Source organism: Lycorma delicatula, chromosome 8 (assembly GCF_047948215.1).
Source record: "Lycorma delicatula isolate Av1 chromosome 8, ASM4794821v1, whole genome shotgun sequence".
NCBI classification, from domain to species: Eukaryota; Metazoa; Arthropoda; class Insecta; order Hemiptera; family Fulgoridae; genus Lycorma; species Lycorma delicatula.
The window spans coordinates 24,223,158-24,708,088 of NC_134462.1; the positions used below are offsets into that span (position 1 = coordinate 24,223,158).

Here is a 484,931-nt window from a genome sequence, read left to right on the forward strand (position 1 = left end):
GGCCTGAAGACCTATTCTTACTGATTTAAGAGGGGATTGTATACAGGATTCTCAAAAATACCAGATATATTCAATCAAATGAAAGGACATACAGGTTGTTTCAAATTGAAGACTGACCTGATGGAAAAGACTTTTCCCCCAGTTTTTGAGTGTTCCTACTGATGGAGCTTCCTTACTAAAATTTGGAACAAATCTGTCACATTTTCATCTGCGTTTGTATAATCATGTATCCAAACACTAGGAACAAGTCTTTCTTTAATTGAACACTCACTTGTGTGTGCTATTTTAACTTAATACTATAAAAATTAAAATTTCCACTCAATACATTAAAAAAACATCAACTTCTAACAAATCTGCACTTGTTGAACAAGGAACAAATACTATACAAATCAAAATAATGGAACAATGAAAGGTTGGGTAAATGAAAACAACTGATTAATCTTTACAGAATACAATCTGATATAGTGTTACTAATTTTTCTGTTATATCATAGAAAGAAACTTTCATGGAAAGGCTCTGCAGAAAAGCTATTTTGTTCATTAATCATGTAAGGTAGATCATTAACAGCCTCTGAATTGTGATATTTTTTATGCTTAGTACTTTCAAGAATTTATCTTAATTTCATGTGCTCATATTTTAAATAATTAATATGGATTTTAGGTCTATTTTTTATTTTATAACTCATTTCATATTTTGCAATGTGAAATCATTCGCACAACTCTTCCAGTTGTAAATCGACCAATTTGACGTGAGATATATATTATTTACAGATTAGAATAAACTATTTATTTTAAAAAGCATTTCCTCAATTATAATGTTCTAATCTGTATTCACAAAATAGCTTTAACCGTACCATTATCCTATTTAATTAAAAATTTAGTGGCCAATAAAAAAATACAGTACTAAAAAAACTGTACAAATCAACACAAAGAACTATATATATATAATTATTAATACACCTACTGATAGAAATCAAGTACGGTGACATGTTCATGATTAAACTAATAAATTTAAGAAAAGTAAAACATCAACCAGTAAAGAACAATGTTCTATCTACGTACAATTCACGTAGTGGAATTTTTTAAATACGGTACAAACTTTTGTTTCATATCACAAATACCATTCAAACGAGTCACAGTAGCGAATAATGTAAGTACGAAAAAAATGCGACAGAACTAAATGATAATTTCTCATATACTTGCATTGATATCAAAAATATTATTTGCAACAAAGCAAATTCATAATTCCATAAAAACAAGTATTTTTTATTTACGTCCGAGAAAAATAAGGTAACAGCATTATAAATCATTCGATTTAAATCGATACTTAAAATACGGTATTGTTGGCACAAGAATAAAAATAATGAAAATTAATAAAAATAAAAATAAAAAACAATCAAATCTAAAAGAAAAACTAGAATGAAGACAGTGAGAAAAAAATAATGATAATAATAAAATAATGATAATTTCCGGACAGAGAAAAATCCTGAAATCTCGTTGTAGTAGAAATAAATTTCAACATTTTAGTTTTTGACTGCTTACTGTTCTAGAACAAGGTCAGTATGTAATGTGTATTTTTTTTCTAGTAATTAATTATAGAGGGCAAACATTTTTTTCAAAAGTGTTTAAGAAATTTTTTTTACTTCACCATTAAAGAATAAAATATATTTTATTCTTGAACAAGAAAACGAAACAGCAATTTTAGTTACATCTCCATTATGAAAACAAACAATATCTTAATTCGTTTATTAATTTTAATAACTATTACGTCCGTTAATAAAAATAATACAATTAAAAAATTGGATACCTTTTTTAGAATCGGACAGCCAATTTTAAAAAAATGTAATATTTGTAAAATAGTTTGTTTTTGAATTCTTAATTAGAAATATGTTGGAGAAATGGGAGGTAAAATGATTATCCAGAAAATAGTTTTATTGAAAAAACAAAATATATTTAGACAATACAAAATACAACTTTTTGAGCAGTCATTGAACAATGTTTTTGTCTCGTTAGATGTAACAATACAAAACATTAGTACTCGTACAGCAGGTAACAAATTTATTAAATTAGTGATACTTTCAGTTTGCACGTTCAATTTTTTGAGACAAAATTTAGCTTTTGCATATTAGTTAGCCCAGCAATAAATATATAAAGTAACTTTTTCAAGTGTTAAATTGCTGCCTTCTAACCATGTATCTTTTCGTATCTTTCGAACATGTACATTTTGGCGTCATGATCGTTTATTGCACAGCCAACGAATACTGTTTACACTATAATTTCATTTCATTTTTCTTTTTACAGTATCTTAGTGTGTAATATTATTCTTTCCTGCAAAAATTTCATCGCTTTTTCAGGACTATTTACATCTCAAACAATTGAAATGCAAATAACCATTCTATTCAGCGATTTAATAAAGTACAAATCACAAGTAGTCAGAAGAAATAAATACGAACACCGTGACTCATTTAAACATGACTTCCAAATGTACCTAAGAGAGGTCCAGTATAAACATTATTGCTTATAATTATAAATAATTTTAACCAACTTAACCTATGCTCGCTTCGCTAACCTTGATTAGCGAGCGTGGGCTAAGTTTGGTTAGATTATATTTAAAATTTCTCTGTAAATACCTCCAAATACCCACTGATTTGGAAGAAAAAAAGCGGTAAAATCTTAAAAAATTAAAATTAGGTAAACGTACTTTTAAAAAATTGAAAAATCGTGTCTGTTGGATTCCTAAAAAGTAATAAAAATTGAATCTACTATGAAAATAATAACACATGAGGTTTTATTTGTGTCCTTTTCATTATATTGGCAGTGGCTAAACATTTTTATCTCAAAAGCAGGAATGTTCACGTAGGAGTTCACGCTCGTTCGGCAAACATGTTTATTAAGAATAAATTATATATTCGTCTTTAGCCCAAAATTATATCACAACCTCGCAAACAACAACAGGAACTTCATCAGTTCCAGGGGAAACTGTTCATACAACTTGAGGTCTTGATGTCGCAGGACCTGAAAAATGTAAATATAGTAGTAGCCCGAAAGTTGAAAGGCGTGTATTAGGAATAGAGTAATATAAAAAACAACTCGTGTTTAAAAATCAATTATCCGCCTTTGAATTTTTTTCACCACACTGGCCGTAAATATACAAAAAAAAAGTGTCTGTCTACCGTAGTTTTGAAATTAGACGAGGTTAGGAGTGAAGCGAGCGGTAGGTTATGTTTGCTGATATCGTAATTACATTTTAAAATTACATATTCCCGTAGCAGCAAGTGTAATGTTTTGAATTTAAATCAATGTTCGTGTAATCCTTTCATTTAATCCACACCTAATGTTTATTATTCGTTCTTAAATATATTTCTTTCGCGTTGAATGATTTCAGTTACATCGATAGTTATTTCAGTTATCAATAGATTGTAATGAAAAGTTAACGTTAAATTACAAAATTGAAGTTAAACGAGTTTCTCACAATTTGCAATAATTCGTAATTGAATTATTTAAGAGAGAAAAAAGTGATCTTGATTTTTAAAACGATTCACGATGCAGCAAAGATATTATTAGGTTTTTACGGGAATAGTAATGGTTTCGATGTCACCGCACTTATGTACGCGAGATTGCTAATCGCAAACTTATAAAAGCGTAGCGTGAAATTGAGTCTATTTAAGGGTACATGGCCTAGCAATATGCATATATCTTTAGAGCGAGCGAGTAAATTCATCGCTTATCATTTGATCAATTGTCCTCCCCGGCACAGTAAGAATTTGATACGTCCCCCGAACATTGCTAGCGATTGGGAAAGCTTTTGTGGGGAGGTATGCATATTATGATAAGAATTCAAAGCCATTAGGAGGTGAAAGTAAATTCGTAGAGATTGATGAAGAAAAAATCGGAAAAAGGAAGATTAATAAATGAGGCAATGGGTTTTTAGAGGAATAAAGCGGTCCACAAAATGTGTTTTTATTGAACCTGTTACTGACAGATCCGCTGATACTTTATTAAATGTGATCAGCAAACGTATCAAGCCTGACACGAATATTATTTTCGACTGTTGGCGATCGTGTAATTGCTCACAAGATGAAGGCTGTCAATATTTGACTGTCATCACCGATATAATTTTGTGGATTCTGATACTGATGCACATACCCAAGCATTCGAGAGAATACGTAGTAATGCTCGTGCGAGTACATATCCTTATGGCACAACAAAAGAATGTTATCTTGGATATTTGTGTGAATTTTTATTTTACCAAAATTATGATTTTGATATTGACGCATTTTTTGTTGTTATATGCGACTCATTTCCATTAGAATAGACTAAATAAAAATTTATAGTACGGTGAGTAGAGGCGTATGAGCTGCACGAACTGTTTTCTCGATCTTGTAACAGAGGAAGATTCGGTCTGCATACAGAAATACAGAGAGCAAATCTTCATTGACAATCGAAGTTAAGAATACTCGGTTCCGTAATTCCGTCTTCGCCAAAATTCCTGATTTACCTACTTATCTACTTCACTTCAGTAGATAATCATAAATCTAAGACAAAGTTTGTCTTTGATCTTTTCTTAAATATGCGTTTTAGTTATATATTTAGCTATATGATTGTGTACGATGATGACATTAATGTATGATTATTTTTATTTCTAAGAATCATTATCACATGTCAAACGTACACATTAACAACACTATACCCAAAACATACGCCATAAATTATCTCATAAATCTTAACTGATTTGATGTCAATAGAATTTAATCTGTCAGCAAAATAATTTTTAAAAAAATCATTACAAAATATTATGACCATAATGCTAATAATAATGTAAAAAATTAACTTATTAAAAAACCAGCGACTTACCCAATTCCAAAATTAATCAATTATAATATTACACCATTTCCAAATTGGTTTCATAAATAATTTTTACTAGATTCACTAAATTAACATATTACCTAACACAGAGAATATTTCATTTCTTTCCAAGATACACTATTTTTTCAACTCCACTCACTAAGCCTTCCTCTTCATCACTGTCGCCCAAGGAACTGTCGTAACTGAAATCAGTTTCATGTAATTTTACAATATAACGCCCGGAAATTTCGTCAAACGTCGGCTCAAATTATAAATAATCTGACTTACAATTTTTCACAATTTTGCAAACTGCCTTCCAGAAGTTTACATTTATTTCTCTAAATTCTTCTTTCGCCAGTTCTATTGTGTCTTTTAAATTGAGTGTCAACATTACTTTGGGCGATGTAATTTTTAACACATGCCCAGACGTTCTCAACAACATTTAAATCGGGATGATATGGTGACAATCTGACAACAGAGTATGCACTCTTTGCAAACAAAGAATCTATTTTGTACGTTTTAAATCGCGGTTTTTGTAGTTTTTTCAGCGTATACGATTCAGGTTTGAACATTTCATGTGAAAATGGTATCTTGTTTTTAGTGAACCAGTCGATCATGTCTTGTGTTTTTTTTTTTAATTCGAATTAGGAACTGGATTTATTTTAACATTGTGGTAGGGTGCGTTTTTCGTGACTATTACAGAATCTGTAGCAATTGAGACACAACCCATTTTTTTTAATTATTAAAAATCATATCGTCATAGTAATCACCCGTTTTTTGACCAGACTTAAATATTAGCAAAGGATTTTCGATAAAAGCGTCTTATCCTCCCGCATTAACTATTACTGCTCGACTTCCTTTAGAAACGGAAACTTCCAGCCCTTCTGAAGAAGCATCGGTCCATGCTTGACCCTTAGTGTGGGAAGAATGTCTGTAGATTCATCTACGCATATAATTGGACGATTTTCTTATCTGTATCACATTATGGAGCGCAGATAATGCAGCCTTTTATCTCGTATAATCATCATTTTCTATTTTCAGCTTTTTTCCACCGGAAGCCTAAAATTTTCATAACTACACGAAGAGCCCAAATGCCTCCTTCAAACGTTATTTGCTCTTTTACTATTAGCAAAGGATTCCTGGGGGGGGGGGGGTGTTCCATACCGTAAATGAAACGCATTCACCGTCCTCCTTTGTTGAAATCGTACAGGTCAATTTTTAATTTCTTCCTAGGCCGTTTTTTTACGAGGAGTACTGAATTCACTTCCACTAGTTTCGTGTTGTTCTTCTTACTTTAAAATGTGCTGAGGCATCCAACGGAAAAACCGGTTGCTTTAGTAGAATTTGAGTCTGAATTCGTTTTGTTTTTTGCTTGTCCTTCTTCGGCTTCTTTCTTCATAAAATTACAAACATTGAGAATAACTGCTCGAGTCTAACAAATCATTTTCTTTAACGACCCTAACACTATTAATAAACTTATTAAAACAAATAACAGCTGGAAACAAAGGTCGATGTAAGTATTAGATTAAGTTATTGGTTATAAAAAATATATATACAATGTTTCCAGAAAAGTACGTAAACACGATGTTTTACGGTCGGAGTTCTGATCTCATATGAAAAGTTGTTTACCCCCACAAATTACTGCTGCGATTCTTCGGTACAGTCAATTAAACAAAAAGATGGTAAAATTTAAAAACTACGGTAGAGCGACACATTTTTCTTGTTTATTAATGATTAACTCGATGACCATAACATATATCAAGATTAAACAGATTTAGCGAGCATTATGTGTTATGTTTGCTGATATTGTAAATAAAAAATTACATACTTAATTACGTACTTAGTAATGTTAGGTAACTAACGATTCCATATGCTCGTACGAATTTAATGTAACATAACCAACATAACGCTTGCCAATCTCCTTAAATTGTTATATTGACGATTATTAAATATATACACAAAAGACACCGATAACAAATTAGAAAAATTGCCCTCGTCGCTAAAGGGATATGTATTTTTTTATTTAACATTTTTATACTTCAAAATCTGTGATAGACCGACTTTTTTTTTAATATTCAATGATCGTGGTAAACACGAATAGTCACGTTAATAAACACGTTATCGTGGTAAATACATAACAATCATCGTGTTAAAAACAACAATAAATGCCAAGATTATTGACTCTTGAATGCTCGTCATCTTTTTATATACGACATAATTACCAGGGATTAAAATAACAACGAATCGGAGCCGCGTTTTATAAACCGGTTCTCACACAAACCCCGAAGTTATACGTTTATGCTGTCTAATTTTGGTTTTATAATCTTTATACAAAATAATGTACGACAAAAGATTTTTTAATGGAAATATAACATACCTACGATATGGTCAGCGGGCAATGAGCTTTACAGTAACATCGGTAAAGTATAATACGAGTTTTAATGTATTCTTATATTGTTTTAGTATAGTTCTAACATTCTGTTTAATTTGGAAAACGACTATGATATCTTGCGACGCAACAAGCAGCTTTAATATTCTAATTACGTTTATGTAAAAAAAAAAATTATATATATACATTATGCATATACTAGGCAGTTAGAAAACCATTTGCTCGCTAGCCGTCGACAGTAGAGAAAATGGCTGCTACGGGAAGCGAGAAGTCGTTTTGTGTGTTAGAATTTCACTTGTCAAAGTCTGTAATTTCTGTGCAACGTGCGTTTCGGTTGAAATTTCATAAGGAGCCACCAAGTGACAATTCAATTCGTGCATGGTATAAACAATTCAGTGAAACTGGTTGCTTGTGCAAGCGAAAATCAACTGGTCGTCCATCAACCTCAGAAGTCAATGTCGAACGTGTGCGTGCAAGTTTCATTCGCAGCTCGTCAAAATCGAGTGCAACTGCAGGCAAGTAGGAATTCCGAAAACAACAGTGTGAATAGTTCTCAGTAAACGTTTATTATGCAAACCGTACCATCTTTAATTAATCCAGCGTCTTTCTGATGGAGATAAAATACGTAGGCTCGATTTTTGTTTACAATTACAGATGTTGTTAAAAGATGTTGTTAGATGAAGGTTTTCTAAACAAGATAAATTTCAGCGAAGAAGCTACTTTCCATATTAGCGGCAAAATAAACCGTCATAACTTGCTAGTTTGGGGAACTGAAAATCCACACGCTTATGTGGAACACATTCAGGACTCTCTGAAAGTAAACGTTTTTTGTGCGAGCTCTCGTGTGGCAGTGTATGGGCCGTTCGTTTTTATGGATATGTTACAATTATAGCTTATGCCTCAGCTACTCAACAACTTCATTTTCCAGCAAGATAGTTGTCCTGTCCATTTTCATAACGAGTTCGACAGTACCTTAACACAACATTACCTCGGCGCTGGTTAGGACGCGCGTCTGAAGAAGACCAACACATTATGCTGTGGCCACCAAGATCACCAGACCTCACGCCATGTGATTTCTTTCTCTGGGGTTACGTGAAAGATAAGGTCATGCGAGATTGGTATCCCACCAATGCCGCACGATATCGCTGAGCTAAAGGATCGCATAATCAGTGCAACCAACTCTATCGAAAATGACATGTTAGAATGAGTTTGGCAAGAGCTTTATTGTTGATGTGTGCCGTGTCACCAGAGGAGCACATATTGAACATTTATAGATTTTAACAAAAACTGTTGAGTCCCTGCATAACCTCATATAACTTTCATTTAGGTAAGTGAAATACTTTTTTTGGTACATAATTTTTGTAACGCCTAAGAACATTATGAAACGCCCTATATTATATATATATATAATATATATAATATAATATATATATATATATATATATATATAATATAATTTAGCCTTTCCAAAATAGCTCTATCACCGAAGTTGAAAACTTATACCATCTGGACCCAAAGAGAGATCACCTCACTTTCTCATGCATTGGCACTCCTTTATTCAGTATATTTTTAAATAAAACTATAAAGAAAAACTTGCACAAGTTGTTTAAAAAATTGAGCATATTTCACTAGACTCTCGCTTCAATTGTTAAAAAATCATTATCAATAAGACATTAATGAAAAATAATTATAAATAATCAAAAAAGTCAAAGTATAAACAAAAATAACACTTATGAAGAGTTAAAAAAAATCTGCTTGCATTCATAAAATATAGGTTCTACTATGAATTAAGAACGTTTTGTTGAAAATAGAAGATAAAATCCATCCTCTTGAATAATCGTTTGAATAAGACATGATGCAAGCAAGAGGGACCTGCTTCAGGACAGATGCAGATGACCATATAATTATTTATAAAAACAAGCAAAAAAATGATATCAAAAAAATCAGTGCATCAAATAACAGAATTTATAATAAATAATATCATTGAGACACTGAGAAAATCTTCTTCTGGTGAACCTTCACAATGGACATGTGTAATCTTGGCATTTCTTATTTTTGATGCAGCTACTCAGAACAGATTACTTTATATTCAATATACATACATCCAAGGATGTAACCAGTGTAATCCTGAACCATTTTTCAGCTATATTATTATATTATTTCTTCTATATTATTGTTTCTTCTTCCTACACATTTCCTTCCTCAGATCTTCTGTATTATTAGACATAATATTGCATACTTTGTTCTTAGGATTACATAACTAAATTACGAGCTACCTGAACTTAATTCTTCAATAATTTCTACATTTAGCCCAATTAAAAAAAAATCCTATTATTGACATAAAGGGAACGTAAACTATAATTTTATAGTTACATAGGTTTTCTTTACAGCTGATGTACTTTTGATTGTCGATTGCTGTTATTGTCATGTGAAGTACTGATAAATGTATTTTTAACCCATAGATAAATATTGAAAATAGATGAGTTATAAAATTTTATATTAAAAATAAATCATAAGATTTATGAAACTTATTGACATTTACCTCATTCTGTTATCTGTTTTCTCTTTAAACTATTTAAATTCTAGAAAGAAATCATTTGTACCCAACCTGATCTGTTGAAATACATTCCGTGAAAATTAACCGAAAAAAGAGTAAATAAAAACCATTCTACAAAATATGATGTAGTTATAAAAAGAAGAAACATAAATGCTGAAAAATATTTTTGACAACATATGTAAAGTACTGAGCTGGTAAACAGGATTACCAAGTTCTTTTTTACAATTTGTCAAATAGTATTCAGGTTATGTAAAAACCTTTGTACTCTAAAAAAAGTTTTATAATCATTGTTATATAAGCAATGATTTAGTATAACTAACATAAATCATAGTTCATCTAATACAAATGAAACTAATGCAGCTTTCATGAGTCCAAAAGAAACTAGAGATCGGTAGAGACTTTTTATAGAGTTTTTACTGATTTATTTAATTAGGTTTCAAATGGTTCTTGCTAGCTTTCATGACTTAACTATCAAATCACATGATTGCTCTCTGTAGATGGCACGAGAATTGCATATACATGGCAAATTTACATATTGCATGCATATTATATGACAAATTGCCAACAAGTTTTCTGACAAAGTTTAGTGGATAAAGTGAATTGTAAATAGATATTCTTTAAGCAAGTACTTTCTGAGAGATGGCTAACCATTTACATGACTTAATTCTGATATGCTAATCCGCAGTTTTTTTTAAAAATAAAGCTTGTTGAAAGTGTAGAAAAATATTAGTTTTACAAAAATACTCACTACATTCTACATTTCTCTTTTTCATGAGGTTATGTGGCCTGATCTAAACGTTGCTTTATCTACTCCTGAAGAAGTTGTATCATGGTTTTCCAGTAAAATACTAAAATTATGTCGATTCAATTTTTTTCTTATTTATGTCTGCTGAGGCATTTGCATCGGTGGTATCTCGACTGAGGCCTGTGAGATATAAATAATTAGAGGGTCTAAAAACGACCTCCAGTAAAGCCCCTCAGAGCTCGGAATGGAGGGGATGATGTGGCAACTGGAATTGCCACAAGGTGGGTGTCTTACCCCAGGGTTGGGATGGTTCTCTTCAAGATTCAAGATTGTAAAATTTTGCTAACCTATTAAAAAGCTGAATTGAGACTAAATAACAAAGATTTCTTAGTGTTTAGGTCACCTCTGAGGTAATTCATGTTTCCCTTGAGTAAAAACTGTAAACATAAAATTAAATGCAATTATAGCTAAGATTTTTGCTGGTAAATGAAAATTAATTCTCATATAATATTTGTTCTTTGTTTACAGTTACACCCAGGAAGAAAATGTCAATGGATATACCACACTGTTTTGCTAATGCAAATGTGCTTATTACTGGTGCAACAGGATTTCTTGGTTTATGTTTAATAGAAAAATTATTAAGATCTCTGCCAGATATCGGTACAATTTACATATTAATTAGATCAAAGAAAAATAAAAGCGTTCACATGAGATTAACTGATTTGCTTCTAAATAAAATATTTAACACTTTAAAAGAACGTAAAGGTATTACCCCATTCCATAAAATAGTCCCAGTTTCTGGTGACATAAGTCAGAAGGGCCTAGGTTTAAATGCTGAAGATGCGGATACACTTGTGAAAAATGTTAACTTTTTATTTCATTGTGCAGCAAATTTAAATTTTAATGAGGATTTAAGAAGTGCAATTCATATTAATGTATTGGGTACCAGACGAATAGTTGAGTTATGTAAAAAGATAGAAAACTTAAAAGCATTAATTCATGTGTCAAGTGCGTATGTCAATTCTGATAGAAAAGATGTTAAAGAGATTATTTACCCGATATCCAATAATGCAGATAAAATAATAGGTCTAATAGATGACTTGGATGATGCATCTATAGATCAAATAACTCCTGTTATTTTAGATAGGCATCCAAATACATATACCTTTACTAAAGCCCTTGCAGAACGTGAAATAATTTCAGCAAAGAATTCATTTCCAACAGCTATCATTCGTCCAAGTATGATAACAGGTGCTTGGAAAGAACCTGTTCCTGGATGGACAGTCAGTAAAAATGGACCTCAAGGTTTTTTGATGGCGGCAGCTAAAGGTATAGTTCGAAGGCTTCCCGTCAATAAACATATAATATATGATTATATTCCAGTCGATATTGTTGTAAATGAAATGATTTCATCTGCTTGGTACATCAGCAAAAACTCACCAAAAGAGACTATGATTTATCATTGTACAACAAGCACATATAAACCGTTCAAATGGTTAACAATTGAGAAAGAAATACCTAATTTATTGCATAACTATCCTTTACAGAGTGCAATATGGTATCCGACATTAAAATTAATATCATCTATGAAACTTTTTCAAATATCTGCATTTATATTCCACATGATTCCAGCATATTTTCTAGATATTCTATCTCGAATAAATGGACAAAAACCAGTTTTTGTTAAATTACATAAAAATATAAATAGATCTTTAAAACAGCTTTCACCATTTATTTTTAATGAATGGAAATTTGATAACACAAACAGTTTAATTCTGCACCGATCATTAACATCCACTGATAAAGAAATTTTTGGAATCGACTTAAAAGATTTGGTTTGGAGTGCATATTTTAATAATCTTGCTTTAGGTGTTCGCCAGTATTTAAATAATGAAAGTATAGATACGTTACCGGCAGCAAAAAAGAAAGATGCCAATTTATGGATATTAAATATGGTTGTTCAAGTATTTGTAATACATGCAGTTTGTTTCCTTCTCTGCGCTTTCTCTGGTACCACATTAATTAATAGTTTATGGATTATCCCATTAATTGTATTCCTCTTTAATATAATTTAAATTATTTTACCTACATGTTTTTCTTTTTTATTTAATATTCATATACTTAAAAAATATAAAAAACTTTTCCTATTTCTTACGTTTTTTAAGTCCACTGTATTCATATAAATAATTCTGGTTATTGTATTTTTATTTGCAATTAAAGTACAATATACACTATGAATACTGTTAATACTCTATTTACTTATGATTTACTAATATAACTAGCTGACTGAATAATCCCATGGTAAATTAAATTAAACTTTTAAATCAATGAGATGTTCAAAATATTTAATACTTTAGTGTGGAAGTTGTGAGCACAATATGTCAAATCCAGACAAACATCTACCTAAAATATCTACAACATAACAAACCTGAATTGAAGATTGTACATAAAAATAGCATTGCATAAGAAAATAATTAACGATGAGATGTTTAGTTTTGTTCCTAATTCTGTACAATCCTAGCAGTTAGTTTGGTCTATAGAATATTTTGAAGGGATAAAATGTTTAATTGTTTTACAAATATCTTACAAATTATTGATTTAAAAAAAGGAATAGAAAGTAGTTATCAAACATTCTTTAAGTTTAGTTTAGTTTATAAAATTATTTGAAAATTTGGTTTTACTCTATCAAAACTGCATACATAATCAATAATTTTGCTCAATAATCTATCTGCAGTTTTAGTTTTTATAACATTATATGATTTTGGGGGCAGAAATCTGGATAACATATTTTTTCTTGATATCGCCAGGTAAACTTGAATCTTGGGCATATGATATGGAAATGGAATTTTGTAGCATATGAAAAATGCCATACCTAACTGGGATTTAAACTTGGGACTGCTAGATGAAAAGCCGAGATGCTACTACAAATTCTTTCACAAGTTGTAACATGAAAACAAATTGTTTCTAGACATAAGTTATTTTTTTTTTTTTTTATTGAGAGGAATAAACTATAATAAACGTAAAAAAACACCTGAGAATGAACTTTGAAAATGTATGCGCACACACATTCTCAAAGTGTCCTAGAAGATGTTGATCAAAACATTTATAATGAATGAATGTTTATTATCTCAATTCATTTTCACTCAGTTCATCATTTAATATAATTTTTTTTTCAATAAACACTGAATTGAACAAAATTAACAAAATTTTGGTGAACATGCACCCAATTTTTTGACAAAATACACAGGTTTAAAAATTTACCTTTTAAAATTGAAAATGGAAACCATTAGAACATTTTAATTATTAATAGCCATATAGCCATGTAAATATTAGTTTTACCAAGTTATGTTCCATTAGATAAAATTTTAATTTATTGTGAAAAAAAAATTGTCCTAGGCAATTGATTTATTGTCCCAGACAATTTTCTTTATTTGTCCAGATTGGAAAATGAAGTGAGATAAGGTATTTGTTCACATGAACTTTTATTATTCTGAAGTCCTAAATCATCCCTTAAGTTTGACCAATATCACTTGGAACACTCTGTAGAGTGAACATATATATATATATATATATATATATATATATATATATACACGTAATTAATGCCAATCAACATTTACTTTTATTTGTCAAACTTCTAATCAACAAAGATGTATTAATGTTAACTGATATTTGTATTATTTGGACATTTTTTATATTTGTTTTATCTAATTTAATTACTTGTACTAAAATTATATCTCTAAATTTGATCTGCATTAGAATATGTTAACTGTAATTAATCTATAAACTTGAAATTTAATGACATCATAATGAAGGAAAATTAGTTTCCCTATATAACAGCAACTGTCATGTAGCTAGTTAATGAACAGTTTGCCATCAGTCTAAGCTATTAAAAGGAAAATAAATTGTATACACAACAGTAATTATAAAAAAGTAGTACCAATTGAAAAATATATATTTATAAAGTTTGACAAGGTACAAAAATTTAAGCATTAACTTCTCACATACCAAAAAAAAGGTCAGGTTGACAGAAAAGTTTTTAAGCATTATTAATTTTTTTGAGCAACTCAAAATTTTGGGTTCTGTAATTTTTTTATTCTTGATGTTTTCAAGTCACAATTTTATAACATGAACGTGTGTTGACATTTATTATTCTTCTACCTATAGAACAGGTGCAATCATGACATTAAACTGATTAGTATAATGGCACTGAAATTGATGTTACTACTGATCATTGTTATTAAAAAAATTTCCAAAAAGATGCTTTGCAAAATTGCACCCCAGCACAAAAAATGATCTAAATAACTAGTGGCTAAATGGGTATAGTGTGTCATTAGTAGCCCCTTTCACCACAAGGAGCACTAGTATAGCTGCTATAGTCATCTGCTATGTAATAACGTCACAGGTGAGTGGTAGAATTAAATAAATGAATAATATTAAAAGTATAAAAAAGTATTTAAAGTGGTTGCTAGTACTGCCACATCTACACGAATGAAATACAGTACACTCTCACACTTTAGTTAGAATCTTTGAATTAAATAAACAAAAAGTACATTTAAATAAAATAATAAATATTTTAAATAGAATTGTGTTTGTAAGCAATGCATCAGAAAAAAGCTGCGTGACAGGAAAGTTCTACAACTGTGTTGCCAGCTTTTTTAAATTTAATGTTGCTGGGGAACTGTTAAGAGTGATTTCTTAAAATTGGTCTAAAAATAATTTTCTTGAGATATCAGGATTGTTCATAATTTTCCATTAGAAAATTTGTGTGCCTATTTGAACATTTACCCGAAATTCATATTATATGAAAGAAGAAAGCGCAAATGAGCATAGGAATAATGCCACAATTATTAAGAACATTTTTTAAAGGAGTATATGTTGTAATAATAAAAAACTGACCTGAGTTAGAGTTGTTAGAGTTAGTTGTTTCATTAGATGATACAATGCAATAATATTGACCCAACAAAAATTTTGTTATCATATTGCGAGACACAATAGAGTCACAGTTTTAGATCGAAACATCATCATGCCTGCTACTAATAAATTATATTTACATCTTTTGTATATAAAAAACCAAAGAATTACTAAAAGGTTCTGGTTACACCTAATAATTAAAATCAGATGTCTGGAAGGTACATTCTAAACTTAATTTGAAAAGTTGGAAAAGATTTATCCACTTTTTCAAAAATGGAAAAATATCAAAGTATCACTGAATCTAACCCCCAAAAAAGTTACCTAAAGGAATAATAAAAAGTGTAAGGAAAATATACAAATAGGACATTCATCCTTTAGGACATCCCTTTATACCATGGTATTATTTAAAAATAAAATTCTTTTTTTTAAATCTATTTAATCCAACAAAAAATACAGAAGAATTACAGTTCATTGTAAAATGTAGTATTTTCTATCAAATACTCTAATGTAAGCAATAACATTTTCAAATGATGTGAACAATAAAAAAAAGATCATTTCTTAATAAATTTATTTTACTTAATACTACATGAAACAAAAAACAAATCCTACTTTATAAAGCAATAACCATGGCTATCAATCTATCATAATGATAAATATTAAGAAATATTGAAACACTCTGAATACAATGAATATATGTATATAAATATTATTTGTATAAACTCATAATTGTTACAAGTTTTTGATTTTCTCTAATACATTATGCATTTCATAAAGGTATTGTAAACATAAAAGCTGTTCATTATTTGCTTTTACACACAGAAAACTATTTACTAATATTTCAAATAGCTGGAAACAATCTTAAGTGCTAATAAAAACTAAAACAACTATTGATAAAATATATAAAAATAAGAGCGTTTATTGATATGAAATGTACACTTAACCAAAAATAATCATCCTGCCACAATTAGGTAAGAAACAAGTTTAGTTAATCAACTAAATACTGGTTTTTAATGTAGCTTATCTTTTTTTTTAATAAAACATTAGTAACAACATAAACTACATTAAAAACTATTTTATTACATAAAATTTCAAGGTGTATATATATATATATATATATATATATATATATATATATTATAAAATAAAAAAATTTAAAAGATTGCTTAATTATTAGACAAATGCCAAAATAATTATTTTCAAATATGAAGTAAAAACAATTGTTTCAACTGTTATAAATTATAATTTTTCATTATTATAGATTATTATACACTATCAGAGACTTAGGAGATAGAAAACTACAACATATGCTGATAACACTTTATTTTCCAAACTTCTGCATATCAAAGCTGAGTTATGAATTACAACCGAGTATAAATACATTTTGTAAAAAAAAGAAGCAGAAAAACAAAGTTTCACTTTAGTCTAGAGTACATGTATACATACTACACTTTGTGAATATAGATTGCCTATTTGCTGAATAATGTTGGAACTTACAGAAAACCTTAAGAAGGGGAGGCATTTAAAATTTTCCTTAGAATTCAAGATGGAGACTCTAAAATGTAACATCTGAAATTTCTTATATTGTCTAATCATGAGATGTTTGGTGTCATTTCCACATGAGTTTAGCTCATACTAACTAAATATGTGGGTAATCCGACAGCATTATATGCTTTTCATAAAGTTTTATAAAGTTAATATGAATTTAACAAAAATCTTAGGGAGTGAACAGAATAATTTTGCATCTTTTTATAATTCATTCTAATTTGTTTTGTTTTTCTCTTTCAGATTTTGTTAGTACAACTTAGATAATGTCAGGAAAATATACAAAAAACTGAAAATAGTGGCTACTGAGTCTCTAAAGATACCAGCACCATCAAGAGTGACTGACTGGTCAAAGTGCCAATTGACTGATCAAAGTTGTTTGTGCCAACAAAACAAAAATGTTATGCATCCATCTCGCAACAACAATGTTGCATTGCACAATAAGGGGTCTGTATTGGCCAAGAGTATTGAAAGTTTCATCATTTGGGTGAGCTTCAATCATTCATAAATTTTGAGGGTGTAGATGAAGGAGAAGGAATCAATGGCACATTTATAACTTGTCAGGCAAAGTGGCACAAAGCATATTCCCTGAAATATAATTCTAATCAGCTAAAAAAAACCAATTTAAAAATGAAATCTTTTGCTGAACCATCTTGTTCAGGTACAGGTGATATTACTAGATCAGCTGTTCCTCCAGTTAACATATTCACAGATATATGTTCCTTGTTTAGGCATGGAAAACTATGGAATCAACCATTGTAACAGGTAATGAACTTTGAAGTTGAGTCTCAACTTAGAGGTGCAGCAACATCAAAAACACTATCAATACTTGCTCCAAGAGATTTTTAGCAATAAGTAAAATATTCACAAGCAGTGTATTAATAAATATATGAATTCATCACAGCCAAGAGCTATACAGACAAAAGCAATCTGATAAGTAAAGGTATTGCATTTGCAGAACTAGCATCATATATTCAGGAAAAACTTGACAGAAAAAAAGAGGATTTCATTTTCAACATGCCTGATCTTGGTCAAATGTACAATGAGAGGCTCAACCAACTCTTTAAGTTTAGATGACGTGATTGTGTTAAATCCCACACATCTCCCTTGCGAGAAAGAATTGAAGTGCACTTCCTCCACTTATTTGTATAGAAGCTGGAAAAGAATACCAACTTACTTGCGTAAAGACTAATTTCTTAAATTTTGTGCATATACATAGAAAATTATGATGCATATGCTGCCACTTGCATGAAATTCTTCAGTAGTCAGAGAAAATAAATTTCAACAATTTTTTTTTATCTTCGGGAGTTTCAGAACAATTCTCAAGAAAAATTTATATCACCTGTATTGCTCACCATTTTTCAAGAAAAGTATAGCATAACACAACCGTTGCTGACAATTACTCAGCTTACACTCTTCAATCATAATGAAGGAATAACTAAAGGTGATATTGTATGCAATAAAAAGCATCACAACCCTCCATTGTCAAGAATACCAACTTACTTGCGTTAAGACTAATTTCTTAAATTTTGTGCATATACATAGAAAATTATGATGCATATGCTGCCACTTGCATGAAATTCTTCAGTAGTCAGAGAAAATAAATTTCAACAATTTTTTTTTATCTTCGGGAGTTTCAGAACAATTCTCAAGAAAAATTTATATCACCTGTATTGCTCACCATTTTTCAAGAAAAGTATAGCATAACACAACCGTTGCTGACAATTACTCAGCTTACACTCTTCAATCATAATGAAGGAATAACTAAAGGTGATATTGTATGCAATAAAAAGCATCACAACCTTCCATTGTCACTGTATATTGGTCTATGGTCAGACAAGAGACAATCAGCTATTGATGAATTATAATACCACCTTGGAACATCTGTGTCATTAAACCAGATATATGAACTAACGTCAAGCAAATCAGTTGTCAATTGAGCAATTGAAGAAGGCATCATATGGCTTTCAAATCTACGATGTGGTATCTTCGTAGTTGAAACATATGATAACATCAACCATAATCCAAGCAATACTATCTGTAAGGGATCTTTCCATGGAACAAGTAAGTATCTCTGTTTTTCAGATGACAAGCTTTGAAAATCCTGAAGAGATAGGGACTAAAAGAACTTCATTCATGGATGTAAATAAACAATCATAGACTTTGCCTGAACTTCCAGACAATTTAACCATAGTTAAGCCAGTTAACCTTCTCACAAAGAACCTAGATTTCCACAATATGATACTGCTATTACAAAAATGATGCCTCCTCATTCATCAGACTTTCGTAACAAAGAAAACTGGTTTGAAAACAGAAAATATCATGGACAATTACCATGACGGTTACAATGATTAGAAACATTTCATGGGCTGCTTTTTATGCAAGTCATACTGAAGATGTTTATCCAGCAATCAACCCTACTGCCTCTTTCTCAAGAAAATTTCTCATCGGTTTCCATGATATATTATGCTCTTGATGTTTTGAGAATTGTGACCATGCTTTTAAATATCGAGGCCCTTTTAAATATGGATGGACCAACTATTGTACATCACAGCAAAATTGATTCAGTCGAACTAACCTATAAACCTTGTGAAACCATCATGTTAGCACTATTTCAAGTGGATCAGGCATTTCTATGTATCATTGGACAATTGCTGAATTCTAGAGGGTGGGTTAGGACTACTAAAAATTCTGGAATTGCAACAGCTGCATGTGCAGAGGGTGAAAGTTATGTCTGTTACCAAAGATAGAGCTATGCTAAAAAAATTAAAAAACAGCAACTGCCTTGTAAATATTGCTCCAGGAGACATATGAAGAAGATAAACAAGGTGAAATAATTATGCAAAATTGGATTAACCAGCAGGAAACTGACTTCGCTGACTTTCAAATTTTGGTTTCTTGTACTCAAGCTTATTACTACGTTGTTTTCATTGTCCATTCAATAAGAGACGCAAATTATGATCAATTTATAAATTGTCTCTAACACATGCTGCTGTGGTTTTTTGTGTTTAATCGTGCACATTATTTACGCTGGATGCATATTTTTGTAAAGGATCTAGAGGAACCTACTGTCATAGGAATTCATGAAGAGTTTCAGAAAGGAAATTTTGTCATGCGCAAAACCTCTCGGCTATTCTCCTCTTTTGGTGTTGATCAGGTTCATGAACAAAACAATTGTGTTGTTAAAGGTGACAGTGGGTCTTATTGAAGATCCAGTCACACTTCATCAGTGGTTGGCTTCTGGGCTTGAAGTGTGCAAGTTACTGAATGAATTCATTTCTGTAGAATATGAAACTTCAAACAGACATCATGAACAATATGAAGAGGATACCAGAATATGTTTAGGGATGTCATCAAAGCAATTAAAAAGTTTTTGTAATTAGGAAATTCATTTTTAGAAAATATTGATGATCTTATTACAATCAACAGCAGAGTGATAGTAATAAGGAAGGTGTCAATAACTTAAACACACTGGAAGTTGAAAGATGTGTGTGAGATATTTGTAAAACAAAAGGTTCATTGATAAATGTAAACAGTCTTTCAACCACTGGAAAAAGGAGTGTAAAATCTTTATAACAGAACCTTCAAAATTTGCACAAGAAGTAAAATGAAGCACACAGATGAACAGCTTTTCTCTAAATTATTTATTACTTGTAATATGATGAAGATGGATATGAATGTGTTTTTGCCTACGAAAATCTTCATTGTCTATATGTAGAAACTTGCTTACATAAAAGAGCGACATAACAAATATTCTAGCAAACTGATAGAACCCATTGAATTCTGTGGACATTCCGATGGCACTGTATTTGATTTTTCAGCACTGATACATTGTGTGAATCCATTATTTTTTAAAACATTTGGAAAATATTATAAATAAGGATTCCAGGACTCTTTGTTATGAAATTTGCTACTTTTCTTCTAGATCCATTGATTTAATTTGGGACAGATATGCTGTTAACAGCCTGGAGTATGGGATACAGCAGCAATGAAGATCTGGTACATGCCTGATTGAAAAAACAAAATTATGCCATTCATAACTTCAGTCAAGTTCACGTCACAAATGTTGACAAAAAAATATATTCATAAAAGAACAAAAATACTTTCTTAGCAGGTGTTGTGTGATAAAATGGAAGAAGCAGAGGTCACCTAATCTTACACGCTTGAGACAGTATTACAAGTGTCATTATTTTTATGACAGATTTTTATAAATGATTCCTCTTAGCAATATTTTCTTCCATAACTTAGAATCCATGGGACTGACAGAGCTCTGGATTTTATATGAGCCTGGCAAAAACCAAAGATGCTTCCCTATTCATGAAAATAGTTGAAATAATGGGAGAAGAAAAATTCATTGCTCTATGAGGTTTTAACACGTTTACTGGTGTGACAAAATCTCACCATTCAGTAGCAAAAAAAAATGGAAAGCTTATGATGAGGTAACCATAGCCTTTAATGCCACCACTAACCCATTACCTGGACTGCAGCCCAATATTAGAAACTTCTAGAACATTTTTTGTCATTTTTTACAGTGGTGCAACACTTGAAGCTGAATATGTTAACATGGTACAGAGAGATCTATTTAAAACCAGACCTAAACCATGAAAAATCTTCCCCTACATCGCATTCACACAACACACTCTTCGAGCAACACATCAACCTGGTCATATATGGGGTAAGGAATACAGAATCATCATTGACGTTCTATCTAAAGTTTATTGGGGTTGGAAAAAGCAAGGTGAAGAATGTACTCCACAACAGACAACATAACTAGCAATTTGGCAATCTTGCAGAGGGCTGTAAAAATGCAAATGCAAATAGGTATTTTTGTCAGGTAAATGCTGCTGTAAATCTTCTGGTACCTCATGCACAATAATGTAATCTAACTGCAGGGGAAAATGTTAAAATTCAGATGAAAAACTAACATGAATTTAGCTTTGTTTTGTTTATCTTCATATTTTTTAATACTTTGATGATTTTTCATAAATTATTATTTTACTAAAGTATGTGGTCCGACATTGTATTTGACCTCAGACTGGCACTCCACTACACAAAAAAATATAAAAATGACTAACAAAAGTAAAAGATGACAGTTTTTAAGAAATTCTGTCCCATAAACACAATTTTGGAAAATGGCCGCCATCATTAATTCTAAGGGAAATTTAAAGTACCTCACCTTCCTAAACTGTTCTAATAGGTCCCAAAAATAACTGCGCCAAGCTGCATCATATGTTCAAAAAGTGCAGTATACTAACCAAATTTAACTTATACCAGAAAAGTGCTGTAACTTCTATAAAAAAAGGAAATTTAGAAAAGATCATAACATCTTTCTTTTTTAAACAACAATAATGTGTTTTAACAGACAAGTAAACCATTGGAGGCTACAGTTACATAAATTAGTTTAGTAATACCTTCAGAATTGAACCACTTCCTATTGGTTATAAAAAATAACTGCGCCAAGTTGCATCCTATGTTCAAAAAGTGCAGTATACTAACCAAATTTAACTTATACCAGAAAAGTGCTGTAACTTCTATAAAAAAAGGAAATTTAGAAAAGATCATAACACCTTTCTTTTTTAAACAAAAATAATGTGTTTTAACAGACAAGTAAACCATTGGAGGCTACAGTTACATAAATTAGTTTAGTAATACCGTCAGAATTGAACCACTTCCTATTGGTTATAAAATTATATATATGCAAGTTTGAAAACAAATTCTATTCTTGGGAGAATGACTATCAGACATTCATTTATATTACTATATACCTAAATTTACTTATTTCCATTGGACAGATTTAAAATTAATTTAATTTAGATTAATTAAATTAATTTAAATTTAATTTTTAGAAAATTTGTTACTTTTAAGTCTTTTTTTTTTGAGATTAGGAAAATATATTACTTTTAAATCTCAAAAATTAATTCATAACTTCAGCAACTTAAAATCATTAAAGTTGTTCAATTCCAATAAAATGTTAATAAAATATAAAAACATAATCATACTTTTCTAAATGTTCATGTAAAATTTAAAATTATCTCTACTTTAAAATTGTCTAAACCCTATCGCATAATGAAATATTGGAGTAACCAGAATCAAGATTTCAGACCATCTAGGGAAATGTTTAATGACGGGTTTAAGATCTTAAAGGAAGTGACACCCCATACCGGAGAGAAACATTGGGTCACAAAGTATATTCCAGAGGTTAGAAATTCGTTTCGTTAGTGGAATAGGGTTTACATCAACTGGACTTGTTGTAAGATCAAGGACAACAGTGGCATATAAGTCTCAAGGCTATGGGCATGTCCATAAGTTTTGTACAGAGAAAGAAGTTTGTGGGCACTGCAGTAAAGAACAGGATCAATGGTCATGCCCCAATAAAGAGTCCAAGTTTCCATGCCCTGCCTGCACCAAGTTTGGTCACCAATTGTAACATGTGATCACAAGTACCAAACAGGACCAACTATAGTAATTAATTTGTATTTTTGCAGATGGGGTGTTATTGTAGTCCAACAGCGTAATTGTGATGAGATGGAGGATTGGGGTACCCAGTATACCTATGCCGTGACAGAAAGGTAGGTACCACAAGGATAGGGAAGCCCTGTTTCAGTTTCTCCACTGGCACGCCCTATCACATGGGGTTGGACTCATGGGGCAGTGGTTGTTCTGACGGCAGACAGCTCTGGTAGTCGAACATGGATGTTGCTTTTTAGGGTAACATCTGTGTGATGAGGCTTTGGGGATTCTTCTGTCAGACGCTAGAATATTGGGTTGGATTGAATGGTGACTGGTGTCAATGGATGATTGGTGTACAGCCATCATATCTACGCTAGTAGAGGGTAGAATGGTATAAGAAGGGAATTGTTAACAAAGCAGACTCACCCACTTCAGGACATTGGTAGCTAGCACCACCAGCAAACTAACCATACTTCCTACAATTGTTTCCCAGATACAATAAAATTAATGTCTGTAACCTATCGATCCATTTTTAATTACTTATTTGTGCAAATATCAAAAAAAAGTTTTTTTAATCTCCAACTTGTTTTCTAGTTTCTTGCTCATACTGGAGTCACATCATTTTGGTAATCAATTATGGTCATAAAAATCTGATGTAGACAACACATGACTATGCATATTAAATTACATATACACATTTTTTTAAATTAAAGTACATAAGATTTAATTTCATTAATAACTTATAATTTTTTCATTTTTTTAAATTTTTATTGTTATTATTGAATTATTATGTATTGTAAATTTTTTTTTTACAATCAGAGGTAAAAAATTATTAATAAATCAATATATTTAAATTTAAAAAAAAAAAGTTAAAAAAAGGAAATGCACGTCGTATTTGAACCAATTTGCCTTCCCCTTGTATAAGCCAAATATTTCATTAATTAAAATTTATTTCTAACTCTGGAACCAGTGAAAAGAAGTACCACTTATGATTATATATATGTATCGTTGAAAAGCTCTCAATGAGGTCTTATTACTGCAGAAAAGAAAGTCCAAATTCAAATTTTTTGGATTTTGGTCTGTTTTGGACATCTTTGGTCTAGTTGACTGCAATCAAAATGGGAGGTGCAAAACTAGATGTTACAACAGTCCTAAATCCAAAATTTCAACATCCTATGGCTAATCGTTTTTGAGTTATGCGAGATACATACGTACAGACGTCATGCTGAAACTAGTCAAAATGGATTCAGGGATGGTCAAAATTGATATTTTCATTGAAATCTGAAAACCAAAATTTTTCGCAATTACAATACTTTACTTCGTACAAGTAAATAAAAATCTTAAATAATGTTACAAAAAACTGTCAAAAAATATATATATATATATCTGTTACTGGTTTAATGATATGCATTCACAGAAACTGAAATCAACAATACATTTGTGGCATAACTTTCTGCCTATTCACATTTTAGTTTTTGAAAAGAGTAACTATTAAAAGTTTTTTTTTTTTAACAGCTAACAATACCTCCTTCATACAAATTATAATAATAAAAAATAACAGTCAAAAATTTTGAGTAAACCGAATTTTAAGTGTAATTTTCAATGCATTAACTAAGTGTTAAAAAATTGCAGCTTAAAGAATTACAAATATAACAAGTTTCATGAGAGCATGTCGCTTATCTTAAATAAGTACCATACAATAAAACTTAGATACTCATCAATTTCTTGCAACATTAATAAGTATGTCAAATTTTCAATATTGTAAATAGACTACAAATTTCACTAGATCAAGCATTATTTACAATAAAAATAAATATATTTGTATTTTTTTTATTAAGTCATTATAATTATAAATAAGATACAACTGTGTATATACATATATAATACACAATAATTTTTGATTATGTATAGAGAAAATGTATGCATTATATTAACAAAACTCTGTTTATTAAAAAGAAATTTAAATTAAAAATATTAATATGATAAAAAGTTGAAATAGATGTGTTTTATTGTTTAAAGATATTCTTTGGTTCTATAAAGAAATACTCATATTTGAAAAAATACATATATAACGTGATCCGTATCTGCTATTTATCATTAATATAAAGTATATTCTTTATCAGTCTTTAATCTCTAAAATTTTTAAAATAAAAATAATATTAATAAACAATTGAATATTAAGAACACTTGAATAGCACACAGATGTACTTACATATACTACTACAGTTGTATATACAATATTAACTACTGTGTATCCACTAAGTTCTACCAAATATAATCTACTTAACGATCTAAACTATAACAGTAACATTTATATTTTTGTATCATAAATATAAAAAAATGAATTTCAAAAAAGATACAATTATAATTTAAATATTAATCCACAATTAACTCCTGTTAAATCAACATAATAATTAGAGGCATTCACCAAGTGTCTAGAAAAGTATACTCAATGTAATCTATTCTTAAAATGTTTATCATGTTGTTTTTTAGATACACTTGATTTTTTTTTTAATTTTATGATAAAATTTGTTTAAGACCAGACTTATAAAATTATCCAAATATTCTGACTGGCTTTATTGAATCAGGACTCACAGACAAGTACATCCAACATCATGTGCCTAAAATTTATTACATACCTGGATCGCTAGGCCAGGATGCTATTTAGAACCCAACAACAAAGTAATGAGTGGAAGAGTAAACAGTATCAAGGAGCTGATAGTATTAAAAATAACCAATCTAACTGGTGTTTATTTACCATGTGGGAATGCAAGCACTAATTCTCCACATAACAATCATGATACACTTTTAAGTTCAGTATATTTCAGTACAATGAAATATATAACAATATTAATAATTAAACAGAAAAATATTATACCTCATCTTATAAAACTATAAAGCAAACCTGACGATTTATTTATCATGTGGATTTGGAATGAACATGATTAGAAGTTATAAAAAATTATACAGTAATTCCTTGATTTCTAACCTAGCCACAAATAAAAGAGTTTTTAAAAAAATAAAATAAAGAAATTAGACACTAAAAACATATAATAGTTAAAAATGTTATTAAATATGTTTTAAAATTAATAAATTTGTGTTAATTTCTTTTGATACTTATTTACACTAGTAAAATTTGAGGTACACATTTTTAAAATACTTATATTTTTATATTGCAATACATTAATCTTTTTTTTTAACTGTTGGGCTAAGGGACATGAGAATTTTGGCTAACAAAAAGGTGTGCACTTCTTCCTCAACCATTTGATTCTTTTTACCTTTTTTAAAGGTAGAACACATTTTGAAAAAACAAAAATTCAAATACTTCAATTTTTGTTCATTGAGTGCTAGTGAGATAGGGCCAGTGGGAATGGGAAATAGAAAGCGTATTCTGTGTAACATAATTAATTGATGTTTATTCTTTTGAAGAACAGAAAATAAGGAAAATGTACTTTTCAAGAAGAAACTGCTTCTTGAATCTCACCTTTATTGATGGGATCTGATTGACTATTCAACTCATTAAATGGCATTGATGAGTGCAGCTTGTAAATCCCCATTATTGGATAGGATTACTGGCACAGCTCTGCAGAAAGACGCCTACTATCAATTCATCAAGGTAGAATTTATTGAATAACTTTATCTGGTTAAACTTCTAATAATTTACCAAAAGAAACTGCTCACTATCTGTTGAGAAATGGTTCTTGAACTGCTCAAGTGTATGAAAGTGATTTTTTACAGCATCAAAAAAAGTACTTGTAATAACTGTAGAATTTGCTGCAGCTCATATTACAGAGAGATTTCCTATAACCAAATATCGTATATTACATTTAATATTCAGTATTTACAAAATAAACTTAACCAAATAAAATGTAAAACAAATGAATTCTTTCTAATATTTGCTGCAGTAGGCCCACATCTTTATGAATAGGAAATTATCTACAAGTGTCACTCCTTAGAAAAATGGGAGTTTTTCAAAATTAAGAGTAAATAAATTAATAATAAGAGTAAAATTATTATTAAATTAATATTAATATATTAAAAGATTAAAAGTTTTATCATGTTAAGGCGACTGCCTTGACATGATAAAACTAACTGATTAAGTAGTATTAATTAATATAAAAATAATTGTGGAAATGACTGTCTTGGATCAGGAAGTAGCCAGCTTATATGACTTCAGTGATGATGCAATTGTAAATCAAGTAAGATTTTATTGAAAGTCTGACGCAAAGTCACAGAAGGAGGGTTGAATTATGGAGAATCTGAATGCACATGTAGGCCGAAAGGATGAAAAATGTTGCATTTTCAGGATAACACAGTAGTAAATAATACTTAATCACAAAGTATTTTATAATATATATTTATAACTGTGGTACGTATTTTGTAATTATGAGATGAGTTTTCTCTTACTAAATACTTTCTATCGACATGAAGAAAAAACATAAGTATAATGGCCTCAGCCTGATAAGAGGTTTGAAATCTCTTATTGATTACACAGTTATTAAACAGATTTCCAGGTTAGGTAAAAGCATGAGAGGAACTACTTATGGAGCTGATCACTTCTCATTAAAAGCTTTGTTTAAAATGAATTACAGTAAGGAATGTTGCAAGGAAAATCTGAATATCAGGCCAATTTTAGAATGCTCAGGCTGTGTGGTATACATTTATAATTTAGAGAACCAAAAAAGTATTATACAGATTTTCTTTTTAAAGCAAGATTGGCTGAAAATATAATAGGATTAAGATGCCTCTCAGTGAAGTGGCAACAGAAGCACTTGGAAAGAAGAGTTTTTTTTTATATAAGAATAGAAAACTCTATTGGTGGACAGAAGAGGAAAATAATTGCATAAAGTGATTAAGATTTAGATGCCCTAAATTCAAGACAGACAGGAGGATAAAATAAAAAATTCTGAATATAGCTATCCAGTGAAGAGACTGATTAAAAAGTAAACAGCTATTTAGATCATTAGAAGTAAATTGGTGTTTTCAGAAGATTTTTTTTTTAACAATAAAATAACTGAGGAGAGATATTTCTTATCTCCTATTCTTCTGAAAGCTACATCAGAACTGTTGAAAAATTGACAAGTCTGTGAGCAAAAACATATGTGAAATGTTGTTTCCTGACAATCATATATATGATGATCCCCAAATAAAGGAAGGATGTGACACTATAACAAAAACAATTTTATATAATGGAAATAACTATGGAAAGTATGCCTTGAAAAAATTAAATGTATGATAGTCAGAAAAGAGAAAAATCTCTGAACAGAACTGGATGTGCAATGAATACACAAACCTTACAGTGATTCTTGTCCAGATATTACCCAAATTCACTAAATTCTGTTATGGAACAGAAAAATATTGCAAATTAAGAACATAAAAATATTATTGAAACGCCTGATAGAAAATGGAGCTCTGTACAATTATGGAATGGTTTACATGTCAAAGAGCAATTAAGAAAAATTAATTAGTATGGCAATGAATGTATGGAGAAAAAATGCTAAGGGATAACTTTGAGGGATAAGATAGAAAATGAGGAAGTCATACAGAGGATGAAAATGATAGAACACCTTAAATGTATGGTAAGAAAGAAACACTTGCAGCAGTATGATAAGTATGATACTTGAGGATGGTGAGAGGCTTCCTTCAAAAGAACATACTTTTGTCTGCGATAGAAAGGAGATCAACTTCATTTCATGGTTAGTGAGGCTGTGTAAAAATTGCCCTAAACTACAGTAAAACTACAAATTAAGTGTAATAAAGTTTAGAGATATCATATATACTTCCACTCACTTAGAAAATTCATTACGCTGCATGTGTAGATGAAATCTCTTCCCACACAATATTTCACAGTACAGAAATTTCATTTATCAAATCACATATTATAATAATAATTTCAGCAAAATTCTGCAGAAAATTAAATTCAGAAAATAACACATAGGGGCTTTACTATGAAACTTGTATTGAGCAGGATTCAGTATGGGAAATATTTATAGCATATTTGTGGAGATCTGGAAGTAATGGCACTTTTACTTGGACTGCAACTTGGATACACTAAGTTCTGTTGCTTTTTGTATGAGTGGGAGAGCAGGGATAAGAAAAACCATTACATAAAAGAGCAGTGGCCAAAGAGAAAGGTACTAACTATAGGAGAGAAGAATGTTGTTAGTCAGGCATTAGTGTAAAACCAGAAAAAGTATATCTTCCACCAGTTCACATTAAGATAAGTTTATTCAGAAATTTTGTTAAAGCAATGAATCATAATGGTGCAAGGTTTTCATTTACTAAGAAACAAATTCCCTAATATAAGCGGTGCTAAAATAATGGAAGGTATATTTGTTAGACCACAAATAAGAAAACTAATGAGTGATCCAGTGTCTGAATGGCTTGGAGATTTGCTGCATGGAAATCATTTCAAATTGTGGTAAAACAACTTCCTTGGAAATCATAAGGCCATCAACTAAAGAGAACTTGTGAGTGAAATCCTTCAAAATTACAAAGAACTTGGGTGTAACATGTCACTCAAAATCCATTCACATTTAGATTTTTTTCTTAATAATTTTAGTGCTATCAGTGATGAACATAGAGAACGCTTTCACCAGGAGATATCTACAATGAAATCGTGATACCAGGGAAAATGGAACCCAAAAATGTTACCTGAATGCTATTGGAATCTAAAGAGGGATCTACGTTCAGCAAATTACAGTACAAAATCCAAAAAGATTTTAGGAGAGTACAAAATCCATGTAATGTATTGTCATATTACATTCACCATACATTTTTTTGTTTCAAAAGAAATTCTAATTACAAAAAACTGAGCCCAATAAAAAATCTATTAATATATATGAAATCAGCATAGCAAATTCTATAAGCACCAGCCATTCATTCTCATTTAACAAACAAAAAATTAAATTTTGTTGACCATTGCAATCAAAAGAAAGTCAATTTGGCTCCAAATACAAAAAAAATTGAATGTAAGATATGAAAAGGGCTTTAATGCCGATTTTATAAATTGTGATGCTAACACAGTCAAAAGATTTTATATAATACCACTGATGACTTTTCATCACTGATATAGTTTTAGCACAAAACACCAAATAAAAAATCTGATATAAAACAATAATAAAATTATTAGTAACATGTGTAAGGTATGTCATAATATATTAACTTTATTTTCAAATATTTTGATAAACTAATGTTTCATAACAGCCAATTTCCCAAAACTTTAAACAGGCAAAAGTTGCCTAGTTCATAAAAAGGGCAGCTGGGCAGCTCTAAATAGGTGTCAGATTCTGTGCTATTGAATTTAGTCAAGAAATTCTACAACAGTTTTCTATTAATAATTTACTATTCGATTCACAGTATTGCTTTTATCTAAGCAAATCTTCAACAAAAGCGATAAAATATACTGTGAAATTTTCAATTAATACTTGTGAAAAAAACAATAAATTATCTTACTAAAGCTTGTGGGAGTTTTCATGAGCTTATCTTAAAAAGGTCTCCTCATATAGTACAAGCGACCATGTAATATGGCAGTTCCATTCCATGTATGATGATGATATATCACTCTTGTAAAATAGATATAAAATTCCAAATTTTTTGTGGCACAAAAAAATAATTTTAATTTTGAAAGTACATTTGAACATGGCATTCTTAATGACCATAAATAGAAAGATATAATTTTGTTTTATCAATGAATTAGCAAAATCAAGTAATTAAACTGCCCCATTGGGCAGATAGCCATTAGCTTAGCCCCACTAAACTGATTTGAGATCTGTTGAACAACAGGCCATTAAAAATCTCTGAAGCACTATAACTAGAATAAACAAAGAATATTGAGCCAAAATTATAATTTGATTACTTTTTAAAATAATACTTTTTTTAAACATATATAGTTTCAGTGTTGTCAGATATTAGTGAGAGATAAAATTAAATTGTACCGATACAGCCATTATACTAACTAGTGGAAAAAAAATTATTCTGAATATAGTAGTCGATAAGTTACAGGAAGGGGCAAAATGTTTATGATTCTGGATAATACTGCATAAATTAAGCTAACCTACACACAAATTCATCAATCAGGACTTGATATTATAATGAATGTACTGATACTGGATAACTATATAAAAAGGTGTAATTCATTCATACAAAATTAAACAAATACATATTTTATTCAGGTTAGTTCATAATCAGTCTAAAATTAGTACATAATTAGAACAAAGATCTTATACAAGTAGCTTTTAACTGTAATAAACTGAAAAAAATTGTTGTAACAAAAGTCTGACAACCAAATTCATATGCCATAAGAATCCCAATTTATTTAACACTAACAAAGTTGATTAAAGATATTAATTATCTAACTATTATTATATTTATAATTAATTGTAATTTTATCTGTTCATTTCTTTACATAACTAACCACCAACATTGCTAAAGATATCTAACATTTCTTTTCAATAACTGTACTTATTTTTGCATTTGATAGGATAACATAAAATAAATAAAAATAATTATACATATCACGGGTTCAGATGTGTAGGCGAGTTACTCTACAGATAACAAAAAAAAACTGTCCTAGTTACTTGCTTCCATATAATGGAAACTATTAGATTGCACACTACATATATAAGTTAAATTAAGATGCAACAAAATTCAAGATTCTTTTTCATTAGTGTTATTTAAAAATAAATTGAGTAATTGTTTTACTGTAAAAGAAAAACATTTAATTTTAAATAAATTGGTAGGAAGATCTTTTAAATTGGTCAGTAATTTATTAAAAATGGCAACATAAAAACAATAAGACAAGATGCTCTTTAGAATACAGTATCTTGGAAATTTTCTTTTCAGGAATAATTTTTTTAGCAAGGTACTTGTAATGTAAATTCACACAAAACTTAGAATTTTAAATTTATATAATATTGATTTTAGTGCAAACAATGACATGACAATATTTTCTATCTTGAGTATGCGTTAAAGTTCAGCAATCTGAGTTATCGGAAATTCATAAGACCAAAGCAATTTTCTGGTATGAAAAGTAGTCAACTGAATAGTCAACCTATAAACTATTCCAAAAATATTAACAAATGTATTTGCCAAAATAAATTCCATTAATTAATCTAACAGCAGAACAGAACATGGCATGAAGATTCCACACAATGAAAAAGGTTAACCCATAAATATGCTGTATTGTATACCATACTTCCCATATTTCTAATTAATTCCATATTTTAATTAACATAAAATAACAACAATCAATAATTTTATTATACATAAATATCTCTAGATTCTACAGTGATTTATAAGAATAAACATTCCATATTCTAAATAAGAAAGTAAAAAATTATAAAAGGAAGTATTAAGAGAATTTTGAATAAAATATTAATACTGAAAAAAAGATTTAATTTGCAAATAAAAATTTTCCAACCTGCCTATATTACTACTTTATGCAAATCATTCTTCTTTTTTTTTTACTTTTAAGGCTGCAAAGGACCACTTTAGTCAGAATAATTCAAGTCTTTTTTGCCGATCTTTTGGACTTTAAGTTCTTAGCTTTTACTTTCTCCAAATATTTAGTCATTCTTAATGATCTTGCTTTACGATCCTCTTCTGAATAAACCCTTTTTGTATAATCATTCTTTATTTAATAAATAAAAAAATACTAAAGAATTTTCTCCAGCGATTCTTTTTTTTTTTCAAATTTTTGCTTCATAAATTAACATTAAATAACTAAATTATTGTCTGTTCAAGAAGGTTTAACATATTTTACACTGTACTGGATTTGGATTTTAGACTCTTCATTTCCATGATGGCAAAAGTCATGAATCTTGTAATTATAATCACTTTCATATTTGCTGTTTTTACAACTCAACAGCGATCAATCATAAGTGGAAATGAATATTAAGAATGGTTTAGTGGAGTTTACTAATCACAAATGAAATCTTAAGTATAGTATCAGCATTTTTTTTGCAGCCTGTAATTATTAATAATGAATTCTACACAATCAAGCATGAATTATATTAGTTAAATGCATAAAGAAATGAGTACTGAAAAGCAAACAAAAGAAATTGTACTTCTACTTACATTTGTGTCAATTTAACAGATTTAACAGCTTGTGGTTATTGTTTACTTGGTACATTGTATTTAAAAAAATAAGAATATTTATTCAAAAGGCCAAAAAATATTTAATTGGATAAAACTGTGGCAAAGAAATACAATAGGCTGATTGTTATTAGTACTTTCTTTGATTACTGTTCATTCATTTTAGTAGTACTATTTGTTTTAAAGAACTGTACATGTACTGACATGAACAGTAAAAAAAGTGCAAACTATTGCATGACTTTCTCGGCTATTAATAATAAAAATTTCAAATGTTAAAGTCAAAAAAACAAGAAAAATATTTTTTTAGAGGTAGAGAATAAATTTAAAAAAAAAAATTAAATAGTCATATGTAAACTAGGCTTACCAAATTTGGTTAAGTAAATAAAGTTTTCTCTAAATCTTAAATCCTCTTCAATAAAAGTTAAAATAAGAAAAATAGAATTTTCAAAAAGACTTTTCTGCTACGTCCAGGATCTGTATTTTTAAAAAAACTGAAGACATTTCTTGATAGCTCTAATATGAAATATAAACTTTCACGTATTTTTAAAATATTTAAATTGTAGATAGACAGAGAAAAAAAACATATATTTCAATTTTAAGAGGTAGGTGTTGATTTTTTATTATTATTTATATATGTATTGCAGGTAACAAATTTGCTTTAATAAAGTTTAGAGAAAAAGGAAACTGTAAAATGTCTCTGAAAAAAATCAAAATTGGTTTTTTCACAATATTCCCCACCCCCTTCACAAATTTTTGAACAAATTACTATGATCAATGCTCAACATATAGAAATATTTGACCCAAATTTGAAAAAAAAATTGATTATGTCAATCCTGAAATATAAGGTCTTAGATGAACTAGTTCGACCCTTCAATGTAAAGATTTGCAAAAAAAAAGCCGATACCCATTCTTGACATGATCACCATACTTTCCTCTTTAATATAGCTATTCTGGCTACATTCCCTGAGAAAGCAAAAGGTTGAATTACTATCGCTGTACTTTGAATGACTGTTTTGGTGACTGTAGAATTTTTTTGACACAGTGGGCTTATCCATGATATGAAGTTGTCATGCGGCAATAAAATTTTATTCTCGCAATAAGTGTAAAATGGATTGTAGTGTTTGATTAGACACTAGATTCTTTAAGAGTCCATTTTATTTTTCAAAGGTGAAGTTTATTTACTGGTGGGGCTGCAATTATTTATTTGTATAGTTTTGAAACTTGAAATTGATGCCGATATCATTGATGATACTGATCAGAGTTATCTTCAGTAAGTTTGTGCTAGCTCTTTGTTAGATAATCTGGTGGTGATTTACATTTCTAATTTTATTTCAGTTGAAATAAAATTACTGATATTTTCTCCTTTAAAGAAAACCATTCAAATTCAGATATTTATTCGTAACATATTATATAATGTTTGTAACAAATTAAAATTAAAATCAGACATAATCAAATTCATCTGGATACATCCAGTCCAGTCATTTTTATTACAAGAAAATATAAAAACAAAACTAAAAATATTAAGGATTAAAGGAGCTACAGTATTATAAAAAAATTTTTAACTTTCTGCTTTCACAAACTATAAAAACTTAAAAAACAGAATACCTGAGTTACTTAAATGCAATTTTTAAACACAACTTGGATATTTTTAAATCAATAACTGAGAAGCCTGTTTTTCAAAACCTCCTAAATGACATTTTTCAATATCGAGTCTAATGTATCGTTCTCTTAATTTTGGCAAGCTGAATTCATTTCTGTTATATCTTATTCCAAAACATGCTCTTTATTTCTTAATTTATTTACAAAAACTATTAAGATCATTTTATTAACAAAACTTTTAATAGTGTTATTTTAAAGAACTAATCTTTTTAATTCTAAAATGTATTACAATCTTTATGTAGTATGAAACCAGTTTCAGACAATATTTATTACTATTTTTTTATATTTTATTTACTTTTTAAGTATTTTTGACCGAAAACATAATTTCTGACATCAGTTAAACACTAGAAAAATTTTGTGTGTTTGTAATCTTTTAACAGCTGATGTCTGTGGGAGGGAATAATAAATTGTAAGTAAGATAGTCTGTGATTGCTGGTGAAGTTGTACTTCATTCTTATTTTTTGTAAAGTTCTTCTGTGTGTTATTTAATCTTTAAAATGTACAATAGGTATAGTTTCACTGAGTGATTACAATCTTAAAATAATTAAACAATGTCTAAAACAAAAGTGATTTAGAACTCTTTAGCGCAGTTTAAGTCTCTGATAAACCCAGAAAAAGAAAATTAAAATTTCTTAAAATGAAAAACAAATAAAAACAAACCTGTAATTTAAAATAATCCACACTTTTTTGTACCTTTAAGTATATCACGGTTAGAAAAATGGAAAAGGTTAGTTAAGATAAAAAAACATAGTTTAAAGGTCAAAGATTGTAGATTTTTTTTAAGGATGTAAACGCAGCTTTTTAAAACAGCTTCAGCTTTTGTAAAATTGATTAGATTCCCAGAAACCTGTATTCAGAATTTCCATGACAAATTTTATAGATTAATGTAACACAGACCTTTCTTTTTCCTGTTTAACCTCTGGGAATTACCGTTTAGGTAATACTTTAGAGGATGAATGAGGATGATATGTTTGAGTGTAAATGAAGTGTAGTCTTGTACAGTCTCAGTTCGACCATTCCTGAGATTTGTGGTTAATTGAAACCCAACTACCAAAGAACACCAGCATCCACAATCTAGTATTCAAATCTGTATAAAAATAACTGACTTTACTAGGACTTGAATGCTGGAACTCTAGATTTCCAAAATCAGCTGATTTGGGAAGATGCGTTCACCAGTAGACCAACCTGGTGAGCTGAATGATGTAATACAAGAATAATTGTTTTAAGACATTTATTTGTAAAATCTACCACATAGAAATAAAGTACGAGAAAAAAATAAACATATGAGAAACAGGGGTCAGTCAATTTACCTATAGCATAACAACTGACAACAGTCCTGTAATAATATGTAATAAAACATTTCTTAATATTCTTAGTATTGGAAGAACCACAGTAGAAAATGCATCTTCTTTACATCCTTTGTTACATTCTGATGGGTAAATTAAAGAAACTAGAGAAGAAGCAAGAATCAGTGATGAAAAAGAAGCTGTAAAAAAGAAAATAAATGCTCATACTAAAACAAAGAAAAACATTATGTATGGAAAACAGACCGGTCACTATTACCTGCATATCATTTATCTGCACAAAAGTATAGGAATTATTTTATGAAATTGGTAATTATGGATGTAAGTACAGAACACCCTAAGTAATATTTGTGATCAAATTAAATTTTGACTTTACTATCAAGAAAACTAATAAATGTAGCAAGTGAATAAATACAAAATTTCTTAAAAGCAACTAGTAACAATGAAGAAAGTCAAAGAATTAAATTGATTATAAGCTGCATACAGCCAATTTGAATCAATTTTTGTAAGACGTTAACTTAGGACAGTTGAAACCATAATATTAAATTTGACTTAATAAAAAATCAGCCCATCTAAGACACCATTTCAGAAAGGGTATTATATTAGAAATATGTATTACACTTTTCTATTGTCATTCACAACTCCTCAGGTTCTTTTAATCCTAAATCAGATTCTTATAGGACTCAAAATGAATTTTGACATGCCTGACAAAATAATATCTAAATTACATGTTTACAATTACATAAATGAAAGGAAGTAACTTACCCAGGAGTTTATAAAACATTCCACAAAATAGCCATAAAATTCTTAAATAGCCATAAAAAAATATTAAGTTTAAAAATGTTTAACACAAACTGTCAAGACCTTCTTATACGCCAGTAACACTGAAACTATTGTAAAACAACTTTTAACATCTATGGGGTCAGTTTGGCAACAAACTGATTTTTATGGATTGTTTTAAAAGATACTATCAGACAGAAAATAAATAATGTAAAATAAAATAATGATAACAAAAACAGTGAAGTATTACAGTGAAGATCGTTTTTAGAACAAAATGAAATGTATCTTTTTTATATCAACTATATTTCCTACTAAAAGTTAAAATAGAACATATTTCACAATATTTAATTTTTTCAGTACCTTCTTTATTTAATGGTAAATATTTCTTTGAAATCCTGATTGATGAATGCATTATAATTATTTCCAATAGCTCTAAAACACAATTTTATTTCCAAAACCTGCTTTATTAATTTTTATATAATTACTTTTATATATCATAATTATCATATTATATAATTTTTTTATCACATTAAACAACTTCAAAGAGTGATAAATATTTAGGATTTAAAAACAATATTTTACAATGTTTACAATATTTACAAAGTTTACCAGTAGATTTTTGCTTCTCCTGAAAAATATTGGTGAATGAAATAATAGATTCTGGAGACAAGCTTCTTAATTATCCATTTTTTCCTGCAAGAGGTTTTTACATCATTCAATGGAATTATTTAAAATAAATAAAAGCAGAGTAAGAATTTCAAGCTAATTTTTTTTTTTTACTGATAAAACTTTAACTTATATAATTAAATAAGTTTTGTAATAAACTAACATAATGAAAAATTCAGGAGTTAATTGTATTTTACAAAAATTTATTTAAAAAAGTAATTAATAATAAATGTACAGTTTATATAAAAACAAAGATTGTCATCATTCGTTTGAAAACAATCCCTCTCTAAAAAAATTATTACATAAACATACTTATACAAAAAAATAATTAAAAATAAAGTATTAATATGTGAATGATAAATGCTTGTACTGATTTAAAGGCGTGCAGCTTTTTTAACCAACTGCTCCATCATGAGAAAGGTAATTGTGTCATTCTAGAAAGAAAGAATTAATTTTCATAAAATAAATATAATTTCAACTGCAACACAGTTATAAATGTATGAAATTTTACAAAAGAAAATTGTGGAAAATAGACAACTTTCAAGTTAAAAAAAATAAAACTGTTTGAAATCACACATATCAACTATTAAAACAAATTTCAAACAATTACAAAATTCAGGGTTCTCCAACAATAGTATGCATGAAAAGGAGTAACAAAATTAAAATAAACCATTTATTAGAAATATTCAAAAAATATTTTTAAAATATATATATTTCTTTCTCAACTATATATACTGAACTGCATGACAATCTTTCAGGAAATGATTCTATAGCTAAAAATAAGAAAAAAGGTTTGAATAAACATAGGTCCAAAAACACTTCGTTAGTGAGTCACGGTTAGTAAAAGATTTTGCCCAGATTTCTGCTCCACCAGTAATATTCAGTCATATTGGATTTCAGAGGGCATAAATTACAACAAAAATTTGGTGGTCCTATACATTTTGTAACCTGAAAAAATTGAAATAATAAGCTCCAGAACCATATCTCTTGTAGCTGTTGAAAAATTATTGTAAAGTCCAAAAAATTGAGTTGAAAAACACAATTCTTTAGGTTCGACATAAAATAACTTTGTTAAATGGGCAATTAAGTGTTTAATATTTTTTACTTTATTTATAAAAATTTAATTCTGAGTTAACTGATGTGAAAAACCCAATAAAATACAATTAATAATTGACACAAAAAAATCTGGCTAATTATTACAATTTGTAAAATGAAATTTTGTTTCCATTTATTACTTTTAATAACTTTTAAAATTTCCATAATACTTTTCATTTTATAATGAGTAGCAAATATCATTTGTCAATCTTGAATATAGTTATCTAATTTATTAAAATTAAAAAGTAACTGCAATAAACTGTGAAACAAATGTTCTAATATTTAGTTTTTTCAATTTCATAAGTTGGCAGTAGCAACAATGAGCTTTAGAGTAATAGCTAATTATAATAAATCAATCAGTAACATTATTTGATTGTCGATTGTACAGTATTTGAATAGTTTTGAAAATATTTTTGCGTTGGTCTACAAGTTTATGAGTTATCAACTTGTTAACAACAGAAAATTTATTTGGTTATAAATATAGTAAGTAGGCTCTTCAAATTTATTTACATTCTCAGAATTTACCAATATGTAATTACTTTAAGGAAAAGTAAATTGTAACAGTACAGCTGCAGTTCGAGAATATCGGGAGAAATATTCTAATAGAAGAATCCTAGACCATAAGACATTTGAGGCACTCAAAAGATGTCTCAGAGAAACAGGTACGCTAATGACAAGATGTACAGAAACAGGTCGACAATGATTTGTAAGAAATGTGAATTTAGAAAAAGAATTGATGCAGTTCATAAGTCTCCAACAACCAGCACTAGAAGACTGTCTTGTCACTTTAATAATTTCTTAGACATCCATATGAGTAACTTTGCAAAAGCAAAAACTGTACCCATTTCACATACACCATTGCAAGATTTACTACAGCAAGATTACAATAACTGAAAAGAATTCTGTCAATGGTTAATTAGATAAAAATCACTGTTCACAATTTCCTTAAATGAATTCTAGTTACAGATGAATAATTTGGAAGATGTTCCTCTTCAATGTAAAGCAGGAATGGGTCGTCATGATGGGTTTAGGCATGATGGGTCGTCAATTCACTGCACTCGTTCAGTATCAGATTACTTAAATAATAGATGTGGTAACCAGTGGATCGGTCAAGCAGGACCCTTAAAATGGCTTGCACAATCTTCGCGGATCTTATGCCATTAGACTATTATCTTTGGGGATCGATGAACAGTTTGGTATATTCTGCACACATTAACACTCAAGAAGAACTAAGGGATCCTATCACTGAAGCTGTAGCAAACCTCAGAAATAGTCCTGACATCTTAAGCAAAGTTAGAAAAGCTTGGATCTGTCATGCTACATGCCACATTGAACAACTACTTTGTAAGATTACCTTAATCATAATTTTAATTATTTTTGTGTCGTTTTTCATTAAATAAAATTAAGATTTCTTTAAGTATTAATTGTATTTTATTGTGTTTAATCACAACAATTAACTCATAATTAAATTTTTTATAAATAAAGTAAAAAATATTAAAACACTGAACTGCCCATTTAAAAACATTATTGTAAGTCAAACCTAAATAGTTGTGTTTTTTAGTTGACTCAATTTTTTGGGTTATACAGTGATTTTCTCAACAACTAGAGATACGGATCTGGGACCTATTTTTTTTTTCAATTTTTCAGATCACAGATTTTAGCCACCAAATTTGCATCATAACTTATGCCCGTGAAATTGAATATGACCACATATTACTGGTGGATCAGAAATCTGGATGAAATCTTTCGCTAGCCATGACTCACTAACAAAGTGTTTTTGGACTTATGTTTATTCAAACTTTTGTTCTTATTTTTAGCTATAGAATCATTTATTGAGAAATTGTTGTGCAGTTCTGAATCAGCTATGTATATATATATATATATATATATATATATATATATATATATATACACATGTAGTTACAGAGATTTAAAAACTTTAATATATCAATAAAAATAAAAATAAATTTGAACATATAATTTAAAATCATTAGAAGATTAATTAATGAAATTCTTCAGAGAAACATTTTGAAATCAGTTCTGAAAAATAAAGCAACTTATTACAGATTATGCAAAAAAATATCATGACCATTAATGAAAATTATTATAAATCGTGTAATTTGAAGTAAAATAAAAATTTAATAATTAAAACTTCTGACAAAAATTCATAATTCATGGTGAAAAAGATATCCACGTTATAAATAATAATAAAAAAGAAAATTCAATACTTTTAAAAGAAAATACATGCCAATTTGAAAAACAAATTTTAAATTAAAAATATTTAGCATTTTTAGCATTTTAAAATATTTTTTTAGTTTTAACAGCCACTGGTCAGGCGGAAAATTGCTTATCATAATAAAATTAATTATTTAGCTAGATGTAGTTTAGCAAATATTAACAACAATCCAGTTTTTGGTAACTTAAATTTCTTAACTGCTTTCTGAAATAATATTATAAAGTCATAAATGCAGAAAGAAAAATTGTCTACTAACAATTTTATTTTTTTGAAAAACTTTGTCAAGATGTATGTATTTATAGCATATAATATAATTTAAAAAATATTTTAAAAATAACTTTTTTATTAATACGTGAACATTCTAATTTGTAAATAAAATTACATTAACAGATTAAATTAATAATAAGAAATAATTTTTTAAACACAATTAATGATAACTGAAATTAAAAACGACCACAAAAAAGCACAGCTTACTTTACTTTCAACTGAATACTTCAAATTATTCTACTACATTTTGTGTTTGTCTGATTTATTTATTATATATTTTTTTTTTAAATCAATAGTCAATATAATCACATGCATGTATACACAAAAATCATTACAGTATTATATTCAATATTAAAAATAAATACAATTTCAGAATATTCAACAACAAAATAAACAAATACATTAAAAAATAATAAAAACAACTTAAAATTTTCTGAAATCCTTTATAAAGTGAATTTAAGTTGCCTTCAAATTATACTTCTTAAATTTTTAAAATGGCTTATAATAAAGATAACTCAGAAAAAATATGTTTTATAATCTCTAGATATAGTCCTGGAGTTGGTAGACATTAATAACTGCTGTCATTCTGCTCCATGACTTGCCATTTAACTACCACTGACATGAAAGTGCTGAACAATATGCAAAACTAAAGCTCTTTAAAAAAAAATTCAAATTAGGTTGTTTACAGTAGTGTTCCTTTTAATTCATGTAATTAACACATTAGTCCAAAATTTTGAACAAACAGGTTCAGCTCTGAAAAAACCGAAAGTAATTTGAAAACCACTTCTATAGCAGATATTTGTGCTACCAGAATTGTTTTCATAAGAAAAACATTCGATTTATCATCATGCAGTCTAAGTTTCCAAAAAAATCCTAACCAAAAACTTACAACTTCATTTTTACGAGTTCATACATTGCAAGAATTCAAATTAAAGGATCATATAATTCAGTGAATGAATGATTTTAGGTTTTTTGTGGTTATTTGCTATTATAAAGTTTGTTTACTTTATTCTGATTACTGAACAAATATGATTATTGTAAAAAATTAAAAAAATAAATGAAAAGATTTTTGAATAGATTTATTTCTTAGATAAGTTTTTATATCAGGCCAAATGAAATCCTGTTTAGCTTCACCGGTATACACTGTACAGAAATGAGGCAACAAAGTGGTGCAGTGTATCATTAAATGAAGTTATAGACTATTTTGGGAATGATGAAGCCTTTGTAATAACTCTCAAAAGTACTTGTTACACTGCTATTTTGTAAACATTTCTTTGTTGTTGAAATTTATAGAAAAGAATGAAGGCAACTGTTTTCAACAAGAAAGGTTGATAGACAGCATGATTATCAGTGGCCAAAATACAGCTGGTACAAGCTCATTACTTAATAATTTCCAAGAATCATGACATTCTTTGATCTCCAAAGCTCTGTGGCAAGATATGTGTGATTTATTTTTAAAGATTTATCTAAAATCTAAAGTACAGTCTAATTCATTCGTTCTCAAAGTGGGTGATAACGCCCCCTTGAGGGCGCTGGAGGCTTTCAGGGGAGCGGTAGAAAGCCCACAGAAAATTGGGGGCTTTCAGGTGGTCTAGGAAGGCGATGGCTGATTAAAAAAAAGACAAAAATTATGTTTTCCTGATATTTCAAACCAAAATTTAATACCTAGTACACTAGTACAAAAAATTAAAGGGACATCTTTAATTTATGATAAAAAATGATTGTAATTTTGCAACCAAGAGGCTTAGAGAGACGAATAAAAAAAAATTAGCTGCAAAAGCCAATTTCGCACCTGTACCTAGCATCCTCATCGTCGTATTTGTCTGAACGTGGATTTAGTGCTGTAGCAACGTTGCCAACTAAAAAGAGAAATCGGCTGCGTGTTACCGAACGCGGCGACTTACGGCTGTTTTAAGTAAATTCGAGCCTGATATTAACAAACTCGTTGAATCATAACAGATTATCCTTCTCATTAATGTAAGTGTATTCTTTCAAGTGAAAGCTTTGTTTTAATTATTGTATTATTATACTGAACATGCTATCACTATTATTGTTAAATAACTATATAGATACAATTGTAATTTTTTTGAAAGCAATTTTAATAAAAATACTTCCAAATGTGATTAAATATGCGTTTTAATTGCTCTCATTTAATATGTAAGTTTCAACTCAGAAATAGGATATGCCACGTTTAAAAACAATAATTGCTAAGAGTGCATCTTAAAAACAGCAACTGCAGTTATTACTTTTTACAGATGGTAAATTTAAAAATTTTGGGAGCGCTAGAAAATTTTTGATTCTCAGAGTGGGCGGTGGGAGAAAAGGTTTGAGAATCAATGGTCTAATTGAACAACTACTGCCAAGGAACTGTAAACCAAGAATTCAGAGGAAAACTACAATTTCTATTAATATATAATACTAATCATAAAATATTTTCTTAAGAGAATATAAGAATGTATGCACAGAGATAAAGATTACCTGCAAAGTCTTAACATAAAAAAAAATAAATTTGAAGAAACCAATTTAAACATTTTTTTTTTTTTTTTTGTTAAATATCATGAACTTATTTCAAAAGTTTTCAGTTCTGGAAACTTCCTGTTTCTCTTGGATATTCTAAAGAGAAAAATTATCAACAAGCCAGTTAAATAAAATTATTAAAAAATTACTTTTAATATTAATCACTTAAGGTAACTACCTACATACTGCCTGGTTGATCTCTAAATAAAGTTTAATGCTGAGATCCAAGAAAAGTAATTAACTAAGTCAAACGGTTAAAAGCTGTAGATATATGTGTAAATATTCATAATTATATTCATCTATTACATTATGCACCACTAAAAAATTATCGACTATCGATTAGTGATTTATTTCACTGATTTATATATGATTAGTAAATAATTGACATATGATTTAATCAGATGCTTGGTCTAGTATTATGTTAATATTAGATGTTTTTATTATAACATCAATCTAACATGGTTATTAAAAACATATATACCTCTACTACAATGAATGATGACAGGCTATAAATAGAAACGCTCATTGGTGAAGGAAACTGAGTAACATGAAAGAAGCAAATTCCAAAAGTGAAGAAACGTTTTATTTTATCTCTCAATACTGACCCATTATTTCTTTAGCTGGATATGATACTGCTAAAGATGTCTGGGATAAGTTGAATCAAGTTTATGATCCACTAAAAACGTAGATTTATTGTGGCATCAGTTTCATAATATACAATGGGAGTCAGCAGGTGGTGTGCAGAATTATTTAGCAAAATTTGATGATATACTGACAAAAATGTGTTACTTGATAATCCAGTAGACAAAAATGATTTATGTGCTTGATTGTTGTTACTTTACCAAAAGATTTTGATTATATTTATGTCACTTGGCACAATTTACCTCAAGCAGAGAAACAAGGGCGAAATTACAAAATAAATGTCTGGATTATGAAATTCAATTGACAAATAAAGATGAAACAGAAGTGGCTGCAGTAAAGATATCAAAATCAAAATCTACTGTAAAGATTTAAAAAAAGGATAACTGAAGGTTGGTAATAAACAGGAAGTTTTGAAATAAAATGATCAAAAACGATGTTTCTCATGAGCAAATGTTCAATATTTATCACATGATTGTAAGATTGGTATAGTTTGTTTCAAATGTAAAAAAAATAGTCATTAATCAAATCTTTCTTCTAATCAAGATAAAAATAAAAATTATGTCATATCTCCTGAAAATCAAATAGAACAAAATATTAAAAAACATATTATGAGAGATCTGTATAAGTTTATTGATTATGATTTTATGCATCATTCAATTCCAGTTGACACTGAAAAATTGAATTAAGGCAAGTGATATATTGATAGTGGTTCCACACACTATGTAACAAATTGTTGTGACTAGTATGATAACTTTAAACCATTATAAGTATCAAACAAATGAATAGTGTTTGTAAAAAAATTAAAATAGAAGCTCTTGGTACTGGTCGCATAAATGTTAAAACTTTTAATGGTCAAGATTGGTTTGATCAATATTTTGAAGATGTGTGGTACTACCCAAATGAAATTTCCAATAGTCCTCAGTTAAAAAGGCTGGAAAAATAGGAATTGAACAATCGATTCAGAATAACAGAATATTATGAATTTTCCAGAGAAATGAAGTACCCATTGCTATACATATTTCTAATTATGATAATGAACTTTATTGGTTGGCATTGAGAATTGCTCATGAAGAAAAATCTTATGCTATTTCTGAAGTTACAGATAAACTGCAAAATTGGCATGAAAGATTTGGCAACCAAAATTAATGACAGGCAAAATTTTTTGAAGAATCATGAAATACCAGTACAAATGGGTAATGAATTTTGTGAAGGATATATATGCTTGGTAAATATAAACTCAGTTTTGGTGAGAGTTGAAAACTTAACCAGGAAAATTGATTTTTGCCGATATCTGTGGCCTGGTGGAAGACAATGATTAGAGTGGTTATCATTATTTTCTTGTTTTTAAAAATAATTACTCTAGTTTCAGAGTCACATATCTATTATGTAAAAAGGATGAAGTGAAAGAAAGATTAAAAAATTTCAAGAATAATGCATGACACCAATAACAATTATACAAGGATAATAATTTATACAAAGATATTTTTTATCAACCAACCAATGATGGTATGAGCTTAAAGGTGCAGAGATGTAGAGATTTTGATCAAAGATTTGTTTTTGTGACCGTGCCGAATTGTTTTAAAAAAATTATATATTTAAATTTAATATAGTCTTAGCTGCATAATATGTCTCGGATAATGTCAACAACTTATAATAATTAATTTGATGCTGAATGATGAATTTGAGCCTTTTATGTACAACTATGAATAGACAGAGTCAAGTAAAAAAATATTTAATTAGGTTTTCAATGGCGGGATGCAGAAGTAAGACTTCCAATAAGCCTCAAGGTAAAAGTTACGTCGTATAAAAGTATGGCTCAGTAGTGTGTAAAAATGTTTTTCATAAGTGATTTACAAACTAGAAAAAGGTAATTATGTAGGTGATGTCTTGATAATTTGTCCTGAACATGAATGAAGACAAACATAACCTCAAAAGTCAGTAATGAAAAATTAAGATTCAAATACAAAATTCATCAGGGCACAGATTAAGAAATACAAGTGTTCAAAAATTCAGCAAAATTTATCTAATAGTATACTCAACAGTTTGAATAAAATTCAAAATGATGTGACATTACTAGAGAATAATGAGTATCTGGACTCGCTTAAGACTGAAAATCTATTTTTACCACAACTGAATGAAGAGTTCAAGACAAAAACAATTTGTTGAGAGAAAAAATAAGTATAAATAACAAAGTAAAGCCATTATCATACACTTTGGTCATGAAAGAAGAGGCAATACAAAAAGGATTTATACAGAGCATTATTGTACAGCCTAAAAATCAAAAGAATAAAGAAAAAGCTTTGCAAAATATTATTGAAAATGAACAAAAAGAGGTTCCTTATTCAATGAAAAATGTCTTTGCAGAGAAAAATGCCAGCATTAATATAAACTGTATACATAAAAGACAGGATTTGCTCTTCTACTGAGCAAATCCTGTCTTACAAAATGGGTAAAAGTTACAAAGTAATGATTTACAATCTAAATTAAAAGTTATCAACATTCGAAATAATGTGGATCAACAGGAACTGGAGGAAGATATTAATAAGAGAAATTTTAATCAGTTCAGTGGAAATTGTACAGTATTACATATATATCAAAACAAAAATGGTTTGCAGTGTGCTATCATAGTATCTTCTAAGTTATACACACAAGTAAATAAAAAATAACAATTCTATTTAGATTGGTCATCAGAGATATCATGCTTATGATGATTTAAATTTTATGCCATGTCCTACCTGTGGTAGAACAGATCACAGTAAGAAAAAGTGCAAAAATCCTACTATGTGCATTTGCTGTGGTGGCAAAAAAAATACTCTTACTTGTACAGGTGAACAATTTTGCTGCTTTAACTGTATATATGTTAATAATGAGGTCCATAAAAATAGAGATACCAATCATCTTTCTACAGATATGGTAAACTGTGAAAGATTAAAACTAAAAATTAAGTATTGCATTTCTAACAGTGACTACTCTATCTATCCGGATATTTCAAGATCATCACCAGCATAGGCAGATATATCAATTCATCTTCTTTTACGATAGATATTACAGAAACTTAAAATATGTGATAAATAACTATATTATATCTATTTTTAATATTTATGTTAAGTGAAGATTTGAATTTTGATTCCGTAGTAAAATATGAATTGATTCACAACAATATTGATAATTTTAATTGTAGTAATATCACTCACAATGGTACTGTTGTAATGCATGTAAATAATTGCAGAATAAAAAAAAACTTTAGTTCACTGGAAGTATTAATAGCAAGTTTTTTAAGGAAACCTGACATATTAATTTGTACTAAAACATAACAACTCTCAAATGCCTCTTATTTTTAACAAAAAAGGTATAATATTTATTGCAATAATAGTCAGGTGAATAAAGTTAATGGTGCTTTACTGTAAGTAAATGAGAAAATCAAATTCAAGTAAAAAAATATGGTAATTTGTTGATTATAAGTCCATTAATTAATACTTATGTCCAAGAAGATACTAAAATAAGTGTATTTATTAATCTCATGACATTACTAAAAAGGAATTTATCAAAAATATTTCATTTTTTATACTTACAAAAAAGAAAGTATCACAATCACTTTTTAGCTGGCAACTTTAATATGGATTTATTGAAATTGAATAATGAAAGTAAAATTTTTCTTAATAATTTTCTCGGGCACAAATGTCTTCCGATGTTTTACAGCCCAACAAGATATAATTCTGAAGGTGGTGGTACTTGCATAGATAATTCTGAAAATCTAAAAGCTAAGATTCTTTATGAAAAATCTAAAAGCTTGAGGGTTCAATAACATAAAAATTAAAACCTTATTGACCATGAACCAATTTTTATCAATATTGAGGCTAACAAAAAAAAAAATTATGCAAGAAACTAACATCAAACTCAAAAAACTAAATCTCAAACTACTTTTAAGATCGTGTGAACAGTAAAACTGGGCCTTATCATAAATTCCTAACATTAACAAGCCTTAAATGCTTTTTTAAGCAAATTACATATGCTATTCCCAAAAAAACCAGTTTAGAGAAGAAAAAAACCGAAACAAAAAGGATAAACCTAGAAAAACAGGAACACATATATAGTATTGTTAAATCTATTAAAACAAATGACATATTTTACAAATATTTGAAAAAGAGCCCTCAAATGTTGAACTAAAATGAAAGTATGTTAAGCATACAAAAATTGTATAAAATTATTGATTTAGCTATGCTGAAATATGATAGTTAATTTGTAAATAAGATAGGAAAGGATAACAAAAAATCTTGGAATTTTGTTAAGAATGAAATAAGTGCTATGACTAAAAGTCAGCAGAAAATTGATTTTTTGAAGTCTGACTCTGAAGTTAGTTATTCTAAAGATGACAGTAATACAGCTCTCATTTTAATGAATATTTTTAAAAAGTAGATGAGAATCTAGCTGGTAATTTCAGAAATAATGTCACCATTGAAGAGTGTGCCAAAAATTGTTCTTATAATACTAACTTTAATTTTTGGACCCTACTAGTCCATATGAAGTCATGAAAATAATACATTTTCTTAAATATAAATCAGGTGGATTGTGGATGGTATACATACAAGCGTTAATATAAAAAATAAGAAACATTATTTGTTATCCACAGGTCAATATTTTCAACAAGTGTATTCAAAATGGTTATTGTCCGTCTCAGTTCAAAACCACAGAAGTTATTCCAATTCATAAAGCTGGGACTAAAGATAATGTATCTAATTACAGACCATACACTTATATCAAATTTTACAAAAATTTTTGAAAAGATATAGTTTATCTTTATTTTATATTTAGTTTATATCTTTAAAGATATAGTTTTAGATTGAATATTTTTTTTACTAAACGTAAGATAATATCTGTATGGTAGTAATGGCTTTCGTAAAGAGGTAGGCTGTAATTAACCAATTCCTTACATAACGTGACTATATTTACAGTAAACTAGATGAGGTTAAAACAGTAATCATGACCTTCCTTGACTTAGCCAAAGCTTTCAATACCATACACTGTAGGATTTTATTGGCAAAGTTATATAGATATGGAGTGAGAGGTTCAGCTTGTAATTTACTAGGAAGTTATTTAACTGACAGATCTCAGGTTGTTAAAATTAATAAATTTAAAAGTGATTCGAATCACTTTTGAAAAATTAATAGAGTGCCTTAAAGATACTTGGACCATTGTTATTTTTAATATTTATTAATGATCTATTGGATTTGTCAAGTGAAGATGTCGTTTCTTATGCAGACAAACAATTGCTTTATGTTCAAAAAAACAATGAGCGATACAGATTTTTCAGTGAAGAGAATTGTTTATTATGACCAAGTGGTTAACTAATAACCAGTTAATGCTGAACATTGACAAAACAGTGTATATTTCTTTTGCAAATCATTTAGATACATGTATAATTTTAAAGGACATCAGAAGTTATAATAAACCTATAAAACAGGTTACTAGCACCAAATATTTAGGGTTAACTATGTCCTTAAAATGTACAGAACAAGTAAGCAATATAGCGAAAAAAATATGGTGCCTTTTGTTTATCTTTGCAATACTTTATAAATTGTTAAATACTAAAGCTTTATTAACTATATATTTTGGACTTTTTAATAGTGTTGCAAGTTATGATATAATAGCATGGGGACCTGCTTACTACAATGCATTAGCACTCATATCAATATTTAAGGAAAATGATAATGACATCAAAATGGTACTACATCATGATCAAACTTACAATTTACGAGTTTTATTGTATAACTACAATAATTTGAAACAAATGCATAACTTGTCTAGTAGCACAATAAGAAACAAATCTATTGCTTTACAATTTATTAGATTCGTAGTGGGCAAAAAAAGACTTGTACAATGCTACAAAAATGTTTAATAGCTTTTCAAACAACTTGAAATTATTAAATACAAATAAAAATATACTTAAATCTAAACTGCAAAGGTGACTATTAATAAATAAATAGAATGATACAAGAAAAGATTTCTTTTATATTTGTAACAAATGATAATTTTTATAAGGTTAATTTTTGGTTAAATTTGAGTTATATGAACTTCGGATATACAATATGGCTGGGAAGTCACCGTACCCCTAAAGTTAACGAAAAATACGAGTTAGGATATGTGTTTAGAACAAACAGTATTTTTGTTGGAACGGTTGGCTATATAATATTTTTTTTTGGTTAAGACCATTATGTTTTCTATTTTTATTTTTAATTCTACATCCAGGCTTGTGCACAGGTTTTATAAACCTCATATGAGTTCCAGTGCACCTATGTATGTATAATAGAAGAATTTATACGTGTGTATTGGAATACTGTAATTATGTATGTGTATTAAACATTTTTTCTGCTTGATGAAATTTACTGCAGAAACTCAAAAGTTTGTGCGTAAGAATATAAAATGTAATTTTTGTAGCATTTGAAAAATGCCATGTCTGACCAGGATTCAAAACCAGGACCTCCAGATGAAATGAATAAGTAAAACAGTGAAAACACAAGCTGGACTGATTATAAAAGAATTACATACTGATGGAGGAAGAGAATTTGATAAAAATGATGTAAGAATGTATGCTGAGACTATTAGACTAAAATATTCAATTAATTATAGTTCCTTACAATCCACAACAAAATGGAACTCCTGAACATGAAAATAGGATTATGTGGGAGATGGCATGTTCATGGCCTCATCAGCTAATCATCTACTGAAGTTTTATGGAGTAAATCTGTGCTTGCTGCAATATATACATTAAATAGTACTGCACCAACAAAAATTAAAGGAAAATCACCCATAGAACTATTTTTAAATAAGAATTATATTCACCATTTGAATATTTTTGGCACAGAATCTTTTGTATGGTTACCCCAACATAAATGAAAGAAATCTGATGTAAAATCTACTAAAGGATATATTGTTGGTTATGCCGATTGTGATTATCAAATTTACTTTCCTTAAGAAAAATCTATTTGTATTTCTAGAGATGTAAAATTGAGAGATAAATTTTCATAGAAACTAAAGAAAATTAATATCAATAAACGAATACAAGTTTCAAGTGAAAGTACAAATGAAAGTGGTTTGCCAAATTCAAATGATATACAGTATGGCTGGGAAGTCACCGTACCCCTAAAGTTAACAAAAAATATGAGTTAGGATATGTGTTTAGAACAAACAGTATTTTTGTTGGGAACAGTTGGCAACAGTTTTTTACATCACACACTCTGAGTAAACTACACTTGTGCTAAAATGGCTGACATGAGCAGTTACAGCATTGAGGAACAGTTAGTGACAAGTGTATGGGTTCATGAACGACAACATACAAGTCAAACAATGTTGGCTTGGGAAAAATATGCATTTGAATTAGGCAATGTTAAAGATAGACCGCAGAGTGGACAAAAGTTAACACGATTAGAAACATATACTGCTGTTGCAGTTTCCATTAAAATCTACCCAGATCCCCAATGAAATCTACTTGTAAACAGTCAGCTAAACTTAGTATACCACAGACGACAATGCAACACCATATGAAAAAGGACTTGAAAGTTACGCTATTTTGTCTGATGTTCATCAGTGAACTGTCAGATGCAGACATGAAACATTGCACTCCATTTCTGTCGGGCTTTATTAGAAAAATTCTCTGTTGCAGTGCACCATGGAAAGGTGCTTTTTACTGATGAATGTACAATCTATTGCAGTTTGTGTGCCAAAATTCTGTTATTATGGGCAAAAGAAAATCCTTATTATGCGACAAGAATTGGAAAGAAATCCACCGCATGTCATATGGGCTGGAATGACAGCTCATCATTTGTTTGGTCCTTATTTTTCTGACAGGCCAGTGAATTCACAAAGTTATTTAGAGATGTTGGAGGCATGTTTAATACCACAGCTTCAAGAGAAGGATCTCATGGAACGAGTATGATTGCAGCAGGAAGGACCACCTATACATTTCGCTCTATCAGTCTGCATGTTTCTGAATGAAAAATTTCCAGGACGTTGGATTGGCTGCAGCAGTCCAGTATCACCAGCTCAGTTATCATGGCCACCATGAAGTCCTGATGTCACCACACCAATTTCATAATTTATATTTGTTTAAAATTTATTATTTTATACCTAATATTTCACAATTTTAGGTATTTGAGAATGAGAGTAATTAAAAAAATTCAGCTACTGTGAGTGAATTAAAAATAAAAGAGGCTAATGAGATGTTATAATTAAAAATGATTAATTAGGTGCTAAAATTATACCAAAGCTAATTAGATGTTTTATTATAACATGGATCTAACAAAAAGCAATTAATTATTCAATCATTAACTGTACTTTAAGATACACACAAGGTCAATTAATAGTTAAAGACATAAACAAACTGACAAAAAATATAAAGAAAATTTTTACTTTTTAAGTTAACATTATTTATTTATTGTTGTCATTGCAGTGGTAGTTGTGGTAGCCAAGTCTTTTCGACACATACTGCGGTTGAAGAGACTTGCATTTGTTTATTTCTTTATATCACTTCTTATCTTGATACTAAAGCTATGAATAAAGCATGTTTTAATTCCATAAAAGACAACTTTTCAGGTGTGCAAGACACAAAAATTCAATAAAAATATTTTACCAGTTAGACTATGAATCAATCTGTTCATGCATTCAGCATAAATGTCAATGAAATTTCCTCATTTAGTCCTTTTGCTTCTTCCACAGTCAGCCAAGTGACAATTAAGAGTAACAAATGTTTTAAAATCTAAAAATGACATTCTTTTCAAATATGTATGTTTCAATAAGAAAAGACTTTTTTTTATAAGTTACAACAACCTGAAAGTAGATATGTTAAATAACGCCTTGCAATAAACGAACTAGATCAATTTATAAAAATTTAATTTAATAGAAATCCTATTAATTTTACAAGTGATTGTAAAACCAAATTCTATTGATAAACTCTTTTTTTTTAATAAACAGGGAAATATATTTATCAGCTCGATAATGGCTCATATTAAATACAATTAATTTGCTTTATTAAAATAGTTGATGTGATTAAGTGTATGATAAAATAATAATAATTAAAAAAAAACAGAACAAAAACAAAATATCTTACTCATTTTGTTTAATAGCAACAATAAATGCATGAGTGTGAAGCAATAAATTTATACTTGTTCAACGTTTTATGTACAGCAACTCTTGTTATGCCATTTTACATCAACAAACCTAATGAAAATTTTCCTTACTGACATACCTGCTGCAGCATTTATTTTTATTACACAACAATTGTTACTTCACAGACTTATTACTTATTAAATCATTATTTAAATTTTATTCTTCCAATTAATATAACACAGAAATTGACTTTACATGAGTCATAAATACTTGATGCATTTTACTCTGATTTTGACAGCATAATCACATGTGATTTACTGCGACAATGCTAATGAACAAGTAAGGAATTTACTATTGATATTAGGAATGATAATTTTGTTTCTCACAAGAACAATATTAGAATATAAGGTATTAAAAAAAATCATTTTATATTACTTTATTATAATTTTTTTATATTTTTTTAATTGTTCTTTTTGTAAAACTCTGGCATTTTTATACTTTTAAAAACTTAGAAATTTTTTCAAAATAAATATAAATCAAAATACATTCTTATGTTATAAAATAAAAATAAATTTTATTCCAATTATTTGGTCAATGGTGTGTAAAAAACTAAAGCTAAATAACATACACCATTGTAAAGTTGTAATTTCTATTGAAAACAAACAATAATTATAAAAAATTTTAATACCTTTTACAAATTTCAGAATCAATTAATAAAAATTCCCAGCTATTGTCTGGCAGCAAGTTATTAAAGTTTCAAATGAAGTAATAATCGTTAATGTCCAACATAGCTGTAATTTTATACGGAAAACAGTACTAGTAAAATTTTATAAACTTCAATTTTAATGTAATTAGCAATAATACAAATTAAAGTATTGCTAGGAAATTCTGGATATAATTTCTAAGAGAATTTACTTATTTACACTTGAGTTTGCTTTTAATATTACTTGAATGGCTTCTGGTTAAATATGATAGTAGGAAAAGATTTATGTTTTTAGTAGAGTATTAGCAAATAAATTGACCACATTGCAATTACTCATATGAAAAGTGTTAAACATATATTGTCAGCTGGGTACACAGGAATTAACCAACATTAGGTTTTTTTTTTAAGAAAATGTCTGCACTCTATATAAAATTGCTCAGCTACAAGTTCACAACAGGATATTTATGGAATGATATACACAATAAGCAGCAAGTAATTGTTGAAAAAATTTAATGCACAATTCATAAGTTAAAAATTCTATTGTCAAAAACAAGATCACTCTATTATTAAAAATTACAATTATAGAGTGATAAGATGGGTCCCTAAGCTGTTGATACTGCATCACAAAAATCAGTGATGCTTCCCCAATCACCAACCAACTGACACCAAAAATACTAAAAAAAGACTGGCTGATAAGCATTTCCACACCTGGCTTAAGGAGCTGGTTTTTCACCATGAATCTGACCGGTTTGATTCATTCAAAGAAGCTCTACCAGGGTAAATGTTTCCAAAGAAAATAGCGAGTGAAAAATTTACATTCAGTATTGTCTTTAATGTCAAAACAGTGCAATGTTTGCTACTGTAGGTTTAGTAAAAAGGTAGGCCAAGTACATAATTTTAAACAGAGATTTAAAACTACTGATTATTTTTAGTTTCATTATGAAATTACTATACAACACATTAAATAATAATAACAATGGTCGTATCTTTAATTACTGAATGGCCCAAGCATTATATAATACTTTTATTGATATTGATTTTGGATGTATGTAACAAATTTTTTTTTAAACATGAGTTGAGAACAATTAATCATCTTCAATTTCAAACTTTCATTAATTTAATTTACACACATGTATAAACAAATGCGCTCATACATGCACATATGTGTATGTGCACGTCTGTGCATACACACACACACACACACACAAATACAATTTACTATGTTTAATATTAATAAATATAATTATGCTAATATTTACGGAGAACTGTACTTCACCTGTAGCTAGATTTTAAAAACATTATTTAATATTCTACTGTACATTTATTCTATAAACTATTCTCCTTCACATCCTTATTATTAAAATTAAAAGATTTTTCAATCCAAAAAAACATGTTTAGCATTAAATTTCTCTCATGAGATACATAAACGTATCAATTATTATTATTATTATTATAATATCAACTTTATTCAAGTATTTTTTATACACCACATTTTACCAGCTAGCTGTCAGTTAACATCTATCATTTGTACTGTTATCATAGATTTACTATTACATAACAATAAAGAAAAAATAAGACCCAAAAAAAAAAAATATATTAATTTACAATAAAGAATAATAGTAAAATAAATAATTAACTTGTAAACTAACAGTGAAAAAACCTTTTAACATAATTTTCCGTAAATATTATATATAAAATAAAAATGGCATCCAGTTTTGCTAAATTAAAAGAAGAGGGTTATACATTCATTAGAGCTGCCTTGAATAAAAGAACTGTTTATATTTATTGTCAACATCACTAAAAAGATATATGTTAATTGTATACTTAGGTAATTTTTTTAATAATAAAATCTAAAAACAATAAAACAATTTTAAGTATATGTTTTGATGGTATAGTGACCATAATATTACTGTAACAAACAAAATAAGTAAGTCTGTTTTAAACAAAGAGCACCTATAACAAAAAATGGAATTACTTAAGGTAATACTATAAAAAAAGCTCTTAAAATCTAACTATAAATTGATGAAATGAGAATATTAACATTAAAAGTAAAATTCATTGCATTTTCAAATAATACTATTAAGAAGTCACACTTGAGTGAGACTCCATGAACACACGTGAATATGTTGAGTGAGAAATAGTATGAAACAAAAACCAATGGTAATGAATAATGATAATGTTTAATTATGCTACTGTTTCAAGTATTTTTTTTTTTTTAAGAAGATAAATATTTAGAAAATTATATAAATTTAAAAAACTGAGATGTTTGTAAATTAAAAATAATATTAAAAAAAATAAATAACACAAATTTTCTCATCATTAACCCGTACTATCACAGGTAGGTAAAAATTACACATAGGGAAATTTGTGTTGGTGAACCTGATGGTTGGGCAGACAAAAAGACCCCGTGTAAATTCGTGTCAGTTATTCCTGGCCATAGTGCCGAAGTGTTTACTTACCGTCAAGTTTCTTTGAAAGCCAGGTAACCCTTCTTTGTAAACACACCTGGTAAAAATTACCCACATGTTACAAAGCCCAGGGGATGGAAGGTAATTTTAACCTACATGTGCCCCAGAGTCGTATAAGTAGTGGGTAGCTTTTACCATTCTTTGACTAACCCTTTTTTGTTGACTCTGTTACAATAATATTTATATCGAGAGATTGTTTATATACCTATCACTTCATTATTAACATGTATATTAGTCGTTTCTCTAAATCTTTTATGTTTTCTTTTCTAATATTAGATGGATACTTCTAAAGATATAAGGAAGAATATTTACCATATGGATGATCCTGGATTTGCAGAGACAGTGAGAAAGCTTTTAGTGGCATATATAGAAGATGAAGTGTATGAGACTGAAGTTGATGATTGTGTAAGTATAATTTTTTAGTTACAATTATTTTCAAATACCATTTTTTTATTTTCCCTCACTTTTTCTTGCACAAAAATAAATAAAACATTGTTTTGTTTTTTTTTTTTTATTTTACCTGGCCAAGAGTCAACCAGAAACACCTATTCCTGGTCCACTAATTTCTGATGACAGCAAAGAAGATCCAAATTATTCATCTCCTCTGTCCAAATTAGAAAATGAAGATTCAAGTGAGGACTACAAGGATAATAAAGAGGAGGCTGCAGCTCAGGAACATAATGCAGTAAGAACCTTCCCAAGATGAATCCATGCTCTGATGCACCTTGTTTTTATGTTGGAGTAAACGGAAAGGAGTGGTGTGCTGAAGAACCATCCAGGAGGGGTAGGCCACCCACTTAGAACATCATAAATCTTCGCATGCTGCCAGGACTTATTCATTATGCTAAAGAAGCTCTGGGAGATTCGCCTACAGAACTAAAAGTTTGGGACCAATTTTTTTCTCCAAATATTATGGGAAGAAATTTTTAAGTATATAAACCTCCATTTCACATTCGTTAGAGCACGTTTGGGAGAAAAAGCTTTGAGCTACCGCAAGGACTTATCCCAATCAAAACTGAACGCTTTTATGGGCATACTGGTGCTTTTGTCCATCACCAAGTTCAAACGTTAAAAAAGCAGATCACTTTTCAGTAAAGATGTAACTGGGCATCCTATTTTTAGAGCAGCTATTGTGTTAACAGTTTCACAGCTATAAAAGAGGCCTTATGGTTTGATAATCCTTAAACACGAACAACTTGAAAGTCTACAAATTTAGCTCCCCCATATCTAATACTATTTTCCATTCTGATAGGCAACTGTCAAAAAATGTACATTCCTAGCAAACATTGTACAGTCAACAAAATTCTTTAGCAATTTAGAGGAAAAAGTCCGTTTACTGTCTATATGCCAAATAAACCGGCAAAGTACGGTATCAAACTAGTAAATCTAATGGAGGCAAAAACGTCTGACTTATACAACTCCTACATTTATAAGGGGAGAGGCTCAGACAGCAAAACTGTCTCCTGAAGAGAACGTTCCCTACTCAGGCCTTACTTCAAGCTTCAAAGCCAATCCACGGTACAAATAGAAACATAACTGCCGACAATTATTTCAGCTCCACTCAAGCTGTTGAAAAGCTGAGAAAGCAAGGACTCACCTAAGTTAGCATCCTCAAAAAAAAAAAAAACCACAAACAAAAGGGATATATCCCCCAAATTTCAAATTTCTGGTTACTTGTCGGCAGCAGCCTTTGAATGACAAGCTTTATGGTTTTTCATATGGTTGTCCTTCTTGTATCAAGTACGCACAGTAGCAGTGGAATTGATGAAGAAACAGGCAAACCAGAGATTATAGCCTTCTACAACAGAACAAAAGGGGGATGGATGGATACTTTGGATTTCCATTGCAGTGTGTACTCCCCACAAATAAAAGACATTTCCTGGCCATTGTGGGTACTGAGTGCATGATAGCCATAACTACGGTTAACTCTTTCATTAGTACATCAGTGTTTTGTAGACAATGATGTGCAAACAAGAAATATTTTCATAAAAAAACTAGCCATACAAATGACGTTTTTGTTCCTCTTTGAGCGGCTCCAAAACCTAAAAATCTCTAATGAACTTAGGAGCCTGATTAAAATATCAATCACTCTTGAGTGTACAGCAAGAGGAACAGAAGAGATAGAAATTGCTGGTACTTCATCTACAATTGCCAGTGATAAACTGGAGAAAAGAAAGAACTGTTCTATATGTTCATATACAAAACACAGGAAAACTAACAGCCCGTGTGTATGGAATGTTCCAGAAAATGATGCATCAATTGTGATAAAGATTTAGTTTTAAAACTTCATAATCTGTATTACAAAAATAATCAGAAAATGCTTTATAAAGTGGTTTTATTTTATTGAAGACTGTTGTGTTATTTAGTTGTGAATACTGTTCTACATGTAATTAGAAAGCTCTTTTTTTATTCATTGAAATCTATTTTGAAATCTGATATGTAGTTATAAGTAGTCCTAATTTTATTAAATGTAATTTGAATATGTAATATATTTTATTTTGAGCTCTTTTGAAGGGTGTTAGAGTATAAAATATCTGTACCAGATATTGTGCAAAATATATATTTCATATTACTCTATTTTTATTTATTTATGTGCAATACACAATGATAAAGACCTTTTCTAACAGTTTTAAATGAATATCTAAACTTTACTAGAAAAGAAATTTAAAAATGAACATGTAGGTTATTTTTACCTACATGTGACCTAGGTTCAAAAGTTTCACCTGTGACAGAACGGGTTAAATAAAAATACAAAAATCATAAACTACATTAAATTAACAAAAATTTATAAATGTAATAATTCAATTAATACAAGATTACTGCTTAAAAAACACAATTTATAGTTCTACCACTAAAAACAACTTTATCACTCCTTATTATTATTCTTTAGACTAATAAATTAAACTAAGAACTTCTGCGTAATAGTTAAGAAATAATCTCAACCCTTCATCAATAAAATTTTTTAAAATATTCATTATACATATTATCCGACTAATATTATGTATAACTTCAAATGCATATAAATTGTTTCAAATGTAATATTTTATAACATGCAAAAATATTTTCATAAAATAAGTTTTTTTGAAAACATATCAAGTGTAAAAATATCAACAGAGGAAATAAAAAGCATCATTTCTTAAGAAAAAATAAAAAGACTGCAGGAAACAAGATACGTTTTTTTTTTAAATGTGTAATTAATTTAGATGGAGTTTAATGAAACAAAGAATATAAACTTGTGTATTGTTCGATTGTATCACAACACTTTATTTAGAAAAAATCATAAAAATTTTTGCTTTAATTTTACATTTTTGCATAAAAGAATTAAAAAGTAATTTTATTTACTTTTATCATTCACACCTAACAAGGTGAAGATTAATAAAAATATATATTTATTTTTTAAAACCTTTTTTTTTTTTTAAATTTAAGTGTTTCATGAAGTTTAACTACTTAAATATATCTAAGGATTCTCTGAATGGATAGCAATTATGTATTAAGTTATTTATTCAACATTATTGAGCTCAGAGACCACAAAAAATTATTAGTAATAAAAACAAACCAATCTCTGCAGAAAATTCATATTTCCCACATGACAAATAAATAAGTACAAATAAAAATTTAATTAAATTTTTAAATAAACTAATAATTAACTGAAAATCTATAAAAGTAGTTAGTTGAAAAGTGCTCCAAAAATCATGCAAGATCTGATATTCATAACACATGGGTAAGGCTATTTGGATCATATATACAACTTTTCAATCATTTATACTTTGATTTCAACAAATAATAACGTCACAATTAAAACACACAATCTTATCATTGTGTAACTTCATAAAAATTATTTTCACTTTTGAAACAACAAGTAAATCTAAATGCAACAGTAATAAAGCAAACGTTCCTGCCCTAATCTCACTATTTTTACTTTAATTAAAATAACAATCTTTTTAAGTACAAGTTACATATATCCTCCTCAAAATAAATAAATCAGATACATCAAATACATATTGTATCTAACATGAATATAGTAAAGAGTACTTAAAATCACACAAACAAAAAATTTATTTTTCTTCTATGTATGCATATAAACATATATATATATATATATATATATATATATTACTTACTGAAATTAAAATAATATTCTGTTCTAGGTGGTTTATTTAATAAAATTTAAATATATGTATAAAGATAAATAAGAAAAATAATTTTTTTAAAATATATGTACATCTAAATTCATCTACCTTTTAAAAGCTGATATGATAAAGAAAAATTTGTGCTATTTTCTTTTTAAATTATTTTGAATAACATATTTAATAAAATAAACTAAGAAATTAATAAATATTAAACAATTAATTAAGTAATCATTATATATAGGTATATGTATACATTTACCACAAATGCAAATCAATGCCTTTTTTTCACAGCCGACATTATAAGAAGAATGACTCGCTGAAAATCAACCGAAACATTAAAGTATTTATCACCGAATTAAAATGGCACACCATTCATCAAATAGTACATTCACTGTAAATCATCATTATTATATCACGACATACTATCACAATCATCGGTTTGTCAAGTAGTCTCTTCTTGCTCCATTTTTAAGATCGCTGCCCGACAAATTGGACATTCAGTTAATAATAATGAACATCTTTCACAGAACCCTCTGAAAAAAAAAACAATTCAATTAGTTCACTTTCAAAATAAATACAACAGAATAAATTTTATGAGGCGTGCTTTTAAGTAAGAGGCATGCTTTCCATGTATTATTGTGGAGAAACAAAATTCCAGTAAGTTAGCTTCCTGCGCCTTTTGTTTTGAATTGAACATCTAAGTTTTGTAAGCACTTCACAGTATGTATTGGCATTAACAGTTCTTTCATGTTCAAGAAATTCAATCAGCAATATCCCTTCAGCATCTCAGAAAACCATAGTCATAAGCTTTTCCATTGAACTTTCTTGCTTAAGCCTTTTGGGCTTCAATGAATGCTGTCATTGCATTGACTGCTGCTTTGTCTCAACATTTGAATGATATCCACATTTCATCACCAGTAACAACTCAAAAATGTTTGAGCTGCAGCAAGATGTTTTTTGCTTTGTGTGTTTCTATCAACATTTTTGGTATTCATCTGGAACACAACTGTAACCCAGTTTTTCAGAAAATAATAGATAATAGTCATACTGATCGGAAAACAAAAGTAAATTCAACCGATAATTGAGAAACAAAAAGCCTTCTGTTTTCAACATTTTCAGTCAATTCATCTGTGATAAGTTAGGCAACCACTACATTCTTCGTCGTGAAAATTCGTTCTTCCTCTACAAAACAAACACCAATGGCGAACTTTACCTTCGCACAAAATACTGCGTTCATAAACATAGACAATTTCTCTATGAATATCAGCAGCAGTTTTGTTTTTCGCCAATATATAACGAATTACTGATCACACTTCACAATTTGCAGCATTATTTACTGTAGCACTCATTTTGGCCTGGCTATAAATAGTAACTAATACAAATAACATTAAACTATTGTTGCAAACAGATGATTGTTGATATAAATAAGCATGCTACATTAGTGCCATCAAATTCCACTGCATCTAATGGCAGCAAATTGAAAACGGCCCTTACTTAAAAAAACACACCTCGTATATGTATAAAGTAAGCTGTTTCTAAACACTGCTGCAGTGATCCATTTTTATTCAGTTGACTAGTCTCTACATACTTCATTTGTTTATAATGTTCAAGAAAACTGAGAAACCTGCTATACGTGAAATTTAATCTGTGATCCACCTTTCTTGAATGCAAGGAACATTATACCAGTTAAAATTTACAATTAGATTTGCAAAGTTTAAGGAGAAAATTAAATCAGTGATTCTATGGTACAGAGAAAAGTGTGACTTTAATGAAGGACACGATAACGTGCGCAATGATGAATGAAGAGGTAACCATCTCTGAGGAGGTGAACGAAAAGAGTTTTGTTACAGATAATTTTGGATTATCCTTATGTATTTTTTGACATTAAATCCAAAATATGTGCACAGGGCTTCACTTTTTTGGTAATTGTCAATCTTAACAAATGAACATATTTAAAACAATTAATTTTCTCTATTAATACTAAACACAATAGTTTGGAAGAGTGATATGACTAATATGGTATTACATTCTATGAAATGATATCAGTACTAACTGTTTAGTAACTCACTCCTTATAGGAAAATGGATTTATCGTTTAATTAATAATACCGTTTATTAATAACATCATTACTGATATAGTCATTTCAGTCACTATTTTTACTGTGGAATAATACAGATCAGAAAATCAGTTCTGTTCTAGCTTCATGCAAATACCATGGCAAGTTTGGTCTTTTGTTTTATTCCTACTTTTTCTGATACAGACATGTATTGGTTATGTTGTGCTTCATACAGATTGTTTTTTTTTTTTTTTGTATTATTAGTAATTTATATAAAAATTCCTTACAGTTATCCTAACAATTTTGTGGTAAATTAACTTTTATACCTCAAAGAAGAAATATTATTCCTTCTGGAAACCAAAATAAAGGTTTTTCAGGAAAAGTGAGGGAAAATCAAACAAGGAATACTTCTTGAACAACAGATAAATAAGTTAATGAAGAATTTAGTCTTTGAGAGGAATTTGAATGAATCTAAGAAAGAAGCACTAGTATCATTTCAACATACTTCTAAAAAGAAGGCTGAGAGCCAAATAGAATCAGAGAGTGAACTTCTGACAAACTGTAAAAAAAAAAAAAAAAACTGAAAGCAATCTGTTAATTGGTGGTCAGAAAAACAGTGGGTGTAAAAAAGCAAGTTCACAGACAAACCAAATTTAAAAAAATCAATTGATCAAATGCAATGGTCTAGTGCCATATGCATTACGATGGGTGTGTAGCAGAGATCTTTAGCTCCTCTTAACTGAAGGAAGTAATTGATCTTGATTTATATTTTATGGTGGTTTGGGTAAGATTATGTTAAATATTTGTTCAATATTTGCAGTAATCTAATGACAAATGTGAAAGACATTTTAAAAAACACGTTTTCTTACAATGCAAAGTATTCTTACAAAATTTTATCAAAAATATTATGTTTGGAAGAAGTTGGTAAAATTTATTGTGCAAAGATGATGAATTATAACAACATAAAATGGTGATTCATTATAGTGACATTTTCTGACAACTATACTTGATGGGTAAGGGATGCAGTACTACAACATAAGTGAAGTAGTACTATGTTTACATATGTGCACATGCGCTAATTTGGAGGAGGTGAAGCTCTCAATACATGTGGAAGCAATTGTCCAGTATCATAAATTAATAAAAAAACATTTAAATAATTAACACACAAATAAATAACTTACTTGTGTCCACAAGGCCTAAGTATTATTTTTGATGTATTATCAAAACAAATAGTGCAAGAGTCTTCTTTAACACTCATCTGACGTAACTCTTGAAGTAAAAGATGCCTATAAAATAGCAAAATATAACTTGCATTACACAACACATTTTACAAGATATTAATCAAATTTTATCATAAATTGAAAACATAAACTTTACTTCATTCTCGTCTATTATAATATGCCTGTTTTTCTGTATCATAACAGAATTCCAAAAGTAATTATAATAAAATAGAAAAATTGTGTAAATTTTTACTGTTTTTCAAAATTATTTTTATTGGATTCAATAATTTACAAATATTAATATTTAAATATTAAAATAAAGGAACTTTGAATAAGTCAATTACAATCATTTACTAGAAATTAGTACTTACTAACTAGCACTTCATTTATTTTATTAAGATTGTTATCAGAAATCAGACCAAAGTAAATAAAATTAATGATAAAAACAAACAGTATGTGCTTAACTATATAACATAAAATGTTGAAAATTCCTTTTTCAAAGCTTAAATTAATCTACTTATGCTTAATCTACACTGCTTTATAAACTTAAAAACTATATATATCCCTTAACACATTGAGCGCTAATGACAAAACACGTAATATTGAATGAGCTCTATCAAGGAACTGATTAAGTCAAATGACACATTGATGAGTGAGTTAAATGTATACAATATTTTATACTGCTGTTTTTTGAGCTCAGGTAAAAATGGCTTGAGTGTTGTGCTACCACTCAGAAAAATTTTTCAATGCTATTGTTAAACTGTGATTATCTCCCCTGGCAATTAAAAAATTTTTTTCAATGTACTCATTTTTTCCTTACAGTTTCTGTATTTCTTGTGATTATTTAAAGTTTATTAATGTTTTTTTTTTACAAAAAAAATATTAAAATAATATAAAGTATTAGATATTGAAATAAAATAAAAATAACAATATTACTTTGACCGTGGCTAACTACCCAGTCGAAAGAAAAATCTTAAATGGTGTAAGAAGTTTGTAATCCCCACCTTCCATAAGACTCAACAATAGCTTCTTCCTATATAAAAAAAAGGTTTCCCACCTCCAATAGTCTTTACATGAATACCATATATCTGTAATAACATCCCTGGTTCTTACCTACTCTGAACTTCAATCACTAGAAATCCCTGTTCACCTATAAAACTAACCACCTGACAGCAGTCTACCACTCAAAAGTAGGCTCCATAACATGCACCTGTGCTATATCCATTTCATGACATAACATCCAGAAAACAAATTAGCATTATGAAACACACAGTGTGTTATGATAAAAAAAAAATGAAAAGACATTACTTATTATTATATAGAGTATCAAGTGTTTCGTATTGCAACATCTTACATTCTTTAATCATAAAAAATAAATTTGTGAAGAGCATTACCTCGGTAAAACTAGTCTTTCTTTATCGGTTAAAGAACCATGATCATTAAAACATTCAAATTTTACATCCTGTGGTGGGTATTTGAACGGCTGACTTCCAAAATTAAAACGACATTGCTGAAAAGACATAAAACTTGCTGCAGCAAAAAATCCTGAGCTGTGAACAAGAAATATAAGTGATTACAATTACAACTTACTACATTACAAAAATTTAAAAAGTAAACAAAAATTCTGGATAATTTTTTAATAAAAGTAAGATATGGAAAAAGATAACTCAGTTTATCTATAAAACTGAGTAAACTATTAATAAACTTGATTTATCAAAATAATAATCATCAGTAAAAAAGATTATTTGCAAGAATCTTCTTTTTTTTTGTAAAACATATTTCTCAAGAAACAAAACTTTATTGGCAACCGATTTTTTACTATTCCATCAATGAAAAATTTCTCAGAAAGGTGACCTAAGGTTTACTTTTTCTATTAATTTTCTAAAAACTCAAGGAAATGTGAGTTAAAATGATGATCTACAGTGATATTATGGAGTGTTTCATGCCTAATAAAATGTGTGGTAAAACGTATAATAGATGAAATCTTTTCCATTTCAGTAGAACACAAATACAAAAAGAGAAGCCATCTGATCTTCAGATTAATTTTAGGAGATTTCAGAAAAATAAACATCCCTATATTGCATTTTTATATCTGAAAAAGACATTTGATGTAGAAGAGAATAAAATTAACAAACATTTTAAAGGAAAGTATACAAATTAAACAATTTTCATTCTTGTAGTCTATTCTCATTGGTTTTTCAACTTAACACAACAAATTTGAGAGCAGAGTAGCTATCGAGGAGAAAAGTAAAATGTTAATAAATTAAAATGTTATAACATTTTTAGAAAAAATTCTCAATGATATGAATGTATGTCTAGGGCAGAAATTCAGTTTGAAAATAGATAAGAGTAGAACAAAGCTTTGGAATGAGACCAAAAAGAAAATATTAAGGAATTAAGCATAAGGCAAACGTAACATAAAAGAAATTGCAGAAATCTGTTATTTAGGAAATAAAATTATTTATAAAGAATACATAAAATAAGATAAAAAAGGTAGATTAATACAAGCAAGGTGAGCATTCACAAAAAAAAAGAAGTTTGCTAGATCGAATACAGAACTAAACAATACATGTTGTTAAAAGTATTTGTGTGGAGTTTAGTGCTTTTTATGGCAGAGTCATGAACAACAACAAAAACAGAAAAAAAGAATGGAGGCCTTTGAAATGTAGTTACAGCAGGACTTTGAACATTAGGTGGTTAATTCTGAAATGAAGGCTAAATATAAGTAAGAGATGAGAGAAATTTCTGGTACATTGAAAGAGACAAATTAAGTTAGTGGACCATGTATTACGACATCCAGGTTTAGTTAATTAGGTAATAGGTAATGTTTAGGATGTACAGCTGTAAAAAACAAAGATTGGAATTTGTAAAATGGGTAACAGAAAACATGTAATACATTATGTTGAACTTAAAAGATTAACAATAGAACATAAAAGAAGGAGTAGGATTAAACTCGTCAAATAATTGGTAACTCAAAAACAAATTATTATTTTGATTTATGATGAATAAATAATAATGTTAATATACCTGGCTTCATTAAAAACAAGGTCACTAGTTGCAACTGATGTACCGTTTAAATAAAAATGAATTATGAGTTCATTTAGGTCAAGTAAACAGCCAAGCGTATCACCAGAATGCCATTTTCCTTGACTTTGTGAATGGCTGCTAGCATTATACCAAACAAGTTGACGACAGCCATCATAAGCTAATGAATATTCATCATCACCAATCCCATAACCTTCCTGAAATAAAAGAGAAAAAACAAATCATTGGTAAATTAATTAAAATATAACAAAAACGAAGATCGCACTTTATAAAGCTGCTAAAATACATAACAGTACCTTCTTAATCTGCTTTCAATGGATCTATCATCATCAGAGGCGTACTTTTAAAATATGCAGTAAAGATTAAAATTACAAGTGAGAACACTCTTAGCCAGATAAATTAATACTAAGTGTTATTATTCATGAAATGAATGCCTTTGTCCCAGCAGTTGGCAGCAGCCATTTTTAGTTAAAAAATTTATTAAAGTGAATCTACTTATTAATATTATATCTGTTTAAATTTAAATAAGGATATTCAGAGTGATCCATCAGGAAAGAGCACTCTCTGGCCAGCCAATGAATGAAAAAGTAGATGAAATCATGGAAATAATTTAATAAGACCGGCAAAGTAGCCAGTGCATATCAGTGCATTTTAATGTAACAAACTAAAATTGGCCACAAAACTGTTTTAAGCCATTTAAAGAAGACTGGATAAAAAAAAATTCTACTTTACATGATTTAACAATGAAAGGTTTGATAGAGCAAATTGCTAAAACAGAACAAAATCAAATAATTTTTGAAACAGGTCAATACCCATGAAAAATGGATCATATACAACAATAATGTAAAAAAAATTATAGTTAAAAGGAAGTGAAGCTCCACAAGGGGTGAAAAACAGGATTGATCCCAAGAAAAGGATGCTGTGTAAGGTGGGATTGGAAAGGAATTCTTCACTTAGAGCTGCTGCCATCCATTAACATAATGTATAATGTTAAACTAGATTATACAGGTGACAGTTCACAATAATATTCCTTCATTCTGCTACAAACTTTTAATGGTAACTGAAATAAATTAATTAATCTGGACAGACTGATTTGATCAACTAAACTTAACAAATAGAAATGATTACAAATTAATAAAGATACTAATTAGCTAACTTACATGATTAAGGAACCTGCTGTTTTTAGTCGCCCAACCAATTTGCATTACACCTGAACTTAGTATAGTGGTTTCATAATACCATACACCACTATCTACTTGGAATGTACAACGAACACTTTCAAAAGAGTAAGCATCACACCTGGCCTGAAATAACATAAAAAGCAATCAGTAAGATATAAAAAAACATTCCATGTATGGCAATAATTCTACATTTAGTTTATGTTTAGCATATAAATGGTACATATGTTAATGAAATCATTACCACAAATGCTTCTGCTCAATTATCATCAGATTTAAAAAAATACAGTACATGTTGAATGGTGCACATAATAACTGTAATTATAATGTTAATTTACATATATAAATAAGATTAACAAAAAAGCATACCTAGTTTTTCATTTTTGAATTTTGCATATCAAAATGAATAAATGATAATAAAGATGTTCTACAAAAAAATATGGTAATTTCTCTTTTACTTTCCTAATTTATGTGCATTAAAGAAATATTAATCGAGTTAACATTGTATATCGTACTTTTTTTGTAAAATTTGTAAAGTTGTTTTGTAAACATGTGCACCAAATATTATAATAATTTCTTAACCATACTTTGAGATATAAATTTTTCTATAAAAAACAAAAAATTGGGGTCAATAATAAAACTGAGGAGAAATAAAAGTTTTTTCTTGGAACATTTTTTACTCATTTTGATACACAAAATCTAAAATTAATATCCAGGTATGCTTTTTGATACACTCTGCACACATAAATTTGTACTCAGAATTTTGTTGGTCTAGTACTACAACCAATAATTACCAAAAACCAAATTTAAGCACACAAAAACAACTTAAACTCAAGTTACAAATTAATATAAAAGCTTTTTAATCCAAATTTTAGTTAACAATTACAAAATACCGTATCAAGTAACATATTGCTATTGTAACATAACAAATTTAATAGTTGTCAAGAATAGAAATTAACTGTAACCATTAAAATAGCTAGCTATTAAAATATACGTGCCGATTTAAATCATTCATTAAGTTCAAAATTGACCAATTCATTCATAAATCTGTATTTACATTTGTAAATACATTTTTTCCCTAAATGTTCAATGTTTATTCAAAAATGATCAGGCTGAATTTGATTTGTTACACACAGAAATGAATCGCAAAATCCTGGAAAGAATGTATGGGTAAGTCAGTAAATAAAATAGATGCTATCATCTGAGTAAAAGAGTATACATAAATAATTCAATAAAAAATTACCTCAAGGCCATCCGGTGAAATTTTCAGGTACTCACTGACATCATCAACATTGAGCATGGCGTTGATTGCACTCATATCAGTATGTAAATAAGAAAACTCTCTTCCTTCAATAAGAACTGAACATTAAAAAAGGAAAAAATAACAATAAAGGTGGCAAACATAGATCAAATCCATATATACATTAATAAACAAACTAAATTTTAATGAATATTCTACTAATGATTAAAGAATAGCATTTTCATTTCTATCGTACATTATATTTGATTTCTTTTTCACTCTTGTGAGACATAATTAAGCCTAAAACTGGAAGTAATTGATTTTTCAATCGATACGATTATACCTTGCATAACAAAATTGTAAAAATTGTATCATTTACTAAATATTAACTTTTTTCTTAATTAAATCAATAAAATATCATCTTAACAATGTCAAGAAATAAGTTATGAGTGAGAATGTTCATAATGTATTATGTACATGCTCAAGTAATATAGTATTATATATAAATATAAACAGTACAGCATATTATTATACAGGATGATATTAAAGTATGGAAACTGCTTCATATTTTAAAACTGAAGGATACTAAGAAATAGAAAAGTAGTAAATAATTATAATGTATAATTCATCACTGTTCCTGAGGATGGATTAATAATGTGAAAGCGGTCGAACATTACTATTAATGATTGTTGCTAAGTGGAAACTATCGCATAAATAATTTATATATTAATGCCAGCAGACCATGCTTAATAAAATTCAACAATACTTCTTTATGGTATGCTAGAAGGTTTTGTCCATAATATTGAATTCGACTTTTTTTATATATAGGAAGATGGACATTTGAAAAATTATTTTAATATAAGATTTTATGATAAAAATGATGGTGAAAACTGTTTCTTGATAAATGCTTTCATTTCTGCGTTATAAGTAAAGTTTAAAAAAAAAAGGAAAATCACGGTTGTAATAAATCGAGTTAAAACAATCCAAGGTAACTTTTTTATTTCATATTTACCTTCGGAATTACATCCAAAAACAAACTTAAAACATTAATGTTGGAATTAATGTTCCAAACAATACAAGAGCCTTCACAATAATAAATAGCACTAATAATAATAATAATAATACACAATAACTAATAATTTGTAATACTACAAATTAAATGATTATTATTTAGTTGTATGTTTTTTCTTTACCTTTTGTTATATGTGATTATTGCATTGGAGGCAATCACAACATTTACATGTTCTTCACAAAAAAAAGAATAAGTTAAAAGATTTAGTAAATTTAATAGCTTATTTTGATATATTTTTTTTAATTCTAAATAAAAAAAAAATATTTACTAATTTAACGAAAAATAAATATTTAAAAAAGTAAAAAAATAGTTAACGGATATATATGTACAGTTTAAGATAAATTTCGTTCAATTTTTGTTTATTTGATATAATATACCTTTATTCATTACGTTATATTTCCCCTTCAAAGTAATCCCTATCACATAAAGCAACAAATCATGCAAATTTTTTTTCAAGTCATCAAAACATTTTTAGACACTTCTTCCTTTAGTTTGGTCAGTAATTTTTGTCTTTAATCAAGTCAAAAAAGTTGTCCTTTTGTAGTTCATTTTGATCTCAAAAAAAAAAGGTCACACCTGTGTGACTTTTTTATAAGGAGGATTATGTCTAGTGAATACAATGGTGAAAATATTATTAAGATATTATTTTTGATAAAAAAAAATCCTCAATAAGTAACAAGTGCAATTGCTACATTATCATAGTACAATTTCCAAAAATTGTCCTTTTATTAATCAGGCTACTTTTAATGAATAACCTCACATAAACAATAAAAAAACTCCTAAATAATATCCTTTATTGAGAAAACCATAGAACAAAAACTCAGAGGACAAAAACTATGAAAAAAGAAACACTAAAAAAAGATTTAAAATTTGACCAAACAAATTTTTTTTGCTCACTTAGAACCCATGAGACATGAGAAGATCAGACCTTCTTTTGATGCCACTGCCTTACAAGTTTGATCAGTTTGATTTAACATTTCTTCAACAATATCTTGTCAAGGAATTTTTTGTCAAAAGTGAATAGTACTGAAAAACTTTGCTGCTTTACAAGACAAAACTTGTCTGTTTTATAAGAACCATATAACCCCAATCCCTTCAGCAACTTCCATAACAATGATTTAATGATTAGATAAGGATTTTTTCTATAACATCTACTTTTTCATGTCACTGATTTTTCTTGGTCTTCAAACTCAACCATTATCTTCAACTGACTAACAACCACTTTAAGGGTGTTAGTATCATTCATAAATTGCTTATTCCAGCATACTAAACTTTATAAAAGTCTAGCAACTTTTCTTCTGGCAAAAACAATTAAATTTCATTTTAAAAAATGAAAAGTTTCAATTAAATTATAAAATTTTATGCAAACTCAGCTCTCCTCCATTATTAACGATAATAAAATTACCAAGCACAACAAAACCGTAATAAGTGGGCATGCCAAACTTATCTAAAATATACATCCAACAAAGTTACACATGTAAACATTTATCAAGGATAGGTGCAGAGATCACAGAAAAGAAGCAGTTTTAAAAATAATTAATAAAATAAGTAATTATTTTTACATTTCATTTTAGTAGGTTAAAACAACTGAAATTTAATATGAATGAGACCAAGGGGGAAGAAGATGGGGTATTCTATCTAACACGTGTACTCTACATACAAGTTCCACTCAGTACTCAAATATCCAAGATTCACCACCAGTAATAACAATTTTTAGAAAATCAGGATCAGTTTCAATTCGCCCTAGATTGCAGCACACTTCCACCCTGTTTTTTTTCTGTTCAATAGTGAGGAGGTTTTTTGGAACCAATTTTGCACAAACTTTTTTCATGTCCAATTCGTTTGTCAAAATTTGAGGGACTGTGGTATGGTTGAAATTCAACTGTTCTGCGATCATTCTGACAGTTAATCGCCAGTCATACTGTACCAAGTCTCCGATTCGCTCAACATTGTCGTCACTTTTTGATGTTAACAGTCTTCCAGAGCATGAATCATCTGCAACTAATTCCCAGCCATCTGAAAATGCTTTAAACCACCTAAAAACTTGGGCTTGTGACAGAGCGTGATCTCCATATACCCTATTCAATTTTCAAAAAGTTTCAGTAGCATTCTCACAAAGTTTAACACAAAACTTGATTGCACAACATTGCTCATAATTAGTATCAGTCATTTTTATAATGCACAACAGAAACTCGTTTCACAAAAGTTTGTTTATATCTCACATGGCAAAAATAGACTAAAAATATTAATACCTAATATAAATCAGCTGTTCAGTTCATATAACGACATGTTTACTAGTAACTTTACAGTGTTGCCACTTTGACTGCCAAAAAAAACTAGTCTCATTACTTTATTTACAGACCTTGTATGATACCTCAAAAGATAAGTTAAAGATTTTTTTTAAGGAAACGTAATAGCCAAGCTCAACAATTTATTATTTAAATGTTATGCTTTTAATTTTATTCTGGCTTCTATAATTCACTTTTACATTCACTTTTTCCAATTAGGTTTAATTAAAGTAAAGATGTATTAAAATAAATATATGACTGATTCATGAAGTTAAAAAAAAGAAGAAGAAAAAAGGGGGGTTGCGTAACTTTCCTGACAGATATTTGTTTCAAATATGCCACAGTTTTAAAATAATAATGACTTAATTAAGCAATATTTAGAGAACTGGGAAAAAGATCAAAATGTTCAGCAAAAGCATTGGAGTTAGATTTGACCCCTTGATCAAATGAAATTTTTCCTTGAAAATTATGCAGAATTAAAAGTATAATTGAGTAAAAAAATAAAAACTCTTAATAAAAAATTTTGGGTCCCAGCTGAACCCATTGACTCTTTCATGATAAAAATTCTACTGTATTTTGAGTATAATTGCTAAAAAATTAAAATTTTTAGTAAAACGATTCGTGCCCCTTCCAAACTCCGTTGCTCAACAGCTATCATAAATAACATTTTAATAATTTTTTTAAGTATTTTTTTTAAAATTCTTTTATCAAGTCCCATGGGACTCCCTTATTATAATGTTCTTTCCTGTCATCTATGTTAATACTAGATAAAGTTTCATTTTCAATCTTAAAAATTAAAGCAAATTGATATTTTAAGTGTGGCCCATACAGCTTGGCTTGCCCTTGTTTAAGGCTTAACATTTTTTTTATTAAATAGTTACCAAAATAAGTTGGCCCAAATTTGATTCAAAATTCAACAAATCCAACAAAAATTATGATTTAATAAAAAAAAAAAATATATATATATATATATATTAGGTACACCATATGATGCTAAAAATTTAAAATGGTGAAAACTATCCCTTTCCCTTTTTTAATTTTGCCCATTAATGCCATCATTGTTCCATATAAAGAAATTTTTTGAGCCATTTTCAAAGAATTTATGTTGAGCCAGTCCAGAGATATTAATAAAAATACAGGCCAACATACATATGTACATAAACACATCTTCTATTAATTTGCATAACTTTTTTTGTGTTTCTTTTTTTTAAAACTAATGGGGTCTTGATAGGTCAATATCTAAAAAAAAAAAACCTGATACCCAATCACTATACCTTCCATTTACAACTACACTCTGCACCAGCAATAAAACTATAGAAAGGAAAGTAAAAATATTAGTAAATGATGAAGATCCATATTACCTGAAATTCAAATCAGTCATAACTAAAATCCAAACATATAAATAAAAGTTTATTTGAACAACTATCTCGTGATTGCCAAATAATTACCTAGATAATTACACCTATCTTTCATAAATACATTTTTTTTTGTAATTAATAATTTATGAGCTGAATGTACAGGAAATAAGTAAATAATATGAATCAGTTACAGTGGGAAATGACAAGATAATATTGGAGGCCATAATGAATCACCACTGCAATATTTTTCTTTTATGTTATATTAATATAAATAATAATAATATAATCTGAATATAATAATAATAATATAATCTTATTCATCTATTTCAAGGATGACAAGAGAAAAGATATTACAGAACAGAATCAATTATAATATATCTTTTGTAATTATCACTGACCTACATTGTTATGTTCAACATTTTTTAAACAACTCAGAAAAATAATATCCAGGTATAAATAAAAATTAGCTAGTTCAATAAATTCCGCATATTTAAAAATATTCATTCAGATTTTTTATAATTCTGTTATTTGTTGTTTGGATTACTGACATGCTTACAGTATAAGTATCATAGAGATGAAAAAAACATAAATTAGTGTACACAGAAATATAATAGTTATATACAGATAAAACATACACAGTAAAGGAATTTATTATTTTCAGTCACACTATATTTATTTGATAATGTATTTTAAAAAACAGCAAACTAAGTCAAGGCAGTTCAAAGTATTAAATTTTATCATAAACAGCAAGAGGAAAAATTTAAAGATAAAGAATTATTATGAATCACTTACAAAGGTTATCAAGGCACCATTGAGCACAAAAGCCGACCTGTTTTTCAATAAGATCTGTTGAGTCTAACAATCTTTCTAAACGAATTAGAGGGTTACCGCCTTCAACCATTTCCAAAGTGTGCATTATTGTCGCTTTATTTTCACCTGAAAAATTAAATTAAAGATTATTACCTTATACATTTAATAGCTTTTTTGTGGCAATACATTTACGTGTGTGCATGCACACACACACACACACACACATACACGCATGCTGCATGCTCATGACTATTTATGTTTATTTGCACACACAATTAAAACAAAAATTCTTTTAAATATATCTTATATATACAATATATAACAAATTACCAGCAATGGTGTTTGAAAAATTCCCTGTTTTACACTTTTCATAATTTTTCTTCTTTTTATTTGGCTTCTGGTTATAATAGTTGAATAAAATGTTACTTCAGTGCTTAAACAATTATACTAGTACTACATGACTTTTCAAAAAAATATTTTGAAACCCAGTTTTTCCAACTAATAATTAATCATGAAGAAAACATTAAAGATATAGATTGATCAATTTAATTGATCTAAAAATACAATTAAATAAACAAATACAACTAATGAAAATAAAAAACCTAGAAACAATAATAATCTGGATCATTAGATACAGTAACAATACTATCAGAACAGATTTTAGCAGTAGGAAGCCTGAAATGTCCAGCAGAAACTAGTTTAGTTTACGTTTAGTGAGACCCACAGCTAGAAAAGTGAGCCCTTGGATAATTACACAAGCACAAAAAAATGTCACAAACTTACCTCTATCCCCCACCCATTTGACTGAATCCCCAATAAAAAATTGGCTGCCATAGTTTCTACTAAAAAATGCCAAATCTTGAAGAAGGGCAGCGGCCGACCCAATGTTCATGAATTCATTCGAGGAAGAAGTAATAAAGGGTAAAGAAAGGGAAGGGAAGAGAGAAGGGATGAAAAATTAACAGGATCCTCTGATCAGGATGCAGACAGTATACAATTTTGACCAGGACCCAAAAAATTCTATCTTTTTAACAAAGATTCACCCCATCTAAAAAACAGCTATTAGCATATATGATCAATATTATACAAATTTACACCAGAAGAGGGAGCTCAAAATTGGAATTAAAACAAACAGCTAAAAATAACAATCTCATAGAAAATAAAAACAAAATATTCAATCAAAAACAATAATTATATCTTAAAAATAAATAAAACAAAGTGCAAACAACCTAGGATATATTCATTAAATAGTTATTAACAAGATTGGGTGCAGTTCACTTCATGATATCATTAATAACAGCTAATAACCAAAGTAGGCAATGACATAAATAATAATAAAATAGAAACAGAATAAATGAAAAATACTACATTTATAGACATAAAATTAAGTAATTGTGATGATTGAATACAACACTTGAAATATATTAGCAGAGGAGAAATAATTCTAATTTAATTTCTAATAATATAATCTTATCTCTGCATAAACACCTGTAAATACAGGTGTTGTTAAAAAACTATGGCAACACTTAAATAACTTTTCAATCGTCAAAAAAAAAAAATGAAATTAGTAAATTTTCCTACCACAAAACAATCTATTTTTCTCAGTATAAGACTACCACATCCCAAAGCATCCGGGAGCACCCTATGAGGGCCAACATAACAATTTTAAATGGAAAGGGTACAAGTGTGACATTTAAAATAGCATTGAAAACCAAAAATGTTGATGTTAAAAAACGTTATAATTCTAACCAAGATGACAACCATTTAATGTTTTTCACAGCTAGTTTCAAAAGTGATCTACAATATCTTTTAAATAACCACTAAACAGTGAAATGTTAAAAAAATAAGTAAAATTTAGCATATAATCCTACTTTAAAATGATTATTTTTCAGTATAAGATCACAATAACCCAAGCCCAAATATTTGATTAATTAAAAAATTTTAAATGGAAAGAATACGATCATGATATAGCAGGGTTGTTTTTTTTCTTTAACCTACGAGGGCTACAAAAAAAGGATAGATTGATATAACAAAATGGTTTATTACCAAAAGTTGAGTAGTATCGAACTTATTTCTCTACATAATTGCCAAGACGGCTGAGGCATTAGTCATACATAACACCAGCTTTCCGATGCCCTCTTCAAAGAAGTTTGCCCCCAGCAAGGTAAGGTACATCTTGACAGCCTCCTGAAGTTCTTCATTGGTGAAGTGTTGTCCACCCAACCATGCCTTCAATTCTCGAAAGAGGTGAAAATCGCTAAATGCTAGGCCTGGACTGTACAGTGGATGGAAGATTCACAATAAACTTCCTTTGTTATTGTTGTTCTCTGCTCCATAAAGTCCACCAACAAGACCCCTTTATGGTCCCAAAAAACTGTAGCCATTATTTTCCTGTTGCTCAGTGCCTGTTTGAAGTTTTTCGGCTTGTTTGGAGAAGTGTGCATCCACTGCTTAGAATATTCTTTGGTTTCTGGATTGTCATACTGGATTCAAGTCTCATCGCCAGTAAACAATAGACTTTAAAAACTCTTCCCCCTCATTATTGTAATGCATGAGAGACGTTAAGGCTGACGCCATTTGCTGTGTTTTGTGATCATCACTCAACATTTTTGGGACCCAATATGCACACAGTTTCTGGTATCCTAGGCCTTTAGTCACATTATGTCCAGAGAAGACTTTGAAACTTCTGGGATTTCTGCAGAAAGTTCATTTATCATAAACCTCCGTTTGTCAAGGACAAAATCTTCAACACATCACACAACATGTAGACCTGGCTTCCGCCTATCTCTTGTTTACTTAATGCACAATCAGAGGTTGAAAAAAAAAACAGCCCCCGAATTATTTTAAAGGGCATTGAAAAACAAAAATTTTTATATAAAATACAACATACTATGAGAACTGCATCCAAAATGGCAGCTGTTTAATATTTTCTCAACTACTATAAAAAATTATTTGTAGTACACCCCTATGTATTGGTCTCATAAGAAAAAGTAAAACATTTTGAGGTAGAAGCATTTGCTAAATCTTTGCTGTGTTTAACAGTAGAAAAAATATATAAATATCACCCCATACTTTATGAATACATGGTTTTTAGTTTTATCATGTTTGATAAAATGAAATATTTACATTTTCAAATCATTTCTTTATTTCATTGTCTTATTTAATTTGGATGTTGTAAATACTTTCATGTAAATGTTGTAAATGTTTTAATCACTACTCTATTAGACAACAATACTTAACACATTTAAGTTTTTTAATCCAGTATTGAAATCCTACTACTGATTTTCTTAAGAAATATTTTTCATGCATCCATAGTTTGCTTTGAATACAATTCCTACTTATATGTTTAAGAAATGTAGGGAATACATGTAATCAAGATTAGATGTGTTTGAAAACAGAAAAAAATTTAATTCTACAAATTTTAGATTCTGAAAATGCTCTTACAGATCTCATATTGAAAGGTTTTGGCTTTATAAAATTTATTTTTTTAATAATATCTCTTGACCGAGAATTATACTATTATTTCTGATTTCATACACACAAAAACTGTGTTTAATGTATAGGAGCACAGAAGAACATATAAATAAGTAGGAAAAGTTTATTATAATCATGTCACCCAAAATAAATCTTACTAAGATGAAAGTCTGAAAGGAATCTAAGAGATATTAAATATGGGTTGGCATTCATCAAATAGGAGATTTCAGTTCACAAACACCCTGTTGTAAAGCAGAATAATCTAGACAGTTATTTAAGAAACCAAAACTGGAGTAAGTTTCTTTATTCTTTAATATTTTACTTAAAATAAAAATGATAAAGCAATCTTTTAAAAGAGAAGTTAATAAATAACATTTTGATAATACAATAATGTATCCTCTTCATACAGTTGTTTATAACTATGTTCAACAAATTATAACTGCCTAGTTATAATTGAAGATCATGTATATATAAGGAGATATAATATTAGCTAATTATTCTTTTACTGTTTCTTGCTACTTACAAAATGAAAAGCAACAGGAATCAGAGGGTATTTTTTTTGTTCCACTTTTACCATAGCATTATTCTAGTACAGATTATATATAAGTTTTGAGACCTAATTTTTAGATCATTTTTTTTTTTTTAAATGATAAAGCATTTTGTTCAATTCAACATTAACAAATGTGTTTTCTAAATCTACAAATGCCATAAAGATAGCTTTGTTCATTTTAACCCTACCTTCTAATATTAACTTCCAGACCAGATTTGGTTTCTTCTTCTGAAACCGTCCTTATCTAACCTTTCTACCACATGTACTATAAATTATCTCAATAAATATTTTCTATGCATGAAACATAAACGTGTAGTCAAATCTGAAATGTTTAGAACCTGACATTTTTAAGCATATGGTACTGTGCAGTCACCATGAACTAGAATAAATAAAAGATCTATATTTAAAGTTAGTTTTGAAGTATTGGATCCCAACCTAAATTATGGTGAAAAATCATTAGGAATAATGTGTAGGATAGATTTATTTAATTCTCTACATTTTCTAATCAATATTTGATGATGGGAAAGCACTTAACCATTACTATTTTTCCACTTTTTAAACAGACTTTTATTAATTTATACATCTTGACCACCATAGGGGAAGACACCCTCTGCCATTAACTCTGTTCCTAATCCTATGGGCTTTACTGGAGGTCATCTCAAAACCTCGACTTTTGACATATTCCAGTCCGCCTTGGCCAGGATGCCACCAATGCGAATGCAATGAGTTGTACCCATTGGTGTACTACTATTTAAAGAACTCAAAACAAAACACGTCTTACTGAATTTTAAGTATGACTGAAAGGACTTAATTAAACAAAGGAACTGAACTACCTACCTGTAGAAGGTAAAAGTGAGTTTAACACACAACATGAAATATAAGTATTACATGGAACAATAACAAGATAATAACATTAAAGCATTAAAAGGAAACACAATACATTAAAATAACAAAAACAAAGACAAAAGCATAATTTATAAAATAAAACATTAACAGAATACAAGAGAAATCCAAGCAGGGCTCTAAATCCCCTCAGCAAACCTTTCTATCCAAGTACACTATAAAACTCTCCACTATTGCCTATTCGGCCTGGCTCTTCCAGTTTATATGAAGATCCAACACCGAACCAAAAAGATCAAGCCAACAGATAGTCTCCCGTGTGCGTTAACTCGTACTTTCAGCACTCATAAAGAACATGGTAGACATCATCTAATTGTCTGCACTGAGGACACATCCCAGAATCTACCAGGCCAAATTTCTGCAGTCTGTCCCTAAAAGCACCATGCCCAGAAAGAAATTGCATCACATATTTATTAGGGTGAACCAAAGAGACAACAATGAGGGATGAGACAATGCAAACCAACAACATTTGGAAAGAGTTCATGTGTATAACGCCCACCCTCTGTCTCATCCCATCTGGCCTGCCACAAGGCATTGCCATGTTGTTCAATTTCTTGAACTTTATCCAAAGTCGATTCACTGGACTTCTTAGCAACATACCACTGCTGCTTCTCAGATGCAACTAAGTCGTATTGGTTTCACACCTGCAATGACCAAGACTGCCTCCTGTGAATAAGTGTGGTAACCACCTGTTATTGTTAATAATATAGGCATTGAGCCCTTAATAAGATGTCCCATAAATTTTATATTTTAGTCTATCTGCCCAAACAGGCACCACATATAGCGTAACAGCCTCACACACGCCTTCATGCAGGATGCTCATGGTCTTAAAATTAAGATCCCAATCAGGATTGACCATACATCGAATACCGAAGAAGGTATTGCAAGCCTTCTATGTGACATATTGAAGGTGCTTCTTAAAGTTTCTCATGAAGAAATAAAATTTACACAAGGTACTTCTGAACCTGAATATACTTTACACACTGCCCTACCATCGAAACACAGACTCGCCGACTCACTGTCAAACGGCCTTTGAAGAGCATCAACATGGTCTTTTCCAGACTAAATGTCATCTTGTGTTGATGACCCCACAGCTCAAGCATCCTACAAGCTTGAGTAGCTCCGAGTTCAACCTTCCTCCATGAGCATCCTTTGACCAGCTAGAGCCCATCGTCAGCATAGGCCAAGATGCAACACCCACTGGGCAACCTCAGCCGCAGGAGAGAATCAAACTACACCACCCACAAACTACAACCCAACATGCTGCCCTGAGGACATCTCTTGGACAGCGTCTTGCCAACCTCATGGCTACCCTAGCGGAGTAGCACATCTCGATGACTGAAGTAACTTTGCATAACTTGTAATTCACTTTTTATATTCTCTTTTTTGGAGTTTGTAAATAGCAGAAGACTATAAATAAAAGGACATAAATTATTAAATGCTCCAGAAATGTCAGGAAAATTTCCAGGACATATTCTGTCTCACTGGTTGTTACCACACTCATCAAACGAAGTATGACATCCTTAGTACCTTTTCTGGGACGAAACCCATACTGATTCTCCATCAACAACTTTTGCAAAGTTAACCTCTCATTTATACGCAGATACAGAACCTTTTCAAAGCCTTAACTGGAAGCAACATCAAGGGCCTATATGAAGAACTAATAGCAGGATTCTTGTCACCAGCTTTCAGCAATTTTACAATCCCCTTCTACCAACACACAGGGAAGTATCCTCCAAATAACAATTTATTAAAAATTTGTGCGACAACTCTCACACTCACTTCAACCAAGCGTAAGAAAAGAAGCTCTACTGTTGTTCCATCAAGTTTGCCCCACCTAAACCATAGCTTGACGCACCTCAGCTTCGATATAATCTCTAAGGACACTGCACCCCCGCAGAACTGATGACCTCTCACCACAACCACAGATGGTATGCGGTTTCTTCAGCTTTACTATCATCAGGCTGTAAACCGTCTAGTAATTTGCGTAAAATTTCAGATATATCCAAAATTACATCAAACCTGGTAGAGAGAGCAAACAGAAGAATGTCCTTTAATCGTTTGTGTCCCAAAACCCTATATACTACGCCCCAGCGATCCGTGTTCCCATGCTCATGAACAAAGGAACACCAGGAGTCCCTTTTCACAGTCCAGACTTTATGAAAGTAATGAGATCTCAAATTTCTGTATTCAACAATAAGGACTGTCCGTCGTTCCAGATCACACTCATCTTGAGAAACTCTCTGCAAACGACAAATAATCCTCTTTATGCCTGACAGTTCCCTATTCTACCATGATGCAAGCCTCTCTCGACCAGAATTTCAGGGAATTGAACATTCAGCGGCATCAATAAAAGTCGCCGACAAACCAACTTCCAGATCTTCCAAATCCAAGACATCCAGACTCCGATCCAAAACTTGGAGCCTGGTTAAAAGAAAAACAACAAATTTCTTCCGGTCCGCATGCCTGTGCAGGAATGTTAATATGCACGCTGCTGAACCAGAATGTTAAATCGGTAGTGCTCACTCAAGCCATCAGCAATCTCGCAGACAATCAATCGAAGATCACTTGAACAATCCCCAACTATCTTCCAATTACAAACATTGGCAGGGATAAACCAATCATTGGTAACATCGATGTTCATTCCACCAAACAATCAATTCCCATCTACCATACCTATGTAGGTGGGCACTCACCAGGTACATTATATACCTGTACATCATGCTGGGCTAAAATGCCCTCTATTAATTCACCGCCATCATCGGTGAAACCCCTATGCCACAAGAGTGACTTAGTGAATGAAGAAATTATAGGTGCAGATTCACATCTGCACCTGTAAGTATACGGCCAGTGCCAGAGAATCATAGGATTTTATCCCAGACCTCAAGCAGCAGGATCTCTATACTGGAAATTTGAACTAGCAACATACAGATGCAAGTTATGAACATCCACACAGACAACGACATGATGATTAATCATGAGCTGTTGAATAAAAACACAATCAAGTTCCCTTCTGCTCAAAACAGCAAACATGCATTCAGAACCACAACAGAACCTCTTCCAACGAGAAAAACCTGGCAGATCACCAGACACAATAAATGGATGCTGCAACAAAACAACATCCAATCATCTACAAAATGCAATCTCTCCAAACTCAATCTATTAAAATCATCACCATGAGTTTTTTAAAGAGCTGGTGTGAGACATGCATACTAATATGCATGTCTCTCTCCTAACATAGTTTGATCTGGTCAACAATGGTGTGTACAGTTTTCTCCATCTGATGTTCACATCATGTAATTGATGTGTATACATTGTAATTTAGTTATCTACTATAAATTATCATAACAAGTACATCTGTAATTAACCCCGAATACAGATGTTAAATTAATATAGAAATCACAATACAATAACAGCTCAATCAGTAGCTATTTGTAAATGTTATGAATTGAAATAAAGCAGAAACTACAAAATGTTTGTAACAAAACAGAATTCCTTTTGTCAACACATAAGTACAAACGCCAAACAGGTTAATTCAATTTTAAATGTAAACAAATCTTCAATTATTATTCAATACTTTCAAACTGAGAGTATAATTTTTGCTTCTTATCTACTACAAACTATTTTTGTGAAATGCAATATTATATATACATTTTGTTTTTTTGTTTTTTTTTAAGTACTAATACATAAACTCAGATTTATTGTGCATGCCTATCCAATGACAGGAAATAAATATTCCATTATACAGTTTACGCAGTATACGTAGACTAGATCGGCACACACTGACAATTACGAGAATTCTCTGAACACATTTCTTGTTCTATCTCTCTTATATTTTGCTTGCATAGAGTATTTAGAGTACCATAATTATCACGGTGCATGTATACTGAAAGTGTTACATTTTTAGAAAAATAATATTATTACATCAAATCTAAAATGTTTCAACTGACAACTTCTATTCATACACTCTTTGAGTACAACACTGTTCCAAAAATCATGAATCAATAACAAGAGTACAAAAGTAAATTATTTTGAATATTTATTTTAGCATAATAATATAAACATTCAAATGCAAATAATAAATTATTCATAAGTAAAAAATATTTATTTACTTGTTTGAGCAAATTTTTCCAATGCAATTAAAGAGAAAAGTGTTACGGTCGGATCAGTTCCTTGCTCCTGAAACAGATAAAAATAATATTTTATTTAACTGAAACAAAATGTCAGTAATTATTTTAATTCTGAAAATGAAGATAAAATTTTTTGGTCTTATCTGTATCAGTAGTAACTAATTGAGACAAGAAAAATTAAAATAATAATTGCAATTTGATGGAATTGGCATTAAATAAAATTATAAAAATTTAATTTTTCTGGTTCTCAATTTGTTTTTTTTAACAAAAAGAAAGATATTAAAATATTTATTTTAAAAAAAATTGTTTAACTTCAAGACCCAGTTTCTCCCCATCAGGTTAAGGAAAAATTTATATACAGGTTGGTTTAAAAAAATTTAAACTTTGTGAAAGATAAACTGATGATGGGGCTGGTATAAGCCTTGTGTTACCCTTAACCCTTCTAAATTCATCTGGTGCAAGAACTTAATGAAGATCACTATGATCGAAGACTTGATTTCTATGAAATTATGATGAACAATATTTGTGTAGATCCTAATTTAATAAACAATATAGTTTTTAGTGAAAAGCCACATTTTTTTTTAAATGGCAATGTAAATTGCTATAACTGTCGATACTGGAATGATATTAATCTACACTAGTATTGTGAGGGACATACACAGTATCCAGTCAAAGTAAATGTATGGCCAGGTATGTTGGTGGACGATTGATGGGACCTATAATTTAAATGCAGTGAAATATGAGGCTTTGCTTCTTGACCAAATCATTCCAAACATTCAAAACTTTATTGGCCACAACTTCCTCCCGTTAAAGCCCAACAGCACATGAATGGAGGGGGGGTGGCGACAAGAACATCACTAGGCGGGTGTCTTCCCCTATGGGGTTGGGATGGCCACAACTTCCAAAACATTTGGTTTCAACAAACCCTGCCTCATTTTGGTCTTTAGGTATGTGATATTTAAAATGGATTTTTTTCCTAGAAGATGGATTGCCTAAAGGGATCAAATATAATGGCCTGCGAGATCACCCAACTTGGCACCACTGGATTACTTTCTATGAGGTCCACTTAAAAAAGAATTGTTTATCATAACAAGCCCAAGATATTGATGATTACAAAATAAAATTTGAGAATCAGCACAAAATATCAAGAGGGAAACATTGAATAATGCAATATCATCCTTTGACAACCAACAGGCACAACGTCAAACAGCAGAAGGAGGACATTTCAGAGATTTATTAAAATGAGATGATAGTAAACAACCAAGCATTATGCTTAATAAATAATTTTTTAAGATAAATTTATTTGATAATATCCAATTAATCAAATTTTTATAAATTTTTCTATTTGCAATAATAGTTCCTTAAATTATCAATGAATTTTTTTTCTCAAGATACTAACTTTATCCCGCCACCATTTTGGGTACAGACATTTACCAACTTTTTATTTATACATTTTTCTTGAATTAAAGAGAACTTAAAATGATTATCACACAAAGGTGTTACCATTTAAAATATGTGAGTTATAACCCCAAGGCCATCCCTCAAGAAGGGGTTGAATTCTTATTTCTTGTCAAAAGGTAAAATAGTTGACCGATACCATATCCTAAAAGTTACAGTATTCTATCTGGAACAACAGTTTTAAAGTTGTTGAGGGGTTTCCATACTTTTGACTCACTCTGTATATAATATATTTATTAAGCAAAAGAAAAACAAAATCAATATTTAAAATTCTAATGATTTTAAAGAAAATCCTACAACAAAGTTTTTGTTATCAAAAACTGTTTGCATTAGCAAAGAGTTTACATCTAAAAAAAATTAAAATGCAGAATAAAAAACAATATAATTTTACGTACTATGAACACAAGCTACGAAAGACCACAGTTTATCCAGAGGATAAAAATCTATTTATCAAGTATTTTTTCAAAGATATTGCAATGTTTTCCTTACAATGCTTTTATATTGTTTGTTAGTTCATTCAATAACATAGTTTCATTAATAAAAGGGCTTTTATTAATAAATATTAGTTTAAAACCAGTTATTTTATACTGTGGCAATTCCTTGTGTTGTTATGACAGTCTGTTGCACAATCACTAAAACCAGTTAATTCCTCAGTCATTATTATCACTTTTAATGCACATAATGAATAAACAGTCTCTAAGTTATCATTTTTAAAATATAACTTTGATTATTCTCTTTTATAATTCATCAATTATAAGGGAAAGCTAATTGGCTAATCAGCTGTTAGGAGAACTAAGCTGTTATATGGATTTGATGTCACCAATAAAATACATTCTCAAGACAGACTACAACATTTATTGTACATAAAATATTTTATACTTAATTAAAACAATACAGAGACAATTGTGTACAATTGTACACAATCTAATCCTCAGAGAAGAAGCTTATTTCTAAATACCTTATTCTGCGATAAGATAATTGGAGAAAAGTATACATACCAAATTAGCTATTAAATATGTTAAAGTTCCAGGTGTCAATATAGCAACACTGCTTGGGCCAGATAATTTTTCTGCTAGTACACCAAGAACAATACAAATGTTACGCTGATGACGAACTGATCTACGAGTCTTCACGACTGAAATTTGTTGTGATAAATTGAACATTTTCACTAATTTCAAAACAGCTTCCTGAAACATGAAAAATCACATTATTGTGATTATTCTATTTGAATCTACGAGGGTTATTTTTTTTTCAAGGTCCAATCGGTCACGAAATTAAAACCACAGTGAAAATAAAAAATTTTTTATTTGTAACAAGTACATACATAGTTACGCTATTTCTCTACATAGTCGCCACTCCAATTTAGAAATTTGTCGTAGCATGGTACCAACTTTCCAATACCCTCGTCATAGAACGAAGCCGCCTGTGTTTTCAGCCATGTTTCTACGCTGGTCAGCAGCTCAATGTCTGTGCCAAAATGTTATTCTCCTAGCTAGCATTTCATTTGAGCAAAGAGGTGAAAATCGGATGGAGCCAAGTCCGGGCTGTATGGTGGGTGATCAAACACTTCCCAATGAAAATCCTGCAGGAGCTTCTTTGTTACAGCTGCAGTGTGCAGCCGAGCATTGTCATGGAGAAAGACAATCTACACAATGGTGTAGAGAGCTGACCTTGAAATTACAGGAAACGAATCACTCAATACAGAAATTGAACCGACGATTTTCTCGAACTGCCTCATCCACTCGCTCAACGATATCATCGGTTGACACTCACTTCCTTCCCTGACTGCCTGCATCATGAACATCTGTACGTCCTGCTTTAAAGTTCCTGCACCATTGTCGCACTGTGCTGTCACTCACTGAAGTTTCACCGTACACATTACTTATTTGTCGGTGAATTTTAGCTGCATTACACCCCTCAGCCTGAAGAAATTGAATTACTGCATGCACTTCACACTTGGCAGGAGATGCTATTGTTGTAGACATGTTTACGTGCTAGCTGCGTGTTCAGAACTAAACGAAGTAACGCGGCATGATTGAAGGCCATACTAGAGATGCTGCACAACACATGTGTGCAAAGGTTCATCCGATTTTTGCGCGAGTTTTTATTTCACGACCAATCGAACCTTGTAAAAACAAATAACCCTCGTACTTACTAATTCGACGTGTAGTTCAAAAGTAAAGGCCATTTGCTAACAAAATAAGAAGAATTGAAAAAATGGAACATTTGTTAATACTTTCAAATACTTACATATTTACTTAATTTTTCTACATTAATCACAATTTTGTTCCAAACACCTTTGATATCATGAAACAAGGTTCTTCAAACCCACTGCATAAAACTGTGCTGCCTGGGACTGTAGCCACTTTTGCAACAAGATTTTCAACTCTTTACTTTGCTCAAATCATTGAGATGCAAGCCAATTTTTGAGGTATAGGAAGTGATGCCAGTGACTAGATGTGAGATCAGGATTGTAAGGGGATGATAAAAAATCTCCCATCCAGATCTTTGAATTGCTTCTGTTATGCATGGAGCCATATGTGGACATGCATTATCAAGAAGAAGAACAATTCCTGACCTCAGCATTCCCCAACATCAGTTTTGAATGGCACAATGCAGTACAGAAAGTGTTTCATAATAGACTTGTGATGTGATGGATGTTCCAAGTTCCATGAAATCAATCAAAAGTACCTTTTTCCTCCCAGAATACAGTTGCCATGATTTTCCTTCAAGACGGCTTGTTTGAATTTTTTGGTTTAGGAGACCAGAATGACATCACACATGGATTGTTGTTTTATCTCAGCACTGACATACAAAATCCATGTTTCATCACCATTGGCAATGTGGGAAAAAATCTGCCTACCTCGTGATTAAAGCAGTTGAGAAAAGCATTCTATGATTTTTGTAAAATTTTTACCACCATCGTGCACACATTTTACAGTAACTTAGAGTAATTTTAAAAACATCTGAAAATTCAAGAGAAAGATTGCTAATCATAAAACAAGAATTTTCTCTCACTTTTGTATTCATATGTTTAATGTTATTGAGGCCTACTACTCTCTGTTTGTCATGAACATTTGAACGGCCTTCCTTAAATTCATGACACAATTGCCTCACTTTTCCTTCACTCATTGTGGTAACAACTTCACTCATACATTTCACACAATTGATATTGAATTTTAGCAGCATTAAGTTCTCTTGCATTTACAAATCTAATCACTGATTGAATTTCACAACTGGTCGGATTTGTTACTATTGCACTCTCTTTAACACACTAGAGACACTAAAGGCAAACAACAATGAACTGATGGCAGTTAGCAGTTACATGCCCAAAAAACCACTTAAAACTACTGCACATTCGCGAACCAATTAGTGTTGCCAATCATTATTTATAACTCACTGGCCCTTACTTTTGAATCGTGCCTCTTATTATTAAACAATTTGTAGAACAATAAGATATTTCCAGAAGCTACACAATTCTGGAAATGGTTTTTATCCTTAAGCAATACTAAGACAGTGTTTAATTTTCTCTAATATTTAGAAATAAAAAAAATTTGATGTATCATATACTTGAACGTGATCAATGTAAAATATTTGATCAGTAATGTGTTTCTCTCCTCCTGACACTCTTAATCTCCTGAGGAATGGGATGAATGTCAAATGCCCAGAAGCACTCCCACACATCCAGTTGTTTCATTTTATAAAAAGTTCTGTGAATTCATAGAGATCTGCAGATAAATTGTCCATTTCTCATAATCCATTGCTATCTTTAATCCTTATTCTTTCCTCCCTGATGATGTTCTACGGCTCTGCCTGCACATCCACTGTATTCGGGTATACATCAAGACAGCTCTGTCTATGTAATGACTGTATGAAAAATCAACTTGTAAGGTAAATCAAGCCTCTAAATCTCATACATTTATCACAGTACATATTTTATGCATTATTTATAGCTACACTTTATATTAATATCAACTATCAGTTAATTATAACTATCAGAACATAGTGTTATATAACAGAACAGCATGTGATTTTTGAAAATTACTCTTAATTACACAACTGCTAAAAAAAGAATCTTTGCAGTGTATCAAAACAAAAAAAGTTATTTTATTTTATATTTTTTAATTTTTATTTAAAAGTAGCCAGACTCACAGTTGCCCACATTCTATTCAAATAATGAAATGAAAACTGGATTGAAGTTCTGAAATGTGCATTAAGAGTCAAGATTCTTTATAAGTCAATAATAATAAATTCTCCAAAACTTTCATAAGAACATCAGATAATTCAATATGCTTTATATTTTTTTATTTCTTTTCAGTAAATATAAAGCCACCACCTGCCTTGGCTCTAAAATATTTTTATAATTTAGGAAATATCCATCATTTTATCAGTTCCTTACTTCTACACAATATGGATTCCAAGCAATTTACGTACAACCAGTTTATTTTTAACTCAAGAATAGATTTACAAGCGTTAACATCTAATTCATATTTTTCCAACATTCTGTCACACGCTATTACTATAAGAAAAGGTTGCCAAAAAAGCAAATTAATACAACAAAAACAATGTTTAATTACAAAATGAACAATTCATTACACACATGTTTTTCTACCATGCAATCTTTCCCATCAAAACAAGATCCTGCTTTAACTCAATCTTTTGGTATCTCATCTGTTGGTGACGCAGTTATGACCACATTTGTTTTGATGAAATTTTACATTAAGATTTTTTTCTATCAGATATATTGAAATCTACTCAACAATTTCTCATAAAACTTTCTATTTTATAATAACCGCTGCTATTTTTCTTAGACAGAGTAATAGAGAGAAGAACAAGAAGGAAATTTTCCATCACTAATGGAAATTTCTGAATTTTTTCGTTTTAAATCATAAATGTCTATCAATTATTTAATCTTTAAGTACTGGCAAAAACAGCCTATCACCTAATTACCAATTTCCTACTTATGAGAGACAACTTTTGTATAAGAAAAATTTTAAGCCTTACCAGGATTTGAACCCAGAAGCTATTGGATGAAAGAAAAAGATGCTACCATGGAATCATGGAAATCAGCCATTATTGGATGGCATTATTTTCAATGTATTTTCTTCTCATTTTTACTAGAACTAGGGGTTAAAATGATAACTTTTCAGAAAAAAAAATGGAATGAGTTGGAAGAAGATATTAACTAATAAAAAATTCAGATCAATAGATATTAACTGGACTAAGTTTTCAACCTCATGGTTAAATCATGTCAAAAAAGTGAAGAAATAAAATGATGCATTTATTTTAGATGAGATGATCAAAAAGATTCTATAAAATATAAATATTTATTGGCTTTTGATAACTAGTAACTCAGCTACGCAGGGAAGTAAACTCTGAACTAAATGAAATGAAAAGAAAGTCAATCAACGGGTGATGTATAAGCATTGAGAAAGAAGAGGATTACCAATCAAGACTGAATCTAAAAATAAAATCACTTTGGCCAACAGTATTTAAAGTTACATTTTACTAAATAAAGATATAATTCAGTATTTGAATACATTTAATTTAGCAAACTGGACCCTAACTGCAGAATATAATTAATTTATCAATTTTTGTTATCTCTATTTTATAGTTATCTTAAACTATAAAATGGTTTATAGTTTTAACCATTAATAGGTTAACTATAAACCATTATAGTTAACCTATATATGGTTATTAGTTAATGAAACTTTCTTCTCCTTGGATAACTTCACTCTCATTTTTTCTTCAATTCCTGTATGATTTCTTCTATGTACTAGATAAAAAGTAACATAGGCAGACTAGATCCTTCTCTCATTCCTTCCTGAATTAAGAGCTCAAAAGCATTTGTTTTCCATTCTATATTATCAGGTGATTACTCCAAATCTATAAATACCAACTATATGGTTTTTTGTTTCTTATTATGGCTTTTGTTAGGTGGTCAGAATATCCTAGTTTGAACCAGCGCTCTGTGCTCTTTCAGAACTCAAACTGATTTTCATCTAATACACATTTCATTACATGTAATATTTGCCTGTCAATTATCTAGGGTTTTTTTATGTATGAAACATTAAACTTATGGAACAGTAGCTCTCACATTTATCTCTTATGTTTTCTTTTGATAAAAATGACTCATTTTAAAATCTGAGTGTGAATTAGTTATAACTCAAATTATAAAATCCAGTACAAGGTAAATATAGAAAACGTTAACAAAAGTTTTAATAATTTTTACCTTGTTAGGTAATGGGCAGTCATCCAATAATAAGGTAATAACAGCAGGTCCTAATGGTTCATCAACTGGAATAACATGAACCATTGACTGTACAACTTGTAACCAACCTTCTTCCTGGTCGGCAATATTATGTAATTTCATTAACACTTCTGGTGGCTCTTGCTCACTGAAAGAAAGAAAAGAAAAGAAATTATTAATCTTAATTTTAATTAAATTTCAATTTATTTAATTTTCATGAATTCAACAAAAAAAAATGTTCATGAAATATTTTTTTTGGGAATGTTTGTTTTCCAGTAACGTCACCAAACGTTACTTTAGTAAACGTTTTGTTTACTAAATATTTATTTGACAGAATCAAGATTTTTTTTACAAATTCAATCTACTGATATCTGTTACTCTGTAATCATGAAAATCATTATTTATTTTTTATTCTTCAGAAAAAGTTATAAATATTAAAATAGTAAATAAAAAAAATTTACTTAAATAAATTTAATGAATATTTCTGATCAGCATTTTCTACCTTTTAACTCATTTATAAAGCAAGATATTCAATTTTTTTTTGGATTTGGTTTTAATAAAAATGGATTTTTAAGAATTTTATTTGGTTTATGTGGACTTAAAATTAATCGATTTTCTTGAAATGAAATTATCTACAAATGTTGTCTTGAAGTTTTATTTAATAATTGACAATTTGACGAAGTAAATTTATGCCAAACCTTAAAAAGCACACTTCTCAAGTCCAATCTTTTTTTACAAAGATGTTTTTGGAAACTGGGAAACAGAAAGGAATCCATTTTTTCAGTTTTTCATATAATACTGTATAAAAAACAGTTAATTTTGGTCAACAATTTGTGATTGTAGAATTTTAGTATAATATTAACCTATAACAGAAACCTGTGCAAAATCTTTCACTAGCTTAATTTTAATCTTTCACTAGCTTAATCTTTCACTAGCTAAGGATTTCGAAATCTTAGACTATATTTACATTAATTTTTCCATTATTTTGATGAGAGGAAAACATCAATAAAGTATGAGAGAAATTTCCTGAAATACTCCATATAAATACATTAAATTATAAATTTTATATGCATAAAGTATATCTATATAAAAATTTGAATTTTTCTTTTTCAATTTTTGTTATTCAGTGCTTTAGGGCTTGATACATGGCCTGAGTTCATTATGATAAAGAATTCTCATAAAAATTTGGAGGCATAAAATAATAAATAATCCTGCATTCCAAAACACCCTTAGATCACATTCAATTTCTATGTTATTTCTTTACATTCAATCTCTTATTTTTATCAATTGGTAGGTTTCTTCCCTTTGCATTTCTTATGAGGATTCTCTGAAAAATAATGCAGTTCATCAGAATTCAAAGAAAATTTATTTTTGAACACCAAATCAAGTTTATAGCCCTTTAATATAATCCTCCCTGTATGCAAATTATGCTTGCCGACTTTTTAATTCCTGTCAAGAGGCGATCTTTGTTAAGAACCAAATTTCCTGGACGATAGCAGCTAATAACTCTTCCCAACTGCTAAAACAAATTCCTTGGGGTGGTTCTTTCTACTTTTGAAAGAGACCAAAGTTCAGCACACTCAAATCAGGGCTGCATGGTGGATGGCAAAACATTTCCAAAACTAATCAACAAAAATATCAATGATAGAACTTGCAATACGTAGGTGCGCACTATGCAAAATTGACACACCACTCCAAATTTTGGGTTGCAAAATCTTCTGAATGAAATTTCTGTATTAAGTAGCAAACTAACATCATTTGGCACTTTTTCCATAGTAATAACACCCTCCTTATCATAAGCAAAAGTCATAATTTGCTTCACTTTTGATTGTATGTGACATTTTGATTTCAGTTCCACTTTAAAATTACATATCCATGTTTTATCAATAGCAATTATTCGATTCAATAACTGCTTACCTTCCCTTTCATAATGTGTAAGTGGTTTTCATGCAACTTCAAGATGTGTCACTTTTTGCTGCTCATTCAGTCAGTGTGGTACCCATTGTGCTAAGACCATTTCTTTAGTGCAAATGTTGTGTTAAGATGCAGTGTGTACCGAAATTTATTATATTACAGTTTCATTTTCGATGTGACAGTCTTCATTGATCACCATAGGAGCAACAGCGATGCTTATGTTGTCTATAGCAGTAGATGGTTGGCCAGAGCGTGGCTCATCCGCTGTACACCTGCCCTCTCTAAACTCTTTAAGCCAATGCTGTATATTGCTACGATCTAATATCATGCAAACTTCCCATAAAATTATTATATACAGACTTAGCTGTATATACAGATGAGCTGTATTCTAAATCGAGGCCAATATGGCTTCATGAAAGGGGTTGGCACCGAGGATTGCATCTTAAATGCTCTTACCGAGGTGGAAAGCGCCGACTGCAAATATGTTTTGGCTATTTTTATTGATATAGAGGCAGCATTTCCTTCCTTGTGTTGGAGTTCTGTCCTCTATGCTTTGGAACGCCGCAATGTTCCCAGAGCCCTGCAGGCCGTGGTAAGAGACTATTTGTCTAACCGTCCGGCACTGTTTAAAGATGCGCACCTAGTTGTGGAAAAATCCATCACCAGGGGAAGCCCGCAGGGTTCCGTTCTCGGTCCCCTGCTGTGGAACCTGGTGTTTGACGGATTTCTGGGCTTGACATTCCCAGAAGGGGTCACAGCCCAGGCTTTCGCCGATGACTGTCACCCTTTAGTTCGTGGTAATTCACGACCGCAGCTAGAAAGTAGAGCACAGGCGGCTTTGTCAACCGCCGAGGGCTGGATGGACATGCAAAATTTAAACATTTCTGTGCCCAAGACGAAGTTTATGCTTCTGAAGGGTGCAGACAAATTATCAACTAGTCAAAACCACCACATTAAATATAAAGGCTGTGTAGTCAGCCGAGTAAAGGTTCATAAGTACCTAGGTGTTTTGTTTGATGATAAGTTGCTTTTTAGCAACCACATTAAGCAAGTTGCGGCGGATGCTGTCTCTGTGATGCACAAACTTAGAAGGATTGCTCGGAAAGACTACAGGCTGTCGGGTCGCCAAATGTACTTGGTGTACCGAGGTGTCTTCGAGAGTATGATCGCATACGCGGCACCAGTCTGGGCGCATAGGTTGGATAGAAATAGAGCACTGCTTCAAAATTTAAGGAGTGCCCAGCGCAGAGCCTTAATAGTATGCACTGGTGTTTTTAAAACAACCTCCTACGAGGCTACCACCATATTGGGAAAGGCTCTCCCAATCGATTTAGTGGTGAAAGTTTGAGCAGCCATGTGGAAGTTGCGAAGAGGTCGGGAAACCGAGGTATTTGGGATGCGGTTTCGAGCCGGGCTAGAACCGGAGCGAAACGACTATCACAATGCACCGGGTCCAAATTTTGTTCAGTTGCCCATTTTCCGCCTGCGGAAGAGGCTATGGAGCCTCGCGATGGATGCATGGCAGCATGAATGGCACACCACGAATAAGGGAAGATCCCTGTATAGATTTATACAGGATCTGGGGGGATGGTATGCCTCGAATTCATTTTTAAGGGCCTCGGGTGCCCAAGTGCTCACCAACCATGTGAATTTGATGCAATATCTGTTTAGGTTTTGCCTAGCGGCTGATGAGTTGTGTGTCTGCAAGGAGGTCCAGTCGAACGAACATCTTATGTTCGACTGCCCTGCTCTTGGGGGGGCCAGAGACCGGGCCAACCTGGAACTTAGAGGTCAGGGGGAAAACTGGCCGCTCATAAAAGGCGAGTCGATGTGGCGAGAGCCGCATTGTCGGACCGTGTGGGGGTTCCTCGATGAGGTTGCAATGTTCAACCGTCATCGTTAGATTTTAAATTTAAATGGGATTTATTGATTCCTTTAGCGGAGCTGTTGGAAGTCCTTATCCGAAATAATGGCTGGCCACCAGCCAGTAAAAGCTCCAAGCGCTTTAAATGGTGGACAAGCACTAGCTGGCTGACAGCGACCGTGGCGTGGCGGCTTAAATTGCCGTCTTTTTAACTTGTAACTTTTTTAGTTTTAATTTGTAACAAGGGGTGCGCCTCCCTGATCTAGTTTTAATTTGACAAGTGAGCGGTAGGGACACACAAGCGGGTGCTATACGGCACCCAGCTTAACCGCTCACGCAAGATAGGAGCTCACTAGGAGCATTAGGAATAACGAGGTCGCAAATCTGTTTTGAGGCACAGTAGCTGTTTTTTGGCACGGAACATTTGGTCTATGCTCTAGGGCGACCGAATGGGGTGGTGGCGGGAGAGATGCCAGCTAACCAAATATACAAACTTAAAATCATTATTATTACACAAATAGTTTTGATTTTGACATGGGCAAATTTTAATTTGACCACAGTTCATTTCTGTCTCATCTTCAGATTGCACTGAAACTGTTATCCACTTAATAAACATCCGAACACCTAATATGGCGTGCTTCATGAAATTTCAGGCTATTCACTGCCGCTTGCCATAAGTTGTTCCATGTCTTCATTTTTTGTGTGCATGCACATAGTGTGTTACTTTTGAAACAACTTTGGTAAAACAAGACTTTTTACGTGTAGACAAAACTTTTTGTAAGCTATCTAAATTTTTAAAAAAATGTAGAACTAAAACAATTAAAATAAAATAAACTTATTGCTATTACTGGTTAATTTTAACAGATTGGTTGTACAATTTCAAAATCACATACTATTCTGTTATGCAGTTTCATTAGTTATTAGTTTATTGAAAAAGATTATTAATAAACTTTCATTATATTAAAATAAAAAGCCAAAATTTTACAGAACTTAAGAGAAATAAAATAATCTGAATTCAAGCTAGTCAAATATTTTTTAACGACGGGCAAACATCATGAGTTTTGTAATAACAATAAATGCAGAACAAATAATTAAAATTAATAAAACAAAACAGCCAGCCTCCGTGGCACGAATGATAGCATCTCGGCCTTTCATCCCGAGGTCCTAGGTTCCAATCCTGATCAGGCATACCATTTTCACAGGCTACTTGTCATTCATCTCATCCTCTTAAGCAGTACCTAACGATGGTTTCAGAAGTAAAAAAAAATTAATAACATGAAAAACCATAACTCCTGGAGATGTCAACTGGTTACAGAAACTACATGAAGGGATAAATGTTGCATTACTTTGATATACACTACAAACAGGGAGGTAGAATAACAAATATTCTATACTTAAAGTACAAAAACTTTGTATGGTATACCAATGATTAAGTTCTCAGAATTAACAAAGCTAAAATTCTAATATAGTAAATGTAAAAAAACTATAAAATTACAATCATGAACTATGTTTTAAAGATGTTGGTCTAATCAATATTTTACTTCATATGATTGAATATAACAACTTAAACAGTATATGAATAACAGATACATAGCTTGTTCTTAATGTAACCTAAATCAATTGAAAACAATATGCTACATTAGTGACAGGTTGTCACTGAGTCTCATAGTATAAAATTTTGATATTTATAATTATGTAATACTCATCAAAGTTTAGAAAGTTCAGCTGACGCATAGGGAGGGGATGGATTGCTGAACCAGCAACTGCTTTTTTCTACCTGCAACATTCTGTCATGACACACTGTCTTCTCCACTGTACTATTAGCAGATTCAATACTACTTCAAAAACTCTAGGTAAAACTACTATGCATCTATTTATAGTTTACGCTTTCTGTAATGTTGATTGTAATAGCTTATTTGTAAAACCAAGACTATTCTGAATTCTCAGGACATGTATTTATATTATTACATGGAGTATATTTCTGATTGGCCACTACCTGAGGGAATTCAACGTTTCATCTATGCTGATGACTGTGCACTCACTGCTCAAGCTGACAGTTTTGAGGAGATACCCAGCTGGCACACTTTGGAACTCCAAGGTACCTTGGTATTATCCTAGACCGCAACCTCACATAGAAGAAACATTGTTTGAAAACAAAGAACAAAGTGGCAGCAAGGAACAACATGGTGCAAGCTAAATGGAACAACCTAGGGGTGCACAGCCAGATACAGTGAGAACCTCAGCCCTTACATTATTCCACTCAGCAGTAAAGTATCCTACCCGGTATGTTACAGACCTTGGCATACCAAAGAAGTAGATGTAACATTGAACAAAACAGGCCACATCATCATGGGCTACTTACAACTTCACAATACACCTCTGGAGAAGCTGTATTGTTTGTTTGGCTTGCATCAGTATCCAACGTGAAGTAGCAGCTGGTATGGAGAAGTTCAAAGCTTTAACATCCAAGATCATCTTCATCCTTTGTATGGCTATGAACCAGCACAGCCACAGCTTAGCTCAGAAAAGTTTCTTAATGACCACCCAGGAACTTGCAGCACCCAAGGAAGCAAGATTTATCTTGTGATATACAAGAGGTACACATCTTAAAGGGTGGAAATATCCAGTGAAGAACTTCTCCTTTAACACAAAGAGGACTAGACAACTTGGTAATCTCGGAGTAGGCTGGACTTAAGCATCACAAGATGTAGGCCAAACTTACATAGGTGAGGTTTCATTGTAGACTCTGTTGCATGTGACTGTGGTGATATGCAGACTATAGCTCATTTTTTTCTATCATCTACACCAGTAAAGTGCACACAGAAACAACTGCTTGAGGTAACAGAGAATGTACTTTGCTAATTTTTGGTGCACTATTCTTTGAGTGGCCTATGAGCTGTTATGTGTATATATCTGTATTATATTTTTGTTTGATTTAAACCTTCCATGAAACTTTTGATGTAATTTTTTTTTAAATTATTTTCGATCTAGTTTAAAATAATTTATTTATAGTATTTATTAATATTTATAATATTAGTATTACCTATTTTAATAGTAATTTTTTATGCTTCTGATACAATAATAAATCAAAAAATCTGAAGAAAACCTACAAAAAAAGAATACTTAATACTCGTACAAAAATGTGCCCTAGGTAAAACGTTTTTTTTTTTATTAATAAGAAGTCACAAATCACATTTTATATTAAACAATGTTTGAAGTTTCTCCGCAGTGATAAAGAGCATAATCTATATAACATTAAACTTACATCAGTTAGCTAAGTATAAGAAATCATTTCTAAAGTGTTTAAAACAATGTAAAAACTCGCACCTCTTGTGTACTGTAAGTGATAAACATTTGGGTCTCCAAAAAAACGAATACTCAAAGAAAAACAGTAAAATATCACAATGTTTAAAAATACTGTCATATTAAAATCTTAACCAAATAACAAAAATTATATTCAAATAAATATAACAAAAAATTTTCAAGCGTTTTTATAAAATCACAACAAGCGTAATAAATAATTAAAACGTAATAGTCTAAGCCACTTACTTTTCTACTAGAGTACCAATCACATTTAACGTATCTAACACCAAAATATCTACAGCTTTGGGAGACATTGATTTCCACCAAAGTGATCCACCACCAGCAGGCATGTAATAATCTTGGTTCCTTTCATCCGAAGAAAAATTCGTTGCTATATTGCTATTCCTAGATCTACGACTGGGACGGGTTGCATGTTGATTGGAATTTCGATCGTGTTTACACCTGCAGAAACATGTACCCATTTGAGAATAATAAAAATTTACTGTTTAATTATCCACTTAAGAAAATAATTATACTACATAAAACAATTGTATTGAGTACTGAGAATTATACATTCCTAACCTATTACAAAATACCACGAAGTGCCATTGACCACTGACATTGATAAATAGTTCATGATTGAATCAATTGATAAAGATTTAAATGAGACATAACATTGAAAAGAAATATTAGAATAATTACATAACTCATATTTTTCAATGAGTGATATTTCCAATAAATTAATCATTTTTATTATACGCCAGTGGTGTTAAAATTGTTACGGAGATCTGATATGCGAATTTCATAATTTAAGTTAAGTTAGTTCATCAATTTATTTTAGTTAAATTTTAACTAAATTTAAATTTTTAAACTAAATGTTTGGTCCCCGGAGTGATACCAATTGGTCCCATTTGAAATTTTTGAGTTGTCCCTTTTCTAACAAAAAAATCAGAAAGAGTAAATAAACGTTTATTATTGAAGTAACCCCCCCCGCCCCCCAACCAGTAAAAGGAAGAATGTCGCAAACCGCATCCAGTTATCTCAATTATAAAAAAGTTAGAAGGGGTGAAAGTTACTTTTTAGCAACCCGGTATATATAATAGCCGATCAAAGCTCTCCATTCCCGTTTAGCCAGGGGCTCTGCCTCGCATTTATTAAACCCATGCATGTGAGAATAATAATGATAAATAAAAATTAAAGATTTTTAAATTTATAAAAACCAGTGTATAGCAATTTCTTCAGAGCAATACGAGACACTGGATGATAAGAAGAATGCAGGTTTCAAAATAGTTGGCTTCTATCTTAAAAATAGTAGTTATAGCTGGTTACCCTTTTATTTTACCGTTTAGCCTCCGGAACCACCGTAAAGTATATTCAGAGTCGAACTGGTTACCCAAACGAAGGACGGGTAAAGATTTATTTTGCCCGGTTCATTTAACGTTCTCGACAATCACCACTAGGTGACCAGACTTCGTTTCTCTTTTGTTTTTTTAGTAGCGGGTGCAGGGTACAGCCATACAGTAACGGCAATAGCTGTGTTGTATGAGCCGCTGCGCCGTACACAAAAAAGGTGAAGTTCAAAAAACCCCCGAAAATGGTTACTAGATATTTATCTGAAGAGTATTTAAAAAGAAAAAAAAGCAAATCAAATGAATATCTCATTTAGTATTGTAGGAAATGGGAAAATTTGCAGTCATTGTTCAAATTTATTTAGTACTTAACGGTTATTTACCCGCATGTACAATCGTTGGACTAACGTTAGTTAGTTCTTAGATGGCGACGCTGAAACGCCATACTGAAATAATAAAATTAATAAATATAAATATAGTTGTTTTTCCTGTTTATCTTACGGGAATCATCATCAGGTACTCCATTTGGTTAATAAGGATGATATATGAGTGTAAGTGAAATGTAGTCTTGTATAGTCTCAGGTCGACCATTAACGAAATGTATGGTTTAGTGAAACCCAACCACCAAAGAACACCGGTATCCACGATCTATTATTCAAATCCGTATAAAAAAAATATATAAATATATTTTAATCTAACCAAACTTAACCTACGCTCGCTAACCTTAACTAGCGAAATTACCAAAGTACTTGGTTATCTGCCCGCCACTTACAATCGCTGTTTAAATCAATGTTATAATCAAACCATTGAAACGTTATATTGAAATAATTAAATTATAAATATAATCTATTATTCATATATTATATTAATTTTCTTATTTCAATATAGCGGTTCGGTGGCGTCATCTAAGAACTAACGTTAGGAGGAGTTTTAGACAACTATTTTAATTTTAGAACATTATGTATTTAAGATGCATTCTTGGTATAATATTTATGGCCTCCAAGGTCCCCAGATCTCACATCTCCTGACTACTTTTTGTGGGGCTATATTCCGAGGCCTTCAAAAACAATCCTCACACTATTGATGAACTTAAAGTCAATATTACAAACTTAATCACGAATATTTCCAGTGCAACTCTTAAAAATGGTTTCTGCTAATATGCTGAAAAGAGTCCATGCATGTTTAACCACAAGGGGTGGGCATTTTGAGCATATTCTTTAACAATTATGTAAGTAATAGCTTTTTATTAAATCTCTTTTATAAATAACAAATGCATTTCTTTATTCCACCTAAATTTCCCTTTCTTAAATTACATTTAAAATTGGGTAACAGGACTAAAAAATTACTCTGTATTTTAAGTCTGTTAATACTGTAGATCAGTGTTTCTCAACACAACTGATACTGGGAACCAATAAAAATTTTAAGTTTGTATTGCACATCACACGAAAAGTTGCATAGCAAATTGAAGAAAGTGCAGTTTTTTTTTAGTACTCTGCAGACTAATTATCTAAAAGGCACACAGTACTATAAAATGATAGTATATTTTTCAGTAAAGATCATGCACAAGATGTAGGAAAAAGTCATAATTAATATAATAACATAATAGTATTGCTTTATTGGTAACACCAGTAGATTCGTCAAGTTGTGTAACAAATAATGATTTGCTAACTTTTTGGATTAATTGGTATTCAACATCAATTGCTAATTCAGTGATTCTGCGCTGAATAGTATCATTAGAAAGCAGTAAGGTTTTCATTTTATCTGCAGCAGCCAAACATAGGATTTCACAACACATGTCTATTAAGCACGGCTTTATTAAGTCTTCGGCAATAGAATAAACCTTTTTTCACTTAGCAATTCGTAAAGCAATTCTAAATATGATGCTTTTACAAAAGATTTGTCGACAAGAAGAAACTACATCAAAGATAACTTTTGATTTTTAATTTCAGCACTTTTACTTTCAAAAACTTCAAGTGCCTTATTTTGTAGATTCAAATGCTTTGTTTGTAAATGACGTTCTGATTTTGTGGGCTTCATACATTCATTTGATAAAATTTCTCTGCATTGAGATCTTGAAAAATCTTCTTCCAATTCTGACAGTGAAATAAAACCATATTTTAAATAATCCGGGTTGTAATGACAAACAAGATAGTATCGCTTTGGTGGGGGTGAATCTTTTCCAGAATAACCAAAACAAACAAATTAAAAATGTTCATAATGCTAGCTACCACAGAAAAAATTTAACTGTTTAAAACTCAGTAAACACTATAACAAAACACCAGTTTCATTTGACTGATAGACAGTGTTCCGTACAGTTGTACGGTAAGCAAGTGCTTAGTTTTCTCAGTTGTATGTATTATTATTACCATAAAAAAATCATAATAATGAATTTAAAGATTGTAAAACAGTGTAATAAATATAAAGAAATTCACGGGTCACTAAAAGTTTTATGCGGACCACCGGTTGAAAAACAGTGCTGTAGATCATTGAATATGTTTATCACCAAAGTAAAATGCATTTTTTTATTAAAAACAAGTAAGTCAGTATACATGTATTTAATGCCTGTAGTAAATCTAAAACATTCACATAACTGCATTTGCATGGTCATACACATATACCGTTTTGAGATATTAAAATATTCAATAAAACACATACATTCATTAATACGTTTAGATAAATAAACAAATAAATAAAACAGGAGAAAAATTACACATATTATTTATCATAGCAGATTGGAAAAACTGAGAACCTTCATTATCTACAATTTCAAATAAACCAATATTATCATTGATCTATTACAGCACGGTAATTCACTACTACACTCACAACTACAAAGAATCTGTCTATGAGGTTCAAAGTTTCAATAATTTACAGAAAAAATATGAAATTTCTATAATTCTTATCAATTAGAGGTATTTCATTTCTCTGAGGATTCTGTAAAACGCACTTAAATTAATGAAAGTATTTCCTCTTTCCAGTGCATGACACTGTTGATATTACAATCATTGGGAACTAAATCTAACCTTACACATTCATCAAGACTTGTGTCAATCATTTATATTACTTATACAAAAGAATAATATCCATTGTAACATGAGCTTGAAAAGATAAAAAAAAGAAAAGAATTTTACTATGCTCTTGTACCTTTAATTTATAAATCAAATTTAAATGATTTTTTAAATTAAATTATACAGTAATTATACAGCAAAATTCTTTCATTACATACTTTATTATGTTTGTATAGCAACTCTCTATAATGGCCATTAATGCTTTCTTGCGAAGTTTACATTCGCCAAGGCTTTTGTCATAACTAACTTTGCACTTTTGCATTAATGGCTATCATTATAGACACATTGCATAATGTAATATTATAAAAAACAACAAAATTAACAAAATAAGTTTTGAGCAATTTTGTACAAAGTTTAATTTTTCTATATAATTGTGGTATAAAAGGTGTAATGAAGTTTTTCTATAGTTGTATTATAATGTTTGTATTATGTGGCTGGAACCTGTATCATAATGAGTTATTATGAAACAGATTTTCATTGTGGTACAGATGTTCAACCAATCAAATGCCTATTCTTTTTAACCATTGACCAATTACAAGCGGGTATTGTTTAATGTATCAGCTGCTTTTTTTACTTTGATTTTAATCTGATTTAGTAGCTAGCCAGCAGAGGATAATTTAAAAATATACCAAATAGGTAACTAATAAGTATCTATATCACCGTTTATCCTTTTGTTAATTATGTCACATTCTGAGAAAGAAATCTGTTAAACACAGATCAATATTAAAGAAAAGGCAGAACTTATGACAAATAATCTAATGGCACAAAAATGTATTGTTTAATATATTTTTTGAAAAATTTAAAAAAAAGACATAATCAATGTATTCTATCATCGTTGATTTAAATCAATTATCTCAATATTTTCTCAGCCATAGAAAAATTTCACTATGCAACTCTATAATGGCCATTAATGCTTTCTTACATAGTTTACAGCACTCGCCAAAGCTAATGTCATAACTAAATTTGCAGTTGTGCATTAATGGCTACCATTATAGCCACATTGCACGATGTAATATTATAAAATAACTTCATAAAATTAATTTTAATAAATGTGGAAGTCTGACAAAATTTTCTATTTTGACTGGTTATATAATTACAATTACGGATGATGTAGGTAAAATAAAAAATGTAGTATGACAAATAGGTATCTATTTTTAGCAACAAAAATACACAAAGAAATCTATCAAAATAGAATTTTCTTGGTAAACATAACTACATATATATATATATATATATACACACACACACACACACATAAAGGCTTAGAGAGTGATTACTGAGAAAAATACTTAAAATTAGATACTTTTCCAACATACTCAAAGTTCTTTTGTGATTCATTCAAGGCAAAATGGATTCTAAACATCAGTAGTGTTTCCTACACTAAACTATAGAAATATTTGGCTTACCTAAATCTGGTGTGTTTAATTAACAGCAAAATAGCATAACCAGTTGTACATCTAAAGGTTAAGAAAATAAAAGAAACGTTCATTAAGAATAATAATAATAATATTTATTAGTGAATATCATATAATACTGTAAGTTACAATATAAAAAATTAAATTAATATATAAGTATTCTTTATTTATATTATAAATGTAACATTTAATAAACAATAAAAACCAACAACAAATTACCCTGACAATATATTCATACAATACAAATGATCTATCATCAGTCTCACAACAATATATACTTTATTATAGATGTACGTAAAAAATAAATAATCACTAAAATATCACAGTACTCTAGATTTAAAAATTATACTACACTTCACTAACATAAATATGCTAAAAATTAATACTTTAAACTGTTTAACAACTATGATAAATAAGTTTCATGAAATGATTCTATGCCAGCTAAAGTACAGAAAAAGTTCATTGTTTGTTGTGAGGTGCAATTAATGCTCTCAAACCCCCCAGTGGAATTCTGGCTGAAATGTTAAATTTACACATCAATGGAGGGGCATTAGTTTTCCATATTAAACACAAGGCTGTTTTTTTGAGGCTCTTTCACATCAAAAGAAGTAATTTCTTCCTAGTATGTTTGAGCTAATCAAAATAAAATTGTTGATAAGTAATAAGCAGCTCCAATTCTGGGCAAAGATATCCATTCTACATCCATTCTGGATTTTGGAGGGGTTGGATGCCCACTTACTAGAAGGGCTGGAGATACTTCTTCAGGTAGGGTTTATGTCCATTTTATGAAAACCACCAGGTTGATTTTACCACTTTTAATATTACCTCCTTACTCTGTAGTGTTCTATGTGCTTTGGATAAATATATACTGAAACTATATTAACACCTTCCACTCAACTATTACAGTAGACACAACAGCCTAAATATTGAGTTGCGGTCACTTGTCAGGTGAGACCCACACAAACTTTTCCATTCATGTAACTTTTGTGTCGGGGTACCACCAATATTTCTTAAATTTTAAGCCTCTGTAATCTATTGGGAATTCAAGAAACTAACCACTGTTGGTTTTCATTCACACAGTTTCTCGCCTTTATTTCCTTATCAGAATTTTCTACATCATGACAACAACAAAGATTGAGAATGTCAGACAATCCAAATGCTATACTAGATATTTTATTCTAAGAGCGAGTCTGACAATGAAAGTATTTTTAGTGGTGATAGTAATAATTATGAACCTCAAGAAAACGTGATGAAAAAAAGTGATGAAAACAATGGAACTGATGGTGAACGATCAGTTAAGTGATGAAGAACAGATGATGAGCTCCTTTCTACTGATGGAAGGAGTAAATACAGTTGTCAACCTGACTTTGTAAAGCACAACTTTACTGCTACAAATGGATTCAATGAGGCATTTTTTTTTTATTTTCATTCCTGAATTCACAAAAAAATACAAATGAATATGCCAAGGAACAAGTAAAAATACTTCACTGAAAGGGAGATCTATTTGGAGGCAATGGATAGATGTGACAAATGAAGTAATTATGGCATTTTTTGATATCATACTAAATATGGGAATGAATCCAAAACCTAGAATTCAGGACTATTTCAATGAAGAATGAACACAAAAAAGTCCCTTTTACAAAGATGTATTCAGCAGAGGATTTTCCAGATTTTTTGGATGTTCCATGCTGAACTATTATTCAGAAGATATACTCCAGAAATAAACACTAGAAATGCAAGAATGAAAAGTACGGTGAACTATTTGACAGTAAATTTAGAAAATATTTCATTCCTATGAGGAACATTTGTATTGATGAGAGTACAATTAGTTTCAAAAGGAGTGATATTCAAAAGGTTCAATCCTAAGAAACAACTAAATGGAGCTTGAAAGTGTATGTTTTAACAGACAGTGTAACTCTATATCAACAAAGAGAAAATTGGGTATAGTAAAATATGTCAGCAGCATTGTGGAATATTAAATTAAAGAAATTAAATTAAATTAAAGAATTGTTATTAAGGCCTGTAACATGAAATCGGCAATGAAATGAGCCAAGAAAAGAGAGAACGTGTCCTTTCTAGCCCATCATAGAAATAGTTAAGTTGAGGATAAAATAAGAAAAAGAATACTTGTTAGTGACAAATCCAAAAGTGATTACAATTCATAGTTAGAAAGGATTAATAAAACATGATTAAAAATGGGCAGGCTTCTTATGGTGCGTAGATATGCAAAAGGTGTAACAAAATGTTCTTTTATATTGTCACTGAAACTGGCGATTATAACAAATTCTAAGCATAAATAGCTGTACTCACAAACTTATCACTAAGTTACATTGGTTCATATAAACAAAATTAATGGTTCAATAATGATGTCCGTTCAGCTACCAAATGTAATTAGTTAACTTCCTGGTTAATTTAAATTAACTACAACTAAAAAAGTAATACATAATTTAAAATTTTACACTTTGCATGCCAAATTTTTTTGTTCTTTCATAATACACAGTACTTTGTCAGCAACAAGAGTGATTAATTTTAAAACTTTAATAGTCAATGCATTTATAAAGTAGAAAGAACACTCTCATCTAAGTCTAATTAAACACTATTTTTTAAATTTTAATATATTTTTTAAAAAAAAGCATATTACTCTATTTTAATTTATAAACTGTTAATCGTTTAAAATAAACCATAAATTGTTGTTTCTGATGGAAATAGTGCACACCAAAACCATTAATAAATAATGTAAAAATCTAACTAGGGGTAAAAAGTAAAATTTATTTATAACCTATTTTGCTGCTATGATGCATTATAAAGAAACATTCCAATTACTAGCAAGTACTTTTATCTTAAATTTGATATAAATTGATGAAAAAATAAAAGCATAATAGGAAATACTATGTAAACTGATAAAACAATATATTGCCTAAACACAATTTTCAGGCACTTTTCAAAAGTCACTGTGTTAATAGTTAAGCAACAGATGTGAAGATGAACTACAATATAAATTATTTAAATCCAGACTACTGTGACATAAATAACATAAAATATAACATTACAAAAAAATAACGGTAGAAAAATCATAAAATATAAAAATGTTTTAATACAATGAATATTAATTCAATACAACTGGTGACTTAATAATACAAAATAATTGTAACCCCTTACTGGTTTTTGGAAAATATAAGAGATAAAGTGATGTGAAAAGTTACAAATAATCTTTGATGCATGACTTTTAGAAAGTTATGTAGTAAAGATCATACATAAATTTAACTCTTTGGCTCCAACAGGATGATTCTAACGGCCTGAAGATTTAACCTTCACATAAGCCATATCTCAGTTTTATATGAATGAAAGCATTTTATATAGCATAGAAATACAAATATTAATGAAGTTTTAAAACTGATGTAAGAGATAATTATGAAGGCAGTCCATAGCCTGACATTACTCTGTTTTGTGTTTTATTTATTTATATAGTATGTGATACACAATAAAACACCAAAAATACAGATAAAATGTCAACATCCATAGTAAAGTAATAATGTTTTACTCTTTCAAAATCTCCAAATTGCATTACAAAGTATACATTTAAAGGTTTTGTGTGGTTAACCCATCATGTAAAAATGATTTTTTAATTTTTATCAAGCAAAATCTTATGTAAAAATTTCTACAAAACTCTATGAAGTAAATTTTGATAACTTTTTTAATTATGAATACAGTTTTATAATTTCCAAAATAATAACAAAATATTAATAAAAATTTGGAGCATAAAGAGCAGTACGATTACTAAAATGCTGTAGGCCCACACCAATAAGAACCGAGAATTGTGGGTATTACTCACAGGCATTTTCATGTGTTAAAAAACTTTCAAAACTCATTTATACAATGCTTACTTATTCATTAGTATTTATTTTTATTCATAATTAATCTGGAATAAAGAAAAGAAAAACATAACATCACATGACATATTATTATGTCATTTTACAAACTTTTTATTTTTTTGACGTCTAATTTGATTTCTTTCATAAAATATGTTATTTATAATTTCATTAATGAAAATTATTATTCAAGAAAACTAATAAATTTTTACATTTAAATATTAAAAGTATTTAGAAATAGCAAAAGTAAGTACTCAGAAATAGTATTTTTAGTATTTAGAATTAAATAGAATTCAGAAAGAGTATTTAAAAGTAACAAATTAAATAAAGGTACACAAACTTTATACATATTTATACCTGAGGGTTTCACAATGCCACAAGGAATACTGTTCTAGGAAGAAAAGGGCGTTAAATTACAGAAAAAAAAAATGATTAAAGCCACATTAAATAAAAAAATTAAATGGGTCTTTCACAGATCAATGTTAAACAATCCAAATTACGTTTTTATTTAGATTGGAAATATGTTATTTGTGATTAAAAACCACGAGAGTTTATGCTTCTTCAATTAACAGGTACAGAGTAACAGTAAACTGCCTTCTCACAAACTGATGATTCTCCAGTACATTATACATCTTAGGTAATAGCATTCTAAAAATAAAGGGTAAAATGAAGGAAAAAGTAAACAAGTTTCACCACATGTTGTTAGCATTCATTAACAATAAACAATAACTGCAGTTGATATCACTTTTAAACGTAAGGAAAATATTTTGGTGTTTAGATTATATTTAGAACACAAGCAGAATAAGAGTTACAGCTTTACCAAATAGCAAACTCTCTTCTTAGAAAATGTTTAATATAAAATAGAATTTTAGAAATTGAACATTAAATGTAAAGTTAGAGTATTAGTATTATTACAGTATTTTACAATTACCTCAGTTAATTAGAAAGATACACTTAAATCCACTAACAGTGTACATCAAGTACACTTAATTTTGTACTATAAATTAAGCAAGTATTTTTGCACATATGCAAAATTAAAAATTTTCTCTGTGTATTTATAAGATGTGATAAAAAAAACAACAAATTCTTTTAATATTGTCCTCTACATCTTTTAGACTGAATTTTTTTCCCAATATAATGGCACCAGTGTCTATAATGTATACCAAAATTTTCAATCATAATATATGTGTAGTTGAAATTTGGCAGCTGAGTAATTAAGACTATTAGACAATTTTTTTTTTTGAAAATTAAAGAACAAAGGATTTACATTAAATTTTATTTTAAAAATGAAATTAAGCCCAGTTAAGTGATGAAGATGTTAGAGATGTCTTTCAGCGAGGATATTATATCAATACCAAGGGTTTATGAACGGTACAAGCGATCTCAAAAAGGTTATAAAGACAACAAATTATTGGTTGGTTAGATATCCTAATACACCAACAACCAATGACAATACCAACAAAATAAAGGTCTCTGTGATCAATGTCATCAAATCACTATGAGAGAAGTTGCTGAAGATGTGAGAATATCTTATGGCTTGTATGACATTTTGGATATGAAACAAGCAACACAAAATTTGTTCCAAGATTGTTGAATTCTCAATACAAGCATTGCCAATCTCCATGACAGAGTGGTAGCATCTCAGCCTTTCATCCGGAGCCCCGGGTTCAAATCCGGTCAGGTGTGGCATTTTTCATATGCTACAAAATTCCATTTCCATATCCCATGTGGTGTATATTCATGAAGCATATTCCATAAGCTTCAAGCTTATGTGGTGATTTTATCAAGCAAAAAAAAGGCAATATTGCACAACAATTGGCAGCTGATATCACTGATGTCTCAGATTTACTTAAATCTATCACAACAGGTAATAAAACTTGATTCATGACTATGATAAAATAAAGGATTTATAAATGAAGGAATCATCCTAAATGAAAGTTTTCTAAACAAAGACCAAAAAAGGTATGCAGAGTTCACTCAAATGTTGAGGTTTTTCTAACTGAATTACAATAGCGTCATCTATAATGAATTATTACCATAAGGTTGTACGGTCATTATAATGCTCCAGCTCATATTTTACTATTAATCTGTGTTTTAGCAAAAAAAAAAAAAAAAATCATACTGATGCTGCTGTCTCTTCATATGAACTTTTTTTTATGACTTTTTCTTGTTTCCACTGATGAAGGTCAAACCATTTAATTGAAATTAAGTAAAAAAAAAAGGTTTTTAAGTAAACAATGTACTTTCATCAAATGTTTTGGAAGTAATAATGGCATAAGTTTGTCAAAATTCTGGGGAACTACTTTGTAGGGAACACATTCAATACGGCAGATTAAATAATTCTTTTTGATAAAAATTTTAATTCTAGTTTTTTATTTATCACACCTCATACACATTTATATACAAATTGTATACAAGTAAACTATATTTCAATATTATTTTATAATGTTATAATAAAATTCAATATAATGTAGTAGTAAAAGCTCCAATATCCAGCCACTATTAATTTAATATGCTGCAGCCTGACCTAGTTTATTTGGCTTATTCCTGGCATCAAAAAAATAAATTTAATTACTTTTGCCAAGGTATAAGATTTGAAGCCATTAATTTACTCTTTCAGATACAATGTAACTAGATTTTATTAAGTTTATTTTATAACTGTGAAGCAATCTTTTTCTAGCTGAAGTTTTAATTACAAATACTATCATTAAACACAGCTTACTTTAAAATTATGAACACTATTATAGATTTATCAATATTGAATTATAAATAACCACAAATGTGACAAAAATGATACCTACACATCAGCAACAAGCAGCTTTCAAATGTTAGCAATATAATATATACAATGTAAATAACTGAAAACAAATAGAAACATTCCAAATTCTGAGTGAAAATATGAGATTTTTGGCTCTTCAAGGCAATTAAGAAATATTAATACAGAAGTGAAAGTCAATAAACAGAATTTAACACAATGAGTACAGAACTATATAACTAGAATTCATTAAATATGGTGGGAAAAAGATGGAGGAATGGATGTAAAAGTATGTAAGAAGCCTGCCTGGTAAACAAAAGCATTCCACAGGATTCAGAAATAAATTTTACTGTCATAATGCTCGAGAAGGATTTTGATTTTAAAGCTTTAATGATAATTTGTCATTCATTTTTTGGTACAGAAAGTCCAGTACTTTCCCATTAACTGAGAGTCAATAGTAATTTTGTCATTTTTAAATGATCTATTGTAACACTACCCAATGACAATGATTTACTAATGCAAATTAGGAGCCATACTTACTAAAGTTTTTTCTATTCCATTATCTCTTTTGTGTAGGTAACAAAATCTAAGTCTATTATTTCAATTTCGATCAGATATAATTCCTATTTCTTGTATTACCTATAATTCAGTAATAATTACATCGTTACTATTGTTCAGTTATTTTTGCTGTGTTCATAAGCAATCTTTTATTTTGAACATTGAAAATAAGATACTGGAAATTATTAAATAAAGTGGAAGATGCTTTGACATTTCTAACAGAAATGGGATATACTATACAATACTTAGAAATACCCAAATAAACATAAAATACAATTATATTTTGGTAATGAATTCACATTCAAGTACAACATCCGTTTGTGTAATTAAATAGTACATTACAAGCCAATAACCAAGTTCCAGTTTGGTTATTATGATTCTGTTGGCATTTACTGCTGGTATGACGATCTCAGGTCAATAGATGTTTGTGATCGTCAACTGAACTGGGCAAAAGCACAGTGACTTGAACATATATAGACAGGAAAATATGCTCTTGTTTCTCTATTATCTCTCATTATATTAAGTTAAAAAAAAAAATAGGCAGTGAGTTTACACAAATAAACCAAAGTTTACTTATGAGATGCAAAAGTAACACAAAAGGTAGATTACTTCCATAGCAGTGGATTTTCAGTAAGCTATGTGAAGGATTGAAATAGATATTGTTGGCTGAAGTTCATAACTTCTTGTCAAAAAAGCAAGAAAAAAAATAAAACTGGAGTCTATAATAGTGTTCTTTAATAGACAATTTTATTATTGTGTTTTTTATGACCTCTACATGAGGATCCTTTCATAAGTATCATCAGCCTACAGTGGAGGTCACTGTTGACTGAAGTTCAGCCATTTTTAAACCAGTTATACTATTTTTAATCTACATTACCCCACAGCTATCATTGCCAAAAGCCTATTGAATCTTACAAATTGTTTCAAATCAATATCACCAAGTTTTTGGAAAAACAGATTCTGTCAAGTATACAGACTAAAAATATGTATGTAGTGGCTGTCTTACTTTACAAAAACTATGAAAAATCACATTCCTGCATAAGAATCTGCGATGCCATCACGTTGAGAAAAAAATAACTTCACAATTAACAGGATGCGAGAGCATAAATACAATTCAAAACATATATTTACAGATTATAAATGATGATAATTTTATGTTAAATGAGATTCATTGTTCTAGTTTGTTGCCAGATATATAAAATTACATTTACTATACTTCTAATAAAGCAGTTAAACAGAATTTAAAACAATATGTATGCTGTAGGTCTTAATTTCTAATAATCATACATAAGTCAATTAATTACAATACGCACAAATTGTACTAAAATCCACAATTAGATACCAGACTGAAAAGTACTGTTTTTATTCATATACTACAGCAACCAGAAATGAAACTGTCAATTTTTTGCTAAACATCAGAGCTTATACAAAAATTTATTTTTTTAAGAAGTTATAAATAAAGGTAACCAGATCTAACCATACACATTACAGAGCTAAAAATAATGATTTAACAAATTACCTGAACCATCATAAAATTTTCTAAAAATATTATTCGGTCTAAAAATATAATTCGGTTAGAAACACGAATAAATTAAAGAACTAAACTGTAAAACAAATTGAGCAAACTGTAATCAATAGAACAGAATAAACAAACAGTAAAAGGGGTTAAAAACAACAATAATGTGATGAATAAATACTAACGTATAACATTAAGTGGTACTGTCATCCACCTCGGTAATCTAGCCAATATTCTGTTTCCTAATTCTTGATTAACTTGTAACCAAGTATATTTATCAATAGGAAATACTTCTTCAAGAGGAACACGGAATGCAACAATTACAGTTAGTAAAAATCCATCATTCGTCGCTTCTGGCTTGCCATGATGTTCAACGCTTAATACACCATGTGGTTTATGGGCTGGTACATCTGCACCAAAAATTTCCTGAAATAAATAATCGTTCATAATATTATCAAGATATTTAGAAAATGTGTATGCTGATAAATATAATCAACAGTTTACTTATTAAAGACTGAAGCCACCAAATAAATATGTATATAAATACTTTGAAAAAAAAAACCTTTTCTAGATTATTAATGTTGACTTTTAGTAGTGAAATATATTTTAATCATTATTCCAATCCCTTTAATACACTTATTAATACTTTAGCTGAAAAATCTTTATTCCAAAACACATAAAATTCAAAAAATAAAAATCAAACTTAAGGCTGGTTTACATTTGCAATGATTTGCTACTGCCAGTATTGACACTAATTGCAAATACCATGGTCACAACTGAGAGATTTTTAAGAAAACTTTCAACAGAGACGCACACAGTTTTAAAAAGCAGTTAACCTATTAAACATATTTTTGCTTTTACTTCTAAAACTACCAATGTTTATTATTTTCTCCTTATTTTAAGTAGACTTCCTGTCTTGCTTCCCTAATCTTATACAAATCAGAATGCACACTCCACATACAATAAAACTGTTCATATGCTTATAAAAAATTAACAACTTGTGTACTATTTCACTTATCTTCATTTTGAATTGTAAATTTTTAAAAAATCTGAAGAATACAACAAAATTAAAAATGTGATCGGCAGAAAACTGGTGCCTAAAAAAGGTTTTGTTAACCACTGGTCTCATTGCTAGCAAATGAAATTTCAATAAGCAAAAGAGTAACCTTTATCTGTACACACATGCCAGTAGGTAAGAGTTTTACATTTTAACATATGCATTTTAATTTTTATTGGTGTGCCAGTAAATCATTGCAAATGTAAACTTTTCATACACATGAATATTAATACCACCAACATTTTTTTTTTTACAGTTACTTAGAGCTCTGCTGCAAACTCATTTACTTAACCTTTTTAAAAATAGAAATGCTTTTTCCTGATACTCAATAAGGCTTTCATTTCCAATTAAAGAACTGCTGATGAAATTTTACATTATGTAAACTTTTCAATGCAGGTTGTCAATGACTAGTAAAATACAGATTTGAGCAAACCCTTTGATATTGTTAGATTTGATTTACTTTCAAATAAGCTAGTCCATTAGTCCATTGCAATCTTTGTTAATTTACGCTTAGTATTTAGTTTTGTTTAAATGGGAGAAAGAACCAGATGTTAAATTATTTTACTTAATAACTCAATCTCTAAATATAAAAGCTATGCATTGTATGTCCTGATCTTATTGTTTTTGCTGACCATTTATTTGCAAATTACTTACAAATCTCACTCTAATTCGGAAACAAATGTAATTTTAAAACCCAATTTATATGTCAAAAATATAATCAAACCAAGCTATAATAGAGTTTTTTTCACAGTAAAGTATGATTAATAATATTAATAACGATATTGCATACAACTTATATTGGAAGCATACCCACTTAAAAGTATATAAACAGCTTTTTGCCTGGGATTGAATCACATCTTGACAGGCAATATTTTTATAGACAGAAGAGTTAGTATGTATCCTGGCATTAATTAAATTTTATGAGGAACATGATTAAAGTTTTATTGAGATTAAAAACCTGATACGCCATTGTATTTCATATTTTACAGGTGGTGGTGCATAATTATACAGTTGTTTTCTCCAACCAGTTTTCCATTTACTGCTGGGTCTAGGTGTTGGTACAGGAAAATGCAATTACTGCTACCGGCTTGCCAGGCTTGATGTAGGTGCAGTTGTAGTGCAATGTAAGTGTAAATGAACAGACTCAGGTCAACTACTCCTGAGACATACGGTTAATTTTATTTAATAATGTCCAAATTATGATAGTAAGATTAACATAAAAGTAGAAATGAAGAATAATCATTTAAAAAAACAAGAGAATGCCACAGATTATCTGGTAATAAAATTACACACTCTTATTCTATTTATTACTTAAGATTTACAAATCTTACAAAGTTATTTTCATCCGAACCTTTTACTCTCAGATTTCTTTTAATTCAAATTTTAAGTCTCTTTAATTGTTGTTTTGATGTTTTAGTACAGCATACTTCACTATGAATATGGGACATTCTTTTACAAACCGTACAGATTTGGTCGAAAATTGACCGACACATTTTTGATTTAGCTAAAACTTTTTTTACGTGTTCCATACGACAAAAAAATATATACCTATTCGAGGATTTTTTTTTCTTTTCATTTTTTTGGAAAATAGAAAGAACTGAAAATTTAAGAATTTGGTGATTTTTGGCTTGTAGTATATTTTTAAAAAATTCATAACTCTGGTTCTATTTGAGGTACAGATTACATTTTAAAGGTAAAAGAACGAGCTTTAATAAAAAAGTACTTGAAAAAAAAAATTATTTACAAATTGAAATTGTTATAAACAATTAAAATGTTTAAATCGATTTTTAACAATTGCCCCCCCTCCCCGCCATGTATCAAGTTTTTAATATTTCTATCGTGTTCTCTGTCAAATTTCCTTTCGAAAACGCTTTTTTTATCGATGGGGAAATAATTATTACTATATGAAAAAAATTAATTAATCTAGCGCGGTTCGTCACATCGGCGCGCGGGTCACAGCGCATGGCCCATTTTGGTTTTTCTTAAATATTAATAATTATTCAATTTTTCAAATAAATAATCTTATTTGTTAGCCAAGAAGACTTTATAACAATTTGAGGAAATAAATAAATAAATAACATCATTATTAAAAAATGTTAATTACTTTATTAATATTTCGATGCGTCATAATCAGTGAGCAAGAACCTCGTCCAGTATTATATAACATAATGGTCTTAAATATGTACATTTCTTACTTAAAAATTTTTACAATGTTACTTTTTTCGTACAATGAAAATTGCTTCGCTTCCAATTCTTGAAGGGATAGTGGAATCATACAGTGATATTTTAAAGTTCCCTTTATTGTTAAAGCTTTTTGAAAATGAGCTGACAACTGTTTTTCTTCTTTTTTATAATCTTCATTTGTCGAATAACGACATGTAATGTTTGGTAGAGCTTCTGTCGCCCAGGTAAATAATTCTTCAGGTGTACGAATAGGATTATTTACTCTTTGTAGGCTAGCTCTAGCAGCAAGTCTTTTCAAAGTGCCACCAATTCCATCACATGGACCTTTTCCATGTGAAATTGGAAAAAAGTGCCACTCAGCTGCTAATTTAAAATCTTGCTCGTGACGAGCAAGATTTATAAATTTTTTTTTATTTTTGTATTGCCCACTGGCACCATCTGAAAATATATTATTTTTTCAATCCCCTGAACTCTGATTTTATAAACTTTATTAACTGCCTTTGGAAGAGATGAACTGCCTCAGTATCGTGGCATAAACATTCAGACACGGATACAAAACTTTTGATTTTTAATTCATTTTTATCATCTCTATAATATATTGAAAAAGGATGTATCATCACTTGATCGTTATTCCAGTGAATGCCTTGAACGGAATTTTGAATTACAAAAGCATAATTCTCAGAGAAATCACAAATGACAATGCATTCATTTTTCATTAATTTAATTTTTTTTTCATTTAAAAATTCTCTTTGTTTATTTACTAAAAATGAATGCAGTAATAATTTTATCAGATTGCTACCTAAGGATTGTAAAAATTCGTCGACAGTAGATTGATCAATAATATTTGTTATACCAGACATTTATTACATAATCCTAAAAAACAGTTTGTTGATTTTTCATCACATACCATACGATCCAAACAATCATGATAATTTACTATATGTCTTGGTGAATTAGCTGTGATTGATTTTAAATTAGCCCCATCAATTAATAATTTTACATTTTCATGTATCGGGCAGACACAAACTGAATGTGTACCAGCAGATCCTGCTAACACACAGTGTTTTGGTCGTAAGGTAGCGAATTTCAAAAAACAACATTTTGCTGTTGAATTATTCATTTTGAATATTTTATACAATTCTTTTAAATTATTTAAGAGTAGACGTTTTTGCATTTGAATTCTTTTGCCATTCACATTAATGGAGACGAAATCTTTCTTGCCTGGCATTAACTGAGTGTAATCATCAGACTGATAAAATGTAATTATTAAATTAAATAAGTAATAAGTAATTATTAATTAGGCTCTTAGGAGTTGGATCACTTAATATCCCCTTTTCTTGAGCAATTTTTTTTGCAACAGTTATGTGTCGAGTAGCGGTAGGAAAATTAAGCGATATTTTTTTTGTAAGACCAATTTCTAAAAATAGTCAAAATTAGAATTTTATGAGTTCGGTCTTCTGTAGTGTTAAAACTTTCTTGTAAAGTTCTCAAAATTGCAATATCATCATCATCATCTGGACCATCGTCAGTTATATGAAAAAGTTTTTTCTTGATTACTCGGTAATTTTTTTTACCTTTTCTTCAGAATATCTTTTTTGAATCAATTTTTTTTTTGATCGGTGAAGATCCTAAAACACTTAATCCCTTATTTAAATATTCAATGCGATCATTAATTAACGTTGCACTTTCACTCGACAGTCAATTAGTTTCTCCACTACCAGTGTTATTGTCTGATTCTTCGTTACACGGCTCCTCTGTATTTTTCGGCTGAAAAAAAATAAAATACTTTACGATTGATACTCATAAACACAATCGAAACAAAAAATAATTGCAAAGTAAATAGACTTCTTTACGACTTTTTTTTCAAAATTCCCGCGCATAAAACGGTGCGCAGGTAGTCGTACGTAAAAGTGTAGCATCGCGGAACATAAAATGGAAAGTCAATTAAAGAAAACTATGAAACATTATTTTCTCAGATGCTTTATATTCAATACAATATACACAATATTAATAAACAAGAAGATAGTTAATAACACTTACAACTCGGTTATTTAAAAATTGAGAAACCAATGTTTCATAATTTTAAGGTTATGTATACAATTATGCATGCGCAGGCTTTTGTTAACTTATTTGTAAATAAATTCATGCATACCATTTCAACTTCAGCACTTGTGATCTCGTCATTATTTTCTTCGTTGTTTTTTATACAACGGTGACAGGAATCGCAAATTCTCTGTTGTAATGACTCCGTTGTTATAGGTAAATTAAATGCTCGTAACTGATGTTCATTCACTTTTCTTAAATTTGACAGTTGTTTCTTCAGATGACTAATTTTTTTAAAAGGATTAAAACATCTATCAGAACGAATGCCTGTCCCTTGTAATGTTTTTAACACTTTATTGGCATTGTTTTATTTACATACAAAAGGCCACAGTCACGAATAAAAGAAACACAAGATGACGAAAACTGTTGCTACAAGCAGGAAAAATCTATGTAAGCTACTGAATCGCACGAGGAGTACTGACAGAGCGGAAACGGCGCTGTGACAAGCCGCGCTAGATTAATTAATTTTTTTCATATAGTAATAATTATTTCCCCATCAATAAAAAAAGCTTTTCGAAAGGAAATTTGACAGAGAACACGATAGAAATATTAAAAACTTCATACGTGGGGGGGGGGCAATTGTTAAAAATCGATTTAAACATTTTAATTGTTTATAATAATTTCAATTTGTAAATAATTTTTTTTTCAAGCACGTTTTTATTAAAGTTCGTTCTTTTACCTTTAAAATGGAAAAAAATGAAATCTGTAGCTCAAATAGAACCAGAGTTATGAATTTTTAAAAAATATACTACAAGCCAAAAATCACCAAATTCTTAAATTTTCAATCCTTTCTATTTTCCAAAAAAATGAAAAGAAAAAAATCCTCGAATAGGTATATCTTATTTTGTCGTATAGAACACGTAAAAAAGAGTTTTAGCTAAATCAAAAATGTGTCGGTCAGAAAGGTGTTTGTAAAAGAATGTCCCATATACTGCGTGTTACAATCTAGTTTGATGATTTTTACATTGTCTTAAAATCATAGTAAGCATTTACGAGAGGTTATGTCTAAAGTAAAGACTGTTTCATTGTAAAAAAATTTATTTTGAAAACTTTATAAATATTTTTTATTTCCCTTAAACTACATATCTTATACTACTTCTTATAGTGTATAAGATAACTTAAACCATATCTATATAATCGTCACATAAATTAAGATATTTATCATAGTAATACACCAGATTCAATATACCCTCGTCGTATTCTTCTGCCACCAGTCTATTTAGCCACTGATTAACAGCATTTTTAAGTTCATCGTCACCTGGGAATTGCTTACCTGGGAAATTGAAAGAAAAATTTTTTCAATTTCTCAAACAAATGGTAATCAGAAGGAGCTAAGATCGGACTATATGGTGGGTGATTGTAAATTTCCCATCCAAATGTTTTCAGTAAATCATGTGTCGTCAGACCCACAACATGTGAACGTGCAATTATCATGCTGCAGGACATCGCCAATTTTGAATGGCGTGCCATTACTTACATAGAGTTTCACAGTAAGCTTTTGCATTTATAGTCGTTCTACATGGTATGAAATCAATCAGCAGTATGCCAAACCAATCCCAAAAGACTGTGGCCATCAGTCTGCATCCACATGGCTATGGCTTGACCTTTGTCAGTCTGGTTGGTGATCGAGGATGATGCCATTCACTTGACTGCTGTTTTATCTCTAGCGTGTAATACGAAATCCACGTTTCATCACCGGTAATAACTGAATTAAGGATCTCATCTCCTTTTTCTAAATAGCTCATCAAAAATTCCAAAGCAGATCCCATTCGGATTTTTTTGTGATGTTCCATTAAACATGCGGCATTCAAAGTGCACAAATCTTTGACGTCTAAATGGTAATGAATAATGCAACTAATAACAGTAATTGAAACATCAGGAAAAAGGACTGGGTTGGAAATCACTGAGCAACAATATTTTGTGATTTCATCATTCACATGTTTCAACAAGTCCTCGGTGATTATTGAGGACCTCTCCAAAGTTCTTCATCAAGCACATTAATTCTGTTACTTTTAAACCTTTCACACCATTTTCAGACATTTCTTTCATTTAATACATTATCATCGTACACAGCAACCAACTGCCTATAAATTTCAGCTGGCTTAATATTTTGATTTAAAAAACATATGACTCCATGTATAGACAGCAAAGTTGATTTTCCTATTCATTTTATAACGTAATAACTCACATGTAATCAAAGATACTACAATGTGGCAATTTACAAACAACAATGCAGTGTGTACATTACTAGCATGGCCATGAACGACAGAGATTCGCCAACCTTAAGGAGAAAAATTTCCCACCGATCTTTATATTATTATAAAACGGTCATATATTATTTCATTGTTTATTTTAACAATTATTTGAATGTATTTACAACTTATGGTTGATTGGGAAATAAATAAAGTAACCTAATGTTTTTTTATAAAAAGCTCATATACACAAAAGGAGAATATTTTAATGAAAAAGAAAAGACTGAAAAAAATCATAATTTCACCTAAAGTAAATCTTCTGTCTTAATGAACAAGACATATGATCAAATTATTAATGGATACCTCAAGAATCTAGATACCAACATAAAACAGAAATTTTCTCAAAGTAATAAAACACAAGAAAAATTATTTTTTCCGTACATTTATTTTTTACTGTCTAGACTAATTTGAAAATTTACTGTTCTATTTTTATAGTTATTAAAATTCTCTGAAAATCTACTATTAAAAATAATCTGATGGCCTTATCTACAAATATTTGCTAGCAATCATTAAATTTTATTTAGAAAATTCCAAACAAATCAAATTTGCTGCTTATTTGAGCATTTAAAAAATTGTTTATTGCGTTTTAAAATGTATTAGATCTCTACGCACTACTGTATATTTATTTATATTAAAAACATTAGCAATATTATTAATGAATTAATAATGTAACATACATTGTATATTATTAATGTTCTATTATGAAATGTAAGAAAATATTTGTCTCTTTCCAGATCTAAATTAAATTTGAAACCCTACTCGAATGCCAGAATACCTCAGCAATATCTGTCATATATTCTTTATTTATAATTCAATTCTAATTACGTAATAGTCTATTAATTATTAAATTCTAAGCTTAATTTGAAATTCTTGATTAACTTACCACCATAAATTTTCTTAATGTTGAATGTAGATTGCGATTATGATTTATTTCGCATAAAGGAAGGTGAACTTCTGTCTTTTCTGATAGAAGTATATGTACTCTATTACTGTTAAAAAAATAAAAATATACTGATTAAATTATAATTTAAATAAAGCCACACAGGTAAGCATATAAAAATAACAAAATTTCACGTTTTTATAATTTTTATAAAAATCATTTAATTTATGAAGTATAAATTGTAATAACAAGCAAAATTGCTCCATGGCAATTATTTTTGTATTCATTTTCTTTTTACTTATAAACTCAATATATATATACTACATCCTATACCTTCAGTTTTCTTTATTTAAAAATATTTTATCAAAATTCATCCAAGAAAAAGAATTTAATAAATATTTTCTACAATTAAGTACTTATTTAATTCATCAGAATATCTTTTTGTAAAATTAAATTAAAAACATAATTTAATAGTCAAATTATTAACTTACTCTATACTCTAATTGAGATCATTAAATATATATCTTTGCAATTTTAATGATTTAAATTATGTTTTTAATTCCAAAATAAATCATCCTGATGAAGCAGAGATCTATGTGAACGAACTAAACATGGAAGTAAAAACAAAGCAGGAAAACCAAAATGAAAAAAATTAATTTTATAAAATATCTTTTTAAGATTTTTAAAAGTTAAAATCTCTTTTAAAAGTATTCACAGCTAACATACTCACTCTGTGTGTTTCAATAAGTTATTAAAAACTAATAGTCTGTTCTTAGTCAAACTTCACAGAGTGTAATACTTAAAAAACAATTCTTTAAAATACACTTGATATCGGGTGGGTCATTTATGTTTAAAAAATAAAAAAAAAAACACTTTAAAACTGATTTCCTCTTCAAAAACCTCCCATACTTTTTAATTTTTAAAAGTTCTTTCATCATAAAATAATCAACTCAAGATTTATATTTCACAGGAAACCTACCTTTACTCATAAGGTAGGTATTCACAATTAATGTAAAATTAGTACATAGCATACATTTATGACAACATTTTACTTCCAATATTACAATAAATATTTACTTCCAACATATTAGTTGTAGGATTAAGATTATAAAATTTAAAAAATATATATATATATATAATTACCTGCTTTTTGATCGTATGCATATGACAAGCCTTAACAGAAGTTTTTTATGAGGTCTAACAGCAGGTAATATGCATGGATGTTGATCTTCAGATCCAATATGGTATTGTAATCCTCTCTCGATAATAGTTATAATATCATTTGCTCTTAATGATAATTCGGCTACATTTCCTATCCACTTAGCCTAAAACAATGAATAAAAAATATACTATTGTGATGAAATATCAATATGCTCAACATATTTTTACATTAATTTATCAATTCATGTGTTTAATAAATTACATCAAAATTTTCTTAAAACACATTATTTAGAGATAAATCATATTGTTGCACATAATTTTATAAAGAGAAATCACTTACAAAAGTAAATTTCATCCAAAACAATAAAAAATAATAAGTCTTTTCATTAAAAATCTGTTACCGATCACACAAGTGAATTTCACAAAATTTTTTTACAGAATTAATTATTGAATATTATAAAATTAAATTTTTATTGTTGAATATCATTAAATTAGCTGCTATATCAGATCCACAGCTAAAGGGGGTCCTTCTTATGCCCAAACATTACAATCCTCAGTTTTCTTGTTCCATGAACATCTGACAAGGAGTGAGGTCTCATGAACGCATTCAAATAAGTTCACTTTTGCAATTTAAAAGTACAATTTTTAAATTTTATTGAAGTGAACACTCATTTATATGAGTTTTCCATTATTAAATATTTTTTAGGAGTTAAATTTAATTTGATGTTTATATATTTATATTGGAGACAGTTTTAAAAATTTTACATTATAAAAATGTTATAATGAAATAAGTCACAAAGTGACTGAAACATTTCTACAGCTTAGATTTAAAGCTACTTATTAAAATGTTATTTTTTTTTTTTGTCTTCAGTCATTTGACTGGTTTGATGCAGCTCTCCAAGATTCCCTATCTAGTGCTAGTCGTTTCATTACAGTATACCCCTTACATCCTACATCCCTAACAATTTGTTTTACATATTCCAAACGTGGCCTGCCTACACAATTTTTTCCTTCTACCTGTCCTTCCAATATTAAAGCGACTATTCCAGGATGCCTTAGTATGTAGCCTATAAGTCTGTCGCTTCTTTTAACTATATTTTTCCAAATGCTTCTTTCTTCATCTATTTGCCGCAATACCTCTTCATTTGTCACTTTATCCACCCATCTGATTTTTAACATTCTCCTATAGCACCGCATTTCAAAAGCTTCTAATCTTTTCTTCTCAGATACTCCGATTGTCCAAGTTTCACTTCCATATAAAGCGACACTCCAAACATATACTTTCAAAAATTTTTTCCTGACATTTAAATTAATTTTTAATGTTAACAAATTATATTTCTGACTGAAGGCTCTTTTCGCCTGTGCTATTCGGCATTTTATATCGCTCCTGCTTCGTCCATCTTTAGTAATTCTACTTCCCAAATAACAAAATTCTTCTACCTCCATAATCTTTTCTCCTCCTATTTTCACATTCATTGGTCCATCTTTGTTATTTCTAATACATTTCATTACTTTTGTTTTGTATTTGTTTATTTTCATGCGATAGTTCTTGCGTAGGACTTCATCTATGCTATTCATTGTTTCTTCTAAATCCTTTTTACTCTCGGTTAGTAAAACAAATTGTTAGGGATGTAGGATATAGAGGGTATACTGAAATGAAACAACTAGCACTAGATAGGGAATCTTTGAGAGCTGCATCAAACCAGTCAAATGACTGAAGACAAAAAAAAAATAAAAATTAACTCTTACTAAAATACAAATGAAACTATGTAGAAGGAAAATTATGGAATGGAAGTTTAAGTCTGAATATTTATTTAATAGTTAAATCTGAAGTGAAAGTCTGAATATTTTAGAGTTATTACTGTGGTACTTTGATGTGCTCCAATAAAAAAATAAGAATGCTAATCAAAAAACTGTTTTGTGCATAAGATTAATTTTTATTCATTTTATTAACACAATCATACATACATACTTCATTCTTATTTATTTAATAAATAGAATTTGAAGATATGGAAGGTGTCGAAAAACCCTATCTTAAAGATTATGCAAGTAGTGTAGTCGCCTCACTGTCAAGTTGTCATACTTGCCATAGGAGACACTAGTGATGCCTCTTGATAAATATATTTTTTCATGAATGATGCTGACTATAATCCAAGCCATATATTAATGACTTTTCTTGACCTCATCATCATGGAACAGCCCGCCAGCAAGAAAGAAATTAATATAAAGGAAGAAGTGACAGTCACTTGGTGCAAGGGCAAGCTGTACAGGGGATAATCAAACTGAGACATTGCATTGTAGTATTGTCATGAACCAATCTAACACCATGGGTAAGCAAGCCACATCAGTTCTGCATCGCATAACATAAGTTTTTTAATGTTTCACAATAGATATTAGGTCTTGATTGGTAGGTCTATCGTGCCATGAAAATCCTGATTCTTGCAGGAAATAAAACAAATAAACAATTCATGGTGCTACTGACTGAAACAAAGAGTACATAACTAAAAAAAACCAGCAAAAGAATGTTTGGGTAAGAGAAACAATTATCACACAATACATAAGAAAAAATGATGCTTCTTATATTTTACATACAACCAGGCATGGGCATGGATTGTCTCCATCAAAAAATTCTTTTTCATAAAAAAGGATATATTCATTTAGTAAAGAATTACCTGAAAAATGCAAAAATAAGTTATAGCTAGGCAATTTATATATACAAATACATAAGCAGCATCAACAAAGTTGATGCTTATATATGCTTATATATTTGTATTCCATCATTCAAGAATATTTATCACCATTCATGCTTAATGTCTTTAACAGTGCAAAATATGGAATAAACTGCAAACTGAAAATTATCCTCTATTTACAGCCCATCATCGTGTTTAAATACTCATATAAGTTCAACATTAACTATAGTAAAAATCAACAAACCTGGAGAGATTCAGAATCGGCATCAGCAGGTGTTTTTAATTTACCACCAGTAATTTTACCAGTCATAATAAAACGAAACCATGCTTTGCTAGCGCATTCAACCATAACCAATGATGTTGGTTCCATATCAAGTCCAGTTTCTTCTAACACTTCTCGTTTTACCGCTTCCTATAAACATAAATAATGTTCTACATTTTGAAATTTTTCAGATTTCTTCTATCGGCCAAATTAAATTTTTACATGATGTTGGGGTTAGGTTCATTTTTATTCTAAGTATCTTATCTATTACTTTGGCTACAAAATATGCAGGTGTTGTTTAAAAATTTATTAAAGGTCTTAAAGGATTATTTATTTTATGTAATTTTGGTAGTCCAGTGAGTTTTAACAAAGCAATAAAAATAATAAAAAACAGATTAAATGAAACCGGAAAATTCACCAGTGCATTAATCACTATTATAAGATATAACTGTCTTCAATATTACTTTGAATATGAGAATAATTGTTATTTACAAACAGAAGGCTTAACCAATGGGATCACCTATATCTGCAATTATGTCTGAAATATTTATAAAAGATTTTGAAAATAAAAAAAGCTCATGGAATATTAATACACATCAAATATTATTGTGAATAAGATATGTAGATGATATTTTAGTCGTATATAACCAAACTACAAATAATGAGCATTTGATAACTTTAAATAAACTTAACAATTATAATAATTTAAAATTTATGTACAAAATATAAAATAACAGAAAAATACTTTTTTTTGAAATTGAAATCAAAATAAACAATATAATAAAAACATCAGTTTATAAAACCTACTAGCAATATTACAATACATTTAAATTAACCACCCATGATCACAAAAAATTAATACATATTAAAACATGAAATTTAGAGTAACTCATTATACAAAAAACAATAAAAATAAACTCAGGAAAGAAATGTATGAAATAGAACAAATACCAACATTTAATGGTTTTGATGGTGCAATTATAGAAAAAATGTATAAAATTCAGAATAAAAAATACGAAGATAAGGTTAGGTTAGGATACTAAATACAACAGCAAAAAAAGAAAAAAATAACACAAATATGTTAATAACAGTTTATATCTAAAATAACATAAAAAAAAAAAAGTTATTAATTTATATGAGGAAAATAAATATAAAAAGTATATAAACCAAGTAATTGTATTATAAAATATTTAAAAATTAATAAAGAGGAATTAAGAGAAATATACAAAATTAAATGCAATGAATGTAATAATATTTATAAAACAAACAAATCACTTAAAGATTTACTGAACATTACACACAATAAAAAAAGAAAAAAAAAGAAGATATATCTAATGTAGCTAATGATCTTTTAGAATTCAAACATAGTATTACAGGTTGCAAAAATAATTTAGAGATTTTGGAAATTTGTAAAAATTATAAAAAATGAATACATTCCGAGAAATATTATATTTATAAATATTAAAAAAAAATAAGTAAAATTATGAACCATGAGATCACATTAAAAAATTATGATTTAATTAAAAACATAATAAAAATACAATCTAACAGTTGGCAATAATGACACTAGAACAAAGCAAAATACTACGTTTTAAAGATTAAATTGTTCCAGTAGTGGAGAGCAAAATTACAGAAACACACAAAATATTATTCAAAACATAAAACATAATTTTGAATAAAATGCCAAACAATTAAAAGAATATGCTTTAATGTAATAGATATAGAATTAAATACCTACTGAAGATGCAAGAGACCTCAAAAAACTGTTATCAAATGTTTATATTTCATATAATATTAAATTCTATTAACAAAGTGATCAATATGTTAATGAATTATTTGAATATTAAAAAAAAAGAAATATATATACAGAGTGAAGGACACACTTTTCTGGGGACTTTAATAACCTATTCTACCCATGAAAATAATGGCAAAAGTTCATATAAACATATGTTCTAAAAATGCTTCGTTTGCAAGTTATAGCTAGTGAAATATTTCATTCAGATATCAGCTACACCAGTGAAATGAGGTTGTACTGAAACATTTAGGTTGTTACTTAAGGGCAGGATTAGTGGTTTCTTATGGTTTTAGGTGTGAAAAATTGAATAAAATAGGTCCCAGAACCCTATCTGCAGTAGGTTTTGAAAAATTTGGATTGAAAACCAATTAACTGGGGGGAAAACCCTTTTTTTATGTTTGATGTACAATAACTTTGTTAAATGGGTAATAAAAATATAAATCTGTAGAGAATTTAATCTTGAACAAATAGTGTAAGATAAGATGAATGAAACAAAGAAAAGGTAGAAAAGTATGAATTTCATTTAGGAACAGTACACTAAACCTAAGTGCGTTATAAGTACCATATATAATGTTCAAAAATGAGCATGTCATTTTCAATACATTTCTTGGCATGCTTCTGTACTCCTTTTTAGCTCTTCAGGGCCATCCCTAAGTTGCTCAGCCGCATCCATAATGCGGACAATTAATTCCTCTCAAGAATTATTCAAGGTATTAATTGTTTTGTAAATAATATTTTTCATCCACACCCAGACACAAAAATCTTAAGGTATTAGATCAGACAATCTTGGTGGCCAAGAATGTGGATATTCATGACTGATCCATTTCTTAGGCAAATGATGATATAAGCGAGTGGATACGACACAAGAGAAGTGGATAGACATGTCATTGTGCTGGAAGTATACTTTGCATCTCAGCGCTAGACGAACATCTTCAAGCAATTTTGGCAATTCTTCTTGAAGAAAGAGCAAGTAAACCTCGGCAATTAAGCAGCCAGGTAATATGAACAATCCAAACTAATTGCTTAGATCGTACCATATATTGATGCTAAATCAGTGTTGAAAATTGCCTTCCACAATTTCATGAGATTTTACTTCTGCCCATGTATGCTCATTGCATAAATTTTGACACAATCTAGAGTAAAATTTGCCTCATTGGTAAACAAATCATACTTGTAGCATGTTGATTCATATTTCACCAGGTGCAGAACTCTAAGCGAAGCAGACTGTCTCTGGGTGTGATGCTGAACTGGGGTTTATCATACGGATAAAACTTGTTTTGTTTAAGTGTCCTCCAAATCATTGATGCGAAACTCCAAAGGCTGTTGTGTACTGACGCCCGGACTGCATCGATAATAATCTCATCCATAATAGCATCATGTTTGATAGATTGTTAATAACTAGTATGAATAATAGGTAATGAACTTGTATCTCGAAGATTGTAAAAATTTGCGCTAATTGTTTTGGGATATGGAATCCTGCAATTCAAAAAAACTTATTTCACATTCTACTGCAGCAGCCGTAGCATTACCACTACATACACCCAAAATGATGTCATATCAGTGTATTCCTCTGTTGTAAATAAGTTTGGCATTACTTCAATGACAAACCGATCATATTCAGACTAAAATTCACAGAAAACCTTTACTAATGACAGCACAATTCACAGTATCTGATAGAGTTAATGTACTTTACAGAATGATTTATACAATAATCTAGTACTGTGTATCATTGATCAACTGTTATTACTTTATTGCTAACTTTGAAATAATTTTTCAAATAATTTATTGCATTTTTGTCATTAATAAAAAAATTTATTATCTGAGTAATTTTATTTATTTTACAACTGTTGTGTAATTTCCAGCTTTTTAAAAATATTTTAGCAGCAATTTTTAACAGTAAATCTTGTTTTTATTAAAATAAGTACTTTTCTGATAAATGTAGTACTGCACTGTTTCTAAATAAAATTCAGATTTTTGTTTAGCCATTTAACAACATTATTGTATGTCAAACATAAAAAAACAGTTTTCACCCCAAATTTTTCAAAACCTACTGCAGATACAGTTCTGGGACTATTTTATTTGATTTTTCACATCAAAAAACATAAGAAATCATTAATTCTGCTCATTAATTAACATCCTAAAAAATTTCAGTACCATCTCATTTCACCAGGGTAGCTGAAATCAGAGTGAAATCTTTCACTAGCCATAACTCGCAAACAAAACATTTTAGGACATATGTTTATGTGAACTTTTTCCATTATTTTCATCAGTAGGATAGGTTATAAAAGTCCAGGAGAACTTTGTACAACACCCTATGTGTGTGTAAAAGTAATTTGTGACATGAAATAGTATTTAAATAACTGAGATGAACTATGGCTTCAGAAAATACTTAATATGTAAATTAGTAAGTTTGCATTGAACCTGCCACTAATTTCATGAGTTTATGGTGGTGGTTTGTATTTCTATATTATTGGTATATTAATTGCACTAAATTACAATATCTTTATTAAGAATACATTTTAAAAACTTAATATCTGAGTACTTGTGGTTCTCACAAATTAGGGATCAAATGTTATCTTTAACACAGTGAACTGCTGGTAAATTATTATTATTATAATTGTTGGTAGATGGACAAGAATAATATTGTTTGTGTAAAAAAAAAAACTTTCAATTGCATTTTAAATAAATTTGTAAGAAAACTTTTTAAATGATATGGTATTTATTAAATATGGGTAATGGAAGCAGGCTAAGATCCTTTCTCATAAGCTATTGTACTGAAATAAACTAAAATTGTTCTGTTGTCTGGTTTAGTAGCAATGGATATCGTTATTTTTTAAGAATAAGTAACTATTTTTTAAACAAAGATTATATATTTATCAATACAAACAAAAGGATAAATTAGCATTTTTAATTTTTTTTAATGCCAGTCTACATGATGCATATGGAGATGTGTCAAACAATTATCTGATAGCTCATTTTCTATCTAGAAACCTCATTATTATGACTTCTATAAATAAGTATAATAAATATAATGCTTATATTTAATAACAATGACAAGCTTAGTTTTATTAAGATGCTTCAAAGTACAATATGATTGATTTGATTCTGTTACAAATGAAATAAATTTGATTACTTCAGGAGAATTTGTAATTTAATAAAACACCCAGAAATTTTACTTTATAAGTAACAGAAATAGTTTATTATTATTGACGGGAAATCTATCTATACAATTGGTAATGTTATGTTTATCTAAGAAGCACAAATTGATGACTGACCGGGGGACCCCCTGAATTCATGGGTAATAAAAAAAAGACTGAGACCCGGCTGGAGGGAGTATGGTTAGATGCAGGCATATAAAAGACCCAATCCTGGCCTACTGGGTGCACGACCCCCATGGGGAATGGCAAAACCGGGTCCCATGGGGTCTTGGTAGGTCGAGGCAAAGGCAACCTCTGAGGCTGTGCAGTGAATTAGCTGGTCCACCCTCCTAGGTCTCCAGCTCATAAACTGCACACATGTTACACATAAATTGCCTGTTCATGGATTTCTCTTGGATAGTTTAGTGCTCCAAATAAGAAATTTTTCCATGTAAATATGCTCATTAGGATGAAAATGGGTCTTTTTTTGCTAAATATTATTTTCTTGCAAATATTGTTGGCAACTCTTTTCAATTTCAAGCATCTGATCAAAATCTGCTAGATCTGCATCTGATCTATGTTCTGCTAGTTTCAATTCCTCAGTCTACTAAATCTTATATGTGTGTAAATTCACATCTTTCTTTAAAATTTTACATAGATGGTCTCAGAAATCCCTAATCCTACAAACAGCATTAAACTGATTTAATTAAATTTTAATCAACAATTTCATGAACTATGGCAACATTTCCAACTGAAAGAATAAACAAGCATGCTCATGCATCTGTATCATTTTCCTTGACTTTACAAACTATACTGGAGATTTTTTCTCTGTTGGGAATTATGTAGACCCCATAAAAAATCATGAAAGTTTACAAAATGTTTTTCACAAATTTAAATTACATATTTTTAACAATATGGACATTTTAATGGATTTTTTTTTATGATTACAATTAATGACAGATGTAAAACACAAATACTATCATCTACCAAGCATAATCCAACATCATCCAGTTAAGTAGCTCTTACTGGAAAATTTTATATACAAAAATACAAATTTTATCAAACAGGTATTGTTCCTGTTTTAGAATTAAAACAATGACCTCCAGTCTTAGAAAGCATTAGTAGACTATTTATTATTATGCCATTCTATCGGGCAGAATGGAATCTTCTCAGTCTCTCATCTGGAGGTCCTGAGTTAGAATCCCAATTAGGCATTTTTCACACACTACAGATGTTCATTATCATCCAATAGTAACTGTAAATGGGTGTATGCCCATTGTTGCTATGTATAAATATACAATGAAAATTTGATAAGTTTAAGATGCCAAAAGGTAACTGTGATTCTTTATAGGTTTATTAAATGAACTGCACAACAAAATTAACATTGCATCTGGGCTTGATTGACAACAATCTGCAGCATCATTAAGTTAACTTCATTCTTGGGAAAAATGTGAACCAACAGCTTGCGATTATAGTAGATGAAGTAATCACCTGTTTTTTTTCTGTTTTCATCAAAGTATTTAATAACATTGCTAATAATATTTCTACCTTCGCTCCCTATGATTGCAGACTTCTTATTCTTAATTACATCTGAATCATTTTAAAATAGGGATATTCCAATTTAATTCAACAAATGATCAGTGCATCACTATTTTTGATTTTGATGATGATATTTGGTATATATTTGATAACTACCCATATTGTAGCGGCCAAAAAATATTTTTTTATATTTAAAAAAAATTTTTCTTGAGTAATAAGACTATTTTCTATTTTTCCAACAGGTAAAAACAGCCATTTTAATCACTTTTCCCATGAACTGTAGCATTCTTATTTTACATTGTACAGAGGGTCAAAATGAGCTTTTTGGAAAGAGTAAAGATGGAACTTCATCTTAGTGTACTCAAAATTTATTTTGTTACACAACCACATCTTGTAATGTTTACTGAAGTTACATTTACAAATTGTTTTTTTTTCAAATTTTGGGCCCAAAATAAATAATGAAGGGCTTAGAGCAACAGGCTTGTTTTTTACCTTTTAACTCAGAGATACTAAAATGACAAATAGTCAATTACAGAATGATAAATAATAATTACAAAATGATAACCAATTCAAATAAATTAACAAGTTGTTCAATTCACTTTTACTTTACTTTACTCTCTTACTTTACGTTAATGAAAGTTATGAATAAATCTTACACTCTTTTACAAAAACCTTAACTACATAACTTAGTGCTTCTGCCATTTCTTTATTGAGTAGAACTGATAAGTCTTCATTCATCTTTGGTATAATGCTGTGTCCTCTTCCAGTAAATGAGAAAAAGTTCTGAAGGTGTCAGAATCTTTAAAATATTTTACAGTTGAACCCCTGTTTGATTATCCCTCAATGATTTCTTGAATAATAATACTAGGGCCTTGTGGATGGAAAAAGTGTATTTTATATTCCTCTTCATTTTCATGTATTTTGACTTCAATGACTTCACCTAACCACCAGTTGCCATCGTATACGCAGCAGACATAATTTTTACATTTTGGCTTTGGTAAACCTATAAAGCAATCACAAACACTAATGCCCTTGTGTACCAATACTGATAAATGTTTCTGATTCAGAGGTCGCTTGGACTTTCAGAATACATTTCTGACTTGTTGGAACATAACTGTGAAAGGTTCTTGTTTCTAGAACTGTTGTGATTACCTGATAACGAGAACTGAGGTATTCATCAGTCTTTTGAACATCTTTATTAGAGCGGAAAATAAATGTTATTTTTAATATTGACTTTGCAATAATTGTGCATTTCAGAACGCGTAACAATCTGATTGTTGACTGTCCTTTGAAGGCTTGCTTTAGTCAGTCCTTTTTACAGTTCCACCAATACCATCATATGATCCTTTTCCATGGTATGAGGCAAAAAAATGCCATTCAGCAGCGATTTCAAAATCTTCTTGATGGCATCACAAATTTATGATTATTTTATATATACTGGCCCATGGCCAGTATATATAAAAAAATTTGGATTGCTTGTTGAAAGTGTCAAAGATATTTCTCGAAGAGATTTCTTAACTGGTTTAGTGCAACAACTAAATGGGTCACAGCAACTTTTCCCATTAATATGAAAATATTTATCTAAATATTCGGTTTTATGAAAAGTATAGATATTTTTTGTTTCAGTACATCCAGTTCTTAAAGATATAAATGTTATTTGCTGTTCAGTAAACTTTAAATTATTGTTCAATACTGAAGACATATTGTAAGACCTATTTGTAAGCCAATTATAAAACCACCAATCGCACCTCACTTTGTCTTATCCCAGTTTCTCTACAGCTAAAATAAAAATTTCTCTAATTAATAAAATTAAAAATAAAAGATATCCCATAAAAGAAAAATTCACTGCTAATAAAATTACTTTAAAAACAAGTGTTCACTACCTAACCATAGTATTAAGACTAGCAACAATACAACATGTCATATTGAAATCAAAACAGTAACTGAGACTTCTATAACGTTTAAATTCAGGATTATGCAAACATTCATGTCCACGCATGTCTATTCACTTTCGTGTTTAAACATGAGTTTGTGTGTACGAGTCATATTTTACGTAACAAACTATCTAGAATATAAGCTATCTCATAATAGACATCAAAATATTTTGTTTAGTAGACCTACATTATTATCTGAAAAAATAGATGCCGTTAATCTTTTGGATACATTGTTCACGGTTAGAAGGAATGAGTTTTTAGTGGTTTTGATGGCTTCATTACTCATCAACCCCTATGAGTAACAAAATAAATACATTTAATATGGTTTTAAAGTACATAAAAAGTACTTATTGCTGTAAAACTTTCAGATTTTGCCACCTATCCCACATGTGGTTTTTGGGCCCCAAAAATAACACATTTTCAAAATCTTATGATTTTGAAAATCCTTAAAAAAAAGGCCATTTTTATTTAATGAAGGACACTCGGTAACAATCCAATTTTTTTAATAAATAATACTAGTACCTAAGAGTTAAAAGGTAAAACACAGGCTTCTTACCCTCTGCCCTTCATTATTTATTTTGGGCCCAAAAGTTGGTTATACAAAAATGAATTTGGTTATTTTGAGTACACTAAGATGAAGTTCCATCTCTTTTCAAAAAGCCCTTTTTGACCTCTGTATAATGTAAAATAAGAATGTTTCAGCTCATGGAAAGTGACAAAAATGGCAGTTTTTACCAGTTGGCAAGGAAGTAAGTGCATTAAAATTCTCCAATCAAGAAAAGTTATATCTTACATAATATAATTTTATAACATACCTCAATATCCTCTCCTGGTTCAATACGTCCAGCAGGAAGATACCACTGACCAGCACAAGATTTTTTTGCTTCTTGCATCATAAGAACCTCATTATTAGAATTAAATAAAACTGCCATTACAATATATGTAACAGTGTTTTTGGTAATGGGAACATAATCTGCGGTTGATGATGGAGTGACTCCTCTAGCAACTGAAAGAAGTAAACAAGATATTTACAGAATGGAAAAGTTGGTTAATGTAACATTTTTCAATAGCCTGCAAATAACTAATAGAATATTTATATACATTTTAAACAAGTAATCTTGTGAAAATTCTCCAAACAAAATGAATAAATTAATTTTTGAATTTTGTTTCAAAAATAAATGGATTGTAAATGGATTATCTACAACCTGAAAACTACCTTTTGGTAGTTTTCTGGTTGTAAATAATTCAATTTCACTTCTGTCACTGGCACATATAATATTGGTTTCTATTGCATCTACTTTACCACATTCATTTCAAACTGAGTAACAAGTCAATATTTCCACTTTCAAGTAAACTTACGTAGCAGATAATAATCAGACTATGAGGTAGATACAACAAAAAAATATGAAGAAAAATGGAAACGTTAATTGAAAATGTAATTGTGAATAACCTCACTGGTATGCAAAGAATTTTTGTAGGGTTACCCTTACAGACTTAAATATAATAATACTAAATCACACAACACAATAATAATTTAATATTACGGGACTCTATGGCACAAGAAACAAAAACGAATCCTATTATCAGAAAGAAACTAACTTAATTTTATTATTTTTTTTTTGACTTTCCGTTCTATAATTAGAAACATGCAATAATCTGACTAATTAAATAATAGTCTTTTTCAGTTCACAACTTCTACAGCTAGAGTTCAATACTTTAAAGGTTGAGCTGATACAATATGTTCATCATTAAATAATTCTGACATAAGCTTCTGGAATGATAAGATAGTAATTAAAATTTATTAACAAAAATATCATTCCTGCAAATAACAATCCCTCAATGTTACAACAGACACAATCGACACAAACATTCTGGTGGAAAAATTTGTAGTTAATTTTGATTCAATATGATGAGTAAATGTACACACCACTGCACTTTGAAATGCTCAGTTCTAACATTTTAAAGCTAACCAAAAGTATAATTTACTAGTTCAAAACTGCAGTTTTGCCAAATAAAGTCAATTAGCAGTCAGCAGAAAAATCTGTTATATAGTTCAATAGGTGAAAGGGAATACTTAATTATAGTTCTATAAAAACAATAACAAACAAAAAAAAAATATTATTTGCAATATTCTGTAGTACATTTATACGATTTATTTTGACATTAAACATACTATTTTACTTATCCCATAAAAAAATGGTTATGTTAACAGCAATAACCCAAACACAAGTTTATTGTTGTATAATTTGATACCTAAAGATTTCAGCATATGTCTACATTTAAAAAAAGTAGCAGCTTAACTCAACTGAACTGCCAAATTGAATTAATAACAGTTTGATTTTTTTTTTTACTAACTAGTTGAATAAATTTTTTTTATTAATCATACTTAAGTGTATTAACATAGTTTCTACAGGGAAAATACTTTATGATCCCATAAAAATAAATTATTAATCGTAAAATTAAACAACACATTTGGCGAAAATGTATCTGTAAGCAAGAAAAAAAGCAGGTTTAAAAATCATTAGAGTAAATCAATTGAATCATCTTAAACTACGAGTAATTAGTAACTTTCTAGAATGATGAACTACTTAGATATACTCGATCCTGGTTTATATAACAGCAGGTTTGCTGACAATACCTCACAGAAATTTATACATAATGGTCATAAAAATGATTCAGTATATAAACACACTAACCTGTAGCTTCGTTCTGATCTGCGAGCGTAAAATCGCATAAATCAGGATTCTCTTCTAGAGCTAACCCTTCTAACAATCTACTGATATTATTTTCCACGACATCCATAACTGTACAATTTACTTAAATATAATACTCAGGAATAAAGCTGATAAATTATAACGATAATTCATACATATTTATAATACGCAAAATAATGCGAATAACAAAAACACACCCAAGGAATCCGAAGCATTCATACCACGCTGCTGACATCACACGACTTGACACACAGCCTGAGGCTATAAACAAGCAAACAGCTTAGCCACCCTAAAATATTTAAAAACAAAAATCCGTATCTAAATAATTTTTATGAAAATAAATTTCGCTCAATTAATAAGAATTTTATATACAAATCCAATTTTGAAGTACATTTTAAGAAATTTTCTACAATCTACACCTGTGCAATGTCTGTAAGAATAAAAATATCGGTCAAGAGACTTGTTCGAGAATGATGGTAAAGCTTTATTTTATCACAACAGAGGAATTCAGAAAAAATATAAAATTTACATTAAAAACAAATTATTTTCTTCCTATAAAGTATTAGTCTGTTCTGTTTACACCTTTATTAAAACATAGTATTGTATTAATGTTCTAATTCAATCACACACCAGTTTAGAACAGGAAAGTATTTAAATTTTTTACAAGTGATGGAAATGAATAGTAAAATTTACTTCATTTTTATTAAAACAAAATAAATTATGTAAAAACATATTTTTTTTTACATTAACTACAAAGAGTTTTAATTATAATACATATAAAACTTGCTATACAGATTAGAAAAAAAAGTGTGTGTGTGTGTGCGTGTGGTGGGGGTGTGTGTGTGTGTGTGTGTATATATATATATATATATGTATGTGTAGGTATTTTTCAACTATTAACTAGACACTTAATTAAAAATAAGCATTCTAAACGTTTTCTTACATCTAAACCCCCTCGACAGACATTCTTGAGGGTGTTATTACAGCCGCTAGGAAGTGCTGACCGTAGATGGAGTTTGCTATCTTGATTCAACCCTTTCAATTGGATGAGATTTGTATTGTACAACTGCAGTTAGTTTTTTAATCAAAAGATGTCGTATGTGACGTTGATTGTTATATTTCGTCTACTTTTTTTATAGGTTCTAAGATATAAATAAATAAGATGTTCATTCTTCATTATAATAAAAGAAAATTTAAGAAAAGGTTACACAAATTGATTTATAAGATCTTTCAATGTAATTGAATAATTTTTTCAAAGAATTACAGTAATTAAAATATAAGTTGCAAGATACAAAAGTAGTTGGTAAATAGGAGCAATTCAATTAAACAATTTATATTCATTAAATAAAAAATTTTATTAGTATTATTGAAACTTAGCAAAGCAGCTCAGGGCTAATATTTATTTGTCAGAGGTTTTTTAAATAAAAATACGAATCAAAATAGCTGGTAGATTGTAGATTTGTTATTAATAAAGAAAATATATTAAACATCTTCGTTAGTACAATTGTATTTTTAAACATTTTATTGCTAACTTCTTAATAAATCGAAATTCTCGTAATTATTTTTATAATACGTCACCAGGTTTCTTTCAAATAAAAAAAAAGTTTAAAAAGCCATTGTATAAAACTTTTTTAAAATTTTGTTTACTATCAGTCATTATAATTAATTCAAAATACAAACTATAAAAAAAAAAATAAATGCGCATTTACAGAGTCACGTGGTCTGGTCTATAATGTATCCATGTTTGTTTCAACATGGCGGGTGAGTGTACTGATTTGTGTAGATTTTGTAATTAATTTATTACATTTTTCGCACTTGTATATTATAATCTAATCTTCTGTTTTCAGATACGAATAATTTTGAAAGAATCGGAAATACTTCTCATAATGGTATGTAATTGTTTTGTTGTTCATTTTAAAGTGTAATTTAAGTTCATTAACCATGCATGCAATGGGTTGACAAATTTTGTTAAGTTAGGTATTTAACAATTGCATAAGAACACCTTTATGTTTTATAAATAGATTTATGCTGCAACCGATTCGTTTTAACTACTCATAAAGATTTATTTAGACTGATGGATTTTATTATTTTTGACTATGTTGAAATTTTATCGCTGCCTAACCTAGTTCTCAAAAGATATTCATAATCATTTAATAATTACGTCTACAGAAAGTACTAAAATTATTATTTTCAATTTATTTTGATCATAATGGAATGGAATGACTTGAAGAATTTTACAATTTTTTATTCAGTTTTTCTTTTCTTTTGTATACTATACATATATTTATCACTTAACATCATAATTTTTTTTTTAATCAGTTAATGTTGAGTATGTCATATAAACATTGCATTATACGTGTTTCCTAATACATGAAGTACACAATACAGAGTAAAGTAATTACTTTATGTTAATAGATAGAAAATGGCAGTGGGACAAAAACCGCTTCAGTAATTTACTTAGGGAAAATTCTTTTATTGAATATTAACAAGTTAATATAAAAGTAAAAAGAACTTTGATTACCCTTTGTTCAGAGGATGCCCCCTTTGATATCTTACTGTTTATTCCTCTTTTAAATCCATGAGGTTGACAAAAAAAAAAAATGTATAAGCTTTTATTGTTGTAATTTTATACTATTTTATTTTCTTTACTTTTCATAAATCAACCTAGTTTTTATACACAAAGACTGTTAAATTATTTTAATATCCAAAGGAACTGGATAAAACATTTTTCCCAAAATTCATCATGTAATCTGTAGTTATAACAGCCATGTTTTGAAGTACCAACACATTATGTATCACAACCAAGCTTAGACCTTAGAGAGCAGTGAATATAATAAGCAAGTGAAAATAAAGGGAAAAACCAGTAATGTTAAAATATATAAAATTAAAAATTCTCTTAGTTCATCAATTTATAAAATAACAGTTTCAAAAGACTATTTAATGTATTTATCCACATTCAGATTTAACATTCAACACCAAAAATTTGTTTGTCTGTCTTTCAATACAAGAAAAGACTGCAATCACAATATTTAATACTTTTTAGTAAGTTGTATTATTATAATTTTAAGGTTAGTGTTATGTAATAATGTGCCAGATTATTTAAATACATCAGATTCCAATGTATCTATAGATTATCAACAGGATGTTGTTTATATAAATAAAGAAAATTATTTGTTAATACATGACTATATAAATTAGAAAAAATGGAGCTTCCAAAATTGTATGCATCTGAATCGCCATAATTCAGAAGATACATCACTGTCATCATCATTATCCTCCTATTCTTCCTTTATCTGATTGTGGTTAGGTTTCTTAGTTTTAAAGTTGGAAGGTTTGTTCATATTTTCAAACATACATGAGGACAATTACATGTTTATAAAAAAATTATTAAAGAAAGGAGTATTGTTGATTGCTTTGTCAGTACTGTTCTTAATCATATCAATATTAATTAATCCTATCAGTATTATATGTTACCATATTATTTTAATAGAGTAGCATATTTTGTATATTTATACATATAAATTTTGGCTAACTTCATTTCTCACATGTTACTTCCTACAACCTGAAAAAATTGATAATCATCTCATTAATTAGACCTCAGCTTCTTTATTCTTTTTCCACAATACTCTTTAAAGAAAGATAATTGTTATCTTTTGATTTATTGTACATGATTTTATGATATAATTAACTTCAGCTCATGATTTTATCCTTTTAACTATGGTAGAAGAGCAATCATTCATCATCTACTATGGTAGAGAACCATCATTGATCATATGTAGTGTAATCAACCCAACACAACAGTATTATCAACAGTAATATTGCTGATCAACAGTATTATTGCTGATTTAGAACCTAATAGATTTCTTCATTGTAATCCTTAATAACCATTAAGGTCATGCAGAAGTACTGTCTAAGTTACCTGTAAATTTGTATAGACTTTTTCCAGTGTATTATCAAGTGTAATAAAAACGTTTTCCGGTGTAATAAAAAAGTTAAAAAAAAAATTATACCAATTATTTTAAACCTAATAGGAATTCCAATAATAATAATTTTTAAATTAAATTATAACCTAAGAAGGATTTAAGTTTAAAAAACTATTAACCAATTTCAGATGCATAATGAATAGTGATTAATTTAGGTGTTTTAAAATTACTAATTAGGTCATAAGGGTTACCCACCGTGTTGGTCTAGTGCTTAAACTTCTCATCACAAATTACCTGATTTCAAAGTTGAGAGTTCTAAGGTTCAAATCCTAGTAAAGGCAGTTACTTTTATACGTATTTGAATACTAGATCTTGGATACTGTTGTATGTATATGTTGATTTGTGGGGGTATGTTGTATATATGTGGATATCAATGGATATGTTGTTTGATGGTTGGGTTTCAATTAACCACAAATCTCGGGAATGGTCGACCTGAGACTACAAGAATGTACACTTCATTTTACATTCATATATATCATCGTCATTCATCCTCTGAAGAAATATCTTATAGTGGTTTGCGGAAGCTAAACAGAAAAAGAGAGATCGTAGGGGAAAAATTTTGAAAAGTTTTAAGTTTATATGTATCCAAATCAATTTTAAAACTACCCTTAGTATTATTGCCATCCATAAACATAACAAATTTCTTACTAAAAAATTTTTAATTTCCAGCAGACATTACTTAGTGTCTGTTAAATTTTGTGAATTTCTTGCAGCATTTCTGTGATAAGGAGTTGGAAATAAAAAGCTTAATGATTTATTGGCATACTTTTTGAATATTGCAGTCATTTACAACTATGGAACTAATAATTATAATATGCCTTGAAAATATTTTAACATTACTAATTCTTCAATTATAAAGGAACTTGTTTAATCCAAATACCTTATTTGATTCAATTTTGATATTATATGTTTGAGCTTATTTCCATTCTGTTAGAAGTGGGCACATTTCCAAATGATTTAAAACACATTTTTTATATGTAAGAGCTCATATAAAATTTTGTAGAATGCTTTATGATCAAATACTTTAAATTGCACTTTATTTTTATTTGGTTATAGTTATGTTATAGTACTTGTTAGCTGTTAAAATAATTTGTAATGACTAAAAACCAGGTAAGATTTACAATGTTGAGGATCAAAGAAGTAATCTACATACTTCAACAACAGTTAAACTCAGAATCAAAATTTTGAAATTGCAGAACTTTTAAGTAAATTTTACTTACTTAAAAGTATATTGTTATAAAAGAGGAGGGGGTAATTTAATTAAAGAAGAGAGCGGCTTTAAATTGTACCAAATCTCAAAAAAGTCATTTCATTCTAAATACATGGTCTTGAAGGCCTAAAAACTTCCAGGCCTCCTCAGTAGTGTATAGAAATAAGCTGCAGACTGTGAAGGGGAATGCATTTCTTGACACCCATGCCAATATGGGATTACTTAAATAGGTGTAGGCTTCAAAGTGTTGAACGCAGAATTTACATCAACATATAGGTTAGTTGCAAAACATTACTACTGTTAGCTTATGTTGATTTAGGTGTCAGTTAATGAATTTAAAGTTAAGTTGTACATATTAGTAAAAATATCCCAGAGATAATTGCATTACTATTCTTTCTCAGTTGCTGAAATGATCAATGGTTCATTGAACAGTATGATGAAGTTGATCAAAATGATTAAAAATTTTGAATGACTGATGTTCAGATTAATTTTTTAAAAGTACTTCTGGAGCTGTAGTGTGAGCAAGGGGAAAGAACTTATACCTTACTTTGCTCTGTTAGCGTGTAAGTAGAATTCCTTCCACTTGCCTTCTTGTTGGCCATACTTCGCAAATGAAATGATGCACAGTGATCAAAACTTTCTTTATTGTGTCGCATTCAGTGACGTATCAACATTTCATGTTGGTAGAAAAATAAACACTCATAATGCACATATCTGGGATTAGAAAATTCTGACAAAACATTGCAGTTTGAATGAGACTCCCCAAAACAATGTTTATTGTGCCGTATTTTGACAAGTTTACAGGCCTTTCTTGAAGAGTACACATTGATGTACTTCTTGTTATCAGTACTTCTCTTAGTGGACATTCTGGTAGTACTTTGTCAATGGTGTTTGTTATTTTCAGTGATTATGAAATCTCTTAAGTATAATACAAGTGATTGGTTTTTATAGATTTAATTTAATTTTCATTTTGCTCTAGTATGTTAGAACAGTTATTATTTGATGTGCAACTTGTTTATGTGAGGTAATTTCCAAATTTTGATTCTGTTATGTGTAGTAATTGAACATGTTCCTTGTTTCATGGATACAGGTTTTTTTTTTTATCCGGACACACTTTCAAAGCATTCAAACTCTGAAATACATCTACTCTCAAAATATATAACATTAACATATATCAACATTATAAGGTTTTCAGAAAAGAAAGCTACTTCTTCACTTCTAAAACTGACAAAACTACAGATGCAGGAGTGTGCAATTAAACAATGATTGCATTAAATACAACTTCAGACTGACTTGGTCATATTTGCCCACACATAAAAGAAAGAATGTAGGCACTATAATTCAGTTCTCTTATGTTTGAAACTGATATAAACAAACAGTTAAAACTTCAGAGTGAGTTAGTAAAAATCATTCATTCTCATTGTGTGACTAACAAATTGTTGGTTACAGTCATGAAAAAGAAGGCAGTATGAAGACATTAATCAATAGCATCTAAAATTTTCATGTTATATAAAAACAAACATGTTAACATTTGAATGATATGAAAAATACAAATGTACTAAATTTTGAACGTATTAAAAGAACAAATACTTTTTAGGTCAAATATATCATTTAATTAAATATTTAAAAGGGTTTCTAACCTACTTTAGAAAAGCATCATTAACAACAGGTCTACCAAAAATTCTATTAAAAATAATATATTAATGAAATTGAAAGAAAGGTTCTTAGATGAAATAAATTATACAAATTTTATAGTTATCAAACTTCACTAGTTATCATTAGTTAAGGTTCAGGTTAAAAACTATTTTGTGTGAGCACAGTTAAATAACAGTAAATATAATTATGAATATACCACCTTTACATTAATAATAATAATTATCTATGGATATATTAAACTTTATACAACATTTAATATTATAACATATCAGTACAAAAGACTGCAATAGGTTAAGGGTTGGGTAGATTAGGGTTTTTTTTTAAAATAATCTATTCATAATAAATAAGGTTTTTTTTTTAAAATAATCCTTTCATATTAGATTTGGTGCAGAATACATCTCACAACTTGAAATGACTAGCTTAAAGTTATAATAATTATTAATAATCCAAAATAATATGTATTTTTAATCCATGTAATTATTATAACTGTGGTGTAATATAAATGTGTTAGAGTACACAAACAAGCATGTACTAGCATAACTACTTAATTTTTAATTTATTCTGGATTTATTTAAAATGTTCTTTAGTTTAATGTAATAATTTAATTTTGTTTTCTGCCATTAAAATTTAATTTTTTGTTATAATTTTCAAATTTTATTCTTTGCATATGACATTCTTTTTGTATTAATTAAATTAATTTTTTTTATTTAAACTTGTTTTATTAAGGGTTGTGGGTGTGTGTGTGTGTGTGTGTGTGTGTGTGTGTGTGTGTGTGTGTGTGTGTGTGTGTGTGTGAAACTTAGTGAAATCAATTCTTTTTTTGTTATTGCATATGTTCATATTCCCTTCTGTACTAATTATGTCAAAGACAAAAGTATAAAAAGTTTACAACCAAGAGTACAGAACTCAATAATGCCTCTTACCCTTATGCTTATTACATAAAAGTGCCTTTTGAGGGTTTCCCTTATCATCAGTTAGTAAAACATATTCTTTTTAAAAATTACACATTAAAATTGTAAACATATAAAAATACGTGGTCATATAAGATAAAAAAATTTTGTTATGTGGCTAGCCACACATACACTACTGTTCTAAAATATATTGAATTTTTATTTAAATTATATTAATGTGCTGTTATCTAAGGCGGTTTTGATAAGAAATTCATTATAAAATTCTGTCAGTACATTATTCAAATGAAACTTTTGTCTGTACTTGTAAATATAATATACAATATTAATATAATGTAATATATAATATTTTAGAAAAAATATTATATTTACAAATATAGATAAAATTTAAATCTGATTAATGTACAAACAGAATTTGATCATTATCAAATTCCTGTCATTACATGGGGTTCTAGAAACGACGAAGAGAAATTACCGGTGAAGGCTTCTCCAGATGTTGATCGCAAGATTAGATGAAGAAATGACTGTTAGGGAGGCTCTAAAAGAAAGTCGCATTAAAAGATTTAGCATCCTGGATTGTTTTAGTGTGGGATGAGGTGAAAACCACTACTATTGAAAAATCTTGGAAGAATTTATGTAGCTTAGAAAGATCACCCCCCAAAAAAGTGCCAGAACAGGACAATGTAAGTAAACTATTGAAACTAGTAACTAGTCAATGAGCTACCTGTTGATCAAATTAACAGTGAAGATATTTGTGATTAGTGCAAGTGGAGATCACCAATGAAGCAGTTATTGATATGGTCAACAATTCTAAAGATAATGAAGAGGACGACGATACGGAAGAGATAACCCCAAAAATATTGCACTCTAATGGGCTGAAAGTGATCTAAGCCATTCTTACTTACATAGAGCAACAGGAAGAGTGCATGCCACATGACATACTGTCTCTACAGCATTGTCTTAAGAGAGCACAGAGTATGACTCAAAAATCAAAGACTTTTTAAAAAAAATAATCTCGGTTTCTGCATGCTTACAGATCTGTAATTATGTTTATTTTACGTTTTTTTTTTAGAATAAACTAATTCTGTACATTTTTAATAGTTTTTGTTATTTTTAGCCCAATAGCACTTAACCTCCATATTGTCTGAGTTTCTGCACATCCAAGGTGGTCTTGGCCCCAATTATCTTGGATAATCGCAAGTCTGCCGTATACACTTTGTGTTTCAAAATTAATACTGTGGTTGTAAAGTTACGTAATATTTATTATGAAAGATCAACTTGAACAGTTTTTCCTATAAGTATTCAATGTGAGCACCATTCGTCAGCGGCACTCATCCGCCCGATAGGAGAGTTAATCTGCAAGTATGGAATAATTGATGTGAAGGCTGCTTCAGTCCTATGTCAAGTTGGCTAGGTCAGGTGGTAACGGTGGCACATACACAAAGATTCTTTATAAACCATTGAAGAAAAAAATTGCATGGGGCCAGATCGGGCAAACGTAGAGGCTACAGCAAACAACTCCTGTCATCTGGTCCCCGACGACTGATCCAGTGGTTGGGGAGAATTTAATTTAACCAGTCACGTATGCCATTGAGGAGGTGCACCATCTTTTTGCCAAATAAATTTCTATGGTTCGTATTGCAGTTGAGGAAAGAGCCATAGTTGTAGTGTATCAAGAGAGTTCATTCCAGACATGCTTGCTTCCATGAGAAAGAAATGTCCGTGAACTTGCTTTCAGGATACACCACAAAAAAACATTGTTTTGGGAAGTCTCATTTGCACAGCAATATTTTCTGAGGATTTTCTGATCTCCAGATACATACATTGAGTGTTTACTCTGCTATTAACATGAATTGTTGATTTGTCACTGAATATATGATAAGAAAGTTTTCATTGTCACTCTTCATTGTTTAATTTGTGAAGGTAGCACGCAAACCATAATTTGTAGGCTTTAGAGCTTGTACAGCTGTGAACTATATGAACTATAATATACTGTAATAAATAAGTAAAAATTTTCAGCTCTACTAAAAAACAAAACCAAGTTGCAAAAAATTAATTTTATTAACATCAAAATATCCTAAATATTCTCGGATGTTAAAAGTATTATTCTTTCTGTTTAAAAATTAATGCATTTTTTTAGCCACATTCGGATATTTTGATGTTAATAAAATTAATTTTTTGTAACTTGGTTTTGTTTTTTAGTAGTCTATTTAATCATTATTTTGTTCAGAATTAAATTCTCTACAAGTTTTGTTTAAAATTTTTACATATACATATTACCCATGTAACAAAGTTATTGCACATAAAACATAACAAAACAGGGTTTTCACCACAATGTTTTGCATTCTAGCTCAGTTTTCTCACAAACCACTGCAGATAAGAGTTCTGAAACCTGTTTTTATTCAATTTGTCAGATCAAAAATCATAGGAAACCATCAAGCTTATCCCTTAATTTGGGTTCCTAGAATTTCAGTATGGTTTTATTTTACTCTTTGCCCAGGAATCATGGTGAAATCTTTCGCCAACCGTAACTTGCTGATGAAGTGTTTACGGACTCATGTTTATATAAACTTTATTCATTATTTTCACTGGTAGAGCTTCTCCTGAAATTCTTTCTGTTTTTGGTGAAACACTCTGTATATTTATACATTTTATTTTATTTTATTAGATCAGCCGAAGTACAGCATCAATAAAGTAGGATGACTTATCTTATTTCACTGTATATGCAGGAGCGCTTTTGTAATTTACTCACATTTAGCTGCATTACATATTCATATTCACCTCAAATTACATTACAAACTTCATAAAATATAACAACATATTGTGCATTTATTTATTTTATTTAAAATTTAAAACCTTTAATCTTTTTATTTTAAGAATCTAAACCTTTATTCAGTTAAATTAAAAAAAAAATTAATTGAAAAATTAATTAAAATTAACATTAAAAATGAAATTGTAAAAATGCATTAAGGCATAAAATCAGTTAAAATTAAAATCAAATAATAAAATTAAAATCAAATTAATAAAATAATTTTAAATTAAAATTATTTTATTAATTTTTACTTAAATAATAATAATTTAACTTAAAATTATTTTAATTTGAATTTTTAATTTTAATTGATTTTATGCCTTTACATCATATTTTTACATATGTAAAATTTTTTACAATTTAATTTTAATTAATTTTTCATATTTAATTTTTTTTTTTTTTTTTTTTTTTTTAGTTTTTAATTTAACTTAATAAAAGTTTAAATTCTTAAAATAAAAAAAATTAATGGTTTAAAATTTAAAATAAAATAAATACGTGCATGTATGTTATTATATTTTATGAAGTTTGTAATGTAATTTGAAATGAATATGAGTATGTAATGCACCTGATGATGCGAGTAAATCGTGGAAATGCTACTGCATATATAGTGGAATAAATTAAGTCATCGTACTTTATTTAATCTGTACTTTGGTTGATCTAATAAAAAAAAGTAAAATAAATATATTTGTTTATAATACAGAGGAGTATAATTCTTAAAAGAATTGATTTAAAAAAATATATATATACACATTTTGATTTTATTATATAATCTGTACTTTATTTCTTAATTAGTTGAAGTTTTGATGTTTCATTTTCTGTGTAAAGTTTATGCAGACAATCTTGATAAAGATACACAGTTTGAACAGTGTGTTGTGGTAACAGCTTTTACAAAAAGCATTTTTGATTAATTTGTGATTGTGTTCCTATTTTTTTGGCCCCTGATCCCATGGATGTTGTCAGCAAAATTCCCTGTGCCTTTTAAAACATTGTAACAATCATTTATTTGTTTTAATTTTGTTGGCTCAAATTGTTTGCTCTGTAGATGCAGCTTCCTCCAAATTTTTGACATTCATTTTTTTCACAGCACTGTCATTCATAACATTAATAATAAATGTGATACAATAAACAAGCATCTTAACAGATTTATGACCTGCTTGTGGAAACAAATCGTACCTCACAATCTATAGAAAATCATAGTTTACTGCTTTACCAGGAATACAAAGAAGTGTCAGTAGATGAGCATGTTAACAAGAATTATGCATTCTTGATGGTTTCAGTGTGTGTTGCTGTGACATTGGTTTATTTTCAGCAGCCAATCTGAATTTGATAAATAAGTAAATCAATATCATTTTATTCAGATTGTTATATAATAATAAATTATATATCAGTCACATTAAGAATTGCTGGAAATGTTCCACAAATAAAAAAAAGGAACTGCTACAGAATTTGGCAGGCTGGATCAAAGGATATGCTAAAACGTTTATTGTAGAGCATTGCAAAATACACAACTAATTATAAAAAAAAAATAAATTTAATTGAAGTCCATATTAATTATTTCAAATATAATTTCTTGAAATAATGTTAAAAGTAAATATGTGTAGGTATTAAATATAAAAAATAATTCTTATTCCAGAAGCCATTATGAAAATTATTTATCATATATTTATATATTTTGAACGGGGTGTAAAAACTGAGGTCTTTTTATAGTTATTATGTAAAAGGTTCATCAACAAAAAAAATCTTTTGATTGGATTTTAGGTAAATTGGTGGGAAGATTTTTAAAACGGTTTGGTGATTAATTAAAAATTGCATAAGTATAATAAGGCTTCTTGTAAGCCAAATTATAATAAGATCTTGTAAGCTGAAGCATTCTGTTGCTGAACATTTTTAATTTTTGGCCTACATGATTCATACTTGGGTGCTAAACAGTAATCGGACAGCCCATTTTTCCTTTTGTTTTCAACTGGTGGTAACTTTTTCATGGAGCTCCAAGAGATAATATTATACTTTAAATGGAAATTTATCAAATATAATAAATATTTACTAATGATAAGATTATGTTTTATTAAGCACTGCTCTGTAGTTGGATTTTTTGTAAATTCAGGCGATTGAAGGTCATTCCAAGAGAACTTGTCGTCTAATAAAATGACAAAAAATTTCACTTTATGGGCAACAGAAAGACTATCATTATCATTAATGAGAATTCTTTTCACATGATTAGCCATGTGTTATGTTTACCTTAGAAGAACAGTGCAGTCTTGGAACGGTTTTCATATGTTCATATATCTTGTTGAAGCCTTACAATAGAGGAAGAGGAAGCAGCTACTCCATCGGCAATATAATCATAAGACCTTTTCATTTGTTAGTTTTAATTACCTTAATTGTTTTTCATATAATATGGAGATTCTTAATAAAGGAATGATCACTAGCTACAAGAAGAGATAGCATGCAACCGTAGTGACCAAGATAATTCCTGTGGTATCTGAGAAATTAGAATTAAGGATTGAGTTGAGGATTTAGAAATGCAGTTTGGATTTCAATACTATCCCAAATAGTTTTTACCATCAATCCATTATGGACCTCCAATTAATCTTTTTAATAGTTTTAGTATCTGTATTAGCGGGATTATTATTTTCAAATAGTTTAATTTAATTAGAAAATCTTTATCTCTGTGGTTAATATTTTAAACATTGGTTTTTCTTTTATCTGGTGCATTAAAGAAAATTTCAGTATAATATTTATTTTTTTTGAATCTAAAAAAAAAATTCTGATTTGTTAAACTGTGACCCTTACTTATCGACTATAAGAATTGTTAGGTGCTATTAAATAATTACTGGCAGTTATGCATATAAAGGTACAAGGTATTATAACATCGACGATACTCAGGGACAGTTAAGGAAGTGACATTAATGATTTGTGTATTTGCCCTTCTTACCTTTTTATTTTGCACAAAGTTATTCTTTGAAATGTTTCAGCTATTGTGTGTTTAAATTTTTACATGTTTGAATGGTTTACTTAAGATTGTTCAATTGAATTTTATTATTAATCTATATAAATAAAAATGTAAATGTTTGTTTGTTCAAAATCTTAAATCTCTGAAAGTTCTTCACCAATTGCTTTGAAATGTTGTCAGAATGTTGCATTCGAATATGCACTTGTTTTTATATACCTGATGAGAGATCTCACACCTGTGGCAGATAAAAACATGCCTTTTTTTTTAAAAAGCAGCACTATCTGTTGAATGTAAAAGCAACACACGCTATACTAAATATTTTATGATTCGGTTTCAATGTTTCTGATATGTGTGTCCGCTATAGACTAAAAAACTACTGAACCTATTTATGGGCGGAGAAACCGGGAGAAAGGATAAAATCAAAAAGGTAAAAGGGAAGAAGGGAAGAAGGGGGAAATGGGGAAAGGTATATTAGTAAAAGAGAATGTTGGAAGGGGAAAAGGGAATATGTTAAAAAATGAAAATGGGGGAAAAAGAAAAAGGCTAAATTTTGTGAAGTTCCAGAATGTTCATTTTGTCAATGTTTTAACTTTCAATTGTGATCATTTAATCTATATATATACTCAAATCTAGCAATAGTGAAGCATTGTCGGGTCTGCTAGTTATTAATTAAATTGTAATGAATTTAAATTATTGCTCATTCTTTGTTTTTAAAACTTTAATTTTATTTTATTTTTTATGAAATATTAACTAAATAAAATGCCAAAGGGAAATCCTCAAGAATGTTTAAAAAAGTAGAAATAAGCAAAAAAGTAGTAATTCATAAAATAAATAAACAAAAAATTAACACTGATGAAATACTCCATAATGATGTATGTTTGTTTATAAAACAAAACAACAAACTGAAAAATAATGCAATTTTGCTATGAATTCTAAATTGAACGAAAAAACCTTTATCCAACACATTCCACTATACTCCCTGTTTTTATTTTTCATCAATTTCTATATCTAATATCTGCTGATTTGACAATTAGAATGCACATCTAATTTAGGAATTTATCTTTTATAAACAATTTTAGATGACTTCCCCAACTATTTTATTTCTATAACCATTTAGCAGGTTTATAAAATTTAAGCTATCATTTAAAAACTGCAGATTAGAGCCACTCTTTTCTGTTGTTGAAATTATTGACGATATTCAGATTCTTTTATTGGTTTTTAATATTAGCCATTCTGAGCGTGCCATTACTTTCTGTGTGGTTTAATTTATACATTTTATACACTTATAGTAGTAATATTTATTACGTACAAATTGTTTTATTTTCAAACATGTAACGTTAATATAATTAGCCCTTAATTTCAAAAGGTTATGCATGAATTATACAGGAGATTAAAACACTGCAGTGTAGTTTGATGTCTAGTATTTTATTTTTTGATCAATCATATCACTTTCAGTACAGAAAATTTTGGCTGAATAACTCTGAGAGATCTGCTCTTATTATACATTGTTTATTTAGTTGAGGAGAAACTAAGGTGTGAATTTTTTTTTTTTGTCTTCAGTCATTTGACTGGTTTGATGCAGCTCTCCAAGATTCCCTATCTAGTGCTAGTCGTTTCATTTCAGTATAATACCCTCTACATCCTACATCCCCAACAATTTGTTTTACATACTCCAAACGTGGCCTGCCTACACAATTTTTCCCTTCTACCTGTCCTTCCAATATTAAAGCGACTATTCCAGGATGCCTTAGTATGTAGCCTATAAGTCTGTCTCTTCTTTTAACTATATTTTTCCAAATGCTACTTTCTTCATCTATTTGCCGCAATACCTCTTCATTTGTCACTTTATCCACCCATCTGATTTTTAACATTCTCCTATAGCACCACATTTCAAAAGCTTCTAATCTTTTCTTCTCAGATACTCCGATTGTCCAAGTTTCACTTCCATATAAAGCGACACTCCAAACATACACTTTCAAAAATCTTTTCCTGACATTTAAATTCATTTTTGATGTAAACAAATTATATTTCTTACTGAAGGCTCGTTTAGCTTGTGCTATTCGGCATTTTATATCGCTCCTGCTTCGTCCATCTTTAGTAATTTTACTTCCCAAATAACAAAATTCTTCTACCTCCATAATCTTTTCTCCTCCTATTTTCACATTCAGTGGTCCATCTTTGTTATTTCTACTACATTTCATTACTTTTGTTTTGTTCTTGTTTATTTTCATGCGATAGTTTTTGCGTAGGACTTCATCTATGCCGTTCATTGTTTCTTCTAAATCCTTCTTACTCTCGGCTAGAATCACTATATCATCAGCAAATCGTAGCATCTTTATCTTTTCACCTTGTACTGTTACTCCGAATCTAAATTGTTCTTTAACATCATTAACTGCTAGTTCCATGTAAAGATTAAAAAGTAACGGCGATAGGGAACATCCTTGTCGGACTCCCTTTCTTATTAGGGCTTCTTTCTTATGTTCTTCAATTGCTATTGTTGCTGTTTGGTTCCTGTACATGTTAGCAATTGTTCTTCTATCTCTGTATTTGAACCCTAATTTTTTTAAAATGCTGAACATTTTATTCCAGTCTACGTTATGAAAGCCTTTTCTAGGTCTATAAACGCCAAGTATGTTGGTTTGTTTTTCTTTAATCTTCCTTCTACTATTAATCTGAGGCCTAAAATTGCTTCCCTTGTCCCTATACTTTTCCTGAAACCAAATTGGATTTTCTCCTAACACTTCTTCCACTCTCCTCTCAATTCTTCTGTATAAAATTCTAGTTAAGATTTTTGATGCATGACTAGTTAAACTAATTGTTCTGTATTCTTCACATTTATCTGCCCCTGCTTTCTTTGGTATCATAACTATAACACTTTTTTTGAAGTCTGATGGAAATTCCCCATTTTCATAAATATTACACACCAGTTTGTATAATCTATCAATCGCTTCCTCACCTGCACTGCGCAGTAATTCTACAGGTATTCCGTCTATTCCAGGAGCCTTTCTGCCATTTAAATCTTTTAATGCTCTCTTAAATTCAGATCTCAGTATTGTTTCTCCCATTTCATCCTCCTCAACTTCCTCTTCTTCCTCTATAACACCATTTTCTAATTAATTTCCTCCGTATAACTCTTCAATATATTCCACCCATCTATCGACTTTACCTTTCGTATTATTTATTGGTGTATCATCTTTGTTTAACACATTATTAGATTTTAATTTATGTACCCCAAAATTTTCCTTAACTCTCCTGTATGCCCCGTCTATTTTACCAATGTTCATTTCTCTTTCCACTTCTGAACACTTTTCTTTAATCCACTCTTCTTTCGCCAGTTTGCACTTCCTGTTTATAGCATTTCTTAATTGCCGATAGTTCCTTTTACTTTCTTCATCACTAGCATTCTTATATTTTCTACGTTCATCCATCAGCTGCAATATATCGTCTGAAACCCAAGGTTTTCTACCAGTTCTCTTTATTCCGCCTAAGTTTGCTTCTGCTGATTTAAGAATTTCCTTTTTAACATTCTCCCATTCTTCTTCTACATTTTCTACCTTATCTTTTTTACTCAGACCTCTTGGTGTGAATATGACAATTATATTCTTGATTTTTTTCTATGCTTCTGTGGACTTTGTAAAACATTTAAAAATTTTGAATCTTTCTTTATTTAAAACCAATTCAGATTCTAATTTATATAGTTGTGACATATTTTGAAGGTATTTTATTTTCCATTAATTTGGGTTTTAAAGTGATTAAAAAAAAAAACTACTAAAATGTTATGAGTTAACCTTTGTGCTAACACTAACAGCATAATTACGTTTTTTACAACTAAAAGTAAAGTTTTAAACTTAACATTATGCTCATTTAGATTTATATATGATTTGTTTGAACAGTACAGTTCTTGACTTTCCAATTACACCTTTGATATTGCTGTTATATTCTCAGTTCAGCCCTTTTCTGCATATTAGGTATAAAATGAATCATTTCTTGAACTGTGTGGAGTAATTAAATTTTTTTTTAAATCTCAGATATTCGTTAGTTTTATCATCGTGAGTTCATTATAGTCATAGCTTCTTTTATACATCTAAGCACAAAATTTTTCCCCTAATATTGAAGCTTCTACTTTCTTTTATCTTTACTAGATCTCTATTCATTTGTTTTCTTAGTTGACAGGCCAGACATATAAGTATTTTAACTTAAAAATTTTGATACTAATAGTTTTGAGGTGCTGTCAAAGGTCCTTAACATAAGTTTTTGTTACATCAGCATAAAGTCATTTGTGCCGGTTTACTTGGGAACGTTATAAAATTTAATGCCTGTAAAAGTGTTTTCTGCTTACTCATGTCAATCTGTAATTGTGCATTGCACATATGTATATCTGTTTAAAAACTGGTTTAACTTTTCATCGTTAACTTGACTTATAAATGAAAACTTTGGTATTGCTTGCTAGTCATTTTCAGATCACATTTGGTTGTGATATTTAATTATTATAATGCGTATAATTCAATTTTTTCATATAATGCGTCTATGTATAATAATAACAACAAGAAAATTAATTTAATGTGTTCAATGAGAATAATATAAAATTAAACAACATTTGCATATTTGTTATAAAATGCTTTTATTTTTAATAGACTCCTCCAGCATGCTGAGGAGGAGTTATGTTTGTTTAACTTTGTATATGTTTATTATTTTGGTGTTGCAAGCAAACCCTTGTAAATGCAGAACTATTGTACCAATTTTTTCGCAGAAATAGAATTTAAATAATTTATCTCTGTGTGCGTAAGTAATTGTAGATGTGTAACAGTTTTTGAGAAAACAAGGTGGTAGTTTGTAAACAATATATAAAATGTTACAGGATGCTGTAATATTCGTGAAAAGTATTAATAGAAATTTACTTTGTTTGTATAGCTTAACTTGTTTTGTATATAAAATTATTAACATAAAAAATTAATTAATGTATAGTATATTCAGTATTGTAACTGAAGACTTACTTGGGGAAGTGAGAAATGAAGTGATTTCTTCACATTGCCAAACATGTGTTGCAAATGCGTGTTCAGGAATTTAATTTTTAGCATTTTGTTTTAACCTTTGCCTTCTGAGTAATTTTATTTTCTGAGTTTTCCAAATGTGATTCTTTACATTTGATTCTCAGATATTTTTCTTTTAATGTATGTAAAAGGTAAAGTAAAGTTCCAAAAATGATTCTTTGTTGTTTATGATTGTTTTTTTATATCTCTGTCTCAAGAAAAATTGATAAAAAGTTTGAATTAATTTCTAATTGATTAATATTTTACTATAATTGGTTCATAATTATGCCTTAAATAGGAGTTATTGACATGCTACTCCAGGAATAAAGAAAAGAATTTTCTTAACATTTTCTTAGCTACATCATGCAATACTGTTGTTGTTAACATTTGATTATAAAAGTATCAAAGAATCAGGTTTACACATAATTTATATTTAAAAAAAATGAATCGGTTGAAATTCATATTAATACATAAAAATAAAAATGGGTAATACTAAAGGAAATATATGAATTTTAATGTGTATAATAACTACAAACAAAATTTAGAATGCGATAATGTAAATTACTTAGTGCATTCTATTTGTTTATGTTTATGTTCTATTTGTTTTATATTAGAAAGTTGAGGGTTTTTATTTTTAATTATCATCATCTAATAATGCTAGAATAAATAAATAACTATTTTGCTGGTTCTGTGTAAGGAAATCTTATGCTTTCAGTTAATTAGTATGAAGTCTTAAATCAATATAATTTCTTAAAAATTACAACATAAGGGTAATAGGCCCTTTTTTGTGTTAATGTGAAAAATCTGAAGTTCTGCTGCCTCATTTGGTTGGGATTGGATATTGCTAGTTTTCCTTTTTACGAATGTATTGCAATCTATTTTTAATAAAAATTTGTTTTTGTTTGTGATAATTGTCTCGTTTGCTCAACAAACAAAAATATTATTTTCTTATTTTGTGAATTTGTTTGTGTTTTGTTATATAAAAATAGTATTAGTAGCTTAATAAATTTATTAAATTATTTGTTAATTACTTTACTGATTGATGATGTTATTAATGAATGTGTACATTTATTTGAGTCCAGTTTTTATTCTCTATATTTTGATTTCCCAAAATGTTATATAAAGGTTTGTTTTGGGATAGTATTTCCACATTAGACTGCAGTAGCATGCAAATTAATCCGAACACAGGAAACGTTTCTGTTGTGGCTATAAACGTTTTGTTCTATGTTGTGGCTATACTGTTTGACCACACCCATACTTTAAGTTGTCTGTGTAATGTGAGGTTATTGTTCGTTGATTATTCAGCAAATTTCATGTTAGAAATAGTGTTTTACAAGATTTATTTCATTTTTTGTTAACAAAATCATATTTTCATATTTTTTTGTTCTGTGTGTCTTAAACATATAATAATGGACATAACTCCAAGAAAGCATTTGAAAATTATTTTTCTTTCTGAGCATACTGATATGAAACTGACAAATAGCTTCTGAAAGTGGTGTTGGACTATGGAGAGTGAATGCTATTTTAAAACAATTGAAAAAAAACTGATTCCTTTCATTACAATTTCATCCAAAATTGTTTACAGTTGACTTAAATTGAGAATTAGCAGTCAATAGAATAGACAACTGTTAGATGCTGACAACTTACAGTTGGATGGAAAGCTTGTCGGCCAGCTAAAATGCAGCTTTTGCGCTAGCAATGTGCAGAAAAATAATTTGTGGGCCTAGACGCATGCTAACTGGACCAAAAAACACTGCAAAAATGTTGCATTTTCTGTTGTCACATTTTTATGTTCAGGAGCCCAGAGTTTCCATACATTAGAAAAGAATCAGGTGAAATTACATCATTGGCTCATATCCAACATCCCCAGAAAAAAACGTTTTGGGGTTGCTTCACATTTGAAGGTCATATAGTTCATTACTTCCAGTAGGTGTTATGTTGAATAGTGATAGGAAAGGGTTGACAAAAACAAATTCCCTCTAGGCAATGGAGTATTCCAGCAACATTTGGTGCCACACCATACTAATTGTTTTTGTAGATAGTAGGTGTAAAATATAGGATTTTTTTCAGAAGATAAGAAGATAAGTTTTAGGTAATGATAAAAGTAGCTCTCTAATGTAATTGTGAATCATATGCTAACATGTTTGTACAACTGTGTAAAATTGGATGATATAACTATATCACTATATGATATAACTATAATTGGATGATATAAATATTTATAAATATTTCTTTATAAATTTACAGCTTGTGATTGTAAAATTATTTTTTTTTTGTCTGATCCAAGACTGAAATTCTTCTAATAAAACAGTTATGCAGAAATTGAAGAGCTACTCTTTCATTTTCCTGTTTAGCCTCCGGTAATTACCTTTCAGATAATACTTCAGAGGATATGTTTGAGTGTAAATGAAATGTAGTCTTATACAGTCTCAGTTCGACCATTCCTGAGATGTGTGGCTAATTGTAACCCAACCACTAAAGAACACCAGCATCCACAATCTAGTATTCAAATCTTTATAAAAATAACTGACTTTACTAGAACTTGAACACTGGAACTCTCGACTTCCAAATCAGCTGATTTGGGAAGACATGTTCTGCACTAGACCAACCTGGTGGGCTAGAAATTAAAGAGCTAAAAACGTGAAACCTAACCGGGATGTTCTTTTGAAAAAAGATGCAAATTATTTTTCTAGTACAATGATGAAATTGCAGTATTATGTACATAACTTTTAGATATATCATATCATATCAATTTTGTGATATCTACATAATTGTTATTTCTCTTTATCATCTGGAAACTGCACAGAATGTCATTTTGAAGTCTGGCACCATGACCGATAGTGAATATCATATGTCGATTGCTTACTTACTGTAATTGCAGGCACAGCATCAGGTGAACAGAGTCATTTTTAAATGGATAATTGTAACAAATTTTGATGTTCTCTTTCAATTCAGATTCAAACTGGCACACAGAATTTATGGTATTTTTTATGTGACGATGTGGAGTAATTGACAAGTTTGCAGATTTTTGTAGTTTTAGCATTTGAATATTAATCTATTCACTGTCCATTTTATTTTCCATTTTTACTCCTTTAAAAATGTCCTCCACAGCTAACAGAATTAATCATAATAATAGCCTGTTAAGATTTGTTCTCATACCTTAATGTATGTTCAGGTCAAAATAAGAATGGTCAATTCTGTGTTAAAAATATCTGTTTAGATTGAATTAAGAAAAAAGTCTATTTATTGTTATTGAATTTACAACTCATTTTAGTATAAAGTATGATTTCTTTTTTTTTTATTGAACAGCACATTCACCAAAAAATGTTCCACACCCGTTGTGTTTTTAATTAGGAGTAAAGTTTCATTTATGAACTACTGTTGTAATGTAATTTCAGTTATCTTAAATTAAAGCTAATAAAATACTGTAAATGTACAAATTATATTGACGAAGCTGTGTATGGTGACCAAACAAAATGTTATAGTTCATTCTTTCTGTGCAGCGAGGTTTACATAACAAATTAAATTGTGCATTGACATTTATAGCCGTGAAGTTGTTTTTTGGTCATAGCATCTGTTACTCTGTATTGTATTCCAGTAGATTTATTTATTGATTGATTTCAATACAGTTTCTTATAATGTAAATGTTTGTTATTTGAATTAGGCACATTCATTCGATCAAAGATGTTTTGAGCGTTTTATTGTTTATATGTTTTTTTTCTTTTTCTTCATTTTTTTTTGTAAACTGAAGTCAAAAGTAATCCTCAATTTAGTGTTACAGTACATTTAAATGTGTTGCAATTTGTTTTTCCATTATCACCCAACAGTTTATGCTTTATGTCGTTTATTATTTTTTAAGTTAAAAAACATTGTGGAAGAGATGGCATATGTTTTTAACATTTTGTAATTTCTGAGCCAACTCTGAAAAAAGTGTTAATATAGCATAGTCTTTTTACACTGAATTTAAATGTTAATCGGACTTTTTATTTCTAAAGTTTATAATATTTAAAAGAAATAACTATAATGGTAAGATTTGAAGTAATGAAATACTCAGCTTCAGCCGCTATGAAATACATTGAATCAATACCAAAGAATTAAATGTATAGTTGCTTGAGAGATGTTAAAGTGTTTTCTCCTTTTGAAATATTATTTTAAGAAGTCCAAAATTTGTATTAAAATTTGAAAACGATTTATTGAAATTGTGTCATTTGTAATGACTGAATTTTTTATCTTTTTTCTCCAATTTACGTGTTCAAAAGTATATAAAAAAGTTGTATGTACCATATTTTATGAGTTTTATTTATTTTTTGCAAACTCAGTACTTGAGTGTACTATAGAATAGTTTCTGAATTTCTATCAGACAATTTATTGTGATTATACTTAACCAATTTTTTTAATTTCATTTGATAATTGATCATAACATTGTATATACCTTGAGGGATTCAAAATTCATAGCTGAACTTTGGGAGCTGATTTGGAGAATTAATATAAGAAAAAAAGATTGCTGCATGCTGCAAACATCTACCTGTAAATACTTTTCTTTCCGAAATTAACAAAAAAATTTCTCAATCTGAAAAATTTAATAAAACAGTCCTGCAGCTAAGTAGTTTCTGAGAAATTGTTGCAAATTCCAATAAATTTAATTTTAAAAAAACGCTTGTTTAGGTTTACCATAAATTAACTTTGTAACATTTGATATAAACAAATAAAATGTTCTGACAGACTTCAGAAAATTTAATTTTGAGGAAACTGAAGCCTATAGAAAATTTATAAGTTTTAGAAATTTTACTTTAATTTGAAACAAAACATCAAAATGGAACAAAAAAATTTAAAAAAAAAAACACCATTAAAAATCTTCTGTAGATCTTAAAATAGATAAAACAGAATAAAAAAAATAATTTAAAAAATAATATAAATACATTCAAAACAGTTCTTTTTTGCAGCAGCTGAACATTTTGTTAAATGCATGCTTTTCAAGTATGTCTTGTAAATTCAGGACTATTATCAATAGTCTCGTAGATTCTTTATACAATTTCTTAGTTGTTCTTACATTGCGATACAGTAGAATAAATGTATGACTTAAATAAATATATTGACTATTATCAAATAGTGTGATTATTTGATACTGGGAGATGGTGATAGCCATTTCACTAGTCTGTGTTAATCAGTTGTCAGTATGTATTGTATATAAATAATACTAAAATTACAAGAGAAATTAGATTGTGCACCATAATGTATAAACCACAGCCTCATTGTATCTGCAATTTTAATTTCCAAAAGTTGATCTTTGTAATTTGTTTATAAAGAAATGCAAGAACTATACTTTTCAAAACCTTGGTGGTGAGTAAAAAGAACTGATTAGATGTCAAAAAAACACCAGACCACATATTAAATAAAAAATTTGTTGGAAATGCTTTGGGGCAGTCTGTTGTGAGTTTTCTTATCTCCCCACGTGTACGGGTGTTTCAAAAATTGATAATTCCATATTTTGTGCTGAAGGATTGTGTATACATTTTCTAATTAACCGTAGAAAGAATTTTGCGAGTATTAACAGACACCAACATGATTTTATGTGCATTTTTTAGAATGAACACAATTGTTGCTTTTGTAACATTTACTACATGCCTGATGTGTGAAATATTAAAATGATGAGACAACTTAGATGCTTACGATATGATATAATTGCATGGAAATGGATAATGTTTCTTCACTATTCACGTTTCTTACAGACCAGCATCTACTAATTTTTGGTTTCAGCGCCTGTTTCTCTGACATCTTTCCCTAGGTTTCCGACGTTTTACAATTTGATATTCTTCAATCTGGATATTTGCCTTGGTAACCTAGAACCACAGCCGCTATACCATTATTATTTATTTTACTGAAAAATAACAAATTTATCAACTCTCACAATATATATTTCATGTTTTTGCCATTATACAACAATTTTTTCCGGAACTAGTGATATATTTATGGGATCTGTTTTATTAAATGAAAAATTTCCGATCAAAAACTTACGGACCTCCAAATTTGCACTTTATTTGGATCTCAAGAATTTCAATATTGTTTCATTTTACCTTTGGAGCAGGAATCAGGGTGTTTGAAATATTATTCCCTTTACAATTTGAAGTACTATATTTAATATATGTAGTATGTTAATTGCCAAATACAAGAAACAGAAATCCTCAGTTGAGACATTTTGAATCTTAAATTGATATCAGTTTGGATATTTTAAATATAATTTACATACATTATAAATACAGTAATAATCTTAGAAAAAAATTTTAACTTTTAAAATGATTTTTCATGTGGTCACCTAAATTCCTATTGTGGACACAGATTAAAGAATTTGGTTGTGACCTATGTAATGCTTCAAATTTTACTTTCCTATATAGCGCTATAGCTTTAGAAGGAAAAGTATTGTAATCAGTACAAATTGGAAATTGTAGTTTTCACCGGATCCTTAAGTTTTGACACCTAAGGAACCCCAAAACTAGTTGGAAATTTTCCAGATGGTCATAAGTATGTGTATGTTTGGTGTCGTCCTGTAAATCACTTTATATCTCCAGAACTACTGGACCAATTTTGATCAAACTTTGTCAGATTAATTGTATATATGGGGCATTGATGCCATTAAATTTTCAACTTAAAAGCTCAAGTGAGGCTGTAGAGCAAGGTCACTCTCAGTATTTTGAGATTTTGCTTAATTAAGGTTTTATTTTTCTTAGGCGCATTTAAAAAACAATTAACAATTAAAAAAGAATATTTCCAAAAAAACTTTTCAAAATCGCACCCCACCCTATAAAATGCTCTAAGTAAACTAGTGATTATATTGCATCATTAGTAACCGCTCTCACCACAAGGAGTGCTAGTGTAGTACTGACATACAGCTGCTGTAGTCATCTGCTACGTTCTGCCATCGCAGATGAGCGGTAGAATTAAATAAGTGTAAAAAAGTATTTAAAGTGCCCGCTACATCCGCCTGAATGAAATACGGTGTGCGTTCAAGCTTTATTTAGAATCATTGAATTAAATAAACAAAAAATATTACATTTAAATAAAATGATAAATATTTTTAATTAAATTGTGTGTGTGAGCTGAGCATCAGAAAAAAGGTGCTTGACAGGCCTACAACTGTTTTGTCAGCTTTTTTCTTAATACTTCATCAATTTAAATAATTTTGTTGATAAATTTTCTGTGAATGTATTAGTAGTATGTCAAAGTAACTGTAAGTTATAAAATAAGATTTAACACATCCAGATTTACATCTTTCATATGACATCATAGACATAAGTCATTTTTGCAGTCTCTTAAGAATTTTTATCGTGACTTTGAACGTTTCAACAGAAAGGTTGATTATTTTACCTGCCATCTTAGTCTTTCAGTTCCTTGATTACAGCTGAACTACTAATGTATGCTTCATACCCACCACCATCAAAAGAACATTAGATGGTGTCTAGCCTAAAGAATTTTGGGTAGACATCAACTTTGGATAACCGAGGAATTTCTTTGTTATTGAAAACTATGCAGTGACTATCTTATCATGACTCAATCCATCTCGTTAAGCCTGTATTTCTTACACTTACGGAAATTTTGCAATTCCTCTGCAAAAAGTTTGTTAGTATTACTCACACAAGGTCTTCTTTATTTTCACAAAATAAGGTCCCATACATGATAGACTGCTTCGCACCATTTGTTTCTGTACAACACACTAATGATGCAGACTGAAATCTTGAAAATTATGCTTATTAATAAAAATTCATTTGGAAGTTAGGCTTCATGTGAGTGATATCCTTGAATTGTGAAAGAAATCTTTGACCTTGTTTAATTTTATATAATTTTTTCACATAACGTTTTCTAAATTACGTGATTGTTCATTTGGAATTCTTGCACAACCTGTAAGTTGTAAGATTGAAACTTTTCCAAACAGTATTAATTTAAAACTGCTTGATGAACTGAGTGTCGTAGGCTTAGTGTAAAAATGCCTGTAACAGCAGCAATATTTTTTTACATATGAACAATTCTCATACTATTTGTGTTGATGGAACAGTAGCAATATTTTTTTACATATGAACAATTCTCATACTATTTGTGTTGATGGAACAGTATCATAATATTCTAATCTGAAATTTTGGCAAATTTCTTATAAGTACAACTTTAGTATAGTTATTTTTTATTTTTATTAAATGATTTGTTGGCAAGAGGACATTGTCTGCGCTCCATTATACCGTGACAGCTAAATGTGAAAGTTGGGTGGAAGGGCAAATCAGCTGATTTGGAAGTTGAGAATTCCAATGTTCAAGTCGTAGTAAAGTTAGTTATTTGTATGTGAATTTGAATACTAGATCGTGGATAACCGTGTTGGGTTGTTGGTGGTTGGGTTTCAATTAACCACACATCTCAGGAATGGTCGACTTGAGACTGTACAAGACTACACTTCATTTACACTGTACATATCCTCATTCATCCTCCGTAGTAATATGAATGGTAATTCCTGGAGGTTAAACAGGAAGAAGAAGAACTACCAACCAAATTTTAAAATACCCCATTTCTTTGTGATAACCTTCTATTTGTTCTAATCTGATTAACAACTGTTTTAACTTATATTAATTTGTACTTGTTACATATTAGGTGTTCTCCCTCATTAGGTAATTCTGTATGCCCTAACACGCTTAGAAAAATATTTGTACAATGCTGATGTAGAAATTAATTTTATTTTGTGTTTCATAATTGGTTTTTCTGCATTTCTTTATGCAGATTGTAGATTGGTAATGAGTTCTTTTTACCATCCTTAATTTAAAATAAATGAATATTGAATATTTATTTTTTAAAATCACTTTAATGTTTTCATGTACTTAGTTTGAAACTTCCTTGTTTAATTTCTTTGTTTTTTAGTTAGCCTAGGATAGATCACAAATTAATGTCATGCCGTAATCTGTTAGCATATTAGCACCCATTTACCTATGTAAAATTGAAATATATTTGGGGAAACATTCACCATATTTATAACTTAACGGCTCCAGATTTTAACAGAGAGAAATCCAGGTACGGATGCTTAGTTTTTTTACAAACATTACAAATACTATTTCTCTGTTCGATTTAGTGTATCCACCAACAACCTGATAATTTTATTGATGCCCATAAAATGTTTGCACGTGTCTTGAAAATGTGTAAATGCTTTCCAATTATCAAACCCTTATCAGAATGAATTTTGGAGATGTCATCTTTTGACATCCTGACCCCTATAGAGTAAGTCATGTGTATTGTGATGATCCTGATCGCCACACCACCCTCTCTGTTCTTAACCCTGATGAGCTTTACCGTAGGTCGTCTTTTAAACCCTCTAAACCCGATAACACATCACAGTGTAAAGCATTGTGATTTTTTTTCCCATCAGTGTAATTGCACAACTTACTATTGTCTTCGTTTGGCTTCTTCCAACCATGACCACTTAACAACCCTCAACTGTCAACTTAACTGATTTGCAGAAGTGCAACCCCGCACCTTTAACACCACATAAAAACTCTTTCCATATGTAACTTTAACTTTAATTATTAGACTTTACCATCATATCATTACTAAACACCAAAAATACATTTTTTGACAGTCTCGTATTTTGGACCACAAAATAGTTTTCACTCGCTTTTGTAGAAATTTTTACTTATATACAGGAAACCATGACTGCTGCCATTCTTAATTGATTTTTGCATTTTTTAAAAATAATGCCAGTTAGATATGAATAATTGGCAAAAACGTTTCTCTGATTTAATGCCGAGTGGAAGAATTCATGAATTATTTCATTCTTTTCACCGTTAAAACACAGTGTTGATAGCAAGGTCAATTATATCGCGCAAAGATGAAAAACAATAATTACTATATCTAATTATTAAAAGAGCATTATTTTTTAATATCCATGCACATTCCACACATACTTTCTGTTTATTTATTTTTTTTATAACGGCTTTCATTGCATTTTATCTTTAATATTAATACCTTAACTGATCGAGAGAGTAGAGAGAACTGATATTCGGATGAATCTTTAAAAGGATCACACCTTTAGTTTGAGGTTACGCAGTTTATAATTTAAGGTGCCTAAAAAAAATTATTTTCTGCAAAGTTCTTATATCTTTCTATCTCATGTTTACAAATTCAGATTTTTTTTTTTTTTTGACTATTCAGCTTTATTTTTTGGTGGTCTTAAATTCCTAACCAAATCAGTTAGGTCATATAGTGATATAAGATGCAGCTTATTCGATTGTATTTCAAAATCTGGACCATTACAGTTTTCTATAATACCCAGCCTTATCAATCTCTACCTCTCAGAAACTGAGGGGTACCAGTCTGATTACCTATGGCAATGATATGGGATACAGTTCCACATGCTTAGGTTTCACAAGTATCTCAGATCTATTAGATAGGCAAAAATAATTATCCATCGAGATTATTTGATGCAATTAAAAAAAATATATTTTTGAAGTTTGTTGGAATGTCAAACAGCAAGACATTATTTTTGTTTTAAGCATCTTGCTAGACTGCATAGTGCTTATTATATGAGAATCCTATATCTTATCCCGGTCACTTCAGCCAAAGTACAGTTGTGAAGCTTTGTTTTAATTAAAGGTGTTTAATAAATATATTTTCGGCACACAAAATATTTACGTACAAATCAGTACATAAAATAATACATTATATATAGAATGAGTTAAAATTATGGAAACCCCTCATTAACTTTAAAATCTTTCCAGATATAATACTGTAACTTTCAGAATAGTTTATCGGTCAACTACTTTCTTTACCTTTACCTTTACTTACTTCTTTACCTTTTGACAAGAAATAGAATTTGGGGGGCCCCCTCCAAGAAAGTCAAAATTTTAAATGGTGACAATTTGTGTGATAAATAATTTAAAAGGATTCTTAAGACAAGAAAAAGGGTGTAAATATAAAGTTGGTATAATGTCTGTACCCAAAATGGCGGCGGGTAAAGTTTGGATTTTGAAAATTATTAAATTATTAGCAAATTCAAATAATAAAATTAAATAGAAAGAAACTGAATTAAGTTTAAGTTTTAAAAATTGAAAAATTGTATTTTTTTAATATAAAAAATTGTTCATATTTCAAAAAAATGAGTAAATAAATAAAAATATTGTCACCTGATCATGCTTATCAAGCGATCATTGATTTTCTATTATTGCAAAAATGAAGCTTACTTATTGTTGTGTAATACTGTATTCCGTTTAGATTGTTTCATTTCGATACCGTTAGTTTCTTATGAGAATCTATGGTGATCAATTGGCTAATTAATTTTGCCTATAATACATTTGTATGCCACTTCTGTTATTTACATGTTTTTTTACCTTTTTTGTAAATGTTATTTTTACTGAATTAATGTTTTCTGTGCTGCCTGCTAACATTGCTAACAACATCTCACTAGTGAACAGTAGACGGTTACAATTATTATGATGAGGAACTTTGGTGATTGAGTTAGGTTGTATAATGAAGTTTTTGAATTGTTCGATGCAATATATAATACTCGTAACCATATTTCAAAAGGTACAGTGTCAAAAATCTTCAAACGATTTGATGGAGCATTAATAACAGGAGAAAACCATGGAGGCCTAAATCTGCAACAAATAGTAACAATGTTGCTGTGCAAGAATTTATTGAGAATCCTCATTCCTCGACTCTGAACAGTAGCACAACATAACATAGCCGAAGTTCACCGAATTGAACATTAAAAAGTGAAAATTTCAAACCCTTTAAAATTTTGTGTAAGCACTTAATGAAGATGACTACGATGAAAGACTAAGTTGTGGGAAATTATGATGAACAATATTTGTGCAGATTCTAATTTATTAAAAAAAACATAATTTTTAGTGATTAGGCCCAATTTTTTTTTTTAATGGCAGTGTAAATCACCATAATTGTCGATAATGGACTGATAATAATCCACACTGGTGTCGTGAGGCACAATACACAGTCAGAGTAAATGTAAAGGCAGGTATTGGTGGACGATTGATAGCGGGGCGTATTTTATTGATGGAAATTTAAACGCAGTGAATATAAGGCTTGATTCTCGACCATATCGTTCTAAAAATTCAAAATCTTGTCCCCCAACTTCCAAAACACTTGATTTCAACGAGATGGTGCCCCGCCTAATTTCGGTCTTCGGGTACATGAAATTTTAAATGGATTTTTTCCTGGAGATGGTTTGGCCGAAGGGGTCAGTTAGAATGGCCTGCGAGGTCACCCGGCCTGGTACCATCGGAATATTTTCTATGGTGTCCAGTTAAAAAAAATCGTTTACCATAATAAGCCCCGAGATATATCGATGCTTAACAAAATAGAATTCGAGAATCAGCACAAAATACTATTTTGGAATCATTGAATAATACAGGGGCAACCTTTTATAACCGACTGGCATACTGTCAAAGAACAGGAGGATAATCGAACATTTATTAAAACTAATTGTGAGTAAATAAGCAAATTTTATGCTTAATTTTTTTTTATCGAATAAATTTATTCGATAATATCCATAAACAGGGAGTTATTGTTATTTGCGATAACAATATGGAATTATTATCACAAATAAATTTATTTATTAATTCCTTAAATTATCAGTGTAATTTTTCAAGATCCAAACTTTATCCTACCGCCATTTTTGGAACAGACATCGTGCAAACATTTTATTTACACCTTTTTACTTGCTTGTACGATCGCGAAAAATTTCGGTTTCTACATTTCAACGGAAATCTCCATTTTGACTAGTTTCGGCGTGACGTCTGTACGTACGTACGTATCTCGCGTAACTCAAAAACGATTAGCCGTAGGATGTTGAAATTTTGGATTTAGGACTGTTGTAACATCTAGTTGTGCCCCCTCCCCTTGTGATTGCAATCGACTGAACCAAAAAAAGTCCAAGTACTTTTAACTGCAATAGTAAGCCCTCATTGAGAGCTTTTCAACGATATATCGAAAGTGGTACTTATTTCCATTCGTTCCAGAGTTAAAGCCAAGTGAAATTTTAATTAATAAATTTATTTGGACCTTAGGGGAAGGCACATTGGTTCGAATCAGACTTCTACTCATTTTTTATTTTTTATTTAAATATATTGATTTATTCGTAATTACTAACCAACCTCTCATAAAAAAAAAAAACAAAAAAAAAAAAACATTTGTAACTAATAATAATTCAATAACAAAAAAAAGTATGAAAATATTATATACTTTCCATTTTTTTTTTTAAAAAAAAGGTATAAATCTAATTTAATAGGCGTACAAGGAAGTCATGTGTTGCCCACATCAGATTTTTTTTGTCATATAAAAATTAGAATCACAACCCCTGGGCCACCTCCTTATAAGGGGTTGAAATTCTATTTCTCGTCAAAACATAAAGTAGTTGACCGGATACCTTATTCTGAAACTTAACAGTATTCTTATCTGGAACGGTTTTAAATGTGTTGAAGGATTTCCATACTTTTGACTTTGTATAGATCATTTCAGGAATAGACAGTAGATTTATGGATAAAAAAAGGAATTGTCCCAGTATTTTGCAGGGCGGATCAAGGAAAAATGTAAAATCTTTATCAGAGAGGCGTAACGCAATACACAATTAATTTAATAAGGGCGTAATTATTTATATTATCATATGAAGTAATTAAGTCGAATTCGCAAAGATACAATTACTATTGTATCAAGTAAATAAAAAATAATTATACTTTAAAAGGCGTTATTAAGTAATTTGACCACGTCTTTTTATTTAAGTTGAATGAAAGGTTTTTAAAAATATATCGACAGAGTAATATTTTTGTGGAAAAGAAAATTTTTTAATTGTACTTTAGTAAATTGGTGGGAAGGTTTTTTTTAAAAACGATTCTGTACGTTATTAAAAATGGCAACGTAAGCGTAATAAGGTACTTACAGATTTTATTCTTCGTTCGTATTTATTAATCATTAATTTCATTTCACTGCTGCTATCGGTTAAGACTAAATAAAGAAATAGTCGTACTTTAAGAAATAGAGACAAAGCAAACCATTTCGTGTTGGCTTTTAACGTTCAACTTCTTAGTGGATGCTCGATTGCAAAAGGGTATGATATATGCGATGCTTTATGTTATTACAAACAATTAACTAAATTTACCCGATCATTTATAATCCTTAAAAATAAGTTCAATAAGTTAACCGATTGTGTAATTTACAAAACATACTTAAAACACATGTTTTAAATATTTTCAAAATAAGTTTGAAATTTAAAAAAAGTGAGTAGTGGTAGTAAAATTGTGTCTTGTGATTTGTTGCCGGCTTTAAAATGGCAAAATTCATAAGTTAACATTCAAAAGTCATGTTTACCAGTGAACTTGACTTACGATTAGCTTACGAAAATGTTATATTTTAAGTTAAGGAATTATTTAAGTTAAGAATTTTATGTTAAGAAAATATTTCATATTTTCTTATTTAAATACGGTTTTATTTTTTAAATAACTTCAACATACGTACTGTGGACATTTATATTATTGTGTAAATTTACTATTAATTTTTTTATTTAGAAATTTTTTGTGTGTATATTATCCATTCTTTATTGTGACCGGTTTAATTTGTTAAATTTTTTTCTCTGTGTTTTGCCTTCCGCGTATGATATTCCACGAGGGAGAAAAATAGTTGTAAATCAAGGTAACGGAACAAATTGAGGTAGTAGGTCCTTTTTTTCCTGTTTAGCCTCCGGGAATTACCGTTCAGGTATTAATTCAGAGGATGGTATGAGTGTAAAATGAAGTATAGTCTTGTACAGTCTTAGTTCGGTTCTTGTGTCAAATAAAATTTTAGTCCGGATTAGATTAATAATTTTTGAACCCATTTTAGACATTTTTACAGCCGCTGAACACCGGTTAGAAACTCACCTCCGTTCCATACAACGGTTCGTTAGTCATTGTTGGCCCTGCTAAACCACACGAATATAAAGGATGAGTAAAGCTACAGATTCCTTTGAAGTGGATGCCCGATTGTAACCCAAAAAGCAAACCGATTAAGAAAGGGATGATCTACGCACAGAGGGACCGCTAAATGGGGCCGACAAACTCTTACCTATTCTTCAGATCGGATTGCTTGCAATTTGAACAGTTGCAGCGTATTTCTGATCAACAATTTAGTGATGACCGGTTCAAATGCATGCTTCTACAAATCTACCGCTGTCCCATTCATCGGATGGTTATTTCTTGGTATTGTTAAATCTTTTAAATTTCATTTCCATTTGGGGAAATACTTTCTGATTTTCAATGTAAAATTTTACCATTTGTTTTACCAATCTGTTTTAATGTCATCAGTAGTCTCAAAACGGCGTCCTTTCATTGCTGATTTTACTTTCGGAAATAAGAAAAAAATTGCAAGGAGCCAGGTCTGGCGAGTAGGGAAGACAGTCATATTATTTTTGGCACAAAACTGACGAATTGACAAAGCCTAGTATGAATGTGCATTGTCGTGGTGAAGTAACCGTGAGTTGTCTCGCCACAACGCCTGTCTCTTTTTTTAGGATTTTTTCAAGGTTCACTGTTTCACGTCGAGACAAGAGTTCAAAATGCACAATTCAATTAAAATCGAAAAAAGAGAGCATCACTTTGAAATTTGATTGAGATTGACTTGCTTTCTTGGGGCGTGGAGATTCTTTACCGATCCATTGTGATGATTGTACTTTTGTTTCGATGTCGTAGCCGTAATCCCGGCTTTCGTCTCCGTTATGATCCCTTTGCATGAATGTTTCATCGTCATCGGCTTGCTCAAAAAGTTGCCGACAAACATTCACACGATGTTCTTTCTGCCGTTGGGTCATCGAACGACAAACTGCAACTCGTTGCGCGTTTAATTTTTCAGTCAAAATATCATGGCGTTATCCATTCGAGATGTTCTGCAAATTTCTGACTATCAGTCGGCAATTTTCACGCATCAGACGGTTAATTTTCTGAACGCGGGTGTCATCAGTTTGAAGTCGGAAGGCTTTCCTGGTCGAGGGTCATCTTCAATCTACTGACTACCACATAAATCGTGAAAACCATTCCTAATATTGCTTACGAACCAGAGAATCATCTTCCGTAACGTTGTTCAAAAGTCGAATCGTTTCTGTGAATGTTTTCCCCAGTGTCACGTAAAATTTTACGTTGTACCGTTACTCCCGAAAATCGCACATTACAAAATTCGCTACTAACACTTAAACACGTACATTCAAATAACAGTAACACGAAACTAAACGACATATCAATAATGTGGTTACAGTGGAGGTTCTGCGATTCAATGCTGCCAACCGCACGTCATTAAATATCTCCGTTGGCTCTTAATTAAAAATGTTCGTTATTTTTTGAACAGATTTCGTATGTTTACTTCAAACTTGGGTTATAAATGAAAATAAAAATCGATTTTACTAATTATTTTTTCCCTGTAATTTTTCTCACGCTCTTCATAAAGTTTTAGCTATTTTCCACTTTATTAGAGAGTTTTTATCCGATACGATCACAATATGTAACGTATTCGCCTGACTGTAAGTTTTCGATTGTCTTTTGACATAGTAGGTGAAAAAAGTGCCTTACAGCTAGTAAAAGGCTGACTTTACATTGTATTTTGCTCATCTTTACATATTCTGCTATAAAATGGAAGTCGTTCATCCATGTTTTTATGGAACGTTAACCTTCCAAAAACAGTTTGTTTTCTGTTTCACCAAATAATATTAACAATTACTAATGTTGCTGTTAACTGATATTATAATTTGTGAACAGCAGAAATAAAATTATCGCCTAGTGCACATAATGTCTAATAAGAATATAAGTTTAAAGAACTTCTTTATACGATAAGTTTTGCTTTTTGATTAAAAAGCTTATTTTTTTTTATTTGTATAGCTGTAACGTATATTTATGTAGGATGAATAATATTTTCATTTTTGGTTACTATAATTTTTACAGTAGATCTTTTTACGTTTTATTCATTCTTTGCGTTTTATTTTTGTACCGTAGCAATTTGTAATAATTTTTATTAGAACTAGAAATAATAAAATGTGTAATTGTGAGATGAAAAGATTTGTATTTTATGATTTTTTTTGCTTTAAGCTAAGGGAAATTAAAAACCTTTATCTATTTTATTGTTTTTAGTATAGGTGGCGGCGGCGACCTGCTAATTTATATATAAAAAAATCTATTGCGCAGTTCTGTCTAAGCAGACCGACTTTTCGTTATTTTATTTTTATTTTATTTTGTCCCACTCAGATCTTTTCGACCTTAAATTGAGTGTGACTGAAGAACGACTCAACCAATCTTCATCAAATTTTTACACGCACAACTTCAGATGCACTGCTAAAGCATATCTAAATTTCAATGAAATTAATTTAGTAGTTTCGGATATTTTCGAGCCACAATGTTTTATCCTTAGGCATATATATAAAGAAATCTTAATTTAAACGAATTGTATTTTCGTATTCTTCATACCTCAAAACGTAAAGAAAATTCATTTTAATCCCCCCTCCCCCGTGAAACTGTACTGATTTCAGAGAAGCACAGTAACATGATGTCAACAGTACTTTACAGAGATGCTAAGGGATCTGCACGCACTCTGCCGTGTAAGTGTAAATGTACCGGTAAATATGTAGTTTTGAAGAGACTCAGGCCTATCATTCCTGATACTTGTGGTTAATTGAACCCCAACTACTAAAGAACACCGGTTATTATCCAAATCCATATAAAAGCACCTTTTATCACGATTTGAACCTTAGAACTCTCAGTTCGAAATCAGCTGATTTCGTTGACGAGTTCACCACTAGACCAACCCCTTGGGTTAGTGTATGATTTATTATTATGGTTTCAATTTTTACGTTTTAAACAATGAAGTAAATATTAATTCTTGTTACCAACCGTGACATCGAAACAGTAATTCTTAAGGTGTAGTTTTCTAATCATTTGTGCAGTTTAATACGTAATTATAAAAAGAAACCTTTCTTAAACCGTTAATAATGAAGCACGATAGCATTCTGCCGACTCCACAACGAAATGGTAGCCTCTCTGGCTTCCATAAGTTCTGGTTAAAATAAGTTACTCGGCTTCAGCCTGTAGATTTAATGTGAGAAAAAAAACAGACAATTAAATTATGACTTAATTTAAATTCATTTACTGCTAGAGCTGCTGTTTGGTAGAGGTTTATGTTCAGGGAAGTGTGTTAATATTTCGTTTTAGTCAGAAAAAATTGTTTATTAGTATACTATATATGCGTGTTCCCTTGTTAAAACCCAATTATACTACTGTTCGCAATGTGTAACAGAGCGCATAAGAATCAAAAGCGATATTTCATTGTTGGTAATCAAGATAATATTCATAGCTCGGTTCATACTTTACTTTAATTTATTTCTCAACTTTTATTTCTTAAACTTATTGGCTTCTGAATTTTCGTATCATATTTTTTAGCTTTTTGGTAGAAAGGCTTTAAACATTTACCAGACTGCTTGTGCTCGGGTGCATTAATATAGATTTATTTTTGAATTTTGTTTGATGTTCGCTGAGTTTCAGATTTTTCAGTATATGTTTGACGGTGTCGTTTTGTTTTTTGGGTCCCTGTAGACGCTATATATTTTCATTTGTTTACAAAGTAATTTTCAAAACTTGAAACGATTAATAACTTGCATGTAACAATTAAATAGTAGTAGTATAGGTAGAATTTGGTTACATTTTCTGAGATAAGGTGAAACATACCTACATCTCTTACAGAATTAAGTCTCGTGATATTCTGAAATATTTTTCTGCGGACCGTTTTCCAGTACCGTAGTGTTTAGTTGTTCAGGTATTTAGCACGGCTCATGGCTTGCTTTAGTAAATAAGTCGATGGTGTTTATAAATTAAAAAGATATCTTTTTGTTTAAGATTGTGTTTCCACAGCTACAGTCTGTACCAGCGAACGAAGCTGAAGGTTGCAACTAAAGCAAGTATATTTGTTTTTTGAAGAGGGCTAAACAAATAGTGTACAGAAGTTTTAATATACAGTTTAGTTCAGCATTATTTTTAGCTGCTTCCTAGTTTAATTACACGACAGCTGTTTTTATAGTAAAAAATTGGTGTGTGGTTAATTGAAACCCAACCACCAAAGAACACCGGTTTCTACGATTTAGTATTCAAATCCGTATAAAAGTAACTGCCTTTACTAGGACTTGAACGCTGGAATTCTCGACTTCCAAATCAACTGATTTGGGAAGTCAAGTTCACCACTAGACCAACCCGATGGGTTGTTTAGTATGTTAAGTAAGGGTGATTGTATAGAACATCGGTGTCCATCCAGCTATTTAAGAGTCGTAAAATCTAATGTGTTCTTCATGAAATTTTGCTCGTAACATCAGCAAAATATACGAGTACTCTTCAGTATTTGTAGATGCCCCTGAATTTCTCTAGAATTTACTGATTTAGTATAAAATATTGTATATTGTGTGCTAAGATATTTTAGCATGCTTGCCTGTAGTACCTCTGGCAATAGTACGGGATCATTGCATCGTATTATTTATTTATTAATATATTTTTTTATTACAAAATATTTTATCTTTTATTTTAATTTTCTTCTTTCGTCCCGTTTCCATTTTTACTTTCCCGCCTACTGCTATTACATTTAACATTACATAGTAACGTAATAATATTACACATTTAACATTCGGTCATAGTTTTTGCAATTTTATTATATGAAATTTTAACTGCTTAGAAACTAACTATATTGGAAAATCAATCGAATGAATTGTGTATGCATTTTTTTGCTTTTGAAATTTTAAATCATTACTTAGTTAAAATTTAGCAGTATAGCCTTAAATTTACTATTTAGTAGATATTTTCCAGTTACGTTACTACAAAATGTTATTACTATGTTTTCCAGTGTGACGTTACTATAAATAAAATGATTAATGATAAATCGCTGTATTTGTCTTCTTATTGGGGTTACTTGTAGCCTTAGATGTGTTATATTCTCGTTTTAGAAATTTAATCTTTCGCTTTATTAAAATATTTCTTTTGTGATAGGTTTGCGCGACGTTTTCAAATTTTAGTTTGAAACTTATTGATAGGGCCTGCTTCTTGCGTTAACAATAATCGTATTAAATAAACGGTTTTATCGATGGGATAATTTCCGTGTTTTTAAAGCGCTACACTTTAGGTTTCTGTAATTTCCGAATAGGAGTTAACAGTAATTTGGTTTAAGTTTTTTCCGCCTTATAAAAATTCTTCTCGTAAGTTATATATTACGAACGTTTCGCTATAGGGCGGTTTAAACCGGAGCGAGGAAATGCTTAAATACATTATCTTAGGGTTTGACGGTTACAAGTAATTAATCGACCCGTTCCCCGGAAACCGTGCACCGCCCTAAATTATTATCATATGTTAAGCCTTCACGTTGTCGATCGGCTTTTGTCATTATTAATACGAGCGATGCGATATCGTGCGCCTTTGTGTATGTGGTGATTCAGATTATGAAAAGAGAAAGAAGTTCACGCAGTCTCTCCTGACCGTTTATCTTCGTTTCTCGCCCGCACCTCCGTTCTTTCGTATTCGCTGTCCTTCTCGCTACTCGTTCTCCCGACTGCCTCCACCCTTACTTTCTCTTTCTTATTCTTCCCTTTCGTACGGCGGCACATCGATCATTCCGATGGACGTCTTCGTGCATCGGATCGAGTTAGAACGTCACCGTAGACGCCATTGCCGTCGACGTCCCGTCTGTAATGTACGTCCCTCTCTTATTACTGTTTTCTCGTTCTCTTCATTACTTCGTATCCCTTTATGTCCTTCGTATCGTATCGATTCTAGTAATCTTAAACATTAATTTTAGTTAAAATTAAATTACAAAAATGAATCCGGTTCGAGCCGCGTTTAAGAACTTTTGTCTGCAAAGTAACATTTAAAAGACAGATTTATTTCGGGATACATATAGGCATTTCATTTGAACACTCCGGCGGTATGAATTTTTAAGTCCGGTTCATTGTCGGTCTTGAGAGTACGGCAGCGCATATAAATTAGCTTTCTGCTCGTTTTTCCTTAATCGTTATATATTAAGCAAACATAGCACCTGTAGGTAACAGAAAAAATCGGTTCCTGCCCTAATTTTTCTATTTAAAATATATGAAACCTTTCTTAAGTCTTGTCTTCGTAACGTGGAAACAATCTCGTTAATCATTCTGTTTCCCTATTTAAGCTCTATTGTATAGTATTTCGTTTGCTATTTATGAAGTATAACTCTCATTTGGAAGGTATTGGAGAATACTTAGAATATAAAAAAAAAATGTATTTCCAGCTGCAAAATTAAGTAAACGTGAAACTAGTGCAAGTTTCGGGACCGGTGTGTCTGTAATAATGTTTTTCATCATCGTTGCAAGGATAGCAATTAATTAATTATCCCTTTTTTGAGTAAACTCACCGATCACGCCTTTTTTTTTTTATAAATTAACGGAGTCGTTTAAGCGAGGGTCTTAAATCATGGATCTTCCCTGTCGAAAGATTATGTAAAAATGAAACATCATTACGTCAAACTACTGTAACTCGCAAGAAAGTGATCGACCAATGCCTACCGTTTTTTGACCCAAAGGGTTTATACATGAAAAATAGCCTACAACGTGAATTCTGTGTGTTGGAGTCGAAAGAATATAAAGAGAAAAAAGATAAGTTACTAAACGATGTTAGTAAAAGATATTTTTAGAGTTTTTTAGCTTATGATACAGACATATATTCGACTAAGGTAAAAAAAACTAATTTAATTTTTAAAAGGCGAATTTCGTTAACGATATGAAATACGGACCGTCCTTGACTACCCGTTATCATGAAGCAATTTATTAAACTTATCGGAAAAGATATATAAAATGACCGGTGAAGTAATGCGGTTAATTTCACAAGTTTGTTTCTGTTTCAGTAAGGTTACGCGAGGTCTCCAAAATTAATAGTCCATTTTATGATTATTTGGAGTAAAATAAAACAAAACTCTTTTGTTAGGTAATTATTTTGACAATTTTTTTAATCTTTGGTCGTTAATAGCTTAACTTTCACCGAATACGGTGTCTTTGTGAATATATTTTTTATTTTACTTATTATTTATTTTTCGATTGCTTGTTTGTTCGTACTGTTTTGTATAAATTCGCGGTCGTGTTTTGCCTTTAGTTGAAAGAGGGATTCAGATTCGGTCGTCCGGGTGTAGTCGTCTGTTTTGTCCAGGTAAAACCCGATCTAACATCTGCCGTTTGTCAATATCGTTTCTTCCGTAAATTACTACCAGAGTAATAGTTTATTCTTATCGATGAATCGATGGCTTGTGATCGCGTAGGTAACCTTTACCTGCACCGTATCCATAAGGTCTGGATTAAAATTCGTTAAGGAAATTCAAGCTGGTCGGTTAAAGTTTGCCTTTTATGTTTATAGACAGGTAATATAATGATTTATCCTAACGCTTTCACCGGTATTTATCGTACTTGCATATCTTGGTGTCATCGATGTCGTCTGGTTTTTAATGAAATTAGAATTTTAGCCCTTTTGTCTAATTAATACCTTAGGTCGAGTAACTCACACGTTGCAATATTTTATTAATTATTCTTGTGAAAATTTGTTTCCTCTGAACTGCATTCGAAACGATTGTTTCGCATATGTAGACCGTATAGAAAAAGCCTAAATTTAATTTTTTTTTGTTTTTGTAATTTTATTACCTCATTTAATTTAGTAAAATGGGGGTTAAAAAAGCGTTTATTTTATTTAATTTGGAGTATTAATGTTAAATTATATTGTTTCTGATTATTTTACCTTATTTCGTAAAATCTGTTTAATATATTTAATTGATGCAATCTTCTGTAGGGTGTTGTGCGATAAGTTGAAATCGAACAGCCATTGTTGTCTATAATAATGTAATGTCATCATAATTCGTTGCGTTAACTGTTCTAAAGAAGCGGCGTTAATGGATATTTCATATATTCGTTCCGAATTAGTCGGATGAACAGTTTGAAGTTTCGCGTGTTTATTAGATGTGTTGTGCCGATACGATTCCAAATTTTTCGGCGGTGTTTTATTCTGTTTGTCCATTTCACCTTTTTTGAAATCTCTGTGATTGCATATCTTAAAACGGAAGTCACACGTCAGTAGATATTATATTTCAGTTGTAGAATTCTGTATACGTATTTTGAAAAGTATAATTTAGTTAAGGTAATCACGGTCACAAAAAGGTCGTACGAATACAGCGCGTGTGGGCTGAAAGTATCCAAAAGTAATGGCCTATATTTGGAAAACGTCGTCGTAATCTCATAATGTAAGCTCAATCGACAGGGAATATCTCGGTGATTTGTTCTGTATACTCTAGGTAAGTGAAATACGCATGCGTAACCACAAAAGGTTCAGTGCGTGCTTTGGTCAGCGGAGTTTGTCAGTTATGCGTGTACAGTAAACGGCGTATTGCTGTGCACATAGGCTGACGGCTGGCTTACCTCGCTATTAACTATCCTGAAAAACTCTGACAATGTACTGCGTACTACGCAAGTGTACGGAGCTATACGAAATGTTTTCATAAAGTAATGACTATCTTAACTGTCCCGCCCGTCTATCGGTATCTCTCTCGCACGCAATAAGAACTGAATGTCGATCCTCCTACATCCGAGTTATTCGTCGGCGAATACGACTTTTAGGGGAGATTGGAAGCTTGGTTCACCGAATGGAAATCATCCAAAAGTTTTGTGGCTGGATCGTATACGCGTTGCATTCACTGCAGTCCTGGAAAGTCAATTAGGCGGGCTAGTTACGAACTGTAAATTTCTCGTTCCACTGTTCACGGCATTGTTAATAAGCGGCTCCGTTTGAGAGCGTACAGGTCAGAATTTCTTCATCACATGAAACCAAAATGATCGCCGCCTAGGTTATCAATTAGCTGCAGAGGTAATGCACTGTGTAGAAAACAATCTTAATTATCTTGACACGTTATTTAGTGATTCGTCGGCGAATACGACTTTTAGGAGAGATTGGAAGCTTGGTTCACCGACTGGAAATTATCCAAAAGTTTTGTGGCTGGATCGTATACGCGTTGCATTCACTGCAGTCCTGGAAAGTCAATTAGGCGGGCTAGTTACGAACTGTAAATTTCTCGTTCCACTGTTCACGGCATTGTTAATAAGCGGCTCCGTTTGAGAGCGTACAAGTCAGAATTTCTTCATCACATGAAACCAAAATGATCGCCGCCTAGGTTATCAATTTGCTGCAGAGGTAATGCACTGTGTAGAAAACAATCTTAATTATTTTGACACGTTATTTAGTGATGAGGAAACCTTTCATACGTGATGGAAAGTTAACAGACACAATTGTCGTTTTTAGGGTACTGAAAAAACCCCCATATGGTAATCGAAAATGAGAGGGATACACCGGAAGTCAATGTCTAGTTAGTACAAAAACAGACATCGTCGAACTAGACATAGTTTTATTTCATGGCGTCCTCTGTGACAGGACCCAAGTACCTGTACGTGCTTGAGAACTTGCAATTCCTCAGATTTCTTCAGGCTTCAATTTCCAACAAGATGGTGGTGCTCCTTCGCACTTTCAATGTAACAATGTTCTTGAACAATCCTTTTCTCGGATGTTGGATCAGACGAGGAGGTCCAACCGCATGGGGACGTAGATCTCCAGATATCACTCCTTTGGACTTTTTTGCTTGAGGATTTATTAAAATTTGTGTGTAGCAAAGAAAGATTCGAGATTTGAACAATTAAAACAGAATTGTTGAAGACGTTTGTGTATTAACGCCACAGATGCTCCTAAACACCTGGCAAGAGTTAAATGATCGTCTAGATGTCTGCCGAGCTACAAAAGGTGCACACATTCAACTTGACTAACCGGCATTAAAACTAGATGAGTTGATGTGTTTATTAAAAAAAATTATTAAATTATGTTAACTGGTTATACCGAAAGGACTTAAGCGGATGGTCTGAAGGGAAATCACGCCGGGATTATAGGCTCAAAAGCTTAGTCTCTCACGGTCAGAACCAGTAAATAAATTTCACGATGGTCTGTACGGATAGGAACGCAAATTACCAAATCCGTCCATAAATAAAACCTTCCTTTTTTCCCTGTTTAGCCTCCGGTAATTACTATTTAGATAATACTTCAGAGGATGAATGAGAATGATATGTATGAGTGTAAGTGAAGTGCAGTCTTGCACAATCTCAATTCGACCATTCCTGAGATGTGTGGTTAATTGAAACCCAACCACCAAAGAACACCGGTATCCACGATCTAGTATTCAAGTCCGTGTAAAAATAGCTGGCTTTACTAGGACTTGAACGCTGGAACTCTCGACTTCCAAATCAGCTGATTTGGGAAGACGCGTTCACCACTAGACCAACCCGGTGGGTATAAATAAAACCTAAAATTTATAACCGCCACTAAATAACCGATGAAATTCGCCCGATAATAGAAAGATACTCGTACACCAGCAAGGGACATTGTCCAAGCTCTGCGAGTTGTAGGGAGAAATATTGAAATTCCCGCCATTCTTGCGTTCCGTTCCGTTAACTGGTTATCTTCATATAAATTGTTACTTTTGGATACCTTTAGCCCGGACACACTGTATTATTATAAAGACGATTACGTAAAATGGTCGTTACCAATCTTCGGTATGGCAGCTCTTTTAATTCAGTAGATTCTGAGTTCAAATCCCGATAAGAGATTTTATTTCTCTTTGTTAAAAATAATAATATCTTCTTTTATCAATATAATTTTGTTATTAGGATCGTTTGGAACGGGTTGTTTATCTTATTCGGCGTTGTTTTTTTACACAACTTTTTTTTTAAACGTAGCTGTTTAGTGATTAGTATTAGCGAATCATTTTTATATAGTTAAAAAAAATCTGTAAAATAGTTTAAAATTGAATTTATTTCATCATATTATTCCAGTACTGTCTCATATATATAAAAAACTTACATAACGCGGTTTGAGTTTCATCACTCGTTCTCGGCTTGCCTACATAGTTGCAAGGATAGCGGTAACGTCATCAGGAGTATAGTTGTATCGGGCATTCTAGTAATGCGTGCTAACAGTGGGAAAATTTGCTGCGTAGTTTCTAGTTTATAATGTATTCTTTATACGTAATATCAGCAGCATTATGTAAAGCGGCCTTACATATTTGTCGTATTTGTTATTTATTTAAAAGGACGGTTGTTTTTTGTTTTTTTTTTTTAAGATTTACGTGGAACACCAAACCGGACTGTTTAACATAATCTGTATTTACATTTACTCTTTAGTGTATTTAAGAAATGTTCTCCAAAATCGTTCGGGATCCTAGTACGTATTTTTAATGTTTCCTGTTTGAGGGTGGATCGTTCTGTTGTTCTCCCTACGGCGGCGAATACGTGCTAGAGGAAGTTAAACGAACAAAACGGGTTAGAAAGCGAAACCGTTAAAAGTTTTTCGACGAATTAGTTATTCGAAAAACAGTAAAAGACAAATTCGTGATACGAATTTACCGATATGGCCAAAGTACATTTTTTTTTTGAAACGTTTAATTCTTCAAAAAACATGGCAACCGATTAGAATGGAATAAAAAAAATCTTATGTGGGCACCACGTGACTTTCTTGTACGCCTATTAAATTACTTCTTATACACTTTTGTTTTGTTTCAATGAAAAGTACATAAAAGTTTATTTCATTAATAACTTCCGATACTTTTTCATGTTTTTTTTTTTTTGTTGTTATTGAATTATTATTTATTGTAAATTTTTTTTTACAATCAAAAGTAAATAATTATTAATAAATCAATATATTTAATTTAAATTAAAAAAAAAAAAAAAAAAAAAAAAAAAAATGGAGTCTGATTTGAACCGATGTGCCTTCCCATTGTAAGATCCAAATATTTTATTAATTAAAATTTTATTTGGCTGTAACACTGGGACCAATGAAAGTAAGTACCACTTTTGATATATCGTTGAAAAGCTCTGAATGAGAATTACTGCAGTTAACAAAAAATCCAAAATCCAAATCTTTTGGATTGTGGGCTGTTTTTTGGACATTTTTGGCCCAGTCGATAGCAGTCAAAGGGGGAGTTGTAAAACAGTCCTAAATCCAAAATTTCAACATCCTACGGCTAATCGTTTTTGAGCTATGCGACATACGCACGTACCAGTCGTCACGCCGAAACTAGTCAAAATGGATATTTCCGTTGAAATCTGAAACCGAAATTTTTCGCGGTCACAAGACTACAATCTTTATCAGGATTCAAATTATCAAAAACTTTTTACGCAATTGTGAATTTTTTTACATATTTATTGTAATCTAGCATACCACGTTTCATACATATTTGGTGTAGCACCTCCGACCGACTATTTTTTTCCGAATTATCGTCTGTGTGCCGAAGTTAAATTACGACTAGAAGTAAAAATAACTCTTTATAAATTTATGAAGTAATTTCTACTACGTAAAAATGTAAATTATAATTAGCGTCACATCGCTTTTTGATAAAAGGTTCTTATTTTACAATTAACAGATCGGCGAAAACCATATTCGCCGATGGAATATCCGGTTACGAAGAGCTATTCGTTTTTGAGTGTTGCACGTTATTATTTCTTTATATTTGTTAAAAAGTCTAAAATTCTATAATGTTTTCGAAAAGTTCCCGCATCTATCTGGTATTTTGTGTATCGCTCTATTTTTGCCGTTTTACCGATCGCGACTACATATTACTACGAGCAGAAAATTATTTTTGGAAATACTTATCGGTAGAATTTTTTTACAATCAAAAATGTGTTGTTTACTTTTTAAAACAGTCTGTTAAAAATCTGCGTAGCCGTTTATTTTTACATGGTTTTTCAGGAATCAACGTGTCCACGACCAAATTTGAGGGCGCTGTTACAATTTTTGTCAGGTCAGTTTTTATCGTATAGTAAGTATTACCGGGCAAGGAACTGACTTAAAGCTAATGTTATTGATGGTACATTCCAAGAAATATTTTTGTAAAAGACTTCATAACCGATCCGCTGAATTTAGTGTGAAAATTTCGGATTTTTTTTTTTATTTCAAAATAAGTGCAACAATTTTCAAATTTCAATCAATTTTTGTTGTACAGGAATTTTACCAAGACTAAATGAGGAAATGTTTAGAATTTAGCATGTTAGTAAGGTTAGTTGTAAGAGATATTTGCAATAAAAAACCTCTCGTTTTCTTCCTTCTCTATCCCATAAACCTATCGGCGTCCTCAATCCCGCCTTGGATTCATTTTATTCCTGGAAAGAGTGATTAAAAATGAATATTTCTATTTTTATCGTTATACTATTTTTTCTTCTAATTTATTTCATTATTACATATTTATTTTTGCCGCACGGTCGTAATTAGAAAATAAATGATGAAACAGTTACGGGAGAAACATTTTATCGCTTTCTTTATTATTAGCTTAGTAGAGCGCGATGAAATCGACTGGGCTTTAGAAAGATATTGTAAAAAAACATATTTATATATTTATGAATGATGCATTAGAAGTTACGTTTTTGCTTAGGATTGTTTTTTTCTTTGTATTCTTTATTTCCGATTTTTAGCGGTACAAAGTAATTTGTAGACTGTAGTGTTTGTGTATTGCGGTACGGACTGAACTTTGATAGGTTGTATGAAGATTAGATTAGATCTTATCGGACTCCCTACAGTTCGCTTTTATTTTGATCTTTACTCGTTCAAATGTTCTTAACAAGTTTGAAAGAGTAATTTGATTAATTCGCTTTAAAAAGAAATTGAATAACGAAATTAATTGAACGCCATTGACATGTTTTAAGATCGTAGAAGTCTTAGTGAATTATATATTAAAAAAAATTTACCTGCTTTAAAACTTTAAAAATCCATTATTTTTTCTTCTACCACATAAAAATAGCTTTTTGAAGTTTTACATTTACCTCCCTCTCGGTAAAAGTGTTTTTCTTATAATGTCTTTCGCGATTTACTTTTTATGACGATCAAACAAAAGGAAAGCAAGACAAAATGGATTTAAAAGAAAGTTTTTAAGGAAATTATTTCCTTAAAAACTTTAGTTTATTTATTTGTTTGTTTACTACATCTTCCAAATTACTTCATTTACGGACAGATATGCAAGATTCTTAATAATAAAACTATTATTAAAAATATAAACATATTTTTCGGGAATAACTATTAATGAATTGATTTTATTTTCTTAAATAAGGCAAGAAGTGCCTTATTATTATCTAAATGAATAAGAAGTGGTTCTCGATGAAGTTCATTAGGATTGTTTGTTACCTGTTGTCGGAAGTTTTGTTTATTCACATGTTTAGTTCTGTTTGTTGTCCGGAAATGCTACTCGTTCATTCAATAGTATATTTTGAATAATGTGTTAATAAAAGCGTAACATTTAAAAGTTGGCGTTAGAAAATCAATTCGATTAACTCGATCGGTACCGTTTAATGCCTGCCCTACGTGAATTTTGTTAGGAGTAAATCTTACTGACGACGTATAGACCGTTTGGAAGTCGAAACATCACAGCTCTTTCGGTGTCAATGTTTTTTGTTTTTTTTTGGTTTTATGCATGTAGGTGTGGTGTATATTCATTACCTCGCGCGGAATTGGTTTTTTCTTCAAAGTTTTGCACTCAGACTAACTGTACGAGGTGCAGAGATCATCATTCTGATGAATATGTCATTCATATGCCTAAAACTATCGCCATTTTTATTGAACACTTAATATTGCCGGAATATAATCTTTATAATCGCCCGTTTCAATGGCTTCTCGCGTTGAGATTAAAATTTTAAATGATTAACGTAATCGTTCTTTTAAATTGTTTATTTAGTAGTAGTATAATGTGTAATCAGGAAGGTTTGTTGAGCAGTAGAAAATGCGGCTTATATTACAGAGATATTTTTCTTGAGGGTATGTAATGTTGAAACTATAAAACGCGGGCTGATTGAAAATGTTCTAATTTTTCCAACGGTGAACTTTGTTTACAAAACAAAAGCGTTCGGAAAATATTTTTATTAGCGTTCAATTCCATTATTTTAATCGCTAAAATAATATATTTTCCTGAAAATTAGTATTTCGTACACTTCATCGTACAGAAATAATGAAGTCGAACCAGTCGAATTAAAGTTACTTCGTCTAAAATTCAAACTTTCTAAGATATTCTTAGAGGAACAGGTATGTTCCTCTAAGAATATGTTATTGAAAATAAAAAATGTAAAATATTCGTATTATGATTTAAAGCTTAAACTAAAAAATTACTTCCGTGTTTTATTGATTAACACTAATACTTAATTAAAATATGATTTTTTTTTCCTTGTCGTACTGTAAAATTTGTTGTAGATCAATTATCATAAAATTCCTTTTACAAAAATTTCTTATCTAAATATAAATTCGCACCGGCGGTGTTGTAATTTTCTGAATTAAGAATGTCAAATATGTTTTGTAATAATTTATCACATGTTGTAGATTCTTTTTAACTGAATACTTTTTTATAAGTACTCATTTTTGTTTATTTATTTGTTGTATGGTACATAAATGTGCTGTGTCCAAAATATTAAAACTAAATATTTAAACAGTTGTAATAGCACGGTATAAATATAATATTTATTACTTACGATTACAAATTTCAGTATAGCTACAAATTGACATCCTCCTTTTTCAACCATTCGACTTCAGTAGGGGTAGCATGATATACACCTTTTGGATCTTCCTTGTATGCCTGCTGTGGACAATACTTAATTAGATGTTCAACAGTTTGGAGTGGCTTCCACCCTCAAAATCAGCCGTAGGTGACTGTATATATATATATATATATATATATATATACACATCTCATTTGTACAAAATACATCTACCATGTTCAGCTCTTATGCGATTAAGTCTGTACCATAATTGTCTTTTTAGACTAAAGCCCAGTACTTGCACATGAACCGCTTGTATCCATTGGGAGCCTTAGTTTTCATCTTGTGAGATCTGCCATTGTTGTTTGATATTAAAAAAACTCCTCTATAAGCTTTTGGACCAGTTCCCGTGCAGGTTTTCGAGATTTCAGACGTCGATTAGTTAATCCATTGACGGGCATTTTTACATACGTAATATTTGAAATAAATGAAAAAGTTGCTCCTTAGAGATGTTTTTTTACCGTATGAAGTTATGAGAAAAATTGTTTTAAATATTGCATTTTATTGCCTTCATGACTGGTTTGATGTGTTGCCATCGTTTCATTTCGGTATACTTGCTACATCCTACATCCCTAACAATTTGTTTTACATATTCCAAACGTTGCCTGATAGCACAATTTTTCCCATCCACCTGTCCCTCCAATATCAAAGCGACTATTCCAGGATGCCTTAATATGTGGCTTATAAATCTGTCTCTTCTTTTAACTATATTTTTCCAAATGCTTCTTTCTTCCATCAGTTTGGCGCAACACCTCTTCATTTGTAACTTTATCCGCCCGTCTGATTTTTAACATTCTCGTATAGCACCGCATTTCAAAAGCGTCTAATCTTTTCTTCTCAGGTACTCCGATCGTCCATCATTCACACCGATCGTCAAATTCATTTTTGATGTAAGTAAATCATATTTCTTACTGAAAGCTCGTGTCGATTGTGCTATACGGCATTGCTTCGTCCATCTTTAGTAATTCTACTTCCCAAATAACAGAATTCCTCTACCTCCATACTTCTCTCGACTTCGAAATCAGCTGATTTGCGATGACGAGTTCACTAGACCAACTCGGTGGGTTTTACTTCACTTCTAATTGTTGCATAATTTTAAAGGTAAAACCATTATTGATCAAGGGGTACAAATTGGACCTTGATATAATGTGGACTACGATGTTTTTCGCAGTTGTGCTCTAAATATTGCATAATTAAGTATAACAACATACTGCATAATTAATATTTAAACAACTTCATAGCATATTTGAAACAAATTTTTCAAGGGCAAAACCGGGAAGTTACGCAACCAACGTTTTGCTGATTTTTTTTTATCCACTAGAAATATTTATATATTCAACAAACGTATAAACTACATTTCTCTTATCGGCAGTAAAGTTTACTCGCCGATAATTTTAATATCGGGCGTTATGATAAACCATAAAAATCAGCCGAGAATATTCGTAATTTCTCAAAAACGAAGTTTTTTGTGCTTTTAGCGAATTTTAGGTACAATCGAGCCTGTTGTTTCTTGTTCATCGAGAAGTTTATTGACGCTATTTTTTACCCGAATAGGTTTAAAAAAAAGCGATTTCGGCTACTCCAACTGAAAAGTTTTGCTACAAAATCGCATTTCAATCCGTTTTTCCTGCATACTTATACATGCAGTTCCTCCATACCAGAATTCTTTTGGATTTATAGACCGACGTCTGTAGGAAAAAATCAATTAATTAAATACTACTAACAAATGACAGTTGATGATCAACTGTTGGTGCTTTTTAAATTAAGAACGGCCGTTCTTAATTACTACGTGTGTACTATGTTGATGGTCGCTTAAATATTTGCATAAGTGTGGAGTGAGATCGTTTGGTTAATAGATTACAAATTTTAGTTCGTCAAAAACTATAGATGTAAATTTTTGATTGTTTTGAATAGTTATGTCATATGTGTCTTTTTTTATTAAATTAAAATTAATTTTTTTTAAACTAGTGGTTGTTTTTGATCGACTATTTAAATCTATACAAATTTTGTTTCGAATTCGTTAATTATTGATATATAGCAGTTGTTTTACACCAGACATAAAAATCTTTTTAGTCGTATTTTATTGTGTACTTTACAATAACGTTCTGGGTAACCATGGAATATACGATGGAGATTGTTTAATTTTACGGGTCAATCTTACAAAATATAATTGTGCTCGAATCCAGAATCCTAGGGGTTTTGTGTAGACCCACCGGGTTGGTCTAGTGGTTAACGCGTCTTCCCAAATCAGCTGATTTGGAAGTCGAGAGTTCCAGCATTCTAGTCCTAGTAAAGCCAGTTATTTTTACACGGATTCGAATGCTAGATCGTGGATACCGGTGTTCTTTGGTGGTTGGGTTTCAATTAACCACACATCTCAGGTATGGTCGAACTGAGAATGTACAAGACTACACTTCGTTTACACTCATACATATCATCCTCATTCATCCTCTGAAGAATTATCTAAACGGTAGTTACCGGAGGCTAAACAGGAAAACGAAAGGGGTTTTGTGTAGTGACCTTTGGAACAGAATTCAGGTTAATATATTCCGCTGTTTTGTAAGCGAGAAGCGTTTTCGTGTCTATGATTGCATGAAATTCCTCAGTTAGAATTCTAAAATGTATCCTTAAATCCTCACAGAATATCTAATTAAAACTGTGGTATTTCTTCTCTTTGCCAGTGCAATTTCACGGTGTTCTCTTTCGATGACCGATTAGAGTTTGCTCGAAACAAAATCAAACCGTACTGTTTTTCTTGAACCCTTATAATAAAACGATAGGTTTGTCATTAATATTAAAATTAAATATTTATTATCCTTTTCTATATTCCGGTCTGAGGTATAACGTAATGTATTGGAGTTCTCTCAACAAAAAAAAAAAATCAGTACAAGATTTCAAGTCTATCAAAATTATCTGATTAGAGCGTTGTTCGGCGATTTTAAATATGGATTATGTAGACCGTTGCGATTTTAAATGAGTCACGTAGACCGATATTTTAGAAATTAAAACTATTAACTTATCCTTGTGTTTTATTTTATTTTATTCCTTAACATATTATTTTTAACCGTCTTACCAAACTGATAAAAATATTATTTTCATATTACTCGAACACAGTTATTCGGATTACGAGAATTACAATCTCTTGAAAAATTTTCCCATCCAATTTACTTAAAATTCAATTAAAAGATTTTCTTTAAAAAAAAGTCCTGATATCAGGTACTTATTCGGCGTCGATAACGATTTATAACTTAGCTTATTTTTAAGCGGATGTTTGCATATATAGTGTTTTTGTTTAGTGTGGTATGTTTCGTTTAACGGGAGTTAGATGTTTCAAATTTTACCATATCAGTTTCATAAATCGCTGTCGTACAACGAATACGTTCAAATGAGTAATCTTTTACACTTTTAAAATTATTAGATTCTGCCTTTTGAATTTAAAACATAATTAGTTTATTTTTTAGGAAAAATGTTTTATATATACCGCTCGACCCGATGCCGTCTAAGAGCTCAAGATTTTCAAGCTCCCAACGTTTTATCTCGATCGCGAAAACGACACCGATCGGTTAGGCAGGGCAGACACACACACAGATATATATATTTTTTTTGTGTTGGTGAGTCAAGAAGGGATAGTTCTGTTCACATCCTTACTTATTCCCCGCGGATGATTAAATGAACAGAACGAGCCAAAAATTTTTACCGCTACACAAATAGCAGCCGATTGTCGGTATATGCAGCATGTGACTGTTACGTTACGTATCGTCCGATTGATTTAAGAGCATATCAGTAAATGTAAGTCGGTTTATTTTTAGCCGGGTTTGAATACAGTACAGTTTTGTAACGGCTTTTGCACGAAGAATACTTTTTTCTTGCATAAACCTCCAGGACCACTTTTTAGGTATTGCTTCAGTGGATGATATTAATGATGTGAAAAATGCCATGCCTGACCGGAATTCGAACCCGGGACCTCCGGATGAAACTCCGAGACGCTACTACTCGCGCCACGGGAGGCCGGCACGAAGAATACTTAGAAAACTGTAAACGGCGGGGGTATTTCCATATACAGTTATTTTTCTAATTTTATATATTGGTTTTGTTTGAAATACGTTTTAGATGATGTAGCCATTATTGTTGAAAAAATTTTTCCGCATTTCGATATAAAAAGGAATGTTTGTTTCACTTTTTTATTATGTATATAAAAATATTCCTCGATCTCGAGGAGGTACATAAAGTTCGGTGGACTCTGTATCTTTATTTCCCCCAAATAATTTAATTTGGGGGACATTTATTTCTGTGTTAAAAAAAATAAAATCGTTTTGTTTTACGACCGACTAGATTGAAATTGTTAATGAATCCAATGAGAATTACGCCTCAAAATTCGGTATACTTGTATTTTTATTATTATGTCTAATAAATATTTTTCTATCGTTAAAATGAATCCGTAAAACATAATATTATTTGACCGTAATATCTGAAAACTACAGGTGTTTCATAAGTTTCCGTACGTAGGAGAAATAAACATTTTGTTTTATGAAAGGTTCGGTTTATCAGGAAAAAATACATAACATAAATCACATGAAGAAACGTTCAGAACGCAATTACAAGCATACTCCAGCTGTGCTTAGCGTAGCTGGATTGTGCTTTTAATGGCGTTGGTGATACGTTCCTCGAGATGATTTATGTTTTTTATCTACTCCTGATACACCGTGGCCAATCGTAATGTTTATTTTTCCTGTGTATGGAAACTTAAATGGGGTTACGTGCTCTTCAGCATTGGAAGACACGCATCGGAATTTGTTTTCAAACCAAGGTTAGTTATGTAGAGCATATTACATAAATAAAATGGTTTTCATAAAAAATGTTTGTTTTTCCATGTTTGGAATTTTTATGGGACATCTGTACATAAGTTGAGGGGTCGTGTATATGTGTAATTTGAAAACTTTTTTACTTTTTTGGACGAAGTAAAGGAAGTATTGTGATCGCGAAAATTTTCGGTTTTCAGATTTCAACCGAAATATCCATTTTGGCTAGTTTCGGCGTAACGTTGTACGTACGTACGTACGTATGTATCGCGCATAACTCGGAAACGTTTAGCCCGTAGAATGTTGAAATTTTGGAGTTAGGACTGTTGTAATATCTAGTTGTGCACACCTCCCTCTTTGATTGTAATTGATTTAACTAAAAAAGTCCAAAATCTTAGATTTTGGTTTTTTCTTAACTCCAGTAATAAGTCCTCATAAGAGCTTATCAACGATATTCGTAAGTGGTACTCATTCTCATTGGTTCCAGAGTCATAGCCGAATAACGTTTTTATTAATGAAATATTTGGATCTTACAAGGTGAAAGCACATCGGCGAGAATCCAATTTCCTTAATCTCAGATTGCAAAAAAGGTTTTACGATAAATAATGTAATAATAATTTTAAAAAAACGAAAAAAATATCAGAAGTTATTAATGAAATAAAATTTTATCTACTTTTCTTTTTAAAAATGTGTAATTTAATAGGCGTACAAGGAAGTCATGTGGTCTTTTTGACCGCATCAGATCTTTTTGTTATATTGGTTTTTTACAAATATTTTTGTATCGTGTGTCAGTTTCTACTTTTCACAGGACCTTTACTTTTGACAAATTTAAGCAATATACAATTTACGATGAATTCGGTTGATATTTTGAATTTCGTCTTTCACTTCACGCACTTACTACGAAGTATCAAATTTAACTGACGTCGGATATGTTAGTGATTTACCGGTTTCCTTCTTTTTTCAAATTTTTCCCACTAATTCGTTTTACGTCAGTTAATTTTAAAACCTCTCTTTGAAATTTATCGTCATACCCAGTTGTTAGTGCTTTCCTAACGTTAGATTCAGTTTACTGTACTCTTAATAGTTAAGTTCTACTCTTTTAAATAAAGCTCTATAATATTGGTATTTAGGGGATAGCACTACTGCATTTGCTTCATTCTTAATCGAGTTCTTGTACTCGATATATTAAGATAAATGAAGTAGGTGGTAATTATGTAATATTAAAGTAAAATCTTGAGTGCCATAGTGCGGTTTTGATCCCTATTTTTACAGATTATCTTAATGACATTTTAATAGCAAAGTAGATTGTTATGATCCGCCGATGTCACCGCCATTTAGTTTAGAGAGTTTGTTAGAAAAACAAATTACAGATGTAGGATGATTAAATAAATGAGTTCATATTAATTGTTTACCCGTATATAGACCATACACTAGTTATTCAGTTTTTTTTTTTACCGGAGGAAATATATTTTTGCACGGTTCTATATGTTGCTTGACCTCATTAAATGTTCGTATATATGAATTTTTAAATTCTGTAAAATATCTAGGTATGACTACGGGTAAAGATTTGATATATACAGTCGTTAAAATTTGGAAACCTTATATAAATTAAAAATGTTTAATCAATTTTAAGTAATGTTAATAACCGATCAAAGTAAGAAATAAAAGCAGGCTGGGCAAGGGGTAGGGGTGGCTATAAGTTCAGGGAGTTAAGTAATTTATAGTAGCTGCATTAACTTAATCTTTTTTGTATTGAAAGAATAATTTTACACGAGGTAATTCTTTTGATTTTGTGCAAAATCCTCTTACTGTCTATGAACTTAATGCTGAAATTAATTAAACGAACCTTTGTATCAAACAGTTGTATTCGTATTTTATTATTAATCGATGTTAAAAATACTATTATTTTTATTTAAATTAAATATACACGCTTTTTTAAAATTAAAAGTATATCAAATTTTATTTCATTAATAACTTCTCATATTTTTTGTACGATCGGAGGTTAATAATTATTAATAAATCAATATATTTTAATTAAAAAAAAAAAAATTTAAATGAAGTCTGATTCGAACCGATGTGCTTTTCCCTTATAAGATCCCCTATATCGTTAACTAAAATTTCATTTGGCTATAATTCTGGAACCAGTGAAAATAAGTACCACTTATATATCGATGAAAAGCTCTCAATAACGGCTTTAATAAACCCTCGGTTAAGAAAAAATAAAAAATCCAAAAAAATTGGATTTTGGGCTTTTTTTGTCTACTCGATTGCAATCAAAGGGAGTGGTGTACAACTAGATATTATAACAGTCCTAAATTCATAATTTCAACATACTACGGCCAATCGTTTTTGAGTTATGCGGGATACAAGCGTTACGCCAAAACTAGTCAAAATGGATTCAGTGATGGTCAAAGTGGATATTTCGGTTGAAATCTGAAAACCGACATTTTTCGCGATCACATTACTTCGTACAAGGAAGTAAAAAGTGTATGCTTTCATGCTATCGGTATGTTTTGTGTAAAAGGTTTCTTATACTTCTGCTAGTCGGCGTTTATTTGAGGTTGGATGTATATATTATACATTTTACTAATATAATTATTTTTGAAAATAATGTAAATTTAGCAGATGAGTTAAACATATATAATATTTATTGTATATTTGTTTTCTTGTCGACTTACATATAGCTTCTGTATTTAAATGGTGAAAATTGTTCTTACCTTCAGAAATTTCCGTTATTGTAATTTTGTTTTCTGTACTCTTTCTTCCCGTATCAATTTTTGTTTTGTTGGTGAGAGCGGTTTTTGGTATTATTTATGTTATATAGGTTTTTTATTGTATTTTGAGTATTATTAATTACTATCTAAATATTATTTTTATATTTTCAAAAAAGTATATCCTATTTCCTTTTCCGCCCCCCCCCCCCCGAAAAGAAGTCACCAACCCAGAGTATAACTTATCAATTCTGCTAAAGTAAGTCAACTAATTTCTACCAGGTTTAATTTTGTTTTTTATTTCGCCGAGTATTTTTTGGTATAATTGTTCTTCGAGACATTTCTGAAGTTATACAATAATCAGTTTATAGATTTTTTAGAATGTTAACCTTACGGTCATCATTAACGAGTGTGTAGTTAACTAGCTCTGATAAACAAGCATTTCACGTTTTCGTATAGTTTTTAATACGGTAATTTTAACATCAATTAATATACAAACTTTTCAACCCCGACTATGCGTTTGTACCGTATTCATTTAATTATTATTCTCCCTTTTCATAGATTCCGTCTAGCTTAAATCGAGATTTAGAATGACAGCGGAGTAGATTCTTTGCAAGAAGAAGAAACGAATAGAATTCTGCAGAGTTCTATCCCCGCATTCGCATATCGGCGGAACGGATTTTACATTTCTGTTCGGATTATTACTTCCAGGGGCGTAAGCCTTGTCGTATGCGAATTACAGCAAATCGACAAAGTGCCCGAAGATTATTGGGTGACGTTTACGCGGATGTTGTGTTTGCGAAGCCCTGATTCCATTTAATCTCTTCGCATCGTCTTTTTGATTATTCGATAAAATATGAAGTACGATTACGCGGTCCGACTTGTTTTTCGTATTCCGATTTAATCGGTCAAATATGTAATTTTAATTAACTTTTCCATATCGGTTTTGATTATCTGTAAAGTATTTTTCTTCCTGCCGTGTTATATTATTGTATAGTGTTTTATAGAAAATATTTTATCTCGGCTGAAAATTTGAAGCCGAGGTTTCTTTTATTGGAATCGATGGTGGGCCAGAACGTATTTTTTATCGATACAGTTTTTCTGGTTTTATTAACATTATGAAAAAGATTGATTACTACATCGTTTATTTGAAATCAAGAGTTATTTTACAAAAAAATCTCCTTGTAATTAATTTTATTTTTATCTAATTCAAAAAAACTGTGGAAACGATCCGATGAATTCTCTTAGTAACGTCTAGCTAGAAATTACGGATATCTAGGCGGTTTCTCGACGATTAAAACTATTGATTTATTTTTCAAATTTTTATCGACGTCTTTTGTTACCTTGTTACTTTTGGTCGCCGAAATACCGCGTACATCCGCATAGTTTTATGCGCTTACAGCCGCATCGAGTCGCATATAACGACGTAGCGAAGTGTAGGTTACAGTTTTCGGTGTCCGGTAGTGCATTAGGATTCCAGCATGGCCGCCGTCTCCCCGCCGTCGGACACCGCTCCGTCTCTCTTTGTTTACTGCCATTCATACCGGTCTCTCCCCACCCTATAGGTCTAACTACACCGCACTGCTAGCGCGCATCGCCATCCCTTTTACTGATAATGCTTTTGAAGGGAAACATTTTTCACTTTTACCGTTTGCGTCTAACTTGTAGAATGCACTTTTACGCGATTTTCACGTCTTGTTCCTTAGCTTTAAATTAAATTTTCTTTTTAATTTAATTTTGTTTTTAATTTGTCGCGTCTTTTTTACGTAAAATATCATTAAATCGTCGTTAAACAAAATAATATTCGATTAGGTTTTTTTTAATTTCGGATACTTTTTTTTTATTTGAAGTATTTTAATAAAGATTTGGCCAGTCATAATATTATCGCGGTTTGAGTTCACTTTTTTTATTTTAATTGAATTTCGTAAATCTAACGCTTTAACATAGAATTGATTATGATTATTATGAATTAAAAGTATATTTTCAGTAATAAAAATATTTTTCGTTCTCATTCATTTTTTTCTTGTAAACCATTAATTTAGAAACCATTTTACAATTGGAAGTTTATCACAAACTGTGTTTAAAGGAGCAGTTTCTACAATAGAATCCATATCTTTTTATTGCGGTCTGAGCTAGATAATCGTTTAGAGAGTCGTTTCATTTTGTTGCTACGATTTACATCCGGTTCATACAATCTTTTAATACTTTTAAAAATTTTTGAATTCGACTAATTTTTTATTTTTCAGGCGACCGTTTCCCTGTTATAGGATTAAAACTTGTACATATTGAAATAATTACTTACGGTCATAGGAAACAAGTATTTTTCAATTTAAAAAAATATATATACAGAGAGATTCAGGAGGAAAGAGAAAAAATTTGAAAACTCATTCTTGAGCTTGAAATAAGGGAAAATATGGACATATGTATGAAATCGTTTTGTTATTGAGTTACGGCTAGCGAATATTGCGATTTTTAAGATGTTTTAACTCGCTATACAGTTTTAAAACTGTATTTCCAGTAGTTAGTTTTCATGACATCCAAAGTAAAACAAACAAATTTCGTGACGAAAAACACGTTTTTTTTTTTAGGTTTAAGTAATTTAAAATTTAATTCCGAGAAAATTGATGAATAATGATAATAAAACTATAGTTTATACTTACCTACAATAAATGTTAGAAAATTCCACCATGGTGGATATTTCAACTCGTTTCCTTACATTTTCTGAGGCCAACCTAATCATATTTTCGCGTTGCTTTATGAGGGTAGCAGCATTAAGAATGCGAGCGATCAGTTCATCACGTGTGTCTTCGTTTTGCTTGTATACCTTCCACTTCATCATCCCTATGAACAGTAAACTAAAGGAAGTAAGGTCCGGTAATCTAAGTGGCCAATTCATCGGCCCTCTACGTCCAATCCATTTACCAGTAAATGTTTCATCTAAGAATTGACTTATTTCATTCGTGAAACGTGTTTGTGCTCCATCAAATTGACAGTAAATTTCAATTCGTTTCCTCAGTGAGATATTTTCAAGCGCGGTAAGAAATTATTGTTCAAAAATTCCTGATAATTTCTCCCCGTAATAGTTGTTCTAGTATGAAAGGGCCTATTAATTGGTTGTCGATCATGCCGCACCAAACGTTCACCGAAAATCGTTACAAGAAATGATTCGACAGCGGTATGTATGCGAGTTTTCTTTAGACCACCGATGTGAATTCCGTGTGTTATGCCATTACGGGTAAAACTAGCTTGGCCCGAAAATAATATTAACGGAATTAAATAGTGATAATCGTCAACCCGTTGACAAAACTTTAGCCGTCCGGCACGGTCACAAAGCTGGAGGTGTTGAACTTTCTGAAAATGATAAGGACGCAGTCCGTTAACATGTAATGTCTTCTACGATGTATTTCGTGGAATTCAGAGTCTTTTAGAAATTCTTCGCGTGCTCGTTGACTAAGCTATACCACTTGAAGAATGTTTACCCTTTCACCTCTCCATGTTCCATTTGACATTCAGATGAAACACGAGCGCTGGGAAGTATACCGTTGTCACGAAGGTTATTAAAAGTTCTACAAAATACTTTGTGGTTTGGAACTACTCGTCCAAAGATACCTACGTCGTTAATTTTCCACCGCAGCTGAGCACTAACATCGCAAAAGCCGTACATTAAAAATCGTATCACCATATTCTACATCGGTGAAAAGACATTTTTCAAAACAAAGAATACAAAACTGAATTTCACTATTTTTAATTCGCATTCAATTGGAAAAGTGTAGGTACGGTTTTAGAGTACAACAAATACAAAACCACTACGTAACTTAATAAAAATAATTAAAATCAAAATAATCAAACTGCCAAACGTTCATTATTAACTTGTAACCACAATTTTATGACATTACATAGTATTCAAATTAATTTCGAAGCATATTATTGTTGCCAACTTAATCTATCAAAAGTTCTAAATTTATTGTATTAAAGACAGTTGTTCCGATTTTTACAAATTTATTAAGTTTTGATCTGTTTATTTTTAATAATAAAAGTTGTTGATTTTTTAAAAATTTTGTTTTAAGTAGATTTTATTACATCAATTTTCTCAATTCTCTATAAGTTTTGACAATAAAATTTATATATTTATTAGTGATTTAATAAAGTTATAGTACTTCATACCCGAAACAAAAACGTGGTTTTCGTCGCAGAATTTTTGTTTGGCGTTTGTTATCATGAAAATTACGGGAGAATATTCTCGGATCTGTTTTCTTCGATTTTTTAGGCCAAAGACATACGAAACCGTCAAGTTATTACTCCCTTACATAACGCCTTGAAAATTTCATTTCGCGGGGGAACTGAAATCTAGGTGAATTTTTCGCTGGTTATAACTCGATAACAATGGGTTTTCAGACATCAGTTTGTATGAACGTTTTTCTTTATTTCAAGCTCTAGAATCTGCTCAAGGATTACTTCTGTTTATTCAAAGGTTGCTTATGTGTGTATATATAATATATATTTGTGCACGCGTGTGAATCCGTATGTATAAGAATACATACATTCTGTTATATAACCATCCATCAAGTGTTAAACTGTGTTAATCTTTTGCTTTGATAGTTAAAGGGCGTGTGTGGTGTGCATTCAGTTAATCAAAATAAATAAGAATTAACTGTGCTTACGTTTTTCTACAGAAGTTGAATTTTTCGGTTAGATTTTTTTTATAAAATAAAAAATTTCATTAAAAGGTTAATGCAATTACGCGTAGTTAAATACGCACGGCTCAATTTAGCAGCGTTATTGTATTTATTAAAACGGTGTCTTTTATGTATTAGGTTCGACTTTCAATTTAACCTAAAAAGTGATTTAGTGTAACGTCATATCGGTACTACATCATCCCCATTATGTTACTTTCGTACGAGCACGTATACTACGTCTCGGGGAAGAAAAAAAAAGGACGGTCGTCTAGTGACACAGAAACGATAGCGTTCATTTTTATCTTGAGGTCTTGTCACACGCTCCTTTTGATCTCGTACGAATCGAGCGGTCTGTTAATGTTGGGTTATCATTATAAATAGTCTCCGTATCCGGGTGTTTGTTGGAAGATCTATTTATTTTTGATTTATTATTGTCCTTAATTATTAATAAATCTAAGTAAGCTGTTCCCCTTTGTAATTAAACATTCAACTCAGAAAAACCTTAAAAAATAACACTTGTTGAGTATTCTGAAACCTTGTCGTAAAATATTAATCCGGTAGTTAGTTTGAAGTTTTCTTTACTAAAGTTATAGAAATTTTTAAGCCGATTTTAATTGTAAAAATTTTGTTAATTCGCAAACTAATTAGTCGTGCAAAACGTGTTTCGTGTACGAGTCGTCATTAAAAATATGGTTATCCCCGTCACTTAATGATAGTAACTAATTGTAGATGTCCCAAGAAATCAACCCGTTTAGCTTTCTGATTTATAAAGGATTTGAAATAAAAATGTTTTTTTTTCTATGGTTAGATTTCAAGTTTTTACTGGAGCTAATTTTTTTAATGTATTTCTTTAAACATGAAAATTTAAAATAAATATTTTAAAAGTAAAATTTAAATTAAAAAAAATGAAAAATTTTTAATATAATATAAATTTAAATAAATATTGTCAGCATGATCATTGTTGCAAAAATGATGCTTATTTCATTGTTGTATAATATTCCATTTAGAATGTTTCATTATTTCAGTGCATTAGTTTCTTATGAGGATTTATTTTCGCTAATTGATTTTGTCTACTAGTACAATCAATTTGTATTTTTATTTGAAATTCCTTACATACCGATTGAAGTTTTTTCCATATGTTAGGGGTGATGAGGGAAGCTTAACTCCAGATTTTTAACATCCCCCTCCCATAGATTTTTGAAAAACTCAAAACGTTTTTCAAACAAAAAATGTAGAGGACATTCTCCTCTACAATTAATGTCTTTGAAGTTATGCCGTATAATTTGAAATTAAAATACTAGGTGGCGCTGAAGTTGTAAAAAACGTGTTTTTTCGATGTTTTCACCGGAAAAAATCGTTTTTCGTCAGTATTGAATTTGGAAAAGTTGTTAATCTCAAAAAAACAGACAACTTTTATTTATACAATTTTCTTGTACGACTTACCGTTTTGGAGCTGTAGCTTGTGAAAGTGTGAAAATGTTGTGAATTGGGCACGTGTTCAAAACCGGTCTACTCGTTTACAACTTTGTTTATAACGTTTTTTACAACTTCAGCGCCACCTAGTATTTCAATTTCAAATTATACAGCATAACCTAAAAGACATTAATTGTAGAGAAGAATGTCCCCTACATTTTTTGTTTGAAAAACGTTTCTCTAAAATGCATAGATTCAGAAAAAAACGCATTCAAAAGCTTTTTGAGTTTTTCGAGTTTTTCAAAAGTCTATGGGAGGGGGATGTTAAAAATTTGGAGTTAAGCTTCCCTCATCACCCCTAACGCATGGACAAAAGATCAATCGGTAAATAATGATCGAAACAGAGATCATTAATAATAGGAGAGAAAACCAAGGAGGCCTAAATCTGCAACAAATAGAAAGAAATCTTTAGAGATAATGCAAGAATTTATTGAGAATCTTTATCCCTCGATTCGAACAGCATCACTAGAACATAACATTGGCTAAAGTTCATAGTTTCGAACATAAAATAGTGAAATTTTCCAAACCCTTTAAAATTCGTTTGGTGCAAGAACCGAAAGAAAATGACTACGATCGAAGACTCGAGCTATGCGAAAAAATATTTGTGCAGATCCTAATTTATTAAACAACATAATTTTGATCGATGAACCCACGTTTTATTTTAAAGGCAATGTAAATTGTCGATACTGGACTGATGTTAATCCAAACTGGTATTGTGAGACACATACACAGCATACAGTCGAAGTAAATGTACGGCGAGGTTTTGTTAGTAGACGATTGATAGGGTCTTTGTATTTTATTGATGGAAATTTAAACGCAGTAAAATATGAGGCTTTGTTTTCGACCATATTATTCTAACTTCCAGAACGCTTTGTTTCAACAAGATGGTCCCCGCCTCATTTCGGTCTTCGGATACGTGAAATGTTAAATGGATTTTTGTCTTGGAAGATGGATTGGCCGAAGGGGTCAATCAGAATGGTCAGCGAGATCACCCGACTTTGTACAATCGGAATACTTTCTGTGGTGTCCAGTTAAAAAGTATCGTTTACCATAATAAGTCCCAAGATATCGATAATTTACAAAATAGAATTCAAGAATCTGACAAAGTATCACAAAGGAATCGTTGAATAACAGTCGTCCTTTTACAACCGACCGGCACACTCAAACAGCAGAAATAGGACATTTCGAATGTTATTAAAATGAAATGCAAGTAAATAAGCAAACGTTATGCGTAATAAATAATTTTTATTTTTAAATAAATTTATTCGATAATATCCATTTTATCAAATTTGTATAAATTTATGTATTTGCGATAACAATTCCTTAAATTATTAGCAATGTAATTTTTTCAAAATTCAAACTATCCTGCCCCCAATTTGGGTACAGACATCGTACAAACATTTTATTTATACCATTTTTCCTGTCTTAAAGAGATCTTTTAAATGGTTTTATCACAGAGGTTATTACCATTGAAAATACATGCGTTACAACTCCTGGGCCATTCCCAAAAAGGGGCTGAAACTCTTTTTTTTATCAAAAGGTAAATTAGTTGATAGATTCCTTATCCTGAAAGTTACACTATTTTATTTGGAACGGTTTTAAAGTTGAGGGGTTTCTATACTTTTGACTCGCCCGAGTGTGTGTGTGTGCTCGCGAGGGCTATCCAGAAACTAAGTTAACATTTTGAGCATTAAGTTTAAGCATTAAATATAGCATTGAGGTTAAGTTAAGATTTTGTTTATTAAGTTAACGTTTTTGTTAACTAAATAAAAAAAAGAATTTTATTATATACATTTGAAAGGGTCAATCTTAAACTATTTTTCTACATAGTCGCCATTGTAATTCAGGCATTTATCATAACGATGCACAAGCTTTTCAATTCCTTCTCTGCCGCCTTAAATTTTGGCACAAAACTTGTGATAACCAAGCTTCTCCGATACAGTTTCACGGAGTAAACTTCCTGAAATGAAGCGAGAGTTCCGTAATAGTAATGCGGCGATTTTCACGACTTTTATCGTTGATTTACATCGTAGGTTCATCAGTGACAAGGCATCATTTCAATAATTCAAAACGAAAAAAGTAGAAAAATCACAGTCCACACGCTACGATAGCTGCTTGATGCTTACTGAGTGTAGAAACGTTTTGACGTCAAGATGGCGGCTCTATTCCTACCCATCTCCACGCTAGGTTCAAAAGTAAGTTATTTTCTGGACCGCCTTCGTATATTACTGTAACAATATGTTCAAGAGACGGTCGTGGAATTTAAATAGATATTAATAAGATTATTAAATATTATGAACATGGGCGTGTAGTTTGTGCCACGAACGGACTGTTGCTTACCTGACACAAGACCCCGATTGTTCCCGAAGATGCGTTCTGGAAAACAATAAAATCCTACGCCGGGCAGGCGTATTAGACGAAGCCATTTCGCCTTGCTTTTCTTTACCGACTCATCGGCATTCGAAAGCCCGGTGAAGTACAAGCGACATTCGGCTCTACTTGTAATAACGCGTCTTCTAATCGCATCTAGTGAACATCATTACTCTCTGAGAAAGCGACTTACTTGTGCCTTTCGTATATATGCGTCAGGTCCTTCTAGCTACTGTAACGGACGGCTAGTGTAAAAAAAAATTGATGTATTCCTTCCTACGGGAAACACCGTATTTTACAAATTCTAATCTCATTATGGGAAATTGAATAGTAATTTAAAGTACGTTAATATTAATCGCTTATTTTTTAACAGGTTGACTGCTATGAGACTCGTTTTGAAGTCTCAGCATAATATTGATTCTAATTTCGAAGGATGTTTATTAAGTCTCATTTTTCCTGCCAAAAACGTTGTAGTGTGATAGAACACCTTAACGACGTTTCAAACGGTATAAGCTTTTACCATTACCACTATTTCAACGAAAGTTTCCAAACCTTCACAAAAATTATAAACTTTGCATTATTGTTTTAAAACAACTGCTGAATTTTACAAAAAAAAAAAAAAATAACCTCTTGAATAATTCTGTCATGTATCTGCAAACAAGTAAAGACCTACTGTTGAGGATGCGCTGTGCATATGTCCCAGGATTAATATTGCAATTTGAGTTTAAATGACTTGATTTTTACAAATTATTTATAATAGATGTCTTTCATTTTCTTTTCAATTTATTATGATCGTTATACATTCAATCCTATGAATGTCACTGGGTAGATGCCGATATTTAAATAGAAAAGAGAAAGAAAACATTCCAAAGAATTTAACAAGTATTTGTTACTATTTATGTTGTTGAAACGCAAGCCCGTATAACCATTTCCGGTGTGAGTAGATCCCACCATCAGAAATAATAATGCGGTTTACTTGTTCCTTTTCTTTGGTAATCAATACATTATTTAGTTTTAATTGAATTTGTGAAGGTTTTTTTTATTTAATTTTATCAGCACGGACAGATTTTTATATTTTCGGATCTGATGTTTGTTTTAAGAAAGTAGTTTTTATATTTATATATATATATATATGTTGTGTCAACTCATTCTTTCGAAAAAATAAAGTTGTTTCTACTGTGTCTTGCTTGTTTTAATATATGAGATTGATTAATTACTTATTTTTGAAAAGTAAGTGTTGAAGTCATATTAAAACGATTATTTGTACAAATTTATTTGCAAATAATTTAGTAAAATAAGAAGGTGACGGTCAACAGAATTAAGTTATTAACGCGATTCATTCAATAAATTTAACAAGTTAATTACTGTTTTTGTCCGTTAGCCGGTATTATACACATGTTTAGACTTCGTCGCCGTGAAACTTGACTCCACGTGCGACTCTTCGAGGGGTCCAAAACAAAAAGAAGTCTGACGGGACGAGTTCTAAGCTGTAAGATGGATGAATAGAACGTATCTGTATAATTTTTTTACAGTTTCGAATGTCGATCGTGCAGTGTAAAAGATAACATAATCCTGAAGAAGCTTTTTTTTCTTTATTTAACCGTGATTGCTTTTTTATATTTTGTTTAGGCCCGCTTTATTTTGAAACGTGCGTGTGCCGTAACTGACCGTCGATACATCGTTCATCTAGAATCGTAGAAAAACACGCGTAGCGTTTTAAAAGCTTTATGGGGTTTATCCTGTGTTGTTTTTGTAATTGATAAAATACGGTTAGCATCGGTTTATTAGCTTCTACGGCCTTTCCTTGAACGCTGTCGTATGCAGAACACGGGTATTTTCCCATTCCGCTCTACAGATTTAATTCGGAAGCGGTGCTCAATCCTTGTTCAGTAGAGTCGCTATTTCATCTCTTTAAAAGTCAAAATTTCATCTCTTTAAATTGGTCTTCGACTCGCGTGAAGATCGGTATCTATTGTCGTCGATAAGCCGTTTTTTGAACTCGTCTTGCACGTTTTGTAAATACGGTTCAAAGTTAGTTTAATCAATCATAATGAAGTATTCATTTCAATTTTAGCATTTCTGGCAAAGTCAGCTCGACGCAGTCAGTCGATGAGAGAATCCAGTGCTGGAGTAGAAAACTCAATCGGTAAGTCCATCGTCTGTTATCGATATTACTTCTACCAATTTAAAAATTTTAAAACTTTATTCAGTGTCGGAGAGTATTTTTTTAACGCTTTTTCATCCTTCGAAACGTAAAAATGTTACCGCTAATAGGTAAGCTCTTTTCAGTTTTAAATTCCGTTTTTGTTTTTTTTTTTTAATTATTACTGATATTTGAATATATTAAAAAGTTTTCGCTCGGATATTTATTAACTTTATAACAAGGTTGCAGACTAAAATTGAAAGTATCGATACGGTTTTTTAACTGCACGTTTTTACTTACCGAAGTTCTTTTGAGATTTTATTTTGACAGATTTAATTCTTTGTTTTGATTTTTATACAATTAGTTAATTATAGGAAGTAGAAAAACCTTAATATTTGGTAATATTTTTAACAAATTAATGTAATAGCGCGATAACGTGGTCGAAATTATCTTTTACTTTCGGTCGATTCTATTTCATTGTCCCTTAAGTCTACATTTAGCCTCATGTTAAGATAATGTACTTTATATCCCCAGATACGGGTATGTGCTAACTTATTTAATAAAGTCGTTTATGAAATATCGATTAAAAGTAATTGATGTTTAAATTGGAGGTTATTTGTAATGGAGTAGTATACAAACTAGATTTCGTAGAGGATATGCCGATGCATAATATTAAATTTTAATTCTCTGCTAGGCATTCGCAATCTGTTCTTGAACAGGCCGATCGATCGATGATTTTAGTTTATCTTGCGCGGTCGGTAATAAAGAAACATAACTAGGACGAATTCTGTCTTTATATTCACCCTGGCGACGTTGACGACCCCCGATTCTGCAGCGCTACCCTTAAAAACTTTTAAATGATAATCGATTTTTATATCCTCGTGTTTTGAATCTTTTTTTGTTTACTAAAGTCTTATTGACGCGAAATTTTAACGCGGTTAAGTGCTGTTAAAATTGATGAGAATCGGCTTTCTTTTGTTTTTTTCTTTCTTGACAGTTTTATTTTGTCTATTCCTTCTACTGTTTCTTTTCATCTTATTCTTTCATTAATTGTTTCCCTGTACATTCTATTTTATTATTATCCTCTATGTTTTAAATAAAAAATTTAGCCAGAAAAAACAAATAATTACTGCCTTAAAGCCTAACAATAATAATGAATTGTAAATGTAATTATCAGAATTAATTGACCGGTTAAAAGGAGATATATTTTTACATTTTTATATGGCAGAACTATGTCTTCATTTACTCATAGACTTTTACAATATTTGTATCGCTTAATTTTATTGTTTACCTGTAATTTTGAACCGCCGTTAATGGGGAAAAATGTGAAAGGATAATCTTTCGCCTTTTTCCGTTTCTAAAATGTAAAAATAGATAGGTTTATATGTACATTATTAGTATAAGGTTTATATGTACATCTTTAGCCGTTCGTTAAATTCCGTGGAAATTAACTTATCATTTTTAGTTTACATTTCTGCTACATTTAAACATATATTTGTAAAGACCGTAAAAAAAGCGTTTTAAATGTCCGGAAGCTTTTCTCTCCCGTGCATCGTTAACGGCTACGGTATAAATACAGAATAGATTATTTTTCGAGATCGTTAATAAATCGTTAAAATTACAAAGAATAGTAAAATTATTTACGGTCGGATTTTTTTTAGACTATAGGTTAATGTCTGATTACAGCCGTTTATGAGAGACGAATTAATTCAGCGAGGAAAAACGCCGTGCCCGACCGGGATTCGAACCTAGAATTTTCGGGAAGAAGGATCGCAGAGGATCGGCTCATAAGTCAGTTTTATTCTGCAGAGATGTAATCCGTCAAGAGTCGCTTTCTCTGATATCGTATTGTACACTACTATAGTGTCTTTTTCTCGCGCGTTAAAAAATTTTATGTTAAAATTTTAATCGTTATAATATGTTTTGCGTTTACGGCGGTTCAACCGATCTAGGTGGTAACAAATCACGAAAGAATATATATCACATTCGTTTGCAAATTGTATGTGCATAAAATGCCCTTTTGTTAGAGTAGTACCTTACATTTTTTTTTTTTTTATGAATAGAACGAGTTTTAAACTTTAAGAAAATCGCATCCAGATTTATCTGCAGCTTATATTTTTTTTATACACTTTTCTTTAAAAGAAAGTGAAATCGTTAATTATAGTGTGAGAACCGTTTACAATCATATGCATAGCATAAATTTACATATTATCCGGGTGTATACATTACATATTGTTTTAAATTCGGAATTAGGCCGCCATGTAACTTTTCATGGAACGTGGGAAAAGTAGCAGCGAACGATGTCGTTATTGTTATTTTCTACCGGTTAGAAACACCCCTTTGAGCTGTAAATTAATAGTATTATTATTTTTTTAACTTCAATGTATGTATTTAAAAAGAAGTACCACCCGTCTCACATTTTTTATACGAGTAATTCAATTTTTTGGATCGTCTTTTTATAGTTGAAAATTTTATTGGACAAAATTGAATCCGTTTAATATAATATTATTTTCCAATGTAAGCATCATCTTTGTAAATAATGGTAAGCGGATAACGTAATTCATTACATGATCAGTTTCATTATGATTTGGAAAGTTAACGTAATCATCTTTATATACCGGTACGGTAACTGGAAAATATTTATATTGTACATTCTGCATGTAGAAATATAATTTTTGAAGCAATTTTTATGAAAAGTGTACAGGCCAAATCCCATATTTAAAAAAAATATGTTTTGTGATCAGAAATGAAATTTTTTGTTGATACTATTAAAAATGTGGAAATTTATAATCTCGATTCGATATTGTAGACCTTTAAAATTAAACATTCGACAAGAAAATATAATTGCCAGCCGTGTGTAAGATGCTTTTTTATTACTTGCACGAAGTAATGAAAGTATTGTAACCGCTAAAAATTCCATATTTCAACGGAAATATCCATTTTGACCATCCCTGAATCCATTTTGACTAGTTTTCGGCGTGTCGTTATGTATCTCGCATAACTTAAAAACGATTAGCCGTACAATGTTGACATTTTGGATTTAGGACTGTTGTAACATCAGGAGTTGGGCACTTCCTCTTTTGATTGCCATCGACTGGACAAAAAGCGCCCAAAAAAGCCCAAAATCTCGAAATAATTAGGATTTTTACCTTTTTCTTAACTGCAATGTTAAGCTAGAAGAGCTTTACGGTATATCATATGCAGTACTTATTTTCATTGGTTCCAGAGGTATAGCCAAATAACATTTTAATTAATCAAATATCTGATCTTACAAGGGGAAGGCTCATCGGTTCGAATCAGACTTCATCTCCTTTTTTCTTTAACTTTAAATATATTGATTTATTAATCATTATTAAACTCAGATTGAAAAAAATCAGGAATTTATTAGTGAAATAAAATTTTATGTACTCTTCATTTTAATTCAAAGGTTTTTACAGAGGTTAATAATTATTAATAAATCAATATATTTAATTTAATTAACAGTTAAAAACAAATATATGTATATGAAGTCGGATTCGAACCGATGTGTGCATGGTTACGGTTCGGACACGTTTTCACTTAAACTACCTGAGCTACGTCAAAGAAAATCGATATATAAACTATTTAATATAAGATACCTTCACAAAAAAGTGATGCTATTTGGTTTGGTGTCCATCACAATGCAATTGATGAGTAACTTTCCACTTAATTAAAGAATTTGAGGATCGTATCTCACTTTCAAATGAAATAAGTTTAATTAAAGTGCAACAAAAAAAGGTGTACATGTAATTTAATAAGCGTACAAGAAATTCGGGTGGTGTCCGCATCAGCTTTTTTACGTTTATAAATTCTTGATAAATTTTAAGTCTTCGTGCGCTAATATTTTGTATTAGTAAAATGAATCCGTAGGAATCGAATTTGTTTACTCAAAATCGAGTATCCAATACGACTTTTCCCGGAAATAACAAACCTACGGCTGCAACTCGTAAAATAAATCAATCGTTATATATCGTTCGGAATGTTTTTAAAGATGTTAGCTCTTAAAATCGAGGAACGGCTGGGCCGATCTGAATGACTTTACTGCTGTTTTTATTGAACTTTGGATACTGTTCGGGGTTATTTTATCGCAATGTGTAGAAAGGCTTAAAGGTTGTGTGTCATAACTGTTATTTTTCGTCAAGTAATATTCTAATTTCTGACGAATAAAATGTAAAGAGGTAGTTCTACAAGGTTTCCGCGAATTACATTCAGAAAATAGATTTAATTTTAGAATCTGCAGTTTGTAAACGTTTTATATAAAACAACTGTAAATTCATAGTTACAATTTTGATTGTCAGCAAGTTAATCCGTTACCTGAATCTGTATCTTTTTATTTTTGCGTAGGTATGCAGGCGCGATCATTTCCAATAAAATTTTACTTATTTTTACTTCGTTGAAATCTGTTAGCGTGAACCGGGATGCACATTCTAATGAGATTTACAGAATAAACCATTTAAACCGGATTTACCCATTAACATCGTTGAGATTTTTTAAATCTTTACTTGAAATCGTTATATTTAATCTAAAAATTCAAACCCGTTTTTTTTTTAACAAAAACAAACTAGGTGCCTTTATAAGAGAACCTATAAATAGAAAAAAATCTGATGTGGAACTGCAGGACTTCTTTGTACGCCTATTATTAAAAATACACATTTAACAAAAATGAAACCTACAAAAAAATTTTATTTCATTAACAACTTCTGATATTTTTTCATATTTTTTTTTTATTGAATTTGATATTTATCGTAATTTTTTTTAAATCAATATAATTAAATTTTAAAAAAAAGTTATAAAAAAAGAGATGGAGTCGGATTTGAACCGATGTACCTTCCCGTTGCAAGATCCAAATATTTCATGAATTAAAATTTTATTTGGCTGTAACTCTGGAACCAATGAAAATAAGTATCACTTAATATCGTTAAAAAGCTCTCAATGAGAGCTAATTACTTCAGTTAAGAAAAATTTGGATTTTGGGCTTTTTTTTTACACTTACGGTTCAGTTGATTGCAATCAAAAGGGGAGGTGCACAACTAGACGTTTAACAGTCCTAAATCCAAAAATTTCAACATCCTACGGTTAATCGTTTTTGGTTTATGCGAGATACATTCGTACATAACCTGACGCCAAAACTAGTCAAAATGGATATTTCCGTTGAAATCTGAAAACCGAAATTTTTCGCGATCGCAGTACCTCCTTTACTTTGTACAAGGAAGTAAAAATGGATGTTAGACTCTCCATTGCCAACTTTTTATTATATATATTATTGTTAACTAAAAAGTAAATAAGAGTTTTTTGTTCCTTTTATCTTGCACCTTCCTCTTATATCGATTTGTAATTATTTTTTTTTTATTCGTTCAATCCTTTTACGTCTATATACGCGGTTTATTTTTCTGAAGGATATATTTAAATGTCTGACTCCCCCTTTTACAATTACCTACGTTCTTTAATGCATGCATTACACCATAAAAAGTTATGCGAATGTATTTATTTAATTTCGGATTTTGTATTTAAAGACTTATTTTTGTATACTACGTTTTAAATTTGTTTTATTATTTATATTCTTTATAACTTACTCAAATATTTATTAAGGGTTTCGTAATTTGAAGCGATACGGGACGACGTTCCATCGCGCTTTCGTTTTATCAGGGAGAATAATCTTTTCGGTTTTTAACCTGAAAAAATTAATAATTAAAAAACGAATTTTGGGGATACAAATTTTTTTTAGTGATGATGATGGGATATATTTTAATAAGGATTAAATTGGAGTGAGAATTAAAGGAATTAAAAATTTAAATAATTTTTTTACGTTACATCTTGCTGTGATTTTGATCGAGGGTTTCCATCCCGAGGGATTCTATGTACATTTCAGCTCGTTAATAATAAATAAATTACGTGCGACATATAATTCGATCGTATATACAGGCTTTAACAGAACACCTGTATTTTGGTCGTTGTTATTTTTTACCGCAGCCATTTTATGCCGATTGTAATCTGTAAAATGTGTTGCGAGGACGTCTGGCTGCACAGCCGGTTTTTCTATGTTATTTAGGGGTTGAGGAGCCGCGATACAAAAGAAAGAGGGTTGCGTTACGGTACAGGGGGTACGGCGAGGCAAGGATGTCTTCTCGTGGAGTCTCGTCATTTTCGCCTCTGCAGACACCTACCTCCACCGTTAAAGCCTAGAATGTATCGCTAACCCGGCTGGAAGGTGTACCTGCTCGCTTTTTAGTGGGAGGCGATTTTGAGGAGGGTTGTTTTGCCGGTTTAGTCTGCCTTACAGGTTATACTATGAGTTCTATACATTTTTTTTTCTATAGCCCTGCATTCTGAAGTAGATATTGCTGCTGTGTAAAGTTTAACGAACGAATAATATTCGTTGAATTTAAAAGTAGTATTAACCAGATTCTTATGGGTATTTCTCATCCTCCTATTTTATTATGCATTTTGCAGCCGTGTCCGGTTGATTTTAGACGCTGCATTATTTTTCTAGGAGAATATACACACTACAATCTATTATTATTGTCTGGTTTAACGACTATCATAAAAATCAAAAGAAACAATCTGGCGTATGTAGCCGTGTAGCTGTGTTTTTTAGCTGGGGAATTGCAATAACCGACTGCTCTTGTCCTCGAAACCCGAATGCGGTGTACAGTATTTATACGATTTGTAATATCGTATTGAAAAATTTTATTCATTTTAGCTTCAACCGAATCGTTAAATGTAAAGTAACGTCATTATTAAATCAAGTTAGTATCAACAATTAATAGCATGCATCTTCCTTTAATTTAATTTAGATTTAGCATCTAATATAAACCTTCGTTTAGTATTTTAGATACATTGATGTTTTTCTAAACAATTTCTTTTTGAACATGTTTCATTGATTTCCAGTTTACTTAAATCGATTTTGATGTCGGCGTCTCGATTCCGGTTTCACGTATAGTAGCCTGCGATAAGAGTAGTATTATAATTTTCTACAGCAATGAACAGATTAAATTTTTTTCGCATGTCTAGTCTGCGTTTTATTGGAATTCGTGTTGGGCGTATTTACTTTATCCTTCGATTACAGCTCAAACCTATATATCGGATAATCTTGTTTTACTCATACTTATAAAACAAATAATAAACATAACTGACGCGTTTACGGCGCGGTAGTAATATTAACAAAAATAATACGATACTACTATCGTGGTTTAAATATTTTCTATACCGATTAAAATTATTTGAAAAAGATAAATTACTCTATAAAATTGCCGTATTGCAATTTCGAGGGAAGGAATTTTAGCTTATTACAGGAATAGTTATCGACTACGTATAGAAACGATTTTCCTAGCTCTGCGAAGCTGAAACCATAGCTTTCCAAAAACCGACTATATTGTCGTCGACATTATAACATCAAACTGCAGGCAAATTGTTAATAAAAGCTATTCGTTATAGGTATCGTATTATTTTTGTTAATATTACTACCGCGCCAGTTATGTTTATTATTTGTTTTATAAGTATGAGTAAAAAATCCTTCTTATCGATGTTTTATTATAGCTTTAAAAAAGTAAACTTTTATTTATCTGTCGTTTTTGTACAACTTTATTAGAATTATTTCTGTATTTATCTCATATATTTAATCATTGTTATTTATTAATAAGAAATTTACGTGATCTGTGTTATATTACAGATGTTATAATAGTTAATTATTTGAAAAATTATTAAATTAATTAAAAAGGTCTTCTCGAGATTAATTTCTGGTGACAGCGATCGATGCTGAAATCTTTTCAAGCCAGACATTACAAAAAAAAAAAAACAAGATGTAGCTTACTCTTTTGTTTATTTTTGTAATCGACAGAATTAGGTTTCTACTCGGCAGAAAGCGGTACATTTAAGTCCACTTAGATGAAACGTCCACATTATTTTCGGTAGTTCACGATTCGTCGTATGTTTACTGCGTTTCCTGTCCGCGGTATACGCGATTAGGAAGCGAACCGCTTCTTTTTTATTATCGATGCGGAAAGTTTAGTTTTCATTCCTGTTATTTACCGTTTCATTTATTTCGAAATCTCGTAGTTTTGCAGGGTTTGAAAACTAAGTCGTGTCCTATCGTCACGACAAAAATAGAGCGATTGTTTTTATTGTGGCAGTCTTAACTTGCAGTCACTCTCTCCTGCAATTGTAACTTGGGAGTAATCGGCCGGTTCCATTCCCGGAAAGGAGCATACTTATCGATTGATATTAATCGATGTATTAACCGGATAAAAAGATTACCACCGTACAGAATAATTATTATGGATTCGAGTCTCATACCCACCGGGTTGGTCTAGCGGTGAACGCGTCTTCCCAAATCAGCTGATTTGGAAGTCGAGAGTTCTAGCGTTCAAGTCTTAGTAAAGCCAGCTATTTTTACACGGACTTGAATACTAGATCGTGGCTACCGGTGTTCTTTGGCGGTCGGGTTTCAATTAACCACACATCTCAGGTACGGTCGAACTGAGAATGTACAAGACTACACTTCATTCACACTCATACATATCATCAACTGTGATTAATGATTTACCTTTATTATTGCTGATGATCAGATTTGTTACGCAGCATGCAAAGAATTTGCTTTTTTTTTAAATATATTCTAAGTGTTTGTGACTAAAACGATTGAATACATATATTTGACGAAATGGTGGTTAACGCCGTGTACTTTTTTTTGTATTCGAATGGTATTTTCGGTTGTTCATCTAGCTATCCCATTTATAAATAATGTATCGATTCTTAATCTATTCTCGTCTTGGATAGTGTTATATGTTAACGGATTTTTCTTGTTAATTAATAGTTGAAGTAAACCGTTTTAAAACAGTTAGAATTTTTCTTTAAAAGTGTTTTAATGTGATTTTTTTAGTATTTGTATACGTTTTTACATATTTAAAACTACGTGAAAGTATTACTAACAATTTCACATTAAAGGTTTCATAAAGGCTTGGAAAGAATTCCACTGTGTACGTCGCGTAAGAATATTAGGAAAAAACGGTACGGTATGGGGATTAACGGATTTTTATGAAGCTCTCTGTTATAAAACACCGTCACTTTACGGTCTAAAAAAGAACCGATGCGAGAAATTTAACTTGATCGGGTCTGTAATAGGTTGTTACCGTTCTGTTGCAGATCTTTTTGTTTTGATTTAGTGTTAATGAACCGGTTAACCGGTGTTAATTGACATCTCGTTTGCTGATACAAGTGTCTGGATGTAGTGAGAGAAATACGTGGGATCGATTATTTATCCGCTGAAATTTATGTATTCGATATTAAGTGTTGTACGGCTTTAATGAAAATTAAAACCGTTAATCCTTATGTTAAATCATTGTATTCACTTGATAAAGCGGTACGGCGAAAATATTAAGCCGTTCATTTAACGGTGGTTGTATTAACCGACTGAATGACTCTTTATAACCGACTATCGTAATAGATTTATATATTAAATAGGTATCGTTACGTTAATTATACAGTTACCTAAACAAAATATATAATAGTAAAATTTTATAAAATATTACACTAGCGTTTATCCACCTTTTTTAATTCGGCACCGTTGTTTTAATACGGGTTGGATACCGTCGACACTCATTCGAGAAAATGTTTTTCGTTTAGAAATTCATATCGAAACCGGCAAAGGAAATCCGACAACGGATCCGGTTGTACGGCTTTTTAATAAAATTTTAATTTAGTGATGACCGATGGTTCCACGGTTTAAGTATCAATTAATTATTAACTAAATAAACTTTGAGTAATAAAAACATCTTTCGACTTTGGCCGGTAGGTTTATACTTGAAAAACCAAAACTCCTCGTGTTCAGGAACGGGTAATAATAACTACAATTTCGAACAGTAGTTCGAAACATAATTTTTTGTACGTGTTCCGAACAGAAGATGGCCCTTAGATGGAATTATTTTTACGATTTTGAAATACGATGTCGAAAAAAGAAATAAAACCGTAACCTAAAATTTCTATATAGATAAAATCTTTCGCTTAACTTATGGAGTGATAATACACAACAGACCAGAAGAAATTCGTCAAAATAAAACAGGACCGGCGAAATCGGGCCGTGTAGTGAAGCGCGTAAGCCTTGAACCTATGAAAAATAAAAAGTCCTACCAGGGACCTGTGTTTTAATCTGTCTCGTTATATAAATGTTTCCTTATGTCTTTTACTGCCTTTTTTCACGCATTTTTATAAATAGATGTACTATGAATTCTTTTATAGTTTTATTTAACGAGCCGTTTATTAAATTTATGTAATAAACAAGTAATCGCCGTCCCAGTACTACAATTCGCTTCTTTTCGCTTTAATAGTGTGAGTAAGTAACACGAATTGTCGGTCGGGAATGTAAATTACGTAGGTTAGATTTGTTTAGGATGTTAAAGAGAAGGGAGGTTTTCTGTTATACGGCAATGTCCATTCTTTCTCTTTCACGGAATCGCTCATCTCCGTTTACTATTTTCTACTGTTTGTTCTTTTCGTGCCCGAATTCATCAGTTCCTTTAAAGGAAATTAGAATAGTATGTCGTATTATAACGGAAACGAAAAAAATTATCTTCAAAACTGTTGCTACTAGTCGTAACTCACCCTCGTAAAGGTTTTAGCTTCCGGCCTGTATTCCCCTCATCATTTCTTCGGTCATCGGCTAATTTTTACCCTCGAGCGTAATGTTTTGCTCGTTCCTTCCGATACGGGTTGTTAATTTTTTTTTTAAGGGAACGAGTCGTTTAAAATCGGCCGGCCAGCGATCGATTATCTTGGCTTTGATGCAACGGAAAGAACAACAAACTGAGCTTATGGAAATGCTTAATGTTTTAATTTTATTTTATTTAAAAAAATTAAATATCTACGAGCATCAATCGTATTAAAAATTGTACGCCCTTAAGAAGCCGGAATACAGCGGCTTTTAAATATCCCTAGAAAAATATATGGGTAGACGAGAATCGGATGTACGCGGTGGTAAAAATCCTTAATTATGTAAAAACTGGACCAGTTAGCACCGGCGAAGCGCAACATGTTTTATTCATTCAGCGGTGCCTCGTTCTGTTTGCCGTCGACCGATTTTACCAATAATGGAGTTTCCCGAAAATTTATACAAATACGGATAAAAATACGCTTCAAGATGGATAAAATAGAACCGGAAAGGTATAATTCACAGTTAATAATTATAGCATGCTTGTTGACGTTGAAAAGATTTTTCAATGTCAAAAGATTTCAATGAAATCAGCTGATTTGCGAAGCGCGTTCGCCACTAGACCAACCCGGTGGGTGTTTTGTAAAAATGTCGGTTGAATTTATTCTACCTCGAATATCTCCGACTGTCCTCGAGATAGTTCATCGATAGCCTTCGTTTTTTACACATCCTGTTTACACCGTTCAGCTATCCGGTGCTGAGTGGTACTGTTTACCGGAAGCTAGTTACAAATATTTTTGGAAAAATTAAGTTTTCCTTAATATTGTACTCCTAAATACATAATTGTAGAGCTATCTTTTAACGTAAGGATTAGTAACGTTTCAAGATTGGAAGACAAATTCAGCGGAATTCACGTTGAATAATATGCTGCTACGCTTTCGGGGAGTGTAACCAAAATGGGGCAATATATTTTTAATGATATAATCTGGTATTGTTATCTTTATTTGTTAATTTAGCGTAATTAATGTTTTGTGTAAGGAGATACAATCGAAAATATGTCTTCTTATTCCATTTTTTTTTATAACAGTTTATTTTTTCTTTATATAAATCTGGTTTTTCCATCCGCAAATTAAGTTTGTAATTTTTTAGATATTGACGATTATACAATTTGAAAAAATTTATGTTAATGTTATCGATGTCTTAGGAGACCTAATGACCAATCGGATTCCTCATGCGATGTTTAACGTTTTTAAATCATTTGTGACATTTTATTATTAAAATCATAATTTTTATTTTTCTTCCTTCGCATTACGACCCTCTAGTTAATTCGTTTTTCTCACAGATTATTATTCCTATAAACAATAAGAAGATGCTGTAATTTATGTGTCCAAATGTTCGAATTACGTGTGTTATCGGTTAAATGGGTTTTCGATCAATTTTTTATACTTTTTGATGACATGATATTCTTGATAGTTTTTTTTTTATCTTGTGGGATTCCTTTTCAACCCCCATTAGTGTTGTTTCTTTTGGGCTTTTTTTGACGATTTCCTTTTGGCGAGCCATTAAATTCGTGTTGTAAGCGCTTATTTTTTTTGGATTTTTCACAGTATTAAGAAATTGTTTTTCTGTTTTAATTAAGCATCGGCATTGTGATTATCTGAGTAAATCCTGTTTTTGTTAACACCGAGGTAACTGAAAAATTCTGCAAAAAAAACTCTTCTACCTGTGTTGAAAAAGATTGCGTAGCATTGTTTCCGATAGTCCCACTCGAAATTAATTATTATTTTATTTTTAAGCGCTTGAATTTTAAAAATTTATTTATACAATTTCTATTAAAATTTTGTAAATGATTTTTGAAGGTCATTTTGTATTTTTTGGTTATTTCTTTTTTTTATTTATTATTTTTCTCTGATTTTCATTATATAAACATACAAACCGATCTTTTCCCCTCAATTTATAATCCCGGAGAACTACTAATACTTTTTCAATTTTTTAAATTTCATAATCCTCAGTAAAGAAAATACAATCGAAAAAATTAATACTTATATTATCATCGAAAGCGTTAATATCCGAGTCCTTAATAGTTTACTCTTGTAGTTAATCGACCTTTCTTTCTTCCATTACTTTTCATCCTTCAAATTGTACTCCAAAATTCAGTGTTTCTTTTCTAATAAAATTGATGATTTAGCCTAAATTTATATTAAAAAATAAAAATACTTTTTTAATATAACACAAATATTAAGTGGATTGACATTTACAAATTAAGTGAACTATTTTGCTTTAGCTTTTTCCCTTTTAAATCGTACCTAGTAATTTGTCAAAAGGCTGGAAAGGAATGTTTGCTATTTGGTGGTTTTTATCGCCCGTTAATAAATTAACCACTGCGCGAAATATCCCTTTTTTGATAATTTTTCTCTGCGACGATTGTAGTTTCCTATCAAACGACGGTTCGGAGCTTCTCGTTATCGTTGAGATTATTTAACCGAACCGGCCATCGGCGGACTTAACAAACCCCTCGCTTACGACTCGCGGTCTAGAAGTCAAAGATTATCGCGGTCCGACTACGCTCTGCCGGCCGCTTATACGATTACATTTCCTGTTTACGTGCCGCCGCAGCCGCCTCGGAAAGTGGTAGGGTAGGCCGTGACGCTATTCGATTGGGCCGTCGTCGGGCTCCTCCCTACCTATTGGCCGATACTGCTCTTTCTTTCCCGACCCTTCGCTCTCCCTTCCCACACCCGTATCGTATCTACGTCTCACCATTTAACCCGACTCGAGGAGAATATTTTGTTCTTGTTGTCGCCTTCTTAGCGACAGTCTGCTGGTTATTCGATTATTAAATCGAACGTTTTCACATATTTTTTCTACGTTCGATGAACTCATCTTTATTACCGAATATTTTTTTTACGAGCAATTATATTATCGCATCTGTCCCGGCCTATTAAAATGAATGTTTTAAAATAAAATATACTGTATAATTTTATTTTTACTCGTGTAAATATTTCGTTAAAATCTGATGTTTATATTTTGTTTGATCGTGCCGATTATTTGATAAGTCTTTTACGTAAAGCGCGGTGAAAGATCGCGCAGACTTATTAAATAATCGATCGACGGGAGCGGTTGTAATGTTCGAACTACTTTGGAAATCCATCTTTTACAAGGATGAGTATAATTACAAATTTGAGTGATTTAAGTCGTTAATAATTTTCGATGGTTATAGGATAATAAAAACAAAATTAACCTAACGAACGTATTAATAATTTTAGTATAAAATTATCGGTTGTTTTTCACAACAGTCACCTCGTTTGTAAACATTTGATTTTTTTTTTACTTGAATGCTGATATTTTTTAACGGCCTGTAGTCCAATTTTTAGTCGCTGTTTTGTCCATTACTAAAACAATCTAGACTCAAAATGTGTTTCTGTCTGCAATTATGAAAACGTTTATCTTGTAATATCGCAAGCCTCTTTATTCAAATCGAGAGGTTTGCGATAGAAAGAAACTCGACCGTCAGAATATACAAATTGACCGAAAGCATACTACTGAGTTACCCGACATTTTAGTTACGTTAAAAAAATTATTTTAATCCGTATTTCATTAGATGCTATTAAAAGTTATATAGTTTTATAATATGTTAAAATCTGGTAAATAATGTGTTACATGAAAAAATCGTAATTTTAGTGTACGAGGATAATATTTTGGTTTTTAAAGGCTGAATCAAATAATGAACTGAGTGCATAGTCTAATTGAAATTAGATTAAGAGTTTTTATGTGAAACCTTCTATGTTATAGGAAGGCGCGGGGATCGCGCTTCCGCGAATCTGTTAACTTGATAGTAGAAGAGGTTTGTATGCTAGGTGGTCTTGGTTAGCAGAGGCCATACGAAAGTGATAGTAGGTTGTATAAATACACTGATGGATATGTATGCCGAGGCATTTGCGGCATCCCGGTAGAGGCCAAAGCAATGACTATGTTATGATTTATAGAGTTTAAAAGACGACCTCCCGTAAAGCACATCAGGGCTAGGATGTGTGGTGACCGGGATCGTCACAAGGCGAGTGTCTTCTTGTATTGGGGTCAGGCTGGAAAGAAAATTACGGAACGGAAATAGCAGTAGGTCGATTTTATATATAGCAAAGATAATTTTATTAAATAGTAGTTTCCCGTCGCAGCTTCGTCCGCGCTGTACGGTTACTTACGTTTTCCGTAGCGGTCAATCTTTTTATTTTGTTTTTTAGCCGTGTAACCGGAGGCAGGTGCAGCCAGTCACACATACTGTAACGATGGGATTGGCTGTGGTGGTTGAGCCACAGCCCCGTACACCTTCGCATCGGTTTGTAATTCAAAAACTCGGAATTAAAAATAAAAAAAAAAAAAACGAAAATGGTTTTTAAATATTTATCCGAAGAGTATTTGTAGTTTACTATAGTCTGGATTGGGAAAATTTACAATCGTTGTTCCAAAGGTTTTTTACCTTTCTTCATCACCTTTCAAGGTCGAATTAAAAAAAAATATAGAAATTGGTTTACCGACATTTTTGGCGAGTGTAATTTCTACACTCGCCAAAAATCAGGTTGATTTCTTCATTTGTTACCGAGAAATTAAAAAATATCATAGGGTTTCAAAAAAAAAATTCAAAAATCAATTTTAACCATTGAAACTCCGAATAAAACTAAAAAATGTAGAAGTTCATAATCGATCAGTTCAAACCCAGCTCACACAGTAATAGATACTTTCAGTTCACAATTCACTAAAGTTTGTGCTGAAACCGGCAAGTGTTCTCTACTACATTATATATATATATATATATATATATATATTTATTGGAGGTCTTACGAGATATAAAATCCTTCTCAGTTATGCCAAGAAACAAGGGTAAAAATTTAGTAGCGATAGATCGGGTAGATTTTTTTTGTTCATCTCGAACAAAAAAATTTTCCTCTTTGTATAATAGTATAGATTTTCTCAACGCCGTACTCAATGTCGATCTCAGAATCCAACCGAATATCTGATCCCTCATTTGGTAAAACCGTAATTTATGTAAAATCGTTATTCATTTGAACCGCCTTTACAGTTTTTCAACATGCGGATATATTTTCTTTAGTACCGTTTTGACTATTGTTTTTCATAATTTTCAGGTATAAATTTTATGTTAAGTTTTTTAAAATTTGTTGAAAATAATTTTAATTGTTTTTTATTAATATTTTCAAAATTGACGAAACTACGAAACTCGTCTGTTTGTTTATTTCACGAATAATAATGAACGGGGGAAGTTTAACATTTACGTTAAATTCTCTTCAATCCGATATTCCTGTGCGATTAGTTAAACGAGTTTTCCTATGTTAAGAAAAATAACTTTGTCGTATTACGATATTCGGATTATGTCTCTCGTACTACTGCCGTGTGATTAGACTGAGATTCATTCACAATAATTCAAGATCGCGTCTTGAGTTTAAAGTAGCTCGCAGAATCTGTGGTGATCGGTCAGAATTTGAATCGGTGTGACCTCTCTTCGATTTCAAATAGCGATTTCCCTTAATTTTTTCGAGAAGTTCTTTACGCGCTATTTATATTAACGATTCGTTTACGGAATTTATTTTTTTAACTTGTATACCTATGCCGTTATTTTTTCTAAAAGGCTGATTTTCGTATCAGCTTAGCTTTTACAATTTTCTCGTTAAGAACACCGTTTATAAACTGCTGCGTAAGCACAGTGTTAACATTACACTTTCCAAAGGTTCTCGAACGTTACTCGATTTATTATTATTTTTATATTTTAAAACTATTATCTCTGCCTTCTAAATTTTGAAATATGGTTTGTTATTTTTTACCTTTATAGCATTACCTCAAAATTTCATTAAGAATCCCATAGTTTAAAGCTTTATTGGTTGTTTTTTTTTCAGACACGTAACAACAGCCTTTCTGGTTGTTTGCAGTGAAAAAAAATTTAATTAACTGTAAAAGAGTTTTTGTTGATGTTGGGTAAAGATTATTAGGTCTATGCGAGAAATAATTAAAAATGATTTTTTAATTGTTTTTAAAACACAATTTTTGTATTATTTATCAAAATACCCATCCGTAGTTTTGATAAAACACAAATAATGTTCTCTGTCTTACGAATAGAAAACTTATGTTTAGAAAAATAACTTCTTTCCAGGTTAAGTGCTGCTTTCAGGTCAAGAGGTTTCACAAAGCGACACTTTTAATTGTTTTTTTCTACAGTCTGTTAACTAAATAAAATAACCGGATGGTTCGAGTGGAACTGCTGTACAGTGGTGACGAATTCTCCCGAATGTATTCCCGAAAAAGAATTCAGGAAGGTTTCGGGTGACATGAATATACTTTAGAGGAGTCTGTGATTCCAAATTGTAAGCAACGATTTAGCCATTTATATTATTGATGATGGAAAAGTAGAAGGTTTCGTATAGTTTTTTTCTATACGTTATGAAATTGTTGACTGTATCCGTCCGAATCGATTCTCTTTTGTTAATATAAAGGTGACGACAAGATGATAGCAAAATATTTGTGAAATCTGTTTATTCCGTTTTGAAAATATAGTATTAATCACAGCACCGTGCTTTTCCATCTCCAGAAACTATTATAAAACTTTTCGCCTTGAAATATTAAGAAAAAATTTAATTTAAAAAGGAAACACCAAATGTCTGTGGCCGTAGGATGTATTTTTAAATATATTTACTTACACATACATGCAGGTGTATCAATAAAAGAGAAATAATTTCATGGCATTTTGTACTAGCGAAAATAAAGCTTCATATAAAGATGTGCTCAGAAATGCTTTTTGACTTCCTTGTATGAACTAAAGGAAGTATTGTGATCGCGAAAAATTTCGGTTTCAGATTTCAACGGAAATATCTATTTTGACCATCTGTACGTACGTTATCTCTCATAACTCAAAAATGATTACCCGTAGGATGTTGAAATTTTGGATTTAGAATTTTGTAACATCTAGAGTTGTGCACCTCTGCTTTTGATTGCAATCCACTGGAGCAAAACTGTCCAAAAGCCCAATATTAAAAAAAAAGTTGGACTTTTTCTTAATTGCAGTAAGAAGCTCTCACTGAAAGCTTTTCAACGATATATCATAAGTGGTACATATTTTCATTGGTTCCAGAGTTGTAGCTAAATAAAATTTTAATTAATGAAATATCTTCTTAAAAGAGTGGATGGCATATCGGTTCAAATCCGACATCATCTCTTTTTAATTTAAATAATTGATTTATTAATAACCTCCAATTAATCTTTATTGATTAACCTCTGATTGTAAAAAGGTTTTACAATAAATAATAATTTAATAACAATAAAATAAAATACAAAAATATAAATCAAATATCAAAAGTTATTAATGAAATAAACTTTGATGTATTTTTCATTTAAAAAAAAATTGTGTATGTGTAAGTTAATAGGCTTACAAAGAAGTTATGCGGTGTCCATAACAGATTTTTTTGAGTTACAGCTCTCGAAAACCTCTGTTGTACATTACCGTTGTACTTTTGTACCTTAGGCTTGTCAAAAACCTTTGCTCTCCTCCAAAGGTAAAATAAAGCCATATTGAAATAAAACTTAAATTAAGGAGGTAAATTTTGTAGTGTTTGACCTGAAAAAAATAAATTTATCATAATTTGTTAATATTTTATATTTTAGTTTTTTTTTCAAAATTGAAATTATTTTTTATTCGCTTTAAAATTATGATATATTATTTTTCAGTCACGTTTAGAATATTTTGCTGTTAATAAAATCCAAGTTTATTAAATCCTTCCTGATCAGCGACATTAATTACGTAGGTTTCTCAATTAAATTAAATACAAATTTAAAAAAAAAATTTGCTTACGGGAGATTTAATGAAGATGTTACAATATATCAAGCTTTAAAAAATTGTGTTTTGCTACACTCAATTTTTTGAGTTGTACAATAATTGTTTCAAACATTGCCGGCCTCCGTGGCGCGAGTGGGTAGCTCTCGGTCTATCATCCTGAGGTCCAGGGTTCGAATCCCGGTCAGGCATGGCATTTTCACACGCGCTACAAATCATACATCTCATCCTCTGAAGCAATACCTAACGGTGTTCTTTGAGGTTAAACAAACAAAAAAAAGATACAATTGTGAGTTCTGGTTTATTCTACTTTCAGGTAAAAAATATATGAAACCATTAAATTTATCTCTTAAATAGTTCCAAGAAGTTTTCAATACGGCTTTATTTTTAACGTTGTAGCAGAAATCAGCTCGAAATTTTTCGCTGGCTGTAATTCGAAGCGACTTCGCTTCGTTATAAGAACTTATTTTTTACGTTCACTTGTAGAACAATGTCCTAAAATTTAAGTACCCGTTATTTTCCTAACGGGCTGTTATAACAACTTTTATGAGAAGAAAAGCGACGTTATCGATGGTTAACTATTCATAATTGCTCTTCATCTCGGTTTTTGTATAATAAATTTTAACGTCCCACGGGACCAAAATATGAAACAACTTTTTGCAAAAATTTCTTTGTACAGATACACGTAAGTTTCGCCCATATTTTACATATACATCAGAATGAAAGCCAAATACAAATTTATATCTGGTATGGTATTTTGCATATTAGTGTGATAAGTTTTATATGTAATAGTGTTTTAATGGAAATTTTACTTATCGTATTATTATTGTATTTATTAGAGATAAATTCATTAGAAATTTAAAAATTAAAAATCTAAAAACTTCGTTGCATTACATTTTTTCCAGTTTTAAATATTTTTCTCACGTTTTATTTATTTATGAATGAGATGTCATCAAGGCCAGCACGCTTTCAAAACTCGTCTGAGTTTTCGCTCCCATTGTATAGTATAAAACGTTTAGCTCGGCTAAGACAAATGCTAACTAACATCGGTTATTTTTCCATTTTTTTTTAAAGATAATTTTCATATTTTGATGTAATCAAAAGTCGACATTTTTATATGCACACGATTTACTTCAAAGTAGTGTTTTGTATTACTAAGAAATTCTATGTCATTTATTATGTTGTTCGCCGTAAAAACTGTTAACTTTGAAATTGCTTGCCTCTTTTTTTTAGATTTTTTTTAGACCGTAAAATCATGTTTACAACGTAAAATTAAAAACTCTTTTGAATGTTTCCGACTAAAGGAGGAGCATATATTGGAATTTTTACTTTGTATTTTTTATAGAAATCGTCGAGTATGGCCGCAACGATTTGTAAAAAGCCTTCAAATTAGATCCAAAAATACGTTTGTATGATTTGTCGGTTTGAATTTTTATTCCGTACATTAAATTTAAAAATTAGAATAATTTTTTAAATTAATTTAACATTTAATCTTAATAGAGAGAAATTATTTGATATGAATTTGATCACGAGGCCATTGTTAAAATATAATTCATTGGAAACGTGATAATTAGATAGAAATTACATGTTGTCTCTTAATACTTAACCGATTTTAAATAAATTAATAATAATACAGTCCACCTTACCAGCACGTTTATACGTTCTCTAGATCTTTCGGCTTACTTGGAAGACATCATCAGGAACTAAAAGTAATGCATTATAGTCGAAGTTTATATTAGTTAAAATATATAAACAGTCATAAATTTCCCGGTTCTACTAGTGTACTGAAGGAATATACATATCTCACAGTATACTAGTAGGACGTGGACTCTCATGACTGTTTTTAAATTTTAACTATTATTTTTAAACTTTGACTTTAATGCATTAATTCCAAGTAAGCCGAAAGATCTAGAGAACGTATCAACCGTGCTATTAAGGTGGATTATATTAATTTATTTAACATATCAGCGGGTACCATGTATGTTAAATGCTGTATTTTTTCTTTGCAAATATGATGAATGTAATTTTAAATCTTACAATATAATACTGTCTTGTGCACGGCCGTGTTATGTACTTTCCTTTCCTTTCTCGATTTTTAGTGGCGGGAAACAGAGTATTCCTTCGCCACCCTGCGTTCTTTCCCTTCTTTTTTTTTTACCTGACCTTCATTTTTATTCACTCCTCACCCTTAGTCGCCCGGTTCTTCTAAACGTGGTCGGGTGGAATGTTTTTACCAAGGGGTAGATTTATAACCGGTAGGAAAAAACTATTATAGATGAACCGAGGAGTCTTGGCGTAGAATTCGGTCGAGTTCTGATCGGTCCGACCCGACAACGTCGCCTCTTTGCTTAGTACTGGATTGATATATGCGTTTCTGTGATTTATCGCAAAAGAAAAGAAAAAAATTCTCGTAGTTTCATTCTTTCTTTTTACATTTCATCGTAAATGCATTCGTGCGATCGAAAAATTTTAGAGCGACGGGGTAAAAGCATTTTTGAATCGATTTAAGTAACTCAGAAGTTATTCCCTTAATTCGGAACGCCCGGTCACCGCCTTCAATTCTTTATTACATTTTAGATTTAACCGGTTTCGTGTTTCTAAGAAATAAAACTATTATATATATCTTGTTAAAACTAAGTTCGAACACCTAATTTCTTCGGTGTCTCGATTGAATTAAAATAATTACAGATTTATTTCTGTGTTTCAGCCATCCTAATTCCTGATCTTCATTGGAGCGTATGAAAAAGTTTGACTAAAACCTTTTGTCGACCGAAAGCTTTTTCACGCCCACAAAGCAACTTCAATTATATATAGCGACCGTTCGGTAATAGATTCTACGGATTATAAATTATGGTAAATCCTTTTAGTAGTGAGCCGTGTTTTAAAATATTTCAAGACCTTTAGTTTTATCAAAATTTCGAAAAATCGTCATAAGGGTGTATACATTTTTTAACGAGCTTTTATTGCTATTGAACCTGTGCGGCCACTGTTTTATTCCCATAATCGGCTGGACAAGAGGAAAGTAAATAAAAAAAGAAAAGAAACCATTACGACCCTGGATTACGGTCTACGTTTAATAAATTATTTCGATACACGTAATTAATAAATTTTCGTTATAAAGAAAGAAACCGTGATATTGTTTTGTACCGTATTTATGCGTTTGGTCGGATAGGGGATTTACTAATTGCAGAATATTCTTTTTCAAATCGGCATTATGCCTTTGTGTAATGAAAGTTCCGAATTTTGTTTACAGTATTTAAAAAACTTTTAAAATATCCCCGCAAAATGTTTATTTTTAATTCCGTTTTTGTAACGCTTTGAAACTTCTAATGAATTTTATTGTTTTTTGTCTTGGAGAAATTTTTTTCGTCCGCACCTTTCTTATTTCAAACAGTCAACAGATGTTTTTAACATTTTTTTGCACCTTTCTTCAACAGAAGGAAATTAAAAAGTATTCTGATCTCGACATAAATTCTAACATACGATCTTCAGCGATCGTAGACACTTTTCATAAAGATGTTAACACTTTTCCCGATTGAATATATTCTCATTAATTTATGTAACGCCGTTTTTTATTTTGAACGCAGTGATAAATGGGGTTGTCTGTAAATAAAATTTGGATATTATAAAATGATTTTAAATTATCAATTAACAAAGAAGAATCGAATTTTTCTTAGTTTTATATCGTATAGTTTTAATATTTCGATATTTGCTCAACCGGTTTTAAATTTTCCATATTGAATATCCGCTGTTGTCGCCCGAAATTTATCGTTCCTCGTCAATAATCAGAAATCATATTAACTGCGATGTTTGTATGTATGTCATCGTGTAAAGACGGTTTAACAAACATATTTGACGGAGACTCTTGTGTTTTACTTTATTTTCGGTTTAAATATGATATTTAATTAGAGCTGTCCATGTTTATTTTTATTTCGTATTAAATCTATAGATCTGTAGCTTATTTTAATTATATGATATAATTTACGTGATCGAAATACAAACGACCGAGAAGGGCCAGGTAAGGAATGTTTTGAGAGCGAAGCCGGCCGTCTGCGGTCGTAGTAATATTGTAGTGAACGCCACCCGCCCCCGTCAGTAGCGCTTCCAATAAGATGGGCTCCGACACTGTAAAGAGCGACACGGCATTATTCATTATAGAGGCATGTGCTTTGTATCCTCTCTCTCTTTCGCTTCCTTTCTTCCCCTCACCGTACCGCTCCCTCGTTTTTTCTCTCTCAATCTCACTCATTCCCCCCTGTCATACTCTCTCGTCTTTCTTTTCTCCCTTATTTCTATTTCTCCTTCACGTTCTTCTCTCTTAAATTTCTCACCCGCCCTACCGGCCACGCTAAGCTCGCTACCGAGCAGCTATATCTTGAACACTCTGTTGTCTCGAGTAGCGCGCATATTGAGAGTGAAAATATTGTCGTTTTTAAAAAAGAGAGTAAAAAATGAAACTTCTTTTAGATATTAAAATATCAAGTGGTACGGTAAATAACTTATTATTAAAGAAATATTTCCTTTTTAGTTTTAAACCCTTGCAATCTTGGGATCGATTATTTATGTTAATAAAAGATAATTTATTTCTATCGTTAATCTGATTGAATCGCACGTTAAAAATTACCGTTTAATTTAAATCGTAAAATAAATAGGTGAATTTTTTTTAACAGGCCTGGTTTTATCTTCGCCTTAGCTGATATTACTTTGCGGTTTACGTAAATTCTTTTTCTAAGTTAAAATGTTGTTAAATTTCATTATTTCTAATGCAGTGCTGTTAGTTAATAAGTTTTCTTGACATGTCGTTCATTAACGAATCGGCTTACTCGTATTCCATCAGTGACCAACATCCATTTATAATTATAGTTAACTGGCTGCTGAAGGCCACTTTCAAAGGAAAAAATAAAAATTCAAAAACCAAACGTATTATTTTCAACAAATTAGCGTCATTTTTTTAAGCATTATCGATAAAGTTAATAACAACATAGTAAATATATTTAGTTTAGTTTTTAAGTATGGCTTCGTTTCGGAGGAAGAAACTACTATTACGGCACCTTGTGGTTGCTATAGTTTGGTCGGTGAGAATTAGGTTCGACCTTTTTAACAGGTACGCGATTAGGGATAAATACAGTGAAGAAATAATTTTTAATCTTGAGAAAGGACGAGATGTCGTGTTTACGGATGATCTCAAATAATCAGTTTTAAACGAGTATATGATAATATCAAGTAACGATTTTTAATACATACGTAGTTGATTTGTTAGGACCAAAAAATTAGGTTTGTTAGGTCGAAAGGATATTAAGAAAAAGTACATAAAAGAATAACAACAAAAATGTAAAATCTAACACAGCCGAAAAATATTGCAAACAAACAAAGGCGATATGTATTAACAATGTTACTGACATTATTTTCTGCGAATAACATTAACGTTAAGCCGGCTTAAATTCATAGGCAGTTGGTTGCTGTGTACTGTTATAATGTAATGGATGAAAGAAACGTCCGAAAATTTTGTGAAAGGTTTAGAAATAACAGAATTAATGTACACGATGAAGAACGATCGGGGAGACCCTCGATAATCACCGAGGACTTGTTGAAACGCGTCGATGATGAAATCAGAAAAGATTATCGATCAATGATTTCCGATCTGGCCCTTCTTTTCTCTGATGTTTCAAGAGCTTGTTATCGATCGAACTGTTAATGACCATTTTGTATTCAGAAAGGTTTGTGCACGTCTTAACGGAACGTCACAAAAAATCCGAATGGGATCTACTTTGGAATTTTTGATGCCTACACAGAAAAAAGTCATGAGCTCCTTAATTCAATTGTTACCGGCGTTGAAACATGGATTATGTATTACACGCCACAGAGAAAATATGGCAGTCAAGTGAATGGCGTCATCCTCAATCACCAACCAGGCCGACAAAGGTTAAGCCACAGCTATTTGGACGCAAATTGATGGGCACAGTCTTTTGGGATCGGTTTGGGATACTGTCGATTGCTTTCTCGCCACATGGAACGACTGTAAATGCGAAACTACGTAAGTAGTTTCGCCTTTCAAAATCGGCGATTTGAGCGGCTGACCAATGTACTTTCACATGTTGCGGGTCCGACACGTGATTTCCTGAGACCACCCACCATATAGTCCGGACTTAGCTCCTTCTGATTACCAGTTGTTTGGGAAATGAAAGAATTTTTGAGTGGTAACCAGTTCGCGGGTGACGATGAATTTAAAAATGGTGTTAATCAATGGCTAAGTGGATGAGGGTTTATTAAAGCCGGTTTATCGCTACGATAAATGTCTTAATTCATGTGGCGATTATATAGAGAAGTAGTATAAAGTATGTAGAGACAAAAAAAATATAAAGTTTTCAAACTAATTTTTTTTTACAATGAAACTGTGTTTACTTTAGGGGGATAACTTCTCGTATTGAGAGACTACTGTTTAAAACGAATGGAATTTTCCACCATAGTTTGCTATCAGAGGTAACATCTGCCCTTCGTAACAGGTTGTAATTCCTCTTTGAAATGCATATAAATGTTAAAAACCAGTCGGCGGCCCATTCCTTTACTTTTCAGCAGATTGCAGTTTGTACTTTTTTTTATTACCTTTTTCTGCTTTCTGGATTTTATAGAATAATTATGGCATTTTTTTTAAACGCCATTGTAAGTTAACGTTATGTAAATTTTCGTAAAAAATATTTTAAAGCGTCGGGCTCTATTTTATACGATACTTTTTTGAAAAATATTCTGGTATTAAAAAGTACGTGTATTATACACAAAACAATAATTAAATTATAAATTTAGTAAACGTTAAAATACTTTTCATTCCTTGCTTTATGAATATATCTACACGATAATAGTAATCTAATTGGAAACTTATTATTACAATCGTTTTTGAAAAATTTACATTGATTAAAAATAATTCCCGAAGACTTGTACTGTATGAAAATAATATTTTTTCCGTTCGGTTTTCATAATCAGCGCGGAAAAGATACTCGTTTCAGGTAAATTGAAGAATGATCTGCAGTAATGTGATCTTGAAAAAAATATTTATTCTCCTCTTTTGCGACTTATTTTAATATTTTTATTACCTCATTTCATTAACTTTTTTTTTTATAAAAGTAGGATAAGGTAAATAATAAATGGATATATGTATATTTTATGAAATTTACGGACATTATTTTACTAGAATAAAATAAAAGTATTTTTCTGTATTACACCTCTGCATGTGCGTTCGTGATTTAGATTCAGTTGTTTACGATCTCATTGATTTTGACAGACTAATCGGCATAAATCATTCTGTTCGACGGATTATCGCCATGCATCCTTTAAAGCGGTAAAGTTTCCCTAAAATCAGAAAGAAGTTCGGTTATTTTTAAAACATTCGCTCCGACGGCTTGCCTAAATTCCAAAGACAGTCGTACCGCCACTTCGATCTGAAATTTAATTTGTTTAGGTTTACTGCTTCTGTATGAAGAAAACATAACTGTTATCATTTATTTTCTTTTTGCGGACAGAAGTAGCGCTCGTAAATTTTAAATAGTTTGCGCGGTAACAAAATTAAAGGTAGATCGACTTCCACGAGTTTATTTTACGAACAGTATTTATGAAATTTGTGTCGACCGACCTTTTAAACGCCTTATGTTTATTTATTGTCTGAGAATTATTTTCATTCGCTGTTTTTACTGCGGTCTGATAGATAGCCCTTGTGTTTCAGGTGATTTCGAAAGTCAAAATGCTGTAGATGTTAAGGAGTTATGTAAAATTCTTTTTTTTTTCGGTTGCTCACGATTAATTCAGTCGCTGGGTATCAGAATTTCCTACGATGAACTTGTTTTAAACAAACCATCGTTAGTTCGGATGCGATACCATTTTTTAGGAAATAAATTTTAATAAATCTTCATCATCAAGTGTAATTTTCAGATAACTGATTATAATGAAAAGTTCTTACCTCTTAATATTTTTATTTAATAAAACTTATGCGCATACGCACGAAATTATTCAACAGAACCAGTACTCGGATGCTGTTATGAACAGATTACTTTTCTAAGATTGTATTCAGATTATTTTTTATCAATTAATAGTTTGTCATCTATTATTTCTTGGCTTATAAATTATTCGATTGAGATTTTATTAGGACAGTAATTTTGTATTATTTTTTTTTGTGATACAGAATATCCCCTAAGTTTCCATATATGGGAAAATAAAGTTATGCTTGATGATTTATATTATGTATATTTTCCTGATACTCATGGCCTTCTTAAAAAAATGTTTATTTTTCCTGTGTTTGAAAACTTATCTGGTTACGTATTCTTCAGCAGTGGAGGACATGCATTGAAGTGTGTATTCTAAACAAAGGTAGTTGTGTAGATCAATTACATGAATAAAAATGGTTTTCGTAACAAGAAAAAGTTTACTTTTATTTCCTTGTACGAAGTAAAGAAAGTATTTTCAGATTTCAGCGGAAATCTTGACTAGTTTCGGCGTGACTTCTGTACGTTAAGTATCTTGCATAATTTAAAAACGATTAGACGTACGCTGTTTAAATTTTGGATTTATGACTGTTGTAACATCTAGTTGTGCACGTCCCGTTTTGATTGCGATCTACTGGATCAAAAGTGTCCAACAGAGTCCAAAATTCCAAAAATATGGATTTTGGAATTTTTCTTAACTGCAGTGTAACAGCCCTCATTGAGAGAGCTTTTCAACGATATAAGTGGTATACTTATTTTCATTGGTTCCAGAGTTACAGCCAAATAAAATTTTACAATCTTACAAGGGGAGGCACATCGATTTGAATCCGATTTCATCTCTTTTTTTTTTAACTCTTTTTTTTTTTTTTTAATTTAAATATATTGATTTATTAATAATTATTAACCTCTGATTGTAAAAATATTTACCATAAATAATAATAAGAAATAAAAAAAAATATCAGAAGTTATTAATGAAATTTTATGTATTTTCATTTTTAAAAAAAATGTGTATGTCATTTATAGGCGTACAAGGAAGTCATGTGGTGTCCACATCAAATTTTTCTATGTATGGAAACTTATGCACATGTGTAGTTTGAATTAATTTTTTTTCTCCCTTTTTGTTGCAGGTAAGCGATTCCAATCGTGTTGTGAAACGAATCCTTACAGTTACCTTATTGTCAGCTGAGTAAGTTTTTAATGTTTTTCTTTTTACAGGAATAAAGCTAATTGAAATGCTCAATAATTGGGTGCAAAAATGATGAAAAATCTATGTCCAAAACACTAATTTCAGTATTAATTAAAATAAATATGAAAACAAAACACAAAGCTTAAGTAAAAACAGTTTTATATTATAAACTAAAATATTTCTATCTCGCTGTGAGCAGACAAAACGGAAAGGAAAAAGTGTTAGTTTGCAGTATAAGTTATACCGTCTAAAGACGGGCCACCACTTCTATCTACTTCATATAAGAAGTTTGTAAAAAAATAATGCTATTTTCGAGAAAGACCGATAGGAAAACCTTTCGATCGTCAACTGGAATATTTTCAGGACATGTTCTGCTGGTGAAAATAATGAAAAATATTCATATAAATGTAGGTCTGGAAACGGAGTATAATTTGTAGTTTCTTATGTAATTTGAGCTGGGAATTATGGTAAAATGGTCCTACAACTGTAACTTCAATAGTAAATTTTAAGATATCCGACGTAAACCACAAAATTTGGTATCGAAAACAAGTGTTTTTCTAGGTTTGTAGTACAATAGCGTTGTTAAATAACTAATATTTGCGGAAGATTTAGTAAAAATACTTGTAGAGAATTTAATTTTGGAAAAATTAATGTAAATACAGCCGATAAAAAGTTTTTTTTTTGGGCTACGCCGAATTTGTTGAATTATACGATGTTCATAATTAAAACTATAATTTACTTGCCGTTCAACAGAAAACAAACGATTGGGAATGATTCTTTCGTTCGTAAATACTGATACACCGATGAAAAGGTTTTCGTATTCTGAATCCGCCTTCCAGGAAATCTCTCCTGATGATCACGTCGAGCAGCTTCAGAATTTCAAAATGAACAAAATTTATATTCTTGGTTAGAAAATTGAAACGGCGTTTGTACGCCACAGTACGATAACGCTACACTTCCTTTATCTGTATGATAATTTATGACAACACATTCAAACGAAGTACACATTTTCGTTGTTGATCAGCTATGTTAGTGTTACCAACCTGTACAGTAAAATCTTTTTAAATATTTTAAGTAACATACATTTTAATTTAGTTTTTTTACGTAATTATTTCGGTTTACCTGTGTAAATTATTGAAAATATACATCTAAAATATCGTTTTATAAATTTTGTATATTTCTTTTAAAATTATTTTCAGTAATTAGCATTTTTGTTTTTAAAAAGGAAGATTATTAGGTACAAAGAGAATACGATTTTCTGTTTATATTTAGTTTGTTTTGCTTCAATAAAAACCCGATATTTAAAAGCTTTTTATTTACTTTTTTATTGTATTTACGTTAATTTTCTCAGAATTAAATTCTCTAAGGTTTTTTTACTAAATACTACGCATTTATTAGTCGTTTAACAAAGCTATTGTACTACAAACCTAAAAAAAACTTGTTTTTTGACACCGAATTTTGTGTTTTACGTCGGATATCATAAAAACTACTAGAGTAACATGTGTGACGAGTTTTTATCGTATTTCCCAACTCAAATTACATAAGAAACCACCAACTTTATTTCTTAATTTGGATCCAAAAAATTACGGTAGGGTTTCTTTTTATTGGAAGATCTTAAATTCGGGCGAAATGTTTCGCTAGCTGTAACTCGAAAACAAGCGTTTCCAGACCTATATTTATATGAATATTTTTCATTATTTTCACCAGCAGAACATGTCCTGAAAATTTCCCAGTTTCTCCGTGGGACAACTGTATATATTATTCTGGCTTTAAAAAAATTAAGCGAGATTTAACAGTCGAATTACGCAAATAGTTGTACGATATTAATATTTTATTAAGGTCTCGAGCGTTTATTTTTTTGTAGTGAGATTTATCATCGCATACGTTGTCTGTATTCAATTTTTTCGCAGAATTTACATACTTTTTTTTTAGTGTAACTTTTTTGTTTTCGTTAAAAGCTCTTTATTTCTTACTTCCTATTTTAATTGTATTATAATCGGTTGTATAATAAAAATTCGAGAAATATAAAAAAATCATTGTAACTAAAAGTTCGTCGGTAAAGTAAAAATCAAAAAATCAAAATGAATTTAACTTGGATGTTTTTCTATTACAAGTTACGTAATTAAGTAAAAAAACAACCAGTTTGTACGTAAAAAGTGTGGAAAGACAACTTTTTATTTTCGGGCAATTCAAATAACTAAAATATGTGGTTTATAAAATAATATGACGACTAAATATTTGGTTCCAGAAAGATTTTTTTTTAATAAAATATATAGTGTCTTTATAGTTGTAAATTCGTGACATTTAACATTTAGTTTATTAGAATTTGTTTCAGATATTAACTGACAGATCCATTTGACTATTTTTTAATGTTCTCGTTAAATGATAACATAATTTACCTATTTCTGGCGTTCATCCTTCTTAAGGGTAATTACTTTATCGATTATTAAAGTAAGTATACTGTAATAAAAGAAAGATAGGTTTGTATGTTATGGTTTTATATGCATGTTGACTTCCGTATCTGGAACCGAGCGAGGAACGTACGTTCGTCAAATTCGATTTTGTGACACATGTATACCCCGGGTATTGGTGTTGCACATTTTTTATTAAAATTCGGTCAGAAAGTGATCATGTATTTCCCTTTTAATCCGTAATAATTATTCGGAAATCTTTGGAGATAGTAGTGTGAAAATGTTATTAATTTCCCCCGCCCCTAAAGCCGCGTGCGCGCGCGTGTGTGGAAATGAGAAAGAAAGGAGTGATTCCTTCACAATTCGTGACGATTGTGTCGAATCAGTTACAGTACGGTGAAAAGTTCACTAAAACACTTTTAAAATAATGGTTTAAAAAAAAAATTGAAAAATTCACCGTCGCTTTACGATAAAAAAAAAAAATTGTATTGTAATATTGCGATATTGTAAAGTAGAAATTCAATTAAAGAGCGATGTTGATAAAGGAAATGGCTTAACCCTTTTTTTTGGGTTTGGCGAACTTATGGTGTGGGAGGAGTTAACCTTTCTAATATTTCAAATTGTTCTCAAATAATTTTCAATTTTACCGATAGAATAAAGTTTTTGCATACCCGGAATAGGTTAGCGACATAATCTCCGATCATGTTCTTAATACACAATTCAGAAATTGCTTCTCGAATATAAAAGGCGATATCCTGTCACAGGTCGTCGGCCTGTTCTGAAAAAATAGTTGTATTTTAAAGAATATCGTTACAGGTATTGTATTTACTTATTATACTATCTTATCAAATACTTTTTTTATTTTATCTAATCGGACAAAAACATATAGATTTCTGAGAAATTTTTCTCATCCAGAAACTGTTTTATCGTATAATATTTATTTAAGTTTCTTATTTGTTTTCCTACTCGATGAAATGATCCTACCATAAATATGTTTCTTTAAATAACATCTGCTTTTTTCTCTCTGTCTTGTCTATTCGTTTTGGTTTTTTTACTTAGTGTAAATATAACGGTTTTTTTTATATTTAGAAGATCTCGCTTTTGTTTAGAGCTTATGAAAGAACTAGTATTATTAACATTTTTAGAATTTTTTAATGCAGTTTTTGTAGTATTTTTTAATCCATTTTAGCTGATTTCGTTAACAATTTTGTTGGGAATTGAATGTTATTTTTAATTTGCAATCGATGCCCGTGTGTGTCAGTTCAGTCGATATTTGGAGTATTTATCAGTTTACTTATCAGTTTATTTATTCGTTTACTTATTTGTTATCAGTTTATTTGTTTACTTATCAGTTTATTTTATCAGTTTATTTATTAGTTTACGATCTAAAATTTGAAAATTGGAAAGAAATTTCCCTATCAGAGTGTTTTTTTTTTATACTTTCCAGAACTGGATAGTGATGATGAATTGATGTAAAAAAATTTAAATCTGAAATCGGAAGTTTAAACTAGTTTAGTTGTGTCATAAATAGTCTGATCTGATAATACGCCGATCGTTCCCTAATATTGTCTATAAAAATTAAATGTCTCTCTTCGTTGGTTCATCATCGAATAACATATTTCAAAGGAATCGAAACTTGCAAATTAATGTTTTTATTTTTTGTCATTTGACTGGTTTGATGCAGCTCCAAGATTCCCTATCTAGTGCTAGTCGTTTCATTTCGGTATACCCCCTACATCCTACATCCCTAACAATTTATTTTACATATTCCAAACGTGGCCTGCCTACAAAATTTTTTCCTTCTACCTGTCCCTCCAATATTAAAGCGACTATTCCAGGATGCCTTAGTATGTGGCTCATAAGTCTGTCTCTTCTTTTAGCTATATTTTTCCAAATGCTTCTTTCTTCATCTATTTGCCGCAACACCTCTTCATTTGTCACTTTATCCAACCATCTGATTTTTAACATTCTCCACATTTCAAAAGCTTCTAATCTTTTCTTCTCAGATACTCCGATTGTCCAAGTTTCACTTCCATATAAAGCGACACTCCAAATATATACTTTCAAAAATCTTTTCCTGAACTTTAAATTAATGATACGCACCTAAATTATCGATATTTCTTAAAAGGTATTTTTCAAAAATTGTTCGAGGTGCGAAAATGTTTAAGTTAATTTTAAACTGATTTGATTGTGTGTGTGTGTGCGCGCGCGCACCCCGCCACTAATCTTTCGACCTCACCATTATTACGGGATCTTTTCATCATCGATTATCCGATTTAAATATTTTTTTCTTGCCTATATAAGTTTCATCTTCAACCCTCTCCTCGTATCTGAATAAACTGAACATAAATGCCATAAAGGTGGGTCTTCATGGAGCTCTATATAGTCTGTGGTTCTTCTTTTTGTAAAAGTTGAATTGTATCATAATGCAAAAGAAGAAAACAAATCTGTCTGAAGGTTTAATACATATATGTGATACGAAAAAATTCCAATAATAATAATAATATGAAATGAACGCTTAGAAAAGTAGTTTTAAAATAAATATGTAAACGATATTCAATTATTCAAATGAGGAAAAAAGATTGAAAAACTTATGGTGGTTCTTCATCGCTATCTGCCGTTGAGAAGTGGCTGCATCCAAAATATAGTCACTGTAATAGATCTCGCGAGATTTTGCTGCTTCGATGTGCCTTTGATATCCCAAATACCGCAAACAGTAATGTACATACAATAATATATACTACTCCTGCGCCGGCTTTACGCTGACATTACCGTGAAAAGATCGGTGGCGAATAACAGGCGTTGCACCGAATTCCAGCTTCTATTTTTGAGGAAGTATGTTTAGATACTTGGATACGGATAATCTCGTTGCAGTTCGTAAAGCCTTGCGAGTGGTCAACTCGTCGAAAATCAGCTGATTTCGAAGTCGAGAGTTCTAAGGTTCAAATCGTAGTAGAGGTAGTAGTTACGGATTTGAATACCAGATCGTGGTTACCGGTGTTCTTTGGTGGTTGGGTTTCAATTAATACATCTAAGGAACGATCAACCTGAGATTGTACAAGACTACATTTCATTTCCATTCATACATATTATCCTCTGAAGTAGTAATACCTTACGGTGGTTTCGGAGGCTAAGCAGAAAAGAAAGAGATTCGTAAAGCCCCGACTCATTGAATTGTTCTTCAGTGTAGGACTTAGCTTGTTTTTTTTTAAACTCAGTCTCAGGTCGACGATTTCTGAGATGTGTGTGGTTAATTGAAACCCAACCATCGAAGAACACCGGTTCCACGATCTAGTATTCAAATCCGTAACTACTAACTCTACTAGGATTTGAACCTTAGAACTCTCGATTTCGAAATCAGCCGATTTGCGAAGACGCGTTCACCACTAGACCAAACCGGTGGGTTTCAATAGTTAACTTAGGAAAATGTTTGTACGTTTTGATCCGTTTCGTCCAATTTTAAGATTGTACGAATAATTTTAATGAATCTGGTTGTTTGACAAAATTAAGCATTTTATTTGAAATTATTTCATAATCTTCCTTATTATTTTATTCATCTGTTAATATGACCCGAAAACTTTTAAAATATGCATCCAATTGTGTTAACAAAAATAATAGGCTGAAACGATTAATTATTATTACGATTATTAATTACATCGCTTCCGTTAGCGAAAAGTGTTTTCGCCGTATTCTTATTTGTTTATTTATGACGTATTGTAATTTTTAGTACAAAGTTTTAAGTTTAGTAGGCGTGGAAGTATTGAACTCTTTACCTTTCCTATACGAGTAATTTTCCAAAATTTCAAAATCATTCTTTGTAATACCCGTTAATTGGCAGTAATCATTATCTGATAAGGATTCGGGATCGAATTAGTAATACAATAAAAGTACTATTATTAAAACTTTTATAATATATATATCGCCTAGAATAAAAAATGTGTTAAACAAAGATGGTACACCAATATATAATACGAAAGGTAAAGTCGATAGATGGGTGGAATATATTGAAGAGTTATACGGAGGAAATGAATTAGAAAATGGTGTTATAGAGGAAGAAGAGGAAGTTGAGGAGGATGAAATGGGAGAAACAATACTGAGATCTGAATTTAAGAGAGCATTAAAAGATTTAAATGGCAGAAAGGCTCCTGGAATAGACGGAATACCTGTAGAATTACTGCGCAGTGCAGGTGAGGAAGCGATTGATAGATTATACAAACTGTTGTGTAATATTTATGAAAATGGGGAATTTCCATCAGACTTCAAAAAAAGTGTTATAGTTATGATACCAAAGAAAGCAGGGGCAGATAAATGTGAAGAATACAGAACAATTAGTTTAACTAGTCATGCATCAAAAATCTTAACTAGAATTTTATACAGAAGAATTGAGAGGAGAGTGGAAGAAGTGTTAGGAGAAGACCAATTTGGTTTCAGGAAAAGTATAGGGACAAGGGAAGCAATTTTAGGCCTCAGATTAATAGTAGAAGGAAGATTAAAGAAAAACAAACCAACATACTTGGCGTTTATAGACCTAGAAAAGGCTTTCGATAACGTAGACTGGAATAAAATGTTCAGCATTTTAAAAAAATTAGGGTTCAAATACAGAGATAGAAGAACAATTGCTAACATGTACAGGAACCAAACAGCAACAATAACAATTGAAGAACATAAGAAAGAAGCCCTAATAAGAAAGGGAGTCCGACAAGGATGTTCCCTATCTCCGTTACTTTTTAATCTTTACATGGAACTAGCAGTTAATGATGTTAAAGAACAATTTAGATTCGGAGTAACAGTACAAGGTGAAAAGATAAAGATGCTACGATTTGCTGATGATATAGTAATTCTAGCCGAGAGTAAAAAGGATTTAGAAGAAACAATGAACGGCATAGATGAAGTCCTACGCAAGAACTATCGCATGAAAATAAACAAGAACAAAACAAAAGTAATGAAATATAGTAGAAATAACAAAGATGGACCGCTGAATGTGAAAATAGGAGGAGAAAAGATTATGGAGGTAGAAGAATTTTGTTATTTGGGAAGTAAAATTACTAAAGATGGACGAAGCAGGAGCGATATAAAATGCCGAATAGCACAAGCTAAACGAGCCTTCAGTAAGAAATATAATTTGTTTACATCAAAAATTAATTTAAATGTCAGGAAAAGATTTTTGAAAGTGTATGTTTGGAGTGTCGCTTTATATGGAAGTGAAACTTGGACGATCGGAGTATCTGAGAAGAAAAGATAGAAGCTTTTGAAATGTGGTGCTATAGGAGAATGTTAAAAATCAGATGGGTGGATAAAGTGACAAATGAAGAGGTATTGCGGCAAATAGATGAAGAAAGAAGCATTTGGAAAAATATAGTTAAAAGAAGAGACAGACTTATAGGCCACATACTAAGGCATCCTGGAATAGTCGCTTTAATATTGGAAGGACAGGTAGAAGGGAAAAATTGTGTAGGCAGGCCACGTTTGGAGTATGTAAAACAAATTGTTGGGGATGTAGGATGTAGAGGGTATACTGAAATGAAACGACTAGCACTAGATAGGGAATCTTGGAGAACTGCATCAAACCAGTCAAATGACTGAAGACAAAAAAAAAAAAGAATAAAAAAAAATCTGAAATTTTTGTAATACTATCGAATGTTTAAATAATATTTTTTTCAGGTCGACAGCGTTGTGCTTACTGTTTTTAAATATAAATTATGTTTTGTGTGTATACCAGCAACATTGACTTTATTTAAATTCAAGATTTTAATAGTTATAAAACACTAAAATTATTGTCAAAACCTTGGGGGGGATAGAATTAGCAGTTCATTATGGTTATAAGACTATTTTTTTATTTTTCTAACACTTTTAAGGACATAAACAGCCCTTCTGAGAACACCTACCCTTTACGGTCGACCGATCTATTTCTTCTCTTTTCAAGTCTTTGTCATAAATTTCTCTTCTTTTTCTAGCTATTCAACTCGCATTCTATCATTCCCTTTTCTTTCAATAAATTCTTATCGTTTTAGTTTCAGTTCCACAGATCCTTATTTCTGTTTGAAGCGCTATACTTCTGAACATCTTTCTGATTTTTAGATGTTTATTTGATATTTTTTTTAGTCGATTATTTCTATATGAAAGCTTTCGTTGGTTTTTCGGTCTGCTGTCGGGCGTTATTATTCGTAGTTTCTTCCTTTGCATAATTTATGCGGTCAATAATTATATTTTACTACTCTGGATTGTATTACGGTCCTGATAGCGATGTATATGTACCTGATAATGGTGTGTCATCGGCGAATCTTAACTCTTGAATCTTTTCCCTTCTAATTAAAATAATTTAAAAAGCAACGAGGAATTACATCCTTCGTCTCGCACCTTTCTGAATCTGAATACGAACTGCCTCTGTTTGCAGTTTACACTCTTCGTAGTCCTACTTGTTTTGAAATGTCTTCTCCCAGATTCACCCACATAATACATTTAGTCTCTTTAAGCACACCTTCTAAAATTTAGCTTAAAACCAAAATCCTAAGTATTTATGTATATTACCATCATCCTTTTTTTTCCAAACGCTTTCATCTATTATACCTTCCACTGTAATATGGTAGATGTCACATTTTTTCCTCATGTTTTATTATAAGATATTCATTATGTAAAATCTTGTAAAACGAACCTATCTTCTATTGAAATTTTCAGCGAGCATACAGATAACTCCCGATTCGAACTAGTAAACAGTAGGTGCCAGGGCGCGTTGTAACCTATGGTGTGCGCGTTTTTTTTTGTTCCTTGTTCTTTTTGGCTCCCGCAACGCCCATCTGATAGAGACCGGATTATATGCGTTTGCATAGTAAGCCCATTTTCACCTGCTATTCCATATTTTCCTTAAAATGTAGTATTGACGCATTTTCGCTATATTTACAATATTTTTCGGCAGGGTACCTTGTTAATAAATGAAATCTTACGTTGTAGCCGGCCAAACCTATTAGCTGTGCGGCTCTTAGAGCGCACTTGCAGCCCCGGAAAAGTACCTCTGATTGTTTATGTTTTAAAAAAGTAACAAATTGTTAAATAATTGTTAATTATCGAATTTATCGATATGTTCTTTAACTACTTACTAATTGTATGCTGATTTTGAAATAAAAAGAACTAAAAATTACTATTTATTTATTATTTAAAGTTGCATATTTTTACACTATTCATGCATATTTCAAGCTTTTTATGTTGCATATATAATCCAGTCTCGATAATTTTTTCCTTATTTGTTGAAATGCTGCTTCTGGTAGGGTATCCTTGGTGGATATCGACAATTAAAATGAGAGATCAACAAAGATTTACAATCGCTTCTGCGGTCGAGGTATTCTGCATGCATCGTCCTTTTCCTACCTAGGGCCAATAAACCGGTAGATAACTAAATTACTCACGAAAAATATAATCTACGCCACTTCTTGTTATGAAGATAATACAGAGCAAGTCTTTCTCTCCTAATCTCTTTCGGATAACCTCTTGGTCTTTATTCTAATGCTATAACACTGTCATATCGGACACCGAAAGCACCACTAAAATTCTGATCGTCCATTGATTGCACAACATTTAAACTCTTCAAATCCTTTTTTTTAAACCTGTTTCGATCGCTACACCATCGTGCACGACTAACGACAGAAAGAACATTGCGTTTGAAAGTAGTCCTCTTGTTGAAGTTGTAAATGTGGATTTTAATCTTTGTTTAAGCTTCTTGTTTGTAACCTTTATAATTAATTACATTCTTTTATTTTGATCTTAATTAATTTTTTTTTTTTAATATGTGAAATTAGCGTTAAATTTTTTATAAGGGGTTTTCTTAACGATTGCTATCAATAACTAATTGTTTTGAGTTTTGTTTTGTTTGTCGGGCTGTTAAATTAATATATTACTTCGTTTTCTTTTAATGAAGGTTTTCTTTCAATTTCGATTAAAATACCTTTAATATATTTGGTATTTTTGAACGAATAAGGTTATTCGATAATTTTTTTTGTGTCTGAAGATTCGAAGAGATCTTTTTTAAAAAGTTCAACTTCAATCCCTAGCGATGTTACATTTTGCTTCAATAATTTTGTATTTTTTATTGGTTTTTTTCCCCTAAATTCTCTGGGTTTTATTGCGCGCGCGTGCAGAGTCCTTTCTCAGTCGGTGTATATATCTGTAGAAGATAGTAAATTTGGTTTTTATTTTTTTTAAATTAAATAACGAGTGAATGCTTTTTGATGGTCTTTAAAAAACACAAACTGTAGAGTTTTAGAAATTAGTGAAAGTTCAACCCTACGTTTCTCTCTTCTCCGCTGTAAGGTAACATAATATATTTCGACAAACCCCCTCGAACGGCATTTGGCCGTTCAGAATATCTAATCATCTTTCTCTTAATTTTATTTATTTATTTTTTTTTTATTATAGAATTTTTCCAGAAACGATTTTTTTACAGTTGTGGGCAATTCTGAAATTTTTTTGTTACAGCCGACGTGTTATTTTTTCATCGGTGAATCGCTATGTTTTTCTTGTACTGCGGTAGCTTATTCGTCTTCTCTCATTTGAAATTATTACGCAACATTAATCGATAAAAATTTCAATACGATTATTTTTTGTCGGCGGTATAAAGTTATTTAAGTTAAGATGTTGAAAATCATCGTTAGTGCTCGGTTTGAAATCGATTTTAAAGATGTGACGATCATGTTTTGTCTTTACCTGTTCGAAAATAGTATTCGGTGCTGCGTGCCGTACGGTCATACTGCAACGGTTTCGGTCGTGTATAGCCTATATGTAGTGAACATGTTTTTCTTTTTTTTTTCCTCGAGGCCGTCGAGGGGTTTCGAGAGGGAATTTCAGATGATGGAGGAGATGCCGGGAGAACGAGCGAGCGAGAGGATTGATAGGGTCGGGGTCGCGGAAGCGGGGAGTGATATAAGCGTGATCGCGGGGTGTGCCGGTGGGCATGGCCGATCTACATGGTAGGAGGATGCTGTACGGTATCGATCTCGTATCGGTTTGTCGGTAGTTGCTGCTATCTACCGTCGGTTCGACGGAGTTAAACGCGTAGTATGCCGTCGTGCCTCTTATCATCTTAAGGCTAATATTTAACAATTTATTATTATAACTTTTTGTTTGTCGTAATAAAATGTTTTTCTGGTTTCCATTGTGTCGATTTTCAATTGTTATGTGTTAAGTGTTACTTGAAATCGTAATTAATTTCGTTTTATTTACGAAAAGTGTAGGAACTGTTTTTATTACGTCGGAGTCGAAGTGGGATAATTTTCGTGTTTATTATGTACTACGTTACGCTTACCGACGTCACATCGGCTAACCCTCCTTTCGATGTTGTATGTAATTTTTTTTTAATAATATGTTGATTGTTTTATCATTAATATGTTTATTATATATTATTAATTTATTATGTATTATCGATTAAATATCGGTTAAAATGGAAGTAGATTTTGTCGGACGCATTCTTTGTAGAAGTAGCCATGCTGTTCTCACATGGGTCCCGCCTTAATTTTATTCGTTTACTATCGACCTCTTTCTTATCGGGGTATATTTTTACAATTCTATTATTCGGTTATTATATTGATAAGTAATTACGTTTATAATTTTTATTCAGTAAATAATGTTTTGCTTCTTTTTTTTTTTACATTTTTTATGTAATAATTACTTTTTTGTATTATGACAATTTTGTTCTTACCGTTTCAAGATTAAATTTTTTGATTTCTACTTAATTTTAATTATAAAAAAAACGCTGCTGGTGGTATAAGTTAAAAATTAAAATTTCTTAATTGGTGTTTTAAAGTATATATTATGAAAAATAATGCATACCCGTTACTAGAACACTTGTTACATTGTTAATTAAAAGAATTCAAAATAATTTTTAATAGTTTAATTCTTACATTAATAAAGTTATTCTGCTATTAACATTTTCTATGTATTGCTCTCTTACACATGAAAACTTAATTTTTTTCTTGTGTTCTCCCGTTGTATGTTTACGGACATTGATGGGGTTAATAAATAAACTAATACTAGTTGCCTTATATAAAAATAAATCTAGTTTAAGAAATTTTTCCCGCGGATTTTTTTTTTCGAGGTCGATCGATTTCAGCGTTATCATTGCATTATTTTTAACTAATATCCTCGTTTTTGTTTTTAATTATCGACGTATTATTTATTTTTTAAACAAAAATATGTATTAGATAAATAACAGAAAATATGTATTGAAAAATTTGGGCGTAAACCTATATTAGAGGGCGAAGTTGGTACATCATTTCCGTCTCTTGGGTTGAAATGAAAAATTTTTATAATCGCCTTTATAATGTTTAACGATTCGGTTTCAGTTGTTTAGTTTTAAAAGAAAAACTTTATGAATATACCTTAAATAAAGGAGAGGTCAAATGAAAAATCGCCTATTAATGTGGGTTGAAATCTGTTAAAATTACAGTTGAGTTTTACAATTTTTAACCTTTTTATCTATTGAAAATCTGGATAGTATAGAAGCCCGTATTGAGTATCTCTTGTAGGCTAATTTTACGTTCACTGTGTTTTTGAAGAGTGTGTAAAAAATAAAAAAGTTTGTTATAGAAAGATTAGACTTTCGTTTATAGTGTTAAAAGATTGACGGTTAGTGATGTCGAAAATTAGTATTTGTAGAGTTTATTTGTAAATATAAAACACATGACGTGGAAAAATGAAGATACAGTTTCGTTAATAGTGTGTTTAAAAATGACCTAAATCATATGCTTTGAAAACGTTTTGTGTGTAATGCGACGTAATTTATTTTACTGTTTTCGGTCGATTATCGACAATTTTTATTATATTTAAACCGTTTAAATTAGGTATCTGTTTAAAAGTAAGAAATTATGTTTGAATTTTGTGTAATAAAAGGAAGTGCGAGAGGAATTCAAAGAATAGTTTTTTTCATATTTTCGTAAGTTGTTAGCTGCTTTATAAACTGTAAATTTGATAAACGATGTATCGATTCTTGTAGTTCTGTTTAGAATTTTTTTACTATAAATCGATAGCGGATGGTTACTGTCAACTATGACACGGTATTTCATCACACTTGATCGATTTTGTTTATAATCAACACGTTTTTCTGCCTTCTTTTAACTTAACATAATTATTACATTCTACATTCCTAATAGGTTGTTTATTTTATATATTCCGATCTTTATTTTCATTTATATTTATTACTGAACTTGGATATCTTACGGGCAACCGATTCATTTTTACAGAATTCTGCTATAGATTTTTTCCTCTTAATTGTCGTGAGATCACTAAAGGCCTGCATTCTTTTGTTTTGTCCAATTCACGTATCACTACAATAAAACGCTACTATATTTTTCTAAGTTTAATTGTACGTTTCATACCGGCATATGTTTTTATGCGTGAAATTTATACTTGTGTGTATCCATTCGCGTTTGATATCATACTTGATTTGTAAACCTGTTACGCGCCCTTTAAATTCATCCTATTTTATTTTGGGTGGTTTATGCCTCTTTTTTTTTTTTTACCGACCGATTTTCTATATTAGCTTTAAATTTCATTTTTATCAGATGCCATTGACGATTCCTGATTCTCATAATGCTTATTCTTCGTCAAAAGTTGAAAAGCCACGGATTCTGATTTCATCCTTTTCATTCCGCTTTGAATCGAAGAGATGGCCGCCTTTATTTTTTCCATTTATTAGCGCAGCACCCTATTCTTATATAGATCGTGAATAAATAACTTTCTCCTCTGTTTTACAGTTTGATTTGACTTAAAATGTTATTTATTTAATTCCTTTTTATTTTAACAAAAGTCTTCTAGATCTACAAAAGTCATTGAGGCTTTTATTTTCCTTAAAAACTGAAATGACTTCCGAGATACGAAGTCAACTAATCTTCATCCGTTACAACTTCTACTGTATATTCTCTTGTGTCCTAATGTGCATTTTTAATGCATGGAACGTTACGTGGATAGTTTTTTCGCTTTAACACGACGACTCCGGTATCATTCACTGTGGTGTAAAGGGTTCTTGATTTTCACCTTCTCGTTTGTTTAAATTTTTTATTATTTATGAATAGATTAAGTAACATTTTATCTCGTTTTTGTCCTTACGCCTAAAATGCGAGGTCTGTTTTGTGTTACGTTAATTTATTTTTCTTGTTGTAATGCGTAAATTTGTTTCGGTTATAATAACGTTAAAAAATTAGAGGTGATTTTATTTTATATATTTTTAATCCTACCGGATTTCTTGTCATTTCTAATGCGATTTCATGTAATTACTCGAATTTATCTTCTATAAATTTATCTTCTTTATAAATTACTTTTAACAAACTCTTTTCAAAAATTTTAATTCGCCCTTTTAACTGCCTAAATAATTAATCTTTCTCAACATCCTTGTCCGATTCAGGTATTTCTTCGATGAAGATTTTCCAATAATAATCGAACATTTACTTACTACTAATACCTGTTGCATTCATAGATGGTTAGTTTTAAAAATTTGTGTTTAGTTAAGCCGAGTAACAGGACGTATTTATTGATTGAAAACTGCCACCATTACGTCACGTGTGAAAGAAGATTAAAGACATAAATTTTTTTCGATGTGGTAGATGGGCGTTTTACAGTAATTTTCTCGAGGAAATAATTAATCGGCATATCGTTTTACGAGTAGCATTTCATGATTTCAAACTGAGTTTTTTGTAAATCTTTTTAACTTAATTCGTAAGGTTTCAAAAAGTTCTGCTTGTTAACTTTTCAATTTCCTTCGATTAATTTCAAAATTCAATCTTTTTATGTATTATTTTTCTTTCTTATTCCTTTCTTTTAAACTTTATTTCGTGCCTTTTTGTTGCTTAATACTTAAAATTAATTTATTATGAACGTTTCTATATTTATATTATTAAAATTATCCGCATAAACACTAACCTTATCCCTTTAATAGTATTATATTGTTTTAAATCTGTATAACTATTACCGGATATTGTTTGTATACGACTTTGTTACTTTTCCTGTTTAGCCTCCGGAAATTACCGTTCAGGTATTACTTTCAGAGGATGACATGTAAGAGTGTAAGTGAAGTAGTCTTGTACAGTCTCAGTTCCACCATTCCTGAGATATGGCTAATTGAAACCCAATCACCAAAGAACAGTTATCCATCATCTAGTATTCAAACCCGTATAAAAGTAATTGCGTTTACTAGGATTTTAACGCTGGAACTCTCGACTTCTAAATCAGCCGATTTGGGAAGACGCGTTCACCATTAGACCAACCGGATGGGTTTGTTTGTATACGACTAAAACTATTGAATTGAACACACTAAAGGGTTATACACTAGAAATGTAGGTTGGCGTGCTGAATAGAACATTATTAACGGTATTGATACACATTGTCATTTCTTATCGATTCTGTGCCAAATGATTACCCAAAAAATTGCCATCGTAAATTAAAATCCCTATCATTAAATATACGAATCGTACAAGGTTACAGTTTAAAAAAAAAAAAAATAAAATAAAATTTAATTAAATGTTAAGAAATAAAACCATTATTTTTAATCGTCGATCGACGTTCGATTATTCGATTCGATTTTATTCCGGGTATTAAACGCTTGGATCCTCGATCTTAAAATTTGTTTACAGCGTGTGCTTTTACGTACGTAATTCATCAGTCTTTCGTTACGATTTTTAACCTCTATACGTACGTTCATCAATTCTTTTTTACAAATTCTATCGCGGAAATATATTTCTATATTCTTCGTAAGTTTTCTTTTTGAATTTTATCAGACTCTTCTAAATTTTAAAAAAATTAAACGAAAAACTAAAATAAAGTAGAGTGTAATGAGAAGCGCATCGAACCGGTCGAAATATGTATAAAGAAATTTAAATACTGTCGTTCGATCAGAGTTAAGAGCTTTGCTTTCATCACAGATTTTTGGAGTAGTATATAGTCGACGTTCTTATAACTCCAAAAATTTGTGATGAACGCCCAAGACCAATACGATCGACTCGTGTAGTTCGTTTTTACACCGCCGGAGCGTATCACCTACCCGTCCGTAAGAGTTCTGTACCGCAAAGGGAGAAAAAAAGAAGAAATATGCGTTCGTTGATGAAATCTTTTCCGCTTCGTTATGTTAACCCGTAGGGGTGATAAGATGTATTTGATTACATGAGGAAATCGTAGATTTTTTTCTTTCGATCTTCTATACCTTAACTTTCTCCACAGGTCTACTCGTTAAATTACCGATGAAAAATAATAGGCTACTACATTTTAAGGACATCTTTTAACTTTTTATAGTACCTATCGGAAGTGTTTTGCGTTAAGAAGTCTGTTCCTTTCAGCCAGGGTTTAGATTTTTACAACATAAAGGATAGGTTTTTGAGGTTTCCTACGTGTATAAAAAAATTGTCGCAGAAATAATAAATTAAATAATTTCCCAATTTTTTTTTTTAATTTTGTTTTCTCTACGTCAACCGTTCTGAATGTTCTACAGAGGTATGTTTGTAATTCTAAGAGTGTTGTGAAATGTTACATCTTGGTTCGCTCATAATTTTTATCGCATCAGTAAGTAATTTTTCGGCTGTTTATCTGCTGCCTGTTAATTTGTTTCCGTTCAATTATTTATTCGATTATTCAGTTAACAATAATAATAAAAAATGTTTTGGTACAATAGATTGTAAAAAAAATCAGAAGATAAAGCTTCATATCTTAGAACCGATTTCTACAGGTCAAAGAAAAAATTTCGTAAAAAATAAAGGTCTGAAAACGTTTCTCTTTGGAATTAGTCAACAAAAGATTTCGACCGAAAATATTAGTAGCAAATTCGTTTAATGAATCGATCGCAAACAAATAAAATTTTAAGAAATTAAACCCTTTCATTTAAAAACGAGCACGATAGAAGAATCTAAACCGAACTGAAACTCGATTACGCTAAAATTTAACCGAATTATTCGTTAATCTTTCAGACTCAATCTTCAGTTCAAATTTATTTTATTAACCGTATTTACCCGAACTCTTAATATATTTCTTATTTGTTGTGCTGCACAGTAATTTTCATGGAAACTACAAACATTCAGTTTTTGGGTCAGTTTTAAAAATATTTTCTTGATCAAACATGACGTTAATTTGTTCATAATTTACGTCCCAAGAGTTTTAGTACGGTATCATTTTACTTCACAAACACATCGGGGTGAAATATTTCTCTATAAATATAACGCGAAAACGAAGCGTTTTCGAAGGATGTACTTTTCCGGTGAATCACTAAATCAATATTATTTGTATAAAAAAAAAATTTCTGTCGAAACAAATTAATTTTGCAGATCGATACCGCGTCATGCGTTTCGTTTCGTCGCTTGTCCAAGAAAATGTTGCTTTTTCATTTTCAGTATTGTTTCAGTGACTGTGTTTTAATAAAAAGTTGAGTAATTCGTTCTGTAAACCAAAAATTACCCCTCGATTATTTCGAAGCCGTTCTTTATGTTTTTGTCTGTTTTTGACAAATTTTTCCTGTCTGCTTCAGTTACAATTCAGAAATATTTGACATTCAATTTAGTCTGTTTATCGGAAAAGGTAATTTCCTTTTCCCACAAATCGGCAGTGGGATCTCGTAATTTATCTTACGGTGTATGTCTCTCATCAAGGCTACTCGTTACGTCATTGTATGCTCGTGATGTACTTTACTTTCAAAATTTATTTCGCGCGGGCGGGCTTTATTGTAGTAGTTGTAATTAATTTTTTTTTTCTTAGCGATGGATTTCTTACGTTTGGTTTATTTAAATAAAGTAATCTTCTTTCAACAATATAGTTAGGTTTTTAAGATAGCCTGTTCAAATTTGTACAATCGCCCGCTGTCGTTCGCTGGATCTTTTTCACCCTCACTGGTGTTTTTGCTCGGTTGTATCCGCCATCGCCTTAAAAACATCTTATGTCTCGGATGTAGACGTTTCCTTCTTTTATCGATGTTACTGCTACGTAACGTTTTACTGCGCTTTTAAGAATCTCATTTCTACTGTTAAAATACGCGATTCTATTTTCTTTTGTTATTATCCCAGGTGAAGTAGGTAATGTAATGTAAGAGGAGCCAGGTTGTGGTTTCATTAAATTTTTCGTTTTATTTTTTGTAGCCGTTAAGGAAAGTCGTTACAATATCGTAATTGCGAAAATGCTAATTTATGAATTTAATTTCCCATTAGCGTCCTACTCCTTTTCTAAGCGCTATTTTTCTGTCGTTATTTTCCACTTGTTTGTTTGTAATACATTACTTATGTAATATTTAATACTTATTTGGAATAGATTACTTTGCGATAGATTATTTATTAACCAGATTGAATATTTTATTTCTGTTTAATTATTGTTTTCTTTTTTCTTGTTGTGCGAAGTAAAGGAAGTATTGTGATGGCGAAAAATTTCGGTTTTCAGATTTCAACGGAAATGTCCATTTTGACCATCCCTGAATTCATTTAGTCTAGTTTCGACGTGACGTCTGTTCGTACATATGTATTTATGTATGTACGTACGTATGTATGTATGTATCTCGCATAACTAAAAAACGATTAGCCGTAGTATGTTGAAATTTTGGATTTAGGTATGTTGTAACACATCTAGTTTTGGACATCCCCTTTTGATTGTAATCGACTAAACAAAGTGTCCAAAAAAGCCCAAAATAAAAAAAAATAAAAATAGATTTTGGACTTTTTCTTAACTGCAGTAATAAGCAAGCTCTCATTGAGAACTTTTCAACGATGTATTTTTATAAATGGTACTTATTTTCATTGGTTTCAGAGTTATAGCCAAATAAAATATTAATTAATGAAATATTTGGATCTTACAAGCGTAAGGCACATCCTTTCGAATCCAACTTACTTTCATTTTTTTAAATTTAAATATATTGATTTATTAATAACTATTAACATCAGATATTAAAAAGATTTTTTACAATAAATAATAATAAAATCAGAAGTTAATGAAATTAAATTTTATGTACTTTTTATTTTAAATAAATGTGTATATGTAATTAAATAGGGATACAAGAAAGTCATATGGTGTCCACATCAGATCTTTTTGATATGGTACAACCTCAGTAATGAAATCACTTTTTATTGGAATTATGCTTAAACATTTTTTTTTGTAATCTGAAAACGCGCGCGATTCAGGAAAATACTTAGGAATTTGAAGTGGACATTAATCTAAGCAAAAATGTTCTTATAATTATGTCCTCCGAAACGCTTTGTTTTCAAGTTACGGCCAGCGAAATATTTTCCCTGTTTTTTGCTCCGAGGGTAAAATTTGAAGTTTTTGTTGCCCAAATTAAAAGTCAAATTTTTCGTTTTATTTGCTTTTTTGAGTGAAAATTGAATTATAATGAGGTTTCACAACTTTATGTGTAGCACGTCTCGAGAAAAATGTGAGTGTAAAATGAGATTTTTTTAGCTTTAACGTAGATTAATTTTATTAAATAGAATATTTTAATAAATAGAAAAAGTTCTCACAAAATTTGTAGAGAATTTGTTCAGAAAAAGATTGATGTAAATGTCTAAAGATAGATAAAACAAGTTTAAAAATTTTTAAATTCCACAAAGCAGACCAAAATGTGGCAGAGTAATGTCAAAATTTTAAATAGAACAAAAATCTTCATATCGTTAAAAAATTGGAGTAAGAAAATTTAACTACGATCTCCAGTAATAAGACTTATTAAATTTGTTACCTAAATACTTATTTGTAATTGAAGGTATGTACATCTATCTATATAGCCATCGGCTTTTTGTTGAATGCAGCTTTCAGCAGAACGCGTACCCTTTCTTCTTGAGGTGAAAACAAGATCCAGTAAGGTTGATTGGCATCTTGTAGTGTCAAGACCTCTTAATAGTTCGCTGCATCTTCTAAACTTTTATTTGTAATTTCATTTTTTATCGGGAAGTTAATAAATTTAATTTACGGCAATCCTAAAAAAGCATTTCAAAAAAAGCAATTTTTTGTACTTCGCAACACGTTTTTTTAAATTTCGCTAAGATAAAAAATTCTTGGATCTGCTTTATTAAATCTTTCAAGCCAAAACAAAAAGATTATATCAAACTATGAGATTTGGGTGTCAAGACTTTCAGTACGACTTCATTTTACCTTCGAAGCAGAAAACTGGTAGAAATATCTCTGTAGCCGTAACTCGAAATCAAAACGTTTCTGGATATATGTTTTTATAAAGCTTTTCTTATGGCATTAATGTCCCTGTTCAACTTCGTAAGTATTCCATATCAACATGTGGTTTTTAATAATTCCAGCCCGACAAAATAAAAACAAATATATTCCACCGATAATGAAACTGTAATTAGCGGCTAAACCCACTGATTATTGTTTTGTTGTTTATTATTTTTCGTTTTCAATATAATTGAATTTTTTGATCAGTTATTAGACTCCGATCGAGGCTTGTTAATGCTTTAAAAGACATATATACCTTAAAAAAATGTTACTAATTTCAAAAACCTTTCACACGTATCTTTCAGTACATTATTGTATGTTTTAAGTCTTATTTTTGTCTAATGGGCCGATTTCGATGATTCTTTTTTTATTTGTTAGATGAAGTTTCTCTGCTGCTTCCATTGTCAAGTTTATTTTTTCCCAGGTAATTACTTAAGTGAAAACTTTTTATAACGAAAAATTAAATTGTCTACATTGACTGTTTGAAGGTATTTTTTTATTCGATTTTTTTAATTATCGGTGCTTATCGTATTATTATCGTTTGCATTAAATTGTTATAGTATAAAGAAAGAGTGAGTGAAGAGAAAAGGTTTGTGTATGTGCGCGCGCGTCAATTTGGTATTCGAAGAATTTGGCGAGAAAATTGAAGAAAATTTGTTAGAAACTTGAGACAAAATAATGGTGCTTCTTCCTGCATTCCAGTGTCATATTTCACGTTCGGTAGCAATTTCTTTCCTTAGTTTCTCAAGATTCCTTTCTGATTTTGACACAGATTTCTCGGCTTTATGTTTGTTACCAACGGCTTTGTTTTCCCATTGAGAGCGTGCATCCATAATTGTAATTTTAAAGATTAATGTCTTTTTAATCCCTTAATGTCGAAATTTTAAAGTCGGCGCCATTATTAAATAGTAAATCGTGTCGGTTACTTATTTATAATTCGACATCAGGTTATAACAGTCTAAATTTTATTCTAATTTAACTATTAATAATACCGGGTGTTTCAACAAGGACGCAACCCCTTTGTTTGAGGACGTGAATTTATTACAAAAATATTAACGTTAATAAAATACTTATATAACAATATTCAAATTACATTTAATAACTTTACAGTAAATGTTCAAAATGATTTACTGCGGTCCGGATGCAGGTTCGTTCATGTTTCATAACATTTGCAGCCACTTTTCGTAATGTTAGATTGGTAATGTTTGAAATCTCACTTTCAATGTTAGCTTTCAATTCAAGTGTAAGAGGATCGTTTTCAAAATCTACACTTTTTAAATATCCCCAGAAGAAAACGTCTGTAAGATCTGGGGATCTTTGAGGTCACAACCCTTTTGATATTAAACGATGGCCAAAAAAATTCCTTTAACATATTCATCGTTTCATTTGCAGTATGACATGTTGCGTCATCCTGCTGGAACCAACATATTCGTGTAAATCTAACACTGCAAAAACCGTTCGACTGTGTTACGATAAACCACACCGTCTACAGAATTGTCTAAGAATAAAGTCTTTATTATACAATGCCGGGAGATCGCACACCAAACACCGATTTTTACGTGCTTGTAATGGTCGTTCATGAAACGCGTGAGGATTTTGAGCACTCCATATTCGACAGTTTCGACTGTTAATTAGCCATCCGAGTGAAACCGTGCCACGTCGCTGAAATAAACACGATCCAAAATTTCAATACCGTTGTCATCAACAAGATAACGAAACCGACTAAGATACTGCAAACGTTTTCCGCGATCTACTTTTTTCAGTTCTTTAACGACACCGATGCAATTGTAATTTTTTAGTAACCCTGAAAGCTGTAGATAGTGAAAAGCCCAGTCTATGAAGATAACTTTCTGAGCGATTTTCTGGATGAGCGAGTCAAACGTTCTTTATATCCTCCAGAACTTCTACCGTTGACAGTGACGGGTCGACCTGTGCTTTTCCGATCATGTACGCTCCCGGTCTCGTGAAATTTATTAATCAAACGCGATATTGCCGACTTGACAATAAAGTGAAGAATCGGAAAATTTTATCCGAAACTAATCTTTCACTCGTTCGTAAGATTTATAGCGCAATAAGTCTCAACAATAAACACACGTTGTTCATTGGAAAACGACATAGTTAACCCGATAGCGAAAAATTTATACCTGTATAACGCTAGTGCATAAGGACACCATTACAACTGTTACAAGCTGCTAACTTTGAGTACACTGTTGCCAATTAACATCTACGGAGAAGTAAAATTTACCTATGCGTGACTTTTAACACCGTTATTATTTTACTATTTTCATGCGTTTTTTCAAATCCATTTTTAAGATTTTTAAAATTGTTTCTGTTAATTTTTGTTTGGCGACGTTATTTTCATTCGTATGTAAAGAAGTCAGTTTCAGGAAAATGGAAAAGATAACTAGAACTAAACACGTACGAACTGCAAAGATAGGAATTTTTACGCGACCACTGGATCCGTACGAATCATCGGTACGACTTGGAAATTATTTACTAAAAGAAAAACCTTTTACGGAATTATTTATTTCCATTTAAAAAATCTAAGCGATGAAATAATGAACCCGATAATCGCTGTAATGTATTCCAGGTTATAAATCGCTGGTGACAAGTATAACGCCGATTAATATGTAAGTTTCTGATGACAATGGGGGGGGGGGGGGTAAATCGGGTACCTTCCCAAAATCGACTTGTTTACGTAAACTAATTTAATGGTATTTGGTCATGTTGGAATTCAGATTAGTTATTTTAGTGTTATTTTTTTTCCTTTTGATGTAAGTATACACACACACACAAATAGCACTCCATCTGTTGACTGTGTTCCCCTTACCCAACTATTGAGCAACCCTTAACAGAAGTTTCTTTTTGTTTGATGATGTCATGAAAAACCTTCTTTATTATTAAATATATGATAATTTTGTTTTAGCGGTTGTGTAGATTTCGGTACCGGATAATGAAATTTCCATTTTAAATGAAGAAGAAATTGATAACAAAAAGTATGGTAACGAAATTAATTTTTCTTTAACCGTAAAGATTTTGTTTATTTTATTATGAAGTTTGGCGAGTGGTTAAAAACAAAAGTAATTGTACGACTTTGTTTCGTAGAAAGCAGGGTAACATTTAAATAGTTTAAGTTAAACTTTAAGAGAACTCTTTATTTAATAATACTTTTTCTTTCATTTATTTATTTATTTTTTTTTAATTTATAGTTTTGTTTGTCTGGAGTCTGCTTTATGAATTTCCTTAAATGAAAATTAGATTTTTATGTATGAATTGTTTTTATTAGGTTTACCATCTAATTATTTACTTTCATAGACTCTACACTGAAGTAAATAGAGTCGCGATCTTAGTAGGTCGCCAAGATTTTCAGTTTGAAATTAGTTTAGGATTATGATTTTCTGTAAATATCAAATCCTGATAAGTTTTTAAGATGTTCGATTTTGTATTTGAAATCGGTATTTTTTGTGTTTGTTTCTTTACGTGGATTTCATAAGAAAGCTACTATTGTAATGGATACAATGATTCGACTTCCGGAAAATTTTGACATATCTTCGCGTTTCACATCCCCACACCCCAAAACCACCCTCAGTTGAAAAGTTTATACGTTTATATGTATTTTTTTTTTCGAAAAAAACCAAAATATCGCTTTAACTTTCTTATTATGTAAAATTCGAATTTTTTAAACTTCCGACTATTCATTGGATAAGGGCCTGAAACCTATCTAAGTAAAGTTTTTTGATATCACCAACCATTGGCCGAGGAGGTGGAAAAAATGGGGTTTCAGAGAAAAAAAATCGTACCTTCCTTCGTAGGCACAGTATCGAATCGATTTAAAGTGGTCGTTAGTCCTCTAAACATTACCTAAAAATTTTTGTCTGAAATAATTTTTGATATGATCAAAAGATGACCAAAATATTGCTGGAATTCTTTGTTCTTCAGTTTGTTTTATAAATGAATCTAGAACCTTTCGTTGTTGGCCAAACGTTTGACGGTTTAAAGATTATCCAAAAAAAAAAAAACGTGAAATATGCTTCGCTTTTATGTTTTCATTCTTCTTTTCACGCAATCTAGACATCTTAAAATTTACAATGAAATAGACAGGGCCAGGATTTGCCATCAAATATGAGGATATAAGAAATGAAATTGTGAAATCGTTACTTTTTTATTGGTAGGTGGTTAAGATTATCTTTTTCAGTAGGTAAAAAAATGAATATTAAACCGTAAATGCCGAAAAAATTGTCCTATTTATAATTTTTTTTTGCAACTTTAATGCGTGCAATTTGTATTGCTACGTGATCAAATTCCTGAAGTTCATCACTTTGATGATTAGTTTGTTCCTTCGTTCGTGAAATTAATGATCTTTCTGAAGTTTTCGATTAAAAGTTGTTAAGAACGTGGAATATATTTTGTTCGCCTGTCTCATTTTAAGGAAATTTTTCCGTAAATTCATATTTTCGGTTAAAATAAGGCTTTAACTTCGAAAAGTAGTTAATCCCTTTTATTTTTTACATTCAAAACTTTAAAAAAGCTTCTAAACGCTCTCGGATCTGCTATCGACCCTTGCGTAGATAAATCCATGTTCTTTTTTGAAGATGACTATGCACAAACTCTATAGTATGTCCAGCGAAAACTTTGCGGGTTTCAGGATGTGGTATCATATTTTTGCAAATTTTCGTCCGTTGGAGAGCTAGTATTTGAAATTTGTTTTCGTTCAAAAATGAAACCCGACTGTCATATAAATACCATTCTGTATAGAATTTCACTCGATTTGCATTCAATTATTAAATGTGCATCTGTCAGAACCTTACTTCTATATATCATTTCTTTTAATCATAAAAAAATTTCTATCATTAATCAACAATTACATGCTTACTTCCTTGTACGAAGTAAAGGAAGTATTGTAATCGCAAAAGATTTCGGTTTTCAAATTTCAACGGAAATATACATTTTGACCATCCCTCAGTCCATTTTGCCTAGTTTCTGCGGGACGTAGAAACATACATACGAGATACATACACATATGTACAGCATATGTGTATGTATCTCGTATAACTCAAAAACGATTGTTGAAATTTTTGGATTTAGGACTGTTGTAACATCTAGTTGTGCACCTCCCCTTTTGATTTCAATCGACTGGACCAAAAGTGTCTAAAGAAACCCCAAATAAAAAACAAAATTGGTTTTTGGATTGGAGTAATAAGTCCTAATTGAGAGCTTTTCCATGATATATCATAAGTGGTACTTATTTTCATTGGCTCCAGTTATAGCCAATTAAAATGTTAATATTTAAAATATTCATAAATATCTAATATTTAATATATATTAAAATATCCAAATATTTGGATCTTACAACGGGACGGCACATCGGTTGAAAGTCCTCATTGAGAGATTTTCAACGATATATCTATCATAAGTGGTACTTATTTTCATTGGTTTTAGAGTTATAGCCAAATAAAATTTTGATTGAGGAAATATTTAGATCTTATAAGGGGAAGGTTCATCGGTTCGAATTTGACTTCATTTCCTTTTTTTCTTTTTTTAATTTAAATATATTTATGATTTATTAATAAATTAAATTCCGATTGAAAAAAGAGAGAAGTTATGAAGAAATAAAATTTTATTTACTTTTCATTTTAATTGAAACCTTTTACAGAGGTAAACATTTATTAATAAATAGATATTTAAATTAATTAAAAAAGTCTGATTCGAACCGATGTGTGCATGGTTACGGATCCGACATTTTCCATTTACCTACATAACTACTTGAGCGACGTGAAACAAAATTAATATATAAACTAATATAAAATACCGATACTGACACCACAAAAAAAAGGCGATTTATTATGGTGTCCACCACATGCAAGTAAGTATGACTGTTCGGTCATGTGGATCGTATCTCGCTTTCAAATGAAATATGTTAAAAGTAAATGCAGAAAAATATGTGTTTATGTAATTTAATAGGCATACAAGGAAACCATGTATTTGGTGTCCACATCAGATTTTTTTGTCTTACTGAAAAAAGAAGTTGAGCCATTCTTATTTTTGAAGATAACAGCCCTGAGTATGAGGTTTATTATTATATATTTATGTGTAGTGTAGTTGCTGACTCGTATACCAACATAATTATGGAGTGTTAATTATATAATTTTATTTTTGAGAAGTGCGTGTATCGCTTCTTTTCGACTTTATAGCTGCTTGCAGCGTTCTTGTTTGTTTATCTTAATCGTTAACCGAATCCAGGAAAGTTCGGGGTGGGGTTTTTTTTAAGTTTGTAGTATCGATTGTCTAATGGAATTATGTGTAATGTTTTTGTGAGATCGATAGAGAGACATTGGCAATGAGAGCGGAGTTTTTTTCTGAAAGAGAGAGGAGAAGCCACGTGAGTAGTGTGTGTATGCACGGATCAATGAACTCTCTCACTCCACACGCAACTCTACTCTACTAGGCGTGGCACACGGCAAGATGAATGTCCCTTTTCCTAGTGTTCCTCTCCATATTGATCGCATGCCTCTTCCCTTAACCGCCGACCATCCCCCGTATTCCCTCTCCCTTATTCTCTTTCTCTCGTTTTCCTTCACCTTATCGCACTGTACTTCCTGCATCACCTTCCCTCATTTTCATCTTTTACACTAACACACGCATCACATCCATGTTATCTGCGTGTTTTCAGATCATCTTTTTCCTCTTTTTCATACCCCTTTTATTAACAATTTTTAACTCATACTTTCTATTTCTTCTTTTATATTTAAAAAAAAGAGAAGAATGTTTTAGCTGCTTCAAAGATTTTGAAAATTTTTGTAGTTGTTTATTTATTGTGTGTATACTACCTATTTTAAAACACTTTATAACAAGTACCTTTATTTAATCTGATTGTACGTATTTGTTTTTTTTTCCTCTCGAGATGAGTGAGTAAATTTAATATTACTTTTATCTTTTTAAAGGAGTTTGCTTCTTTTTTTTTTACTATTTAAAGTAAAGTTTTTCACGAATACGCTCAAAACACATGTTACATGTAGATTGATAAGAACTTGTGATTAAATTACTGTTGTTTAAAGAGCCAAAGATTACAAGCAAAGAGGTCATCATTATTATCATCATCATCATCAACAAATATTTGGTATGGTTTCCGGTGTGGACGTTGATCCGCGGTTGAGATATGAAAAATATTTTTTTCCTGAAATTTTGATTTTATTACAGAGCCGTTTATAAACCGTTTGTCAATTTGCTAAACGTTTCTATATTTATTGAAATCGCAATTTACATCATTATTTTGTAATTTCAATTATCTTCACGACCTCCTTTCATTTACAGTCCTCTAAGTAGTTAGTGCTGCTCTTTAGAAATTCCTATTTTTTGAGAACTTCCTGTAATCGATTGTTGAAATATCGCCGAAAAAAATTTTTTTTACGCGAATTAGGTGGATTTTTCCGAGGCGAACCCGAAACAAATTTGTATGTATACATTTTAAATACAGTTTTAATTTTTTCTTCCGATGTCTATACACACTGTTGTCCTTATAGTTAAATAGTAGGACTGTAATCACATTTTACATAACTACGCCCGGTTCGAGGGAGGAGGGGCTTTAGAAAGATAATTGAAGCTATCGAGTTAAATTAAAAATATATAAAAGTCCATACACAAAGCGTCTGGATTCCGATTTGATATAAGGAAACTTTAGAACTTATGTGGTATTTTTGAATCCACATATATACTCCCGAGATTCACTCAAACCAAAATCTCCGACCTTGGTGCTCTATCTCGGGAGTCGCGCGATATGAGTTAAAACTGTTGTTGTTAATTTTATGCAGATGACTCTGTAATACACAAAATATTTACTTTTTTTTTTTTACAAATATTTGTCCAGAAATGCTTTCCGCTGGATGGAATACGGAAAAATGCCAAGGTATGAAATACGGTCTCTGTTTTTTCCCCCATAGAAATTCATGTCTCAAGAACGGATTGAGATATTTAAAAAAACTCTAAAAAAAAATATTTTTCTCTTTTAACAAAGAAAGAGAAATCTCAAAATATCGACCATGTTAAATTTTAATTTATTAAACTATACCCTTTACTTTCTTTTACTGTACTTGGCATCATAGTAGCTGTTGAGTAAGAATGCTCTGCTGCTAGAAGGAAAGTAGGTAATCGGTCAAAAAATTGATTATGGCGTTTTTTTTTTTACATTTCTCGACACAGGGAACCCAAAAAACAAAAACAAAAAAATAACGTAGGGGTAATGTTAGTACCTAGGTACGTATGTACGTGTATTGGAGTGTTTGAAGCTTAATGACTTCATTGGATAAATCGATTTTGATGAAATATTTCGTTCAGCAACTCGTGATTATGAAATAAAGTTTTGTAAACTATTTGGTCAGCATCTCCAGCGAACATAACCCCACTTTATATTAAGCCCAATACATACAAGCTTGTATTGCAATAAAAAAATATTTTCTTCAAAATTTCCCCTTTCCAAAAGTCGAACTAGCTATCTATTTATTGAGTATTTTTAATCGATTTTTTTGTCTTTCTATTCATAGTAGTAGTACAAGCGACGCAATACTATTGAGGGTAAGGAATCCGAACAGAGTTTAAAAATCGATTTTTTTTTTAAATTAAAAAAAAATATTTTTGTTTGGTTTATTTAAAGTTTTAATAATATTTAAAGTACTTTAATAATACTAAAAATACTTCTGTTACTTTGAACTTTTAATAATGTTAAAAGTTTAAATATAATAAATGTTTAATAATAAAATTACAGTAAAATTTCGTTATTTATCCCCAACCCAAAAAATAAATTTGAGGTAACTTTTTATCGATTCTAAATGTTTAAAATAAACTACATTTTGTTTAAATTAATACTTCCTTTTGTTTAGAAACTAAAATAAATTCCTGATTATTTTTAGTTCCTTTTATTTAATATAGGAAACGTAGAAAAAAAAAATTTGACCGTGATTTGAAGTGGTGGGGGGGGGGGGGTAGAGAAGGAAAAAAACGATTTTTCTAATTTTTAAACTTTTTTTGTTTATTTAAACAAAAAAAAGTTAATTGTAGAATTATTTCTACAATAAAAGTTAATCGTAAATTATTCCTATCCCAAAAAAATAAATTATAGGTAAAGTTTTTCATACAATTTTTTCATTGTATAATAATAAATAACCGATGCTAGGAAAGTATAACAACTTTGTTGTCCGCCAATCGAACCTCTATATACCGAAATCGGGAATCCCCGGAAAAAATAGGTTTTCGTTAAATAGTGGTTCTTTTGAAAAATTATTACTGAACTATAAGTTCTTAACAATAGAGTGTATGCACTGAACAGTAAGAGGGTGTATGTGTTAAAATGTTTTCTAAGAATTCTTTTTGTTAATTCTACGTACTGTAGATAAATAATACGTACGTTTAGATAAATGAATAACAGTTTGTACAGTAATTTTAGTGCTCTGCGTTAGTTAATGGATTTCGGGAAATTCCGCCACTTTAATGTACATGCAGATAGTATCTATCACGTGTGTAAATCTTTTGTTAGACTTTTATTGTTAATAGGTTATAAGAGAATCTTTAATTAATCCAGTATTTTTTGCAAACTCCGTGGCGGAATGATACTCTGCCCTTCAACCGGAAAGTTCTGGGGTTAGAATACCGAAGAGGTTTATCATTTTTTCATTCGCTACAAAGATTCATTCATGCCGGTCCGTTACATTTTCTCATATTGCTTAACGTTTACGAATGACAATTAAGTAAATGTTTTTAATCGGGTTAGTACCTGTTAATTTTTTAAAAAATATTAAAGAATTTATTTGTTTTAAGTAGGTATTCTTAAAAAATGTTTATTTTAATAACCTGTAATCGTTGATGACTTCTAACTGTTAACTAGTCGACTAATATTACCACATTTATCCTATCAGTTTTTTGCTCCAGCGAAGCGAGTTTTAGTTTGTTTAAGTAGTATTCTTTTTTTTTAGACGGAAGATGGTTCTTCATTTCTTTACAGAGTCGCCGTTACGCAGTACTATTTGTGATGTGTCTTAGTAACAACCTATTAGATACTTCATTCTTTATTTTATTCATTTTAAGTCGAACTTTTTTCTCCTATTACGGATCTTTCTCCTATGACGGTACCGCATTTTGCTTTTCGCAGTAAAACATTAAATAAACTCATTTTCTTCTGGGTCAGAGTATTTATATATTTATACGTATAGTGGTGATACGACTGAAAAATCAGCGATTTAAAAATCCATTGTTTTTCTCTTTATGTATAAATGAAATAAGGTTTATCTCCACGTAATCCCCTCCTGCTTTTTACGAATTAGTCTGAATTTTTACAAGCTGTTGGAAAATATTTTAAGTACGGTTCCAAGCCAATTTTAAACGTCTTCCATGACCTTTTATCAGAAGAAAAATTATTCCCTCATAGCTCTGCTTTCAGCGGATCGACAAGATAAAAATTGCTCGTTCAGAGCCGAGATCTTGATGGCAAAGGATCGTTTTCTTGATTGTAAGATGTCGAGCGTCCTGAATCTAAATATATCTTCTGATAGTTACGGTTGAATTTTTCACAGTCTGTGATCGCAGTAGCCAGTCGCTCAGTGTTCACAGTTCCTCCTCACCTTATCTGTGAAGCGAATGAAAACTGGACCTTCACGCCCCAAAATATTTTCAGGCCCTAGGTTTCCGTTGTTCATAAAGGAAAGAAATCCTAATTTATTTATTTTTTTATCAATCCATCCATTCCTAGATTTTTCTTTCACTCTCCGTATGTGTGCTTTTACTACATTCTACGAATAATCTTTGCTGGTTTCACTCTTTTTGAATCGGGTATACGTATTGCCGGTCTCATTTCTTTCTTTGTGAAATAGGACAATTTTTAATTATTTTTAAACAAAATCGGCAACTGGTAACAAAAAACAATGCTTCCAACATATACACGTTATAAGGTTATGATTTATAGCAAATTCACTTTGGTTTTCCTTGTACGGTCATGAGTCGGTGATTCCGTTTTGTGCTTTATTTTAATTATTACTTTACGAATTCAGTAAAGTCCGATCTGTTAAATTAACAAAAATTGGTTACAGGGTTCGCTTTCCGGTTTTTTTATTTATTTATTATTAATTGAAATCAAATACGTGTAATAAAAAAAAACGATCGGCTTTCCATGAGACCGAAGGAATTCATGATGTTCACAAAAATGTTGTAACATGTTCCCCTCGTATTTATATAGCAGTAAAGAAAATCCAGCGAATATTTGAATATGTTGAGGGAGATTTTTGTAAATGAACGTGGAATAGCTGTAAAACGATAGGGATTCGTTTTAAAAATTTTAAAGACGGGTGTTGTACTTAAAAGACCGTTTATTGATATTGGTGCCGTAATTGAAACAATTTTTTTTCATTTTTTGTTTTGGATAAAATTAATTATTAATAATAAAACCAATCATAATTAACGAATTGCGAAACCGTAGGATTATTCAGATGTAAGTTTTATGGAAAAATATTAAGTATATTATTAATTTTATTAAGCACGGTCCATTATTAATATATAAATATTCATATAATTATGATTTCCACTTACCAACATTCATAAATACAAAATATGTTGAAGCGCTTCCGGAGATTATTACATCATCCTCAGGAGCAATGATAATATACTTTATAAATATTTACTTCACATATCGATGACTTTAATGAAATAAATTTTTAAATAAATATAAAAATTGATCGTTGAGGAGAGTTAAAATAGTCAAATTATACGTCATGTTAGTAAGAAGGTCACAATTGTTACGTAAAGTATATTACTTAGTGCTCCGGCTCCGTCATTTACGCAGTTTATTTTTAAAACATTCTTCGGTTTACGGTTTTCGTTTATTTCACGGCTTTTAAGGAGATTAAAAAAGTAGTAGTTTTGTTATACTTGCGTCGATTTATATTTACGAAACATTTTTTCACCCGTCTGGGATTATTTCCGTATGTTTTTAGGTCCCAGAGTCAAAAATAGTGAAATTTCGGATTCCAAGTTTCGATGGTGAACGCATCGCTTAGGTTTCAGGAACGGACTGACTACATAGGAGACAGATAAGCTTGTCAAACGTTAAAAAAAAAAAAAAAAAAATCTGTCGAGCGGAGCACGATAACTCGACCTTATCGGTTAAAATTTTTTCCCTTTACGCTAGGGGTTAACGGATCGGCAACTTTCCACCCCTTACCTCAAGGTTAACGAGTAATACAGCATTCTCAAAAACAGAATTCCGCAATCTTTTTACAGACCTGAAGAAAGTAATGAGAATTTTGATTCGACCGATGTGTATGTTTTTACTCTTCGCCGAACATACTGATTTTCCTGATACAGTTTTACTTCGTTAAGGGAGTTTTTCCGGTAGTTTCAGTCGTAAATCTATTCGGATAGGTTAATAGGAAGGTTTTTTAAAAACCATATTTCACCGATATAGAGTTAAAGGAAAGTTTTAATAGATTTTCTCCATTATCCCTTAGTTGTTAGTACCTTAGGGTTAAAGCCTATCCAAAAAAAGTACGATGAAATTGTAAATCGTACGGTAAGAGTCTTGCATATATCATTTCTTCCCTAAAAAAACAAAAAATATCTGTAATATACCGTACTTATGCGAAAAGGATTACTTTTTGTGATGGGGGGGGGGGATAAATTGTTTTACGTTTTGTGGTATGAGGAGTGCGAATGTAACATAATATTGACTTAGATTGTGGTTTCCTTTTATATTTACTTATTTTTAGGATTGTGTATTTTATTTTGTGGCTCGAAAATCTCCAAACCTACTACTAGATAAATTTCGTTGAAATTTAGAGTTACGATATAGCAGTGCACTGAAGTTGTGCGTGTGAAATTTTAATGAAGTTTGGTGTAGTCGTTGTTGACTTAACGCTCAATTTAAGGTCGAAAAAATTTGAGCGGGGCAAATTAGAAGCGTGGTTCGTTATGATTCTTCAAGTTGGAAAGCGGAAACAAAATAACGAAAATATAAATTAATTTTTTTTCTTCAGTCATTTGACTGGTTGATGCTGCTCTCCAAGATTCCCTATCTAGTGCTAGTCGTTTATTACGGCTTCTTTCTTATGTTCTTCAATTATTATTGTTGCCGTTTGGTTCCTGTAAATGTTAGCAATTGTTCTTCTATCTCTGTAAAATTAAAATAATGAAAATACAAAAAATAAAATTTCATTATTTTATTTATGCTTCCTAAGATTTATAGTTTTGGCTTAGGTCAAATATCTGTAGTTGTAGTTGCTTGGAAGTGATTTCAGTTACGTTTTTTAAATAAACGGCATATGTGTATTTCGATTCAGTATAGTTTATTTTTGTATAACGTTTGTTAGTTTTGTTGTTATACAAACACCAAGTACATATATTACGCTAATATATATATATATATTTATTTATTTATTAGCGTGTTGTTAACCCCCCCCCCCAACCCCCGAGGATGTTAAGAGATGGTCGGCAGGTGAATGAATTGTTACGAGTAGGTTAATTGCATTACCGATCGCTATTGTGTTAATTGCAATAAACACTTCTCTATCTTTCTCACACTATCTGTCTCTCTCGTTCTCCGACCTATAGTTACTACCCTATCTAGTTCATCGTACTGTGCTGCGATACACCACTATATTCCATACAACACATACACTCGCACACATATACTTCGTCACGGTTCGTCATGCTTCGATATACACGAGGTAGGTAAACAGTTAGGGTACCGAAACCCTGTTCTGTTCTTAGTAACCGTAACTATGAAACGTTTATAATAACTGCTAACGAATATAACTGTATGTACTATTAAAACTATAATCTACTGTAAATTTACGTACCGGTAGTATCGGGCTTAATAAATTACATTTATTACCGCGGAGACTTGACCGTTGTGTCCTTACGAAACCTAAAACTTTACGTCGTAAACCTAAAAGTGTATACGTATCGCTGCATACGCGTAAAATCACGATTTAACCGAGATATATTTGAGCTCGAGTCGTTAACACTTGCGGTGCGCTACGGCGCATGTATGTGCCGTAATAGGGAGCTGTGTGCTTGACTTTTGCGTAATTCCTGTACAGTGGTGAACGGTAAGTTTAACTAAACTGTTATGCTGTACGGGCTTCATTGTTGACGTATTGTACTTGACGAATGTGCGTTACTGCACATAATGTGCCGTATGTAAATGAATAACTGTACGTAATACTGTGCAAAAAATGATTTTATAGTCTACGATATCTCTCAGAAAACATGTGAACTAACTCTAGTTCTTGTATACATATTCTTATTTAGTGTCTATTCGTAGTAATTATTAGTAGTAATTTTGCCGGATTGTTCCGTGCCCGCATCATTGCTTTTATTGAAATATGACAAATTGTATTGTAATTTATAATTGTATATAATTAATTTATAATATTATTTTAATAAAGATGAAACTTGCAATTGAGAATTTCAGACTATATAAATGGTAAAATAGCATTCTCTATTTATGAATTTAAAAAAGCTTTTTTCACAATGACATCATTATGAAATAGTATTATATTGCAAAAAAGTAATTAAGTCATATAAATCAATTTATTAATTATTTAATAATTTGGATGTTGTTTACAAAGCAAGATGTGAAGCGATTCAGACTCAATTATCGGGAAATAAATTTTAAGTTTCATTCAGTGTTTATATTATTAAAATATATTAATTTGAATGGATGTTTTTTTTTAAAGAAAAATAAATCAATAATAATTTCGTTTAGTAATGTGACAAATAAAAACCATACCAGCATTTATAAGATTTAGTCATAGTCATAGTCATAGTATGAATGTTTTATTGTACAACTTACGATAAAATTGTATGAAAAGGAAATAAAATTGTGAGAAAGAAATTAAAAAAACAGTATGATATGCCGTACGGCACAAATGTATACCGAACGAAAATCCAAGGTCAAACAGTTTACCATATATAGTAAATAAATCTGTTATAAAAACTTCACGAAAACGTCTCGAAATTTAAACTGTATTCTCGTAAGCGTTAAATTTAAGTATTCATATGATCGACAGATCATATGAATATTTAAAGCCTGACAAGGTTTTTAAGTATTTGTAGAAAAAAAGAAAATGAAATTTAGCGTTATTCACGGTAGTGCTGAATCAATTCATTTAGTATATCCTGTATTTTTTTAGGATGGATTTTTATGTCCGCATTATTGCGTTCATTACGCACTACGAAGGACTCGAATGTATTTGTTTCCATCACTACGTACGTTTAGGTTGTAGTCTTTTGTGAACTATATTTTGGTAATCTGTTTTCTTATTTGCAGCTCTAATATCTTTTCGTCAAATAGTTTTCGGCGCAACAAATAGAACACTTTTTTATATTTACGTATAAGCCTATCTTAAAAAATAACGTAACTACGATTATTTTGAAAACGCATTTCGATGCGTGTCCTCCACTGCCGAAGAACACGTAGGGTAGGGCCTATTTATGGGGATGGTGAATCAGGAAAGATGGTGATTAAGCTTTTAATGGCGTTGGTGATAAGTTCCGTGAGATAATTTAATGTTTGTTATCTGTTTCCTGATCCACGTTCATGAAAAATTTTACTTTTACTATAAAAACTTATGGGACACACACACACACACACACACACACACAAAGAGGGGGTTCAAAAAATGTACTAGCTATTTGTAATTAATCTAAACAAAAAGATTTACACTCGCTAATCTAATTTGTTGTGTAGTGTAAGGTATTAAATCTTTCGTGGGAGACGGAGCTGGCAATTTATGCCGCGCATGCGCCGGTGGTTGGTTGTTGAACGAGCCAGTCATAATAGCCAGTTCAGCAGAAGACATTGGAGTAGTATCAACGGCTAAGGTTCGCTTATCGTTTATTGAACGCAAGGCTGTGCTGAAGTGGTACTGGAAGTACGAGAACATTCACGAGGTACAGTAGCAGTGACAGAGAGAGTTTAAAGATGTGCGCATTCCAAGACTTAACACGCGATGGATGAGGACGACCCAGATCGAAGGATGGAGTACCGTGAATGGTTTCAGCTCACGGTTGGCGAGGATGAGGAATTTGCAGGAAACATTTGTGTGGACTGACAAGGCGCAATTCAAACATAATGTTACCATTATGTTTATTATTTGCCTGCCATTCAAGACCTGGTATGGCGATGAACGTTTTACGTGCAACAATGCGCAGACACCCGCCTCACTATAATCTAGATATCAGGTTGTACCTCGAAAAAATTCTACCCGGACGGTGGGTGGATCGAACAGCTGCTGTTGAATACCCATCTCGGTCTCCTGGACTTCTACTCTTTTGGGGGACCGTCAGAAAAGACGTGTATCCACAAAAACCAGCAACAATCGGCTGTTAGTTTATCTGCCATTACGCCAGATACACAAACAGCCGTAATTCGGTGTGCAGTTTGGCGCCATGGGCGTTGTATAGAAGTTGTTGGTGATCATTTCGAACACATGCTATAATCCTCTCTCAGTGCCAAAAAATTGTCGCGTCAAGTGAGATCTTCATGTGATATGGACCAGCAAACTGTGAGAATATTATTTTGGACTCCTGTAAATGGGTATAAGATTTTAGGAAATTCTTAAATAATGAATGATATGCAGTAGAAATAATCGTAACTTCAGGTTTAGAAATCGTATGTATTTTTATATGTTCTCGTAAATTTGAAATTGCAAAAACTTATGTGTAAGCCTTTGATATTTTGACGCCATGCAAGTTAGATTTGCGGATTCAGCATCATAACTGTACTTTGTCGGCTATTACTAGTTTTTTAGTAATTTTAATTAATGCAGGTATAAATTTCATAATTGCCGTCTAGAAAGGGATAGCGGTAGCAGACCTAATTTACGAACCACTAAGTGGAAAAAGTAAACGATAATCTGTCATAATGATATACTCGTATACGTTAGCTCCCTGGATTTCGAATTTCGGTCGATGACTTTGTTATTACCATTGCTCCGTACTATAACTTTTTTTGAATGATAATTTCTTAAAAAACAATTATCAGAAGCTCACAATTTATCGACTAGGTTGAGTATTATGAGAGCCAATAATTTAATAAAATTTTGGGAATGAATTTTTATTTTTTTTGATCGGATCGTAGATGGAACGGTTTATGTACGGGTACTAAGTCATGAAATTGGAATTTTGTACATTATGACGATATTTTATTTTTCACGTAAATTACTGAAAAGTAATATTAGACGCGCATTTTATTATCTGTTGCATTCTGTATGTTTTTGTCATATAGTAGTAAAATTTTCTGGCAGATTCACGTCGCAGTAAAAAATAACGAAAGAAATTTATATAGAAACGTCTCGTCTCTCGATTCCGAACTTCGATCGATAAGAGATATGATATTACATTTAAACTGTAAACGATAACTTCACAATTAAATTTTAAAAACTTTTCGTGTAAACCTTTTTAGTTGTAAAAATTGATTTTTTGAAACTGGTTTCTTTTAAAACAATTATTTTTACTTAGATTATAAGCAGATGACCATTTTTATTATTTAATTTTTAACACTAATTTTTTCCCCTTTGTTATACGTCATAAATATAAACTATATTTCGTTTTAGTTAGACGTATCATAAGCATCTTCCCATACAAATATACTTTAAGTGATGTTAAAATCATTACTTAATTATGATTGTAAAAAAATATTTATCGGAAAGTTTATCTGCAATTTATTTTTCGTTTTTTGCTTTTAAATTATCGACTAATTCTGTCGCTGAAACGGGCTATGTGAGTAACGTTGGTTTTGACAGGTTATTACTTTGTTTTTAGTTTTTTTTTTTAATACATTTTTTTAAACCCGTTGAAAAACAGATTTCCAATTTCGCATTTTTTTTTAATATTTGAAGCGGTTTATTTTACTGTCGGATTTCTAAACAATCATTATGCATGTTGACAGTTGATAAATACTTGTGTTTTATATCGATTTAAATACTTATAACGTTTAAATTAATTTTTCTTGTAAATGTTTGCCGTTTTTACGTATATTTCGACTTATAAATTACCAGTAAATGCTTAATCGTGTTTTAATTATTTTTGTTGTGGTTTTTATTGCTTCGAATAGATTTAAGCTTATTGCACATGAATACATAAATAAATGTTTACGTGTCACCACAATGTTTTGCCGTACAACACACACACACACACACTTACGTGATCTCGTGTGGTTGTTTCTGTCGTTTCATTGGTATACAAGCGGATTTCTTCTGTCAGATTTTGTCAGTCGGTTACAGACGGCAGTTCACCTATTCTTGTAAAAAAATGAATATCTTTATTTTTTATGTTTAATTTGTAGTTGCCTATGAACTTCTTTTGAAACCGTTTGAAAAATAACTATATTTTTAATATGACTGAAAAGAAATGCATTTCGAAGTAAATTAAATCTAACACATTGTCGGCTTAATTAATGCAATGCATAATTGTATCGCGCAGTACGTTTTACTTTCTTACGCAGTATAAGGAAGTATATCGTGATCGCGAAAAATTTCGGTTTTCAGATTTCAACGGAAACATCTATTATGACCATCCCTGAATCAACTCTGACTAGTTTTGGCGTGACGCCTGTACGTACATATGTATGTATGTGCGTTTGTATCTCGCAGAACTATAAAACGATTAGCCGTATAATGTTGAAATTTTGGATTTAGAACTGTTGCAACATCTAGTGTTGCACCTCCCCTTTTGATTGCAATCGACTGGACCAAAAGTTTCCAAGAAAGCCCAAAATTTTCTTAACTGCAGTAATTGAGAGTTTTTTAACGATATATCATAATCGGTACTTATTTTCTTTGTTTCCTGAGTTATAGCCAAATAAAATTTTAATTAATGAAATATTTAGGTCTTACAAGGAAGGCACATCGGGTTCAAATTCGACTTTTATCTCCTTTTTCAACTTTTTTTGATTTACATATATTGATTTATTAAACTCCGATTGTAAAAAAAAAATATATAATAAAAAATAATTCGGTAACAATAAACAAATTATTAATGAATAAATCCATTCTGCAGCATAAAACAAACATTACAGAGTAATTTTTCGCTTTTTTCGTACGTAAGAGCAAATTGTGTTTTCACTCGGTTCGAGTATAGCATCATTTTTTCTAATAATAATCTTGCTCTGTGTAAAATTATGAAAGCTCGTAGTAATAGGCCGGGCGTTTAAGGGTTCCTGGTGGGTGTTTTTGTATTGAACCAAAGAGGTGGTGTTCGTCTGCTGCAGTCGTCGGGTAGGGTGGTTTCGATAGTAAGCCGTGAGTTTTCTTGCCGTGGGAACGGTGGCCTTCCTCCGTCCTTCTGTCAATTGTTAGGGCAGGCCTCTTTATCTACCACCACATTATAGTGAATCGAAGCTACTGTATCGTAGACACAATAAGCGCAGCAGCTAAACTACTGCGGCCGTGTATCGTCGCTACTGTCATGAACGGGAACCGATTTTAGCTCGAAAACTTTCAGTGGACCACATTTCATTCCTTCATTCATTTTATCCTTTTATTTTTGGTTTTAAATTATATATCCCTGTTTCGTTTTCTTTTATTTTTCAGTTTATAGTCTTCAACGCATAAAAAAAAAGAATTTGTATATTAATTTATGGCAGCATTGCTTGCATTTCTCGTTTTTTTTCACAGTTTATTATTAATATTTAACTAATAACATTCATTAAATTTTTTGGTTTAGTTTTCTTTAACGTGCGATTTTTAACAATTTTTTTTCGTTTTCTTGCGAGACGTTTTGTGTTCGCCTTTTCTATGAGCTGTAGAAATTAAAATTCAAAAAATATGTCTAAACAATCAACCCGGAGTGATTTCTGTTTAGACATACAGAAAACTATTTTTAAAACAAATTGACTATATAGAAAAGCTTTACGACAGTTACGCTTTTCGCTATTGTAAACGACCTAGAACGTGAAAAGAACTAATTATTTTATAATTCTGTTCACGATATCGATTCGGCATAACTGTTTTAAGCGATGTCGTTACTGGGTCCTGTTCTAGCCCAAGATGGTCAAAAAAAGCTGAATCAAAGTTTTTATTCTTTTCTGACATCGTTTATGGTAACTACCGTTTAGATAATACTTCAGAGGATGATATGTATGAGTGTAAATGAAGTATAGTTTTGCACAGTCTCAGTTGGACCATACCTGAGATGTGTGGTTAATTGAAACCCAACCACCAAAGAACACCGGTATCCACGATCTAGTATTCAAGTCCGTGTAAAAATAGCTGGCTTTACTAGGACTTGAACGCTGGAACTCTCGACTTCCAAATCAGCTGATTTGGGAAGACGCGTTCACCACTAGACCAACCCGGTGGGTGCAAAGTTTTACCTACAAATTAATTACCTCACGTACACGATTTTCATTGCCAATTTTATCAAAATCAGTTCATCCAGTCATAAGTTATTAATTTTCAAACACATATACGTACGTACATACAAATATTATCCCCCACCCTTTTTTGTGTTATCTGGGTCATGAAATGTCGAGGTATGCAATAAAGCCAAACCCCATTTTTTACAGATTGCCATTCTTTGCTTCTTGGAGTAGAGCTGTGGAGCTATGATGCCAGGAAAGTTAAATTTGACTGTTTTAAAAAAATTTAACGCAGCTACCTTATTTTTTAATCGATTTAGTAAGTTTAATAAGGAGGAGAGTATGGTGGGTTAGTATTTCGTAGTATTAACACCGAGGAGCTGTTGAATTTTGAGCTGTCGTTTAAGTCATCCCGTATTATATTTAAATTCGCATTCATGCGACCGATTCGTGCGCTACAAATACAAACATATTATTATTATAATTATCGGTAAGTAAGTCTGTGTGGTCCATAGTCGATTCGGGTAAGTCCAAATGAATCGTGATTCTACATTTCGTAGAAATTTTCCACGTTCGTGATCGGCGTTTAAAAATGTCGGTCGACTTTTAAAGACAAAACCGAATAAGAAAAAAGCTTAAAAAACCTCTGTTAAACCCTACGTTTAAAGTCGTGCGAGATCGATACGTTTTCCAATTTTTTGTGCTAGTGTGCGCGGTTTTTTTTCTTCTAATATTTATATCTGCTGTGAAGATGGTATATTTTATCGTCGAGATAATGAATGATCCGCATAAAGTGAAATATCTGATAATACGATAATTGTACGTACGTTCCGAAACACACCCGTTTCAATACACGGGTCCTGGAATCGCAGGACGGTAACGGAAAGGTATGCTATTAATTTTTTATTTTTTTAGGCGACTTGGGGTTCCGTAAAACCCCGAATCTATTAATTAGATCGCTTTATCAAGTTGAATTTTTTCTCAAGTGACTCGGTCACCGCTAGCTCGCAAAAAAAAGTGTACGTCGTCGTGTTCGTCTGTGTATGGGTTGGCAGTTTCAAGTGTTTTTTCCAAATTAATTATCTGTAATAATCTATCAGAGTTTATTAGGAAAAAAGCTTTTGTAATCTTCGACCCGCCTTTAACTCGTATTATATGTAGCGGCGATCTCGATCTCGAGGAGAATAATGTAGAGCAGACGAGTTTAACGCTTCTGGTCGTCGTGTTGTGTCTATTATAATGTACGGACTCGGTCAGAGGCGCTCGACTCGATGGTCCGTCGCTATTTGCAGATGTCGGTGACGCAGCGCGAGATAGAAAAGAGGAGCGCGACGACTTTGAACTTCGTTCTCGTGAAACCTCATTCCGTCCCGTTCGATACAGAAATAGTCCCCGCTGTTAACGGTCGAGCCGCCCGGTCGGTTTCCTTCTCGTAGTTTTAGGTTTCGAATTTTCTCGGTCGGTTAGAACGATATACGTTGAGGCCGAGCCCGGCATATAACGACCTGCGACCGGTCCCCCCTTACCGTCTGGTACTCTCCCTTGTCTCGGCTTCATCAGATCTTTCCTATCGTTAGGCATAATGGCCCGCAGCCAACGCCACCCCTTCACCGTCCTCCCCGTATACGGTCGTTCCTACGAGCGCTAGATCTTAATTCAACTTTTCTGTAGACATTAACGTCATTACTCGCACTAATTTTTATCCTGTCGATCGATCGTAAGAACTTGCAATTGAAACAAATTACCAGTTAAATTCTTATCGAATATTCTGCTCTTCGGTACGACCGATTACAGATGGGATTTGTGAAGAGTAATTGATTTTGGATATCGTATTTTAATGTATAAAATCATTTAGTTTTGATGCTGAAACTTATTCCCGTAGCATATTTTTTATTTTTTATTTTTATGTTAAACGGTTATCGAAAATAAAACAAACAAAACATTTTAATGTCTTTTACAAAAAAGCCTTTTTTTCGTATGGATTTGGATGAAAGTACATTTACAGCCTGAAATGTAGGTAAGAAGAAGGTTATATTTGATTATCTTATTTTTACGTAATAGCGTGTAAATTTTTCTTGTTGAAATCTGGTTTCGTTCTGGATGTATTATATGGTTAGAAATCTAGGTTTATTAATAAATTAGAGATTATAATTTGTTTTTAAAATTATGATTAAGTAGACTTTTTTTGTTCATTTATCTTCATTTATGTATCGGTGTGGGTGTGTGAATTATACACACACACATACATATATATATATATATATATATATTTATATATATATTTATATTCTCGGTATATTTACTTCACTACTATTCTTACTTCCTGTCCGCTCCCTTCTTAGACTCTTTGCGCCATTAAGTTGTTAAACGGCGTGTAAAATTTGAACTTAACCTTTTTCATGTTATTAAAGCGAACGGAAAATTACGTAAAGAATTTACGAAATAAGAATTTTAATCATACTCGTTAGATTGTTTCTTGACTTATGAACTCTTGGTTTTCGGTTACTCGTGCTTTTTTTCTGGAAAACGGAAAATTTTGTCATTATTCATAATTATTTTTTTCTTGTAATTAACTTCTGACGTCGATATTAACTAGAATTTTACTACACGATTATAAGATATCTTTACAAGTTTCAACCGTTTACCGCGAACTATTCTCATTCCAAATAAAGAATTCCAGCGATCTTTTCTCGTTCCACGACCTCACTGTATCGTTCAGTTCGCCTTCTGTGGTAAAATAAATGCCGGAAGTTCTCTCATTAAATTCGGGAAGAAGTGTAAATCGCAGGGCGTAAAATCCAATAAATACGGAAGGCGTGTAGCTCCAATTTCGACTACACATGAGCCCTAAGGTAGCGCACGAAGCGTGCGATTAATTTTCGCACGCTGTACGGACGTCTTTCTCGAGTAAACATAATAAATTATGTTAATACTACACATTATATCTTGCAAATTTCCTACCATTTCCACCGCCAGATTTGTTATAAAATATAACATGAACGCATAAAAGGATGTAAAACGCGTATGTTTTTCGTTTTCTTTGTAATTGTTTATTACTACCCGCCGAAATTTCAGTGGCCCAACGGTATCTTATTGCATGTTACACCTCTCGGTCATGATAAGAGATCGTTTTATCGGCTAGGCTATTATTATATTTTGATAAAAAAATAATTCTTATTTTCATTTTTGTTGTAGTTTAATAATTGTGGTAAATTGGACCTTTTCGCATCTTTTTTTCCAGAAATCCTTTCTTTCAACTGTTCTTAAACAGGAAACTAAATTTGGTTTCAAGGTGAGTAGAATTCTGATTCGAATGTAATATATTCTAAAGCTAAAATCGTTCCTCGTGTCTGCCGCTTATGTCGTTGTCGAGTCTTATGAGGACGCTTCCTGATGGATAAACCTGAATTGAAATGTTATCCTTTACAGTATGTAGTTCATTTTTAATCGTTAGGTGGGTAACTCTGCTCTCGAACAATTTTGCTATACGCCTAAGAAATGATTTATTTTTAAATTGTGCAACTTGTGCAACCTTGTTCATAATCATAATCATAATCAGTGATCATAATCGCGCGGTCTGCAAAAATTTAATATAATCTGTTACTTTTTGGTTATTCATTATAAATACCTGGAAAAAGACTCGTTTTTGTTTCGGGCATTGCGAATTGATTAATTAAGAAAAGAAAAATAATAATAATAAAATCGCAAATGAGATTTTTTAGCTTTTTCAAGTAGCTTAACGCTTAGAACTTTAAAAATATAAGAGAGACATAGGTATAACAGATATTTAATGATCTCCAGTTATACGATCGACTCAGACTATTCAAAGCGAAACTATACTTAATGAATGATTTTGAGGCAAAACGAAAATCGATCGTCTTGCAAAAAAAAGTAATTTTCATCCGAAACGTTTACGGGAGAGGAAAACAGAAACATTTTCATTATCGTCGCGTGCCTATTAACTAAGAGAACTTTTTAATCCCGTTAAGGAAGTATCTTCCGACGGGGTTACAGTTACTAAGTCGGACCGTTTGCGTAAATGGTGAAAGGTGTTATTTTGAGAAAAGATCACCCATAAACTTTATAGAGAGAACATTCATGGAAGTAAGTCGAAGCTTTCGGATTTTCTGCCTGCGCAAAAAGTTGAAAATATAATTTTTTTCTATATTATTTAAAATATTTTCATAAATTGTAAGTTCGTCGATAGTAGTTCGACTACACGTTTTGAAGATTTGCTGTAAAAACGGTTGTTTTTTCAAATTTTCAAAAATAATTAAATTTACTCCGCATAACCGTTTTAAAAAAAAAGAGAAGTAAAAAGTTCGTGTAGTATCGGTTTAGTTTTTTGTAAAATTAATTTCTGTACCGATGTCTTTCTGTCTGTTCGGTTCCCGGTAAAATTAATTAACTTTTTACCTCGACTTATATGTGGCATTTTATTTTTGTCGAAATCCTGATAATTTGCGGTCACTTGTTTGAAATCGTACGGATTGCTATTCTGAATGCTGCCCGTCTGTTTCGGCCGGTGGTCCCGTCACGTATCGACAAGTTAGTTTCTTTTTTCTGATAGTTCTCGTTCAATGATCATTATTTATTGATCCGGATTTAATTTCCGTGCTAAAATATGTTTGATATTACTTTTTTTTGGTCGAGGCGTACTCCGCGGTCGTTTAAGGTTACAGTATTTTAGGTTCGGAAAAAAATTATTTTTGCTTAATCACTCCTTTTCGTACAGGGTTCAGAAATTTGTAAGTTAAAATTTCTTAATCGATTCGAATTTGCTAATGCGGATTTTTTACTTGTAAAAAAAGGTTTAAAATGAGCGTACGATGAGACTGTTCGTTGTTTATTCTGTTGAAAATACTTTTTTTTTATACTTTAACGTTAAAATTTTAACGCTTTAACCTTTAGGGATGAAGATTAAGCGAGATATCTTTCTTGTGATTGTACGTTTTTTATACATCGAAATGAGTTGTTGACGTACAATAATTAAGTTAAAATTTCTGATTTAAATGACTTCGTTTGTTAAAACTTTATTGATATACGAAATCGTCTTGTTCGTTATATTGTTGTGTTTGAGGAATTATTTTGGATTAAACAGATGATAAACACTTGCCGTTTTAATAACGGATTAAAAATAAACGTTAATTGAACTCTCTGAAGAAAGCGGTTAATTAAATGCGGTGTAATAATTTTTAAATGTGTGCAGAAATAGGTATTAGGTTTTTGTTCGTATTTTTACGACTCGAAGTCGATTACTTCGTTTTGTTTGTGTATGTTTTCAAGCTTGTTTCGTATCGTTATCTCATCTTCGCGACCGGTTTTGTGTGTGAGCGATCTTTTATGGCGTGGGACCGAACGAAATTCTTGTTAGTCTGTTGTACTCTTTACAGTAAGGAATCTGTGTTTTTCTCTGTATTTTTTTTTTAATAGGTTTGTAAGCGATAATTTTGTACCGCTTTCTAAATAAAGTTATATTAAGCTTTCTCACAATGTGTATTTCCGTGCGCATGTGTAAAAGCCAATTTTTTTTCGTAACCCTTAGCTGTTTCAGACGTTTACATAATTTGATTTTCAGCTATTTAATACCGGTTACTTTTTTTTAATTTAATGGTTTTTGAAATCTGAAGTACATTGTCAAAAAGTAAGAGTAATCAAGGTTTTATTTTTTTCTATTCGTCGCTCTAAGCCTCTTGGCTGCAAGTTAAAGTAGTTTGATTAAAATCATTTTTTATCGTAAAATATCGGTGTCCCTTTAAATTTTTGAACTAGTGTAGTCTGTATTTAATTTGTTTGAAAATGTCAGGAAAACATAATTTTTGCCTTTTTTTAAATCAGCTATCGCCTTTCTAGACCGCCTGAACGCTCCTAATTTTCTGTGGGCCTTCTACCGTCCCCTCCACTAAAAGCCTCCTGCACCCACAAGAGGTTATCACCCGCTTTCATAAGGAATGGTTTAGGTAAACATCAATTTTTCTCCCCTAGAATTTATACAAAAATTAAATAAATATATGATAAATCATAAAACAATTAATTGTTAATTTTTTATCGCGTTAATTCTGTGTAATCGAAAAATGACAATTTTATTGGATTTTTTAAAAAATCGATCAAATAGATAGGAGATCGATTTTATCGAATGCAGATGGGAGAAGTTGTTTTTCATTGTCAGATATTTCTGTAAAAAACAATGATAAAAATTTATCGTATTCTCGTTGTTGGTAGACCGCATTTTATCTTTGTATGTATTTTTTACGGACTCTTAATAGGGATTTCTACGAATAAAATGACTATGTCGACTGTTTTACTGCTGTTAGCAGTTACACTGTCGACGTCGTGAATTACGTTTAAATGAAATATTACCACATCCTTAAAGGATTTTAACGGTTTAACTAGTTGTTGTTTCCGCTTAAAATTTCGTTTGCCACAAATAAAAAGTTTTCTTACTCTGGTCAATGCCTTTTGTCTGTATGTAATTATGCTATGTATTGTCAGACCGATACGTCCGTATTAGTTTCTGTTATGGATAGGCACTGCCCTCATACGTCATAACTAATCGCTTAGTGCCTTTTAATATGCTTTCGCTTTTTAAGCGCTGCTGGTAGTTGCAGCAGCCTTTGAAAGGGTGAAACCGGTCTTCGTTGGCTTTACGACCGTAGTTCGTATTTACGTGTAGTAATTCATATTGTTTACCTATTCTTCATGCGCGCTCGATTCATCTCCATCCGTAGACTATATTATAATGACCGTGATAAAATCTTCATTTTAAACGTATTCGCGACAAAATATTAAAAACATTTCTTAACCGGGGTAATTAAAGGGAACAAACAGCCAAATAAATGTTAGCGAGATACACATTGTTTCTTTCTACGGTTAACTGTACAAGAACGAAACGGAAGTATTTACTCGTAGTAGCATTACGATGAAACCGTTTTTCCGGCCAAGAAATTGTCATTAGGGGAACTCTGTCATCTTCCCGTTTTAGTCGCTGAGCTGACTAATAAGTAGCGTTCGTTAGTACTTGTGTATAGACGAAGGATTCAGAATTATTTTATAAGTTTATTCGATACGTGTAATTTGTGTAATACGTGTAAAAGATGATTGTCCATTGATTTACTGTTAAAACAATCGCGTCAGTTTAAAGCTGATATAAATCGAGCCTGAGAACTAAGTCTGAATCGATGAAACTTTTCTGATCGGTTACTTTATAAATTGTTTTTTGGATGTGTAAAAAAAACCTTGTAAATTTTTTTGTGTGATGTCACCGGTTAGATTTTTTCATTTTTGTAGGGTATTGACTTTTTATTACAGCGAGCTTTCGATCGGTCTGTCGCGACTTTTTCTGTAGCTTATCCGTGTACTACTGAAGAACTCGTCGAGGATAAATAGTTAGAATGGAATCGGTCAAAAATATGATGGAAAATTGTTTTTAAAAAACGTTACGGTTAAGCTGATGGACCGAAAATATTTCTGGCTCTATGAAACATTTCACCCGATAATGACCCCTCGAATATCGTTTCTGATATGTACGGTTTGCATCGCTCTTTCCTCTGTAAATCGTTTCTTTTTGTTGACCGGATTCTGTTAATCTAATTCCTGGTAATCGGCAAGCGAATCGAAAATAGTAAATAATAGGGACGTTTCCAAAATTCGCGCGGTTAAATGTTTTAAATCTCGTATAATGTTTCCATTAACAATTTAGAGATACAATTTCTTGAAATAAATCGTCTGTACCCGTATTACTTTTCGTCGTCTGATATTTGATATTATCGGACTAGAATTTCATCGAATACGCAGTTGAAGCCCTCTTTCTGTGTACCGTTAATGTTTTAAAGTCATTTCTGTTTTTTCTGTTGTGAAAAGACGAATTCGGTTTTAAAAATTTGGACTATCGATGAAGAAGCGAGGTCGGTATCGATTTATATCTCGAATAACGCAAAAAGCACATGCCCCTCCCTGGAAATTTCATTTTAGCGTAACATACGTATCGATATAATCGCTCTTATTTCTTAGATATTCTTAATTAATTTTTTTTTTTACGATAAAATTACATTGTCGGTATCAAATGATGATAAAAGTGTGACCAAAGCAATAAAAACGGAGTCTTTTAATATATTTTTAGATACCTTATCAAAGTCGCCGCCTCGCCCGATGACACTTTCCTTTTTTTCATAGTGGCCATGTAAACTCAAAATTTAAATATTTAACGAATAAAATTACGGCCGAATAGAATGCAGCAACTTTTTATGTACGATCGACATAGGTTTTCAACATTACTACTAATTATTTGAATCGGTGGTAATAACGATGAAAAAAGGTAAACATGATCAAATAATTAGTAGTACTGTTGTCGAAAATTTATGTCGATCGTACATAGAAAGTAGCCGTATTCTGTTCGGCCGTAATTTTTTTCGTTAAATATTTAAATTTTGTCTTAACGGCGCGAGTGTAGAGGTCGACGACGGTATCGTAAATAAAAGAAATATTATCGCTCGTATGTATTTATTTCATCGACGTTTTTAATTTTCTTTTCTGTTCTATTTTTGTTATTAATATTTCTGTTTAGCGGAAGCAATATTTAAGGGATTAAAAGATCTTTTCCGATTCTGAAACTCTACTCCTACCGAACGGAATCGAGAGAGGCAAAGTTAAAAGGAGAACTTTATTCCGGTTTTGATGAAGGAAAGCAAGTACATGGCGGGACGAACAGTAGGGGTTGTTCGTAGAGGTGGTTATTTAGGTTAGGTAGAAACAAGGTCGGATTGTTGGTAAGGGGATGATTTTGATCCCTCTGCTTCACCAGTCCCAAAAAAAAACTGTGCGAGCGCGCGCGATCCGAATGGCCTTCGTGCCGTCTTAGAATTGTATCTTAGCTGCTTCTTTCGTTAGAAAGTGTGTCCTTACGTTTCAATCTTTAATCCAGTCTTGTGTAAATAACGATTAATGTTTCTAATAACTTTATATTTCTTATATAAATATACAAGAATTATATAGTTATTTATTAGAAATTGTAAATGTATTTATAAATTCTTTATTGTACTGATGAATCTATTAATTAATATTATTGATATTTCACTTTTCTCTCTTCTTATAATTATATTTAAAAATTAAATAAGAAAGAAATTCTTGTGCAGCAGATAATGTGATTTTCTTTTTAGTTGTATGATGGTCGTGAAAACCAGTTTTTAAATAGTTTAACATTTCAGAAATTCTGTAGAGATTTAATATTTTTTTTGATTTATTAAATTTACATATTTATATTTTTTAGTTTTATTTATTATATTAATATATAATTTTATATATATATATATATATATATATATATATATGTCTGTGAGTGTGTGTGTTAGCATCCCCATCACGGCTTCGACCGCGCAGTTTCGTTACTTGCGTTTCCTGTCGCAGTAAATTATTTTTATTTTATGTTTTTTAGTGAAGGAACCGAAGGTAGGTGCAGCTAGTCGCGTCGCACGTACAACAACAGTGCCAGTAGGCTCTGTTGGTTGAGCTGCTACGCACCGTCGCACCCCTTTCGATATATAAATATATCCATCCGGAGAATGGTTTTTAGATATTTATTTCAAGTGTATTTGCAAGTCCAAATCTGCCGAATATTTCGTTATTTTAATCGGAAATGGTGAAAATTTGCAAACATTGTTCAAAATATTTTTAACTTTCTTTTCGTCCCTTTTAAGGTCGAATTTCGAAACTTTGTTTTTACACATTCATAAAAGATGATGACGCGCACTAAAAATCAAGCTGATATCTTCATTTGTTACAGAGAAATTAAAAAGAAAAAAGAAATATAGTAAAATTTAATATTTCCCTATTTTAACCCATTGAACTGAGAATTTCAAAAAAAATTGTTTTAGTGCCTGCTCTTAGACCTTAAGAAGAAAATTGTACACAAATTATCGTCAATCTATCTGTAATGATTTTTGCTGGGCGTTGATTATGAATCGCTCACAACTTATTTTATATATATAAATATATTGTAGTAATATAAATTTTTATATGTTAATTATTATTAAATTCACATATTTTGATAAATATGATGGGATTCGAAGTAAAATCTTTAATTATAAAAATAAATTGTATTGCCAATGATTTAGAATATTAAATACTAGAACTTTATTGCAACAAAAAAACTAAATAATTAATAAAAGATGTTTTAATTTCAAAAAGAAAAAGCATTAAATTATGATCGTTGATATTGAAAGAAAAATAAATAAAGAATAAGATGGATAGCCTCTGGTGGTTGAACGGATATCCTGCTTTCCAGGGTTGTGGTAATATTAGTGTTGAAATAATATTTGTGAAATGAACATTTCGATATCGATAAAAAATTTCTGTATCAGCCGACGTTTTATCAGACTGAAGTAGTCCTTATAGGCCCCGCTCGAATCAGTCAGGAACGATAGATAATAAAGTTATGCTGGTGGACGATCCTCAGATATTCTTGTTGCTTCCTGTCCCTGATCTCGACTGTCTTGAATCGAGAGTGAAGTCAGAGAGAGAGAGTGAGAGAGTGATCGAGAGAGATTGAATGATTGTGTGTGTGAGACTTGTTTCTGGAAACCGCTCGGGTTTATACATACTCGGAATTCTGTCGTCATATAGAATGTTCTTCAAACAAATAATAATTTATGACGTCGAACCTTGTGGAACAAATTAAACGTGAATACGAAACATGTTTTTATTAGAAAATATATTTCCTAATAACTATTTCACCATATTTTTGCATTACATTTCTTTATTAATTAATTATATTAATAAAAATAATTAATATTAATTAAAAAAATAAATAATAGCGATATTTTATATTATTTAATTTAAAACTAATTAGTTGCGACGTACTATCGTATTATTACACATTAGCAAAGATTTTATTTCTTATTGTCATAATGGTTAAAAAAAAAAAAACAAATAGTACTAACGGTAATCGAGCTTTATAATTAAAGTATACTTGAGATATGTTGTTAGTAGAATATTAAATGTGAGGAATGATTAAAATACAATTTAACGAAGCAAGTTAAAAAAGTAATGTTAAAAACTAAAAAAAGTAAAAGGAAATATAACAAGTTCCTATGCTAAGCGCAAATTAAGTTTAACCACGGGGATATCCCATGAAGAAGTATTTAAGGACTTAACCCTGGGCTTAAATATTTAGTACCATGATGACTTAATATAATTAAAGCTATAACAAAATAAAATTTAAACATGGAGCTTTTTGCTTAGCTTAAGCACGTTTTGTAGTATCTCTAGTTATAAAAAGTAAGTACTTGCTGCTGCTTATTAGTTAGTATTTAATTAAGTTTCTAATTCGTAAATTTATTAATCAAGTCTACATGGATGCGTAACTTAATTTGCTGATAAATTCATTTACGTTCATCGTTGTATGCTGAAATTATTTTTAAAATTTGTAAGATGTTCAAAAAATAATTTTTTTTTTTTTAAAGATGCATTTTTTGTTTAATAGAATAATTCTCTTACATGAAGGGTGACAGAACTTATGTATTGTCTGCTTTTTTTTTAGTTAAGTAACCTCTTCAGTGTGCCAATTATAAAAAAAAAAAATGGTTATTTCAAAATATTTAATGTAAAATTGTATATTGATATCATGTTGGACAAGAATAAACATGTAGTCCAGTTACCTAATTTAAAGGTAGAAAACAATTAAGGTAGGGTATGTATTTATTTACCTATTGAATTAAGTAATAAAATTATATCAAAAGGTTCACTGGTGTGCTGGTATTAGTAATTAAAAAAATAAAATTAATTATCTTATGAAAGACAATAATAATAATATTGCAATAAAATAAGAGAATAAATTAACAAAAGCAGTAATTAAAAAAAAATCTTTTTGAGGTTCTCAACGGGAGTAAAAATCCCGTAACATTATTCACGCAATCCATACTAATCTGTACGTTGATGGTCAGGAAGGTTGACTAAATGGAATTTACGACATACGCTGTGGTTTTTTTTTTTTCAGAGGTATCTTTATATGTAATCGAATAATTAAGTAAACTTCGTGTTATGTAGGGCTTAATTTCTGTCGATTTATCATTTGTTCGTGGTTACTTGACGAAGAAGCGGGGATTACGTGTTATCATGCGATGCACTTAAATCATCATCGATTAATTATTGCGGTGTACCTTATCCTATTTCTATTAATTTTGATCTTTATTCATGTCTGAAAACGCTTTGCACGTTTCATTCAATTGCGTACTGCAAAATGAACTGCACGATCGTAATCGATTTGAATATGTATTATTATTATTATTTTTTATTCTCTCCGACCCTCTGTGATGTTAGTTGAATCCCCAACAGTAAAAATAAAATCCATCCTTTTAAATTATGTCGGCCTGACCCGGTTTTCGATATCATTTGAAGTACTGTTAGATAGATGTTCATTCACGTACAATTTTAGCTTTAAATACAATCAAAATGTATCGTTTTCCGGTGGAGAAAACGATTTCTTGTGGTACTTTTGAGATTTATTCGGTCGTCGAAAAATGCTTTCATCTCTTGTGTTCCTCCGGAGATGCGGCTTTTGGAATTGTTGACGGGAATTTCTTGAAATTTATGTGTCGTTTATGTAGTCGTCATATTTAACACTATCGACGAAAACATTTTGCCGGGGAATTCACCGTTTAGCAGCAGGATATCTAACCCACCGGGTTGGTCTAGTGGTGAAGGCGTCTTCCCAAATCAGCTGATTTGGAAGTCGAGAGTTCCAGCGTTCAAGTCCTAGTAAAGCCAGCTATTTTTACACGGATTTGAATACTAGATCGTGGATACTGGTGTTCTTTGGTGGTTGGGTTTCAATTAACCACACATCTCAGGAACGGTCGAACTGAGAATGTACAAGACTACACTTCATTTACACTCATACATATCATCCTCATTCATCCTCTGAAGAATTATCTAAACCGTAGTTACCGGAGGCTAAACAGGAAAATGAAAGAAAAAAAAGAAGCAGGATATCTAACTACCAGTAATAATTTCCCGGATTAGTTATTTGTTGCAGTTCAGTTCTCCATTATTGATCTGTAGACATCACCGGTATTAGCGGTAATAAGTAACATTAGATAATTACGACAGTCTGTGTATTTTCAATATTGTGTATCTACAATCTATAAAGTGTCGGTTAGGTTGTCTTCAAGTAATTATTTAATGGTACCACGTGAGTAGGTTTAATGCGATAAGGGAGGACCGGTTGATAGATAGTATAGAATTCGATCGTTCTATTACGCCTTATCGCCGATGGTTAATCTTATATTCAAGAATCCTCGTAAACCCTTCTTTCGGCAGTAGGCGACGATCCGATTTTGAATCCAGTCATCGTAGATCTTGCACGATTCGAAGTTACCCGTCCATGTGGTGTGCAGGGTGAACATAAATTATTCAGCACATCTTGGGGGTTAATAAATAACGAACAAAGCAGTGTAATGCGCGTTGAATTTTTTTAAGCATTAGTGTAACTCTTAGAGTTATTGATGACCATGAATGAACACGCCGACGCGATGTAGCGAAAGGAGGGATCGATATTTATGCAACGGCTACCGTACAGGGAAAAGCACTGTGTTGGTTTCATAAAATCTGAAAACCTGATCTGTTGTTATAGTTTGTAGATGTTTTGGTGTGCGGTCGTCAACCTCCTAACAAAGGCTATTAAAGGTTGGTATCAGTATAAGGAAGGGTAGGACAAAAAAAGCTGTTGGGCAGTCCTCCCGTCTCCGAGGAAGTTGTAGATCAAGTAGCAGAAACGTTTCAGAAAAGCCCAGAAAAATCCACTCGTCGTACGAATTAAGAACTGTGAATACCGCATTAGTTAATTGTGGAGGTTCTACATAAGCGTCTAAAACTTCACGCTTACAAAATTCAATCGACGTATGCGATTGAAGACTGTGATAAACCACGTCGTTAGAATTTTCCCGTGGTCGTTGTTGTGAACGAAGATATTTTTTATAGAAAAAGTAATCTTCTCTGATGAACATATCTTCCATATTTCTGATCATATTAACCGTCATAATGTCAGATTTGGAGTAGCGAGAACCCTCGTGCCGTTCGACAAACGCAACAAGATAGTTCGAAAATTAACGTTTTGTGTGAATTAACTGCTTATGAAGTGACGGGACCATTCTTCTTCGTCGAGCCAAATGTTACTAACGCTAGTTATCTAGATAAGTTTATAGGAGAATGCAGTTCCACAAATTGATCATCGGCAACCTACCGTTTACTTCCAAAAAGATGACTCACCAAAACACTGGGGTTAGGAACTTCTTAATGAACGATTTCCTCAATGTTGGATCGGTCCTAATGGACCGATTCCCTGGCGACCTCATCCTCTAATGTTTCGCCACTCGAGTTTTTTCTTTACGGGTTTGTCAAAGACTGTGTACGCAGCGAAGGTTGTGAACACCAGTGAACTAAACAGAAAAATCGAAGGTATAATTAATGGAATAATTCCAGTCATTCTTCGTAATGTGTTGCGTGAAATTGAATATAAATTGTGTCACGTGAAGGAGTTATTTAAGTGATGTTTGAAAAACTCTGTATGACAATAAAACATGCATGTAAAAGTACATTGCTTTGTTATTTTTTATTTTTTTATTAACGGTTAAAGGCGCGGAATAATTTATTATCACTGTATTTCGCAGAGCTGTCCGCTTATTCGGGGTTTAGCGAAGAGACCGGTTATTTCAAACCGTCCTTAGTATTACGATCGTAAGAAAAAATGGCACATCGTTTAACTTGAATTCAGGATTCTGAAATCTTAACCGGATGCAAATGCAGTAAGACTTATTGTTCAGATTTTCCGATTAATAAATTTTAGTCAGGTTCCCACGCTTTTGGTGTATTTTTTTTCAAAAGAAAAATCAAATTTCTCTTTCTTGAATACGAGAAATGTTCGCTGTTTGGTAGCCGAGTCATCGCAGAACTTCCATTCGCAACGTTGACGGCGCTTAGCTGAAAAAGAAGGCGTTAAAACACGGTATATGTTGCGTTATGGTGAGGATACATATTTACATTTATTCTGTAAGAAATAAAAGATATATATGTGTAAGATATAAAAAAAAATAAACGGTTAATTATATCTTGTAGTTGAGTCGGATACATTTTTTAATCGTTGATTAAAAAATAATAGTTTTAAATTTATAGTTGTGGCTTGCGGTTATCTGATATTTTTAGTAGAAATGTTAAGTTGAGGAAAATTTTTATATTATGTTGTTTTCCTGTAATTAAGTGGGTATATGTGGGTGGGTGTGTATATACTTGTATGTGGGTTTTTTTATCTATCGAGTTTTATTTGGTATATTTTACGCCTTATAATTTTGACAGTTATGTACATATGTAACTTATGAATTTTCACATTTTTTATATAATAGTTTGTTGTTAAAAAGTTGTTAAAAACTGCGTTCAATAATCGACGCCGAGCGCACGTACACGCGCACAAGTATTTAGGATGAATCAAATGATAGTAACAAAAAAATTGGTTTTTAATATTGAGGCGATTTTTTTTATCCTTTTTATCTTCCTTTTTTTAAGTTGTTAAGTGTGTTGATTTTTTAAAAATATTTATTAGTAGTTTTTATTGTTTGCAAATGGAAAGCTCCATCCTAATTGCATTGTAATTTGTTAATTAAACGGTGGATCATCACTTTTTTCGCTTATTCTGATCTTCAAAGAAAAAATAACAGGGTTCTAACCTTGTTTCTGTTTTAACGTTTTATTCTTGTTAAATCGGCCGCATTAGCTTAATTGATTATTTAAATTGTAGTTTTCGGTTACATACACTCTTTGTATTATTATATAAAATGTTTGGCGTTTTATTGTTAAACTTAACAACCGATTTAAACGACCGAGTTATGGCATTAAACGTTACCGCAGATTTAAATTCTGCGGAAATATTTTCGTGTCAGTGTTACTTTACCGGATATGATGATCGAGTAAGCCGATAATCCAAAAGTACCTCTGAGAATTTACGCTACCGTTGCATCCGTGTAAAAATCATTCGCGTCGTAATGCTGGTGATAATTATTTTTCCATTATTTTTGTGGACATTTGTTTTCTTCCGAGAAAGATACAGATTCCTCGGACGGTACCGGCCTCCGTACTGAGTACGGAGAATCTGTTGTTAAAACATGAAGGGCATTTTTTTTTTCCAATTTAAGCGGTCGAGTAACTACGAACCGATTTGAAAATTGTATTTATTTCCCGTGCGTATTATCGATTTCAGAACGGTAACGTGTTCTCAGAGGATGAATTGCGGTAGAACGATGTTAAAATTATGTCCTTCAAAGGTGTATAAAAAAAAATCTGGTGTGGACACTACATGAATTCCATATACTTCTACAGGGTGTCCCATATAAAACGCAACCCCCACCTTATATTGGTAGGTATTGAAATAATAAAAAGGCATGTGTAAATGTAAATGTAATTTTTATTATTACCATCCATTACCTTACATTTAGAGTAAATGTTGGAAGTGGCTGCCATCTTCTTGAATACAAGCTTCAATTCTTTTTACAGCGTTTCTTGCAACTTTTTTCAAAGTTTGTGTTTAGATATTTAATACAGCTTGTTCAATATTGACTTTCTATCGTTCAAGTGTTCGTGGTTTGTTGCTGTAGGCTTTTTCTTTGAGGTAACCCCGTAGAAAAAAATCCGCCGCAGTCAAATCTGGAGGTCATGGTGGCCACAAGCCTCGACCGATAACACGATTAACAAAGAATTCCTCAACGAAATCAGAAGTTGAACCTGCGTAGTGCGATGTCGCACCGTCATGTTGTAGCCGGCAGTGTCTCTCTTCCTCTTCCAAGAGTGCTTTGAACTGAAATAAAATATCCTGATATCGTTCTGCATTAATGGTGTATTCGAAAAAAATAGGACCGACTATTTTCTTCCGCGATATCGCGTACCGCACGCCCGACTTCTGCGGGTGTAATTGTTTTTCGTGATAAACGTGGGGATTTTCAGCACTCCAAATTCTACTGTTTTGGCTGTTTACGTACCCATCCAAATGAAACCACGCTTCATCTGTGAAAAATAACGAATCCATAACATTAATTCCCTCACGCAGAAATCGACGGAACCGTTGACAATATTGTGTAGCCGTTTTTCTCTGTCGGGCTCAAGAAGTCGATGAACCGTTTGAATGCGATAAGGTCGTAATTGTAATCGTTTGGTCGCCCGATGAACGGTTGATTTAGACAAATTAATTTCAGCAGACAAACGTCTGATCGATTTATTTGGCCAGTCGAGTAATCGGTCTTTGATTTCAGTGACTGTATCTGTATTCAACACTGACGCAGATCTTTTGTGTTCCTTTTATTAACAGAACCGGTCTCTCTAAATTTTGCAAATAACTTTAATACTGATGTTTTGTTAGGAGCTGGTTTATCTGGGTATTTATGGCGAAACAAATCTTGCACTGCAACCACTGATTTCGTACTGAAGTACGACTCGACAATGAAAACACGTTGATCTAGCGAAAACACCATCTTGTCTCTAGCAATATACTGAACGTTATGATTGCATTGTTGTTACTATCGGTAGTGTTCTACTGCGTCGCCGCGATATTCAGATGTTGGACGAGTCCATTTCAGCAACGAGTAAAGGAGTAAGCTTGACTTTTGTAGTTTCATGGATGACTGATTGATGGGTTGCGTGTTATATGGGACACCCTGTATTAAATTACATACACACATTTTTTTTTAAAGAAAAGTACATAAAATTTTATTTCATTAATAACTTCTGATATTTTTTTATTTTTATTAAATTATTATTTATAGTAATTTTTTTTTACAATAAGAGATTAGTAATTATTAATAAATCAATATTTTCAAATTAAACATAATGAGATGAAGTCTGATTCGAACCGATGTGCCTTCTTGTAAGAACCAAATATTTCGGTACGAACCACATATGATCGTTGAAAAGTTCTCAATGTGGGCTTACTACTGCAGTTAAGAAAAAGTCTTAAATCCAATTTTTTGGATTTTGGGCACTTTTGGTCCAGTCGATTGCAATCAAAAGGGGAGGTGCACAACTAGTTATTATAACAGTGCTTAATCTAAAATTTCAACAAAATTTTAGTTATGAGAGATACATACGTATGTACGTACAGACGTCATGCCGAAACTAATCAGAATGGATTCAGGGATGGTCAAAATGGATATTTCCGCTGTGAAAACCGAAAATACTTACTTTACTTTGTACAAGAAAGTAAAAATTGGAGATACCTTTTTAAATGTCTGTCTCTGTGTTTAGAATAAAATGCCTATTTTCCCATGTCAGAATATCGGATACTTTAATTGACAATTATACGTTAAGTTACTAAAAATTGTATTAGAATTGGACTTTTTTTTCAAGTGGTATAATTTTCTAAAAAAGGTTTTTTATCCGCTGAAACGGGGTAGATCTCCGATAAATTTAATTCACGTCTCAATTCGGTGTTTCCCGTTATTAGTATTTTATTTGAGTTATTACTTTTATTTATCGAATATTTTTTCTAAGATTCTATTTATAATTCGTCTTGAGAGTCGGAACGATATCACATCCGGTATTTGACTGCACGGTATATACGTTTACTTATCGGTTAAATAATGAATAAAAAAAAACTTTTCTGGACGTTTTTTAGAGCTAATTTTTTTAATAGTAAGTGCAATCGAGTAAATCATCGATAAAAGAGGAATCCTATCGATAATGAATAAATGGATGTTTTCTCTTTAAAAATATTAAATATAAGCATTTCCTTTTTACTTTTTCAATTTAATAAATTTGTATGAAATTGTTCTTTTGCAGAGGAAGAGGAAGCCGGTGAGGAAGGCGAAGAAGAGGAAACAGATAACCAGATAAGTAATCGTGTTTATTTGGAGGCCTACGGTAGTATTCCCGATTACAGTGAGGAGCGGAAAATTCACGATGAAGAAGAAGACGAGCTGGTTTGTCCGAATTGGTTACAATTCGATAATCATCCTCAGTGCCTCAAAGAAGTGTTGTGCTTCGCGATGTCTGAAAATATTTGCGAAAGGTATGTTGAACGATCGTTTAAATTTTATTCGCGCTATTATTACGCTAGTTTGTAAGTTATTTTTTCATCGCTGTATGTCGAGTGATGAAACCGGATCGGTCGGTCGCCTTCCTGGAAACTCATCCGTTTTGTATTATTTAACTTAGTACCTTGCCGTTACTTCTAAACGTGAACTAAACTACAAAAAATCGGCTGTTGGGTCTAATATCTATAAATAATTATTAAGAGGGGATGCTTAATCGTGTTTTAATTTAAATTCCTTTACTTGAATTCGTTATCGGTAGTATCGATCGCGCTTTCCTCCGTTTTTAATGGCTGTTAAACCGTGACCTCGACTTCATTTTTAATTAAATCGGTCACTACTCTTCGATAAAACCCAAACGCTCGTACAGGAACCTTAATCGTAAGATATTCTGGGATTTCTGTACTAATATTAAGACAGGATCGTCTAGAAGATAAAAGTAAAGTTGTATTCGATCGAAGTAGATCTCTGTTTTATCGGCGGTTAAGGAGCGCTACTCGTTTTTATGTTATGAATTCGCTAAACGAATTTAATTATAGCGTACTTAATGCTTTACGGAATCTTAAAGTTATTATTAGGCGACGCACGCCGTATACTACAAGTCTTAATAATAATAAAAAAATGTTCTTATTAAAAACATCGGTTTTCTGTCGCGCACCTGCATGGCTTGCGGTGCGAGGCAGCGTCGGCGCCAGAGTGCAAGAGGCGGCTGCAGACGACTATAAATAGCGGTCCCTAGAGTTTAAATTTGGAAAGTGTGATCAGTCGGGGGCCTCTCAGACACTGCGGCATTCTCTCACTTACGTCCTAAATCCGGACCCCCAGCGAACAACGACACCGTTGTATTTTCCTCTTGTTCTGTATTTTTTCCTTTACTTATCCTTTATTATTTACTCTTTCGCGACCGATTAATTATAGTTTTAAGATCAACTCTTTAAATCCGATTATATATTATTTATATTCCGATTATTTGTAATAGTCTTTAACCTATTACAAATACAAACTTAACCACGGACCTGTAAGATCTCAAAATATTTGCGTTTGGAATTTTGTTAAAGCTGACAATTTCAGATCGTTCGTCGAGTTTTAATTACTGACTAGATTAACGTTAACAAAAGGAAAAATATAGTAGGACGGTTTAGGCGTTATTTCAACAGACTTCCATCCCATTGACGTTGGTTTTTTTTCTTGAAGCGACTCGCGGTCTGTTGTTATGGAGGAGATAATGAAATATTTACGATAGAACCATCGCCTTCCCTCGTTAAGAAGCAGGAAGTTTTATAGATTCCACCCGTACGTTTTTTGCTTTTTTTGTTCGAGCCTTACTCGAGATCGAACTGACAGATTTCGATGATCGTTTTGTGTTCTACAGGAAATTGCGGTTCTGTTGTACAATTTTTTTTTCCACGAGTGTGGAATTGCTTTTAAAGAAACATTAGTACATTTTCGCGTACGAGTTGATTTTCATTTTTTGACGTTGTAGTTCGAAAATTAGTCTGAACACTTAGGTAAATACACACATTCCGCATTCCAGAGATCCTCGGTTCGCTACTTGCTAGCATGTCTTCCCATCATTTCTCTGTTTCGTCAAACGTAGGCTTTGGGCCTTTGCGTTTTTTGTTGAACGGTTTTACAAATTCTTTCGTAGTCTTTTTGATATCTTAAATTTAAAAAATTCCAGGGGGTTTTTTTTTAGATGTTATTGTTATTATTTAATTCTCATTTACAGGATTTTTGTATATTTCTTGCTTAATTTATTATATTTTATTTAATTCTTTGAATGCGTTTAAAAAAAAAAAATAAACTGTTAAACAAAATGTATAAAATTTTGCATATTATTGTAGTTAGATTTTATTTACTATTTAATGGAGAAAAAAAACTGCTTCGGTAAATTAAATTTTATTTTTATTAGTATTTCCAATAAATAATTTATTCTCCGCGTATTAAAAAATGTTATTCGAAATTGTACTGTGAATGCATTTAATAATTAATTTTTTTTTGGGGAGGAATAGTATTTACCGCTTCCACCAGAAGGGGACCAAGATGGCCATGACCGTCCGGTTGAAGCCGTTAGATTTAATAAAAAAGCGCGTACAAAGGCCTTCTTTTTTTTGTCACTGTCTTAAAAACGATAAAATTACAAAAAAAAATCAAATTTTTACCCCGGTTGAAATAGCCGGTTTATTCTTCTTTAAGATTTCAGTAGTTATCGATAGAAAACATAATTAAGATTCCCCTCCCCCAAATGCAATCGTGTGGGTGTTACACACGATCTGCAGTTAGATCTATGTACGAATTTCTTGTTAAAAGTTTTAAAATTATTAGTTGCGGTGGAATAAATTAAATGCCGAGCGCCATATTGGTTTTTCCCCTTTGAGAATCTCTAGCTCCCGAACGGTTGGGTTGAGGGAAAAATTGGACAATCGAAAAGGCTTAAAAATTATGTTTTCTGTCGAAAACTAGTAAAAGAAAAGGTATGGATTGCTGTTAAAAAAATAACTGTTGCCGTATCGGATAAAAGGAAGAGAGATGAAAATTTTCGATACTGTAGTTTTAATATTTTGTTGGTTTACATATATATATATATATATATATATATATATATATTTTTTTTGTAGTTCTTAGAGTTTCGGAAATCCTCCTACCGGTTGCACGGTTTTAAAACTATCAACGCGTACTTAGTATTTATTGATGTATGACGATTACAACTACGACATCATTAAGTGAAGTGACATCGGCATATTTTTACTGTTTTTCCTTTCACAATTTCCTAGATAATTCCGCATTATCCTCTTTGATGTCACCTTTAATAATCGCGGCCACCTTTAATAACCCAGGGCTTTATAAAAACTAAAATTTCGCGATCCGAATTATCTTGGTCGTTCGAAAGCTTAATCGTTTCTTGTCAGTCTGAAGAAGATTGTTATGAACCGGTTTAGCTTTAAATATTTAAAAAAAAAAACCCTTTACAGTCTGAAGTATTTTTATTATAAAAGGGGCCATATGAACCTACGGTTTCATGTCCATGTACGTGTGTGTGTGCGCATATATCGTATTTATTAAGATACAAGAAATGAATCTTTAGATCATCTATGTTCTCCATTCAAAAAGACCTCGTTATACCGGGGTAAGGCTCTACACTGCAAACCAGTCAATTTTAAAATTTTTAAATGCTAATATATTTAAGAAAGCCGTATTTATTTAGCGAGACGTAATTTCGCTCTCGATAAATATTATTCGTTACTTAAAAATTAAAGCACATCTTAAATCGTAAAAATAAAAATAACATTTTGAAAATTAAAACTTCACTTTTTGATTTTTTTAGTGTTCCGTTTTTCTTTAAAATAAAACCGGTTAGCGTCGGTGTTTACGTGCTGCGACCTCTGACATCTGTAAATACAATCGTTTTGTAGTTCCTCCCGTCATAAAGAATTAGAAATCGATTCGGTGGTTTTGAAGGCCGGAAGAAATATTACGACGGCTTGTACGTGTAAGGAATCTATGTGCGTTTCGGTTCATGAGAAAGACTTCGGTGAAACGCTCATATTTGTTCGATGTTTAACGTTTCACCGAAGCCTTTTTCATCGGAGATAATGTTTCATGTTTGTTTTTGACGTTGCCGGCTTGTAGAATGACTTGATGAATAGTAACGAAAATATATCGCAATTTTATCTATACGGAGCGGTTCCCCATTTAAATAAAACGACCAACTCCAAACGGCAGCCTATTCTTGAAGGGAGATGTCGTTTATTTTCGTGTACGAAAATTGTTTATGGTTATGTTTTCATAGCCGATTTTAAATTAAACAATTTTTACCCGATTTAAATTTGTGTAATCTATTGTTTCTGAATCCCCTTAGAAAACCAGACTACAGACTTCACTGTCGCATAATACTTATTTAAGTCATTATATTGGAGTCTGGTTTTGTCAAGAAACGAAGGCGAAAAAATATAATGGATTGTTTTATAGCCGATTTCTAACATTTTATATCGGACGCTGTAAGCTTATTTTACCGATCGATGATTTATCGTAAATTTTGCATAATTACTACGTAATTATGCAAATAATTACGTAATAATAATTAATAATAATAACGTAACGTAATTAATAATAATTAATTATTATATAATTATAAGCAGTAAAATTATAACAATTTCATCACGAGGACCGGAAAGTAGTGTTTGTATTTCGATTGTAATGATCGGTTACACACCGTGGCAGACTTCAGCAAAATTCGCGATTGTTGTAGAAATATGTAGACGGTGGTTTGATTTTAATTGTCTGTGTTTTCAGTATTTAATAAGTTGTCGAAAATCAGGTGTGTTATTGAAATTATTATTATTATAACAAAAAGAAAATTAATAAAATATGTAATTTGATTTTCACAAAATTATCTTTTATATTAAAAAAAATTGGCCGAAAAATTATTATCAGCCCGTCTGGGCGTTCTACTGGATGGATCGGGCTGTTTTTTTTTAAATTTTTTATTCTGCTCGGATTGACCTACAGATTTGTCATCCAGGTTCATCGGGGACCCCAAACTTGAGTCTCCTCTGAGAATTCCTAAAAAAAAATTTTCATATATTACTTAATTGAGGAACTTTACGAGGTTATTAATTACAGGAAAATTACTTCGAAGTTCTGCGGATTATTGTTGATATACCTACGGGCCCTTCCCAGTAAAATAAAAAATAAATAGCTCCGATCCGTTCAGTAGAATGTCTGGACGGACTGAAAATAGGTTTTGAGAGATAAACAATGTCGTTGGGGGTATTGTTAATGAAATAGGTTTTCACCCGATACTTTTAAATGTATTACATTAGTAATATTAACGCTGCGAAGCAGCAAGAGTCCGATAATTATTATTTACTTACCGTTATACAGTATGAACGGTACTTAAATGTAATTATGTAAGCGTACATTTTTATATTTTAATAACAGAGTTTCTGTATTTTCCCAGATTTATTTTTTAAAGAGTAAGGTTGCATCCGATAAAGTGCTCTTTCATATTTATTCGATCGCGTGCGGGGGTGTAACGTTCGAGTCGGTGGTTCTATTCAAAAAGATAATAGCGCGAAATCGTCTGAACGTTCCAAATTTATCCGACTTCTGAGCCGTGTCGGCCTGCCAAGACGTCGACTTCTCGGGCGGCATTTTAAGCTCCGCTCGGTCTAGCGTCCCGTCCCGACGTTTCTTTTCTGTATTCGAGTGTCAGTGACCGGCATATTATCGTCCGATGATCTCTTCTTCGCCTGTCGCGTTTCCTTTATCTGATCCGTATTCGTGCGGGTCGATAATTGCGATCGCCTTTTTAATATCTACACGCGTGTAAAATTAGCTGCTGTTAAGGAAGATAGATATTAATACTGGTTTTTTTTTTGACAGCAGGATTTTTGTTTTCTTCGCCTATAAGATCATGTATTTGTATATATGCTAAGTATTATTACAGTTTTTTATACGTTAAATTATTTCAATTTTACGCGTACCCCAGGGAGTAGCAAAGTGGTACACGGGGGTACGCCAGAGAAGTATTATAAATAATTGATTTTTTGACCCCGCGCGCGCGCTAGTCAAAAACACACACATACATATGTATTATATGGGGTAGATTAACGACTAATCTTTTTTCGTTAGCTGTTAATTAGTGCTTCTAAATATTAAAAACTGACACTTAATGTACAAATATTTCTGTTTTCGCTGTAACCAATCTACAGATACGAATTCATTTTTATTTTAATCTTAGTTAAATTATTTTAAGGCGTTATCAGGTCGATGTTTATATCGGAACTCGGATAGAATTATTTTTAAGAAGATAGTTTTGTTTAAGTAACTGTAACTCTTGAGATGAGAAAAACAATGATCGTTATAAAGCAATAGTAATTGTTTTCCAAGGAAGATTTTCGATCCGGTTTGAATTACTTTTCAAGAAATAAGGACTATTAGTCGGAAGTAAAATTACTGAAAACAATTGCCATACTATTAAAATAACATCGGTTTATTTTAAAATTTGTTTGTTTTTTTTAAAGTTCGAAGCACGAACATCGGTAGAAGAGATTCTCCGAAATATTTCGATCGAAAGGAAGTTCGTTTTACGTTTGTCTTATCCGACCTACATCGCAACGATAGCACCTGATGCTGTCGACTGTGGATCGGTAGTGGGGGGGGGGGGATAGTCCGTAACCTTGGTACGAGTGTTATCGGTGGGTGCTGTAAAGGCGGAGAAAACGAGAGGGGAATATGTCAGATATATAGTCAAAATGTTAATCGTATAATAAAATTACCCTCTGTTAAATATATGAAAGTCGAGATTAATTTGTATTAAGTGAAGTAATTACTTTTTTTTGACCGGAGAATAATTAGCCAAAGAAGCTTTTAGTTGGGAATAAGGGAATGGCAATTTGTAGCGTATGAAAAATACCATGCGTGATCAGGATTTCAACTCGGGACCTCCGGATTAAAGGCCAAGACGCTACCGCTCCGCTACGGATTTCGATATTAATTTAAAATTAAAACGTATTTTTGCATAACAGTCAGGTCGTTTATTTTTGTTACACATTACCGTGAAAACAATCTTACCCTTCACCACCGTCCAAAAACTCATCCTTTCTTCTGCTTTCCCGGTTTTCTATTCAGGAAGAAATGTTAAAATGTTGAAAAAACTCCCCTGTACGAAGTTAAAACGAAGACTTCGGTAGCCATTTACGGTCTTGACATTCCAGTCATAAAAAATCGCGTAAAGCTTCTTTCATTCTTCCTCTTTTAATTTCATTTAACCAATAAACATATTATTTATTGTTTTATACGAGTTGATAGATGGTTTGTATATGTATAGTAATAATTTGATTTTATCGCGTAAAATAATAGTGTGGTGTGGAATTTTTTCGCGTTCTACAGAAGTGTGATACTCGGTATGTTCAGTAAATTAACAAAATAAAATAAACCAATATGTTATTTGATTTTCTTAAAATTATTTAAATAAAATATTATAACAGCTGTTTCGGTTCACTGTATGTTTCTCAAATGTTAAAAAGAAAATAAAGCTAAAACAATATACATTGAAAAAAGGGGAAAAAATTACATATTGCTTTATTTTCTTTTGTCATGATGAATTTTCAGGTAACCGGTTAATCCATCGATTATTCAGTAAATTATCTGACGTTTAAAACGTGCATCGTTTTCGACCTTAGCCAAAATATTTTCTAGGAATCGATTATAATCGCTTTCATTACCCAACGGACGGATCCGCGATGGTCCGACACGCCGAAGGAAGTGCGATTAAAGTCTTTTCCTGTCTTCCGTACGGTTTTGTTTTCGGTTTTATTTTCATAATTTACAAATTACTATTTTGTCCTACGAATTTCTTGCACTTTGAACTTATCGTTTTATATTAATTATGGTGTTAATTAACCGAAATAAATTATTTATCGACATCAAAGTTCTACTGGTTCGATGCGCTTCTATATTCTTATGTTCTTTAACGATATTAAAACTTATTAGATTTTCTTCAAATCGTCTTAAAAGAACCGTATTAAAATAATGGTTCTGTTTTCAAACGATCGAATAATTTTGCCAGAACAGAAACAGAATTACTCGATTAAAAATTATAACAAAGGAGACTATCATTAATTTTACGGATGAAATCTTCTGAAAAAAAGATTTATCTATCGTAACTCGACTCGAGTTACACGAATAGATGTGAGATTTGATCGGAAGAAGAGGCCAGAAATATACAGGCTGTCCCACATAAAACGCAACCCAACCTTATATTGGTAGGTATTGAAATAATAAAAAGGCATGTGTAAATGTAAATGTAATTTTTATTATTACCATCCATTACCTTACATTTAGAGTAAATGTTGGAAGTGGCCGCCATCTTCTTGAATACAAGCTTCAATTCTTTTTACAGCGTTTCTTGCAACTTTTTTCAAAGTTTGTGTTTGGATATTTAATACATATTGACTTTCAATTGTTCAAGTGTTCGTGGTTTGTTGCTGTGGGTTTTTTATTTGAGGTAACCCCGTAGAAAAAAAACCGCCTAAGTCAAATCTGGAGATATTGGTGGCCACAAGCCTCGACCGGTAACACGATTAACAAAGAATTCCTCAACGAAATCAGAAGTTGAACCTGCGTAGTGCGATGTCGCACCGTCATGTTGTAGCCGGCAGTGTCTGTCTTCCTCTTCCAAGAGTGCGATGAACTGAAATAAAATATCCCGATATCGTTCTGCATTAATGGTGTACTCGAAAAAAATAGGACCGATTATTTTCTTCCGCGATATCGCGTACCGCACGCCCGACTTCTGCGGGTGTAATTGTTTTTCGTGATAAACGTGGGGATTTTCGGCACTCCAAATTCTACTGTTTTAGCTGTTTACGTAGCCATCCAAATGAAACCGTGCTTCATCTGTGAAAAATAACGAATCCATAACATTAATTCCCTCACGCAGAAATCTACGGAACCGTTGACAATATTGTAGCCGTTTTTCTCTGTCGGGCTCAAGAAGTCGATGAACCGTTTGAATGCGATAAGGTCGTAATTGTAATCGTTTGGTCGCCCGATGAACGGATGATTTAGACAAATTAATTTCAGCAGACAAACGTCTGATCGATTTATTTGGCGAGGCGAGTAATCGGTCTTTGATTTCAGTGACTGTATCTGTATCTGTATTCAACACTGACGCAGATCGTTTGTGTTCCTTGTTATTAACAGAACCGGTCTCTCTAAATTTTACAACTAACCTTAGTACTGATGTTTTTTTTAGGAGTTGGTTTATCTGGGTACTTAAGGCGAAACAAATCTTGCACTGCAACCACTGATTTCGTACTGAAGTACGACTCGACAATGAAAACACGTTCATCTAGCGAAAACACCATCTTGTCTCTAGCAATACACTGAACGTTATGATTGCATTGTTGTTACTATCGGTAGTGTTCTACTGCGTCGCCGCGATGTTCAGATGTTGGACTAGTCCAATTTCAGTAACGAGTAGGGGAGTAAGCTTCACTTTTGAAATTTCATGGATGAGTGGTTGATGGGTTGCGTTTTATACGGGACACCCTGTAGTTTGAGTTATTTGTAGTAATATCAAATACTAATTCTATTACAAAAGGAACTCGAAAAATGTAGGTTACTAACTGACCCTAGTTTATTGGTTTTATCGTTACAGCTTGATGCCATTAATCGCCGCGATTACTTAGATTTTATAATTTATTAAAAAAGTAGTGAAAATCCACCACCAACAAATTAAATGTGACTCTAGATCTTTCATAATTTGCTGGTAAGGTTGATTTTCACTTTTTTATTAATTTATTAAATATATCAGCGGTAACATGTTTAAGCAATTTATTTTATAATTTAACTGGTAAACGTTTATTTGTAGTATGTATTTATTCTATATTAGAGTTTAAAACATTTCGCCTTTTACGTATGTCGCAAATTAAGTTTTTGTTAAACTGTCGTTAATTCTAGCGTATCGTTTACTTTTTGTAACTTTTTTTTTAACCTCCGTGTCCACAGTTAAGTATTGACTTTTTGTAGCAGTAAGTCTATAAAATAGGTTTATCTCGTAATACAAAATATTAAAATAACATTCTGGACTACCTAGCAGTACGAAATATTTTTTTTCAATTCTCCAGGGTTTTTATTGTATTATAATTCTTAATACTTTTTAATATCCCGTTTGAAAATACTTTACGTTCACTTTTGACCACCCTTAATGATTATCCTGGAAGTTCGTTTACAACTTAAAAAATACATTAGTTTTTGATGACGGATCAGAAAATTTATCGCTTTTTTTACGGATAAGTATGAAAAGCTATTAATTAATATCGTGTTTTAATTCGGATTTCGTTTTATCGGTCGTAATTTTATAAACTTGTATTCGTGGTTCATATTATCGACGGACGACTGTCGTTCACCGGTATGGTTTTTGTAGTTTGTTAAATAGCTTAGATTTCATTAAAAATCTTTTTTACATAAACGCTTAATTTTTTTTTGTCATGTAACCGATTTGTACAACTGATATACTACATTTTATAGTAAAGGTCTGTGTGTAATAGAGGGAAAGAATTAAAAAACAAAAGGACAATAAAATAGGAAAAGTAAACATCCTTTATAAACTTCACTAGGTGTAACAAGCCCTTGTCGGTAAACTATTGTCTGCTTGTCAACAAATAGAAATTTATCGTTAAGTTGATAATGGTAAACATATTTTTAGGTATCTTTTAATGTATATTTTTAACAGTTAAATTCGGTAATACGAATTTCTTAACGAAATTTATTTAATACCGACCGAAATTTCGTAATAGCTTTTTTTTCCTGTTTAGCCACCGGTAATTACCTTATGTATGACTGTAAGTGAAGTTTAGTCTTGTATAGTCTCATTTCGACTGTTCCTGAGATGTGTGGTTAATTGACACCCAACCACTAAAGAACACCGGTGTCCACGATCTAGTATTCATCGATAGCTTTTTGATTAGGTCGTTAAAAACTAACGTGCAGCCGGCGTTTTTGTTCGAATTCCGCTTAACAAGTAGCCGTTTGCTTTGTTTTATCCGCAAAATCATTTACATTAATTTTGTTTAAAAATGGAATCGTTTAAATATAATTATTCAAATATATTTGTAACATCGCGCATTATTATTTATCCGATTAATGTGTTATAATATTTATTTTGAATATTAATGTAAATATGACATTAAAAATAAACGTGTGAACATTATTTTTGAGGGAGAGGTAGAATGACTTTAAAATTAGGGAAAAGGACGTATGGTAGAGTAGAAGTAAGCGAATAAAAGAGGAGGAACGGTCGGGGGAAAGATAGGCAATAGGCACGTGACCGGAAAGAGCCCACCTGGCGCTAATGGCACCTGCGCGGTCAGTCACTACTGCGGGCTCTAGGGCTGTGGCCCTCAGCTTCTTACACCACTCAGATTTTATTCTGTAGATGTATTGCATCGACTTTCTTGTTTTACATGCTGTTTTTACCGGTTTTTTGTTTTGTTTTATTTTTTTACAAGGGGTTGAGATTTTTTAGAAGATTTTATTTTATATTCCGATTATCGAATCGATCCCATTCTTCTGAAGGGTATAATTATTTTTTAATAGAACTAAAATGCGCGTGAACAATGTAATCGAAACGCTTTGAAACTAGGACGAGACCGCTAGAAAATACTAGGGTGGCCGATTTAGATTTTTTTTTTAGAGAAAGTCATTTGGAAAGAAAGTATTTGGCAGTGAATTACATTTCTCTTTGTTTAATCGTATGCTTATACAAAACAGTTAAGTAAAATAATATTAACGATACCGGTTATTTATTTGTCTTAATCGATTGTTAAAAGTTCTAATCGTTAAAAATAATTTTTGCTGAATTTAGTACATAATTGAAGTACATTCTTGGACGCCTGAACTGAGATGTTCAATGAATTCATTATTTACATATATATATATATTGTAATAATATCTTTTGTTGCTACCCGTATCTATGTAGGTGTTACTCCGATGTATTGGTAAACAGATGAAAAACACACTGCAAAATGTAGGCTTAACTATAGGCTTCAACCGCGTATTGTAAATTTTGTAATTCATACCTTCGATCGATTTTTTTATCTATGAAAAATGTAAAAATTTAATCGATGCCGTATACCAGTGATTCTCAGCTTTTTTATAGCTCCACGACCCTCAAGAAGTAAAAAAAAATGTATAATGAATATTTCGTGATCCCCCCCAACCACAACACGATGAAACCTATCTAAAACTATTTGGCTGCGTTGATAGCGAGGGATATAAACATGCATGTATGAAATATACAAACGAGCAATTTACAGGTTCCAACGTGTTCCTTGTAATTTGGTCTGCTTGCATAATATTCGCTGTGACAGCGTCATGTTCGAACATGCATATAAGTTTGAACTCGTCGTGCTCTCAACAATATAAAACAGGCGTAAGGGATTGCAGAACGTCAGTTCAGTTTCATTCTGATAAAAGTACACTTGAAGCACCTTTATTTCGTAGCATTAATAGTAAAGTATCTAAGTATTAAGAACTAGCTAATATCCCCGTGCAGTCGCAAAAAATCTCATATTGCCTGCTGCAATTAGTGTGGTCAGTGATTTAATAGGAAGCGAAAAAAAATTGAAAAAAAAAATTCCGCTTTCTAACGATTCAGTATCAAGGCGAATCGATGACGTGCTGCCGATGTTTGCGGTCACGTAATTCAGCAAGTGAGTTCAAGTTAATTTTTTAGTACGCAATTTGATGAATCAGCACAACAGATGTGGCAAACATTTCTCAGTTATGTTTTGCAAGACCTGAGTGCGATAGAGACAGATCATCAAGGAAAATACGTTGTTTTTCAAATTAATAACCTGAGTCATGGAACAGGACATTGGCTGGGCGAAAAGAAAATATCTCTTCTTTTCCATACAGAAGTCAGGTGGTTATCCTAGGGTAAAGTGTTAATCTGGTTATTGGAATTGCGGGATGAATTAATAATATTTTTCTAGGATGAACAAAGACCATTCTCCGTAAAAAGGTTTTTCGTCGATGGTTGCACCAAAAACTAAATATAGAAATCTTTTTATCGGTTGAAAACATTTATGTTTCGTGTGTTTCTAACTGATTTCACGTAAATAAGCATCCATCTCATTAATTTATTTTCTTTACACGTGTAAAAGTAAAGTGTTTATAATAAACGAGTAGTCTTTTTCTCATAAAATGATTTCATTATTGTTACGTGTAAAGTTGTTAGCTAATTTCTCGACTCCCCAAGTTGAGAAACGCTGCTGCATACGATCAACGTTACTAATTCAATAACATAGATTGATCTGTGTCGTGATTAATTATACGTCGACTTGAAAATATTGTTTCGAATTATATATTTTTGGTTAATATGCGGTTCACATTTTGTTTTCGATTATAATTTTTTGGCATAAGTTTCACTTTCAAAATCCAAGGAGAAATATTTAATCTTTAAAGTTAATTTGGGATTCCGACCACGTTATTTTCGGGGTTTAATCCAAGTTAAATTACGATTTATTTAAAAAAAGGAAGTTATTTTTATTTGAATGTTTTTTTAAACGGTACTTTATAAATAAGATTACGTAGTTTTATTAGATTTTTGTTATGCATTTGAAAAGAAAATGCAGTCGATGTTTGTTTTTTATTTACACCGAACAAAATAAAATATTTTACATGTTTAATAAAAAAGAAACGTAAAATGGTTTATTGACTGTATAAAGTATGTTTTCGTAATTTATCCTTTATTAAAAATCTTAATGGTTTTAGGTATATATATATTTCTCATGAATGTACAATTTTCATGGGGCACGTTGAAAGTTAGTAGTGGGAGGGGGGGTATACCATTATAATCTGTTGCTCTTTCTTGACATTTTTAAAGCAAATATAAAAGCGTATTTTATGTAATTTTTATATTTATTATGGATGGAATGTTTTTGACTTGCATAAAAGGAATTACCCTGTTCGACTTTTAGTTTTTTTTTTTTACGATCGCTTGTTAATCAGGAAAACTATTGCAGACGTGCAGTTTACTGATGGATTCTACTTTGGACTCTGTGAAGTCGTTGTACTTAGGTTAGCTTACAAATAGGGAGGGAAGCCCTATCCAGTACGGGAACTTTTCATCTCGCACTCCAGGTTGCTAGATAAAATTTCAGGGATTGCTACCAGTGACCGGGGACACTTAATAGATAGGTTGATGATAACCGCCGGCAAAGGGATGCTACCATGTCTCGAGGAGCGTTTGTAGACGGCTGTTTTTTTTTATCGCCTATGTAGTATGTAGTTTCAGATTTAATTAAGTTTTTTGATCTTCCCTTCACTAAAAAAAAAAAAAAGGTAAGACCAAAATGATTACTGCTCGTGAAGAAATTTTTTATCGTTTCGTATTAAAACAGTGTCGGAATCATTCGACGGACGTTTTAGGTTGCAGGTACCTGATTATTTCAGAAGAACGGATGTATTTATCCGTACTCTAACAATTGTGAGGTAATGTCAAAAGATGAGAAGACAAAAGAAGACAGTTTCGATTCGTGGACTAATCGAGCTGTCGATTGAAAAAAACTACTGTGATTTCGGAGGAATTTAAGTAAGTTTATAACAGTTGGCACCGACGCGTTCCGTTTTAAATAACATTCGTGTAAATATGATTCCGGTTCTGTTCTTTCGAACGAAACAAAATCTAGGGACATAAATATGATCAGCTAACGGGTGAGAAGCAGGAGTATTAAGTTTACCGAAAGATAATTTTTGAAAACTGCTATGATCACGATACAAATTTTGGTATTAATTGAATAATTTAAGTAAGGAATTATAATGGAAGGAAGTTAAACCAACTTTTAAAAGATTTAGACCTTTAAATAGATGTAAATACGGGAATAAAATCTTTCCTAATTTAGTTATTTTTTTTTTAATGAAAGGTAATTGATATTGATATTCGTAATTTAAATTTGTTTGTATTGTAAATTAATATCAGTTAACAAATTCATTAAAATTTAAAAAATTGAAGAAATAAAATTATTTCTTTCCTTGCCTACAAATGTCGGAAAATTTTAGCAACAAGTTTGCCAGCTTGTTTTCTTTTTTTACAAATTGGCTGTATACGTTTCAGTTCTACGTACGGAATTAAGATTTCAGATTGTACGTACCCAGTAATGTAAACAGTTTAAAAGTTATAAATAATTATAAATTATAGTATCAAATGTAATGCTTTATTATTTTTGTTAATGCTCATAATAACTTTTGTGTATCGATAAATAATTTACGTCAACAGATTATTTAAAAATGTTTAACCTTCAAACCTAAAAAGTGTAAAACGCTTTTTAAATCGTTTTAAGTGTCCAGAAATCTTTAAAAAAAAAAAAGAAGATGTTTAAACGTTTACTTTAAACCCGTTTTGCGACTTATTTCAAAACGAAACATTTTCAGAATACGTTCCTTACTATAGGGCTCAATACGTTAATCCACAACAGAAAGTGTAACGATGATTATAAAATATTAGCGAATACTCGATGCATTGCAAACATAATTCACTTTTTACATAAAGTATAACCTCGTTTTTAGATTTTTTAAATTGTGAATCGATCGGTGGTGGCAATCGTCGGTGGTCGCGCGTATAATGGTAACATATTTACCATGTAATCCGGTAAAAATTGTTGTGAATTCTCAGAATTCATCGATTAACTGCGATAACGTTCTTCTCTATGGTATCATGAATGTAAAATGTTATAGTCTTACAATATTACGGACTTATTTTAAAATTACTTTTTCCAAAACCGGAAACTACGTAGGATACTTATCACCATAAAAGCCACCTGACAGGATAGAAAGGTTTAGTTGAAATTTGTAAAAAGTAAGATACTATTATTCACGTAAGGGCGTTTGTTTTCGTTTTGTTGTTAAGGTAACTCATTAGCATTTCTATATTAATAATCTTAAACAAAATTTTAGTCACGATCTGACCTTTTTGGAATTGAAACATCCAACCCTATATATCGATACCTTCCCACTCATTATTAAAAAAATATATCGATTCCCGACCTATATTTTAACGAATAAATCATTTGTTAGGCTGAGGTGAGTAAAACAGATGTACACTCGCAGATTCGGAGTGTAAATCTTTTTCTTTTTTTTTATAGATGTCAATTTTTGGATCTGATATATTGGAACAGTGGTCGAAAAAGAGGAAAATGCTACCGGGATCATCTCTCTTCGGACAGTATGAACTAATAACCGGCATAAAAGGAAAAGGAACAGTTAGGTAAACTTAAATGCTGTCGGCTTTATATTTGAAATTTGAAAAAATTTCACATTTTTTTAAACGCATTGTTTTTAAATCAATTTCTAAAAATTTACCGATAACTGTTTCGAATTATATTTTTCTACACCTATCTAGGATGCAGTTTTTTGCCGGTTACTTTTATTTTCGTTTACAGATTGTGATTTTCTCATTAACATTCGGTAAAGTGTTATTTCCTCGTGCGATGTCGGCGCCCGAAAACGTTAGTCCGTTGAGGATCGAATGTAGCAAAAGTGGAATGTTCTGGCCGAGAAAGGTGATCGTGTGTGATGAACCGTTGGGTTTTGATGGTCAAATATTAATAACTTTAAGGTGTAGCACGATTGGTAATAACTACATTTCGATTAGTTAGACCGTAGTATTCTCAGAATCCTTTAAAAAAAAAAAGTATATAAACTTACCGTACAGTATTGTATACTTTGTAAGCGAGTTCTGTAACAATTTTGTTTTAAAATCAACTTCTGAAAGAAGGAATTCTTCGGCCATGTATTGTGCACAGATATGCATTACTTTAAAAGGAATTACAACTATAACAGTTATAAATTTCTATCTCCCACACTTCGCTTATTTCATGGGGTTAGCAATTTAAATTACCGTATGTATGATCTTTGTTTTCGCAATGGCCGACGAATAAATAATATACTTATTTATCGTTTACATGCCTTATTGCTTTCACTACGGTTTTGATATAAAAACAAGCATTAACCGTTAATTTGTTTTATGTAATTATATTTTTTATTTGCGACCAAAAATGTTGAATTCTTGTCGGAATTTTTATAAGTTTCATCACTTTTGAGAGAGAAAAATTTACTAAGTTCTGTCTGTTTACATAAACGGACATGTTATACATATAATATTTAATAGTCTCGACTTATCTCGGTAGTTTTCAAAAAGATTCTGAACCGGATGATTTAAATTAATCAATTTTTTACCAAATCTTCTTTAGGCTTCCTCTTTGATGTATAGTGCAAATAATATTGTGCGTTATTATTATTATTAGGTTCTTAAATTTTATTTTAATTTGTCCATGTCTTTTTTTCAGGAATATAACTCTGTTCCGCGAGTATTGTAATTGATGTGCGTTGTTGAAATTTTAAACGTACGTTAGTGTAGAATAATTTTTTTTATTATACGTTGTAGAATAGGAGCCTATTGATGCCGATGATTAATGGAGCCAATTTGAGTAGGGTTGGTTAACCCTTACAGCCCGACCTGCAGGATAATTCCTGGAAGACGATCTGATGCTGAATATTTGTATTTAACAATTATGTCATCGTAAACGAGCACAAAACACCAGGAACGTACCGAATGCTAGGAAGCTCTACGCTGTGCTTCAGCGAAATTTCGCCGAACTTTTACGGTTTAATAGGGTACAAGCCATAGTACAGGGAATAGGTAACGGTTTCCTTAACGAACCACGAGTGTTTTCAAATTACTCTTCGTTATTTGGAAGATTTAATTACATCATATAATCGAAACGATCGATGTTTCGGTCCCGTGCACTCAGTAATTATCATATTCCGATCGATCGCGACCGAGATGGATGTTCATCGTCAAAAGGGAGTGTTAACTACTCGTCTAGTTGAGATCCTTTTTCCTTGTGCGATCAAATCGTTCTTTTTTACTCTCCGTTCTTTTTTTTTTATCGCTCCCCTTGGGGTAGTTTGGATTTTGGTTAGACATCCGCTATTATATTGCGCGTTCGGTGTTTGTATCTGATGATTTTGGAAAACCTAAGTCTTTGCCATCGTTAGTTAAAAACCTCTTTTATTATATTTATACATCTTAGTCGGAGCTTATTATTCGGTCGTTTACACGCTAATACATCATAATTATTCCATTTCGTTAGAAGCCCGAAGGTGTTCATAGTTATAAGTGTCGGATGCAAAGGAATTTATCGCAGGTATATTTTCAGCTTTTGATATTTTTTTTTAAGGCGAACAACCGAATCGATTACCATTGCCTGATAAACAGGAGTAACAGAATGATATGCTGGAGCGAATCGTAAATGTAATAAAAGTTTGTGGAAAAGCTATAAAATACGTAAAATCAAAACCGTTTTTTAATGTTTTAAAAATTTAGCGTTCAAAAAAGTGGGGAAAAAATACAAAACGAACACACACATTTTAAATAAAAAAATACATGTTTATTAATTTTTTTACGGTATAACGCGTACGTGCATCACAAGTAATCGAAAACGGAATCGCTAACAAACCTCGCAATCTAAAGGTGTTTTGAAAGCGAAATTGATGTCAAAATCCATCATTCAGAAAAAATTAAAAAGAAATTGTCAAAAGACTAAAATTTCATGGTTTTAGGTGTAGGAAATGTGTTTTTACCGAATAGCTTTATGTTCTTGATAACGGCGAAATGTAATTAATTTTTTTCCTAATAATCTAAGAGATAAATTATCGGTAAAAATAAAAGTTATAAAGTATTTGAGAGTGTAGTGAACTGATCATCACACGCAATTAAAATTTTATTTGTAAACTTTTAATAATATACAGTTCAAATAATAACGTTGCATAAACTTTGACATTTCATTGACGTCATTTATTTTTTCATTTTGTTATATAAAATAATTTTCATCCGTAATAGCTTTTATTAAACCGATTAAAATACACAGCAAAAATTTACGTTGCAATTCTGCGTAATTTTGAGCGATCGGAAAATCTTGGACGTTTACATTTTTTTTTATGTATTTAAATCCCATTTTACCACATTTAGCTTATAATATTAAATGTTGACCGTGGATTATAAATCAAAAATTGTATTTTTATGTACTTAATTTCTGCATCTTCATTGCTATTACCACAGGAATTCGTTTCTTCCGTTTGACTAATCTAACGTTTCTGGAACGGATAGTAAATTAAAATTTGGCAGTTTTAGCAGATTTGAAGTCTCCTTGTTCTTAGAAAAATTTACTAATTACCTAAGAAGTAAGGAAAATTATAATTACCAATATACCTACCGGATTGGTCTAGTGATGAACGCGTCTTTCAAATTAGCTGATGTGGAAGTCAAGAGTTCCAGCGTTCAAGTCCTAGTAAAGGAAGTTACTTTTATACGGATTTGAATACTAGATCGTGAATATCGGTGTTCTTTGGTGGTTGGGTTTCAATTAACCACACATCTCAAAATTGGTCGACCTGACATTGTACAAGACATCATTTAGACTCGTACATGTCATCCTCTGAAGTAATACCTGAACGGTAATTCCCGGAGGCTAAACAGGAAAAATAAAGAAGAATGCTTACAAACATTTAAGGGATATTTTATTTACGTAGTAAGTTACCGGTAAGATAAGATTTTTTTTCATTCGTCCCAAAAGTTATATAAAAATTACCGAGTTTTCAAAACCGGCGTATCTTCAGTCGAAAATATTTTAACAACATTTAATCGCGTAGGGCCATTAATATTTTTGTTACTCTGGAGTTTGAATACGTCTAACTTTGTACATGTGTGTTTTTCTTATTTTTATCATTTCAGTATCACTACATTTCGAGCAGACAATATTTTATAATTTTCTATAATTACGCGCATGTTTTTTGTGCGCACTACAATGTCAAATACTGTAATACTTTTCCTTAAACGTCGCCGAAGAGGGTTAAATGGAATTTAAATGATATCTGTTAATCTCCGTAGAGTTTTGAATCCCGTTGTAGTATCTTAATGGATATTCGTCTCTGACGGTAACTTAATCAACATTCTAAGTAAACGCATTATTTTTTCCCCAAAAAGATGTAGCCGGTTATGCGCTATTTACTAATTACAGAGGATTGTTTTTTAATACCGTCGATTTCAAATAGAATATAGAAATCGCACGGCGATTAACGGGTAGATGATGTTTTTCGAGTTCGAAAAGCGAAGAGATTGAATAGAGGAGCTTAGAGTTCATTATTTGCTCGTGCGAACATCGGATATACCGGCCGATCCGATAGATTCCGTACCGAGTGACCGACTGTTTTAGCAAAGAATTACATTTACGGCGGGGTTGGCGACTTATTTTTAGAAGCCTCTTTATTTAGAGGAGTTATATTTTTAGCAGACTGCATATTCAACAAAACATCGTGACGTTTCTTTGACATTTTATTTACGCTTTTGTCTTTTTTGTATTATTTTGTGAGTTTTAAGCGGAAGAATTTTTGTGAATTGATGAACGGTCGTCGTCTAATGAATTTGCGGTATTACATGAACGTTTGTCGTAATTCATTCTAATAGTTTATCTTCTTTACTCGCCGAATAATCATTCTTTGCCCGTTAAATTTGTGTAAGATATTTTAATTTAATTATAGCAAAAAGCTTGTGAACTCATGTTTATTGTAAGCCTGCAACGTTTCCTATTTTCTTTAATAATTTAACTTGTTAAACGAACCTTTTCTTTTCCTGTTTAGCCTCCGGTAATTACCGGAGGATGAATGAGGATGGTATGATATGTATGAGTGAGTGTAAACGAAATGTAGTCTTGTACAGTCTCAAGTTCGACCATTTAAAAGACGATCCTATAACGTCCGTTAACCACCGATTGAAATAGATCTATGATGAAGGTTATTTTTTGGCCGATTCTGTTCTCAACCGAATTTTCAAATTATGTAGGAGTTACGGAATATTAAAAAAATCTGCTTTATCTTATTAATTTTAAATTAAATTAGTAAACATTCTTTCTATTATATTTTTCTGTGTAAAATTTTCCCTCTCGGTGTTACCGTTTTTCTAGTTAAACTACTGTAAACTTTATTCTTAATTTTGTGTATTACCGTTGCTCTTTCTCGTTCGATGTATTCGTGAACAAATTTATATGGACATTTGCCGGTCGGCTATGCTAGCTCTTCATAAATTTATTGGAGTTTCCAATTCGATATTTTCAGTTAATTTACTTGTAACTAGCAAACCGTTTCGACTTTACATAAAATTTTATCTCATTTTTTGATAGTCTTGCGGGGGTTAAAAATTAAATAATATTCAAAAGAAATCGACGTCGATACGATTACCGCTGTCGTGAGTTGTGAACGATCGACTCACATGCCCTATTATTATTTTCGATTAACGTGGAATTATTATTTTTTTGTGATAGGGGAAATTTTTTGAAACTGTGAACAACTTTGTAATCTAAAAGCCTGATTGGAGATAGTAAGAAGATTCCCAACCGACTTTGGCAAATCCTGGGGTTTCTATAGAACTTTAAATTCTCCGTTGATAAGTTAAAATTGCCTCTCTCTCTCTCGCACTCACTCGTCTACTTTTCTCTTATTTAAAAAAAAATAATAATTGTATACTGTGAAATAAAACTTCGCGCAAATTTAACTATGTCGTCGAGTTACGTTATCCCGAGGTATCATGCAATACAATCGAAATAAACGGTTTTTGAATGACAGGTTTTTTCGGACCCACCGGGTTGGTCTAGTGGTCAACGCGTCTTCCCAAATCAACTGATTTGGAAGTCGAGAGTTCCAGCGTTCAAGTCCTAGTAAAGTCAGTTACTTTTACACTGATTTGAATACTAGATCGTGGATACCGGTATTCTTTAGTGCTAGGGTTTCAATTAACCACACTTCTCAGAAATGCTCGAACTGATACTGTACAAGACTACACTTCACTTACACTCAAAAATATCATCCAAAAAAGATTTTTGAAAGTATATGTTTGGAGCGTCGCTTTATGTGGAAGTGAAACTTGGACGATCGGAGTACCTGAGAAGAAAAAAATAGAAGCTTTTGAAATGCGGTGCTATAGGAGAATGTTAAAATTCAGGTGGGTGGATAAAGTGACAAATGAAGAGGTGTTGCGGCAAATCGATGAAGAAAGAAGTACTACATTTTGGAAAAATGTAGTTAAAAGATGAGATAGACTTATAGGCCACATATTAAGACATCCTGGAATAGTCGCTTTGCTATTAGAGGGTCAGGTAGAAGGAAAAGATCGTGCAGGCAGGCAACCTTTGGAATATGTAAAACAAATTATTAGGGATGTAGGATATATACCGAAATGAAACTACTAGCACTAGGGAATCTTGGAGAGCTGCATCAAACCAGTCAAATGACTGAAAACAAAAAAAATCTTCATTCATCCTAAGTATTATCTGAACGGTAGTTACCGGAGGCTAAAACAGGCAAAAGTCGACGTTTTTTCGGTTACATCGTTTTTTAACGAGCATTTTTTAAAGAACGCGTACGAGTAAAATTATAATAAAATTTTTCCAAAGAGACAGCGTTTCCACAATATTCTGTTCCCCGATCCTGCGCGTTACGATTAAAAAAAAAAATTAATAGAATTAATCCCCCGCTACACGTGAGAGCTAACGGCGCAAACGTTTGTAAAATTTAAATTTACTCTTCCACTTGACTCCGAAACTGCAGTTAACATCAGCCCGTGTTTGTCCTTTAATACGGTCGAATGAAGCACCTCTATGCGGCCGATCTTTCAAAACATTGATCGTGTATTTTTACCGTAACTCATGACATTTCTACGAAAGCAGTTATCACGGAACCGATGCTTTTATTAATTTTTTTTTTTTTTCACTGGAATAAATTCTGGAAACGAGTGTATTTTCGAGGCAGATTCTTTTTATTTCGAAGACAATTACACTGACAGGATTTGTATTTGTAACTGTATACGAAAATTCCAGGTTAGACACGGGTCGATGCAAAAATCTTAGATTCTTAATTTCATATCTCGGACCGACATCGACGTTCGTGAGTCCTGTAAAAGCGAAACTCGGAATCATGTGATGATGTTAACGTTGAAGTGCTTCGGACGACGTAATAATTTGTACGGTTAACTATAAACATCGTTGCGTAAACAAATTATTTAACTGAATCATTAGAGAGAATCATCTAATCGTACCTTCATTAGTTTAAACATTACTGTTAATTTTACATTAAACTGATAGAACGAATAACAATTCGTTCTATCTAATTCTCCTTTTTTCAACACATTAAATGTGATGCAAAGCGGGGTATTTTTATGAATTGTATTAAAACGTGTAATTTTTGTGTAATACTACGTCTAAGCGGGTTTTAGTATGTCAGGAAAGGAGGGATTTTGGTGGTCGTCGATGAAGAACCAGTGATGGTGATTACAACAATGATGATAATGATATTACATTTTCGATGATTCTATAAATGGTGACAGTATATATAATCAGATCGCTTGTATCTCATTTTATTTCTATTGTATTATTTAAACTGTTACGTATTACAAACAGTATGTAATTGCGACTGCTGTTTGTGTTTTTTTTTCTCCTCGGTTCGTTTACTTCATTGTGCGTCGCTTTAATAAGGAAAAATCGAAACCGAGACCGGACGATTTAGAAGTTTGATGAATATGTTACCGTGCAGATTTCCTCGGTTACGGCAACATGATTCCGTCCGAATTCGGTATGTTTTGTTGTTTTTTTTACATGTAAAGCGCACCCTACGCCGTATTACAAGGAATTATTTACCTAAGAACTCGTCCATCTTTTTTGAATTATTTGAGTTTTCTTCTTGATGTTCGTAGAAAACTTACGTGTGAATTTTCCGAAAATAACTTTTTAATGACTGTTAAGCCTTTTTTTCGATTTGGAATCGACAAATATGGACATCAGAATACAAAAAAAAATCCCTTTGTTGGATTTTCGTACTTTCTACCGTTCGGTCTAGTTCCATATCGTATGCGATCGGCGTTCCTATATTTAAGAGTCCTCCCGTTCATTTTTGTACCCGGTCCCTTGCTTTTCCTACCTCTCTCCCGCCGCACATCCTTTGCTCTTTTTTTCCCGGTAAAAGCTCAGAAAAAAGGAGGCTCTTTTCCCCTTCCCACCCGTTTTCGACTTCCGAATCTTGTTTTCACAAAGCCTTCGACCTCTTCGCTTCTCATATCCGACCTTCTTCGGTCTACGTTCCAGCAGATTTCTCCTCTTAAGAACCCACGTGACCCGATTTTTTTTATAAAGCCAACGCGAACGATCTGTTGGCAGGTCCGACTGTGCCCATTGTCATCGATCGTATCGTATTATAAGTGCTAGACAATTCTTTTTTAGACTGATGTTTACTGTAGTAATCACTAATTCCATACTACGTTAGTTAATTAAACGATTAACTTTTGAATTAAAAATAATTTTATGATAAGACTAAATCTATTATGCTAGTTTAAGAAGCTGTAGTTAGAATTTATGTCTAAGAATAAGTTTATTTTAGAAATATTACTTAGTTTGCTATCGGTAATCGTATAAGGAAATGTCGTATGCACGATAAAACTTGTAGTAGTAAGCGAATCATTTGATTAGGGATTACGCATTCGTTGCAAAATTACATCAGTGTGTTCATATAATGTTCGATTACGCAAATCGAGCTGTCGTCTGGAGTGATTGGCAAGTTTTGATTAAATTCCAGCCGTATGATGCAATGACATTTTAGTTTAAATCCGTGAGAAACACAGCGCTAAATACTTCAAAATATCCATAAATGTTATTTTTTATCTGTTAATTATGAATAATGAGAGTGGTACGTTACATTAGTTATCCGAATTCGAAGAAAGCCAATGATGTCATAAAAAATTGAACTTGCTAGTAGATTTGAAATTACGATATTTATTTTTAGTACGAGATGGTGCTGCGGCTGAACAAACATGTATTAACGAGATTATGTGAACTTATGAAGGAAGTTTTGATTTCTGGACAATAATACGTTTTTATTAAATATTTTACAAATCTCTTTTTTGGTCTTCGCTTTCATTATTAATTTAAACGCCTAAATAGCTACTGAATCGTCCAGGTTCTTTTAAAGTCAAATCCAGCTACCTCGGGGTTTTCGTTTACATTTTGGTATTTTATTCACTTTTAGTAACTGTGTCGTGTAGGAATTTAATAATTGGAATTTTTATTTATCATCGTCTTTAAAGGCATCGGATTGGATTTCAATAAAAATTTTTCTAGTAAATTTCATTTATTGTTTTGTATTTATTGTATAATCGTATTCGAATGTTAGTGGATTTAGTCGTCTTAAGTTATGGGTGAGATTTGATAAGTCATACCATAAAAAAAAACAACATAAAACGGCCAGCTCGTTAAAAACTTTTTGCGACTGCATTATTTTATCACTTTTGCATTATATAAAGATTGTTGCACATTTTGTGTATGTGTGTGTAAATAAATACATTTGTTGCTATCCTTTTTCCTAGAAACTAGCTAACCACTCGATTACAATCGCTGATGATAGATGAAATCTTGTAGTCTGTGAAAAAATTCGAAATTCAGCTGGAATTTAAATCCAGTATGAAAGACCATCCTATTATATATGTCGAACATTATATTCGAACTGCTCTAAAATGTTGAAAATTTGTATTGTTTCTTCTAGATTATATATATATATATATATATTCGGTTAAAGATTGAAGTATATTCTCAGTTTTGTCGTTGTGTAAACAGCCGGTTCGGTCTGGAAGTCGGTACATTGTAAGTTTAAGTATTTACGACGTTGTCAAATAGTTTTGTTGTGTGCACAGTGTGCTTTGTGTGCCCCCCCGCAGACAGGCTAGGTGTCGCTAGAAATAGTCGCTTGGACCTTTGCCGCTACGTCGCGACGTCCGGTCGACGCCCTGCGGCCTCTCAAAATATGACTACTACATAGTCTGCGGTGTGTGTAGCCTCTGTTGTTTTTAAACGTAACGTCTCGCCCGTTTTGGCTCGATCCGATATCTCTTTAAATGTTACGAATGATCGATTTATGTCGATAAATAAATTATTAATCGTAACGCATCAAAGTGTTACTTTTGGCTATGTTTTGAAGACATTTTAAATAATATTTATTGTACAGTAGACGAGTCTTACCGTTATGACCGTAATACAGCGGTAGTAAAATTAATGACTTCGAAAACCTTTGGGTTCTTATCTTTTTAGAATCCGAGTGTTTTCTTACCGTAAAACGTGAAGGGCCTACAAATAATTATATGTAACATTAATTTTCTGAAAAGTTGAAGTTTTTATTAGCCTTCTGTTTTTAATTTTTTTGTAATATTACCTTTGTTCTTTATTTCGGTCCTGTTAAATTTTCATTATCTTATTGCTTTATTTTTTTTAAATTTTGCTCTATTTTATAATTGGAAATGTATAAATTACATGATTTTTACGTGTATTATTACTACATGTATTAAGTGATTTTTTTTTTTTTTTTTTTTTACTGCCCTAGATAATGATGTACTTATAAGCAGAATACATTTCATTAGTAAGATTACACTTTAAATGTTATATACTAAGTTTTTGAAAGCACATTCGCATCGAAAAAGTCAGACGTACTTTTATAGAAGAGTTATTAATTTCCTTCCGCTTATTTTGTTAAAATTTGAATACATCGATACCGGGTAGAAATTGAAGAATAAATTAAAATCGCATTAAAATTACATGGGGGTTTGTTGCGATCTATTCAGTACCGTTCGGAATGAAAGATTTATTAATTTTTATTCCTGTTTTGAGAAACTCCACGATCTGAAACCGTATGAATAAATAACACGATAACTAATTTTTGAATGAGAATAAAAAGTAACATAAATATTGTATGCTAAATTGCACAAGTATAGTATGACACTTGTTGATATGACATGAATTGCAAGTCCCTCGCAAAAACAACGTAGTTCTTGGGAATAAAAGGGTACCGGTGCTCGGTTTACTAAAGCAAGCAGAGATGTGAAGCTTTTTCCGTTAACCTCTTTCCAGGAGCCGAATGTATTATTGCGAGTCGGCAAGCTGTGCCCTTCAAAATGCCGCAATATTCGGTCCTCTAAGTGGCATATCAATTTATTCTCCGCAGAGAATTGACCGTATGGTAGATATAATTACGCTTAGAGAAAAGTTTCTTTGATCTCTGATCGTCGAGTATTATACTTCAGTTGCTTTCGGTGCATCCAAATCATAAAACGGTCATTCGACCGGGTTCGAATCCCGGTCAGGCATGGTATTCTCACCCGCGCTACAAATCATTCATCTCATCCTCTGAAGCAATACCTAACTGTGGTCTCTGAGGTTAAACAAAAATAAGACCTAGTCGAAAAACATAGAAAGGCCCTAATTGTTCTGACACGTACGTTGCATATATTGTTGCCATTTGGTATGAGAAACAAGCACAGGTTTATGTGAATATACAATAGTCGCTACGTAACGACGAGCTTGGATGATTTCAGCCCGCACGTCACTGCTGTACTCTTGTTTCTGAAACATTTGCACACCATGATGGGTAGTGATACGTTGGGCAGTAATCGTTGCTACTGCCCACGCTCGCCGTTACTTGGCGGCGACTGTACGTCATGTATTGTGAGAAATCTTTACATTCGTCGATAAGAAATTTAGTTTCAATATAAAGATATTTCGTGATAATCAACCTTCATCCACTAAAATTTACCATATTGTTTATTTTAACGATCTGGCCATTTCGTAGAAGAATTAATGTAGAAATTCTGCAGAACACTATTCGATCGAGCGGCTTTGTCCCACATACGTAAATTATTTTAACAGATTAGGATAAAAAGTATCCGCACGCTATATTTTTTAAGGTATAGTTTTTTTTACCTTAGATAAAAACAACACACAGATTTTCACTTAAAACGACAGGAATTAAGTACACGAAGAATATACGTAGAATAGAATATTCGATTAAAACTAGTTAAAAGTCGGCGTTCTAAAGTAATTTGTTGCGTGATAGAAAAGCAGCATGAGGATATTTTGATGAGATGGGACGGTGCGGTTCAAGTAAATGCGTCGTAGAAACGACCACCAAGAGATCGTATTATTGTTTTTTTAAAGATAATATTCGCCGAATGGTTATAGTTCAAAGAAATCTACGATTACAACCGCAAATGGCCGGTCAGTCAAGTGATTCAATTCACAAACAAGAAGTATATTTGAAAAAAAAGAAACCAACTACGTAAAAACCCATTATATATTATTGACCTTTATTATATTATATAGCCTTTTACAAAATACATTATTTTCGTTATGAAAAAAAAACAACAGTATTTGACGATTAGCTTATCCAGCTCGGACATGGCTTTACGGACTTAAATTTTATTTATTTAATTTGTATGTATACGATTTTATTCGTAAATATTACTTACGAATAAAATCCACCTCTTAATTTATATTAAGAGTTGGTTTGTTTTCATCGTTCATGAAAATAAAAAAATAAAAATTGTTATGTAACGAGTCAGAGGTCAGATAGTTTATTTCTCAATCCATAATATGCTACTCCTTTATTTCAGTTTTGATTTCTATGTTGTAAAATACATTCTTTCTTAACAGAATGTACACATGAATTTCTTACTGTTTATTATATTAATTCCCGGTGTTGCACGTAAATGGGCTGAAGTATAATAAACAATATTTATGAAAGTAATGATGTGCACTGTACAGCCAGTACCTTTGTCGATCAGAATTAAGGCGATGTTTGTAGAGTCGAATACAGAAACTCGATTTTGGTGGGTCCTGCATATCGATGTGTTATAGTACGTTTTCCCGGATGAAGGCGATGTTAAACAGTCCGGTTTTCCGAGTTAGCCTCATGATCCTGGGATGCTTATTATTAACCATGGCTGTTCCGATTTCGGAAGCGATTCCTAATTGCACAACTGTCGTAAGATCGCTTATAAATTTTTACACGCTTATGATGAATGTTAAGAAATGTAAAGAAAAATGTCCATGTCAAATTTACAAGCGATGTCTTTTTATGACAATTTTTGTAAATTACATATATTTTCGACTTCAATCGAATATTTCCGGCGTAGCTTTATAACGGACCCCAAGAATTTATATTAAAAATTATTTTTCAAGCTCTGCTAGTTCCGCTCGTTTGAGTTGATAAAAAATCGTTTGTTGTGGAAAAAATGGCTTCTAGCGTTTGCCATTTTTGTTTTCCTCAAATTGTTTTATATGCGGCGTCACATAACCGGTGGAAACAGATGTGTCACGTCTACTTCATGAAAAACGGTGCAACAGTGCAAAGATCAAACATATGTTTATAGAGAGCCAAGCACTACATCCCTGTTTTGTTTAATACTGATAAAGTATTATCAGTAATACTTTAACAAAGTTATTCATCCTACTTTGTTACCTGATACAGTAAATGATATATACCGCCGTAGAGATAGGTGGGTAGGAGTGGGCTATGAGATATATGGAAGGAAATACATAAGCAAATATTTGGCTTTTAATGATTTTTATTATGCGAAAATTCTTCTAATCGCACATTTTTATTTTTAATTTTTACTAAAACGACATTAAAATCGGAAGGCACCAGTTTACGTTTATTCAAAGTGACGACAAAAATTCGAATTATCCGAGCTCGGGTCAGGCGAGTACGATTATATTTAATTCTGGGAAATTTTTTGTTAAAATCTTAAATATATTCTCTCAACTCTTACCGGTTTTATCGTGTATCTTTTCTTTTATGTGCTTTAATGTTTGGTCGACTGCCCTTTTTTATTTATATAAGATGTGACTTTTCGCTTAGGACTTGATTAGTGTAGGAAATCTTTTCAATTTTCTTATTTAAAAGGTATCGAAATAATTCTGTCAAAAGTCTCAGCGGTCAAATTCATAGATATAGGTGACAGCGCGGCTACCTGTCGTATCTAATCCGTTGTCGTTTATCGGGATATGATTTACCTAGCATCAAGATAACTGTCTGTCTTTCGTAGGTGTAGATGTCTTTGCTTATCGGATAAATAATTTCCGGTTTCGAAATCGGTTGTATTTGTGTGTAGGGTAATCGGCCTATTGACATTTATTACCGATAGTTTTTTCATCCATAAGTTTTGAAAGTACACTGACGTTATGTAGAAGTCGGACGAAGAATTCTAGAAAATCTGTAATAGAATCGAGTTTGCCGATCATTATAGGAATAAGCCGATCGATTAAAGAAAAGGAGATCTTCGAGTATTCATCGCTGTCAAAACGTACGGGAGATTCTTGTTTTGGTTAGTTCGTACTATCCTATGCATATAAAAATTGATGTGTGTGTACACCAATATAACTCCGTACGTGGAACAATTACAGCCAAACTTGATACACATATGACTTAGTATCTGGGGAAAATACTGTGGGAATGACACCACAAGCAGCCCTGATGGGTGCGATGGAATAGGGTGACATCATAGTTTTCCGGTCTCTAGGCTGATTATGACAATCTCCATGACATTTAAGTTTAATCGAATAGAATTTTGTAAAACCTTCTAGAAGATTTTGGAAACGAAATAGAACTCTTTGTCGGTAAAATCTGGTTTTTAGAAATCAGTGTGCCCCCGGTGTTGCTTTTCATGATCGAATAAAAATTCCAGCATCCAATCGAATCTTAGATGATCGTATTTAAGGGATGCTAATTATACTTTTAAAAACCTGTACGTAAAATTACTTTGATTTTACACTGTAATAGATTTTGATTCCTTTTCCTGTTTAGTTGAAGATTTCGATAAATAAATATCTGGGTAAGCCGGGTAAAATCGGCTACTATTTTATAAAAATTAAATCGACTGTCGGGAGTAAGTTTTAAGCAGCGAAAAGCTTTTGATTTCTACAGCTTATTTTTTTCTGTTATTCGAGCTGATTTTTTTTTTATATACTGGCGGTTGTTGAACAGAACGGTGTTTTGTTTTTGCTAACATTGTTATATATTACTTCTTCAGTGAAATAAGATTTTAATATTTGAGTAATTATTTCAGCAACGGGCTGTTTCACGTAAAAAATTGTGCTGTAATAAAAAATAATTAAGATGCAGTTAATATTTAATATAATGTTAATTTAAATATAATACAACAGTAAAAGTCATAAGTGAGTTTTAAGTATAAGTCGATCGACGTATAAACAACACGATATCAGTTATTGATCATTTATTTCGGTCTAGTGTAGTAATTTTTGAATCCAAAAAAAGTCTTAAAAAGTGATGTGTCCCTTATTGGGCGTCCGAGTTACCAACGGTAACTCATTCCAACGGTTTTTGGTTATTGGTTGATCGTATTAAAATCTGTTGCTCTACGTCTTAAAGCAGGATTCCCGCATTATTTCTCGCTATTGACCCGATCAGCGAGTGTATAAATTCTGTTTTTTTTTCCGTGCGCGCGCACGTTCGTGTTAGGAATCTGTGGCGGAGCATATCGAAAAAAGTAAACAAATTTAAAAACTGGTTTCTTTTTATGTTCTTTTTACGTTATTTTTGCTCGATAATTTTAAAATGCCGAAGTAAGTAAATTTGATTACTTTCAGCGGTTATCTTTTCTATTTACTAATTTATTGACTTATTGTTTATTATATTCGTGTGAGAAAGCTTTATTTTAAATGGTCGATCTTTGTTACGCTAAGTGTAACAAAATGGACTCCCAATACTTCCGATACTATTTTCGTTATACCTATTTTCGGCTCGTGACCCGATTCTTAATTTTTCAGATCGGTCGGTAATCGCTGAACTAGTTATTCACCCTTAATAGAAATAGCTTTATTTCCCGTTCGGTTCAGTTTTCCCTTCAGTTTTCTATACCGCTAACTTAACCTTCCGAGGTTTTGTAATCTTAAAGATTCGGATATTGTTAGTGTATAAGATTTCTTTAGTAGGTTTGCCTTTTTCTTATGACGCTTGTGTTTATACCGCGTTTTAAACAAATATATTCACAGTTCTTAAAATAAAATAATTTTTGTTACTTCCATAGACAGAAACTGGTAAATAATTTTTTAAAATTTTTCACAGTTCTGCAGTTTCAATCGAATGTTATGTTTCAGTCCTAAATAAAAAGAGAGAGATTATTCCGTCGATGTAATTTTGTGTGGTGAATTCGTAATCGCATACTTACAGGTTATTAATGAAAAATTTTTAAACGAATTTACACGATCCGATAAACTATTTGAAGATATTTTGTACGCGTAAGATGTCGTTATCGTCGTTCGATATCGGATCGTTATTGAAGTAATTTATAACCCGATTGAGGTGTTGTGATAGAAAAAATATCTCGGTCGGAAAATCTGAGGTAAAGATAAAACATTAAACGTAATAAAAACCGGAAGAAAAGAAGTTAATTCTACTGCCCATTTGGAGTACGTGCAGATTTAATGATTTTTTAGTAGTTTGATAATGAATGCTTCGATTGTAATTTCCCAATGACTCGCAAAAATAAAAATTTAAACAAGTAAATATTATTACTTTTTTTATCATTTTAATACATTTCTATAGAATAAATGATATGCTTTTTATTATATATAAAAAAAAATAATAATTTTTTGTTAAATTTTTTATTTATCAGGGACCATCTAAATTTTTATTTTCGATAATATTTAAGTTATATTTTTGTATACAGACATTATTTTTATTAGGTATAGAATTTAGATTCGCGGAATCGTTATATAAAAGATTGGATTGTAATAATCGATAAAAAACGCGACTTATGAGACCGGCCCGCTGCTGTCGGGCCGGCCAGGAGAGCATAATACTTTTATATATTCCCTGTAAATCGTATCTATGTAGATAATAATGTTAATGGAAAGTAGTTAATGCAATTATTTTTAATTTTGTGTATATTATAAATATATATATTTTTTGTATAACTCCGGTGGGTTCTTAGTTATTCTGTTTGTTTTCATTCATTTTTTATCGTATTCGGTGTGTAATACGAAAGTCCTAGTAATTTTATTAGTTCGAATGCAAAATATAATTTTAAATAAATATTGCCGTTATAGGAAAGGTATTTTTGAAGTTAGTTTGTGAAATTTTCAAACTACTATCGATTGTTCCCTTAAATTACACGTGTTCCTTACCTTAGTCAAATTTGAATTTTGAAAAATAATAGAACGCATACGTATCGACGTCTGTCAGTTTATGCCGCCCGACCAACCGATTCGTTTTAAAATAGACCGTATTTCGGACGCCAACCGATCCCTTATTCAATGCGCTTTCTATTTTTTTCTTTTTAGATTCTGTTACGATAACTTCCTTCGTTCATTATTTAAAAGTATTGTTGATTCGATGCGATCAAAAACGTTTGTTGTTTTTGAGCTCTTTACACGTTTTCAGAAAAAGGTTTTTGTAGATCATCTGTAAGGAGGGGTATTTTTCAAGTGATAACCTTTCTTTCTGTTCATTCACTGTTTTAATAGTAAAAAAAATAATGAAAATCCCCCTTTACCGTAACATAAAAGTATTCATTTAAATTTGAAATACATGTATATTATAAAAGTAGTGCTGAACATGTCAAATTTGTCGATCGAGTTGATAATTGCCAAGATTATAAAACTAAGCTCGATGTGAAAGATCGTAAAATTAAAACTATTAATTCCATTTTTTCCGTTTCGCAGAAGTAGAAATTACAAAAATAATAGATTTTCTTCTTTTCCTTCTTTTAGCCGAAGGATTATAAAAAATTCGTTTTCGATGTTTCGTTGAAATAGTATTTTCCAGGATATTAAAAAAAATTTGATCAGAGCGCCATCTTTTATTCGCCGGCACTTAACCCTTCCCCCTTCATTTATGTAAAGATTATTTATTTAACGTTTACATAATTTGGAAATAGCGAATTTCTGATTTTTTTCTTCGTCTATTGAAATATTCGTATAAAGAAATGTTAAAATTTAAATAATTCGAGGCATACGTAACACCTTGCACTGGTCATTTTCGCGCGAATACTGTAATATAATATAATACAACGGTAAATGTAGTGTTTTCTCTACATCGATAATAATTGACAAGCCTATTTGAGTAGCGCTTAAAAATATCTTCCGATCAGATTTACACATCCAAACGGGAAAAAGATCCAATAATTATAGTTTTCATTTTGTGTAACTCATTTTACGCGACGACAATAAAGCCGTTGTCGGTTTAAATGTGCCTTGTATCGTACGAAGGTCGTAATCTCTAAGGTATTCGTGATGGTGCGTTGGACGTTTCGGGTAAGAAATTATTACAGTCGGTCGTGAAGAGCAATCTTGCACCGATTTTTTAAAAATAATCACTTTTCAATATGTTCGTCGTAAAAAAATTTCTAGTTTCTAAAAAAAATCGCAACCGGTAACTCTTGCGCGTTATCGGTTGAATTTTTTTAGTTGTAGATCTAGTAATATTATCGGACTTATTCGGTTGTTAATTTACGTTTGAGAATGCATTACCTTTACCATGTTACTCTATTCTCGAACGTATCTCAGCGGTAGCGGCGCAATAGCCTATAAAGAGCTTGTGGCTCGTGCTGCTGCCCTCTCGCTCATCGCTTTCTTTTTCTATCCTTATAGCGAAGCAGGTGTAAGGTCCATCTGTCTCGGTCACTCAACTCTTATTACGTATTCACTACCCTACAGTCCTGTTCGTTCTCACCCGCCGATTTCATTTACGTATAATTTGTTTTTCAAAACATTTTCTGACCATAGTAGGAACTGTTTCTAATCAAATCTCTTAACGGTGCGTTTTACCGATAAAATTTCTCTTCTGTCTATAAAAGGAGAAAAGAAATGGGTCCTCTACAAGCGGTCGTATTTTTAAATATTTGCCCGCGTGTCGAACGTATGTTTTTTAACGAATGAAATTTACGAAAGTTTATTTTAAAAGTCTATCGGTTGCGAATGAACTTCAACACTTCATTTTCGTATGTAGATTCGATAATAGTTCTCTAATGTATTTCCAAGTCGATGTAATCGATTTAAATAAATCGACATAAATTTGGATAAAATTGTTACTTGTCCTTGTTTTTGTAATCGCCATTAAGTGCAGTCAATGCATTGTTGCATCGTGTAACAGTGAGCTATGTTACACGCTGAAAATTTTAACGAAAGGGCCTGCACGTTTTTAATTTATAAACATAGACGTAGCTAATCGTTGTATTTAATGATTTTTGACATAAAATTTCTTATTTTAGTTGATTATTTACAAAATGATTAAATGGAAAACATTTTTTTATGCCTGTACATCTTGCAGCGTCTCTTTCTCGGCTGTTTCCTCTAGGGAACATCAAGAATTTGAGAGGAACGTATACCCTAAGTACTCCTCATGACGCTGAGACGGGATAAATATTTTTTTTTTTAAAGTTACTGGAAACTTTTAAATTTGCTTCTGAGATCGAATACCTATTCTTATAGGTCTTTGGAATTCGGTTATTCTGTTGCGCTTCGTTTTTAATTCAGCTGTTATCACCTTTGAATGCCAGAATTCTACATTTTTATCAATTTCGTTGAATTTTGTTTTATTGCCGGAGAATCCTTAAGTATTACTGGAAAATGTAGATCCCAAGTACTTCCACGAAATGAAAATCTTTGTTTCCTTTTAGCTGCTGCAAGCCGGTCTGGATTTGTTATCGAAGGCTACAGTGAAGACGACCACACCCACAGTTTCTTTACTAACGATGCGATGGTGCTACGTATCGGGTCTTCATCACTCAACGTATCACCTCTTAATGAAAATTTCAGATTTATAGCTGTTAGATCTCTTTGCAGATCTGAACGATATAGAAAACGCACCCACCCGTTCTTATTCTGTTCCGGGCAGTTATCTCAGAACGCAATGATGTCAGTCTGTGTTTCAGATTTCATTTCGCGATCGATTTCATTTAACCGCTCGCTTGCGAGGGAAGAAATTTCAGCGGCACCATTTTTACGGTCACATTCCCGCCTCGCACACAATAACCACGGCCCGTTTTGATTTTCATAAACCGATGAATTAAAGTAAGCTTATTTGCGAGCGTAGTACAGTAGTAGTAGTATACTTTTCAAATACGGGAGGGGATAAAAATGTGTAGGACAAAACTAGATTTTAATAATATTAAAATTTTTTGTCTCGCTTAAACATCATTTCTTTACATTTTATACACTGCTTTTTTCTCTAATAGTATATTAGGTATGTGCTTGTCATCCGTGTAACGATCCGCTAACTTAACTAATTTTCTTCTTTTTTTTTTAATGCGCACTTACATTCGGCTTATTGAATGCGAGATTAAAGGTTTTAAATATTTTTTTTAATGCATTTATGGACATAGTAGTTTTATAGATTGTTGTAAGAAAGAATTGGCTGCACAAACGGACACTAATTTATTTTCTATATCTTAATTTATATCTTAAGTTTTCGTTTTATTTCTTTACCATTTTGTAGATGGTTTTCAGGTACATCTCGATGTACCTGAAAAACATTTTAAATAATAGTACGATTATTAATTTTTAGTTTTATTTTATGACACCTTGTCGTATTTCTTACGAAACCTTAACATTTTTTTTTAATTTGTGTTCGCCGATAATGATTATCTCAGAACGTGTTCGGTAATAATGTAACATATATTTGTTTTTGAGATGAACAAAAATAAATATTTATTTTTGACCAAAAAGGTGTCGAGATATCTTAATTTGTTCTTAACAATTTATTTATAAAAATGGTTAACAAATAATTTATGGTATGGTGTATAACCATTTTTTAATTGTACGAAGTAAACAAAGTATTGTGGTCACGAAAAATTTCGGTTTTCAAATTTCAACGGAAATATCCACTTTGACCATCCCCGCTTAGTTTCGGCGTGACGTCTGTACGTATGTATGTATCTCGCATAATTCAAAAAAGATTAGTCGTAGGATGTTGAAATTTTAGATTTAGGATTGTTGTAACATCTAGTTGTGCCAGATCCCTTTTTGATTGCAATCGACTGGATCGAAAGTGTCAGAAAAAAACCCAAAATAAAAAAAAGAAGGATTTTGGATTGTTTCTTTAGTAATAAGCCCTCGTTCAGAGCTTTTCAACGATATATCATAACTGGCACTTCATATGTTTCAGGGTTATAGCCAAACAAAATTTTAATTAATGTAATATCTGGATATTATAAGGGAAAGGCACATCGGTTCGAATCGGACTTCTCCTTTTTTACCTCTTTTTTAATTTAAATGTATTGATTTATTAATAATTATGATTGTAAAAAAAAATTACAATAAATTGTAATTCAATAATAACAATAAAAAAAATAAAAAATATCAGAAGCTATAGGCGTACAAGGAAGTAATTGGTGTCCACATTAGATTTTTATTTTTATTTTTTTTTTGTAATTTGACCGTTTTTCAATAATTTTCTAATTAGTATAAATGTAAAAAAAAGGGCGATCAATTGAAGCTCAACTCATTTCTGCATCAAACAAAAAGTTAAATTCTTGACGATGAGCAAAAGAGAGAGGGTTATATCACCATTTGTTTTCAGTTTGCAGTAGCTGCTTATGTCCGAGCAAAATTACGTACTTTATATAAAAAGAGATGAACAGTTCACAACTCATTTTGACATTTCAAGTTACAAAAAGGGTGTAACGTGGCGCTCGTTCTATCAGTGTAAAGATTGAATTTTCAATCGTACAGCTTTACAGGAGGACATGTATAAGATCTTATTTACGCGCTTAGTTTGATTTTAAAAGAAATGTTACTTTCTTGCAGTTCATATTATGTATATACATTACATGTAGGACGTGATTAAAACTATATTAAGCCGTCGGTCATCAGGTCAGATGTAATGTCTAATCTTCGGTTCGTGACTGCAGAGAATGACTTGTGATCTCGGGATCACTAGAACGTCGAAATTTTAGAATATAGCCTATTCGTATTAAACGTGTGGAAAATTTTAACATTTTGATGACGCGCTTAAACGTAGTGAACTTTTTTTTTATATATAAACTGCTGTATTTTACAAGTGTAATCTTGACATTCGTATGTATAAATTTTTTTTATATGTTAAGAAAATCGGTTGAAAAATTTTGCTAAGAGAGATTAGTTTGCTTTCATAATAATAAAATTAGTATTTGGATTAGTCCGAACCAGTATTATTTCAACGTTTATCGCTTTTTCTGGACGTGGATATTACCCTATTAGTTATGTGCATCCTATTTCTTTTTCCTTTACTATTTTTACCTTCTTCACATTCAATCGTACCGACCGCGTTTATTACCATTAACCGACCGATCTAAAGATTTACAACAAACTAATCTCCGATTTTTAATTTAATCTGCTTTGGTTATTCCAAAGATTTTGCGAACGATAAACCTTTTACAGGAATATTTCATTAGGGTTCCTCTCAAGCGGCTAGAAAAAATGTAGGAAGAGTTAATGAAACATTAATTTATATACTAAATTATAAGTATTCTTCAAACGGTTCACGAATTCGATTATTAAATTCATAATATGTATTTTCCTCAAAAAATATTTTTATCAGATATTTCTACTGGATATTAGTTATTATTATCCGAAGCTTTTTTCAGTCTTCTTACGTCCTCAACCGATCAATGGCTTGACTTTAAGAATTCTGTGTCTCATATTCCTTACGGTTATTTCGTTGTAATCTTTATTATTCCTAGAATAAATCTTGCCTCCCTTCGGTTGCAGCAGATTTATTTTCTCAAAGGAATTTATGATAGTATACGACTGTGTTTGTTTTTGATTTATTTCAAAGCGGTCCATTAGTAATTTAATTATACGATTCTTTAGAGTTGATTACTTTAGTTATATATTTATTTTCGGATTGAATCTCTCTTTCAGCTTCATCTGTGATTTTTGTTATTATTATCACCATCACTACCACCATCACTTTATTTATCTTTATCGATCAATTTTTAATTTCTGTAAAGAACGATGTTACAAAAAAAATCTTAGCCTATTTATAGCTTTGTAGGTCGTTGTTTCTCATCCTTAACTATTTGGGCTTTTCCTTTTTTCATTTTTTTTTCAGGGCGTTTTTCATAATGTCACCGATTTAAAGGAATTAGTTTTTACCGCTATTTATTTAGCCGAAAATTCTCGCTTATGTTAGAATTCTAACAGGTGGGTTTACGGTAGCAGTGAAACCTCTGTAACGAAGAGGTCTACTTATTTATAGAGTCTATTGAAAATTAGTAGCTTCGCTTAATGAGTGATCTTTCAGTACTGTGTTCTTGTTTATTATGAAAGAAAACACTCTAGTGTCTTAGTCGAGCGGTCGGTCATATCAGAATAAATTTAATCGCTTTCAATCATCTGCAGCTCTATTTTTAAGCTGTATAGACGTTTCGTAAAGGTATTACCATAATAAAAGTGATGAGTCGACAGCAAGATGATGGGGGGGGGGGGAGATGCTTCTATAGGAAAAGTCTCACTTCTGTGGGCAAAACGAGTGACGTATTTCTTTACCTTAATGGTTCGGCTTGCCCCCAATTTTTATTCGACTTCGGAAATAGTAAGCGGCTCGGCCCTTAAATCAAACGACGAAGTTGCCGAATGTTAGACTTCAAGAAATTTAGGGTCATGATCGTACGATTCGTGGAAATATTTTTTTGAGTCGATCTTAAAGTAAAATTTTCGGTAAACCGTATTTTACTAACACTCGTTAAATATATTTTTAATGTAAAGCGCTCTTGTTAACTCTGCAAAGGTATCCGATATTAGTTTTTGGGCCGTTAGAATAGCGTGTTTATTATTTTTTTTTTTCTTAAATTCAGTATTTATTCGCACACAATAAATAATTAAAATTGTTTTTACGACCTTATGAGAACCGAATCGTTATTGTATTTAATCGATTTCTGCGTTTTTATTTATATACAGTATATTTTTTTATAGCGACTATGTTATTAATGAAATTAAGTGAATGGTTTCAGAAATATTTTATAACTTTAATTGTAAACAATGTTGCTCCATTGAACTTTGTGTTTTAAAGATAATGAAAAACCTTTGAACTCTTTTTTATATGATGCCGTTGCGTACTTCTCGTCCGGCCTACGTTCGTCGAACGTAATAGTATTTGTAACCCGTAGTAAGTAATGATTTTAACCGAGGGCTTATAAGTTTATATATATATATATATATATATATATGTGTGCATGTATATACGTCATTTTATGTCGGAAGATGGTCGGCGATGCTCGCTCGTCGTCGACTCCCGACGTTTATTTACAATTCTTATCACATATACCTACTGTACATAACGCGTTTTCTTTTCTGTCTGCTGGCATCATTTGTTTCTCTGTTCAACAGTTTGTTTCTGTTTCATCCACTGAATACTAATTATATTGTTATTATAATTTTTATCTTATAAAATCAAAACCGTGTACGAGTCAGGACTGTACGCGTTAACTTCGTATTATATATCCCGTCGATTCTTACATTTTATATTATATTAATCTGTTGGTTAAGAGCCTTAAAAATAACTTAGTCTAATTCGTCTTAGTTTGCCGATTTAATATTTTTGTAACGCGATTCTGGAGGTCTTAAAAAATGTTAATTCTGATTAGGTATAAAAAAATTATACCTAGCGGATTGATATGTCGGCATACCCTTACGTTTTTGTCTGCGTAATCATCGAAAAGGATTCGGATTTCAAATATCCAAAAATAACAAAATTATGGAACATAAAAAAATTGGTCACTCAAGACTAAAATATAAAATCACATTTCAAATTTTGAATTTACGCTATGCTTTTTTTTTGGTTTATGACTTTTGTTATGGAATTCTTTGTCGACATCTGTATATCGAAGGAAGAAAGGGCTTTACCCGCATATTAGAGGTACAAAATGTATGTTAACCCGTGCAAAAAAAATAATTATAACATTTTTAATAATTTCATGTAAAAATTCAGGAAATAGTGTCGAATAAAAAAATTATTTTTATTTTTTGCGTTTACGTGTAAATTTAATTATATATATCATTTTGCAGAAGCGAACTCATCGAGAACATGATATTAGAAGTTAAAATTTCTTTTATGTTTTCTTCCGTAGATTTGTAAGGAATATTTCAAAAGTCGTCCGATAATTGAACCCCGCAGGCTTTGCGAGAAAATTGAAGAGAAAGCTGTTATATCTTTTTTTCTACCGCGATATTTTCAGTCTTAATTAAATGTCACCGTATAAAAAATGTGAAATCTTAAGTGAAAAAACTTGTGAAATTATAAAATCTTACGTGAAAATAACCCTTTTATATTATATGTTTTATTCCTTACGCCAGTAATTCTCAACCTTTTTTAGCTAAACGACCCCCACATCTCAGGAATGGTCGACCTGAGACTGTACAAGACTACGCTTCACTTACATCCCTACATATCATCCTCTGAAGTAATACTTTACGGTGGTTCCGCAGGCTAAACAGAAAAAGAGAGCTCAACGTCCACAAAGAGTAAAAAAAATATAATGAATATTTCGCGACCCCTCCCAACTCCAACGAAACCTAGTTAAAACTATTTAGCTGCAGTTGTTTGCTGCAGGATTGCTAGTTAAAACTATTTAGCTGCAGTTGTTTGCTGAACTGTGCGATGAAATGGATGAAAAGAAAAAAATCACTCTTTTCCGTACAGAAGTCACATTGTTAACGCGCGGGGAAGGTGCTAATCCGGTTATTGGAATTACGAGGTAAAATAATATTTTTCCAGGATAAACAAAACTGCATTCTTTTTTTTTTTTACAGAATAAGAGTATATGTTGCTGTTTGTTTAATTAGCTGATGTATTTTCTCATTTAAACGATTTGATTGTGAATTTACTACAGCGTGATAAAAACATTTTATTAATGACAAATGTTTCATGCTTTCTTTAAGAATCTTGATATCTGGTTTATTCACCTTGAAAGCAAATATTTTGATTTGTTTCACTCATTTTCGATTGAGAAAAATTTGGATGAAGAAAACCATTATTCACCACAGTTTGGAAAACACGATGTGTTTCTCGAAGAGATTGTACTGAATCCATTTACTGAAAACGTTGTTGCAGCTGCTAAGTTACCGGTTGAGAATCACGACCAGCTCATAGAAATGTCTGCTTATAAAACGTTACAACTACAGTTCACATCTGAATATTTAGATAAATTTTGGCTTGCTCGTCGAAATGAATTTGGACATGTAATCACAGAAGTATTGAAAATATTTATCCCTTTCGGTCACGTCTTACCTCTTTGAAAAGGGTTTTTTAGTCTTTGGTTGCGCTAAAAACTAAACATATGAATCGTTCTTTATCAGCTGAAAACAATTTGCGTTAATGTGTTTTTAACATTGACGTATGGAGAAACCTTCAAATGAAAAATATACGCACTATCATTAATTTATTTCCTTTTTATGTTTACTTATAAATTGTAAGTATTAACGTTTATAATAAATGATTTCATTATCGTTTACGTGTAAAGTTGTAGACTAATTTCGCGACCCTCCCCTTTCATATCAACCCGGGGCGACTCCCAGGTTGAGAAACGCTGCCCTACGCTATTGATCGTATGGAGCTTCTCTTGTTTTTCTTTTCAAATTTTAATCGTTTTTGTGATCGAGGCGCGATGTAACGATAAGAACAATGATAAAAATAAAATTCGATCGTTATAAATCTTCAAAATTATTCCATCGGATTGCTGAGGATAGTATATTTCGTGGTCGCTGAGTTACAGCATCTTTCAATAGAGGGAACATTAATAAGAATAATGCTGACAGGTTTCATATTTATTTTTCAAAAAATTACGAAAATTTATATCACGGAAACCTGAAGAAATCTACTTGATTTTTTCTGTTGGTCGGCAACCAGTCGGCAATTAACGCGTGGTGAAAATCATCTCGGCAAATAAATTACAGTAAAAATAAACTTTCGTAAACGGTGGGCCAGACTCCGGTGTTAGTCGAAAACAAAATGTTGTAGAAAATATGCTGCTTTGTCTCAGTAAATACGTCAGAGGAGCGGATTTCGGTTTTAGTTAAGAAAGAAAGGTTGTTGCAGTGCTGTAATAATTTTTGAAAAAAATATTGGCTTCGGCGTTGTATAACTAGTTTTCGGTGTTCTTTTATAAATTGTTTTATTATACTGCGAGTTACTGTGTATTGTTCCAGTACGGTCATTATTAAACTTTATATTTGTGTTATTTTTCATTTCACATAGTTTGTGAGTTGTGGCAGCATCAATTGCTTATACTTAACACTTCTGAGCTTTTCTCACAAAAAAGGTTCAAATTAACTCAAAAGATTAAAACTTCAAAATTGATTTATTTTGGACACCAGCCCTTTTTTTTATACCAGATCAGATTTTGTGTTATTGCGAAACTAAAATACTATAGCAAAACCGGCTCGAAAAAATCTGATTGACTTCAAACATGATATTTTGAATTTGAATTATTGCAAAACCTGCTCGCACTGGCGGTGTTTGCAAAAATGACATTTGCGCTCAAACTTGACTATTGGGACCTTTGAGAAACCAGATTCGGACGTGGTGGTGTTCGTAAAAATCTAATTTTGGCTTCTAACATGTCATCCTTCAAGTTACAACATGAAAATCTTGAAAAGGTACCCAAAAATTCAATTTTTTGCCTGTTAACTCCAGTTTCCTGTAAACCGGAGGTGAAAAGCAACAAGGTTCTATTCCCAACAGGTTTGCATTACTCCACAAAGTTTCAATAAATTTGTTAAGACTTGCATCCGGTAGAGCGGACTAAAATATCTTTTACATACACATATATATGACCATTTCAGAATCGTGTTTACCAGATTTCAAAACGTACTATAAAGTACGTTTACTTTGTCCACCCCTTCACCACGATACCTTAGAAAATCTGACGGCGCAGCAGGAAGTTTTACTAATTCTTTGGAAAAAAGAAAAAAAATCTACAAATGCATGTAATATAATAACAAGTAAGATATTCATGAATTACTCCTAACGTTTGCTGTTGAGAATGTATTGCGGTCTGTTTGTCTGTACCGTCTTTAAGTGAGTTATGAATTAAACTTTTTATTAAAAAAATAAAATCGATTGAATATTTTCAAATTGCATTTTTCTGAAGTTTACCAGTAGTGTGAATACGATAGACTTGATTGACAAAGTGCATATACTACAACGTATGGTATTCATGAATTACTCCCCCAACTTTCGTTGTAAAATGTGTTAAAGTGCTTTTGTCTGTTTTACGTCATACTCGGTACCGATTTGGAACTTAGTCAAATATTACGTTATTATCTCGCCGATTAAGCAGTTGTTGTCGAAAGTCGTATAGTACTTTTGTTTGACTATATATTTTTCTAGTACTGTAGTTATTTTTATAATGAAATTTGCGGTATTACTAGTCAATTGTGTTATTTTCGTGTAGATTAAAATTTATTTAATTCGTGAATTATGTTAAGGGGAAGAATGAGGCTGCGGCGCGTTTCAGTGCGTGCGTGTTATTACGTGGAGACTTATAAGTGTACGTAAGGAGTGAAGAAGAAGCAGGCCCTAGCAGGGTTGTCCGCAGGAGGGTTCGAACGGCAGCAGTTGTGGGAACAGTGAAAAGAGTAAGCGAGAGAGATAGATAATGAAGCAGATAGTAGCGGCGTAGTGGGGGAAAAGAAAGGCGATGGAGGCGCGGTAGTAGTGGCAACACTGCACGCGTCGGTTCCCGCCAGTGTCTCGTGACGTAACATCCGGGCGGGGCACTACGCGTGTACTAGGCTCCGCTACTGCGCAAATCCCACGCTCGTTCACGCACAAATCGATCGGCGACTTTCCCGAGTCCTGACTACGAGCAGAGTAAGCCTGGACGTTAGTTCGGTAAGGCGCGTCGCGTATCGCTATTTCGTCTCGTGTTATTTGTGTGGCATTTAAGCCGCGATTTCATGGTGATTTTTATATAGTACACGGTAGTGTTAATTGTTGTGCACTTAATGCGACGAATAACGAGTGATTATGAGTGGTTTTGTTATATTTAAATTTAAAGCTATGAGAACGTCGTGGATGTGTGCGATCCCATAAGAGTACTATACAAGTTGGAGCGACTGGTATCCCTGTGTCAGCGCTTAGGGAAGCGGTCGTAGTCGCCACCATGTTTGCACGCCGGCCCCACCCTGCCTTCGATCCCCCACCCGGCCGTACCGGTTCCCGCGCTGTCGAACCGGATGTCAGACGCGCCGGTGCTGCTGTGCGGTCGAGCTTAGCTGAGTGTGCCCGCCACGAGGTTTGTCCTGCTGTGTTCCAGTGTGTGCTGTGTCCATCGGTGGATTTACGTGCTATTTTTAAAGTTAATATGACAATTTATTTGAATATAAACATCTTAACGCGGAGTTGTTACGGATTAAAGGTAATATACGTTTTTTTGTCGACTAAACTGTAACATGTAGGCTTATTAACTACGTGACATTCCTTCTGCTGTACATGGTGTTTTCCTCACCGTTACTCCCTCCCCCTTTTAATGTGGCGAAGGTGGTTTTTCTACGTTCTTATTGCACGACGTACGAGAGGTCATCGGTATTACATGATTTTTTTTACTTATTTTACAGTGCCCGACTAACGTGTTAATTTAAACCGTGATTTTTTTTTCTCGAAGGCGTTTGCCTGTGCGTGATCATGGAATTCGAGGAATGCTGCTTCGTTTCTATGCGTGTGATCATCCCCACTCCTATAAGTTATATTCAACACGATGTTGGAATTATACAGTGCCTATGAAGTCGAGTATTATTTCCTGCAGTAATTTTTACTTATTTATTATTTTGTGTATTTCGGTTTTGTTCTTTTTTCCGTTCACATGTATTTTTAATTTTTTTATTTCATAATTGTTTAAATAGTGTAATGATTTATTGAAATAATTTATCAGTTATTTTTATGTTTTTATTTCCGCTGTTTACTTTTACATGCCTTATTTTTAAAAGCTTATTGTTTTTATGAAGTTAACACGATGTTTTTTATCATAGTACGTCGACTTCGAGAATATAATATAATTATCGTGGTTTTAAGACTCGTATGTTCAGTCATGTTTATCAATGTATTACTGTTGTGTTCAATTTTTCTATTTCTTTAAATTGTTCTATTCATGTTTCAATTAGTTCGTCGGCAAAATTTTATTATCTAGTTACTGTGTTTGGATTCAATACGTATTCAAAGTGGTCCTAAATTTTCCATTAAAATCTTTAAATTGTAAAACGTTAACGTGATATCTTATCTTAGAAATTATAATCTTATCTTTATAAAACGAAATGTTTTCAGTAATCGGTAGGTTATACTGTAAATAATATTTCTATCTGTTATGTTTTTACCTGATCGGTTGTTTCGAATTATTGTTTTGTTATTTTCTGTTTGAAACTAGCTATTTTAACGCGGCTATCGTTTTGTTAATCACGTCTAATATACGACACAGATTAATATATTAATATTGTTTTTCGTGTTATTTATTAGTGTAAAAGGTTCCTTATTGTCTTATAAAATTCCACACTTCTTTTTGGTTAATTTGCTTTATTACAAAAACACTTCTTCCATAAAAATTAAGTTGTCATTAAAATAGTACTAGGTGTTGAAATCTCAGTTTAATCCTCTACTGGCCTTATTTGTTGTGAGAGTTAGGTGTTAGGAAGCTTGCTTTAGGCTGACACTTTGTCAGTACCCCAGTTTAAAGGAAGGGGGCTCTTGTTTTCCGCAATTTCTAAGTATTTACTGTGTAAGTTATAAATGGAACCTTGCATTTAAATTATTTTAAATCTACATGTTAGTATGTTGACCCGTTATTATTGAATGCATTATCTTTTATTGAAACATTTTTAGTCATTAGACGTTTAAAATTCTCATTATTAGGATTATTTGTGTTTTTCTTTGTTAGATACGTGTGATGTTAGTAATTGCGCATTTCATTGCTGTATTTTACGCTGTAATGAGATGAGTTGGATTACACTTCATTTACTCATACATATCATCCTCATTCATCCTCTTAAGTAATAACCAGAACTGTAATTCCCAGAGGTTAAACAGGAAAAAAAGTAAAGATGATGTTACCCGGTGTCGGAGAGGTTCTTTGTGGTCGATTCACTCGTATTACAAACTTTTATCACATTGTTAAACCGGTCCACAGATTCGAATGATCATTAATATTTATCTGAAATGCTGTGAATGAAGTGTTACGGTCGTCGGAGTCGCCGACGCTCCTAGACCGGTGAAGACCAGCCTGCCGAATACAATTGGACTTGCGACCGGTAAGGCTAAAATTAAAAAGGGTTTTGGTATAATCGAGCTGGTTGCGTATTAAGATTAAAAATTTTTTTTTTTGCCTGCCTCCGTGGCCGAGTGGTAGCGTTTTCGGCTTTTCATCCGGAGGTCCCGGGTTCGAATTTCGGTCAGGCGTGGAATTAGGTGCAAGTATATTAGGTGCATTTTTTTAACAGAGAATTGTTTTCTTGCTGTTTGGTGTGGACAGCGCAGGAGTTAATAAAATGTAAAAAAGATGGAATTAATTTAAAAGAAATAGTAACAGATCCGTTTTATGCGGGTAAATTAATTTCTTTACGATTTGTGATAATGTCGTATGAATGGGACCCATTTATTTTAACAACTCGTGTGTAATTGTGCGTCGTTTGCTTTAAAATTGCTGTTGTTTTGTATCTCAACTGTAATAGAATATTTCTTTCTTTTATGTACATGTACGGTATTCTGTAATGTGAAAGTAACGTACGTCTCATGTTTACTCGTTGACAAACGCCGCATTAAAAAATATATGTACATATATAATATCCTTATGTGTTGTGTCATCGACCTCGATAGCCCTATCGTTTGCCTTCGTTCTATTTCGGATTTTACAGTCTTAATGCGATTTAATATATTTAAAGTTACGGATTTTTTTTATACAAACTTCTTTTACGTATATGACGTTTCTGTTTTTAATTTTATTTGACTTTTACGCCGGTTCGGCGTAGCTATCATGAAAATGTAGTCTACGAATGTCATCTGCAGCAGAATTTCACCGGAAAATATATTCCTCTTTGGGACGTAGAGCTTATTATTTGTTGTTTAATTGTAATTGGAAATTGTCCGACTGAAGTCCCATTTGCCTATTTCCAAGGTGGAGAGCGGTAAGCGACTTCGCCTTCCATCCGACAGCTTTTGGTTTTGAATTGCGGTCTGGTTCGGTTGATAGCGTACTTTCAATTTGGGAGCGTGTTATTATTTTTAATTTTTTTTTTGTATGTACACGTCGGAAGATCCGAACATGTAATGCCGAATTTTGTTACGCGCTTCAGCCCGGCAGTTCGGCGACATGAAAAGTAATCGACGGACGGTAAAATCACGATAGTCAATTATATATAGTTCGTATTTTATGTCTTTGTGCTCTAAATAAGTGATATTTATATCGTATTCTCGGAACCAGTGGTCGTGTTTATTACGACCACATTTTTATTACGAGTTAAGACAATTTGGGTGGTATACATTTTAGAACTTTTTGATTTTTTATATTTTTATTTATTAATTAGATAATATTGAGAATGCAATTGTTACGTATGATGTCTTAAGTTTAATTCAGTTATTTTCAGAATAAAATTTTAAAATTTGTTCCGTAATGAATAATCCAACCGGAATAATTTTTTTTACAGATTCCATTAATATTAATAGTTTTAATAACTGTTACTGTTGGAAGACTTGTCTTTTTTTTGTACAGGAAATACTTGTCATTGTATCGACATGATTTACGTCAATAAATGAAATAAATTAAATGCCCTTTGATAATAATAAAAAAATAATACGATCGGTGTAACCTTCAACTTTTTAACGCGGGTCGTTTTTCAGCTTATGTATTACTAAGTACATTATTTTATTAAATATTTATTTCAATTAAGTAATAATACTGTAATTATTTTATTTATTATTGCTAATAAAAAAATACAATCAAATAAAACAGCTTGCTGCTATGGGATGTTGCCGTGTATTCTATTTACGATATCGAAACCTTTGATCGGATGTATTTGTTTATATATGTGTATTTTTTCATGTTTTAAACGTAAGGATTTTTTTCTCCAGTTTTTGGAAATTTTTGTCGTTTGTTGTTACTTTCATCATTTTGGGTAAACGCGATACGTCAAAGTATAGATAGTCGTTAAATTAAAAAAACGATCCAGTTTTTAATTTTAAAACGATCCTAATTCTTAATATTAGGATTACTGTAAGAGCGAAAATCAGGAAGAAATATTATTAAAACTTAAGAGAATAAATAAAACGAGGATAATTTCAGGATTATTATGTTTCTTTTTATTTTAAACCCTCGAAAAAATCAAATTCATGAAATAAAGGCTATATCTAGATGGAATTATAACGCTTTTTCTTGATCACCCGAATTCCGAGGGGGATTCAAAGACCGAATGATAATTTAAAAAACAGAGCGTTTTTTTCTTCGTAATACAAAGGAATAGAATACATCAGAAGGCGAAATTATTTTTGATAATGCTTTATTAGGATTCCATAATGTGCCAAAAATAGGGAACATATCGTTACGTCGAAGTACGATGTCGCCGAAGACAGATAGGGTCAGCGAATAGATATATATCTTCATGGTTTTTTGTTTTTACAGATTTTTCAAAGAAAAGTACGGTATTTTCAGTTTCATGATATGTGTGTGGGGTGAAAATGAATTTTTTTTCGTTTTGAGGTATGAGAAATACAAAAGTACAATTTACTTAAATTGTGGTTTCCTTTATATTTATTTGCTGACCTATGTATAAAATTTTGTAGCTCAAAAATCTGAAAACTAGTAGATCAACTTCAGTTTGAAATTTAGATACACATTAGTAGTGTACCTGAAGGGATAGTTAGTGGTCGAGTCGTACTTGAGTTATACTCAATTTAAGTCGAAAAAATTTGAGCGGACCAAGTTAGAAGTGCGGTTTGTTATGATGCTGCAAGTTGGAACGTTGTCGTTTCTTTATCTTCGGTATCTATTGTCAGCAGTATTGTTTAGCGTTTTCAGAAAGATACATAAACCCACCGATTTGGTCTAGTGGTGAACCATTCTTCACAAATCAGCTGATTTGGAAGTCGAGAGTTCAGCGTTCAAGTCCTAGAAAAGGCAGCTATTTTTATACGGATTTGAATACTAGATCGTGGGTAACGGTGGTATTTGGTGGTTAGGGTTCAATTAACCGCACATCTCAGAAATCGTCGACCTGAGACTACAAGATTGTATTTCATTTACACATCATTCTCATTCAGCCTGTGAAGAAATACCCGACTGTAATTCCGGAGCTTAAACAGGGAAAAGAAAGGTAATGTTACTTAGACAGTCATGGTGACAGCGGGATCTGTTTAAGCGGATCAAAATGAAATGCCGAAACTTCGGTCTTGCGCAGAGCTACGCAATTTTTTCTTGTTGTTTCTGTAGAACTGTTACTTTGCTATCAATATTTTGTTTTTTAGTTCTTTTAATCCAATCTCTAATCAATCAAATCGGAAAAAAAACATACGGGTTGTTATGTGCTTTAATTTCTTTTAATTACGTATGTATAGGCTTATCAGTTTTTTTTTACCACCGAATGCATGTACTTAACAGAATCTATAAAATGTAATCGTTGAAATTATATGAAAATCATTCGAATTCTTAGCATACTAATTTTTTTTAGGTGAAGCGTATTTATTACTTTAGGGCGGTATTGAAAACGTTTTTAAATTCATATTCCAACTTTGACTCGAAGTTTTAAACATTTTAATTTGACGTTTTATGATTTTCGCTACAAATTTAAGAGGAATAACTTTCAATGTTTGTCCTTTTCCCCCACAAAATTGTTTGTGTATGCGCGTGTGTAAAATTCTACATGTATCCAGCATTGCAGAAATGCGGTCGGTTACTGGTCGGTGCCATTTTCTTGTTTTTATTTCTGTTTGGTCTTTAATGTTGATTTACCTGTTGTTTAAACGTGTAATAAAATTTGCCTTAAGTTTTCCTTTCCTTTATTTTTTAAAAATTATTTTTGTGCGTGGCGTGGAGTTTAACGAGTTGTAATTCTTTTAGAGTTTAATATTGAGGCACCGATGCTTCGATTTTGAATTCGAAAACTCAGAACATGAAAATCAATATTTTTATATATTTGAAATTTTTTGGGGGCCGAGTAAAATGCTAAACAAGGTGACGCTATTATATTATAGCCTTCACGACCATAGGGTTATAAAGTTGTCCCGTTGAAATTTTACTTTAAATTTGTGAGCTTGATGAAAAGATGTTTGTGCACGAGCTTCTGTTCAATTTATAGATGTAGAAATCGTAATATGAGTGTTCATAAGATGTAGAATTCGTTTATTTGATATTTAATGTTTTACCTTATGCGGAAATAATTTGTCTATCTGTCACCAGAGTAATGTACTGTTGAAGGTCAGTAAAAGACCGCGTGTTTGGTTGTATTTTTCTTTCCTTTTTTCACCCCACAGACGAAAGACTTCGGTTACAAAATCCTATGCTATGTGTTTGTGACCGCTCGCCGGCTCTTTTGTGTATTTTATCTTACCAACGGTCTATTCTTGATTCATAAAAATTGTATAAATAAGATAATCGACGGTTATTATCTATAAGATAATCGGTATTGTTAATCTTCGTTTTTTTTAATAGATATTCCGCGGTTCTCATAAATATCACTTTGATTACAGTTTCGATTTTCGATCTCTTCAGAAAGTCTTCACGAGATTTCGGTGTTCCTTGATAAGGATATTTAGTTGTTGGGCCGTTTACAAACGTGATACGTTCACGACACAACACGTAAATAATCGGTATGCCTTTGTTACTTTAAATATGTATAGGTTTTCAAGTTTTATTTATTTATTAACGGTTTAAACAGTACGACGTATTTACTAAACGGTAAACGTTACAAATTATCAGTAAATCCGTTGGTGCTTCAAAATTTTACAACAGAAGTTTATAATAACGGGATGGTTTTTATGAAATGATTTGTTTATAACGAAAATTTTTACGTAGTAATTTTACTCTTATTACGTTTTACTGAAGGCACTTATGGCTTGTTAGTTGTAAAAGCGAGATAAAAATTTTAATGATAGCTGATAAATAAAGATAGAAGCGGTTAGGTTAGCCGGCAAGGTGAACGAACCTGAATAAACAAGTTTTTTTTTATGTACTGGTGATAACGACTGTATTAAAAACGTAATTGAGACAAATTAATTTTTTTTCGTACATAAAATGGTTTATCTGCCGTGTAAGATAATTAAATAACATCGAGTTATTGATGGGTTATTAATATTTGATTGTTTACGTTTATTGTTATCGCGATCTTTCTGCTTGTTTGTTTAGGTCGGATTAACGCGTTTACAAATTCACTTAAATTTGTCTTAGTTTACTTACTTATTTCTTAGGTTATAACTAATTTTCTTATGAATTTGAATTCTGCGCTTACATTTTATAGGGGTGTCTGAATTTTCAGTTGTCCTATAGGTTTTTATTTGTTATCGCGTTGCCCCCTATCGGATAATCGGGTATTTTGTTTTACAGGTTAGAATCGGTGAGGAGCGCTTTAGTACCGCTTGATTATGTTACGAAAAATAAAATTGAATTCGCGTATCCATCAGGGCGTAAGATTTGTACCTACTGTAAAGAATTCAAAAAACGTTCGGGTTGAGTAAAGGTGAACTAAAAAAAAGTTGTCACTACAGACGTGCCGTTTAAAAAGTAATCATTAATTTTTTCTTTAGCGTATTCTAATAATACTGAATACTTTAACATCGTTTGTTTACGCCGTACTTTAACGTACTGCGTAGATTCGGTCAAGGTCGATGGCCGTACTATGTCACTCGTGTTTTTGTTTATATTTGATCGGGAGGGGATAACTACAGAATCCGTCTCTTAAAGAAAAGTAACGGTGGAATACGAATCAATCCGTACGGGTAATTTTAATATTTTATTAGTAAAATTGTTTATTTCTTTTGTCACTTTTGAAGTATCCTCTTATTTTCATGTTTACTTTTACGTTAATTTTCGTTTATGGACTATCGATAATAGTTTCAAGTGTTCTGTCGTGATCGTGATTTATAATGTTTATTAAATTTATCAGATTGTTTTTATTTAATAATATTTAGTCTTTACTCTATTTTCAGTAATTCCCGTTTAACTATTATTCACTGGTCGATTTGTTTTGTTATATTGCTTTTCTCACGTGTGTATTATGTTATTTTTGTTATAGTTACTGTATGTACTTTGTTCTGAACCGTTTATTTTGAGATTGTTTATATTAAACGCCAGTGTTTTTCGTTCTTAGTATCAATATTCTGTTAAAAATATGGATGGATCATAAAAGAATATTCATAAACGAATCGGTTAGTCGTAGACGTTTCTCATTCAAAATTATTTACTATTAGTTAAACTAATACTAACTTATTTATAGACCGATGAACACTATGAGCGTTTGTATTAAGGGTTGTTGCTAATTTTACTCTGTTCTATTTTAAGTATTTTTGCCGAACGTCTCTCGAGCTGCAGTCATATCTCAATTAATCTGATGTTACAAATCATTGTCCGTAACATTTTTTATTGTCGCTCTACTTATATTCGTTCTTTTCGGGAAGTTGTACAGTCGTAAATTAATTTTTTAAATAATAATACTGTCACCCGCTGCCGAGAACTTCCACCTTACCGGGCCGGGATGGTGTAGTGATTAACTCATCATCGCAAATCACCTGATTTCGAAGTTGAGAGTTCTAAGGTTCAAATCCTAATAAAGGCAGTTACGTTTAGACGGAGTTGAATACTAGGTCGTGGATTCTGGTGTTCTTTGGTGGTTGGGGTTTAATTAACCACACTACGTAAGTACCTTTTTAGGATAAACAGAAAAAGAGAGAATTGTCGAGAACTTCCCGGTTTTGTGTGACAGTAATAAGTACATCCTGACATATGTAGGTGAGAATACACATCCGCCTTGTGACGATTCCGGTGGCCACATAATCCCTGTCTTCATAGCCCTAATTTGCTTTACCAGAGGCCGTCTTTTAGTCCTCTAAATCTGATTACATGTCACAGCCATCACCTTGGTCTATACAAGGATGCCACCGATTCAGATGTCCCGACAGACATTTCCAACAGTGTGTTTACTCAACTTTGCTGTCGCGTCTTTCAATTTCTGTAGCCCTTCAACTAACTGATCAACCGTTTCGCGGAAGCGCGATCTCCGCGCGTATGTCTTAATACCGAAGTATACAAAATAGCCATTTGTCATAACTAAATTTCAAAATATACTGTATTATGAATATAACGGTAAGTGTCTTTTCTCCCGGTTTCAGAGTTGTATCATTGCTTTATTTTTTTACGCGCGTCCTAGCATTAATAAAGTAGCGTCGATACGAATTTAATTCAACTATTTGTGAAACTGTGTTAAATCGTGTTCTCGATTAAATATTTAGTATCTTATCAGAATACTCTTATCGTGCGGGAGGATGACTATATTCAAATTTTAATATCGTTAGGTGTTAGATAGGACCCGGACTACCTAATATGTATAAGTAGCCTGCTGTATTGTTATTACGGTCGTAGGTGTTTTATTACTGATAGCATTTCAGCGGAATGTTGCATTAAAAGATAAATTTTTTGTATTGCGCAACAGGAATTTGAAGCTAAATATATATTCGGTCGTCAGCGGTAAGTATGACACTTTAAGCCGTTTCCCTGAGGGTGGGGAACTCGAGAAAATTGAGTAGAAACCGAGGAGTGTATTTTTGTACGCTCGAAATCGAGTGTAATAACACCGTATTCTGTACTGTTGCGGCGCATGGTGTCGACTATATCTTTACTGCCGCATAACTTTTTTTTTCGTGTCTTTAACGGTCGCAGACTGCGCGTGGTTAAAGGGATGAGACCGCGTTCTTTCATTGCTCGGCTTAGCTCTGGCTGTATATCCTGTAAGCAGTAAAGACTCCTAATCGGATTAATCTCTTAGCGTGTCTGCAGCCACGTTTACTTCACGGGTGGAGAACTGTAGGCCGGTTTGCTTTGTACATTTTAGGAATCGCACGTAACATGATTTAGGAGCTGCACGGGGGTGATTAAAAAAGTATTTAGCTTTACATGTTTGTCCAAACGTTTGATAGCCTTCTATTAAGATATTTTTATATTTCACGAGTTGCATGGCTATAGCTCTGGTTGCCGTTTTAATCATTTGAAACGCGTTAGGTGGTGGTGCACCCTTTAGCTCAGAGCTGTTTTTGTGCGAAAGATGCATCCATAGTTGGAGACTTTAATCGTTAAATTTTGACGTTTGTTAAGTCCATTTACACATACCGTCGTTTCGACGGGCCTTTTTTCTTTTGGTACTAAAATTACATGACTCGAACGCGAAAGAAGTTTCATTGTCTTTTCCTATATCAATAACATTTAAGCGATTCTATTCTGGAATTTTCCAGAATCGAGGAGTTTTCATTCTAGGTACAAAATATCTTGAACATTAATTAAAATAACTATTCTTTAATTTTTTTTGTGACTGTTACGGTGTTATTAACATATTGAGTTATAAGTTAATTTGGCTTGTTAAGAGTATTATGTTTACATTTTAAAAATTAGAAATAACCGAAACTAATAATTACTGTCACTTGTTACCCTTAAAGTACTTTCATATCGCGGCTACTGCAGGCTTCCAGAACCCTAACCCACCGGGTTGGTCTAGTGGTTAACGTGTCTTCCCAAATCAGCTGATTTGGAAGTCGGAGTTACAGCGTTCAAGTCCTAGTAAAGCCAGTTATTTTTACACGGATTTGAATACTAGATCGTGGATACCGGTGTTCTTTGGTTGTTGGGTATCAATTAACCACACATTTCAGAAATGCTCGAACTGACAATGTACAAGACTACATTTCATTTTACACTCATACATATCATCCTCATTCATCATCTGAAGAATTATCTAAACGGTAGTTACCGGAGCCTAAACAGGAAAAAGAAAAAAGGCTTCCAGAACCCTGGTTGGTGAACGCGTCTTCCCAAATCGGTTGATTTGGAAGTCGAGAGTTCCATCGTTCAAGTCCTAGTAAAGTCAATTTTTACACGGATTTGAATACTAGATCGTGGATACCGGTGTTCTTTGGTTGTTGGGTTTCAATTCACCACACATCTCAGGAATGATCGAACTGAGACTGTACAAGACTGCACTCATACATATCATCCTCTGAAGTATTATCTGAAAGGTAATTATCGGATGCTACACAGGAAAAAGATAGAAAGGCTTCCAGAACCGGTCCAACAAAGTGTGTTTGTTCTATCGATCCTAAGAATCTTTGGTATAGTTTTTTTTCTTAATTTTTCTACTTTCCCATAATCGGTAGTTAATGTAGGTTATAAAATTCAAAACTAGGTTGTTTTTTCAATATTAAAAATTATACGGGATGAGAAAGTATTAATTTTTTTGTGATTTTTTTTTTTTTTTTTTTTTTTTTAGTAGGAGTAAAAAACTTTTTTATTTTTATTTTTTTGTTAATTTAACCATACCCCATCTCAGAAATCGCAATAACAAATTTTAATCGGTGGTGGGGCTGTTATGTACAGACAATAACAATGTGACGTAACACTTTAGTCGCTCTACGGCGTTCGGGTTTTTAAGTTTTTATTTACAACATTTTTAAATTCACCTTAGTTCAACAATAAATCTTTAGCGGTCTTTAATATGCATGTTTTTTTATTGTCATGAGCGTCTGCTCCAAACATGAAAAGAATTGATGTTACAGTTCACCGGTCGGCATGTCGTAGTCTGTTCCTGTTCGCTCGGTTATATAGATTATTGAATATAGCGAACGTAGGCGTTAGCGGAATGTATTGGATTCCATACGATTATGTATTATTCCATACGATATTAGTACGATATCTGTCATGAACTCATCGGCTTGTGAATAACGTAATAAAATTATCTTATTGTAGTTGGTAGTTCAATTTTATTTGTGGAAGATTAATGTTCAAAAAATTAATCGATAGGCTTTTTGATAATTCATTGTTGATATAGTGTGTAATAATATAGAAACTGAAAGGAAGAAATCGGGTGAATATGAAAAATTAAGTTTTTTTTTCATTCCTTCCGCTCGTAGAGAAATATTCAAGGGGTTTTTTCAAATATTCTTGTTTTCTCCTTTTAGGTTTCGATTTTTTAAAATTTCTTTTCAGTTTCCTGTAATGGAACTTTTCCGTTATTGTGAATTATTGTTACACGCTCCATATTAATGTAAAAAACGTTTGCTCATTCTTTGGAAGAAAACCGACGTTTCTTTTCCGACATCACTATTTCGCAATTTGAATCGCTCTGATTTTCAGAGGTGAGCGACTTAGGCATCAATTTTATACTCAACTGCGACTCGCTGCATAAGCGCCTATGAAAATACACCGCTGCGCATTCAGTGTAACCTCAAATTAAGATCTGTTTTAGACCACAAGAGTATAAGTCAAGAACGAGAAATTTTCACACGTACAACCTCAGATAACACTGTTACAGATAAATTAATTTTTCATTGAATTTGATCTAGTAGTTAAAGAAATTTTCGAGCCACAGATTTTACGCCTAGGATTATATTTGTGTATAAACTAGATACATTCATAGTAAAACTTCTCCTACCGACCACCCCCCTAAAAGACCAAAAAAATTAAGAACGATGGAATTTTGTATACATATGTTAATATTTTATCTTCATGAAAACGACCATTCCAATCCAACCGCGACCACATAGTTCGGGGTAATTCCATACAAAGCGGCGACCACTTTCTTGGAATTTCAACATCTGTTGTAGAATGAATTAGTGCATGCATACTGTACAGAAGCAATTATCGTAAACACGCAATTTATCGAATTAAGCCGGCAGACTGCCTACTGCTATGAATCACGTATGCAAAATGTTGCATATATTACTTTATTTCCCTTTAATGAAACTTGTTTATAAATGTATTTCCTGTCGATGAAATTATACTGTAATAAATTGTAGTTAATTTCATCCTGTGTTATTGTACAGCGTATAAGTTCAGTGTAAAACCTTAACCGTGTTTGTTGTCTTTTGACATTCTGTTGCTGTGCTGAATTATCTCGTAGAAGTCTTGTTGCATACAATTTTAAGGGTTTTAATGAGTCTTTTAACGTTAGACGTGCGAATTGAAGTGATAAAGGATATTTCCGTGGTTTAATGAAGCACGCAGTACAGGATTACGACCGATCAGCGGGCCGTTGAAATAAGGAAAGGCGTTTTTATTGGCGAAATCTTTTAATGAGGTATTTTAAGGTAGCAATGGTTAGCAGCTTCATAAGTTTTTGTCTTGAAACAATATTGTTTTTCGTACGTGTAGAAATTGCCTGCGTAAGTGAAACTTATTTTAATGATTACCAGGTTAGGAACACCAGGCATAATTTACGATTTACACAACGTCTCTAATCTGGATTAAACCAGTCTCTTTTTCCGTTCCGTACTTTGTAAAACTTTACCATTTAAAGGTTCAAAGTTCATCTTTGGGAAGCTAAGTAAGAAACGTGCAACGGTAGTGTTATGCGTGAAAGCTGTCGACGAACGATAAAGACCACTTGTAATTAACAAGGCTCTTAGTTCAAAGTGTTTTTCAAGACTGACATGTCAACAGTACATGTGCCACTGGTATGAAAATAAAAAATTGCGGATGACAACCTATTTTCCAAGATTGGCTAAATAAATTCAATGAGAAAGTGAATCGTGAAGACAGAAGAACCATAATGCCTTTAGATAATGCAACATGTCATTAACCTAACTCCGAATTATTGCATGTAAAACTTGTTTTTATACCTTTTAAAACATGGAGCAAGGTGTAACCCTTAAATCCGAATTATTCAATCTCTTTTATCGTCGCCGTTTTCTCTTCAGCCCTGGTTGCAAGAATGGACGAGTCTGAAAATGAGAAATACCTTAACTATAAACGTACGGCTTCATTTGACCCAGCAAATTAATGTCATCATGGGATTTGTAAGAGCATCAACAGTCACTGTGTATTAAAAAATGCGTCGACCCGCCTTTTATTACTACAATTGAAACATTAACGGATGAGTGTGCTGAAGAAACAAAGGAAGTAGTACTACATAAAACTCCTAAAGGATGCGGGAATGGATGTTGTTACTTATTATAGATATTCCAGCAACTCCGGAATACTATGTATGATAACTGGGAATAAAATTTGTTTGCAACAGCAAATCAAATTTTTGAGCTCGAAAACCCACAGGAAAATAATGGAAGAAACGGAAGTTGGGACTCCGACGTTTTCTGTAGGCGAAAGTCTACAGGTTATGTGCCGTTTAAAAACAAAATGGTTCTGAATTTTACGATAATATATTATGGGTTTAGTTGAAAAGGTCGAAAATCTGATCAAAAAGAAAAGACCAGCAGACAAAACCAAAATTGTAGTTTTTTTTAAAGAAAATTAATTTTTGTATTTTTAACCAGTAATTAATTAAACCTGTAAACCAGTAATTATTTTAAACCGGTTAAATATAGCTTAAGTAAAAGTTATTATACTGTATTAAATATTATTTTACAGTTTCATACTGCATTTTATTTAACAATACATTCAACCACATTAGGAGCATTCCATAGCTTCCTTATATAATTCTTTATTTTTACGGTGTGAACTGTTCTCCATCTCTATTATAGGTCTACTAACACAATACGGTATGCGTATTTTAAGGTTACTCCTCAAAACAATCCCTTCTCAATATATATAAAGATTACATTATAAGTGAATGTTATATTTGTTACAGAGTTCTGTAGTAATGCCCATTAAATATGAAAATAGCTTTGGAAATAATTTTTTTAAAAAGATTTTGCAACGCGTTTTTATTTGCACGAGTTAAAAATATTAAAGGAAGTATTTTGCTTTTATTATAAATTTTCAAGTTGAACTGTGTCTGATGTCGATAACATTTTTTCTGCTTTTATTATATTTATGTCGTTGATCTCTTTATTTGCAATCCAGCACCGGGATGGATAATTCCTTACCCGATCATATTTAAGTACGTCATGACGTTAGTATCATCCTTCTTTCCATTCCTATTCCTATCCTTTCCGGATTCTTCTCCTGGTCCATCCTCAGTCGCGTCCTCCCTATCTTGTCACCAGGAGTTTTTGTGTTCAATCATGAACGATATACTTCAGCGCCAATAAGTAAGCCTTTGCTCGATTTGATGTGCATTCCGATGTGAGTTCACGGACACAAATTTTCGAATATTACTAGGTCGAGTAAAATATCAGTATTAACGGGTTTTTTTTGACGGTTTTTGATTAAAGCTAAGTAACTGGTAATATCCGAATACCAGTTAATTACCGATTAGAAATCCTTCCGAATTTAAATAATGGTGGAAAGTAGTTCATGCAAACTCTTAATTACAGTCGATAAAGTTGTCGAATCGAGAGAATTTTGTTTATTGTTGCCGGTGAATTTTAGAAGTCGTTAATTAATTAAATCTGTACGTAGAAGATATCGCCTTGCGCTTGATTCTGCTGGCAACTGGTTTTAATTTGTGTGGTGGTTATTACTATTCGCTTATGTCGTTACGTTTCGGAAACTAATTGATGCGAGTTGGGGTTTTAACTTATTTCGTTTGTGTTTGTGAGGCTGTTTCGGCCAAATTACCGATTTATGTGAAACTTTGTTCGATTACATTCCTTGTTGAGATTACTGAAGCGGTTTAATGTAAGGGTTTAAGCTTCGCAGTCTTCGGTCGTTAATATGTTCTCCTAAAAATACCGCTTAGGATATCGTCGTTACAGATAGATATTTACGAGCACCTTACATTTTCACTTTACTAATTTAATTTTGGTGTAGAGTCCGTTATTTAAGTTCAACACAAAACTATAAATTCGGCTACAACGTGACTATTGAGTTACATTGTCGGACGTAGGTTTATATTTTCACTATTTGGTTTTCAGTTCACGTTTTTTATGTTTGCCAGTAAGCGTATAAATTTGTTTTATTTGAGTGCCATATGTGATATTCTCTGTAACGCCGCGGCTTAACTTGCGTGGCATTTTACTCGATTACCAGTCGAGTTAAATGGCGGTATAAACTTATAATTCTCCTTTTCTTTCGGTCGTAAATTAGAAAATTATTTTTACCCTCTTTTGGACTCGTTTTATTTTTCGGTAATGAAAATCCGTTTTGATTACTGATTTTAACGGTTAACAAAATTTTAAGTCTGTAGACATTAAGAGAGAATAAATAGATAAATATTTTGTAGTCGGTTTTGTTTTCCGGATTACGTTTGTAGTGTGTACTGTATGTCATTTGTGAGCAGTTTTATTATATTATGTATTTCTGTTGTAAATATTTATTCGATCTTATTCTTATAAATTTCAATTTCGTTGATACGTCAAATTTCATGTAAATATTAGTAACGACTAAGAGTAAAGATTACTGTGGATGTTTTAAATTCAGAAATGTGAGCGTTCTACATGATAAAATTAAAAAAATAAGATTTAGTAGAAAACCAACTGTTTTATATGTGTGTAATACCAAAATTATTAAAATCGCCGTTCGTTAAATTGGCATTAGTACGCGAAAACAAAATAATTTTTCCTCACTGTGGCTGTGGATTATTAAGATCGTTTTACTGTGAAATGTAAATATAAATATAACGGAGTCTTATCATTTTAACATGGCGTCTTGCAGTCGCGTCATTTAAGTTATTTAGAATTATAATAATAAATAGTTGTACATTTTTAAAAGAAGAGGTCTGAGAACTTAATTGATTAAATTACTTTTACGTGTGATCGGTGACGTTTTAGTGTCTTACCGCTGTTTCATTATTTGTTACTCATTAGCATTGAATTACGTAAATCAGTGTTAGCAGAATATAAACTTTGGTAGTCAAATTATAGAACAGGCTGCCGTAGGGGGAAATGTATGTAATATTAGTTTCGTTTCGACAATCGCGCCCGTTTTAATTTACGTCATCCATTTTACTATTCGTTGGTGTTTGCAGATACGATCGTGTTAACATATCGTCCATTTTTTCGCGTATTTTTTTTTTAAGTCATTAAAAAAAAATATAACGGTAAATCCGAGTTGTTTTTAAATTATTCTTTTTAATGTAAACAGAGGAAAATTCGCAGATTTTGTTCGCATTTCTCTCGTTTTAAAGTAAGGTTGTTTTGCTGCATTTGTTAAATTTTCTGCACGCCATCGATGGCGTTCGTAGTAAAACCGTTGTACTCAGGTGTACGTTCATTAAAATCAATTCATTCATTTGCGATAAGCTTCCGCATGAAGCGGCACCCGGTCAGTTTGGAGTAAAAAGCCTAGTCCGTAGTATTATCAGTCGGACAAAACGGCAAGATTATTCGTTCGACCTCGTATATTATTCGGTAACGATTCTTTCCGATCGATGAACCCCTCGTAGAAATGCTATTAGTAACAATAGCCGATCGGCTTATATTATCTGCTGTAAACTTAACATCACGATTACAATAAACTGATGGATGATAATTCAGATATATTATCGATCGATTGTTATAAAACGATATCGTAACGTGTAGTTCTATTGTGTATTCAGTGTTGTAATTAATAAAAAGTAAGATGAAATATTTTAGTTCCGCCATTCCCCGACTCCTCCGCTTTTAAGTATAGTGTTAATGTCGACCCGTTATAAACGGTAGAATTAATTTTTTTAACACGGCGATTCCATATCTTTATTTAGTTTTGTCGTATCTTACCGTTGATGCGAATAGATCCGGCAGGCGATGCGATAAACCGAATAGTTTATTATTTGTATTTGGTCGTTAGATAAGTTAAATCTATAATATGTGTTATATAATTACGCCGATGGAATTGTGTCGATTCAATAATAGGCTGTTTCTTTATACTGCTACTGTATAAATTTCGTGGTCGATAATAAATAATATCGAACGGAAAATTGTTTTAACGTATTTATGATGGAAGCAAAACATAATTATTTTATATATACAATATAGATAATTTATAAATTATGGACTAAACGGTTGTAAGATATAATAAAAGAAGCATCGATGTTTATGAAGAAGATGAATGTTTCATAATATTGTATTATATGGCCGATAGAATGCCTTTGTTATTGTGATAATAGTCCGGTTTGGTCTAGTGGTGAACGCATCTTCCCAAATCAGCCGATTTGAAAGTCGATAGTTCCAGCGTTCAAGTCCTAGTAAAGCCAGTAATTTTTACACGGATTCGAATACTAGATCGTGGATACCGGTGTTCTTTGGTGGTTGGGTTTCAATTAACCACACATCTCAGGAATGGTCGAAGTGAGAATGTACACTTCATTTACACTCATACATATCATCCTCTGAAGTATTATCTTAACGGTAGTTACCGGAGGCTAAACAGGAAAAAGGAAAAAAAAAGTAATAAAGTGAGATTTGTAGTAGCTCCTTTTTTTCAAAATGCCCATAGGGTAACATTTCCAGTACTCATTAATAGTGTACAGTATATGAAATATATGTATTACAGTCATTTCTCTATAGAAACTGACAGCTTTCGGTTTACCATTTTCAGTTTTTATATCTGAGGTTTCCACCGTTAATTGCAATGGCAAAAAATGTAATTTAATCTCTAAGATCATTTTTAATTGAAACAATAACGCTTGTTTGGGCGGACAGCTTTACAGTACTGATTAGTTCCATCCTACTGAATTGATATTTCGTTCGTTTCTAAGTTAGTCCGAAACATTTAAGGGTACAGATTTTCCTGTTACTCGCCTAACGCTCTAAAATTAATTTTAAACGTTAAAATAAGCAAGTCTGTCAGTTGTAAGGCCGTTAAGCTAGTGTATATGGTATTGATAATTATTAAGTTAAAATTTTCTATAATTTTCAAGCCGTGTTGAATAGGTTGGGTGTGTCTTTGCTGGCGAATATAGGTAGAGTAATATTAAAGGAAAATTATTGTGGTCATGTCAATAATTGGGTTGTCGGTCTGGATTATCTTTACGTTTTAGGGTCCAACTATTTCATTGATTCTCAAACTTTTTCGCCCACCGCCCACTTTGAGGATCAAAAAATTTTCTACCGCTTCCCAAAATCTTTAAATTTATAATCTGTTAAAAATAATTGCAATTGCTGTTTTTAAGGTGCACTCATAAACGGCGATTGCAATTATTTTTTAACGTGGCATATCTTGCGTTAAGCTGAGAGCGGGTGATACATATTGTAGTCTTCATCTTTAAAGATTTCAATACTTAGGCACAAAGTGAACAAAAGTCAAAAACTGCAATGCTACATTAAAGACCTCAGAATTTGTCATTTAAATCTTGATCAGAACCCTTTAATGTCAATATTTATTTGTATCTATACGTTGCTTAGATTGGAAAAATGCAGTATGAAAGGCAAGAGTGGCCTTTTCTCTTTGAAGTGGAATATTTCAGTAAAATCGTAGACGTACAAAAGAAGAAATCAAAGCTAAAGTTTTGCGCTTTTAAACGATTTTAATGGAGTTAAGTTTGTTTCCCCCATGCGTTCGATCAAACTTGAAGAAAATTTTTTAAAAACTTGATGATTTTTGAAATCTGAAGTGTACTGTCAAAAAGTAGACTATACAAGTTAATTTTTTTTATTCGTCTAAGGTTTTTTGTTGCCATGTTAAAGTAGTTTGAATACAATCATTTTTATCATAAAATATAGGTATCCCTTTAATTTTTTGAATTAGTGTGGTAGGTATTTAATTATAGTTTGAAGTGTCAGGAAAACATAATTTTTGCCTTTTTATTTAATCAGCCATCGCCTTCCTGGACCGCCTAAACGCCCCCAGTTTCTGTGGGCCTTCTCCCTTCTCTCCTGAAGGCATTTAGCGCCCATAAGGGGCCGTTACCGCCCACTTTAGAACGAATGAACTAGTTCATCTAACCAAAAAATTTGTGCTTAGGTTTGTTTGTCGCACTACTTTTGATTTTATGTCCAAGGATTGAGGGAACCGATTTTACTCAAATATTTCTTTGTATGGGGCATTGATAAATTAATTTTTTGCGGAATCTGTTAACGGCAGTTTGGGGATATTACTAATATACCAATTTCGATTTTCTTCATAGGCGTTTTAGAGAACTTTATTAAAGCACATTTGTTACCTACGATGCTTATATAAAATTACGTCAAGCGTTTTCAAAAAAAATTCAAATCCCTGTTTCTTAAAATTAAAATATGTTATTTTTTTTATTATTTTGCTGTCTCCTTTTGGTTTTTTTAAAGTTAATATTTCATATATGCTGGCCTCCGTGGCGCGAGTGTTAGCGTCTCGGCCTTTCATCCGGAGGCCCCGGGTTCGAACCCCGGTCAGGCACGGAATTTTTCACACGCTACTTGTCATTCATCTCATCCTTTGAAGCAATACCTAACGGTGTTCCCGGAGGTAAAAAAAAAAACATATATAAGGCTTTTCCTATTAGCCTATCTTGAAAGGGAATGTTAGAGATAGAGAGAAAACTTTACTAAAGCAAAATTTGTTAACCTAACTTCTGCACGAATATTTTTACAATATTTTTTATTTTTGTTAATAGCCGCCGGGAAAGTCAAGCAATACCTTTTTTTTTATACGACTTGTAAACGATATGTTCGGAATATCCTAAAGTAATATTATTTTTAAATAAAACCTCACGCATTTTTTACTCGTGTATGATCTAATGTATGTATTTTGTTTGATTTCAGGTAATTATTCCATCGCAGTTTCTGACGGTTAGGGTTCTATTTGTAAGTTTTTGTTGATTTTTTTCATAACTGTTAACTTTTAATTACTTTATTTTTCTGACGGGATAGAAAATAAGATTGTGCCGGTGAATTAAATTTTGCGACTTGTATTTTAGGTATAAATTCAAGTACCATGTTAATTACATATTCATCCGTACAATATTATTAAAATTCGAATCTTAACGACGTGTGAAACAGGCTCGGTGTTCCACGGTCTTTTTCAATTTGACTGATCTACGATATAAATATTTATACGAAATGGTTTACTAAGTTCAAAGTTATGCGGTTTGAATCTGTATAGCTTTGATTTTTATATACCGGCTTAAGAATTACCGTAATCTATCGAGGTTAATATCAGTAGCACAATGAAAAATATCTTTTTGAAAGTCGATCTTCTCCGTACTACTTTCCTTAAGAAGGTTCCTTGGCTAAAGTTTCAATCAATTCCCGGCTAAAGTTTTATGATCCGGTACATAATTTTTTGCACTACCTATTCTCTACATTATGTAGTGACAGGTTCGGTCTCTACTTTTTGTTTCGGTTAACCTTTTGTAATTCGCTTTCCTCTTTACTCTCGTTCATTTTTATTTTTATTTTTGATATTACACATACATACTAACGAAATCCTTATGCGGTGATCCAAAATTATTGTGATAGGTATAAATGTATATACGAGGCCGATTCGGGAAGTTCGCGGCCTAAGAAAGAAAACAAAATTTCTAACCAATTTTTTTTCAACATAACCTTTTAAAGTAATATTTTTTAAACCTTTTACACTGATACACTTAATCCATCCCTTTTCCAGCTAATTACTTCAGAAAAATACGATTTCTCAAGCTCTGTAAAATAGGCGTCTGTCTCAGCTATCACTTCGTCATTTGAGACAAATCTTCGCCCACCAAAACATCATTTCTTCAAATTAGGGAACAGGAAATAATCACTCGGAGCTAAATCTGACTAATATGGTTCACGTTGAATCAATTCGAACCGCAATTCGTGAATTTTAGCAGGAACAACAGAAGACGTGCGCGGGTGCATTGTCACGGTGAAAACACCTTTTTCTTGTCCAAATGTGGACGTTTGGTCTTATTGGTCTCCTTCAATTGCTCCAACAATGCTGCCTAATATTCTCCGGTGACTTTTTCCTTTTTCCAGATAGTCTATGAGCACCACTGCCTTTCCCGCTGATCGTACACGTTTTGCCTTCTTTGGAGCACTTTCCTTTGGTGCGTTTCTGGTCAACCCAACCTTTAACAAACGGGGCACCCATCGCGCTGATAGCTTTCTCATATCCAAATGCTCGTTCATGATGCGAGTACGGTCTATTGATATTTTTGCAAGCTTGCGTAACTTCAATCGTCGGTTTTTTAATGTCGCATTGTGGATTTTTGCAATGTTTTCATCGGTCGTGGCGGTTGCAGGCATCCTAGAACAGGATCATCAAAGATGGAGGTTCGACAGCCTTTAAATTCTTTTTTTACCGTCGAAAACGATGGAGCGATGGAGAAGATTCATTTAAGGTTGAATCTTAACTCCTTTTTTGTATCTGTCAGGTTTAAATCTTTTATAAAGAAATGTTTTATTACGCTCGAATTTCGATTTATCCATTTTGCACAAAACAATGACACTCATCTGTGTTTAATGTCTCATGTAACGGATATTACATTAACTACAAATCGCCATTAGGACCTACTAACGGTATCTTTGTATCAGGCCACGAGCTTCTGAACCGCCCTCGTATTTATAAGTCGAAAGAAGTTTTCTATAAGTAAAATAGTTCTAAAAGTCAAATGAATTATTTTTAGTACATTAAACGAAAATAGATGATACTCGTATTTGCGTCATTTTACCACACACCTAGAATTATCGTCCGTTTTACGATTATAATTGCGTTGTCAATTATATAAAGTTGCTTTATTTTAATATTGTTTCTCCTTGCTGAAATTTATTTCGGTATGTTTATTAACGGCCAGTGCAACCGCTGTCCACTGGGTTCTTTATTAAATACCGTAGAGAAGAAACGAATTCTCCGGAAATTACTTATTCGATTAGTACCCGCGAAAGAAGGTTTTCTCTTCGACCCGAAGTAAACTTAAAATCTCGTTTCTTTTTCCTTTGTCATTCACAGACGATGGGGTACTTTGTAAAAAAACAAGTTCTTACGAATAATTTAATCGCTACATATTAAATAAAACGAATTTTAACTTATAAATGTCGATCATATATATATATATATATATATATATATATATATAATATTAAGTGTAATAGGTTATAGAAAGTGAATAAAAAATGAAAGTATCAACTAAATCAAACATTTTCATTTTTTAAAACAAGGAATAAGTTAATTTTTTTCGAGGAATAAGTGTTTACAGATAATAAAATGTTATCGAAGACTGAAAACGTATTACCTGATCTCTTTGGAAACGCATCCACTCGAAATGTTTTGTAGTAACAAATATATGATCGTTCTGGCAACAGCTGTGAGTTACTTTGGACTGTAATGAGACGATTTAAACATGTTACTCGTTTAAATGGGAATCGCTGGAATTTATGATAACTCGAGTTCCTTTTATATCGATATGAACTCGATGTTTGCAATTAAAAATTAATTCGCCAGTAAGTGAAGCACATTTTAATATTAAGTTTAATTTACATAGTTTGATTTATATTATATGCCAGTAAATAGCCTGCATTTCTAATTGTGTGGTCTGGTGGCAGCTTTTATCTGCTGTACTTTTATTTAAAATCAGTTTTAGTGCCCCCTTAATATTGTTTTATTCGAAAACAATAATGAAGTTGCATTTTATATTGCTTTACGTATTCATAATATCTTATTTTTTTCAATTGATTTCTTGACGATAAGATTCCCCCGATTTTCAGTAATTTATAGAAAAGGAATTGTACGAGAGGTTATATCTAAAGTAATAAAGGCCGTTTCATTGTAAAAAGATTTTCTGAAAACTTTATGAATATTTTTTATTTCCCTTAAACATAACTTCTCTATGTAGTCGCCATATAAATTAAGACATTTATCGTTGCGATACACAAGCTTCTTCAGTATACCCTCGTATTCTTCAATCAGCAATAAGCCATTGATTAACTGCATTTTTAAGTTCATAGTCACCCGCGAATCGCTTATCACTCATAAATTCTTTCAATTTCCCAATGAATTTGTAATCTGAAGGAGCTAAGGTCCGGACTATATAGGGCGATCGTAAATTTCCCATCCTAATGTTCTCAGAAAATCACGTGTTGGACCCGCAACATGTGGACGTGCATTATCGTGCAGCGGTACGACGCCGTCGGTCAGCCGCCTACGTCGCCGATTTTGAATGGTGCGCCGTAACTTACGTAAAATTTTGCAGTAGGCTTCTGTTTTTATAGTCGTTCCACGCGGCATGAAATCAATCAGCAGTATGCCAAACCGATCCCAAAAGACTGGCCATCGGTTTGCATCCAAATGGCTGTGGTTTGATCTTTGTCGGTCTGGTTGGTGATTGAGGATGACGCCATTCACTTGACTGCCGTTTTCTCTCTGGCGTGTAATACGAAATCCGTGTTTCACCGCCGTTAAGATTTCAATTAAGGAGTTCAATCTTTTCTGTGTATCGTATCAAAAATTCCAAAGCAGATCCCATTCGGATTTTTTGTGACGTTTCGGTAAGACTTGCGGCACCTGACGTGCACAAACCTTTCTGAAACCTAAATGGTCATTAACAGTGCGGCCGATAACAGCTCTTGAAACATCAGGAAAAAAAGATCCAGGTCGGAAATTATTGAGCGATGATCTTTTTTGATTTCATCATCGACGCGTTTCAACAAGTCCGCGGTGATTATCGAGGGCCTCCCTGAACGTTCCCCACGAAGCACATTAATTCCGTTCTAAACTTTTAACATAATTTTCGGACGTTTCTTTCATTCATTACATTCTCACTGTTACCCAGCAACCGACTGCCCTATGAATTTCAGCCGGCTGAACGTTTTGATTGTTTGAAAAACGCATGACTCCACGTATTTCACAGGCGGCGGCACGACGATTTTCCTATTCATTTTATAACGTAATAATTCACACGTAATCAAAGATACTACAACGCCACAACTTAACAGACAACGCATTGTGTACAATTCTAGCATGGTCATGAACGACACACGTTCGCCAATCTTAAGGAGAGAAATTTCCCAGCGGTCTTTACTGTAGAGATTACTTCGTATTATAAAGTTAAATTTGTTGGTGAGCAGTCTCGCCATTTCGTGGTGTTTTCTAACTGTAAATCTGCAAGACAAGAAGTAGATGTAGTTTTTTTTGACGGTTTTCTTGTGTCGACGTCGCCGTATAAAAGTTCCTGTTCATATTTGAAGTAATTTTAACGGATTTCGTAGAGTATCACGATTTTTTCGGTTCTTAAAATATATTAATGAAATGAGAAAATGGCGTTTTGGAGTTCGGTCGTCGTGCTGGAAGATGATGACACCATTCGTCACGTTAAAAGTTTTACATTCGATCCGTTCTTAACAAGATCCTACCGAATCGCGAAATATGGTTGAGGACACGCGCGCGCAGTGCGCCGGTTTAGTCGCGCTGTCATCTCATATTATTCCGATCTTTTTTAAATCATTTGTCTGTATTCGATAAAACGCACAAGGAAGTAAGCTCGTCTAATTATCTTTCAGAGCAAATATTGCCACTCGATATTGTGAATTGTCAGAATTTTTTCACAATATTTACAATTTAGTTGGGTCATTGCGTTCTGGTATATTTACCAGAATGGGTTATTGCGTTATATTATATTTACAATACTGAATTTTCCGTAATTTTTTACTGAAGCGCCAACTGCGAAATACCTAGATAACTATCTAACCTCATTTAATGGTTTAAATGATCCAGGGTGAGCAACATAAAGCCGAACCCGTAATGGTTACCGCTGCAGAATCGGTCGGTTATGTTGGAATTAAATTTTATGAATTTTACGGATAAATTAAACAATATAAACATAAAACGTAATTTAAATGTTGCATTTATTTATCTTGTTGTTAACAAAAGATGTTCAAAATCAGCACCCTGGGCGTCAACGCACTTCTGTGCTCGACTGATCATAGTCGTATGTACCAAGACGTTGCTGTCGATTGCGTTGATTTCTCGTTTAATGTTCATCTTCAATTTATGTTATGCGAATTAAAATGGCAGTATAATTGAAACCCATGCCTCGTCTGACGTGAAATACGACATCGGGTCCATCAACAATATTTTCGAGAATCCAGTTGCAATAGTCAAGTCGTTTCGGTTTGTCTGTCCCGTTCAGCTGTTGCACAGTGTTGTTGTAACGCGGTGTAGTTTCAACTTTAATTCGTGAAGACTTTTAAAAAACGTGTATTAAACAGAAAGTTTTCTAGATAACTTGCGTAGTGATTTTTTCGGGCCGGCAGTAATTCTCTTTTCATTATCGGCATTGGCTTATGGAGTTCTAACGGAAGGTTGGTTTTTTCGTTTTGCATTTTAAATTAAATTTTTATATAACTGATGCGCCGTTATATAACTGAACCGTCTATGTTACTTTTCGCTGGGAAACAAGTATTCAGAACTTTTTCTACGAATACTTGCGTGATTCTTTAACGATCCAGAACGAATATAGGGCTCAACTACAGTTATCCTCTCCTGGATTTAATAAGGTATTTTACACAAACACAACTGCACTCGCACGTAATCTCCAGACAAACGGCAGCATCAGTGAGTAGTTACATATACATCCACTAGTCGCGCTAGTTGTGAGAGTATTTCATAAATAGTATTTGGTAGCGGTTTCAAAATGTGTTCGATTTTAATGTTCTTCGTCGTGTATATCACATGCTCTGGCACATGAGGTAATTCTTCAAAATTTTTCTTTTTGATTCTAGATCTGTCTAACAATGTGTACGCAGTAATAATCAAATTTGTTCTATCTTGAGTAATAGATACATTTTTCCATGCGTCATCTAATCCTATATCTTTCCTAAAAAAAGTCATATTATACGCTACTCCGTGGCCTCAAGTAAACATTGTATCAGTATACCTTGCATATTAACAACAGCTGATTGTAGATGCGCGGGAAATAAATCTCTCTGCAATTTATTGCAATACCTTTAAAATCATCGCGAGGCCGCTCAGCTTATAGGGAACTATGGTATGAACCGTTAAACGAAATTTATCCTTCCTTTACGCGGTAACCGATTACTCGTTATCTTTCACACTTCACTATTTAGAAGCTCACCGTTTTTTTCCTTCTCTATTCAGGTACAATTTGCGGAGGCGCTGTTGTATTACTTATTCCAGGTCGCAATCTTCGCGAAACAAGAATTTTTATCTGCAGAATTTTCCAGCGATTATCGTTACAAGGACGTGTATCTTGCGATTTTCTAGTTAGTAAAAGTCGCTTTCTCTGAGAGTAATGAGTTCTGACTCTTTAACCACTTTTTATTTCATGATGGCGTGTCATGTAGCGAAATATCACGCATGTTACTGTGGGATGGCGTACGGCTTAATATTATCGATATACGGCCGTGATAGAATGGCCCGTGCCGTTTCTGTACAATTTTTTATTCCGTTGTTTTATGTGACTGTATATACATAATAACTGTGTAGAGGCGCGTTTTTTCTCGTTAATTTTTTTTATTTTCAAAGTAGCGTAATTGTTTCTGATCTTCACATCAGCGGGCTTCTCGTCTTTCCTGCGGTAGTTTTACTCCTTTTTTATAACCGTTCACGGCTACGTTCCCTCTACAAATTCGTGTTTACGAGTGTTTTTATTTTGAAGTTTATACGAAGGTTTCTTTGTTTTCGCCCGCTCGATGCATCGCGATCTTGGTTAATTTATTTCGGATATATTCCGATAGAAACAGGCTAACATAGGTTCGTTGAGAAAAAGTTAATTGCGCGTGTGAATCGAGAGAGCGATCGGAATTATTCAGGTACTATAAGCGGTAAGAGTTCGAATTCTTCTCTTGTTGTTGCTTTACGGGTTTCGGGTGTCAGGTAGGTGGGGAATAGTGGTCGCATTCCAGCGGCCATCTTGTTCTATCTATATACTCTTTTGAGATCTTACTTTTTTACATGCGTGATATGAATGTCGCTTCCCGATTAAATACGATCTCAAAATTTTTTTTATAGTATTTAACATTTTACGATACGATTAAATTTTATTGTCTTAATCCTAAGGACATTTGTTTACATATTACTGCATTTCTCTTCTCTTTTTTTTTTAATACAGTAATTTTTGTTCGTTGTAAAACCGTACTCTTCTCTCCCTTTTTATCAAGCGCACATGGTTTTTTATTATTTTTTAAAGTGATCAATTGTTTAGGAAAAAGAATAACTGTTATTCACTTTATGAATAATAATTAAACAAAAGACAAAAACATAAAGAAGAAGATACAGTGGAGAGAAGGCTAGGGTTTTAATTGGCGTAGAGTTAAATACTATCCAAAATATGTATTGTCTAAAGAGTTAACCGTTATTTATGTTATTACATTTTTAAGATTTTTCATCAAAACGACTTAGGTGGCTTTGCAAAAAAAGAGTAATTGATGACTTCCATTTGCTACCGTGTCTCTTATTGCCGCGACACAATTGCTTGAAATTATTTTTCTTATTTGTGATACCGAATATTGTTAAAACTGTTTTATTGAATTTGAGCCGTTAAGGATTTTAACGGAATAAAACATATTTCACGGACGAAAAACCAATTTTAGGTAATTATTTCTAAATTTTTGGTATTAACGGAAGGACAACAAAACATTAGGATCTGCTTTCTTTTCGGTGAGCTTAACTTTATTTCTTTCGACCGGTTTAGCCGCTAAACTAGCGTTTCATTTACGGACTGAAACTTGTTGCAAACACAAAATATATTTCCGGGCGTAACTGTCTCAAATAAAAATGGGAGCTAAATTTTCCCTTGATGGACAAGATGTCGTGGTTGTATGTTTTATGAAATAGAAGCGACGATCTTTCAATTTTAATACGGACTTCATCTTCGGTCGTGCCAAGTACTGTTTATCGGTTCTGTATTATCACCACTGATTTTTCAGTAAAGAAATATTTTAGGAGTTCTATCGCATACAAACCGAAGCTATGGGTTCCGCTTTGTTCGTCAATTTATAGTAATAGATTTAAACGATTGTGCGACAGGCTTTTTTCAAAGCGAGAATTTCAACTTGCATCGAAGTAATCGGTCTTAAATTGTTTTTAACCTTATACTTTTTAAAATACAGTAAAGTGAATGTATATAAGTATATCTATTGCCCGGAGAAGGTATACATAAATATTTTATCGTCGTTAACTATCTGTATTTTCTCAACGGCTGAGACGTGTAGAAACTCGGGTGTATGTGGCACTAATCAGGGTCATAATTTTTTCGAATAATGATGTTCATTACCGTGTTGTCAGTCCATTTAATGAAAAGAGATGTGATGCCGCTTTTAGTGGTTAACTGTGCTTTTCGCTGTTCGGTTCGGTGAAAAAGGCGAAGAAAGTGAAGAAATCGGTTCGGTTCTCCCTTTCAACTGCAAAGTCGGCACGAGTGATTTTTTTTTTCTTCTTGAGAATGGCTTTAGTGGTTTTCAGGAGTGACTTGCATGTCGTAACCGATTTGCGTATTGTCAGTTCGCGTTACGGTACCCGAACTAAAACGAAGAGACCCCTTTACCAATTACGATTTTATAAGAGTTAATTTTCCGTGTTTTAAGGAATCAAAATAGATGAAAATCCTTTCTGATAAAGCACGTCAAACCGGAAATTTCTACAATCAGTTGCTTACGACTTCTTTTTAAAAATTAATAATATTTAGTAATAATTAATTAAATAAGAATTAAAATTTCAGTTCATTAAGATTTTGCGTCGTGATACAATGATTTTTTGACTAATAGGTTAACGAGAATTTCTGAACATTTTTTATCTGAAATCATGTAGTTACTACATGATTAATCATGTAGTTGGTTATAAACCAAATTTTTCCTGAAAATTATACATTTGATAACCTTTCTCATATTGCGCCTCTCGTGATAACAGCATTCCATTTTAGGAGAAAAACGCAACTGTTTTCTTTTCCTTCGTTTTACTTCTCTGAATTTATTGCCGTACACCGATCCCTCTGAAATGCGGCGGATGTTCAGTATTATAAGCGACCTCTTTCACTAGTACATTGCAGAAACCGTCCGCATAGCAAAAATTATTTGCAGAGCAACCACCGATCGCTCGCCCCTCTTTAACATTTTATTAGCGTTGTAATCGCACGAAATATCAGATTAGATAGTGTAATGCAACAAATTACTGCGCCCCTTTCATTGAGATTTCTGTGTTCGGCTGGGAACAGTTTTTCTAGTAGTTAATCCTATAGATATAAATTTAAGGAATTTTTGCTGCGTTATAAGAAATAAAAACTTTTGAAAACATAAAGGCCGTTTAGTTCTTTGTGCGAAGCATAATTAAAACATAACCGTATAGTTCGATAATATCGTAATGTTATGTCTCTATCGCAATTTTCCCCCATATCTGTGCGACGTTGTAAGCAAACTTAAGTCATTTAGCAGTTACAGATACGATAAACTTATTACGGGGACGTCTACGTTTCGGGGCGCTCTGTTTAAATAAAATGTAGAATCAAGAAATTGTAACCAAGTCACTTAATATAAAAAATCCGATTTGTACACTACATGACTTCCTTAAACGCCTACTAAATTACATATACACATTTTTATTAAATGAAAAGTACATAAAATTTTATTTCTTTAAAAACTTCTGAAATATTTTTATTTATTGGTATTATTGAATTATTATTTATCGTAAAACTTTATTTTACAATCGAAGGTTAATAATTATTAATAAATCAATATATTTAAATTAAAAAAAGAAGATAAACTGATCTTGAACCGATGTGCCTTCCCTTGTAAGATATAAATATTTCATTAATTAAAATTTGATTTGGCTATAACTCTGGAACCAGTTAAAATAAGTACCACTTATAATATATCGTTGGAAAGCTCTCAATGAGGGCTTAATTGCTGCAGTTAAGAAAAAGGAATTTTTCGGATTTTGTTTTTTTGGCAATGAGAAGAGGAGGTGCCTAATAGCAGTCCTGAATCCAAAATTTCAACATTCTACGGCTAGTCGTTTTCGAGATATGCGAAATACAAACGGTAACGTACAGACGTCACGTCGAAACTAGTCAAAATGAATTCAGGGATGATCAAAATGGATATTTCAGTTGAAATCTGAAAACCGAATTTTTCGCGATCACAATACTACGTATTTTTACCACGTACAAAGAAGTTAAAAGTTGGGGGTTGCAAATTAGAATTAAACTTTTTTTATTAAAAAAAAAAAAAAAAAAGTAATTTTTCCTTTCAGTAATTGTAAAATTAATCGTGTTCTTTATTCCCTCTTTAAAAGTTTGTTTTTTCGGTTGTAAAATTAAAAGAATTTTCGATTGAGGTACATTTTGTGTCTGTCGTACACATAGGGTAGTTCCATAAAATTGGCGCATAATGAACGGGAATAATATGTTAAAATTTAAATTAAGTGGTGTAGCTTTGTTCAGTTTCAGGTCGACTATTCCCGAGATGTGTGGTAATTGAAACCCAAACCAACAAAGAACATCGGTATCCACGGTTTAGTATTCAAACCCCTATAAAAGTAACTGACTTTTTTTCTGGTTTGAATTAAGCAGCGATTAATTACACCGATAGGATTATAAATCTGTGGTATCGTTTGATCAAATGACCATAGTTAGGAATTTATAAAAAAATTAACCTAATAATGATTGCAATAATTCTGCGTTCTGTATTATAGAGTTCTGTACCTAATAATGATTGAAAATCTTTTTTTTTGTCATATTTTTCAGATATTAGCAATATGCAACAAATAATATTAGAAAACGTTAAAATTACAATTAATAATTTATATGAAATGAGTAATTTGAACGTAATATCATAGTTTTGTATATTTTTAGAAAAGCTGCCTTTGGCAGAAAATTATGATTTAAATTACTTACGTAGGTAATGATATATAATCAAAGATAACAGGTAGAGACATATAAAAGAAATTATGGAAAAAAATGAATTTTACAATAAATTTGGCTGAAATTTAGCAATAATATTCGAAATAAAATATTTTATTTTTGAAAACAAAACAGTTTTCTGTTTTCTCATTCTTATAAGTTATTCTATTTTTCTCTTCATATTTCTTGATATATCGCTACCGGAAGGTTTATTTGTTCGCTAACTGTGTACCTTTTAACGGTTCAAGAATAATAATTTAAATAATCGTAATGGTATTTAATTCATTTAAAATCACATATTTAGAAATTAAATTTGTATAGAAGTGTCTCAAGAAAAATTTTAATTTATGAATCGACTTCATCCTTACCTAATTAGAATACAGTACTCTAGTATAATTTAAAAGTAGTTATAACATCTCATCTATTTTAAAATGATTTTTTTTTTAATACGCTTAATGTTTGATTTCATTAATTGAAATTTGCAAAAGAAAAATTAGTAGTGCTTAGATTTAATTAATTACTGGAATAAAATATTTTATATAGTATTGTAGAAGTTATTAGTGTTTTTATTCGTTAAGTAAAGGTTAGAGTTTATGAATTCGTAGAATTTAATTATTTCTGTTCGAATTATTTTACGGTAAAGTAGAGAACACCAATCAATTAGACACAAGTAATTTGTCTACTTTTTTTCCTTTTAATGCTTAATTTGAATAAAAATACTGTTAGTTGGCGTACCTGAAAATACAGTTTCGTAAAGCAAAGGTTAGCATGCGTCAATAATTTAGTTCGAAAATATATTGTCAATAGAAGAATTGAACGATGTACTTTCTGATTAATATCGTAACGAATAGCTTATTTAAAAGAGCGACGAAGTTGAACTAATTTTCTTGATCGTTTTCCTTATACAAAAAGGTCGTTTTGCCAATGCATTTTTTCTTTCTAATTTTTAAACGCCCGGTTTTCTTCAGACGAAGGAACACAAACTAAGAGTAATGTTGCCGTAGGTAAACCTGCCGTATTATATTTACACAGGGTCCACGATACGTTTTCGATTATAGATTAGAATAAACGCACGATTTACGCTGGTCTGGAGCGATGCGACTTAACTCATCTAAGGTATATCGATTAATGAAATATTTTGATTGTTGCTTTCTCACCTGCGATATGTTTACGGCTGATTGTTCCTTCTTTGTACCCTAGAATGTGTACATGAAATTGGCAAAAAATACGCACCGGTCTAAACAAACAATTCGAATTTCTTCGATCGATGGATGGTTCGAAAAGTTTTTTAATTTTTTGATGGGTGCTGCTGCCGTTGGAATATTTATTTCAGTCCATGTTTTGAAGAAATTTATAGGTATTGTTATTTAGATTTAACGTAAACATGTCCGAGAGACATTGTTGCTGTTTTGACGAATAGTTTACTTTTTTCTATCTAATAAAAATTTTTACATCGTTTTATACAAGAAAATAAGCATTTTCTTTACTTATTTTACGGGTGAGAGTCTTGCGAATTATGAAAAATGAAAATTACAATTCTGTTTTAATGATTTAACTAATAGTATAACCACCGCAAAACCTAAAGAGAAGTGCAGACGCTAGTGGAAGTTGCATACCGCACGGTATGTTAAGCCTTCTAACCTAATTATTTGTAGGCGAGTCGACATGAATTACAAGTTACTCTTGTAATGTTTAATTGTCCCGTGTAATTATCAATTTAAAAATAGCTTAAACCGTAAACGATGACCTTACCCCGTTTTCCCTTTGCTAAAGCTATATTTATTGTTTTTTTTTTTTTTTTTAATTAAAGAAAGGACAGTTAAGTAATTCGTTTAATATTTAGCAGTTTGTAAATTGAATTAAATCTCAGTTCAGATAAATTGACCACGATTAGCAAATTTTGATTTAAAAAAGTAAAAATGTAACTGAAATAGATGCAACAGTAAAATATATTTTTTGTATTATCTAATCCGTTTTTTAAACCTTTTATTATAAAGAATTTGTACGATACAAGATTCTGTTTTAAAGGGCATTTCATAGACCAAAATAATTACGTATTGTTACAATACAGAAATACTACCTTTAATAATTTTATTAATTTCTCTATATCTATAAAATATCCTCGTATTTGTACGCACTTTGAAGATACTTCCACTTAGTTGTCATCGGGTTGCAAGATTGCAAGTTTTCCCCGAAATCCGAACCGTCTTGTAAACTTTCGGTTCTCAGTCTGAATAAAGGTAACCTTATAGACGACCGCATCTCCGCCATAATCTGTTAGTAATAGATTCATGACGTGCAAGTATTCGTATCGGTTGATCCTGAACACAATATTTTCAATCGAACCCGAAAAAAACCGGTTGGTTATATACATCACGTTGAGCATCGAATAGTTTTCGGAAACAAAGTAATACGTTATTTCGTTTTGATTCACTTGAGGAAGTTAATAATTTATTTTCCTTTTTGGTATGGATAACCGAAAAGTGTGTGTTTTCCCCCGTAGTCCTGAACCGGTGCGAAGTTGAGTTTTTAATCGTATTTTCGTTCTCGGTCGAAGACGTTTACTGAAACAGCCCATCGTGGAGTATAAATACTATGCGTTGTTAACCGTTTATTCTTTTCTTTTAACATAAGATTTCGATGCTTCGTTTAGGTTTGGTATGGTCTCCTGATTGCCTGCAATTTTACTAGATGTTTCCCACATGAAAATTTAGAGACCAAGAAAAAAAAACAACTTCTAACTATCATCAAAATTATTAACAGTCTGTTATAAATAACGATCACAATTTTGGTTCTTCTAATTTGTGCCGTTTCTGCGTCTTAAAATTTACAATAAGTTCGATGTCCATTTGTTTCATAAAAACGACCGTCTGTAATTCTGTTCTCCCTTTTCGGCGCGTCCGAGTAGGTACGTATTTTACAATCGGCGTATTTTACACGATGTTACTACTAAGTGTCGACGGTTAACTAATCGACAAACTTTAAAATACGCAGCAGTATTTGTTAGTACGACGCGGGGTGTGCGCGCGCGGGCGCGTGTGACGGACCGCATACCAGCTCCGCGTAATGAGGTCATTATACCCGCTAACACTTGACCTCCGTTTCCGGTTTGTTTCTCTTCGCGTACGTTCGTTTATTTCTTGCCTTCTGTTAAACCGATCGTATATGTTATGTTATTTGTTCTGTCGGGTTGTTTTGACGGTTTGTTTCCTTCCATCTTTTAATTGTGAGTCCGTCGCCTCCTCAACCCGATCGATCGTTTTCGTATTACGTAATGACAATTCATCACACCGAGTCTGTGTTCGAACAACTCGTCGATCGAGCAAAATTTGGGTTCGCCGGTCGTTATCACAAATTTATTACGTGTGTTATTTACATGTCTGTTTATCATTTTACGTCTACTAGGACGTATATTCGCCGCTGGTTTTCATAACAGCGCCGATAATTTGTGTCTCCGTAAAGGTTCAGTTATGTTTTTCGGCTACTGATCGGTTTGGTGTAAAATTCATAACTCCTTTTAAAACCATTTGGTAGCGCAACATCTGCGTGTTATTATTATTGTAAACGGTAAACTTTTTTTTTTTGTTTAATAGGGATTTGCATTTTATCAAGCACATTTGAGAAAATGTTTATTAAAGATAAATAATCAGTAACGTCTTGTTTAGAGGGTAGATAAAATTTGGGAAGCATGTATGATTAAAAGAAACATTAACTATCGATTTGTTTTTTCTTTTGTACTAAATCGTCTTAGAAATCGTGTATGTAGAGGATGAAAGAAAGACGTGAAGAAATTAAATTATTTTCTTTTCCGTTTCACTTTATTAAATAATTAATCCCGTCTACGGTTTTCGTACTACGTAAACACGAACGGGTTGTGTATTTGTAGTTTTCGTACGTTATTTTCGAAGCTATTTATTGCACTACCTACATTTTCGAATTTTTCAAGAGTAATATACTCGTATGATTTCGTTATTCGTGATTTCGGATGCTGTCATTGTCTACCATTGAAAATATTCTGCGAGATAAAAAATTTTTAACCGGAGAAATAAATTATATTGAAAGGTAATTTTTGAAATTTTATGTGCTCGTGGAATTAGTCGCAATCATTCTCGTCGTATATTTCTATCGGCTACAAGTTATGTCGGACGATACGCTTCCGGCACTGATAATCTCTTTCATAATTACTTACGTACTCTTGAACTATTTTTTTTGATTTCTTTAGGGTGATGAGTAAGTTGATTTTAATTTTTTGCGCGGTCATAGTCGAATTTTGAGTCGACCGTAAAAGCTAAAAATTCTATCGATCGATTTTTCGCCGGAATGGGCAAACAAAAATAAATAATTCGCCGTTACTTAATTCTCGTTATCGTAAATTAATGACACATCGTTTCTACATCTACGTGTAGGCGGCAGTTCGAGAACTACGCTTTCAAATCTTTCTTAAACATTCGGTTTTAGTACTAGAGGGTGTAATGTGCTCTAGAAACTAGAAGCTAGTGCCATCAGCGGAAAGAAAACAAATTACATAGTTACGTAACAAGACGTAAACTTTGTATAAACACCAGAAAAGAATCGTTCCTTTCAATGAAGTTTGCCGCGTTTAATTTCTTTGATTAAATTCAATATTAAAAACTATCCGACCGTATAAACCCAAGCTAAATACCATTACGTCTGAATATGTTGTGTATAAATTATTCTTTTTATGAGAAAAAATCTTGTCAACATTAATTGGATCTCTATTAGTAAACTTGAAACTGTATTTTAAATTTCTGAAACCCTTATCGGCTCGGTGACTTGTATATTAATTAACAAACGAGTGGTTAAGAAATTGCAGGAAGGAGGTCGGACGATGCAACTTTCAACTGTACTTTTGTGTTCTTTAAAACTTCCAGTAGAGATGGAGTAATTGAATAAAACAATCTCGCTTATTAATGGCTAAAAGGGGAATTTATTCGGGACAGAAATTTTTACCCCGTATTTGTCGCTCGTCTTGTTTTTACATTCAACTGTCTTAATTCTGTAACGCAGAACACTTAATTAACTAACCAAAACATGTGTCCTCCTTTCCTTCTAACGCTCTCACGATTTTTAAGCAATAAGTTAAAACGTGGTCGACTCGTCAGGCTTCCGCTATTTCTTACTTTGTTTTATCTATTTTATCAAGACTTTTTCTCATTTCTCTAACATCGATTATTCTATGTCCTTTGCTGGAGATAGTTTTATTTTTTTAACTCACGATTTCGTAGGAATGTAGTTTATTACTGTAGAATATTTCTTCCTTACATTACCCAAGGACGTAAATTCTCTTAATTGTTGTATAAATCTGCTTACTTGTTTATGTTTGTAAAATCCTTTTTCTTACTGCAAGGTTTGCTAAATTGTGTAATGCGTCTGGTTTTTATTGTTTTAATCGAAGGGTACGGTGTCATAATATATTTTACTGGCCCGGAGAAGCAAAGATTTAACCAAAAAAAAATGTTTGAATATACCGGTTTTAGTTTTTTTTGTAAATTAATAAATAGAATACCTCTACGGTACCGTGGAGCAAGTTTTTATTTAGCTCGGCATTTTTTTTTTTAGATCGGTTTGAGTGTTAGTTATTTCAAGTTAAGTTTACGAAAGTGGACAGACGTGGGTTCGAGCCGGTCCCATTTTACTTATCTCTGAAGGTAGAACGCGTTTTAAACTGCTTGCTTACATTTCACTTTTCTCTGGCTTTATCTAACGGGTCACCGGCCGTTCACGAGAAACTTTAATTTACTGATCCTATAGAATGCGATTCGGCGAGTTCGAATCTGACGGTCGAAACGGCTGAGTCCTTGACGGTTTGATCTTCATAGAATATTTTTGCTCTAAGCGGTACGGATCATTTTGTTAAAACCGAGTTAATCGATCCGCGCTTTTGTACGAATCGATTTGCTGTGATGAAATCAATTACATAATTAACGGGAAAATTATTACCTTTAATATTGTGTATTCAGAGAAGTTGGAGCCCTTAATATGATTCAGTGAAATCCGGCCTTTACTCTTAACTTTTTAATCTATCTACTGGATTTACATACCGATCGTAAGACTTTTCACACGGTCGCAGCCCGAAATTTATATTCAAGTTAATGGAACAGTGCGACATCATCTTAGGAATTTCGTAAAAATATTTAGAAATAATCAAACAAAATTGATTTACCGATGAATAAAAAGTACAGTTATATTTAAATACGGTGATTTTATTAATCTAGGGGCTGTGTCCGTGTGTGGCCAAAATGTAAGATTTTCTTAGTATGCCTAGCATGTTTAATTTGGCATCCAAAGGAGCAGCCCTTGGAGATTTATACTTTAGCGTTAACCATCTGTCAACATCTTGAATAATTGTGCGGGCAATGTTAAAAGTTTCTTACGAAGATCGTTTTAGGCAGAGTGTAGACAAACTTATGTGTTTTATTCTTATGTCCCAGCTATTTAGCATACGTCTAGTCATAATTAAATTGTGATATCCTACATCTTACTGTATATTTTCTTTTTTGTGGATATAAGCGTTAGAAGTTTTTATGTTAAAACCACGCGACGCTACGTTTGTTGTAAAGTGTAATAAATTTGTTAAACTATTATGTAATGTTTGCTCTGTTAGATATTTGGGCCTAGCAGGTATGTGCGGTAATATTTATTACGAGTGGTTTGCTTTTAAATGTATTTTTAAGCGCTTAGCTTAACTAAGGTTTTGGTGTAGCGCGTGACCGGAAATCGTTTAGAATTTTCATAAATTACCTTGTTCGCTTGTTCCTTACACGAGCGATGGGACTAGACTCTTATGTGGTGCGTCCCCGTACGGGCTGTCGTTAGCCATCTCTAAATATATTGTTAAAGAGGGGTGGGAGTAGGAAATGACGTTATTGTAAACCCGGCTCCTAGAATGCTCCCGATAAGATAAAGGTCTTTGTAACAAATTATATTTCAGTTTATATATCGTCCTCTGGTAATATTAAGACCCGCTTTAAACGTGTATTTTTTTTGTTGAAAAATTATTCTTCAAAGAGATCGATGATGCTCGGTAGATTTCTCGTTCACAAAAATCTAGACTAACTTCGTTATCTTGTAAATACTTTTGGTATTTTCGCTATAGGGTCGATCAAATACTATATCACATCTCGTCGGAACGGTTTATTGATTTTTTCCCCGATGCTAGTCGCTTTGAATGTTTTACCGATCTTCCTGTACGAGTTCGGAGAAGTTGAATGCTGCAGCTTCGATTATCTTATTGTGCCTTTACTGGTACGGGTAAAAGGTCCTTTTTCCTGTTTAGCCTCCGAGAATTAACGTTCAGGTATTACTTCAGAGGATGATATGCAAGACTGTAAATGAAGTGTATTCTTGTAGTCGACCGTTCCTGAGATGTGTGGTTAATTGAAACCCAAGCACCAAAGAACACCGGTATCTATGACCTAGTATTCAAATTCGTATAAAAGTAACTGCCTTTACTAGGATGTGAACCTTAGAGCTCTTGACTTCAAAATCAGTTGATTTGCGATGACGCGTTTAACCACTGGAACAACCCGTTTGGTTACAGGTAAAAGGCCTCTTATCTTTTCTATAGGGTAGCGACTATCGAACACCGAGTTGCATGAAATCGGATGTAAAAAACTTAGAACGGCCATAGGGATAGTGTAGTCAATCGGTTTTTCATACTATAGGTTTTGTAGAAAACCCTATCGCTTCGGTTTTTTTTTCTAGGTTTTGCTTCAAAATCTAAGCATAAATTTAGTAAAGCTAAGGAATGTCGAAACAATCAGAGAATTACAACAGTACGTCCTACCGTTGTATTCGTTTCAGCAAATTATTTTTGAAAGCTCACTGTTTTCTTTTTACCCTTGGGTGAAGAATGAATTTGTTAATCAGGTGGAATTTTTTCGTAGTAAAGGCAGTTACTTTTATACGGATTTGAATACTAGGTCGTGGATACCGGTGTTCTTTGATGGTTGGTTTTCAATTAACCGCACATCTCAGGAATGGTCGACAACAAGAATACACTTTATTTACAGTCCTTGCATATCATCCTCTGAAGTAATACCTGAACATTAATTCTCAGAGGTAAACAGGATAAAGAAAAAAGTAGGAATTTTTAAAACCACAACGGTTTTATTGTCGCATTAATAATGATAAGTCGAAGTAAGAATATTAACGTATTAAAACTGTCAATGAGTTTTTGACAGGTAGTCGTCGTAAATCAACCCGTTCTGAATTCAGTTTCTAGTATGATTATTTTTAACGTGTCGCTTAAATCTGAAATAAATTTAAATAATTTGTTTTTACCTTATTCGTCGGAAGTTTTTTCGTTGACCTTGTCAACCGACCGACGTATCGCTGTTATGTTTTAATATTATTATTCCGGTTTTTTTGTTAATCTTACGGTGGTGCGATTCATCTTTCCTCTTTCAGGTTGTTTGTGTGTAATGTTTTCGTTTTGTTTACATTTTTTTAACGTATTTGTTAACAAATATGTTACAGCTTTCATCGAAATGTGCAACTGTTGAAGTTTACGAACACAAAAAAAATATTTGGTAAATGTTTATAATAATATTGCATCCTGGTGGTTTTTTTTTTTATTATTTAATAACCGAGTTGCAATGCACGAACATTGTAATTTTAGTTAATAATCTGCTTTAATACAGCTTTTTTGCTTCCTTGTACGAAGTAAAGGAAGTATTGTGATCGCAAAAATTTCGGTTTTTCCGATTTCAACGGAAATATGTAGCCTTGTACGAAGTAAAGGAAGTATTGTGATCGCAAAAATTTCGGTTTTTCCGATTTCAACGGAAATATCTAGTTTACAATCTCTGAATTCATCCATTTTGAGTAGTTTCGGCGTGACGTCTGTACGTACGTATGTATCCCGCATAATTAAATAACGATTACCCGTAAAAAGTTGAAATTTTGGATTCAGGACTGTTGTAACAGCTAGTTGTGCACCTCCTCTCTTGATTGCAGTCGACTCAACCAAACGTGCCCAAAAAAGCTCAAAATCCAGAAAGTAATTTGATTTTGGACTTTTATTTCGACGATCGATGTTCGTCTTTGCGGATATGGTTCTTGCGGTGAATGAACGAAAAGGAAAAGTAAGTTTTATTCTCGTGCGGGTCATTCTTTTTGTTTACACCTATAAACGAAGAATGAATATCACCGTAAAGTTAAACCACGGCAACGACTGCCGCATTGAGAATCATTTTACTCTTCTTTTGAGCATAGCATTACTATAACAGCGAATTCGTAAGATATATTGTGGTGTTAGTATTGGATCCAAAATACAATCTTTTGAAAGTTTAATCGCCTAAACGAATAGCTAATATTTTGAACATTTTAAAATTTAATTTGATTTATATGTATAAGTTATGTCAAATTTAATAGCTTCACTGAAAAATATTTTATTAATATCCGACATTTTCTTCGAAAAAATACGTTTTTCAAAATTGTAAACGTGGCAAATATTCTAGAAGCGCTTATGTGAAGCTGAAAATTGCATAATAGTAAGCCTACACATAAAATGCAAATTGCAAATAAAAATATATTAACAATATTGAGTGCTGGTGTTCCATTTTATTTTCAACATATTCAAAAGTTAATAAAAATAATTACATTCACTAAGCAATGGAATCGGAAGTTACCGCAGAAACTATTACTTGTAAATATTAGAACAAAATAAAACTATGTTAAGTAAAGAGGGTGAACGCCACCCACTGTGCAAGAAATATAGGAATTTCTGAGGTTACTTTCAATCAGAATCGTCAGTCATCTTCGTTTTTATTATCTTTTTGTTAGGAAATAATAAATGTTGCCTTTTAAAATAGAAACTTATAGCCCATCACCTGAATCATTGCACCGCAATTTATTTGTAGTGTGATAAGATAATATAATATATGACTCGTCGAGGTATACTGTCGGGTCTATTTTTGGTTCTAAATTTTTTTTACGGCAGACCGTAAAAAATATTCGATACGTTTAAACCCTATATCATGTCTTTCAGTGAGAATTTTCATTTTATTTTTGGTTTTTCTTCACCTAAAGCTCAATTCTTTTATTATTTTTCCCCAACTCGTCTTTTTCCTGAATAATCAATGCTAACATTATCTTATTCACGGTCCGAGGTTAAAGCATTTCGTAAAATTCGGTTGTAGTAATCCATCACACCACACACTTGTGTTACAGCCATCTAGTCACGTTGTAGGCATCTCATGTGGTTTGTATGTATTGCTGTAGAAGAAGAAGTCTTCACCGGATATTCGTATAATTTTTCTGGCAATTGCTTTTTCTCTTTTCTTACCCTTTGGATTTAAGATCGTGACACCTTGCACGCAGCTGCTGCTGTTACTTCATATTTTTTAATGAATCTGATATTTGTCTTCTTTTTCCGACGTCGGAAATCGATCAAATTCTTGTTTCATAATGTTATACACGCTATTTATTATTACCCGTGCCTGCCATTTTTTACGATAGAATTATAATTATAGAACACAACTGAACACAAAATGCACTGATTATAAAATGGCGATTACTTTTCTCAATCAAAAATCGAATAAAAAGAAACTGAATTTGCACAAAAGTTCTTAGGATCAACAAATACAGGACACTTAGTTAATTGGGTTATACTCGAGCGGGGGTAATTACTTAATTGTACGTTGGCTGACTATATTTGAAAACTATGAGCACGTACCACAAACAATACACCTATATTGTTTCGTGATTAGTTTCCTGAATTGGAATACTTGATTTTGTCCGTGGTTATTTTTACAGTAAATGAAATCACGATAAATTCTAAATTATGGATATATATGCCAAACAATTACATGTTATATCATTTATCATAGTTAGGGCTGCTGACGTATTTACAATATTTGTTGAGAATACATTTTTATAACATTTAAAAGTACAGTATGCCATAATATTTCTTTTTTTTAAAGGCAAAATGTACTTATGTAAATATTTAAAAGTATACGTCGCGTGGCGTAAGTTGACGATTGCAGCGTACCATCCAAGGGGCGGGCAGTATACTGTACATTTTTACAAATAACAACCCACATCATCCCAAGGGCGACATATATCACGGTTATAAATGCAAATGAATCTAAACCGCAAATATCGTTATAAATTACAATTCATGATACAGTGAAATTGTATTAGGTAATTTATTGAAATAAAATCAAAATAAATTAATTAAAATGTAGTTGTAATTTGTAATAACTTTACAAAAAATTATGAAATATAAAAGAACCGTGGAAAACAAAAATTTAATTATTGTAACATCTTAAACAACGGCTAATGGTGTTATTACAGTTTTTTTTTTTTATTTTTACCCGTATAGATGAAAGAGAGAAATATAATTTGTTTACATCAAAAATGAATTTAAATGTCAGGAAAAGATTTTTGAAAGTGTATGTTTGGAGTGTCGCTTTATATGGAAGTGAAACTTGGACAATCGGAGTATCTGAGAAGAAAAGATTAGAAGCTTTTGAAATGTGGTGCTATAGGAGAATGTTAAAAATCAGATGGGTGGATAAAGTGACAAATGAAGAGGTATTGCGGCAAATAGATGAAGAAAGTAGCATTTGGAAAAATATAGTTAAAAGAAGAGACAGACTTATAGGCCACATACTAAGGCATCCTGGAATAGTCGCTTTAATATTGGAAGGACAGGTAGAAGGGAAAAATTGTGTGGGCAGGCCACGTTTGGAGTATGTAAAACAAATTGTTGGGGATGTAGGATGTAGAGGGTATACTGAAATGAAACGACTAGCACTAGATAGGGAATCTTGGAGAGCTGCATCAAACCAGTCAAATGACTGAAGACAAAAAAAAAAAGATGAAATATTTCATTACCATTTGAATTAAATTAAATCTCACAAATTTTTGTTCCGTTTTCAGACTATGAATCCATTTCTTTAACTTCAGTTAATGTCTCCGGTGGAACCCTATCTTCAGTTCGCTGTACCACTTAGGTTGATAATGAGTTTGTTAACTTCAATATCCGTAGCACATTTTTTACGCCGGTAGTCGTTTTCAATTTCAATACAACCTTATCGCAACATTAAAACACGTACTATTATCAATAGAAGAAACGTTTTGTTCAACAAGGGCAGTAATATCTGCTGCTTTAAAGGTAAGTTTCGATCTGCCACCCGCTCTTTCATTATACCCGAAATTAGTTCTATTGGATTTAAATCCGGGTTATACGGGGAGCAGTCTAAAGATTGTATGACCTTCCGCATTTAAAATGCTATCGAGAGAATAAGTTACAGCTGGATTTGATGCTTGTATTAACTGACGTATATCGAAGGAATATTCCGTCTCATTAGCCACGCCTGCATTCCTTCTTTTTAAAAATGACCGTGCTTGGGATTTCTACAATTTGCAACAATGGTATGGCGCACTATCGAGAACTACAGAATTTGGTTTCAATTTTCCCAAAAGTTTTACGGAATCCAATTGTTTGAAGTTCCTCTGGTTCATATTATCTTGGTTGTCGCCTGTTTTTGAGTTATCGGTGTTTGTCAGTAAGTCATTTGGAACAAACCCATCTTATCCTCCTGCATGGATTATGATGATCCTTTCCAAAGACGAAAGGAAATCGGAAGTCGTTTTTGGAATTGGTGGATGAAGTTCCTCACTGCTTCCAACTTAGTGGATGAGTATGAAGTTTAAACGTAACTTTCATGTAAATATAAACTTTTCTATTTTGTTCTCGAAATTTCTTAACGGCTTTGAAATAAATTCTCTTCATAGCAATATCATGTTTTTCTGTCAACAATTTTCGGTTATTTATTTTCACCCACTTACATCCATAATCGTGTAATGTTTTCCTTAAACTTGTTTCTCCTGTTTGCCAATCCGATGATTTTGAAGTCAATTTTTTAATTTTTTGACAGTAGATACCGTTGTATCTTTCGAATAAAAATTTGGAACAATTTGCTGTTAATTGAGGAATCGTAGTTGTCAATCATTGTAACAGGTTTTTGTATCCTGCGATTTTTATCCGGTGTACAGAAACTACACGCTTGATATTTGAAAACATGCCTTCAGTTTTCCTTTTTATACGCGTTATCGCACTAACATACACCAGTAGCTTTACTACAAAAGAACTTGTTGCAAGATAATAAGTGAACTGTCTTCTGATTTCTTAGATTTGTTGAACTTCAGCTTCTTCCATAAATTTTAACACGTTTTATACGTACAGTTCTTTGCTTTCAATGCAGTTTTTTATTTTTTACTAAGCTTTTATTTACACGATTCATAGTTAACGAAAAAATGTCATAAAAATAAACCATTTCGTTTCGCGTGAATCCACAAACACTATTACGCCTTGTAACAAAAAGAATCTAGTCTGTTTTCAAAATCCACCCGTAATATACTTTACAAAAACAAAAAGTTATAATTGTTAAAAAGATGTCGCATTCAAATTTAAATAAAAAGCGCACAAATTTGTTTTATTGAACTTGCCTTATTATAGTTCAAAAGATTGTGACCTTACTCCCACGTAAAAGGATACTAAATACTTATTATTTATTGTTATACGTAGTGACACAAGGAAACGGGAAATTTTGACGTAACTCATAAAAGTAAAAAAAATAAAAACCAATGAATTTCAATTTTTGTTATTAAAAACAAAAAGTTAATTACTTGCCATTAAGTGTCCCAACAAAAAAAATTAAATTTCTAAAAACAATACCTATAATATGATTGCCATTCATTCGAACTTATGCATTCTTGGAAGCGAATGCTGAGATTTTGCGTAGCACTTTGAAACACTTTCATGGGAATTTCAGCGATTTCTTCTAGAATCCTCGTTTTTAACTCTGCGATTGTCGTTGTGCGAGTGATGTACTTTACGCTTTACTTTTGAGGTGGTCCCAGAAGGAAAAAAATCGCCAACGACAAATGTTGTGATCTTGAGAACCAATAAAGATCACCAAACCGTGAAATTACTTGGTTACGGAATCTGTCGAACGGTTGCCATTGACGCTCTGGCAGTATGGGCCGTGGCTCCATCTTGTTAAAACCAAGGATTTTGAGGATCAGGAAAGTTTTGAAGTTGTTCTGTTAACAAAAGTTTGGAGCACATCAACACATCGTTCAGAGGTTACTGTTGTTGCATTCCCTCACTTATCCTCAAATAAATAAGGCACAATCACAACTCACTTTGATACGGCACACCAAACTGCAACCTTTTGTTTCTGTAACGGTAGATCTTTCAGTTGGACAAGGCTTTTCAGGTGCCCAATATCTGCAGTTCTGCTTGTTTATGTATCTGCTGATACGAAATGAGTCGCATCCGACATGAATAGGTTGTTAAAATTGCAGTCATTAATCTTCTCAATCATTTTATCACAGTCGCATCCTCTCAGTCTCTCTCCCCCCCCCCCCCCTCTCTCTCTCTCTCTCTCTCTCTCTCTCTCTCTCTCATATATATATATATATATATATATATATCTTTATATCTTTAGAGGGAGAGATGATTGTAAATTTTCCCCATTTTCAACTATACAAAACGAGGTATTCAGTAGGTTTGGATTTTCAAATACTTTTCAGATATATCTAAAAATTATCGTTTTTTTAAGTTTCGATTTTTTAAGGGGTGCGACGGCTCAACCAATACACACTGCCTACCATACACAATGTTACTGAATGTGCGACGCGACTAGCTGCACGCACCTCCGGTTACTTGATTAAAAGAAATTTCAGTGAAGGAAACGCAGGTAATAATGTAGTGCGGGCTAAGCCGCGAGGGGGATGTTTTTTTATATTTATATATGCATACACGTACGTACGTACGTGTGTGTATTTTTTCTAATTTTTTCAGACGATTCTTTTTGCCAATCTTTACAACTCTTGGATAAAAGTAGCTTTACTGAATTTATTATTTTCTTTTTTTGTTACGAATTATTCGTTAGAAATTTCTGTATTATTGCATAACACAATACGGCCGGTTTAAATATAAAAATTAACTTCGGAATGTTTCAAATAAAGCTGCTATTTGGTATTCGCTTGAATAAAAATCAGTCACCCGCCTAAAACTCGTAAGTGGTTGTCTTCAATATGTCTTGAATGTATTGTGATTTTATGCACTTGACGGGCTTCGGACCATCGATCGTTTGAATTCTGTGTGTCCCCGTGCTTTACAGAAGCCGTAAAAGAAATAACCTGGTGGACAATAAATAATAAATAACAAAGCGGTCAGTAAGATTTGGAATCATTGGGAAGTGATGTGCCGCGGAAACTGAGCGTAGGCTGTATTTAGATGTCTATTCTAGGTCGATGGGCTTTTTACACGATTGCCTCAAAAGTGGTGTAAATACATTAGGGAGTATGTATGTATGTTCCACCGTAGCAGCTCAACGACTGAACCGATTTAGATGTATGAACCCGCGTTGGAATCCTTACATGACCGGGTATGTTATAGACTGTATAAATATTACGTACGAGTATTGTTTTATATCTTTAAATAAATTTTAAAAAATTGAAAAAATCGTTCGGATGAATGAGTTGTTTTGGAATACAACTAGCATCTGACGTATGAGATAAGAGGTTTCCGAATCGTTCAGAATGAAGCGTTGATATGCCAATTATTAAAAATCGACTCGTTCATATGATACATTTTTTCAAATCTTATCATTTGATAATCAAATGTTTAATTTTATTCATGTGTTTCTGAACTACTACCCAAAAAAAAAAGTAATGCATTTAGAATATATCTATGTTACATCGTTAGCAGTTTAATGGCTGAACCGATTTAGATGTATGAACACGCGTTGGAATCCTTAACATTACTGGGAGTGTTATAAGCTATATAAATATGTGTGTATGTATTTGTATATGTTTAAATAGATTTGATAAAGAAAATGTACGAAATTGTTGTCTACACGTTCTTTAATTATCCTATATTAAAGCGCTATATTTGTCAGCAATGTTTTTTTTATTTTAATTATCCATTCTATTGTTTCCTATAACTTCGCGCATAATTTATCGGTGTGGTACGGCTACGATACTGTTCTCGATCTGCATTATTAGAAATTTATAAACGTCAAATTTTGACTCTTTAACAAGATTTTTTTTGAAGTTTCGGTTTTTTTTCTTAATGTCAGTTTAATTTATCTTTTTCGCTTGTTTTTAAAAACAATAATGCTCTACAAATAGGAAAAAAGTCGTAGTCGTACATAACCTTTCACACGCGAATTTGACGTGGGATTCATTCAATTGCTGATTTACTTCATTTAACGGCTACAATACGTTATTGTGAATTATTCTAAAAGTCAAAATAGATAAAATTGTTAGTATAAACCTTTTGTTTTTTCACACACCGATTAACCGATGATACTCTTAATGGTAGTAGAGGCGTTGAAAATATTTTTAAAATCGTCCGAATTATATTTTCAGATTAGCATTTTTTTTTTTTTACCTTTTTTCGAGATCGGATCGTAAAATACTGTTGACTATAAAATCCACTTGTTATCCGTTCGGAGAATAATTCTATGGCAAATCAGTCAAAATCTTTTCGAATGACTTGAGTTGCCTGTTATCTATTTGAAAAACTTCTATCGAAACAAATACGTAAGGTAGACTGACACCAGTGAATACAGTTGTAATGTCGTGTAACTTTCTTGTAGTTGGGTAAGGGTTTATTTTTCTGTAAATCTGAGTATTGATCGATGAAAATATCATATACGTATTTTATGTTTACAATATATTGTGATGTCGGCTCGCGGTCGCATGAAAAATTCTCGGCCGATAGAATACGAAAATATATAGCCGCTATAAAGAATAACTAGAATCTAATTCTGACCGCTTAGTTAGAAACTTTCGTTGGACGGTCTAAAAGGTTTCTTTCTGTACGGGGGGTCAGTTTGGTCCGACATACGTTTTAAAAGTATATGATGTTACTCGGTTGTCGATACTCTTATCGGTAAAAATCATTTAATATTGGACAAGATCTTGGGATTAAAAAACCCTTAAGTAATAAATAAGATAAAAATTAAAAGTATTATTTTTTCGCCCTTGTTGCTGCTGTAGTCCGATTGGAATACCAAATAGTGTACAGAATTAAATAACGGATTAAAATTACGGTCAATCAACTAGACATTTGGTCGTAGAATTTTTGTAAGTTCTTTTGTTCTATTTGGTCACTAAAAGCGGTTTTATGTACTGATTTTTATACTCGCCGTGTTAGAATTTTACTGCATTTATTTTTCTGTAAAAGTTCACAATTTTCGTTCGTTTTAAATCTACAACAACGGGTAAATTTATCTCAATTTCCCTTGTGATTGTAAATAGAGTATTAATTAAAAAATTCCTTTCGGCACCCCTGAAGGCGGAAGTAGATTTAACAGGTGCTAAAGTGGATTAAAAAGATTTCCACCTTTAAGTTTAATAAAAACTTCAAATTTACTCAATACGACAATGGTTGCATGCGAAAAAAAAGTTTCACATGTTTAGCATACGACAACATATTTTCTTACAATTTTCGCAACATTTTGGTCATCTCAAAAATTGTTTCAAAGGTTTTAGATAATGTTTAGAGAACTAACGTCCATCTTAAACCGATTCGATACTGTGCCTATTAAGGGAGGTATGATCCCTTTTTTGTTTTGAAAACCCCATTTTTTGTACCCTTGGGCTCCAATGGTTGGTGATATCAAAAAACTTTACTTATATACGTTTTAGGCCCTTATTCAAGGAATAGTAGGAACTTTAAACGAATTCGATATTTTACTGAATTAAGAAAGTTACAGTGATATTTGTTGTTTCGAAAAAGCCTCCCGTTTCCACCCCGTGGTCCGATTTTGGGCGTTAACGAACTCGTTCGAGATTTTCGGACGACTTATTTTTAAGGAACCATTTGAAAGTGATTGGCCCTAAATTACGGCAGTTATCGTATTCACAAGTGAAATATATATATATATATATATATATAAACTTTTGGGCTGGCGGTGATTTTAGGGTCTGGAGGATGTGAAGCGCGAAGATATATCGAAATTTTCCGGAAGTCGAATTACGGTACCCGTTCTATTGGTAGCTTTTTGATGAAATATACCTAATACGCTCTCTCCGTATGAATTGAATTACTTGGTATGAATCTGTGCACAGTCGCTTTGTTCGAAACTGTCGATGTCATATATTTCCTTTATGAAAGATTTCTTTATTTTCTTTTGCGTTATACCGATTATTCTGGTAACTGTTGCAATGTCCACGTGGTTTTTAAAGCAACGTTGTCAAGATAATATATGATGTTAAAATATTACTTTCGTTCATTTTATCTAATCTTGTTTAAAAAAAAAAAAACTAAAAAAAAACCGATTGAATTAATTCGTCGGGGTCGTGTGGCCATCACGGTTCCGAGCTAGTATATTCCTGCGCGATTACTTGCCGAGGTAAACCGACCGACCTTTAATTTTGCAAATAATGGTTCGGAGACGCGTAAAAATGGTAATAAATTATAACGAAAATTTTGCTTCGTCGAATAAATGAGTTTATTCGACGCGGGTTGCAATACTCAACGACAGTTAATACTCAGTTATTTCCTAGTGGGATTTTTTTCCTGATTACTTTCGAATTTTAAATCCACGTCTGTCTTTTTGGAGAATAAATTTTACAGGAGAAAGATTTTAAAACAGGTTTTTTGTCTTATCGATTGTACGTTTTATTTTTATTTTGAGTTATCTTTGAATAAAATTTAAAGTTTTAATCTGAAACTTCTTTAAATTAATAATAATACTACTTCTATTGTTACGGGTCATTATTAACGAGTTTCCTTTATGATAAAATTTAAGTTGTAAAATATTTTTTTATTAAATAAAATTATGACTTCATAGAGAAAAACCTTTAGTAACCCACGCCCTCCTCTCGTCATCCGGTATCAAAAATGGGTCTCCGGATCGAAACATCAACGAGTAGAACTACTCTGTTGTATACGTTTTTAATGTTCCGATTAAAATAGTTCGTTTTATAGATTCTCCGCTAACTAACCAGTCGATTTTTAAGGAATGTTCAGCGGTACTGCAACTGAGAAACGTCTTATCGACTTGATTACGGCGGCGGTAGCTATCAGTCCGTCCGTGTTTGTTGTTGCTTTGAGGGTAGTGTCGGTGACCCGTAAGTTTATTTGTTTTGAAGGTGGCGGTGTCGGGGGGAGAACCAGTTTCTTCTCATGAGACATGAAATTGTGATGCGAGGGGGAAGAATATGTTTTAGGGTTTAAACCTTGTTCGAAGTATGTATACTAGCAGTATGCATGTGTATATGTGTGTGCGTGTGCGCGCGCGAGCGAGTGTTGTCAATGGAATGCCGTGAGGAGGCGCGCCGCGAGGTCAGATTCCCCGTTCCCGCGACAGGAATGCGTGGCTCATTCATTACACCGCCGCTCCGTCGTTCTGTCTTCCTCGTACGGATAACATTCCTTCCTTTCCCCCTCTTCCGAGTCCTTTTCCTTCTGTTCCCTCTTATTTTCTCCATAACCTTCCTATCGCTCGTTCCTCCTACCGCTTTTCTTCCGTCTCTCGAATTCGCTCCTCCTACTTATTTACTATCGTGTTTATTATTTTTTTTATTTATTTACTCTTTTTATGCGGCAAAAATTCACCGGCTTTCCTTTCTTGCCTTCTTCGGTTTGCGGACTCGTATTTACGAATCAGGTTTAATCGTTTAATTATACTTAATTATTTGATTTAATAATTATAAAATAGATTCTTTTGAAATTTTGATGTCGGCATTGTATAATTTCAAGTACGGTTACGTACGGTTTATAGCGGATCTCTTATAGTTTCTATAACGAGTTAGTTGTGGAATTAAATTTTCATACGTTATTTTTAGTCTGTTAATGTGATAATCGTTAACGTTAAAACCTTTCATCGCGAAAAGCGAGGTTAAATGCCAAATTTAAGCGGAGTTAAATGTTTAAATAAAACATTCTGCAAAGTGTCTAATCGAACGAGCAATAGTTAAAAATTTTTCTTCGAACATTGACGTAAAATTCGCTCATCTTAAGCGTTTAGATTTTGCTATTATTGATGGGAGTCCGTTCTGAAACATTTTTGTGGAATTTTATTTTCTAGCGATTAGTACTGTGCTCATTTGCTACTCTTTTATGTTTTTTTTTTTTTTTAATATTCAAATAATTCCCTTCAATATCCGTAGAAAGAGATTTTGTTTTTCTATGGAAAAACAGAAATTTCAATTTTTTTTTATTTCTTAACAGCTAAGGAGCGAGATAATGGCATGGCCGGTTCAGTAGTATTTAAGAAAGAGGGCCTTGACGTGCGAAGCAGATATCAGTTATTGAGTGTTGGAAGAGACTACCAAGGTACATTGTTTAGTTCAAACAGACGATAGAATACAGAAAACAGGGTAGTCGCAGAGAGAGGAAGATAATTTTAATCCTTGATAATTAAAAAAGTGATTCACTGTTTTACAACTGTAAAATGTATTACATTGGTTGTGATCAACATAGTAATTAATTTTATTCTTAACGGTTTTTTTATGCACATAACTTTACTTTTAGTAGAAGAAAAAAAATTGTGTGGAATTATAAAATAGAAATATTATTAAACAGAGAATTTTAATTGAAAAAAGTGCTTAGTTAACATAACTGCCACTAGCTATTACTTACCTAAAAACCTTTTTTTTTAAAGGGTTAGTAGTCGAATCTGGTCGACCGATCATTTGCAAATAAACCATTATTTAAAAAAATATATATATTAATGAATTGTTTTCTTTCACTGCAATGTGTCTTTTAAAGAGCTGCGTTTGTGGTAGATGTATTTTTAACCTGATGAAATGAAACTTATTTCTCCCTACTCTTTTTTTTTTTTTTACAGAAGTTTTATTGTTTAAGCAGATTCCGCCGTAAACCAAAGTTGTTAACAAAGCTAACAAATTGTTAATTTTTGGAATAAGTAAAACAAATTTTTATAAGTCGAGTTCAGTCTTCATTATCTTGGTAATATTTCTTTGACGTCGTTGTATACTCTCTTTAGCTATTGGTTGTACATCATCACTTTCAGGGATTATTGACGGCGACCAGTGTCATCTCGTTTTATTTGCGCCCGCCATAAAAAAGAACCGTAAATCGTAAAGCCATCGATCGGTGGATCTCTTATTATTAAAAAACGTATTTACGTCGAATTTTAAAACGGGAAATTTTTAATTTAATTTAAATTGCTTGTCAGACTATTAAGTAAAAACTAAACAAAACTTATAACGACGCGTCGGTTTATTTACTTGCGACTTCTTTTTTAGAGAGCAATTTTATTGATTTTTAATTTTTTATTTATATTTTAATTATTTTAAAAAATGGAATAGATAATTATTTCAATGGATTGGAATTTTAATGAACTGATAATTTATTTATAACGTAGACAAAAATGACGCGCAGCAGCAGTAAATTTTTCTTTGATTTTTTTGCTTAGCCGATGAGATTTTTTCACGGCCTCTTATAAAAGAATGTCATGGTCTCTTTGTAGAGGATGTAGTGCGATACGTGTCTGTGAGAGAGAGAGAGAGAGAGAGAGAGAGAGAGAGAGAGAGAGAAAGAGAGTGATAAGGAAAAAATTTCATTAATGTCTGATTATTTGCGTTTCCTCCCCCGTCCAATCCTTTCCTTAACTATCCCTTAAACTTTTATAAATTTCTTGCCGATCGATCCAAATTTATTTCTCTTGGAACGATTTTACTTTGTATACTAATGATAAACACATTTTGAAAATTTTATTGAAACGAATTTCTTTTCTAACTGTATAAACTGGAGAAATTATTTTCGAAGAATAATTACATAATGTTGACCTATCGATAATAACTACCATTTTAATAAATAAATAAAAATTTCGATCCACCTTAAACTTCTGTTTCGTGTTCTACTCGCCTTAATTTTGATTAGTTACGTGGAAAAATTGAAAAGTCAATGGTTTCTTTGAATTTAATTTCTGAACGTTAGCAGCTTTTCTTATTAATTCAATATTTAATAGCATCAATTGTTAGCACAATTTATAAGCGACGTTAATATGGAATCTCGTTTCTGGTGTAAAACAAGCTTTCTTAAACATGTATGAAGGGATTTTTTTAAGTAACAGTTCCTGCCCTACGTAGTTACATTTTTTCGCGCAGAACATATTCTGTTAGCGATTATTTCGTTTTAAACGCAATTTGAAATCTTTTATACGTAGGATTTGAAAAAGAGTGTGTTATAGTTGAAAAGGGCGCCAAGAGTAGTTAATTTGAGAAAATCCCAATGTCGAAAACATGGGCTGTAACTAAACGTTTCATGCGTTTATAATTGTGGAGGTGAAATTTAGTGTTTATCGTTAATTCTATGCAGTTACTAAATTTTTTTATTTTTCAAGAAAAGGACTGCCGATTTATAATAGCGGCAGGAATTAGTCGTGTTACATTCGGCAGGCGACTAAGAAAACTAAATCCTGGTAACTCGATTGAAATTCAGTAGTGTGTTTGGCATTCGGTTCGTTTTGTGATCTAAATTACGATAGAAAAGATGCGATTATGTTAAACTCGTAACGTTCCGGTTTCTCGTATAGTATTATTTTCAAGAGAGAACTTAACAATTATAATAATAAATTAAAGGAATCGTTGTGATTTATGTGCGAGTGCTGTGTATACCACGGGTCGGAGAGGTCGAGCAGTTGACACAAGCGCTGTTAATTGGGAGGTCCCACTAGGAATGTGCGCTGCCCGAGGCCATGGATTCCTTCGTCCGATGGAATGCCTGGAAACCGCGGCTACTCGTTACCACTACGCCGCCGTCCGCACTACCTGCTCTCGCCTCCTGCCGCTACCCTCCTGCCCTTGCCCTTGTGCTCTGCAACACAAATCTCCATCCTTGCTGTGCCGACGACCACTGTTTTCCTAGAAATGCGAACCTGTCCGGCATACTTCCATTGTCCGTTTTACCGTTCGTTTCTTCTTTTTCTTCATATACCCGTCCGCCTCGATCGGTTCCCATACCTGCATTTAATAAAGCTTAGCCGTTTTAAGTGTGCTGAATTTTTTCCAGATGGTCACATTTTTAACATCACCGAGCTTAATTGCTAAATTGTTTTTATTAAAACATATAATTTTAATAAAATAAGTTAAGATAGGAGGTTCCTTTAATTTAGACGATTAGATTATGTAGAAACGGCAAGCCGATGTCTGTTTACCGCGTGAAGTTTGGTAAAGGGATGATGCCCCATCGATATTTAATGTTGTTACATTCATTCTTCTGTTCGCAAACGGGGAATAATGAATTTACTTTTGAAGACAATTAGATAGTAATTACGTTATCGCGATATAATTTAAACGTGTCCGTTCAATTTCTTTATCGTCTTGTGTTTCTGTATACAGAACATTTGAGTACTTGCTCGTTGGTGACGCGGATGTAAGTAAATATTTGCGTAATTTTAGTTTTTGATTTCTTGAATTTTGGGTCGGTTTAAATTTTAAGAAGAAATTGCTTTCAATTTTTTCCCGAGACGTTCCTCTCGGAATAGCGTGATTGTACTGCAACCTCGGGTCGATTGAGTTCGTATATCTTCGATTAGGATTTTTTTAGTACGGTGAATATTTCAATGGATTTTGTGTTGTATATCCCTGAATCAGCAGTCCTTCCCTGTAATTATATATTGCCCATTCTAATTCGTGGAATAATCGAAATAGAATACTTTTATATCATTTGTATTTATAAGATCTATTTAATTACCTTTTTATTATTATAAACCGTCTAAATATCGTATAGTAACTGTAAAACCACTAAATTTTTAATTAAAATCTTAGTTATCGTTAAAACCCTATTTGAATAAAAACCACTGGTTGACCGACTTCGGTCGTACTTGTCTGCTAACAAGTTTGTTTGTGTACTATCTTTGGTTAAAAGGACTACATCGGTCTGTGCAGATTAAGAGATGGCAAATTTTTATATCGACTGTTGCCATTGAAGGGAGTAGATTAAAAAAAAATGTGAAGGAAGAGAACGATTAGAATGTTTAAATTGATAATTTTACGGATATAGCTCTGCAGAAAATAGAAAAGAATGAAGCGCACGAAACTGTTCAACTTCCTAGTTATAGTTTTTATATCTATTAATTAAAGTTTAACTGTATCGAGGTTAGAAATTATATTGACATTGGTTGGTTTGTTTTTCGTCGGTTAGTTTTTTTTGTATTCGGTGATTGAAAAAAAAGAAAGATTTTTGACCCGTGTCGGTCGGTTTAATTGGTTTTCGTATGATTATTAGGAAAGAAAATGAACGGTGACAGTCTTATATATTGTTTTGACAGTTATATATTGTTTTTCTAGTATAGCATATTTTTATTGATTGTAGTTTAATTTTTTTTTTAATAGATAAATTACGGAATTTATACTCGTCTAAATATTTACGGTGTTCATTAATTTCTTATCGCGGATTACATGTGCTTTGGTATTATAGTCGGAAGTTTCATTAATCCGAATAAGTTAGTCCTCGTATATAAAATAATTTCGTTTTACTTTTGGGTATTGAAGTACTTTCGGATACCGCATTATCTGGCTATTAATGAAATATTTACAGTATGAAAAACTTATAAGTAAAACTAAAAATTAAGTATGAGGCCGCTCGTTATTATTTCTTTCCGGTCAGAATGTAGTAAAATTCATGCTCACGCGGTGTGATATATATATATATATATATTTTACTACAAACACATATCCTATTTATGTCGTATACAAGGGATAATAAGAAAGCGCCAAGTCATGGTGTAGAATTGTGCGCATGCGCTATCTCTCGGCCGTCGTCGGTACTACTGGCAGCCTCGTGGTCGTCGCATAGGGCAGGGCTCGGCTAAGTCCACTTCTCTTTCGGATGTGCGTGAGGCCGGTATGTCATCTCGTCAGGGAACGCGAGTGGCTGTTTTGTGAAGTATTATTTTTATGTGAATGAGTGCACGAACGGATTATTATAAACGACAGGTGTTAGCGGATCCGATTAAAATGTTACCGGTGAGTGTTAATTCGTGTTGAGAAACACGTGTATGATTTTTATGCATATAGTAAAATGCCGCGAGAGTTTTGTGTGTCGCTCGTGTCGTATTCGTTTTGTTGGTTATGAATGAAATGGCGGCGGAGCCGCTTGGCTTTCCTGCCTGCTGCTGCCGCCGCCGCCTCGGCCAGTAGTTTCATTCCTATGAAAGCGTGGGTCGCTATAACAGGAAGTCTGTTGTAGCTTACTAAACCACGTGAGCTTTATTTAGTAGCTCTTTGTCCTTATTAAAAATTATATCGTAAAAATTATTATTTTTTTTTTTGTAATATTTATGCGGTTATGCGGTACAATTTATATATATATAGCATTTAAGATATTTCGTGTTTCTTTTGTTAGATATATTTTTAGAAATACAAAGTGGAGTACACAGGCATATATATATATATATATATTACCGCCATGTATACATCAGAGAACCGAACAAAATTATAATAAACGGTCTTAGAAGACAATGCAGTGTCTTAATATCCATCTGTACCCAGACGTTCTGAAGAATTAAAAAAAAAATTGTGTGGTTGTTGGTCTAAAGATATGTTTCACAAACATTTTTTTTTTTGTTTTATTGGGTGACGCGTCACCGACAACCAATATCTTATAATATATATATTTTTTTTAAATATTTTATTCACATATTTGTGAAAGTAATATAAATCTGTATGTCCTTTTCTTATTTTTTACTTTTTAAGTTCGATAACGTGAATTTTTCCGTTATTATTTTTTTTCTTTATTACGGGAAATTATCGGTTCCTCTGTTTTGATTTTTCAATCCGGCTGTTTAACGGACTTCAATAAAATTAAGATATTTAAGTGGAGGGTAGCTTATATATAGTTTACACTACGATTTTTGGCGCGAATATGTATCGTCGAGGCCCGTTTAATTAATTTTATCTGTTTGTGTAAAATGCAGCTTAAGTGTTTTATTTTTTTTGTTAAAATCACAAACATATAACTATTGTTTACTTATTATTTTATTTGAATGGATGAGTGCATTTTAACTATTGGAACATCTCTAAATATATTATGGATTAAGTTCTGTACAAATATTAAGTACTATGTAGTATTCTTGTGTGTTCGTTTTAATCCGATGAAATATTTTTAGTATTTCATCGGATGTACTTAATCAAATCAATTTTTGTTAGTTTTATTTATTTTCTTATTATATGTTGTCGATCGATTATTAAGCATCGAACTCGCGCATGTGTCTGCCTGTTCTCGCTTTACCTTCTCTATTCCCCCTCCCGTGCCTCTGCAAGGTACAGTGCAACACGTGGGAAGGTCACGGTCTTTGAACCGGGAGTGTGTATATGTGTGTTAGTTTAATTACATGCATGTTTATTTATTTTTGTGTCGACAGTATCTATTTATATTAAAATATGATCCTTCATCCGTATAAAAAAAACCTCCACTTATTCTACGATCTATTATCGACCGTTTTGTTATTTAATGAAAACAAGTTAAATTATTTTTCCTAAATCTTACGGTATACCATTTTTTTTAGGTTTCACAGCCGCCGCCGTACTATTCTTTAATCGTAAAGATTTTTTTATTTCTAGTTTGTAGGACTCCTTGTTCCGTTTTTTATGTATGCCTCTAATCTTACAATTTGTCATTTTTTAATTAGCCTTTTTTTCGATCTACGTTTACCAGTATTTCGGTTTTTTTATGTGTGTATTTATAACTCCTGAATTTCTCATGATTTCATTTATAAAATTTGAAAAGATTGCTTTCGTTTTTACTTGAAAATAATAATAAAAAATACGGGTACAGCGTGGTATTGTTCGCATCAAGAATATAACAAAACCCGATTTGGATTGTTACTACTCATGCTAACTGGTTACTATTATTATTTACTACACTTTAATTAGATGATGTTAATTACCTGTGTCGGTGGAACATCAGTCACTGATGTAAATGTCGAAACAATTATTTTACGTCATTTTTTTATGACTACGATGAACAATCGTAGTCTTCGGAAATAGTGATTTATTTGTTAGATATTTACGCCACGAGTGTTAAATCGGTATGGAATTAATGATGTCGGGGGTTTTAATTGAGAGACGTATTATTCATCGTTCTTCGTCATCAACACAGACGAATCATTGTTTCTCGGGAATTGTTTTTACTATTCATCGACTTATTAATTTCTTAACGATTTAACATCAAATTATTACACGATATGTTCTATTTATATTCTATTACTGCGGTAATAGAATAATTATGTCAACTTCCTAACGTAATCTGTGGCATATTAAGTTACCGGTTTCCTTTTTCCTCTGCGTCACCCGATTCTCTTAAATCTGTAATTTATTTTGTATTCAGTTCCGGTTTTTTTTTCTCAAGGTTTTGTTAAAATTCCTGAGGTAGTTTTCTTTTAAAACTTTTCAAACTGCATTTATTCTTAACGATATTTTTTATTTGAACGAAAGCCGGTTTTCTTTTCATGACTTTACCTTCTTCGTTAGTATTTCGGTTACCATTAATAATATATCAACAATCGATCACAAATTTTGTTTACCGATAAATTTTCGGAAAATGAACAAAATGTGGAATAGTTGGTTATGATAATAATTACGTTCTCCCTTCGTAAATCACTTAACGTGTTATTTTGTTATTTTATGACTATTTGAAGAAAGTAGTTTTTTAAATTTGTTTTTACGTAATACTGTGCGATATAATTATTTAGTTACAGAATGTTACTCGGGCAGTAATTCCGTAATGTGCTGTATACGTGACCAACAACAACACGACGGTTTTTAATTTTGCAACAAAATGGTGTTTTTTTGTAGACACATTTAAAATCAGAAACCCATATTGTATACTTTGGCGGTCGATTTTATGCACAGCATTTACAGCGGTAATTTTTTCGCCGTAAAACCGGGAATCACCGTCAGCTATTACTTTAAAGGATGATACGTAACAGTGTAAGAGGTGTAGTCTTGTACAGTGTCAGGTTGACCATTTCTGATATATTTGTTTAATTGAAATCTAACCACCAAAGAACACCGGTATTCACGATCTAGTATTCAGTTCCGTATGAAAATACGGAATGCCTTCACTAGAATTTGAACGTTGGAACTTTTGACTTCGAAATCAGCCGATTTGCGAAGACGCATTCATCACTACACCAACCCGGTGGGTTACTTTTGTCACCTGTACGCGATAGACGGAGCGAGTGTGAATCGTGTGACAGTGGGGTAATATACTAGACAATTTTCAATTGTATTTTTTTAGTACCCCCTCCCTCTTAGTAAATACAGAATGAGCAAGGTTACAGTAATGTTGTACCGCTGTGTGGGTCGGTGGAGTTTTATAAAGAATGTGTTGTTTTTTTTTTTAGGTTAACGGCCGTTATTTTTGCCGCATCTAAAATTATAATCTGATTAATTTAGAAATTAAAACAACGGTGGTGTTCAAATTTTTTCCCTTAAAAATATGTAAAAGTTTTTTCTAGTCCGATAGCTTAAATTGATTTTCCCGTGTTATTTAAACCGGTCTCAATGGCCACGTAAAAGTTCGAAGTTGTGCGTGGGAGATAGAAATGGAATTTTTGTAGCTATGAAAGATACCATGCCAACCCGGATGCGAACCTGGGATGAATGCCCAAGACGCTACCGGTCCGCTACGTGATCGGAAAAATTATAACTCCCCTTTGCCATTTTCTTAAAATTTGTATTTGCTAATTTTTATTTATATTTTGTAATTTTCTTCTTTTTTTGTCAACAGGTGAGCTCGAGTTATTTGTGTTTCAGATTAACGGGCGGTATGATGTATAGACAGGTTAGTTCGCTATTATTATATTAGTTTCCATGTTTGGTCGATTTCGTTTATGAAAAATGGTTATTTGTAATACTTACTTAAAAAAAGAATAAATATTATAATAAAAATGAGCCGTGAAACTTTTGAATACTAAAATGCCGTCTTTTAAACTCGTTTATTATGTCTCTAATTTGAATTTATTTTTGATTCGTTTACGTATTAAATAGTTTTGTTGTAACTATTTGGTAAATTAGAAGGTAAAAAATGTAATATGTGTTGTTTTTCCGCAAGCCTGTGATACAATATGCCTATTTCTTGTATGTCGTTGTTCGGCTGTATAAAGTATATATCTATATATATTTTTTGCATCGCCTATAATTCGGCATTCGTGACAAATTTTTTTTGATAGTAATAGGAGTTTTTAATTTGTGACATTTTAATTTCTGTAAATTCTTTTTGCCCGTTACATTTTCGCCATGTGTGTTCGTGTTTCTTTATTATAAGTAGCTGCGCACTGTTGCTGGTATCGAGAACGGTCGTTTCTATGCGTTAAAAGGTCATCGACACAAGAGTAAAGCGATTCTTTGAATTCCCGGTCGTAGAGTGACGACCGAATACCGTTTCTGCCGCTGCTCCTTCGTAGTCCGTCACACGATCGTTGCGGCGTTACCGACGGACCGACTGCGGTCGGAGGTCGTCGAGGGAAGGGATATGCTCGTCCACTAGTGTCCTAGGTCGGGTGTGTACGACGACGGCCTTCCTCGCTCGGTCCTTTACTTTATTCTTTCTTTTCTGATTTCTTTCTTCCGTTCGTTTTCTCGCTTCATTTAAAAGATAGTACATCGGCATCCGATACGTCACAACTCGTCTTTTCCATCTTTTAAACGGTTTCTGTATAATAACGACAGTCGCTCGTCTTCGTCTTGAAATCATTATTAGTATAGCATTCGTCCGTCTTGTTGATTTCTCGGTACCGTACCGGTAAAAAGTCGTAGTTTGTTACCGTACGTGTGCCCGGTACGGTTCATGAAAATTTCTTCTATGAATCTGTCGCTCTAGAAACGTTTAAAACAGACCCGATACCGCCTTTTTTTGTATCTTTGTTGTTAATTTTTTACTGTTAAGCCTGTGTGTTATTCTTTGTAAAATATCGGTCATCGTCATAGTTAAGCGAAGTAGCTAATCGAATCGTATGAGTTTACCGCAATCGTAGATTTGCAAACATATGTCTTTTCGGTTTTCATCCGCCTCGATTGGAATTAGCCGGGCTATCTGGTATAACGAGGTTATGTCTTTACCTCGGCAATGGTATGGCAGACGTCTCCTGATCGGTAATTCAGGGAAAAAGCGGATGCACCTGTCTTCTCTCCTATTAACAGTTTGCAAATAGCGGGTGAATTTATGTAGGGGAAAGGTGTTTCTTTTCGCCCCCTTTTTATACGTCATTCTGACAAGGTTAGGAAAGGGATTTTCGCATTGAAATTAAAATTTTATTTTGTATTACGATATAGATATTTTAATAAATTTACGATCCGCTTGAAATAATTTGCTTCTAAAACCGATACTATCGTCTAAATGTTTTTTACCTTATATGTTACCCACCTATCGATATGTAAATATTCTACAAATCTTACCGGCTATTAATTCCGCTCTTGCAGTACGGATTTTGCGTTTTAATTAAACGTGGATATCCAGAAACCTTGGAAGATTGTAGGTCTATTTAGGAAAGCGTGGTAAGAGTTACGCTCTATCTCTACGAGCGTCACGTACAAATAAACGACATCGGAGTTTGGCAAATTTGCACATTTCTAATCCAAACGGCCTCCTATCGAGTTGACTTTTATCATTTTTCGGTCGATAATTCTACGAATGCTGCGGAGGGACGCAACAGTTAGGTCGAATTTCTTCGACGCGGGAACTCATCTCTCGAATAATATCTTGCTAGAACTGCGAAACGGGAGGGAAGGGTTGGCTTTTCGGTAACGGTTAGTTACTGGATCGGATCGCGCTTATCGACCGTTGTAAGTTGTATGCCGAGGCTGAATTATTCCCAAAATATCAGACGTAATGGCATACGTACTTTTGTGACCGGACGTAAAGGCTTAATTATCGGTTCGTTTAACCTCTGGTTCTTTATCGAAAGAAAATCTGTAATTTTAATAGGCGTGAAAGTACGGAACGGGGGTCTCGGCTCAATCAAACTGGACCTGATCGACTCTCCATCATTGTTAACGCGACCTGATCTCGAAATTCGAGATAACAGGTCCCCATTCGCCGTCGATTTCCTCCGAGGAAATGTCTTGGAAAATTGTTTTAAGTTAAATAATAGGCGAGAAGTTTGTTGTACACCTTTCTTTCTCTTCTGGCACGGTCAGTGTTTTAACACTTAAATCTGGTGCAATAAGATAACTATTTTTTCGTTATAAATTGAATCGTTCAAAATATTTATAAATTATTGATTTTTGTTTACGGCATGAAGATTTTTTCTTTTTCTACTTTGTTAAACTTTTTTTTTTTAATTCTAAGGTATCTAGTATTAATATTTTTATTTTGGAGCGGGTTGAAATAACGCGTTTTAGTTTGCCGTTTATAAAATGAGTTATTCCCAAACGAATAAATTTGTAAAGAATTTAAAAATAAAGTAATAATAAAAGCAACGGAATTTTCAGAACAGTTAATTCTGACAGGACATTTGTCGGATAACAAAATTAGATTATTACTTTAATTTTACTATTAATTTTTTTTAAAGCCTTCCATCAAAAAGAAAGATACGTTGTTAATAGTTAATAAAATACGTCCAAGTAATTACTTAAAAGTTTGTCGACATTCATACGTATCTGTTGACGTTTCGTTGAAGTAAAAATTCGGGGATTACCGGCTAAGTGTAAAATCTGCAGGTATATAAAAGTTTCCGAGTTATATTTGTCTGGCAAGCTTTCTGGTCTATTGTGTAAAGAATATCATTTCTTTGTAAAGCAATAAACTTCATCAAAGTATAAACAAACTTTTTTCCAGAATAACCTTTTCTAATTATTGAAAAAGTATAATCAAACTTCGTTCCTTTTGCCCACCCCTGCTCTAGCGCTAATAAGTAATGTATAATCTTATAAACATTTGTCTTTGTATGCGATTTAAGGAATTAGTTTTCCCTTAATTCTAACGATTTTTTTCCATTTGGTATTTGAAGTGGAGATCAGAAATGTCATTTATATTTATTGGCCATTCCTGATTTGCTCTTGAGCTATTTTTAAAATCCACATTAAATTATCTTGATTTTTTGATACGACTATTTATAGTGTACGTTGGGATTTATAAAAGATGTGTAGTTATTCGGCATGAAGGCGATTTGAATAAAATTAAAACCTTTACCGGTTTCGAAGTATCGAAGTTTTATATTTAATGATTAGTTAAAATACCTCACGATTTAACGAGATGTAAACCTTTCCTTGAGACGCTAAATGAATTCGATCACGTGCTTTCTGTGACGCGTTGATTTTTGTATTCCCTGACCGTTTTTAGTAAAAGGTAATATCAACGTTTCATTTCTTTCAGGACTGTGATGTTGATTTTTTCCTTATAAACCCCCTCCCCATTAACTTGGTGTTTCTGTTTAATGATCTTCGGCAAGATAAACGAACATTAAACTATTCTAGATTTATAAGCGTAATTAAAGATTTTAATGTCGCTTTTTTCATTACTTTTTTCTTGTTCGCATTCAATTTAACGCACTCGCGTACACATTGCTTGCTTAAATTGAATGCGTGGGCCGTCTTATCTTGTTTGAACCGTAGTTATTATCGGGAATATGTTGGGGTATGGAATTACGATACGCTATCATTTCAAACTTGGCGTGCACTAAACGAACGAACGTTTCCTTGTATCGATCGACGTGTTTCATTTGAATAGAGTCGTTATTAAGAACGGGTTAGTTTTACTAATCTTCGTGACTATTGCACTGGTGGCAGTGGGAATGTCGGCGTTATACCTTAAGCGAAGTACTTAAAAGTTTTATGAATGGCCCACAAATGACTTTTAAAAGAGATGTACTAAATAATGTGGTTTTTCGTGCGTTTGAGTGGAGTTTTCCCGCGCTAGGTACTTCACTGTATTATATATATGTGTGTGGGTGTGTGTCTGCTGTGTGTGTGTGGGGGGGGGGGTGTCATGATATAAACATCACAGATTGTCAGCAGTTAAGAGAAGTAAAGCAGCAGGCTCTGCTAAATTTCTGTCTTGCAGTGTAATGCCTGACCGTAATCCCGCGAGATGACAAATTGAAGCGCAGTGAAACACGAGGTGGCGCGACGGCTGTAACCCTCTTTTCTTATCGGTCGTGTCTCCTTCGGAATGCGGTATCCGTGTTCACATGCACGGCTGTACGGTTCAGGGCGGGGCCGCCGTTTTCTTCACTCCTGCTCCTTCTGTATAATGACGATTCCTTCCTACTCTCTTCGATATAATTTTTAAGTTTCATCCGCTTTTGTAAACCCGGTAATTTTCATTCGATGTGATTGATGAACGTTATGTTATTTTACAGGATTTTCTTTCTGCCCACGTCGATGGTTATTCGTATAATTTTTGATTCTGTTCGTAACTACGATTAGATTAGACAAAAAAAAACAAAAAAACTGTTTTAACTTCTACCGACGACACAGTTTCAATGACGCGTATACAGAGATGCTCTTTTAGCTGTGATTTATTTCATGCGGTTAAAGCTCTTATTCGAAATGTGCTTGTGAACATTTCCCCCTTTTATAGTATCATTTAAGAAAAAGATTCGATTTTCACCGTTCATCGGCACGGTAAGCAAGTAAATTATATTTTGGATGTTTCGGAATAGCGTATACAGCGCACATCGTTTTCATCTTCTGTAGAAATATTGTCGGTATAATTCGTTCTCAGATTTGTTGTATTCGTGAAGAAGATTCGATCGTTAAATCGCGCGCTAAAATAGCGAGTGACCTGTACCGTTTATCTGTAGCAGAGTTTACCCTGTGTTTTTATCGATGATATTTTCGTCGATAATGATACTGAATGTCGCATCACCTACACAATTTTTATGTCCAGCAACCGATCTGCGACGGCGTACATATCTGTGTTAGCCGATGTCGTTTATACTTATATAACTCGCGAAAAATTAATGTTGTTTAGTTGCGGTCGAGGAAATGCGATTTTGTATCATCGATACGGAAGGAAAATTTTCCACACGGGTAATAACAAAACTATTCTAAAATGATTCCTTCGATTTTTAGACCTCAAGGAATTGAGACTTCACATTTACGCCGGGTTGAAAAGGTTGAAAACACCTACCTATTTTGTTTTCATTTGATGATAACTGAAATAAAGTATGGACAAGCTTTGTTAATCGTGGCTGATAATTACTTGGTTATCTTCTTTAAAAAAAATATATGTGTGTGTGCGTGCGCGTGTGTTTAAATTCAGTTATTCCTCTTGCAGGACAAAATAATTAATATTGACCTTGTAAGAATGCGTTAGATCGGAATTAATTCAGTTTGGGAAATCAAATTAAATACAAATTCGTTTTTTTTATCTTAAACTCATTTGCAGGAAGAAATTGCTTATGTAGAGGATACTCCGTTTCTGGCTCGAGAAAGTGGTATCAACTATATAACAAATAAATTATTCAACGGCGACGATTATATTGTTGGCGTGCATCAAATTATCACCAGATTTTAGGTTTATTTTACAATTAAAAAAATTACATTTTTTAAGTACGTTTTATCGCAGGGTGTATTTGTAAATTACACGCGATCAAAAGATCATCACAGAGATGATTTTTATCAGCAAAAATATCAGTCAAAAAGCGGAGCGATAACGCCTGTGTTAATGTGTAAACAAAAAATAATTTCGACTTCATTACTTTCGTGTGTTATTAGTTTGTCCACAGCAAATGCTTTCCGACGGCCAGGGATTTGTATGGTGATGATTACGAATTTTAAGGTAAAAACTGAATTTTTTTTAACATCAGAAGTAGAATAGTATATAATTTAAATTCAAATAATGTTAAAATTTACTGGACAAAAACGATGAGACGTACGATCAATTTGATTTTTAAGGTCGCTTTAGCTCTAAAGCCATGTTCTTCGCTATAATCTTTGTCGAAACGTGATTTTTGCCTCTCCTCATTGTGTGGCACAGCTGATTGCTAGACAAATATCATTTTCCTTAAAGGTATTAGTTTGAAAATTAAGAAAATATTTTGTAAGAAGTAACACCCGTTAAAGATTTCAGTCTTTTTAAGCAGTGCGATCTTTAAAACCTTCGGTAAATTTAATTGGTTTCGGCCGGCCGGTAACGACAAATTTATTCTCGAGCCGGTTCACGAATACATTTCTAAAAAGGTCGTTGCTCAGTTGCAGTGTCCGTACCTTCGTTTGTGAGTTACCCGTCCGGTTTACGCTAGCGAACGCATCCGTGTGATTCTCGGTGGCACTAGCAGTTTTAAAGTTAAAAAATTATAAAGGAAGATTACGGTAATTGTGAAAGTAAATTATTTTTATTCGTAACACCTGAATCAGAGTTTTACTTAGATGTCCTTAGATGACGTTGTGTTATATCTCCGAACCCTGTTTGGTTTATCTTCACATTTTAAAGTTTTATGAAAGTTGACATCAAAGTTATTAAAGTCGTAGGTATATTTCGTGGGTTGTATACTTCTATACGCTGTGTATAACAGCACATTGTATCAGATTTTGTAGTTCGAAGATTTCCAAAATTGTAGTAACACTACATCGAAATCTTTATGTATCATTGCTATTTTAATTTTACTGCACCGTTATTACAAAAGCTAAATGTTTAAATAATTGAATTCTGAAGTAAAACATTACTACGATCGGATCCGCCTTTTGTTTCTTATACCAAATGGTCTTTAAACTAGATTCAGGCAGTTAAGTGGTAAGTAACGATAATATTGTTCTTAATATATCATTCGGTTAACTGGTTTCATTTAGTGGATCTAGTTGTAAATAACATTCTGGTTCTTGAATCTGCGGTATGGGTGGTAGAATGCGGTTGACGTTCATCTAATACGTCGTTAAAAATAATTTCGTATCATTTTCTAAGTACTCCTTCGTACTTTTAGGCAATTTAATAAGAAGGCTATACCTATTGCAATGAGTACTATGACTCCGGAAAATTTCGAAATATTCACTTTCCCTAGACCCCAAAACCGCCCTCAAAGTTCTCCTACTATTCTTTGGATAAGAGCCTAAAACTAATCTAAGTAAAGTTTTTGATATCACCAACCATTTGCGCAGGGGGTGAAAAAAAATGGGGTTTTGAATACAAAAAAGAATCACCTCCCTTAATAGGCACAATGTCAAATTTTTAAAGTGATTCTTAGTCCTCTAAACATTAGCTAAAACCCTTGTCTGAAACAATTTTTGTTATGACCAAAATGTTGCTGGAACTGTTAAAAAATGGGGCTTGTCGTATGATAAATATGTGAAACTTTTTTCAATGCAACCATTGTATTGAGTAAATTTGAAGTTTTTCTTAACTTTAAGGTGTACATCTTTGTATCCCCTACATAGCACCGGTGAAATCTACCTTTGCCTTTCGGCATGCTGAAAGGATTTTTTTTTTACATTCGGTACTAGTTAATGGAATCTATAAGTGAACATGAAGTCCGTGATTCGTTCCACAATTTGTATGATTTTTCGAGTAGTTCAGAAGTTGACAGTTTTCGGAGCGAGTTGTTGAGGAATTTTAATATTCTCTTAGCCTTGTCCTACGAATATTTACCGATGATCATCGACTTGTCATTATTTTATGTCTTTTCCCAAATTTATGTTTAAAACTATCATGTTTTATCTTTAAAAACCTAAAATTGATGTGTCGACTGGATTTTATATGGATTTTTTTCTCATCCTGTGTTAAAGTAACTATTTGAATGATATCTAAAAATCTTAAGTCTCCAATTTTAATCGAATTTTGTGTGTCGTATGTTTTTTTCTTTGTAACTCTTAAATCGAGTTACTTTTTTCTAGATTAATCTCTTGACTTTCTCTTTCGAATCCGTTTCTTTACCCTGTTTAGCCTCCGGTAGTACCGTTTAGATAATACTTCAGAGGATGTATGAGTGTGAATGAAGTGTAGTCTTGTACATTCTCAGTTCGACCATACCTGAGATGTGTGGTTAATTGAAACCCAACCACCAAAGAACACCGGTATCCACGATCTAGTATTCAAGTCCGTGTAAAAATAGCTGGGTTTACTAGGATTTGAACGCTGGAACTCGACTTTCAAATCAGCTGATTTGGGAAGACGCGTTCACCACTAGTCCAACCCGGTGGGTTTCTCTTTCGAATCCTGGTTAGTTGCAAGTTTACTCACGATAGGATTTTATTTTTAATGTTTTCAGGTATGTGTCACAAGTAAGTTTGTAAAATACGTATCTTCAACTCATTTCACGGAGATATCACAGTTTTGAAACTATGAGAAACGTGACTAGATCTCTTCGAACAATCGTATGTTTTTCATAGTTTTCGATGTCATAAACTGTTTTGTCTTTCGATGGATAAGTCAGATTGTGCATTCGTATTAATTAAAAACTGTTAGCTTAAAAAGTAGATAGTTCGCCGAGTAGTAGTTTTAATCGGGATGTTATCAATTATTTACGCTAGAAGTTGTTTCGTTGTACTAAAAATATTTTCATTGTATCTCCCCGGCCAGTTGTTGTACCTGATGTTTAATCCCTTTCGGTGGTGGGTGGTGCGCGGGCCATCTGTAAAGCTCTGTTCAAGAAAGATCGTTAATAGCACGTCTTCCACCGAAAATGTCCTGTTGCCACAGCCGGAATTAGTGCATGATACAGCGAACGGATATTTTCAGTATAGGAATTAGAGAACAAAAAAAGAACGGCAACTTTTTGATCCTTCAAAACGAAAGATTCTTTTTATGAGTTTTCAGTGAAATGACTGCTAGTTTTTTGATATTTCGAACGGATTAACCGCGTTTCGTTCCTGTAAAATTGTAGGACTTTTCTGCCGGTGTTAATCCGAAACCGGTTTTTTTCCGTTAGGCAGTAGTTGTAGTTTGATTTGTGGGGGCTCTTAACTCGAAGGTAAAATTTCCTCAGCGGTAAGTTTCAAGCGGATCGATCTCGTAACTGTATTTTAAATAATTGCGCTATTTTTCAAGCGCCTCTGTTCTATTTTGCGATTCCTTTTCAAATTCTCGGCAGATTTTCTTTGATGAGGTAGTAGTAATTCGACTACATATTCACCTATATTATTACATTCGCCTGATAACCGGACCGTGACAATTACAGCAGAGGCGCTTTTCTCTGTAGTATTTCGACAGCATCTTAACAAAACCTGCGTAGATTCAAAACTTCGGCCGACCGTTCTTTGATTGCTTAGGGTCTTAACACGCGATTGAAAATTCTAATACGTATTCGATGATGGAATCGTGTGTCCCACGGGCTTCAACTCTTGTTTTATTCGAGCGCTCTTTAGCTTGTCTTGTTTTTGTGGTTGATTAAAATTAAACAAAGATTTATAAATTTAAATATTATTTATGTCATCTTCATATTCTTGTATTTCTTTGATTTTACTAAATCCAGGATGTTTAATTTTGAAGCACGGGTTACGGGTGTTCGTTGTGTTAATTTTTTTTTTAATTCTTCGTTTTTCTAAAATAATTTTAAATTGTAATTCATCTCAGTCTTTAACGACTAATTTTTTTTTATATATGAACTTTCATTTAGTAGGAACTTTAAGTTACTTCTACTTAGTTTAAAAATAGTTTCTTTTTATATTTTTTTTTTTTAGAACTATCAAAAGTTTTTTCATGCCGCGCACAGGTTATCCTTTGCAGGTATTTTCTTTTCCTAATTATATTTTGTAATTCTTATTTTTGTGTCGTATTTTGTACATGGGAAGTAAAGGTTTATTTTCTTTATCCTTTGCAGGTATTTTGTTTTTCCTAATTATATTTTATAATTATTTTTTTTTGGTGTCGTATTTTGTACGTAGGAAATAAAGGTTTATTTTCATTCATTCGTTCAATTTTCCATGTTTTTTTAATCTTATGTATATAGCTTATGTAAACATGATTAGTATAACTAATCGTGTTTTTTATCGTGTTAGTATATTACTTTTACGTTACATAATTGTGATTATGTGTAAGTGTTAACCCAAGATATATTAATTTAATGCTCCATTTATATAAAGTCTTTTTGAGTTGTAAGTGGTGTTTTCGAAAGCATTTATGAGAAAAAAAATACAGTTGTTTATTTTTGTGGTCGTGCGAGTTTTACTACTGCTGTCTTATTTTTTAGGTCTTCATTTTCCTTCACATTTTCAGCTTTGGTGATTTTTCCGCCTTTTTCTTCGATGTGTAGATTTTCGGCTTTTTATATTTGTTGCTTACTTTTTTTAACTGCCTTTTTATAAACAATGGTTGCATTTAGAATTCTGTTTGATTTCATATTTTTCACAACATCGTTTCGGGAAGCCTTGTAATTACGCGATGCTTTCGTACGTATCTGAACTAGGCTGTATGTATGACATATTTTTGTTTAAAACATGTTTAAAAATGACGTTAATAATAATTTTTCTGCCAGCGATTGACGTCATTATGAAGCGTGTTATCGAGTTCAAATTGTGCTATGAATGAAATGTTTATCTGAAATGTGGTTTTATGTATTTTGATAACGATTGCACCACCGATTTGCATCCTGCGAATTATGACGAATTACTTTAGTACAGTGTTTTTTTTGGTTATAATGTGCCATTTTTGTTAGTGTATAAATAGTTGAATTTCTTATCTAATCGCTTTACACTTTATTATTTAACAATAATTATGTTACGTAAATCAGGAAATTGCGTTAAAAATAAATTAACGTCGAAAGTAAATTTAGGAAGATAGTTTTTTAAAAATAATTTTTTCAACCTTTTTTTACTTGCAAGTATTGTTTTTGGGGTTTTACCTGTCACCGAATTGAAATTTTTGGAACAAATATGCTATTTGAAATTTTAAAATGTTACGTACTTTTTTCCTTCTCTAATTTAATGACAGACGTTCAAAGAAAATAGATTCGGTTTGTTGGTTGATATATGGAAAAACACTCGACGAGAGTGTCGCATCTGAAATTTAATAAAGGCATCGCCGTCGCTACCGATCATTTAAAAAACCAAATATGCGAGGAAGTCTCGTTAAAGGAAAATAAAACTGTTAATTAGCTGCATCTTATTAAACGTTGTGTCGTTCAGGATAAGGCTTTGAAAATTCTCTGCCGAGTTTTTTTTTTTATTTGAACGATAAAGAAGGTGGTCTTTCTTTGCTTATTCCTAAATGGAAGACTGCGTAATTTCACTTTTCACCTCCCCCCCTCCGCTAAAACCCATCAATTGTCAATTTTTTTGCCGCAAGTAATTCCAGTTGAAAATGATTTTTTTTTTTTTACGACGTATTGGAACAAAAATTCTTTGGTGAAGTTAATGTTAGTTTTTTCCACTTTTAATATATTCGGGTTTAATTTACTTTTTAGGAAAATTTTAATCTTATAATGTGGGGTTCCGCTTCTCCCTGTAGGAGAGTATAGATTTTGCTTCTCGAGAATGTATTCTAAACCTGCTAATTAATAACGTCTTAAATAACGTTTAAATCGATTGTTATTAATTTAGTTTTCTCTACAGATTACGTTAACTAATTTACTGCAATTATCCAACACACCTAATCTGTATTAATTTACCCTCCTTTCTGTAATTTTACTATTTAATCGGAACTTTAACATTACTACCGAAGTCCGCTCATTTTATTTCGCTTGCGAAAGTGTAGTCCTTGTTAGTTTGTATGCGGCAAATGTACGACTGCATTCTTTCTGCATCGTTAAACATAACGCTGCGTTACTCTCGGACTATCGTCGGTCGCGGAACAACGTCTACGAAGAATTATTCATGTGGGTCGTGATGTTATTTTCCAGCATAAGATTTACGCCGTCTTACTTATCGTTCCCGTACACGTTTATATGCAGACGTAATGTAGTTTCAGTCGCTTGCTTCTGTCAGCGATGCTGGAATTCATTTGTTTTGTTTGTTGTACGCCTTAAGCACGTGCAGATTAGCATAGCGACTGTAATGTTATTAGTGACGAGACGTCTAGGAATGCGTGGTAATTGTTAAAAGAGTTCGGTTGTGTTAATTACAGTGTACGTAATTTACGCACTTCTCTTGTGGGTTACAGATACATATTTATATTAACGTGTTGCCGGGTATTTAATTCCACGGAAAGTATTGTAGCCGGTAGCAAAACCTGGATTTTTCTGATTAACGTGTAGGTTTTAATGAAGTTGAATATCCACATTTTTTAAAAAGAGTATTTGTTGGATATGGACCGGATATGTTGAATTGAATTCGTTGTATGTAAACCTATCAGCGGCTTATGTGCAAATTTTCGTCTTTAACAGTAATTTATTAGTGTGTGAACGGGCGATGATGAAAAGCTTATTTATGTAAAATAAATAATTAGTCGATCGCATGTACGGTTTAGATTTTATTCTAAACCGTATATATACTAGTATTTAGATTTTATTCGCTTCGATCTCTTGGATAAAAGTTACTTGTAGCCACCAAAAAATTAACCGTCCGAGCTTCTAGTTCGTAATTTTTGTGAAGCCGGATTCGTTTGCCTTACTGACGTTCTAACGTTAAAAGAGTACTACATTTTCTGTTTCACTCTGAACGGAAATGAAATATATTATTTTTACGTTATGTAAAATTTCACGATGATTTTCGTTTGGAATTTTATATCTTATAAAACCTTTGCCCGGTCACTTCGAGTAATGTTACTGGTTTTCTGAAAGATGTTTCGTACAAGCATGCTTCCAAAATCATTTCCATATTAACGAAACGTTAATAAATATTCCGATCGTTGTAGAAACGATTCGGAGGTTCAGCTTTATCGGATGGAACTGCGATTCTTACCGCCTATTTTGTACCGACCAAACCGGAAACGGTCTGAGTTCCCGAGTCGGTCCGCACTAGATCTTCGGCGTATTCCATGTTGATATCTGCCGGAAAATCTACGCTTAAAATTTTAAAATACGGAAGGGAAAAAAATTAAGGAGGACCGATATCGAGATCGAACGACGACCTACCCGCGAAGTAGCCGCACGATTGCTCCAGCTCCTCCTCACGGGTGTCTGTTCCGACCACAATCCTTCGGAAAATACTGATTGTTTACCGGAGATGAAATCTACCCAGATATAAAATATACGCTACAACAAAGCAGCTTTTCTTGCAGCATCCGGTAACATATTCCTGGTTCCTGAAGAAGCAGTGTTCAGTCCGAGTTATAAACATCTATATGTTTGAATTATTATATATATATAGTGGATTTTGGTTACATCAGTAATAACTCGCACGTGTTCTATGATCGCTTTAAAGCTATTTAATTTAATTTTTAACTGTGTATAGCCGAGGCGAAAAGTGAAATCGTGTTTTTCCCGAATTTAAAGTTGTTATATTAATAATTAAGTGATAATGATCCATTTTCCCCTCCCCTGGGATTATTGGAAATTATTTTGTTCAACCTAGGTTGAAAAAAAAATTTAACTAGGTGCTGTACACATTAATTTTATTTATACCGAGTGTATGCTAACAGCAGAGTGCAGATTATTTTCGATTGTGGGTAATACACGTCTATTAAGACTTATTTTTCCACCGAACGTTCTGCTGCATTTATCTTGGGATATTTTATTGTTATTTTCAACCTTTTTTTTGTTTTATGTTCAGTACTGTTGGGAATGGAAGGAGTGAAAAACTATTGCAGCGGCAGCATAATTTTGCCTAGAGAGTCAAATCCTGTCGTCACGGTGATACGAGATCGTTCTGTCTGGAAGTGTACAGAACAGTGACGCTGTTATATAGTAAATGCACGGAATTTAAGGTAGGAAGGTCGTTAATTGTGAATGAACGAGTACTTGCCAGCGGTTGAACCGCGCTACTATGTACTATATACTCTGGGCACCGTTGTTTTGTTAGCGTTTACAATCGATCGCCGCCTCCTGCCGACCTTCTTCCGCGCCGGCGCCGCCGAAATCGAAAGTCTGTTGACCTTGTAGGCCCCACCCTACGCAGATGCTAGTGTATACCCGTACCGTACCTTCCGTCTATCCTTCCCTTCGTCCTTTCTGCTTCATCACTATACACCCTATCTACAAAATCAGCCCCTACACGCGCACACTATTCTCCTTTCTAAGCCCCTTCAAAGCCCTCCCTCCCATCGATCTCAAATCACCTTAACTATCCTCCCCTGTACTTTAAGACTCGCATCGCTTGTCCGTCTTATCCTTCGCTCTCTCGTCGTCCGAATTAAGATCTTTATCGTCAAACGAAATAAATAAACTGGGTTTGTCGTCGCCTCGGTCGCTGTATTTAGCTTCCTGCATTTTCTTTTATTCATTTTTGTCCCTCCTTGTAGAAGTATGAAGTTTCTTTTTTTTTTTAATTTAATCTTGTCTGTAGTACGGTTACTAATCGGACTCAGTACAGCTTGTTAATATGTGCGAGCAGTTTTTCTCGTCACATAGGGTTCCTAGAAGAGCTTTTCTCAAGCTGGGGGTCGCGAAATTAGCGTACAACTTTACTCGTAAACAGTAATAAAATCATTTATATACATTCTGCTTACGTTTATAAATACACGTGCAAAAAATAAATTATGAGATGGTTGTTCGTTTTTTATTTAAAAGTTTCTCCGTATGTGGATCTATTTTAGAAACGAAAGCAAATCGTTTTCAAGAGATAAAAGACTATTCCTATATTTAGTTTTCAGCGCAACCATAAACTAATACCCATTTTACAGAGGTAAGATGCGGCGAAAGGGATAATTTTTTCAATGCTTCTGTGACTGAATTTCCACATTCACTTCGACGGTCAAACCAAAGCGTACCTAAATCTTCAGATGTCACTAATAGTTATAACGTTTTACCGGCAGACATTTCGATTTAGCAGCTGCAACAACGTTTTTGCTGAGCGGGTTCAGTACCCGCCTCTCCGAGATATCGTTTTTATCTTTCGGGAAATACTGCGCTAACTGAAACGGTTCACGCAAATGCATCTTCGTACTATTTAAACTAAGATGAATAATAGTGTCTTCTTCATCCAACATTTTCTCATTGTAACTAGAAGTGAGTAGAAACATATCAGAATTTTACTTTGAAAGCGAATAATCCTGATATCATTTTCATTGCTGAAAGCTGATAGCTTTCATGTGATAGCACATTGAAAGCTGATATCAGCTTTCATTAAGCTTCTTAATGAAAGCATGTCATAAATAAAATGTTTCTATCACATCTTTGTAAATTCACATTCAAATCGTTTGAATGGGAAATTACGTCAGCTAAGTAAGCTGACGTAATTGATGTATTTTCAATAACATACTCATTATTGTATATAAACATGGAGTAAGGCGTTTGTTTATCTTGAAAAATATTAATTCATAAAACAATTCCAATGACCTGGTTAGCACTTTTTCTCCGCGTATCATCTGACTTCTGTATGGAAAAGAAGAGAATTTTTTCCCCGCCCATTTCGTTGCATAGCTAAGCAAAAATTAGCCATTTTTACAGCTGTAAAAAGAATCTGTTTGAAATTTTCTGGCATATGTTTTGTGGCAAGAACATGTGCGTGAAGGAAGCAGTTTTTCCATTCCGCTTTTGGTATAAGACGATCTTTTATGTTTTCCTGAAATCCACTGTTTTTCCTTTTATAGCTTTGCAACGTCGCTACGTACTGCAATACATTTTCTCCGATCTATTTTATAGTTTTTAGTAACTTCGTGAAAACATCAAATAAAAGTTTTCGTTTTTCCCCCACAAAGTTATCAATTTCGCATAACAATCTAATTGGAAAAATTACAAACGTTGCATCGTTTGACCACACACTAAAAAAACCAAATCCTCATTTATTATTTTCAATCCCATTACATGAGCGGGCATTTATTTGCAAAACAACCTTTTCTTTGTTTGATCTGTCACTTTCGCACTCATATCTCAGAAAACTTAAGTACTGAAAAATGTTTGCCATATCAGTTGATTCAACAGATTATGCTAAAAAAATCACTTGCCGAATTATCTAATCGTGAACATCGGTAACCATGTCGTCGATCTTCCTTCATACTGTTTCGTTAGAAAGCGTAATTTTCTTCTGCGCCTATTAAAATACTGATCATATCAATTGCCAGAAAAATAGGCAACATTTTTTCTGCGATTTTATGGGGTTTGGAAATCTTAGCTACCATTAATGCTACTACGAGTTAAGATGCTTGAAGTCTACTTCTATCAATACAATTTAATTTACCAATCGAAGCTTGTTTATTTCTCAAAGTATGTAATTTTTTTCGAAAATTCCAAGGGTTTGCTTTTATGATCCGGATTTTGTGACTAATTAATGTTGTTGGCTTAATGTTTTCACTGGTGAGGACTTGAAAGAGCTTTCTATCCAATTAGGCAAAACCATAATTTAAATGTCGTACATTTTGTCTTTTAATCAGTCTATTCACCGGTTGTTGGATCACTTCGGTTTTTCACAAATTATCCAATTTGCTTAAGAATCTAACTGAAAAAAAGAAAAGAAACCCACTTATACAGTTTGTCCACAGACTAAAAAAAACTGAAACTCAATTGTTATTTTTAACGAAACTACGCGGTTTATAACTTAAATTAAGGCAACAGACGCACACCTGCATTCGAAACGAAATTGACTTTATGCAATTCCTTACGCCTCTTTCACATTGCTGAGAGCACGACTTGTTTAAACGTATCATATGCATGTTCGAACATGACGCTCTCACAGCTGATATTATGCAAGCACACCTAATTATAAGAAACACTTGTGTATCAAGTTGGAACCTGTAAATTGCTCATGATGTACACTCATACACGCATGTTCATACCCGTAGCTATCAACGCAGGTAAATCGTTTTAACTATTGGATGGGGTTTGAGAATCACTCTACCTATAATGAACGATTCTGCTGTTGCTGGATGTTGCGGTTCGCAGGCCAAGTTTGAGTTTCCATTTCCCGAGATATTAATACCGAAATTATCGGCCACCGTAGTATTCTGTAGCGCTTAAACGATTCTTTTCCTGCTTGGTTTATTCACACGGCTTGACCGTTGATTTAGAGTAACGTATTCTGTTTTGCGTCATTGTTCGTATTCCCTGATGAATAAAAATGCTCGGTACGACAGAGGAAAGTGATTCGAAACAAAGTCGCTTTAATTTTTTACTTCCGTTGAAGCTTCTTGATTTATAAGACGGAAAAGGTAAAGAATTTTTTTTCGAGAGGCGCCAGCCGAAGTGGCTCCTGTCGTATTCTCATTGTTGACTTGTCATTTGTTAAAAATTCCGCAGGAGAAGTCCATTAGATCGATTTAAATGAGGATCATATGGGTATAAAAGATCTCGGTTTTTTCAGTCCGGATACAATGGATGGATTCCCGCTATCATCTCGGATCCATGAATCTATTAGATTGCATATAAAGTTGCCAGAAAAAAATTGTCTAATTATATTTAAACTACAAACAAATTACTGTTTGCAGTAACACCGAGAAGTTTAATTTTTGTGTTGTCAAACCTATATACTCTAGTGAAAGCTGCCAGATTGAAGAAATAATATTCTTTAGTAATTGAATACGTTCAAAATGTTTCTTGTATAAATTTCTGCAAAAATTTAAAGAGCAGTTACATTTTATGTAAAATACTTAGTGTATCCAAATGTTGTATTTTTTTTATTTCCAAACAAGCTTTACGATAGCTATTTAAAAAGTGCTGGAATGAAGACTACCTCTTAGTTAATAGGTAAAACCGGTCAGATCTGTAAGCCGACTTCTTGGACTGTTGTTCCGAGTACCGTTGCAAATTGTCGATTAAGTGCTCGAAAAGAGCGATTTGGAACCGACGGTAGTGCCAAAAGGGATATTGTATGAGACCGTATGATCGTCGCTCAGTTTATGCCTTTGTATAAAACAAAAATGATATATATGTACATCTTTTCAGCTTAAAAGTAAAGTAAAGCGGTGTCGCTTATACCGTATTTAGGTTTTGTTTTGAGGAGGTGGTGGTGATTGTTGGAATGAGCGACTTCGACGTAACAGATGGGAGAAGGCCACTTATTTAGTTTTCGAGATATTTTTTCAATATTTTATTTTTTTCATTTCTTTCTACGTGTAAATTTTGTTTCATTCGATATCAATTGCCGTGAAGAAAGCTATCGACTGTACAATAATAGGATGGTACAAAGGTTATTATTAAATGCCCTATTAAACAAATAATTCAAAAGTTATTTTTCATAACTCTTATTACAGTTTTAGTTCTATGTATGCTATTTTTTGTCTCGATATTTTTATTTGCAAACTGAGCTTTGTGAAGTTCCCGGTTGCAAGACTACCACTTCTGTTCCTAGCCGTAATAGGCTTTACCGGAGGTCGTCTTTGCAATCCCATAAATCTGATGACATATCACTGTCCATTAGTTTGGCCTCTTATCAGGATGTCACCGATGTAAATCCTTCGACAGACATTTCCATCAGCATATTGATATACTCGACTCTACATTGTCGCCTTGGTTTTAAGCTTTTTCCAGTTTTTCTCACCTACTGTTAATTTGTAGCCCTCTCAACTACCTGATTGAACAGTTTCACAGAATCTCGTAACCGTTGGTGATGGAGGGAGAAATAGGACCCATAGAGATAGGCGCACTTTAATAGGAACAAACTAACCATTTTTAATAGCCAAATTTCACTGGACTGTACTATCAAACATGTTTTCAGTTGAGTCTACTAGAAACATATAAATTCTGTTTTCATGTTTTCATGCCCCTTAAACAAGAATGACATGCAACGACAGTTTTTTTAATAGACACCCAAATCTACCCATAAATTGTCAAAGTCAATTTTAATGAAATTCTAACAAAAAGCATAGACTGTCATTCGAATTGCTTCGTTTTTCTGAGCGAGGATAATGTTTTGGGGCACCGCAGCCCCATCACAGAGTTTCTGGCACAACTTACCTCCATCCTAAAAACGAATAGTTCAGTTAACCACGGCTCGATGCCAAAACTCCCGTCTTGGCGAAGTAAGCTCCTAGGCGGACCCCCTAGCTATCCGGGTTTGCTACTCGTATTCCTATTAGTGCATCAGGATTCTTCAGCCATTTTACGCAGGGCCAGAAACCTAAGGAAGCCAACAGCTTTATTCCACTGTTGGGGTTTTCAAATTATTACAAATCTAAATCGGAATTAATTCTTCAGAGTCGAGTGAGCCTCGTACTTTGTACAGACATACAGGACATTGTGTACATTGTCGATAACTACATTCAGTACATAGACTTGATCCAGTCAAGCCAAACCTAGCCAGCTTATCTCTAGAAACATCATGTCGAGAAAGAAACCTAGGAACGTGGTGATTGGAGGAGAACCCATCTAGCAACTTGGAAAACTTTTACGTCCGTCAGATGATTCATTCTGACTACCATGAATGGAATCCTTGACCTCTGTTTCTTCCATGTGCGCGGAGATGAGTTGGCCCTTGTCATCGCGTTTCATTTCTGGGTTTTTTCGCATCCACATTCTTCGTAAAACGTAACCGTTTTTATTTTATTAATTGTGCCCAAGCAAACAGATGTAAAGTTACTTTTGTTCGAGTTTGTTAAAATGTAATAATTAGTAATTCAAACGTTGTTTAAAATTTTTTCTGCAACCTCTCAACAGTTTTTTAAGTTAGGGTAGTCTGTTCGGGGTTAGAAATATTACCCTCTTTTGATCTGTAATGATTAATTAGAAATCGAGACAATTTTAAGAACGTGAAACACGGAAACCTGGGGAAGTGACTCTAGTACGAAACCTACGTTCAAAAAATAATTGATTTTTTTTTCTCAGTTTACAATTTTTTTTTTAATGAAAAGTATGGTCTCTTGGTGAGTGTGGTGGAGGTGAAAATTAGTTATCTTTACGTTTTGAGGAATACGGAAATACCATTCATTGAAATTGGGGTTTCCTTTTATATTTTAGGCTTATGTTTAAAATTTTTAGGCTCGAAAAAATAATCTCATTGAAATTTAGATTTGAATTTCAAATTTATACGCGAGCCGTGTTTAAGTTTCGCTGAATTTAAGGATTATTTATGATGCTGCAATTTTCAACGTTGACTTTTCTTTATCTGTAGTATCTATTGGTTAACAGGTATTGTTCGTCGTAATCTGGTAGCGTTTACCTACTTTGAAGTTCATGATGATGGGAGTAAAAGAATACAAAATAATGAAAAATAGAGTCTTCTTGCGCAAAACTGCTCAACGCTTTTTTTATATTGTGTTAAGGCATTACACTTGTGTAAAGTGTTTCAGTATGTTCTGTTGATATGTGTTATCGCTATCGCAAGCATTATTAATCGATACGGTTTTAATTAGTTTTTGTTGTTTTGTCAAATAATTTTTTTTTTTGTTTTTTTTTATAGGCAAGTGGCATGCCGTGCTCTGTTAGAACCGTTAAAACTTTTAGCAGAGAGCCCGGATGATGTCGAAAAGTTGTTCGGGATAATCGTTGTATTATCCGAAAATAAAGGTTAGTATACTAGTATTATTTAAATTTTGTTTACGTATTCTGTAGTTTACTCTTACTGAATTTTAAAGGACTTTGTTCCCGGAATTATGTAGGAAAATTACATAATCTTTATGACGAATTCGTTTGTTGTAAAATTAACATATCGGTTCCTGCTTTAAAAGTGGTTTCATCTCCTGTTGAGACGGTTTTTGTTCAATAACCGACTTCGTTGTTGAATTCTGATCCGCTAAAAGTTTGCTTTCTTGTCGGAAGGTGTTTTTGAAGACCCGTTGAGATATGGAAAAAGTCTGTTCGAAACAATCGTGAACTATTTATATTATTAGAATTAAGTTTGCGATTGGTAAGTTAGAAAGCCTCTCTCAAAACTAAAACATGGGCCGAGTATAGTCGCCGCAAGAGTATAATTCAAAAATTAAATCTTTCGATACAAGATACGAAATAAAATACACTTTCAAATCGACCGTAAATTTATATTAATTGCAGTAAACTACTACAGGGAATAGATATTTAAAAAATACAATAATAGAATAGATAATACAATAGAATAGATATAAAATAATAAAACAAATTCCAATTTAACATAAGACATTTTGAGTAGATAACAAAAAATAGTAAATAACGGGTTGCTGTCTTATAAAGATACTAAATACATTTTTAAGAATGAATTTACCGACATGTTTATCCTAATTAACTTAAAACGACGTCTACGAGAAAAACAAATTCGAGGATTTTAATTTTAAAATCACTACAGCAAGTTATCATATATATATTCGATTTTTATCGAACGTAATACAAAAATATTTTACTGAATAGGCAAACCCCAAACTTCATGCACATCAGATAAATCAAGAACACAATCTCGTTATCAATACACATTCGCTATAATATTTCGGAAAGTTACATTAGTGGAAGAAAAGATTGTATTTTTTCCTTCCCGATCAATTTTTGCGTATTTATCACGTCAACTACTCCAATTTAAGATCATTTCAAGTAATATTAGTTTATGATTATTTTGTTTTTTTAATTTTATAATTACCGCTCTTTTTGATCATTAATTATATCCCTTTTTTATCTATTCAATCTTTCATGTTGTAAAAAAATACAACGTATTTCTAAGGTTGTTTTATGTCTAATTAGAACTGTTTATAATCAGTTGATTTCGAAGTCGAGAGTTCTAAGGTTCAGATTCTAGTAAAGTCGGATCTGAATACGGATTGGAATAGTCGGTCGTGGATACCGGTGTTCTTTTGTGGCTGGGTCTCGATTAACTTCACATCTCAGAAACATACATCACAGCAACTACATCGGCAGCACACAGAAGAAATTTACAGTTTTATTTTTATCCCTGCGATTCAATTATGTAATTCGACAGCAAAACTTAAGGAAATTCTCTTGACGTAATATTGTAAATAGTTACAAAACGCTTAAAAGATTTGTTAACCGGAAAATCACTTGACTTTTTTTGATGTTTTCAGGATTAAACACCGTAATCTTTACGCAAATGATTGTAATCGAACACAGCTCCATAGCAATGTATAACGGAAGAGGAATTCTAAACACCTTTGGGATATATTAATATTCGCCATTTCTAGATACGTTCGAAATCATATATTTACTGTATATAGTGATGAATATCGAGGTAACCGCGAGGGGAAATACGTACGGCATCGAACAGTGCCGGTAATATACTATTACACCCGGGCCGAGTATTATTATCACCATCGGCGACCGCGGCGTTATACTAATGTTTAATCAACAACACCGAAGGGAACAAATAAATGTCTGCCGTTCAATAGCGACGATTCACCGATAACAGAAGAGGTGTGTTAACCCGATAACAGGGTAAAGGGTTACGGGTTGCAGAAGAGGGGATAACGGTGGAAGGACGAAGGGCAATACGATCGATAGGTCGATGCATCCCGACACGGTCATCCGCCACCGCGTACAAAACGCTCAGATTACTTTATGTTACTTTTTCGCATTCCTACAGTTAAAATTCTTAAAATAAAAACAGCTCTACCGGAAAAAATCAGATTACTGGTGAGATGTTAAGAAGAGATTAATTAAAATACATAATTTTCAAAAGTTAAACAAGGTATAGATAACATATTTTAATCTTACAGAACTTAACCCACCGGGTTGGTCTAGTGGTTAACGCGTCTTTCCAAATCAGCTGATTTGGAAGTCGAGAGTTACAGCGTTCAAGTCCTAGTAAAGCCAGTTATTTTTACACGGATTTGAATACTAGATCGTGGATACCGGTGTTCTTTGGTGGTTGGGTCTCAATTAACCACACATCTCAGGAATGGTCGAACTGAGAATGTACTACAACACTTCATTTACACTCATACATATCATCCTCATTCATCCTCTGAAAGAATTACCTAAACGGCAGTTACCGGAGGCTAAACAGGAAAAAGAAAGAAAGAATCTTACAGAACTCGCACATCAGTAATTATATTAATCATTATTATTATCAAGCATACAAAACTGCTGACCAACGAAATAACACCACAATACATAATTTCGTAATTATAAAAAAACTACGTCTATACACCTACTGAATCTGATAATACTTTTTTGGGTTAAGAAAGAAAATCAAAGTATTTTTTTATTCAATTTCTTTAAACCCAAGACTGTTCAGCAGATAGTGCCGTGTTTGTGGACGAATTTATTGCAAGTAGCCCAAAATTTATGCTCGAGACTGCAATTCCTACGTTAAAAATAAGAAAAATGACTGTGTAAAGCTAATATAGTTCAACGATTGAAGTACAATTGAAATGAAATATTACAAAACTGGAATCAGGAAAAGTCAGTTGCACTAGAGTTTAGAAGCAAGATAAACTCTTTAAGCGAGGGCGAAATGTATCGCTTCAGGACTAGCTAACACTCTATGCCGAAAATAAACGGGCAGAATAAAAATCAAGCGAAGGCTTAGGTATTTTGTCGGTTACAGCATCTTTTTGAAACATCTTCAACATAACTCTCCTGGTAATTAATTACAAAAATATATAATTTTTTTTAAATTTCGTCAGATAACAAAGACGAAACAAAGATCGCGGGTTGCGTATTTGTGATTTCAGTATTAACGTTACGTACGCAAACCGTCTGTCTCTAGCTCATTTTCTGTTTAGCCTCCGGAACCACCGTAAGATATTACTTCCGAAGATGAATAAGGATGCTATGTATGAATGATGTGTAGTCTTGTAGAGTCTCACTTCGAGTAATTTTAATGGGCAGTCCTTTAATAGGCACCGTCGGTAGTTAGTTATTTACATAAAAAAGCCTTTATGTTAGCGTCGATATCTTCAATAGAAAAAATCCACAATTTTAAACTAATATTGTTATATGCACGGGTTTTATTTTGTGAATTCCTATTCGACGACAAAGAAAGGTGTTTTCAATCCTTCGATATGCAACGCGAATGGAAACCGTCAGAAGGCTAATGCCCTTACCGGCTCGAGTCTGGTAGCCGATGATGCGCCACCGGGCCGCGACAGAGGCAGATGTTCTCGCATTTGCGTGTGTGTTAGTTCACTCTGTAGTTATGTTCGGCGGGTAGGAGGGGATTACCGGATATGGGAGGCCGGAAGTGACCCCACGTGCGGGACCGAAATATCTATCGGGGTGCAGCTGCCCTCCGCTCTTACACGTCGTCATTTCTGTCTGTAGTTGTATCCGTCCGGCAGTTTTTCTTCCTTCAGCAATACCCGCTATTACGTATCGCTTCGGACGCATCTACTAAGCGTAAAACGCAGTGTATAAATTCGTATTTCGGAAGGAAAGGAAAAAAATATTTTTAATAATAGCGGTCTACTTACACTCCAAATCTAATATTACAACGACCTTCCAGTTATCTATTTATTTTTATTTAAACATGAACCTTCTTTTAAGAAAAAAAATTAATAACGTTTTCATTTCGGTATTATTTACAGATTATAGTCCTTTTATTCGTCTTTATTTATAATTTGTTCAATATTTGTCGGTTTTTTTCTTTCTCCGATGCCGGCGGACAAGCTTATCTAAACATGTGGTTCATTTCAACCGAATTTTTTTTTTTAATTAGTATTTTCCGTTCGTCGGTGGTGGAAGAATACATTTCAAAGCTAGTATCTAATATCCTAACGTTAAATACTTAACTGGAGGGAGTGTTTAATTATTTTATTTTATATTCGAGAGTATCGATTAATTTATTTTTAAACCATCGTTAAATACAATCGTATCGTAGTATATAATCTTATCTAGACTATTATAGTAAGGTTTATTTATATCAGCTTATTTACTGTCTCGGTGCCGGCCCGATGTCGCTTATTTCATTATAATAGATAATGTGAAATTATCGGTCCCAGTACGATCCTATTAGGGTATGAATGTATGTATTTAACATTGTATTCTGAAAACTTTAATTTATTTATAACCATGACGCACTATCGAGCGCGCAAGTGCTGCGTGTACCGGCATGCTATATTGTATCCGTATCGGAAACGTAGCCAAATAAAACTCAAGTTTTCCATCGATAAATCTGTAAACTATTGATAAAGTAGATTTTATAGAAGAGAATATCGGGAAAAGTGGGTTCGCCATTTGAGCAAGTATTTTTGGTTTGTGAGTTTGTTATCGTCGAATACGTCAGCAGTTAACAAGTACGAGGTTAGTGGAAGCCGATGTGCGTATAATGTATAATTAGTTAACTATATTTTTTGCGACCCTTTTCCGGCATTTGATGGAAGCAGAACGGAAAAAATGTATATCGTAAATCTTTTATAATTTTTTTTTTCTTCAGCGATTCATTTTAGATCGTTAAAGATTTTCGTTATGGCAATTTTTTTGTTTTTTGTTTAAAAGTTAATCCTGTATCAACGTGAGCGATCTTCGTTAGACGAATAAATTATTACATATTTTTATTATTTAATTCAATCGAATATATATATATATAAATTTAAACAAGTAACACACGTTTGAAAACTGCAGCTTATTCGTTTTAATTTTTTTCGGCTCCTGCCTCGTTGTACTTTCGTTTATACGATAAATTAATTTTCCCCCCAGAAAATCCGTAGGATAACTAAAAAATGAGTGCTAACTAAATTACAATCGAACTGAAGATGTTACACGTAGATTACAGTAAAATAAAGGCCTATTGTACGCGTTAGAATTCTGACAGATCGTTTTACGAGTTGAAATTTTTAGTAGGTCAGTGATAATAAAATCTGTATGAGTATAAAGTAGAGGACGGTCGGGTGTACTTGTACTCGTATATCGGCATTCTGGCCATTTGGAATATCTTAAATTGTCCACATAATTTAATAAATCTGTGAACCGAGAAATAATATTCAGATCGTGTGTGAGATAAGTTTTACGTCATCGGACATATATGTCAGCGATATAAAATATTTGTTTATAGAGTAATTATCGGCGCTCCATCCTGTTTTAACATTTCGAATGTGTGTGTAATCTTTTGCGTGTTTATTGTACGCTTTTTATTACAGTGTTGAAAACCGCTTATAAAATCGTAAAACTATATGTAATTAGAAGTAGATAAATAAAAATGACAGTTTACTACGATTCACGTCGTCTTCCGATGCATTGATCGTCACTTCCTGTAAATCCCTACTTTGATAAATCAAAATTCGATTTTATCGATTCTTAATTTGCGATACAACCGATTTCTGTTATGAAGCGGTTTAGATTAACGGACGTTCTCTAAGATCTACCAGTTTGTTTCAGCGTTCCTGTCATCAGATCTAGTGGAGTAATTCCGGGACAGGCCGGTTGAGGAACACCACATTTCTTTTGCGATTTTTTGATTGGTTTTTTCTGGCATGGAAACCATTTTATTTTATTTTATTTTTTTTTGCGTTACATTCAAACTTAGTTTTGTTGAGGAGAAATTAAAATAATTAACTTGCATTTTTTCGTTGAAATGCCTTCTCGTAAAGCGTTTTAACCTTTTAAGTCGGCTTTAATCGAGTTTCTTATCGTTTTAAAGCTGCTTTAAAACTTAACGATTAAATGAATACGGTATTCTAAGTTTAAATTAGATGAGGACGTGGAAGTAGAAAGGAAGTTATTAGAAACTATGGTTGTAGATTCTTCTGCTATGCGATCATTGAATGAGGAATTATATTTCAATATAAAATATAGACTTTTTGAGATATGTTTTTCATCGATATAACGCTTAAAATAATTCAAAACTGCTGTAATATTTGATATGTTACTGCAAAATATATCCTAAAAATTTTAAAACGTAATAATTGATGACAGTCCCATGTTGGCGGCGTAAATTTCGTCGATTCTCCCCTTTTTATGCTAACAGTAGTTAAAATTATCCTTTTTAAAAGGTTATATTTTTGACTTGTAAATTATATTTTATGTAACTACTTTCCGGAAATATTGAGCTGTAGCTTAAAGCCGACAAAGAATTTCAATTAGCTTACAATTTACTTCCCTAAGGCTGTTTGTTACTGGTTTCGAGAAGTAAATTAGATTAAACAATTTTTGGCAATCGTAAACTAGCCTAATTCTAATTTTAAGCACAAACAATATTAGAATATCTTTTGTAAATGAATGAGAGAAAAAGGAGAAGTTACGCCTAAGGTAGGGAAAGAAATTATTTTTATTAAAATTCGTTAAAAATCTAAGGTTTTTGGCTTAAGAATAGGTTTAGCCCTATATTTTTTTTTATCCGACTGAAGTTTTTTTAAGGAGATTTATTTACCCTCCTTTTTTACCGTGTTTTTGAAGAAAAATACGGTGTTACTTTAGGTCGCACGTTGGGGGTTGTAATTGAATTTTCTTTACGTTTTGAGGTTTGAGGAATACGAAAATACCATACACTTATAATGGAATTTCCATTTTTATATATATATATATATATATATATGCCTACGCATAAGATGTCGAAAATTTTCAAAACTACTAAATCAATTTCATTGAAATTTAGATATGTAGTAGTGTATCTGAAAATTTGATGATTAGTTCAGGTTGTTCAGTTACGCTTAATTTAAGGTGGACAACATAACTTCAAATTAGGTTATGTTGACGTTGTATTTTGTCATACATGTTTATTCAGCAAGTCACAGTGGTGAGTGAGCGAGTTAAAACTTTATACTTGTGTGCAGATCTACTCGTTATTTTTAATTATTTAATAAAATTACGGTTATAATTTAATTTTCTCATAAATAGAAAATATATTTTAACAAAAAATTATACAAAATTATCTTACAGAAAATATAAAAAGTAAAATGACAAAACGTAGGAGGTGTATTGTGCAGAACTGCGCAAATGTTTTTTTTTACTTGTAAATTGATTTTATCAATGTTTATTATATTTTTAATTTGCTTATATTACTTGTAATTATTAATGTCATATATCTTCAGGAACATCGATATTTATTTATACTCCGAATTAACTTCTTTTCTTTAAAAACTTAAACCTTTTGTCCGAGGTCTCAAGAGTGAAGTTTTTTAAACGATTATTTATTTATTTTTTGACCAGGCGTTCAGCGTAATCTCCAAGAAAAGTAGTATCCCCGTCTTATCCGTTAAGACTAGAAAACATTTAACAGAAAAAATTTTTAATTCCTTCTGTCGCCCGGGTGGTTGTCCAGAAAAAAACTGTGGTTGCAATGCGGGATTAAAAAACAGAAATTGACCAAGTACTGAACTCATAAAGTTTGTTGTTAAAAACAGGTGATGTTCAGGCAAAGGCAAAAGATAACAGTAATTATTATTTTTTTTTTTTTGTTGAGACAACGGCATTTTTGGCCGGTGATCGAGTCTAGCCTGTTCGATTATACTTTTTATTTCGAATACAAGTTTCCGTAGCCGTAAGATTTTTTTTAATAAAAAACAGTCATGTCGTTTCTTTCTTGTTGAACTCTTAAAATACATAATGTTAATCGTAATTATAAAACTGCGTTTAAATCTCTTCTACTTTACAAAAGACTTAAAACAAACCTTTCTTTTTTAATTGATGTATCATTTATTTACATCAAGATCTGCATCTAAAGTTCAGTTTTTATCTTATCGAATAAAACGAATTTTATGAGCTGTTTCTTTATTTCTGTAAAAAGATACAGGGTACGTTAAACGTAAACATTGTTTTTTTGTGGTTTTTTCCTTCCTCACTGTAAGTTTAGTTGGAATTGTGCAGTTTTAATTATTTTGTGTTTACCACCGTTTTGATTTCACTCATCTATTTACGTAAGAGTGGTCCAATGAAATGTACTCACCGTTTGTTAGTCTCGTGACAAATTTTGACACAGAGAAAGAATTATGGTATGTGTGAAATGACCACCAGCAGCTTCTATACAACGACCATTGCGCCGAACTGCACACCGAACTACGGCTGTTAGTGTATCTGGAGTAATGGCAGCACATGACTACGATTTTTTCACGTAGTTCGTGGATCGTATCTGGTTTTTGTAGATGTACATCATTATTGACGGTCTTCCAGAGATAGAAATCCAGAGGTGTCAAATCACGTGACCGAGGTTGGTACTCAACAGCACCTCTCGACCCACCCACCGTCCGGGTAGAGTTTTATCGAGCTACAACCTGACATCTCGATTGTAGTGAGGCGGGGCTGCGTCTTGTTGTACGTATAAAGTTCGTCACGCAAGTTTTGGATGATAGGCAAAATCTTTGTCTGTAACATGTCAAGGAACACCTCTCCAGTTACCCAGTTACTGTACCCTAGAAGGGACCAATCAAACCACGCACTGATAGACCACACCACACAGCAACCACCGGTAGATTAAGTGTACTGCCCACATGAGAGTAAGGATTTTCAGGAGTCCAGTAGACACAGTTGTGGCGGTTCACAGTACCGTTAAGTTTGAATTGCATCTCGTCAGTCCACACAAAATTCCCTGAAAATTTCTCATCCTCGCCAACCGTGTGCTGAAACCGTTCACAGTACTTCATCCTTCTGTCTGGGTCGTCCATTTCATCGCGTGTAGCAGTTTTGTAATTTATACTTAACATTTTGCACTCTTCAGAATGCGTCTTACACTTGACCGGCTCACCACACTTTCGTGCGCTCCCTGTTCACTTGATTTTTTGCGGGCAGTTGTTCAACGTGTCTATCGGTGTTCCAAACTCTGTCACTGCTGTTGTACCTCGTGAATGTTCTCGTACTTCCAGTAGTACTTCAGTTCAGCCTTGCGTTCCATCGTTGCTACTCGACTGTATTTTGCTGCACTGGCTAATGTGACTGGTTCGTTCCACCGCCAACCACCCGCACATGCGCGGCATAAATTGCCAGCTCAGCCTTTCACGACAAATTTAATTCAATACACCACTACACGTTATATTAGCGAGTATTTTTGTTAAGATATTAATACAAACAGTGAGTATATTTTGTTAGACCCTTCTGTTTATATTATTTTAATATATTATGGAACGGTCTGTGGTTAACATCATCGAGTAGGCCCATTGTACTTGAAATTTTCCTAGAAATTTATTTTGACGAGTAATCAGTTCATCTATAGTTTTCTTGGAACGTTTCAGAAATATTTCATAAACATTCGTATTGATAACTTTTTTCTTTTTGGGTCGTCTCGTATTTGAACGTAAGCTTTTAAGTAGTCTTCCCCCCGCCTGTTGTTAGAAAAAATAACTATGACGTGACTTCATTCCCGTAATTGTTACGTATAATACCTGAATGACTACAGACTATTTCATTCAGCTGGTAAAAGAAAAGACACAAATTATTTTAAAATGGGATTTTTTTTTATAGATATATTTTGATTAATGCGGTTACTAGAAAACGTGGTCTTTACGAATTTATTTAAAATAGTCAAAATGATGTGAAAACGTGTTGCAAGCTTGTATAAATTTAAGTTTCCAGTGGCAATTATTTTTATTCGCGTATATTTTTTTCCGGATTGATTAAAAAATAACGAATTTTTTCACGTGAGGGGTGGGGTGAATAAAAAATAACTTTCCATGATTTTTTATTTTTACTTCAAAAAGTGTTTAATTAAAGAATTAGCAATCGGTTGTTTTCGGTAATAGTATATATGCTTTTTATCGTAAAGTGCCAAATTTCATATTAAAGATGTCGAGAATTGTGAAAAATTAGTCGACTAAATATTAGTATATAATTATAATAATATGATAAAATCTAACCAGAAATTTCTTTACCTACTGTTTTTTCTTAGCGCCCGGTCCGATAACTACACGGGACGGATGGTGTACGTAATTTCTACGTTATCCAAAGATTAAGATCTTCAGTGAATATTTTAATTTGTGTCTTCCGAAGGTCGGTCTCGAATCGAAATAATAGTTTTCGTAAATCAGTGAAAACGTTTTGTCTGTACGCAAATACCTGGAAATAAAAAGCTTAGTTTTCCTGTTAAAAAGAGTTAAACGTGTTGCGGAAGTCGATTTTAATCTTAATGCGGTATCGTAGTTTGTGTTCCTGCGCGTTATCACTGTGCGGCGCACGTAACGTGTTTATCGTTGCGAGGTCGTCATATTCAGTAGAACGGTAATTTTTTTTTAAAGTGCATTAAGTAAACGAATTCGTGGTGAGGTATGCTATGCTATGTCGATGCTTGGTCGTCGTCATTACGTCGATGTCGTCGACCCGTTACAGTTCCCCTTCTTCTTCTGTAGTACGAACTTAATTACTAGTTATTGTGATTCTTGAATCGAAATATTCTTTTCGCAACGTATTTATCGGCCAGTCGGTAAGCGATATTTGTTAATGAATTACGGGATTATGGAAATTGAATTCTGTTATTGAAAAAAACATTTTTTTATTACATTTTTTTGTCCACTAATTTGTATTTTATATAATAGTTATATATATTTAGAATTTCTAATAGAAGCATTTTTTTTTTTTGGTTTCAGAAAATATTTTTACATACATTATTTGGATTTTTAGATATAAAAGAAAGAAAATATTTCGATAAAGTTTATTTTCTTAAGAAACTTTTTCGGTAAATTTGATCTTATTTTTTTCTCGTAACTTCGTTGTGCGACTGATATATAAATCGTATACTTGTTTGCGATTACTATTTCAGTTTATTTTTGCTTAATTGGAGAGATTAAATTTAGACCATTGAATTTTATAAAAACATCGTACGTTCAGATAGCAAACAGTAAAAAAATATTCGTGCGTTTACGGGTCCGATTTATTTTTGATATCTTATTGCGCGTATCATTCGGTAACGCGGGAATACGGTTTGTGTGAACGCATTTCTATTCTAATAGTACGCTTCGTTGGTAAGAAAATTGATATTAGTAAAATGGGTTTCACGCCGAGCTATTTTAATGTTAAACTTTCTTTACTCCTTATCTACTATTACTTGAGTTAGCATACTCCGTTGTTCAGGATTTGTTCATTGATCATACTTCTTAGTCGATATTTACTTAAAAAAACAAGCAGTTGGCAGTTGTCGTGAATAAGCTGCGGCAGCTACGCAGCGGACTTGAATACTAGATCGTAGATACCGGTGTTCTTTGGTGGTTGGGTTTCAATTAACCACACATCTCAGGAATGGTCGAACTTAGACTGTACAAGACTACATTTCATTTACACATATATATCATCCTCATTCATCCTCTGAAGTATTATCTGAATGGTAATTACCGGAGGCTAAACAGGAAAAAGAAAGAAAGCTACGCATTAAAGAATATAGTGTTATAATCACGAACGGAAAGTTTATATTCGCGTCTAGATGACACGTGATTAACGTTTTTAATTAATTTTGTGTAACATTGTTTTTACTTTTCGTTTCTTTTCGCTCTATATATTATCGATACTAAAGTATAGGTTTATTTGTACGGCGATGGCTCTTCCTAAGGAAGTTTTTGTGTAAAAAATAACTAAAATACACGGAAAGTTGAAAACGCGATTTAAAAACAGTAAATAGAATTAAAACATAATTATCGACGTAAAAGAAACTCTGAGGTGGTCGCATCGCTTACTAGCAGCTGCATCTATTCGCCTCGTTCACTTTCCTCTTAAGCCTCTTCGCTAGAGTGCACTATGCTACTGATGTCGCAAAACGGAATACTTTCTTCGTGCATTCGAATCTTCAGTGTTAGCATCCATAAAGAAGGGGCGTCCTATTTACCCTTCTTTAATACTACAACGATAACCAAGAAATGTATAATAAATAACATGAGACAGTGTCGTCTACTGCTGAATATCGAGATGAATTTTTTTTGTACAATTAAAATAAAAGTGAGAAAAAAATTAAGAGATCGATCGATTGTTGTCTTGTTAAATTTTTAAAATTTTATGACCGTAAAATAAAATTTTGTAATTGTACTCGAATTTTAAAATCGTTAATGTAAAATTTATATACAATAATATGTAGGTTAAGAGAGTTAATTGAATATTTGTAGAATAAAATTTGCTGATCTATTTATATACGATGATCGACGACTAGACACGATTGTAATAAGTGTAATCGTGTCTGTAAGATTGCAGTAAACGACAGCGGTAGACGTAACAATTTGTTTTATAATGTAAAATGAAATATCTCGTTTTATTATTAAAAATTGTGAGCGTTTCTGATTTCGCTTACCATAGGCGCTCAAGAAAAAATAATTTTCGTTTACTTAAAATGACTTTTATTTATCGTTATAAGAGGAAGCGTGTAACGGAAAAACAAAATCACTGAAGACCTCACAAGAATATAACCTTTTATCAATGAAAGCGAAATCGGTTCGTAGCCTTACGAAAGGATTTTAAATCGAAAGATTAAGTCGAGACAATACTTTGTAGACATTTGTATAGAGAACGGGAATAACGAAGCCGGTTTCGGACAGAAAAAATACTATGTAGTGGGGAGCCGCATTCCTCTCTCTGCTGTTCTTTATTTTAAGTATACTTCAGTACGAATAGAATTACTTTAACTTTTTCTAATTACGTCTTGTTTTTAGAGTACTCGACGTAAAAATAAATTTCCAGACGAACTATTAAAGGTTTTGGTAACTGAAGATGTGCTAAACAAAAGCCTGCTAACAATCGGGTAAACAAATTGTAGTCTGCTTTCAGACTTTGTCTAGTTGAGTTATAAGCGTTCATTAATATACGCGAATCGCACTAGTAGCTTTACATAATACGGTCTAGTTTCTCGACAGTTATTATTTAATGTAAATTATCGGTCTTTTAGTATTTACGTTACTAAGTTCCGAATGGGTTTACAAATAAGAAAAAAATTAAACGGGTTTTCAGGCTACATTATTTTATTTATCGGTTGTCTTCTCGCTGCATTAAGGTATTCGCGATATCGATACTGTAATTTTTCGATTTGTAATCTTACGCAATACAAATTACTATGTGCTTAGTTAAGCGTCGTTATTGTTTCCGTACGATTAATATAGTTTTTTTCGAAAAGCATTCACCCAATTTTTCTATTCGGCAAAGATATAGTGCAGCTATCAAAGGTCGGCAACAGTAGTACATATACTGTAACAAAACCTACCTATAGAGTTTCTCGGCAAAGTGTATTTACAAGGTTTAATTTTTAGTTTACAGTTGCGGAGAATTTTTCATAATTTAAATTCTTTTTATATAGTTTATATTTTGCAATACCTGTTATGTTTCATGTTTTTTACTTGTTTGAACGATTTAGCAAATTCAAATCTCGTATTTGTGCATCTTCAAACTGTGTATACGGAATTATCGCACTAATAAAAAATAACTTGTCAGTGCACGTGTATGTTTACGTTAAAAGAGAATGAGATAACGCTTATATGTGAAAAAGTGGGTTCAACAATTTAGAAAACGAATGCTTCAATCGCTTTTGCCGAGCTTTTACGTTAAGTACAACGCCCCTGTTATATGACTACCAATATTCTAATACCTATGAAGTGTATTTGCAGTTAAATGCGATCGGTATTGTTCTAAAATAGAGTTAAACATTCTAAAAAGTCGGAGGTGTGTATTAAATGATAAGCGTGTATTTGGGTACCGAAGCGTGATACGACCTGTCATGACACCGCATCACGGTTACAAGTACTTCTCACTACCACGACAGCATCGGCGCTCGTGTTATCGTATCGTCTATGTACTCTACAGCAGAAGGTTAATGTTGTAGCAGTCAAGGTTACAGATTTGTACGTAGCCGTGGGCGAATTCCACGGTACACGGTCGCCGAGTACTGTTTGTCGAGTTATAATACCGTGTACTGCCGCGCGTGCGCTCGCTCTCCGCGTCCGTTCTTTCGTTTCGTCTTCTTCTCTCTTGTACCGCGTGATGTAGTAGTAGCAGTAGTAGTAATAATAACGGCACTCATTGCAGTAAGCGACCGAGTGAGAATATAACGGGTGGGGGAGTACTGTCGGATGGACGAAGAAGCGGGGTTGATACTTTTTATTGATCGCGGCTCTGCGCCGTGCTAGCAGCTTTATCAATGAAGGGGTGGGGCGCACGGCCGAGCGTCGTCGTGTACTACGCCCTACGAGTGAATGACACATGCTAAAAATAAAACGCCTCTCTCTCTTTCTCGCTTGTTTTCTGTTCATTTTTATCTTATATCGTATTTACCTTCGATTTACCGATTCTTGATCCCTTTACTTCCTTTTATGTGTTATGCTCTCGTTATTTTATAATTATGCCGTCTAATGATTACACCTTTAATTACTTTTTGTGCATTTCGCGCTTCCTTTTTGATTTTATTTTATTAAAATTAAAGTCAATTAAAGCTGTAGACGTTTAAGCGGAATGATTTTTCTTTCTATTTGGAAGACTCGCATTCTCTATGTAATATTGTGACGTCGATGTTTTAATAAACAGTTCCGTCTACATTTCTCATCGGCTGTCTGGACGTCGTCTTGTCGACAGACCGGCTCATTTCCTTCATACCGCATCCTTCCGGTCTCGTAATCTTTTGTCTTTTCCATCCTTTTCTTATTAACCGGATGAGCGCATGCGTAATTCTACATCCTTAAAGGTTCATTTTTAAACGTAATTAAAACAGTATTATTGAAATAAATTGTTTACTGGTGTAACCTATTTGTCATCGACTTGTGACACCGCAATGTTTTCAACGGTATTATTTTTTAATGTCATTAACAGTTACAAAAAAAATTTATTTTGTGTAACCACTCGTTTCATATCGTACTTTTTTCCCCTTTACTTTTTTATTTTAAAATTATAGCTATGTTTCATACCGGACATTTACTTTCTACCGAATTTAAATTTACATTTCTGATGTATAAATTATGTACCTTAATGGACCATAACAGAAGGAAATTATTATTTCTTTTGAAATTCAACTCCTTTGGATTTTTTGTACTAATGAAGTTTCTATAGCATTCAAAACAACTCAAATCTTAATTGAACAATCCCTAGCACATGTCCAACAGGGTTTAATATGTTCTCCAAATTTAAAAAATCTTATTACTTTAAGGGGTAATTACGGTTTTTTATGTAGGGGAAATTTATTTAATAATGAGATATATAAAGAGTAGTATGTAGTAGTATGTATGTATGCTAAAGATATTGAACTCTCACATCGCTGATATGCATTTTTATAGAGGAGGAGGAAGCGAATATGAGTAGAATAAAACTATTATTTGTGTGTATAAAATGGTAGCAGACAACTAGAGAGGACAGAGTATGATGGAGTGAAGGTCCATTTTGAATTCCAGAGAAATTGGATTAGAATGAAAAGAATTTTTAGGGACCGGGTTGAGATTATATGCCGGGTGAAACCATGTAGGGCAATAAGAAGAAATAGAATATTAATAAAATTGTCGTAAAAAGAAGAAAAAAAACAATTCCATTGATTATCCTATCTGTTCATTGATACAAGCCACATCATCCCTAGAAGCCAGTTTTATAATGTTTTTCTGTATTCTTCCTCCTATTTGTGAAATTTTAAAAACAATTATAATTTTTAAAGTTGATATATGGTTGTGAAAATTTGTCATCTATCTGAAATGCAGCAATTTGTGTGTTATACATTCTCTTTTCTTTTTTGTTCCTCGAAATTCTTGTAGTCATTTCTATCAAATTTTACACTAAATGGTCTGTTTTAACAAATTTTCCTTCAGTTTTTCTTTTAATTAAATGTAGAAGGTATGCTATAAAATTTAAATGATGCTAATATGTAGAGGATTTAACCTGGAAAATCTATCTATCGTTTGTTAGAATTATCTATTAGCTTAGCAAACCTTTCAAGTTATGTTCACTGAATTATTCTAATTTTATGTTTATTTGTTATGTTTCAGAGCCATGCATTATAGTAGAATTGATTGATCATTTACTTCCAATCGCTAGGTTTTGTTATGAGAAGGAACAGTTAAGTTATCTTATCGCCAGTAGGCTTGTACCTCTCTTATTGAAGTTCCTTACAGCATCTGATCCTCAGGTTAGCATATTTTCATTATTTATTGCTAATAATTAATATTCTTTATTTATTAAAATTGGTTGGCTACTATATAAACTAAGAAATTTTTTTTTTCTTTTGGAGTGTTTAAAATAATTCCTACAAGTGAGTTTGTATTAATTTTTTTTTTATTGGTTTGGTTTGCATACTAAATACGCATTTTTGAAGTACAAAACTTTTGAGGCGGATAGAAAAATTATGATACCATTGTACAAATTGTATACAGTATGTGTTTTTTTTTTACACGGTTAGTAGTAGAAGGTTCAAATTGTCTTCGGTAAGAATTTAACCTTATTTGTTTAAAAAAAAAATATGTGTCATTAATTATAACTTAAGAAATAGGTCTACCAGTAGGCCATTCCAATACAAAATATTTGTGCTTAGTACAAATATTTTGCATAAGTTGTTAGGATGGATATTTTATTTATTTCTGAAATGTTGAAATATAAACAGAACGGATGGCAAAAACTTGTTTTGGTTTTCATTAATACTATAAATAAAAATCATTGATTACAGTGAGCGATGTCATTCTTCACAAGCCTGACTACATTTCTACGAATCTTGTTTGGTTTTCGCTTATATTTACTTAATAATCTTTTTCTAATTTGATTTTCGTCGAATACATTAAGATTATAGGTAAAAATCTAACAAGAATTATAGCATTAGCTAACATTGCTAGGTTAATTCACCATTAATTTTGATGTTTCTATATGAAAATTTTCGGGAAGCCGCTGCCTTTCCTTTGATCATAGTGCCATTTTGTTTCTGAGTAAAACAAATTTTAAAAATATATTTGGATGTTTATTCATTTGCTTGTCTGAAGCTTTGTTCTCTATCTAAAAAGATTAATTTTAGATACAGATTTTTTTCACAGCAGACTAAAAAATGCTTAATAGTTTATCTTTGGTAAAAAGTTTTTATAAGAATATTATATATGTACATAAGTTGAATTAATGAGATAATATTTAGAGGGGATTAAACTACTTTCACATATTTTAGGGTAAGGAATTTTGTTGTTTGCTATGCAGCTAATAAAAAGCAGAACTTTCCTTTGTATTGTGTAAAATATGTTACAGTATTGCAAGCTGTTCTTAAAAGTGCAATGCAGTCATTCTAAAATTCTTGTTAGATTTTTATCAGGTTAGTAAATCTTTAATCACTTCAGTGCAGTGAATTCTTTATGCAGTGTAATGTCTATTTACCCAAAAAATGTATTTGCTGTTTTTAGTCCACTGCATCATTGCCTATTGAAAGTAAAGGTTTTGCTTTAAAAGAAAATTGATATCCTGTACATTAATTTTATTTAATAGGTTTGTAATTATCATCAAATAAGGTAATCTACATAGTTATTCATCCATTAGCGATCTCATCTACAAATCGAATGATGTTTTACTGCAAACATTTTTTTTGTTGTAGCTGGTTTTAAAACCAGAAAACCAACCAGAGCTTGTTTTTAGCGTATTTTATTTCAACATAGTTTGAGGTTTGAATCATTCATTTTTTTCTCTACACTAAATAACTTATTGATCTAAGAATAATTTACGCTTTGTTGTGAATTCTAACTATCCATACTTTTTTTTGGGGGTTCAGGTGATGCATTCAGTAAAAGCATCTTATTAATTATTTCAACTTCCCTTAGTAATAGATTTTTTTTTTAAATAGCTAAGAAAAAATTGTAAACATCAACTGTATATGACGTGTTCACTTAAATGTGTTCACCATTATGAAGACTGACTGATGTGTTACCACCCCATTAATCTCCCCCACCAGCATCACACAATAAAGGAGTGTCAATGCAGCGCTTAATATAAAGGTCAACGACCAGTTAATGAAGAATATTTTAAATCCCAAAATATTGTTTTATCATTATTTAGTTTTCTGCTATTTTAAAATATTTAAAATTTACTTCCAAACATTGAATTATTCATATAATATTTTAAACGCTTAATTTATACATACAAATTTCAAGGTTCTGTTAAAATTATCCAAATAAATTGTCCAATAATCTTATAAAATTTGTCTGTATTATTTATTAATTAATAATATTAAAAAATTAGTTTGTTTTTGTTTCACCTGAATTATTTTGGATATAAGTTATTTACAATTTCCAGGCTACAGTCAGAAAATATAACCATTAATAACTGGGTAATGTGGTGAAAACCTTATTTATGGTTTTTTTTTTTAAATAATAGAATGAACAAGTTAATTTCACAGAATTTTATTTAATATTTAACAAATTAACTTATCCATGTTCTTGTCATATTGGTGATTATATATAAATTGGAAATTAAAACTTTAGCAACTTAAATTAGTGATTGTTCCAAAGATGATTGGAAGTGCTTTGAAGTAAATATTCATAAACATGTTTGTTGTGCAGTTGGGTTCGCTATGTTATATTACTGGACCGGTTTCAGTTCATTGCTTAGCATCAATCACATCTTTTTTTTTTGTCTTTACTACAATCAGTGTTATTGAAATGCCAGGTCACATGAGAATAGTGTAATAAAACATTCTTTATGCGATACTGATTATAAAAAAAAATTTTTAATACATTAACATTTTCTGAATATAAAAACTTAAATAAACCTAAGAATTTCTATAATTTGAGTGGAAAACATCCAGGTATGAAAGAGTTATAAAATGGATAGGCAAGAGATTTTTAATGTTTGAATATTTCATTGATGTAAAAGTGTAATAACTTGTCAAAACTAATCTAATTTAGTGTGAACATTTATTAAATGAATGACTGTAGAATACGACTTATTTTACCAGGAAAGGACAGTATTTCTGGATTTGAGTCTAGAGATAAAAATTAGAAAAAAGTCATTAACAGGTCCAGAAATTCTTTGTTTTTAAGTTACAGCTTCCAAAATATTTCACCCTGTTTTTTCCTACGGTAATGTAATGCTGTTCTAAAATTTATAGCTTAAAAATTGTTGACAACAAACTCGCTGTTAGTGTCTTGTACTTAACAGAACACCTACCCCAAAATAGAATTACACTTTTGATGTACACTATGTGCTGTGCTGGCCATCACCAGTTTTTATATCACCCAGGCCCTAGGACTTCATTAATGTTATGGTAGCCAAATCCATCCCTTTATTCATAAACAGAAATTCTTTCTGTTTGTACACTGTTATTATATATGGATTTTGCTTTTATAAAAGTATTTCCAATTTATATTCTTTCTTCATTTTCCCCTTTTCTTATTCTTGCACCTTCCATTACTAGAAGCTTCTCTGGTAAATAAGCTGATAACTAATACAATACGTTAATTTTAGGGTTTTTTCCAATTGTAAATATGTAATAATTTCTGATAAAAGTCACGTTTAAGTTTAAATAATGTAAGCCAAATAACACAACTTTCTTTAGGTTAGGTGTAAACTGACTGTTAAATTATCAATGTAATAATTACTTTTAGCTATCAGGAGCTATGCTTTTGGGATATCTATGTCTGTATTTGGCAAACTGAAGCTTTAGCATTTCCATTGCAGAATCCATATTCATAAACCATGTCTTGTGTTTTTGGCAATAAGCAAGGTATTGTTAAAAAGATTAAAAAAGTTTAGTTTTTATAAACACAAACTGAATTAAATTTTTTTTATCATAAACATAATTTAAAATTAAATTCTTACAGTTACCAGTATAAAGTTTTAAGCAGAAATGATCATTAAAACATCTATCTGTACTTCTGGTATGTTGACAACAATTTATCTGTCAAACTAGATTTCAATTCCTTTAGTCAGTTGATGCCCCAACTAGTTTGCCAAAGGAATAGAATTTAGTTGAAAATGTTGTATAGTAATCTGTTTATTTGTTAATAATAGTTTTAAATTGCATTCAGATTTCCCTCTATTAGCATGATTTTTTATTTTTCTCTTAATTGGAAGTAAAAATTTCTTAAATCAGTTACTGTTTTTATTGCCTTTTTTTTACATCTACTTGTGGTAGAATAAAATTTTCAACTAACATTTGCTTCAAATTTCTATTTGTTATTGTAAATTTGCTGTTTAGCAAAGTTATTTTATGCTAAGTGAGCAAATTATGGCTTTTTATTTTTACTTAAATGTTTTAATTTTTTATTGGCTTCAACTTTACCTTTTTCTGATTGTGGCTTAATATCAAGAAGAGATAGTTCTTTGGCCTGTGAGTAATTGATTATTCCTTCTTGATCTGAATAAAATCTCTTCTTCCCTGGAAAAATGAGTTTTTTGCTCTTCCTGGTAGAGATAAGCATATTATTGTATATTTTTACTTTATGGTAGTAATAGTGCATTAATGCCACTGGTTATATGTTTAATATCAATGCCGCTGTTATTTTTTCATAATCAGGCTGTAAAAACTCTTGATGAATCTTACATTCACTCACTTGACCAAATTCTGGATAACGTCTTCCTATTGTTTTTCCACTCACAGCAATATTTGAACTGACTTTAAATATTTCAATATCATTAGCCCTAAATATAGGAACATTCTTATTTGCAATGACTCGTGTAGTGCTCTCCAGGCGTTAGAAAACATTTATTCTAAACATCCTATCGTCATTGAAATTTACAATGCTATCACAGAGTTGAATAATTGCAACACAGAAGTAAGTTTATGCTGGGTCCCTAGCCACGTAGGGATTCCAGGTAATGAACAAGCAGATTATGCTGCAAAAGAAACATGTATTCAGCCTCCTTTCACCACACTACCTCTGATTTTATTAATCTTGTAAAACAATCACTGAGAGCAAGGTGGCAAGGTGACTGGACGACTACCGTCGATAATAAACTCCGGCAGATTAAAGATTCTGTGTTGGCATGGGACTCATGATGCAGAAAAACTCGACATGAAGAAGTAGTCCTCTGCCAATTGCGAATAGGACATGTGAGGGTCACACAGGAGGACATGCACACGATGCAACTGCCGCATGACTGTTCACCACATACTCATAGACTGCATATGTTATGCGGTGTCAAATTTAATCTACCCTGAAACATCCGTGGTATCTTGTACAATGGTAATGAAATTTTGGACCGGATGTTTTTGTTTTTCTGTAGTACTGCACAAAATTTAATGTTGTTTTATATATTTTTTACGCTAGAAGAGTTTTTGATAATTTTTTCCCTTACTTTCAATTTTTGATTTTTTTGGTTCTGTCAAAAAGTTTCCTTTTCTATTATTTTAGCTTTTATATTTTAAAGACTCCATCTGTGATATTAGTTTTGAGTTTTATTTCACTTTTTTAACTTTTGTTTTAACTTAATTTTAATTTTTTTATTATATAATTTATATTAGTTTTAAGCCTTATTTAGTTTTATTATTTTAGTGTTATTCTGCCATTTCATTAAAAAAAGTTCTAGGTGATTATAACACTGGCGTTTTATTTTAACTCTCCCCCCCCCCAAAAAAAAAGATAACTTTTCCCCCTTTAATAGTGCACTTTTCATTAGGTGTAAAGTGCTAAAATTTGAAATTTTTTGTTTTACATCTCTACCAGTACAACTTTGCAAATAAAAGTGTTCATTCTGAATCTTTATGGCTAGGACTTCGGCTTTTGTCTATCCACCAATAACTATCCAAAAGCACACACTTCTTTTATGAACTTTTTTTGTCCTATGGTAGGATGACAGACTTGGTTTTCCAAATTCTACTGTAGGTGTGGAACAGAGTCCATTTTGTAGCCTATGGCTACATTAGAGATTTGCATTGCCTGCTGCCTTTTCCACACCACATGTATGTTTTAAGATGAGGTTCTGTTAGTATTAAGGTTAGTATTTGTTCTTTATTACAATAATATTTGTCAGCATCTAAGAGAAATTTTTTTTCCTAGAATTATGTTTATTACAACCAGAATTACGGTTATAGTAATAACTCAAACAATATACTATATTAAAACAATAATAACCACTTGCTAATAAATTAAGTAATTTATTAAAAATTACTAGTTGATTGGAAAAAGTAATATATGTGTTTATGTCCTTGCATTGATATTACATTTTATTTTCATATCTTCTGTGATCCATATCTCACAACTTCCTTCAGACAAAATGATTTTGAATCCCAAAGTTACTGTATTTATTTTCTTTTTCTTTATCTTATGTCCTGATTATTTTTTGTATTTGTGGTGAAGGGTTTAAAATTTTAAGTCAATTTTTTTTTACAGATATTACTGGCAGCAAGAGAACATTGCCCAATTTAAATGCTTCATTTCAGAAGTGTAGTGGTACACCTGTACCTCATCTTAGGTACAAATGCTATTTAAAACATCCTCGTTTCTTTAATATAGAACCAAAAGTATTTTGGCAAATTAAAAAATGTGGGTAATGTTTTCAGAAATTTTTCAAAACTTATTTCACTTTGAGACATTACTCTTAACTTATCTAAGATTTTACAGAAATTTTGTCAATCACGTTCAAAAAAGTCCTAAATTAATGAATTTGTTTGGACATAACGAATTTGAATTGGTTATGTTAACTTGGGCAAGTCAAATCTGGAACGCTTATGACAACCAGAGAACAATTTATACCACACTAACATTTGTTTTGGTAATGTGTGTCGCCAAGCTGCATGTAATCTTTGCAAAACATCACCCTGTGTAATGTTTGGTTTGTTAAAAATATATGATAGTGGACTGAGCAGTGGCACCAGATATGGGTTATTCACTCATCCTTTAGGGATTAACAGAGCCATGGCATAAGATATGCATAACTACAGTGAGTAGACACGCCCACTGGCCTCCTCACACATTCTCACAACCATTTGATCATACACCATGTAGTGGTGGTGATGGTTTCCAAGGAACTTCTAGATTATATTTGATCCTCCTATTACGAAGACAGAAATTGTTTGACTGTTTGCATTGGAATTATTACATATTTGTGTGTGTGTGTTTGGGGGGGGGGGGTGTTAACAATATAACAAAAAAATATACATTAATTAAATTAAGCTTTATTTTATCAAGAAATCATTCTGAATGTTATAAGGTGTTACATTTTCAATAAAGTATTTTAATAAGAGATTTTTAAATACAGAAGCATTACATACTTAACAGTATTTTTCTCAACCGCAGTGTTATAAAATCAAATTTTGCTAGCCATTTTCCTCCACTTCTTAAAACTGTAAATTATTTGTTTTTTGCTTGTTGAATTATTTTAACTAAATAATTTCAGGACAAATAATATTTTATCCTAATTTGTTATTTTCTCAGTTAGAAAACTATAACAGCTAAACATGGGCTTCAACTGTTTGATTTTCATTGGCAGGATTACAATTAAAAAATATTTTATTCTTATATTCTGTTAAAATATGTTACTAAAACTTCTGTTCTATTGAACATGAGATTGATATCATTGGATTAAAATAATATTTCTTAAGAGAATCTTTCCCTTCCCTTTATGTTTCTTTATGTTAAATAATCCTTATGGATTATTTAACATCTGCTGTTGCAGTTTATATATATTTCTTCTAATATTTTGCCAGATTGATTGTTTCGAAAACTGCTTTACATTGGGATTTTGTAATATTAATATTGCTTTATCTGATACTGTGGGGTTCAGAATTAGGAAGTTATTGTATCAGTATATGTTATGTGGCCACAAGACAGGAAACTGATTTGCCTAGTCTGTTCACAGCCCCCCCCCCCCCCACCGACAACATGATATATTAAGAAAGTATTGGTTCTCTGCATGGAAAACTCAGTGGGGTCAGATCGGCACCAGCAGAACCATTAATGGAAAATAAGCTAAGATGCAGTTGAGGAAAAGGGGTTTGTGTTCAAAACCAATGATTAACGATCTGGATTAATTTTAATTCCTACCAGAATAAATACATGGTTATATTGAGAAATATTTATTCTAATATATTTCTTTTGACCTGCTTGTAGTTTTTATGTTTTATACTTTTAATTATTATATATGAATTTCAGGTGAGGAAAGCTACACAAGAATGTTTACATGTATTACGGACGCAAAATTTTATAGATCAAGATGTTGTTAAACGTGATATATGTCCGGTGATAATCGATTTAACTCGCTCAACACAGTCATCACCAGAATGCTACTCGATTGCTATCAGTGTATGTTATTGTTTTTTTCCTTATTGCATGTTGCAGGTGTTTTTCTCTGCTGAAGTGTTGTTATATGTTGGAATTGGTTATAATATTACAAATATTTGCAATTTCCATGATTGCATTATCCAGTAATTCATTTTCGGTTTTTTTTCATAGTCTATAAATGTTTATAATTGATAGGTCATTAGTTTTTTTTATGGCAGACTGCTTAGAATCATTCGCTCACTGTTACCGGCAAATTATTTATTCTTAATTGTTTATGAATTTATTGTTGAGTAGTCCTTCCCCAGAATAACAAGAACAGTGTTAAAGTCGGGATTAATACATAAAATCACTCATTAACTGCAAGGAAACTTTTTTCCAGTAAAGTTTTATGTAATCTACAGATCACATTTAGTCGGTTCCTCTATTCAAAACTTTTCTGTGCTTGAAAATAATCCCTGCTAGCAGCTTTGCCTCGAGATGTTTTAAAATATAATTGAATATGGTAGCATTTTAAAATGGGTTCACTGAGAAGAAAGCATTAGTGCAACTTTTATTTTGTTAACCTGAATTTACAAGCGAGCCAATATTTAATGCCATTTAACCTGTCACAATCAGTTTTATTGCCATATCATATTGTTAAAACTGATGGTGACAGTTAAAACTTATATGAAAACATTTTGGAATTACTATCTGAGTTAAATACTGGTATAATACAACCTAGAATTTTGTTTACCTTAAATTTATTAATTAATATTATGTTTTATTAAGAAAAATATGGTATAGGTTTTTTATGTATATCTATTTTAAAATTTTAGAGGATGATCTTCCTCAATTGTTTGTTATATTACCTTACTTATCTAATTGATGTTAAGTTATATTTTCACCATACTTTGTTAATGCTTTAAAAAAACCAGAATTCTTAATTGAAAAAATTAGTACTAATAATAATGAGTTATGATAAGAATATGAAATGTTGCATGTGTTAAAAAAAGTGAATGTAATTAAAATGTTAATTTCAGTTGCTGGATGTAGAATTTAATTTTTTCTTCATAACGTTGATGTTTGATAAATTAATTTGTGTAATATTGAGATATGTGATAAAGTTGCCACAAAATACGTTTGTATTGATTAAAGCCGGTACAGCCTGCTTGTGTGGTTGGCATTGATAATTTTCAAGTGCAATTGATGTAAAAATATTAATTTATAATTATTCAATTATAATTACCGATTTCACTTTTTTTTTCATCCATTGACATATAAATATGTAAGATACCAGTTTAATTTTTAAACTGTTATAAAAAATTTATATATTGAAATTTGTTGTTTTGGAAACTATAACTTCTATTAATATTTTGTGTATATCTGAAAAGAAGGATTAAAAGAGAGCAGAGACAGTTTCATTGTTATTTGAGTTTTTATGATTGTCTCAGTTATAGGCCACATAATTTGTTAAATTACTAATGGAAATTTTTAATTTTATAATGTAAGGATTACAATAGTTTTAAAAAAAAAATATTTCTGTTAAGGATATCAAAATTAATTTTTGAAAATAGTTTGATCAGTAGTTACATTTTTATTTTTTTTTGTAGGAGTAGTTCTGTTTCTGTCGAATAGCAGTTGTAATAAATTATTTTCTAAATTTTATTCAGTGAGCAAAAAATAATTGTAGGCGATTTGGAAAGCTAATTATTTCTTATTTAAACTTTTTTTTTTCAAGACCCGTACTTAAAACTGAATCTGTGATACTGATACAGTTTTAAATTCAATTAAACTTTCATAAGAAATATGTTATATGTGCAACAGGTACCGATTTAAAGAGAAACAGTTTAATATTTGCCGTATTGGATGGAAAAATACATATGCCAGAAGAACATGACCATGTGACGTGGCTGATTACTGGTACTTGTAATTTTTACAGTATGCAAAAGTTCAGTGTGCGTTTGTTTTTGTTAGGAAGATTACAAGCCGTGAATTATTAATGAAAAGAAAATTGTCATTACATTTTTTGTTAACAAATTCAATGAATTATCTTATTAGAAATCAAGATCTCAGTTCAATTAAAATGAAATTTCGGCGGAAAGTCATGATTTTTGCCAAGTTATATGACCAGATTTAATTTTTTGTTCTTGCTAATTAAATGGGTGCTCTAATCAAATATACACTCATTGAAATAAGTTTAAAAATAAAGATTAAATTAAAGATATTACTATAGAATTAGTATTATTTATTATTGTAATGATATCCAGGAGATCAAATTCTCTTTGCAACATTTGTATTATTTTCCTGCTGCTGGTGACTTATTATGCTGCTTAATGAAGAATTGTTTTGGAGAAGTTTTCGTGAAAGACATGGGTAGTGAGATGTATTTTTGAGTAGTATCTCACTACCTTGTCTTTCATGCGACCTCCTCCGATGACTTCTGATATTAAAGAAGACTACTGCATTGTGTTGCAGCTTATATGGATTTTTTCTTGTGTATTGTCTGTATCGCTACTGTGATAAAGATATTTGTGATTGGTTTTGTGCCATCAAAGCCGGTTTGTCATAGAGGTTTTACATTGCTATCACAGCCAGCTTTGATGAGCATGACACCAATAATTCTGTCTACAGTTTATTTCAATTCAAAATTTTTTCATTTGAATACTATTTATATTTACACTCGTTTAGAAATTAATAATTTTTTAAAGAAAAAAGGTAGTATTTTGTACAGGCGTCACTTGTGAATTTTTATTATTAAACTTTTTTCCAATCATATTTGTAATTATTGTGTGGAGGATAGTTCGGAGAAATTGATTTTACTTATTCTCTATCATATAATAATAATAATAATAATCTGGTAACGACTTTCATTTATTGTGTCAGATGGAGAAATTCGTCAGATTGGAGGATGCAAGGTACAATTTAAAGCGCAGTTTACTTTTACTGTGTTGTAGAAGTTAACAATTATTTTTCAGAATCTCATAATTTTTCTCACAACAAAAATTTTTATAATTTTTAAATTTCTTAACTGATAGGATTAAAAAAATTGAAATTGCACTTTTTCAAATGATAAGATGGGATTTTATCAGCACATATGTAAGGGTTATGTAAAGGTTAAAATAATGGGTTATTTTCATTAAACAATAAACAGGCTTATATAATATACCATATTACTTTTCTTAGAAAATACTCAAGTGGCGTCTATTCATTGATTAGACAGTTAGCAGATTATTTTTGAAATATATACATGAAAAAATGGATGTGGATACCACATGACTTCCTTGTATGCCTATTAAATTGCATATACACATTTGAAAAAAATGAAAAGTTTATATAATTTTATTTCATTAATAACTTCTGATATTTTTTCTTTTTTTTGAATAATTTTTTTACATATTTAGAATCATTTTTCTCTTTGGGTAATTTTTAATGAATCAATATATTTAAATTAAAAAAAATGTAGATGAAGTCTGATTTGAACCGATATGCCCTTGTAAGATACAAATATGTCATTAATTAGAATTTCATGTGGCTATAACTCTATAATCAATGAAAATAAGTAGTACTTATTTTCATTGGTTCAACAATATTATACCGTTGAAATTTGCACAACTACATTTTACAGCAGTCCTAAATTAAAAATTTCAACATCCTACGACTAATTGTTTTTTAGTTATGCGAGATACATATGTACGTTTGTGGAGACATCATGCCAAGACTAGTCCAAATTGATATTTCCATTGCAATTTGAAAACTGAATTTTTTTGTGATCACAATATTTCCTTTACTTCGTATAAGGAAGTAAAAACATGAAGGTTGACATGTTGATGATAAAATTTAATATTTATACATGTCTGGAACATCTCTTTGTTTTGCTTTTTGTGTTTTCAATAGTCATCTTGAAAGTAAAATAATATTTATCTTATTAAAATTCATTGTATTTTTCGACAGACATCCACTGCAGGGAAGAATGTTTAAACCATGTCAGCAAAATGTTGCCTATTTGTTTAAATAACATTACACATAATTGAGTGGTAGGGTAGAGCCTAAGAGAGAATTAAAAAAATTTGGGCAAGTGTTCATTCTCTCTCTTCACACACATATGTGTCCAGGTATGTACATGCATACATACTAGCGTCCCTGACACTAAATGGTTTCTTGGGTTTCCCATCGCAGTCTGAGAGTATTTATCAGATCATGGCTCGCTTCGCTCACCCTTCCCTTCTAACCAGTGGGCTCTGCCCCTTGGACCCCGATATGTTCATTTAACTTGTCCTTGTGAGAATTAAATAATGTTCAAAGCTTTCAAAAAATTAAATCTTGTTCAATTTATAAAAAAATATCAATGTGTTGTAATTTCTTCATGGCAACAGTTGGTCAGTACAGGACCCAAAACTTTGAGTGATTTAAGAATGTGAGTTTCAAAACAGTTGGCCTCCATCTTAAAATATTAGTGTAAAAATGTATTTTACTCGGTTGGCTCTTAGTGTTACCCAACAAGTAGCACTTGGAGAGAATTTTACTTCATTTCTTTTTCTTTTTTCTTTTTTTTTTTTAAGTTAAGTAACCGGAGGTATATGCAGCCAGTCGCATTACACACAGTAACAATGGCTGTGTTGGTTAACAGACACTGCCATACACCATTGAACCCGTAAAAAAACTGAAATTCAAATTACCTAAAGATGGTATTTAGATATTTATCTGAAGAGTATTTGCAAGGCAAGGCAAGTCTAGTCTAGTGAATATCTTGTTTAGTGTAGGAAGAAATTTGGAAAATTTGCAATCATTGTTGATTTTACTTTACCTTTCTTCACCTCTTTCAAGGTCGAATTTTGAAAAATCTAGAAACTAGTTTTAGATTTTAACAAAAAATACCAAAAATCTTATAGATATTTTTATTTCTTGTACTGAGAAATTAAAAAAAATTCAGAATACAATTTTAACCTTTTAAACTTGGCATTTCAAGAATCTAGAAATTAGTTTTTACATATTCGTATGAATATTACATACACAAAAAATCAAGTTGATTTCTTCATTTGTTACAGAAAAATTAAAGAAAATAATAAATTTTGTTACTTATTTTACTTTTTAAATTTGAAATTTCAAAAACGTTCTTTCTTAGTGTAGTGCACACTAAAATTTACATACAGGTTCTTCTTACAGTGGAAGTGCTCCACTGCAAGAAGAACCTGTATATAAATTTTTATCTTTAGCAGGTTTTTCTGGGTGTTAATGAGTCAAGTTGCTTTATGTATCTTTAAGATGTTACATTTTTTAGTTTAAACAAAAATCAAAACCATATGGTTTTGATTAGCAGAGGTTTCTATTCCTGCATTACCTTAAATGGGGGGAACATATTGAGTACCTATTATAAATTTTATAATTTTTTATAGCAGTCTTATATTTACTAAAACTACCCAGCATTTATTAACAGTTAATATATTGTTATAAGAAGTTTTAATTTCTCTCTTTTATTTCCCTCTTAAATATTTGTGGTCTATGAATAATCTTTGTCTTCCTTTTAAAATTAAGTTTAGATTACAGTTGTTATATTAAACATTTTAGCTGAATGGGAGAATGGAAATTGCCACAATATTACTTTAATATAAACTAAATCAATCAAATTTTTTTCACATTGTAAATGTAGACATTTTATTCGCTTATATTAATTTGCTGAATTATTTAGAATTATATTTAAATAGAAAAGGTGTCTTCCTATTTGCAGTAAAATGAAGAAAAAAAAAATTTTTAAATAGACCATTAAGTATCTTATTTATATTAACATGCCATCTACCATTTTGTTTATATATAGGTATAAAATTTTCTGTAATTAGTTTTTTCCACTATGCATTTGAATTTGTGTTCTCATTTTAAAAAATCACGAAAATCTATTGATGGACAAAAGTGCAGAGTAATGCATTCCATACCTTTTGTGTAGTAGTAATAATAAATAAAAGTAAGAAGGAATCTGAAGTTTTTTCATGTACTTATTTCATGCATTTAACAAGAATTTATAAGACTATTCATTCATTGTCTATTTGTGTTGTACCTGATAAATAGTTTTTATTATAAGTGCTTTGATCTGTTTTCTATATAAAGTTTAAGTTATTATTATTATTGGTTATACAGCAAAATTTTTTGTGTAAAATTTTGCTTTTTATATTAAGAAAAATTATATATAATTTTAATATAGCATAATCTAAATTACAGCCAATCTCTGATGGGGTAGTGTTATTTTTTCTTCTGGAAACCCTGGTCAGGCATTTTCATTGCTATTCAACATCGTGACTATTATTATTTAGTGTCGCCCTGGTTTTTCTAATAAATAAAAATAGTGGGTTCTAAATGAATATCGATGTTTTAAAGTTATGTAATAAGTTTTACTTACATTTTTGAATTATATATGAAATGAAAGAGCAACAGTTTTTCCTATAAATGTTCAATTTTAAGACAGTTAGTCACACGACGCACTTGCAGCTGATAGGAAAGTTCATTCCATACTTTAATCAGCAAGTCTGTAGCAGTTGATGCGATAGCTGCTTCAGTTCTGTGTCTCAAGTTGGGTAGGTCAGATGCAGTTGGGTAGATTTAGTCACACAGGAAAAAAGTCAAACGTTAAGGCAACAGCAAACAAGCCCTTGTCAGGGAGAATTCATTCAACTGATCATACACAGCATTATGCCAGTTAAGGTGGTACACCATCTTATTGCCAAATATAATTCTGTGATTCTCATTGCAGTTAAGAAAAGATCCATAGTTGTAACATATCAAGATAGTTTATTCCAGACACTTGCTTCCGTGAAAAAGAACACTGGTAAACTTTTTCGGGATCTGCACAAAAAACCATTCAGTTTTGGGTTTTCTTATTCACACAGCAATATTTTATGAGAATTTTTTGATTCCCAGATATGTACATTACAAATGTTTATTTTTCCATTAACATGAAGTGTTGATTTGTCACTGAATATGACAGTCTTCATCGTCTCTGTTTACCATTTCAATCAGAAAGCAAGCATGCAAACCATAATCTCTACGCTTTAGAGCTTGTAATAGTTGTAAATGATATGGACACTTGTAAAAGTTTTTTAAATCCTGCACACAGATGTCACTGGAATTGCTAATTTACGGCTGGGGCCTAGGATATCCTAAGATATCCTAGGACTGTGCACAAAAGACATAAAATTGTCTTCGGACCCACTTGATCATTCAGTACTTCTCCCTTTACAAATACAGCCATTGGTTTCAAATTATTTTACCATCTATGAATGTTATTTTCACTTCGGGGAACACAACGGAATGCACATTGAACGGTAATTACAGATTCACTCTTCGCAAACTGCAATACAGAACACTTTCTGTTTGGGGTCATCATCTTTCCTACTTGTGCTTTCAAGTGGAAGGTACATGAAACAATTCATTTTAATCAATGTACATGAAACTTAAGAAATATTACATATCATTAAAGCCCCCAATATTTATTTTGAAACACTTTAAATAACATATGATTTTTTAGAAATCTTAAGGAATTGCACTTTTAGCCCTGTACATGATTAGAAAAATAAACTATTATTTCATGTTACATATTTAAGATAAGAGTAAATTAATTTTCCTGTGTAGTATTACTAAAACTGATTTTGTCCAGAAGACAATAAAAAGCAGTGATATAGATTCACACATGATTAGACATTGAATCTATATACATTTTGTTGGATTTTTTTTATTGCATACCAAATTTATTGAAAATGCTACCATATTTCTTCATTAGATGGGAAATTTCTACACATTTGTTTAAAATAATTGTAGATAAACAAATTTTTTGTATTACCCCTAATTAATTACAATTGTTTATGTTGTGAAAGTAACTGATACCATTAAAATAAATTTTTCTGACGTACAGGCCTGTTGCTTTTATTTTGTTTATATGAGTCATTTATTAGTTAAATAATTATAATATTTTTATAACATTAGTTAATATATATTAGTTTTTTAAATTATTTTAATCTGGCACCTTTTATTCATGCCTGTATAGTGTTATTGTCCAATTCTTATCCGATTTCCAGATGTTTCATGCAGTAAAATTAATAAAACTTATCAACTATATTTATTTTTCTCATTTAGATTATTTATTTTTTATTTTCTGTTAGTAAATATTGTTTATGTTAGATTGTTACCTTTTTTCTCCTGATAATTATGTACCAGTATTATAAATATATAATTTGTACTATTGAAGTTTTAAACAACATGAATCAAGATATTTTAGAAAAATATTGATGCAGCTTCTAGAAGAGAATGGATTGCAATGGCAATAATTTGTGTGCTACGTAGTCGTCAAAATGACTGTGAAATGATTTTTTTAAATTTCATATCACAGCCACTTTGATGAACTCTGTGGGGCACCGAAACATCTGTATGCGCCGTTTACTTCTGGATTTTCTGTTGGGTAAGTAGTTGTAATTTTAAATCTTGAAAGAAATTGTGAAATCATTCTGTATATGAAACAATAAATTGCTTAATTTCAAACTACTTAATAATTTAGCTTTAGTTTTGTATAACATAATTTTTTAAATGGTTGTCTCATGACTCGGAGCAATGCACTCGTTTATTTTAGCTGCAAGTCCCAACTAATGGTACATCACATCCTTGTGGAATGTATCTGTTGTGTGACATTGCCTTGGTAATTTAAATTAGGGCTAACATGTGAAATATTTTGGGTAACAATATGACTATGTTATCAAATGAGTTCTTTCTTAAGCCCACGCATCTATATTCAAATTTTCATAATTAATGTTTTATGTTTTTAGAATTTTCTATGTTGGCTATGATATTGTATGTTTTAATTGTTAGTTTTGTATGATTTACATTAATGTTGTTTGTTTACATGTTTGTGTTAGTTAGTGTTTATTGTTGTTATAATTTATTGTAGGCAGCTCTAACTGTTCATAATTATGTTATGAGGTCTTATTTTATAACCTGATCAGTTTTGATTTCTGGTCGCTGCTTGTTACAGATATATTATTTTGAAAATAAATATTACTGCTATAAATTTATTTCTGTTATTGTGATTGAAATAATATACTTTTTAAAGAAATTATTATTTCAATGTTTTCTTTTTTTATATAAGAAAAACTTTTAACAGTGTATTTGAAGTTTTTAATTAATCAGAAACATCTAAAGGTTATATTATTACACTAAGCCATGTTCATAATTTAATGGAATAAATTTTTTTCTAAGTAATTTTGTTAAACGTAGCTTAAATTTTCTTAAAGAACTTCTCATCAGACACTTGATTTACCAGAAAATGTATATCAGATATTTACGTATATCCTGGACGTCAAATTGGTTGTGAAATGTTCATTGTTGTCTCATATCACAGCCATTTTTGACGTACCTGGCTATGTGTGTTGTCATCGTCATCATAAGGGCATACTATTTGAAGAAGAACAGTATATATGAAGAGAAGTAGATAAGACTCCTTCAAGCCTTAAATAACTGATTTGCCTTTGCTCACAAAGTGGTTGTTATGTGTTCTGTTTTTTCAAATTTCATATCACAGCCAGCTTTGATGAGCGAAGTCTTACTGGTTTATCAATGTATGGACTTCTTGATTTCTGCAACTACTCTATTTTTAATATAATGTATTATGTAATTATATTTAAAATTTTCTATTTATGTACCTACAGCATTGAACACATCTAAATATATCAGAATACCTTATTGAGAATAAATTTTATCAATAAGTTTAATATTTTCTTCAAGAGTTATTTTTTATTTTCAAGTTTCTACTATAGTTTATTTCATTATGTTTTAACCATTTAATCTATACACTTACAATCTGAATCAGTTGACTTAAATTTTGAAAATTTGTGTGCAATTCATTAACATATCCTAATTTAGTATTTTGAAGTTTATAAAAATTAAATCTTAAAAATTCATATATAATTTATTTTGTATGTGTATGTAAAAAAAATCCATTACTACTTAATATTAAGCAGTAGTAGTTAGTTTTAAATATATTATTTCATTTATATATTTGTATATATAAAATTTTTTTTAAACATTATTTTGCAGATACTGTTAAAAAATGTTATTTTTTTAGTAATTTTTTTCATGCATGTTTTCATTTAGAAGTTAACAATTAATTAATGCATATATAAATAAATACTGCTCATTATCAAATGATCTAGTTATATAGCCTTGTGGAAATCTATTCAATACACTTAACAGTTGTAATGTGTTCAGCAACAGTGAAAATTTTTGCTGCAGTATAATAATTTATTGGGACATTATTTTATCCTATTAGAAGTGATAAAAAGACATTTTAATTGTGAAATTAAAATATGCTGTTGACATTTGTAAATTTAGAAATGAACTTTGTTTATAATCTTTTAACGCTAAAAAAATGCTGTAGAGTGAACTTTGTTTTAATGTAAATGTAAATCTATAGTAATGACTACACTATTTGAAGTTCAGCCACAAAATAATAAGGGAAAAAACAAACAATTATAATATATTTATTATGGGAAAAGCTAGACTTTGATTAATGAGGTGGTTTAGATTTATGTTCTTTCTAAAGAAAAAATAAAATTCATAATTCACAGGGTTGTTTTGTAAAGTAATTTAAGAAATATTGGCCTTTTATAATTAAAAAATTGTTTGGTTGTCCTTCATGATTTTGTAGTTTAAACTAATCGTGTAGACGTTACAACGAATTTATATAATTATAAAAAGCTAATATTTCTTAAATTAATGTTTTTATAAAACTGCCCAGTGAGATATGGATTTTATTTTTTCTTTAATAACAGAACGTAAATCTAACCCTGATAAATCAGAGTACTTTTTCCTGTAATAAAGAATTGTAGAAGTTAATTTATTCTGTCGCTTTGAAGGAAGAATCCAAAGCATTTAGGTGTGATTTTAATTTATATTATTTTGTTCGCATTGGCAATGTGTTAAAACATTGTTTATTATAAAACTATGGAGCGCTAGATCAGTGGGTTATATAAAAGATATAAAGGCGTAAATCAAATCGCATTCGATAGGATAGAATTCCCTCTTAAAAGAACATTTTATATGTTAACATCTTTACTTAAATTAGTAAAGATATCATTAAATTACCGTGATTTAATTTTAATCTTTAATTGTAGCCAAAAAAATTGCTTATATATATTAACAGTAATTTGAATAATAGAAGTAAACATGTGAATAGAAAATAAGGATGTTCAGTTGAGGATTTTAGCACTGTCTGTTTGAAAGTGATGTAATGTTCAACCAGGGCTTGGTCTAGCGGTGAAAACACATCTTCCCAAATCAGCTGATTTGGAAGTAGAGAGTTCCAGCATTCAAGTCCTAGTAAAGGCAGTTATTTTTACACGGATTTGAATACTAGATCGTGGATACCGGTGTTCTTTGGTGGTTGGATTTCAATTAACCACATTCTCGAGAATGGTCAAACTGAGACTGTACAAGACTACACTTCATTTACACTTGTATATGTCATCCTCATTCATCCTCTTAAGTATTATCTGAATGGTAGTTACCAGAGGCTAAACAGGAAAAAGAAAAAGTCTTAAGTAGTAGTAATCGACCGAGTTTGTCTAGTGGTGAACTTGTCAAATCAGCAGTGAACAAATCAGCCGATTTTGAAGTCGAGAGTTTTAAGGTTCAAATCCTAGTAAAAACAGTTACTTTTATATCGATTTGAATACTAGATATTTGATACCAATGTTCTTTGATGGTTGGGTTTCAATTAACCACTCATCTCAGGAATGATCGACCTGTGACTGTACAAGACTATATTTCATTTATATTTAAACATATCCTCCTTCTTCCTATGAAGTAATACCTTACGGTGGTTCTGGTGGCTAAACAGAGAAAGAGACAGTCTCGTAATGTGTCTGATTTCATGGCTTTTTGATACCTTATTTCCAGTTGCTTATATAACAGCTGGCACTTTTCACAATCTGGCATCTCATCATTTTCTGTAATGAATGTGAAATGCATATCTGAGGTTGTAATATTTTTAGTCGAACAGTTATGTGGCGAGAGTGTTTTGTAGGAGTTAGTACTGGATTGTAGATAACCCAGGTTTTTACATGTTTTCCATATCAATCGGAATACAAGATTTTTTTTCAACTTGTACAGATTTTATGATTGTATTATGTTATTTTTGTACTTCTTATTTGATATAATCTCATTTACTCTGTGAATATATATTTAAGTTCAATATTTACCTTTATATATTCAGCTCCTGATGTAAATAACTTTCTTTTCTAGTTTTTAAGGAATTTGTTAAGAACAAAGTTCATTAAGCTCGTCAAAGTGACTGTGACGTGTGTTTAATTTTCATATCACAGCCAGCTTTGATGAGCGTAAAGGCTTTGTATTGTCATCAATTTTTTAAGTTCTTCGCATCTGTGCTTCAATGGACTATTGTTAAAATTTAGTTTTAAGTTATTAGTATTATTTTCAAAATGAAAGGTGCTTATTTATTTATTTTCTATAAATGTTATTTGTGATTTAAATATTATTAATTTACGTTATTTATAATTGTTATGTAATAGTATAAAAATTAGTAATATGATTATAAACAGATATTTCTTTTTGTAAAAACATTTTAAAGTCACCGTCTCAATTTTATTCAAGCTGTTTTGATAGCCAATAAATAGAATATAATTACAGTATTAGGTGTTACCAGATAATATCAATATTGCTTCTAAAATGTATTTTCTGTTGACAGCTAATTGATAAATCTGTCATATACACCTAGTGTAATATTAAACAACTAATAGTATTTTGTGTTACGTGGATTATGTTGATGTTAATAAGCTTACAGAATATAGCATGTACGAGGTTTGATTAAAAAAATACAGAATTTTAGGTTATTTTAAAAATGTTTTTATTCATCAATATTAATTTTATCACCTTCAAAGTATTCCTTTTCAAATATAATACCTTTGTGCCAGCATTTATTCTAATCATTGAAGTACTTTTGGAAAGCAGTTTTCAGTGTGGGATTTATCTCCTTCAGCAATTCTTTCTTTGTTTACTTCTAAAATGTAGGCCAAATGTGCTTTTATGGTTTTTGTTAGCTTGGGGAATATGAAGAAATCACAGTACACATGTCTGTTACCAGACATGTGTACTGTGGTGATTTACTCAGCCTTCATATTTACATATGAAGGCTGAGTTATCATAACGATGTTGTTTTTGGCCAAAAATTCACAAGTGTAGTTTGAGAAGATACATTATTGTACAATTGCCATGAATTGTTTTACCACAAATCCGGTTGTTTTCTATGAATTGCTTCACGCAAACAGCATAGTACTTCTTATTGACTACAATCTGGTGGCAGTAACTCATGTTACATTAAGCCATTGAAATGACATTGAAGAACACGGTGCCCATAACCTTCTCATTCGGTTGAACTTGAGCTTTTTTTTCGGTCTTTGCTCTTCTGGAAGCTTCCTTTAGGACAATTGAGCCTTACTTTCAATGTCATACCTGTGTGTATCCATATTTCATCACTAGTTATGATTTGTTTGAGCAGTTCTGGATCGTCGTTCACCTCATTTAGCAACTCCTGAGCAGTGTTCATTCAACACTGCTTTTGGTCAAAATTCAGCAGTTTTGGAACGAATTTTGCTGCCACATATTTCATACCGAAGACATTAGAAAAAATTGCTTGGCATGAGCCAAATGAAATGCCAACATCACCAGTAACCTCTCAGATAGTGATATGGCGATAATCCATAAACATTTTCCTCACATTTTTCAATGTTGTGATAAGTTGTTAGTAAGCTGGGATGTCCAGGGCGCTTATCATCTTCAGTGTCTTCACTGCCTTCTGAAATGTTTGAATGCTTGCTTTATTAATAAAATAATCGCTAAAAGCAACACTCAACATTTCCAGTATGGTGCTGCACTTAATTCCATTCTTAAACTAAAATTTAATGTAAATTCCTTGTTCTATTTTCACAAGTTAATAATTGCCGACCGTACGTAATACATGCATACCTTTTCAAAAGCCAACAATGAACTGTACTCAATATTGGACAAGCGTACCAACACAAGAAAATTTTTTTTTTGACAATTTGAACTTATAGCTTGGGAAATTGAAAAATTCCACATATTTCTTATCATCAAACCTTGTATGATGCGGAAATTGTTTAGTCATATCAGCATGACAATAATGTTTTACCAGGAAATTTATTTTGTTTTGTATATTAGTGTATGTTACCACCAGTTTTGGTTGCTTCCCTTTCTTGAATTTTTGTTTTCAGTTAAAATTTATTCATATCTTTGTTCAAGCCAATTTTAATAAAATAAAAAATGTTATAAAAAGATAAGTTATAAAAATTTTACCTTAGGTTTAGTTTAGGTTTAATTATTCTTAATATTTATTATTCACTGGTTCAGTCAAATAAATAAGTCTTTATTTCATTTTTACTATAAATTATTTTGTATTATATTTTGAACTTGTAATTCTTATATATCGTTATTATTTCAATTAATTATAAATTTGCAACAACATAAGTTGAATCTTTGGAGGGTGGAACTAACATGACTAAAAATAAGGCATTAGACCAATTTAATTAATAAGAGTAACAAAAAATTAGAATTATTTAAAAAGCAAGAAAAAATCGAAAAATTTTAAAAATTTAAAAGTCCTGCATTAATAAAATTTAAAGTTCCTCCCTTTAATAAAAAGAGGAAATGAAACCTCTTAATGTATGTGTATTTTCTTTTATATAATTAGATTAATTACGTTTATGATTAAGTTATATTTTAACAACTTCCTAACATTAGATGATTTTGTTTTTTATGTTTGGATTTGTATTGACAAAGTTACATTTTTATTTAATTCATTTTAACTTATACAAGTATTTCTGTTAATTAACTTCTTTTTTTGAAATAACTGAACTAATAAATAGCTCATGTTTGTTTAATTATATATGTTTATGTGTGTAATTACACACTTATACATAATTTCATTAAGAATGTTGTTTTAGTGTATTAATATTAATCGGTCTCTTATGAACACAATATTTATCAGATAATACATTACCTGAAGTAGCATTTTGTAACTGATGATTAATGCATGGATTTGAAAAGCATTTTATGTAGTTATTAGGTTAGCCATTCTAGTTTCATTGGTGATTTTTGTTAATAAATGTAACTTACATATATTTTATACATAGCAGTTAAAACCTAATATCTTCAATAGATTATGCACTTTTTAAAAATATAAGTATTACTCAGTAATTTATTAAGACAAGTCATTTCCTGATGTTGAATGTTATTTGATATCTATTAATGTTGTCTGTATTACTTTGTTCTCTTTTATGTTGTATTTGTGAATGCATGTATGGTACTGGTAATTTTAATTTCTTATTTGTAAATTATGTTTTTTTAAGTAAAGTTTGTTTGTTATTTGTAAACTTTAGAACTCTTATAATAAAATGGTTATAAACTTTTGTAAAGAATTTTAGTAAATGTAGATAATATAAAGAAAATATTAAATATTTGTAATATTGTGCAATGTAATCGTGCTGCAATTTTTTTCTTAAATTCAATAATTTTTCATTGTAATGTATAAACAAAACTACTTTCAGTATATGTAGTGTGAATATAAATAGTTTTTATCTTTATTTGTGATATGTATTTTTAGCCTAAATAAAATGTAAGTCATCTTAGTACACCCCAAACTTAACTGTTCTGATTTCTATTCTGTATCATAATTGAATCTAAATTTATATATTTTTTATCATATAATTATATATTTATAATATAATTTCTCATACAATTGTCAAAAACTTTGTCTGTTTATTTTACAGTTTAAATGAATAATTATTTATTTTTTGTGATTTTTTTTTAGAAGTGAATTTTTTTATATTGTTGAAATTAAGTTTTATTATACACAAATGAATTAAATAGTTATTTAAGAATACCACGTTAGTTGAAACACTAAAGTTAGTTGATGAAAAATACATTTTTATTATTACTTGGATTAATTTTTTTTTATCAACAGAACTTGTTTACAAAAAGATTAATAGTATATTATAATAATTTATCATAAATGAGGTTTTTAATAGAGGATAAACAAATTTTTCATTTGCTTTGTTCATGTATAAACAAAAGTGTTTGCTGTGTTATTCATAAAATAATTGTATACTTTTTACTTGAGTTTTTTTTATTCATGATGTGAAAATTACATTTAAAATAATTATATTACATAAGATATAGCTTACTGATGTTAATTATAAAGCAATATCTCTTGTAGAGTACATGAATAAAATCAATAGATATTATTACTTTCAAATGTTAATTTTATTTATAAATTAATTATTTGTTATGAATTATTTTAGGTGATGACTAAAATGGCTCATGTTCTCGGTCGTGAAGCTACTGAAGAATTTTTTGTACCTAGAATCATATCATTATCTATGGATTCAGCGGTGAATGTTAGAAGAATGTGTGTCGCAAATTTTGGTGAATACTGTTCAGCGGTTAATCCTCAAGTTACTGAAAACATTTTGGTAAGTATTTACTTATTTTATATAAAATTCAATCAATTTGTAAAGGTTTTTTAAATAAAATGTTGCCTTAACAGTGCTTAAATTGCCAATGAGCACAGTTAAAAAAAACTCTAAAACAAGGGTTATGATGATGCTGATGTGTTTATGGAAAATTAATCTTAGTAGAATTTAAGACTTAAAGTTAACTAACATTTTGTAGTTATGTTACAAGTCATTGACAAATTTGTTTATTTAAAAAAATTGCATATATTAAAACTAAAAATTTTGTAATTTATTTTTTTAAGATAAGTTTTTACCGCCTCATTTAATACTGAAAGTGTAATGATCAGCTGTTTTAAACTTGAAATTAGCTGTTGTTATTAGCTATTTTAACTTTAACTTGGATACTAGCAATTTGATATAAAATAAGTTACTTTTGAAAATGCACAGCCATTCTCAAGAATATGAGTCGCGAAGCGATTTACTCTATTATCTTTTTTTACTCAAATGCTTTACACATCATCATAATAAATTTTGGCATAAAATTCATTTTTAATCCAGTTTAAACTTTCTTCCCTTTCTGGAATTTCTCACTCATGGCATTTTTATATAATAGAAAAAGTACCTTGAAGTATTGTCTTTATAATAGAAAAATTCCCTGCATTCAGCACTAAGGGTCCTGTCAGTTTAAGAAAAAAGAAAGTCTGTTTTCCTTGACTTAAATAATTATATTGGCGTATTCAGTAGATTTTTTATCAGATGTAAAAGTCTGGAATCAAGGTTTGAGCCTTTTTTCCTGCTCGAGGTATCTTTTATATATTAGTTGAAATATGTATGTGGGAACATCTCTTAGCATGTTTTGAATTTAGTGAATTCATTATTATCGAAGAGATATAACTCTACTATCTCAGGATACTACTCTACTATTGAAAATTTATTTATTGCAATTTTATAACTTTTTTTTTATGAGATTTAGTTCATGAAACAGGCCAGGGCCCTCTGTGGTTATAAAGATTTTTGGACTTTGCAGTTAAGCGTAGAATATTCGATATTCTAAAAAACTTAAAACTTACTTTTTTATTGTAATTTTATATATAGTTCCTTAATAACAGAATAAAAAAAAAAACTATTTGAATGTAGTGGCCATTTTTAATTTTTAGGAATACAATTTTTATGATTCCAAGTATCAGAGGAAATTACCACAGCTTCTTCTTCACTTCCATCAGAACTTTGTAATCAAAATACTGTTTTGATCAGCTTGGTGTATTTTTCTTTCATATATTAATTTTTTACTATTTCATTACATATATTTTCACTGAATTTGTAGTAAAACTGATATTACAGAAGTTTGAGAAGGCAGCATTCAGTTTTTTCAGGTGTAGAGCTGTTTGTTAGTTTCTTAATAAACATGTGCAATTCCATTTTCTGTAGTTACTAATTTTTAATTTGTATTAAAAACTCCTCTGTTATTATAATTCTTCACTTTCTGCTGTTGCCCTAAAATATGGCTTATATTTAGTAAAGAAGTGGATTTTTCCAGTCGTTTAAAATGTAGATGTTAAGATTTCACTAAATATATTGTAATAAGGTTTATTTTCTTTCCACATTCAATACGGGATAATCATATTATTTTAGATTTTATTCAAAGTTATACTTTTAAACTAAGTTGATAAAATTAATTTGAAGTGATTTCAAATTTATTTAAAAATTATTTATTTCATATGCGAGTTATATATGTTTCTAGACGACACATGTCTAGTCTGATTACTGGTAGCTTTTCATACAGTACCTCCTTCATAAAGAGTCTAATAAACTAAATCATTCCTTTATTTGTGTTTCTGCTTTTTTTTGACATTATTGCACTTTTAGAATGATCTTGAATTTATTTACTACTAATCCTTAAAGAAAGCTGCATAAAACTTGTGACCACATTTGTCATATAAATTTGACTAAAGCATTAGTTAAGTCTCAGAATTTTTTTTTTATTCTATATTCTTTCTTTTTTTCATATTTTATTATTTAAATCTCAGCAATACATTAATGAAAAATATTTATGGAGGGACGGTCCATGATTTGCTGATGTTTATCTGTTTCATAAAATATGATAGCGGTGTTAATTTTTTTTAGCAGCTAGAAGGTTTTACAGTATTGTATTGAATGTTGAGTATATGTAATTGTGCTTAACTTATTTTGTTATGTCAATGTATATTATATTCATTAATTTTTTCTAATAATTATATTTTTGGTGATAACTTTTTTTATTTATAGTTACCATGTTTTGTTAAATTATGCCATGATGAAAATTGGGAAGTGAGAAAAGCATGCGCTGAAGTCATAATGTCTGTATCATGCGCATGCCGTTTGGAAACAAGAAAATCTACATTGGCTCCTGTTTGTGCAGCATTATTATCGGATCGTTTGAGAGCTGTAAGGATGGCTGCATTCGAAACATTGGGGCCATTTATTACAACTTTTGCTCAGCCTAGTATTACTGGCCTAACTTATAATCAACATGGACAGTTAGTTTTAACAAATTGGAGTGGATTTGAATTTCAGTAAGTAGTATTAACAGATTATCATGCATTGAAGTGTTATTTATTTTAATAACTACTTTTTAATAGGCATTTTTACTCAGAAAGGTTTTAATGTACAATTATGTAAAATTGCTTGTCCAATGAATTGTGTACAGCATTAATGGTTGTTAAAAAAGGAAACTTTCCATGATCTAGGAGTCTTTAAAGTTTTGATTGAAAAAGTATGGAAATTTTATATTAAAAATTTAATTTAATTTTTTTTTATTTCACAAGTGTAAAGAACTGCTTTTATATTCGTATACAATTTCATTTTGATATCTCTTATTTATTCTCAACCAGTTGGCTTTTTTTTTACATTAAAATATTTTTTGTGCAATTTAAAAGTGTAACATTTTATGTTTTTTAAAATAAAGTTTGAATTTTGTATACTTTGGTTATTTTGAGTTAAATTTTATAGAATTTAGTTTTTACAAATTCTTTTTCTCTGTAAATTACTGTTTTTGAGACATTTTGTCTTAATTGATTCATGATATATATATATAATATGTAGGAAAATTTGTATTATTTGATTTTCAATAAAATAATGCAAGTTAAATATTCTGTTTTAGCCTAGGATTGTTGGTAAAATTTTGAATTTGTATTTTCTTAATGTTTATCCTTCACTGTACATAGTATATCTGTGGATCTTCTAGGGGAATTGGGTCAATCCATTTGAAGTGACCCAAGGATGGTTGGTTGACCAGTACAAAAAAATTGAAACTTACATGTTTCAGGACCTTAAAACCATTTTTTTTAAACAGTTCAGCGTGGTGGCCATTTTTGTTACGGTGTTCACACCTATTTTTGTGATTGTAAGGGTTTATGGAAAATATGATAGCTAAAAAACTGTTGGTCCTGGAAGGATGAAACAGAAAGTAATTTAATCATATTTTCTCTAGGTAGAAGATTGGTCCACTGGTTTATTAACTATCTCTCTTCTTTCTATAAGAAAATTACCAATAAAGTTGAATATGAAAAAGGATGAAATTTCTGTTTTGGTAATGTTTTTCAAGAGGCAGGGAGGGATATGGCATACACAGTTTGAATTATTTTTTTATATGTAGGTATATGCTTGTAGTTTTACCATATAATATTAATGGTAATATACTTGCCCCTAAATTTTTATGAATTTTTGAAAATTTAATTTTTTTTTAAATTCAAATTTTAGTTTCAAATAACTCTGATGGGAGCTGGTGATTAAAATCTCAAATTTGCACAATTTTTTTTTTTTTAAGTATTGCAATAATAATATAGTAAAAGAATGGCAAAATGATATCAGTAAATACTGTATTTAACAGATTCCTAGACTCATGAAGATGAAAGTATTGGGTGCAGTTTTATTACATGTTGTTGGACTTATTTTAGTGGCCAGTGATCGTAGTTTTGATGTTGTTTTAGATTTAATTTATAAAGACGTTAATACTTTTTTCCCCGTAGGACTACACCTAAAGATGATGATATGTGTAGAAAGTATGATGAATACCTGGGTGCAGAAGTAAATGAAAATGAATATTCACCATTGATAGAAAGATTACTCAATAATAACAGTAACAGTAATGATAATGGCTCTACCAGTGATAGTGAACATTTTTCTACTACTTTAGATAATGATACACCAAGGTGAGGTTCAGTGTTTTTATTTTATTCATCCTTATTTTTACTTATATGTTTTCACTTACTTATATAAATGGAATTTATCATTTCTAGCAAATTAGTCTATTTTTTTGACCATGAAGTCTATTTTTTTTTAATTGACTTATATCCAGTATTAAAATTTTATGCAGATCAGTAAACAGATGACTTTTAGTTTGGAATAATCCTAAAGAACTTGTTATAATTTATTGCTGTATTTCTCGGGGAGCCATCATGTTCCTGACAATTGCTCCCAGGTAAACTTGTTCTCGTTAATTTTTCTTAAATCTAATCTCTCATTTTAATTGTTTCCATTTATATATTCCTTTCTCTTTCCCAAAACTACTGTGCTTGTCTTTTCTATAGTACTTTTTATTTCCATAAACATAGTTCTTGTATATAGTTAATAAAATGTCACGTTTGTTTCTCAAAGTGGGTTTTTACTTGCTTTTCTTTAACTCAATGGGTTTTTTCATGTTTGTCCTCAAATCTTGCGTTCTTAATCTAACATACTACCTGGCATTGCCGATTGATGAAATGTTGCTTAGTTATTAATGTGGATGACAAATATTGCATCATTACTTTTGCAAACATCACCCGTACGGGGATAAATAAGGCTGCGGGTGCAAAATATTTAGCTATTTTGTTACTTTGTAAAGTAAATGTTTGATTGAAAATTTGTTTGATATTTTATAAATATTTGAGATTTCAATGTACGATAATAATTTGATTATTAAAGTATGACTGGAAAATGTGAAGCAAGTTATTAAAAATTTTTGTAATATGATTTTGATTTTAGTTTTTCAGGGAATATAAACCCAGTTGCTCAATTTCACTATCAGTTCAGTAAGACTTTTAATAATAGCAATGAAGTTAATTATGGAAGTGGAAATGTTAGTATAAATACACGTTACTATGATTGCACTGCTGACATGGAAAATGATAATTTAAAGCAATATAATACATTCCTATATTGGAGAGAACCAATTCCATCATTAGATGATTTAAACATTCCTTCTACCTCACTTACAGCACCATCACCACCAACAATTTTTCCGTCTGTTAATGATAATAGTGTTAATCACAGTGTTATTAGTGTTCAGTCACAAAAGTTATCAAAAGATGAAAAAGAAAAAGTTACTACTTTGCCAGTCAGTGATAGCAGTAATTTTAATAATAAATCAAACACAGGAGACGATTGTAACATTCCTTTGACTGCAGGAAAGGAAAATAAGGATGAAACAACACAACTTATTGTAAGTTTCCGTTAACTTTTAAATCTGTTAGTTACTTATTGACACTTATAAAATCTTTTTGAAGTTAATTAAAATTATTTTTGATGATGTCAAAAAGGTAATGATACAGAGTTAACAGGTTAAAATTTTATTTTAACCTGTATTATCTATTTTTATCATTTGTATTAATGTATATGAGTCTTTTATTAATGATATGCTATTATTTTTTATTTTACTGTGATAATTCACTTTTTTTTTGTTTGTAGATATTGAAGTTACCCATATTATTGAGATAATACTATCATACTTTACAAAGTAGTATTAGAACGCATTCTAGGTAAAGGAAATTCTGATTTTTGGAAGCGGGCATTTTAAAATAATCACATTTATTATATAGAGATTTAAATTATATTGTATTACATGATAATTAATTGATCACTCAAGTTACTAGTTAAAATACTGCACAACACAATGAGTCCTGACAAAGGACACAATTTCTCCCCCTTCATTAATAAAAAACCAGTAGTAAATTTTTATTATATGATTGATATTACGTTTAAACCTTGTATAGTTTATTATTCCGGAGTTATTTTACCCTTTTACTAATAACTACCGCGCAATGATAACGCCCAGGCGTTTTTCGCCCTCAAACAAAAAAAAAACCATGCACCCTTCATTCATTCAGGTAGTTGATGTTTCAGTATATTTAGTCTGCTGCTACCATATCCAGTAATTCATTTTTTTTTTTTTTTTTTAGTTCTTATTGGTTATTTCCTGCTTCATTTTAATTGTAATTTTGACTTTGCCTTTTGGTTGACATTTATTTGAACATTTGAAAATAATATTTAATTATGTCGATTTAACATTTGAGTTTATATCAAAAGCAGTGAAGCTGCAATAAAATACAAGCTTATTGCAGGTTACAAGCACAAAATTTTTAAAGCAAATTAACCATAACTCTTAATTGTGTAAAGTTTGTTGTGATTGGATCTAAATAACCTATTGCTTAACTCTCCATTCAGGTTTTTTTCTGTAATTTATTTATCAAAATAGTAAAAAACTCTTATTAAATTGATCAGGTTTATAAGATTTTGTGCCGGCATTATTTAGAAACTATCTGCACTGATAAGGATAAGACAAACCAAAATAATGTGATTTTCATACTATTGGTGAATTACAAAACGGTAAAGCACAGCAGATCTATTGAATTCTAAATTCGTTTATACAAAATGAAATTGCATATGTTACTTAGATTTATATTTGTATAGACTGAAAAATGAAATGAAATTAAAAAATAGAATTTTTACAGTTTTTGTTTTTTCCTGGTTATGAGAGAATCCAAACATAAAGTTTAGATGTAGTTGGTTTTAATGAAAATGTTCATTAATCCTTAATTTGTGTGAATCTCTTTAGTATATTATGCATTTTTGGTCACACGCAAGCATCCATTTCTTGATGTAACTGGAAGAAATTTTAAATGTAATCTTATGCACTGTCTCATAATTTACATTTAACTGAAGTTTAAATGAATGGCTTAATTTATAATTTATTTTTAACTGTACATTTAGACTTGTGGCATTGTACTACAGTTTGCTATAAATGTTGCAGTCATATTTTTATGTGGTCATTTGTTATCAACTGTTAATTTTGTAGTTATTTATTTATCACCAATATTATCCACCTTCCTCAGACCATATAACAAATGCCTTGTCCTAGACTGTCATTGATATCTTTCTTCTCCCTCCTTCTGCAAGTTCTAAATCTATTGTTGCTTCACCTGTTTCAGTTATTGTAAAGCATTTTTATATATATCATATATTGTAAAGCATTATTTTTTACATTCATTCAACATTTTTTATTTTTCTCCTATCGATTTTAATTCCTTTCTGAAAAAAATGTGTCCTTCCAGTAATATATATTTCCTCTATTAATATTGTCGACAGAGGTATTATTACCTTCTTCACATCTTAACATCAGTTGTAGTACATACTTTGTTTATAATTATAATCTTAAATAAATTAAGTAGTGAATTTTGTTGTCTTTTAGTAAATTATAATAGTTCATTAATCCAAAATATATAAACCACCACCCTTCATACTAAATTCTTATTGTAGAATAGTTGTCCAGGATATAATGTTATAGCTAGGCTCTAATTTTTATGAAACCTTGAATTCAAAATATAACAGCAATTTATTACAGATACCTACTTTCTTTTGCCAGATATTTTCAATTTAAAATCATATAATTAAATCAACTAATGCAACTTAGGTACGTACAATTCTTAGTTTTGCTTTACCTGTAAATAGTATAGAATGAGTATGGGATTATAGTATCATAATTAATGAATCTTATTTTAACACATTGTGGAATGTTGAAGTTATGGAACTAAATCGTATTAGAACTAGTATTTCAAAGTAGATTATAATTTTGTTTGGAATGTTTTCCTTTTGATTTTTGATTCAGTTTCAAATTCAATAAATTTTACAATTTTGTAAAACTTTCCACAGCAAGGGACTTTATAACTCTGTGCAGAATCTGTTAGATTGCCTGATATTAATAAATCACATTTGATTAAAATTAATTATGCAGTTATAAATTACAAAAAAAAATACTGATATCTTAATCATTGCTTCATCTAGGCTACTGTGAACGCTATTATAAAAACAGTGGCAATGCCTACTATCATTGCATGAATTCTTCATGGTATGTATGATTAAATTGCAGATAAATAAAATGTAAAATAAATAGTAGTTTATTACTTATTGTTATTACAACAAAAAATTGCTTTTTCAGGATTTAATTTCTTCATAATATTCACTTTCCTAGTTAAATTGATTGATCTTGGTCAAGTTTAAAAATTCACTTTGATATTGTAGTATTTTTTTATAAAGTGTATTTATTATAAGCAAATATGTATAAATTCATTTGGATTGTGAAATGAAAAATTGTTGCGTTATTTACACATTATAATAACATGCTTCCTTCATTCAGTGTATGCATCCATAACTGCGCTTAGTACACCTATTATTCATGGTCTTATAAATATCATTATTGTGAATTTTTATTTTAAATTGGCCGGTAAAATAGGGTTTTAAATAAAATAATATGTCAGTATTTTTGTTTTCAAGTGGTCAAACAAGATTTTTTATAAAAAAATTACCAGAACGTTGTACAGATAAAGGTTTATTGATATTTTGCTAACATATTTATAAAAAGTAATCAATAATAAAAGATCAAACCACAATCGTAAGGACTTAAGGAACGAACACATTTTTTACTCCTTATCTGTACGATGTATGTTACAATTATCTTTGGGAGTGAAAATATTTTGTCAGTTTGAACATAGACTAATGGTTTCTGTCTTAAATTGTAATTGTTTGAAATGTTTTTTGTTCATAATAAAATACATAACATTTTAGTGAAGGGGAGCTTACCTTGGTTGTGTTGAAATAATTATTATTAGATTTTAATGAAATGGGAAACCATTTCATTTTACAGTGTAGGTATAAACATCATAATATTTTTATATAAACTAAGTATTTCACTTATATCATTAAAATATTTCACTCCTTTTACTTTTTTGTGTAAATTTCTAGGTTACAATATTCATTGCCAGGATCATTTTTATGTAATTATTCTGAAGAGGGAAATTTAATCATGTATGACTCCTTGATGGCACCTTTTTCCTTTATACAGGCAACACAAGTATGTTATTTTTAAGCTACAGATAAACCAATTTTTTTAAATTCTTTCATTGGTTTCTGTATTTTGCCTTTTGGCCACAGCAACATTTTTACTTCCTCAGTGAGATATATAAACTGTACATTACTGTGGTTGTGTTTATTTAAAAACAGTTTTTTTAATTATAAAATGTATTTATTTTTCAGGAAATGATTGTAATGCAAATGAGTAATCACTGTTTATCATCAGAGTTTGGAAGCGAATTAACATATAAGCCATCTCTTCAGATTTCTGATTCAAATATCAGACAAAATATGCCAATCTTTAAAGGTAATATATTTTATGTGTATTTATGATATGTTAATAAATCGAAGTATGTCATTAATAGTTAACTTTTTTCAAAGTTAAGATATGATAAGTTAACCCCCCACTGGGTTGGTCTAGTGGTGAACACGTCTTCCCAAATCAGCTGATTTGGAAGTCAAGAGTTCCAGTGTTCAAGTCCTAATAAAGTTAGTTATTTTTATACGGATTTCAATATTAAATCATTAGATCGTGGATACCAGTGTTCTTTGGTGTTTGGGTTTCGATTAACCACACATCTCAGGAATAGTCAAACTGAGACTGTTCAAGACTATACTTCATTTACACTCATTCATCCTCTGAATGGTAATTACCAGAGACTAAACAGGAAGAAGAAATGATAAAGTAATAGTAAGTTTTCAATGCAGACTTTTTGAGTACATAGACTAATAGAAAAAAATTGTTAGGTTTCTAGAGTGGTATTTGTTGGTAATAAAAAATGTTGATAAATGTAGATAAAGATAGATTGGCTTCCCTTTATCAGAAAAGGTCTTCTTTGTTCAGTAATGTGAACTGATTTCCATAAACCGACTGTGTCATGAATTATATTGCACTGCTCATCAACTTTTTTACTGTGTAAAATTTTACTATCGAACAGTAAATTTGTATTTAGTCAATAGCCTAACCAGGTAGAGGGGAAATCTAGTCAAATGCAGACTTATTTTGTGTTATTTTAAAGTAATTTTTAACTAATATTCTTAGTTGACTCCTCTAGACGAATACTCGTTCCAGTAAAGGGTATCCTCATTTTAAATAGTAAAGTCTGTTCTTTTCTGTTAACTTTTATCTTCTAAGAAACTTTACTGTTCAAGTTAACTTTTAATTTTAAAATGTATAAAGTTATCTATTAAGATCAATAATTGCTATGTTTATAGAAAAAAAAGTATGACATTTTTGCTGTACTGTTATGTTTGTGTTCAGATTTCACAGACCTTAATATTGTTCAATGGCTTGTGTATTTAGACCGGGTAGTGTATTAACAAAATTTTCCATGCGATTAACTACAGTTTTTATATTTGCATTATTTAATAGTCCCAATTTTATCTTGACCAAAATAGAGCATGTTGATAGCCCAGTATAATCTCCCATATTTTTTCTTAGTCGAGTGACATTTGTAATAAAAGCATTAGATTAGTTAATAATTTGCTGTAGTTGTATTTGTAGATTCTAAAAGTCTGTGATACAGAACTAATTTTTTACCACTTAACAACTTATGAGTTAAAAAACAATGTTATTACCTGGCTGAATTCACAGGTGGCAGAATTTTATTACAAGGGTATATAAAAATTTGTTTACAATAGATATGACATGTACCTTCATTTGGATGGCAGTTAATGTTTTTAATAACAAATCAAAGTTAGTTTTTGAATAGCTTTCATATCTGCATTTTAAATATACAATTTATTTGGCCCAATTACTTTCAAATATTAATTTTTCATTTATTATATGTAATATTTTAAAGATATAAAAAATTAATGGCATAACTAATTTTAAAAATTACAATATTCTATTTGTCATTTGTACAAAATTTACTTTAATATGCTCTCTTTTTTAATTTTTTTCTTGTGGGTTATATTAATTTTTATAGTTTTTTTTTAATCAGGGTTTTGTATGTAGTTAATAAGAGATTGGAAATTTAACTAAATACTGAAATTTTAACTGCGAAATGCCTTGTTTTTCTTATGATTCTAGAAAATGTAATTATGCATTGTAGTATGTTCAAAGTAAATATTGTTTTTCTCTTCTTTTCAGGATTAAGCCTATGTAGGAAAAAGGTAGTTGAAAAGCCGAGACAAAATATAGTACCTCAAGAACTAATAGATCATTTTGTATCTCTATCGGATCCCATACAAGAAGATTGTGTTGATGACAGATTTCTTATATATCAAATAGCATATAGTTTACCCGCTGTTGCTCAAACTTTAGGAAAAGAAAACTGGTCTCTGTTAAAAAATGTATACCTAAGATTAGCTGCTGATAAAACTGTGAGTAATTCAAGTTGTCATAATTTTATTTTTTCATTGCTATGATTTCAGTTAAATTGTTTTTTGTTTTTTTTTTTATTGAGAGTTCATTAATATATTTTTTTTTACATTTGATTGCATCGAACTTTATGTTTGAGTATTGTGCTGCATCATAATTAACTTAATAAAACTCAACAATTTATTAATTTATTCTTGTGTGCTATCTTGAAAATAAATGTTTTATAATGCTATCAGGAATCAGATAGCAATGTTGACACTTTTTCAGATTTTAATTCGAATATTAAAAAAAATTCTAGAATTAATGAAAAACATTTTTTACCCAAATTGAATAGTCATGAACATATTAATTTACTATACACGATTAATTATAGAATCGGATTTTATTTTATCTGTTTAAAATAATTATAATAATAGCATGTTATTTTTTATTTAGTTATTTTTTACTGATAAAAATATATGATGTTGATATTTATTTTTTATTTATGTAATCATTCAGCTTCGGTAAAGTTTTTTTTTTTAATATGTTGAGTTTAAGCTCATAAAAATTAGATTTTTCTGTTTCAAATCTACTTGAAATAGAGTTTTTTAAAAAATCTTTTAAATTGGAATATGTAAAGTTCAGAATAAGACAAAATAAAATAAATTTAGATCTGACATCATACTTAAATTGAGTAGAAACAGGAAATCAACAACAAATAATATCTCAAATTTGTAATTGATGGTTTCTAAATTATGATAATCCTATGAAATTTTATATTTAACAAAATGAACCGTAGTAAAATTATGGTGATTTCTGTAAAAGTAAATTTTTTTAAACGTTATTTATTTTCTTTGCCCTAAATGATATTTATGTAAAAGCAAATTGCATCCTGTAAGAGAAATGGAAAAGAATAAATTTCATATGGTTATAAAAAATAATTTTTTGTTAGAATAAAAGCTTCCTATATATGTCTGCCAGAGATGTTTTTCTAGTTTTTTTTTGAATAGTTTTATGAAAGTTCTTGACTGTTCAGTAAATTAAATTAGTTTATGAAAAAGGATGTTAAGTTGCTTAAAATGTGGTTTTGAGTTACTGAGTATGTTTTTACATTGGAAATAGTTGAAATAATTTTATTTATCATAGATACACTGGAAGGTATTACAAAAATTAATTAAAGTAATTAAAAATTAATGAACAGTTTGATCTGTCAAACTGTTTAATTTTCACATCTTTTCCACATTTGCGATTTATTATTAATGACCTTGTTTGTATGTTTTTCTTACATTGTTTGGTTGATATGAGCTAGTGTTTTTATGTTTATAAACTGATTATTGTTAATGTTTTTTTTTTCATGTTAAGTGGAAAGTGAGAAGAGCTGTTGCTTCCAGTATCCATGAGTTAGCTGTTATTGTGGGCGAGGATGCCGCTACTCAAGATCTAGTCCCAGTATTCAATGATATTCTTAAAGATTTAGATGATGTACGAATAGGTGCTTTAAAACATCTTGCAGTATTTTTAAAGGTAAGAAAGATCTTTTAAAAACAATTTTAAGTTGTCAATGTATTTTTTGTGTATGCTCTAATCGTGGTTTAAAGCACATGATTGCTGAATTAGGTGAAATACAAAAGATTGACTGTTAGGGAGATTGATTGTCTCTGTGAGAGAGTAACAACTGTATGAAGATAAATTTGGTAATTTGTGAGAATTTATGAACCAATGATGTGACAAGTTTAATGATTACATTACTTTTTTCTTTTAAAAAGATGTCTTACCCATGTTTTAGTAACAACTTGAAAAAAAATTTTGAGTTTATGGAAATTAATGAATAAAATATTTAACAGAATTAGGTATTATAAAATTTAAAATAAAATTGCTGTTTGATATTAAATTATAATCAATGTGTATTCAGAAAGATGCCTACTGCAATTAGAAACTTTCTCTTCCCAAGTAGGTTTTTCTGGTAAATGATAGACACAACTGATATACCCAAATATTATATAGTTAACAAAAAATTCTTAAAATTATTTTATTAATTTATTCTTTTATATAAAAATTACTGTTTGCTTTGCCTATGTCACAATTGTACAGCAAATTTGTGGTAGTTTATGAATTATATAAGTGATAATTGTATTTTTTATACACAGATATTAAGACCAGCCGGAAGAAATTCATTTTTGCCTAAATTGGCTGAATTTCTAATGACTGACAATGATACAAACTGGAGATTCAGAGAAGAATTGGCTAAACAGTTGCTTCAAATGGTTGGATTGTTTTCTGCTGCCGATACATACACTCACTTTATGCCACTTGCAATACTTCTTTTACTTAATAAAGTAGCAGCGGTTCGTCTGGTTGCTTTACAACTTGTAAGTTTTCTTTATTTAAATTTACAGACTAATCAATATTAGCTTTATTTTACCTTTTTGAAGGGAAAAATGTGAACTTCAACTTAATGCATTTGTCTTACCCTAGTAGTTACTATCCTTTACCTACACGTAGCCAATTTTTTTGTACCTACACGTAGCCAATTTTTTTTGTGAGTGATGACACACAGGATCAGCTAAACAAGATGACCAAAATACATGCAAAAATCTTTATTAGGATTTGAGTAATTGTTAAAGTGTATCATCCCTTATGATTTGATGATTCTGCTGTTGCTGGTATGAGTCAGGATTTAGCGTTTAGAAATGGAATGGTGTGAAATGAGATAAAATACTAATACCCAAATGCTAATGAGTGTTTTATCGGCTCCAGTAGATCAGTAAAGTTAAATGACATCAGTGCAGTTTAACAGAATGATGTTAGCAGTAATTAGCGATCGATGACTGTAGTAAGGCAATGCCACTTTTATTTACTTGTTTGTGATTACTAGTGTACAGCAGCTGTGTGATAGAGTATTTGTTATTCCTTTATTTATTTATCCGTTATTGCACTCAATTAGGTATAACATCTACGTGCATGAAAAACATTCTCCATGCTTCTCTCTGTAAGATCATTATTGTTGAACTTAACAATTAATTTTATTTCTCTTAAGAAATGCCATGCTGGTAAGTATGGAAGGTGGTAGCTTATGAAATTCCATGTTTGATTTGATGTTTTAATTACCTATTAGAATACTGTACCAGTAGACAAGCCTCCTAACATTATTCAACTGCATAACTCAATTAAAATTACACTAACCTAACTCTGTTCAGTAGTTCATACATTTCTGTGAAGTATGCATTAAATAATTTTTTTTTGCCCTAATATAATATTTTTGGTATTTAGAAAGGCTTTTTTATCAGATCCGTTGTTCAATAGAATCTTATATTTTTTGGTTATATGAGTCTTAAGACAAATATGTATGGGCAATACATATTTGTCTTCTTAGACTTTAGACATTAGGGCATAATGTTAAATGTCATTTTTCTAAATGATTTATAATGATATTAATTTTATTAATTCAAAACAATATTATGATAAATGGTTTGTGTAATTTTTTGTAGCATTAGTAAGATTGCCTATACTTATATCATATTTGTTTAGCTAAACAAAAATGTTACTGTTAAAAACCACTTAAACATTCATTATAAGAATATTGCATTCATACTGTATACATACAGATTTATAATAAACACTGATCGGCATGTTCTGAGTCTGATTTAATTTCTTTGCTATAGACAAAAAGAAATGTCTCAAGTGATTTAATTGAAATAACTTTTATCAATGTAAGTGGGACAAGTACGATAGTGAGATTTTGTTGTTAAACATTACTTTTGTTTTCATGAAGTTTTGTTTTGTTTCAATCTATTTTTAATATACATTATAATTACTGTTCTAGTTTTTATGATTCAATAATTAGTTCTGTACGTGGCGACCCAATTGCCCAGTGTGAAACCATTGCAATCTGCTTCCTGAGAATTGGCAGGTACTCCAGTTCATTATGTGTAGAACATAGAATGGTAGTGCCTGTTTTATAAAAATAATTTTACTTCTAAAGTTCTTGAAGAGTGTTTGCTCTTAAGCCATGCTATTGTAAAGGTGTCTTTGTCTGATATCCATGTACTCGCTGCTTTTACTTATGTTCTATACTGGTTATGGTTACAAAAGTATTCTTTGTTTTAACATTGCAAATTAGTAATTTTATTTGTGTATTATTTTGTAATTTTTACAAATTGCTGTACCTAAAAAACAATTCAAATAGGTATTTTGAAAACTTACACAGTGTTTTATATTGAAAGGTTATATTTATAATTACTTAAATACTTTTAGTTTTATTTAAAAAAAAAAAAATCGCTTTTAACAATAGTTTTATATTTGTGTCAAATTTTATTTTTTTTTACATCCCATTAACTTTATCTTTGGTGTACACAACTTTTTATTTATAATCTGAATTTAATGACTTAATACTGTATTTCTTTCTTGTAAAAAAAGCATTTTTTCTTTTTTTAAATGTTCATACATAGAAAATTATAAAATTGATACATATTCGATATAAGATTAAACTAATTTCAAGGGGAATAAATACATAGACATTTTTTTATACCAATATTATGAGTTTCACCATTCAGTTCTCTGAATAGTTAACAATTGGCTTTGTTGTATTTTTTTAAAGATCTTTGTAAGCTTTCTTTTAAAGGATTTTATCAATTTATGGAAATTTTGTGTTTCATTAGAACTTGTTCCATGGATGGGTTGTGTGAGGAATGGGCAGGTGCATACTTGTATCAAAACACTCAGTAGTGTTTTCCACAAATTATTTTTCTTCTCACTGTAATACATAATTACTTGAGAACTTCTAAGTAATTCTTTGTTCACCATCTGATCTTTAGAAGTGCATTCATAGTGACACTTTACCAGTAATGTTGCTCTAACTTTGGCTTGTGCTTCTTCAGGTTTCTTGCACTGTGAAGATTGGACTTTTTCTCTGTCATAATCATACTTATGACTTGTCCCTAGTAATAATGACCTTTTTAATGTTTCCAGTTGTTTCTGAATTTTCCTGGAGGACTTTTATTTGAGCTGGTTATAGCAAGACTGGTGTAAGTCCAGCGTGTTGTGTTCAGACAGGAAATTTATGATCAGTAGTATGCAAATCATTGGTCTGGTCTGTAAGACTTCATCCGTGACGGCAGAAGTTTTGTATTGCGGTTTTGACCTGTATATGTTATTACTAAAAGCTGTTAACCCTTTGGAGTCTTTTTATAGTAAATGACCAACTAGCCGAATCAATTTTTTTTTCACTGATATATCCCAGCCAGGTCCAATTTTTATAGCAAGGAAATTTGGTATTTCTGTTTAGCCTGAAATTTAATTTCTCTGCAATCCCCAACATTTATTTTATTACATTATGACACTTTGAAATTTCTTTTTTTTAAGTTAATCGATTAATTTTCATACTTATAAAATTATTTTATTTTAATTGTTAGTAGGTAAAATTTAAAAAAATAGTATAATAAAACTGAAAAAAAAATCATAAAATCAAAACCACCATCAATTACATTGTATTTTTCCTGTAATGCATTGTAACAAGTATCACCAAATGACCAATTTCCCAAAGCTAAGTTAATATGATTATCAGTATTAATCACGGAAATATCTTCAATATTGTCACAAACCAGCTGACCACTAACCTTAAATTCACTATTACTTTCTGATCCTGAAGGTGAATCAAGAGTATTTTCATTAACTGTTAAATCGCAGTCACTATCATCCCTAAACAGACTTTTTGAATCGTCACTAGAAAACTCATTCATAATATTTCCCAGTTTGAAAAAATGAACTTGATTACAACAAGAACTTCCAGCCATTTTTCGTACCTGAACTTGTTTATTTATAATTCAGACAAGATGTCAGAATGTAGCCTACTATATATGTTATCGTATGTGCGTTCGTTTACTGACAACAGATTCAGATTAAACAGCTGATGCTAAAACTAAACAGAATACAATGTTGAGCGATTCTTAGTTCAGTATCTACTGATGTCTAAATATCATGTCGAGTATTGCACATCATGGTACTGCTATGTGAATTTCATTATGTAGAGTGGTTTACGACAGGGGGCCTAAAAGTATATTAAGACAAAGAACTGGTGAAGGGCTAAATGCTTCTTTGTTTATCTGAACAGATAAACAAGATACTATTTCTTGGGATCCTCAGGACGCTATTGTCTCATCCCAAATGTATATGTAAGATTGCCTGTTTCAAAGTTGTGTATGCCCAAATTGTAACAACAATACATGCGTATGTTTATAGTATACCATGGGCATCATTGTTGGAAATGGCAAAGTCTTTTGGATATGAAAAAAATGATAGTCTGGGTTAACTTTTGCTTTTTTGGTAACTTCACTTGTGCCTCATCTAGCCTTTTTGACTTTTAAATGAAGTTCATGTTGGATTTTCACAACATTTTTTTGTTCCTTATTTAAAACTTGAGACTTCATTTTGCATTTTTCACATAGCTAACAAGTGTATGTAATTAATATGATAATATAAGTTTTCCTCATTGAAAATATATCTGTATACTGTCTCTTACAGGAATGTTTCCCTGTGTGAACATTTCTCTTTGTATAAATTATATATTTTTATAGTATTCAAATGAAATTCCAGGTACTGCCTATTCAGATTGTGTGATTTGGTATTGTGTGTGACTAGTGTATGCAGAAAACTCATAATGTGGTTTTGCGCTTTATTAACATTTTCTTCTTAAGTTTTCCCCAAAATGAAGTTTTTCTTTTTTTAAAGCTTAACACATCCTTCAGATATCTGAAAAGTCTTGCAAGAAGAATTGTTTTCTTTTCTTGTGATATCATGTTTATTTCTTTTTTGATATTTAAAAATCATTCCTAGTTAATAGTATTTGAAAAACATAGTTTTATTCATTTTACAAAATTTTTCACTGTGTTTTGAAGTTCTAATATCTATGATTCAGCTTCGTCAATGTTGTTTGCTAGTCAAGTCTCATTGGCAAAACCAAGACTGTTTTAATTTTTCAGTCGATTTTTACTTTTGGAAGGTATTTTTTGAGCCATTACTATTTCTAGACCGCAGTTGAATAATAGCAATGAGAGCACATACATCATCTAGGCGCAGCCCTGTTTTGAGAGCTCACCGCTGAATTTTACCTTTTACTTAGTGTTTGTGAGGGTCAGTTTTTTCATTTTAATTAATTGTATTAATTGCCAACATTTGATTTTTTAAAAAAACATTAGTTTTCAAAAATGCATAAAAGTTTTGGGATAAGTATATCATCATTAATTTTATTTATGGTAAAACTGCATCGTAACAAAAATGGCTGCCACAGGTAAACTGCTTAAATAAAAGAGTTAAAAGTTTTAAGGTCCTGAGACATGTAGGAAACAAGTGGGTAAGTTTCAGTTATTTTTGAATTGGTCAAGCTACTACTACCCTTGGGTCACATCAGATGGATTGACCCTTTCTTGATGAAGGCCTAGCCTGGTTTTCATCTCTGGAGTCGTCACATGTACAAATTGAACTTCAGAATCTGAATCAGTCAGTTTTAAACTCAGTACTAATCTCCCATTATTAAATATCACAAAACAAAAGCAAACAAGCTCAGATATGTAACCAAATGAACACACAACATAACCTCTTCAAACATACGACTGATTTAGTATGTAAATGAAGGCAAAGCAGTCAATACCTTATTTTCATAATAGGTAGCACACTAAAAATTAAAACCAGGCAAGTACTCTGATATTTCAGAGTGCTCTTGTGCCTTAATGGATTATCACGTTTACCCTGTTTTTAAATTAATTTGTAGTTTTTTCTGCAGTGTAAGAATAGGAAAAAACAAAACATTCATTCTCAGGTCTTCAGTTGCTGATTCGGGAAGTAGTATATCTAGAAAGGAACAGAATTAAATTATGTGCAGTATGATATAGAATATGGATGGAAAATTTTCAAAAAACTTTTAAAGTAGTTTAGAGGAGTTATTTATTAACCATAATGTGCTCAAGAATAATATCATCAGGGTCTGCTAAAAAAATACCCAAATTTATTTATACTACAGTGGTGCATACCAAAATCAACTTTATATGGAATTTTATGCTTGTTATTGTTACTCAAATGTGATTTTAACATTTTTTGATGAAGAGAAAATCTTCCTTGACATTTATTTACTTTTAAATTGGCAATGAAATACAATCCTCATATCAGAGCCTGTTTTCTATGGACTATAGTAACTTGCATTGCATGTAAATAAAAATTTAGTGTAATTTTATTATACATTATACTAGAAGAAAAGGTGTTTTCTTAAATTGCTGTTATAAAAAAATAAATGTTACAGATTTCACCATTGTTATTGATAATACATTGAAGAACTAGGATTAAAAATTTGTGAATTAAAAAACAAAATATTTCTAAAGAAATTGGCTTTATGTTTTTCTTATTTTTATTTAAATTTAATATTAATAGCGCATCTTTAATTAATTTTTTAATTTTCCTGAAAGATAATGAATGCTTTTGATTGCTATGAATATGATTTTATAAATGAATTTTTTAAATAATTAAGCGATTATTATTTGTACTTAAAGATTGTATAAATACTCAGTTAAATTTCTATGGAAAAGAAGAATTTCTATCTCAATGAAGTTCACATGAGTGAAAAGTGAACATTTTGTTAGATTTGTCAGAGCATTCATGAGAATGAAAGATATGGGTTTTTGGTTAACCATTTATTTTTTATGTTGATCTTTTTTTTGTGGTAATCAACAGGTGACAGAATTAGTACGTTGGATATCAAGTGATGTACGGTTACTTAATAATATTTTAGTTGAACTCGCCGAGCAGTTAGCACATAGTACACATTGGAATAGACGGCAGACGTTTGCACTTCTTTGTTCACGACTTGTCAGTCAACACGTTTTGCCAGAAGAAACATTTGCTACAAATGTTTTACCACATCTGTTAGATATTTCATGGGATGCAGTACCTAATGTTCGTCTTGCTGTTGCACGGACGTTATACACCGATATTGCCTATAATCGTAAGTCTTTGAATTTAATTTTTAGTTTAATTTATTTAATGTAATTATTAGTTATTTACTGTTTTTGAGGCCTGTCTTCAATAACACAGAATACAACATTTACTAGTGTAGTAAAAATACCAACATGATGGTTACATTTATCACTCAAAAAAATTGACTTTAGTTTAAACCATTATTCTATTAAACAGTTAAAATTGCAGTTAACATTTTAAAATATAATATATTGCTTTAAAATATATAATTTTATGTATTAAGATGTGGCCTCCTTTTTTTTTGTAAGTGGAGAATATAAGAAGTTGCTTTCAATTGGTTTGTAATTTTTAATGTGCAAGGTGATCATCAGCAAATGTTTGTTGATGTCACTATGGAGGATTTTTTAAAGCATGTCTTATATCTTTGAACCTGAATCATTTTCAATCAATGTATAGAAAAAAATTATGGATTAATTTATTCCAGGAGAATCGGCTTTGTTCGGTCAAATGAGTTTCTGTTTAAAATTGTTTTACATTCTTTTTCTTAACGTTCTACTGTATTCAGCTTTTCAAATTCATATTTTTTGTTTATAATATGTGTTAATGTAAATTTAATTCTTACTTAACTTTTTTTAATTCATGTATGAGTAACTGAATTGCATGGATATTCATTTGTTGTGGTAGATATTTTATAAAGATGTGTTAAGTAGTTTATGGGCCATACTTCTAAACACAGGTAGATTTTATTTGAAATCTGATAATTTGAGGTGTGAAAGTGTCTTAATCATTGTTTTTAATTTTCAGCTGTAAATTTTAATTTATGGAGTATTTGTTAATATAAGTTAAATGTAGCTTAATTTTGAGGTGATGTTTTAATGTGCCTGTAGTATCTTCAATATTATTTGAAGTCACGTGAAGTAGTCACGAGAGTGACAGCAAGGTCAAGTTAATCATATTGTTTCCAATAGTCTGTCTAATAATTTCTATTGTATTTACTATCTACATTGTTGATTTATTTGAATCACAAGACAGGACAAAGGATTTGCATTAAATATAGAATAAAGTACAGTAAAGTGATGAATATAGAGAAGCCTTTTTGCGAGGATGTTATGTGTATTCCAAGGATTTATGAGTGGTACAGATTAATTCAAGAAGGCCATGAAAATGAAAAATATGATTGCTCATAATATATCCTACACCTAACACAGTAACAAGTGAAGAAAATATGAACAAAATAAAGGACATCAATAATTCACTATTAGAGAAGTTGCTGAATGGAACTTCTCTACTAGTCACAGGGAATGAATTCCCTATGACCTGTCACAGAAGCGATTTCGGTTATAAGGACTAGTGTGAAACGATTTTGGCTATGTAACAAGTAGCAGAAAAATTTGTTGAATTATCAATAAAAAGCAATATCACAAAATGTCAGCAAATATTCCTAATGTCTCAGAATTGCTCGAACATAATGAAACATGACAGTGCATGAAGGTAGATAAGAGTATTAGGTACACTAACACAGCAAACTGTGTTAATTATTGTTTTTATACAGTTTAAATGATTTAATCTGAAGAAAATAATCTCGTAAGAGGGCTACCAATTCTTTGATTTTACACCATGATAGCGCTCCTCCATACTTCACTACTGTTTTGTGATTATTTAGCCAAAAGTAATGCCACAGCCTCCATATTTTACAGAGATGGCACCCTCCTAATTTTTATTTTCCCCACTGATTAAATGAACAAATATTTGCAATAACAGATAAATGAAATAAAGAAAATATCAGTATGACCAAAGAAATGCTTTCCACAGGTGTTTTGAGAATTTGAAGAAATACTGGCACAAGTTTGTTGCATTTCCGGGGTATTTTTTGAAGAGAATCAAACTATACTGATAGTATATCATCAATATAGAAGAATAAGTAAGTTGTTTTGTTTTTTTTTAGATTATTTCTCCAATCCACTGTGTCCACACCATGAGGTCATTATGCTAACGTTAAGAAGATTACAAACAGATAAAGATAGAGATGTCCGATATTTTGCGTGTTCAAAACCTAAAAGTATTAGTCCTCCAGCATCTGATGTAAGTTGATATTTGCTTTATATTTCTTTTTGTTTATTTATTACCTCCTTTAAATTACCATCTAACAGTTTTAACTACTTGACTATGTAGTATTTGGGTATTGTGCACACAAATCAGTATATCACTCTGGTTGTAATCGCTTTTTAAGATTTAAAAATGAGTATCTCTATTTATAAGATTAACGTTGTAAAATCTTACTTTCTACTTCAAAAATTATCTTGCTTTTATCTCTAATAATCGAGGTAAGAAATTTCTTTATTTTAATTGGCATTTTCTCACACTAAAAAAAAAATTAGGCTAAGGTAGAATTTAGAGTAGAGTTAACGTACAATCAAGCATAAGCTTGTTGTTACTGGAGTTGCAAATAAATATGTACATAATTAAATAAATAAAAATATGTACACATTCAAAATCAGTTCAATTATATCGCCAGATTCAATTGAATTTGGCGATATAAGAAAAGTAATGTTTTAAAAATCTTATCACTCCTGTAAAATTACTTGAAAGATGTGTAATAAAAATTTTTTTATTTTCAGGATGGTTCTGCACAGGAGTCGACATGACCACAAGTCTTCGAACATAATAATAATAGAATGTTTGATGCCGTAAATTTTAGTCTTCATCACTGCCTTACCTGTCATCTAACAAGATCACATCGTCTGTTGTATTTATTGTGATGTGTACATTCGTGATTGCAGTAATAATAAAATTTTAATTATTAGTTTTATTTTTGAATAATGTTTAAAAAGATAAATTTTAAATAATTTTTAAAGTAATTTCTAAGTCGTACATTACACGATATACTTGTTCTATTACCTTATGTGTACTGTTAAAACGGGTAATGCGTAGTACATAACATTAAAATTAACATCAAATATTTTTTTAGTTTTTCTTGTAATTTTTTTTTCTTCATATAATCAGTCAACTTCTTTTTTTATGTATTTAATTATTTTGGTTTAGTAACCAGTGTATTATATATATTTCTTGAAAATGAATTTTCACCTAATAGCATTTCTAATAAATATGAAAAATATATTAATTCCAGCATTTAATGTGTTTTGTGTTGTTTTCTTGAGTACCTTTTATGTTAATAAATAGCTAGCTAGCTTTAGTAATAATTAAGTTTGTCATCAAACAAATTTGACAAATTTCCTCATAGATTGATTGCTATTGTAAATTTACTTATTTATTTCCAAAGAGATTAATTTACATTACATTTGCATTTCAGCATAATGCTTATTAGCATTATTGTAGATTAAACATTCCTCTGCCAATGATGATTACCAAAATTTATTTGACGATGCCAAATAAAAATAAATATGAAATACTGGCAACAAAAATATAATAATTATTATTTGTGCAGTGTATATCTTTGCTTGATTGCAATTTTGCAAAGTATTACTGCTGCTGCCTAATATCAGTCATTAAAATAATCTAATTTTTGGCTCAGTGTTGTCAGCCATTACTTGTTGCAGATATATGTTTAAAAATGGTAGTCTTGCAGAGAGTTCTGTGTAGTTATTGTTGGGGAGCTGATCGAGTATGCATGTTGAGCTTCTACCAAGCTCTAAAATCTGTTCCCGCTTAGACTATGGATGCATGGTTTATTCATTCGCACAGGCTATTCGTATAAAGATGCTCTATATAGTCATTTGATAATCATTCATTTATCGATGAATGATTGTTACATGTGTCTTTCGCTCAAGCCCTATGGTAAGTCTACTAGTGGACAGTGGTGAGCCATCTCTTTGGAAAAAAAGAAACCAAATGATATTCTCTTATGTGGCTCACATTAAGTGCAACCAAATCATTTTACCTTTGGTGTGGTATTCTCCAACCACCATGTTAATTGATAGGAACGACCATCATCTAATGCTCTGCTAGGCATCAGAGCTTGGTGCTTTTTCTTAGCTTTAAATGTACAGTTCTTACTGTTGCTCCATGTTATTACACCCCTTGGCGGCCTTCTCTAGTAAATTACTGCTTCTATTTCTATAAATATCCTGAATTGTGATCTCATGCTATAGTTTATACAGACGGCTCTAAAAACATTTCTGTGTGGTTGGCATGTTTGGCCTTCCCAGCATTGTTAGTATTTTCGTTCCTGAGCTGTTAGCTATTAATAAAGCCTTAATATAATTAGTTCAACATTTCCACATGTACTTGTCTCTTCAGATTCCATGAGTGCCTTACAGGCAATTAGTGACATGTACTTCAGACACCGTATCGACTGTGAGAAGGTGTGTTATTTCTCGAATGACTCAATGTAATAAAACTGTGAGCTTCTCCTGGATCCGCAGCCACAGTGGAATTTCAGGCAATAATTGTTAAAACAAAATGACACCTTATTTATTCAAATTCATTCTTAAATAATAAAGTTATAGCAAAAATTCTTGGAAGTGAGTCAGTAACCAGTTTTTATTTCCTCCCATTAAATAATTGACACAATCTTAACTTGAATAATATTATTATGTAATAAGTTAATAATTTTGAAATCATGAAAATAAATAATATTAAAAAATAATTTGTATTAAAACACATATTATAATTAACAAGTTATTGTAAATGTAAATAAAAACTGTACTCAGTTTTTCTTTTGCTATTACCAAATGATACATTGATATCTGTAAGTTAATATTTTTTTACCACTTATTCACTATGGCAAGTAATGTGAATCATTTTTATACTAATTTAGAAATGGCTATGCATTTAATGAATGGTCTTGCACATTGCAACATCGGTAGGTGAGACAGCTGTATGAGGAACACTTATTCAATTGAGGTGTTACCTACTCGCAAATTGTTTTTATCTATTTAAACAGGAAGCTTAAAACCTGACAAACATGATAAATGAGAACGACAATATTCAATATGTACACCCAAGTTAGGAAAGTTTTGCATAAACAGCAACTACATCAATGAGTACTAGCTATTTTAACTCAAGATTAAACCCACTGTGTTCAGCTATGACAATGGCTTATCCAAATATGTACAAATCAAATTTTTAAAATGATATTTCCTTTACCAATTAAGACAAATTTACAAGATTGACTATTCTTAACATGCACATGGGGTCATTGAAAACCCTCATGCAATTTCATAAAAATTGTCACAAATATCAGTTTTCTGTAAATGTTTAGGATGCTAACAAAATACATGGTCATGCAGAAGCATGACCATGTATTTGTCTTTTTTTACATGAAGTGCACAAAAGCAAATTGCTTTCAACTAATAAAAGACAGGTTCCTAGATTAGTATTTTTCACAACCATAGACAAATAAACCCTTTTCACACAGGTAAGATGTGGCAAAAGGAATTAATATTGTCAATGCTTTTGTGATAAATCTGCATATTCACTTCAGATATGAATTGTAGTTGTAATGTTTTATCGGCAGATATTTTGATGAACTAGTTGTTAATCTCAATTGGTAACTTCTAAAATTTGCAAGATTTTCAATTTTTCCTCAAATTTGGGAGCAATTATATAATTTTTTTAAAATTTTCAAGAAATTCTGAAATTTGTGAGTTCTTCAATTTTTTTAAAAGTTGTGAAAAATTCTTTTTTTTCATATTCTGAGAAATTCTTTAATTTTTCTAACATTATACTTTGTTG

The 484,931-nt window shown here is 31.4% G+C and overlaps 4 protein-coding genes across 8 annotated transcripts; 2 read left to right on the forward strand and 2 right to left on the reverse strand.

Moving 5' to 3' along the window:
• Positions 1-11,086: 11,086 nt before the first annotated feature.
• On the forward strand, positions 11,087-20,374 carry LOC142329157 (putative fatty acyl-CoA reductase CG8306). Its single transcript, XM_075373507.1, has 4 exons — positions 11,087-11,300; positions 11,424-12,499; positions 17,245-17,478; positions 20,180-20,374. The coding sequence occupies exons 1-4, from the start codon at positions 11,087-11,089 to the stop codon at positions 20,372-20,374; spliced, it is 1,719 nt and encodes a 572-aa protein (XP_075229622.1).
• Positions 20,375-24,289: 3,915 nt separating this feature from the next.
• Positions 24,290-99,817, reverse strand: LOC142328696 (RING finger and SPRY domain-containing protein 1-like). 2 transcript variants are annotated; one of them, XR_012757332.1, is made up of 12 exons: positions 99,462-99,817; positions 92,117-92,282; positions 86,883-87,071; positions 84,409-84,475; positions 75,355-75,498; positions 69,848-69,963; positions 68,587-68,730; positions 67,409-67,623; positions 65,776-65,931; positions 64,343-64,447; positions 61,365-61,638; positions 24,290-24,722 (listed from the first exon to the last, which is right to left on the reverse strand). XR_012757332.1 is itself a non-coding variant. In XM_075372629.1 (11 exons), exons 1-11 carry the CDS (start codon positions 99,695-99,697, stop codon positions 61,548-61,550), a joined length of 1,629 nt encoding a protein of 542 aa, XP_075228744.1. In that variant the 5' UTR covers positions 99,698-99,817; the 3' UTR covers positions 61,130-61,547. The 2 variants fall into 2 exon arrangements, 1 of the variants encoding a protein (XP_075228744.1); XM_075372629.1 differs by lacking the exon at positions 24,290-24,722 and having other exon boundaries at positions 61,130-61,638.
• Positions 99,818-105,120: 5,303 nt separating this feature from the next.
• On the reverse strand, positions 105,121-137,695 carry LOC142329350 (8-oxo-dGDP phosphatase NUDT18-like). 3 transcript variants are annotated; one of them, XR_012757477.1, is made up of 7 exons: positions 137,436-137,695; positions 135,555-135,745; positions 126,317-126,484; positions 123,365-123,546; positions 122,225-122,330; positions 118,561-118,753; positions 114,087-114,171 (listed from the first exon to the last, which is right to left on the reverse strand). XR_012757477.1 is itself a non-coding variant. In XM_075373849.1 (6 exons), the coding sequence occupies exons 1-6, from the start codon at positions 137,539-137,541 to the stop codon at positions 113,926-113,928; spliced, it is 999 nt and encodes a 332-aa protein (XP_075229964.1). In that variant the 5' UTR covers positions 137,542-137,695; the 3' UTR covers positions 105,121-113,925. The 3 variants fall into 3 exon arrangements, 2 of the variants coding, with proteins under 2 accessions (XP_075229964.1, XP_075229965.1); XM_075373849.1 differs by lacking the exon at positions 118,561-118,753 and having other exon boundaries at positions 105,121-114,171; XM_075373850.1 differs by lacking the exon at positions 114,087-114,171 and having other exon boundaries at positions 116,929-118,753.
• Positions 137,696-139,129: 1,434 nt separating this feature from the next.
• LOC142328667 (serine/threonine-protein phosphatase 4 regulatory subunit 1-like) lies at positions 139,130-482,366 on the forward strand. 2 transcript variants are annotated; one of them, XM_075372571.1, is made up of 18 exons: positions 139,176-139,214; positions 139,301-139,342; positions 204,731-204,802; positions 292,159-292,387; positions 417,839-417,945; positions 434,142-434,281; positions 442,209-442,358; positions 458,681-458,851; positions 461,099-461,385; positions 462,841-463,023; positions 463,835-464,291; positions 468,158-468,281; positions 470,067-470,299; positions 471,639-471,800; positions 472,424-472,645; positions 478,995-479,265; positions 481,183-481,319; positions 481,856-482,366. In XM_075372571.1, exons 1-18 carry the CDS (start codon positions 139,208-139,210, stop codon positions 481,880-481,882), a joined length of 3,021 nt encoding a protein of 1,006 aa, XP_075228686.1. In that variant the 5' UTR covers positions 139,176-139,207; the 3' UTR covers positions 481,883-482,366. The 2 variants fall into 2 exon arrangements, with proteins under 2 accessions (XP_075228687.1, XP_075228686.1); XM_075372572.1 differs by lacking the exon at positions 204,731-204,802 and having other exon boundaries at positions 139,130-139,214.
• The last annotated feature ends 2,565 nt before the right edge of the window (positions 482,367-484,931 follow it).

Bases quoted from the DNA above. Each gene is read 5' to 3' on its own strand.
- LOC142328667 (XM_075372571.1), top strand. The intron at 471,801-472,423 runs GTAAGAAAGATC...TTTTATACACAG, and splicing joins ATCTTGCAGTATTTTTAAAG to ATATTAAGACCAGCCGGAAG. The intron at 481,320-481,855 runs GTAAGTTGATAT...TTTTATTTTCAG, and splicing joins TTAGTCCTCCAGCATCTGAT to GATGGTTCTGCACAGGAGTC.
- LOC142329157 (XM_075373507.1), top strand. From the start codon at position 11,087: ATGGATATACCACACTGTTTTGCTAATGCAAATGTGCTTATTACTGGT. The intron at 12,500-17,244 runs GTATTTGTAATA...AGATTTTGTTAG, and splicing joins TATTAAATATGGTTGTTCAA to TACAACTTAGATAATGTCAG. The intron at 17,479-20,179 runs GTGAGCTTCAAT...GTGTTGTTAAAG, and splicing joins TTGAAAGTTTCATCATTTGG to GTGACAGTGGGTCTTATTGA.
- LOC142329350 (XM_075373849.1), bottom strand. From the start codon at position 137,541: ATGGATGTCGTGGAAAATAATATCAGTAGATTGTTAGAAGGGTTAGCT. The intron at 135,746-137,435 runs GTTAGTGTGTTT...TACTTCTTTCAG, and splicing joins AGATCAGAACGAAGCTACAG to TTGCTAGAGGAGTCACTCCA. The intron at 122,331-123,364 runs GTAATTATATAT...TTTTTTTAACAG, and splicing joins TGCATACGATCAAAAAGCAG to TAATAGAGTACATATACTTC.
- LOC142328696 (XM_075372629.1), bottom strand. From the start codon at position 99,697: ATGGGTACATGTTTCTGCAGGTGTAAACACGATCGAAATTCCAATCAA. The intron at 87,072-92,116 runs GTAAAAATTATT...TTCATGTTTCAG, and splicing joins ACTGCCCATTACCTAACAAG to GAAGCTGTTTTGAAATTAGT. The intron at 61,639-64,342 runs GTAAGTTATTTA...TTTTTTTTTCAG, and splicing joins CTTAGGCCTTGTGGACACAA to AGGGTTCTGTGAAAGATGTT.